The 562409-nt window shown below is 40.1% G+C and overlaps 8 protein-coding genes across 23 annotated transcripts in view; 2 read left to right on the forward strand and 6 right to left on the reverse strand.

Annotated features, from left to right (window-relative positions):
- Window positions 1-5720: 5720 nt before the first annotated feature.
- TPRKB (TP53RK binding protein) lies at window positions 5721-10812 on the reverse strand. 2 transcript variants are annotated; one of them, XM_074903272.1, is made up of 5 exons: window positions 10746-10812; window positions 10239-10429; window positions 9391-9513; window positions 8918-9094; window positions 5721-8094 (listed from the first exon to the last, which is right to left on the reverse strand). In XM_074903272.1, exons 2-5 carry the CDS (start codon window positions 10377-10379, stop codon window positions 8008-8010), a joined length of 528 nt encoding a protein of 175 aa, XP_074759373.1. In that variant the 5' UTR covers window positions 10380-10429; window positions 10746-10812; the 3' UTR covers window positions 5721-8007. The 2 variants fall into 2 exon arrangements, with proteins under 2 accessions (XP_074759373.1, XP_074759374.1); XM_074903273.1 differs by lacking the exon at window positions 10746-10812 and having other exon boundaries at window positions 10338-10379.
- ALG10 (ALG10 alpha-1,2-glucosyltransferase) lies at window positions 10758-17095 on the forward strand. Its single transcript, XM_074903270.1, has 3 exons — window positions 10758-11024; window positions 11336-11533; window positions 14138-17095. The coding sequence occupies exons 1-3, from the start codon at window positions 10860-10862 to the stop codon at window positions 15191-15193; spliced, it is 1419 nt and encodes a 472-aa protein (XP_074759371.1). The 5' UTR covers window positions 10758-10859; the 3' UTR covers window positions 15194-17095.
- A 100644-nt stretch (window positions 17096-117739) lies between these two features.
- Window positions 117740-222286, reverse strand: CPNE8 (copine 8). 6 transcript variants are annotated; one of them, XM_074903275.1, is made up of 21 exons: window positions 222128-222286; window positions 209360-209400; window positions 201879-201925; window positions 188734-188837; window positions 185573-185612; window positions 184904-184906; window positions 182541-182617; window positions 171583-171646; window positions 167340-167443; window positions 165437-165541; window positions 162613-162654; window positions 157145-157220; window positions 149959-150012; window positions 146986-147047; window positions 138397-138443; window positions 137453-137634; window positions 135414-135541; window positions 131733-131835; window positions 128302-128359; window positions 125768-125841; window positions 117740-119697 (listed from the first exon to the last, which is right to left on the reverse strand). In XM_074903275.1, exons 1-21 carry the CDS (start codon window positions 222265-222267, stop codon window positions 119509-119511), a joined length of 1740 nt encoding a protein of 579 aa, XP_074759376.1. In that variant the 5' UTR covers window positions 222268-222286; the 3' UTR covers window positions 117740-119508. The 6 variants fall into 6 exon arrangements, 5 of the variants coding, with proteins under 5 accessions (XP_074759376.1, XP_074759375.1, XP_074759377.1 ...); XM_074903274.1 differs by lacking the exon at window positions 184904-184906; XM_074903276.1 differs by lacking the exons at window positions 184904-184906; window positions 201879-201925; window positions 222128-222286 and having other exon boundaries at window positions 209360-209383.
- A 27570-nt stretch (window positions 222287-249856) lies between these two features.
- Window positions 249857-311736, reverse strand: LOC141958792 (sucrase-isomaltase, intestinal-like). Its single transcript, XM_074901680.1, has 23 exons — window positions 311691-311736; window positions 308272-308506; window positions 307728-307830; window positions 307499-307644; window positions 296873-297041; window positions 296157-296253; window positions 294924-295036; window positions 287031-287156; window positions 285858-285989; window positions 279796-279909; window positions 279566-279682; window positions 279396-279480; window positions 276023-276140; window positions 272752-272920; window positions 272094-272210; window positions 269217-269365; window positions 265143-265227; window positions 262452-262508; window positions 260646-260776; window positions 259733-259821; window positions 259292-259341; window positions 253418-253576; window positions 249857-249916 (listed from the first exon to the last, which is right to left on the reverse strand). Exons 1-23 carry the CDS (start codon window positions 311734-311736, stop codon window positions 249857-249859), a joined length of 2667 nt encoding a protein of 888 aa, XP_074757781.1.
- Window positions 311737-313336: 1600 nt separating this feature from the next.
- On the reverse strand, window positions 313337-407576 carry KIF21A (kinesin family member 21A). 8 transcript variants are annotated; one of them, XM_074903279.1, is made up of 37 exons: window positions 407154-407576; window positions 376881-377103; window positions 375385-375567; window positions 371709-371858; window positions 370869-371003; window positions 367567-367734; window positions 365666-365781; window positions 360664-360859; window positions 359669-359858; window positions 356800-356863; window positions 355811-356014; window positions 352448-352486; window positions 349919-350003; window positions 349634-349751; window positions 348304-348492; window positions 347209-347408; window positions 346701-346808; window positions 346140-346208; window positions 345821-346032; window positions 345019-345172; window positions 344443-344643; window positions 343019-343120; window positions 341056-341221; window positions 340387-340407; window positions 336666-336726; window positions 336393-336447; window positions 335044-335261; window positions 330888-330998; window positions 330204-330332; window positions 328612-328650; window positions 326444-326580; window positions 323859-324039; window positions 323352-323516; window positions 322549-322666; window positions 319763-319933; window positions 316605-316804; window positions 313337-314604 (listed from the first exon to the last, which is right to left on the reverse strand). In XM_074903279.1, the coding sequence occupies exons 1-37, from the start codon at window positions 407195-407197 to the stop codon at window positions 314511-314513; spliced, it is 5016 nt and encodes a 1671-aa protein (XP_074759380.1). In that variant the 5' UTR covers window positions 407198-407576; the 3' UTR covers window positions 313337-314510. The 8 variants fall into 8 exon arrangements, with proteins under 8 accessions (XP_074759380.1, XP_074759382.1, XP_074759381.1 ...); XM_074903281.1 differs by lacking the exon at window positions 407154-407576 and adding an exon at window positions 396162-396274; XM_074903280.1 differs by lacking the exon at window positions 340387-340407.
- A 28776-nt stretch (window positions 407577-436352) lies between these two features.
- ABCD2 (ATP binding cassette subfamily D member 2) lies at window positions 436353-482753 on the reverse strand. 3 transcript variants are annotated; one of them, XM_074903288.1, is made up of 10 exons: window positions 481259-482750; window positions 479773-479953; window positions 475780-475901; window positions 472744-472912; window positions 469544-469638; window positions 468071-468216; window positions 451443-451588; window positions 444210-444294; window positions 443361-443486; window positions 436353-440756 (listed from the first exon to the last, which is right to left on the reverse strand). In XM_074903288.1, exons 1-10 carry the CDS (start codon window positions 482192-482194, stop codon window positions 440546-440548), a joined length of 2217 nt encoding a protein of 738 aa, XP_074759389.1. In that variant the 5' UTR covers window positions 482195-482750; the 3' UTR covers window positions 436353-440545. The 3 variants fall into 3 exon arrangements, with proteins under 3 accessions (XP_074759389.1, XP_074759390.1, XP_074759391.1); XM_074903289.1 differs by lacking the exon at window positions 443361-443486 and having other exon boundaries at window positions 481259-482753; XM_074903290.1 differs by lacking the exons at window positions 475780-475901; window positions 479773-479953 and having other exon boundaries at window positions 481259-482751.
- A 12505-nt stretch (window positions 482754-495258) lies between these two features.
- Window positions 495259-512816, forward strand: REDIC1 (regulator of DNA class I crossover intermediates 1). Its single transcript, XM_074901681.1, has 12 exons — window positions 495259-495289; window positions 497370-497505; window positions 498378-498510; window positions 499002-499068; window positions 500830-501030; window positions 504043-504149; window positions 508001-508533; window positions 508754-508826; window positions 509505-509565; window positions 510131-510197; window positions 511262-511353; window positions 511941-512816. The coding sequence occupies exons 2-12, from the start codon at window positions 497403-497405 to the stop codon at window positions 512556-512558; spliced, it is 2055 nt and encodes a 684-aa protein (XP_074757782.1). The 5' UTR covers window positions 495259-495289; window positions 497370-497402; the 3' UTR covers window positions 512559-512816.
- Window positions 512817-522846: 10030 nt separating this feature from the next.
- The window catches only part of SLC2A13 (solute carrier family 2 member 13), a 165763-nt gene continuing 126200 nt past the window's right edge, over window positions 522847-562409 (reverse strand). The window contains exons 7-10 of the mRNA XM_074903291.1: window positions 552447-552572; window positions 530598-530719; window positions 530312-530464; window positions 522847-529148 (exon numbers count right to left, since the gene is read on the reverse strand). Coding sequence (XP_074759392.1) covers window positions 528922-529148; window positions 530312-530464; window positions 530598-530719; window positions 552447-552572 — 628 coding nt within the window. The 3' untranslated portion in view covers window positions 522847-528921. The remainder of the gene's footprint in view (window positions 529149-530311; window positions 530465-530597; window positions 530720-552446; window positions 552573-562409) is intronic.

Here is a 562409-nt window from a genome sequence, read left to right on the forward strand (position 1 = left end):
ACCCAGTAATTTGAGAATTTATGATTGACGCGTATGAAGTGCTCCCAGATTAGTGTTGGTCAAGTTTGTGGGATTGGAAGATCGATTCTTTTTGTTGGCACTGAGTGAAGATATTCCTCTTTTACGCAAGGAAACAAGAGGATTAAAAAAAAAGCCTTTTTCCTCTCTGCAGGAAGAAATCTGACACATTGGGAACTCAATCACCAAGACAACATGAATGCTTCCAGGAGGTAAGATGCACATACTGCATTTCCCTCAGGTAGGATAGGAAAGCAAACTAGTGACAGAATATTCCTCTCGTGGTCTTCACATGATGCTGCCAGATAATGTGTTATTTGATTTGCAGTTACACAAGACAGAAGGTAGCCTTTGTCCTGATAGGAATGTTAAATGTGCATTTCTAATTCTACAACTACTTTCTCTAAAATCTCAGCTGCAGAACTTCTGTTTTCTTGATGAATGCCTTTTTGCAGATTGGACTTCCTAGTTCTTCATTTTTATCAAATCAGTTTTGACAGCTGTCTTCCAAGTGTTCATAAGTATATAAATATGATTTGTGTTTAAAAGCTCTTTTACTGTATCTGCAGTAATGTTTTTGGTAACTTCTCTTCTGTGATAATAACAGCAGGAACATGTATGAACCAGAGCCGTAATACATCTGATACTCCTCAGACCCCTTCCTAAGCTACATGAAAATCACAAGCTGATTGATCTCCTTTTGACATTCCAGTTCAGAGGGAATTGGGGACATTCAACATTCTTTTCTCTTAAAAAAAAAAAAAAAAAAAAAAGCAGCAGGCCCACTGGGGCTTAGTAGGCAACTTTCAGTGGTGATAACAACTGGAGATCGATTACCACAGGCTGACACTTCTACTTTCAAACCATTTGGAAAAGGTGGCAAAGCAATGTTACTCCAGAGAATCCTACACATATGCTTTGTGTAGGATCTTTGGCTAATGAATACCTTGACACAGGCTGCAGAGGGAAGTCCCCTCTGAAAAGCAGGTAGAAGCACATTATCAGAGCAGGATGGAAAACTGACATAGCACATGGCTGTGCTAATTTTCATGGATTAAAGCTTTGGAAATTGGTAATTTTTTTAAAACCCTGCCACTTTCATAATATTGCAAAATGAAAGGGTATGTTTTTTTCTCATACAACTGATCTGTAGCAACAGTGAAGAGCACTGTGTGTCCTCTAACAAGCCCATACCCAGTCTCTCTGCCTGTCAGTGGAAGAGAAATACCAAATGGCTGGTAAACGTTTTGTATTTCCAGTTATGGAAATTGCTTTATTAGCCCCATACAGTTTGAAGAGCTCTTTCCCAAATCTAGTCAGTGATACAATGCACACTTTGGACTTCATTATAAACACTATTGAACTGTTAATAAAAAAGAATAATTTTTAATCTTAATCTTGCTTTTTGTCATGGCAGGATACATTCTCTCCGTGCTCACAGACAGAAAAACAATGGGAACAAAAGTGAGAACTGGCACAGCAGCTCTGGGTTCAAGCACCAGCATGGAGATGATCTTGCTACAGTCCATACCCTTTACACAGTGATTGTCATGATCCTTCTAATAGCAATCTGGGGAGTCTGGTCAAGAAAGGATTCATCTTTATAGCAGCAATATGCTTTCTTTGTCAAATATTTAAATGAATATTTGTGTTGATTATCCATACCCAGGAGGTACAAAACAATGGTCTCAGCATATTACAGTTTACTTGAAACTGCTTAAACTATTGCTACTCGTGGAACTGAATCTGTGAAGCAGTTTAATAGGCAATGTACAGAACATGACTCTGTGAATAACATATGCCTGTTTGCACTGTACACATTTATGTTACCCTTTGCATGTATATGAAACTTACTTTAAGCACAATATGCTAGTAAGAAGAAGAGTTCGATTTATGTTTTTATTGGTCAATGTTTTGTATATCCACCCCAGCTTTCCATTTTTCAACTTAAGTTGTCCAGTCTCTACCTCTGCTAAAATTACCTGTCCCAATCCATGGTAAAACATACACTATAAGCAGGCAGACAATCTGCCATGTCACAACAACAGGAAAAAAATTCAATAAAACCTGCTACCCTGCAAGCACAGGATGAGCTCTGAACAAGTCAAATTCTCATCTCCATTGCTGAAGAGAATTTATATGGGACTTCCATCTGCATATTTTTAACTTATGGTAATGCCTTTGTAAACTCAGGAATAAAACCATGAAATAAACTGTATTTGTAAGCCTCCTTTGTTGCAGAACCAACTGGCTCAGTCTTCAATCTTGTACCGATATATTTAATTAATCTTCAACCACAGCTTGCTTTTCCATAATTCATCAATTCCTCACAGCAGTACCAACCTCTACATGCACCAGCCAATCCTTGATGGGGGGCATTCCGTACTCCCACTTTTTCAGGGAAGTAACTCCATTCAGAAAACCTGCAAGCTTTCTTGAAATACAGCCAGTTGGCAGCCTCTTTTAAACTCTTTAATTGTATGGTTGCCAACTCCTGATGAACTCGGGTCAATTGACTGGCAGCTCTGAGGGGTGTAGCTGTTGGGAATAGTCCAGGCCTCTGGAGTTTAAACTCAGCTTAAATCCCAAATGTCAGCATTGCCTGAACTAACAGCACCCTAACAAAGAACTGCAGGACATTTTGAATACGTAGGAACAGAGATACATGCTTGTAATTATGTAGTACCTGTAGACAACACAATTCTTCTAAGTATTGTGTACCTCATTTTGGTATCCATGCATAATCAAAAGTGGTACATCAGCTGAAAGTTTTATGAGAAGATCTACATGGCGTACCTCAGGGAGTGTTTACAAAGCACAGTGTAGAACCAGAACCTGTGTCAGCTCTCAAAAGGCGGGTGTGGGTGCTGGAATCTGTTCCTGTGTCTGTGTAACACTGGGCCAGTGTCACCCTACTTGGGCAAACACCCTTGGCAAGGTACTGCCTCATCATGCTTTAACATGGGAGCAAAGCTTTGGTGATGCTTTCTGAAGAACAGCACATAAAGGAATAAAAAGAAAAAATTAGATGATTGGTGATTGGCACATTAAATGTATTGTCATAAGACATAGGGACCTCAGTCATAAACCATATAGCGTGAACTAATATTACAAGTGAAAGCAAAAGGATAGTCCCTCCCTTGTAAACATACCATTAAAGTACATGAGAAGAGAGAGAGATTTAAACATTCTGACAGTAGTATGAAGAACGCCAGGCAATTGGGGTTGTGTGACAGGCAATGGCCTCAGCACCCTGGAAGCTTACGGTCATTAAGGTTTTTGCAGGAGAGAGGAAATTTTGACAATGGATTAAAGAGTGGTACTGAATAATCATTTATTTTGAAAATTATGAAGGGAGGTTCCCCTAGCTGAAGTAGGCATGGGATGCCTGAAACTGCTGCTTTGAAAACACAACAAGGTAAGAGGGTAAGTTTAGGCTGTAGGAGACCAATATGAACTGTGAAGGGCTTTGGAAGTAAAAGCAGACAGTTAAAAGCATCTCAGGATGACAGAAGAGAGGAAGCCGGTGAACAGAGCTGGGAAGGGGGGGCACACTTAATGGTGAGTGGAATTCAATCCTGGAACCAGTCACTGACAGCTGATGTGGATTTTTCCTTTGCTTAAGTTTTTGTACATCAGATTGGCTATTTGTTTTAACATATGTAGCTTTTAGAAACATGCATTTTACTAATATCAAACACACAGTTCAGAGATGCACAGGCTGCAGCTCATAAATTGAGCTGCCAGACCAGTGAACCTACATCGCTTGTGCTGTTGTGTTCATCACAGTGGCCCGAAGATACAGCTGCAGAGTAGGAGTCATCATCCTGATGCGAGGGAGCCTACCCTCTGCTTTTCTTTCCCTGCAGAACCTCTGACTGTCCCTTTAACATCACTGCAAGATTTACCATGTGCCAGAATATATACTTCCCCAACCATGAAACAGGCACACATCTGATCCCGCACACATGCACCAGCCCACAGGTGAAGGCTGCTGGCAAATCCTGGTGTGCTACTGGACATGCTCCCTGAGGGGAGGATGACTGCCTCTGTCATGAAAGGGCAGGCAAGTTTTCCTTGAGTATATACTGTATTCCTGCTGCATGCCCAGAGGTATACCTGTTAAATGATGGATAGGCCAACAGTTTGGACATTTCTCAGATCTACCTAGGCTGAAATCTTGGGAACTATCTTTAACTCAAATAGCAATAGCCTGCTGGCTTTAGTGCATATTACAAAGTCCTAGAATCACAGAATCATAGAATAGTTTGGGTTGGAAGGGACCTTAAAGATCACCTAGTTCCAACCCCCTGCCATGGGCAGGGACACCTTCCACTAGCCCAGGTTGCTCAAAGCCCTGACCAACCTGGCCTTGAACACTGCCAGGGAGGGGGCAGCCACAGCCTCTCTGGGCAACCTGTGCCAGGGCCTCACCACCCCCACAGTGAAGAATTTCTTCCTTATATCTGACCTCAATCTATCCTCTTTCAGTTTAAAACCATTACCTTTTGTCTTATCACTACACTCTGTGGCAAAAAGTCCCTCCCTGGCTTTCCTGTAGCCCCCTTTAAGGGGGGAAGAGCAGAAGGCCACTCTAAGGTCTCCCTGGAGCCTTCTCTTCTCCAGGCTGAACAACCCCAACTCTCTCAGCCTGTTCTCATAGGGGAGGTGCTCCCGCCCCCTGATCATCTTCATGGCCCTCCTCTGGACTCCCTCCAACAGGTCATTTAAAAAGATGTAAAACAAGTCATAGTAAAAGAAGTAATTGTAAAAAATGGCTTTGTACAGTCTGTTTCTTTCTTGCCCTGTCTCCATCTGCCCCCCCCCCCCCAAAAAAAAAACACAACAAACCAAACCAAAACCAACTCATGTATTGCAAAGCTTTCAATCAGGAAAGTGAATTTTGTGGTGGACAAGGTTTTAGCCATCACCTTTCAGAAAAACAGGCTGCTGGTTTTGCCATATACACAATGTTAAAAAGGCAGCACAGAAAAACCACCACCATCCCACCTAAAAAATAAAAGCTAGAACAACTGACCATACATGATACTTTTGGATTTAGTTCTTAATTTATAAATCCTGCAGGTGTAATCCTGCCTCTGAAGCACTGGAGATCCAAATAAGGTATTGAAAATGCTTCAGCTTCCTCTCTTTCAACTTGTGATGAAGACAAGGGATGAAAGTTCAGAGGGGAGAGGAGGAGAACATTAAATGTTTGGAAAAACCTGTCTTTTTTCATTAAACTTTTGCTTTGCTGGAAAACAGCAGTGCTTGATTTAACAGTAACATTATAGATACAAATGTACTAATTTTTAATGTGTCCAGAAAGAGAAGTATAACTTTGCAGGGTCAACAAAATCTACATTTATTACCGGTTTTTATAAATAATTTGTTTAACTTCGATAATGCAACTAGGACTAGGGGAAAACTGTTCTTGCAGGACAATGGCACAGTCTTCACTGACAACAGACCCAATCATCTGCCTGCCTGACATGTACTACGGAAGCTTCAGGTCCCAAAAATCATTTCCAGGAAAACCACCCACGAAAATAGCTGATTTGGGTTTCACAGTAAATCACAATTTCATAATTTAAGTCATGTCAGCAGCAACAAACTATACTGTTTCTACACCAGTGAAATAGACCGATAGTAATTAGAAACTGGGAACCCAAGTTAGGAACTTACATATCGTTATGCAACAATCTTTTTATTAATATTTCTCCTATATTAAACAGACCAGACTGATGTTTTACACTTGTTCAAAAAAGGCTGTGGTTTAAGCATACCTATCTGCTGTTATTTTAAGCTACCAAAACCAACGTCAGCAGTTCAGCCAGCAAATCTGATGATATACTCCATGTACCAACTGGACTGTCAGAAAAGGAAAACAAGTCTTTTATTTTCTATGGTCATTCTCACATGCTGATGTTATGCATGGTTTCTTTCAAATAACTCAAGCCCTTCCAAGCTCCATTTTTTACTACTGCCTCACATTTCCCTTTAGAGAGTACGATACATTCTGTAAAACCATCTTTAAATCAAGAAATCAGTACAGCCATTTCTCCTGAATAAATTATATTCATATATTTATTCATATATATGTACAAATAAAAAAGATATATAATCCTTATAGTGGCCTTTCAGTATTTAAAGGAGGCTTACAGGAAAGATGAGGGACATTTATCAGGGAGTGTAGTGATAGGATGAGGGCTAATGGTTTTGAACTCAAAGAGGGTAGATTTAGATTAGATGTAAGAAACAAATTCTTCACTGAGGGTGGTGAGGCACTGGAACAGGTTGCCCAGAGAAGCTGTGGCTGCCCCCTCCCTGGCAGTGTTCAAGGCCAGGTTGGACGGGGCTTTGAGCAACCTGGGCTAGTGGAAGGTGTCCCTGCCATGGGCAGGGGTTGGAACCAGATGATCTTTAAGGACCCTTCCAACCCAAACCATTCTATGATTTCTTTTGATAAACCTTGTAATTCCCTTGGTACTTCGTAAGAATTTTTCCACTGATTTAGTTGGTAAGAAAACGAGAGTATTTATACTACTGTGTTTTAACTGAGGGAAGAATTAACCAAAATCAAAATGCAAAACAGAAGCTAGTGATTTCCATATTAAATACATAAACACAGACAATACTAGGTCTATATGTCAGTGTGCTGGTCTGTTTACTGTAGTGGATAACATTTCAACTCTAACTCAGACTTGTCTTTCCCTCAAAACATATTTTGTTTTCCCAAACACTATGAGTAAGAATCTAGGGCATACTATTCCAAATATCTTGTAAGTACACAAATCATTAATACCTCAAGAGAACATTATGGAAAAAAAACCACAAATGCAGATAGCTATTATAGTTTTGTATACGTCCCAGAAAAACAATGAAATTATCACAATAACAAACAGTATGGATTTCTACCTAATCAGGACACTAATTTTTCTTAAACAGGACACCTGCATGTGATTAAATGATACTCATGCTGGAACTGGTGACTGATGGAATCAGTATTCTTTTCAGCTCCATTTGACATCTTTTCCTACCACTAGTTCAACAAAACAAGTCAGTGATCCCTTCAGAATGGTGTTTAGGTTGTATTGGCAATTTAACTGAATAAATCTATGGCACAAACTTCTCTGTGAATCCTGTACATGGAACCAGTCCCTAGGAAGTCAGCATCACTACACATAATTCACTGTTACAAAGTAAAAGCACCTCTCATTATCCTTTAATGCCAACAATGAAATACCACAGCAACACATCTGTCCCTCAGCAGTACGCTACATCTGATGATATCAGATTGTCAGGTGCCAGCACCACCACAGCATCATCCATACGGACCTTATTCATTGTTCTGCACTTCTCCAGTGCCCCTGCTCCACAGCGCCCTCACCGCTGGCTGCCATGGTGCCCCTCACACCCCTTCCTTTCCCCAAATGCTGGGCAGCGACTCTATCCCACTAGCAGAAAGAGGAGGTGGTGCTGATAGTTTATGGAAACTTTCTAGTCCATCAGCAATACTTCGTGCCAGAGACATCTTTTCCGGCAGTAGTATCATTAAAAGGCTATCCTCCATCAGGTGTGCCAAAAGAAAACATATCGGGGAGGGTTAATAAAAATGGTTTACAATGTTTGAATCCTATCTGGGACTAGCAAAGTATTTGATGAAAGTGAAAAGTACAGATTTCCAAGCCTTCTGTTTATGATCAACTTAAGGTACTGACAAAAGTGATTTTTTTTTCTTGTTAAGAAAACGGACAGAAATGCCAATGGCAAATTCTGCTTTGAACAGCAGAATTAGTCTCTGTGCTTAGAACACAGCTCATATTACCCCCATATCCAGGCTTGTTCTTTTATGGTTAAAGCTCAGATGTCATGAAACTACTCAGTACTACACCACTTTCTCTGAAATGCAGGATGAATTGCAACAAAGTGTTTTTACATCTTAAAAAGCCCTCTTTTTCCTTTAAAAAAATATTTATTTCCATATTTTTATAAAACATCTTTTGTTGATATTCTGCAAACAATACTATCCAATAAGGTGCTGATTTTTTCTTCTTGCGGAGTTACTTTGTACATCTGCAGTAAAAAAGAACAAGAAAAACACAAAAGCTGTATAAGAAATAAAGAGATTGATCACATATCTTCTAAAAATATGTATAAAAGAAAATATTTCCCCCCTCTTGCACTTTTTACATCAGAAATTCCTATCTTGTTGTGACTGCCAGACAAACTTGGGACTGAGGAACCAAACAAATTATGACAGTGCAAGACATAAAGGAAAGCTAAGAAACTGAATGAGAGCAGCACTTTTAGCTACACATGTTATATGCTATGATTTGTCCAGTTCTATTTATACGTCTCCCATCATTACTTTGATGGGACACGATCAAGATGATTTAAGTTACTTGAATTTTATCGAGTGAAACACATGCGTCAAGATACCTACCTAGCCTATGGTAATCTGTTTGAGAGCACACATGCCCCAACACAGCTACTAGCAGCTAATCAACCCATTTTTATTTTAGCCGCCCATGCTGGGACTATTTATGTATTTCAGATTGTGAAGCTGTTCAGGACTGAAAATGTATTTTTAATTAAATGGATACTTGCCTGAGAAAACAGGAAACAAAAGTGCCTAAATGGTAGGCAGCAATCTGGAATTTATTTTTACGTTACAATTTCCATGTTAAGAATCCAAAGGCTTAAAATTTGTCGGGGTGACAACTTTTCAGGTAAAAAAAAAATTTAAGAAATAAATCATCAAGGTTCACTTAAAACAAGTTTCCTACTGTACTAAAAAAAGACAGACACTAACTTAATTATGTCCACTTATATTTAATCAGACAACTAAATCAACTATCCCTTTTCTCTATGCCAGTCATCTCGTTTGGATACATACCTTTTTAACTTTGGCAGTGTCTGTTAGTTGAGGGAGTTCATCTAGAGAAACCTGCTGGCCTTCTACCTGAGATGCTATATCTTCCAGATTTACAGTTTTTTCTCTGTCCACAACCAGAACAATGAGTACTGCTGTGTCACTGTCTGAAATGCCAAACTTTTTAAATGCATCTGAAATCTAAGAAAAGATGAAAAATACCGAAATATTATGAGCCACTTCCTCACTATATATAAGCAACGTTTTCGGTTACTGGATCAAATCAACCAACAGTATAAACTGACACACGTTTTACATTAATGGAATTCTGACAAGCTACAAGAGGTTACAGCATGTGAGTGTTATTAAAAATACCAGTAACTTCTATGAGTAGCCAGTTAACAGGTAAGTGAATACACATATTTAATTTGGCTGCATGGATCTTAGCAAGCTTCTCTGGAAAAAAAAAAAAAAGACATTTGTTCAGTAAATCTTACATTGTTGTTTGGTGAAAGGCTGAAAATAATTTCTGCATAGAGGGTTCTGGTCTTCATTTTACCTGTCTTGTGTAGATGAACTGCTTTGTTGGCTGCCACAAGAATTTGAAAAGGATCTACAATCTGTAAAACACAACAGAAGTTAAACAGAAACTTAACATACTATTTTGAACTCTGAAAAAATCCTGACTACTTAATTTTGATGGCCTAAGTCTGTAATCGTAGAAGTGGGCAAAACAGTGTTCTGCTAGTTATTTTAGCAATTCTTGCTCTTCCATAATCAATGTGATTATTTCCTGCGTGGGGCAATACCTGACAGTAACAAAAGCATTACACTCAATCAGGTTACTGAAATCTTCTGAAAAAAAGAATCACACTAATAAAGCTGTTAGTAAATTCCTAGATTAGAGTTTTTTTCTCTGTTCCCTAGCTATTGCTTTGCTAATTCTAACAAAAGAAGTCGAGATTCATAAACTAGTTATGGGCTTTAATGTGAACAAAGGCTCCAAATAGTGGCTTTTTCACAGCATTAAGCAATTACTACTACATTTTACAGACACAAGTAGATTTAAATAGCTCCACCAAGCAGGATGTGAAGTGAATCAAGACTACAGTTGTTTTGGCCAATCCTGCCACGGCTCCTTCTTTTACACAGATGAGCCATTACACTGTAACGAAACCAAAGGAGAGGCATTTGCGCAGAGAAAGCCAAGTGCGCGTACAGCAACGCGTGTGACAGCGATTACAAACACCGGTCATTGTCCAAGGAGCTCCCACCGAGAAGGGTTGCCGCAACGGCGCTCAAACGGTAACGCGGTACAAACGGGAGGACACAGGCACCCACCCACCATTGCGGGGTTTATTAACGCCCCTTCAATGGATCCTTCCATGGCTTTTTTTCTTAGAGCAGCGGCATTTTTCACGTGGTTGAAGAGGAGGAGAGTCACGCTGCAGCCGGGGAACAGCTCCAGCTGATGTGTTAAATCCATCTCGCCCCGATGGCGCAGACCGGCCCCGGGAGCGCTCTGCAGCACCGGCCCTACGGCGTTTGCCAGAGTAACCGTTAGACAAGGACGGACACACTCTTGCCTCGTACGAAACACAATTTTAATAACACTTAACCATTCGTGTATGGTTTTCCACGCTTCCCAGACGGGAAATCCCACGCATGCGGCCTCCACGGCCGGAGGCAGGCCGCACCTCCCGCCCGCCCCGCCGCTCTCCTCGCCCCTTCCCGCCCGGCAGCGGCCGCACCGACAGGAGCCGCCGCCCGCGCCTGGCTCCTCCCGCCCGCCCTCCCGGCCCGGCCCCCGCCGTACCCCCCGGCCCTCACCGCCGTACCCCCCGGCCCTCACCGCCGCCCGCGAAGCTCTTCGGCCGCGGCCCCGCGCCGCCAGGCCCCTCCTCCCCGCGCCCAGCCCTCCCCGGAAGGGCGGCCCCTTCCCGGCCAGCGCGGCGGCGGCGGCGGGATGGAGCGGGCGGAGGCCTACGGCTTCTCCGCCGCCATGAGCGGCGCCTTCCTGCTGTCGTGCCTGCTCTTCGCGGCGATCAGCCGCCGCCAGCGCGGGCCCTACATGGACGAAGCCTTCCACGTCCCCCAGGCGCAGGCCTACTGCCACGGCCGCTTCCTCCAGGTGCTGCGCGGGGACCGGCCTCGCTCGCGTTTGACAGTCAGGAGCGATGATTTCTATAAACGTACCGTGGGCACTTTGGAAAGGAATGATTTGTGGTCATTGTTGTCCAAAACCACGGTTTCTGCTTTCTGTTGTTTGGTGGTGCGGTAGTGCGCCAGGCAGGAGACAAGGTGTTCAAAAATTTCAGTGTAATGATGCCAGAAATTCGCTAAACATCCAAGCTAACAAAAATGGGCCATGGGTGGGAATGGTCTGTTGTATCCTGTTGTGTGTCTCTGGTCCGTAACCCTCTGTCTCTCTCCACTTTCCAGTGGGACCCCATGATCACCACGCTGCCGGGCTTGTACCTGGTCTCGGTGGGCATAGTGAAGCCCACAGCGTGGCTCTTCGGGTGGACGGGAAGCGTGGTGTGCTCCACGGGAATGCTCAGGTTTATTAACCTCCTTTTCAGTGCTGGGAACTTCTACTTACTGTATTTACTTCTGTTCAAGATCCATCAGAAGAATAAGGTACAGTCAAAGTAGAATAATTTTATGTGCTCATACAGGCAGTTTTGATGGCTCCATATGTTCACTTCACTACATATGTGAGCTGTCCTCTACTACTACCAGTTTGGCCAAGGAGGCACATTCCTTTTCTCTAAAAAAAAAGCCAAAACATTTTTTCTCTCCCACAGTGCAGTCCTCTAAAAATTTACCCTTGTGCATAACTAAAAGTCACACTGAAATAAAACTTAAACTTAGTATGCATATAGACTTACTATCCAAAGGTCTGAATACTCATCTAGTTGGAATTACATAAAGACTCTTCACCAAACTTCAACCACTGAATCCTGAGTCAAGCCCTGTGAACTGTGTTTAAACTAAAATCCGTTCTTTAGAAAGATACCATGTTTGATGTCAGTATTTAGAAATGGAGAATAATTCAAGTTGGGAAGAATTGGAGAATGATTCTGGTTGGAAGGGACCTGAGGAGGTCCACCTTCCAGCCCAAAGCAGGCCAGCCCTGAGATCAGGTCAGGTTGCACAGGACTGGGGCCTGGAAAACTCTCCAAGGACAGAGTGACTACACAACCTCTGGAGGCAACCTGCTCCATGACTGACTAGCCTCATGGCAAAAAAGGTTATTCTTGCATCCAGTTGGAACCTCTCATTTCAGTTTATGCCTGTTGTCTCTTGTCCTCCCATCATGTACCACTTCGAGGAGCCTGACTCCCTTTACCTGTTGATATTTTCAGAGATACTGGTAGGCTACTGTTCCCTGCAAGCCATCTATTTTCCAGACTGAACAAAGCGAGCTCCCTCAGCCCCTCCTCTCAGGGCAGGTGCTTCAGCCCCCACCTGTCTTGGTGGCCCTCTGCCATTGCTCCAGTTCACTAGTGCTTTTTTTTGTATCACAGGGCACAAAATTGGACATGGTATTCTAGGTACAACCTAAGAAATAAAGAGGGATACTCGCTTCCCTGGATCTGCTGCTATGCTCTTGTTAATGCAGCCCAGGAGACTCTTGCAGTTCCTTAGTGCCAGGGTGTGCTGCTGGCTCATGATCCCCTCACTCTATGCCAAGACCCCCAGGTCCCTCTCCACAGAGCAGCAGATCCTCAGCTATTCCATGTCCAGCCTGTATCATTGTGGAGATTTCTTCCTTTCCAGGTGCAGACATTTGCATTTGCCCTTGTTGAATTGCATAGCAGTTCTGTTGCCCCGTTCCTCCACCCTGTCTAGGTCACTCTAGATGGCAGCTCTGCTATTTAACATACTGCCTGGTCCCACCACTTTAATGTCATCTGCAGACTTGATGAGAGCGTACTCTCACTGTCACTGATAAAGATGTTAAACAGGACAGGTCCCAGTATAGATCCCTGTGATACTCTGGTTATTACTCTTCTTTGGGTAGAGTGTGACCAGTTACCATACAGCCAGTTTTTACCTGTCTAGTAATCTGGACCATCACAGTTCAACTTGGATACAAGAATATTGTATATTTAAAGTGGTGGAGAATCCCATACTGCAGTAGGTAAACTGTTTGAGAGGTTAATGGCCTATTCAAAACCTTTCACCTTAATAAAGTGGTTTAGTTTCGCTTATAATCGTAACATTTTTTCCTTTTTTGCAATAACTGAAGGATTCCTTTACTATAAAGAAAATTTCTTCTGGTGTATTTTCTTGTTGGAGACTGTTAATGTTTAAGCACATGATAAGACTATACAGAATTGGGTCAAATTTAATAAATTTTTTCCACTTTCAGAACACTTGTAATTTTATGCTTGGAGGTGGAAATACAAATAGAAGAAAACAAAAGGTTTTGTGACAGTAGTCTAAGCATTAGAAAATGTAGTTGAATTGTTAGCATGTCTTTGAACTCAGCATTTTCTCTGTTCCTCTTTTCTGTAAGGTGGTGACTGGCTGTTTCACCCCATGCTACATCATTGAGAAGTGTCATGCAACATTTTTTAATGTTGTGAATTGTGTTGCATCATGTAGTGCGTGGGATAATTGGGAGGAGTTTTTAACTGCATGGTCTCCTACCTTCTTTAAAGTTTCTTTTCTAACTCAGGAATTATAATGAAGATAAAAAATAAAAGCTGCACCAAAGATTAGAAAGTTGGAACTGGCCGTTCTGTGGTCTGGGTTCAAAAGAAGCAAAATTAGACGCACAGAATGATGTGTTCTGCTGTCTCACAGAGTCTGATGATGAGATTGCAGGGCCATAAAACCCGGTTTGTTTTTTTCTTTTCTTCTTCCCATTAGTGCAGCTTTTTTATCCTAGGTACGGGTGCAATTATACTCCCACAATGATTTTAATGCCACAAATATGTGAATACCTGACATATGAAAGAAGTTAGTGTATTTTCATTGCCATATTTTTAACTTGACGGCAATAATGTTCCGTACTTTAATTTGTATTTTAACATTGTGTAGTCCAACAGTGTGTGTTGACATAGCAGGAGGTTAACAAAAATACAGCATGCATGCTTGTGCGCTAATGGAACCAAAGAGCATGAGATGTTACATGGTGTTAATGGAATTCTCAAGAATGATACTCTTTATTTAGGTTTTTTAATTTTATTTTTACTGGACATTGCTAACCACATTTTTCTGCTTCTTCTCTAGGCTGTGTCTGGTTTCCAGAGAATCTTGTCTACGTTAACTCTTGCAATGTTTCCCACCCTTTACTTTTTTACATTCCTTTATTATACGGACCCAGGATCAGTATTTTTTACTCTCTTTGCCTATTTAATGTGCCTTTATGGTAACCATAAAACTTCAGCTCTCCTTGGATTTTGTGGCTTCATGTTTCGTCAGACAAATATTGTGTGGACAGTTTTTTGTGCTGGAAATGTTGTTGCAGAGAGGCTAAATGAAGCCTGGAAGACAGAGTTACAGAAAAAGAAAGATGAAAAGATTTATTCCAGGAAAGGATCATTTGCAGATTTGATCCGAATATTTCAGTTTCTTATTGAATATCTCGTATCACCTAAAAACTTTGTTACACTTACTGCTTTGACTTGGCCATACATCATATTAGTAACTGTGTTCTTTGTTTTTGTCTTCATCAACGGTGGAATAGTTGTTGGTGACAGAAGTAGCCATGAAGCCTGTTTGCACTTTCCTCAATTGTTCTATTTTTTGTCCTTTACTGTTTTTTTTTCATTCCCTCATTTATTGACCCCTACTAAAATCAGGAAATTCCTTCTGTCATTACGAAAGCACCCTGTGCAGTACAGCTTAATCGCTGTCATCTCTTTATTCCTGATCTGGAAATTTACTTATGTTCATAAGTATTTACTAGCGGATAACAGACATTACACATTCTATGTCTGGAGAAAAGTCTTCCAAAGACATGAGCTTGTAAAATATATATTAGTTCCAGTCTATATATTTGCTGGCTGGAGTTTCATTGATGCACTGAAATCAAAATCAATATTCTGGATCTTAATGTATTTTGTATGTTTATTAGCAGTCACGGTTCCTCAAAAATTGCTAGAATTTCGTTACTTTATTTTGCCATTCTTAATATATAGGCTCAATATTCCGTTTCCATCTCTATATAGACAACTTCTGGAGCTGGCTTTTTATATTGCTGTGAATGCTGTAACTTTTTATCTTTTTCTAAACAGAACATTCCAATGGCCAAATAGTGATGAAATCCAGAGGTTTATGTGGTGACTTTTTTTTTTTTTTGATACTTTGATACCCTTAGGAGAACCCAGTTCTGTTTCAGGACTGTGGACCCTGGAATGAAGCAATATGTTTTGCTTTATGTAAGGACTTCTTTCCTCAGTTGGAATTGAGGAAGTAAACTGCTTATATTGTTGCAACTGACTGCGAGATATGATAATGTTGTAATGTGAAGATACTCCATATACTGAATTTATGAGCTCCTGGAATTAATGAATACAACATGTGGGGAAATTTGAGAACACCTTTCTGTAATTAATGTGAAGGCAGATGTTTACAGTAATTTTTCATTATAATAAAATATTATATAACATGCCCTTGAAGGTATGGCAACTTAACAAAGTATTTCAGTGTTTTTAACCTTTTTGTTAACTTTGGGTGCATATTTACTCCTTGGATCAGACCACTTCCATGTAGGTTTGCTAGTGGTCAAGGTATGAACCTATTACTGAAGTATAATCTTTTCAAAACTTCCTACATCCCACTGAATTTCCATGACTTTTTTGTCAATAAATGCTTACAGTAGTTTTGCAAACAGAATGTAGGCTCTTAAATCATGAGAGCATTTTGAAAATTTTATTTCAAACTCATATTTAGAAAATACAGTGGAGGCTATGTGCATGTACCTTCTTTGGGGGAATGAATGTTACTGTACAACAAAAGATAAATTGCAGTTGATAATGTGACCTATTAGAAGGGGAGTAATTTATGTATGTCAGACTGAAATGTGTATTTACGCAGTGGAATGCAGTCTAATGAATACCCTTTTAAATAATCAGGCTTTTATGTCCTGAGGTTCTGTGTTCACAGGTTTGACTGAAGTAGGGTATGAGTGCACTCCCAAGTTGAACTGAGTGTTTCTAAGATCCTTGACATGTAATCTTAAAGAAAAACTAATGGCATTACTGAATTGTTCTTTTAAATGTTTTTCGTATATATACACATCTAATGGAACTAGGGAGTATATATTTTGTTTTATAAAGGTAAAATACCATGTGTGTATATTTTTAAAAGCATCTAGTGCATTATCATCAGAATAAAAGAAGGCTGTAATGATTCCTGTCAGTAAATTAATTAGACTAAAAAATATTTGATTGCTTGAAGTTAACTGTTAAGCAGTTTTATAAATATAAGTAAATTATGTAGTGGGGGGGAGAATCCAAAACTTCGCATACTGTGTCCCATCTTTAAGTTCGTTCTGTAATGAAAATACTGCAGCCAAGTCTATGCAAACATACCATATTATTGCCACTCCAGTTACTCTGTGTTTCTCAAAAGGTCAGTACTGTGGAGTTATTACTCACATTGGTACTGTTATTTTTCTTTTACTGTATGCAGATCAATGTCCTGGCTCTAATCTCTTACCTGTCCTAACATTATCAAGAGTGTGGTTAACTAAGATTCTCCCATCCAATGTTTTTGCAACCCTGTTTCTTCTAAGGAAACTTTAAAGCTACTCTTCAGTGAGTAGGTTTATTTGTATTGAATTTAAGATGTTTGCTTCTCGTCCTGTCGCCAGTATGGTAATTTGTTGGTAATGTGTGTACAATAGGGAAAGCCATTTTTGATTTAGTGCTTAAGGATATGCTGTGTTTGGGAACTGTCAGTGCTAGGTGAATGGTTGGACTAGATGATCTTCAAGGTCCTTTCCAACCTAGATGATTCTGTGATTCTATTACTCCCTATTTACTTATATATAAGGTGAAGTGGCAAGAGAAACCCAAAATGGGTTGCTTTTCAAGTATCTGGTGTAGTTCTTGCAGAGTCCAGGATGTTGTTTTCTGTTGTGATTTTAGTATGACACATCTGGGGGGAAGTCTCGCATGCCTTCTGCTTCCAGTTTTGTTTTTGTATACCATGCTAATAAAAACCTAAACAAGGTAAAGAGCATATGTATGGTTTTGTACATCTTCATTTGTATCCTCAATTTTTAGTACTAAGTGGGTTAAAATGGTAATATGGGAAGGAATGGGGCTCTGGGTAGAATTCTGAATTGTCTTCTAGATCTGGGGGTTTTTTGGCTTTGTGTAGGGGAGCAGGTGTTCATTTGCTTGATGAGATGCAAAAATTCCTGTGCTTACATAGTCCACAGGTGTTTTGTTTTGCCCAGCATATTTATTATTTGAATGCCTTTGATTATCAGCCCTGTTAGGAAATATGCTTCCTACTTATTCTTAACAGAGATAGCAGCCATATTTCAAGTGAAAAGAACTGAGTTTAAATTCATTCCGTTTTAATGCATTTCTTCGGATGAGCTCCCTATCACAAGACACTAGAAAAAGAGAGATGTTTGTGAACTGTTGAGGTTCTTTTAATCAGTATTATAAGACGGCATAATATTTCATCACAGGATTTATCAGTATACTGAACACATTTTAATTTGAGTACCATTATTTTCAACGTATTTCACTAATTTAAAAGCAGGCTGAGTTGATATGTTTAAATTAAAGAGGGAAGTCCTTGAATTACTAAACCTTGAAAGGAGAATTTTAGAGTAAAGCTATGAACCACAGGGAGTTTGCAGGTAATATTCAATATTAGCCTGATTCAGTCTCAGAATTCAAGATGGTTGTAGTTATATCATAATTAGACATTGAGAAAGGTCTCAAATTCCGTCAACATCTCTTAGAAATGTACAAATATCAGTAGCAGTAGCACTGTTTAGATATAAGAATGTTATGCATACTTTATAATCCTGAAATATTTCCTTTGTAGTTGTTTGTAATTTATTAGCTATTCATCTTAAAGACAGGCAGAAAGGACTGTGTTTATCCTGGTTTATGTTGCTACAGTCTTCTAGTTTCAGTAGAACCATAATTGCTTACTTTAGGTTAATTCCTTAGCAGGTGTCATTTGTTAATGAAATTACTTACAACAGCATTAAAATGATAATTTATTGTAAATTTTATTAATCAGCTATCCATTTAGAAAAAAATCACACTAATTTGCTGAAATGTCCAAGATGAAACCAAAAAGAGCTAACTAACATTTTTATAATGGCTGTTTAAAAATAAAATCTCAGGTTGTTTTTCTCAGACAGAAAGATGATGATGATTTTTCAATAACTGTCAAAATAATAAAAATAGAGAGCTGAACAACCACAGCATGGCTGAATTGTTTTGAAGTGGAAAAAAAAGACAAACGATTGAACACATTTTTTTTTCTTTTAGTTAAAAATAGGTGGTTATTTGAAAAGATAGAATGTTTGTTTGATAATCCTATATGCTGTGAACTGAATTCAGTTGTGAGCATTCTGTATTGCATTTGTTTTAAGTTCTTTGACAGCATGTGTTCGTTCAAAAGTAGCATGAATTTTACACCATAAGCAGTATGTGCATGCTGAAATGGTTATTTATCTATTATTTTTTCTTGTGAGTAGATAAATCAGAGGGATTTCTTCTGTTAAAAATATTGTAGGAAAAAGTAGTCTATATCTGGGGTCAGACAGTTGATTTTTTTTCCTGTTAACACAGGTCTGATTTATTCTTTTTCACAAGGTGTCAGTCTTGTGCCATCTTGTTAAGATGACCAGCTGCGTAATACAATGCTACTTGCAGTCATAACATCAGGGATTTTAGCAAGGCTATTTTTGAGAATTAGAAAACTTCAAGTTTGGTCATGACTGATTGCTTGTTTTAGTAGCTGGTTTAGCTAAAATGTCCTTATATGTAATTTTAAATATATATTGTTTGTGAAGTTTTAGAAGAAGAACAAGTTTTGCTCATCTTTAAAATGCCTTATTTTTTGCTATTTTTTGGTATTTGTGGGGTTTTCACAACTTGTCTGAGAGAACAAAATTAAACTTGAAAACCTACTGTTGAAATGATGTCATTGTTTTAAGCAGTGTAGTTGCTTAGAAAGCAGATTTCCTGCTGTTACTAAATTTTGCAGCATTCTTGTTTTCACATATTCATTGTATTCATTGCTGTCTAAAAAGAAAAAAAATGGAGGAAAAAATGAGGAAAGCAAAGTTAATTATACTTTTGAGACTGACACATGGTGATTTTCTAAAATATTTACTCTTTAATTGAATGATGCACATATGAAATAGCTCAAATGCCTGTTAGCCCTATAGTAGTTGACATACTGCATTTTAAATGCATCATCTAGTTTTTGTGTAATGAAAAATTGTAAAGCCAGAGTCTGTGAAAATGACTCCTTGTAGTTATCTCAAATTCTCTGTCTATATTCACCGTCCTAATTTTTTTCCCTGAAAAGCTTTGCTTCCCTTGCTTATCTCTTGTTAAATAGGATATGCTTTTTATTTTCGATTCAGTGACATTTGTATGTTAGCAGAGGCATCTTTTATAGAAAACATCCTTCTTAAAAGTATGCTTTAAATGAATGCAGATAATTGATTTTACTAACAAACATCATTTTGCAAACAAAAATAATCTCTACATGAGGCAGAACTGCTAACCTAGCTAGCAACGTGTAGCTACAATGCCCTTAATTTGTGAGGTTTTGTGCTTAATCTTGGAATATGCTCAGGGCCTCATGCTGCTCCTTCTGCTTCAGGGATAGTTGGGATATGAGGAGGAGGAAGCGAGAGGAAAAAGATCTGTAGAGATAATCGCCATTGCAGTGCTACCATATCTAGGAGTGTGCAACACCACCAGGAGCAGAAATGAGCAGGGTGCTTTTGGGGGTTCTGAGGCACCGCTGTATTTGGCAGTGCACTGCAGTATGTGGTGATACAGGAGAGTTGTTTGCCATGCTTGAGTGGAAATGTCTTCTCCAGCTGGAAGGAGCTTGTTGCTACAGCTGGCCTGATCACTATAGGAATGATCTTGCTGAAACTTGGGAGCTAATTGGTTTATTGAAAGATGTTTTGGTACTTAGCTGTGGATCTGTAAATAAAAACTGTTCTGTGTTCAAGAAATGTGAGCTTGCTTGAATCGCAACTCTGTGTTAGTAATAGGGAAGGGGTTGTTTTCATTTTTGGATTGTAAGTTGCCCAGATACTCTAGTGTTTTTATACGACAAAAATTGTTGTATCTTAAAAAATAAACACTTTTAAACCAGTATCTTATCATGTGCTTTATATCCTGGTTTTAAGCAGATGTAAATTAATAGCCCATGCATTTGGTTCAAATTAGTATGAACTTGTATTAATAGTAGGAGTGTACGCCTTTTCAAAGAGGTAATTGCAAAGTTTGTGTCCTTAACTACCTTCAGATCTTCTCTAATGGGATTAGATTTCCATGTTTTCATATCACCCTCCTAAAGGTATTGTCATAGAAACAATCTTGTGAATATAAATGCAAAAGGAATGGTTATGGTGATTATTGCTGACAAGAGTCTCTAATTTTAGGGCACTGCTTTAGACCTGCAAGTTTAATACACGTAAATCATGCTGCATTTTCCTGCATTCCCAGCAAATCTCAAACAAAGCATTGCCTCGCTGAATTGAAATTTAAATGACAAGCTTCAAAACAACAAAGGAGACGCAGTCAGGAATATCACTGATTTCAGAGATGGTGCCTTACCTTCTGTGTCAGTGCTGAGCAAATGCCATAACGTTGTTAGTGGGTGGGAGTAAGCATATCATAACTATAGTGCTAGCAAAGAGCAGCGTGGGTGTTTTTTATACTTAATGTTTTCGTCGTTGCATGTAGAATTCCTTACTTGCTGCTCTGTGAAGTCCTGTGCTGCTATAGCACTATATACTTTTCATTACCGAGAAGATTATTTTATGTTAGTCAGTTGAGGTGGTTTCAAAGGTGGGAATTCATCTGCCAGATGTCTTGTCAAAACTACCTTCTAGTGCAATCTACTTACTAGAGCACAGCCTGTTTGGGCAGGGCACTCACCTGAGCTGGGGAAGATATTTAGAGATTTTTTGCCAGAATGACCCGCGTTTGAGCTGATTTTCTTGCCTGCCACTCTACTAGCTAAATTTGAGAAGTTTCAGCCCAATTCAGTGTATTAACTTGCTTTAAAGTCTCAGGAAGTTTTGAGGAATAACCTTCACTGTCCAGGTCTGGTACCCCAGGAAAAGAAATTTATTTGCTGGCTACAGTAACAAGTTGTATCTATCCTTGTGAAAAATCTACCCGTGCGCATTTGCTTCAATAACAGTGAGTTTTGTTCAATTAATTGTTACTAAGATGGAGTTTTCAACTTTCTTTTCTGAAACAGGTAAGAATGATACTTTGCTTAAAACCAAAAAGAAATTAAGTGCTTGCACTTTTAAGAATAAAATGCATTTTGGATTTTGGAGCCATCTGTTGTTTGAGAGGAGCTTTAAGTTTCCCTTCAAGATAAAAACTAGTAATTTCCCCCCACCTTCCTTTATTGCTTATAAAATATAAACTGCTTAAATTTTGGAGGAGGTGGAGGAGGGGATAGCATTACAGTGGCCTGATCTGGCTGTTTGCCTGACAGGAGACCACAAAACTTTATCTGGGAATTTCCACTGAGGAGGGAATTAGTTTCCACATTATGTAAGTGAATCCCATAGAGTTTAATATTTTGCAGCTGAAATGGAGCACATCTTCTGAAAATACGCTCTATTTAAAGCCATCAACTAGTGATGAATTTGCCATATTCTTTGACAAGCTTTTTCAGAGATTAATCACTTTTAGGAAACTTTTTTTCTCTAGTTATGAGCTTTGTGTTACATCTGTGCAAAGACAGTTCTCCCCCTTTTTCTCTTCTGTGTGCACGGATATAAATCATTTATACTAGTATGCGCGGATCACATCCCTTAACCCTTAACCTACTGACCTACAGAGATAAGAGGACTCTTGTGCTCAGCATTGTTTTTCTCTGGCTTTTTTTTCAGCATGTAAAGAAGTATAATCACCAGAATTGAAGACTGCACAACATTTTTGAGCTCTTCTTTTTTTATAGGGAAGAAGTATCATCCACCTAGACTTGTGTTACCTTGCTCAGTTTAGCCAAAACAAGCTCTGTGGCACTTTGTATGATACCCTTAGTTTGAAGAGCATGCTGTCAACCTTGTAAGTGGAGCATAATTTTTGGAATTCTAAAGTCACACTAATAGAAAAATCAGTCCAGAATAAATATGTTAACAATTCCCCTAACAACTGCTTTCATCTTTGTCAGTGAAGTGGCTTGAGATATACACATTAATTTGTAGGAATAACCAGGAAGAAGCAAGCTGAGTTAGGTCATGTGCAATTTCAGTTTGGTTGAGCAGTTTATGATTTGGCTGGTTCCTGTAGAGCTCCTTGAAGTTAAATGCATATGGAGGTAAATTCAGTTGATCGACTACTGTCTTGGTATGTAAAGCCAAGGCTAACTTAAGTAGCTTGCTGTTGTATTGAGAGGTGGGCTATGTTTGCCTTGAGACACGATTACTTTGTGGAGTTTGAGCACAATCATTTTCTGTCTGATTTGAAGGTATTCAGACTATGAGAATGGGGTGGCTCTGGAAGGAGTCCCTCTTTCCTTTTCCTCAGGTTGACTAAATCAAATTGCAGTTGCTGTGGTGGGGCTCTAAGTACTTACTTTCTAATCCATGGAGTCAGTCTGCTTGAGGGCTAGAGGGCTCTAGGCTATGTTCAGATCAGCTAATTTTGCAGGAAAACTGATTTCTGAAAACAAATGAACACCACCAACAAAATTTGTAGGCACATTTCTCTTGCACTTTCAAATCATAGCTTTATAATTAAAAGTTCTTTGTGAATAAGAGTCTGGAAAATGAATGTCAATCCTACTAGCAATTAGGGCTTCTCTAAACTTTAGCATACAATTATGGCAAAGATCAGTTCATATACATTGTTTGTGACTGAATCTGAGTGAAAGATGTTAAACACCTGCAAAGATTCTATCTTGCTATTTGTCACGCATAATAGAGTACATGATGCACTTGAATTTTCTTGCCTATCATTTTGTTGGAGAATAAGCAACAGAGAAGAAAAGCCTTTAAAGTCAGTTATAACATCTTGATAGTCTCCAGTTATTTGGCAAAAACCCCAGCATGTCAAAATCAGCTTGTAGTCTACACCTTTCTTTTAGTAAAGAGCTTTAAAAGTTTTCTGGTAGTTTTTGCTGTGATGGATCTCATGCTAAATGTTCCTCAGCCCTTTTTGTGTTTTCTTTCACAATGTAAGATGCTCTTTCCTGAACTTGGCCTTATTGGCTCGTAGATGAAAGATTGATTTGGGGGTCTTCTTTATTAAGTTAAAGAAGTGTATACAATTACATGAGTAGTGAGTAGTACTTGGACCAAATGGACCTGTACTCTGCAGTCAGAATGCAGAAATGGCACATCCTGGCAGAACTCATTCAATATTTTCTCATTAAATCTAGGACGAAGTAAGCAGAACAGTTTGGTATCAGATTTAACCTTTTATATTACTCTGCATGTGTATAGATATTGACAGTTTCTTTGGTGATTTGAACCTCTACTTCCAAGGCAGAGTTGAAGAAGGTAATTACAATCTAACTCCCTTTTCCATTACCCACATGCTAAGTTAATTGCAATTGTAGTAAGTACAACTTCATGAGATGGATCTATTTTCATTTCAATACTGCATTCTCCAAGGACACTATCTAGAGGATCTAAATCAACAGGAACTACACAATAAAGAAATAATAATGCCCTCTTGAAACACTTCAGCTGCATGCTCTCAATCTTACAACCTGAACAAACAGGCATAAGGACCTTAAAGATTTTTGGTTTTGGTATATACAGTAGAATGCATAGTGATAAAAAATGAAATAAAAGAGCAGTGACTACTTTGTTGCAAACCTACCATTTGATATTTACAGTAAGACACTACAGAGAAATACTAAGCTGAAAAGAATTTTTGTAACAGATGTTCTATTGCCAGCTTGTATAAGGTAGAAAGCAGCTGTGCACCAAATCTGAAGAAGTCGGACCTAGTCATCCAGGTGCTCATCTGCATTTTTATGGTCCTAAATACCTTTACAGCTCTGATTTTTTCCTTTGAACCTTTGTTAGGACTTTTGTATTTTGATAACAAATAAGAGAACAAAGTGAGGGGTGTGCCTGGTGGGTCCTATGAAGGAGAGGAAAGATGAAAGTAATGCTGTGTGTGTTTGCAGGGAGCTTGAGCTGGGAATAAATTCCATGGTAATTACAACCTACTTTACCTTGTCCCCTCAGCCTCCAGTTTCATCCCTGTCTAGGGTGGCCGAACCCATTGCTCCCACCTTTTCTTACTTAGCCCTTCTTCCTTTGGTGCCAGACTCTCTTCTTCATGTAAGCACATGCTGCAGACTGTCTGTGGTCATGGAGGCCACCCTGGCAAGCTGAGACTGTTCCTTTGTCTCATTCTTGCTGCTGAAAAACAAAACTCTGCACTCATTCAGGCAAGGATTTCAAGAAATCTAAATGTAGTCTGTACTTATCAGCTTGGTGGGATGGTACCAAAAAGACTTGCCTGGGAAAAGAAAAAGTGTGTGATAATCCTACCCTGGCTCTCTTTTGCAGAGGGGGAGTTTCACTTATCTTGTTTTTTATAGTCACAGTAGGGCCTCTCCAGATGATTGATCCTTTTTAGGTAGGATGAGCTAACAGCCCTTTTGCCTTGTCCTGAGAAAACGATTACAAGGCGACTAAGCTTATCAGACTGTACTGCTCCACCCCCAGGAAGTGTTAAAGACAGCCCTAAAATTACATGTCAGTTGTTAGGCCAGCCTGGCTTCCTCATCTGAGATGTTGCAGTATCAGCATCTGCTCAACCTGGAAATGAATGGCTCTTTAGCAACCCAAGAGCCAAGAGTGTCTTTTTGATGTTTTCAGAACTTACAAACTATTTGATTCATTTGAGTTAATATAAATTGTGTCACTAAATGACCTATGGAAGATGTTTTCAAAGACATAAATGGAGACCTGCCATTTATTTGCACTTAAGTATTATGATTCGGGCTTCAGAAGTCCTGAGATTTAAAATCAAAAGAGAGACAATTTCTGTAACTTCTCACACTCAGAGGTACACCAAATGACGTTTTATTAGAAGTGAAATGGGTATGGAAAACCAAATTATCCCAGTTGATCACCTAGTGCTCTTACTCTGTTCCATTCCTTTGTCATATAGTTTCCCACTGAAGGTAGTGGAGACAGGATTAGATAATGCACAAAAGTATATTTCTTTACTAGACATGTGGCTACCGAATAAAATTCACTTTTCACTGCTCTTTGTGTACATGTGTCCCTGTAAAAGATTAAAAAACCTTACACTGTTTTCCTGTGGTGAGACAGGTTTTCTGGTGGTCCATTATGGCTTGATGTCCATCAGACTGTATGAGCACAGCTGGTATTAGTGGTCAAGTGGCAATTGAGAATGACTTTTTTCTTTTATTTCCTGTTGCTTTCTTCTTTTTGTATTTAATCTTTGATATGTGTCCAACTAGTCTCATTGTCTCTCCTCTTATTGGAAAAGGATATTTTTCCAATTTTATGTTACCTTTGGTTTTTTCCCTGCATCTTATGGCAAAAAGCTTTTGTATAAAGAGATGAGAGAATTACGTAGAGTTGGCCACCTTTTCTCATTTTTTACTTTATTTAATTTGCAATACTTAAAAATTACTTCAGATAAATGTATTTCCAATGCCCAGAACCCAGCAAAGAATTATAACCAGTGTTTTTTGAAGGAAATGTGTTGAATAGTCTCCTCCCTTTGTAGATTAAAAAAAAAATAAATCCAAGTCCTCACACAAGGAAGAACATTAAGCTGAAGATTATTTTTTTTAACATTAATGATAAAAGAGACTTTGCTTTGAAATAGAGTTGTAAAAATTAACCTTTACATTTTGACTCCACTCAAAAAGCACAGATTGGTATCATTCCCCTCTTGGACAGCAAGAGTCAATATTCTCTAATTCCTGCTGCTCCTATTAAACCTTCCCTTTATTATTCAATTTAAAGAAATAATTTGCAAATAAAACATAAATTAAAATAACTTTTCTAGAGAATAAAAAACCCCAAAGTGGGTAAATGAAGAGGGGAAGCCAGCATACAAAGTATTTATCAACAGCCATCTTCAAGTCTCCAAATTTTTAGTAAGATGCAACTGGAGGCAATATGTATGTATAATATGGCAAAACACTGGTGAAAAAGGATGTCATAGGTAGTAAAGTTCCTCTTTGCACCTGTGATGTTGTTAAAGAATGTTGGAGCATCACAGAAATGGGTGACACCTTCATTATCTTGCAGCCAAGGGAGGAACAGAAGATCCAGGCTCCAAACCACACCAACCTGTCACAGAGTGAGGGGCTATATAGCAGCAATTAAAAAGACCAGAGGGAATAATTTGATAACTAGAAATCATCAGACCTTGAATATTTACCTGAAAAGGAGACCTACTTAGGGACAGGCTGAGAATTGCTAATGTCTGTATGTAGAAGTGGAAGACACAAAGGAAGAAGAGGGAGCCTGGCAGTGCTGTGGTTTGAACCAGATGTTCTTAGAGCTGCTGGTGGCAGCCCGAGAGGAGAAACACATCCTGCTCCCTCCCACGCTCCTCCACTCCTCTATATTTGTTACTCAACCTTTTCTTGTTAAAAATTCATCGTGATTATAAGCTCTGGCACAGATTTCTCACAATGATCACCTAAAAATGCTGCAATGGCTCCTGAAATGCTGCTCTCAGAGCATGCTGGCTGCCTACTGATAAAAGCACATAGCTACTCCATGGGGATACAGGAGCTACCCCTGTAGCTGCTGTATGAGTAGCTGCATCTTCTTGTTATCACCACTCACGAGTCAAGTTGTAGATAAGAAGTTCAAATGTTTTTGGAAGGGACTGATCTTCATGCAGGAGCCCAAATGAATAAGGAGACACAGTACATCTAAGTTTTCCTAGAAATGTTGAAAGTCTTGCTTACATAGATTAGAGGATTTGGAGTAATTAGATAAGATTTCCAGGTGTTTTACAGCCTACTTGGAAAACCAGCTGGAAATCTTGATACACTGCACAGATCAACCCCACAGTGCATGAGCAGTTGGTTGGGAGGATCCCAGGCACACTAGGTTCACAGCTCTGTACCACTTGTGCTCACAGGGGCTGTGGCCAAGGATGAGGGACAACAGGTAGTCATGGGGTGGGAAAGAGGAATTTCAGTGCTGGGCGGTAACGGGGGCAATGGGATTACTGTTGGTAAGAAACTTAATGTCTAACTGAAGATTTTATTTGGCCCAGTATAAACTACCAGTGGAAAAGAGGATTCTTGTCCAATTGTTATTTTAATGGCTATACGGGATAATGTAAATCTGATGTCCAGTCAAAGTGGATATAAGAAACTCACAAAACTGTACAATGTAGTGTTAGCAAATGTAACGTTTTCCTATTCCACGATTATCTGGGGCAATTTTCCCTCATGGAAATGTAAAATAACTGCTGACAATTTAAATCCTGAGAGCAGGTAGGTGACCTACTGATGAAAACCACAGCTCTGGGAGCTCCTGATTCAAACAATGACATTTTTCATTCTTCACCTCACCTTTTACTGTACAACACGGATAATAAGGAAAAAGCTGAGACCTTAGCACCGACTCTGTCATTTCAGTTTTTCAGTTCATTGCAAATAGGGCTGTGTTGCTTTTAAATGCCCAGCATTTCTATAGTATATTGCTATTAGAAACCTACTGCATTTTATTATAGCATTTCTCCAGCACAAAGCAATCCTGCCCCAAAAAGTAATCATTTTCTGTCTGAATGAAAATAAAATGCTGGCATGCTTGGAATTAGGTATTGCCTAAGCAGAACATCTTGAAAAATGTTCCTTTATAAAGCTGTTTCTTGTTTCTTCTTTTTTTTTCCCCTCTCCAGGAGAGTATGAGATTTTCATTACAAGTGGCACATGTTGTAATAAGTCATATCTGCTCTACAAGTATCTGTGCTAACCATAAACATGACCCAAGGCGCATTAGTCATCCAGAAAGAGCTTGTCAAATAAAGCCTGTATGCAGGAGGACAGAAGATGCTTATTGGAATTCACTGGGTGTCAGGGGTGGTCCCTGCTGCCACTGCTCCTGTGAAGACATGTTAATTAAACAACATGCAAAGGAAATAAGTCTGTCATGTTCTTGTGGTTAGAATCCAGGGAGACATAATAGCTGATGATTTTACTGGTTTCCAAAAGCTTTGGTTTGGTTGTTTTGTTGTGGTGGGTTTTTTTTTTGTTTTGTTTTGGTTTGGTTTTTTTTAATAAATTAATAGATATCGGGTTCCTTGAAATTAATCTTGAAGGATATTTTAACTTTCTCCTTTCTCCTTGTGTTTAGTTCCTCCTTTGATACATTAGATATATCAATGGATCAGAAGCTGTTCTGATTGTATCCATCTCTCACAAATAATTGTGACTATGCAGCCTGAGGAGAAAGAGCTTTCTGATCCCATGGCATTTAAAAGAGTATACTCTTACTCAAACTTTGATTAGAATCTCTCTAACAGGTAGTTGAAGGCATGCACATTTTTCATAGCTAAAATCACTCAGATTTTGATCTACCTGATCAAATTGCTGTAATTGAAGGTGATGATGACACAGTGATCAGCAAAGTTGTAGAGTTTAACTGTTAATGTTTTGAGCATCTATCAGAATCAATTTGCTGAAGGCTCACCTGTAAGGATTCAGAGGATATTGCTGTACCTGACTCAAACTGTATCTAGTTCTAATTTATCTATTTCATTGCAAGTTCTTATGTGACCCTTAAAGCTAGTACCAATTATAGTGCAAAAAGAAACTCTATATTCTGTAATTAAAAAATGCTTGTATTTTCATTTTTATTTCATTTTCAAAACTATAACTTCTCTTTACTATAGTGTATGCCAAAACTTTGCCAAAGTATTCTTTTTCTACAGAGCACACCTTCCCCAACATAACATAGAATTTGCCTATAGCGTCAGGATCCCAAAGGAGGACTTGGGTAACTCTAAAAATTGTATTCCTGATATAAAATAACAGACTTCAAGAAGTATGAATTCACGTATAGATGCTGCCTAGTAACTGGGAGCCTATATATCCACACTAACTGAGCCTAACTGGATTAGAAAATTGCAAAATTATCAATGACTCTGGTACGTCTACAGATTGATTCACTATTTTAGTAACAAAGCCTGTAATTTACTTTGGGGGAAGAGAGATAAATAGTCTTTGTGGGGGAGATTAAAATTTTAGTAAGTAGCACTTTGGATCTTCTATTTTAATCATCCACAGAACAGTGAAAAAAGTGCTCAGTATTGTATCATGTCATCATCTCTACAACACTTAAAAGCCACATTCCCAGATCTATTTTTAAAAGCATGAAGTGGAGGAAAATAGAATCGGGTTTGATGAGAATGCATGAGTAAGGTGGGGAGCTGTATCAGAGAGACCTGATTTTATATCTCCATTTCCTAATCCTTGTAATAATGATGGCAAGAGGAATGGGCTTTACATTTTAGTATTCTTGCTAGTGAGTGCTTACCTGCTGATCATCCTAGTTCCCCCTCAAGGTGCAGGAGGTGTGACCCATCACCCCTGTACTGGGGCTCCTACCCTGGGCACATCTCCTGCGAGGGCCTGATAGATGGGAGAAGGCACTGTCCTCTCCCCAGGCCATGAGGAGGATGTGAAAAAAGGCTGTGCCAGGATTAAAAGTCCCTCCTGGCCTTTATCCCAGTGCACTGAGGACCACATTGGCTTTGCCCCATGGGGACAGGGGAGTGATGCAGGGGCTTTCTGAAGCAGGAGTGCTGGGTGAAAGAGGGAGAGCAGAGAAGGCATGTTTTTAAATTGCCTTCCCTTGCCAGCATGCCTGTTGTCTGTGGCTCTTGCCAAAGTGAGCTTTAAATAGCGTCAGCCAGCTTATACAGACTAATGAAATAAGTCTGTGTTGATGTTGGCGATTGAGCTGCTTTGCTTCTAAAGGCTGCTTCATGTTCTTCGCCATCTGAGATGGGAATAATGCAGCCACAACCCCAGGCACTGGCTTGAAAATATGATGATAGGCAGTAAAATGACAGGAGAAATAGGTCAGGAAGAATGTCTCTTTGCGTAGACATCCTTTGTTTTGGGAAAATGAGTGTGTGAGTCTACAGCACAGTTAGGGGGGTTTCATGCTCTGTCTTTAGTGTCCCAGCCTGGGGGAGGAGATGGAAAGGTGGTCTTGGGGGGCTCTGGTATGGTCATGGGGACAGGGCCATCCCTCCTCAGGGGTGTTCAGGACATTCAGTGAGTGCATTTCTGGATTATTATAAAGTTTGAAAGAGGTATTTTAGTGTAAGAGTTGGATGGAAAAGTGTAGAGAAATATCCTGAAGGGCAACCTGCATTTGGGAACGACAATCTCTCTCCTGCAAACCTAAGAAATCAGATCAGCTTTGGCCAGGGACCTCGTCACCCTTCTTTCAGTGAACTACAGCAAGTTCTGGCTTTTTGAAAGTGTGTTCAAGTATACATATGTTATTTCTAAGACTGTCTGGGTCACCATGAACGTCTGGCTGCCTTCATTCTAGTGGTGGTACATGTCACCTGATTTTAATGCTCAGCTAAATGCTCTGGATGAAATACCTACTACAAGGCCGACTAAAAGCTACTCCCACTCTTGGTTTTCTCTAGTTGAACCTATGGTTGCAAACCTAAAATAAGCACTCTGAAACCAGTTTTTCTTTGATCTGTAGTGAAGTTCTTCTCTTCCAGTTAGAGTCAAAGGCTACATGTCATCTTGTAAAGCTTAAGGAACTCGAAGGGTGGCATCAGATTTCTGAGTAATATGGGTGAAGGAAAGCTGAATATACTAACAGGCCATTTGTTATTATTCTAGTGAAGATCTTCTGCTAAGAAGACCAGGGAAACAAACTTAGTCCTGCTGATGTTGGTACTTGGCGTTGTGTGCATGTAGCAGCAGCAGCAGGACTGTAGAGCCATCCGTTACAAATCACAATTTTTAACATGGGTTTTTAATCACTCAACTCAAGACTGCTGTAACAAACTATGTCTTTGTGTTTGACAGAAATGTGTGCTCCTTTCATTCCCTCATATTGCCTCCCTACCTGCTCAGCATCTCTTCCTAAGCTTGTTCTACTACAAACACTTTAAAACAGATCACTTACTGACTTGGAACTGGGCATTTTGTCCTAAAAGGATGTAATTTGTCACTGGCAGCTCTCAGGTTTACCAGATCATTCTAAAATTCAGTTTCTGACCTGACTCCTGTATTCTGGCATTGCAGATCTTGCAGAGCACACTAAGATGCCACTCCCCCCACCTTTCCCATGCAGTGCTGATGTTTCACCCCACTCACTTAATGCTTTCAAAACCTGGGTGTGCTACAGTTCGTACATTTCCCTGCACAGCACACAGTGCATATTCGTACAAATACTTGTCTGCCTCTGGGTGTACAAGAGAAGCGGGTCAGCCCAATTACTATATTCTGGTCCCTACGGTGAATTTGCTCCCAAAGGTCCACAGGTGCTTGGGCCACTTGGGGCTCTCAGTGACAACCTGAGTAGCTACTGGCTTCCAAAGTTTTCACACCCCATGCTCAACTAGTTCTCAGATTTTCTGAATTTTGTTTTTACAAGTACTTTTCAGACAAGACAGTGGACATCTAAGACTACAGACATGTTTCTGTGGAAGAAAAGAGTTCCTTTAAGCATGTTGGTAGAGAATGCAAAGGTTTCCTAGACCTCATAGTAAGTGCCTTATGTTAAAAAAAAATTCAAAAAACTGTCTATGGGATCTGTCCAAGAAATCTTAAAATTATCTTTTGATTTAGTTCTGGAACATGCAACAAGGTGGAATAATTTAACTTGATTTGACCCACTGGCCTGAAAGATCAACAACTGGACTCATACTGATACTTGCATGGACTGACAATCAGCATTTTGATAGTCAGTCCTTTCCTTCTATTGCCTTTCCTCCTATACTTTTATTGCCTTTAATATCCTTCTCCTCTACCTAAACTCTGAAAGCAGTCTTTTGTAAAAATAGGTAATGACCAGATGACCAGGAAGACATGTCTTAACACTCACATGGAGTCCTCTAGTTTAAGGGCACTCCAGTCCAACTGCCTCTAAAACCTGATTTAAATCTCTTGGTGTTAGTAGTACTAGAGCTTAGTCACACCTGTATCTTGTAATATCACCATTTAAATTATCTGATGTTAACAGTAGTATTGTACAGCTCTTTTACTGGAGCTATCACACCCTGTAATAAGTATTCTCTTCAATTTAATGAAAACCAAGTTTGAAGTTTCAACAGTTGTCATTTTCTGAGAAAATGAAATATTTTGTCAAAAACGTTGTCCATCAGCTCAGTTCATGATGAGACACTTCAAAGCTCTATTTTGTGTTTCTTTTGACATTAACTGCTGGTGAGAACAGTGTGATTTGTGCAAACACTTGTGGTGCGAAGGCACTGATTCACCACAGACGATTTGGCTGGTTGGGTGAGCAGTGACACTGGCTTGGAGGGAAAATGCGCCTCTGCATTCACATTCACAAGCCAAAATGGCATTCAGGCAAACAACTCATTAAAAAGAAAAAAAAAATAAAAATGCAAAGAAAAATTGAAGGTGGAATGAAATATAATGCAAAAAGTAAGATGACTGTATTTCCAGGCTCACCCAGTCTAGCAAGTATTATTCATTTGTGATAGAAACCATGTAGAAGATGAGGAGTGAAAAGACCAGAATATATATACTGTATGTGTCTATGTTTGCACCATTTAGTGTTGTTCTGCTATGACAGAAATGGTAATGGACTTTATATTTCTGTCCTCTGTAGCTTTTCTCCCAGCAAAATAAATGCCATCCTTTAAGTAATCAGAACATTTATATTGTAGGTCCTCGGTAAGGATACAACAGGAGTTTAGTGCTTTAATGAACATTTGAGCTTTTGAGTGCAGAATTTCTTTAAACATTTTAAATTAAAAATAATTATTTTCTTATGCCTCAGACCATTAATTAGTTTTTTAAAAAGAATCATCTCTTCTAGTTTAATTTATTTCACCTTGAACAAATTGTGGGAAATGTCACCAGGAAAAATATCTGTTAATGAGATCAGTGATTTCATTTCGTCAAGAATCCCCTGCTGTCTCTGCTCTTTATTGATGCTTTTCTTTTCTAAGGTTCCATGTCTCTCAGAAGTTATCATCAATGTCTTGAGAAACTGTCTTGTAGCAGAAGAGCCTACCTACCTGGGCTGCCTAGTCTCCCCCCAAAAGCCACAGAAGCAACTTGTGGCTTTCAAGTCATCTTGTTTTTCCAGGTAGGAAATGGTTTAGGATTAGTAAAACTGTTATGCAGCTCTGGAAAAGCAACAGATGAAAAGTTCTTTTTAAATAGACTAGCAAGCAAAGAAAAAAGAAAACCAACTTATGGGGATGGATAAAGCCTGGCAAAGACTTTTTCTGTGAGCCGACATGCCTTCAACTCAGATGCTACAAAGGACCCTCTAGTTTGAATTGTCAGAGTAATGGATCAAACAGTTCAGCCAGAGGGAAGAAAGGATACAGCGGGACACACAGAAGAGCAGATTTAGGCAGGAACAGAATTGTGAAGATGCATCAATGAAGTGTAGTAACTTAAAAAGGGATTGCCTAGTGAGGGAAAATAAGAGGTAGCCAGGTAGCATCACTGCCAAATCCTCCATAATTCTCCACACTTCCTCATGTCCTGGAAGTAAGGGCAGGCATTGCTTATTGCATGATAAAGGCAGAATATCATGTTTTCTATCCTGTTTTTATAATCTTGTGGTGACAGACAGGGACTTTGAGTCATAGTCCCAAGGGTACTCATGTCCCTACCTGCTCTGGCCTCCCCACACCCTGCCCATGGCCCAGGACCCCATTTTGGCCCAGCCCAGGGCCACCAGCCTCTTCCCCAGCAATGCTGTTAGGTGTTGGTCTCCAGCTCTGCCACAGCCCTGCCTAAACAAGAGAATGAGGGCTTCTCCTGGTTCACTGAATGAACTGTATAAGTCCCCTAGGCTTTGAGGGGCCAGGACGTGGTCCATGGCATAATTCCAGTCCTCTGCTGTATGGTGTAGGAGGTGATCAGTTTAGCTCAAAACTGATTAATTGTTTGAGCTTTTTGTTTCCATAATGCATCCTCACTTCTAAAAAGAGGTTCTCTTGAAACAGACACAACCTCTAGTACTTATTAAATATGCTTTTCCAGTTAATCTCCAGTCCATAACATTGCCAGTACTCTCAAAGATGATCCAATATATATTAGTTGTCTTCTTGGTATGACATGGTGGAGGAGTTTTGTTATTTCTTCTGTGATATGTCCAAAAGGGGTATGTTTTTCACTTCTGATTAAAATGCTCCCTGAATGCCAGAAATGCACTCATCAGCATTTCAAGTGATGTTTTTATCTGAAGTAGCTTCCTTCTGATAATTTCATTTGATGAATAGAAAATGCAGCTTTCAAATCGCTGTAAATCAAGAAAAGAATTTTTGGAGAATGTTTATAGAAGTAAGATTGGGTCAGATATACTAGCCTTGGTTGCTAGTGGATGTTTTGTTTTCTTGTGATGTTGTCACCTTATAACAGCCCATTCAAATCCAACATCAACTTATTACAGTTCACTACTCAGCAAAAGATACAGCTGTGTTGCTTGTGTGAAGAATATGGCCATATAATTCAGCTGGCTTCAGCACACAGGGACCTACATCAAGATTACATGAAGGCACAACTCTCTCAAAGCTTTTACCTCTAAACTGTCAGCAAGAGGGTTCCATTTTGTTTTGTTTTGTTTTTTTGCCACTGGGAGCCAATTATTTGCATGAAGCTCAGTATGTCCCCATGCTCTTGATGTTTTGCTTTCTCTCCCCTGAATTGCTTCTGCTCTGATATATCTCAAAGATGAGCTTCCAGTATTCCCCACAGACTTTATTATCCTAAAAGGAGGGAAGATAAACATTTTATCTTATATATTTGATATGTGCAAATAAATCTGTAAACTTATATGAAATTTCCAGCAAAAAGAAAATGCTTAGGATGGATAGTGAGCAATTAAGACTGTAATCTTACCATATTAAGCTAGAAATCTGAATTTACAGCCTAGCTTTCTGTAAACACAATTACCAAGATATGCAGGTTGATTTTATTAACTTCCAAAAACCCCAAGGCAGATGAAAACAAAATGTAAGTGCCATAAATTATTATAGGAATTTTTTCATTTAAAATGACATAAAAACCCAAGGAGGACCCAGCAACTACTGATAAACTAAACTGTACTTAGAAAATTTTACAATACTCTTGCTAGTTGCTCTGTGGAAATACATTTCACGTTGCCAGGAAAGACAGTCGTTACCCTTCCCACATATTCTGCTGTGTCTTCATGTGCCGAAAACGAAAGGAAAAGGTTTCCTAAATTTTCCTCGAATAGAAATAGCAGCACTGTAGAGAAATCAGAGGAGTCCACTGAACTGATGTTTTTCGTTAGGAATTCTTCTCTCTCCAGCCTAGCCCCATGCTAAAATTATGCCATTTGTTTTCACCACTAACTTGACCATGGTCAGGATGCCATATACACAGTCTGTCTGTCTGTGGTGAGGCACGTTTGTGCTGTGCTTTCATGTATAGCATTTCAGTGCTGCCTTACCACAGGCTGCTAGATGCAGCTGTGATGTCAGCCCAAGGGTTTGCATTTCTCTCTGCCTCTGTCAGTTCTCCTGGGGCTCTCCCACAGCAGATCAGAGAATGGAGACCATTGCCTGCACCCCTTAATGGCCAGGTACTGGTTGGACCTCGGGGCAGGTTGGACTCTTGGTAGTGTTAGCCATCCCATCAGCCCTTCCAGCCCACCTCCACGTACGTGCAATGTACAATATCTGAAGGGGCCTTTTGCACTTCAGGGTATGGCCCCTTTCAAAAATGCAAACCATTTCCTGCTCAAGAGCCGGGCAAGGGCAGGGCAATCCCATCAGTGCCATTAGTGCCTCTAGTTAGCAAAGAATGCCAGCACCATGGTCTGCCAGCATGAGCTGCCCAGGCACATCACCAGCTCCTATCCCACCTCTCCTCATGGACCAGAGCAGTGCTGGTGACTGCATCAAATTAGGGGTGCCAGAAAGGCATATTTATTTAAAGAAGCATCTGATAATTCACTAGAAACATTCATGCACACTTTTAAAAAAGCGGTGTTTACCACTGCAAAACCTTTACTGGGTCTGCATTCTTGCTGTGCACTGGCAGTTCCTTCATGAGCCTGGAAATAATTCATGGGGTTATTTTTGGTAATGTCCCATTGTCTTATTATGCCAAGATTAAATGGGATAACAGATGCAGTAATTAAAAATGAAAAGTGACAGTTATTTTTGGCTCAAATAGTTACTATTAACTGACATGGTAGATGGGTTTTTAAAGCCAAAAATATATATGCAATAGCAGTCAGAAGAGCTGTTATTTCCCTGCTGTTTGTGAAGCCTTATGAATCATGACCTACACCCAGCCAATTGCATACCTCTATTTCAGATGCTATTTAAATTACATTTCATTTAAATGAAGAGATTGAACTAAGGAAATATCTGAAGGTTTTTTCAATCTTTGTCTGACATAAGAAATCAGATGACTGTGTATCTTGATTTCCAGAACATGAGACTAATTAATAAATCAAAATAAATAGAACACACACCGATGCTGACCTGTAAAAAGACCATGTTGAACAATTCTGCATATTTAAGGGCAAATGAAATTGGTACAAATATATGCCATTTGCTTATTATGTTTCTAAAGCATACACTGAATTTGAAGTCTGTTACTGTTCAAAAAATTGCATCAGAGAAACAAGCTGTGAAGAACAGACTAATAGTAACCAAGAAACACAGAAAACAAGAAATAACAATGCCTAGCACTCCTTTTATTAAAAAAAAAAAAATCAGTCAGGGTGGTGTCTTACTACTAGTTAACCCTGTGACTCATTTCTCGTATAGGGTATTGGGATCTGATCACAGTCCCTCATTGGTAAGATGCTTGGAGATAAGGCTTTCAGAAATAAGCACAGTCAGTACTCATATAGTAGGTAACAAAATCTGTTGTTTCTTTCAGTGCACAGAACAGCTTTGTCTGTTTCTTTGTGCATGATCTAACAGAACCTGGAAGACATTCAGACATTTTGGTATATTGCATGCTTGCCAGCTGGGTATCCTACAATCTGCTTTATCAGTGCTTACTCAGATACTTACCTACCCACAATAACAACATCATTGCATATATATATAAAGTATTTGTAATTATGTGCCTCTATATATGCACATATCTATAGTTAATTATTTTACAACTTTAAAAGGAATTGCAAACTTAAAAACTATTAAAAAATGTAACATTTTAAACTTAATAACAAATGTTAGACTTTAAACACAGTTATTTATAACTTATATTATTTATAACTGTAGGACCAGGTCTATGCCATTCAGGAGCCTGAACTTAGATGGAGGATGTCTTCCTTTGGAGGCTAGCAAAGACTTAGGTACTTACTTGATAAGGATGGATTCACTTGAGAGTGAATTGTGGTAGCAAATAAAATGTGCTCAGAATCATCCTCTGCCTTTGATGCTGTTTGGCATCAAGAGACAAGGACTGACTCTCCATCAGCCACATTCCTTAATCTGCTCGTTTGCTCTCTGGCTCTGCTTTGGGCCACTCTGTCAGCTCTTTCCTGGACAACCTGGACATGGTTGCTGGATAATTCCCTGCAGGAATGGCTTGCTGGTGGAAGAGTGAACAAGACTGCAGAAGGTCTGTCTCCTGCTACCCTCCTCTCTTCTCTAGTGCTATCTGTGTGGAATTTGCAACCTCAAATGCCCTGCACATCTCATGGCATTCCCAAAGCATGTAATATGCACTGATGGTGCTGGAATACAGTGACATGAGTGTGGCAGGCCTCATGTCATGACACAACCCTCATGTCATTTCAGAGCCTTTGAACTGAAAAAAACACAAACACAAAAGAATAATGATGGTTTAGGTCCACAGGTCCATGACACTGGGTCCAGCAGAGACTCAGGGCTTGGAGTGCATGGAGCTGAAGTGACCCCAGAAGGACCTAGTCTGAAGCAAATGAATTGAAATAATCTGTGTAACCTGGCTCCAGAGCCAGGTGTCAAACCCACTTTCATTTAGTAATACAGATACATCCTTGCAGCTTCTGAAGCTTGAATGGGGTGGGATGAATCCCACCTCACGTCTTTAAATGTTATTGACAACCCTCTGTCTTCCCAGCCCCAGACATTTGCCAGCCAGGCTGAACTCACCCAGAATGAGACTGATAGGCACTCACACCATTTTAATTTACCTAAAATCAAGTTAAATTCATCAGGATTATCCCCAATACTGATGAGGTGCAACTGTGACTGCTAATTGGTAAAACAAGTAGGCAATGACCAATAACTTTAACTTTCACCATATTATTCCCTTGGAAGAATAAATAACCTCTAGCATGTGGTGCTATTCCTTCACCCAGGAATACCCTATCTTGTAGAGTATAATAGCCCTTAAACTTCTGTTTCCTTAAACTGCCTTAAAAAAGTTGTGAACATTTGTGGTGAAAAACCACTTCAGAATTTATAGCTGCAATGTCAGAGTTAATTTATATTCCTGTAAGATCAATACTGAGAATGTACTTGTTTTGCTTGTTAATATTATGTAGGACAACCTGTCTCTTATCTACCCATCATTTCCAGAGCCTTGTATTAACATATATCAGTAATAACTGCACCAAATTTGTTCTCACTTAAAATAAGAGGAAGAGAATTCAGTTCTGTTTCTTACATACTCCTAAATATAGCCCTAAAAAGAAAAATACTGAAAAAAACCCAACTGTTAAGGCATATCCTATGACTAGACTTCAGGGACATTCCTTAGCTATAAGGACTTGGCCAAGGACTGTATAGCTCTGAGCTCATTTGCACATAAAGGAATCTTCATTACAAGCCCTGGATAGCTTAGTTATAAAAAAGGTAATCATTATATTAATTTATCTCCTTTGTCTATAATGCCAGGTAATGTATTTTGGCAAGCATCACTTATAGCTAGAATTATTCTCCCCTGGGTCACTGCAAATGACTCCTCTTCATCCAAATGTCTTGCCTGTATGCACAGAGAAGCACAGGCTATCTTCCAACTTTAATCAATATTATGAACAACACTGAATCAAATTAAAGCATATTTGCTTGGCATTTCAGATGATGAAGTAACATTCTTCCCCAACTTCAGCAAGACACCAGGAAGTTGCAGTAGGCGGCTGGGAAGATCAGATCACGTAGCCCCTCCGAAGCCGTTTGGGTCACTTCATCACACAGTCAAGTGCAGTGGATGATGCCCATTCTGGCTGGCAGAGGACCAGGTGATGCAGGTGAAAGCCTTCCTGGCACCCATGTGTGGAGAGCTGCAGCGCTACAGATTTCTCCTTGTGGAGGGATGCGGGCAGGCAACAGAAAGTTATTGCAGCACCTTTGCAGCTGGGGGAGGCCTGCTGCAGATGAAGCCCTTGACTCCCCTGGTCATCCTCTGTTCTTGCAGCTCTGCTGGGCTAAAGATGCTGCTTGTGCTCCTGTGTTGGCTGCTTCTCTAGCTCATGCTTTGGCAGGGCTGCTTGACTTCATTTTAAATATTTATGGCACATTTGGTCTAATGCCCATTACTTGGGAAGTGTCTTATATGATGGGTATAAAAGCAAAGGCCAAGTATCTCGCAAGAGGCTGGCCTACACAAAAGCAGTCTCTGACTGTTCATTGCTGGGAACACACATCTCCGGCTGTACTTCAAGCGTTCCCCTTGGAGTGACATTTCTGTGGTGCTTTGCTTTACTTTAAGTGAGGTTTATTCTTCAGAAACTGCAGAGCAGCTCTGCTAATTAGCCTTGAAAGGTAGACAGTAAATGAGAATTTATTCTCACTAGACATTTGAAAATTTTGCATCTGGACTAAAAACTTGTGCCACAAGAATAAATATTCAATACCTCCTTCAGGACTAATTGGAGAAGCCCAGTTAGAAAGTTTACATAGAAATCAATCATTCCCGATTCTACATGAACGCTCACATAAATTCTGCGCTCTACAAAATCAGGGGAGTGAGCGCATTTGTTACCATTAGTCACACACATGGTGCTCTGCAATATTATCTAGAGAAGTTGAAATGATTCTTTGTGCCAGAGCAATAGCTTCCAGCTCAAAATGCAGATCATGCACCATGGACTTTATTTATGGCCTTTATCCTGACTTCCTCACAAACAGCAGGGCTGGATAGACAAAATGTTAAAAAGAAAATCAGAAGTCTCTGGAAGGCTTAGGAGAGCAGTAGTCTTTTATCTGAAAAGCCTCTCATGCCTATGTTTCAGCATTTGAATGATATTTTTTCTTAAAGTATCTGAAGTCAAATTTTCAGATCTAAATGGTTGAAGTAGGTTACTATACAGCTACACTAATAGCATGCCCTAAACCAGTACCAAAACGTGCAGGAAAAAGGGAGTAGAGAAGCACTTCAGTGTCATAAAGTAAAGGACTATCTGGCACCTGATATTTTTATTTCTACTATCTGTCCCATGTTCTACTGCTCACCTTCAACACCCACCTTTACAGAGGAAAAAAACGTGACCCTGAGAATTTAAACAAAACAGCCAAAGCTTGATTTTCTACTTTGTAGACCCTGTGATGATTTATGGCTCTCTAGAAGGAGGGCAAAGTTGCTCTGAAATGTGACCTGCCTCGAGAAGAAGCAGTTTTCACCAAATTTGTTTCCCCAGTGTAGAATGTAAATCACCACACAGTCTGCAAGACGAGCTCTCTGAGAAGACTTGTCCTCTCTTTCTGTTGTTCTGTTTTAAGCCCATTTCACAGCTTAATTTGCAGCCACTGCCCCTGGGAAGAGCAGAAGGGGAGGTGGCTCATAGGTACTTCTCCATGCTTTGGTGGCTTGGGGCTGGGTAGCAGGTCTGAGTTAAGAGAGGGACAGGGGCAGTGGAGAAGGTGGGTGTCATGGGGGAGCTGAACCACAGTCGTGTGCCACAGGCCTCCCCAGCTTCTGATGGGCACACAGTGCTTTGCCAGGCACTCAAAGGCATACATTTCAGCTGTTTGTGCCCCCTGAGAGCACAAGCTATAATGATGTTTTCTGAAGACATCTGTGTCTCTAGACATTGCCTACATAGCTTTTCCTATGATTATAGATTTGTAATTATGTACTTAATGATGACACCCCCTTTGTCTGATGATAAATATGTTTTTACATAATACTTAAGCATTACATATTTACTAATCAGAAAGAGATTCACACTGCAAGTGAAGAATTAGAAATTAATTATACCATACCTTTAATTATCCCATAAATAATCTGGATCATTTCCCAAGAAAGCATATTAGAGCTCTGGTAAGGCACTTACCCTGGGTGTCTGCAATGGTCCACATCTCATACTTACCATGTCAGTGTAAGAGATCCAAAATGTTAAGTTTTCATTACTACTGCCTCTGAAGTAACTGCAAGGCACTTAAAATAGATGTACAATTCATGAAAATGAATCATTAAAAGGGTTGAGTTGTTGAATTGTGCCTGGCAGATGTTGTCACAAACATTGCTGAAATACTTAAACACTTCTTCCAGCAAGTGACGATAGGATGCTTGGCAGCATAATTACCCCATAGCCAGAGAAGGGATGCTTTTCATGCTAATGCAAGAAGGACTTCATAAACGATGTTGTGGGGCTCTGATGTGCAGTTATGATGATGCCTCATAGCTCTTGGACAAGCCTACAGCATCCTACCCATAGCTGTCCCACACCTCAGCCCTGGAAACATTAGAAATTGCAGTCAGAAGGATGCAGGTCCTGCCTGGAGGCTGTGTTGTTGTCAGCTGATGCTGGGCTGGGCTGAGCTGTGCTCCTTGCCCAGGGCTCTGTGTGCAGCCCTCCCTGCTCACCCCGCTGAGCTGGTGCACTAGGCTCCTCTGACTGATTTAGCAGGGGTTTGATAGGGTTACTTTTTAGCCATACATCCCTGAGTGGGGCAGAGAAGGAGGAAATTGAGGAGACAACTGGACAGTAGTCAAGCAGTAGATTGGTTTAAGCTGGTCAATGCCCTGAAAATAAGGTTTTGAAACCATGGTATCTTTCTGTGTCATTCCTACTGAAGAGCTGGGTCAGCCCCTAAAGTGCTTTGGGAAGTATTGTATTTGCATGATCTGCACCGGCTGGTTTTCAACGTCTCTTTGGGTGCAGACATTTTTGTTAAGAGGACTTGATCATAAGCAGGTGTCAGGGTCTCCAAGGCATTGCTGTGAGTTTGAATGAACACCGTCATGTGTGACTTTGTTTTAGTGTTTAAATATGGCAGATGCACACCAGACTCTTCTTCATGTCACACATGGTAGGTGCCAGCCATCTTCCTGTGATCCGGGGAAAGCAGACTGATGGGTAATTCCATTCACATGATACAAAAAGTCTTTTTTTACTTGTCTGTTAATATTCCTCCAAATAAGACTAGTGTGTGTAGGAATAAATCTTTACTGACAGGAAAGCAGCTTGGTTTGAGGCACATTTTAAATTCTGAAGGAAAAGGGCCTTATCAGTTTCTTCAGCAATTGAACAAAATATTCAGTCTCCCAGCTTATCTAGGATTTGAATAACGCTAACTGCTGATGACTTCAAAGCACATGGCACCTAAACATACTTTGACAGATGATCTTTTTTCTGCGTGTAACTGAAAAGACTGTGTCCTCACAGAGGAGTTTATCAGTTGTTCTAGCCTAGCTAATGAGCTTCATCTTCTTTCTGTACTGCCGAAATTATACAGAAGTGTCTGCCTGAAGGAGGCATATTGATCAAATCTTGCTTCAGCTCCGAGCACTGGGGAGCTAACTCACTCTGATCTTGTACACAGATGTTTCCTCACCCACTGCGGGGTCTGCCTGGAGGCTGGGCTGTTTGCTGCGCCCAGTTCAGCTGTCAGCACTTGGTCATTTATGGCAGGCTGGTCAGTTGGTTAGGGAAAAAGTGGTTGGATTACCTGAAGCCTTGCATTGTCCTTGCATCATCCACATGTGGTGGAGAGCAGGCCTCCAAATTGAGCACCTGTCTTATGACAGATATCCTTTGTGGCCGAATTTCACTGTGTTCACATAACTTCAAAGATGCAACTGTTCTTGTTATGACATCAATCACTCCTTCTACCTCTGGGTTAGTTAGCTTTCTGATGACTAGGAACCACTTCTCATCTGGCATTTTCTATTTCAGCATACTCAGAGACAACCTGTTTTGCAGTATTTTACACTACTAATTTTGTCCTCTTCATTTCTAGTGCACAAATGCACTGCTTGAGTGGTGAGGAGATTCTGGACCCACAGCCTTTCTATAGCACACCATCTCTAAGCAGCTCTATCAGTGCTTCACAAATCCTTTGCATGTTGTCTTTCCTCCTGATGAAAGGTCTGTTCTGTTTCCTGGGTTATGAATCCCTGCAGAGCCTGTCTCAGTAGCTCCCTTAAGCTTTCTTCCCTCTCAGAGTTACTGCTGCTGTGCTATTCTTACATAATGCCACCCCCAAAAATATTTTTTCTGCATGAGCACATATTGGTGTTTCTAGTTCCTCTGAATCTGTGGCCCATCACTCTCCTCCATGGTTTCACCAACATCCGCTAGTGTGGCATCGCTTTTGGAAAGCTCTGTGGCACCTGGCCTGGCAGCTTGTGCCCAAATGAGATGGGGCATTGGGCTCATTGCATGTGCACATGGCTGGTTGCCACAGCTGGAGGTGGGGTATGTGTCTAAGTAAACCCAAGTCCCCTGGGTAAACCCACATCTAATGGGGCAGCCAAGACTTGTCATCAGTAAAGCAGCATTTGGTTTCTCTCTTCTTAGCTATGGCACAAGAATGCCTGAAGCCCCTTCTGAAGGTGTGAAGGAGAAACTGTGGCACCCTGAGACCATTTTTAGTAGAAAAAGAAAACGAGAGACTGCAAAATGGCTTCTTCATCCTACTGCTGAGCACACATTAACCTAATTTAAAAATGCAAGTGCTCCATGTCTCATGTATGGTAATATGGTTTTGTCTTTTAACTGAGAGCCCTCTTTCCTGTAAAGCTGGGAGTAGGGATGTCTGTTGAAGGACTGGTTGGTGTCTTGAGTCTAAAAAGCACATCTACTTACATTAAAAGATTGAAAAGTTCCTCTTATTATTGGAGCTCTGTAACTGAGTTCCCCAGAGAAAAAATGAATCAGAGAGCACTTACATTTTCCTGAGTATAACAAATAACAAAGCTTTCAGGAGACAGCTTTTTTTCAGGCAAGGAGCCATATTTTTAATGATTTCTTGAAAGAAAAATAATAAAGTGTTTGAGATTTCAAAGACACTCCTGAAGGAATAACTAGCTCTTCAGAGGGCTGAAACACCAGGCAGCACCCCAGGGAATATCCCGATTTCAGAAAAAAGGTGTTGGTTGCTGTTACCAGTGTAATAAAGAGCCCTTAAACATTGTTCCTGTGCCCTGTGTAAAGCCACATCAAGTTTTGCTCTGCAATTCAGAGTCCTCACTAATCACTACAAATTAATAGTACCACAATTTCCTTTCCACATGAGAGTGAACTTAAGATTCTTTACAATTTCACAAGAAAACTGACATCCCTGGTTTACAATTGTCCTGTAATTTGCTTCTGATGGTATTCGCCAGCACATGAAAGCCCCAGCTCCAAACCCTTTCTCCCTCTTACCAAATACTTTCTGAAGAAGTGACTTGTCCCTAGAAAGAGCCATAGCACACCTGTGGCTTTGTCAGCGTTCAGCCGCTAGTGCCAAGAGGAGTAAACCCCACCACAAGAAGGTGAAGGAGACCTACCAGCCGCCCCAGTGCAGACCAAGTATTAGCCAAGTGTGTAAACAGTTCAGAGCAGGACTCGTCGTTTCATGACTTGCATTAAACCCAGAATATAATTAATGCTTAACAAATAGCACTAATGATAACTATTGTACTCCTGCACTAGTAACTTCATGCTTCTCCCTACACTGCGTTGTACCATAGACATTACCCTGGTTTTAAACCACAAATCCCAATCATTACAACACACAGAGAGGAATTATATCCTCCTACGTAGTCTATGCTGCAAGCAGAGTGACTGCCCGAGGTGCCTCAGTAGCGGCATTGTGCAAGGCACAAATGCCTTTAATCACCCCTGCACAGCTCCCACAGTGTCTTGTTCAGACTGCTTAAAATAACTTCTCCAAATTATGAATCTTTGCATAAGAAATGATGTGTGTTTCAAAACACAATGAGGCACATTCTGCACAAACGTTCATCAGGAAGCGGGAGTGGGACACGGGTGCGAGCCTCCATGTGAGAAGCAATTCAGCAGAGAACTCACATTGTCTTTAAACACTGCAATTAAACTAAAACATTGTCCTTGTAAATAAAAAAGATTTTCGGTGTGGCCACTACCATGGGAAGCTTTTGATGAAATATTTAGGAGAGCACTTTCTGAATGCAACTAATTTTCAGAAGGCACATTAAAGTTTTATAGGGGCACTAATTTAATCATGGATGATGAATGATTTTATTTTTATGTTGGGCTTTAACAAGGCTGGATGAATGTGGGGTGGCTCAGCGAGTCTGTGCATGCCAAGGGCTGCCTGAGTCATGGCTTTCAGAGAGCTGTTTCCCTCCAGCTGAGCACATCGTGTCACCCTTAACAGGGCTCTGAGCCCTCATGCCTGCTTCTCATCTGAAACCGAACACAAGGAAACCTGCCAATTACAAGAGGACTTCACAACCGGCAGCATCGCCTTTGGTTAAACCCTCATTAACCATCTCTATCCTGCCTCTAGCCCAATCTCCCCAGACACAGAAAAATCATCTGAAAAGAAAAAAAAAAAAAAGGAAGAAGGGAGTGTGTTTCTGCAAGGCACTGATTGTCCCTTTTGTACTGCCAGGTTGTCCTCACACCCACAGAACTACCTCGGCCACTGTGGTGGCGGGAGTTTGCAGGCACAGTCTGAGGTGGAGGAGCAGCACAGCCGATGCTGATGCCCCACACAGCTCCTACACTTTCATGGCTGTGCCATGAAAGATCTACTACTCCACCCTGGTCTAAAAGTTCAGGAAAGAAGAAAAAATTGTCTTTCTGAATTGCAAGAGATACAGAGTGATGTGGGGTGATGTGTGTAATGAGCCATTTAGCAGACGGTACACTGGACTCAATTTCTTCTGATCAAATGAAGACTACATGGAAAATTCAAGCATGTCATGTTTCTTTATCCAACAAACAATGACAAATTCATCATGATCTGAAGTGAGTGCCTGGACATCAACATGAGCCCATCCCTCAAACCCGAGCCCTGGGGCCGCCTGTGCTGCACAGCTACATGGCGATGTGAGCACAGAGGTAGCAAAACCCCATCCTTCCCTTTTCTCTGATCCCCTTCACCAGGTGGAGCACATTTTTGGCAGCAGAAATGTTAACAAGGAGATGCAAACAGGCTTCAACATTGTTCAGGGTACATGAAGCTGGCCTCCCTCTCACTGTGCCTTGCCCAGGGTCAGCCACCATGGTGGGGTGCAAGGTGGGCTCACTCCTGAGGGCTGTGCAAAAGGGCATCCTACAAGCATGGGGGACATCATGCTCAGACCACCTGGTTACACTGGGAAAAGGCACAAAACACCAGTATGGTGCTGGAAAGGGTAGGGGAAAATGCACTACATAGCTCTGGAGTCATAGTTTTGCAGAGCAGATGCATAGTGGCCCTTTTGGATGCAGTGAGTATTCCGTGCTGCTTCAGATGTGCTGGGAACACAAATATTTTGCTGTTGTGCCAGTGCCAAATCGGTTACAGCATATGGCAGCTGTGTTGGTGTATTTTGACCACTTGAAAAGACATCACTTGATGTCAGCAAAAAGTAACTCATTATCAATCCATTCACCCAAACGCATATTTAGGATCTTCAGAAATTATTACCATGATATTAAGATATATGTTTAAAGCTTTGCAATTAATTAAAATGCATGGATTAATACACACCCAGACTCAGTCTTAGGTACTGGGAAAGTTTCTGATGTAATAAGGCTAAAAACACAGTGACGGGGACATATTTCCTCGCCAGATGGCACAGTTTGTTAAAACAAACCAACACAGTTCTAAAAGAGTGTCCTAATCTCCACTTGAAAGGAATTTTAATTTAAAATGGAGGGACATTTGCATAAAAAGAGTTCAGAAAACAAATATTTCAGAAGTTCACTGTTAGACAGGAACAGTTTTGGTTTAAGGCAATAGATGGTGGGAAAATGTAAGCTAATGAAAATAATTCTCAATCCCAGAATTTCAAATGTAACGCTGTTGGTATGAGGGAATCAGATCATTATGGAAAGCTTTCCTCTGGCAGGTGATAGCCATTACAGTCTGCTTTCAAGAGTCATCAGCAAAACTTCGGTACAGAGTTGCTTAAATAACAATTAATCTGATGGGAAACCGAAGGTTTCATTTTGGAGGACTGAATCCTTTAAGGGTTTTTTGAAACCTTAGGTCACTCTTAGAATGGAAATGCCATTTTGTAATGAAATTCAGAATATGCTGGAACAAAAAAATTGAAAAGAAACAAAACTCTTATTTTTTAAGGTTTTAGTCTGATCAGGCCAATTTCTCTTTGAAAAAAAGAATTGACATGTCTTGATGAATTCACTATCTGATGTAAAAACGGTTCCTGGATCTCTGGATGTCATGGAAGTAATGACAAATTCAAAGGTGGATAGAGACAGTTTGCCTGATTCACAACTGTGTTGTTAAATCCAATTCCTTGGAGTATTTTCTTTCTTTTTCTATTCTGAGGCCAGATTAAAGCGATGTGGGTGCCTAAATCTTTGTCACTGTAAGATGCAGAGAGGATGACCAGGCTCCAGGATGACTCTCCGAGGCTCTCCATACCTCTGCCAGGATGTATGGCTGCCTGTGCTGCCTGCACAGGACTCCTTCAGACCAATAGCACCTGCTCAGCTGGGGACTGAAACCCTCTTCCTGCAACACCTCCCACAGCCTTTTCAGGTGGTTTTCCAACACAGAAATGGAGAAGGTGACAGGGATGTTTTCTTCCAAAAATGGAGCAGAAGGTAGTTGTGATCTTGTTGGCCAACTATGTGATAGATGTGGGAGAAGGTCTGGTTTCCAGCCTGTGCGGGACTTGCTAGTGTGTTACTTCTCTCCAGCTCCAATCTTTTGGCTTACAGTGTGTGCAAAGCTCTCCTCTGACCTGTCCTCCCTTTGTTCTCATGAAAAAGGTGAGAAACTCTCTCTTGCCCCATCTCTTTTTCTTTCTTTCTGCCATTTCCCTTGTCTGGTCTCCCTCATGCCATCCTTCTGCTGCCCAGCTCTTCAGACAAGAGCTGTCTTTGACTGTTTTTACCATGACTAGTACAGAGCCACTTTGATTTTCATGGGAAACCATTAACACCTTCATATTACAGAAAAGAAGGAAGACTGGTTTTGAGCTTGTTGCTGAGAGGCAAGCCACATGAGACACACAGACAAAAGACATTGTAATGCAGAGGTCTTTTTCATTACATATGAATCATACTTTTTCATTCATACATACGAATTACAGTATTTTTGTGCTCTCCACGAAGCCCATGTGTAAAACGATGCACAGCAGGGTAATTCAGAGAGCTGATGTTGGGCTCCCTACGCCTTCCTTATGGAAAGACACAGCTCCAAAGGGAAAACTGTAGTGACCAGGAATATGCAAAAGAGCTTGACCAATCTATACATTCAACAGTAGGATGTGCAATAGGCAAAGATTAGGGGTAAAACTTTAACCTCATTGACAGGTGTCTCACTTGGAGAGAGCAGACCTGAACTTTGCTCTTGATTCCTTGATTAGTTCCTGACAGTTTTTAAAATGTCAAATATAAAATACATGAACAGCCTTGATAGCCAGGGCCAGAAACAATCAGAACTTCAGAGATAAATGGTATTTTGCAGATGAGCAAGATGTTGACACTTACTGAATAACACAGGTAGCTTTTTACTGCAGCTCACCTTTAGGACCTCAGCATCTTGACTGTACAGCACCTACCTTTAATTTTTTGATATCTCCTACATATTTTTAATATTTTTTCTTAAATATTTAATATAGGATTCAGAATCAGCACATCCATATGCTGACCACATTTTGCTTCCTTGAGAAGTTACATTCAGGGAGTGTTATTTTCTGACCTGGACAACAGGCAGATTCCCAGACATATGAAGTTATTGGGCCCTATAAAACTCATACATTTTGAAAGACAGTGAAAGAAAAAGGAAAGCCTAAAAGCAAGTACCAAATGGTGAATGCAAATGTAGCTAATCAGTTATCATCTCAACCCCCCTCTTAGCCTGATCACATCATCAGTAGAAGCTGTATTGAACTGTTTAAATAAAGCATAGGCAAGTATTCACAGTCCAGTGTATCCAATAAATTCACTTTCCCGTCTTCTCAATAGCTCTTAGGTCCAGCACAAGAAAAAAAATCTCCACATATTAAGTGCTCTTTAAAATTAGCTCGAGTTTTAAAAACACTTCCTTCCCTCCCTTGTTTTCTACATTCTTTACACACAAAAAACAAAGACACAAAAAAATCAGAAAATAAGTGACCAAAAATGTGAGATAAGGTAATAAATGTAGTTGGGAGCTCAGAATTATTTCAGAGAGCTGCTTTTCACTCCTATCAAATACATTATGTATAAGTTTTAAGTCAATACTCTTTGCCAACACTGTTAAGCTAGAAAGCTGTCTGCTATCCCTTTCAGCTGGATGCCAGGTAAATGAATAACTCACTGACTTAAGCAAATTAAGTAAATAGTGTTTGTGGGCAGGTGTTTTTGTCCACCATGTGGTATATAAATGTTTATTAATGCTGTTAACTTTGAAAAATGTTGAGGTAAAGGAAGAAATTATAGCAAAAGTACAGATTAAAACAGAAACATTTGTCAAAAACAAATGTGCATAAAAGCAAATAGTAAACAACTAGATGAGTTCGCTGAAGCCAAATGCTCTCATTTAATAAATGAAATGCTTCATTAATCCTTCCTGACAGAAGTAATGTTTGGAACAGAGAACAGATCTGAGAGAAAACATTTAGCTAAGTGACATTCCGTGGGTCTTCCCCAGCAGCCCAGGGAGGAACCGTAGCCTTCTCCGCACTGTGGCCAGGCAAGGAGGGGTGTTACGGAGGCAGCCTCCCCGCTGCTCCCAGTCCTGCAACCTCCGCCTGCTGTCAAAACTTTTGGTGCTCATAACAGAGCAGCTGGAGGAGCTATCAGTTCTGTGGGTTGCCTTGATCTATGGCTTTCTTAGAGATGCTCCTGATCCCCATGTGTTGTGCCACCCTCTGTGGTCCAGCTGCCAAAAATATGGTGTGAGAGAGTTGCCCCCATGCTGTGTCCTACACTGACAGTAAGACACCCACTTACCACTGCGGCACTTTTGCTTTGCAGGCTACACAGAAACAAAGCACATGGTGTGGCAAATCCCCTTACTTCAAGTGAGACATCCAGCACTGGGTGCATTTCTGAAGGAGCACTCAGAGCTCTGTTTAGCCACATTCCTCAGCTTTACCTTAAAACAATATGTTTCTGTTTCTCAGGGTTGGGGAAAAAAAGCATGGAATTAGGTCTTGAGTCTCCCAAGTGAGTTGCTTAGATCTTGAGACACAGATTGCTAAAGCAATCGGATTAATCTTCTCTGAGATCTAAGCAGGATGGAGGTGACATCCATAGGGCAGCATTTTGAAAGAAATCCATCCACACGCAGTGCATTTGTCTGAAGGTACATCTCATGACATGAGCCTCAGCTGTAGTACTTCTCCGGTGTTTACTGTCTGTGTCCAGCTCTGTAGCACTGCTTGGAAGCAACATCCTTCTCTTTCATTAGCAAACAACTTTACAGAGCAGTGACCGGCCTCAGCAACTTGGACCTCTTTGCTTGCCTATAGCAATGCAGCATCCCTGGTGTGAAGCTTAAGGCACATCATCTGGCATAGAAGGCTATGGCATGGCTTGCCACCATCATCCCTGAAATATCTTCCTGTAGAATTGCTCATCATCTTCCCAGTCTCTGTGCCTTGGGCTGCTCCATGAGGAGGCCCATGTACCCACCAGATGTACTAGAGGGCCCGGATGAAGACCACAGACAATGACCCTGCTCAACTGAGGCAGCAATGAAAGAACTCATCTGTGTGGCAAACTGTGGACAGGGTTTGCCTAGGAATAAGGGTCATCACAGACCTCAATAAGGTGATCTATGAAGTCTTCTTTACCGACAGTTGATGTCCTGGAGCCAAGGTCCCACCATCTGAACAGGGATGAAATCCTGCTGCAGGTTCTCCCTGAAATGAGAGACAACACTCATCTCTCTCTCTTCTGCCCGTCACTCATCATAGCACCTTGTCTTCAAGACCATTGTCCCTCTGTCAAGTTAGATTGAAAGTGAGCAGATGGTCTGTTAGTGTCTGGGGTGGGGAAATGACATGTATAAGCCCTGTGTTAGGAAAATTGAGCTTAAAATAAACAGGCTCAAAGCCAAGATACTCCTTTGCACACATTTCTTCCCCAGGGTAGAGGAGGAAAGTGAGGAGATGTGACAGGTGCCAGTCACTTTCCTTCATGTATTTCTCGAAGGAGATTAGATACTGCAGTGAGAACAAAGTAAGAACTTGAACTAAATACTTACATTCTCTGCCTTCCTTGGAGATGGGCTGAGGGAGCACCGTAGGTAGAGAGATCTGGGATGAGAAAAGGGCAAACGCCTTCCCTTTTCTCAGTATGGAAGGCACAGGGTGTTTCCATACTGAGGATGCAAGATCTGCAATGAGTTGCTCTCCTGCACAAGGGAAGCTTTCATAGGAAAAATGGCTAAAAATTTAGCAATGAAGTACTGGGCTATTGGCTGAAAAATGAATCAGAGTAAGCTGTTCCAAGGAGTCAGCCCAACTGAGGAGCCCAGGAAATTTTTTTTAAAAAACAGGTAGAGGAAGAAAGAGGCTTTGAAAGATAGCTGTAATCAGGTAGTGTATCCTGAGGAGAAGCTGGGGAGAGGGGGATAAGGTCTGTGGCCATCCTGGGGACATGGGAGACTGAACGACCATCCCATCCTACCAAAGAGCCAGTCAAGCTCCTGCCCACACTATATGTGCTATGGTGTCCTGAAGCAAATATGGAAATGTCAGTAAAATGCTTTTCTTTTTGGCTGAAGGGAGCTTTGATAGATTGGCTGACTTCTTAGACATTTCTGTGCAGGGAAGTGAAGAATAATACAGATTCCACCCGAAACCTTCATGCCAAAACTTGACCTTGCAGCACATGAGAGCTAACACCATACGGCAGCTGGGGTGTTAACCTGAGCTTGCAGTTTTTTGGTGTGTGGTGAAGTGAACCATGAGATGGTCAGTGTTGCAGCAACTGAGTTGCACTGACAGAAGTCCCTCTGAGTCTGGCAGCTACATTTTTTAGTTTACATTGTGCTGCGAGACACAAAGAGAATCTGTTTTGCCCTCTGATGTTTATCTTAATTTTGCATGTGTTCACAGCTCATAGGAGAAAATGACAAATTGAGAAAATATTTGTTTTCACAAAAGCCAACAGACTATTACAGCAGACAGCCAGACAAACACAATGGAAGTGCCAAAGACTGAGCTTTTCTACACTCTGTGCCATGTACATGTTCAGTTTTACCTGCCTAAAGTGTAATAGGAAATTCAGTCAATATGCTGCCTTAATCACTGCAGTTTCTCTGCACAAGGACTACCCGTTGCATCCCATTGCAGGGTGTTGGAACATCACCCAAAGGGAGGTTGAAGTCGTCAGCGATATTTCTTTTAGCCCTGCCAACTGAATCTAAACAAATTGAAAAATGACCTGCACACTACACTTCGAGGCATACAGCAGAAAATAACTCTGAAATAGCCACTTATGTTCACTGGAGAAAGATTTATTTCTGATCTCAGAGCTTGAGTTGCAGAGGTAAACAGAACCACCTGTAAACCATTACCTGCCATGCCCCACTGCCGCCATATGAAAAACATGCACAGGCATTGCCTGAAGTGGAGTTGGTCTAGTAAATGATCAGGAAAATGGAATGGTTTCTCTCAACAAGCAGCAAATGAAGAGAAGATACTGCTTCTGAAATGATGATACCTTGTTTACCTGGAAGGTGCCAGCTTTTGATGAAAGGCCCATAACTCCAGAATTTGCTTTCTTGCCTCCTGTGGTGCGATATGAGTCACTCTGACCCTCGATTTACTCCCTGAAAGAGGAGTTTTGGTGAGGAGACAAGCTGACCTGTTGTGCAAACGATTTGAAAGGGCTCTGCACTGATGAATAGCTAGAAGGAAGAAGGACTCTGTATATTACCTCAACTAATTGTCTTTTTACTTAATTATCATCTATTTATTTAAGGGTTGGGCGTTTTTTTTAATATATTTAATAATTGATTTTTGTGCCATAAGATTATACATTTCACAGACATCTCAGAAAAAACAGACCTCAAAAAAGTCTGTTTGTAATACCGAATTATTCAGGTCCATGGTTTTGTTATCAGCAGCCCTCCGTGTGATCTTCATCCATGGACAGTGCCAAGGTTCCCCGGTCCATGGCATCCTAGCTCTCCTAGACAAACACAACACAGTGTATTTCACCTAAAGGCATTTCTTTAGTTCCACTGTGACTTTAGCCCTGTTTCCTAAGCAAACAAAACCATCTGAGAATGTCCTCTTTCTTTCCCTCTTTTCTCAACTCCTGAGCCCATTGACTGGTTTAACCCCCATGAGACAGAGGGCTAGAAGCCTCAAATGTCAGTCTTCCCTATGGATTCTGTGGGAGCTGGTGGGGAAGTCTTTACAGAGCCTTTTAGTGCTTACACCAAGGAAAGAGCACAGAAAACTCTGGTATTACCCAGTGTTTGGCAGCTCCTACCCAACTATGCTGCAAGTGTGAGGCCACAACACCTGCTTTATTTCAGACTAACCACAACACGTGTTGTGTCCTGCCAAGTAGGAATGCCACAGAGGACAAAGGGAAGAGCGTAGGTTACAGAAGGAGGAGATGTTTAGGGGTCAAAGGATTTGTGTTAGTAGGAAAATATGTTCTACTGGTTTGGCTGCTCACAAATTTGCTTTTTGGGGTTTTTTTTCTCTCTCTTCCTTCTCTGAGTCCTGCAGGCAGCAGTTGGTCCTTGGAAGATGTGTTTACAAGGACAAAGCACTTCAGTGCCTATAGAGAATGTACAAGTGAAAAAATACCCTCCCAGGGTCTCACCCTGAGCTGAAAGGAAATGTAAAATTACTTTTTCCACATCCACACTGACTACTGGAAAAAGAGCACAGGTATGTGACCCTGCCCTGGGACTCCATAAGCAAAAGGAAAAGAGTAAGCCCTGAGGGGGGAGGTCAGAAGTGCCTAGCACCCGAAAGCTGCGTGTTTTTCTATGGGGGAGCCGTCTGCACAGTTGCCACCATGCGCCCTGTCATTTCACAGAAAGCTCCTCCTGAGGAACTGCCAGGGTGCTGGATATGAAAGACAAGGTGACGGTGTTGGAGCATCCTGGCACCTTGGTGCTGCTGTCAGTAGCTCTCCATTGCTCAATAGCCCTTCTGCTCTCCCCCCGGGCCACTCAATTCCATTAGCAGCATGTCTGGCATTTGTTGCCACACGCCTTTCTTTTTCTTCTGGCTTATATATAAGCCCTGTTGACCTTGATACTTGTGTGACACACAAACAAGTTACATAAAGACTCTCCAGGTGCATTTTCACAGATCACAGGTCCCCTATAATTCGCAGTCCAATATTTGAAGGATGTGGCTGGGTTCAGCACTGGGTCAGATCCCCTTTGAGAGGATTAGATTTTTTAATGCCGTGGTACCTATGCCTTACTTTGGTTTAGTCCACTCTGCTGTTTTCCTAAACAAGAATCCATACATTTCTTAGTTTGAATGCTTTGTTTTTGTTATGAGGCTTAGAAAAAAGCAAGACTCAAAGTGGTTCCAGTGCATGAGAACTGGGCACATGCCTCTTCCATCATGTCGTGCCACCAGATGATAAGGGGGAAGTTCAGGCACTTGACTCTTCACCACTGCCAATTTTAAAAGCTGCTTCTTTACTGTAGTGTATAGTGAAATACCGTGGGTACTATGTGCATTATTTCAAAAACCTTAAGATATTTTCCACATAGTCAATAAACTTGCATGTAGATGGCAAAGCAAAGCCCAGTATGCTGAAGACTAGGCTGATCCTGTCCCTCTTCAGTGCTGTTCAGACTATGTGACTAAGCACATTTAAAATAAAAATCAAAAAGTGTTTCAGGGTGGGGTCAGGAAATGTTGATGCTTTTAGCAGCTCAGCTGGACCCGTCGCCTCACAAAACTGCCTCTGAGCTCCCAAGGCTACTAAACCACAGACCAAATGAACCATCAAAATAACGCTCTTTATCGAGATGTGTTTATTTATTCAGGTGTTTCTATGAATCATTAGAACAAAAAGCATGCACATAATTCATCCCAGGCGCATTTCAGACACGTGGGCCTGGGGAAGCAGTATCAGCAATGTGTGGACTGAACCCCCCCACATCCCTGTCTGCTTGAGCAGGTTTGGTCCCTAGCAATGGGAAACTGGTGTATGACTTTTACAGATCTGTGAGAATAAATAGATCTCAGTTGTTTCTCACCAGTTTTTCCCCAAACCAAAAGTGGTTTAATTATTCAAGTGTCAAGCAATCAAATGCTGTACCTCAGACACAGCTATTCCAGGAGATAATTAGAAGCACAGAGGAGCAAACAATATGCTACAGAAACGATCATCGCAGTGTGATCCAAAGGATAACTTTAGTAATGCAAGTGTTTCTTTGCTGGATGACTCACAGAAGGAAGCAGGGGCTGGAGCTTCTGAAAAAGGAGCTGCTCCATGGGAACATGAGTGAAGGTCAAGGATCAACTGTGTAAAACCAACTTTTTGTTTGACCTTAATAATCTTAAGGAAATGGATGGAGTGAGAGCAAATGTCAGCTCCAGTAATGACTATGTAACTCTGGGACCCTATAGGGAAGCAATAGCCCAGCTCACATACTGCTGGTGGAAATAATGGGGAGAGGTGAGCTGAGAATTTAATCCTTGCTTTAATGTTTTCTTTTGAGTTTCTCCATGAATTCTGATTTATCAAAGGGACAGGTGGCTCCCTTTGATATTTAACTCTCTCTGTCTATATATGATATATATAGTATACATGCATTTCTTACTATTGTTTTTCATCTGTGCAACTTAAAAATCTTCCCAAAGCTGTGCAAGAAACACCATTTCAGTGACTGATACTGTCACTTTTTACATTTTTAAAAACTATAAATATCTGAGAGTCTTTATATTAAGGTCCAACTGGCATGTTATAACGTTTAATGCAAAACATAAACATGATATAATAATATACATATCATTTAAGAATACTTCTTAAATTGTTCAGTTTTACACATATCACTCAGACCCACCTTGCACATATTTTTTCAGTGGTTATTTTCACAGTATCTTCTTTCAATAACAGATTGTTTAAGCCTTGTTCCTTCTGCTTCTTGCCAAAATAGCAGCAAGTTTAATTTTGTTTCTGCCCCAAATTGTGGCACAGCTGGTAATGTGTAAACACCCAACAGCCTGCTCTACATTTGTGAGTGTGCTCCTTCCCTCCAGAGAGGGGTGCCAACTCTGTAAATTCACAGGCCAGGTCACATTCTGGCCAAAAATCATATTATTAGGGCAGAATAAGGTGCCATGTCATTCTGCTGTCAGTTATTTTGAATTTGGTAGTATTAATTTTTAAAAGGAGGCTTGTTGGCTTTTCAAGACATGAGCCAGCTCTGCTTTTCATCAGTGAAGAGAGTATCACTTCCCCAGACAGCCTGCTCCAGTGCTTTGCTGTCCTTGTGCATGAAAGATTTCCTGATATCAACCCAAAATGCTCCTTTCTCAGTGCAGGTCTGTGGCTGCTTTTCCTACTCGCAGAGAACAGGGAGGTCCTGGCTGGGAAGTCTGCAAGCTGAAGACGACTGGTGGCTGGAGAGTTTGGGGAGAGAATTTTTCAAATGCTTTCCCTGTTTCCTTACTTCCCCAGATGTCCACTTCGGTGCTGTCAGAGATGTGATGCTGGGAGGCAAGCTTTTGGTCTGATTCAGTACACACATTCTTAAGACACAAAATCCAGTTTATTGAGTTCTTCTTCAGAACAGCCTTTTCGGCCCTCGAGGATTGTTATTAATGCTCCTCTCCTCCAGGCTGCACAATTCCAATTTTTTCAATTTTCCTTCGCAAGACAGGACCTCAGACCTCTCGTCTCCATCCTCGTCTGCACCAAGTCTTCCTGCGGGCGTGTTACTCACAGCTGAATACAGGGCTGCAGTGGAGTCACTGGCAGCACTGGGGACCACAGAGGGGTCAATCCTTATGTCTTGAAGGCTAAGTTGTCTGTCAGTCCTCACAGGGTGTTTGCCCATCTCCAGAGTGGGTCAGCACAACTGACTCATGCTGCTCTCTGATTCACCCTGGACCCTTCTCTGCAGAGCTGTTACCCATACACTTGTTCTCCATCCCAAATCTGTACAGCTGGTTATTCCTACTGGTGACGGAAAATGTGTCTGTGTAAGTATATATATGGCTGTAACCAGTGCAAATCTACCTGAACTCTCAACAGCCTGAAACAATCCAGGGGCACTGCCAGGCAGGAAGGGTGAGCAGAGAGAGGATGCAGAAAATGAGTGTGTTTCCCAAATTCAAAACTTCAATACAGGCTTTATTGTTTTGGATTTTGTTCCTTCTTTTGGTTTTACAGTTTTTTATTTTGCACTTTTGATTTGACCCCACCCTGTAAATCCAGTTTTTCTCACACCAGTTGTGGATATGCAAATCCCCTGAACTTTGAGGTCTGAATTGGTACGTCTCCTGGATTCAAATATTTAAGCCATAATGCTGACTCCTAAGATTAGTACAAATACCCAGGGAAAATCAATTAGGCAATTAAGGTTCCAAACTTAATCTTCATTTCAGATGGAATATATTGAAATGAAAGTGTAGAAAAACATGTGTTCTTTTAGTCAACAGGTGTAAAACTGTGCTCCTGCTCTTTGTCAGTGCTTGTGGATGTAGGACCAAAGTGTGCTTGTGACTCTAGGGAGGAGACATTTTGGTACTAGTAGCAAGGCATGTCATAAAAATAGGTTGGGCTGTTGGGGTGCCAGGAAACACACAGATCTGGGGCATGAAGAAGAGAAGGAATCTGAAAATACTCAAATATCTGTGGTTGAACCAATCTTGGAAAGAATGGAAAAGTCGTCCTGTGGCCAGCTTGCGCTGTGTGCGTTACTTGAATTGCCCAGTTCTCAGTTTAGGCCAACAAATGTATTTTTTGTGCTCTCTACCACAACGTCTCTCAGTTGCTTTACTACAGAATCTGATTGACTCTCACAGAAAAGATCAGTGGAGGGGCAGGACTGGATGCAACAAAATAGATTAAATAGATTGTGAGCTGCTGGAGTAGAAGTGATTTTCCAAAGCACATCTTACAGCTGTGCTGTTTCCATTGAATTTAATTGACTTTTGATTTAATTACCTAGTATAATTTTCCCTTTAAATCTGCCTGCTTGTCTTCTTGAGAGTTTTATAAATTTTGGAATAACTATTGAAATAATAGTAAGTGTGGAACTGCTTCCTCTGGCTCCCTTATTCTAAGGTAAGCAAGTAGAATGCTATAGATTTAAGGGATAAACAGAGTTCTGCCTAAGACATTAGTGTCCCAGACTGAAGAAGCTGAAGTCGTAGAGGATGAGACTAAGGAGATGACATACTCTTGTGTTCTAGTCATGTGGGACAATGCCAGGCCAGGTTCCAGTCATCTGAGTTTTGGGTCTGTGAGACAAAAGACTTTGCCCTAATAGGAGGCAAAAGCCTAAAAAACAGTGCAAGGATGGGGGTGGGGGGTGTGTGTGAGTACATGCCAGTTTAACAGGCAAATGCAATGAAGCATGGTCATCAATTGGTTTATATCCAACCGGCAATGAGGTCAGAGAGGTCACAGTTTAATCTATTGACCTGATGAAAAAACTCTCTATGACTGTAATCTATAAAATAATCTGTAATCTATAATAGTATATTATATGCTTCCTATATTTTTTTTAACTTTCAGTTTCAAAGATGTTTATAAAGACAGTGTCTTTTTTCTACTATATTCTGTGAATTCTGAGGCAAATCTCTTTACAACCCTTTTCACTTTTTCTATAATCTCTGAATTGTGTTACTTCCATTGACTCTTGAAATAGAAAAACTGTATCTATTTAAGAGGAAGACATGAAAATAAATTTGAATTTTAACCCATATTCTTGTTCCTACACTTCTGAGAGGTTCTAAGAAGATCTGAAGATAATTTTAAATGTTCTTCAAAAAAGCAGAGCTTTTATTATCTTCATCTACTGCTAGATGGCATGGGAAATCCTTAGAAATGTAATGAAACATAACACATAAAACCCACTGAGCCAGTGTAAGCCACCATCTAATTAAATGAGCAGATTCATAATGACGGGACACCATTAAAAATCCAGACAGAAAACTTCTCAGTACTCTTATTCTGCATTTCTTTTTGTTACTTCAGGTCTTCACTTAGGGAGTAATGGAAGTGAGCTGAATAATGAATACAGTTAATACAGTCTCAAGAAGATTTCCTTCCATTTTTTTCTGTTGAGCTGAACTGAAGGTCAAATAACTAGAGCACAGTAGAAAGCATCAAGATTGTCCTTTTTAGACCCTTTTATTGAGTGCGATTTAGTGGTGACAAGGCATAATAGTGAATAAGGAGAAGTGGGATATTTTAAAGCTTTGTTTTGCTTAGAGCAAAGTAAAAGAATAAAGCATTTCCGTTACCTGGGCAAACAATAAAATAATTTCTTTGCCAGTTTTAGGTGGTGCAGTGAATAGCTCAAATCAGAAGTGTAGACAAGTGTTTTTTCCTTAATGGGTGTATCCCACTGATAAATGAAAACAAATCAAACGATCCAGTTATTCCTCCATTAATTGGGTGATTATGGCTTATTACTGAATACAACCAATGCGAATTTCCATATATCTAGACCCTGGCATGGAGCCCTGCCCTGGGCTGGGCACCTAGTTTCCCTTGTACCGTACCTGGGGAATGAGTTTGCAGAGCACAGGTGCAGATCAGCAAACACACTGCACAAGGAGACCTGCGGTGTCACAATGGCAATGTATAGCCAGACAAAAGAGGTGCATATATATTTTTTGCAATATATATATATATATACATAAAAGTTATGTATGCGTTTAACAGTTATGACTAATGACTATAACTAGTGGCTAGAACTACAGGGCAAAGGCTAAAGAAGATTACTTCATTCCGTTTTCTTCTGTGCTTTAGCTGAGCAGGGAGATGCTCTGCTGTGCATGTGAACAAGAGTGGGCCAAAGAAGGATTTATAAACCTGGACACATGGACTTGGTCTCACTAAGCTCATGGGAGGAGGGAGCAGGAGGAGGCTTGGTGCTGGCACCGGAACTGTTGAACCACTGAAGCAGGACCTGTGAGGAATGGACAGGAGGCACTGAAGGCTTAATTTGCAACCAGAATGAATATTAATTGCAAATCTGGAGGGTGATAATTCACATGAGTGGATGTGATGCTGTCTCTGTACCTCCAAATCTTACTGCAATGCCACAGAGCCTTCAATATGACCAAGAACCCGGGGGATGCCACACAGCACTGTCTGGATATCATTGTTTCAAAAAACCAGCGTCTTCATGGTCAATACAAATTCAAGAAGTTTTTAACTTCCTTTTTACACATTGACCAAAACAAGTAACATACTACATTTCTCTCTCAAATTGTCATGTACTTTGCATCAGATTTGCCCTCATATCTATATGTTCACATTCCATGAGCACTGTGAAAGCCTTGGAAAGCTTTTCTCCATCACTTGCTTTTTCAGCAGATGTTCATATTTACCACTCTGTTGACCTTGTCAGTGTATTTACCACTGTGTAAACAGTTTGTACTCTGCTCAGACTATGAAGTCTATTTTGGCTGATATTTTAGCAAAGACTTAGTGTGAGCATGTGCCTACTAATCAGTGCACCAGAGAAATCTGTGTATTTAAAAAAAGGATGAAAAATAGAAAGCATCACAAAGACAATGTGATTAAATAGTGAGCTTTTCAGTGATCTCATATAGATGGCATATTGAAAGTGTACAGAGCTAGATATTAGGTCACGTGTCTAGGGATCTGCATACAAGAATAGCACAAGCATATAAGGAGAAAATTAGAAAGCCCATGCATAAAATGTCATACAGTTACCAAGGGACATGAAAGGTAACAAGAAAATATTCTAAATTTAGATTAATAGTGAGAGGATTATAAAAGGAAGAGTTGGTCTTCTACTCAGAGGGAGAAAAAGCTATTTATAAATGATATTGAGAAGACAGAAGTGTTTTGTTTCTTTTTGTTTCAGCATTACGTGGAAGGCCAGTAAGAAAGGGTACGATTTCAAGTTAGAAGATAAAATCATCTGAGAGCACAAATCGGTAAGTTAATTTTTTTCCAAAATTCTCTGGAGCTAATGAAATTCCACAGGGAATTTTGAAAAGCAGATGAAGCAAATCTGTGAGCATGTAGAGGCTTATCACTGAAAACTGGGGAGGATGGGTAAGTATAGGAGCCTGTTTGTCTTTACAGTGGGGAACAGGGTGAACTGGGGGATTACAGATTTACCAGTCTAGCTTCTTCTTCCAGAATGGGAATAAATAATCCAACCATCAGTACACCTAGAAGATAATGAAGGATAAGTAACAGCTAGCAGGGATTTGTCGGGAACATATGACAAAGGTCATTTCCATTTACACCAGCACGACAGGCCATGCCGACTGCGGGAAGGAGGTAGGTGCTGTGTTTCAGAAAGGCTATGACACTGAGCACCCATTTCTGCAGGTTCACAAGCTGGCTGCAGGTCCAAGGTCCATGGCCAGTGTGGGCACGCCAGATATTGTTTCCATGGGCAACTCTCCTTGGCTCCTGTGTGGCTCAATATTTTTGACGATGATTCGGATGATAAACTAAGAATCATTTATTCAATTTTTTCAATTTTCAAATAGCAGAAAGTTAAGAAGGGTTGTGGGTGTACTGGGGGATGGGATGAGATCTGAGAATGCTCCCGACTGAGCAAATCATCCTGCCAAAATGAGGTGTGTTTTCTGTAATGCCTTATAGCTGGAGTGGTCTTGCTGTGCCAAAAGCCCAAGCACCGAACTTGCACTGATGGCAAAGATCTTCTTGACAGGTTCTGTCAAACACCTCGTGGCCTCAGCACATGGCTCATAGACAAGGTGGGCTCAGCACCTTGCCTCCCCCACTCCTACCTGGGTGTACATACACTCACAGCCTTGCTGACTCCTGGTTTACAGCAGGACCTCAACTCCCTGATCAGCCACATAGCACACACTTTGCTACCTGACCTCCACCTGCAATGATCTGGATAGTGCCCTTGGTGAGGAAAACTGGGCACACAGGAGGAGCATCCACTTCATTGACCACCTAAATCCCCTCTCCAGCTGACCTAGGGACATGGAGATTTTTACCTCCTGCATCACGGTCAGCATGGAACAAGGAATGAGCATGACCAAGACCAAGCATTGTCTCCTGCAAGCTCACTTTGCTGCACAGAGGTCCTGTGGATGGGACATGTTTAGGCAGCCCCTGCTGTGGGACCCCTTTGCCCAGGAGGGACTATCAGCCCCTCATGTCCCCAGCCAGCCTGCTGCCATGGAGACAGCCCCAGCATGGAACTCAGTGGAGCCTGAAAAACATTTTAAAATGCAGATTTAAATATATTTAATAATGAGTTTTACTTGCACTTGGAGTTGCTCATGATCTTTAGGTTTTACAGGGACATTGAATGCTGTCTCCTCTGTCAAGCAGTGTGTGGACAAGTAGCTGCTCAGGACCATGGCAGAGGGATGGATTCCCATACCTGGCACGCTGCTGCAAAGCTGCCACTGTCAGGGGCTGTTGGGAGGAAATCTGGGCTCTGTTCTGCCTGCCAAGCTGCTTTTTGCTCTCACAGATTCCTTAGAAAAACAAAACCGGTCAAAAATTTCCACGCTACCCTGAAATAAACTTTCTAACTGTAATGCAAACTTTGAAAGATTTCAATCTTGAGTTGTCTTGAAGTGATTTTTTTTCTAATATTAAGTTTCCACTCTTCACCTAAAAAAATCAGTCATTTAGACAACCCTGCTCTGTGCAGGAAGGATAAAGCTTATCACAGAACCAAACATAATTTTTTAGAGGCTGCTGGAAAATAGAAAAGACCATGCTGATCACACTGCTTGCCGTTATAAATTCAAATCATGCTTCTTTGACCTGTCCTCCTCTTAGGAGAAGCACAACACATATGTAAATAACAGTAATGAATACAGTCAACAAGCAAATCGAAAATAAACCACTTGACCAACTAAACTAGCAACTTAAACTGGAATATCCCTCTAGTCTGGAGAGAAGATAAAAGAACAAGTGGCTGACAGCATGTTGATCACCACCTTGCTCTCTGAAGGGTATGGCACAGTTAAATCCTGGAACAATAACAGCACTTCTGCTGTCCCTCCTTCCATGAGTAGTGGTCCTCCCTGAGGTGGCACCTCATGGCCATCCACACCAGTGGTGCTGGCTTAGCCACGTCCTCTTTGGGGACATGGGTGAAGAGAGGAGCAGCTCGTCTCTGCTTCGCTGTGAACCCAGAGTCTTGTGGGCCCGTGAGTGCCAGGGCAGGGCTGCAGCACTGCTGTATATGCAGTGCCCAGCACTGGACATGGGCTCAGGGAGGACATGCCCCATGTCCAGAAGACATTCTCCAGTTGTTCATCACTATTTCTGTTCAGAATAAGATTTATTCCCTTCATCCTTGTATCTACAAACTACAGTTTTGTTAAAGGTAATTTTGAGCACTTGGTTAAGTGGTTAGTCTGTATTAGGGGAAATATGTCATTCCAATGGCTATTAGCAATACCCATCCTTAATGAAAACACTGCACAGTAGTGCACATTACCAGAGCTGTGTAGCTTGAGGGCCTCTTGTACATGGTCCTGTGAAAAAACAGATTTCCCGTTATGCAAAAATGCCAGCAAGAGGCTTCCTAAAACCTCAGAGTTATATAAATATTTGAAATTTCCCCATTTTTTTCATCCCAACCCCCCAAGGTTGGAATTTAATACCAAAGGACTGATGTCTATTTCTGGAGAAGTATAAACAACCATTCCCAAAAATAAATCTATGTGCTAAATATATCCCACAAGCTGAACAAAACTTGTCAAGATGCATTTAAAATGGAAGTCTGATATTGAACAACGAAGAGAACAGCCTGCAGTATCTGACCCGCTACTAAACACTGTACTAAACACTTAATCAAGATGTGTTAAAACAAGGATGCACAGCTTGACGTCAGCTTTTACTGAGTCAAGAGAGACTATTGCTATGGGTTTTTCTGTACAGGGGATTCCAGTTTTCTCAGAAACTTGCCTCTCTCCCCATCCAAGCTCTTGAAAAATTATTTTCTCTTTCAGTCATTTTAAAACATAATTACAAAAATGAAAATGCTAACAGATTTCAAAACACTTCAGGACATTTTCCCTATTAGAAACATGTTGACTTTTTAAACAAATGGCTTGCTTTCCCTGTAATTAAGTTTAAAAGATTCATTTTTGCACTGACAGACAACAAGCAGCTATTCTGCAGCTGTCTCAGGATTCTTGAGCTTGACCTTAATAAATAATACAATGTTTTCTTAATTTGAAGAGTAGCATATGCTTTTCCTCTTCCTCACTGAAGTGGCTCTATTTATTCTTCCTGCAGTCTATGTGTTTGCTGAGGCAGCATATGCCTTTTGCATGGTGTGATTACCTTCATGTGGGCAAATAGGCCCCATAATAAACAATAAAATATTTTCAGAATTTTACATTTAAACAAGATAAAAATTATTATATATTCCATTTTCCCTTATATGGTGGGGATTGTAGACCACAACCAGTGTTTCTCAGAGTCCTTTTTGACCATAGCGGTGCTGCCATTAGCAGCTAATGGCTTTCACCCAGCACGTGCACATCCTCATGGGCAGCAGCAGGAGATGTGGTCAGGAGACCAGCCCAGCCATGTCCTTAGGAACAGAGGGTCACACAGAGGCACCGCCAGCTTCTGGGCTGCTCTTGGTGAGTCCCCTCAGTGGGCCCTTTTCCCCATCAGCTGTACATGTGACCCTGTGGTTTTTGTACGCGTTAAGTATCCACCAGCCTCCTGGGAACAGACCAAGGGATACAGCCCACTGGTGATGCCAGCATGTGCTGGTGGCCTTGTGTGGACCTGGTGGAAATTGAGTGTCCTGAGTTCATCGGTTTTGTGGATTCAGCAGGTCTGCCAGTCTCCAGAGCCCATCAGTCTTTGGGAAACCTCCACAGACTTGTCCTCCCTTCAGCCTCTTGTTTTCTGGTTCCCATTTCTCCATGAACTTTCACAGGTATCTATAGAGCCCAATGATGCAAACTCACACAAGGGAGACCTTTATACCATCTAGCGCCTTTTCTATTTGCTACTTTAAGGCAAAACAAGGAGATAGGCCTGACTTTGTGGTAGACACCCAGGAATCAAAGCCAAAGGGTGCAATGTGGTTTTGTTTAACCCTCCTGCCGTCATTGCTCAGTGCTGCACCTCCTCCTTGGATAACATCTTCCCCTGAGCTGCCTGTAAGCTGAATTTTAGTTATGTGGCAGAGTTATCAGTCTGAAGAAGCAGTATGTTGTCTTGGAATACATCACAGCCTACAAGCATTGGTAACCAGTGCATGCACACACAAACACGCATGTACACACACACACACACACACACGATCTCAAATCCTGCCGTGAAAAGGTGTTTTATAATACGGCAAGACAGTCCATTCTCGAGAGGTTCCCACAGAGCCTCCTCCTCAGGGACAACAACAGCTCAGGGTGCAAAACGCATAGGGTTTGCCTCAGACAGTGAGGTTGAGTTGGAGGTTTCCCAGCAGGACACAGTTGCTGCCATAATCACAATTTAATGTCAGTTAATTTTTCAGGTGGGTATGAAATGCTTTGAAGACCCCTTGGGGTTGAACTTTTTAGGTTTCTGCTCCCAAGGGATTTGCTTTGCTCTCTGGGGCATTGGGAGGATGTTGTTGCAGAGGATTTTGAGGAAGTTTTTAAGTGCAGAATCCGTAATAATAACACACAAAATAGTCCATCCCTCGTTATAGTGACAAAGGTACAGGACATGGGGAGGAGCAGCACAATAACCTGCACCAACATGTAAGTACATGAAACAGCGTTCAGCTGGCTCCTCAGTTGCCTTTGCAGGGAAAAAGTTTTGGCACCAAAAGAAGACGTTATTGATTGGTGAAAATCAATTGTGAGATCTGCTTGCATTTCTGGTCCCCAGTCCCATGTACTGAAATCACTGGGCACATTGTGCTTGTCAGGGTGGTGGCCTGGGTTGTACCAGTCTGCCCAGTGCCATTGCTGGGAAACACCTGCTTAAGGTAGGTGGTGAAACAGCTATAATTTTGTTGAAATTAACTTTGTATTTTCTTTTTGTTTCAAGACAGGATCAGACCCTCCAGTTCTGTCAGTGAGAAATTTGCTTGGAAAATATTGCTAGGGGGTTCTCTGGATTTATTGTAAGCAAAGTAATAATCAGCAACAAACAGAATAATTCATTTGCTAAACAAATCCTATACATCTTTATGAACAATAAAATTACTGGTAAAATGAAAAACACATAAAAATATACAAATGGCCTAATGGAAAAGAATGAGTGCTTTAATAAAGCAGAGGTTTACTGCATCGAGGAACTATTTATATTATTAAACATTAGTAAAGAAGGGCTGTATTACTTTGTTTAATTATTCTTCAGTCAATTAGAGGATAACAATCTAGTGCTCTGGCCAACTAACCTGAAACATAAACCCAGTACTTTGCAGGGTGAAATTATTCTGTTCCTTTGGGTACCTCCTGGGGTCGGCAGCAGTGCAGCCCCTCTGGGAAGGCAAGGAAAGAACAGGCAGACACTGCTGCTTGCACGTTTCTCCACTTCCTTGCAACTGAGCTGTTGCCAACAATTAAGAACTGGCTAATGCAAATCAGTGAGTTAGTACATTTTTTCCTACACTATTACTACTCCTTGTCTCACTGACTTGCAATATAACATCCTGGAATCCTCCCTTGGCTCTGTCAGTGTCTCCTCTCCATCCCCCTTAGGGCTCATGACTCACAGTTGTGGGGTGAAGGCTGCGGTAGTTAGGTAGTGCCCGGTCAAAGGTATATCCCATGGGATGCTGAATACTCATAGTACCCGTGAAAGTCTGAAGCCAGGCTGCACGTTTACAGAGGGGAGGTAACGCTAGCCTTCCCTCTGCCTTTCTGCAGCATCAGAAAAAATATCCTCTTCTTTTCCTCTGCAGCTCCTACCATGGTTAAATTCCACAATAGCTAGAGGGATCTTGACCACTAATAGTAATGGTGAGGATAACAATCAGTATATTAATAATGTGCTAGGGAGTAATTGGAGGTAGATTCAGGGCCAGTGCCAGAAAAGGACCATCATTTCTTAGCTGTCAGATCCTTTTCCCTTTAGGTTATGCAGCAATGTTTTTAATATTAACAAATCCTATTAAAATAAACAAACCCGTAAGCATTCTAGGCCTTCAGAAGTCTGGATATGAATCTTCAGTGTGCCTGCAATAACACCAGGCCCCAAACAGTTGTACCAAATAAAGCAATTAGCAATGTATGAGAACAGCCACCAGCACATAAGCTGTGATTCCAGCATCAGATAAATATTTTCTCATGCTCATTATGCCCGTCAGGCTTGCAGGAAACTTAGCCATGAGGAAAAATAAGCTAATACTGTTGTTTCTACAAACTAGTAACAGGGGAGACTGAAGGCAAAAAAGCAAGGGCTAGGGAATCAGATCCAAACCGTTTTTGCATGCTGTAGCAGCCAGGTGAGCAGGGGTAGGTGCTGCCCCAAGCACTGATGCGTAGCTCTCACGGGGATCTCAGCCACTTCCAGGGTGCTATATTTCTTCTGTCCCTGTAGTTCCCTTAGGGAAAGTCACCACTCCAGCCTAGTTGTGTCACTGTGACCAGGAGCCTGACCTCCTCATCTACTCATGTGTGTGTTTCCCCAAGGATGTGCATATAGCTCTGCTAATCACCTATACCCTGTTATCTCCTATGGCGGAATTTGTGGCCATCACGGGCTCTCATTTAAGGGAGTTAAATCAGCAGATGACCATAGGATTTGCAGGACACAGAGGCATTTTGGCAGTGAGCTGGGAGTGCTGCCCAGGAAGCAGCTGACTGCCACGAGATAGGGAAGGCAGCGTTGTCACCCAAATGTCAGCACTCGCATCTGAGGCGGTTCAGTACTTCCCTTAAACTAGCATGCTCTGGGTTTGAAGGAAGGATCAGCAAGTGGCATTTTGGATTAAAATAATGAACTGTTTTTGAAAAAGACCTTCTGTAAAGAGTAAATGCAGCTGGTGGTCTCAGTGGGAGCTAGGAAATTTTGACAGGCATATTTCCAACCATCAGTATGGAAAGATGCAAACAGCAAACCCCTTCCTGGTAAGGTCTTCTATCCCATTTTGTGCTTTAGCAACAGTTAGACACATCGGATTCACAGTCTGGCTTTAAACCCAGTGGTGGCTTTGAGGCTATACAGATTTCTTTATTACTTGTGGCTGCTACCACAGGAGATGCTGATGTGACATAGTCTGTTAGTCTGTATAGTGGCTGATGGTGTGACGCTGCATCTCAATTACTGAATTTTGGCATGGGACACCGTGATCATGGTTTATATGAACTTTGGGGAGACTTGAAGAGCTGCTGTGGATGCTTTTCCTCTATTTTCCCACTTCCATTGTGATGGAGCATTCAGATTTGTATCACATTGCCTGCTCTGTTTAGTATTTGTGTTGACACTGAGCTAGTGGAGGACACATATTTTGGGTCAACATAGTGCTTAGAGATATGATGTAGTTGAGAACAGTCAGTGTTAGGTTAATGGTTAGACTGGATGACTGGATGATTTCCAACCTAGATGATTCTATGATTCTATGACTTTGGAGGGAAACTGCAGGATGTTGAGGGATCTCAAGCCTTCTTTTCTTTTCTGTCACTCAGGCTCTTCAGTTTCCATTCTCTCCCACTGTTCTCTGGACAAGGTGCTGATGACAGTGCTAAGAAAGACATCTGTGGTAATGGAAATGGTTGGGGATTGCAGCAGTGTAAAGACAAAAACACTCCAGTTTTGTCTTATCTTGCTTTCTTAAATGCTACCATAATTCACAGGCATGGATTTAACTGCATTTTATCCCTTGTAGCTGGACATATATCTAGACTTAAGAAACAATGGGGGAATGAAAGCCTGAAGTGCATATATAAGGAGTCTTCAGTGTAACAGAAGTCTATAAAATTTATTCATATATTAAATTAAATTTGAAAGATTGGTCCACCCCTATCTTTTATTTCCTAGGATAAGAATTACACAGTACAACTGAACTTTTGCTGGAATCCAATTTTTAATCATCATTGACAAGATAATAATTTTGCCAATTTTAGGGTCATGCACAACACACCTCCCTTTCACGGTGGTCTCTCCGTGCCTTTGCTACTGCTGCAACTCATTTAGGAGGAGTCGCTGCTGCGGTGAGTCAGCGGCGCAGCACTCTCTGCCTCTCTGTCAGAAAGAGTTGCTCTCTCCCCTCAGTTTTCATGTTCCCAGTGAAAAAAAAAAAAAAAATGTCTTCAGTGGCAGTCTGAAGTAAGACATTTTCTTATTCTATTGAAAAAACAGGTGGCTGAGCCCCCAGGTGCAAGGTCAGCCCCGTAGCCACAAAGGTGGTACAGACATTCCAAAGGCCGTCTTCCAGCATGTGCCTTTTCCAGCTGTTTGATTTTTTTTTTTCCCCCTTGCCTCTGTGAACACTAGGGAAGAGAAACCTGTTCATTAACGAGGCCAGAGCCAAGATGCTGACCTGTGCTGCCACTGTGGCTGGCATGCATGAGAGGGCAGATGGATGGGGTTGTGGGGCCCTGGTCCACCCACAGGACCTCTGTCCCCTTCGCCCATGCTGTGCCACTGCTGCTGTCCAGCCTTTGGAAAGCAGATGGGAGGGGAGCTGGGGATAAAGCTGGTGATGGACCAGGAAAGCAGAGGCAGAAGGAAAGACCCTCAGCCACAGGGGGATAATGAGGAGCCAAGAGACAGACCTTGCCAAGAGTTGTGTGTGTGCCATGTAAATGTGAACCAGGGCCAAGAAATCACAACAGATTTTTTTTCTTATGGAAAAAAAGAGTATTTTTCATATCCATGTGCAGCCTAGGGAGCTAAGATATTTGTTGCTTATCATGGAAGGGTGAATGATGGAAATGACCTTTTGGGAATCTAAAACTTGCAGAAAATCAAGGTGTTTCTCTGTGGATTTTAAACACAAGGAGGCTACCCACTAAAGAAATCCTCCAGGCCTCCAAGGTATGAATATGCTCAGGGGAAGCAGGTTAGAACATCACACCAGGCCTCAGGCAAATGCAGCAAGTGTAGAGATGGCAAGAGCATTTTAAGAAAGGGTATTGAGCAGTGAGTTCAGGGAGGTTCACTTTGTGCTTACACATCTGGGGAACTTTTAAGAACTATGAAGGAAAATTACCAAGAGAACTGGCTCCAAAGAGTTTTGCAGCTCTATCATTTAAGGTCAAGAAAAAACAGAAAATTAACATTGTCTCTTAAATCTTTAAGATGTCAGTAAATAAATGATGTGGGTTTCAGAACTGTAAAACATCTCATATCTTCTGCTGACTTCAGCTGGAGCACTGGGTGCTCAGCACTTCTGGAAATAAAATAATTTGTTTGCCAAGCCTCGGAAGGAAAAGCTGAGAAGGCTGACTTGAAGTTCTTGTTCTTGCAAATATGAATATGAAGCAGGATATAAAAATATGAACTGAATATGGATTGAAGCAGAATATGAAACTTAAATCAGTAGTGTTCCCTCAGGAAGACCGCTATTTGGAAGAAAAGAAAAAGTGCACAGAAAGACAAATTTGTAAACACCATAGGAAAGGAGGAAGGATGGAATTTGCTTGGCATTATTATTATTTCCTGTCTTGGAGCTGGTCTGCCTCTGCCTTCACTTTGTGGTATTTGTAGTAGTTCTGCATTGAACTAATTGCTTTGAGCCCTGGGGGCTGTCATAAAAATGTAGACAGTGCTAATGCCTTAACTGTTAATTAACATGATAGCAAGGCAGTTGAGGAAGGGACTAAAATGTCAAACAGTGGAGATAACCATGTATGAAAAATGCCACACTCTTACGCGGTGAGAGGGGCAGGGGCAGGCTGGCACAGATGCCGGAGGAGAGGAGCTCTGGCTGTCCTCGTCCACTGCAGCCACAGCAGGAGCCTCCACCAGCCTGCTCTTCACAGCACTGGTGAGATGCTGAGAAGACTGCACAGCTCTCTGTTTCTGTAAGGTGTTTCTATCAAGAGTTACAGTTAATAGATAAAAAAAACTTAAGCAATGAGAAAATGTAGAAATCATGTATTATAATACAGAAGGAATGACAAAAGTTTCACAGAATGACGTTTTTCCACATGATTTTTTCCCCCTGTTATATTCCACTGGAAAATAAAATCCCTTGGTCAGTTAACCTGAAATATTCTTGATTCATTTCCTTTCCACTGCAGTATCCCAACAATTGGGAAAAGCTTGAAATGGGACATGAGAGAGGTAAACCCATGGCATACTAGTTCCAAAAGGGAGTAAAAGAGTATGAGATCCTAAAATATGACTTATCTAATATGATGCCCATTGGGAAAGCTAGAGGTTAATGCCTGAAGAAGTGAAAACATTTTGTCCTGGACAACATAAAAAAACCTAAGTTCAGGAACATCTGATGCATTGATTCCTTGGTTCTAATTTGAAGTGAAAAAAAAGCCAAAATGAGAGGGCTTCCTACAATACAAAAATATTAGGACAATTTTTTTTTTGGTCATTTTTTCGGAAGACTAATGTTTTCTTTTGCTGAGTAGGAATTCACACATTTTAATTCAAACATCGTGATAGCAAAATGTTTACATAGATATTAATTTTAATAAGGGATTTCACAGTACTAATCTTCTACTACAGAGCACCATTCAGAATCACTTTATTATACAGTTTGCCTAGCAAAGCATTTCATCATGCAGAAGTGAGAAAAGCCTAAATGTACTGTTCTGATGAAAAGAGAGAAAAATAAGATTCAAAGGCTGAACAAGATAGTGAGGCTATGGTGAAAAAAAAAGGCACTAAAAAACTGCTGAAGAAGAATCACAGATAATGCAGTTGAGATGATCTGTGATGAACTTGTATGGAGTTTGCTTGTTAATGCATTTCAAAAAGCCTTACAAAGGGAGGCTGATATCAGTGTTACAGGTAAAGGAGGTGAAGTGGAGCACAGTGAGTGACTCGTTTTGCTCACCCTGTGAGCCAAGAGTAGAGTCCAGACTTGTGAGGCACAGCTGAATGTGAATGTACCTTTCACAAGACTAGGCCCTTGTGACATGACACAAAGCCCACAGTGGCTTTTCTCTCTGGACCCCAGCACAAGACACAAGTTAGAGTAACAAAAAACAAGGATTCATCATATGAACTTTTTCCTTAAATCAAGCTATGTGTTGCATTAATTCTTCTGCAAACCTGTTTGCCAGTGCGTTGTGAAGCCTTGACAGTTGTCTTAAGAGATAAACCACACTCAAGCTGTGGGCTCCACATTCCCCGCTTTGGAGTACTATCTGCTGTGATTTATTGTGGGCTGCTCACTTACCTGTATGATTCCTGGACTTTAAATGCCAAAACATCAACATGTCCTACCAGTTCCAGTCCTTTTCAAGGGAAGAGGGATTTAATGAATTTGAGAACTGGATGCAATAATACTCTAAATTTAGGGAAAGAAAGGACCGCCGTGATGTTAGTTGACCTAATTGTCAGTTGACACAATTTCACTCAGTATCAGCAATGCATAAAAATACTCCTCTCACTCCATAACTGATCACCATCAGGCCACTAACTTGCAGCTGAACAAGTGCATCTTTTCCTGTAAGGCTGCTTGGCACTGCACTCGAAGATGCCATGCAGTTCTGTTTCCAGCACTTAATAAGATTTTGATTTTTGAAACCTTAATTCTCAGTCTTGTTTAGAACTGTGATTCTTCTTAAAAACCTCTAGAGCAAGGTAAGCCTGTGAAATACACTTCCATTTCTATGCTCTGTAATACAGCATAAAATGCCTAGCAGAGAATAACATAATGTGAAAAGTTGTGATTTCTGAAATACTATGCTTAAGTGTATCTGCCTATTTTCTCTTTTGATCATCTGTTTAGAATTATTTTTCTAAGCTAAAAGTGCATTCCTGAAGTGTGCCAACATTTTTTGCATTATGTAAGTCAACAGATCAGCTCCTGCCTCCCACTTTTCCTCTAGGACAGCACAGACAGGGACTGTGGCAGCCGGGCTGAGTACTGGGGCAATCCCAGACATCTGCCTTCTGAGCAGGGAATTGAAGATGCTCCACTTTGCATAACCTTTGCCTTAGGGTCAGTATTACTTTTTGTTTTTAAAGCCAGACATGGCTGTCCTTCTGGGGCACTGCTCACATTTAGACCTCCTTAGGAATGCATTTGGTTTTATTTTGGTAAGCATATTGTTCAGTAAAAGTTGCTCAGTAACAACTAACTTTCCCATCCAGCTATGCTTTTTATTCTGTTTCTCAATGCTATGGGATTTCACATGATGTGTATTTTCATGTGATGTTCTATATCCCTAATGTATCTCAGCTCATTAAGTACCTTAATTCATTTTGTGAGAATGTCTTTTGCCTTCTACTCTGAAGATGTATCCGTTTGTATATCATCATCTGTAGGCTGTTCTCAACCCCAGAGTACAGAAGAATTCTGCTATTTAAAATCCCGCTCAAATGTAATGGCTCTTATACCTACACGCTAATATCTTTCTGGTAGATCAGCTTATGATGTGCCCACTGTATAAAGCAGCTGAATTCTCTGCCTTAGCATCAGGCTGTCACTAATTGTTTTTGTATGTGTTTGCTATGATTACATTGTCCTCATTTCTAGTATCTGTTTTGAAACACAATATTAGTTCATTTATTTCCTGTGTCACAAACCAATCTCATGGTGAACATTGCTTTGCAAGTATATTGAAATAATGTTTCTCATGAGAGCTCTGTCCCGCTGTTATCGTGTGGTTTTTGTTTTTTTTTTTTAATTGTAGAATTGTTACCCTTTCATAAAGTGAATTGCTGTGATTGCAAATAGAATTTGCCCCTTGTGCTGAATATATTTGACTCTTATTGTGACTGCTGTCTTGTTTATGGCTTCTGGACCTAGCTGTGTGTTCACCCTGAGTTCTGTCTTTGTTCATCCTTAGATGCAGACCAGCGCTGCTGCTGCCTGCCATCCCTTGTGTTTGGGAATCATAGCTTTCCTTCTGAAATTATTCAAGCCAAGTCCCTTTCTGACAGTACCTTGATATGTCCAGCAGATTTGTAATACCCAAAATACTTTCAGTTTCAGTTAATCCATACGGTACCATGATTCAAACTGTATGCATCCCTTAGCATCAGGCTTGGCCATGTCTGGTGGCTTGCTTGCTTTGGCTCTCCATGAGCAGGTGTACTGAGGAACCTGTGGGAGTGCAGCGACCTAAATGGGTTTCTTAAAAAGTAACATGAAGAGCTTCACTGCCTCTTCAGATGCTTAAATAACTTTGAAATCTGTCCTCTGACATTAGTTCTTCTCACTGAAATGATTTTGAGAATGTAGTTATTGCACACACAAGGATTTTAATCTGTCAAGTTTCTCTCCTGTGCCTCTCAGAAGTCTTGAAATTCCCAATCATCTTCTCAGCTGCTCTGTCACCTGCAGCTCTGGACTGAGCTGTTCAGAGGACCTTGCTGCCCCCTTTTTATCTGAAGGCTGGCCTGACTTTGGAGTAGCAGATAGAAGTGACAGACAATGAGCCTGTTGGACACTGAACTCTGTTCCTGCCCTCAAGCACTATCAGTGTTGCTCTGCTCAATTTTTAGCACCTGGTTTCAGGGAAATCACATCCTTCAAGACCACAGGGGACCATCTTTATCTTGTGCAATGCTTTTCATATGCAGCCATGGGGTTTCAGCAAAGTGTTCCTGCACCCACTCTTTGTCCTTCATTGCACTAGAAAATATCTAAACAGATACTCACTTCTGATTTAAAGATCTCTTCTGACAGGGATATTGCTGTATTCCTAGGTATGTGTTTCCAGTGGCTAATTATTTTCACACAAAAATTTATACGTGGTGTCTTGCCTGAGGCCATGGCAATGTTTTCAGAGTAAATTTCTGATGCTGAGACCAAGAACAAGGTACTGACAGAAAGATGGCTGGTCTCTTTGCTCCTGGGGTGTCACTGGTCCTTGGCCTTTTCACTCTGCTCGTTGTTGAGCTGGTGAAAATTTCTCTTGTGTCCCAACACCCTTTGTCTGAAGGCTTCACCTGGGAGCAGGTGCCCATGCTGTCCTATCCCTTGGATCCTCCAGGGATTTGACAAAGGTGAATCTTCTCCCACTCTGGAGATGACAACCATGGGCAGAGGCTCTATGTTTTTCCTCTCATCACTTTCAGCAGCTGCTCTGATAGGTTTTGTTTATGGGAAATGTAAAGGAGACGAGGAGGAAAAGTCTTCAAGTCTATGTAGACAAAAAGCATGTTCTTTCCTAATCTTACATCACATAATTTTTAAAATTGTACTTTAAGCTTTTATTAATAAACCGATTTTTTTAATCTATTCTTGGAAATAGATTTGTTTTTTCAGTGGGCTTTTAAAAGCACTGAACCTGGGATTCAGCTGAACATAAAGGATGGTAGTCTACCAAGTGAATCTGGCAGTCAGAAGGTGTAGTGAACTCTGTACAACTCACCTCTGCTCACCAGACTGGGGCTAACTATAGACTTTTCCAAGAACACGTCTAAGATTTTGGTTATTTTTTTCCATTTGCCAGATTATTGATAAAGATATGGAATAGTGCTAGCCTAGGCAGGATTCTTGTGGGAGTCCAAGAGATGTGGGGTTGAAGCTGTGGGGTTGAGTGCACATCTCCTGGGCTGCAGAGAGGAGCTGTCGGCTTTTGAGGGCCTGTATAGTCAAGTTTATGTTTAAAACAAGTGAGAATTAGTGAAAGAGTGGACATTGTATCTACACTTGCACATCTCTCTCTATGCCAGGAAAGTTGCCATGCCCATCTCAGAGGGATGCTGTTGCCATAGAGCAGCAGCTGTTGCAGGACATGCATGTGCCAGAGTTACGAAGTATGTGAAAAAAAAAAAATGGGCTGAGCATTGCCCTCCCTCTTCAAATTATAGAGCAAAACGTGCAGGTAACAGTGAAAGTGCCCCACAGCAAAGACTGGCCTCAGTAGCCCTTTCCGTGCTGTAAAATTCAGTATGGGATTGTCCAGTAACGTGGCTCAGCCAAGTGTGCACTGAGACCCTGGGTGGCTGCTGGCTCCAATGCTGCCTGTAACTCTCTGCTTCTGCCTGGGGCTTCCTGACCCCAGCACTCACCTGGCCTGTCTCTCCAGACCTCAGCAAGAGGTGATGAAATCACCACAACACACATCTCCCTAGGTGGGGATATGGGATGGAGGCTGCATCAGCGTCACAGGAATGAGTCAGCCTCCCTTGTCAGAATGTGTTTCTTAATTTAGATGTACTGGGCTATGGTTCCAGTACATGGGAGGCTTTTGCCTTATTGCTGGTTCTCTGGTGCCCTCCGTAACTTACCACAGGTGACTGACAGCACTGCTGTGGCACCAGTGGGTAGAGAGGAGCTGTGTCATGACGGGAAACACTTATATAAATTGCTTTAGAACCATTGCTGGTGCTAAGCTCAGAGTCTGGCCCACATGTGATGCTTGTATCATAAATGTGTTGCCCAAATGATTCTGGAATCAAGTTCTCTGAACATGTCCCACTTTAATTAACACATATTGGGGTCTAAGATTGCACTCACGTTATTTAAGTAACATGTCTTAGTACTGAAGGTCCCTCTTGCTAGCCACTGAGCCAAGAGGTTATGATTTTGTTTTCAAAGTGAAATCTTAATAATGTTGCACAAAGGATATGATGGTACTCCTAAAATATATGCCCTCAACCACTGCTTGAAGTGGGAGCATGACAGTGGTCAGGTGCCCATGCTGTTTGGCTTACTTTGTCTCTGGCTGCTCTTCTCTTGCTGCACTTTCTGACAGGTCAATGGTGAACCTACAGAGGAAGACATGAAGAGAAAGAAATGACATTTTATTATTATTATTATTATTAATTATTTTCATTATGATAGCTCCTAGCAGCTGAGGCACAGAATGGGTCCCTGCTGGGGAAAGCACTCTGCAGACACAACAGAAAGGCAATCCCTGCCCCAAGCAACCTAAACATTAAGCAAAAAGATTATGAGAGCAGAGACTAGGTCTCAGTGTCATAAAATTCTACTTCCCTTCTGCAACAGTGAAAACATGAAAATCAAAGATTATTGCCTGACAGATGTTTCCATAAAACAATAAAACGAGCAAGAAGAAAAGCAGTCTTGCATGAAGACAATAATTTCCCTTTGGATGCTCAATTGCTGCTTCACTGGGAAGTTTTCCATGTCCCTCTCCATTCCCCTGACTGGCAGCCGTTCCTCTCTGTGAGCAATTTCTTGAAGCCAGTATGGGAAAGCCTTGGGACAAGAAAGCCTTTTGAGTGGGAAACCTCCACAACACACCTCTTCAACCCTGCGTGTGCTCTGCAACCTCATCCGCCTCCTGCAGGGAAATGGTTCCCAAGGGGCTGTTTCAAACAAAAATAACTTTCCCTTGGTCTCTGCAAGGCCATGTGTCAGAATTGCTCCAAATATTTTATTAATGGGACAATAACCACCTGCAGTGTAATGCTCAGGTCCAAAGCCAGCTCGTAGCCTCTCTGTACTAGCAAAGATGCTTATATAAGGGTGACTCATGCCCTGAGCAGCTAAAGCTCTTGGATGCTATTTTCTCCTCAATAGCAGTACATGTAAGCTAAGGTCTGGTTTTGGAGCTGAAACTGCTTATTTCATCCCCCAGCATTTCTGTGGCCAGCAGGGAAAAGACAGTAATGCAAATTTCTGTTTTGTGATAAAAAAAAGCAGAAATCTTCATTTAGTAATGCCCATGTTTAAACATTTATCACTCTGCTCTTTCTCAGAACTAGTTCTCATCAATTTATCATGTGCCTTATATTTTACTACCTACATTTTCTTACTTTTGGTAAATCTTTTAAAGGCAACCTGAAAAGGTAAAATACCAACCGTGAGCCACTTTGCAAGTTAGTGGCTGGGTATCTGAATGCCTCTGCTGCTCAGCACTGGGAAAAAATGTGTCTAAAATCCCCAGTTCCTCTCTTCTGATGGCAGCATCCCTGTCTTCACCCACCACAAGCACCCTCCTTCTCCATCAGGACAGCCAGCCACAGACCAGGCACTAAAATAAGACCCCAGGGAGGTGGAGGAAAACAGCCTCCTCTGCCCACCTTAGCAGCCAGGCAGTGGGCAGCACTGCCTGGGGACACACAGTTGTGCCCGTGGGCACTGGAGCTAGACAGTGCCCAGAGGCAGGGCTGTGGTGACCATCTGCAGCGGTGGTACCTCCTGCATGGACAGAGGGTTGGGGTATTTGGCAAACACTGCGAGCTGCTCCTCTGGCTCTGGGCTCTGAGCATGGGATGGTCTGCAAAAGCCTGGCTGATCTCTGGCCACAAGAAGCCCCTCAGCCACTCTCCTCCACCACCCATGGTTAACCACATGTTTCCAGGTACCATGGGGGCAGTGGACACCCAGAAAGACAGTGAGGAAGGATGGCATCTCTGCCTGTCCTTCGACGGCATGTGGACACGGGACGGTGGAGCCCTCTCGCCATTCTGGCATGGAGACAGCTGGGACATGGTATGATTCCTGTGCTGATCACCCCAGAGGGCTTCATGCTGCATCGAATACCAGCTTTGAAGACTTAAGAGCAGGCTGGCTTCTACGCTACCTCCTGCAATGCAGGAGCTGTTTCTTTACAATGTATGTTTTATTTATAGATTAACATTAGCATTTGCAAGAGGAATGACTTGGGCTCTGAGTTATCACTTCCTATTAACCTGAAATTACTGAGCGTCTGAAATTTGTGAGGAAACCCAGTGAGCAGAAAGTATCAGAAAAATGTTCCTCTCCTTTCCTTGAAGCACAGAGAATAAACAACCTCCTCCCTTTGGAGGGCTGTGGAAAACCATGGAAATGTCGAATAAGAGTGCTAGGCAATGGTCTTTTTAAAGAATCACAAACATTATCCATTTTCCAACTCATGTGTGTGAACAGCTCTTAATATATATTGCACATCATGTACATTATCAGATTCCTATTTGCCATTAATTATTGATTTTAGACTGCACAGAAGGGCAGATCCTGCAGCCCTCTGTTGTGTTACAGCTCTTGCTCCTATGGAAGTGTTTCCCTCCAGCAACAGTGCAGCAGTCTTGGGTTTTTGTTTGAACAGACCTTGAGGGGCCTGGGGAAAAAAAAAAAAAAAAAAAAAAGCCCCTATTCAGCTACGCAGGGCTGGGCATGGGGATGGGGAAGGGCTGCAATGGCTCCCTCGCCCCACTGCTGTGGGGCCAGCCCCACTCCCATCCCCAACAGGGGATTTCTGTGCTGACTTGCAGGTAGCTTGAGACATAGGGCAGGGCTCATCTCAGCAAATTTAGACAGCTACAATTTAGGCATCTTCTGAATCTGATTGCCTAGGTCCTTCCTACATCCTGCCTGGGTGCCAGCTGCCCCACATAGAGGTGGTTGAACAGTCAATAAAGAGATGTGCTGAGCTGGTCTCCCATCTTCCTCAGTGGTAACAGGGAGAACTTCACTGAATAGCTCATGAGAGCTGCCTGACTTTTTTTTTAGGTGTCTAAGCAATCCAGCTTAGGCTGTGAGGAGGAGGGTGGTCCTCACACCTCCAGGGTAGCCCCTGAAATTACAGAGAAGGCCACTTGCTGTCCCTGGGTCCAGAAATCGAGGCAAGGAGAGGCAAGGAAGCTTACTGTTGTTGTTTAACCTCCACATCTGAAACGCAGTATTTTTAGTGCCTCATTTTCAAGCATTCTTCCTCTTCATTCAGCCAAATCAGGAATAATCACTTGCATTTATGTAGCAACTTTCAGGCAGAAGAAGTCTAAAATGCTTTACAGATCCAAGATGGCTATTTACATTGCTTTTTATTTAATCCTCCTTATGCTCTGGTTAGGGACAAACTGGTATCAATCAGTTCTTTCTGCACTTATGAACTTTCATGATCTGTGACTGACAACTTTAATAATCTTCTTTATGAAGCCTAGGCAGCATCCAGAGTAGCACCTAAATGGTCCCCAGGAGTTGTAATTAAAATTAAGCCGCCCATGGGTTGCTTTGATTACAACAGGGCAGGCCAGTTTAACCTTCAATTTATGCTGACTTGAAAGATGGCTCATACTGAGAACCTGTATGCCAGACATAGATTTGAATTAATTATGCTGATTCTCTGGTTTTATTTTACTATCTGATTAGGCTTACAAATGAAATCACAGTCCCATCCTTCGCAAGAGCTTTGGTGTGAATGCGAAGTCCCAGCAGCCCGCTGTGGGGTACCTGTGGGCTTTTCATCTATTCTCTGGCACGAGGGATGTTTGGGCATCTGTGGGAGGTGGTGGCCTGTCACACACCACTGCCAAGCTATTGCTGGCTGCAGGCACAATACTCCTTATTTGGTCACAAAACTGATGGGCTGCAAGTGTGTACTGACCATGAGCAACCCTGGCAAACCCCAGCTCAGCCTGATCCACTCTTTCCTCCAGCTTCTCACAAAGGCTTCTCCAGCAGGCTTTTTTGGTGTTCCTTGTCTCCCAGCTGCATGAATAGGCTTTTAATTAGTGTCAACAATATCTGAAAAACTGATCAGAAAACATGATTCATTAGGTAAGGTTATTTTCAAACTTCTGTGTACCAAAATACGGCTTCATATAGGGCTTTTTGCATAAATTAAGCTGAGTGTCTCATGTTGTGAAGTTTGAAGAGCTGGAACTGGAAGGTGGTGGATGCATTCCAGTAAGGCTATAACTTCGTTACAGTCACTTTTAGAAAATGTCAAAACAGAGCTATGAAACCTTATTACCCCCAGCAATTTTACCAAACCCACTAGTATCAGATGAGCAGCACAGAACACAGCTTCTTACCAACCTTCTTGTGTAACTTCTTAATGATTGTATTTTCTTTCCTTTTCTTTCCTAAAAGCCTGTATCACATAATCAACTGAACTACAGTCTCCCTCAGTATTGTTTTCCTCTAGGCTGGCAAAATACATCAAGTTAGGGGATTTCTTCTAACACCAGTTTTTCCTCTGTGTCATGGTTTAACCCCAGCTGGCAACTAAGTCCCACACAGCTGCTCACTCTGTCCCCCACACTGGGATGGGAGAATCAGAACTGTAAAAGTGAGAAAACTCATGAGTTGAGATAAAGACAGTTTAATAGGTAAAACAAAAGTCAATCACACAAACAAGGAATTCATTCACCACTTACCATCTGCAGGCGGGTGTTCAGCCATCTCCAGGGAAGCAGGACTCCAACATGTGTATTGGACACTCAAGAAGACAAATGGCACAACTCCAAACATCCCACCACTTCCTTCTTCTTACCCCAGCTTTATATGCTGAGCATGACACCATTTGGTACAGGATATCCCTTTGGTCAGCTGGGGTCAGCTGTCCCAGCTCTGTCCCCTCCCAGCTCCTCGTGCACCCCCAGCCTGGCACTCACCGTTGGGGTGGTGTGAGGAGCAGAAAATGCAATGACTCTCTGTAAGCACTGCTTAGTAGTAACTAAAATATCCCTGTGTTATCAACACTGTTCTGGTCACAAATCCAAAACACAGGCCCATACTATCTACTGTGAAGAAAATTAAGCCTATCCCATCCAAAACCAGCGCACTGTGACAAAAGAATATCTTTTTACAGCAGCAAAGACATGCCATGTATTTTTGCTGCACCTATGATAGATTCAGCCTGTCTTTTTCATTGACATCTTTTAATGCAATATAGACAAAAAGCTACTATGCTCTTTTCTTGGTAAGTATGGCACAAAACAGAGTTACACTCTTTTCTTCCTGCCTCTCATTAGTCCATGAACAGACACATAGGTTGAGATCAGAAGATACACTTTAACTAGAACTGGGTGACTGTCAGTGCCTATGACCATGTTTATGTTGTTCCCACCACGGATGATCCCTGGGGTACCACTGTCCCCAGCTGCCTAGCTTGAGCAACTGGCTTGCCAGGGTAAAGCTGGCACTTGCACCTCTTTGCTAGGCAGCAGTCAGGTGTCCTAACATGGCGAGAAACCCTCATCCCTCTTTGCATCTGCAGAGTGGCAGGGGGTGAAGATGGATCCCTTTTGAGAGTAAGGGCCTTCCATGAGCAGACTGTAGCACCAGCACAGGCTTGGTAGCACACAGGACTCTTGCAGAAGATAGGAAATAATGACCAGGTCCAGCTTATTCCTTGGATGCAGTTTTTAAAGTTTTGCCTTAAACTAAAGGCTTTTTAAGACACTGATTTTGCAAGTTCAGGTTGTTGATGTGATAATTGCTGCTTTTCTTCTGTTGAACTGAGTATATCCTGATAGACAATTACTTCCCATCTCCTGTAAGATTTTTGGCACAGCACCCAAGAGGCTTCTTCAAACACTGGCTTAAAGCGTCTGTTGCAAAGATGACAGAATGCAGAGTGTTTTGGTAGGCAGCCTTTGGAGAGTTTAAGCATAAAAGTCCTCTTCTCTGTCAACTTCAGGCACTCTTGCAGTGAGAGCCACAGTGCTGGAATTAGAGTAGGTCTTGCTCTGAAAAGGGAGATCAGGAATTTTCCAGATATTTGGCTTATCCTGTACTGTCTTACACATGTTTTAGGGAGGTTTTGTATGTGTTGCCAGAGCTATTTATTTCTTCATTTCCACAAATTATTAAGCTGCCAATCTTCATATTGCTGGTAAAATCCTATTAAAATATTTCAAATTATTGTTACAAATTGAATATTCTCTCACATGTCTCATGTACTATGAATCTTATTTTATTAAGGCTGCAATATTTCAGGTCTAGAATTAAAGCCAGAAGGGTTAGTATAATAATTAGTCCTTGAAATAATTTTATCATCTGCAGTGCTTTGATACCATTTAATATTGGGTGAGTTAATGACAGAGCTCTTCCTAGCAGCGTTTCTGTCTCTGTATTGTTGTGATGCCATTTGAAATAGGAACTGGTTTACCTGGGAAAGGGCTGGGTCCAGACTGTCTGCAATAGTCGAGGAATGTCTTTGGATGGTGATTATAAAGGTAAGGAAAGGAGAAAGGTGAGGTTTTGCCTTGGTTTCAGAGAGCCTGGGACATGCACTCACCCTCACAGCTTGCCAAGGACAGACTGTCTCCAGGGGAGAAGCACAGTGGCAGGAGAGGAAAGATGTGAAGAAATAAGGGTCTGATAAGTGCTATGCCAGTCTGTGAGGTTGTCTTGGGGGCTCAGGCATCCCCTGTGCCCTGCAACAGCAAGGGAGGAGCTCAGAGCCTGTCTTTGTCTCAGCAGTATGTGACTTCCCAAAGACGCTTCTCAGTGACTGCGTACAAGCCCACACCTTCTGGGACCTACATATATCACCTTTCTGCTAAGTCCTGATCTATGACAACTTGGACCATGTCCCATTTCTAGGGCAGGTTCTCAAAAAAGTTTCCCTCAGTGCTGACTTGACCTCTAGAAACCTCAGCCACAAAATTAATTGGTGAACAATAAATTTCAAAGCGGGGATTAAACAAGCAAGGCTGTGCAGGGAGGAGGGGAAAGAGGAACCAAAGCCAGATATCCATGTTGGAAGTATGAATTATCCCCAAGGGCAAACAGATCACTACTAGTTTCTAGCGTTTCTGGAGGGAGGCAGCCACTATCTCCTCTCTCTGCTTGAAACCCACTGTTGTGCTGGCTCAGGGAGGCTGAGGAGCTCCACAGGCATGCTGGTTGGAAAGGACTTCTGGAGGTGTCCAGCCCAGACTCAACAACAAGTGGGACAAGACGCAGTCAGTCTTGTCAATTCTTTGTCTACCTGAAACTTGAGGATCTCCATGGGCTGTGCTTCCACAGCCTCTCTGTGCAGCCTCTCCATCACTGTTCTGATGAAGAGTGCAGCCTTATCAGAGGTGACATGCTGGCCATCAAGGCTTGATGTGTCCTCTGCCACCAGCGAGCAGCTTGCACTGGTGCCAGGGTGGAAATGGGGATTTCTTCACAGAGGGGTTTCACTCTACTGCTTTGAATATTGAACCACAGCTGGGTTTAACTGCTAAAGCTGTTCTGCACTGCTGTTGCGAGGCACAGCTCTTGGAGATGGCCAGATATACTGCCTTTTTTTCCCCCTTAATCTCAGTAGAAGATAAAGCTGCAGTTGTTACCATTAATTACCTGAATATATCTCTTGTGCAGGTAGATTGTTTTAATTTACCTCCTGCAGTGTCAGTGAAATGTCCAGAAGAAAAAATGCATTATGAAGCATCACATAGAGTCAGGGGAGATGTGGGAGGTCAGTTATTAGTTCAGGTGCTTTTAAAATCTTTTAGGTTTTCTTTTCATAATTCAAATTAATATGGCTGTTTTCATGGCAGCTTTTATTATGTTGTTGCTTCGCTTCTAGAGCTCTTAAAGCATCATCAGCGTGCAGCTAATGCTAAATAATAAGGGACAGATTCTTAAGTGTAACAGCTCTTAGAGAAAGAAAGTGGGAGAATGAAATAATACAGAATTAACCGGCTTCAAGAAACAGATTTCAGTAACCAAAGAAAGATAATAGATAATTGTGGAAAAATAGTTTAAAAGAAGAAGTAGATCAGGAGAATTGTCAGTTCCTTGTAGAAAATGATGTTACAATGCAACTGAAAGCTACCAGCATGTAGGCAGGCTGGAAATTGCAGCAGGAGACTAGTTTGGATAAAATCCAGATCTTCAGTGAACTCATATAAGAAAAAAGGACAGAGAAAATGGATATGAGGTCAAGTGAGTAAGAATGAATATCAAAGGACAGCATGCACTGGAGGGGACAAAATCAAATCCAAGTGAAAAAGAAATAAAGAGTAGCAAAAGCTATGGAGGCATTAGTGGAAAGAGAAATATCAGAGGACACATTGGTCCATCACTCACTGCAGAAGGAAAGCTAATGGCAAACACTACCAAGAAGCTGAACTGCAGAATGCCTTTTTTGACTTGGTTTTCACTAGAGGCAATGGTAGTGCTCAAATAACTAACATAACGGAGGGGAAATGGTACAAATTCAGGCTAAAAGAAAAGAACAGAAAAGTCAAAGATGTTAGAAAGTATAGCAATATATAAAATATTTTGAAACTATTGGAGCCTGATGAAATTTGAAGGTTGGATGCTCTCCAAGGACACGTCAAGAACTGGCTGTGCAGTTTGAGTAGAAGTGAGGAACCAAGAAACTCCATAAAAGAAAATTGTATCTCTTGTGAAGGAGAGGCAGAAGGAGGTTCTGGTAAATGTGCATCATTCAGCTTAATTCTGATTCCTAGAAAAAATACTGGAACAAACAAACATACCATTTGTAAGTGCTTCAAAGATAACAAATATACAAGTAATAGACACGGTAGATTTGTTATACACTAATAATGTATATTGATGGCTTTGATACCATCTCACATAATGAGATTTTTATTAGCAAGCTAGGTGGATAATACCTAGAAAAGCTGAGGGTGAGCACAAGTCTGGTGTGGTGATCAGCCGCTGTCACTGTGTCACTGCCCAAAGGAGCGTATGGATCAGTCACGGTTTCAAAGGACTCCTGCTGGTACCAGTGTTCAGCATTTTCACTCACAGCTTGGGTGAATAAAGCGTTTGTGTATTGGGTTTTCAAAACTCCATGAAGGTGGAGATGCTACTGAATAAAGGGAGCTGGACTTACTGTTGTCTCTGCAGATTGTGAAAATGACCTGGAATTTTGAATTCAGTTCAACAAATGTGAAGTCCTATGTCCACGTAGATCCAGTCAACTGCACAAATAGATGGGACATGGTGCGGGAGGAGCCGCTTCCCCTCTCCAGTGTGCAAACAAGTGGCATTACAGTTAAAGGTCACCTGAGCAGTTTTGATTCTGGAGACACTCAAAAATGAGACAAGCAGAATAAGCCGTTCAATGTAGAAGTAGGTGACACTGAGCCAAAAGCTGTTGCAGGACATATATGAACTAGTTCGGATAATTGTCAAACACCATGGATAATACAATGGAGGAAAAAATGGGTTGTGCATCCTGCTCTAACATATCTTGATACTTTGGCCTTTTCCTTCTAGCTAATTTTTAAGAGACACATGAAGTAATTTTAACCCTATCTAGAAAGTACTGAACAGTGTCCTTCAATTGATTTTAATTATCATAAACACTGTCAGTGTTTTCCAAGTTTCTTTACTCAGATGCAGCTATCAAAGCCTGCTCCACAAAAAAATCAGACAGTGCAATGTGAAAATGAATTCGTGATCACTGTCAAGGAAATCGAATATAATAAAAGAGGAAGAAAGGGTTTCTTGTAAACCTTTCTTTACCTAATATTAAAACATTGTTCCCTTCTGTTCTTCTTCAAAGAACATTTTAATAGGACTCTGCAGGTGAAAAATGCATTAAAAGCAATTATCTCTGTAATCACTATCTTCTCTTGACCTCAGAAAACACAATCCTGCACTCAATGTTAGGGAATTAGTCCTGGGATAGATGCCTATGTAAATGGGGTCAAATATGTGAGACATTAAGATCAGTGGATAAGAGGAAAGTAGAGCGATCAGCCACAACGTGCGTTTTTCCTCGCAGAGGAATAGTGCGGAGGCTGAGCTGGCGGCATTTCTCACCCCTGCTGCTCTGAGCACTCTCACACAATCACTGTGTCTCTGGCACTGAACAGCCAATATTGAGCAATCTGATTGCTGCAGTGTTCTGAACTGCTTCCAAACACTGCATTATTTATGACTGCAAATGAGTGCACACAAGCAACTGAGGCTCACGTTCCCACCTACGACGTACCTGGCACTTAGTCAAAAAATCCTGGCAGCAGCCTTCATGTGACGAGACAGATGATGAACCCTCACCCCAGATTTGCTGTGCAGGCTGCAGATTTCCAATTGGAAATATATTTTAAAAAACATAGTTTCATCCCACCTTTTAAGTATGACTACACTAATATTTGTGGTAATTCGCTGCTGAATTAGGATTCAGGATTCATTCTCTAATGTGCCCTATGCTGTTGGGGAAGGACTCACCAATACCCCTGATGGAAACCAGCCGCTTAAGTTAAAATGAAGGCTGGTAGCAGGACTTCTTAGAAATCTATACTTCTTCTGCTTTTGGATCAGAGAGTGGAGAGTATCATCATGTTTATTTGATTTCAAGCCCTCTGGCAGGATGGCTTTTACTGATGCTTGGCCACCCTGACCTCAGTGCTGCTGGCTGCATCCCTGCTGCTTGACAGCTGCAGCAAGGTTGGAGAGAGCCAGTGCTTGTGCAGCTCCTCAGTGTAACCCTGACCGTGTCAGGGCAGACGTGGATCTGGTTTGGTCCACTCAGCTGGAGCTGTTGCAAAAGCACTGTCACACCTGACACGTGTGTCAAGGGGCTGGCAGTAGCTGAGGAGGCTCCAGCACCATGTGGCTGTTGGAAGGATGCAGCTGCTCATATGCTCAGACCTAGAGGTTACCTTGAGCTATCCCCATAACAGCTGCTGTTTTTAATCACTTTAACCATTGCAACTAATTCAGCAAGAAGGCCTAAAGCACCTCTTAGCTGTGACTGTTCCATGGTGCTCAACTGGCGTATTTGGGGATGAAAAGCCATTTTTTTTTCCCCTGATAAAAATGAGTGTCAGGCACCCAGCTGCCATAAGTGGCTGGGGGAATCTCTTCCCACATCTTTTGCATGAGACAAATGGCGTTCTTAGACCATTTTTTTCTCTGCAAGGCAAATAAGAAGTACTCAGTGTACCACTGTCCCCCTGAGTCTGCAGATAGCCAGATGCACCAGCCTGAGGGGTGTCCATCAGCTTGGGGTAGTGCCTATTACATTCACCTGCACGGGACACTAAGTGTTTAGGTCTGGCCATGTTGCAAAGACCTGAGCTGAGAGGGCTGGAGAGGCTGTCCTGATCCTTCCTTGGAGGTAAGAGTATTAAACTGTCCCTAATGTTCTGGGGCAGACAAGACTGAATGCCCTGGAGAGAATTAAAATCCATCATACACAAGGAATCAGGGAACGTGCAGGCAAAGAGGCACTCTTGGTCTGTTTTTGACTTAAACTGAGGGCAGATGATTGAAAACAGCACATGAGGCAGGGTTTAGCTATTGGTGTGACAGATACCTGTGAGTAGCTCTATACTAGTAATTGTGTCAACCTGACACAACACAGTTACAGCAATCTCCTCTCCGTGTAGTCAAGAGAAGCAAAGGAAATGATCTGACTCCACATATAACCTTATTAAACATATCTTGACATGAATTAAGTCTAACCTCTTCAGAGGAAAACTCCTACTGGCTCCACCTCAGAAGGAGAAATGAGCTCCTGGCAATGCCTACGCTGCCTCTGGGTGAATATCCTGCTCCCAGACAGGAGGGAATTAGGTGACCAAAGCTACGATTCCTGGGTCACATCAGCAGCAAAGCTGCTCCTAGATGGTGCCAAGGGAGTTTGCCAGTGATGCAAAATGCAGATTTGAGATCAGAGTAAAAAATTCCCTCACTTGCTTCATCTACTTAATCCATTTCTTTTATCCCTGGTGCCTCTTCTGGCTATCAACAAGAACAGAGGCTGTCTGGCATGTTGGATGCCGGAGCTGGAAAGGGCATTATCAGTTTTGCTGGGTTGGTCTCTCTACCTAAAAGCTCAAAAATAACCATTATTTTATTGTTGGTTGCACTTTCAGTGCCTCTTGCATCCAGAAATGTTTTTTCCTTCTCTCTGCCTGGCAGTGTAACAGTCAGAATCCTTTCCACAGGCCCCTTTATACATTGAAATTGGTTTTCCAAGCAGGCACATTGCCAGTTATTTTTCTCTTTTCCTGGAAAAGGATCAGACATATTTATTGTCCTTGTATTTGTAACCATGGCAAAATATCTTACCTTATCTTCTCTGATGCTTATGTAGTAATGCTGTTATTTTCCACTGAAAGTATGTCAGATTACCTCCCAATGCTTTTAAGTTTATTAACATTTTCATAGGCCCCTTTCTTACAGCTATATTGGAGTCAAACTATACAATCTGCTCAGCAGATTTTGGGCTCTGTGTTTTGTCATGACAGAAGTCCTGTGCTTACATGACCAGGGCTGGAGATCAGTGTTTTTGCTTGCTGGATATAGAAGAGAAAGGAGGAGTAACATTCTCCAAAGGAGGAGTAACATTCTCCAAAGGAGGAGTAGCATTCTCCTGCCCCAGAAATGTGAATGGCCCTGAGCAATGCTAAATAACTGGGACCCATCTGCTGCAGAGAAGGACATGGTATTTTCTACGGAAATGTACCAATCAAAAAGCAGGGCTTTGGGGGGCTGAAAAGTAACACCAAAGCATAGAAAAATAGGAAAGCACAGGTGCAAGGAAATTGCATGAAAGAACGGGTAAGTTAAAGTATCATATGAGGAAACAAGGCTTGTAAGAAAAAGAGGAAACGTACTAGATGCATTATCAGGCAGTGAGGACTAAAAGGAAATAAATTGGAGGAATATTGCAAACTTCTGCCTCCTGTATTAAACAATTATGTCCTGTTAAGATCTTCCACACAGCATATTTTCTTGCTTAAATTTGTGACCTCACTCAATTTCAATTGATTAAACACAACTAAATCAATTTAGGACCTCTTTAAAGATGGCCTGAATGGGAAAGAAACCATACCATTTCTGCTTCATTACTAACTAAGCATCTTTTTTTAATGTCACACATGAAGGTATAAGACTTCCTGTTGTTTTTGTTATATTTAGTTCTTCATGGTCCTTTGGAGATTTCTAATTGATTTTCACAAGGCGTTTGTGTACTTTTAGGTGTGTGCATGTATAATCAGATCATGCAAGTAATTTTTCTGCAAGACTGGAGAGCGAATGAGTTGGTAATACAAAGAAAATGACATTTGAACAACTGGGAGAGGCAGAAGTTTTTAGTTAAACTATTTAAAAAGGTTTGACTGTTTTCAGTGCTTACTACCTCCAGCTTCCCACAGTGTTCTGGGAATGCCACTGCCTGCAGGCAGAGGTGGAGCCCAGTGAGCTGCACTATTGCAAGGTCCAGCATTGCAGGCAAAGGCAGCATCTCACTTTGTCCTGGGGCCTTCATCCTGCAACACAGCCCACATCCTCATGCACCTGCAGGGAAGGTTCAAGCCTCCTACATCCTGCATTATCGGGATGGCAGGTTTAGGAGTTGCTATTTCTGAACTAAAATTGAGCATGAAAGAGAATGACACAGGCTGTCTCAACGGGGATGAAAGACCCAGAGGTGTCAGAGGGCAACCACAGTCTGCATGTGTAAATACCCACATCTGAGCTGGTCTTCCTTTATAGTCACCAGAGAGAAACAGGCACAGTCTGTCTGAAAACTCACTTCATCTTAATGAAGCTGCCTGAAATAGTCCAGCTAAGTCACACCCTGTAAGGGCCTATTTCTTGCTCTTCACTAGAAAGGGAGCTCAGGGTGGTGGGCTCATCTATAGATATTTGCACCACAGACATCTAACATTAAGGCAGATGAATCCTTTGATTCCTCCATAGCTGACTTCAGTTCCAACACCTCCTGCCTCTGTATATTTTTTCTTGTCTTCAGAAGTATTGTATAACTTAGAAAATAAGCTTCCTTGAGAAAAGAACAAACAAAATTGATCAAAAATGAACCATACCCTCTTGATACAGCAAATAGACTCGGATGAAATGAGATGAGATGAAAACCTGTCAATATTTAAAGACCTTGTAAATGGATAATTTTGGCACAGTTGTGCTAATTTACAGTCTGTCTGCTGCTGTAGAGTCCAGAAGTGGCCCCTTGCTCCCGTTATTAGCAGTCATTGATTTCTACCATGCTGCAGACATGCAAATTGTTTTGCAATCAAAGAAATTGATCTTTGTAGAGGTGCAGGGTCCAGAAAACCTGTAGACTGCCCTGAAAATTGAGGCCACTCAAGTAGGAGCTGAAGCAGGCTCCAAGTCGTGGTGTTCAGAGCTCTCCCAGCAGCTCCTTTCCTCTGGAGGTTTGAGCCTAATGAAGGTTTGAGCCTAACTCAGACTGGTATTAATGATCTTTTGAAAGCGTTCATGCTCTGAATATCCCAACCAACATCTTCTCTTTAAAGAAGCACTGACCCAATACAGCAGAATATCCTATTCATACAAGCTCTCTACCATATTTTAAGTTTCTTCTACAGTTTGTTGGCTTTCAAGTTTGTCCAGGACATCAGTTAAGGACTTTGGTGATTCTCCAGCAGCTCTGAGCTCTTTTCTCCTTGTATGTTGGGCTGTTGGTGTGACTAGTCTGATATTACGGGATTGAAAGCTGAGAGTGAGAACAAAATATGAGGTACATGATACAAGGTCTTTAGAAAACAGCTTAGCAGTTACTACTGAGAGAAATGGGTCTGTGCTCCTTGGTCCATTACAGTCAGAAGGAAACTACAGGATTTTAGAATCCCAGAAGAGAGAATCAAAGCAGATTCAATCAGTAATTTAAAGGCTTGAGAGATGAAGGAAAAGCTGTGTTGCCCATGGCTGACCACAAGCATGAAAATTGTGTTCACAGTTGACTGATGGCACAAAGGTAGGACAGGAATAGATCATTTAGCACAGCACTTGGAGCCTGGTAGGATCCAGAACCAAAAACTGCAGCCTGAAAAAAAAGTTCAAGGTTAATGGAGTCCTCACACCAGAAGACCCCCATGCTTGGTGCCAGTGGCAGCCGGTGGGGCCTGAAGGACCCTTGCCTCCTCCTGCAGCGAGGCCATGTGTGGTGGTGAGAGGACAAGCAGGCATCACCCTGCTGGGGACAGCAGCGCTCCCATGCTGCAGGAAAAGTCTCGATGGCAGTTTTGGAACAATGAGTTGCAAAGATTTATTACCTAGCCTATAAGGTCTATCTTCTGTTATCACTTTTAATTTGGACAGGGATTGCATTGTGCTCTTCAACTGTATCACCCTATTCTTTGGGGAAAAGGTTTAGAGAAGCCCCTGATTTATCTTCCCACTAGCACTTATTGCTTTGTGCCTACTGCTGCATCCCCTTCTTCGTCTTAGCTAAAGCCCAGCAGGTCCAACCCTCTTGGTCCCTCCACACAGCAGCCCCAGGATATTGCTAATGAGAACAAATTATATTTTGGCATTAAAGTTTCTGGGATACAGGGAGAGGCCTAAGATACAATAATCTAGAAGACGTGTACTATCAATTTGTGCAATGACATTAAAATGGGGCTCTACTGACTGGTAGCTGATCCTGGATAAATTTAATCTAGCAGAAAAATAAGGGCTTTCAGCTTTTGGATGAGTAATTCATCAGTAAAATGGCTGTCTTGGGATGATGGAATATTCTGCGCCTATTGAAGATCAGGTGTCCCCTTCCAGAGGGGTGAAATGCTTGAATTTCTTTTCTGGTCTTTAAATCTATGCAAGAATTCTCATTTATTGCTGCCTTCCCCCCCCCCCCCCCCCCAGGTTTGCATACTTTGGAAATTATTTCTTCTAGTTGAAGCAGCAATTAGCACAAGGAAGTCCACAGGGAAGTACTATGATGTGGGCTATGCCAGGGGAAAGACCAGATGGTTGCTATGTCCTGCCCATACCTGTAGGCCTGATTTTGAGCCTGTGCTCTTTGCATCCACTCTACTGGTCTGTTTGCATTTTAACCTCTGAGCGTCCCAAGTAACATCACTACTTCATGACGTGCGTAGGATAGAGCTGGTACCTTTTGTTTCAGCAACAACAAGGGCTTTAGGGAGTCTGTGATGTCTATAGACACAGGTGGATCAGGTAACTGCTGTTGAAGGTCCATCTGCATGTCCATATGCTAAAGAACATACAACCCTGCTTGACCTGTGTGCTGCGCAACTTCAGCAGTGCTGGCCCAGGAGCCACCCCACACCTTGGGAAGACAGGCAAATCAGAGCCCTGAACTGCGGTGGGTTTGTGCCCCACCTGCTCAGAGGATACATGTTTGTTGACATCCCTGGAGAACTTACCTGGTATTCGATATGCTCATGTCAGAGAAGTGGGGAAGGACACAGGGGAACAAGCTTGCTGTGATGCTAGCTGGAGAGGACACAGCTCGAGCCTGGTGCCCTTCTCTCCCTGCAGTTTGAAGGAAACTACATGGAGCAGACCTGGACTTTAATTAATACTCAGTTGCTCCTGACTGGTTAGACAAACCTCTGATGGGAATGGCTGCAGCAAAGGACAGTGTCGCCCCCCTGGTGGTTTCTGGAGACTTTCTAGCCCATTTTTTTCACAGTTTTAAGAGCCACGTGAGCTGACTGGCTCTTTCACTATGTCACACATATGCCACCAAGACCCATGCTGCTTATACAGGGACTGGATTGACCCTGCAGTGCTGGCATCCCTCTGTCCTGCTCCCCAGATTGTGCAAATTTTTACCCTCCTGACTGCAAGCGCCATAGTTCAGCCACAAACCAATGCACCTCAGGACATCCTGGCAAGCTTAGATTTGCTCAGTTGACTCCTGGACCCACTCTGGCACAGGCATAGGCTTCCACAGGCAGGGACAAGCTGCTGATGGAGCCCGTGTCTGCAGGAGGCAGATTTAGGATGGAGCAGTGGATCTGGTACCACACTCTATCACATCCTCTGCATGTGCCAGAGCAGCAGCATTGCCCTTTTCCAGACTGGGGAAAGAATCTGCTCCCCAAACTCTCTTCCATGCTCTGCTTCCTACTTTCAGGGAAAGTGCTTTGGAGGAGAAGATCCATGAACCTGTAGCAGGTTCAGCTGATGGACATTTCTCATGTGCTCCACCAAAGGAGTCCTCCTCAAGCCAAAGGATCTGCTCTGTGCAAGGCACAGACAGGAAATCAGAACAGTAAATGGCTCTGCTCACTGCCAGAGGGTGCTGGAACAGTGCTTGGAAAGCTCTGTTCCTGAGCTGAAACAGGTATAACGTGGGTGTCAGGATTTCAGGAGACCATGGCTGTACTTAGGAAGAATAATGAAGCACCTCTTCTTCATGAGAAGATTTTTAACCAATCTTCTGAAAAATACACCTCACATCAGCCTTCACCTGTTGAGGCTGTCTTTAGGCACCATTATGAGAAGTTCTCTGAGCTATGTTAAAGAGAAATGCAGATCATAAAGTCTATTTTGCTTTTAAAAACTAATTAGCATCTCTTACAGCAACACCTGGCAGATGATTCTACAGGTGGAAAGAAGTCAAGAAAAGACACCTGGATCCAGCTGGGGCATTGGCAAATATCTGCCAGGAGCCACTGTCAGTACAGATGTCTCTGCCGCTGGGAGCTGGGGAAGGGCTCATGCTGCTGCACAGACACCACTCCCCAAGGCAGCCCAGCAGACCAATGTGTCCTTTCAGTGTCTAATATCACGGGTGAAGAAAAGGTAACTTTCAAGTCCTTCCTAGCTGTCAATGAGATTAAACCTGGCCCAGCCCATGAGGCTCAGTAAATGAGCCAAGAACCAGCTGTCACCTGAAATATATGGTGATAACCAAAATGAGCACAAGAAACTGTGGTGTCTCACTTGAAACCTTTTCACTCCTGGCTGATTCCTGGCTCTCCAGACAGAGCTGTGAGCTCTTGCACCTCCAGCAAGTCGTTGGAAATTCAGCATGGTTTATTACCATCCATCTGCTGTTTATTACAGTATTTATAACCAAGGGGAAGGCCCATTCTTCTCTGACAATAAATCTACACCACAGAACAGAAGAAAAAGCTTGTTTTGACTTGTAATCTCAGTAAACCTGACAAGGAGGGAACAGAAAGGCGAAAGAACAAAAGGCCATTTTTTATAGCATTTAAAAAAAAAAAACCCAACCAAACAGCAAATCTGAAATAAGGAAGCTGAAATGTTTGAACTGTTGCTGCTAGAGCAGTTCCCTCTCAGTTTTTTTTTCCAAAGTCACTTTCTAAATAACTAATGCAACTATCACCTTTGTAACCATGTCAAAAACAGTTGGCAGCTTGTTTGCAAGTATTTAGGATTTACAAGAAAAGAGGAGTAGTGTATTGAAAATTCAGCCTCAAAACAGTTCAAAATAATCCAGCTCACTCTATGGATTCAGGTTTCCCAGTGAAACCCAACAAACAAGGCAGTAAGGTGCAACTGGCCCCAACATATCTGCTGCATGTCATCTCCATCACCTGGTACAAGGACTTAGACTTTTCAGTATCTATGCACCCCAGACTTGACACATTTTCCATCCCAATTAAAACTCACAAGCATACATGATACCTTATGTGAATTTTACCATACATGATGGAAAAAGTTTCTAGCTATGACATTCACTGGTTAAAATGAACTGTGTTAGTACAGTAAGGAACATGGACATGAGAGCTGAATCTGGCCTTTGAAGCCAGCAAGCTGGTGCCGCTACAGTGCTCAAGTTACCCAGTGTTTAGCGTACACCCTATGACAGGAGCTACAAGAACCCAAGAGTCGCCAGAGGTCCATGGTCTCCAGGTATGACATACAGATATAGGGACACACTGAAACCACTCCGCTTTCCCAGCTGCAGGCAAAAAGGTGTTCATCACTGAAGCTTGCTCCAGAAAGCCATGACGTTATTATCTCAAAGCCATCCCCAGCCCAGGCCTCGTGCATAACACAGAATCAGAATCACAGAATCATCTAGGTTGGAAAAGACCCTGAAGATCATCCAGTCCAGTCATTAACCTAACACTGACAGTTCCCAACTACACCAGATCCCTCAGCGCTATGTCGACCTGACTCTTGAACACCTCCAGGGATGGGAACTCCACCACACTTCGGATACTACGTCACTCTTTGGATACCATTGTTTTGTAAGGCAAGTTATTCCTTCTTCCCTTTCTATACCAGTAATGATTTTTCAGGCATGTCAAAATGCTCCTTAATCACCTTTTGCATATCTGAAAAGCAGAAGTCATAAATAAAGCTGTTCAATATCCTCAATCACCTTTACTACCTCCTTCTTTGAGAAGTATCTAGTTCTACATCATTTTTTTGAGATGGTTAAGATGTGAACCATGTAACATAAGTACAATTCTAAAACACAATTTATACAGAATCACACTTTATTTAAAAATATTTTATAATTAGCTTTCAAGCATTAAAATAGCCATTAAAAAAATGGTTTGAATAAAGTTGTTTTGTTATGTACCTTACTTAGCTACACCCTTAGCTGCACTTAACTGTCATTCTTTTAATGACTTTCTACTAGGATTTTAATAACTTACGCCTTATTTTTTTCTAGAATTCAGTGTTCTACCATTTTCTTTCTACAGGTTACATGATCTCAAACTGTCCACCAGTCCCTTGCCAAAGGTGCTAAATGACCACCTGCTCAGACTCCGTCAGGAGAAAGGAATAAAACCGGATGCCTTAAGGCACTTCCGCAGTCCCACACAGCCCCACAGAGCAGGCCTGGCCAGCGTAACTGCCCACCGCTCAGCAGGACCAACCCCAACCAAACCCCAACCTTCTGAAGGTCCTGGAAAGGTATCCGGAGCTGTTTCTTTCCTAAGCACTCTGGAAGAGGGAGGAGTCACCCTGCTCTACTGACTGCACCCTCTCTCTTGAAGATACAGCTCAGTCATGCATTTGCTCCCCTTACAGCAACCTTTTGGTCACAGAAGCAGCACGTCCATCATACCCATCTCCAGGCTCCATACAACTACCTAAGAACCTCTTCTATAATGATTTTATACAAACATATATGTCTCAGTCTATGAAGAAGGAATGATGTCACATATAGGTGAGTAGTGGGTGGGAGACAAGCCCAACTATTAAACAGTGAAAATTAAACAGGAAATTACAGTGGCGTCAGAGCTGCATTTGGTGGGCTCAGCTTCCCCCTGCAGAGCTGGCTAGGGATGGAGCTTCCATGAATGTACCCCGTTAGGGTTTCTTATAATTTCCCTGATTTCTCAGTCACTGTCAAGCAAACAAATTTTCTTAAGAGCACAGAAGAGATTTTGGGAGCAGATCCATTTCCCAGTCTGGAAAAGGGAGATTCTGCTTATATGTCACGTGCAGGGAATGTGGTCGTGTCATACCAGACCCCACTGTTCCACCCTGAATCTGCCTCCTGCAGCAGGAGGGCAAAGCACCAGAAGTGCTGTGGTACAGATGGGACCTCAACTGCTCTGGCTGTCATGCAGCCCACATTGGTGAGAAACCTGTGTGAGCAGCCGTGGTGCCCATATAGATATTCATCTCCACAAGTATTGATGACTGCTGGGAAGTGGGACACACTGAAGCTATGAAACATCCCAGTTATTTCTGGGACAGTGATCCAGTGGCCACTCTCAGTGGGACTGTGTCATTGTGCTGAAACAAATATTCTCCTGCTGTACTTGCTCTGCTTTTTCTAACGCTGTGTGGCCCTGTGTATCCAGCAGGGAACACAGAGTTGGATGTACCAGGAGATTCCTTCTGAGGATGTACATCAGGCCAGTCCTGTCCTGGTACTCACCTCCACAGGCTCCATTGATACAGAGAAATGATTACTTGCTTTGTAACTTATTTAGTTATAGCAACTTATAATGATTTCTGAATATTGCATAATAATCCTGCTTGCCCAGACTGTTCTGTGGAAGCTTACCAAGGACTACTGTGTTCATCAAAACAAAGTAGTTTTCTGTGGAAACTTACCAAGAACTACTATGTTCAGCAAAAATAAGAGACATGTCCTTGGAAAGCAGATGTGTTCGAACAAGTTGAGTCTTTGTAGAGCATAGATAGCCATCTATGGGCAGTAGAAACTACTATGCTAGTGCTTTTAGATAAGATAGAGGGAGTACACTGACTGGAACCACTCTTGTTCAAGAAGCTGGCTAAGAGAATTATGCATGCTCTGAGGAAAAGTACAAGTTGAGGAGGACTGTGAGCCTTCCTCCAAAAAACCCCCGAAGATGACCGCCAGGAGGCAATGCACAGGCGCACAGATAACATAAACTGCAGACAGTGGCCTTTTGAACTAACCCAGCCTTACCTATGCATATGTATATTTGTACTGTGAAATCCAATGAATATGTATATCCATACTCTATAAGTTTCTGCTAAGATGTGCTGTTGGTGTGCAAGCTTTGTGGAGAAATCCTCTTTCAGTCGGGTGCCAGAATAAACACACCTGCTTTATAACTCTCTCTGAGTTGTAGAGTCTGTTTCCATGCATCACCATTGCCTCAAGATCATGTTTTCATGGAGGGCTTTTTGTTGGAAGGGTCCCCTGGACAACAGCTGGTCCAATTTCCTGCTCAAGTTACGACAGGTTTCTCAGGGTCATATCCAGTTGAGTTGTAATTGTTTCCAAGGGACAGGCTGACTGTTCAAAGGAGAAACATGTAGGGCTTGACCTGGCCTGGAGGGTGGACCCTGATTTAGATGTCTGTGGTCAGGGTAGTGCTGATCTAGAGCTCAGCTCTGAGTCACATCAGCAACACCTGTATTGCTCTGCACTGCCAACTCACTTCCACATGCAGCCCGGGAGCCTCTGAAGCCATCCAGATTGTTTCCTTTGGTTGAAATATTTTTAACCCACCTGATCAGACCTAGAAAGGGATATCCTGCCTCAGAACAAGGGTTTTTTACTGTGAATGAACAGGTACAGGAGAGAGGAATCAAGAGGTGGCAGAGCTGTGAGCTGAAATAGGACATGACAGCAAGATGAAGCACAATAGGGACATGTACAAGAGCTGAAGGCAACACGAACAGTGAAGGAAAAGGATGCTCAAATGACTTTTTTTTTGTTTTCTTTTTAACAATTATTTTATAGTGAAGGGAATTGTATGGACAAGACAGACTTCTTTCATACAGAGACCTCTTGCAGAGTCACCTGAATCCATCTTTGTCCTTGTACCTCCAAATGGAAAGGACTCTGCCTCCCTGCATCAGGGAAAGACATGCCATGAAGGTATAGACCCAAGTGGAAATGGCAGCAGTGCTTCCTCCAGTGCTTCACTGAGGGTGAAGTGAAAACTTCGAGATGCAAAGAGCAGTCAAAGACATGTAAAGGATGTGATCATTATCAGTAATAGCTCAACAGCCATGCCCCATGCCTGAGCCCTGCTCTGCCTCAGCATCGACCTGCTCTCAGCAGGGATTGCCTCGTTGCCCTTTTCTCCCAAACAGGGAGGTCAGTGGGAGGCAGGCAGTGAAGTACAGTGATCCCCTTGCATCCTATCTCCTCTGAAGATGAGCCTTTGTGGTACAGGGTCTTCACTGCTAACTGGCAGAGACAACTGCAAGTTCAAGTTGAAGAGCAAATGCTTCACTGCTCTATGAGTGAAAAATCAAGCAGAGTAAGCTAAATAGATTAGACTCATTAAGAGATGCAATATCCAGAGAAGAACAAGAAGACAGTATTTTCTTTGGGGGACATTAGCTGTTGCCCAGGTGAAAAATAAAGTTTTCCCAACTGATCTGTCCTGGCTAATGTCCTTGCAGATATGCTTTGGAATAAATTAAGCCAAGTCATTAGCTTGGGTTTGTATCTGCTCAGTTATTCCACACCCCTTACAGCTTTTACTATGTAAGCTCAGTCATTAAAAGAATGAACAAGAACTACACTTAGTAACTGAAAGGAAAACTGTTTTCCCAGCACTTGGAAACATGGGAAGCTGTCCTGCGTTCAGCTAGGTGAGAGGTAAACATTGTTGTGTAACCGTAGTTGTAGAAGATTTTGTTCTGCACCCCTGTGGCCAGGAGGTTGCAGTGGCTGCCTTCAAATTCATCACTGTCCAATGTGAATCATGGCAGTGCTGGCACAGACTGGTATTTAGCCCCTCAGTTCTGATCCTCTCCATACTGCAATTGCTGAAAGTTGTGTCAGGATGGCAGCTGCTGGTGCCAGTAACATCTGTCACCTCTTGTGCTTCTTAAAAATGGAACAGCAGGACCTAAAAGCAGGGCAGAGATGGGAACCAAGTGCTCAGAAATGAAACAGCACTATCAGAAACAAAGCAAAGAGCTTGCTGGTACATCCAAGCCTATTTAACACTCCTGGGTGAATGGCAATGCAGTGTTCTGTGAGCAGATAAATACTACAGAGATCTTTGGTTCATCAGGTTTAGTGCTTCTCTCCGGCATGCTGAAAATCCCACCACATTGCCACAGACAAATGCTACACTAAAGGACAAATTAGCAATGGAGGTGTCTTTTCTGACTGAAATCCAAATCAGTTTTAATGTTGTCCCCTGAACTCCTCCAAATATTGCAAAACCGGACTCGGCCCTGGCAAATCATCCCTATGGGTGACGAGCAAAAGGATGCTGCTGCTGGCAGTCCCATCACAGGGCTGCAAGGATGTTGAGCATTCCTTTCCCCTCTCCTGCTCCCCAAACCACTGGGCTACAAGCCCTAGGAAGTCCCCGGACCCCTGCCCACACCAGCTGCCCTGGCAGTGCTAGGCTCCTCCAGGCTCAGTCTGGGGTGTATGGGGGTGTCTTCTCTCCACAGTACTGGAGACCCTTTCCCAGACCAAGCCACCTGCCCCAGCCCCCTCACCCTCATGAAAACTGCTGTTTACGGAAACAATGTGTTTTCCCCTTTAGTCTCTGATTTTCCTTTATCAGAGTCTTCCCAATTAGTGATTTTTTTTTTTTTTTGGCTACTTAGTAGATGAGTCCTTTGTTTATCTATTAAAATTTTCTTCAGCCTGTTTGTTCAGAGTCCAAGTGTTTAATCAGTGATTGTGCTTAAGGGTAGTCTGTATTTTTATTATCTACTCAATCAGATGAAAGAAGGCTCTTTTCTCCTTTTTTAAAATTTATTTATTCTTAATTAAGAAAATGCCTAGACTTGCTGCACAAGAGGAACACAGCTTTCTACCTCCTAGGCATGAGCAAGCAATGCTGCCAGGGGAAATGTCTTGTACGCAATCTTCCTTTCAGATCTGGTTATAAAAGATAAGTGGCACTGACATGATCAATGTGATAAATGCCAACTGCTGACTTACTGAACCCTCTGCCAACCTTGGACAACTGAAAATGCACTTATTAGAACAGCTTATCCCCCTTTATTTTTACAGATAAATATATAAATTAATATATGTAATTAATACACAGAGAGTTCTTTTCTTTGAGGCTAGTATTGATTTCATCAAAACATGAGTATGCCGAAAGAGGGAAAACAAATAAATATAAAATATATGGTTAATTGAAATTTTGAAGTCCGTTGAACAGTTCTTTGCTCTTCCAGCCATCTGCTTCTCAGGTGGGTGCCTCCTGCCCTTGCAGCAGGAGCTCATCACTGGCGGGACACCAGAAGGACCCAGTTTTACAGAAGCTTCCCTACCACTGGTTTTAGTTCAGCAACAACTCAGGTTTTTTTTCCTTTAATATTCTCTTCACAGCTTTCCATGGCATTGCTATTCCTTTTGGGAGCTGGGGCCGGGCTCAATTCCTTTCCCTGTTGATGCAAAGAATTAGACACTAATGCCTTCATAGGTTCCTCCTTCCCTGAGGGACCCGGCTTAGCCACTTGCTCTCCCGCAGGCTGGGGTTGCTGGGTGCTGGCATCACCAGTGTTGGCCTCTGCGGGATCTGGTGTCACCACCCTTCTTGTGTTCTCCTTGTTCCTCTACCTATCCCCCATGTCCCTGCTGTGGTGCCCACTGTCACCACCAGCCCACCAGCCCACCCCTGCTCTGGCTCCTGGTCCCACCCCAGGCCTGGCCGCTGGCTGCAAGGCTGCCTTCCAATCTAGGAAGGAACTGACAGCAGTATTTGGGTCCCTTTGGATGTGTGACTGTGTTTGCAAGTCCCCTTGACCTCCTCTAAGCCCAAGACAGATGCTTGTGTGCACAGACATGCTAGCACTTCTGCTCTGTCCTGCTTCTTACACTAGAGCCCATGAAAAGAGCTGAAACCCTCCAAGACAACCTTTTCTTCCATCACAGCCAACACTTGAGAAGGGATTCTCATCAGCTTCACAGAGCATTATTACAGCATTACTTCAAGTGCTAAGTGCTTCTATTGAATTTAAACCTCGGAAACATCCTTTGACAGGCTTGAAGGCCAGGGCCCTCTGTGCAATCACTCCTAGACCCCCCAGTGACAAACGGACATCAGGCAGAGACTCCCGTCACAGTGAACATCACTGCTGCTGCTTCTGAAATACCTCGGAGCACCTGGCACGGGGTGTGCAGCTTTGAGGTCCTGACACTTGGCATAGGTGATCTTCACTCTTCCCACCCCACCTCTTGCTCCAGGATCACAGGAATCACTGTTCATGCCTTTTGGGAAGAGTCAGCACTCTGCTTCACCACGAGGTGCTTGAGCATCCAGCTGCTTGTTACAAATGCAAGCGGTGCTGCTGCGGAGGGGCCTGAGACTCTCTCGACTCTGCTGAGGTCCTCTGCAGGAGGAGGACTGTCAACCCTGCCCCAACAGGTTCCTCAGCTTGTAGCATCTTCTGCCTCCCTTCTTAGCCAGGGGAGACAGGTGGGAGCTGGTGAAGTGTGGGAGCCACTTCAGTGGTCATGGGGCTCCTCATCCCAGTGCTCAAGGGGATTGAAGCTGGGCCAGCAAACTTTGATGACAGGCAACACCTGCCCTTATTGTGGTGAGGGGTGCGTGCGGGATTCAAGGGAGCATGGGTGGGGGAGCTAAATGAAAGAAATTGGAAGACTGGAATGCTGGCATGGATTCAAAAGGCCTTTGCGTGACAGAGACAATATAAATGCAACACTGGTGGCAGCCAACCACTGGTGTCACTGGAGGTGGCTGTGTGACTCCCACACCTGCACCCTCTTCCAGGTGAATGGGAGCAGTTTGTCTTTCATGTGAAAAGGCAAGTCTACAGTGTACACTGTTGGCTCTCATTTTTCAGGGGATGATGCACAGCAGTGCCTGCTGAAGCTTCCTGAAGATGCTGGTGCAGATGCAGCCTTCAATGGTGGTTTGATATGTCCCATCAGTTCAGTCTTGAGGCAGAGATTTGGGGCACCATGAATCACTGTTCCTGCATTGTTCAAGCCCAAGGTGGCCCCAGATCAGTGAGTAACCAAAAAAGACTTCTGGTCCCCCCCATACCACAGCACAGGCCAGCCTGGGCATCAGTCTCCCTTCAGCCCAGTGTAGCTGTCACATTCATGTTTCCAGGCTTGTGAGAAGAACTGAGAAAAATCCCACTGGCCAAGAGTCCTCTAAAGAGATGGGTTTGACCTGCCCCAGTGCTATCATCAGCCCCAGCCCCCACTCTGGCATTCCCAGAGATTGTCAACATTTCACACAGCACAGTGCAGGTCCAAAGCACCATAAATACCATCCAAACCGTTGCAAAACAGTTTGTCTTCCTCCCTGTAAATGACTATTAGTAAAATTGATATTGTGTCCCTACCTCAGGCATGTCCAGGAACCCTCAGCTTCAGTCCTCTAGGAAGACACAAACTGTGCTGAGCCTTGCTTGTCCTGGACATCGTGCAGGGGGATGCACTACCAAAGCACATTGGTGGAACCCTTCTGGTGAGAGGATCCACTGTAAAATATTTAATATCAGGCATTTAAATGAGGCCGTGCCATGCCAGGTCGCACTCAGAGATGATCTAAGGTTTGTGGGGAGCCTGAGTCACCCATGTACATTTGTCCCATCACTCACCTCGGAGAGCATGCCCATGTGGGCTTACATGGGATCAGGGAGAGGCAGTTTTGGCTGAATGTTAGGATCCCAAAGGTCTCACCACATACTTGGAGGAGTCCAAACACAGAGCAGTCCCGTGAGGGTACAAGCCAGAAGGAAAGGTTTCCTCAGACATATGTGTAACATCTTGAACTCACTGCAGACCTTTGCTACAAAGTTGGCTGAGCTGACCTATTTTAATAAGAAAAGAACAAATATTAAAGCAGTGACCCTACAGCAATGTGAAAATTACTGGTGGAGAGAAGAGAAAATATTATGGTCTTGGTTTTTAAACTAGGATTTGGTCTTCTCCCAGAAATATTAGCAAGTGACATTGGTGCTGTCAACTATCTGCACAGCAGTGGTGGCAGTGACGTCGGGGCCTTCTTCTCCAACCCCTTTTAGAGGCAGAAATGAAAGTCAGCCTGTCCCTGCCTGCCTGGGGCCACTGCAGATGCTCCTGACCTCAGAGCCACAAAACCCCAACTCTGCAGAGAGCCACATCCTAGGACAGCCTGTACCCAGGAGAGACTTCCAGGCATGATCCCACTGAAGCCACCTTAGCACAAGAGTTTCACATATTTATCATTATTATACGAAGCCTTCTAATTGAAAGCACCTATTTGGCTAATCCCTTTGTATTGTGTTTTGGGTTTTGTCTCTGTTTCTCTGTGAGGACAAATGCCAACCCTGGTGGGTTCTGAGAGTAGGTAAGACTTACCTTGTTGAATCTCACCCATTTCCTATCTTAGATCCTTGTGAAATTTACCTCCCACCCTTTGATGCGGCAGGATGGTGGGCTAATCTTGCTTCTCCTGTCACCTTCCACCAGAAGCTGGGAAAATGGTGATTTCCTTGTGAAAAAAAAGTGATTTTGCAAAGGCCATTAAGGCTCTGATTCTGCCTTCATTTTATTCAGGTTTATCTTGGGTTTAACTGAAGGTTTGTCAGCAGCTACCCAGGGGTAAATCAGAAATAGCTTCATGCTTGACTCATTCAGTACTCCACCACATTTTATCCCATCCGGCGACAGCTCCTCTTCGCACGCCTCTGCACAGATCTTGCTCCTGGGAAGCAGAGCTGGGGACCAAGGGCAGCTGGGAGATCAAAGAACACTCTCAGAAGGGGCTTTAAAACCAAAATCTGGGAGATCACTGCTCATGCCTCTGTCTCTTGGGCTGTCAGCGCCAATTAATGGAGCAAGACCTGCCCATCCCCCCAGCTGGCAGGGCTCTCCCAGTCACTCAGTTCTCAGGTCTTCAGATGTCAGCTTTCCTGCCTCTGCCAGATGGAAATTGCGGAGGAAACATGTTATCCCCAAAATAGTGCCTCCCTTTGTGGCTTTGAACAGTTGTGTGTCAGTTGCACTCCTGCTGAGCCTGGCTTTAGGTGCATCTGGCTGCTCTGAGTATGGAGGGATATTACTTCTTCCCAGAGCAGATTGTCCATACGATGGACAGACTTTGTATGTAATGACCCAATCTCTATAAAAAAAATCCAAACCCAGGAGAGGAGCTATTGAACCAACCTGCTGGACTGAGGTGGAGGCAACACGAGGCTGCTTCAGCCAGCCAGAAGCCCAGAAGGGGGGTCTACGCTGGCCCTGCTCCCCTTGCCTGGAGCCCACTGAGCCCCCACGGGTTGAGCTGGGTGTCTGTGATGCACCAAGGGGAGGCTGTAACCGCAACATCCCCACACTCCAGCCCTGGGTGTGGGAGGAGGTGCTGGACAAGCTGTGAGGGTGGAGGGATGGAGACCATGGCAGAAGGAAGAAAGGGAGCAAAGAAAGGTGACACTGCTCTGGGTCTCCACTGAATCTCTGATTCAAGGTTAAACACAGGTCATAAACTTCAAACAAGCAGGTGGGAGAGTTTTCAAAGCATGCAGGGCCTTTTCCCTCCTCCTCTGATCCTGTGAGACCTGCCTGGGAAGAGTAGGCATGGGGAAGAGCTGACAGGGAAAGCAAAGCAGTGCATCCCCCCAACCCCTGAATACCAGCTCCTAATGAAATTCATACAAATTTTAGGAAGTGATTGAGATGTCTGGAGTTTCCTCTACCTGTCACTGGCTTATTTCTAACAGAAGCTGTAATGAGGTGCCTGGAGAACAGGATTATTTAGTTTTCTTTACAGTAATCACAATTTAGATACTCCATAATATAATAAGAGCAAGAAGGGAATGGCAACTGGAACGGCTCGCTTGCTTGTTAGGCCTGATGAGCTGCAACACAGTGACCAGGCAGCCCTGTCCTGCCATGTTGGGAATACAGCTTTGCAGTCCTATCTTGCAATGAAAACTGCCCATTGCTGTCCTTGCTGGTCAAGAATGCCGACCAGAGGCACAACTGCCCTGCCGCAGGGCACACAGCTGCTCAGCATGCAGCAAAAGCCAGCAGCTGCTGGACGCAAAAGCACATACTCCTTTCAGCTCCTACTGACTCAGCTGGGCCTCTCTGCAGACCGTTGGTCACCAGAGTGTGTGCCCAGCATGGCCTGAGCATCCCACAGTGCTGAAGCCAGAGCACAGAGGAACGTCTGCCCTTGGAAAGTCCTGGCTTGCACCGCAGAGCATCACCTTCAATCTGGGAAATTTTACCTACAAACCATAAACACAGAGCTTGATGCACTTGCTTATGTATTTTATACATAGACTTATCTGCAGCTATCTCTGCAAAACAAATAAAACCCCTCCCGCGCTGTGCTGGCCAGTGACCACTCATTCAGCTCTGTTTACATCTGGGCAGGGCTGGTGTTCATCAGCTGGGCAGGAGCTGCAGATAATGTGTGTATAATGTATAGTGCAGAGCTCAGCCAAGCTGCACCCTTACCTACTCCTGCTCTGAAAAGAAAAAAGTCCCTTTTACTGATTAAAAGGCCAGAAAAGGGCTTGGCGCTTCCTCTCACTGAGCAACTGCTGGCACATCAGCACAGGACAATTCTCCTGTTTTGCCTTTTCCTCCTGAACCTGCAGGGAAAAGAGCAGCAGGAGAAGTGAGGAGAAACCCACTGCCACCCCTCTCCTCAGTGCAGAGCACTGGCTGCCCCAGGAATGTGTGTGGGGTCTGGGGCTTGTTGCCTGCAGCCCCAGGCAGTAAATCAGCTCAGGCACCACCACTGCTGCCAACTGATTCTGGTAAGAATTGGCATTCAACTGGTTTCACCTTTCCCTTACACTCACGTGTTTACAGCTTCATCAAAAAAGTGGGTTCGGTACCATTTGCCTTTGCCTTCAGTTTCCCCAGCCAGTAATCTATATCTTCAGATGATGGAAAACTAAAGGACTGTCACCAAGGATATCCTAAACTCACACCCACAACCATCTGCTGTCTATGGGGGCTCCAGGTGTCTTTGGTGTAAATTCAGCAGCATTCCTTGGCACGTGCCAGCCACTCAGGAGTTGCGCAGGGCTGATCAGCAACTCTACCTCCTTCCCATAAAGCCTGTGCTTCTCACAGCATCCTGCCCTGACAGTCTCAGCCATCTCCTAAAAATCTAGTTAATAATTTCCAGAGTGATCTGGGAATCTCAGCCAGCTCTGAAGTACAGCAGGAGCCAGGCTACTTAGATCTATCAGTGTGCATGCATGAAGGAGGAAGCTTGTCCAGCAAGGAGGACATCCCATACTGGGAGATGTCCTGGGGAGAACATGGCAGGCAAAGAGGCCCCAGCCTAGGCAGGACCGGCCATGGCCCCAGTAGCTCTGCGGCAGGTGACTGGGGTGTCAGCTCCACCAGTGGCATTGCAGAGATAATCTGCTCTTTGATGATACCAACGTTGTAAATACTCAACAGCCGAAGTTAAGCAGGTATTCCTTTATTACAGTGCCAGGTGTGTGTGGGTTCTCTCCTCCAAATGCACACACACAAGAGTTGAAAAGCCCGCAGGATATATAGATAGTATACATACATATGCATGAGTTTTCCAAGAAAAAGCTGGAGTATTCAAATGATTTCCCAGAAATCGTTTACATAGTTCCCACCCCAACTGTGCATGCTCTGTAAAATGTGGTGGTGGTCATTGGGTGTTGTCTGGTGGTCATTTGATGAAGGCTCGAAGTCTTCCTCGCTGGTAAGCTTCTGACCTTTTGCTAATTTCTGCTGAGCTGTACGCTTCGGGTGGTCACAATTGGTCTTTATAATCCCATTGTCTTCCAGTCAGATTTATCTTCAGCAACATGCTGTTTTTATCAGTTCTCTGCAGTTAGGTGGGCAAAAGGCTGAGTCTTAAAGGTACAGATTCGTTATTAACTTTTTCCCTTCATCAATCCAAAAATCACAAATCCTTTTTTTACTGTGTTTTCTTCAGTAGCTTTTACAACTGCCCTTCATATTCCTCTCCTGTAATACCCCATCAGTTTTCCACTGTCTCTCAGCTGCCAGACACACTTAAGGTGCCTGCCAAGCTCCTGGCAGCGATCTCTTTCCATCCTTCAATCCCTCCTGCGCTGCACATAGCCCAGTGCTGCTGCAGAGAACAGCCGGGCTCATGGTCCCTGTGGTCCCATGTCACTGCTGTCCCTAGAGCAGGGGCAAATGGTGCCACAGGGCCCCAGCTCTGATGTCTTGGATGCAATTAACAAGATAACAACTTGTGCTGGGGTCCTTTCCTGTGTCTATGGCAGTTACTAATTAATATATTTTAAAAACTATAGATTACACTTGTAGTCTTATACTAATTAAGCCTGCTGCAATGATTCTTTGTTGTAAAACTGGACTTAAAACCGTGGCTGTTCCTCTCGGGGAGGTGGGTGGGCTGTGGCCCCTCAGCAGCCCTCAGTGCCTGCAACCACCCCGGCTCAGGCCAGGGCAGCAGCAGGGCCACCCACCTCCAACCACAGTAAAGCGCTGGGTCTCCAGCCCTCATCCACCCCCACTCCCGGAGGAATAACCTTTCCATTTACCTTTTCCCTTACTCCATTTTCTCCCTTTACAAACCTAGATTACTACCTCATTCTCCAGTAATCACAGCTAGTCACCCTCATTTAGCTTCCACCCCCAATACAAAAGCAATCCCTAAGTGACATATTTAGCACCAGGGTGTTCTCACTGGTGATGGTGGATATTTTCCTCTTGCTTCCCAAAGCTTTCTTGATTCGCTGATTGTCCCCACTGCTCCAGGATGGTGTTACAGGGCACTTTTCCATGAGAAAATCGTCCTAAAAGATTGGCTTTTACCTTATTTGCTATGATGTTCATGTGAGTATCCTCAGATCTGAGCACTGTCCTGCCCTTGTGAAGCAGAGCTAGGGGTGTGCGTGCCACCTGGGGCACCAGCTGCAGCATGGGATCCCCAGGGCACGTGTACTGGGACAGAAATGCTGTTCTTAAATTGCCATCCACCTTCTTGGAACACGACCTGGTGGCTCTGCTGGATGCAGTGTGGTGCTGGCTGGGTGTCCCAGCTCGAGCTCATTTAGTACCTCGTTGACTACCCCTGCCTGGTGTTCATCTGGCTCTGCAAACTCTGCCGTCATGGCAGGGAGCCACTGGCCAAGTGTTGGGGAGTGGTTCCTGCCCCGTGCCCTTGATCCCACACAGCACTTCTGCGGCACCAAGAGTTTAACATTGATTTCATGCGGTTTCTTTCTATCAGTCCCAGACAGTTGGTTCTAGGGCACCCACGCACCTGGTGTGGGGTGAGGGTAAATGCCCACGCAGAGCTGGGAGGAAGGAGCTCGCCTCTGCAGAACAGGTTTGGGGACAGAAGAAGAGGGAGGAAAGGGAGGAAGAGGAAGGGAGCACCTGCCCACAGAGTACAGGAATAGTTTAAATACCCTCTTTTTCCTATTTCAGTCTAACAAGTTTTAAATAAGGCAATGTTTCAGCTGGTTTTGCCATTGTTAAAAAGAGTTTTTGGAAGTCTGGTACTACCTTACAATGACAGGTAATAGACAGATCTATTGATAATGACACAGAATGAATGAGCATTTAAAATCTCTGTGTGCTGTGAAATACCTAACAGTGCCATAAAAAATCCTCGCTAATACTGTGGGTGTGTGCTAAAACGTGTGTTTCTTTTCTTGCTAATTCTTCCAGGGCAGTGGGAAATGTTGCGGTGCATCTGACAGCATGTCTCAAGTAATGAAATGATGCGATTCAATGGTTTTCCACACTAGCAAAGGCATCACCTTCTTTCCATTTGTATTCCTCCAAGAGGCTTAGCAAGATGAGAAAAGCTACTTCAGAAGCAATTGCAATGTGTCTGCAATTGGCTTGTGGGTTTGGGGCTTTTTTTTTAAGGCTTTATCTGCTGTACACCTCTTCTTATGCTGGAGGGAATTTATTGAGGGGTAAATAGCTAATTTCATTAGCAGATTAATTTCTCCATAGTGTGAGTTCTACTGACTGAATCACAGAGTAAAAATTATAAAAAGGAGTTTGATTCTAAGCTTTTTGAAGGGTTACCAAAGTGCCATTTGCAGAGATTTGTATAGGTCTGAGTTAGAGAAAGGTGACAAATTCTGAGGAAGTCTAGATAGGAGAAAATGAGGATGACTCAGGTTTAAAACCAGTGGGGTTTCTTTTCTCAGATATTGTCATTGTTGCACAAAAGAGTGTCTTCAAGTCCAACTCGGGGAGCAAACCATTAGCTCAACAGAAGGTCAGTGGGGGAGAGCACTATTAACTGACAGCTTGCATAGTAAAATGATTTTCTCTCTGCACCAAGGCATTTATCTCTGAGTTTTACATGATGAACGTGCAAAGCACAGATTTAAGGGCATCTGATAATGTTAATCCAATTATAGTTCTATTCCAACATCCCTTAAATGCTTCTTCAGTTCTTTTATCAAGAGACTTAATTCTCTATTATAATTGAATTGGAGATATGAGGGAAATACCAGTTCTTGTTACTGAAGAAACTGAGTGGTTCAGCTTAGCCCAGTGTTATGAATCCCGAGGATCCAACAGCCTATTCTGTGTCCCTCCCTATAAAGGAATTGTAGAGACTATTCTTGTTGATTTTTTTTTTTTTTTTTTTGCTTACCAGCCCACATGCTTAAAATCTGAGTTCTAGCTCCCAAGTTATCATGCATCACAGTAATATGTGTGATGTTCATGTATTAAATGACCAGGTAACAATAGCTGACTGAGGACAGCAAGCCTGTCATGATTATAGAATTAACTGTACTTAATTATAAATGGAAATTGAGGACCAGTGACATCAAGAGCTAAAGTACACAGAGATTTTGGTGCCTAGTTTGCAATGCCAGTGACTTGGTTTCCCAGACTACTCAGCACCATGTTGTAGGCCATGCTGGATGCAGAAATCCTCTGGCTCCATTGCTTTGAGCTCATTTCTGAGACTCCTTGAACTCTCTGGTCTTCCTTGAACAGGTGCTTGTGTATCCAGCTGGAAGCACTGATGACAGCAGCGGGCAGGCTCTGGTGCTTGCCTTTTCCACCGCCCGTGCTCTGTGAGCTGACATAAGCAGTCTGGTGGAGGGAAGATGTCTCGTACTGCAGGTGTGTGAGAATAATGGAACACTGGGGAATTAAATTCCCAGATCTTGCAGGCAATAACGTGATGCCAGCTCTTTCATAAACTCATTTTCTCTTGGAAACAAGCTAGATTTACTGCTGTTCCAACACCTCATCACAGTTATGCTTAGAAACCTCAGATGTGCAGACAGGGACTACCATCCTCTTGTACCAACACACTTGGCATGTCTTGCTCCTTACCTAACTTTCACCATCCTGGTGCAATGACTGTGTGAGACTTTTCCCTTCTCGCAGCCTTTGGTCACACACAGGGGCTCGACATCTCACCTGTCCACTGAACAGAAATCTCCTACGAGCCTCTGTCTTTACCAGCCTGTTGAATCCATCACTTTGAAAGTGGGTTGCTGGAAGCATACGTGTATTTCAAAATCTCACCAGAACCCTTCTCAGCGCCTTCCTACCCACCCACCCAATCCAGTCCTCTTCTCACAATGTATTGTCTTTGCCTCTATCTTAATTAGGCCACCTACATTTGCAGGACTGACAAAATGGGGCTTTGGGATGATATTTAACTCTTTAATGTATTATTTCCCCGTCCAGAGGGAGGCCACACAACTAGGCCATCCCTAGCAGCTGTCCAGCCTGTTCTGAGCAATTTCTAAGACAAAGATGATGTAATTTCCCCAAGAAGCACTAGAAGGGGCCTCCACTTAGGGAGGTTTGTCTATCAGCCTGTATAAGCCTTCCTTGCTGCCAAAGATGATAACATCACCCATCATCACTGACCTTTGAGAACAGCTCATTATAGCACCGCTTAGCACAGACACATGGTTAGCGTGCTCCCTCTGGTCTTTTGCATATGAAACAAACTCAAGGGCTTTAATTTTTCCTCATAGATGAAAAACTATCTTCTTTTTTTCTCTCCTGGACTCTTTCAAAATTGTCTGCATCATTCTTTAAGTGCAGCCCCACAGTCCAGACACAATGCAAGCTAAGGCTTCAGCATGGCTTAGTCTGGAGCAGTGATTATATCCCTCCCCATACTAACATGACCCTGTTACCATCTTCCAGCGTGATCTTTGCTTTTTATGCAGCAATATCACAATTTGATTCTTATTCTGTTTGGAGTCCAGCTGTAATGGAGCTGTTTGGAGTCCAGAAGTGCTGCTTATGCAGGTATTTTTCCTTTTCATTTCATTTGTGTTTATTTATTTCCCTCCTGAATGCAGTATTTTCCACTTCTTTTATTTTGCAGCAGTTTATCTCACTGATTCCTGACCTTCCCTCCAGTTAATCAAAATCAGTTTTGAATTCTAATCAGGCCTCCCAGCCTGCAACCCTGGCGAGCTGATGCATTCATTGGTTTTATAAATGTAGCCTCTAATCCCTTTGTTAATTGCATTTATGACAATATTTGTCAGAAACAGCCATGAGAGACTCCTGCTGGGCTCCCCTCCATTCCTCCAGGTTTGACAACCTATTGATATTTTCTGTTCCCTCCTGCTCAGAGAAAGCAATCAATCAAGGCTGCATACTCTCTCCAGTACTTTTGGGGGCTGCCAGTGCCAGTGGAAGTATTTAATGACATGTGAGGGGATTAGTCACTCCCTTCTTCACAGAGAAGTTCCCCAGCCTGCAGTAGTCCTGTGCTCACTGAAAGTAGCCAATTTGCTCCCCCCTAAATTCCCCTTGGCTGGTGATTGCCTCCTGATGGCCCACTCAGTTGAAGACACAGCATTCAGCACTAATCACTTTGCACATGCAGTCAATTGCTTTGATTTCATGATCAGCCTGAAGCAAACTGAACTACATAACAGCCTATGGCACAGGGACACACAGGCCACCCAGTTACTATGACAATCATGTTCCTCTCCAGACTGGGAAGAATTTTTGCATCCTGAGAAACAGTGCAGAAGTGATGGAATTTTGCAGTGCACAGCCACAGTCCCCTGTGGCATGGGGGGGGGGGGGGGGCGGGGGCTGTGCCACTACCCATGGCACACACAGCATCAGCAACCATGGTATCTCACAGCAGTCACACACCTTCTGTAGCATGGAATATTTATTAGAATGCTCAGTCACTTCAATGCCTTTGTAAAATAAAATCATCAAGTAAGAATCCCGATGATTAAATTTATTATTGTCAAATGTTTGGCTGTAGGCACACACTCAGAAATGTAGTATTTTATACCCTTTGTTTAGATGGCCAACTTGAAAATACCACTTACAGTCACTCGCACTCTAATGACAATGAACATAAATGCACAATGCTGGCTTGAAATAAAACCTGAAATCATATCAGTTCAGTGGCAAAGAAACAATAATCTGTCATGGAGCACATTTCATATGAAAAATGTGAGCAGTATGAAACAACCCAATAATGTGAAGGGACCTGATCAGTTCTTCCTGAAAATATTTTGGCCACGATGGCATCAACCTGCTCCCTCCCACACATTCACAGAATCACAGAATCATCTAGGTTGGAAAAGACCTTGAAGATCATCCAGTCCAACCATTAACCTAACACTGACAGTTCCCAACTACACCAGATCCCTCAGTGCTATGTCGACCCTACTCTTGAACACCTCCAGGGATGGGGACTCCACCACCTCCCTGGGCAGCCCATTCCAACCCCTAACAACCCATTCTGTAAAGAAATGCTTCCTAATATCCAGCCTAAACCTTCCCTAGTGCAAGTTGAGGCCATTACCTCTTGTCCTATCATTACTGTTGTCCTATCCTTAAAGAGACTCATCCCCAGCTCTCTGCACCCTCCTTTCAGGGAGCTGTAGAGGGCGATGAGGTCTCCCCTCAGCCTCCTCTTCTCCAGACTAAACACCCCCAGTTCCCTCAGCCGCTCCCTGTACGACCTGTGCTCCAGACCCTGCACCAGCTCCGTTGCCCTTCTCTGGACACGCTCGAGTCATTCAATGTCCTTTTTGTAGTGAGGGGCCCAAAACTGAACACAGGAATCGGGGGGCGGCCTCACCAGTGCCGAGTACAGGGCTCAGATCCCTTCCCTGTCCCTGCTGGCCACGCTATTGCTGACACAAGCCAGGATGCCATTGACTTTCTTGGCCACCTGGGCACACTGCTGGCTCCTGTTCAGCCAGCTGTCAATCAACCCCCCAGGTCCCTCTCTGACTGGCAGCTCTCCAGCCACTCCTCCCCAAGCCTGTAGCGCTGCTGGGGGTTGTTGTGGCCCAAGGGCAGCCCCCGGCATTTGGCCTTATGGAAACTCCCCCAGTTGGCCTCAGCCCATGGCTCCAGCCTGTCCAGGTCTCTCTGCAGAGCCTCCCTGCCCTCGAGCAGATCAACACTCCCACCCAACTGGGTGTCATCTGCAAACTGACTGAGGGTGCACTCGATCCCCTCGTCTAGATCATCAATAAAGATGTTAAACAGGAGTGGCCCCAAAACTGAACCCTGGGGGACACCACTTGTGACCAGACACCAACCAGATTTAACTCCGTTCACCACAACTCTTTGGGCCCGGCCATCCAGACATTTTTTTACCCAGCGAAGCGTGTGCCCATCTAAGCCACGAGCAGCCAGTGACATTCACACCAGTAGGGCTTGTCCTGATCTCATGCAGCGACCCTTGCTGTAGTAGTTCACCGCGGTCATCAAAAAGAGTTAGAGACAATATCTGGCAGGGAGGCTAACCCCACGGAAACCTTGCCTGATCACATGCCCAATCTGCTCTAACAGTCCATGGTGACCTAACAGTCTTCTGTGACTTTTTCCATTTGACCCATGTGTTAGTTGAAATCTCAAAACGGGTCCTGATACACTAGCTGAGGCCTTATTATTTTGAGAACAATGAAATTATTATCTCAGGTGGCCTATATTCAAAACTTCTACTTAGACACCTTCCCCTCTATGTCTGTTTTGTGATCCAGTATAACCTCTGACACTGTTTTGCAGAATTGCTGCACAGCCAGAAACTACTGCAACTGTGCAGTAGTTTTTGTTACTTAAGTACTCTTACCTATTCATCCTGATTGAATTTGTTCCTGTTTCAGGTATTTTTCCAATTCATAAAAATAATTTCAAGGTTTAATCCCATCTTTGGAAGTGATTAAACTATCTCCAGTTGATATAATCTGCTAATTTAATAACCATCTTTTATATATTGTGTCATCAGTGGAAATGACTGAATAATACCAAAAGGAAGACAGGTTCCTATGGAATATCAATTGCTGTATTTTTCCAGCTTGATGATGAAAGACAGATAGCATTTTTCTGAACAGTCTAACCAGTTTTGTAGTATTTCATAACACTTCAAATGAGGCAGTTATCTCCTGGTTTGCTTTTAAAATGTCATGTTAAAGCAGCTGTTTCTCTCTTTTATCCTGAAGCTCATTATATTGCTTTTCAAGAGAACAGTTTCAAAAGTGTGTATTATTATCAAATTTTTATTGGCAGATGTAAACCTAAGTCTTTTTTTTTTTTATTTTTTTATTGACTATTTAATTAAGCAATTATCCCTCTTCTGTGAAGCCGGAAGGAAAAAGACATGGAGCGTTTCAGTTTTCCCTAGATTTACTATTTGCTCATTCTTTTGTTAAATAATGGACTCAATTTTTTTTCCCCTTTCTAGCATGGGTTTTACTAGACTTTAGCAGTCATAATTTATTTTATGTTTTTCTGTCCTCTTTCACACATAACTGTGCTTTTACATTTATCCACACCAACATATTCTCCCTTTCTATCCTTGCTGATTCTTCTGTTTGAAGAACTGCTAGTCATAATAGCCTCTTACTTATGCTCCCTAGTTTCCCACTGCATTGGCATAATTTGTCACTATGTGTCCTTTTATTAGTTCTCAAAGATCATACTAATTTATAATTCTGATTGTTTCAGCCATTTTATAAAGTATTCTGGAGTGAATTTCATCTGTCCCTACTTAGGTGAGAATTTCCAGTTTTTTAAAACATGTCTTTTCAGTGAATACCTGCTCTCCTGAACTCTGTTGCTCTCCTTCAAATACATCCCTGGGGGACCACACTTAACCTTTTCGTGTATACAAGTGAGCTGATTTGATAGCTTGCCATCTTTGCCTAAAATTACAAAATTCTATTTTGTAACTAAGATCAAACCAGTTTCTTCTTCCAGATTAGTGAATAATTTCTCACTAGTGAGAATCAAACCTAAAATAGTCGCTCTCAAATTACATCCTCCATGAGTGTCCTTCCTAATTTGTAGGAACATTTGTACAGTTTGCACTGTGCCATAACATTTTCTGCATGCATTACAAAGAAAACATCTGTTCCAAGATGGATACAAGAAGAAGAGAGCTTTCATCAAGGCCAACAGTTCTCCTTTCAGGACAACTCATTTGTCACCTAATGTTGCATTTTACCTTTCTTAAAGATAAATACTCTCTGCTACTCATAGTCATAGCAAATTATCAAGTTTTTGTAGCAGCTAGCATTTCTTGGGAAGGAATAGGATTTCTGTGTTCTATTACTCTTACGAATAAAGCCAGAAGTAAAAATGGCTGTATGTAATATTTTGAAGAAATTCAAGTTCTGACCATTCACTCTCATCTCTAATACTGGGATGACTGAGGCTACTAGGTGAGTCTACATAATGATTCTCATACATATTACAGAATCAAGATGTCAAACATATAGGGAACGTCACAAGCCTGGAAAAAATCTCCTTTTCCCACTAGAATACTTAGTCCACTGATCACACCTATTTATTTCCATTAAATATGTTAGATTTTGAAGTCAATACCAAACAGAAGAAAAAACAGCAGTGCAGAATAGAATAGGCTGGTACTTAGGCTGGATAGAAACCCAATTTTGATTAAGAAATACCTATCTTTAAAAGTTCCTTCACTTGTTAAATGAGTTGTTCAATTAATTTTGAGACTGATCTTTGGATTAGTGAAAGGTGCTGGTGAAATGAGAGCTAATAAATTACTCTGAATAAAACTAGTTTGTAGTTTTGGCCTTAGAATGGACATCTGTTAAATATATGGGCCACATGGAACCAATACAAAGGTCAGCATAAAGATTTGTGTAACCAAATGAAACAACAGAAATACAATATTAATTCAGTTATTTCTAAAGCACCAACACTGTAAGTATGAAAAATAAATGCAGACGATGGAAGAACACCACCAGCACTCAGTAGACGTAAACATTCTTTATGATGCACTTTCATCAAAATTTATAGTTGCCAGGTATCAAATTTCATTCATGCAACATCAATCCACTAAGAAATACGTATTTTGGTGAGAAAATTAAAGTCCATATTTATGTAAAAACCGCTCTGAAATAAAAATAAAACAAGATTTATTTTTACCAAAAAAGTTCTTTTTTTTGTTTTTGTTTTTTTACTAACAGAATAATTATCTGGAAAAATTAATTTCCCACATGAGATAGTTAAAGGAAGTTAAATATATTTAAAAATGGAAGATTCTGCATTTACATAGTTATATGCCATTAATATTGAAGATAAGCTTTCTGGCAAAAAACTTCTCATGCTTAAAAAACGCACCTTAGTTTTATACTGTACTTTACAACATACAGTAGTAAGAAACAGAAGTAATAAACAGGTTATATGCAAAGAAAAAAAGTTACATTACAAGACAGTTACAACTGTGACACAAAGAAATTAAAATGTTTAGTTTTAACAGTATTTGAAGGCAATTCACAATCATTTCAGGAGTTTTGTGAAATTTAAGGCCATTAGTTCTAAATAAAATGTATCTGACACAAACTCACAAAACCATGAAATTTGTAAAAACTGTACATGCAAAACCATTTTATAATTATATACGAACAGGCATATAATAAAATTTTTGGGCAGATTCGTACACAAAATTGTGCACAAAGCAACATGGTTGTGCAATTTTTAAACCAGTTAATTAACATTATCATTCATGCACCCTTAATGGAAATGTGATTAAATGACAATATTAAACCCAAATATTAAGAGCCAGCATCCCTTTGAATGGGTAATCTAGACAAAAAAGGTTACAATTTTAAATTAGGTTTAAAATGGTCAATTACAAAATATCTGCTGTAATCACTCCAAAAGACTTTTCTGATACAAAATTTCCAGTGCATTAAGGAATGCATGGTATGATTTAATGAGCTCAGTGAGTCAACTATAATACTCTGATAGTTCTGATCTGAGGTAATTTTCTTTAATTACTTATAGCAAGTAACTCTTATAGTTTGCTTCAGTAACTACTTTAAAAATCTGTAAACTTAGATAAACTTAGAAATTGAAGAATCTCTGAAAAAATACACATACCTCCCCCTCAAAGTTTGGAGTTAGTCGTAAAGCATAAACAATTGTGTTGTTCACAGTTTAGGAGTTTATTCTCAAACTGTGAGATGAATGGATTACTGAGCACTGATTGAAGCAATTCAGGTATTGGAAAACATGTATTATTTGTCCTTTTCTTAGTTTTCATTTGTATTTGTCTGGACAAACATTCAAAGAGATATTGCTTCTCTTGTTATCTTGTGACAAACTATTGCAAGCTAGAAGACGTGAGTCAATGTTCCAAACTTTTATTCTTAAGAATAGTTATAAAAGTACTGAAATTTAAAAATAGTAACATGTAAACATTGATACAGAGTAATAGCATTCCTATACATTTATATACACACAGTATCCAGAGAGGACAATATCTTCTGAGTTGAAATCCCAACTTGTGCTTTCCCCTCCAATAAACATCCAAAAAGTAGGGGGTTTTGTTTAAAAAAAAAAAAAAAGGGAGAACATCAACATTTTTCTCCTAGCATTTAAGCTTTCCAGTTGCTCATGCAACCATAGGAGAATTTTGGTATGTGAAGAGAATTTCTCTAGCTCCAAAAAGTTATCAGAAGCTACTGCTGCATCCAGAGACTCTTGACTTGTGATAAATGCTAAGCACTTTGGAGCAGTCATATCTGAGTCTGCAACACGTGAATCGGGGGTGTATAGGGTGGTGGTGCAGGTGATGGCTTTATTCCTCTGACTCTCATGTAGGACAGAAACTGCTCTGGGATCTCAGCTAAAACATCTTTAGCAAGTCTTGCCATGCTTAAAACGTGGTTTCCACTTCTGTCAATGTAATCTCGGAATGGCACAAACTACAAAACAAGAGAGACGTTCACACAAGTCATTATGCAGACACAAAATACATCTGCCAATATAAAAGTAAGGAAGTTTTGTCTAGGGAGTTAGAGTACATGAATATGCTACCTTACATATTTTATATATACATATTTTTTATTTTATATTATATATTTCATATATATACATTGATTTCAATTTTTAAAAATCCATCTTCGAGTAGAAAGTGTCATACTTTCCCTTGGGTGAAGTTCTTCACGTAAGCCATGGCTAGCTCAGACTGCTAATTATGTGTTTCACTGGTATATTTGATTTCTCTCTCAACCCTTTTCATACAAGGAGGTAACTGTCTCAGAAAGCTACTCTTAGTTTACATTTCCTGCTCATGGGGCTCTCCTACCAGACTGCCCCTGCTCTGGCAGTTTGTGAATAGAATTTTTGCCATCTGAACTGAACAAAACGGAAAGGATGACTTTATATTCTTGACCATTTTGCATTATACCTAGTAGAAATATGAAGCACCTGAACACTTTTTATATGATACTAACAAATGTCTTTTAAAAATCTAAGCAAAAAGGATTGGATTAAAAAAATGAGCTTGTTATATGATACCCAGATCTGCAGATCTAACGTTAAAAAGTTAGCTCTGGCTTGGATTTTGTAATAATTAATGAAATGCTTGTGCTACTGGTATAGAAAAAAGAAACAACCTAGGCTCCTTGATTTTTATTCACAATAGACAGCATGCAGAGATATAGTGAGTTAAGCTAGCTAATAGGTTATGCTAAAGGGAAGGCTGATTTGAAATTCTGCTTCTTGCTCAGATTCTGGAGCCTATCTCAGGGCAACATCTAGGTGAATTTTCAAAATAGGGATTCAATGTCCAAAGCTACTTCTGGTACTGATATGCTAGGCAATGCTATGCTGGAATTCAAAGCCTTATGGTGCCTTTCCCCCTGCACCCCGCCCCAAACCAGGAAATATTTAATTGCTAACTGTTGTACTCCAGGATAAAACTAGAACTGATTGAGAAGTCAGACCCACAGATCTCTCATCTTCTGGCTGAACTCTAAAATCTGAAGACTCTTTTGCCCATTATACCAACTAGACAAATTTTGCTTTCTTGGATGCACAGCAACCAAGGCTATAGATTAAATTCCATTTATCTAAAAAGCACTGAAGATTTCAAGATTTAGAGGAACACTGAATTACAGTGAGAGTTTAGCCTACAGTGTATTTCTGAGATCCTGATAGCTTTCCGGGAAAGACAAAAATAAACAAATCTAGTAAATATATGAAACAAATAAAAATCTCTTGGGGAAAAAACCCAACCAAACAATCAAAAAAACAATCAAACCCAAACCCAATGTTTCAGCAATAAAGAATCTGAACTTAATTAAATAATTTTTACAACAACTTTGGAAAGCACTTCACACCCTGGATTTACAAAACACATGTAGGCATCAATCTCCTACTAAAAGGTGTTTAGAATTCAAGTAAGAGATGACTCTTTACATAACTCTCCTGAAAATGGTCTCAAATTGCCACAGAAAAGGTTTCAAGATTAGGTATTTGAACTATGTTGAATTAAACTGAAACCTGTCACCAAATTAAGTGTGAACAGCTACTAATTAGGGCATTCCCCAGGAAGCAGTAGATCTGTAGTTTCTTAGCAGATGATGACCTAGTCACAGAACTGTTAAAGCTAGAAGTGATCTCTAGAGATCCTTCAGTCCAACCTTGCTGCTCAAGCAGAGCCAGCTACTGCAGGCTGCCATAGTCAATCACACTACAAAAGTAGTGAGCAAGACTATTCAATGAGAGTAGCCTTTATTCCAGATAGGAGTATCCTTTACTTTTTCACTGTGTTGTGTTCAAGAACGTATCAGGCATAAGGGCAGGAGCACAACAGGCAAAAAGGAACCTGATTTTAGAGCATTAAGCCAGGAAGCAAGTATCTGCACTTTCATAATTAGCTGTCTTAACTATTTCAGTGTTTATTCAGTAACTCTGCAATACAAGACACAAGCACATACTGTGATATTTATTAGTACTGACTCTTAACATTTCATAAAAAAAAGGTCTAGCAGTTTTAGAAGCCAGCCCAGCACTGTCCTGTTTCAAGAGGCTGTTCCTTCTTAAACTCTATCAACTTCTCTACAAGAATACATTTGACTGTCCCCAGAAGCACGAAGTCAGAAGAATAACAAAACAAAACAAGCATCTCTGTAGCCTCCTGGTTTACACATTCAGCTGGGAAGGGATAAGCTTAGTGTTGATTTCCCCCTCATGCAGTTATTCATTTTCTAATGTAATATGCAGTCTGAGTTAAAGAACAAAATGTGTCCCATCCCAAGAGATCATCTTACCTATTAGTCTGCAGACATGAAAACTCAGACCACTGTTCTGCAGCAAAGGGAGGTTATTTCAACAGTGTAATTGCTGAAATGCAATTATACAACATAGATGGCCTGAATTAGTTCTCCCTCCCCTCACAGTACATAGATGTTGGAGGAACTGGAGGAACTATGGATAAGCACACATGCAGATATACAAGGACAGCTGGCAGTGACAGCAAGGCCTAGGGCTGACATGTAGAAGAAGTAGAGATGGCAGAGGAATAGAATGAAAGATGTAAGAGAAACCGAAGGGAAACTGATGGAATGTAAAGTGCTTTTCCTATAGTTTAAGAGTTTAATTTAAAAGGTTAATATATAAAATTTTCAAGAGAAACTACAGGTACGTTACTATGAGTATTTTCCTAAAACTTCTTAAACAGAAAAAGGATAACAAAGGAGCACAAATGAAATAAACTGAGGAAGAAATGGTACAAATGTAATAGAGTCCCTAAAATACGTATGTATACCAGCGAGGAGGGAATAACAAAGGTCACATCTTTGTATGAATTGCAGTCAGTAGTAAATATAATAGATACAGTGACTCACTGTTAGAGGAAAATCTTTCCTTTACTAATTTAATTAAAATATTTCACAATACTGACTGTTAAATTATCAGTTAATTTCACTAGCTAATTTTAACTAACCTAATATACCAGAAAGATAAACTTCTTATATTTGAGAAGTTAATTTTATAAAAGCAAATCAGTTTTGTCCTGCCAGATATAAAATAAAGGTCATATTGTACCTAAAGGGTTTGACATTATCCATTTTTATTTATTTAGCTAGCCTATAATGTACTTGTTAGTATTTAGACAGAAAAGGAGCACAAAATAATACTGCCTTCAGGTAATTCAATATGGCTTGGGGAAAAGTTCTGACTGAAATATGTTAATAGTAAAGAAATGTTTTATCACATTTCTGATATGCAATTAATTCTATAAAAAGACAAAAGGATATTCATTGCATACTATTTTTATTTCTCAGCAGAAATTAGAATATTTCTGATGCAAATAATTTTCACAAATCTTGTTTATAATGTTTGAAGAATTATTCACTTATGCACTTTGAATTGAAAAAGAGCTGCTTTTGGAGCTGCTGTTGTTTGGAGAAATTTTGTATAATATGTGGCAAATTTTTAAATGCATTTAAACATAAGTGCAATGCATGCCAGAGATATCTGAATTAGCTTTAAAATATATGACATTGCACAGGGATTTGCAGAAATACTAGTTTGGGATCCAGAAACACTTCCAGATCTGGAGGCAGATCTCCACGTGTTGCTCTGTTGAACAGCACTGACACATACAACATAACAGACAGCCCCTTTCTAGCCCAGTATGGCCTACCAAGGAACATTATAAGGGCTCTGACAAAATGAAAAACATTATTTCTTGCCTCCTGTTCAGCTGTCCACTTTCTCCTCAACCCTACTTCTTACCTTACTTCTTCCCTACTTACCTTACTTCTTCCCTACTTACCTTACTTCTTCCCTACTTCTATAATTACCTTAACACTGACTAAAGCAGCCAGCATGTTTTACTCGTCTAAGAGTTTTGACATGTCACTCTCCCACCAGTTGTTTTCTCCGTATGTTACAGAAATGAAAAAAGCCTCTTTTTCAATTATTAGAAAAAGTAATTCAGGAATCCATGACCTTCTTTAATGTATATCCATACAGATTATGACGGCAATTTAACTGCTTTCATCTTATTCTCATTTCTGATCCCCATTTAGGAAAAAAAAAAGAGAAAATTTTAATGTAGTGTTTACGACTGAGAAGAAAGATCTGATCATTTTAATTTCCATATATTTATGAAGACTTGTTTATTTTATATTCTAAACAAAAATAACTATACAATTAGGTGTCATATACATGTTTTGAACACTTCCTTGGATTGAGATATTGTATCCATCAGCAGTTACCAAATCCTTAAACATTCACATACTGGTATTTGTAACATTAAAAATTCTGAAAAGTTTCAGTTCCTGCATATATAAATGAAAACAAATACACACATTTCAAAGTTCATCAGCTGCAATCTGACAATTATTATTAAAACACTATCACCTGCAATATGAGCTATTCATATAGCTCAGTTATTTTTTTATATATATGTATATATATTCTACTAACCAACAATAATATAAAAATCCAACCTGGCTTGGAAAGAAATAAGTGAAAATAAGCAAGAGGAAAAATAAGTGAAGACTATGAATTTTGACAAATAGGAGGAATAAAGGGAGAAGAAGAAATGGCAGATCTAAGGTAAGGTTTGAACCTAAGGATGCCTGTCAGTGTTTAAGAGGCATTTGGACAGTCCCCTTAATAACATGCTTTAAAACTTTTGGTCAGCCCTGAATTGGTCAGGCAGTTGGACTAGATGACCGCTGTAGGTCCCTTCCAACTAAAATATTTTGTTTCATAAATGTATTCAGATACTTCCAGCAGAAGATGCCTTCCATAAAAGACTTAGTTTAGACAGGTATCATTCTTTCTACAGTAGAAATTTTTCAGTAGTTTGCTGATTTTCAAATGTCAACTTCTTTAATACTTTACTTAAGCAAACAGGGATTAGTGTGTTGAGCCATCAAATGTCTTTCTCTTTGTTTGGTTCCACTCTAGTGTCCCAAGAAAATAAAAAATGCATAGCTAGTTAATTTTATTTGATTGAGAAAATAACTGTGAAACAAATTCTGCGCAGGGTAGGTAGGTAATCAGGAGGCAAGATGGGGTGCCTGGAGCATGGATAAAGTACATAGTTTGGACAACCTGTGGAGTTCTAGAAATCTGCATCTCTGAGGGGAAGGGGAATTATGGTATGTGTATATGTACACGCAAAACTGCTATACCACCCTGTCAGTAGTTGCATAGATTTGAATGACAACTACTGGGCTGACTGGACGACTAGAGAGAGCAGGAACAGAATCAGAGGACTTTGGCAGTGAAATGGAGGTGTCTGTGGAATACAGATGAGATTAGCACTCTTTTAGGGCTTGATTCAGTCATGTAAACACAGATCATAGAATTGTAGAATGGTTTGGGCTGGAAGGAACCTTTAAAGGTCACCTAGTCCAACACTCCCTGCAATAAGCTGGGACATCTTCAACTAGATCAGGTTGCTCAGAGTCCCATCCAACCTGACTCTGAATGTTTCTACGGATGGGGCATCAACAACTTCTCTGGGCAACCTGTTCCAGCTATAATCTGATGTTCCTTAAATCACGAGACAACTGCATTGTTGTGTGTGGCAGATGCAACATAGGAACTGGGAGACACTCATGGTCTTCTGGATTTGCAGTTAGAGACAAGGAAAGATACCCTAGGCATTTCAAATGCACTCATTAGAAGTCTCAGTATTACTGACTTCCACAAAAGTTGCGGTTTTTCCTTATGGAACCACAGTGAGATTGCAGTACAGAGGCAACTAACCCTTCTCCCATGGCTGTATAACCCTAAGACTTTATATCAATGTGCTGCCAGTTAGGGATCATTTCCTAATTAATGCAGATCCACAACTATGTGTTATATAAAAGCTTATGGGTATCACAGAGAGTTTCTGAGCTTGTTATGAACACCCCAAGATAAAGTATGTCAGTGCTAAGGTAATATGAAAGTCAGGAATATAGAAATAAGAGTTCAAAACAAACAGGATCAGCAAAATCTATTAGAGTAAATTTGTTCTCCCACCTGCACAATGTCTCTTTCTGCAAACTTTCCTCTTGAAGAAATCCTCACTACATCACCATCCAGTTCTTCCATAGCTTAAAAAAAAAGATTAAAAAATGAATTAACCTATGAGTTCAGCTACACAACAAAAACAGTCTTACTGAGAAAAAACTTTGTTCAATTTATACTTTAAGGCAACAAAACCAACAATTGTTATTTAGGTAACTCTTTAAGATCATTTGTGCTATAAAATACATCATGTTTTATTGTTATTTTGCAGACCATTATAAGGTCCTTATCCTTCCAGCTGTCAAACCAGCAAGTATATCTGTTTTGGTAAGGCTATATTTATACTTTCATGGGTGGAGAAGAATTAATCTTCAGCAATTATTCTTACAGAAGTTACCACAGGATATAACACAAAGAGGTAATAACTCACATTCATACTGGAAAAGTAATGACTGTTATAATGCACAGGAATGAGGAGTTCTTAAAAAGAAAAATTATTAAATTCACACTATCAGGAGCCAAGTTCAAGCCAAACAAAAGAGCATGTTTGTTCAAAGAAAAAAATTAGTAGGTCTGTAGAGCACATTGCCAGATGATGCTGTTGACACAAAAAATGTACATGTGTTCAAACCAAGAGACTCAAAAAGTATTTGAAGGAGAGATCCATTGAAAATTTCCAAAACAGATATATAGCACATCCCGCTCAGGAAATTCAAATCTAAAAACAATATTCATGGAAGTATCATACTTGCTTATTCTGTTCTTCATGTTCTCTAGATAACCACTCATGGCCATGTCAGATACAAAACACTGAGCAAACCAGACTCCTGATCTGACCTGTTATAGTCATCTTTACTTCCTTAAGTAAAGCTCTGCCCAATGTACGTGCCATCTATCTGAGCTCCAGACTTTTAAGAACCCTTCTGGTAGCCCCCAGGGGCTGGAAGATCTAGGGGGCAGTGATATCTGGAGAGGAGTAGCTTAGTCTCTCTACAGCAGAACTGAGGCTTGACTGGCATTTGAATTATAAGACAGTGTGCCTGGAACGTACACCCTCGTACACAAACACTTCTTCAGCATCCACATCTGCTGACGCGGAAGTCCTGGACACAACTCACATCAGGCATGGGGTCTGCTGTTTCTTCCAGAAGGAAATTCTGCAGATGGAAAAGTCATTTCTCTGCCCTCTTGGGCATTGAGGGAATACAGATCTGGCACACATCTAACAGGTAAATTTCACTGAGGCAGGTATACTCAAAGATATGTGGGTCCAAAGATGGAAACTGTATCCTTTAGTACAAACAGAATCCTGCCTTAAAAAAATGATAGGGATGACACCCACGAACTCTGCAAAGAGGACGTCCAGAAGTAAAAAGAAGACAGAATCTATATATCCTGACTGAGTTAAGGGGAACCTGGGCAGACTCAAAGACTGGACAAACAGGGAGAAAGGGAAAAGGCAAAGGAGGCGTGAGAGAAGAGTAACATAGAACTAAAGTTGAATTCGGGGGTAAAAATGAAGTTTGAAGATTTCCCTTGTATGCATTTATGAAGATAAACTCTTTTCTCATTGTCTGTAGCATACAATCATCTGAAGTGTATGCATCCACCTGGAAAATCTCTTCAAGGAATAAGATACTTAAGATTATCACTAATATACCACTTGTGAGAAAGCATAAAGAAGTCAACCCCGAATATTTTGTTTGTTTGTTTGTTTTCATCTTGTTTTCATATTCTTTGAATATTTGTACAAGAATTTGTACACGTTAAGTCATTAACGACTCCTTACATCATACATCTGTGGTAGTACTAAGTATATTTCATGTAGGTATACTGTCTAACCAGAGGTATTAGAATTAAAAAAAAAAGATGTAGGACTTTGAGGAATAGATACACAGGGAATGTCTCCATAGTGCAATGATATATACACAATGACACTTAATAAATCTGCCCAAATAACTAAAGCAGTTTAGTTACTGCAATAGAGAGTGGTGCTCCTGAACATCACATGAAATAATATGTAAATAATTGTGGTAATTTCTCTCCTGCTGTAATATTCTCTCAATGCTGCTATACAGTAAGGCTCACTCCTGTTATCTAGCGAAACACAATTTAACCCAGATCACCTTCTCAAATACATTTATTTTTCTCAGTATTTTATTACTGCAGTAAGAACAGACGATCAATATTTCCAGTCAACTGACACTTCACAAGGCAACTAAATACCCACGTTGAAGAAATTCAACATTACTTAAGTATACTTACTTTACTGTGGGGTTTTTTTCCACTCATCTTCTGGAGCTCTGTAAATGCTGAGCCCCCATATGGTTCTGTGAATTGAACAGAGAGCCTGAGGGGCTACACAGCTCCACATGGTAGCTTGTAATCATACTGAGTTATCAATCAATCCAGCTGGAAATGTCAACAGTGCTCACTGCATGTTCCACATTATGCTCTTTTAAAGAACAGTATTTGTTTGAAAAGCCACATATTACTAAAATACAAACAAGTATAAAAAATTCTAGGAAAATCACTAGAACACTTACCATCAAACTCTGCTGGTCCTACCCCCACTATGATTATTGACATTGGAAGCTTTGAAGCCTTCAAAAGAAGAAGAAAAAGAGGTTTAATGCATTACATAACCTCTGCCAATAATACGTGAGATCTGAGGACAATCTGAATAAAAAACACAGAGAAGTTATGTTTTAAAGAACAATTTTTTTCCCACCTAAAAAGTCGAGTCATGTAAACTGTCTGCTTAAGTAGTAAAAGATATCTTAGATAAGACAGAAAGACAGATGATTATTTTAATATATTTTTTCCTTATAAAGTCTTTGAATCATATAGGAACATAATTAAACACAACAAACTACATTAGGATTTAATACTAATATGACAACTAAGATGACAAATTTATTATCTTAGAAACTTTTGTAAAATGACAATAATTGCAAATACATACCTTACAGTTTGACATTTATTTAAATGTACTTTGCCGATTCTTGGTTTTACACAGCTGCTTGGAACTATGCGACACTCTTTTTTGCATAGATCTTATGCCAATTTTTCTTAAGAAATCATCTATTTAAGCAATATGTATCTTAGATTTCTTCCATGAATGAAATTTTATTCAAGTCAGTTATCCGTGTCACAAAGTAAACAAGATATTGAACTGAGTTATGGTAAGATTTTAAATTTTACTTTATCTTTTTCTTTCAATGAAACAAGGCAAAGATGGTATCTGGCCTTCCCTGAATAAATTCTCTGTAAAACTGTCAAAATTATGAAGACACTATCATAAATATTGGATTCTCCTGCCCTGAGAGTAACACCAGATATCTGCTAGTTTACAGAAATTATCTGAAACTGTTTCTTTTGAGGAGGGTAACAACTTGAAAAAAACATCTACCAAACATCAGGGTTGACAACAGTTTCTTACTGAGATATTCTGATGAACTGTACAATGTCTATAGTAATTTTAAACAGGAGTATACACTGGCCAAAAATCATAGATGTACACTTTCTGCTAAATTAAACTCTGCTTCACTGAACTCAAGTGGTTTTAGAAGATACTGTTATATTTTTCTTTTGGAATATAAAGTGTTTTTCTCCCTCATTTAAAAGATACTCTCATTTTAGATACATCATCACCATTTCTCATTCTATCTTCTATCTCGACTTTCTTTAAGCAGAAGATTTACAGTTAATTACTGTAAACATGCTATTTAAAACAATGAAAATACACCACTCTATAAGTCACTATTTAATGTTCTACACCACTACACATTATACACTATATACTATACATTGACTGCAAATTCATTACAAAGTGTTACTACATAGTTAATCTTCCAGCTAAAATTTTGTAACAGAGTAAAAAAAAAATTAATAATCTCTTGTTAGTTAAATACTAATATGCTACTGAAGATAACAGTAAAAGCCATCTGGCCATGGTCCTGGGCGAACAGCTCTACATGGCCCTGCTTAAGCAGAGGGGTTGGACAAGATGATGTCCAGCAGTCCCTTCCAACATCAACCAGCCTGTGATTCAGGGCCATAAATACAGTGTAGCTGTAACTGAATTACAGTGCACTGCCTAAGTCAGTAATAGTGAGATAGAATGTTTTTGAGACATGAAGGCATTTCTTAGAACAGGACACATATTTTACAGGTGTTTTCTAAAATCTTATTGCTTGATAGTAAAGAAAGCATCCTTTAAAGAGATTCCAGTTCACACAGACACAGTATTATGTGATACAATGTATATATAATAGTAAGTGGCAAGGACAGCATACAGACAGAGTTAAACTTTTGCATATAAACATAAGTGTTGGCATTTCCTAAACGACAGCATAACCTTTAAGCAGTTTGGTAAAACAGAATGTGTCTGACATATATGCTGTAATGAGAAAGATGCCTAAGAGCACAGTTAGTTTTAAAAAATGAAATATACTCTTCCTGAGTTTTATACATATCATATTGCATTGAACATCATTGCTCTTTTTACTATTTTGGATATTACTAAGACTGAATAGTATTTAATTAGTTCTGTCATGTTATACTGTGCTCAGCACTTCAAGAAGTATACAGAAAAATGAATGCATCTTCATAAAAAGAAAAGACAGCAAATATTCCCAAGCTTCCACTCATTCCAAGCTAACAACACATCTGCTGTATTTCCAGACAGTTGCAGACTAACAACTATCATTCCTGGAAATTAACTATTACTGGAAACAAGATTTTTCTCTATGTCTTAGTGGCAAATTACTTAATCTTACAAGATAACAGCCAACTGGACTTGCTGGTCTCTTACAGACTTCGAATTGAGGGGTGAATTAAAGCAAGAGCTGCTCATTTTTCTCCACAGAGCCTTTCTGTCACCTAAAAGAAGCTGTGTTTCAAACTTCTAGGCTAGACTACAGGATGAAGTTCCAAGCTAAAACCTTGTTTAGCTCTTTTAAAAGTGAGAGACAGTTTATCCTATTTTAAAATTGGAAGCTGGAAGAGGAGAGGAAGTACCTTTAAACACAGTTATAGCTTTGGGTGTAAAAACATACCAGGTGGGTGTCCTTATTGACACACAGACTGTCTATGTGCTGCTGGCTAGAACTTGAGGGCATCTTGCTCTCCAATGAAAGACAGAAAATTTCAGTAATATTTTCATGTGCACCCTACAAACTGGAACAGTACTGAATCTCTACAGGACGTAGTGAAAGTGGGCCTTCAAAAATACGCCACCTAATTCTACACTACTCACTTTGACATGATGCTTAATTATCTTAATGTAGCCTTTTCACCCACCACTTCACTATCAACTAGATCCACTGTGATATGTTCAAAACTATCAGCATAGATCTTTTCACACCCTGACTGGAAGTTGCTTCTCTGTGTACTTTCATCTGACATTTCCCAGGGGCAAAAGCAAAATGGAACCTGTTCATAATACAGAATATTACTTATATGCATAGCAGTTTTGAAGAGAAAAATACTGAAAATAATGCAGAAACTGAAAAAGAATTAAGAATTTTCAAAATTCTAGGGGGCTGTTGAGAAGGAAATCAGATGACTGGTATGTTTGCCGTTTGGGATCAGAAAGTTTGGGGCAGTTTTTAAAGAAGGTGGGGGGGATCAAAGCTGTCTGCAATTACTAGAATGAGGAACAGTTCACTATGAAAACCTGTATGGTGGGATGTGCATGAGGAAGGAGGAGGCAAGAGGCAAATGAGGAAAATCGTATGAACATACAGTGTTAGAAAGAAGAGTATAATTTCCTACAGAACACTAATTAAGTTCAGATTCAACTTTTGCTTTCTTTTCGGCTTTATGCACAATAAACTTTTGCTGCTTAGAAAAAATGGTTAATTTACAGAAAAAATATAGTGCCTGAAATATTAACTGATTTACTTTACTGCCTAAAATATTAATTCCTAGAAAGATAATTCTTTTAAATTTCAACAGTTTCAGCAAAACTTACATTCACTATGGATTCTTTTGTCTGAGCCATATCAGAAATAACTCCATCTGTAATAATGAGAAGAACAAAATACTGGGAGCCATCTTTTACTGAAGCAGCATATCTAAGGGAAGAAAAGAGCAACATTATAACAGTAAAAACCCCTTTGTACAAAGGAACTAATATGAAAAGAAGTTACATTTTAAAAATCTGTCTACTCAGGACTAATGAAAATAAAGAAACATGATGCAGTGGATTTCAAATGTAAAGACATACATAATTAAGATAGACATTCTACTTTTAAAAGAGAACATTAACATTAGAAAAACATAACTAATACAATACTGATACTAATAATCTGTGTGTGTTGAATCAGTGAAAAATCGGAACTATATCCCTACCAGAAGGAGCATGTACAGAATGTCCTTTACAAAATCATGAGTCATTAGAAAGTCTAAGTTATTTAACAGTTATTACCTCTGGGGAACATAATTTGGTATGAAGGGTATACATTGAATAGTTGGTAGCACAAGTAAATTTTATCAGAAATCAGCAGATTGCATAAATATTTCTTTTTTTTTTGCTGTCTTACAAGAACAGGTTACTTACTGTTGACCATGCTTGCAGGTCTACAGTTCACATTTATGTGCACATTTGTAAAATGGCTGAACACTCTGCAACCCTGGTTTAGATAATCATCTCTTTGCACCACCTACAGATGTCCTTTCAAGACTCAAGCTTGTGCTGTACATGAATGCAAGACAAAATACATCCAGTGCCATTCTAGCCCCTCCTCAGCCAGAGGACCCAAGAAGCAACTGATCTTTGAAAATGACCAGCTTTGAAGATTTGGAAAGTCCTGAAACACAGTGAGCAGCCCCATTGTACTCTATGGCCTGCATATCAGAAACGAAGACTTCAGCACATTTATCTTCGATTGTATATATATTGTTAGAGAAGAACTTTCTTTGTGTGGAGCAGGCTGCTCTACTTGCTTCACTTGACAGCAGCCAGTATAGTTTCTCCTTTCATGAAGGCTCTTGGTGCTGTGAAGGATTCAAATAGTAGAACTATGTAATAAAAGTAGCAATGAGCAGTATGGAGAGCAGTACAAAAAAATAAAATTAGTCTTCATACGAATACTGTGGAGTATATGTTAAAGTACAGACAATGTCAAAGAATTCACTATCATAGCGGTCACTGAACATGAAAGGCCTGGGTCACTGAACAGGATATGTTCTAATGATGCTTATGATGATTGCATGTGCTTAGAAAATTCTAACTCTGATGTTAAGCAGTGCATTTTCAAGCAAGTATTCCCAATAAATAAGATGCTATAACCACAACATTTACAAGACTTTGGAGGAATGTGTGTGAAATGGAATCTACAATTTACAGAAAGTCATCACATTCCTCCCTCTCCCTCCCCAAGATACAGATGGGTAGAAAAGCCACACAGACAATGAACCTGCTGAACATCATCTATCTGCATGCTGGCAGTAGGGACTGACAGTTAAATATCTAGATTAGGAAGACCTACTATAGAATACCTTTTCACTACCATGCGGAGACTTCTTATACCTAATTTTTCCACAATGCTTATAATCTTTTCAATGATGACTGAAGTGACAAGAGATGATGAGAGAGTAAATTAAAAATTCATTATCCTTTCTGAGCCCTTAATACTGACTACATACCTACACTGAAGAAATGGAACAGAAATTTTGTTATTTCAAATTTTCTACAGAATAAAACATTCTGAAATATTTCCCAAGAAAGATCTTATATGCAGAGGGGAGATGACAGAAGGCACTATGTTGAATGTGGTGTAGTTTAGACAACTCCCTAGATGGGGGAAGGATAATAAACTCATTATCTGCTTAAAGAGCTTCTAAAGAGTTCCGAGACCACAACAGGATAGTAATATCTGACATTGTTTCCAGAGATTTCATCAGAGCAATATTTTTAAGTGGAAGGGATGTGAGAAGAAGAAATTTCTTTGAGACAGAATGTAGGTTCAAAGAGTAACTTCAGGCTAGATCGTAATTTTTAGTACCATGACTGTGAGTCAGTATAATAGCCAAGAAACTGAACCTTGAAGAAAAATGATGTTACTGAGAACTGGACTGGTACATGGATTGTATTAATGATGATCATGCAGTAGAAACCATCATGAAGATACTTAGCTTTTCCACTATAATGTAGTGTGATTTGCTACCAGAAGGAGTTCACAAAGTTTGCAACAACTTGATACTTAGACAAAAGTTCAGTGGAAGAACTAAAAATACTGGTGACAGGCGTCTGTAATTCTGCAAAAGTTGACAAACATTCCTGAGAAACAACTGGTGAAAAAAGGAACACAATTTATGCCAATGCTTTGATGGACTAGATCAAGAATTTAAATCTTTGCAATGAACAGGATGCTTGAGGTTAATTGCCAAATTCTGAACCAGCCAGCTCTGCTGTTATAACCGGTTCTAAAGAAGAAGAGCGAGCCAGAAAAGTCAATGGGTTAGATTTCCAGTTAACATGGCTAATGCAGACACTGAATGCCACATATATGGAATTCAGCTGTCAAAGATTGGCATATTTCCTCAGAGTCTGAAAAATGCTACTGGAGAGATCCTGTCAATGGAAGGATTAAAAGGAGACAGCTAGTTGCTAAAGACAAGCAATGGAATATACATGTACATAATTTGTATGGTATGATTCATATGGAACAACTAATCCTAATGACAAATAACTGAAATCAGCTATCTACCCATGCTAGGGTGCACAGAAAATTCTTTGCACCTTAGAATTTGCAAATTATTTTTCATTGGGCTGTAGAACTAACAACAGTATGAACAGATAGTAAATAAATATTTCCTGCTACAACAATTAACTATTTTGCAAACTCATAAATAAGACATTAACAGTACAATGATTTACATATCCCTACTGCTTTGTTTTACAAACATTAGTTCTTTCTCTGTATCTATAAATAAAAGAAAATCTGTTCAGGTAGTTACTCAGCTAAATCATCTGAGCCGTATCACTTCCTATACCAACACAAGGAGATATACTCTAAGTCAAGATCTTGTCTGTCAAAACAAGGCAACATTATCCTTCTGAAGAAAATCCTACAAACACAAGAAGGGTTTTACTTTGAGAAGTGAGATGAGGTGTTGCATAACACAGCACCATGACTCCCAACAGTGGCTGCTGCACTACCGCCTTAACAGTACCACTACCACTACCAGCTGGGAATTGTTGCCACAGAGAGGCCTGGAAAATTTTGTTGACATTTTGGACATTTTGAAATTAGGGGAACTACATATGGTAAAACCCCCGAATTTCATAAATTTTTGTATAGATTTATGTCTTTTCTGTGAAGCAAAAATTCTGTGCTCCAAAGGACAAAAAAGGAACATGGCAGAGTGATCTCACAAAAATTTTCTTTCACTATGATTTCTCTTAAAATTTTAACACAGCATGAATCAAATGGATCAGTTCTATTTATTTTTAATCAGCAATGAAAATCTGCATAATACTAGCACATGGTCTTTGACGCTGCTCAAAGGCACAAGTTAATCACATTAGACTGAATAAACAAAACAACTGTAAATAACTTGCTCAATGTTTAGCATCAGGTAGCCTTTTATATGTGATAGCTGTACTGACAATAAGAGAACTCTGTGAAGTACCTGTTGCGATGCTTACCTGGCTACATGATTAATTACAGGAGCAAAGTTTGTTGGTCCATAAAGCTGTACAGATTTTAGACTCCTGTAATATGCCTCCATTACACCATCAATTCCATGGCAGTATGGATTTTGAGGGTTTCCATTCTAATGAAAATAAGAGAGAATTAATCACTAAAAGTAATTATGAAGCAAAAATGATACAGCTTAGAGAACACCACCCAGTGTACATTTTTAAATGGCAAAGACCTAAGCATTCTAGGATCTATTCAGAGAGTTTACTACAAATGCCCAATATAAATGCCACAACTGGTTGTGAGTGTTAACTGCCTAGGGAAGGAGGTTCTGGCAGCCTCATGTTATATGCAGTCTGAATCACTGGAACTGGTTCCTAGACATAAATACTATCTTAAGTGGAATTAAAGAGTCTTTCTTACATACAACAGTAACAGACATTTCCCTGTGTGAATTTAAGGTATGAATTACAGGGAAGATGTAAAAATGGAACCATGTTTAGGACCACAGTTCTGCCTCTGTGATTTCTTATTTTCAAAATGTGAAAAAATAAAAGAAATGGTAGCCAGATCCTGATGCTCATACACTATGTGAGTATAAGGTAAACTATATACTCTTCATTGTTTTGGTTAAGTGTCTCTGCATTGGAAAACTGATTTTTGACCTGGTGTAATGAAGATGAAGAAAGGAACTTGTTCTTTGGGAATCCAATGAAATGGCTGGGACTGTAAATTCTTTGGGTAGGCATTTTACTACCTATCTCCATAATGACTCTATAACAAGGATACCTACTTACAGATGACAATACTAACATATAAACTAAATCCCAGATAGATGACCGTGTCAGGCCAAACAAATGATCCATGTAAGGCTTCAAAACCTTCCAAATCATATTACTGTCCTTCACATCCCAACATCTCATTGGCTTAATCTGTCAGTATCTCATTCTGAGGTAGAGTCTCCCTGAGAATCTAGAAAAGCAAAGGGGATTTTTCATGAACTGGCCTAGAATTCTAGAAGAGAGTGCTGAAAAAACTGCTTAGCATTAAATGGGAGACATCTATATATGTTTATACATGGAGAAAGCAAAGACGACTGTTTTTTCCTCTGTAAAAGCACCACAATGCCTCATGAATTAACTGAATTAATTTTATAAACAACTTTCAAATCTGAAAGTTGCCAAGAATAAGTTTGCTGGTTCAATAGCCTTAAAATTGTATGTACCAATATATTTGAACTTGCTACATGAAAGTCCAAAGAGAGTCTGTGATCCAAATTAATATCAGCAATTGCACCTGTTTTGAATTTCTAGTCAAAATGTGGCACTATATTCTAGCACAGGCTGACAGAAGAAATACACATCTACAATCACAGTCTGCTGCCATGTCTTTACTGCTGTCTAATTAAAACTCACCTGATATACCAACACTTGCTCTATTTCTGACAAATTTATCCTACTCAGAGAAGAACAAAAAACTCAAAATAAGCAAGTAGATAAACATCCACATAATCACAACCATCAGTTATAACACATCAACCTTTCTGGAAAATCCTATTAGATTTTAGGTTTCTAATTTAACTGGCATATGGACCAGACTCAGATTTGGTTTTGTCACCTCAGCTTATAGTCCATTCAGTTATCTCTATGTCTCTAAACTAGAAGCCTGTAAAAGATAAAGAGATCTCAGAAAATGAGAGAGAACAATAACAACAGTAATAATGAATTATCTTGGATCATGATTCACTTGCCTCTTAAAATAGATCAGCTTCAATCTGAAGTCTTTCAAGCATCTGTTTTTCATGCTGCTACAGCCAAGGTTAAAGACGATTACTTTATTACTTTTTTTGGCCTACAGGGACTTCTTGACTCTGGAATTCTCTAACTTGACCAATGAAAAAATTTGAAACAGTCTTTTTGACAGAAGAATTAGCACATACTCTGTTCTTTACTTGTCCAGTAATTGCTTAAGCCTGCAAATTTAACTCCCACACTTTTGTTGTAGTAAAAAAATTAAAACAATATATAAATATTTATTTACTTACCAGTGCAAATTCATGTGATACTCTTCCATCTGGAGGCAGTCTAGCTCCAAAACCTAGAGCTGGGAACATTTTATCACTATCATAGTCCTGAATTATTTCACCTACTGCTTTCAGTGCCATGCCATAAGCATTCAGCTGATAGGGATTCATGTAGTGCAGTGAAGTAGGTTGTGAAGGGTTTCCTGTTGAAGCAAGGATCAGATTTACTTTAAAACTGAATCACTTCAAAATTTTCTCTCTTAAAAATGATAGAAATCTAAGAAAGCAGAATTTTAAAAGAAAAGATCATGAAAAGAAAATGAACTTATTTCCTATATACATAACCATGGTTGTTGTATCTGGTAAAAATGCAATGTTCTGGATACATTTTTAGTAGTTCAACAGTAGTAGCTGTAAACTTTTCCAGCATTGAAAGGGTAGCAAGAAACTGTGATGAGACTTGTAAATTTGTGTGATTTTATAATATGATATACATTTTTAAGATGAAATTTACAAAAGCATCTTGACATTCTGAAAGCAGCTTTGGAGGAGGATCAAAACTTATCTCTGCTTTGCCCCACTTCAGCCTCACTCCACCTGAAACTCCTTTCTTTTGCCCCTCTCAGTGGGGTCTTCTAAGTTAGCCAGTTTTCTCCCAGCAATAACAAAGAAACAAACAAACAACTAAATAATCAGAAAGTATACAAATATTTGCAAATTGCTCCTACTTATTTAATTTTATATGTAGCTTTTCCAATTTTTCTCTGTTCTGTATTCCCTGCTTTTCTGGACAGGAATAGGCCTCTAAGCTGTTGCTCAGAAATCCCAAATCCTGGTGGTGCCAGGCATACAGATAATCAATAATACAATGAAGTTAAGCAGAATACTGATATACATACACACACATGTACACTTAAAGATGAACACAGCACATACATACAAAAGATGTTTATTTTTATTCTTACCATTTGAGGCTGTGAAATCAATAGCTACTGTGAAATTGATTTGGGTTCTGTAGAAAAAACAAATACAAACACTATTAATAGTTTTATTGTTATGTGGAGAAATAAACAAGAGATGTTTGTGGACAAACTGCAGGACACTGACGTTCTAATATAGCAAATAAACACTGAAAATATTCTTTTATTATGTTCCAGCCAAGAGCTACACAACACTATTTTATTAACACACTGAAAAGTTACTTTACTCCATCCTTCCTTTTTTCATTCTTTATGAAAAATCCTAAATCATTAATAAGGTTATTAACATCCATAAACATTATCAATTAATTTTCAACAATAACACTGATCTTTCCCTTGGACATAGTTTAGCCCTAGTCATGGAAGACTTTAACAAGGGAAGTGGGCTTTTACTCATCTGCTCCTTTTCTTAACACTAAAACTGTGTTTTCAATCAGAACATGTTTAAAATCATGCTATGCATAAAATCTTTGGACAAGATATCATAGTTTTTGACAGTGGATTTCTCTCATGTGAACATAGTCAATACTTTGAGTGAGCATAGCAAGGTAATTCTTGGAAGACAAAAGTAAAATCTGGAGGCAGGAATATAAAGATTTGTTTTTGCAGCAGTAGCTAAACAAAGCCATTATTGTGCATGGATCAGTTGTCAACATAAACTTACGGTCAGAAAAATGAATCATTAATAGACTTTTACAGAGTGACAATCCAATTAAATGTAGTTCTGTTCTACAACTTCCTTCAGGACAAAATACTGTCATTTTGGAGATAATTTCTTAGCTAGTAAGGCTCTACCAGGAAAAAGAGTTCATATGAATCTGAAAATTTACTTTTTGCTCAGATTGAGTCTTTTATATCTTCCTTCAAATTTCTGCCTCTCAATGTGTGCTATTATGAACTTAATGATGAAATCAGCAAAGATTAAAGCTCTTTGAAAGTTACTGAACAGATTTAACTCATGCACTTTTGGATTAAACATCAACAGTCTGACATCTGGCCTTGCAGTAGTAGTTCTACTGCTCAAATAGCCTGACACACCCAGAAAAAAATACTATTTATTTCATGAAAATCTAGGTATGAAAAAAAATTCACATGCAATCATTTGATTATACTGATTAAGGCTAACACAAACTAAGCCAGGTTACAGGTGGAGTCTGTCTCCAGAAAGTGGTAAAAATTGGCCTACCAATGCCCACAGTATCAAGAGTAGCCTGAATAAGTCTAAAAACACTATGGCCTCAATGAGGACTTCAACAAAGTAAAAACAGTGAAAGCTGCTGCAATCCCTGGAAAGTTCAGAGACCTAGCTTTATAAGAAAAATTTTCTGCCACTACTTCTGCATTCTGCTTTATGCAGTTTCACAAAAAAATTTTTAATGGCATGACAAGTCAGATTTTGTTTGATCTGCACCCAAATATCAGGCCGTGTGGCTTCTTAACCACAGTGTTCTTCTGCACCCTCTGTTAGTTGTAAGAATAAAGATCATAAGAAATGCATGTTAACTATTCTTCTACCACCATCGCTATAGTGTGCAGAAAAGTTGTCTTTCTCAGATAAGAACAGGTTAGGAAAAACAACAACTAAAGTCATACATTACCATTCCTAGATTTATTCTTAAGAGTCCTTATTGGCACTGCTAAGCAAAACTGCTTTGGGACTATAATCTGCCTGACCTTAAATTTTAAGGGCATTGGTGTGATGTAACATTTGAAGAGTAAAACAAGACTCCTCCAAGCATTACATATCAGGTACATCAAGTACAGAAAAACCTTCAGAGTCCTGATGAATGTGTCACTGAGAAAAAAAAAAAACAACAACAAACTCAAACAACTTTTCCTCTGCATAAGAATAGCAACACTTATTTGTAAACTCATTTTCTGGACCAGCTATTCTGATCCAATTGGTAAGAAGAAACAGAGTTTCATGGATTCTGAATTCAAGACAAAACCAAGAGAAAGCACAGTAAAGGAAGATCAGAAAGGAAAACGGCTAACAAAACTAAAAGAAAAATTATTAAAACCACATGTAATGGCAAAAAGAACAAAGTCAGTGTTCATGTAATTACAGGTAATGACTGACAGGGTCAGTTTCTGGAGTATTCCTCCAAGTGCTGTGTCTGTATTAAATGTATACTGCTCCAGATAACAGAAACCTATCTTGTAAGCTAGAAAAACTCCCCCTCTCATTTACAATGTCTGCACTACGATTTTTGTCCAAGTAGAAAAGTATGCACATTACAGTATCTGCCAATTTGACAACTATAAAAATCATGATATAAAATAAGATCAAGACAGATGTCTACTTCTCTAGAATTTGTTTCCATCTGTATGTACATTTCGATGATACCGCTATCGAAAAACATGAGAGAACTTGATTTCAACAATTTATAGATGACTGTACACAGATTAGACTTCAGTTTCCTGAATATAGGTTCCTAATGTTATTTTAGATCCCCCAGGCTACTTATTACACCATGGACATTTTGGGAAGTCTAAAATGGTATTAAATGCCTATACAGTTCAGGAAACTGGATCCCACTCATAATGCAACTGTCACTTTGTATTACGGACTCATGACAACAGAGAATGTCATTCATGTCTTACAGAGAACAAAGAAAGCTAGAACAAACTCTGTTAGGGCAAACCTGCACTGTGATTGCCCTATGTTTTCAATGGCCATTTTGTTTCATATATCATACGACGTATGTATGGAGACAAGGAGGCTCAGGGGAGACTTTCTCTCTCTCTACAACTACCTGAAAGGAGGTTGTAGCAAGGTGGGTGTCAGTCTCTTCTCCCACGTAACAGCGATAGGATGAGAGGAAATAGCCTCAAGTTGTGCCAGGGGTGGTTTAGATTGGATATTAGGAAAAATTTCTTCACTAAAAGTGTTGTGAAGCATTGGAACAGGTTGCTCAGGGAAGTGGTTGAGTCCCCATGCCTGGAGGTGTTTAAGAGTCGGGTCACCATAGAGGTGAGGGATCTGGTGTAGTTGGGAACTGTCAGTGTTAGGTTAATGGTTGGACTAGATCATCTTCAAGGTCTTTTCCAGCCTAGATGATTCTGTGATTCTGTGAAAAGCCAGATTCTGTCAGAAACACTGACACCTGTCTAGGCAGACTGAACTGCTGACTGTCCTGTCCAAAGGAGAACTCAGGTAGAATATCTAAGCACAGCAATGTGCCTTACGGATTCAGAGCTGGATCGATCACTACTTCGCTGCCAGAATTTCATTGGCATAGAAAGACATGATCTCTTTGATACCTGGACAGGTGATTTTACCTTATGCTACAACAAGAAATGAAGAAAGTATCTTAAGAGTAACAGTAATCTTCACCTCACTACTACAGAGCAGCCATTTTCTTTGTTTCTTTGGGAGAGCAAGGTGAAACCCATTGCATTTTAATAACAGCTCTATCAGCACTGATATACATAAATGAACAAACTAAACACGAATCTAGCTTTTGACTAGGCTTGATAACATTTGTAATGATTAGGGTTTTTTAAACGGTACATTGGAAAGAAACATGAATTTCCTCCTCTGGCTTTGGAGTGACAACCAGCTGGTCTGTCAGCAGGGGGGAGCTGTTGAAGGCTTGAGGACCACTTACTGTGCAGAACTCTGAAATGAGCTAATGGAGTAACTAACAGTACCAAGAGGCTGTACCCTCTCCATGGCATTAAGTCTCCAGTGACAGTTATTTTACAATTTCCCCTTTGCAGATGCTTGTTCGGCCAAATGCTGTATCAACATAAAGAAGATTTTTCTGATAAAGGCTCTACAAGATCTTCCTCTTATATAGTCTTATTACCCCTTTTTATTCTCCAAGAACACAAGAACTATATGGTAAAGCCTCCATAATACCTAGCTGTGGCAGCCCTTGCTTCGAAATGTATCTTGTATCTCACACCAGGTCTCCTCCAAACATAAAATACGCATGCCATTACATTACATGGTGTACTGGTTGGATGAAAATAGCTGTCATGAAAGGAGTTCTAAATTTCCATTTTGACCATCAATGATTCAATACAGTTCCCAATGCCCTTAGAATCCAAACAACGTGTGGGGGTTAATTTCCAAAATCCTGGATGAAGTGAAGGCTTTTAACATGATGGGAGTAAAGCATTTCCTCTTATCTTCCTGGGACAGAAGAGATGACTTAATATTTTTGAGTTACAAAAGGATTCAGCTCCTGAATTTTATGGATTTATAAATACCTAGAATAACATTAGAATAAGGACTGAGCTAACAAGTCAAACAGGTTAGAAACTTCTGCACAGAAATATCCTCCCTGTTCACTAAGTCTTGCAGCTTTTTGGCTCCTGGTCTCTCTTCCAGACAAAACCAGATCAGATTATAAACTAATTGTTTGACAGTCACTGCTGTAAACCAGGATAATTTCTATTGCATACCTCTTCAAGGCCATATCCCTTACATTCCTGAGTTTATTCATATATTTGGAGGTGTTTTGATAGGAATATATTATAAATTGGCAAGTGGCAGGAGATATCTGATTCTGAAATATAGATTATTTTTTAGCACAATGTACTTATTTTAAATGTAGGAAGGTCAGCGTAGCAAAATACGTGATTAAATATCAAGACGTATGGAGAAGCCAGCTACTAAAATGGCAGCACTTGATGTAATATTCAGATGCAAAAGAGACATCCAACTCTTTACTGCCATACTGCTAAAAAATTACGTATTATGTAGTAAAATAATTAAAATTTACAGACAAACTTCTATTTCATTCTTCAAAGCTCTTTAAGAAGACAAGTCATACTCATGATACTTATAAGGGAATATGCCAGTTAAACAGGTGCAGACTCAAAACATAAACAAAATCAATACTGTAATCCCAATTTGTCGCAGTTAGAGCTGTCAAGATTTCCATTAAATTGGTATTAGTTCTAGACACCTCAAATCAATTACAATGAAAGTTCTGACATTTATGGAAGAGACAATATTGTGCCTATTGCAGAATCACTGTTTTCTTCGCCTTGCCCAACTAAATGGAAGAAAAGCAGGGAACCAAAAAAAAAAATATTTTGGAGGACATACTTGATGGGAAAACAGACTGATTAATGAAAAAATCCTATGTTCCCCCTTCCTTCAAAATCTGTCAGCTGGACTGCAACTGTTACATAGTTTTAAATGAGATGAAAAAAGGAAGAGAGAAGCCAAGAAAATTACTCTGATTCTTAGCCTCCCGGTCATGTTTACAGAACCATATAGGCTGCAAAAAGAAAAGTAGTTCTACAGTTTTCACTGGCATGTACATAGAAATAACTCTATGAATCACTAAACAAGACTCTACATAAAATAATTCAATGATAAATATTACTGCTTATACTTTAAAGCACAGAGCATTCTACTGAATTATACTCTTTATATAAAAGAGAGGGAAAAGCTTAAGCGGTAATTATTAATATCACAAGTTTCTTTGAGTTGCAGTTACAGAGATATATACAAAATTTCTACAAGAAAAACAAAGTATTATTTGTATTCAAAATTTCTATTATTTGTCTACAAAATGTAGATAATTAGGTTTATTAACTTGCATTGTAACCTATCAGTGAGAAATGCAATAAACCACCTTAAAAAGATTACATATGCACCACTATATTCTTTCATTTCCATATTTAGGCATAAAACTTAATTCCTTAGTTCCTTATATACACTCTTGCACAGACAAATTTTGAATGAACAGGGAATAAGATGATTGTGGCATATATGTACAACACACTTCAAAGAACAGACTAAATAAAACTGTTTTTTCATGTATTCATGTATACATATACTTTGTTCAATACACACTTTTGGCAAACGTGAATGGATGGCCATTTTCTACTTCTGTTAAAGTCCACAACAGGAATGTTTCTGAGAAAGGCAACCACAGTCCTAATAAAAGTAACCTGTTTCTCTCAAACTCTAGGATTCTTTTCTAAAAACAGAACACTTACACAAATCAGAAGGGCTCCACAACAGATTGACCATAATTGTTCATTCAGAAATCACATCCAGAAATTAATCCAGAAATCATAAGTGTCTGTTACAGTGATTCAAAGCAGGCGCACAAAGAAGCCATACAGATCATTGGAAATTACTCAGAAACATAAAAATAACTGGTTTCCTAACCATGGCAATCTAGGTGTCTCAGGAACACCTTGTCAAGCAAATGTGCTGATAGAATTCTTTATAGCATATAGAGTCAACAAATTCTTCATATTTTAAAGATGCAGTAGTACCCTGTACAGCATACCTGACCTATATCAGGAAGTTTTACCTTTGCTAAACTGTAACAGATTCTAAAGTAGTCAAGAACTGAATTAAATACTCTCTGAGGAGAAACTGTAGGATCCAAAGAGTGCAGAGACAAGTATTCCCACAGTGGTGTTTCCAGGTAACTGAACTGGAGGTAAGGACAGCTGTTCTAGAAGAGCTTGATAGTTTGCAGTCCAGAAGCATCCTGGAACAAAGTGTAGGAGTCCCAAGTGTACTAAAAAGCCTTTTAATATCCCTAAATGGACTGATCTCAGCCCTCCATCACACGTCCCCCCACTGGCTCAGGAGCTCCATTTCAGCTCAGCCTTCAGTCCCTGCCTGAGCTAAGTCAGAGGAGTACACGTCTCCAGCCCAGCTAAGCCCATGTCTTGCCATGGGCTCCATTAACCCAGATCCTGACTCATGACTGACTGACTTGCTTTGAACTCCCTGTCTTGTCTATCAAGCAGTCGCTGGACCTGATCCTGACCTGACTCTGTGGTTTGCTTTCCCAGCCTGACCTTGTTCTGTCTCATCACCACAAACTTCCCTTATGATTTGGACTCTTAATTGGGCCTGGCCACCATCTCTGGGCTTGCCCTGCTTGCCTTGCCCATGTACTGTGCAAGCAGGCCCTGGCTGGTGAGACCCTGCCCATGCTACCCAGCTCCGCTCCCAGCTCCCCAGCCATTCTGGGGAGGAATGGCTGCTTCCTGACACAGTCCCTTCCCTCCATTAATGTGTCCCACTACTTATGCACCTCAATGATGGGCCTACACAACTGTCTCTGAAGGTCACCCATAATCCATTGTGTATGCCATACAACACTGTAATATCGAACAATCAAATCTGAAATGTTGCAGAGGCTCTGTATCCTATCCGAATGAAAAAATACATTCAGCCACCAAAGAGCGAGCAAATGAGCAAGTCAAATCACAAATTTCTCCAAAGATATTGAATAAGAATTTTAAAGAGAATATGTCTACATCTATGTTAAAAACACTGATTAAGCATTCCCATTTTTACATACTATGCATAAAATATTCTTGTCAGGTTTAATCTTAATGAGCAAAAAGGCACGGTGTTTTGAGATACATAATAAACTGAATTCACCCTTAGCCAAAATATTTATTTTCTCGGATGGAGATCAAACAGTAGTGAATTTGGATTTTCTAACTTTAAAATTTAACTGTTTGGGAGAACTGAAACTTCAAAGAGGCTGTTAGTCCTTGAGAGAGAAAAAGATTACACTCCGCAGCAGCCCATGGGTGAGGGTCAACAGTTTGAAGTACTTCTTAACAATGATCCATTCCCTCTACAAGTTACCAGTTCAGTATGGAGTACAACCTCAGGTTGTGGTTTTCCAAAACCTTAAATGCAATGGCAGTCAAGATAGCTTACTGACCGTTTCTCTGTAGCTAACAATTATGACTGGGAGTGTCACTTTAACTTGATGAATTTAGTGATGAATGTGTTAGAAATAAACCTTAAGCACATTCTCATCTGTAGGATTACCACTGTTTGGAACAAAAGCAAAGCCCTACTGCTACTGACAAAACACAACACAGACTTCTTTTTTATTTCAGCTGAACCTTGGTTAAAGACTGGCACAAAAAAAGTAACTTGTTTCTTTACAGGTAATCAATGCTCTAAAATAATTGTGGAATGTATACTCAGACTGTATGCCTCAAAAATCCATGTTAAGTGCCTATGTATAACATTACTTCCATTTATCTTAGAGAAGAATTGTGTTCTGGTAGGGAGGTTAAGAGCCAGGAATTTCTGAGATTTTATCTCATTTCCAGGCATGTTCTAGGGTAAGCCATTTGATGCTTCTGTCTCTACCTCCCTTTTGGGAAAATGATGATAAATGAGAAACTGAACATGTTATAAATTTTACATAACTAGTATTGAAAAAATGCCTTTGAAGCAGAAAGACTCTAAATAAATGCCAATATTAAATACACCAAAGGTCAGTGTACTCAGAAGAAATAAACCAGCATTTTACTAATTTAACAGTATATAGATAATGCCCTTTAGGTTAATCCCATTTTCACTGGTTGATGAGAGGTCATTACTCAACCCTAGTGTTTAAGTACCAACACCTATTTCAACATTATAAGTAAAGTTCCATAACTTATGTCAATAACTATCTGCAGGTTTTATGTAATACAGCCTCTAAAATAAGGAAACAATACAGTTCTTTACACATACTACTTAGAGTCATCATATGCAAAGTACATACATAAATTATTAGTGAATTACAATGAGATTGTGAAAACAAGAAAGTTCTGTTGCCAATCACATACCCGCCTTTAATATAGTCAAGGAATGAAACTTCTGTTTCAATTAGGAAGGAAAGCAATGTTACCTGAAAGCAAATAAAAGAGAGTCAGACAAGAATTGTCATTTCCCAGATGAACAAGTAGAGACATAAGCACAATGTTTTTGGAGTTCTATCCTTAAGTTGTAATTTCCTACAGTATTAGGGAAAAAAGATTAAAAAAAATTTATGCAACCATTTCAATAGACAGTTCTTGAAAAAGCAAGAGACAGATTTGGAAGTCTACTACAATTGCTTTTTTTTAAAGCAAAATGTAAGGGATGAAAGACAGGGCAGATTACCACATGCATGTCTTCTGATCACTGTGAACTACATCTACACACAAATATTAGAGGTTAGATGATAATGTATCTATTCTATGAGTACTTCAATATTGTTTAAAGAACTCAGTTACAATTGTTTATGTCATTTCTTGTCTCACATTGAAAGTGGTATTGAGTATTGATGCAAGACAAGAATGCAGAAAACTAGTAAATTATACATATATATGAAATATATAAAAAATGTAAAGTAGAAAATATGAAAAATGCAAAGGTAAGAAACATCTTCATTCCCAGCTTTTATTCAGAAATGGTATAGGTTGAAAACACAGACAGTGGTCTAAAGGTGCTACTGGCATTTCCAGTACTCAAGTCACAGAACTATAAAATCAAGTAGAAAAGATCCAACATTTAAGATCATCATATACTGCACATTTATGAAGCAAAGAATTCAATCCAAATTATTTTTATTTTATTTATAAAGTTACATAAAAGTCTCTCACAACAAAAGGGCATCAGGGAGTCAGTGAAAACTGCTAAACTACTCAAAGCAAATTAATTGATAATGATACAAGGAAAAAGAAGGTGCTGGAAGTTTGTCACAAAATTCGATTTGCCTCCAACTGCAACAAAACATGAAAAATTAAAATGTTCCTATGTTGTAAAAGTGAACTCAGAATGAGATTACAGGCATTAATTCTGTCTTCTGTCCTACTACTTCCTTTGTCACAGGTTCTCTGTGATTCTTAGTGACTTACAAAGTTTAAAACCCTCAAATTACCCTTCTAGTTGATCACAGAAGACCATATCAGAGTTCTACCATACTATCAATAGCATACTCTTGCATATAAGACTGAAATTATTATGAATTTTCCCACTGGACACAGTAATTTTAATGGTTTGTCTGTCATTACAGCTAGTCATCTTGTTCCTAATTAGTTTAAGCAAATATTTTTAGTGGATCTCATTTTAAGATGTAAAAAATGGAAACAGACAACACTTTTCTGAAGTGTTTACTTCCATATAGACAGTGACTACCAACGTTGCAAGTTTTATGGAGTGAATTTTAAATTTCACTACTTTGATTTGTTGAAAACTAATCATGTATTCAGAAACAGTTCTGCCTAGTACACAATTTGTCTGTCTGAATTTCAGATGACCCCTTAATTAATAATGAATTGAGATGGTTACTGTATGTACATAGTCCTTAAAAGCAGCGGTGAGATAGCAGTCAGTGATCTATATCTACTTAAAGTTTTCCAGAAACAAACTTCCTATTAGTGAGAAAGATGTTCTTGATGCCTGGTTTTACAATTTAGAAATCTGTGGGATAAAGAGGTAAGGGTAAATGGGGGCAAAAAGACCTTGATAAAGAAAAGAAATTACAAAACCAACAGTAGAGAACACTGGCAGAATAGGAAAGATGAAAGAAAATTGGTAACAACTGTTTATTGGAAATTTCCATGTAATTTGAGACAAAGGATAACAATACACAGTTGATTTTGTCTGTCCAAACACGAGCAAAATACATTGTTTCAGATACAGACAGATAAGCATGGTGCTAAAATCTTTAAAACCAAAATCAACAGGAAAATTGAACATGTAAATGTACTTTTTTTTGCTCTTCTGTACCCTAAGCCAGATTTCAGAGCTACAGTTTTGAGTACACTTAGTTTTAGTATTGATTTAAAATAAACAGTTTTCGTAAGTTTCTGACTCACTAATTTAGTGTAACAGAACTTTATTTTAACATGCTAAATTGTAGTAAAAGGAATATGTTCACAAAGAATAAACTATCTAACGAATCAGTCTTCGTATGATAAATTTGCATGGACAAGCTGCTTCTGCCTGTTTTTTACAATTTAAAGCAGTAGCACAAAATAAGTGTTTGTTTTCCTACTGGTGCACAGACATCTACAAGAATGTTCGAATGATGAAACATTCCCTCAAGGCTACATTTCAGAGTAAAAGTAACCTTACTGACTTCAGTGGAACTGTTCATGTGGAAAAAAAAAACCCAAACCACATGCTGAATGTGTGTTCAAAAAACTTATCTTATGTCTGATTAGGTTTTCCAATATACAATTCTTCAACATTTATCTTCACTTTTCTGTAAATGATGTTTTGAACATCATGGATGCCAGAACACAGAAGCTGAGAAAGTGCTGAAGGGAATTACTTGCATTGTTAGCAAATGGTTCATAAAACAGAAAATGGAATATGAACAAAAGAACATTAAACTCTCATCCCAAACTATACTAACAGGTCTTTCAACATAAATTTACAAAAGCCTATTGGTAATAAAAAATGTTAACTCTTTTTGGTTTAGCCATGATAAGCATACTAGCTTTTACTGATGCTAGCTCAGCAGTTAAATTTAAAAGGAAAATTGACTTTTTAAAGTGCAGATGTGTTTCAGATAAAAATTAATAATTTCAAGTTTGAAATTTTGGTATAACTCATTTTGGAAGTCATTGGCAACTTAACAGCACATTTGGGACACAGCTTTTATCAGACTCTTCAAACTAAAAAAATCTGAAAACAAATGCTGTATAACAGTAAATAGTTTACTGTTGTAGCCTTCAGAGAAGGTTCTACTCTAATCCTGTTAAATTGCAAGTCAGCTACACTCTGTTTCAAGAGAAAAGCATCCAGTAACATAAAATATATTTACTTACTGTTCCAGAATTAACATACTTTTTCTTTTTTCCTTTTTTCTTTGGATTTATTACCTAGAAACACAGATACAAATATTAAAGCAGTATGATTTATGATTTAACATAAAGGTATGTGCAGAAATGTAAATGCATGTTTCAGTACAGAAAATAGGCTATTTTCAGTGGATTCTAAATTTATTCAGCATACCGTTTACTTATGCACCTCAACGCTGGGATATATGCATATTTGAAAACTGGTGAATTTATCTTCACGATACCTGCTGGGTAAGCCATTGCTGTTATTCACATTTGACAAATAGGGGACCAAGGTAACAGAGGTGAGAGTGTTCATTAAATCTGAGTACTCAGTGAAACACTTCTTTGAATTTTCACAAGATTCTTCATTTTTCTGCATTCCTGAATTGAGTGTTTCAGTGCACCATGTCACTCCTCCTTCCACCTCACAATGCATCTCTTCACATTCCAGTTAATCTGTTTCCATCTTCTCCTCAGTATTATCTGAGAAACATGAGTTGTTCTAGTTTCTGTATTTGGTGCAATGACAGGATCTGGCTGACAGGAAGAACAACTGGGAGGACAGATAATACTGTGCCAGTATAGAAACTAGTCAGTAATTTCAAGAAAATGGCAAAGACCACCACCTGACAGGCGCACAGGAGTTGTGGGGGCTCGATGCACTCTCCATACACAAGAATCTTCATGGAACTGGACCACAAAGCATTAAACAGTTTTCCTGAATGTCTTGAACCCATACCTATAAAATTTCTCACTGTAGCCACCAATAAAAATTGTTTCCCTTCTGAATACCTACCAATTCAAAGGCACGTCTCAGTCAGTTTCATTACATACACATTAAAATGTACTCCTGCTTTTTTCAAAATTGCACATGGAATTGGAAGCAAAACATTATTTTGTTAATTAGGTCGATCAACTATCTCCTATATAGCTAGGAAACTCAAATCCTTGTGGCTTACTGCCAAGTTCTGCCAAACTACTCACAGATGTTCTGTGAATGACAAGGAATGAAAACATTCCCAATTGAAATCTTAGTCACTTAACTGCTATAAAATATTTAAACAATTTTGCCTGAACATGGGAAAAATAGTAACACGTGTTCCAAAAATTCTCTCCTCCCAACCAAAATGAAATTACATTTAAAGATCATATTCCTTGCACAACACAGAACAGCTGTGAAATGTAAGACTGAAAGAAATACATTTGAAGTCTTCCCAAACAGGTTGAACAAGAGTGACTCTTTTCCTTCCCTCCAGTATGACACACAGTTATCCAGCAAGTATTCTTCAAAATTTTAACTGCCTTACACATAGATAAGCCCTCTAACATGAAAAAAACCAAATAACCCCTGTCCCTCATATTAGCAGTTTCTTGACTGGTGAGCAATGGATTAAATCTGTGCAATGGTGGTATATTAACAATGCAGTAATTCCTGTTGAACTTAGCCAGAAAGTGACTCCTGCTGACAATTGCCCAGAAAAGAAAGATGAAGGTAACAGACTGCCTACCTGCCCTGTGGCCCTTCATTCATATCTCTCCAGAATCCAGTGGTCAAGCATGAGTTCACAGTATATTTCTTGCCAGCACTCATTAAATGCCAAAAAAGATTTATCTGAACCTTCTGCTTCAGGTAACTTGACAATTGGCTTCTTATGAATTGCTAGGAAATGCACTAGCACTTGGAGTTGATTCATGGAAAAAAGACTCTACAACTTGAATAGAGTTATAAAGCAGGTATGTTTACTCCGGTGCCGGGGTGCAAGGGGATCTCTACACAAAGCTTGCACACCCACCATACATTTTACCAAAACCTGATAGAGTGTGGATATCCATATTCATTGGATTACATAACACAAACATACATATGCATGAGTAAGGCTGGGTTAGTTAGAAAGGCTGATGTCAAGAGTTTGTCATCTTTGCACCTGCGCATTGCCCCCTGGTGGTCGTCTTCGGGGGTCTTTGGGAGGAAGGCTCACAGTCTTTCTCACTTTGTTTTTTCCCCAGAGCATGCGCAGATTGTCTTGGCCAATTTCTTGAATAACAAGAGTGTTTTTCAGATGGTTTACTTTCTATCTTATCTAAGAGAACCAATAGAACTTCTACCATTCATATATGGCTACCTGTTACTCAAGGACAAAAGTATAATATTTTGCTGAACATTGTATTCCTTGGTAGATTTTCACAGTGAATTGCTTTGTTTTGATGAACACAGTAGTCCTTGGTAAAATTCCACAGAACAGTCTGGGCAAGCAGGATTCTTAGCAAATTTTAAAAAAATACTATAACTTGCTATAACGTAAGTAAATAAGTTGCTAAGCAAAAAACTTAAGCAAAGTTTTCTATAAGTAAATAAGTAAATAAATCTCAAAACAAGTAATTATTTCTCTGTATCAGAGTGAAATATCATGGGAAACAAGGCATCTACTTGGGATCAAAGATTAATTAAATGACAGCTTATCTCTCTCCTATAATTCCAGGTACTATCATTATTATAATATTTATGGGTTTTTGTTCCCCTCAAATTTCAGATAGCTTTATAAATTAAACATTTTTTAGTCTCTGAAACTCTTAAACCCCTGCAGTAACTTGGGAACCTACATGAACTCCTACCTATTAAAAAAGGTCAGTTGAAAAGATCTTGTATAGCAATGTTTCTAATCTGAAAATATAAGACACCCACTCAAACAAATTGCTCTACCTGCCTTGGGTCAATTTGTAAATACAAAACAGTTAAAGAATTTGTCCAGTCTCTCTTGTTCTGATGTTGCACAGACTGATCAAATAGAAGCAGTACCAAAGTACAGAGGATAGCAATCATGAAGCAATGATGAGATGTTCAGGAAATGTATGCTATTGCTGGGAGTAAGATATTGACACTATATTTAAGAAACTGCAGAATGACTTAAGATGTTACAACATAATATTCCTGATGGGGTAGGACTCATGTCAGTGATAGAACAGGAGAGGACATTTTTACTGCACACAGTAATGTGCTTTGTGACACTATCCATAGGAAACTGTTGTAAATTACAGTAACTCTGGGGTTGATTTTGGATCTAAATAAGAAAATAAATCCATGGCTTTCAGTTATCTTTGTCCTGCTTTGCACAGCAGCACTTTTGCTCATCTTCAGAATAAAAGGGCAACACATAATTGGAGCACTCTCCTTCTCTACCATGCATTAGTGCTTGCCTAAACCATCATATTTGTGATAATCTATATTAGTAATATGAAATTTTACAAAATACTGAAGTTTAATGGCAGTAGTCCAAGACAATTAAAGGACAGCTTAAGGAATAACAAAGATCTGCACACCATAAAGAAAAAAAAAAGGCTACAGCCACATAAACTTGTCTTTTTATTAGTAGCAGGAATATATTTCCAAGAGGAAGGAAAAACACATTTCAGTTCCGAGTGACACCATGCATTCAACCTGCATGATGCTGGAACTCATGGTGCAACTATAGAAGCTGACCTAAATCCTTCAAAAAGCATACCTAAAACCCAGAAGGTCATAAGTATTTATTCTGAGGAACATAAGAGTTCTCAAACTTAAACTGTCTATCAGGTTAACAATGACTAATCAGCTGGATTTGTCTTACATCTGAATCACCCTTGGGAGAAGCAGAACTGAAAAAAATTCTGATCATGGGATTAAGATTTCATCAATAAAGATCCTGCAGACAGACTGGTCAGGAGTTTCACCATTCTGGACAGATATGCGAGTCTAAATTCAGGAATAGGCTCTTCTACCAGAATGGACAAAGAGGGAATAGATCTGCAGTCCTCAAGACAGCTATGTAAGAACCATCACAAAAGCAACTACAGCCTTGAAGCTGAAATCCAAAATCACCAGAAAATCACCAGGTGGCATCACACAGCCAAACTGCCTGTATTACCTGCAGTATAATTTAAGGCAAATTAGCCGCTAATTTAAAAGAGGACATGCTCACACTAACAAGACTATGTTAAAGGGAAATATGGTGGAAAAAGCTACTCCTATTTTTTCAGATAGCACGTATGACCATTGTTAATGTTGATAGTACTTTCCCCTGAGGAAAGTGAAGAGAGAAGGATAAGATCAAAAGTCTTGGCTTCTGGGAACACTGGAGATCAAGGATAAAGACACTAAAGAAGTACCAAGAAAAATATCACATACAATTCTCAGGGAGACATTGGGAAGGAGCTCCAGAATATGAGAAAAGAGAAATACTTTTAGTGACTTCCAAAACAACAGGGAAAAGAAAAGCTAAGTGCCTTATTTATTTTTCAATTTCTATACTAGGTCTGCATTATATAAGACAAGGGTTGAAACTGCTGATAGAATAACAGGACCCATTTTATGCTACCAGAACTTCTAGACAGTGTGAGGGCTCTGTATACGATGACATTTTCCAAGAGGAGGCTACATTTAACTAGAATAATCCTACTGGTAATCAGACCTAGCAATGGGCATTTGTACTGTGGTGTGATGACAGCATTCTATTGCATGAGGACAAGAGTCAAGGTCTAACCCAAAGGAGCAAGGCTCCAAGAACCAAGGCAATACAAAGGAAATTTGCTAGTAGGATGCACTGTCACCTTTCCTATCTTTCTCTTATGCACTTCGGCAGATGCTGTATTTTCCTGGGTTATGTTCATTACCCAACTGATACAAATATCTTGTAAAATTTACTAGAGAGATTATAGCGTCTTCAGTGTGAAAGAAAGGAAAACACAAAAACCCTCAAAACTGGACCATTCTTGTGCTTAATGTTACTCATAAACTCTGAAAGGGACAAAAGGTCTCATATTTTGTAATCAGTTTACTTTTATAAAGGATCTGTCAAAGAGTTATCAGACAGATATACTGTCTGAAAATCATAAAAAGAAAAAAAGCACACCAAAAATTCTACCTATAACACAGTTCTCTGGGTTCATGACTCCATGATCTGAAGCATTGAATATGAATTTCATACTTGGACTCTTTTAAGGTTCTTCTATTCCCAGCATACAAACACCTTAGAACAATAAATACAGCCCAGACTGTACCTTGCCCAAACAGTAGCTTTCTTGCATTGTACAAATGCTCATATCCAGAAGAGAAAGACAGCAAAAATAAGAATTGACTGAGTATGGCAACAAAATAAGTGAAGTTAAAAAGAAAACAAAATAGACTCTTTGCAAATCTCAGTTAAGTGAGGCTATGGAAGACCTACAGATTCAGCACTTCACTTAGAGAAACTGAAGGTATCTGGCACAAACTATACACTGTCTGTGAGCATGTGTAAGATGGAGGGTGCTAAAAAACTTTAACATAAATGGCTGGACATATGCATACGTATATGAAAATGCAACAGCATGTATTTTAACACAGGGGGAGATACAGGTGCCTGGATTATATACATTATTTCCGTGTGAAAACTGCTACTCTTGAGCCCTTGCAGGGAGTATCCTTACAATAATGCTCTAATTAAGCAGACCACCTGTTCCAAAATACCACCAACGCATCAGTATCAGGAGACAAGTGTGGATTTTTGTGCAAATGCATCAAGAATGCACCAAGAATGCTGAATTAGATGCTTAGGTACTGCTGTGTACCTAAGCACTAGGCTACTGCTGGGTGAAAAAGGAAACAGGAAAATCAGGCAACTAGACTTAGTTACCTATTACCTGTATCACCTAAATTAGGGCTAATCACCTAAATTTGGGGTAATACTTCCTGGCTTTTGTGTGTGTGCCCTAGGACAGAGGGGGTGGGAGGGGGAGGAGGGGGAGGGAGAGAGAAGAAAGGTGGAACTTTAACGCCCCATATTGTTTTACCATGGGAAAGAAACCAATTCCTTTTACAGGAATTCTGGAAGACAACTCCAAGTACACAATGTAATACAGTGCAGACACATGCCACAGATGTAGACAAGCCAGTATGTGTATGCAGCATAGTGTAGGTAGACTCCCTACCCCTGGTCCTAGGAGGATAACCATGTTATTTCAGTAACAGAACTGATCATTAGACTAAGATAATCTAGGCAGAATTTACTAGCTCAGATGCAGCATAACTCTAACTCACCTGTACTGCCTCTAGCTGGGGAGCACATTCACAGTATTTGAAGTCACAGTACTACACACTGCTACCTACTGAAGATAAAACTGAACTGATCTAAGTTATGCATAAAAATAATGGGGACTCAAAACTGAAAGTGAAATTTCTTGGATCTATAAAAACTTAAACAAGAGTTTAATGCTGTAGAATGTAACGTATTTCCTGAGGAAGAGTCTGTAAATTGACACCTCCATGACAAAATACATTTTAAATATTTTCCTCCTATTGTCTCTGCTTATTTAACACATTTTGAAATTTCATGATACAGTTCTCATTCCAAACTGAGATTCTTCTGGGAAATTAATCTAAAAATGAAGTGTTAATGCAGGAATCTTAATGCTTGGACTCTTTTGGCCAAGGGCCTTGATGAGAAAAGAGAAGTGAAAGAAGAGGGAATGTGAAGGTAGTGTGCATTCACTACAGTACACAGTAAGGTCGTATCACAGTTAGAAGTCATCAAACAATATAAAACTCTATAAAATTAATTGAAAATTGCCTGTCAATCCCAGTAGCTGGCAGATGTATGAATCCTAAACTGGAAACGATATGCAAATTTTTAAGCAAAGATGGTAACTGACCACATGAAAAAACCTATCAATAAGTAAGCTAAATTCTCTGTCACTTGTAAACCCTGTATCAAAACTCTAATGATTCTAAAGTTTGCACTTAAGATCAAAGGCATGTGACTGTGAAGTAGAAATCACCAGATATACCTTGGAAAGGAGAAAATATCATATAAACACATGTAACAGTTGGCAAAAGGAGAAACAAATGACCAATTGTTCATACACAAATGGGGGCAACCCAGTATGTGCTCCAAGCTATGTCACAACAACCCAGCTGCTTGAAGTGCTCTTCTTGCTCTGTCACAGTCCAGTGTGTATACACATGCACACATACCTACTCGTTTTTAAACCTTTTTATGAAGCAACACTTGTAGATTCTCTGTTCTTCTTTATAAAAGGAGAAATGTGACATAATCCCAGAGTTTGACAAGCACTGTGCAGATTTGACCAGTTTGCCACAAAAACATCGGAAGTGTTCTCATTTATTTCCTCAAAGTGCGTAAATACTCACAATACTTGCCTCATAGACATTGAACTGAGATTGCCCTCTCGATAGTTCTCTGTAACTTGTTGTGAATTCTCCGATAAAATCATGGCTGTATAAAAAAGATAAGGTTTTCAAATCAAATGCACAGCATTTAGTAATTTAAACATGTATTACACCTATTTATGAAAAAGAGCAGCACAGCCAATATAAACTGACACCCAAAAAAGGAGTAATGGCAAAGAAATAATTTGCTTTAAAATCTTCATTTCTCCTTCTGTTGTGTGTTCACTCCATTAGTAAAAAATGTAGAGATGAAGAGCATTAGTTTAAATCTTTCTGATGGCTTCTGCTTAACTTAGCTGCACAAGGAGACTAGGTTGTAAATTAGTGATGTGACCCCAGTATAAGCTTACAGAATCTGAAAAAACAGAGTGAGCTATCAAAGACTATAACCATTTTCTCACTGGATAACCACTGGCACCACAAACTCTCTACTATGTGCAAGAATATGTTGGAGAAAGGGAGGTATTAAGACTGTGAAAGGATTAGCTTAAACCAGAAAAGACCAGCCCTACCGAATTGTGCAATGTGACGTTGAATGGTACTTCTAAGGGGAAGATCCAAAGATTATTTCAGCTGCTATGTCTTCCCATCTGAGAGAAGAAAGCAATCCACTGAGGCTAGTCAGCTCACAGTATTAGGCACCACTGGAAAGCAGATCTTAACACTAAAGCAATGATTATCAAGCTTTCCCTTTATAAATTCTATTCCTGCTCCAAGAATGCATTTGACAATCCTATGCGGTCACCCACATTTTGAAAACTGTTAACTCTTAACCAGAGGATGGCATGCTGCCAAGGAGCCACTGTGAGCAGGGTGGCCAGAGGGAGTGTAGTGGATGAAGCACCGCTGAGAAAGGCAGCTGGGGTCAGGGAGCTGGGGCACAGAAACCACTGGGCTGCCAGAAGTAACTGAACTGCAGGTTCATATCTCAGACAGGTACCTGGGATGGAAGCGACTGCAGGGGTGAGAGCCTAATAGCCGGCTACACAACTCCCAGCAGTCACAAGACCCGTTCTCATGCTCCGCTCTTCCCAGCTAAACTTTCCTCGCTGCTGCTCCAACTCCCATTTCCCCCTGCCCATTTCCCTCTGTTTTCACAGTTGTTCCCTAACAAGGTATTGTATCTCTTCTACACTCTAACTCCACATCTGGTGAGCTATGAAACTAACTTTTTTACCTTCCCTCCAACGGTAAACTAGGATAGAAAGTCAAGGTTTTCTAACTTTGTTACTTGTAAAGTTTGTTCTTAAGAAATATAGCACACTTCTAATTAAGTTATAAATATTAAAAGAAAATTTCATTAAATCTGAATGTTGCAAGAAGAGAAAAAATGGAAACAATCCACAGCAACATTAAATTTCTTTCCTGATTTATTCATAATGAAATGAAAAAAAAAACCAAAAAACAAATATAAATCTCACTTTCTGAAATGAGCATATATTTGCAAAATACATAAACCAAACAATTAAAAGGTCCAATCATCATGCTAATGTGCATGAAGTAAGCAAAGCATCCTGTAAGAAAGCCTGAGAAATACTATATAGTGAAGGCTTAAACACTCAGATTCAGAAGGGACCACCTCTCATGAAAAACTCTCCTTCCAGTTTGGAGATCAGGAAGTTGCTTCTGAGAGAGACAGACTAAGACTTCTCTTAAAAAACATATTTTAGAGATATCACTTCATCTGATTAAATGGTCTCCAGATTGCAATAACTCTTTAACCACCGGAACAGAGGAAGCCACCCCTACAGTCTATAGAACTGGAGTTCTTTATGGACTGTAGCACATAAGGTGTATTTAAACTTGGGTAACCATGGCACTGGAGAAAAACGTACCTTGGTTAAAGAGGAACCTTTCCCTTTCATAACAGTTCTTACCTTACATTTTCAAGTCAGCTTGTGTGTTTCAAAGGCGGATATTCAAACAATAGCTCAATGACTACCTACAAACATTCTGCAGCAAATAGAGGAAATGTAAGCAATTCCAGACAGGGCTGTCTCTGAGGGAAAAATATCCGTACCACTTGAAAGTAATGGTTTCTTTAATTCTAAGAGACACTAGAAAGCCTACTTTCCTTGTGGCAATATACACAGGCTGACAAGAACTGAGCTAGAAAGATGTAATTCCTCTGAGCAATCACATTAAAAATGTATGGGCATATATAACCAGTCTTAGAGTTCTCTGCACTTAAAAGATCATCAACCTGGATCTTAACACTCAGGATTCAGATGGATGTTTGCCCCTCTAGTTGGCTCTGAAAGTCAAGTGCCTGTCAGACAACATTTGCCTTTGCCTTAAGAAAAACAAGGCACTGATCTCTTCCAATATTCATGATCACACTTCACCAAATGGATCATTAGTCTCTATATTGAGAATCCAAAGAAGTTATTCTCTTTGCCTTCCTAACACCAAATATTCCTAGACTTTTTTCCATAAGTGGCATATCAGAACACTGAATCAGAGAGTCTTCACACATAAAATAATCACTTGAAGCCCATCTCACTAAATCTTCCACTTTTAGCACTATGCTTTGAAGTGCAGAAAATCACTTTCAGAATTGTATTAACTTTGATTTTTTTAATGATCTAAAGGAAGAAAACAATGAAGGAAAGGAAAACCATGACCAGAAATATAGAGTAAGGGGAAAAATGGGCTTGTCCAAAGCAATAAAACCAACTTTTGTGACTTCTTATAGCATCAAGTATTTTAGGGCTTGTCACAGCTCTTAGAAGTAATAAAAGGTATCAGTTAGAATAAATCATTCACATTTTGAAAATTTTTGTCCAAAAACTGGTTTGAGACAAAAAAATATTTAATAATTAATAGTGTTAATGTTACAAAGGTGCTGTATTACTTTTAGTCAATAAATTTTAAGTGATATTTGAAAATAAATGAGAGTTAAGGATATACAATGACTCTTACCAATGTAATTCACAAATGTGACAGCAAGAAGCTCTACCCAAAGCACCCTGGCACCATTTTTTTTTCAAAGCATAGATAACACAGAATGAGGAAAAAGGGGAAAAAAAACCCCTGTAAGTCAAGACTCAAGATGTCAGAGTCAAGTCAAGATTCAGAAATCAAGTATATGCACAGTAATGTTGCCTTACTGATTGCAGAATAACCTGCAATATTCAGTATAACTTGCTCTGCTATCTAGCAGGCTCTCTTATGGTCTTTCAAAGGTTGTTCCTGCCCAGTCTGCACCTCTCTGAAGCAAACAGATTCAGCATAGTGAGGTGATCAGCTAGTGTAACAATGCCTTAAAACAAAGAGTCCAACAAAAATGGAAATTAATATGAACAGAGTAACAGCACCATTGTACAAAAAACTGATAGAGTAATTCTCAAATGGATTCACTTCAGATACATTTGGCAATGTCAAAGTTAAATTAGACACTTAGTTTCTTGTTACTATCACCAGTAAATCATAGGCACCACCAACTGGCATTTATTCCAGTCAGGATGGATTCAATCAGACTATTTCCCCCTGTAAGCTACTGAAGTAGCTGTGAAATGATTAGTTCAATCCAGTTGTCTGATTTTTACATTGTCTGAAGTTACATGAGATGAGTGCTGTCTCATCTTTCTGAGGAATTTAACATGTAAGATGTCAGTGTTCTGCCTGCTTTTAATTCAAAAAAGGTAGAAAGCAAAAGGAAAAAAAAATACAATTAGAATAAAAAGGAATGCATGTAAATAGTATCCTTCACTTTTTGTTTTTTAATATTAATTTTGTAGGTATTCAGAGAGGGATGTGAGTAAAAGCAGATAATCTTTCAAACTGTTTGGGAGAGTACAGAGCCTAATGATTGCCTGAATTCCACAGTATGTTGAAGATTTCACTCAGAATTGTGGCTACACAATATTATTTGTCAGATTTCTTCCTTTTCTTTTTAACCACATCTCAGTTACAGATTTTGGACAAAGTGGGACAGCACATAGGGGTTGATACCTTAATAAAATACAGTATTTATTTTTCATTAATTTGACAATATATTTTTTCATTGTTAGATTATTTAAAAAATATTGTCATCTATACACAAAAGTGTACATATATCACATTTTTAAGGATCTGGCAAATCTAAGTGAGGAACAGAGGATGTTAACAGAAATTCATCATTACAGCGATGCAGTGATTTTTTGCTACTATGGCTTTCTTAAATTAACTACTTGTATTTTTAATTGCCAGAATACGTTATTTTGTCTTGCCAGGGAATATATAATCAAGAAGGATGAATTTGCACTAGCAGGTATTTCTATAGGGTAAACTAGTGATAAGAATGCTTATAAATATACAGGCTTCAGGGAACCAAAAAGAAAAATGTATAAATTGAGAAAGCTGAACTGGTTTTGGACATTGTCATCAAAGAAATGAATGGCAGCACCGGACACATTTGCCTATTATGATTACAAGATCTGTTGGGCCACAGAAGCACAATATCATTAGCTGTAATACTAGAAGCAAATTGCATTAGCAATATTAAAGAAATTACTGTATAATAAATAATATACTCTCAAAAATCCAAATGCATGTGCATATCCATGTATTTATAAATATAAATTAAGATTAATAGGAAATATTTGAAACAGATCAGTTTAAAGATAAATAGAAATCAACATATTCTTGTACTACATAGAAGATCTAGTACCAAAATATTAAGATAAAACTCAAATACTTTTAAAAGAACAAGAAGCATCAATCCAGTCTGACAAAAAATAATTTATCTTGTTTGTCAAAATAATTTGAAAGGCTAATTTCTTCAGAAAAAAAGGTACACTCAGTACAGACAGCAAGCTTGAAAAATAACAGATTGCTCCTCTTGAATTCAGCCACAGAAATTCAACATATATTCCACCATCGTCTTGCTAGCAAGGGAGTTATTTAAAACCTGGGTCTTCTGACTCTACAGTTTCACAACAACGCTCTGATGAAGACAGGCATGGAAATGAACATTCAAACTCATCTGAAATTACGATAATTAATAGGTAGTTTCTACATTGCAATATCTAGGCAACCATGAAGCAGCACTTGCAGGCTCATGCACTTTATTGTAGTTGAAAAGCAATGGTTTATGAAGCAGCGTTTTAAGAAAAGTAGATTATAAAATGGATTATGCAACTCTTCATACATGTACATTAACTAATAACAACATAAGATTCACAAAACTGATTTTACAGATTACAAAGCATTCCGTCTTGTTTGTTCCATGTAAAAATTATACACACATCACATTTGAAATAGGCTATACATCAGCATTTACAACAGTTGCAACCCAAACCAGAACTGTAGCACAGAAAACTTTTTTTCCAGTACCTGTACCTCTAAATATTGATAAATACTATTCTCTAGTCCTGTTCTGGCAACTATACATATTTTAAAATGTATACAACTATGCATGGATACCCTAAAGTTTAACAACAGAATTAATGTCTTACCTTCCATCTCTATCCCAATCATACACTTCTACTTTAATTGTCCTAAAAACAAAACAAAACACAACACAACCCTATTAAAATATATATTAAAGTGTACCAGAATTGCCCTTAACACTTGTATTTTAATAGTATACAGGTGCATCAATTGTGCCAAATCCAGAGGGCAGAATTTTCCAGTCATTTCTCACAGGGCAGAAAATAGCAAGTCACTCAGGTTATCAAACATATCTTTAGAAATTAATAGAAAAATACAGTGGAAGCTAAGAAAACAATTAAACACATTGGAAGTTTAACTAATACATTTTTACTTGATGATGCTCTGAGTTTTATGTGGGTTTTTTATAAATTATTCTTTAAGCCTTACAGTATTATCGAATTTTTTAAGAACATTAACTGGAACTTATTGTGAAGGTTTTTTAGGTATGTGCTTCTTCTAGACTATCAGCAGATACTCATTTGAATTAATCTGACTGCTAACAAGTATTTCTTAATTTGAAACATATATTATTGTAGGCACGATTATGAAGTTCCATGGAGCCTTTATTCACAAGGCATTCACTGAGTACATTATGTTGAAAGCTTTCAGAGTAGAATCAACACGAGAAAACAGTAGTTACAAAATAATTTGAGGCATGATATTATACTTTTTAATTCCCTTTTGGAATGCTGGAGTTATTTCAAAATACCTCTACCACAATATCTTTTTTAATTATTATGAAAACCTTTTTTCTTCAACATGATAAATAGTGCAGCATCCAGAATCTAGCTAATGAGCACTGTTTTGCTTATGTATTATGCATAGGAACCTATATACAAATTAAAAATTCTATTTGATTAGAATGTACTTATCATGAAATTGCTGGGTTTTTATTGCATCTAACTGAAAGAGTAAACAACATGGCTGACAACAACTGTATCAAGTACTTCACAAGGAGAGTGTCAGCAACAGGAGAACCCTTTTTCCTTCAGTTTGAAGGAACATGATGTCAAGTCCTGGAAGAGTATCACAGATCAAATAAAGAGCTAAGATCTCATAGAAAATACTAAAAATGGCCCCAAAATTATAACCCTCTCTCCAGCTTCCCAGGATAAACCCCCCTACAAGTCAATTAGCTTTTGACTTTTCAATAAGCAGCTTATAAAGACAGAGCTTTAAGTTTATTACTGTGGAAGCATTTTGCTCAGCTTAGTGAATATAAGCACTTCTTACTCTCCTGTTTCTTCAGACTGACTACTGAGATTCAGTCAAATGATTCAGGAGTTGGTTTGTATATCCCCTGACATTAGCTAGTAAATTAAAAGTTCAAGGAATACCTCCCCAGAAGACTAGGCTTTCACGGTAACCGATTACAATAATTTTAGTGTACACATTTCACTGAATAATTAGCTGAATAATGTAATAGACTTATGACATGGCAAAATCATGCACTACAGTAACATAAAATGTACATGAATGGATGATCACCATGTATATGGAAGCTGAAAACTAAAATTTAGATAGAAAAGTAACTACTTAAATTCCAATTTAACTGATTCAAAGACACTCATAGTAGGAAAACTATTAATTTGAGCAAAGTCCTACTTAATTTCCCTACATGCAGCAATATGTTTCAACAAAGCATCTGGCTTCTACTGATGGAAACATTAGTACACAGTTAGAAGAATACAATACTAAACCTCTGTTTATTTTAATCAATAAGATAAAATACCTTATATAAGATAGTAAGATATGATCATACCAATCTCAGCTTAATAAAAAAAAAGTTTAAGGGTTACAAGGCATTCAGACCAGATTTTTGACCTTTTGCCTTTGAAATACCCAGACAAGTTCATTTTGCATCTTGTATTTTTCACGCAGTCTGTGTAAAGCTGAATTGAACCTTAGCACACCTACCCATCTATCTACTACATTCACCTTATGTATTGTACATATTTTTATTCTAGACTTCATATATTTCCTTCATGATTTTAAACTAACTATTGCACTATACACTGGTAAAAGTATTATGACTAATTGATAAATTTAGACTTCCTCAGAGTCTTATCAAAATAATTCCAGCACTCCAGATTTCAGCTGGCAGAGATTGATAAACTACCAGACATTTAACTGGGTACTTAATACTAACACCAATATCTAACTGCATTTCAAAAATATGAATGGTGACAACGGAACAAGAAGTCATCAGCAGTGAGTTAAACATTTTCCTTGTTGATATTGTTAGAAGTTAACATGTCCATTTTTTAAGGAGTCTAAAAATTAGTTCCTTAACTAATTTGCTTGCTATTATTGGTAAAATACTGGTTAAAACCATGGTACTATTACCATGTTTTGCAAAGATGGATCCTTTTGCATGTGATCACTGAAAATTTCAAATCTGAAGATGATTACCTTTTGCATTTCTCATCTACTTACCTATGTATTTTAAAAGCTTTTATTTATCAGCATCCTCTGACATTACAATGTCACCCAGTGAAGACAGATTATCATTGTTTTTCATTGAAATGTTATTAAAAAATACTTGTGCACACTAGTAACAGTGGCCATTCTTCCAACTACTCTTTCCTTTCTGTTTCTTAATCACACCACAGAGAGAATTTTTTTTTCCAGAAATCACCACTAACATTTCCTACAGATTAAGCACATTGGGTTTATTTTTCTAAACTCTATAATGTGATGAATGGTTTTGAACACAGGTTATCCTTTCAAAATGCTGATTAAATAACCTAAATAATAAGAGGAACTGAACTGCATAGGACAACTTACATATACATGAATTAGGGGGAAAAAATTGTATATGTTAAGAAAGTTTAACATATAGCTTACCGGTCATAGTCTCCATTACATAGTGCTCTGACAGAAATCTTGAATGCCTGCCACACTGGATTTAATGTATTTTTTATGACTTCTGTTTTGTGGCAGATTGTAAAACTGTAGTAAAAAAAGATACGTTTTTTATTTAGTTGGTTTTTCTTTTGTGTCATCAAACATGGAATCAAAAGAGCTCTAGTCTGTATTCATTCATTCAATGTCCATATAAAATTTAAGATAAGAAAAAAAGAAACACAAATCAAAAAGAAGGAAAGACCAAAGAGGACAGACCTGTTTGAGAGAGATTACAGACTAGGGTGGTGAACAACTCTGAACCTAAAATGTTTTTAACCAAAACTTTGACAAGAATTACAACCATTCAGTGAGTTATTTCAGGCAAGAGCAGTCTCCATCCTATTTGCTTTAGCAGGACTTGTATAGCCAGGAATCAGTCACAGATCCAGAAAGAAAGTGGTCTGGTAAAGATCCGACTCTTGCTTCGTGATTAAGAAATTCAGCCAAGGAAGTCATGGCTTTCTGATTCTTGTTCCACATTTTATGTCTATGATTTTTTAATGAGAGCTCTCTCAGGTGAAACATATAAGCCTTTGTGAGATCCCATGATCACCTTCTCTCAGGTGAAATACAATGAATTGTTTTAATGCATTCTGCTTTCTCTAAATAATACAAAATTAAAATACTACTTCTGAATCCTCATCTTGGGGACTGAATTGTTCAAAAGAAAATAGGAGTCAAGGTCACTGGTGAAATCACTACTGAAATTCTACATACAGATGTAACTAAAGTTGTCCTTTGACAGAATATCTTCCTTATGTTCTAAAGGCCTATGTTTTAATCCTGGCTATGATTCAGAAAGCATGCCTGAAGCTAAGAGACAGAAAAGGGAGCATCCTTCTGTCAGGGGTACAGAAGTAGAGCCCCAACCGCCTATGAGATTCAGGATACCAATAAAGAATCAGTGGCTCTACATTCATTTCTTGGAAGGAAGTGAAGAAGCATGGCACTCAAGGCCAAGAGAAATTGCATGTAACAGCACTCCCAGTAATGCCCAGAGAAATTCCACTAATGACCTTAATGTCTCTGACAAAGAAGCTGTAAGTCCTCCAGGCTTGCAATTTAAGATATTCTACATTTATTCAGGAAACTGTTCCTATAATCTGCCTCAGAGAAGAGAAGGGAACAGACACACATATACCCATAACATAGGTTTATGTTAACAACTGTTCCTGTTAAGCTACTGAAACAAGTAATATTATACATGTCTAGCCTTTGGTTTGATATGATATTACATGAGAGGACTATCAGTTTCCAAGAAAACTCCCCCAGCCGGTAGAGCCCCACGTAAGCAGCATGACCACCATATATTGGCACTTCAAGTCTTAGCAGCAGGAGAGCTTAACCCACTTTAACAAATTAAAGCATGAATGTAGCAAACAGCCACTTGTAAAAAAAAAAAATTTCTATTATTTAAGGTATTTTTGAATTCTGTTTCCTAGAACTCTGTCAAAAAGATAATGCGGTATAAAATGTTTTTATCTAAAACAATTTCTAAGCATTAGCATATTCTGCAGCTACAATTTTCTTTGAGAATTCTATTTAAAGACATCCTATATCTTAGTAAAAGTAATGCTATTTAACTATTTTTATTACAATTAATTTTCACAGTGCTCCATATTTATCACATTTAACTCTTAAAACCCTGAGTTGCAGTATTTGATCTATTTGTTACAATAGTTTTACTGCTATACTGCATAACATGATATAATTAAATCCAACAAACATTATAAAAGAAACTGAGCTTAATCTGTCAAATATAAAACCATGAAAATTATATTACTATCTGCAAATATGTAAGTTGCCTACTATTTAGCAGCAGAAATACTTAACAGGCATCTACCTGCCATCTTCATTGCTTCGATGAAATACAAGGAAAGGATCAGATTTCCCAAAGAAGTCCTTCTTGTCTAGTTTGTTAGCACAAAACTGCATCAAAACTGAATCCTGAAATGGGTAATACAGAAAAATTACATACAGCATGCAGTTTACTAAACTAAAATATTTTTTTTAAAAAAAATCACTGACTAATAACCATACATGTTGAAAACAAAATAAAGGAGAATATCTGCCTTCTAGATGCCCTCTACATATTTGCATTCCTGAAATGTCTCTATAGTGCAGTTTGAACTGCTGGAACTGAGAATTCCTTCATAGGGAGGTGCAGAGGAAGGGTAAATTTCTATATTAAATGCCTCAGGATTTTTCCTGTATTTTCTGACACCCGAAATTGCATTTTGAGGAAAGTAGATGCACAGGCAAGGAATGCATATTAGAATTAATTTTAAAAACTCCAGTGAGACACAATAAGCCTCATTCCTTCAGTGACTTAAACCTGCAGTTTTCTGGTCCTGCTGTCTGGAAAGCAAATGGCTTAGCAGCTTGCTATTAAAGAGTCTAGAAGCTTCCAAAAAGTGAGCCTGGAAGATACCAAATACACCCATTTTGATGACAAATAATGAGAAAAGTTTCTTTTCTGTGGTCAGGCAAACCGATAGTCACACATGATCACCTCTTTGGGTAGAGTCAAAAACGCAAGAAAGATTATAAATGCAAAGATAAACCTGCAGACTCACCAGCTAACTGGGGCAGGGCCTGATAGAAGACCGTGTTCCATAATCAGGTCTACAGGTGTAACAGCAACAAGAGGAAGACTAGGGAAAATGTGGGCTCACCACTGAGTGGGGCAAGGGACCAAGTGACAAAGGACATGGAAAAGTCTGTGTTTCTCATAGCCTTCTATGCCTTGGTCTTTACTGGTAAGATTTGCCTTCAAGAATCTTGGGCACCTGAGACCCAGTCCTGAGAAAGTCTGGAACAATTGCCCTTGGTAGGAAAGAATCAGGTAAGGGACGATTTAAACAAACTAGACATACAGAAGTACATGGGACCTGGTAAGATGCATCTGTGAGCGCTGATGGAGCTGGCCAGTGTTGCTGTGAGGACACTTTCAATTATCTTCGGAAAGTCATGATGTTCAGGGGAAGTTCCTGAGGACTGGGAGAAAGCAAATCTCATTCCTATCTTTGAGAAAGGGCAAGGAAGTGGATCCAGGCCAGTCTTTCCTCAGTCCCTGAGAAGATGACAGAGCAAGTAATCCTGGAAAACATTTCCAAACATGTGAAAGACAAGAAGGTGGCTGAGTGTCATCAGTGTGGATTTACAAAGGGGAAATTCATGCCTGAACAACCTGAAGCCTTTCCTCATGAAATGAGTAGCTCAGTAGATGAGGGGAGACTAGTGGATGTTGTATATTCTTGACCCTAGCATGGCCTTAAACACTGTCTCCCAGAATATTCTTGTTCACAAACCGGTGAAATATGAACTAGATAACTGGACAGTGGGGTAGACTGAAAACTGGCTGAACTGCTGGTTTCAATGGGTCATGATCAGCAGCACTAAGTCCAGTTGGAGATTAGTGGTGTACCCCAGGTGTCAAAAATGGGGCAAATAATATCGAACATCTTAATTAATGACTTGGATGATGTGACAGATTAAACCCTCAGCAAGTTTACAAACAATACAAAACCAGTAGTTGTAGAAAGACAATTCCAGCAAAAGGGTCACTAAAATGATTTAGAGATTGGACCATCTCTCATATGAGAGGCTGAATGCGCTGGAATTATTTAGCCTGGAGAAGAGAAGGCTCAGAGGGATCTTATCAATTTGTATAAATATCTGATAGGAGGGAGTAAACAAACTCTGCTTAGTGGTATCCAGTGGAAGAATAAGTGGTAACAGGTACAAATTGAAATACAGGAAATTCCATTTAAATACAAGAAAAAAAACTTTTTAATGTGAGTGTGGTGAAGCACTGAGAGGCTGTGGAGTCTGCTTGGACACACTCAAAATCTGACTGCACAGAGCTCCAAGTAACCTGCTCTAAGAGCAGGAAATTGGACTAGATGATCTCCCAAGGTCTCTTCCAACCTCAGCAATTCAGTGATTCTAAAAATCTTTGCCATTCTGAATATGAGCTATAAAAGTTTGGCAAAAAAATCTCAGAAGATAAGAATTAATCCAAATAATGAATAAACTTAGGTAGGAAAACATCACTAAGAATGTAGCAGCTGGTGAGACAGTGCAAGAGACTGTGTGAAAGAGTGTGCACATTAAGGAGCATAACAGAGAATCCAAAAGAGAGTGCAAGAGAGCAAGACTGAATCCCAAATTCTTTGCAAGCTCCCCTCAGTGATTTTGAACTAGTCCTCATATATGCAGCTAGTATTTGTCTTCACCAGAAGGGAAAGAAAAAAAAAAAATCCTGTTCTGATTACTGATTTAATGACATATTTGTGACTTTTAAGTAGTTCGTTACAAGTGGGATATAAATACTAGTCTTAGAGGCTAAACCCAGAATATCAGGAAAAAATTGCCTTCCATCTCTTTGAAAGTTACCAATAAATGTTTGGGGTGATGACAAACATCTCTTAAGAGCTGTAGGCGCTTAACTTCTTAAGAAATTAGAAGTACAATTTCTGCAGGAAAGCAATGATGCACCCATTTTGTCATCTGATAAAAGTGTGAACATTTTGATGATGTACTACATACAAATTTTGAGCCAATGTAGAACAGGGAAAAGACAGGCATTTTCCATGACCATACTTACTCATTCATACTAGTAACAGGGGAATTTCCTACTGCTAAATGGCAGTTAAATGAGACTGAGCTGGTGCACCCTATTAATATAACTGTGTGGGACCAGCAGGTTGCCTGGAAAAGGTAAATAAGATTTGAGTCCATGTTCTATTCAAACATACCACTATACTACTTCTGCAGAGATATAATACAAACTTGACTAATCTGGAAGTAAGGCACAAAATCAAGGATTTGTTTTTACCTCAAGTATCTAATGAAAATAAGAAAATAAAGCCTAAGCAGATAAACTTTTGTTGGATATGTTACTAAAAAGAGAAACATGACTATTGTATAAATAGAAAAAAAATTAACCACTCATGATGCAATATGAAAGTCAGAAGTTATACAAAAGGCCCCCTCAACACCATCAAATTAAAAAAACTAAGCCCCAGAAACAAATCTCTTCAAGCCTCGAGGATTTTTGTAGGTTTATGTATCTAATCTTTTACTCTCCATATCCCCTGTACATTCTCATCAAATGTCTGATACTACTCCTTTCTTCATTTAAGATTTGCTATCTTGTCATTGCAAACTCTTAGAAGATACACCCTACAGCTCCATCCAATATATACCATGCTATGAGAAGTTGCCTCCCTACTCAGATTCCAACCAGTATTTATCACCCCATATGTATAATTCTTCCTTATTCTTCCTTCTAATCTCTGTTTCCCTACAATTTACAGAATGCTGCTCGCTCATTCAATGCTGGGAAGCAACTTGAGGTGGCCTGGCTCGCAGGTGCTTTGTGACCAGTAAGCCTCCTCCTCTGTCCAGTCTCCTTTTCCATGAACCCTAGGAGAGTGAGGAATAGTGACACTACTCCTGGTTATGACCACACCACGTCTCTTCCCTTAACCAGCCAAATTACCCATTTCCCCTCCCTCCAATATTTTTCTGTTTTATGTTAAATAAGTAGACATCTACTATTAATAGGCCACGGAAGTCTTTACCTTCTTTAAAGAAAACTGTTTAAACTCGTATTTTATGACTATTCTTTGAAATACCTTACTAGTTTTTTCCAGTAAACATTTATTTCACGTTTTTTTAAATAATATGACTCACTATTAGCATAAAACCTTTTAACTATAAGGTCAAGTATCCAAAATTTTACTTCAATATAAATATAATGTCAATATTCCATAATGGAAATAGAATTCCATGATTGAAACAAATGGATCTTTGTAAAAAAATGGATAGTAAAGGATTAAAATGGGATTAATTCCTTGGGGAACTAGATTTATAACTCATCTAAGAATCAAAAACTTTACGCTTTTTATTGTTTTCTACTTCTTTCTTCTACCTAAAACTAGGAGTAACTGATAGGAAAAAGTATCCAAACTTCTTACATATATCACAAAATGTAAATTTATACCTTATACTTTGACAATCTGGTACAGTGTAAATCACAAAATAATTTTATTTTTCAAAAGCAATGAACACACACTTACTCGGCAACAGCCTAGTTCTTCTGCTGTTACTATGACCGTCCCACATTTTTTCCCAGGAATTCCTCTGCAAGAAAATACAACTACATCACTTCAGTATTTTAATATTTATGAAAGTTACAACTGACACAGATAAGCACCAGGTAAGCTTTCAAGTCACAAAACTGACGGCATGCTACACAGTTTCCCTTTTTTGTCACTTATCCTGTGTAAAAAATTCGTTTTACACTAAGTGAATTGGTAAATGAATTGCATATTTACTCTAACTAGGAAGAAATAAATCAGCTTCAGTTTTAGAGGAAATAGCATAAAAAGTTTAAATGGCATGAAATAACAATACTGGAATTCTATTTCCTGCTCCCCCACTGATGTTTTGTTTAGAGATGGCTCTATAGCTTACTGATATGTGAAAAGCATCCTTTTGCAAACTTTCCTTAAACAAAATACCTAAAATATATTTTAAACTATACACCAGCTTTAGTTTACATTTATTCTGAAATGTCTATGAAGGCACGTAATAACTCATCATCATATCAGATACCGTAGTTGCAAAATAAATCATAATTCACCCAGACAGCAATTAAAAACATGTTGCTGCCACTCCAGAAAGCACAAACCAGATCCTAAGTGTAAAGAACACAGGAACAGAAAAGCCACATATAATCTGATAGTATTCAGTGCCAGCCTTTTGGGGCATGGGGGAGGGGACGGGGGTAAATACTAATATTGAGATGCAACTTTTTGCATGACGCTATACTATAAATGAGAAGTCCTGCAACATCCTAATGTCGCTTAGCACATAGCTTGGCAATTCTAGATTTTTTTCAAAACTAATGCTGTTGCTCATGCTCATTTAATTTCTAGTTCTTGATTTCTTTATATCTTTCTTGAAAATAATTATTTGAATGAAATTTCTTTCCAAAAAGACATGAAGGTAAAGTTATATTTTAAAATTGCTTGTATTTTTAGGTTTTTCTAAGAGAACTAGAGGGCACTTCTGTTCTTCTGTTACGACAAAACTTTATGTAAACTTAATGTAAACATTTACATCTTTCTTATTTTGCTTATTCTACTTAATTCTGAAAATTTTTACAATGGTCTATAACTTTAAATAAGTTTAGCAAGATTATGGTATAATAAAGAACTGGTGGGAAAATAATTCTTAGAGCAGATAAAGGTTTGAAATTATGAATACAGGAGCAAATACTGATGCAAATTTCTACAAGCTCACTGAAACTCTTGTTTAGAAGTTGATGTTTAGGTCTATAAGGAATACATCAGGAACTGGTGCTCCTATACCACTGCAGTCATTTGCCAGTAATCACATGACTGCTCTCCTGGACCTCCTCAGTACTACATTCTAAATCTGAATTTCACAAGAAAAATAGTAGATAGGGAAACTGTTCAGGTTTTTATTGTGAAATTTTAAATGACCATTTTAATACATGCAAAATTTATGGCATTCCTCCATTTAATGTGAGATGATTTATAAAGTACAATACTTTAAGATCAAACTGAAGAATTTTCTTCAAATAACAGAAAAAAATAATATGGTCATTTCAAATGCTACACAGTATGAGTCACAGTTCCTTCAAATCATATGGCTTCAAATCTGTCACCTTTCAACAGCTCGAGACCAAAAATTACCCATTTTAGCTTCTGTAGCAAGGGAATCTTGAAATTGAAATCTTAGATTTTCAAAAGATTAAAAAGCTGCATTTTTTCTTTTGAGCAGTACTTCTTGAAGCTTCAAAATCTTCAGAAATTTGGTAGTAACTGCAGTAGTATAAATCACTTAGTAATCAGCGTGATATTAACCTTACATGGGAAAATGTTTCAAGTAACAAATGACCATGATCCCGGCTTTGACAGGGAAGGAAGAAATAGAAATCTTAGAAGTGTAACTAAAAAAATCAGAAGTTCCCAGAACCAAAATTCTGTTGGTTATGCCAACTCAAACAGAAAGCACTGGTATCAGAATTACCATTGCTTGAACCAAAATTCTTCCTACTGAAGTATTTGAGTTCAGTTAACTGTGCCATTAGGAACATATGTGAGACATAGTCTGGGCAGTGACAATACTTTAAAGAAAAAGCATCAAACATTTCCTTTGGTATGAAAGTCAAATAGATTTATCCCATTTTCAAAAGATTATTGTGTCCGATGCTAGATTGTGAAAAATACAACTCTGATCACCTCCTGAGGAGCTGGAGGCCTGAAGTAAACTGTTGATAAGCAAGCCCCATTTCTGACAAACTGGTCACCAAACAGTTGCCATTTGATAGAGAACCTTGTGCCACCTTGCCTGCAGTTATAATACATGACAGCCAATGCCTGCCTGTCTCAAACTGAGATTTGCACCTGAAAACATTTATGCAAAGACATGCTTCCTTTCATCTTATGAGCATGAAGGTCAAGGAATGCCCAACCTCAAGAGATACATATGTCTGGAATTATCACTCTTAAGGATGGGGGATATGGAGAGGCAATTCCCTGAAGATATTTGGGTGGGTATGCCAGTAAAATAAGTCATTCTTGTTTACTGAGTAGATGTAAAAAGTACACAGAGTATAGTCATATCTGAAAGCATTTGGGGTAAGGTTTGGCTTGACGTGTCACCAAGGTTCTCAAGGACATGTGCTTTACAAAAGAATAATATTAGCATGACGGCTAGCAAAGAGGTGAAATGCTTAATCAAAATTAGCACAGAATTTCTCAACAGAACAAAAAGTTCTCATTATTCAGGAACTCAAAACTCTACCAAATGACCTCTAGAGTTTGTGATGCTATTAAGTACAAACTTTGTATGCTTGTCTTGAGACTACAAGCATGAAAAAAGCACTCAACCATTTCCAGACACTAAAGAGCTTGTTCTCTTACAAATTCCCTTACAAACCATTAATTAAGAAAAAAATCCTAAATGTAAAGTCAGCACCCTGACAAAAACTTCAGTAGTCACAGATCAGCCAAATGGAAAGACCTTTAACTAGCAATAAAGCCTTGTGAGAAAATAACAAAACAATTTCAAGCTGGTTTTGTCACTGTATAAAAATACACTACTTGGAGATTCAGCATGACAGACCAGTCCTTCCAATTGCCAGGGACATACAGACTAATATTACCTTGAAGACAAGCATGTAAGAGTTTCATCTGTTTAAATCCACAACGCAGTGCCACTGTCCATTGTCTTTAGCTTTAAGGAATAGCTGCTCTTGAGCTGCCCTGGAATTGGTTCTGTGGCACAGACAGAATTTATGTTCAGGCAACCAATTTCTCAGCATTAATTTTCATTGGGAAGGGTTACAGATCAGTGTTTGTGGGGTAATAATGAGGCAATCTGTGTTGCGTAACCACTGTCAAGTGCAACACTCAGTGCTAGTTATCTGACAGGTATAGAAAATGTGCCAGTCTAAGTGTGAACAGGGTACAAACTAAATAAAGGAAGGTAAAATGTGAGGAAGATCTACATTTCAGTGGGTCCTACTATTTTGAGAGCCCAGAACATGTAGGTGTTATACAGTGATCACCTCTTTTGGGACAGTATTTGAGGGAGCAAATAATGTGACTGTTACAGAAACCGAACAGAAAACCATTATTAAATAAAAGGTCCTCAGCAATACCTGCATATCTGTAGACAAGATATAGTCTTGAGGAGTAATTATTATCTCCTTAGAACAAATGATTCCATGATTGAGACACCACACCTGCAGCACCTAGAGATGTACGAAAGGACATTCTGAAGACCACCTGGGCTTTAACAAGGACTGAAAAGTGGACCTTTCCAGAGTTGGTGGAAAAGGTGGAGAAATATGACAATTTGTCTGGAAATTCAAACCTGAGAGGTTAAACAGAACCTCCAATTTTGCAAGCTGAAACTGCAATGAGGCCGAGGATGAAACATCTTTCAGATCATTCAAAAATTTACAGTCTTTTCCCTGAGTAATTTACTTGCCCTCTGGCAGTCACAACCACAGATAAGAGGATAGGACAAATACATAGGAAGTCCCAATTCCAGGGTTCAGATGTTTTTCTATCAATTATGCTCACAGCAAGATGACAGGAGAAAGAACTGCCCAAAACAGGCCAGCTGGCTCCAGTACAGCCTCATTAGCAGGCAACAGCACTCAGATGTGAGTAACTGGCATAGAATGCTCATTAAGCTTTGCAATATCTCTGCCTCCTCATTAAAGGGAATCCCTACAGGAATGCACTTAGTAGATCCTGAAAGAAGCCTTGCTCAGAGTTATAAATGTGGCTAGCACCTTCTCTCTAGAAAGACAGAACATGCAAATATCTAACTCTGAATGATGTCTGGGAAGGTGATGCTCTCTTGAGAGAAAAATAAAGCTGTGTCATTTCTGGAAGTAGATAAATCTGCACCTCATCCTTTCATGCTAATACAACTGGGGCAGGCAAGGACAGTCTGAGTAAATCTTACACATGGAGTTTATCCTGAGAAGGCATTTGATTAATCTAGTAACCCAATAGGTAGAGAGAGTAAACAATACTGTTAAAATGTCAGATTCATATGCTTTGAATGACTACATTTATTTTCCAAGATAAACTATCAAGAGCAAATGTTCACCTCTGTAGCCGGCCAGTCAGTAAATAAAGTGCAATAGTATATAGTATGTTCTTGAACAAAAATGCTCATAGTCATACAGATAACAGGCTTGTGTACTACCATACTGGGAGCAAGAGTCCCCTGTGACAGACTGTCAAATTCAAAGCCCTTAATATTGTCAGAAACAGAGCACAAGGTTCAAGAGACATCCTCATACATGCAAGACCAAATACTATCAGGTTCATGCCTCAGAGGCATAATCCACTGGTGCCTGTAAGGCCCATGAAACTGCAAATCATGTCTGTCATGTATGCAAAGAAGAAAAATGCAAAGACGAAAGATATCTTCTCTTTTGCACTCACCATGAAGGTTAGTAGCAAGGTATGTTTCAGCCTGCCTGACAGACCACTGCAGCGGTGACCCTCTGGGCTTGAGATGAAGGACAAGAGTATCCTTTCATGGTAGACTTTCTACAGGAACTTTCCCTGGTGATATACAATTAGAGTTGGCCAGCTCATGGCAGCCATAGAGATCTAAATCTCAGGAGGCTTTTAAAAGTCCAAAGTAGATAGATCTGAAATTTAAGCTTCAAGTCTTTCTAACTTTAATTTTGAGAGAATGGCAGAGCTTACTCGAATGGCAATCAGAGAATGGAATTCAAGCTTCTCAAGTTGTTGCTTAAGTATAAAAAGTGCTACTTCTGTAGGGACTAAACGAGCACTGGACATTCTCTTCTTTATACATATGTTGGCAGAGAACAGAAAAGGCAAAACAGTAATGAATTTCAGAAATACTGTGAAGAGAAAAAGCTCTCTGATCTCAAGTGACAGATCATAAAGAATATTCAAGTTGACTTGACTTTGTGAAGAGAATGGTAAATTCAAAGCAGTAAATACCCTTAGGAATGGAAGACATGCATTATTGTCAGTTGAATTATTATTATTTGAATATTAAGACATTAAACACATGTAACTAAGCAAACAATCCTGAAGTGCAATGCAATAGCTTAATAAATAAAATAAGACAACAAATGTCTCCTCAACATCAAGGTATCGAAATTTCAGAGAGTCCAGAGTGAACAGTTGCCTAGGCACAGCACTGTCAAAAGCACCAATGGCAAAAAAACCTGAATACTGGGAAGAGCTGATAAAAAATAATGAACACTTTCTCATTAACAAATATCTACCCACACCACATACACAAAAAGAAAGGTGTATTTCGAAATCTTTTGGGGGGACAACTGAAATTTTTCAGGGTTCCATTTAGTAACTGCCATATAACAGAACAGCAGAAGCCAGACTTGAACAATGCTTGTTTACCCAAGAGAAAATGCATGACACAGGCCCACACTACTGTGAAATAGTAAGACCTTTTTTCCCCATAGAAACTTCATTGATTTCTTTTCTCATAGCTAATCCCAAACTTTAAACTTCAGCTGTTACTCACTTCAGACTTCACTTAACCTGTACCAAGTGATAATAAACTGGTGAATGGATGATTTTTAATCTAAATGTTTAAAATAAATTTCAGGAATTTTCTCAGGAAAAAAAAAAAAAAAGTGTGGCATGCTGAATAATTTACTACTTTGAAAACAGAAAGAACTATAGAGACCTTCAAGAAGTCAGCAAGATTTGTCTTACTAAATATGGGTGTTTTCAAAGTCAGCACCCTTCTCTGACCATGTCACAAAAGGCTTCCATTAGAGTCAACTAACAACTAGTCAAAAAAGTCAGTGGCATTGCAATTCACTGTGGCAGTTAGCATAAGTTAGGACTAGATAGTGAAAAGTTAGTGAACTTTTGTTTTAGTAGAAGTAAACAAAATGGGGGCAATCTCTTGTCCCAATCGACAGGATAGTGTTGGTGTGCTCAAGTAGACAGTCAGATGCTGCAAATAGCCTGCTCACCATCTAGAACTAAAACCATGTCCAGAACAAGCAGAGAGTGTGTGGTGCTGAGGCTCTTCTGGGACAGCCCTGGTGGGCAGGGTCTGTTTCTCTAATTGCGTTACTGGAGTTCCCTCACCTGCCTGTACCTCTGTGCTCCTTTGTGAGTCTGGAGTTGGGACTTCAGTGGGCTGATGGCTCTCCTGGGATGGGTCTGGAAGCAGCCAGGGAAAGGTATTATTTGGGCTCCCCCACCTGCCATTGTGCCTCTCTTATTCTTCATTTGCAGAGAAGTGTTTTTAATACCAGAACCTAGTACACCGATTATATTACTTACTATATTTGTCCTCAAGACTATTTCCTGGACAAGGTTTTAAAAGTTTAATATCCAGGATGGGATTAAGCGGAGAATCACAAAACACTGGTGTCTAATAACCACAATATTTGCTGAAGTTAATGATTTTGTATGACTCTATTAGAAATGTGATACTCTGATCAGCTGATTCTTCACTGTTTATGCAGGGGTTTTAGAAGGAGCTAGATTACATTTAGCAGTTTTCTAGTGTTCCACAGTAGCGATAATCTATTAAACAGCAATTTAACACTCATAATACTGATGCAGTCAATTTTGGGTTTTGGGGGGTTGTTTTTTGGTGTGGTTTTTTTGGTTGGAGTTTTTTTTTTCCTTTTTATTTTAGTGTTAAGTTTCAGACAACATCTCTCATTGCAGACAACTTGTGATTAACTACTGAAATTGAAAGACATCTTAAGGTTCATCTGAAAACTTTGATGACAACAGAATGTCACACAGTTTTACACTACCTTTTCCTGGGTAGCTTTTCAAGTTATTTAAGGAAGTGATACAGTGAAGCAGTGCTACTTCTAGCATATTATGTTACTGTTAGCATAGGTGTATTTTTAAGTTTAAATAGCGTGTTCATAAGAGTCTTCCTGAATTATTCTGCAGATACTGAAACCTTCCTAATCTTCAGAGTTGAAGAATTTATTTACCCTTAAAATGAAGTAGTTCTCAGTGTGCACAGTCCCACCAATACAGAGAAGGAAAATAATATGGAACATGTAGTGATATTAATAGAACTGTTTATGTATAGGAAAATTAAGCCCTTGATTCAAAAATAAAGAATGTAAAAAGTAGTGGTATGGTCCTTGGGAGGGGAAGGGTGAGGAGGGCAAGAGAGGCTGCAGAGGGGCAGGAACGATTACTGTAAATACAGTGATCAGATGACTGAACTATATTTTGAACCCCTCAAAATTCAGCAAAATGCATTTATTACTGACCTCAGTTCTGAATATTAAGGAGAGTATGAACCATATTGTTAAAGGATGTTGCAGCAGTAATGATCACAGCACTGTAATGGGTTTGTGTGACAGGGTTTTGGTAGTGGGGGAGCTACAGGAGTTGCTTCGGTGAGAAGCTGCTAGAAGCTTCCCCCATGTCCAATAGAGCCAATGCCAGCCGGCTCCAAGGTGGACTTGCTGCTGGCCAAGGCTGAGCCCATCAGAGATGGTGCTAGTGCCTCTGGGATAACACATTTAAGAAGGGGAGAAAAAAAAATGAAGAAGAGAAAACTGCAACCAGCGAGAGAAGTAAGAATATGTGAGAGAAACAACTCTGCAGACACCGAGGTCAGTGCAGCAGGAGGGGCAGGAGGTGCTCCAGGCCCGGAGCAGAGGTTCCCCCGCAGCCCGTGGGCAGCCCGTGGGGAGGCAGCTGTGCCCTGCGCCCAGGGACGGGAACGGAGGAGCAGATCTCCACCTGCAGCCCGGGGAGGGCCCCGCGCTGGAGCAGGGGGTGCCCGAAGGAGGCCGTGACTGTGGGAAGCCCACGCTGGAGCAGGCTCCTGGCAGCACCTGAGACCCATGGAGAGAGGAGCCCACGCTGGAGCAGGTTTGCTGGCAGGACTTGTGGCCCCGTGGGGGAGTCACGCTGGAGCAGCCTGTGCCTGAAGGGCTGCACCTTGTGGAAGGGAGCTATACTGGGGCAGTTCGTGAAAAACTGCAGCCCAGGGGATGGGCCCACGTTGGAGAAGTTCATGGAGGACTCTCTCCCATGGAGCAACCCCACACTGAAGCAGGGGGCAAGAGTGAAGAGTCGTTCCCTTGAGGAGTTAGGAGTGGCAGAAATGTGTGATGAACTGACTGCAATCACCATTCCCCATACCCTGTGCCACTGGGGGAGAGGAAGTAAAGAAAACAGGGAGTAAATTTAAGCCCAGGAAGAAGGGAGGGCTGGCGGGTGGTGGTGGTGGAGTTTTTACGATTTGCTTTTATTTCTATTATCCTACTCTGATTTGATTGGTAATAAATTAAATTAATTTTTCCCCGAGGAGTCTGTTTTGCCCATGACAGTTTTGGTGAATTATTTCCCCCTGTCCTTATCTCAACCCACAAGATTTTTGTTACGTATTTCCTCTCCCCTATCCAGCCGAGGGAGGAAGTGATAGAACAGTTTTGGTGGGACCCTGGCATCCAGTCAGGGTCAAGCCACCATAAGCACTCATGGAACTCAGCAAGAGAACGAACCGCTTACATTTGTTACAGATCAATTTGGATCATCTGCAGTTGTCTGTAAATTAGGGAAACTAAGTCAAAGGCTTATTTTGGTAAAACACTAAGTGAAATTGTTTTGCAAAGACTAAGTTTTTTCATGTTACTTGATTTTTCAGCGTGAACGGTATGATGAGTATTGCTGAAGAGCTGAAATTTGCCTTTGTACAAAACCCAAATGATTGGAAGATGTTTACAGACCGAATCTAGTCAAGGCTAATAGACTGGAAGGCCATAATTACAGGAATGCCTCCCCCACAAAGAAGTGCTAGCCAAACCCTGACATTTAGGATTCAAAAGGATTTGTTTCAGGTATGTATAAATCTCAGAAATTCAAGTAGATTAAATCCCATTAAAATATTTTCTAAACTTAAAATGTAATTAAAGGAACTTTACGTTAGATTTTGTAATTGAAATATTTTACTTTATTTTAAAGTTTTTATGATTTTGTAAGGACCCTTACATTAAATTAAAGGAAAACGAAGTAAATTCTCTTTTGGTTTATCAATTTAAATGATCTGTTCTGAACTGTTATTTCATCCAGGAAGAGTTCTAGAGATAATACGAAATTATTTTGGGCATGGAAATATGAAACTTCAGATGCTTTTCCAAGTTTATGCTTATACTGGAATTGTAAAAATTTAATAATTTAATTGGACTCAAGTATTGACAAGAGTTTTAGAGTTTAAAAACTCATGACAGCTCAACACTTCAAAGTTCTTGAAAGAGAAAATGATAGCTATCATATGTGAGTCCCCTTGAAGCTGGCCGCTGTTTTCACCACAATGAAAAGTTTAGGGCCACCTCCACAGAACATCACCATGTTGTTTGATACAAACTAGAGAAATAGTTTTTAAAAATTATTTTATCGATGATGTTAAGTTCTTTACAGAAACAAGAAAAAAGTCTCTAATAAAATCTAGGGAAAAGGGCTACTAATGGTACATTTTGGACACTGATAACAAAATACTGACTTCTGAGACTTTTTCCAGGACTTCAAAGCTACTACTTAAAAGGGTCACCTGAGTAACAGAAATGGTTAACTACATCAAATATATACATAGAAAAAAATGTACAGCTAGGAACATATTTCTTAAGAATTTTACATTAGAATAGTTTTGCATCATTAATATAAGTGGATTTGAGAGCTTTTTTCCATTTGCAATTATACTAAAATAATATCTAATTACATTCTAAATTCTGACAATTTTAGTTCATCCAGATCCTGGTTCTTGTTATATGAATACAAAGTCAGAATATGTGCCCTGTGTGGTATTTTCCCCAAAGTCTGGCCTAGAATAATATAAGGCTTGCTAAACCTGAAAAATTCATCTGCCCTTACAAGGAAATCAGCGATGAAAAGTAAATGAAGTAACCCTGGTATATTACTCATAATGAACCCAGTAAAATGGGAGGAGAAGAATGCTCCAGACAGAGTAACTGAATTCATGATCATTCACTGCAGTGCAATTACTATTAAAAGAAAAAAAAAACCAACCCACAAAAGATCACAATCAAAAGACATTACCACCATGAAATGTCCAGCTATACCTTTCAATGTTTGTTTTTAATATCATATGTGAATTTATAGCATGGGTTTAGATAGAAATTGTAAAATATTTTCAATTACTTAAACACTATTTAGGAATAGAAAACAAATATTTAAGAATAGAAAAACTTTTAAAATGTTAGTATACTCAAAACTATTTCTAGTTCAAGATGTAATGAAAGAGACAAAAACTTTGGATGAGTCAATTTCTTCGCTAATTGTCCAAATAGAAACCTAAATTATCATAGTCTATAAAGACTTTATTGTACCTAACAATTTATTCTCTTAGAAGCCGACTGTCAATTCTGTATATCAACTCACAGCAAAAAAACCCCACAGCTCTCACCTCATGAGGCAGTATGTATTCATCCAACATTCAAGAATTACATACTTACACAATTGATTTTTCCAGTCTGCTCCCCTGTGATCCAACTATTTCTCCCAGTGTACAAAACATCTGTCCCAAAAAATCCTGAAAAGCAGTAACATCAAGACTCAGAATTCATATTTCACATTGAAAAAAAAAAATTGGTTTCCAATTTATCTGGGCTGTTCACTATTGTAGAACACATTCTGCTGAACACTGCATCTTAATAATAAGTATTCAATAACTAATCATAAACCAGACTCACCTATTTTACATAACACTGGGTTACATTTACAGAAGTAATTCTAATGCACTCCACTTACTGTTTTTATATTGCTTTACATCAACAAAAATGAAACTGAGAAGGAAAAAAACTTTAAAAGCATGAGAAACATGACTACTATTTTACCTTTTTTAACTGAAGCATTTTAATAAATTTCTCTTTTACAAAGAGATTCTACACTGATTCTATTAATTTCTTTGAAGTTAATTATTCAAGCCTGTGCAGAATCTGTATAAGCATCCTGGATTGACAATTATACACAATCATCGCTTTAAATACAGACTTAATTTTTGTGTTTAATTATTTAACTATATCACCAAAAATCAGCTAATATTCATACTGTATCTCTCTGTAACATAAGCACTATAAAAATAAGAATGGATTTTCAAACTGTTATATGTATATTGAAAAAAAAATTTATGCTGCAGTCTAACTCCTTATCTTTCAAGTGAAAAGAGCTTGCTAGGTCTGTTCTTCCTAGCATCGCTGGTAGTAATAAATAGGTTGTGAGATTTGATCACAAAAGTAATGAGAATCAAGACACTAATTCCTATACAACAAACGGTTACTTTATGATAATGTGTATAGTAGTGAATATCTGTACAAGTAGTTCTGACTTCTCTCAGCTCAGGCCACTCATCCCCATCTCTAAGCTGTGTTAGTTATTGGTCATGTAGCAAATTGGATCTGAGAACTAATTCCACTAAAGAGGAAAATAATCCTGCAAAAACAACTTTTTGAACTATGTCCTTTAACTGATCTGACAGTGCAACACTGTTTCCATAAAGATTAAGTCCTTTAAAATAGCTAAAATTCATCTGAATAGACTCAGCTCATTGATTTTTAAAAACATCAGGCATGACAGTCTAAAATAACACCATTTTCTACACTGAAACCACGTATTCCACAATTTTCTTTTATTTTCTTTTTTGGTGGAGTTTCTATGATTAATTCCTATTAGTTCCACAGTCTGCTATTAACAGTTGTTCATTACTCTTATTTGTTAGTTAAATTAGGAAGTTACCATGAACATGAAAGTCTAACTTCAGGTAGCCAGTTTTAGGAACATTATTACAGACAGCTACAATGGCAGCAGCACTGTCTAGTCTGGTTACTTCATATAGCCATTATAAAACTTGCTTCATTTACCTCTCATTTTGCCAAAACTGAGTCACTGAAATTCTTTCCCAAACTATTAAGTAACACTGCCCAGTATTTCAAAGAAATGGGCCAACTATTTTTAGGAACAGGGAAGATCTTATTCTACACAAGGTGACTATGAGCAGTCTAGCAAATACTACTTGGCCTGACATTTTTCAGAAACACCAAACTCCCAGTGCATGGATATGAGCAAAGCTCTGATCACCTACTACCTACTCACTGCCCAAACTCTTAAGAGATACAGGAAGCTGGCAGCAAAAGGAACAACCCAGACCAACCTCAAGCACTTCGGAAATAATGGAAATTAATTGATAAGGTTAAGAAACACATTTCTAGCTACCGTCTTTCATAGGGTTCTCAGAGCCATCATCTTCATGTGCATAATATTATATGGAGTAGTTTGGATGTCTTCAGCATAGACACAAAGTCTACACCAACTTCTACAAATTTCCTCTTAAAAGGCAATGGAGGGAAATGTATTTCTGATAATGATGTTAATGTCTAAAGAATAAAATTTCCCTCCACAATTGAAGATTCCAGGAAATTGGCACTGTTTAAAAAACAAGGACCTATCATGTCTGAGTATGCTTAGCTTGTACTAATTAGAATGTTAACAGGCACATATGTAATTTAACATCTACTTGAACAGTCTTCAGATGAACACTGGTTTGTTATTGTTTTGTCTTTTTTTTCCATGGGCTCATCAAGACCCTCAAACTGTTGCAGTAATCAAATAATGAAATCTAGCCTATATATTTGCATATATATTTGTTTGCACTTCCATAGTGACTGATTTATCTTGTGTCTTATCTTTTTTCTTAAAATTTAATTATGAAGGTTTTGTACAAAGAAATATGGTTTTGGGAAAAAATAAAAGAATTCAGATAAACTAGTTACTACAGAAGTGCAAATGATCTTGGGCAGAAACCCAGGATGAAGCTTTAAACTTTCTGAAGACAGTATAGGGAAGACTTCTATTTTCTGCATGCTCCTAGCTAGCATTGCAGTTATTCAGACCACCTCTTCTTGATGACAGAGATGGAAAAGAGTTTGCCTGGGGCTTTAGATCTTCACAGGGAGGATCTAACTGGAGATCAATGGTTAAAAGTCTTATCTTTTCACTGTGAAGCACACGCAACATTCCTTCCATTATTCTCTTTTCCTTTGCTCCAGGTTCCTAAAGGTTCTCTTACCAAAGCCTTCCTGCATTTATTTAAAAAAAAAAAAAAAAAATCACTCAGAGGCCTCTGAATTCTACTGCTGCATCTCTAAATCCCTTCCACTTCAAGATGACATGAGCATAAAAGTTTTCTACTAATATTAATCGGGACACAATCAAAACATGATTATAACTTTTAGGACTCAGAGAAGTATCAACAAAATGCAGCATATCTCATATCTCAAGAGGTATACACCTGTGCTTAAATATGCCCTTTACAGGAGGAATGTCCCATTAAAATTATACTCATGAGCATTATATATGTTATTAACCATAGCACAAACACTGTATTTGTCTCTATGCATTTAGTATTACTTACAGTCAAATGAAAATAAACATATTTAGGACAGCAAAAGCATTTTAGCATAAGAAAGCAAAATAGCAAGGAAAAACTTACATGTTTTGATAGGTTGGGACTCTTTGAGTCAACATCGTAACTTAAAAGAAAAAAAAGGAAAGTTATATCTGAGTTGCCAGATGACAGATCTGAGGACAATATAAAGAAACAAAAAAATCAAACAATTCTTTCACCTATTTCAATGTATAAAATTTACACACACAGAGAAATGCGAATAAAAGTGTCACCAGTAAAGAAGGCAAATTGAATCATTACAAATTACAAGATTATGGAAAATTTTAGAAACATGTGTAAACAAAGGAATGACTATAGAAATCATTAACATGAGGTTATTTTTAAATAACAAAAAGTAATTGCATATTGTTGAGTGAAATTGAACAGAAAAACATAACTCTCAATTTGACATGAAGGCTAGCCTACACAACTAAAACAGAACTGCTTCACTGGCAAAATCAGTAACAAATCATCAAATATAAACAGAAAGGGGTCTGAGACATTGGTGGCTGTACAGTTTAGGAAGGGGCTCATGATCATTTATCAGAACACCAGAAATCAGAGATATACTCACTGCTTTTTTTTTGTTGCAAAAAAATATGAATCATATGAGGAGTTTCTGTCTTTCAAAAATAACACTGTGTCCAACAGTAGTACACAATATTGCTGAGGAATTTAAAAAAAAAGAAGCTTTCTAAATATGTTTCTTTCCTTGTCTAAACTGGAGTTTTAATCCATGAGTAGATATACAAGATTCTCATTTTTAACTCCGAGTTCTACAATATTTCATTTCTCATCTACCTCTCATCATTGTTATAGGGCTCTAAAGTAAATTCACAGACTATGGCTATATGGTCACTTGCAGACAAACATTAAAATGAGTTATTCAGCTTTGAATTCCAGATAGATTTATGTCCAGGTAATCCAGAAGAGCAGCAGAAAGCAGTCAGATCTTTCTGATAAGGACAGAGTATGTTTGATATTTACAGGTTTTTTGTAAATAAACAAACAGGAGTCCATTTCTCCAAGTACATGAAGAATCAAACAGAAGACTGTATTTTCCTTTCCAGGTCCAAGTCCTTTTCAGATAGTACTTATCCAGAAGTTCTTCACAGACTTTCCTTTCTTTGCCTAGACTGAACCTAGTTTTCTCTGGGTTCATTTTTTTTGCTCTTCTATTATACTGCCTCCTCCCCGTAACATACATGCATCCTATGAGGAGCAAAAGGCTACCAAATCAAGGCTCTTACACAACCCCAACTGTGTCTTTATTTCAGTAATTCTTTACCTACACTTGGAGAAGAATCCTTTATTTCAAAGTTATTAGCTCTTACTTATTATTTTAAATAGCAAGCAACAGTTATACTCAGCAGATTTAATGACATTAAACCCAATTTGTAAAATGAAAAATGAAGTCTGCACCAGGCTTCCATGATGAAGAAGAAAGAATTTGTACCTAGCCATCTAGAAGCACTCTGTAATCTATCTTGGCATTGACTATTTCCTTTCACTCCATGAAATGGTTGAAGTCCAGATGGAAACAGCTAGCTGCTATCTGTGTATTGAACACGGTGGAACCTTTTTCCTCACTCATTCCTCCAGCACTTCTTGTTAACTTCAGAAGCATTCTGACATGCTATAAAAAGACATTTACAGCTAAAGAAAAGTTAGACATGGGGTTTTTTTTGTTTTCATGATACAGGAAATAGTGCCATTCAAAAGCATTTCAGTACACCCTGCTGGCAGCTTAAAACAGAATCAACAAAACTACATGTAACTTTAACTTTGCTAACATACACCTATCAGGCATCATACTTTTTCTTCCACTGCTATGGAAAATATAATCACTAATGTGATCACTGCCCTATTTCTTTCATGCCCTGCTTAATGTACAGATTGATTTGCATTCCAGAAACAGGGGGGGGGGGAAATTTTTTTTAAATTAAGACTGTCAGAGTCACTTCAAGACCAAAGCCTTGAAGAGTTAAAAAATGGCTTTACCATGAACTTGCTAGGAGATTTTAGGCAAATTATGAAGTTTTTCTTCATCTGTTTTGCTGTCTACAAGACAGAAATGTAATAAATGTTGTTTCTATATCAAGGCAAACTTGCAACATAACTTTAAATTGGGAAGTAATAATACTACAACTTACCACTACTGTACTCAACACCTGAGTAGGATTTGTCACAGTTCCATAAAGCATGTCAGGAGACCTCAATGTTTAGGATTAGAAAGTAGAGGAAGACAGACTACACTGTCCTGATATATTTATTCGGTAAGTAACTTAACAGATAATGCTCCTAAATCTTTCTCAACAACAAATAAATTAAAAGAAATACACATGAAGGCAGAAATCTGAGGAACACAAAATAAGAATTGACAAAACTCAAGCTAAAGTACATCTTGTAAAGGAAGCAAAAAGAAATAAGGAAAGGGTTCTTCAACTAAAGAGGACATGTAAAGAACAATTGTGGCCACTATACATACTAAGTGAATGGCTTTCCCTTAAATATCTATGAGGGTTATTCAAGTGCTTTCTCATAGAGCAAGGTTAGGAAGAATTGCTAGTAAAAAAGAGGTTGAGAATTAAAAAAACAAGACAAGCTTGATTATCACAAAGACTGAAATAGTAAGAATGAGACAAAATATAACAGATGACATGCAAGCTGACCTGGTAACTGGACTCTCAATTCTATTTTCCAAAGAATAGAGTTAAAATCAAATCAATTTCAAGAGTGGAGTGAAATGAGTAGTTCTGGAATAATGTTAAAAGCCTTCTACTTCTAGAACAACTGCTTTCATTTTAAAATCTTAAAGTTTCTTATAGTTAGATGCATACTGGCATTTATTTTAGTAAAAATTTTGGCTCTGTACTACTTGTACAATATTTTATTTCCGGACAGTATGTCACTACATGTTTTACTGGCTATGCTGCAAGAATATTTTAATATTTTTACATCCTTAGCTTTCTAACTGTTTCCTAAAAGTAATGATTGTGAGCATGATTGTATTTTGACTAGTTCTTAAAACTTGGTCATTATTATGTTACACTTTTATTTCTGAGGAAACAATGCTAAATCAATCACGTTTATTAATGTATTCCACATCAACAGATATTAATCTCTTTTCAAGTTAATTTTATGCTGAACAAAACTTAATATGCTTACATAGGCTACAATATTAGAGTCAAAGATTGTTAACTTACAAATCAAATCGCAGATTCTCTCTTTCTTCAAAGAAGTAGTCCATTATAAATTTTCTTACAAAATCTGGATTTAAAGTATTATCAATTACTTCTGTTCTTCCAAACTGTAAAAGAAAAGTGTAAGTTTAAGCCACATGATATAATAAAATATAATTAAGTAGACTGCCAATACCAGCAATATGTGAGATATAAGAGACCCTGTAAAAATTTTCTCTTAAACAGATACCATGAAAGAAAATGACTGTGTTCACATGACTAGATCAGTTATCTGTGGATGAAGGTAGACTGTCAGAACACCTCACATTTCAATACAAAGAATGGTGCACACCCTGTATTGTATGATCTAAACTTTATAAACATCAGCTTCCACAGCCAATCAGAATCCACAAAAATTTGTAGAAGAAATTCAGTAACACAAAAATCCACCGTTTCCTCAAAAAAACAGAAACAACAAGCAAAAGTTTGCATATATTGCTTATTTCAGATGGCTTTAAATGTTAGGGAATGTAGTCATTTCATTAGAATTGTGTGATTTTTGTATTATCCAGCTCCTATTTCACCTCAGTTCAGCTCCCTCTTCATCTTTGCTCTCCCTGAGCTTTCTGCAAAACGCCTTTTCTTTCTTGGTATTTACAGGAAGAGCCTCAGTTCTCATTAAACTGAAAATATTTTCATTTAGAAAAAAAACCCAAACTTTTGATTGACTTCAGTTTGTATACATCACAGATATAAATGACTGATCATATCAGTGTGATAATTTTGTTCTTGTTTTAGCTGTTCAAGATACTCAGAAAACAAACCAAAAAAGAACGAGTTATTACTGAAATGAGCATTTCATTTTGTCCTACACATGGAGCGTATCAAGACACATTTGAATATAGCCTACTGAAAAGCTTTTTGACAGACAGATCATTAAGGAGTCCTCAAAACTGCAATTTGGGACTAGAGACTTTAGAATGACTCAAAGACTGCCAACCTCTTCATTGACAAGACTTAACTAAATCAATAAATACAGATAAAGAAAGAATAAACCTTCTTGTAACTGAAAGTTTTTGAGATGTATTTCTTAAAAATGTTTTCACATCATGGATGTGAATCTCACCACTGTAAACTGCACAGAGCCCTCAGCCTCCAACAGAAGCCTCCCTATCCCAGCCCCTGCATACTTAACATATATGTGGTATAAAGGGACAGAGCCTACTCCACTGTCTCTTCCTCTCAAAACTAAACAATTTCCTTTCATTGTTTGATTCTTATTAAAATAAAATGGTAAAGAACTCCAGCCACATTCTTTGAGTGCTTTAAAGAAACTCCATTACTGTCAGCAACTCTTTTTTTCTCCTTTGAATGACTATGCATGCATGCATTCAAACTGCAGAGGACAGAGTCCGAGCACCGTTCACTCACACAGGTCATCTGGAGAAGTGGGCCTGTATCTAAGAGGATGACTGCTTTGCAAAAAAGCAACTATACATCCATAGGTTTCAGGTACAATAAAATGTTCAACAAAAGTTAACACGTTTTTAAGACACAACTCTGTAAAGTCTCAGGAAAAGGAAAAATCCTCAGAAGTGACACAGTGGTGATTTGTGTCTTTACAGAGTGGGCTAGAATCCTTTTAGGTACCTTAACTTTCACTATGCTGTGAGATGTTCAATTGGGACAGTTTTATTTCGAGATCTCCACATCTAGCACTTCCTATAAAATACAAAGAATCAAAACTATCTTCCCAATAAATGACACCATCTCCATATAAAAAGGCAAAGAATTTTTAGCGTTTAGTGTCAATTAGCATAGTCCTTTGCCAAGATCTTACATCATTTCTTAAAACCTAGGTGGAGTGATTCCCTGGTCTCATAGGAACCTTGATATCCCTTGCAAGAAGGCTTCTGAACATGTCCTAAGGCACAAATTGTTCAGAAAGTAAGTTAACTCATTAGCAATCACTGTAGAAATTCAGCTCTCCTAAGCCAAAGCAACAGCTATAAGGGGGTAAGCATTATACAGACATGGGCAGGAGAAATCTCCAGAAGCTCTCCAGAATGATGAAGATACTGGATATTCAAAATCCCTGAGACTCTTGAGAGGACTAGCACAGGATGCATATGATCCTGGAAAGAGATAAGAACATGAACAAATAGTTTGATCCTTACTGTTTGTTTTGGATGGAAAAAAGTCAGTCTCTTGAGAAATGATTTAAGGTATTCTCTGAAACACTGGGATAAAGTTGACAGAGTGCTGTAAAAAACACTCTCTTGAACCAACACTTGTGACTACCACGGCCAAGGATTAATCAATGAGAAATGACAGCAGTGGTTAGAAAGTTGGCATTTCTATGGGAATAAATATGGCTGGAATACTTAACTGGGCTAACAGGCCTTTCTTTCCCCTCTGAACAGTAGTGTTCAAATTTTACCTACATGCAAAGACTCCAATCAGTTTCCAGGCCAAATAAATCTCAGTGTTTAGAAATGAAATCTTCCCCTGTCAGCTGCATGCTTTGTAACATTCAATAATATGGGAGCCATGAAAAACTGAAAGCTGGATGGCTGATAAAATGAAATATGTAGCAATATCTAAGCATTTAGTACTGTTTGAAGGTATGCACTGAAAATGAGAAGCTAGTCTCTGACACAAGGCAGTAAACAGCCGTTCATCAGACCAGAGTTGAGAAATGAAAACAATGGGGTCATAAGGACCATCCATTTTGCAGTTCTCCACAGGAATACCTCCCATCTGCATATTTTTTTCCTCTCGAGTGTCCTACTTCTTCCATTTGCACTCTTACAGCAAGCTGTCCAAATTCTCTCAAAAACTAGAATCAGCTGCATAAAGAGGAGATTTACCCTTAGTACTGAAATGTGATAAACACTGACCTGTTCCAGAAGCAAATGAGTCTGGGCCTTCAAAAAGAAGATCCAAGGATTACTGCATTGTAACTGATAAAGCTACCAGAGACACAACAAGTAAGTAAAGATGACATTAAGTTCTTGTAGTCCTTCATGCTATGTCCAGCAGAATCAGACAGGCATACACAAAGATATCCATGAAAACATATCCCAGCCTATGCAGATTCTAGTAGCGAATTGTCCTAGGAGACTCCTTAATCACCAGGCAGGAAAAGAAAGGTTACTGAAGTTCTTTAAATCGTCAGATTAGGACAAGCTTGAAGGAGAGTAGGAGGATCTTCAATCATGTAGGACCTACACTTCCATATACATGGAAGACACAGAACAAAGAACACAGGGACACGTAGCCTAACAAAGTTTACTTTCTGCTGCCAAAGTTATCGTCTAAATGGAAAGGCGCAAACTCAAAATAACTAAGTGAGCTCAGAGGACAACTTGTCAAAAGAGTTCATTTAGAGGCACTAATACCTATCCTGGTAAACCTCTGGCTTGACATCTTCATAAACAGATCATTTTCTGATCCTTCGTGAAACTGTGAAGGCAGTCAACACAACAGGAGGATATACTTGACTTTGGAAAAGCCATTCAGAGGCAAATAAAACTAATGGCTAAGGAGAACAGGCAAGAATCATAGAATACTTGAGGTTGGAAGCAACCTCAAGAGATGGTCCAGTTCCACCTTCCTGCCTATAAGCAGGATCAGTTACAGTAGATTGCCCAGTCAGGTTTTGAGTATGTCCAGGGACAGAGACTCCACAACCTCTCTGGGCAACCTCTGCCAGTATAAGATCACCTTCACAGTAAAAAGCCTTTTTTCTTATGTTTAAATAGAATTTTCTGTATTTCAATTTGTACCCACTGACTCATGTCCTTCCACTGGATAGAGCTGAGAATAGTCCATCTCTGCCTTCTTTACTGCCTCATATCAGGTGTTTATAAACATGGATAAAATGTAAGTCTTCTCCAGCCTGAACAAACCCAGCTCTCTCAGCCTCTCCTCATATGAAAGATGATCCAATCCCTTTAAAATCTTAGTGGCCCTTTGCCAGACCCACTCTAGTAGATCCAGTTTTTTCTCATACAGGGGAGCTCAGCACCGGACACAGCACTCTGATTATGGTTTCACTGGTGCTGAAGGCAAGGATCCCCCCCTTGACCTGTTGGCAACACTGTCCCTAATACAGCACAGGACGTTGGGTTTGCACGCTCAAAAAACCTCACCATTTCACTCAGAGGGAAGGTACTAAGGGACTAGGGGCGCTATGTCTACAAATGCATGAAAAAGCAAGATACAGGCACATAGCTAGGTAAAAAAAGCACTGTTTCCCTTTGTTCCTACATACCATAAAATGACTGTGACTGGAGGGGGATACAGACACTCACCTCAGACAAAAAACCCAGCTTATCTATACAGTCTTGTGGACTCTATCACAAAGTTCAACAAAGACAAATTCGAAGTCCTGTACCAGTACTGGAGACTGAGTGGTGGGGTATGAGCTGTGCAAAAAAGGTCCTGGTGCAGCCAAGACGGTTTAACAACACATAGGGTAGTATTAGGGTCAGCACAACCTGCAGATCAAAGGCAACAATTATCCCCCTCTATTCAACACATGTGGGGTTCCACCTGGAAAACTGGGTACAGTTTGGGGCTCTAAATACAACTGAATCAACAGCCTGGAGGCAATTCAGTTAAATGGACCCTAAAAAACTTAATCAATCCGCAGGCTGGAGCACACAACTTGAAGAAAAGCCGATAGAGCTCCATTTATTCAGCTTGTAGAAGAGGTTTAGGGAAGATCTATTTCCACTACCATCCTCCACTACCTAAACAGCATTATAGAAGATGGGGCCAGACAGAGAGCACAACAAAAAGACAAGATGCGATAGTCAAAAGTTGCAACAAGAGAAATTATGAAGGGATATAGGGAAACACTCTTCCAGGATGAGTAAGCACTGGATTGACTTGCCCAGAGAGTTGTTCAGTCTCTGCCATTACAGAATTTCAAACCTTAGCTGGGAAAGGCCCTGAGCAACCTTGCCTAACTTTGAAGATGGCTTTGCATGGATCTGGAGGATGAACCAGACACAGCAAAAGATTAGGATGCTGGATAACAGAAAGGTTCCTTTCACCTAAATTATTCCATGACTATGTCGCATTTCATATCTCGGGTTTTTAAGTTTTATTATTCCATTAGAAATAGAACTATGTATGAATTTGAAGGAAAAGTTACTTCAGAAGGAAAAAAAAAAGTTATAGAATGGCAGCTGAAAGTAATTTTTAATTTTTTAAAACAGTAAAATATCACAAATTTATAAGTACTTTTAATCTCTTCAAATCTGAAATTTTTTCAGTAAACAATATTTCACTTTATAACCATGCTACACTTGGGAAATCTTTCAGACTTGATTTAAAATGTATGACAGAAGTGTATCAGTAAAAGAAGAGAAATATGCAATATGCTGATGATTAACTCCCACTGAAACCAGGAAAGGCCAAGGGAATTCCCGCTACACTGCCACCTTTATCTCTCATTAGTTATACTGAAATTATTACAAAACTCAAGAGACTGAATTCACTGGCACTGCTAAATTTTCTTTAAATTATTTTAAATTACTTTTTTTAATTGAGGCTTCAATTTTTTGGTCTGTTTACTTTTTTCCAGGGGCTACACAAATGATTCCTTCACATTAAACTAATATAACTAAGTATTTAACTAACAAACTACAATTAAAATTTATCTTATAGATGACATTAAAATGCTGGCCTCTAAAAATCACCAGTCCACACTTTTCAGCTAAACAAAGCATTACCTTTTTAAATCTGTTTTCCCATTTACCTATAGCCTTTTTTAAGCAGAACAGGTTATTTCTATAATCCAGTCATTTATGACTAATAACATAGTTGCTAATTAATTAGTTCTCCACACGGCCTAGTTTCCCCACTGATAGCTGTGTAAAGCTAAAATATTAACATGGCCAACAAGCAAATACCTTTAGAAATGTCATTCAGGAGAGTAACAGAACCAATTTAACTATTTAAAGTAAAATAAATGTTCAAAGGAAATCAAGAATAGAGTCCCTTTTCTGGATTTCCTGAGATGGACAGTCTGTCACCTGATAATGCAAGTTCTCCTGGTAGAAGGGGATTTTTAAAATTTATTTAGTCATTTGAATTTTTATAACATCTCAAACTAGTGATCCAGCCTAAGGTGCTATGAGGTTAATGAAAAATCATAACCTTCATTTTAACATCAGAGTTATAAAAGACTAGCAAGTTGGGTAAATCCAAAATCAAAGACACAAAGCAATTATTTTAACTGAGGATCTAACACAACCCTCTGCTAATCACCATCTATATGAATTAGTTCTTGCTCCAACTTTATGGTCATGACTGAACTTGAGAATAATATCTAGTAAGCTTTCTTTTCTTGGTGTCTTTGTTTGTTTTTTTGTTTGTTTGTTTTTTTTTAATTTGCAATGTTTTAACACAATTGCAAAGAAGTGTTCCAATAATTAATCACCTCCATTCTGAAAAATAATCTCTTGTTTCTTGCCTGATTTTTATTTCACCTCCTTTTCCATCTTTTGGACATTTCTATACCTTTGTTATACAGAAATATTTTCCATTATGAAATTTATGTTCTTAGTATTGATATTTATAGCTGATTACAAGTATCCTTAATTCACTCCTTTGTTGGGAATACAATTTGATCTTAAGCTTTTCAGTGTAGTTTATGTTATTTAATCTTTTAATAATTCATTACTTTCATCTCTAGTCTGTCATCTTTTAACATCTTTCTTGAAATGTGAACAGTCAGAACCTAGTATTCTCTTACAATTCTAGGAAACTAAAAAACTAAAAAGTGGTTTAAAATATCACTAGGTTCTTGACTTTGATCTAAATGGCTTTTAAAAAGTTACAGGAAGCTCCAGGTAACACTCTCCATTGGAAGCTCACTGCACAAAATGGTATATGAACACACAACAAAAGACATTCCTCAGAGTTGTAATCTAGCTTCACTACGTATGAACAGAAACAATAAGAAACTTGAATTGTGGAGAAAGAAAACCAGTGCCAATAAAAGGAGTCTGTTATAATAATGATTAATTTTCTCAAATAATCAGAATTATAGAGTCTACAAGGAAACAAACAGAAAATTCACAACTGCCAACTCTAGAAAAAGCATAGTCATAATATGTTCTGCAGGGTGTTTGTCCCAAAGGAAAATACTAATTATCAGAAAACCCACAACATTCCTCTAACATGCATGCAGGTACTCATATGAAATCAGTATACTGCATGTACACAAAGGTGATTTCTACACAACCGTTTTAAACTGATGGTCGTACAATCATAAGTATATAAGGGCCAGAAACAATTCCTCATTTTTCTGTGCTTTGGAGTTTTTCCACTAACTGTTTCCTTTGAAAGGAAACATGACTTCCTTGAAAAGATGATATTCTTTTACTCCAACTGTCTTAATTCCTTCAAAACAGTTGAATCTGCCAGAGAAAACTTTCCAGTGAACTGAGTATCAAGCAACAGCAAAATTTATTCTTTCTTCACAGATGGGACAGTATAAGCTTCTTCCATACTCTCCATCATTTCCTTCCTTGTACTGAAACTTTTTTAATTAATATGCTGCAAACTACATTTCTATTTCTATCATGTCTCTCTGCTAAAGGATATATAAATTACTGTTGCAAAGAAACTTTATCGGTACTCTAAAAAATCCTAAATCTAAATCCCAATAAATGTCGATTATAAAACACCTAGCCTTTGCCGTTGTCCTTAATACAGTCTTCGAAATCTACAAATAAGACTCAAAAGCATGTCTTATTATGGTTCAAACAGTAACCAAATTGGTAGATACTGAAGTGAAATACTTTACTAGACACATTATCCACTTTGAACAAAATCAGTCAGATTATCATCAAATCATTTACACAGAAAAACATATTTAAGATCAAGTCCAACTGTAAACCTAACACTGCCATGTCCACCACTAAACCATGTCCCTAAGCACCACATTCACACATCTTTTAATTACCTCCAGGGATGGTGACTCAACCACTTCCCTGGGCAACCTGTTCCAATGCTTGATAACCTTTTCAGTGAAGAAATTTTTCCAAATATCCAATCAAAACCTCCCCTGGCACAATTTGAGGCCATTTCCTCTCGTCCTATCACTTGTTACTTGGGAGAAGAGACCAACAACCACCTCGCTACAACCTCCTTTCAGGTAGTTGTAGAGAGTGATAAGGTCTCCCCTCAGCCTCCTTTTCTCCAGACTAAACACCCCCAGTTCCCTCAGCCGCTCCTCATAAAACTTGTGCTCCAGACCCTTCACCACACTGCCCTTCTTTGGACATGGTCCGGCACCTCAATGTCTTTCTTGTAGTGAGGGGCCCAAAACTGAACACAGTAATCGAGGTGCGATCTCACCAGTCCTGAGTACAGGGGACAATCACTTTCCTAGTCCTGCTGGCCACATATTTCTGATACAAGCCAGGATGCCATTGGCCTTCTTGGCCACCTGGGCACACTGCTGGCTCATATCCATCTGGCTGTCAACCAACACCCCCAAGTCCTTTTCCACCAGGCAGTTTTCCAGCCACTCTTCCCCAAGCCTGTAGTGTTGCACGGGGTTGTTGTGACCCAAGTGAAGGACCCAGCGCTTGGCTTTGTTGAACCTCATACAACTGGCCTCAGCCCATTAATCCAGCCCAACCAGATTACTCTATAGAGCCTTTCCACCCTCGAGCAGGTCAACACTCCCGCCCAACTTGGTGTAATCTGTAAACTTACTGAGGGTGCACTCGATCCCCTCCTCCAGATCACTGATAAAGATATTAAATAGAACTGGCCTTGATACCGAGTCCTGCACCACATCTTTATCTAGTATCTTATGCTAGAAGGAGAGGATATTTGCCTCTTGGAGATCAATTAATGTCCTACATTAATTATAATTAATTATAATTTACTGATTAATTTTTTTATTATGACATTAATTGATTTATTAGTAAGTAGAAAAGAAAACATAATAAACAGTTAATTTGCTGTATGCAAACTCCCTGCAAGGTCTCAACAAGTTCCTATGGACTTGGAAGTCCATGAAGGGAGCCATGCAGTACCATGCATGCCTAAACAATCTGAAGCAGGGACTGAAAAAATAGTTACAAAACTAGTAGATTTTTACAGAATTAAACAGGATAGATACATAAAAGGCAACTATAAAGCCTTGTCAGAACAACATCATTCATACTGAGTAATCGGACAATAAAATGGGATATGAAATTATGCATGAGGGGAAAAGTAACAGCTAATTTAATACAGAAGTTAGGATAGCTGAATAAGCAATGTGAGCACATAAAGGGAGAAGTCTTTCTGTTGATAAACTGTACAGTATAGTGACAGTATTTTTTAAATTTCCTTACAAACTGGTCACCTTTTCTATCTTGGGATTCCACTACAACCTTGCCTAACTGCCTTCTCTCTCAGTTTGACAACTCAAGAAAGATGCTTTTTCTTGTCTCCAGCATATTTACTCCACATTTAAAAAAAAAAAAAGTGTTAACAGAATTAATGAACAGGAAGGCCTGAAGAATGGGAAGCCATGAACAACTTCATGAGACACAACAGAAATTTACTGAGGATATAAAATTATATTTGGCAGCTCATGAAGCTGATGAGCACCAGTGAGAGAACAGACTCACCTCATGATGAGGACCAGTGAGAGAACAGACTCACCTCATGATGAGGACCAGTGAGAGAACAGACTTCCAGACAGGTATACAAATTCAATTTGCATCCAATGCATTCTTACAGTAGACGGATCAGAGGCTCAGAGCCTCGCTCCATAGGCAGTTCCTTAACACTTACCACTGGTGCATATTGCTAGTAAAACTGCAGTTAGTTATTTTTTAAACTGTCTATTATTTATTTAACATTCACCTTTGAAGTGTTCCCTCTTGTTTCCAGAATTAACACCCTCTTCAAAATTAAGACATTCATATTCTCTCAATATATTACTTAAGGCTTCTGTAGATAACAGTAAGTTATACTTAGTCATATTTCAAATGTGTCCTCACAACGTAAGGGGAAGTAAATATTTTAAAACCAAAGTTCAGATTCGGATGATATATTTGTTGCCAGTTGAAAATTGAAATACCTGATGCTCACACTGTAAGTGAAAACAGGGAAACTGATTTGAAAAACAACACCCTATTTAATTGAGAATGAAAGACTCTGATTCTTTGCTGAGGATTTAGTGTGCAAGAATAACACTGGGTGAAAACACTGGAATCTGTATCACAGGCAAACAATAGTCAGTGCCCAGAAAATATCTACCCTTCATTAAATGAAGGGTTTGATTAAACTATTGTATTGAATCCATCTAAATAGCTTAGCCGAAAGGGAAGAAAAGCACACTTCTAGAATAGAGTGCTAGGGAAATTATGAAGATTATGAAATGATATACTGTGTTTATGATCCCCAAGAATTTTCTGCAGTGTTCAAAAAAAAGTAATTAAGGCAAAAGAAGAAAGAGAACTATGCATAAAAGGATATGGAACAGAAACAAGGTAAAACATGTTGCCATGACTGAACACCATTCTTTTAATGTCTACACATATCATCTGGGGCTTATTATTTGTTTCAGTTTTGTTGTCTCCAAACAGGTTCAGGTGGCTTCCACCTTTACAAGCTAGTAAAATATTAAATAAATGTTTAAATGCCACAAAATGGCCCCATACACAGAATTTTGTTGAAAAACACAGTATTAATGCACTGCAGGCACAAAAAGCACAAAAAAGAAGATAGGAGATTCCCCATCTAATGTACAGAACAACTAATCTGCTACCTAACACCTTATTTTATACTACTGGTATAAATATAATACACCACAACACATAAAATGCAATTCTGACTCAGCCCTCTATCATGCCACCCTCTGAATTTTGACTGTCATAACAGCTACTAGGAATGAGATTCTTCTCACTGAACTTTACATCTGACATACTCATAAGTGTAGCTAGCTTTTGATCATCACTTGGATGATAATTTCCAAAGAATGATTCATCTGATCTAATTTAGACATCTAAATTAGGTCTGATGAACTGCCCTCAGGATGTTATCTTTCTCCATTAACTATAAATAGTTTAAACAGTCAACTGAGTTGTAAATACCTATAACTAGACCCTCTCCTGATAGACAAGATAGAGCTAATTATGTCTCAAAAGAAAAGAAAAACAACATAAGACTTTCTAGCAACCACCCCGTCAAAAGTCTGTTTTAACCCCTGTAGTTCCGAAACTGGCATATGATCGCATAACCACATGCCAAAGTGTATCCCTAACCAAGATACTCTCTTATCACTGCGAAGATACAATACAAGCAATAACAGTGCACACTGCCTTGTTTTGTTTTGGTCAAGGAGATAAAATGGCAGAAGACAATGGTTGGACTAAATGATCTTCAAGGTCTTTTCCAACCTAGATGATTCTGTGAAGACAATACAAAGCTATAAGGTGGTGACACACTTCAACCATTACAAACTTGGACCTGTTAAAATCGAGAGCAGATTGAATCTTTCCATCAACACTCTCCTCAACCACCTCAAAACGAGCACATGGAACATTTTCTAGGCAAGACAATGTTATAGTTGTACTATCAGGTCAATTACATTAGAAATGGTTAATACCTATTTTAACAGTTACACCAGAGAAGTATGAAAATTCCACAAAAACTACATAGTAGTATATAGTACATTAGGCAACAATAAAAGCGAGAATTTCTGACAAAATCCTCTTAACCCTACACCAAAAAAGGAAATAAATGCTTTAGTGACTACCAAACTGCACCAAGCCACGTAGTCACCTGAATGCCTGAAGATTCCTCTGTTTTCAGAGTTAGTTATCCAGACATTTAGAACTCTGTGTATGTCCACTACTTCTGCCAATTCAATTAAGATTAGTGAATTCCCATTTAGGGTCTACAAACTTGACAGTTCTTCACACTCCGTCACTCTCTGCCACATCCCGTCAGAGGAATGCAATCCATCAGGTACACTGACAACATGTCTAGTACACAGTTCAGAACAAAAGAGAGCAGCAATTTAACTAAAAACTACAGATGAAATAGGTACGATGTTCCATGTATTGTCCAGTTATATGAGCTTTTCTCCAAGCAGGAGACAAATTCAATTCTCTTATCCCAACAAGACTGAAACCCATATCCACCATGTTTCAGCAAAGCAAAAAACGTGTTTCTCCAGCCAACTGGCAAGGACACCAAATATAAGGAAAGAGGTCTGGTTTCTGTGCCCCTGGTCCCTCTGCTGGAATTTTTACACAGCAGTAATCATATAAAATACCAGTTCTGGAAACATCAGACCTCCTCTCTTTTACAGAGAAAAACGGTAAGATAGTTCAGTCCCCTCTTGGCTCTATTCTTAGAATGCATGGCCACACAGCAGACCGCCTACAGTGAAGAATAGTTCCATCCATCCTCTCTATAAGACAGCTAAGTAGCACATTTTATCAGTAGAAAGATGACCACCCTTCCCCTAACACTGTCAACTCTTTCAAAGAATAACATTAAAGGAGAAAAAACAGATGACTAATCACAGGAAGACAGTTCCAGGCTATAGATGTTGATCCACTGTAGATATCCAATTTAGAGGTACTTAGTTTCTTAAGAAATCTCTCTCCAGTGCTTACACCAATAGGTTAAGAATACATAATTCAACCTATACATAGTACCCTCCCTCCCTTGTTGCCTGGCATGTACTCTATTCAGCAGCACCTAAATTCTCCCAAACACTACACAGGAAAAGTAGATTTCTACCACAACTACAAGCTAGTATTTCTGACACTGACCATCACCACAGTTGAATTCTTCCACAGATCTTGTACTGTTTGAGTGTCTTCCTCTCTTGATATCCACAAACCTTGTCCAGACTGATAGCTAAATTTGATTTCATTTATATCAGGACGCCTGTAAAACAGGAAACTCATGTATTTTCTCTAATTTTGTTTTCCCTTTTGATGGAAATATGCAATACAGATATGGAAATTGAGATTACTGTGACTAGGTTTTAAATGTTTACTGGTACACAAGACTCCTGTTGTTTAGCATGACATTCAAGAGGCTATGACATGCCCTTTTCTGCTAGGGCAAATGACCAGCCTTAAGTATACTCAGAAAGTTTATATATCTATAAATGTGCACCTTACCTCTCTCCATTCTTTGTTTCCAATGGCTTGTGTGTACAAAACACAGACTGTGAAAAGAAAAAAATATTTGGTCATTTTCAGACTTTAACATATTCTTAAATGAAGTGAACCAATTTTGTAGTCTGTTGTGCTATTCAAATTAGTAACTAGGACAATCAGATAGTAATGTGTTTTCCCTCAGTTTTCAGTATGTCTAACCAGATGGTCTAGTTGTTGCTGCAATGAGCTAATAAATAGGGTGGTTCTAAAATGGGAGACAACACTTATGTTTGACCTCCAGCAAATCACTTTACAATCCTTAGCAGTAAAATTGGATAAAAGCAAGACTTCATTAAATGTGGATGGTCTGGCTATCCTAGTTAATCTAATGCATAATTACCCTAAATTATGCTTCCTTCAAGAGATGAGAGAACTATAATAAAAACAAATGAGGACCCTACTGGAAAAAGACAGGGGAACTAAAAGTGGAAAAAGTAAAAAAAAAAAAAAAAAACAACTTCTCAGGTTTTCTTGCTTAATTCTGCTTCAAAATATTTATATGTATCTATATCTATCACGCATATATAACTTTTATTTTTAAACCAAAACCTAATAAAAAAATGTAATCAATCAAGTTTGTCAACCTAAGTTTTTTTTGAAAGACTGAGCAGGATAATCCCACAGGAATCACTCTCCTTACAGATCTGTTTTTCCAGTACAGAACCCACTATACCTTAATCTGCAGCTTCCATCACAGGGACTGGTGACAAAGGTACAGTGATTATAATCAGGTCTTTTAAAAACTACTATAAGTACAAAATATTTGCACCAAAGGAGTATTATAAACTTTATTTTCTACAGTCTTGAACTAGATGTAGCTAACAACCATAAAGCAATTTTTACCTGAAACTCCACTACAACTGTTTTCTAAACAATGGAAATACAGATATTTGAACACTTTTTGCCTGACAAATTCTTCTCCTGTGCCAATCATTAATTTTCAGCAGAAGGTTAAAAATAATAATGTTTGTGTTGCAGCCTTGAATAACAAAGGTAGAAGCCTGGTTTTTCTCTCAATGAAGTCAGAATCATCAAAGTACAAATGAAGTCAAGCTTCAAACAATATTTTCTTCTTACTTGAAAGGTATTTGCTCCACACAGAAAAAAAAAGCCCATTAGGCAGTAGCAAATAAGAGGAATAACAGAAAAAAAGCAAGTTCAATATTTTAGCTCACACAGAAGTTAAAAGTTAATACAATTCAACCTTTTTTCTTTTTTCTTTTTTCTTTTTTTTTTAATAAGATGTCTTTTAGAAGAAGAAAAGCTTTTACAAAAAATATTAAAATAGTTCTCTGGAAATGTCTGTATTTCTCCATTATTCTAAATGAAACCTTGGGCAATCATACTCCTAGATTTGGTTCCTGCTTATAGTAGGACGAATCCAAACCAACAAGCCTGTTTTTACCACACACTCTGGAGTAGATTGCTGAACTATATTACATGAAAAATGAAGTTAAATGGGCAAATGTGAGAAAACAGAGAGAAATGGAAGCTATGAAATCAGCTACAGAAGTGTCTGAAGGTTACTGAACTTCTGACTAACCTTTGCATCTAGTAAGATCTGTGCCAAGGTAACCCTGGGAGAAGAAGGAAATGTTGTCAAAGGAAGTTTCCATAGATAAAACCAAGCAAAACAAATATTCTCTAGAAATACCCCTACTGCTAGCAGTATCAGGTAGGCTCTCACAAACATTCCTTTCACTTTCCTCTCTGGAAAATCTTTTAAAAATTAATGTTAACAGTTCTGCAATAATTAATACTTTCCAATTTTCAGTAGCGGTTTCCAAGAATGCAAATGTCTTACTAATTTCAAAATCAAATATAATTGTGGATTTTGTCCATTTTGACAAGAGCTTATATCTAAGTTATCAATTAGAAATTTCTCATACCTGTAACCCCAGTTGAGAATAGAACTGAAATTCATATAGAGGAAAAAACACTCTACAGGTGATGTGCACTTTTGCTATTCAGATATTTGTATTGTCCAAATTTTTCTTAAACATAATCATTTTTCACTATTGATTTGCTGCTTTATTTTTGTACTACATCCTGCCCTGTGTATTAGTGTTAACACAGTAAATCAAGTAACAATTGTGCATTGCAGCTGTGGAACAAAAAAGAATATTAAAAAAGGAGAGATTTAATATTGAGGAGAAGAAAGCAATAATAAAACTGTAAAATATCCACTACTATCAAATTTTCAGAAATAAACATTCTGCCACTACCTTATCTCTCTAGTTTATGAAGCCAAATAAAATAATAGCTATGACAAAAAGACTAAAAAAGATTACCATATGATAATTTTAGTCTCCTACCATGGTTGATGAAATGGGAGTCACACAATACAGAAGGGTTAAAAAACAGGCATAAAGCTCCACCTTAAAACTAATTCAGTCTCTTACTCTATTCCTGCGTTTTGGAAGGCTGCTCACACATGTCTGTCAGAATCCTTGTTTCCAAATTCAGTTTCTTCATAGGCAATTTACTATATATATTTTTTTTTTTAATCTTTGGAGGACTTATAGCAAGCATTGCCTATCATTCTCACCTTTTCATTGCTGAGGCATTAGTAGACTTCTATTCCTCTCCACTATCAGTGGCTCCCCAGTGCTCCTAAAAGTATATCCCAGGAGTGAGACCACCTCCCTAGCTTAAAAATCATTTCTATAAAACCTTAAATGAGGAAAAAAAAGCTAAGAATTTGCAGTACTACTAGCAATTTTCTGACATTTATCTAGGTTGCAGATGTGGCAGGTACTTTAAATATGGTGAAGATACAGACTAATAATCTTCTCATATTATTTACCATATTATAAGTACAAGATGAAAGTTTAACAGTAACAAATACAGGTGCATCTCAAACTGACATTTCAAAAAAAAGTCAGTCCTAATGAAAGCTATAGAAAAGACATACATTCCAGACTTTCTGATAAATACTTTGTAAAATTAGAATAATTTAAAAACTTCTTCCATCTTTCCTCTAAAGCTCACCCTAGAAATTTTCAGGAAACCGTCCATGACACTGATCTCCATCAGTGGTAAGATTCATTGTCCTTAAAGGCTCTCGGAGAGACAGTTTTATAAAGACCCTGATAACATACTAATTACAGTAACCCCTCAAAAACTTATTCAAAGTCATATCCAACTGGAGAAATGCAGATAAATTTTATCTAAAGCACCTGAACTGCTCAAACCAGAAATCTAAGGCTTCATGAAGTAACCAATTTTTTTTTTTTTAGTAAAAAATAGTTAATGGCATTGTCATGTGAGAGGGGAAGGAACAAAGTGGGATAAATAGGAAATTCTCGTGTTTCAAAAACCAATACATCATGCAACCACATCCTAAAACAGAGCTGAACAACCAGTTCTCCTGTAATATGAAAAACCGGGGGAGCAATGAGGAAGTTCAGAGCAGTGCACTGATGAAGAGTAATTACTCTCACAAGGAAGCTGACTGAGAAACCCTTTTGGAAGGCTTTGCCATATGAGCTCTTCCAATGGAAGATACATACATACATACCTACAGTCAGATATATTAACATTTAGTATTTTTTAACTCTGGACACTGGTACCACAGTGTCAAATTCAAGGTAAATTTAATGAAATCTTGCAATGAAGAAGAGGATGGATGTGTCAACAGTTATCACTCAGTTGTAGATTCAGTTCTCAAAATATTAAAGTCTGCACCTTCTTATTTTCCCGGTTAGTTTGGGCATCCCTTACCCTTACCCTTTCCAATTCAATGTGTATATGCTTATCCTTTAACCTGGCAATTACTGTTACATCCAAACTGCCCACCTAAATTCTCCCAAACATAACAGCACATCTATTCCCTTTCAAGGAAGTCTTACCCATGGTAAAGTCAGACTTTTCACCATGCCACCTAAATCTTTCCATTATCCTGCACTCAATTCTAGCAGGGGCTCCCCATTACTCTTCATTGTCCAGCTTCTATCTCTTCCAGGCAGAGCTTCCTGAAGGCCCCTTTGTCTCTACTGTCATGACATTCTTCTCATTGTTACTATCTTCCATGGAGGGATCCTCCAGGGAAGCTTTTACCTCTCCAGTCTTTCATATCAGACTTTCTGTTATCATATTCAGGAGTCACAGGGCTCCACAAGAGGATATTCCATCCTGACCATGATCCTGCCACTACAGCTGCACAGTGTCTCAGTTTGACTAGCCAGTGCGTGGGAAGAGGATTATTCTGCCTGTCATTAGATGAAGAAACACGTCAAATTCATGAATCTACATCTCCTTTGCAGGTTTTATCTCTGCCTCATCAGGGAAGTACTGCTTTAGCTCATTCTCTCCAAGAAAATTTTTTAAAAAGGGGTTTTCTCAAAACTATTCCTAGAAAATAAAATCTTCATACTGGAAGAACAGAATGGTCCAAATACAAATGTAAATCAATATATATGGCTTGCTCTGACTCCACTGAGGAGAAAGCACTGTCAGTAAGAGACTTCAGTATTGTTTAAAATACTTCATGAACAAGGGCTATCCAAGTCTGTCCTGTCTATATCTAATATCTCTACACTATTTCTGTAACTTGCCTCTAAAGAGGCAAAGTGCCAGCTTCCTCTTGGCATGAATATTCTAGATTGCAGGGAAGTGTTCAGAATTGGAATAAATACTAAGTAGCAATTACAGTATCAAAGAAAGGCTAAGCAAACCTCTGAAGAGAACTGAGAAATCACAAGTTCCTTTTTAATTTCAGGAGAAGGCTGTTTATGTTGACATGAGAATCAACTATATTCATGTCCCTGTGAAAAAGACCAAGAAATTAAAATCAGATTTTCACTATCAGTATGATCCCTAGATAACTGCACTGGAGTTTGAAAAGCATATTAGAATTGGCCTACTATAGAAAAGTCCAATGAGACCTCAACATACAGAGTGACTCTCCATGGTTCTATCTTGTCTGGGATCTAATGGTTGCAAATTCAGTGGGTCTAAAAGTGGATCTTGTGAAAGTTGCATGATCCTGGTCTTGACACCTTTTTTAGCTAACAGGATAAAAGTACTGTATACAGACCAGTCTAAGAATAGCCTTTGTCCAAGTAAACACACTGAGGAAAGTTATCCTGCCATACTTCCAACTACAGAAAAGGCTACCACTTTTTATACTCCATCCTTACCCCTTTCACTTTTACAGTAGGGCTGTATCTCTGTGCTCAACTAAAGGACACTAGGAGCAAACTAAACTTGTTAACAAGAAAACCTGCAGAATATGAAAACTTTATGTACTCTGTTTGGAGATTACCCACAATCAAAGTTGCTTTGCCAAGTAATTTCTTGAGTGCAAATACAGTATGAACACCTACAGAGCCAACAGTTTCCCCTTTCTCTCTTTATTAAGGACAGAATTACTGTATTCCACATTTTTGTACTGCTAACCTGTGACACACAGGCCTGATTAGCAGCGTAACTGGGTACTCACAACTTCAGACCAGATCTCTAAAGCACACACCAATTTGAGTGCTGTAAATAAGCTATTTACCAGAAACAAGAAAGCAATATGTTTTGAAAAGACAGTTAAGGTTATTACACTTTAAAAAAATTTTCCATATACTTTGGATCCAAAGGAGATACCACCAGTTTATTTCTCAGAAATATTTTGATAGATATTAAGAGTTCTTTAGGCTTTCCTGCCACTGCTTCCTTGAGTCCCTTCTCCAGCATGAATCACCCACCAGCCACGATTGCTTGGGCTTGCCCACCTGCCCTGGCTTGGGCTACAGGCCACAGACCCTTCAGAGGTGTACTGCCTTCCGCATGGGGTGCCTCCTTTCAAGAATGCATCTCTAGCACCATATGTTTAGAAGCATGGCTCCAGCAGTATCTTTGGCAGCTGTGTCTCTAGCTCCTAGCTGCTGCTGCTTTTTTTCTAAAATACATTTGGGCAGGAGGACTGTGTGCTCCCCTGGCTGGCTGAAGTTCTGGAAGGCATTGGTTACTCACATCGCTTTCAGAGCAGACTGGAACCAGCTGTGACAGCCACAGGGTGGTTCATGGCCTCCTCCCACACAGGTCACATTGCAGTCCCCTGCTGCGCAAACCCAGCAATTTATGCCTAATACAGTTCCGTATCTGATAAAAACCTGAAGTACTTGTCCGTAATAATATCTGAGCTTAAAACTAGACACCTCATCACTTTTGTTGAAAGGCACCTTGATATTCAATAATGAGACCTCTGAATTCAATTTATCAGTGGCAATAGGTCACTGACCACTCTTCAGAACTGTTTAACCTAGACAAATAAACTGGGGTTTTATTAGTCAACTAAAAACCAGTTAGTAATATGCAAGACACTCAGTTCTGCTTTTGCATGATCTCCCTACACCATGGTATTGTCTATGTCTCCTTTTTTTAAAAAAAAACATTTTACAGCTTTTCTGCAGGAAGTAGAAGCTTTTCCCATCAAAAGTCTGTTGTGGAATCTCTCTCAAGAAACTTTTGGTTAAGAACAGTCAAACATACTCTCACAAAAGTACTCAAATGTTTCATACTGTCACATGACTCAGTGTTCAAGGTTATCCCAACAGGACATGGTTACATGTCCAGACACTTGATAGAAGTATATGTGTGTCAGGTTATTTCCAATGTCAGTAAGCACAATACATGGTATTCTAAGGAAGAAAAGCCCAGGCTTAAATAAGGAAAATTAACTTTAGAGAGTTGTAGGGGAGACAACATGACCCAATACACCATAATCTAAGGACTGGTCAATTAACACTACAGAAGTACTTTGATTAAACACTATCAGAAAAAAAGGAAATCTTTTGTGGTCTCAGTTCCTTGATAAAAAGTTTTATAAAGCGTCTGATACAGGAAGATAGTAATGAATTTTAAATCAAGAGTCCCATCATATATAAATTCATAGGCATGGCATTTTGGGGGGGAGCCAGTAATACATTAATAAAACTTATGGGGAAAGTGGGTGTCACTATCTTACATATCTGAAAACATTAATTCATAAACCATCATACTATTTTTGATCAGGAAAGGTCATGTTTCCCAGAGAAGAATTAACTTAATTTTTCAGCATATGACTAAGATTAGTGAACACTATGTACTAGCAGCAACAAGTGCTTCTAGTTTATTTAGAAGTCTGCTTACTAGCATTAAAAGAAATCTAGAACAACAGATACTTAAAAACCCCAAACCTTTCTGCAATCATTAATGTTAAGAAAATGTACACTGATCAATAAATAAGATACCATGTAGCTGAGGAAAGCAATACTGAATTAAAATTCCAGTTCATATAACAGAAACTGTAAGTGTAATTTATTTAAATGTAACTTAATTACTTTAAATAATTGTCACAAAGACAATGTAAACCTAACAGACAGTGAAGAAAGTCACCCACCTAATTTTTAACCCAGTGTTTACACATTTGGAATATATGATGATGAGAAAAAGTAAAATGTTATACTTACTTGGATCAGATTTAGAAAATGTATCTCTGTCCAAAAGATTTCTGAAAAAAAAAAATAAATAAAATAATCTTACTTATAAGCGAAGGATACAAATCAGATACCAATGCATATGTTTTTAACAATTTTGATCGAGTCAGCTTAGTTTTCTGCCCTCCTACTACATAAGATTTACTCAAAGTCAGTTAGCACTAACACTTGAGTCGTCTTACTTTTCATTACATTATACATTTTGAAATTGAGCAAACTGTGGCTCACATACTCCATACCATGAAGTGAAAAGCAACACGACAGACACATTAAATATATGATGGACATCATGAACAGAAATACGTTTAAATCACAAACATCTAACAGAGATTAACTTGCTAGCTGAACCAAAACACTTCAGATTTTACTTAAGAGAACAGCTGTGAGATCTCAAAGCCATCAGGTTCTGTAAGAATCTGTCATAGGTGAGTAAGGTAAAGAAAACTAAAGCATAGACAGGATCTACAGGAAAATTAGAAATTTTCTAAATATCTACAAAATACCTAGGAATAAGTAGTAAGAACTAATTTCTTTGTTATGTAATGCAGTCCCAGTATTGTAGCCACACTTCAGGCAACTGAGAACTGTACACAGATTAAGAGACTGAAATTAACAATGAATCTAGAGAATCAGGACTGATCTGAAAACCATTCTCAAAACAGTTACCAACATTTCATCATTCAAAAATAAAAATTTAAAATAAAATTTTGAAAAAAATCCTGACAAACAAAAAATGGTCTAAAACCAGGATGCTATTGAACAGGGATAAGAAAGAGCTATTAAACTTAGGCAGGCAGTTTAAATTAGGTATTAAACTGTATAATGCATATGCATAGTTGCATATACCTGGAAATACAGCAGTTATGTCGAAAATGTTCCTAGACATCACAGTGGACCACAAATTGAATGCAAGTCGGGAAACTTGTGCCTTTGGGAAAAAGGCATACCAGAATACATAAACAAAAATGCCACTTTAGCGTAACTGTCTGGTCTTTATAACACTGGTAAACACTCAATTTAAGCAATCATGTTTTGAGCACTCCAGTTTCTCGCAATTTAAGACAGACATGGAGCCACTAGAGTCCAGCGGAAGCAGAAATAATCAGAAGTCTACAGAATATATCTATGAGGAAAACACTGCTGCAAATTGAAGACGATCTCCATGTAGACAGAGCAAGTAGGAACAGGTTTAACCCTAAATTGAATCTTCTGCACTGCAGGTGCAGATGTTGAACTTTATTCCATTGTTTTACCTTCCTTCATTGTTAAAGGTGGTCAGACATCATGTGAAATCTCCACCACTGAAGGTCTTTAAGAACATGTTAGGTAGCTACAAGTCCTAATAAGTTCTTTGATTCTACCCTGGAGCAACAGAAAGGATTAAATAACCAGTTTACAATTCTTACAGCTTATAATTTTTAATAATTAGTACAGCCTCTTCAAAGGTCACCATTTATTACTCTCACTGAGATCTAAACAACATTATTTTTGTGTTACTGAACAGTGCTGAAAAGTGTATTAACATGTTGTTCACTACACGTTCTAAGCGGTCCACTCGGACTTCAACAAGGAAAAGATATTGTATCCCCACTTTAGTTACTGTCAAGTGCACATTTCAGAACAAACAATATGAGCAAAAGACAGCTTTAAAAGAACATTGGATGCACGTGTTTCATTTACTTTAGCCAAAGCAGGCACTAGGATTAAAATTATTCTTGAATGAACCTGAAGTCTGCACATGCTACTTAGTTAGAACTTCTCTAATCCATTCAGAAGTGGGATGTTTATATATGCATTTAATTATACTTAGACAGACTGTATTCCATCTTAACCAAAAATGTGCAAATATAAATTGAAATATTAACCCAGGAAAATCAGCGATTCCAAGTCTGTATTTGACAATGACCACTACAGTTTTAAAAGACAGTACAGTAAGCTTAGGAATATCAGAACTGCCAGTACGAAATTAAAATTGACTCCTATTTCTCTTAATTGTACATACCTAGATATGCCATTGATTCATGGTAATTAGAACTGGCTTTATTATCCCAAAATGAATTGCTATAGAAACTTAGAATTAGGGATATACGAAAGAAATACTACATTAGGGTTTCGGATAGGCCTCCTGTGATCACCATTAGGATTCCAAGCAATTTTAAATCCTCTGTGTAAATATTATACTATGACATTATAACTGGCATGTTAGTGTTTGTGAATGCAGACTAAGTTTAAACCATTTTAATTAATCTTATACTGAGCTTTGAGGGTTTTTTAATATTTCCTGCTTTTATTTTGTTCCTTTATAAGTTTCTCCCTCTGTTTTCCCATAAGAACATAAAGACTGGCCATACCAGGTACTGTAACTCTCAGTCTATCCCAACACTCTTATTCCAGGAGTTGCAAAAAGTAGCCACCATGGGAACAGCGTGAGAACAAAGTAATAATCTGTAATACTTCCCAAGAATGTTCCTGGTCACCAATCATTAGCTGCTCAGGGACTTCTTGAATTAAGAACATTTCTACATAGACAGTATCCCTGAAAGGATTGTAAAGGTGAGATACCGAAGTTTAAGATTGTAATTCAGGTCAGCATGTGTTATTAATTCACAGTTTTGAACTAATACAGTTTGTAATATCCTTAATTCAACCCTTCACACATTTTACCATAAATAAACAATGTCTTCAGCAAAGTTTGCAGACATGTCTGATTTTCCCTAATCACTAATAACCAACCAAAATAGCAACGTAAGAACTTAACAAGCTGTTTGAGCAATGCAGCCAGTTTCAGAAGGAAGTTAAAGACTAGTGCCAACAGGGAAAAAAAAAAAGTCTGATATGTCTGCTAAATTACCTAACAGCTCAAGAGATGGCTCAATTTCATTTGTGCATTTTCATTTTAGGGGGGAAAACAATCAAAGTGCTCCTTTAAATATATGAAAACTTCATGGCATATAAGCATAGGACAATCTACAATCAAAAGAAATGCTAAAAGCAAAAGAAGAAAGACGACTGGATGTATTTCTGGAACTTTATGTAGTCTTTATGCCCTTAATAGCCAGTGGCACTTTCTGCACAGGCTGAGCGACACAGGGCCTATTTTTTTCCATTTTTCCTGAGAAAAGCATTCTCTTTGGTACTACATTATTCTGACTCATGAAACAGTCCTAGGAAAGCTCACGAACTGAGAAACCAGAAATACCCGAAACTTCTGTTTCTTCCTCCTGACCAAAGTATCAAGAGAAACAGACTTCTATTTTGACTGAATATGGTGAGGAATTGCTATCAGTTATGAGGAAAAAAAAAAGAAAAATAAAAGGAGACATATGGTTTTACCTGCAGAAACATACACATCAAATACCTACAGTAAACAAGTCTAGGAACATTGGTGCGGACAGTATTATTCTACCATCACAGATCCTGAGGAATATACTCTGCACTTGCCCATTCTGGAGTGGACCTTCCCAAATGGCTGCAATAGCACAGACAACAAGGAAAAAAAAACAAATAGCAGCCATGGCAGTAACGCCTACTTAGTCTAAACTGGAGGGCACAAGACAGTTTATACAGAAAAATAAATCTTTATCCCAGCATTTCTAATGAGAGCAATTTCCCGGGGGGGGGGGGGAAAGAAGTAATCAGTAAATAAGAAAAGTTAAACAGATTTAGCTATGCCTTGCAGAATCACTTTGTTCACATAGTTTCATCAACTCCATAAATATTTGTCAAAATAAGCTTTTCTGCCCAGTGCCTTGCTTCAAAAATTGTTTCAGAATAAGAGAGAATATTTCAGTTGGAAGGAACCTATGACAGATGTCTAGTCCAACTGCCTGACCGCTTGAGGGCTGACTAAAAGTTAAAGCATTAAAGCATGTTGCTAAGGGCATTGTCGAAACACTTCTTAAACACTAACAGGTTTGGGGCATTGACCACCTCTCCAGGAAGCCTGTTCCAGTGTTTGACTACCCTCTCAGTAAAGAAATGTTTCTTAATGTCAAGTCTTTTGTATTGCATTTAATGTAAAAACATCTTATATGTATAAATCAGATACTTCAAGATTCACTGATCAGATACTTCAAGATTCAAGATTTTAGTTAGCAGTGGTAGCTAAACAGAAATCATTACTGTCTATGTTGCTTTGTACAATCTCATGTACTCTATGCATTATACATATGTTGACAAAGACTGACCTATATTAAAAAGTAAATTTAATCACCTTCTTCACACATACTTTGCTTCAAATTTGACCTTATTTTAAAGATCTGAATATCTGAATATCTTAACTTCCTGCTCTGTACTTTTTTCGTTTTAAATTTAACCCTTTGTTAAACACAATTGCTATGCAGAAGTAAATTCAATTCCTCCTTCAGAAATGACAGAATTCTGGCACTGCAGAACAGACCACAGTAACTATAGAACTGAACAGTTTAAAATCTGTTTCGCTGTCCCAAAAAACTGTGTTCACATAACTGGAAAAATACTTATTTATACATTGCTTTCAACAGCTCTGAAATCCTTAATGATAAAAGCCTGGTTTACTTCAGATGAATTTGTCAGAATCTCTCCAAGTGTAAAGGTTTTGTTTCTCTTCATCTTTAGATTACACTTAAGTGCACGCAAAGATTCCTGGGTTATGAAACAAAGCACTCAGCAGTTTGCAAACACAGAACTTAGTTACCCATACAAAATTATTTTTAGAAAAGATGCATTTTCTATATATTATATTCTCATATAAGCATACACTGCTTTTCTCACAGTACACTTGTATCACTCCATGGGAAGAGGAATTGTCCCTAGTTCTTTAAACAGTTAATTAAACAAATGCATTTCTGTTTCCCTCACCTAATGCTGGGTTCATATGCCTCTTTCAAGGAAGATCCTGAAAAAAAAAAACAACCAAGACAATGCATCTCCTCACTTTTTGCTGTGCAGAATAGTATCCATTCTACTACTATTGTAACATAACTGTATTACTTCCCACTAGTCACTATCCCTCAGCCTGAACTGATATTACTGGATTTACAACAGTGAGACAACATATGATCCAAAGAGCCTACTTGGGTGAAGAGTCCGCTTGACTTCATAGAATCATAGATTACCAGGTTGAAGAGACCTCAAGGATCATCTGGTCCAACCTTTCTTGGCAAAAGCACAGTCCAGTCAAGATGGCCCAGAACTCTGTCCATCTGAATCTTAAAAGTGTCCAATGCTGGGAAATCTACCTGGGGAGATTATTCCAGTGGTTGATTATTCTCATTGTGAAAAATTTTCCTCCTATGTCCAATTGGAATGAGCCCAGGAGTAACTTGTACCCATTACCCCTGGGTTTTTTTATGTGACTCCTTGTAAAAAGGGAGTACCCATCTGCTTTGTAGCCACCCTTTAAATACTGGAACATGTAACAAGATAAGATCTCCCCTAAGCATTCTCTTCTCTAGGCTGAACAAACCAATTCTCACAATCTTTCCTCATAAGGCAGGCTTCCCAGTCCCTTGATCATTTTTGTGGCCCTTCTCTGGACCCTCTCCAGCCTGTCTACATCTTTTTTTGTATAGCAGGGACCAAAACTGAACATGGGATTCCAGTTGCGGCCTGACAAGTACTGAGTAGAGTGGGATAATGTCTTCTTTATCTCTGCTGGTGATGCCCTTGTTGACGCAATCCAGCATCTTGCTGGCTTTCTTCACCATTGCAGCACACTATTCACTCACATTCAGCTTGTCATCCACAAGGATCCCTTTCCACATAGCTGCTCCCCAGCCAGGTAGATCCCAGTCTGTGCTGCACTCCCAGATTATGTTCTCCCAGGTGCAAGACGTTACACTTATCCTTACTGAACTTTATAAGGTTCTTGTTAGCCCACTCTTCCAGCCTATCCAGGTCTTCCTGCAGGGTGGCTCTCCCCTCCAAAGTGTCCACTTCCCCACTCAGTTTGGTATCACCAGCAAACTTCATCAGGGTACGTTTGATCCTATCATCCAGATCACTTATGGAGACATTAAACAGTGTTGGGCCCAATATCGACCCTTGGGAGACCCCACTTGTGCCACTGGGGGTTGCCAGTTTGAAAATGAGACTTCTTGCATAGTAATTTCACAAAAAACTTTTCAGTTGTAGTACTAAGCTTAAGTAGTCATCTTTCCCCGGCTATTTACTTTCTCCTTCTGTATGGTCAGAATACAATAAAAAACAAGACATTAGCCTCCAGATCACTAGATTCAAAATGCCTTGGCCCTAAAATCAGATTAGACAATTTCTCAGAATTTTATCTTCTTGTATAAATAACTGGTTCTCTTTGGAAAGGCTCACAGGTGAGAAAATGGTGGTTCTCCTGACTAAGAGGCAATTAGGATAACCTCTTTGCTTCTGTTCAGATTATCTCCACTCTTTGGAGCACTAGAAGGACTGGGAAGAAAGCAAACATATCTCTGATATGCAAGCTTAAGAAAACATCCACAATACCTCTTCATAACTTTTGCAAAGTAATTGACTCTTCTTGTTCACAAGAAAATGAAGAAATCATTTTCAGCCTCCCAGTAACTTTCACTGTCAATTTAAACATATATTGGTTCAGAAGCCATTCTCTTAAGGGAGAAAGAAAGGGAGAAGCGATGAGAAGGGTTAGACCAGCAGTGCTTCCATGAGTTTTATGACAAACCACAGAAAGTTTTCTCTGGCTAGATGTATGCAAACAGTTTTAGGATAAAACCTCTATTAAAACTTCTGACTACTCCTGAGGGTTAAAAAAACCCAAAGGAATTGTCAAGTTTTACTTAAACATAGCAGTAATTTTGCAGGAATTCTGTGGAAACAGACAGGAAGCACTGGATTATGAAAAGATACTCTTGCAGATGAAGCAGACCTGAATACAATCTTGGACTGTTCCAGTTTAAATTAAAAAATTACATTTAGGAATATCACAAACTGGTTGAACTCTGCTTCAGTACCAACCCAATTACTATTTGAAACCAACAGAATGAACCATCTACATTTATGTTTCTAAGGCTGGGCAGGTAAACAGTCTCTGGCTCTGAGCTACTAGTGACATATCCTTGGGGTTGGCACTAAGGATTGATGGTGGTCGAAAGACCTATTCAATACAGTGTGAATTCACCAGTCCTTTCCAGGTACTTTCACCCAGTTCATCCAAATCCATGGATATGCTGTCCTATTTTAGACCTGATTTCTTTAGGAATGTATAGTTAATACACTGTTTCATTAATGTATAAGAATAAAACGTACAGATGGTTCTACACAGTTTTTCTGAAACAACTCTTTAAAAGGTATACATAGAAGAAGTTATTTAGAAAGCAAATCAGTGTAATACTCCTCATCCTTTCTCAGGCATTGCAGGGATGGTGGTGGGTGAGGCACTGTGAAAGAAAATGAGGAAAATAATACTACTACAGAAAGTCTTCACAATAACACATTCAAAGTTGTTATGCACTTCCTAGCACCTAGCCCTTCTCCTGCAGTCAGACTTTCCTTTATACCACCCAAGGTGCAGGCCCAAGATTGTTGGCTTTAGCTGTGGGAGGGTGTTACAGTGAGCCATCCATCAGTGTCCCACATCCTGTCTGGGGCAAAGCATGAAGTTTACAGTGGTGGCAGGGGTGGAGCAGCTGGTCTCAGAAGGAGTGTGATGTTGATGGCTTATTCCTCCCCACCCTGAGGACCACCACCTGGGCTAATTTTCCAACATGCTGTTACATCTCGCTCTTGCTTCAGTGGCCTGCAACTCCATTTTACATCCACATTTACTGTATATAGCGTGTATCACAACTACTGGGGACTTGCTCTTTCAGCTCTTTTGGTTTTGCCCAGCTCCCACCTGTACGTCTTTACCAACCACTGGTGACCTCCTTACAGCACTGGGGTCCCCGGTGCCATCTTGAGCCCCCTCTTTTCAGCGTCTGTTCCTGCTCCTCCACCCTGCATCCTGTGTCTCCACATGTAAGGCCTCTGCTATAACACTACATCAATGCTCTATCCTGTCCTTTGAAGATCACAAATACATCATTATGGACAGAACAACTACTTGCTACTCCTGTGTGTAGAAAGTAATACCACACAATTACACAAAGAGAAGCCAAAGGGAAACTAACTAAGCAGTAGCTAACTAGTCACTAGAAAATAAAACCTGTTTGGGTTTGCAGCTGTGCAAACCCAAAGTTCCATGTAGGCAAAGACAAGTTTAGACAAAACCTGACAAGTCCTGAGACTTGCACAGTTAGTGTGAAACCTGGATCCTGTCCCTAGCAATCACAAGACTGAATTTACAGGGCAACAGATCTGCTTTAAATTCTAGAAGTCACATGGCTGCATGCTTAAAGTTTAAACAGTATAGACACACAGATGAAAACCAAATCATGTAGGCTATCGGGAATGCACACAATTAATGCATTAATGATTAATATTTGAAAAGAAACAGGAGATAAATACAGTGGTCGGAGACAAGTGATCTTGCCAGAAATCAATGCCTAGGACAATCAAAGATACAACACACTTTTGGGTACTGCAACCAGCACGAAGTGGCTGGTTAAGACTTTCAAACTGCCAAACAAGGAAAGGCAAAAATTCTGAAGTAGTACGTTTTGTTCCTCTGTGCAAGAAACTTGAAATTAAATTCCCTTCATTACTGAGAATAGGAGTTGCTTAATTCCATTTAGCCCATTCATTAATATTAGATTTCTGTACAAATTGTGAAGTGGCACAGAACTGATCCAAACCAGGCATGGGCAACCAATTGTATTTCTGTTGAATTAACCATGATAAGGAGTTTATGCGGCCTTTATGTACATTATGCCTGGTGTGGGAATACAGCCAGTGTAGACCCTATCCAGCATAAACCCAGGACGACGAGGACTGACTGCCTGACTGAGCATAAAGCCTAGCAGAGCAATACTATCATAACAAACTTTCTGAATTAGCAAAGTGACCCTGTACTGTGTCAATATTTTACAACACTTTTACCATCTTTCAGATAACCATATCACCTCTGATACACTACTAGAAGTCATAAAGTGATCTAACTACAGCTTCACTTTCCTATAGATATTAAAAAGTTACTCTCAAGAAGATAATTCTGATTGATAACTACTCATTCAGTAAGTAAATAAACATTAACATGAGACATAGTGAAACTCTTGGCCTTTCTTTGTATGATACAAGTTTCATAAAGGCTGTGGCTCAATCATGAGAATGCCAGAAAAAATCCAAGCTAGTGCACACAGTAACCATGAGGAGCATAAATCACCATAGGTCACAACAAGAAATTAAAAACTTGAGAGCCCATTGAACTACCTTGAATTTTGTATGTTCACACACAGCACAAACGTCAGGATATGTGATAACCAACTCTACTTGTGCTCTCAGCATTAAATATGCTAATTCAGTCAACAACATAGTAACTGCACTGATAACAGGGAAGACAGGAACAGAATATAAAGTTTTCTGAAGATTTAACTAGATTGGAATCAGTGAAGAACATCATCAGAAAGGGAGACAGGACAACAGACACATGGTCTGAAGCTTACCTCAAGCTCACATGGGGCCACAAGTTTACACACACAGCTGGTAAGTGAAGATTTAAGCCTAGCCACAGACTTATAATCAGTATGCAGCACAAATACCCCTTCAGAAGAAGTTGAACCTTTGAGCTGGAAAACACTAGTGGATTAAAAGATAAAGAGCAACTGACTGGAAGGCCAAGGTCCCAATCCTTCACCACATGACAATCGTGAAAAATTATGCCAGGCCGCCACAAAGAAAGATCACATAGCAGGTGACAGTGAAATTTTCATCAGAACATGGATGCCCTTTGGGGCATGTGATGAAGGGAGATACAGGGCACAGAGGGACATGGCTTCTAGAACAACTGATCCAGACAATAACGGACTAGCACCAACACCAGAGGATTCTCTGGGATGACACTTTTAAGTTGTCCTGCCACATTAGATCTGTCTCTTGAGCCAAATAATAGAGATTCCCGATTAAAAAAAATCGTGGAGGTTTGAAAATGTATATCTTACAAGAGTCAGAAGAACTGTGAATCATTTGGTAGGCACTGAGTAGTAATAACTAGAAAGAATTCATTCCTTGATTTTCTAGCATTTGTAAAACTACAGCCAATGCTGGCATTCAATAAGCCATGGGAATCATATGAAAAGGTTTTAGTCATAAAGAAACCCCAGAAAGAACATCACATGATATCCAAAACATTTCTGGATTTTATATTTTCATAGACAGTTTCTCATTCTACGAGACGCATTTCTCCTAAAGGCAACCTGACATGCCCCTGAAGCTAAAACAGGCTGGCTTGTCAAATAAGAAGTAGTGCAATGCCATCTGCAGAGTACTGGAACCTGGTTAATTTGATAACATTGACCGTGTGGGCATGTGGGCATGCAGGGCAAATTAACTTGGGAAGTGCTGACAGATAAACCATACAGAGTAAGAAGCTAAGTGAACAGAAGCTGTATCCTTACTGAATAAGAAGAAAGAAAGGAAAAAAAAGAAACAACAAAATACTGTCTACAATCAGAAATTTATTTTGTAGCACACACAGCTTGCACTGCTTCACTAACCACCAAGTTACACCACCTGTACAAACTGGAAGAAGTTTCCATATTTCCTATAATGAAAACAAGAAAAAAATTTTAAAAATCTAGAAAGAGAATAGTTATCATCTGATAATTGTTGATGTAGACTAGCGACCAAATTGGTTCTATAACTCTTCAGGCATCAAGGGAAAACTAATCTCATGGCCCAAACTATTTTAAAAGCATTGCTCCAGTTATTAAGGAACACACAACTGCCAATTATTACAGATTTTTCAGCATTCTCTGAACTTTGCAGTTTGTTCTTGCTGTATCTCACAATTTCATTTAACACTACTTTTTGAGAGCTTTAGCCAATGAATCTGTTTACAGATGAATCATAAACATGTGTTAATCATTAATCTCTGCCCCAGTGACATTCATTTTACACTCAATTTTGAAGCATGATTTTGTAATCAAAAGCTGTCATTCCAGCACATAAAGAAGAAAGGAATCACCATGGAAATCCCCATCCTTCTGCACTTGACACTGAGACATATCAGGATGGGAGGCCATTTTTTTAAGCAAGAAAAAAAAAAAAAAAAAGCAGTTTTAACAAAACAGACATGGCTATTGAAGATACCTACAAAGAAATTAACATTGTAAACTATATACTGAAATTATTTAGAAGTAAGGTAACTAAGGTCAGAACAGACTGACTGTGTTATATACCTACATTTCTTCCGGGCTACTTGACAGATTCTCAAACCATTATAAAACTAAGGTTTGAAGAAAACACTGCAGGTATAGACAAACAATACCTGGAAGGAAAGAAACTCCTATTTTAAGTCAACTGGGTCAAATCCAGCATAAATGTTCTGACATCTGCAATGTGACAGTTATTTGAAGAACCAAAAAGTAATACTAAAGGTCCTGGATTGCTTTTACACATAGCAGCATGCCTTCATGGGATCAGAGCTGTCTGTAGTTGTTCCCAGTGAACTTTGCAGAGACAGGCAGTAAGTACATCAGGGTGTTCATGTATCAGCCTAGTGACTGCTTCAGTATTGCAAATTCGCTCTTACTCTATTTCTCATCGTCTCAGCCTTCTTTTGAAATGCACCTTTGGTAAAACACCAAATCCTATTTTATTTACTAAGGAAAGAGAGGGAGTGGTCTGACAATTTAAGTTTAGAGCATTACCGTTCTGTCCTCGGAGTAGTGTTAGCAGCAACTCCCGACCAGCTCACATTAGAAAATGGAGCAACCGACTGTAGCACAAACTTTGTCTCATTTCCCATCAGGAAACAACACTAACAGTTTAAATTATCCACAAGAAGCTGCCAACTCTGCTGGTGAAAGGAACTGCTGCTCTACAACTACTAGGGAATACTTCAGGAAGCCGCGAAACGTGAATGAAGATATGAATATAGAAGCCCACAAATAAAAATATTTTTCAACCTCTAACGCGAAATTCTCTGTGCTCAAAGGGAACTGCAAGACTTTTGAAATACCGATGAACAAACCATGGCCAAATAAACGTCCAGGAACATACGCTAGGTTTTGCGTTACGGATTGGCATTTTTTTAATTTATCGGCAGCAGCGTTACGATAAAAGGTGACGAGGTAACACGCCCAGTTTCGTAACAGTTTTGCAAGAGAGCCCTAAACAACCCCCGAAGGGCTCATTCCGGAGGCGCGCCCGCGCCGTCCCCCCCCCGCGGCACTCGGGACAGCTCCCGAAGTTAAAGGCTGCCGGGGGAAACGCCCTGCGCGCAGCGAGTGCCGCTCCCCGCGGGCGGCTGCCCCGTGCCCGAGGGCCGCGGGCAGGGTCGGGCCGGCAGCAGCTGCCCGTTTCGGCAAAGCCGACCGCTACCCGCGGCCGCTGCGGGAGTCGGCGCTTGTCCGCCGGGGTCCGCCGGCAGCTCCCCCGCCGCGGGCCCGCCCAGCGGGCCGGCAGCCGGCCCCGGGCTGCTCTCCGGCGCTGCCCGAGCACTGACAACTTCCCGGCGCTCGCCCCGCTCTGCGAGGAGAGGAGGGAAAGCGCCTCGCACAGCGCCGGGCATGCGGAGCGCAGCCCCGCGCCCGGCCGCGGCTGCTGCTGCTTCTCCTCCGAGATGCCCCGGCACAGGGCGCGGGGCAGCCCGCCTGCCCCCGCCGACGCCCCGGGGCGAGCGGGCAGAGCGGCCCCGAGCCGCCGCCGTACCTGCAGGACACGGAGAGCTCCACCTTGGTGGCCGGGATGCTGGAGCTGAGCACGTTAAAATCCCCCACGGACGCCATGTTCGGAAACCCACCGCTCCTGCCCGGCTCCTGCCGCCCCGCCGGCTTCTCTGGCCCGAACATGGGGCAGCGCAGGCGGGAGGGAGCGAGGGAGGCGGGCGGGAGGCCGGCGGAGAGGGCGGGGAAGAGGCGGCGCCAAGCCGCCCTCCAAGCGCGGCGACGCCGCCGCCCGCGGCGCGGAGCCCCGGCCCGCCCCGCCGGCCCGGGGCTGCCGCCGCCGGCCGGGGGAGCGCGGCGGTGGCGTCACCGCGGGCGGGAGCCGCGCGGGGCTGCCCCAGCGCGGGGCGTCCGACGGCCGGGGCGCGGGGAGCACGCGGCGCGGGAGGGCTCCTCGGCAGCGCGCGCGCACCGGAGCCCCCCGGGGAGGAAACGGCCGCGGGGCGGGCGCGGCGCCGGCAGGTGCGGGGCGGGGAAGGGCCCCGCTGGAAGCTCGCCGGGGGCGGCCTCCGGCGTCTTCGCTCCCGCGCCTCCCCGGTCTCTGCCTGTCCCGGAAACCCCCGTCCCGCCCCGTCCCGCAGGTTAGCCGGGGAGTCCGCTCCTTCCCCGTGTGCGAGCGAGCGGGCCCCGAGCAACTCCCGGCCTCCGCGGGAGCCGGCGGCTGGGCAGAGCGCGGACGGGCCGCACCCCGGCCGGACACGTCCCAAACTTCAGCGCCCTGCGCGCGGGCCCCCGGTGGGGCAGACTCGTTCTCCCGGGCCACAGAGGAAGCGGGAGAGGGCAGCCAAGGCCGGGGGCGTTCCGGGGAGCGCCGGCCGCCGCCCGGTGCGGCCGGGCAGGGACCGGGCAGGGCAGGGACCGGCAGGGCAGGGACCGGGCGCGGCGGCCCCACCGCCGGGCGGGCGGACTCGGCGCCGCCAGGGGGCGCCGCAGAGGGGCAGCAGCGGCGGCGCCTCCGCGGGCGATCGTGAACGCGGGGAAGGGAAAAACGAACCTGGAAGATGAGGCGTTTGTGGAAACTGCCCCGGCACAGAGAGCGACAGTCATTACTGCAAGAGGCTTGAGGGAGAAGACGTGGCTTTACCTTGGTTACTATATGCACTGACACGTTGAAAAATGTGAATTGCTCTCTCTTGTGTACTTGCACAGAAACTTTTTTTAAAATAGCTAATCCAGTCACCCTGAATCTGTACATAGTAATTCACAGTAACAATAAAATTTCCATCATCGTATTTCTCATGTATTTAATTTGTATCCATTATCATGGCATCTAAGGAGCCCCCACTATTCATTTCTCATCGTGGCAGTTCGATGATACATGGAAGTGCTGCCATCCGTGCCACAGATGGGAAGGTAAGTACAGACTCATAAAATGGTTTGGGTTGGAAGTGACCTTAAAGATCACCAAGTTCCAACCCCCCTGCCATGGGCAGGGACACCTTCCACTAGACCAGGTTGCTCAAAGCCCTGACCAACCTGGCCGTGTAAGGCACTGGCAAATTAAATGTCGTGTCTGTAGTCGCACAATATGTAGGACAGGTCAAAGATCACAGGCTATCACCCCAAATCCTGTACAGAAGTCCTCCTCTGGCTGTTAATGGTTTTACACACAGAAATTAAGAAGTTCAATGTGTTAATTTGTAACAGACATCCAACTCTAAAGCCACAAACCTTGTCTGAATACACTAATTTTAAAATTTAATTTCTAAATTCTTGTTGATGTAATTCAAATTCCATGCGTGCTCTCAGCTACTATATCAAAATAATGATGGATGGAGGACTTGAATGTGGACACCTAGTTAGCTTCTAGCCAACAGATTAAGCAGTGGGAATACAGAAGACAGTAACATGGTCTTATTTACAGGACATACACTTACTGTGCACAGCACACATCTGAAACATAACTTCAGTGGCAGAAACTCAAGGAAGATATCACTCGTATTTTTAGTCATAAACTTTTAAATTTACTTTACCCTACTTCTCATCTTCTGCCTCTGTTTTCAGGAAGGTGTCACCTGAAAGTCTCCTTCCTTTCTTTTCCTTCCACTGTCCAGTTGTTGAACACAAAGCAATTTCTCATAAGGTATCACCAAAGTATTTCCTCTTAAACCAGCCTGTTTGAAGTTTTCGGTACAGCCAAGAAACCACGTACCTTCACAAGTATTCTAGGCGTGTCTGCAGGCAGCCAAACCAGTAAGCCTACCGCTGAAACTGCTAAAAAAACCCCAAAGACAGATTTAGTTCACAGTAGTGTCAAGGGATGGGTGAACGACCACTGCTGTCTTGAGAGTCTAATGCTGAGTACAAACAGGGTTCTAAATAGGATGACTAAAAGCTAAAGAACAGTTTTAAAGAAAAAAAATTTAAACTCTTTTCCAGCATTATAATATCGTTCCTCCTTTTATAATCTACTGTAAACATCTAAACATAATCAGTGGATCCCACAGGGCATGGCATGAATATCTTAAAAGACATGAATAGTTACTACAATAACTATAATACATTACTATATAACTATTATAATAACTATTGGCATGGGTAACTTAAAAGTATATCATGTAAGTGTGATATGATCTTTTATTCTTCCCTACTAATCCACTTTAGATCACAGCTTTGAGTTAAGTGGGGGTTTGGTTTGATCATTTTTATATTATCTGATCTCAATGTTTTATTCTGCTTAGAAAAATGGAAATAGTTGGTTATTGGTGATTCCGTAAATAGAGCATCCTATGAAAATAATGGAGGAGTTAAGGAAATTTAAGTCTTCAGTGTTGCTGGGGAGATATCAATCTTCTCTCATGGTTAGAAAGGCACAGCTATTTTGTCTTCTAATGTTTCGACTTAGAATAAGTATATAGTTCTCAAGCACTAAGGGTGATTTATATGGGAAAGAGAGAAGCTAAAAACTAAAACGAGGGATAGTTGAAAGATACGCACCAATGGAGTTAAATATACATTATTATAATTCCAGATATGCACCTTCTATTTGCTCATTCTTAATGGCACTGAGGTGTGGAGACTGGAACAGTGCCTAAGTATTAGGACAGTAGTTGGAATTTATGTACAAAATAGCTATCAGATTACAGTGCAAAAGAAACATCAGGGCCGTGTCTTGTATGTGCTATGCTGACATTTGAATGAGATCATTGACGGTGAAAATTTTGCAATGGAAAGCAGGACATATTCTCCTTGCTTTGCGATTGTTAGTTTATTATTGTCAGCTGTTGCTAATTATCAGATATCTACATAACTTGTTTCAATATGTGCAACCTAATTTAAGGGATGAGGGATATACTTGCAGTAATTACAGCACAAACTATGAACAAACTGCAGATTCCAGAATAGCTGTAATGCGTAACACTGAATGATTGCTTTAAAACATCACTGCTTCCAGGTTTCAGCAGTATAATTGAACCTGAATGTCACAGGATGCAAACATTGATTACTCCCCTCCACCCCCTCAGCTTTCTGACTTCTAAATCATTAATTAGACATCTCAAGAAAAGATGTTTTATGATTCAATCCTTGCACTCCTAAAAAAAAACCCACACACAAAACCAAACACGAACTATTCTGTAGGAAGTTAAGGAGCTGGAAATGACATCTATTCTTCTGTAGATGTGAAAGAATATGTGGATGAGTATAGGAGTGATATTAGAAGTCAGCTTCAGCATTATTGGAAGAGAACAACTGTGACTATAACACAATACCACTTCCGTAACAACCAAAATACTGCTTACTAAGTCTAAATTTGTGATGAACATACCATATTCCCTGATTCTTCCTCAAGTATTTCTTCAGTAAATCCCTTAATTAACATCTGACAAACACCATCTTTTTATTTTAGCTGCTGTTAAACTGTTTCTTTCAAGACCCTGAACAACAGAGTGAACCTAGCCATAACTTGGTCCTTCCTGAGAGCTGGACGTGCGCTGAAACAATGCCGATATCCAAATACACACTGCAGTCTGAGAATTATCTCTTTCTTTCCTGACTTTGATTATTATACTTAGCTTCCTCTTTCTTTGCTACTGCTGATTGTTTTAATCTATTGACCAAAGAAAAGGTGTTTAGCTTTCGCTAGGGCAAGTGGAACCATCGGCACCACCATCATTACTGGAACTATCTGCAAGCACCATGGCTGAATCCAGACCAAATGCTTTAAAAGCCATGTGTGATACAACATGCTGATAGATATGTTTAGTGCCTTTATTCTTCTAGTATCTCCTATATATCTCCTATAACTCCATGATTTTGTAATCCACTTTCAAAGCACACAAATACCGATGAAGCTCCGTTTTTGTGATGGTAAAGTCTAAAGGAGTTGTCTGACTCAGAGGCTAGACACAAAGAAAAAATCTCCACTCCTTCAAGGAGATTAAATAAGAGTTTTTCAAGGGCTTATGTCTGCAGTCTCACAGGTGTCAAGGAGAATACATTTTTCAGTAAAAAGTATCTAGGCCTATGTTTCAAAGCCTTTGAAACCTATCCTTGCTGTCTGCAGGAGAAAAGAGCACCTTGTCACCATGGCATAAGCATGAGGAAGTTAGTGAGTCATCAATGCAGAGATAGCTAATGATTTCACCATTTCTCTACCATGACAAAGTTAGTAATGTGTTTGTTTGTATACCTCTCTACTGATTCTGTGCAGAATAAAATCATGAAGTATAAAGACCACTTCCCCTCTCCAAAGACACAAAGGATAGCTGTCTAACAAATACTCTCACTATATTATACTTATCTACACCAGAACTGGCTATGTTATCTATCAAAGCACCTTTAACACTAGATAAAGTTTCCTGGATTATTTCAGACTTTCTTCCAGTTTGATCCAGGCCAGAAGAGACAGGTCATCAGTGCACAACGATATGTCTCCTTCCTTCCACATCCTAAGGAAAGTGTTCTTCCGTAAGAACAGCATAGCCATTCCAGATTAAGTAGTATCAGTTCCTGACACTGTTTTCAGTTTGTTCAAGAGCTCTTCAAAATGGCAAGATGCTTGACGCACTCTCAGAGTCATCCAGGAGGTTTCATGGAATCCATTTCATGTCTTACTCCTAGTACTACATGGTAAGGTCTCTACATCTATGAACAGAGGAATTTTAGATCTACTGAGCACTTTTTCTGGCTCTCAGAATGAAGCATGTAGCATGGATCTCAAGTTCTAAGTATGTGACTTGGGAGTATTTTTAGTACTAGTTTTTAGCACTCAACGAAGTCAGATTACAGTTCAGATTTCACATGGAATCAAACAGATTAGGTCTTTTTGAGTGAAGAAATATTATTCATGGACCTTCAACTGAGCCATGGGCCAGATTGATTTAATTTCTGGACAGGTTGCCAGAAAAATGTAAGGATGCATTTAAAGCCATTTTTTCTAGAAAGACAACTCATGACTAGCTTATGGCAGCAAACAATATGAGGTGCTGCTAAAGTAAGAGTGCTTAGTGTGACAGCAAGGATGATGACAAAAAGATTGCCTGCATACAATTTCTTGCAAAGAGTCTAAATAACAATGTTCTTTTCAACAAACATAAGATTAGACAGCCCCAAAATGAAATCTCAATATATTCATCACAAGATCAGCTGAGCACTTTAAGGAAAGTATTTGAATTTCAGAAGAGGAAATCTACTTCTTCCTCTTCAGTCGCTTCCCATGTTCTTGGACTGCTCTTGAGGACTGGAATTATTTTTTCCTATCCTTCCCTTCCATGGCCATTCACCTCTAGGCCTTTCATATTTCTAAGTATCAGCTGTATTTGCAGAAAATATGTGATTGTTACATATCTCTTAGGAATAATATACTTCACAGTTTCTTTCTCTGCCTAATCTCTACCCACATCTTTTCCCTCAGCCTTCTTCCAGAGTGTTCAGAAAATCGCCGCCACCGTTAGCAACACATCTTTGGAGGGAAAGTCTAAATAGCAAGCAAGAAGCAAAACCAAACTTTTCTGTCAACTGTTTTTTTAACAGTTTTTTTTCACTAATTTCTCAGTGTAAGCCAAGACAGTGGAATTTTAAAAAAACTTGTCACCATATGTGCCCATACCATGTCTATTGCTTCATCATTTTGAAAAAAAAGTGGTGGGTGTTTTTGTATTCCTTCAAAAATAAATGAAATCACAGCATGTTGCCAGGTGTCCCCCATGTACTGTTTTTCATGCAGTCAGGCTTACAGTGAAGCTCTGTCCCAAATTAATTTTGAAAGCTGTGTTTGATCTTTATATTAATTACATTATTCATTTCTTGATTCTTATTTTTCCCCAGGATGACACTTGTTTTGTGGAAGAAACGAACAAGTGTCCTTTAGAACATGGCTCTACTTCATAGAGAAAGAACTTCATGGCTCCTTAAGGCTCTCTGTCATATTTGATAACCTGCTATTAGACATGGAACCAGAAAGTGCAAGCCTCTCCCACACAATGGGGTTCTATCATCTGGGTTCTGGGAAGAGAAGGTATTGTCTCTGAAAAGATTTGTGAAGTTGCAAGAAGATATAAAACATTCTCTGTTTTCCAGCTGAAAGACTTTCTGAGTGGATAACAGACCGTATCAGTACCATCTTCTGCAATTGATTTTATGTCTCAGCCTACAAGGACTCAAGCAACAGTAACTGAAATACTATGAATACTATTAAAAACCTCCACTCCCACAATTATCAATCATTATTCCTCGATAGCAGCTTTAAGGTCAGATGCTCAGTCTGGCAAAGCAGACTAATCCGTTAAATCACTTCAGTTTTCACCTCCAGGAAAGGCCTCTAGCAGTAAGGTCTTTTTGTTCAGATACTCAAAGAGAGTTTATCATTTTAGAGTAAATGTAATTTTCTGAGCTACACAGTACAGTTGGGTTCTACAGAGCCCATAGTTTTCTCCCAATGTGCAGACACCCAGTTTCTGAACAGGGAAGGAGATGTGCCGTGGTCTGGGTTACTCTGCCCCTCGGTGTGGGTGGAAGCCTCGCTATTGCGTACACAGCTGAGAGATCTCCACAGCAAAAATCAGGTCCTGTGACACAGTTCTGTAACACAGTTACTGTGGGGCCAAGTCGTTTTCTGCCCATTTACCAGAAGCAAGCTCCAGAGTGAATGCACTAACTCTCTGAGAAGCTGATTTTAATCATTCATGACTCATTTATATCTATGAACTAGATTTCCCAACTTTACAGTATTTGTTTTGATTTCATTTTATAATGACAGTCATAGTCCCAGTTACCAAACATTAATTTATCATATAGGTTGATTTGGGGTTATTAATGAACTATCAAAAAGGCAGTGTGACTTATAATAATTACACTGAGCAACTCACTAAAATATCTAGAGAATAAATAAGAACTTCGGAGTTATTTTTCTTTTATGGAAACACAAAAGACTCTCAGATGGGAAAGTTAATTTTAAAAAACATTTCTTCTTTTTTAATCCTCATCTATTCCATCATTCATGAATTTTAGTTTTATATTATTCTCCATGACATTAAAATACTGTAAACAGTTGCAGCATGTGGACTGTCTTTCAGGAGCACTGTCCATCAGATTTTCCTCATTTCATGGCAATATTCAAGCAATTAGGGTTTTAATGAGGCTGAAAATTTGTAGCCCAAATAATGTAATGAGTTTGACTATCTTCCAGAACAACTGTGGCACTAATGCAGGAATGCCTTTAACCATATGCTTGAATGCATAACTGTGTTGTTGGACATTCACTCTGTATGATTTAAGTAAGGTGTAAGCCACTTAACATCTGCTGAATTTGGAGGATTTATTGTACTGTTTCTTTGTGTGTGTGGAAAGTACAACTACAATATTTCCATTTTCTCATGTCACATTCTGCTGTCTCAATGTATGTATTCATATCCACAAATTATTCAAATGAGACCCGATCCACTACTTATTTTCAGTTTTAAAATAACACTTAGAATTGCACAATATTTCTCAAATGGGAGGTAAATGAGATTCTGTTACTTAACAGAATATGAAAGACTAAACTGTATCAGTACCATAGACTGAACTATGCTGATGGCTGTCAGGACTTCTAACTCCGTAACTGTGATAAATGAGACCCTTTTGTTTCCTCTATTTTTCAGAAAGGTCTTGCATCCTGATAATTTTTTTTTTTTTCCCTAAAGTGACTTCATACACATTATTTATCCCACTGTGGAATAAACAATCATCCTCAAAAATAAAGAACTAATTATTTTGGGGCAATTGCCAGATACCAGCAGCATACATTCCAGAGTCACAGTAGCAAGAATTCTATGAAAATTATGCTACTATTTAGGTAACCATAGCACAGTGGTGTTAAAGTTATCCTGCAGAAATGAGGCTGGCTAGCTGCCGGCACAACCAGCATTTGTCAAAGCTGAGAAAGTAACTTCATGAATACTTCATCTTTTTGTGAGAAAACAAAAAACCCCAAATAAACAAACCACAAAAAAATGCTAAAAGAAATATAAAGCAAAGTAAATGGCAGAGTTTAAAATAGTCAAATAGATTGCATTCTGAATTTTCCTTAGACAAAAGCACAAAGCTTCCTGAAATTAAAAAAAAAGATAATTTATTTGAATAGTGGTTCCCCATTTCATATTTACATATCTGATTTGGAATTAAACTATAAACACCAAAAAATTAAATTTGCTATTTCAGTAGCTTTAAAAATGGCAAATTAATCTTACTTTGCATGACTAAGCTAAAAATTAGCAAAAGAATTATTCTTAAACATAGTGAATATCTAAATCATTGCAGAAAATTAAATAATCTAGGACAAATTCATCCTTATAGGAACTCAACAGAACAGAAATGAACAATGAATTAATTAATCATCATGAGTTTAACAGATAATACAGTACAAATTAATATTGCACTTTAACTATTATCTTTAGGTGCTTAGTAATTGACAGTTTTGGTGTATCTTTGCATAGTGCTATAATTAGCATAGCTATGTGGCATTATATAGTAATTTTAGAAGAAGTTTGATTACAAAACATATTTTTAGTCCAGTCTGTGTGTTTCTCAAGAAACATAAATAGCCCCTAAAAGAGTAAGGCACTTTAAAAGTTTGTATTTTTAAAAAGTTTCTACTTTTTAAAAGCCTTTTGGAAAAATATAGATGCTTCAGTATTAATCTTTATAAAGTACAAGCTTGGACTCATAACACAAGGATAAATTCCTTCTATGTAATCGCTGAAGATGTACTAATCCTAACCCTCAGTCCAGTTTTAGCTTTGCAGCATACCTAATTCCAAGAACCAGCCCATGAATTCAAATTACATTCCTGTGCTACCTGGCATCTTGTAGCAGCAAATTCCCTACACAGGCATTGTCCTCGGTGCCACCTAGATCCCAAGAACTGGATTGTGAACTGTGTATCAGAAAGGGTCACTCTCAACTATGGTTGAACTATAACTCTCAGCATTTTTTTTCTCAGGTCCATCAGTAATCTTGAATTTACCTTCTGCAAGACTAGCCCTTGCCTTGGTTTTAGCCTTGGCTGAGAAGCCGCTCGCACCACATAAACTCAGTACGGCAAGGAAATTTTAGGAGTCATGCTTCAAAACCTACTTTATCATCCTTTTTCAAATTAAAAACATGTATTACCTAGTTATTCTATGATTCTGTCACTCCAACATCTATATTTAGCCTTGTCTTAATAGTCTCTCCAGGTAGATGATCTTAATGATGCAAATCAGTTGTTCTTCGTTATTATCTAAAGCTTAGTTTAATCCCACTTTTTAAACTTGGTAACTTCTATTCTACTTATTGCTGTAGATGTCTGTCCATCTATAAATCTAACACAAGCCTTAAATACAGCTTTGCATCATGAGGCCATCTCAGTATGGTAGATAACTTAGTAGGGGAAGCTCTGTTTCACATTGTCCAAAATGTGGAAGCCTGCTGTTTCTATCAAAGAATGGCAGGATCACTGAGGTTGGAAGTGACCTCCATGTGTCATCTAGTCCTCCTGCTCTGAGCATGGCCAACTTCAAAGCTAGGTCAAGTTGCTCAGGGTGTTGTTCAGATGGGGTTCGAAACTCTCCAAAGCAGGGATTGTGCAGCTTCACCGGGTGACACTTTCCAGTGTTTAATCACTTGTAAAATTTTGCCCTATATTTCCCTTGCTGCAGCTAGTGACTGTTGCCTCTTTTTTTGTTGTGCACCTCAGAGGCAACTCTCATGCTATCACATAGCTCCACTCAGGTAACGGAAGACAGCAGTTAGACTCCTCCTTATCCTTCTCACCTCCAGGAAGAACAAGGACCGCTCCCTCTTCTTTTCTTGTTTATTATGTTCCCTAATCATCTTAATGATCTTGCATTGCTGTCTCTGCAGCTTGACCGTCTTATAGCAGGGGTCCCAATGCTGTACTCAGTTGTGACCTGCGGGAAAAGATGGTTGTCACTGCCTGCTGGCTGTGCTACTGCTCATTAACCTTCATGGCTGCCAGGGTGCCCTGCTCACTCATGTTCAGCTTGTTGTCTGCCAAGACCTTTGCTGCAGAGCTGCTATCCAGCCACTCAGAGCCCATCCTGTACTTATGCCTGGCCTTATCCATCTCAAGTGCAGGGCTTTGCATTTGTCTGCGTTGAAACACATGAAGCTCTTGTTGGCCGGGTCCTTCGGGGCCGCGGAGCAGATCAGCACCATAGGTGCTGAAGCCCTAGCCCTAATCCTAGCCGTGGCACAGGAGCCTCTCTTAACACAGAAAATCAATGTGATAAAAGTCTTTAATGGTTATTCTCCCAAACCTGATAGTATTTTTTGTTTCTGATAGTAGCTTTTCACAGTGCAACATAGTATGGTAAAGAAATAAACATTAGTCATGGCACAATTTGTTCTTTTTAACTAAACCATAAGTTTTTATTCAAAAGAAGTCCAAACCATAGGCAAAATGTAGTGCTGGTCTTAACATCAACCTTGGTGCAACTTCCCAACCAGTCTGGGAACTTCATATACTAAGAGTCACTCAGGTTGTAGAAGCCAAGCCATAACCACCTTCTGTACCATTGCCTTAGGTCTGGTCCATGGCCCTTGGTCTTCCTATAAAGTAAATGCAGCACAAGAGTCTATCTGAATTACTCTCCAAAACTTAGATATATATTTCACTCTGCAGTGAATCTTTGCACTCTACATTTACCCTATTCTTTATATTGTCTGAAACTGAATTTCCAGTATTACCCTTTTAGTTTATCTTTGAAAAGCTTGCATAAAATATGCTATTCTTTTTATAGTTGCTTTCCAAAATAAGCTTCTTACAGACATTTGCTATCTAAATCTAATTAATTAAATGGATTCTCCTTTTGTAGTAAAGGAAGACAGATAGGGTGAGAAATGCAAATATTAACACATAACACATATCCATCAAAGGCTTTTTTCCCCCCAATATGCTTTCTGGGAAATTGCATCTGCGATGCAAATGAAAAATAGTAAAAATATTTCTACTAAACAAATAGAAGGTGTACATGTTTCTTTAACTCTCACTTTTTAGTTTAAAACATTTCTAAATACTCCTCCCCTTTGAGGAGAGAGACCCCCGAAACATAAATATCTCATTTTAGAGCTGCAGAATTGTTCAGATTTTAACTAATTGTGTTCTATTTCTTTAATCCTTTTTCTTTCTTCATGTCAATGGAAAGCATATACTTTATTTATAATCACACTGAAAGTAATACTTTCATGATCTGTCATATTACAGAGTAGATTAGATATGTAAAAAAGGCATTGCAATAAAAAGGGACAGCTTCTGTTTCACAAAAATAATTTTTACTGCAGAGTTTAGGACCGCAGAGGTTATTTAGCTAAATATGTGGAACTGATCACAGAAAAAAATCTATCTTTTAAAAATCCTTTGCTCGGATAAAAATAAATTTTAAAAATTAATAAAATTAAACTATGATATGATGATTGTTTATGTTTTCACTGCTCCATACCATAGTTATTGCATGAAAATGAATTCTGAGACCAGTATTGCACTCAAAAACTTGTTATGGGCAGGAAAGAAAAATGCTCCTTATATGGGAAGCCAAGAATTTATTCTTACTGTTAGTCTAATGAAAAATCTTAAGACTCATTACAATACAACAGACAGTTATTAAGACTAGTCTAGTCACAATAATACTACCTGCAACAGTACAAATTATCTGATTAATACAGGATGACATTAATAATAGAGAAAACTGTTGTACAAAATCTTCCTAGTATCTACCTCTGCTGTTGGGCTGTCCCTTAGACTTCCATTTTTGTTCCTGTATTTGATGGCATCAGTATTGCTAGAGAAGAAGATGGGGGCTGCATCAAGCCATCAGCGTCCCATGCCCTTTGCCAGAAGTGTGATGTTCATGATGGAGTTTCTTCCACTTCTTTGCTGGAAGAAGGAGTATGATATTGATGGCTTCTTCCTCTCCAGTCTGAGGATTCCCTACCTGAGGCTATTTTTCCAACACGCTCTTACATCTTGCGCTTGCTTCACTGGTTTGCAACTCCATTTTACATCCAAATTTACTGTATATGGTGTGTTTTACATCTGCTTGAGACTTGCTCGTTCACCCCTTTGTTATTACAAAAACCAGTTTTGCCCAGCTCCCAGCCTGCACATCTTTACCGACCACTGACCTCTTTACAGCACCGGAGTCCCCAGTGGCATCTTGAGCCCCCCTCTTTTCAGCCTCTGCTCCTGCTCCTCTACCCCGCATCCTGTGTCCCCATGTACAAGACCTCTGCTGCCACACCACACTGATGTTCCCCTGCACTACACCATTCTGTGAGGGTCACAAATAGGTCATTCTACACAGAATATCTACTTGCTACTATCTGTAGAAAAATGATGGTTTGATACTAGGTGGTAGACACCTGCTCATTAGAAAAAATGCTGTTGCAGCTAAGCAAACCCAAACAAAGCTCCATGTAAGCAAAGACAAGTTTAGACAAAACCTGACAAGTCCTGAGACTTGCACCGTTAGTTTGAAACCTGGGGCCTGTCCCTAGCAGTAGCAGTTGGGCTGCTGGGCAACATGAGAGCCTTCTTTTGTATGCATATCTTGGCCATTATTTTTTAGGGTAACAATTCCTTCTGGGGAGTTGATCTGACTGTTTGTACGACCCCCTTCTTCTCTGAGAATCTTACATGCCTTTTCCAAACAGGACAGCCTCAGTACACAGCCACTGCTTGCCTCTTTCAAGGCAACTTCATGTTGCAACACAGTCCTATGACACAAGATGTGGATTTGAACTTCCAGACTTGGGAAGGAAAAGGATCTGTCCCAGTGCTCAATCACTGCACCAGTATGCAGAAGACAGGAGAGAAGGATGCTTTTCATGATTTACAGGACAAGAGTGAATCTTATTCTGTTTCTAAAAGAATATATATTCTGGGATATTGAGCTGACATGCAGCAAAATTTGTCTGTCATGGAGAGTGGTGGGATCTCAAACACAACCTTGTTTTCAGTATTTCTTAGAGGCTAATTCTGAATCGAATATTCCAGGTATCTACATGTATATATGCAAGAAATGTGGACTTCTAACATAAGCTTTAAAATTCTTCTTAGAGGGAGAATCCTATAATATGGACACTTCAAGATGTAACTTGTAGGTACCAAAGTCCTTCCCTTGTCTTAGTACTTCAGATTCTGTCCTGACTAATGTAATGCAATAAATGTGAAACAACTAGATCACAGCAGAGAGCTGAAGAATAGGCAGCATACGGTTATTATTAGTAGTTCTCTGAATTCCCTTTGTGCTCTGCACTGTCTTAACACTGGGATTGTTCCTGCCTCAAAGAGATTAAATTAGGCTAAGGTTCAACAATGTGGATTTTAAAGATAACAGCAGAGGATGGGCAACAGAGAGCACACAGAAAACAAATAATGCCAGATAATTACTTCTATAGATAAAATCAGTGAATGGAGACAATGCAATGTAATACATCTAGATTTTACTAAAGAATTTTATATAATTTCTCACAAAATGATGTGTTGATTAAAAATTAGCACTATACAAAATGACTGCAGCACATGGTAAAAAGATTATGACTCAGAAAGTAATTCTAGAGAGCATTTATAATGGCGTGTTGCAGGATCAGTTCTAGTCAATGTATCATTTACTGGGAAACTTCACAGATAAAACTTGATGGAGACCATTAATAAAGAAAAAAAGTAGTTCCATCAAGAGACTGGAATTTTATGGTAAACTGGGTTCCCTGGAATAATGTTACAATGTAGATCAATGAAAACACATGCCTATAAGATGCAAAGATATAGATCATACACATAATATACTGAGCTCTGTTTTAGAGAGCAGCATGTCAGCATGGAATTTGAAACAAGATGGGTAACAGCTGTGAAGTGTTTATAGTGCTGTAGAATAGGAGGTGAGCTGTAGCCCTTTCCCCAAGCATGGACTGGATACAAGCAGCTGATGCTCTTTCCAAGGAGCCTTAGGAAATACGGAACAGGAATCTGAGTGTCAGCCTGCAACTCAGAGGAATTAAATTAATGCACCTAAAACAGAAGAATTTGTCCTCATTGACAAAGAATATTTTGCACACATGAGTTTAAATAATAGAAACTTTTAAGGGATTGGGTGAGAAACAATTTACAGCAAACAAAACTACCCTCCCTTAGAACATACTGGCTGCAGACGTGACCTGGTATGCCTCAGGAAGCTAAGAAAATACCAGACACAACCCTCCTCCTTCAATTATCTCCCACTTTTGATCATATATTCCACTGATCGGGGGTTGAGCTGTTGCCCCAAAAGACATAGCTTGGCTGGTGCTGTATCAGTTTAATGTGTCACCACTCTGGTTCGGTATGGAGATGCCAGAAAGGACCCTGTGCGCTAAGCTGACCTTAGCAACTCCGCTGGGCTGCTGGCCACCCCCTGGCCTCTGAACTGGCTCGGAGCTGCTGCTGCCAGCTGTGCTCTCTGCCAGTTGTCCCCGTCAGCTGTGTTTGCTGTCTGCAAGCTTTTCCGCAGTGTCACTAGCAGGGAGAGTAGCTGCTCAGCTCTCTCAGCTGCAGGCTGCTTGGGTGTTGGTGAATTATTTCACACAGCAGTGCCTGGGGTGCTTCAGCTCTTCGGGAAGGTTCAGTGGCACACAGGAATGTGGTAAAGTCATCACCACAGAAAGGAGAGTAGCCAAATATTATGTCTTAAAGATGGCTTCAGTCACTCTCTCCTTGTGGTTTCTTCACTAACTATTCCTGCTTCAACAATTATTTCCTGTAAATACACCCTCAGTTGATTTGAATAGAAATGCTGTTAATATTACAAAATACCTATGAAATTTAAATCTCTTAAAGCCTGACATGCTGTATGTTGTAGTCAGCAGCTCCCACTGTCCTACAGGTGTCCAGAGTGGGTGCATCCTACACAACAGCCTGCTGCTCCCAAAGAAGGCCCACTGGTCTCTTCGTAACTCAGGCCTACCTGAGCAGAAAAAAAGCTCAGCAGATAATGTGTCACTGTACTTGTGTTTAACACAACAAACAGCAAAAATATCAGTGTAAAACAATGCTTCAGATTGTGGGTTTTTTTTCATGTGGAGTGAATCTCTGCAAGAAGTAGTCCTAGCTCCTCAGTTTTACTACAGCTTCAACTGCATAGTTAGAATATCAGAGTTTTCCTATCTGTAGCATTTGATGTGGTACTGAAGCAACAGGGAAAGAGCAAACTTGTTAGACAACAACAGTAAGACTGATTACTTGCATATTTTTGGCTGATTGTCAGAGCAAGATTAAGGAACCAGTTATCCCACAAAACATTAGAGCTAACCTTTAACAGGTACCCTGCAGTGGTTTTATAGATCACTTAGCTGAGCCAAACCAGTTAGACAGTTATTGCTGTCATACATACAGGATGCAGATATTTCCCAAATTTAATGCTTAGTCTTGCTCTTCACTTCTTTAGATCAATTTTATTTAAAAACTCCTTTGCAAAGGAACTTCAAAAAAGGGAAATTACTCTAAAACTAGTGCAATGGATTATGTGCTAGGTTCCCCAAACCAGGCAAGGCTGGAAGCAGAACCACAGGTTGAATGGGGAACTACTGTTGTGCGTCAAGCCATCTGTTCTCAACAGTGCTAATAGGAAAACCGTAGCCCCTTTTCCTGTCTCACAAATTCACCCTCACCCACAAGCCTTCTGTTCCTCACAATATCCCTTCCTATCTGTTGAGAAACCCTTTATAGTATGGGTAGCATAAACTACTTTATCCTTCTGAATGCTTTTTCAGTGGTTTAATTAACATTATTTTTCTGCAGCACCATGCATTTCATGATGAAGGACAGTATGTGGAAGACTGTGGGCCTCTTACCTCCTGTGCAAAGCTGGCTCGCCTGGGAACTTCTAGGGATCTGTTCCTGGGAAGTGAAGGACCATCTCATAAAGGAGCCTTCCCTCCTACGCTCTGTTGGGGATTCATCTAGGGAAAAAAATATCTCAGTGGGATTTGCAATCCTGTTCCAATCTGGTGCCTGACGATCTGAATAGCTGCAATTTAGGAGCAGTAGAAACTCACTTGAAACTCCTTGGATTGATATCGTCTCATCTAGTATTAGAGTCTACAGAGTAAGTGTGTATGCGGGGCTAGGTGTCTAGGCTCCTGCTGTGATCAGTGAGATGTAGTAAATGCTAACAATGGGATTCAGGGTGGGATACACCCAGCCAGAAGTAGAAGTCTGCTTCAGGGTGGGTGAGACACTGTGGAGGTGCAGTTGCCTGCACTAGCAATGAGGGGTAACACACTCATCTCCAAGTCTGGGCTGCAGATACCTACATTTGAGCAGGAGGACTCTCACTCCATATTTTTTAGTTACTGCATTCAGTAAGACCAAAGAAAGCATAGTGCATATCAATAATCCCACACCAGTTTCTAGTTCTAAATGGTACAAAACAAATAGCATTAAGAAAAGGAACTATATTACATTTGACTTATTAAATGTATGCAAGCATTGTTTGCATAGGAAATAATAAAACTCATTGTAATTATGTCAGTGATAATAACAACTACAGGGAAGATTTAATTTCGTACTCTCTCTAAATTAGCATCTTCTATTTTCTAGAGATGGAAAAAGAAGAAGGCATGAAGAAAGTATTTGCACTTGAAGGGGCAGATTTTGAGATCTACTTACAATAAGATAATTATTGCTTTTTAAGGTTCAGCAGGAGATATACTTATTATGTTTAATAATGGCTCTATGAAGAAAACAGCCAAATAATCAACAGTTGTCCTGCCTCGCAAGATTTACAGTTAAAGGGTGTGATCTGGAGCAGTAAAAGGAGAAACAGAAAAGTAGACAAAAGTGAGAGATAAACTGCTCTGACTGGAAACTGAATATAGCAAAAAGCGATTAAAGAATATCTGAAGTTAATAAAACTACTATGTCACCAGTACCTGTAATGCCTAGAGAATATTTGCCAAACCTGTGACTAGCATTAAAACAAGAGTTGAAGTCATCTTTAAAATTATGTCCTTCATAAAGCAGTATTTCAGTAATTGCTGATTTGACCTCTGCATCTCAAAACAAAGTATCATAATGGTATTTATTATAGATGTAACATTAGGAATCATGACATTTGATTCACTGCCCCAGAAAAATTAGCAGTAACAGGCTAATAAAGCAGAAAGAGGAGCACTAGGAGTATTTTAACACTCTGTTGTGATTGCTGGGTTCACACCGTCTCTCCAGCAATTAGGCTGAAAGTTTTTCCAATTTTTGTTATGGATGATGTTTCGGAGAGAAAAAAGGCATAGCATGTGCATCTTACCCCTTCTCTCTGATGTGTAAGGATGAGCTCAAAAAAAACCAAAAAGCCCAAACTTCTCTGTAAATATTTTTTCTGATTTCCTCCTGTTGCCCCACCAGTTCTATTAATCTTTAGGGAAATCTTCTAAAAATTTTCAGGCTACTTAGCCCAACTACTGGATTAAATCTGTCCTTGAAGCCACTGTCTACTTTAGTAAGTAATACTGTGAAATAGGACCAACCTGCCGAGTGAAAGGCTAGGTGCTGAAGAGCCAATACCTACCCAGTATGTGCACAATGGAGCCTGAATGCTCCTTGATGGTTGAAGTATGTTGCATGCTGTCCTGGAGAACGTATTCTAGTTTAGCTAATGTGAAAGAAATTCACTTCACATACTTCTAGACCCAAGTGCAGTAAATGGAGACAGTCAGGAGGTTCACTTCAAAGCTTGCTCCTTATCTGAACTAAAATGCTAATATAGGGGTACCTCTGTCATATTCGTCACTGGCAGAAAAGTCAGTAGGAATTCTATGCATCACCCAAAATATTAAATTTAGCCCTTAAACAATTTAAAATTAAGAATGTATGCAAATATTTTATATAACAGTTGTTTCATAATCTCCTTTTTTAAAATCCTAAATAAAACATGCTGTTACTCTATTTTTATTGCCAGCTTGACATGAACATTTAATGTGCAAGTATATTTTATAAATATATAAACAGCTATTTTTTTCAAAACAGGGCTCAAATGTGTAGCTGCAGGTGATTCACTAAGAAAGAAGTACTTATAATACACACAAAAATACAGTTGTCTGGTAATTGTACACAAAAGAAGGTTCATCCACATACTAAAGAGCTCTTGAAGACATAACAGTCATCTTCAAATTGTTACCTCATGGTTTGAAACTCCCCTTAGATGCTGAAAAACAGGAAGCATCTGTTTCAGATAGGCAAACAGATTCTTGGCATCTCCCAGTAAACACTGTTTTGACTTCCAATCGCTTTTCAGCTACATGTTAATTCCAGACATTGTAAGTCGGAGTTTCTCAAAACGCCTTCTCCTTTTCTAGCCTCTAAACATTTATGATCACAGGAAATAGATTAAGAAATAATGAAATGCTGTGTAGTTTGTGCACTATGTTATTTCTTTTGTGTATTACTAAAAATTTGTTTCTTCACTGCCATAAAGCACAGTACCTCCAGATGCTTGGTCTAAAAACACATTGGTATTAAGGAAGTGTTCTTTTGTCTTTATCAACTTGGCAACGGCTCATGACAGTTTTTCCCTTCAGATTTTGCCCATGGAAGGAAAAAGAGAGGAACATTGCTTGTATCTTCAAAATCATTGTGTAAAGTTTTATATATAAGTACATATGCATATATATAGATCCAGTAATTGCCATGCTTTTTATCTCAGCTTTCTCAGATTTATTCTCCAGAAAGCATAATCAGGTGGTGAAAAAAACTGATCAACACCCTTTCAAAGAGCAGAGAACAGTGTTGCTTTCCTTTTTGTTTCCTCTGAATTTCTATATTTTATCTGGGTTTAAAAATTGATTTTTAAACTAGAAGTTTAGAGACCTTTTATGGATGACTGAAAAACTGTTGTGACATCATGGTCTACCAAAGAAGTATTAAAAATCTGTGATCTATAGAGGGAAAATATCCCAAAATGGTGTTATTGCTGCTTGGAGAAGGCACCAGGACCAACATTTAAAAGACGGTCAGACAGACCTAGAGCAGAAAAACATGGCAGAACTGAGAACTTCATCACCCACCATCACCTATGGATGGAGATAGGATCTGCAGAAGTCAGGTAGCAACTGAGAGGATATTTCTCATGAAAGTTTGGTATTGATTATTCAGAAATCATAGATGTCCTGTTAAGTAAATGTCTCACTTGGCAGACACAATGTAGTCTAATCTCTCCTGAAGATGAAAGGTCAGCTAGGAGCTCTATCTGTGAGGACACCAAGGAGTAAAAGTAGGGCCAAAGAAGAGAAGGGGGAAAATACTGAGCAGCCTTCCTGATGTGAGCAACCTTGCAGGTGTGAGTTTCAGCAGTATCCCAGAGCATCCAGCTCTGCAGTGCTTTGTAATCCTTGTCTGATTGCTAGGTGTGATAACATAAACGAGAAGTAGGTTGTATTTCACAGCACTTTTCTATCTAAGAGAGAGGTCCTTCATGCATCAAATAATCCCTGGGTCTGCAGGAGTCTGTACAAGGTCAGCAGCACATTTAATTACTGCACATCCCCATTATCCCCCTACATATGTGTGTGTTTATATGGGGGATAGGAAGGGAAAAGGTGCGAATAAAGCAGAGTAGTCCTATCAGCAAGATCATGAGAGGATTTATTGTATCCCACAAGTGCTAGACTCTGGTTACATACCAGAAATGAAGGCAGGGCTGCTAGTAAGTGCTTGGAAAGCACAGGTGAAGCACTCAAACCCAAAGAGTGGATAGAGCACAAAACTTCCTCAGCAGGAAACCAGGTTGCTCTGGGCCAATGGATCTACCATACCTTTTCTTTACAATCAGCACCCCAAAATGGTTTTGGTAAATCCCTGAAGCTCCATTATACTTGAGCACAAGCTACAACTGCAACAATCTCCTGAGGAAAGTTCAATGAACAGAGAAGACTCACATACAACTTTCATTACTTTAGGATTGTTTCCACTTGGGTTTTTCTCTGTGGTGCAGCTCTGCAACAACCTTTAGAAACTAATTGCGACGAGATTGTGCTGGTTTTGGCTGGGGTAGAGTTAATTTTCTTCATAGTAGCTAGTATGGGGCTATGTTTTGGATTTTTTCTGGAAACACCAGTAGCTGAGTGTTTTTTGCAAGCCTGCCCTTGGGCAAGGGGCGAGGGCCAGGAAGGGGGTCACTCCTCCACACAGCCAGGCAGCAGCTCTGCTGTAGGGCTGTCTTGTTGTCTACTTCATGCTCATCATAGACCCAGTGATATTTCTCTTCATTGTTCTAGACGTGTTGGCAGCCTGAGTGGCAAATAGTCCCTGCATGAGAGTGGCACAAATTGTTTTAACTTTCAAGAAGATTCCAGTTACACCTGGTGACAGGAAAAAGTAATTACCAGAACCTTCACAGAACTTAAACATTCAAAAGATACTACATATCAAAACTTACCAAAAAGCCAATTATATCAATGACATTTTATGATCTTTGCAACTGTGTGGAGACCTCCAAAGGCGCTGACTTGTCACAGAAATCTAAATATGTTTTGCAAAAATCTACAAAACACCCTTTCATTGTTCATAATTGCAAATCCAAGAGGGACTGCTGCAATCAGTTGGCATGACTAGAGATACAGTTCCAAAAAATTCCTGAATTATCGAGCAAGAGCATTTCTTTTAGAAAAGCATTCACTTCTCATTTAAAAATGTCTACTACAGGAGAATTCACTACAGCACTTCACAAGCTGTTCTGACAGTTAAAGTATCAGCCTTTGAATTTGTCTAGTTTCATTAACAGACATTGAATCTTACCTTTGCTAGTTTAAAGACCTTCTGCCACTGTATTTCTGCCCCCATAGTTACACTGAGACTCATGGGACTGAGCCTTCTCTTGGCAATTAGAGACAGGTTAAGCTCCTTGGTGGAAGATGTGGTTTTGTAGTACTTTAGACATTTTTGTGGCTTTTCTTTGTAGCAAGCTTATTTTTTCAGTATATTCCACAAATTTCTGACACCAGAATGGGACAGTGTTCCATCAAGATGGTACCAATATATCAAACAGATTAATTATAATCTCTGCCTATTTGTCTGCATATCTGAGGTTGCTCTACCTCCTTTTTGATTAAACCTTGCACTGGGAATTCATGCTCAGGTGGTCATCCCACAGAACTCCAAATCCCTTCTAGTGCCTCTTTGCTCTAGCAGTGTCCCATTTTCTGTTGTCCATTCTTTGCTCCAAGACACACAATACTACATTTGTCCATGTCAAAACATGGTTTTTATAAGCATAGCAGACTTACTAAGCATAGCAGAGCCCTCTGTGCATGTCCCCTTCATTTAATTTGTGCTACTCTCAGTGTAACAGATTCAGGCTACCACCATCTTTTCATGTTATACAAAATCAGCATGAACCTTTTGCAAGAATGGGCAGCAGGATCCTTTGAGATCAAACCTAAACACCCATTTTAGATGAAAAAATTCAAAGTGTACATGAAGTAGCACAGAAAACGTTGACTTTTTCTTTCTATGAAGAAGTGAAGCCTAATGGCATATTCCTAGCAGTCCGTATACTGGCTTGTGATTTTCTCTGGTCCCTTTATGGCTTTGTAAGGGAGGAGCCTAGAATTAGTGGGGTTTTGAAATGCAGAGTAAGATTTTTCCCTTTACATTTCAACTCCTTCAGGTTCTGAAGGACTCAGCTGGTGAGTCTTATGGTTAACAAAGGCAGGCTGGAGAAAGCAGCTGACTATGGATGCTTTTAAATCCCAGCCCAAGAAGTTCTTTCTCTACTGAAGATCTGTATCTGTAATTAATTTAATCCATGCCAACACTTGGGGAAGATCATGTTTAGTCTAATCTAACCTTAAAAGTAAAATATTTGGCTGTAGATTCTTGGATCCAGCTCATATCACTTGCAAGGTGTCCTGTATTTTTTGTTGAAGTCTTTATCCTTTTCTCAAAAACAAAAAAGAAAGAAATTGTTGGGATGGGAAAGAACAAGCAGTGTAACCAGAACTTCAAAGAAGTGCAAAAGATCTAAAATTACACATGCAGCTCAGTGCTCAGAGAGGATAAATGGCCAGATACACACACACAGAGAATCCATTTTTCTTTGATGTCCCTAATACCAATGCTGACCAAGGGCTGTCTTGCTTACTTTCACAAAAAAAACCATGTGAAATCAGAGCCCAAGGCAGATGTATTACCAACTAGTGATTTCCTGTTGTGTTCACTGAAGCTACAAGGAGCAAGATAACAAGGAATAAAATCCATGTTGTAATGCAAGCCTGAACAGCATATTGATGCTGCTAGGAGTGTATTTTCTGCTTTTATTTTATTAAGATATATGAAATTGCTAGGTTAGTCACTGATTTCACAGAAAGCCAGTGATCATTGGCTGGCTCCACATGGTATCCAGCCAAGGGCTCTTTATGGAGGTGATATCTCCCCTGCTCTCCAGCCACAGATATGCTCCAACTTCCACACATCTCCTCTTTCACTATTTGTCAGCAAATTTACCACCTCCTCTTTCATCTCTGACTCCCGCTTTTATCCACACTTTAAGGCAGATTAGAGGCAAACCCTCTGCACCAAAAAAAACCCCCACCCTTCTCCCAAACGAACCAAAACATCACATCCCCCCGCTACCACTCAGGGTGTTTACAAATTTGCTTTCTCTGAGCTAGTGCTCAGGTTTATCTCTCTCTTTGCTCTTTTGCCATGGCGAGGAGGTAACAGCCTCACTTTTGGGGAAAAACTGAGAGCGGGTACCTTTTTGATGCCATCCTTGCAACAACCACATGGGAGAGATCAGATTCCTCACAGATCTGATCTGCTTTAGTTGTGCCCATCCATCCCACATTGTCAGGGCATCCAACAGCTTTCTCTGGTTATGTCTGCAACATGCATGTGGTGAGCCGCCTCCAGGCTCACACAGGCAGCATGGGAGGACGACTGGCAGGGTGGCCGAGCCTGAGACAACATGTATGTCACCAGTGGTAGCTGGGCTGGCACCTCCTGTGTCAGCTGGAGCCTCCAGCTGGTTTGGCCCCACTCTGAGCTCTCTGGTGCAGAGCTGTGACACATGGTACAGACATATCCTCTGGGTCTCTGCTGTTCCTCAGATTTATGCAACAAGTACTGCTCTTTCTGCCTGCCTGCCTCTGGTGTCTGCTCTGACAGAGGTTCTCCTGCTTTCCTCTCCCAAATACAGACATCTTTCACAAACCATACTGACATCCCTCCTTTGCACAAGGACCCAGAGGGGCATACTTTTGTTTATTTCATCAGGGAGTCTATTTACGTGCTGTATTCTTAAGCAAGGAAGGTGGTTGTCTCATCCATCACCTTAGATTATCTTTCACCCCACTGCCCATATTCTGCTCTTCCTCAGCTCTTTCTCACTATCTTCAGCTAGACCTTTTTGTACTATCTTCTCTAGCTCCTTCCCACAAGAGCTGATGAGCAAGTTGCTTTCTCCACACTGCCGAGCAGACGTATTTCACAGCAGACCTTGTTGCAGCCAGCAAAGGCTCTGGAGACACCCAGGTCTTAAGGTTTGTCCACAAGACCCAGTTTACTTAAAGGCTGCTTTCTTAAACAGCCAGATGTGCTTGCCTTCCTGCAGCTGGCATAAACTGGACAAGTTTATAGTGCTGTGCTATGTGTCCTGGCTAATTCATGAGAAATGTAATCATGTGAAAACACCTAGATGAAATCCTTGTCATTGAGTGGTCTAGAACCAACTGTTGTGACAAGAAAACATGTTGCACTTACACTCGTGTCTGTATGTCAGGAGCAGTTTTCCATGGATAAGTAGATTTGGGGAGATTTCTGAAAGAGTGTGACTGAGGCCTTTCCCTGCAGAATTTTGGAAGCAGAATTCTGCTGGGAACTGATACAGCATTTCTGCCATGAGAAGGATTTTCTGTACATTTTTGTTATTGCAGGAGACAGGAAGAATCACAAGCACCTTAAGGAGCTTGAGGTGCAGCTTAAGACTGCCTGCAGTGTTCTGGGGGGAACTTCACTGCTGGGGAAGAGAGAGCTGGTGCTAGCAGCCTAAACAGGATCATGGTCCCTTCCCAACCTCCTTACTGGAGTATCTGTTTACTATTAAAGTTCTTATGGTTGCAAATTTTGACTCAGATTTCTCATGAATAAATATCACAGAATCATCAGGGTTGGAAAAGACCTTGAAGATCATCCAGTCCAACCATTAACCTAACACTGACAGTTCCCAACTACACCAGATCCCTCAGCGCTATGTCGACACGACTCTTGAACACCTCCAGGGATGGGGACTCCACCACCTCCCTGGGCAGCCCATTCCAACCCCTAACAACCCATTCTGTAAAGAAATGCTTCCTAATATCCAGCCTAAACCTTCCCTGCTGCAACTTGAGGCCATTCCCTCTTGTCCTATTGCTTGTTACTTGGTTAAAGAGACTCATCCCCAGCTCTCTGCACCCTCCTTTCAGGTAGCTGTAGAGGGCGATGAGGTCTCCCCTCAGCCTCCTCTTCTCCAGACTAAACCCCCCCAGTTCCCTCAGCCGCTCCTCATACGACCTGTGCTCCAGACCCTGCACCAGCTTCGTTGCCCTTCTCTGGATACGCTCGAGTTATTCAATGTCCTTTTTGCAGTGAGGGGCGGCCTCACCAGTGCCAAGTACAGGGCTCAGATCCCTTCCCTGTCCCTGCTGGCCACGCTATTGCTGACACAAGCCAGGATGCCATTGGCCTTCTTGGCCACCTGGGCACACTGCTGGCTCCTGTTCAGCCGGCTGTCAATCAACCCCCCCAGGTCCCTCTCTGACTGGCAGCTCTCCAGCCACTCCTCCCCAGGCCTGTAGCGCTGCTGGGGGTTGTTGTGGCCCAAGGGCAGCCCCCAGCATTTGGCCTTATTGAAGCTCATGCAGTTGGCCTCAGCCCATGGCTCCAGCCTGTCCAGGTCTCTCTGCAGAGCCTCCCTACCCTCGAGCAGATCAACACTCCCACCCAACTGGGTGTCATCTGCAAACTGACTGAGGGTGCACTCAATCCCCTCGTCTAGATCATCAATAAAGATGTTAAACAGGAGTGGCCCCAAAAATGAGCCCTGGGGGACACCACTCATGACCGGCTGCCAACCAGATTTAACTCCATTCACCACAACTCTTTGGGCCCGGCCATCCAGACAGTTTTTAACCCAGCAAAGCATGTGCCCATCCAAGCCGTGAGCAGCCAGTTTCGCCAGGAGAATGCTGTGGGAAACAGTGTCAAAGGCCTTACTGAAGTCAAGGTAGACAACATCCACAGCCTTTCCCTCATCCAATAAGCAGGTTGCCCTGTCATAGAAGGAGATCAGGTTTGTCAGGCAGGACCTGCCTTTCATAAACCCATGCTGACTGGGCCTGATCATTTGTTGTCCCACATGTGTTGTGTGATGGTACTCAGGATGAGCTGCTCCATCAGCTGCACAGGCACCAAAATCAAAGCTGACAGGCCTGTGATTTCCCAGATCATCCTTCCAACCCTTCTTATAGATGGGCGTCACTTTGGGCAGTTTCCAATCTGTCAGGACCTCCCCGGTCAGCCAGGACTGCTGGTAAATGATGGAAAGCGGCTTGGCGAACACCCCAGCCAGCTCCTTCAGCACCCTCGGGTGTATCCCATCCGGTCCCATAGACTTGTGTGTGTCTGTGTGATGCAGCAGGTCACTGATTATCTCCTCCTGGATTGTGGGAAGGTCATTCTCCTAGTCCTCTGGCTGAGGGGGCTGGATTCCCTCAGTACAACTAGTCTTGCTGTTAAAGACTGAGGCAAAGAAGTCATTGAGCACCTCAGCCTTTTCCTCATCACTTGTTACCAGGTTTCCTCCTGCATCTAGCAGGGGATGGAGACACTCCCTGGTCTTTCTTTTGCCGTTGACATACTTATAGAAACATTTCTTGTTATCCTTGACTGCTGAAGCCAGATTAATTTCTAGCTGGGCTTTAGAATTCCGATTTCCACCCTGTATATCCTCACACATCTTTGTAATCACTGTGAGTGGCTCCCCCCTTCTTCTAAAATCCATAAACTCTCCTTTTCTCCCTGAGTTGCAGCCAAAGCTCCCTGTTCAGCCAGGGTGGCCTTCTCTGGCACCTGCTTCTCTTACAGCACCTGGGGACAGCCTGCTCCTGTGCCATTAACACTTCTTTCTTAAAAAGTGGGACCCCTATACCCTTCAGGACTGTCTCCCAGGGGATTCTGTCAAGCAGGTGCATAAACAAGACAAAGTCAGCGCTTTGGAATTCCAAAGGTAAAAGGAAGTCTTTAGCATAGAGTTAGAAGTGTGGGAACAGCTGAGTTTGTGAAGCTGTGGCCCTGCTGTAATGTGGATCCCTCCTGTCAGAAATCATGGTCTATGTTTAAGGGCACCAACCATTTGCTGTGTTAAGAGCTACTCTAACCCTGGGAACAGTCTCCAGAGAGAACGAGATTCTTGAAAGAAATCCCCAAGTTTTCAACAAATTCTCTCAATGATTGTTGGATTCCAAGACATGCCCATGTTGCATTTATTACAGTTCAGGAACATGGAAAAGGAGACAAAAGCAAGTGATCACTACAGCTGTAGATTTTGTAGTCTAGAACTATTGGCTAATTTGTACCCGTTGGTCATATAATATTTTGTATAATATTATATTAGTATTTATTATATATGTATTATATATTGTATTAATGAATAGTTATGCATTATATTAGTAAAATCAGTCTCTCCTTAGAGCCATTTCCACAAACTGGAGTTTACTATGATCTTGGGTGATCATTCCACAGCCAGAAATAACTGAAGTACAAAATAGATCTAGGTATCCCCAACCTTTGATTAGCTGTGTTTCCTATGCATTCTCCTGACAAACACACATTGCCTTCCCCAGAACAAGGCCATGTGAATTAAGCTGACTATCCAATTATTCCTTTTTTTCCCCCATCATAGGTTTGAAAAAACCCTACAGTGTATGCTGTCCAGAATATGGTCCCATTGAGAACATCTCCAAATATTATCTCCATCTGAGGTGAAAAACAACATTCAGGATGATTTCCACTATGCTATTTTGAACACACATTAGTTTATGGTAATACTCATTAACTACTATTGTAAATTGTATATGAAGAATACATAAAGAGTTACAAATACTACATAGCAAAAGATCAGTCATCAGGTGCATCAACATTTTAATGGCTAAATTTTTTTTTACATTAAAATCAAAGATCAATATCTGGGAGCCAAGGATGATAAATTGTCAGTGTTTTCTGACCTTTCTAGTAAATTGTAATGTTGAGTTCCTGAGTAAGTGGGGCAGAAATCCATAAAATGAGTTTCTGTGGAAAAAAAGACACAAAAATAATGAACTTAGTTAACTTCAATTAACTTAGAAAAAGACTAGCTCAAAACAGAGAATAAGAACAGAAACTTGAGTTTAAACCTTCGTGATTTCCCTAAACTCATGTGGTAGGCAAGACTGCCTTGATGGCAGTATGGATCTTTCTACTGCTGTATCCAATTCACCATACCTCTTAAATGCAAGAGCAGTGTAAAATTCATTAATAGCAGTAATTAAATATGAAATTATAAATATAATACCTGTCTTTTTTGCCAATTATTAGGCCTAGCATAAAGGACACAGCCAGCATAAAGATGAACCAATAACCAAATTGTATTTGATACAAAAGGGTAAGTATACGGATGAGTGCTGGGGGTACAAACAAGTCAATCAGATTATACATAATTGACATCAATCCCACTGACCCCAACAACGACACCACATGACCAACAATGGGTGGAATAAATGGTGAAATGCAGTCTCCCATAGAAGGGACAGGAGACAACCAAGTCAACAAGCCAAACGCATCAGACCAAGGAAGCCACACACTGAATCTCTACACAGCCCACGTTTACAAAAGCCAGACCTGACTGGAGCCCAGTCCCAGGGAGGCGGGAGGTCCTTCCCCAACAGGGAACTCTGCACAGTGCCTCCACCTCACACACAGACACTGCCCCTTCTGCCAGGGGTCCCAGCTTTTATCCCTCAGTGGGACACCTGACCTTTGCTTACTGAATGCAGACACCTGGGGCTCCTTTACCTCATGGCTCTCCCTGCCAGGCCGGCCGCTCCCTGGAGGGAAGCCTAAAGGCAAACTCACCCCCCTTTGGGAAGGGCTGTGGGAATCACCCATATGTCAACCTTAATCTGGGGTTGGGGTTGAAACCCCAGCATTTCATTGTCCTGCTCTCTCTCTGTTTAACGTTAAATTTGACATATTTTATTCTACTTGTGTGTTTTCCATTTTCAGTACTTCATCAGCAGTATCTTTAGTTTCAGAATTAATAATCTCTTAAAATGCATGATATCCATTCACACCTCTTAGCTATTTCTTTGCCTCCCCCCAAATTCATGTTAACATCACTTTAACAGTCTGTGCTTAGATCACTTCTTCAAAGTATGTAATATTTTCATCTTTCATCAGAAACAGTTCTCTACCTCTACTTGGTAAGAAGAAATTCCTCTTCTTGAATAATTTGCCTTTTATTCAAATACAGGGTCAGATCCAGACAAAAATACTGCAATCCCATCCAAACACTAGCCCAAAAGTGCCAGTAGCCAGAAAAGCCACTCTAGACTGCACTGCGCATGGACATTGGAAACTAATGGGAACTCCCTGCACTTCCCAGCAGAGGATGCAAGTGGAAGAAAAAGGAGAACCTTTCCATGCTCAGGTCATTTTGTTGTCAGAACAAGCCTGGTCAACAGAAGTGCTCTTCCAGCATCCCTGCTGCAGTTACAATACAGTTCCTGTAGCTCTTAGGGTATGATACTTCAGGGGGAAAAAGGGATAAGAGACTCCTAATAATAGGAAGATTCTGCAATATTACAAATGTCAGATCAGGGTAGCGCTGCATGAATCAGAGAGAAAAAAGTGACTTATTACTAAGCAAACTGCTTCTATTTCTATACAAATAACTATGGCTCAGTTATGCACTTAAGCACTGCTTTTAGTCTGATTTACTTTCTGTAAAGCAAAAGCAATATGGTAGAAGTTACATTCTACTACATCCCTTCAAATAGTACAGTCTTTGTGCTTGTTAAACTATTATACAGTATGTAATCTCATTAAGTCTGTGAGAAAGTGGCAAATTTGCCCTTTGGATTTTGGTTTTTTTTTTTTTTTTAATTACATAGATTGTAAGTTTTCAAGATCTAAACCCAAGTTGCTAGGCTTTTTTTTTTTTTTTTTTTTTTTCCCAAGAGTCAAACATGAGAGATTTATACGTAATAGCATTACAATACCAGTACAGGGATGGTGGGAGAGGTTTGACTGAATCTTTTTGAATTGTGTGAGGAATATATTTAGCAGGCTTAAACAATATAATTTTTGTGCAGTTTTGAACCTTCCCTACTACACATCTTGGTGTTTTTTCCTCCATTATTTGAAGTAGTTCTAAGTCACTGAGATCATCTTTTGCACATCAAATTTTAAAATACTTTTGTGACAAGCTTTTTAGTCTTTCTTAATCATCTTTTTATGTGACGCTGTTAGCATGCAGTTATATTCTGGATTTCTGTGATTGGTGCCTTCAAGCACATCTCAATGGAATGTTTTCTTTACCCTGCCACATTTATGTTTCTTTCAGCTTGCTTAGAGGCAGTTTGGCTGTTAAACAGTTTCTTCCCTTGAGGCAATACTGATTACCCTTATTTATGACATCGTCTCTGAAAGTGAGTTTTTTACAATTCTCCAAGGCAAAAATTTATTGTCAGCAATTTTCTTCCTTTACAGATTCCTTCAATAAAATAAATGTTAGAACCAGGTGTGTATAACGAGGATCACACTTTGGTTACAAATAAACTTAAATCATTAAGCCAAGTATATAGAGTAACATAAGATGTGACATCCATTACTTATTGCCTTAGCTATCTTTGATTGAATGATGATTAGTGGCATCTTAGTGTTAGTACTGCGAGTTCCCTAGGTGCAGCCCAGTGTTGAGACCTGAGTACCACATCTCATACAAAGTGTGCATGACTCACTTCAGCTTGGTGCCTGGTGACAGATACAGGACAAGTGACCAGAGCAAAGGAAGTCTACTCAGTATTGCTCCTTTTGTCTATTCCCCTGTGGAAAAGGAAATTTGGACCACAGAGGCTTTTGCAGCTGTTTATTAGGGATGTTCAGTCTGTCTCCTCTGGAGTGTCTCCTTGTTGGTGCTAGAGGAGCACTGCACAACAAAGTCATGCATTTTGATCTGGGACACTGAGGTTGGGCACTTTAAAAAGCTGAAACTGTAACTGTTGTCTCACTGTAGTGATAGTTTCCTGAGGAACACACAGGTACAGCAGAGATTTGCCCTTCCCTCCTCTGAAGATAGGGAAACACTCATTAGAGCCAGTTATGCTGTAATCATGTTCAGACACTAAGTAATTGTGAGAAAAGCTCTCCACCACTTCTTTTCAGGAGCTGATAAATAACTTTGACAAGTTTTCTCATTTTATCAGAATGATAATAGTGCCCATAAAACTGCTAACATATCTCCCATTTGAGCTGTATCTTCTTTTCATTATTTCATTAGTTTAAAAACTTGTATGGCATTAAGTAAAAGAGATTATATGTGTATTAGCAAAGGTTAAAGTTTCCTAAAACAGCTCTTGATTTTGCTTCCTCCTTCCCCCCCCCCCCCCCTCCAAACTTAGACTATCGTATCAAAAATTGGTGCCTGGTTATACTTGGAAATGTAAAGAGGTGTGGATGAGAAACTGTTCCTGTTATTCATTGACTATCCCCCTCTCCCTAAGGTTTTCCATAACTGCTCAGTGCAGCTCTTACCCCACTCAGCTCATAAGAGAAGGCATCTCCATGGATGGCTCTTCCATTCAGAGCAACAGCATGAGGTCTCAGTTTCAGGCCCAGAATCGTAATTTTGTTGTACTTCAGAGTGTCAGCCCCTCGGTACCCATTTTTAAGTATTTCTGTCTTCAGGTTTCCCTGGAAAAAGCCACAAAGATTTTAGAACCATGACAACTCTTTAAAGTTGACTTACTGCATACTGTTACTGTTGTCAATGAACATATAGAATGTCTTCCAGTGTAGATGTTAAAGTCTGAGGTCATAAAGGAAAAACAACAGCCACATTAGTTTTCACATAAGAAAGGTTTCATGTATGAGTATAAACTAACAAAGAAAGAAACAAAATAGCATTTGCAACATTCATTTAGAATCTTCTTGAAAATGTTTTTTCTACATGTAATCAATGCAAATTTGTTTCTCGTACTTTACAGGGTACAGTGGCATATGCAAAGCCAAAATCCAGATACAAAGATTCAATTAGTGACCTTAAGGCAGATCTAATTAACATCCACAACTAACTGCTTTAAACTGTTAGCATCTTCCACAAACATCATCTGCCTAGATATTTTGCCCCTATTTTGTGTCCCCCATCTCCACAGCTCCTGCAAAAACTCTCAGTTATATATGTCTCAGCTTTAAGGACACTGAAGGAACACCATATGTCCACAGAGCTTTGTTTGTTTTACTTCTTATTTACTATATATCCTGTATTTAGGGATGTACCAAGAGGACATACAATGTCATTAAACAAATTCATTTGGATCACCAGTGGCAGTAATTTCCCATACAAGTAATGAAGAGGAATCATTGCATTTGTTAGGTGATCAAAGTTGTTAAGGAAATAAAGATGAATTACACTGCTCAGGAAATGATGAATTGCTATGCAATCATGACTTTTTAAAAATATGCCAAGAAGAAACCCATGATGAAACCTTTTGCATAAATTAGCTTATGTTATTTCAATGGTGCATGGTAGGAGGGGAGCAGAAGCTAGATCACAGTATTTGTAACTTAGGGCTGTGCTTAGACTGCTTATTTCAGGCATCCACACTAAAAATAAGTGCTAATCCCCAGCACACTGATTTAAACTGCCTAAACAAGGAATGTTGTCTGTTATGGAGCGAATGGGAAGAGGCTTCTAAAAGCCTCCGGGTAATTTCTTAGGGTACTTAAATGTAGTGTCTTTTTCCTGTGCCAGGTGCACCTGCCCAGTGAAAACAGGACTTCTTGGCACCTATTGATTGCCTTTTTCTGTGCCCTTGTTCGCAGGGCTTCACAGTAGTTGGGGCCTTTGGTCAATGGTAGCCTCTGTTGATCACAGATCAGATCCCTTGGGAGAGCCATTTTGAGCTAGTTCCCCCTGGAGCAGTAAACTGAGGTCGAGGACTCTCTCCTTGGGTCGGGATGCTGCCCTGAGGAGCTCCTCGAGGTTGAAAGTCCTCATTTGTTAGGTGATTTGTTAACGATAGAACATTTTGTGTTGTTGTTAAACTCTAGGAAGTGGTGTTTTGTTCTCCTGTCACGGGCATTCAAACCTGTGGATGGTTGCAGAGGGCTAGTTAATTGCATTGGTAATAATTTTTTTTTTTTGGCTGCTGTTTGTTTATTTGAGAACCTCCATAACACTCCCCATTGGAAGAGCTCCAGCATAGAAGGAGGGTCAGTATAGAGAGACCACCTCCCTACAGTGATTTATTATGTCTACAGTGTGGCTAAGCAGGAGAACTAGCTCAAGGTGGCCACACAGACTCAGTAAGTTCAGTCATTATAACTGTATTAATAAATAAGGTTGCACGCAAGCTCTGAGGCCCTGAGCCAGGACTCTGCAGTAGACACCATTGTCCTTCTGACCAAGAAGAAGGTTTTGGGGAACCAGGGAAGTGATGGTCCAGGGTAATGAATGGTCCTCTCCTCTCCAATCATCTAGTAGTTAAAGAAATTGCCCAGGAAGGTCATGAGTTCTTGTCAGAGAGGGAACTTACGGCATCACTCAAAGCCCTATAAATGCAAAGTCAAAAGAAGGCCTGGATCTGAGGCCAAAAGCCAGGACTTCCTCCTGTACTTCTGAGCTGCAAAGTCATGATTTTTCTTTCTTACTGTCTTGCTCTGGTCCAGTGAAATTCACCTTTCTTTTTCCCCATATTTTCCCTCTGAAAATTGGACCAGTTTTAGGAGGAATTTGGTTTCAGGCTATTCAGTTACCTAGTGGCCAGCATATCCTTTCAGAAGCTCCTCTTTCCTTGTCAAGCCTTCCCATCACCATCTCTGTAGTGTAGTCTGGACTCACTTGGTACAGTCTGAGCACATCTGCCACCTCTGGGGTGGAAAATCTGTTTATGGCTCTCCCCAGTCATCCCTGCAGTGGATCTTATACATCTGGCTCACGTATTTTTCTAGATGGGTAGGCTTAATATATGGGATACTTTGACTTGGGGCACTTTGAATTAGGTCACTTTAGCCATTATGCATGTCAAAATGGAGGTGTCAAGTGAATTTAAATGCCAACTGCAGTGAGATAGTATCAGAGAGCAGGCAGCTTGAATCATTCTTTGAGACTTAAGTCTGCACTAGTCTTGAATTCTTTGTACTTCTGGGTTGTTTAAATGAAAATGTAAATGAGAAGGTCTAATCCTGTAGCTGTTACGTGCGCAACACGATGTGCTGTGTTCAGAGTAAATGCTGTGATGTCAGACTTTACCAGTAAATCTCTTAGGGAACAGAACTTGTGAGTTCTCCTAAAACTAGGTGTCATTAAATTATTCATCCACAATTTTTTAAGAATATAGAAATGTGCAAAAAATACCAAGACTTTCATACATTTCTCATACCTCTACAATTTGCTATTTGAGATGGATTGTTTTCTTTATAAACACATAATAAAAAATTGACATTAGAGATTATTGGAATGCAGATAGGGACTTCAGTCATGGATTTACAGGCAGAAGACAAATATGAGCAATGAGAAATGGAAATGCCAGTGAATCAGCAATCTAATTTGCACAGATCAGAATTTAATATAAAACTGGATATTGTTTTTCTGTAGCCTTCCTACAGTAAATTACTATACACAGACTACAAGAAAGCCAAAGTGATTTTTCTTCCTTTTTGCTGTTGGAATACACTTTTTTTGAAGATGAAGAAACATTTTTTTCTCAGTATTTTTTTTCTTTTTTTCCTCAGCTTAAGACAGACATGGACCTGCTTGAGTGAGTCCAGAGGAGGACCACAAAGATGATCAGGGAGCTGGAGCACCTCCCCTCTGCAGACAGTCTGAGAGAGTTGGGGTTGTTCAGCCTAGAGAAAAGGCTCCAGGGAGACCTTAGAGCAGCCTTCCAGTACTTAAAGGGGGATACAGGAAAGATGGGGAGGGACTCTATCAGGGAATGTAGGGATGGGACAAGGAGTAATGGTTCTAAACTGAGAGAGGGAAGACTTTGATTAAATATGAGGAAGAAATTCATCACTGTGAGGGTGGTGAGACACTCACAGGTTTCCCAGAGAAGTTGTGGCTGCCCCCTCCCTGTCAGTGTTCAAGGCCAGGTTGGATGGGTTGCAACTTAAGCAACCTGGGCTAGTGGAAGGTGTCCCTGCCCATGGCAGGGGTGTTGGAACTAGATGGTCTTTAAGGTCCCTTTCAACCCAAACCACTCTATGACTCTAAATCAAGAAAATAATTTGAATTGAATTTAAAGTCTAAGCATGTGGTATTAGTTCCAGAAAAATATCTCACAACTATACAAGACTACATAATAAAACCCATTGGCTTACGCTGGCTTGCTCTTGCTCCTGGAAGACATACATTCTAAGAGCAATATCACAATAGGGGTTAACATGATTTTATTCTTTTGACTATTTTCTGTAGACTATTTTGGGGCTTTTAGGCATACACTTCATGAAAACCATAGAATCATAGAATCATTCCGGTTGGAAAAGACCTTTAAAATCATCAAGTCCAACCATAAACCTAACACCTCAAGTCCACCACTAAACCATGTCCCTAAGCACCACATCTACATGTCTTTTAAATACCTCCAGGGATGGTGACTCAACCACTTCCCTGGGAAGCCTCTTCCAATGCTTGATAACCCTTTTGGTGAAGAATTTTTTCCCAATATCCAATCTAAACCTCCCCTGGCCCAACTTGAGGCCATTTCCTTTCATCCTATCACTTGTTACTTGGGAGAAGAGAGCAACAACCACCTCACTACAGCCTCCTTTCAGGTAGTTGTAGAGAGAGATAAGGTCTCCCCTCAGCCTCCTTTTTTCCAGACTAAACAACCTCAGTTCCTTCAGCTGCTTCTCATAAGACTTGTGCTCCAGACCCTTCACCATCTCCATTGCTCTTTGGACACGCTCCAGCACCTCAATGACTTTCTTGTAGTGAGGGCCCTAAAACTGAACACAGTATTCTAGGGTGGCCTCACCAGTCCCAAGTACAGGGGGACAATCACTTCTGTAGTCCTGCTGGCCACACTATTTCTGATACAATCCAGGATACTGTTGGCCTTCTTGGCCACCTGAGCACACTGCTGGCTCATATTCAGCCAGCTGCCTGGCCCAACTTGAGGCCATTTCCTTTCATCCTATCACTTGTTACTTGGGAGAAGAGAGCAACAACCACCTCACTACAGCCTCCTTTCAGGTAGTTGTAGAGAGAGATAAGGTCTCCCCTCAGCCTCCTTTTTTCCAGACTAAACAACCTCAGTTCCTTCAGCTGCTTCTCATAAGACTTGTGCTCCAGACCCTTCACCATCTCCATTGCTCTTTGGACACGCTCCAGCACCTCAATGACTTTCTTGTAGTGAGGGCCCTAAAACTGAACACAGTATTCTAGGGTGGCCTCACCAGTCCCAAGTACAGGGGGACAATCACTTCTGTAGTCCTGCTGGCCACACTATTTCTGATACAATCCAGGATACTGTTGGCCTTCTTGGCCACCTGAGCACACTGCTGGCTCATATTCAGCCAGCTGTTGACCAAAACCATGCCACAGTCTACATACAGTATCCTATTTCCTATCAAATGCTAGAATTGTAGATGAAATATGAACTGTACAGATTATTGAAGTAGGTTAAGGTTTTGTACAGTAATTCCCACAGCTTACTGTCATATATTTAATGAGCTTCTAGTAGATCTTTTCTATAGTTTTTTTCTCAGTTGAAGCCTAGAATGTTGGATTTTTCTACTGAGCTTTCTCAGGACGTATCTGCACAGAAATGAGCACTGTGTGAAAGGTATTAGTGCTCTGACCCTGAGCTAATCTACTCCTGTGCTGCATGGAGCATCTGATCAGCATGGTGGGTCTCTGGTAGTGTGCTGAATCACTCTGCGGGAGATCAACCATGGGAGCAATCTCTGTGCTGTCAGACAAGGAAATGCAAGCTAAAGAAGTGAGACTTAATAATTCTCCGGGCCACAAAATAAAAACTTCAAGTGATCAAAGCTTAAAAGTTGCTGGGATATCCCGAAGAGAGGAATGTAGCCTTCTCCCACCCATCAAACTGAAAGTGTTCACAGGAGGAAGACAAGGAAAAGGTCCCTCATCCTCAGAAGCTGCGACTTGGGAAAAAAGAAAAAATCTGAGCTGAAAAAGTGGATTTTCAGATTCACATCACAGCAGGGACATTAATGTGTCACTATGATACTCAGTGAAGCAAACACAAAACAGCAACATCATAGTCATATTATTTTGTAGCTGTCTGTAAATGAAATTATTAGGTAGCTTACCAGGTTTAAAGGCTGAGCTATAAGAAAACAGTTTCCAAAGAAAACTTAGACATCAGCACCTTACAATGGCTACACTAAAATACAGCTACCTGTATGTATGTAGGAACCTTGTATGTTGCTACTTACTTTGCTGTATGTATATTTAGCCAAGAAGTAGTTATTCTTTTCAATAGTATCTGTCAAAACACAGAGCAGAAAGATTGGTATCAAAACAGGGAGCAAAATCCATAAGCAGTTCACATGAATTGTAGCAAGTGGTTAATGGTTAATGTCAGACTACAGGTTTTGTGGGCTATTTAATCTCTTCCTCTATTCTTTAGGTTCTCTCAGCAGAACATGGTATGAGCGATTGCCCTCCTACCAGACCAGCTGTTCCCAGTGTCACACCTTTCTCATATCAAAATGCTGACTTGCAGAGAAATACGCTTTTCATCTCTGTCATGTTCAACTCAGGGTCAGTTCTCCAGCTATTTCTAGCAGGAGTTAGTACCATGATATTGCTGAAACGGTATCCTGAGGAGACCCCTGTATACAGTCACTTCTTTCACAGCAGGGGATCAGGCTTACCTATTGAATCACCATCATCCCAGAAGAGAGACCCAGAAGCTTCTCCTTGTTCATCCAGGGCAATAATGAGCCCAAATGGGTTCAGACGGCTGTTGACAAACACATTGAGAAGTGTCAGTACAAATTTGTGGGCACTGTCCCTTCCAAGTTATTTAATAAAAACTTCTGAACACAATTAATTCCGCTTTTAAGATTACAAAAAAGGCCGTGACAGAAGAATGACAATGAAGCTCATCAAAATGACTCCTGAAAAGATGACAAAAACTTTGACTTGCCTTGTCCCACTGAAGTGTAAATTTCCCACTTTTTGAGTGCTCATGTGGGCAAGTTTCCCCTTCTTTTGTGGCCTTAATGTATGAAAACTTGACAGTCTGGGAAGTCACCAGTACTACTTTACTACAGTTTGAATTGGTTGTTGCACAGTGCTGTTCCTTTCCTTCCCTACCCACATTGGCTTCTGAGCATGGTTCAGACTTAAGACCAGCATATTACCCATTGGCATAAGGAAATAATTTTCCTCAAGAGATTTGAGCTTTTCTACCTTGCCCATGGCATCTGATAAATTCATCCGAGGAGAAGAGTTTTGTATTTTTTCCTTGCATGTGTTTACTTTGAATGACTGACAGCAGGTCAGTGTGGCAATAAGAGATGCAAAAGCTTTTCTGAGCATAAACACAGAGCCAGAAGTAGGTTTCAGCTATGCAAATGATGATGTGGGTCAACTCTGGGGTGACTTCTAATGCAATGAAGTGAATAGTGGGATAAAAATACTATGCTTATCACCTGGGATGGTAGGTGGGAGCTGTAGATAGCCACTCTTCTGCACTTTCTTTCATTTGCTTTTTTGCCTGTCTGTGGGTCTGACCCACACTGTGGTTATTTGGTGACGGACGATGGACATAGATGTCATTACCTCTTAGTAGTGGTCGTGGCTGGTGCCTGTTCTGGCAGGATGTAGCCTCCACGGATGAACAGAGGGATCTTGCTCAATGGGGCAGCCACAGTAGCATAGTTCTTTTTCCAGGCACTTGGCACTTTATGGCCCTATCGCAAAAATTAATGCAGTTAAAAAACCAAATCCAGGCACCATGCATTATGACCATATACCAGTCAAAAAGAGTCCAAGGGGTACATTTTCATCTCAATTACATCAGTGGAAATACAAACAACAAGGAGGATTTCAGGGGTATTATTCCAGTTTCTTTTTTAACATGAAAGAGGATCTAGCCCCTGCAGTTATGCATATGCATGAGATAGAAGCATCATGAATGAAAGACAGCAAATCGTCTTTAAAAGTGGTATCATTATTCCATATGCTGTAGAAAAAAAAAAAATTCATCAAGACACTGAGCAAAAAGAAACTTTTGCTTCCTCTTTTTACGCATATGGAGCCTGTCACATTTCAGTTTAAGGTAAATGATTCATAATCATTTGGGAATGTAAACTGTAGATTTTCTTCTCTTTTAAGGAGAACTCTTCTGCCCCTTTCAAAAAGTAATTACAGCATTCAATGAGTGAAACTCGTGTATATGTAGACAACCAGCATTATGTTCTCTGTATCATTCCTTTCTGGTTTAATGCCTCAAAACCAGGTGCACACAAGGCTTATGTACAGAGTAGATAACAGGAAGGCTTTGCTCTCGCCCTCTGTAAATGGTAATTATAACTTATAGTAAGTAAGCAACCTTGATTTGCATAAGCACCATGTGTATGGCTAGTATGTGCCAAATGCTGGCAGCTGAGCCCCAGGGCTGCTGCCATCCCCATGCCCAGCCCAGCTAGAGGGGCTGAGGGAACCACAACAAGGAGAGCTGAATGAAATGCTCGACCCTGCAGTGCCTCTTTTATGCAAAGAGAAAAGGGAAAAGGTTGGGTAAGCATCCTGAGGACACCAGGCAAATGCCGAAAATTACCAAGCTTCTTAAAAATAAGTCTGAATTTCCTCTGAGAGCATTTCTGTCCGGCCCACTCCTCTGCCAGCATCATTCAGGGTAGTTAACAACAGCCTGATGCTTCTGGGCTCACATTTCCGAAAGCTCTTAGCATCAGCCTAACGACTGCTGAAGCCAACATTGGTCTTATCCTGTAGATTGCAGCAGACCGTGGTTAGGTTGAAACTGAGCACTCTTGGAAATGCAGTACTGGGGATGGTGTTCGAAAGGTCAAAACTTGTAGTCCCTGAAACTAGAAGAGGCTGGCATTTTTCACAGAGAAGATTGTTCTGCATCTCTTGGAAACATCTTTCAGAGGGGAGCCTTACCCTGCTGCGTAAATATGCCTTCTGTCAAAATTGATGCATGTGCAAAACTGCATGCACAAAATGGTTTGCAGCATGTTCTCAGGAGTACGACTCAGGTTTCTGTCTCTGTTTCTATGCAGAGAAGCATGTCAGTACAAGAATTAAAACATGCAATGAGGGGGGGGGGGGGGGAGAAAGAAAGAAATCTTGGCAGTTTCATTAATTTCTAGGCTGTTCCTGAAAATTCAGTTCTCTGTGTCTTAGAGCTTTACAAACCAAAAATAGAAAATAAAATGCTACTGAAAGCTGTGTAATTTACTCTCCCAGCTAGCCTGGTATAGACTTTTTGTGTTCTAGTTTTCTTAAACACAGATGCCGAGGTAAAAATACTGTTGAACATTGTTAAAAGTTATTTTGCTGAAACTGTACCATTTTAAATTATGTAAAAAATGTAAGAAACTGAATCTTAAAAATACATACGGTATAGTAGTCAAACCATGGTGCTTCAGGGAAGTATACATCCACAGATCTTGCTCCCTGTAATTGTTGTAAAGTGATTTAAGTATTTTTTCTTTTTGCATTTCTAATATTACATTAGCTTTATTATATTTCTGCATGGAAAGATGTATGCTGAATATCCTTATAACATCAGATCTTGGCTATTATCATAGTGGTGGACTAATGCTGGCTAATCTGTAACACTGAACAGACGAGCCTATCCTATTTGGTGGGTTTACTGCCATTCCATGGGATGAGTCAATGTTATGTGATTATTTCTAGTAAATAGCTTATGTCTTGCAAATATAACTGGCCTAGGTGCATTCCTCTAACATCTGAGCAATCCCAGCGGGCCTTAGGGCAGCATTTGCAAGACATCTGATGATGGAGTGGGGGGACACCACAGGTCAGAGCCTCCTGAACTATTCCTGATGTACAAACAGGCGGAGAGTAAGTTCTGGCAAGGAGGATACACAGATACTTGTCTTCTTGGCAACAGATTAAAGTTGCAGATAAATAATAATAAATAATATGCTGTAATTGTACAATTGGTGTACTTCATTTTGCAGCATGCATTGTATCCTATTGCTGCAGGGATGAAATCACACTAAAGGCGCTTTGAATTAATAACTCCAGGAAATGTTGGAATCAAAACACACTTCCTTTTTTGTTGTGAGTTGCTTATTCTCATAAACAGCTTAATTTTGATTCTCAACATAGATGTCTTCCCCTTTGTAGAATTATGGTTTACCCCTAAAGGTTTTACTCCAAGGGTCACTCCAGAAAGGAGGTGGAACAGGAGAAGTAAAGGTGGAGGAGTTAAGGCAAAGTTACCATTTGACATTTTAGGGATTTTATATATATTACATACCTATATAACAACAGGAGTAAGAAATAAGTGATTTATTAAAGAATGCAAATCTCACATTAGAATACAGGAATTGCTAAAGTGGAAATTTGTCTTGTCCTGTGGCCTGTCTCCCACAGTGGGCAGTGCTAGGTGTTTCAGGCTAAGTGTTCTAGTGCTACAGTAAGGAAGGTTGGGGTAGTTTGCTGTCACTTACTAGCTGTTTAACAAATGCTTAATCTATAAAGTACCTTGAAAACTTGAAGGAAAAACCCTATAAAGCGAAGATGCCCCTCTCTCCATATTTTTTCTTCATTATTATGACAAACCTGGATATTCTGGTCTGCAGAGAAGTGTGTAACCACCACCTGAATCATGATAAACCTTGCCTTTATGACTCCCTAAATAACAAGTCAGTGTGTAAGGCAGTCCCCTGTTTTCATTTTGATGGATGTCTCACTTCCTCGCACCCTAGGACTCAAGCAGTGAACGGAAATCTGTCCCTGATCCATCTTCTCTAGACAAGTGGATGCCATGCTGCAGTTTGGCATTCTGGCTTCCAATACCATGGTGAAGGGCTTAGAGCTCGCCTCTGCCCCCTGTCCTGCCATCATAAGCCTTGGCTGCCACCCTCTCTCCCACTGCAAGACCCAGCAATGTGTTGCCTCCAAAGTTCTGCTTCCCTCATCAGTCCACAGGCACCTGTCCTTCCTTTTGTGCTGCAGTCCCCCAAAACCCACTAAGAACCCCTTATCTAGCCCCCTCTATCATTTTATATATCCTTATAATGTTCCCTTTCATTCACTTCTTTGCAGGAAGCCACCCCTGGCGTGTCACCCTCTCTTTGTGGGAAGGTGTCTCTCACATCTTTCATCATCTTGCTGCTCTGTGAGACCCTGTGAAATCTCCTTGTTAGTCATCAGCTATTAGAAGCCTGGGGAACTTTGAAGATGAAGGACTGACAAATGAAGCACCTCAGTGGAGTCAGAATGGTTTTAGATGCAGGAATAAGAATTTCATTTTAATTCACAGAGGCACAAAGGCTTGTTAAAAAAAAAAAAAAAAAAAAAGTGACTAAGAGTGGCCTGTTTATGTGTTTGATCATCAGCCATGTGTAGAAAATGTATCAGATATTCTGGCAGCATGCTGATCACAAAGAGCTCTAGGATACATCACATGCCAATATTTAGTGCTCTCAGACATACGTTCCTGGTGCTGTCAGCAGTCAGTGGTGGGACAAGGAAAGAAACCTACCCTTGCTCCAGCCAAGCAGTGAGAGTCCTCACCCCAGCACCATGCCCAGCACAGCCATACGAAAATGCTGCTTTTTAAAACCTGTCATATTGGCAGCTAATATTGTCATTACTGTTTCCATAATGACTGCGTTTGCCTGTGATGCTGGGAAACTCCTGTCACAGCCCTAGAGATGCTGCAGCTCCAAAACACTGTGGGTAAGTGGTAATATGGAAACGAGTTTGAATTAATATCTGTGTGCTTCTTCCCAGCTCGACAACTACTGCTCTGTGTGTGTCCTTGGAGGGAGCTGTCAGCACAATAACAGGAGCACACAAGGAGCAGCATCCAGCCTGTTTACATCCATTCAGCTCTTGGAGAAGCAGAGAAATGCTGTGCCCTTACTTTCATCCTCCCACTTCAAGCACTGGGCAGCTCGGTACTGTCTGTGCTGCTCAGAAATGCAAGCTTTGACAGTGGAGAGAAGAAATGGGTGGATATGAGCAAACATGCCCTGAATGTCATCTAATGCCCTAAGCGCAGTTCATTTCTTTTATTCCAGTATGATGGCATTTTTTAATTACAGTACTTGCCTCTTGAAGAACAGGAGCAATCATAAAAGCAGGTCCCCAAAGGAAGGCAGTATCTATTCCATGAGTCTGCTGATCGGAGGTAAATCTGGTGGTGAAAGTGAGATACTCAGTGCTAATTCATATTTTTATAGAACTTGCAGAATATTTTTATATTAGTCACTGCGACAAGAAATGTGCTTCCTCAAGGCATCCTTTAACACTGCCAAATATTTTTCCTGGTTGAGGGAATGCCAAAAGCTGTACAGAGGTTCAGAAATTACAGTAGCATGTGCCATACTGGAGTACACCAGAACCCTCATAAAATGCTGGAGCTGATTTCTTTTCAGAAGAGCAGCAGTGGGAAAGCAACTAACTAACCAATTTTTTTCCAGTGGGTTGAGACTTCAATGAGAGCCAAAGAGCAGGAAAGGGACCAGGACCAGGAGAGGGAACACAGAGGAATACACTGTACTCTAGGATCTAAAGCATTTGTGAAAATCCTTGGATTTGGCTTCCCTCACCTTTCACAGATTTACATTTGAAATCTTTTGCAGGACAAACACAAAGTGATGTTCATACAGATTGCACTTTTTAGCTACCTTTCCTGGATGGATTAAAACTTATGTAATTTATTCCATTTTATTCGATGCATTAACATTGTTTTAGATTCCCATCTAAATGTCCATCTAATAAGATGGCCTCCAGAGTGCTCACAGTCCTGTTTGCCTGACATCATCTGCCAGCTTGGGAAGAGATCTCTATTCCACCATACATTAGCTAATGAAGATATTGAATAGCACCTGGCAAAGAGGAGAAATCCTCCCCATCTCAGGAACTTCCACCCATCTGGCATAAAATCCTCAAGAATTTAAACAGGCTTTTAATCATTTGCAAGTTTATCTCTGAGGAAATTCATAATGGATCCTTGTTCCCTATTAAGCTCATAAGAATGTCATGTGAAGTGCATCTCAAGCCCTTCTAAAATTAAGGTACCTTGCACCTACTGCTTTCTCCTGCTCCTCTGCCACCTTTCCCATCCAACAGCCCTGCTGCCTTGTCAAAGATGGCAACTGGGATGGTTTACCATCATTTGTTTTTGACAAATTCACACTGGCTATTGTGTATTACTGTATTATTCTTTCTCTACAAATTATTTGTTTAAAAATTTATTTACTGTTTCTGTTTAACTGACTTTGCAGCTGCCCCTGTCTAAAGATAGGTTTCTGTTGTACACTGGCCAGAGCAGCGTGGCTCAGTGTTGGTGTCCTGCTGACGCCCTGCCTACGCAGGGCATTGGCATACACTGCGCTCAGCCCAGACTTAGAGAAATTACCCAAATGAGCAAAGCCACCTTGGCAATAAAGAGACATCTATTCAGTGTTCAGATTTCTAAAATATTGCAAGTTTAGGGGATAACATGGAACTCGGGGAAAAAATGTTCTTGAAGTCATGCTTTGGGATCTGCCAGAAAGAAACTTCAATTTATTCAGAGTTTCTTTTTCTGTCAAAAACAGTAGCTCTTTTGGACACCTTAATCTTGGTCATTATTGCATTTTGACATAACACTTTGTAAATATTTCAAGTGGACTGTGGTTTTTTTATTAATTAACTCGTCTTAAAGTTTTAGAAATATAAAATGTCATTTTTTCTTGTCATATCAATAGCTTCTCTGTATTTTTAATTTTGCTGTAATAAAATTATAATACTGATTCAATATACTTTGTTGTAGAATATTTCAGGAGAAAAAAACTGATTAAGAAATTATGACAAAAGAGAAGTCAATCTTATTTTCCTGTAGAAACAAGTGTCTCACCATCTAACTCAACACTAATTTTTCTTGCAATTAGAGAAACCACTAGCACAAATTCAGTAAACAAATGAACTTTCCTATTTTGAAAACATAAGCAATTAAGCCGCATCCTTGATCTACAAAAGGTGCTTAATTCTATCCAACTTCTTCCTATGGTTAGATGCTGGCCTCTCGTCTGTCTTATTTTTCCCCTTTTTAGCCATTAAGTAGTGCTTTCCCTTCCAGTAATGCATTACCACCTCCTAGTCTTTTTGGACAGCTGAACTACTGGTGCCTCTGTTTCACTGAATGAAAGCCTTAGAGGCACCTAAAATGCTTATAGGAATCTACTGGGATGTTGTTCTTGTTTGTTACTTGAAATGAGCACCTAAATATTTGAAATGAAAAATCTGAGATGACCACATGAAAGAGCTATTGCTTGGAGACTCCCTGCCCAGACAGAGTTATTTTCACGGTGAGGCTTGTGAACTCGTAACAGCTTCACCTGAAAAACTAGTGCAGTTTTTTTAGCTCTCCTTTGTATTTGGTACAACTAAGGGAAAGGTTTGATGTAAAATTCCATCATCTGTACATTGAAAATTCTGTTTCATTTCTCTCTTTCTCTAAACCCCATATTTCTCCCCCTGTTAACATCTGGGTCACTTTCTCTACTTGAGCAGACCCGCTAAACCAATGACTATTAATTAGAAATAGTAAGAAATACTAACTGAGTAACAATAGTAACCAGAATTAATTAATGAGTACAAAATACTTTTAAGCCATTTTAGGATCTAACTATGGCAATATTAGCAAGTGATGTGCCCACTAGGATGGGACCCGGGTAGGGAAACAGTTCTTGCTGATCTCCTAATGCCTACACTCCCTATATGCATTTTAGAGGTTTTATTTCCTAGTAATTCCAGTCTGGTCCCACTGACTATACTCCCATCAATGACTGAGGCACACTTTTCAGCTCAATTTCATGCAACTGGTGCATCTGAGACTGCTCTACAATTCAAATCAAAGCAAGTTTGGAAATTTGCTAATGTAGATGTGGCCCAAATAGAGTACAAGTATGCTGGGAATGGCCAGAAAGGCCGCTTTAACATCACTAAAATAATTCTGTATTAGGCAGAGATTAGCTAATATTAATGCTAAAAGGAACTCAGTCATATTCAACATGAACACAAATCTCATTAGGCAAAACTAGAGCTAAGATAAATACTTGAAATAGCATATAGCCCCTTGTAAGACATGAGTACCTATAAAACTTTTCCTTAATGTAATCCAGTTAGATAAGGTAGCAGAGTAGAAAGGGGAAGGATACTTCTTTTAAAATTTATCAGTTAGGCATTACACTGAGTAGGCAAAACAAGTTTCGTGCATATCGTTTCCATACTTGAATGGTCTGCACTTCAGTGTAATTGCAGTTTAATTTTAAAAAAAATACCTTGGTTACCCCTTAAGCAAATTTTTTTTAACCTAAAGGGAAAAAGAACATTAAAAAGTCCAGGACGCAGCCTGCACGAATGAGACTAAACTGTATCTGAGCTTCAGGCAGTAGCCTTTCATATGTATTATTTGCACTCCTTTTGCTCAAGTCTTTTCATAAAGCATTCTGAAGTAAAAAATTTACCGAAGGCAGGTAAAAAGCTAATTAAATGATGCTGAGAGGGAAACTAAACACCACTTTGATTCCTGCTTCTTCCAAACAGAAAAAATTAGTTGTTCCAAAATCTGTTTTTCAGTCTGTATTTATTAATCTCGGGTTTGCACCTGCTTCCACACTCAAACATCTCTATCTCTGTTTGTGCAATTTGTGGACACAGATGTAGGTTTCATACATAGCATGCAGATGCAAGTGCTAAATTGGAAAATGCAAATGCTGTGGATGATTGGAAAATGGAGACTTCTCTGTATGAGGCCTTCCTGGCACTCTGGACAAGAATACCGATTTCATAGATTTCATTCAAATATAGAAAATACAGGTATGTGATTCCTATTTTTAAAATAAAAAAAAGAGCTGCGTATTTGCCAAAGAAAAGAAATTTTCAGCATTTTCCTTGTTTAGTTTGTTTTTTTCTTCACTGGAAACAAATATAGGTTCTATTTTAATGAAAATCCATTGCATATGTTGTTATTTTTGTGCATATATTTGAATACATTTAATTGCAAAACTGTTCTTTTTAAGAGAGAGCATGCAGTAGCATTACTGTGACTATTCTGATATCAACTAGTTTATACACAGAAGCTCAACTACTTTTGTGAGTAAAATATGATTAAAAAAAAAGAGACTCCAAACTCACTCATGCATCAGTGACCGCACCACTGTGTTTCCATGGACATGAGACTCGAAGAACAAGGTGTATAAGTATGGCAGCAGTGAGTATCTGATCTGAAGTGTAGCGCGAGATATCTTGGCAAACTCTTCTCCAAACACCGCTGGGTCTTGTTCCTGTTAAGAGTGAGCTTTGATTTGTACTGAGCATTTTAACTAGGGACTGCAAATTCAACAGAGGACCTGTGTGCAACTTAAGGAGAGCTGTGGCTGACATAACACTACAAAAATGAATGTCTGAATAAGCACTGGTTTGCACCTGGAAGATGTATCAAGAACAACATTCATTATCACTATATTAATATTTGTATAAAATTTTTCAGTTTGAAAAATTCCAGTGAGTTCAGAGCATTTAGGCCCCATGGTGGTGTACGCGAGCGATCTGCAACCACCCCTAACCTCATGATGGTAGGGGAGCTGAGGTTTCATGTCTGTGCTCAGAAACAGACGCTGTCTCTAGAAGCAATTTATCCTGGAGATGCAAGCCCTCTGGACAGAGAAAGTGAAACACTGGAAAAAGGGAAGACTGATAATCTGCAAAACAAAGGCAAAAGCATAATTATATTGGCCAAGAACATAAAGGCAAATCTATTTAAAAGTAAGAGCAAATTCATACCCCTGCTGAAGCCAGCAGGAATGACTGAAGTCACTGTATGTGGTGAGGTAAATATTTTATCTATATAAAGAAACTTGATTTCTCCTCCTGTGCCCACCATTTTAGGATGCCCTGGCTGAGGGGACACCAACTCATCAGCAGTGCCCTTTGCCTCCTTGCTGCCAAGGATACTCTCCTGGGAGAGAGGGCACGCACACTGGGTCCCACCATCAAGAGGGCAGGTTTAAGCAATCTGTCTACATTCGTTGGCTGGTTCTGATCTACTTCAAGGCAACCTTGACTCTCCCCTGTGATGGGGTACAGAGCACGCAGCCCTGGGCAATCCTGATATGGGAAAGAGTTACATCTCCTTTAATTCCTCCTGTCCGACCTGCTCCAGCACTAAACTGAGCCAGCTAACAACTCACATGAATCCCTCCGTTCCTCCTTCACCAAATTCTCCCATAATATTCAGTGTTCTCATTAAAGTTGAAGAATGTATGATGAATTCCAAGGATAATGAAACATAAAAGGTACAGAACTAACAAAGCCTTTTGTATTATCTAGTGCTTTTCAGACAAGAAAAGTACTAATTAAACCATTTGAAATTCCAATGGATTAGGCAAAGTGGATATTTAAGATTTTATTTTAACACTAACTCAATATTAATTAAAATCAATATTTAAGTTAAATTTCTCCATTATTATGTTTATATCAGAATTATTCACTGATGATATTCCCTCATGGCTCTGAGCTCCAGACCATCCATCTATTACTTTTAAAATTGCACTATATTTTCACCAGTATTCTGACACTGTATAAACATTGCCTAAGTTCACAAAAAAACAGTCAGACTTCTTAGGTGATGCTGAGTCACCCAAAATGCTTTGTTCATTTCTTTCAGTGAACACAATGTTTTAAATGCATTCAAGTAAGCCAATAAAACCAAATGTATCTTCTGTTACTTCTGTCATTCCCTCAACACTGAGTTGCAGCTCCTGTCACATAGACTCATTACTCTATCCTGCTTATTAAATTGTGCATATGTGATTAATACCCACTCACCCAGGTCAGAAGTTGCTCAAAGGGCCAAGCAAACATATATAGATAAGGTACCTCTAATTTTAGTGGAGAGGTGAATATTTATCAACAGCAGCAGCTAACACCTCACAGACATTTGTTCTCCTAGAGAGAAATATCTTAGCATATCTCAGGGATCAACATGGTAATTCCTGACCCTCTTAATGACAGCATTAGATACCTGCATTTGCCCAGCTGCTGAATGTCCAACATACTTTCATGCAGAGACAGGTCTTTCAGAGGGTTTAAATGTCGCAACATTTTGATGATGTAACTTCAAAGAAAACTGAAGGTTAGCTAACAACCTGAGCTTCAGCATTGCACGGACCAGTTTACAGAATTAGAAAAAAAAACCCAAACACACATTTATGTAACTAGCAGAACCATTTCATCATGGCTGCAGATAAATGCAGCGTACTTACAAAGGCTGCAAGACTTTCAAACTGTTCAGAGTTAGAAACAACCTGATACTCTTTCTATCTGCAACAAGTCTTCAAAGGACTTCATGATAAGTCAAAGCCAGGGCATGGGTCTAGACTGAGACTGCACTTTTTCATCCTTCTCACGGGCTTATTGGCCTTTTTTAGTCTTTGCTGCTTCTTGGCTGATAATGCTATCCCTTTTGCTGGCTCTCCTTGGAGTTCTCACATGTTTGTCTGGAGTCTCTAACTGTGGTATTTGTCTGAAACTTGCTTTTAAACAGCAAGAATGCTATATAATTGCCTGTCTCCCTTTCCTGCAATACCTATTATAGTTATAGAAGTACTGCAACAAAAATTGAAGTAAACAAGGGAGTAGAAATGTGTGCTGACACTCACTGGCTCTTAAATAAAACCTGGGCTTCAGTAGGTAAAAGATGGAGGGGATGAATCTTACCAACAGCATGGGAAGACCATTTTCTGTTCATTTAAAGTACACAGTACACATTTCTGCATGGCTTTCAGATGTTAGATACCACATATTTTTCAGCATTCTTATGTCACCTTTATGCTACGGATGGGAAAAATTGACACTTCACCAAGTAATGCCTGCCCTCAGTGCAGCACTCCTTTTCACCTGCCACTCCAGTTTACCCGAGAATGGCAGGTTAATTTCTGAGAAAGTAATAAAAATCACTGTCATCGTTACTGTAATCATAGACTACAGCTTTGTGAAACTTTGTTTACTTACGCTATTTCCCTCTGCATTGTGGTTTCTGGAAAATGGATAGAAAGAGCCAAGCTGCATCCAGCGCAAGCAGAGTTCGTAGGTAGTGTTATAGTTAAACCCACAGATATCAGCACCAATCTAAAGAAAAAAATAAAATAATTGGATAAGTGTTTATGATTATGACTGAGGTCTAAAACTGAGAAACTATGGAAGGTTGCTAATAAAAATAATTTTCAGAAAGAGATACCTATTTCTGATGACTTTATAAAAATGCTCCATAATGATACAAATTTTTCTGGGATGGAGATTGTACTGGCTACTAGGCCATTATTAACATCACTGTGGAAGTTCTGACAACATTTCAATAATTCTGCAAATTCTTTACCCCAGCTTGGAAAACCAGAAATATATGGAGGGACCTCAATTATAGAATACATAATATCAGGAGATCAGTTTTGGATGGCATGCAGTGATTTAATCTGTATCTAGCAGTGCTATTTTTGTTTCTCTTCAGCCAGCCAAGATTGATGACATTTAGCTTTCTTTAATCTGCAGTTCCTTATGCTGTGGAGGCTGTTACTGCTGGCTGTCTCAAGCAGCTTATTTCAGAAAATATTTGAGTTAATTTAAAGTGATATTGTGTATGAGCCAGCAACTGTCTGAAGGACACTGGACTTACGTAAGGGATGCCAAAGAGGTTGAATTCTAGGATTCCAATGATTGAGTAGTGCATGTCCTTCCACTGAGAGAAGTTGTCACCCAGCCAGTGACCCCCATGCTTCCCACTGCCAACAAACGTAGACCGACTCAAGACGAATGCTCGCTTTCCAGTTGCCTGCTGGACAACACTGAGAAGAAATGCAACAAGACCATTAAAAATAAGAATGGTAACTGAAAGAATCATATGATCAACCTGAGTTTTCAGGCACAGTTTTATCTGAAGGGGTGTTATTCATGAAACGATTATGATGGTCCCAAGTCACATGAAAATGTGACTGTAAAACTGCAAATAATGGGCAGTTTTACTCAGTGGCCAAAATTAAAAAAAAAAAAAAAAAATCTACCTGATCCACAAAACAATTGCTTCAGGTATTTTTAGTCTACCTAAAAATAATTTGTGTTTAATTTATTCTCAACAGTGTCTCGAACGGAAAAATTGAAAGATAATATCCTTTCTGTATTGGTACATTTAATTTAGTGTCCTACGGGTTCCTGTAAAATAGTATAATATGTATTTTTTTCAATATAGGATTTATTTAGAGATTTGTATTGGCAAATAAATTCCAATATCCCAAAATTAAAAGTAAAACAACGAAACATCAAAACAATATCTGAACATCTTAAAAAAAAAATAATCAATACAGAAATCAAAAATGTAGTCATCCAAAATGTCACCCCATTCTTGTTGTATTTCCTCTGGTTTCCTGTCACTGCTTGATAGATGAGGTTTCATTACAGAATTAGTAGTGTAATGAATTTTTCCTTGCCTTTTAAAAATAATTTTGCTGCATCACCAGAAAATAAAGGAAGTGTAATATACCTTATTAACAAATTTGTTACAAAATTCTTCAACATAGAATAATCTCTGTAGATAATTACATATTTCAGAACTCTGCTTTAATATGATTTAGGCAACACAACTTAGATTCTCTGGGAAATCTTGAGTGAAATATTTATCATGTTGTTCACCATCCACCTCCTCTCCCTTTTTTAATGAGTTTTGTTCAAGAGCTCTTTCATCCATATTCATAACGACCAGTATTTGATATTGGTTCTGTAATGGCACAGAGCCTTTAAAATGCTTCAACATTTGTTTCTGAAGCAAAACACCCAACAGCTGTCATGCAAGCCTAAACATACTAACTTTATGGGCCAAATGCAGCAAGAGGTGCAATTCTTGAACCACGGGGAACCTGCTGGTTCTGGGTTGTAGGTGCATTCATGTGCCAAATAACTGCACAAGACTCCATGTGCTTTGTATAAATGGCATTTTGGAGTAATTTAATGGATATCCTCAGTCCCCATATCTGGCTGTGCAGCACAAGTCTGTGGCTTCATTTGCAAATGCAGGCACAAATGACAGCAACATTGGATTAACTCAGCTATGACCCAGAGCTGCATAAACAATGTGCAACAAGTAATTTATTGAATAAATTTCGGTCTATTGTGAACCATTGCTGAACAGGTCCTAATCTTGTCAAATGTATTTGTTGATTGAAATTATTTACAGAATATCATGTGCAAATAACTCTTGGTGTTAAGATATGCACAGTCTGATTGCTGCTAGTTCATGTATCCAAATTCAAGCCATTTGACGTGGGTCAGATGACACTTTTCCTATTCTCTGGCTGCATTAGAATAATTTTTTAAATTGTTTTTTATACAATTATGAACTTGTCATTTGTTTTCAGCCAATAACCTGCTAAATATTCCTGTCAGTAATTTAATTTAGTATATTATTTCTGAAGACCAAATGCAGAAAGGGTATATAACTATCCTTGAAAACAAATGAGTTTGAGAAAACCAAATGAATATGTAAGAAAAATTCTTCACCAGTTTCCCAGCCTCTGCTTATGCTTTTGGTGGTGTTCTCCAGCCTTGAAGGACTCTCTACATTTGGCTGAGCAAAATATGTGTTTCTTTTAAAAGGAGCCCTGGAAGCCAGCACTGCAGGAATGGGGAAGGTTCACAGCCTTGGGGGAGGCTGCAAGGAGCCATGCAGCAGTAACCATCCCAACAGTGTTGGTCTGGGTTAGTGCAGCCAGGACAGTGTGCAAGCCGAAGGGGATGGGGCATATATGCCAGTCCTGCTAAATTCACAGGGTCTGTCTCAGGCAGAGAGGCTGGCACAAAGCCTGAAAAAAACTGAAGAAAACAGCTCAAGAATATAGGCAAACCCAAAGTCTCTATTTCAACAGTGTTTAAAGACAGTGCATGGTTATGTGGACCCCAGTGTGAAGAGGACATATTCCCCTGGAGAGACCAGCGATGGGAGGATCTTTGCTGAGATTGGGGTATAGGGGCCCAAAACCCATGCTAAATCCCATGCGTCCTAGCTGGGCTGGGTGGTTTGAGGGCTTTCTGCTCCTTCTCTCAGAAGCTGGATTGCTCTTCAGCCAGGCCCATAAGAGCTGGCAAACTGCTTAGCCATTACCTCTGGATGATATCACAAGACAACTGTTGAAAATAAGTGCTAAATACTGAAAGAAGCCAGCACAAGGACCCCTTCTTGGGGGTACTTTTACAGTAGTATTAAATTTATTCATGTTTAAACTCAATCTCTGCTGGAAAAGGCACAGTTTTCCCATTGGATTTAATCCAACAGCTAGCTTTCCACTGTCACTCCAGCTACACAGCAACCGTCCACCTGCGTAAGCTAGTTTTGAGTGTTACCCAGCTGCAAAATGAGTTTTGCAGTAGCCGGCAGCAGCCGTGGGGCAATGCAGCTCTGCCCTCCTGGACTGACTAAGCCCCAAGCCAAAATGTGAGACACTGCCTGACAGGAACCAGAGGCAGCTCCAGAAGCAGCCTGGGGACCTGCGCGGTTTGGATCCTTAACTGTCAGCAATAGAAACTCCTCTGCTTGGGCCATGGTAATGAAGGGATGGAAAAATTCCCCTGACACCTCACAGGCTACTTCTGCTGCAGCTGCACATGAGCAGCCCTAACAGAGGATAGGAACATCATGCCTAGTTATACAAAAGCAGCTGAAAAGTTAGACCCTACAAGTAGATCCTGATTTTAGCTAAGAAAAGTAAAATTGGAAAAGATTCTGTTTCTTCTTCCAAGATTGTCTTTTCTTGAAAATTCTCACTAAATGACAAGCAGTAAAATGAAGCATAGGGCTGTTTCTTATTAGATACTATTACAGATTTCCCAGGTAACATTAGCAGCTTTTAAAATGTATTTCAATCATCTGAAATCTGCTTAGAAATACTTAGAAAACTTACTGAAAAGTTGGTGCTGTCTGTGACCAGCCAAAGAGAGAGTGTGTGTTATAATGCTCTCCAAGGTAAGTCTTCGAGTCAGGACACAATGTCTTTTGAGCCAGGGAACGATCAGAAATGCCTGAGAATAATACAAAACACTATAAAATTTTATACATCACCATTCAAATCTCTTCATATTTCTACTCTTTTAGGGAGTGGGTGAAAAGACCAAAGCATTTGGGAAAAGGAAAAACTGAAGAAGTGCTGGACCTGCACTGATTAAAGGTTAGCATGTAGCCATGAATACCTGCTTGCAGACAGGCATATGTGACCTCAGGAGGGTGAAAGGACTGAGTAAACACTGCTAATTAATTTCAAGTTTTATGTCCAATAATTCAAAACATCTGTACAGATATCATGTATTCAGTAATAACCAGAAATAAAACTTCTGCAATGCTGAATTAAGAATCTACCTTCATATTCTTTTACATAGTCACAAATTTTACTTAAGTGCTAAAATGTTTCAAGAAACAAAAAAACAAACAAACAAAAAAGCCCCCCACCCAAACCCCAAAACCAGAAATTCAGATGCCCAGGGAACTTGTATGGTTTTGTGAAATCACAAGACCTCAGTTTGTGTATCACTCAGCTGCAGATATAGGTAGGGAGCACAATTCTGCCCTGTCATAGCAAAATTTACACCTAAACTCGACTCTGGCCCCTCTCTTCCTCTGAGACATCTATGACTAAAAGGCTGCAAGAGTAATGGCACGTCCCCAAGCAGCATTGTGAGTGATGAGCAGGGGAGGAAAAAGCACGAGGTGCAGCAGTTCACAGGGTGTCATCTGCTATGGCCCAATACACTGCGCAGAAGAGAGCAAGGGCAGATTATAATTCACAGGCAGATGGATTATCCAGGAACTCTTTCTATCAGCAGGTCACAGGCAGTGGAGGCAGTGGTAGATTTTTGCTTTCAATAATAGTCAGAGGTAGCCCTGACACCTCTGGCACAGCACCAGTTTTGCTGAACCAAGGGGAAGTAATATGAAGCACAAATTGGCTGCACAGATGCTGCCTGGTCTTTGATCCCATATTAACGAGATGCTGGCAAAGCCCATTTGGTGCAGAAAATGCGATTCCCATCCTCTGCAGGTAACCTCCATGGAAATGCCAGGCAAAGTTCAGCAGGAGTGGGGCAGGTCAGATGTTTGGTTTACACAACATTTATTTTTAGAGATGGAGTTGAATATGTTATAAATTCCTCTCAAAAAAAGAAAGAAGGTATCTTTTCAAATATTCTTCTTTCACATGCTGAATTAGGTGCATGCGCTATTGCAAATATTTCTCTGTGAGCAAGCAATCTCATTGCTTAATTGCACTTTACTGTATTTTGCAGTTCCTTACTACCAAGTGCATTTCTTTGTACCTGAAATTCCATTAGCCTCTCTGCTCTGCTGTGCCACCACAGCTGTAGTCCTCATGTTCGGATCTTCAGTCACAAAGACTCCAATGAGGCTGATCTTCATCAGAAATAATTTATAGGCAATATCCATGTAACTTTGACTGATATGGCTTTGAAGAAGACACTAAGATTCTGGGGAAAGTCACACTTAATGTCCCAGTGGCACTTAATAATTAGCCCCATAAAATTAAGGTGGGATATGAAAGAAAATGCTGCCACATTAGTCATATTTTCATACTTCATTCTTATTCTGAGTATTTTGTATTCTGCTTCAGTAATACTGATTATTTTACAACTACATATTAATCTTCGTTATAAAGTGTTTTATAGAAAATTGATTTGAAGGACATCTGTTTTTAGAAGTTCAAACCAGGGTTACATGTAATCGTGGTTATAATTTAGATAAGGAAGCTGAAGGCTACATTGACAAAAAGCCTGAGGTGCTGAGACTGGGACTTGCACAGATTCAGTCACCTAAGACAACAGTGAGCTCCCAAAACCCTGCCAGCCACAAGAAGGTCCTAATGTCTTGTTGGACTAAGTGCTTAGGTCCCACCTGATGCCTATACCAGTCAAGGGTTTAGACAGCCAAGGACATGCACAGTGTTTGGCATAAAGTGGAATGTGAAAGAAAACCTTTAAACACTGGTTGAAAACAGGTCTCCTACACCTTGGAAAAAATGCCTTAGAATCCTGTCTGCAGAAAGGAGACCAGCACTGTGGGATGAAGTAGGTGCATACATGCACAAGAAGGAGCAAGTCAGAGAGAAACCAGGCTCAAAACACACCTGTCTTCAGCGTCTTTTGTTGTCCTTACATGTCATGTAGATATTTAGGTCTCTAAGTCTGATTCCTCTATAATGACTCAGACTTCAACACTAGGTATTGCAAAGCTCCGCTTCATGGCTCAGAAGTCTCTTAGTCCTTTATTTGTGAGAGTAAAGCGAGCTCTGCTGTTCTGGCCATCTTCCCTAAAGTGTCACACCTTTTTTTACAGCTCTGAATGCTGACACAAATGGAGGTAATTTAAGGCAAAGGTGAAAATGTCTCATCAGTTCCTGGGCTTTGGTCAATGACAAGACCCACAGGGCCAGTATACAATAGTTAGAATCAGTGGTTTCCCAGTGAAGAGAGCAAACATCAAAATCATAATTAAAAGCTCTGCTTCTGGTTTAAATAATTTACAAATTTGTATAATATTTTGTCATGCTTTTGTTATGTTTATGTTTCTCTTGTATTCAGAGTAAAAAGAAATGAGATTTAATAAATAAAATTAAGAATTCACATGACAGTACAACAGCCTGAAGGGAAAAGGGGACATTTACAATACTTCACTGTCAATAACTCACTTATGTATCAACTTCCTGCTGCATATTAGCATTACTCAGGCAGCCAGGCTTTCCTGGGGAAATGTTGGCTGGATTAATTGCCAGGACCACTGGCACTAATTGTAAGTGCTCGTGGCTTCCTGGGGAAGAATGAGTATGTCATTAACTCAGCTACTGGAAGAGGTATTCCCATTCTTATTAGTCTCCCATAGGGTTGGGCATTTTTAAACTTATTTTTAGCTCAATTCTAGTAAGGCAAGGAAAAATTCTTTCCTAAGAGAAAGAAAAGATATTGAATTAAGGCATCAGGGAGATGCCATCTTCCCTGTCATGGTTTGCGGAAAAGACCAAGATTGCCCATCCCAGGGACTAGCAGTGGTGATTGTAGCAGAGGGTTACTCCTTCCATGAATCTGTAGCTGACTTATAGTATATAGGTATCTTGCCCTTTCTCTGATGCAGACCAGTTGCTCAGAGAATGGCAGGGAAGGCTGGGTTTTTTTCAGCCCTGTTACAAGGCAACCCCAGTGACAGAGGAAAGTGGTTTATGTTTGATACTCCACCAAGGCTGAGCAAAAAAGTATTATCAAGGAAACTTTACTCACTAGGAACATAAGGAGGGTTATTGAAATCATTAACAGCACATCCAGGATACTGGCCTCTTAAGAAATTGGATGGTTCATTCATATCCTATAATAAAGAGAGTAAGACACACATTAAAAGCCTCATTTTCTTTTTTTTAAAAGAAATAAGGGCAAAAAATAATGAGACATACAATCCAGATACCATCGTAGTCAAGGACATCCTTCAACTCCAAACACATCTGGGTCCACCACTCAACTGTCCTGGGGTTGGTGTAATCAGGAAACACCGAGTCTCCAGGGGGCCAGGCCTAGAGTTCACACAGGTATAATGCTTGGTTATCTTCTAATTTCTGTTATACAGCTGCTTTATCACTTTGAAGCAGCACTAGACCAAATGCATGAGAGAATTCAATAAGCCAACCTTTCCAACAGCAGGAGTCACACCATCAGAGTTGTTCACCCAGATTCCCATTTCCTCTCCAAGATCATAAGGCCTGTAAGTGCCCGGTTCTTCGTCCTTAGTTATGAAAGGGTCCTGAAAACAGTGATTACACCTCCATTATTGAAATCCCAAAGGTAACACTTTTCTATTTGTATATTCTAGAAAAATGTGGATAACATTCTTAATGCAGACTGCAATAATACTTGAAGAAAACAACGTTAAAATTTAATAAGGGTTGAGAGCACATAATTTAGGAAAAGTCATTAAAGATATGTCATGAATATTTCTTGTATAAGGCAAAAGTGATGTGAAATTATTAAATACCCTCATGTTTATTTTTTATGAGACATTCTATGTTCAAATTATTTTAGAGAGGCACTAGATTTTACTTTCCCTCCTGCCAGGGTGTCTGCTTGGCAGTGTGGGGTCCCAAGCTGGCATTCCCACACTTAGACACTCCTAGGTTTCCTCCAAGGCAGTCCTCATTCCAGATGCCTCAACATCAGCAGCTCAATGCTGGAATAGCTGAAACTTCTCCAGGGGATTGAAGCTGGGACACATCCAACCTCAACAGGACCTCCCTTCAGATCCAAGGTGTTTTATGCCAGTCTGGTGCAAAGTAACCCAACTCATGCAGGCCTGCAGGGCCATACATCTCTGTTCTCCCCAGGCATAAAGACCACAGCATTTTATACCCTGTAGCTCATCCTTGCTGCCCCTTTCACTGCTTGGGGTGGTCACCACCTCCCACTGTTGTCAGTGGCATTGATACCACCAGCTTCCCTACCACCAGCCTCAGGATAACCACTGGTAGCCACCAAGCTCATCAAAAGGGAGCCTCATCTGCTCCTGGGGAAGATGGTGGCCCACCACGCCAGCAAGTAATAAAGTTAGGAATACTTTGAGATACCAGTGGATGAAGAGATATTATTCAACTCTGCTCAGCAGTCAACTGTGACTAACAGGAGATAAGTGCGCTTTGTGATATGTCCCTAATTGAGAGCAGCTATCTGCTTTGTGTTATTTAGAACAGAGGAAGATTGCAGCCATTTTAGAAGTGAATTCTTTACCTTTCTCTTAGAAAATGTTATTCCCTCAGGCTCTGCTTAAGGCAAAACCCTTCAGTTATGAAACACAATGGATAAAAAATACCACTGAAACAATTCTTCCATTTACTTATAGCTTATGCAATAATTTAAGTGAACTTTAATTAAAATGTGATAGAAGTGTAACTAATGAACTTCTTAAGAACAAAAAATATCTGATCCCAAATAGTAAATTTCTTTAAAGGCATGTTTTAAAGCTCATTTTAATACCTGAATTAATTGCCTGATTTACTTGTAAACCCTCTGATAGCTATAGGCCTAGTGAGGGAAGTATATTCTTCCATGTCTTGAAAACAAAAGCCACTGCTAAATCGCTACCTTAAGTGCAAAATTCTGTTCAACTTTAACTATCTAGCTCCAGTGTCACCTCCATAAAGAGTATAAGCGTTCAACACATTTTTAACTTGTTTAATAGTTCAGCTTTGAAAAAGAGAGAACTGTCCATCTGCAATAATTATCTTATAATTGTGGAAAAGATGTTTCTCAAAGGACTTGAAGGCTGGAAGAAGTCAGCTTAATTAGATACTCCTAATCCAAATTTCTGATTTCCTTTAGCTGAAAGGTTATTCCAGTGCATAAATCTAATATATTATGCAGGTTTAGTATCATCCTAAAGAGAGCAAAACCCTCCTCTGCATTCACAGGTTGTTTGTGCGGGAGGAAGTTCAGTGTCTGTTAAATCTTCCCTAACTCATCTTTTTAGCAGCTCTTGGAGAGGAGGTGCTGAGCATCCTTAGCTCTAGCTGACTGCCCTGAGCCCTAGGGGCACCCAGCACTTAGCCAGACCAACACACTTCCACCTATGGCCCCAAACATAGATTTTGACGCACATCTGTAAAAACTCGTCTCTATAATGTCAGCATCTACAGCTCATAGAGCTGGACTTTAAAAAGTTAAAGCTATCAAGCATTACTTTGAATCCTGAGCATGTTGCTCTTGACTTTTAAGCAATTTGTCACTCATGTCATTCCCAGCTGTTTCTATTTTTAGTATGATTTAATGGAAGGTATACAAGGTCTTTCATTAAAGCTCCTCTTCAGTAACAATGTTTATCATTTTACATTGTAGTCGTCACTTTTAGAACTTCTTTCTCTGTTTCTAAATAATATATTTGTTCTGACTCAGCTGAAGTATGCACATTATTCAGCACAATAATGATGACCAAGTACTGACACTCTTAGACAAAATTTCCCTCAAGTGGAGGCACCTTTGAAGGAGATCAGGAGAGAGAAGTGCTGAATGCCTTTAGAGAGTCCAGTGATGTGGCTATACTGCTATCAAGGTGACCATAGGCACGGAGGATTCTCAGCATTGGATGCAAGTGTGGGGACTGGACTTCCTAATGGTGAGGCACCAACCACCCCAGCGGTGGCAGCACAGACAAGTTCACGGTCCCGTCCTCAGGCAGGTTACCAGTGTTAATACTGCTGGCCAGCAGGATCTGCACTTTGTGACCACAGCAGTCTGAGAGGAGGAGGACTGAACCCATCTCCCCAAATCCATTTACTAGAGGTTTTACATGACACTAAGTGACAGCAGTCAGAGCCCATTTCCTGGAATCATCATGAGGGAGACAACAACCTGCTACACTTGGGGAACTCATTACTGTCACTACACAAAGGGAATCTAAATAGAAATTTTTTTCTTTTGGTATCAAACTGGATTACACTTGCCTTGATTGCAGTTAGTATGGCTTTGCTGTCACTTGGGAATGAAACCCTTCATGCTGTTCCAGCTCCTGACTCAACTTATTGGTTTGTTTTACATCACTAAAGAATGCTAATAGTCACAGTCTGACAGAAATATCAGAAACTGTAATAAAGTGAAAATAGAAAACTTCACTACCAGTGTAACCTATACTTCCCATTAGCTTTTAAAAAATGAAACATAAACTGGATCAGCTTTTGTTCTTTTTCACAAGTTTATCTAGAGAACTAGAGCAGAAGACAGTCCTTAGTTACAGGTTAGTGGAAGGAGGAAAGAAGGGCTCCCTATCTGGATTCCCATTAGCTTCTTGCATGAATTAAGAATTGTTGTTATATTCCTTGCATCTGCCTAACAGCTGAATTTAGATTTACATAGCAACAGCTCGTTGCACTGCACTAGCATGCACCATCTGAGAAACTGAAAGGTCTTCAAAAATCTTTTAAAAAAAGAGTAAGAACATAACACAGCTCACCCACTAAACCATGACTGCTTGCCTGTAGTTTCCTACCCAGCAGCAAGTGCAAAACAACTGAAAAGAGGTGACTACCATGTACTTACTGAAAGGCAAGAGTATGCACAAGAAGAGCTGCCCCAAACTTATGGTATTTTGCTGATACATTCATGTCTCGCAAACTTTTTTGAGATAAACCAATAAATAGGCAAGTGGTATTTAATGTTACAACTCTAAGAAGTTAGATAATTTTTAGACCAGTGTTGAGGATACAGAGAGCCTAAACTGCCTAATAGTTGGAAAGAGCACTCAGGCCTGACAGCACATATGCTCATCTACCGCTTAGTTAGTTATTTACAATGATGTAGCCAATTAATTTTGCATTGTTTTTGTCTTGAAGTTGCTCTCTATCAGACTGACTGTTGCTGTTTAAACTCTGTGCCTTGGACCTCCACTGATGGAGTCTGTTTTCACTGCTGCAGATCTTCTCATGATCTACAACTGCAGAAGAACTGGGACCTTCATGGGAATGTATCTTTGAGGACAAATTGCTGGCAAACAATGGTAACTATATAGGCTGCTATTTCCATTATCAATATGTAATTGATGACTTGGTCTGTGTGGTTTTGTTTGAGATTCCTAGCAGTGAATGCAATTACAGTACAACAAAGTGAAGATTAGGCCAATAATAAATACAGAGCAGGTATTTTTTATGAAACTACAAAAAAAAAAAACCTCAACCAGCAGACTGAAGAACAGCAAACCTCATAACTGTATTTTAGAAATAAAACACTGATATGGGTAGTCCATCCTCAGTCATATGCTAAACTTTACAACAAATTGTGGAGGAAAAAATAAGGACAGGGAGACACTTCTGACTTGATCTATGCATTTGACAAGATAATGTGATTTTTAGATGATCTAACTGCAGTACCTCTCGGCTATCTCAACTCCAGTCAGAATCAGATACACGACCACTAGTCAGAGGAACTGTCCCACAGTTCAGAACTCTGCTATTCACTCTCTTTTCCCACAAACATTTGACAGGACACCCATGAAAAGATGAGGAACGTGCTTATTTTAAAAGGACTGGATCACCTTAGGGCCCAAACATTAGTGGCCAGTCCACTATGATTCAGCTGGATTAATTGGTGTCCTTACAGGTATGAGCCACCAATATAATGTAGGTAAATATGATGCAGGGTTTTGTCATACGAGACAACTTTTAGCAGAAAGAAGGAAATATTTTTTGCAATTCTCGAAACACTGTGGGGGGCATCATCTGGAGTGCCATTAAATCCAGTTATGTCCTACACAGGCAAATCCATTTAAACTAGGGCACATGTGGAGGGAGAGCTGCTACAATGAGATCTGCAGACCTCACCTGATAAAAAGATAATGAAATACTTGTTTGTTTAGCCTAGCAAAAAAGGCTGAGAGATGTATGTTTGTTCGAATATCAAGAAAGAAAGTAGAAGGATGAGAGACTGGCAGTTTGAGGTGAATAAGAATAGGTGCACCCAAATGAAAGGCGTAAGCTGGCCATTTAGGCTGGAAAATAGAAGACTGCAATTACAGCACAAAGTTCTGAGAGAGACTCTGGGACTGTCTCCTCCTTGCCCCGTGGTCCAGCTCAGCCTGAGCCATCCCTGATGCATCTGTCGGACCTGTCTGCAACACCTGCTCAGGGAGGGACCCCTGGCCACGGACAGCCAGCTCCCTGCTCGACTCGCCTTGCAGACAGGCAGCTTTATCCTTATGTCTACCTTAAATCTTTTCTGCTGCAATTTAAAGCACTTTTCTTCTTATCCTGTCCCTAGTGGTTATGGAGAACAAATGACACCTCTCTTCTCTTGTGGCAATGCTTCACACCCTGTGGGCACTGCTCCAGGTCTCAACATTCATAAGCCTTCCCACCTCGACCCTCCCCAGGTGGTGTGACTGCTCCAGCCTGCGCTGGGGAGTGCAGCACTCCCAGTACTGCGCTGCTGGCAGGCCCTGGAGAGCAAGGTCTTATGCATCTATCAAGGATTTTTATTTAATTTATTTTTTTTTAATTTAAGTTTCAGTTTAATTGGTCTCCAATTTCCTTGCCACCATTGGCACTCGCTTAGCTATTATGACAAAGAGTAATTTCAGTGCGAGGACATATATAGGGACTTGCTGGAGAGAAACAGCAAATTTTGTTGGAAAAATTGACAGGGGAACATGGAAAACTCCAGTTTCCACTTCTGCCCAAATTATTGCATTTGGTCATACACGAATTTTAGTTACAGGTTCCACATACATTTTTCACAAATTTTCATGCAAACAAACATCTCTCACATTAATTTAGATAAAAAGTAAATATAACAAAACGTGAATTGTAGTTATTAGCTTTCTAGACTGATTATGAGTAGATTTTTTTCCACTATTCAGCTATTTCTGTGTGCATATTAAACTCATCCATTCATTTTCAGGAAAAGAATTGCATGAAAGCAATCCTATCTCAACTCAGCCCTGGACAGAGGCAAAATTTCTCATAACTGAGTGGGAAAAGGTGAAAGACATTTAATGTTATCATGTAGACGAGGTGCTGGTACACAGATATTGATATATGCAACACATTTAAATATGAAATCTGTGATAAACTGTTCTTCAGCTCTTCTCAACAAATGACAAAAATGGAAAACCTTCTACGATAGCATGCATGCGCTAGCACTTAGATACTGCTATGAATGCTATGCTGCAAATAGTTCTTATAAATGGAGAAATAATTAGCAACATCATTTATTTACCAGAATCACGACATTGTGCATTCCTTCCTTCTTTAGCTGTTGGAGGTACTCTGGCAGACCTGCATAATTCACTTTATCATAGGTAAAGTCCAGACGACGTTCCATGTAGTCAATATCAAGATGTTGGACGTCCTAAACAATTTTAAAGTAAACATTACATGAGTACTTCCTCCAGCTCTGGAGTCCTCAGTACAGGAAAGACATGGACCTTTTGGAGCAGGTCCAGAGGAGGATCACGAAGATGATCAGGGGGCTGGAACCACTCTCCTATGAGGACAGGTTGAGAGAGTTGGGGTTGTTCAGCCTGAAGAAGAGAAGTCTCTGGGAAGACCTTATAGAAGCCATTAAATATTTAAAGGGGGCTCATAAGAAAGATGGGGACAGACTTTTTAGTAGGGTCTGTTGCGATAGGACAAAGGGTAATGTTTTAAACTAAAAGAGGGTAGATTCAGACTACATATAAGGAAGAAATCTTTCATGATGAGGGTGGTGAAACACTGGAACAGGTTGTCCAGAGAGGTGGTAGGTGCCCTATCCCTGGAAACATTCAAGGTCATACTGGATCGGGCTTTGAGCAGCCTGGTCTAGTTGAAGATGTCCCTGCTCATTGCTGGGGGGTTGGACTAGATGGCCTTTAAAGGTCCCTTCCAACCCAAACCATTCTATGATTCTATGATTGATACAGAAAATCAGAGTGCATGCAACTGCATTTCTATAAGGTACCTAATGTATGAAATGAAAACTAAGAGATTGGCTATAATAATTGTAAATAATTGTCAGGGCAAATTCAGGTCCTATAAACTTATGTGGTAGCAGTGGACAAAATGGAAATGTAGAAGTCCAAATTTAGCAACTGTTTGGCAGTGATATGCATCAGAAGTACCATAATTTATTCTTAAAATGTTAGCACTGCATGCTGCATAACAGTAAATCCACACCAGAACTGTCAGCTATGCAACTAAGAGCAGCACTCAAAGCTCAGGTTCAAAGCTTGCTTTAAATGTTCTTTTAAGCATTATAGAGATAATACATGTAAACCCAGAACATAAGATTATGAACATCCTTTTATTCTACAATTCTCTTTGTAGCATAACCACTTTCCCTCTGTTATAATTTTATTCATCTCACTTTGGCTTGTAAAATTAGCATACACAGGGAAAAATTCATACTTACGTATGGGATATCATAATAGTGCATGCGATCAACGGTTTGCTTTAAAACATCAATGCTGCCATAACCCCATCGGGAGAGGTGAAATCCCAGAGACCAGTAGGCAGGCATGTGTGGGCGTCCAACGGCCTACAGCAGGAATGAGGAAGACAGAAATGAAAAGCATAAGATGAAGAGAAATTATTCTGAAACACCAGGAGAGGTTCCCTGCTCATTTAAGCCACAAAGGTCAGGGCACACAGGTATCACACAACCATGAAACACCCTTTCCTTTCTCAGAATGGCTTGCTGTACAGTATGCTTCCCTTCAAAAAAACACTTCTCCTGGTGGACCGTTATCCTTAGCAGAAGCTCTGAGTAACACCCACACTGAGCGGCACTTGTAAGAACACCCCAGTCAAAGATATGGTGTATAAATCCCAGGCTAACATTAAATGAGGGTCTCACTGAGGTCTCAGCCTCCACACAGTAGTATGTGCCTTCACTTACATGGTGCACACCAGCAGAACCCCAGTGTGGAGCCTCTCACTGACTGACCCCTACCAAGTCTACAGACCCTTTGGTCCACAGCAGGCATATCTCTGATGCTACACAGCAATGTCAGCTTTGCTAATTTCTCTTGCTGCATCCAGCTGTACTAACTCATCAAGAGTCTGATGTTTATTTGAGCTCTCTGAAGTTTTAATTATATTTACACACCACCCTGATGAAATTCGGTTGATTATGACTGAATGCTTTTATTGCTGGCCCACAGCATTGTGTTGCCAGGCATTGACAAACCTCTTCAAGGTCAGAGTTACTGTTTGGTCCTGAAATTCTCAACTGAAACATAAGGTAATGAGTTAAATATGATTTTATAAATATTTGATTTTCACTGGCTTCACGCAATCCAGCTGTAAATTGCATGAGGAAACTTGATTGAGAGCACAAGGGAGTGAGGCATCCTGTTCTGCTTCCCCAGGTGATATAACCAAGGACCGAGATAACTCTCAGGTGAGAGCTGCTCTGGCAACCTGGGACAAGCAGCGAGCAACCACGATGTGTCTGTTCTAGAAATAAGCTGAAATCTGGAGTTGTCTTGTTAGTACACACTGGAGTTTTCTGGGGGATAACTCTTGAAATACTTACTCCAGTTTTAAGCAGTTGGGTCCAACTGAATTAACCTTTGTTCAGTATTTCTAACATCTTTGCAGGCAATACACAGAAATCTAGCAGCTATCCAGTAGCTAGTAAGCACCCATGACATTAACATGTTGCAGATATTGACTCCCTTTGGCTAACTAACTGTTCTTCCCTTATTTCCTTATGGATCTCCATAGTTAGGTAATTACGCTAAGAAGTAAAAAAGAACAAAACTAGCATATTGGCAGCTAAACCCGATCTACTTTGATTAAATAAAACAAGGCACTCCTGGCACTGTATCTATTGCATTGATAAGCTCTCTTGAGATCACGATTTATAAAGGCACATCTTCCGATGGGATTCCCTCCGGTAAGAGTCTGACCTGGGAAAGCAATGCTGAACTTGAAACTGCTCTAAAATATGATGTGAATGCTAGAGCTGGTAGGAATCACAAACGGCACTGGACAGAAAAACAGATGCAGGAGAGAAGAGGGGAAAAGCAGAGGATATTTTAATTCACCCAAGCTGGGGGAACACACAGGGTAAATTTCTTTCAAATGAGAATGGCTTGTGGACAGACAGGTGAACTTTAAGCACTAAGCATTACAAATTTGGCCACACAGTGCTTTCACTTGTTGGAATGCTGCTCTCACCTAGGAAAAAACAGGAGGCCAGAACAACTGGTGAGGTTAATGGTTTGAATCTCTCCAGGAGAGATGCTCTGGCTGAGGAGCACAACTGCCCCATGTGCCTGTTACTCCTCCTGTTCCACCAGACTTAACTCCTTAACTCTCTTCACCCTCCTCAACACCTGCTTCACCTCCAACTTAGCTGGAGGCTAAGCCCTTCAGAGGTACCAAGAGCAGCTATCAGCAACATACACCTGATGCAGCTGCACTTTGCCTTCCCTGCACAGCACTGTGCCCTTGCTGGGAGAGGCCCTGGACAGACGAAGGTGGCCCCCTACCACATAGGGGGAGGCCAGTGGGCAGACACACCATTGCCACCACTGTGCAGTCTCATCTGGTTACATGTATTCATTAGTTATTTTCAGCTTGTGTGGACACAACCTGATCCCCCAGACCATCTTTCAAGCTCTGCTGAGGTTTCCTGTGGAATGCTGAATGGGGCACGAATGATCTCCTCGTCACTCTGTGAGCCAGCACCAAGGTGTCCAGTAGAGCACAGCAACCCTCAGGGCAAGAAGTCTGCTTCTCTGTCACAACTGCACTCACCATATTAGGGATAAATTCATCTGAAGAGGCAACAGAGCCTGTTTTAGAGCAGCCAAGGCTGCAAGATAAGCTCTGTGAACCCCACCACTTTGTGCTCCTAAAGCAGATGCACATTTTGCCCTTGCTTTCTCTACTGTAAACAGAGAGCAACCTCTACAAACAAGGTTAAAAAGACAGACCAAAACAAAGAACTCCCTAATGAAATAAAATGGTTTGTGTACAGACTTCTCCCCTTGGACAAAAGGAAGAGGGAAAACCAGCTGATAAATATTAATCCTGCATCTGAACAGCCAGCCCAGTGCCCTAGCAGGGTGTTGGTGTGGCATCTGCTGCCTCTCCCTGAGCAGGATGGGGAACGGGAACCTCTGGTGAGGGTGTCCAGCCTGGGCAGCTCTGCTCCAGGTCCTGCGATACCCACCCCCAAGTTGCTCCTGGCTGGGGAGGACAGTCAGCCAGGGACATCACCAATACAACATGGTTCAAGAGCTGGATGGGGATTTGCTTCTGCTCCCATGTCCTATCAAGAACGCAGCTGGACACCAGAGGAGCTGGAGCTATGGTCACCATCGTGCCAGCCAAGGTCCTTCCCAAAGAGCACATCCACTGCACTGGGGTTTGCTGACGTTCAGCTGCTCACCCTTACCATCAGTGCTGTCTTGTCTGCAGACGTCAGAGCTGCCCCACGATGAGGCAATATTTCATGACCGCATCCCTTGAGGAGTTTGGGATTACAGCTGAACCAACTGAAGAAAATCCACCTTGCAAGCAGATATTAAGGTTTAAAGCAATTAGTTCCCCAGGTTCACCAGGCTGGCACATCTATGGTGAGCTTAATTGAAATCAGCAGAACATTTGAGGAGGAAGGATGAAAACAGGGCAGCTGGGAAAACAAATGTTCTTTTTTCTAATTATGCTGCGGACTCTCTCTAATGGATCCCCCTGAAGCTTCCTGATAAAGTAACTGACATATGGTACCTACTCACAGATGGATCAGCAGAGGCAGAGATGTAATTTTGCAAACCTTAAAACTCATGTTGGATTTGATATATATTTAGAATCTAGTTAATTCATATAGATTGCATTCTGAATACAAATGATCATAAAACACACTAGGCAGAGAAAGCCTGCTTGGCAAAATTGACTCCCATAGAATCAGAAAAGGTAAATGAGGTATGGCAGGGAACTGAGGGAGGAAAACATGAGAAATGCAGAAACAGCAAACATATGGGGTATCCAAACTGAGAAAAAAAAAAAGGAAAAAAAAAAAAAGGAAGATACAGTAATGCAGAAGAAGAAAAAAAGATCCTATTTTCTGTTCCACAATTTATCCTGCATTTGGTTCTTAAATAACTCCTGGTGTTGTTTAATAAATTCACTGTTAGTTTTTCCAGGTTTACATAACGTGGCATTACATCATTTTTTTTTTCACTTTTTTCAAATGCACCTGAGAGCTGATGAATCCAGGAGGTACCCTGGAAACGTTTTGCAGTAAGAACAAGTTCGGTGAAAACACGTATATCTAACAGCCAAAATCTGCCCAAGGAGCAGATGATCTCTGTGTAGGGTCATTGGACAAATAACATTATTACAATGAGTATCAAGGATATCAACTAAGTTATAAAAGCTATACAGTAAATCAAGATCCTAGTCTATTAACATTATAACCAAAGACTGATGTGAAAGAGATAGCTGAAGAGTTATGCCCTATGTATCATAGAGGCCATAGAGAGATACACTCTTTCCCATGCTTACAAAGAAACTGACATCTCCAGCAACGCAGGTACAGGGGCTCCCCTAATAGCCATATAGAATTACTCTTGAAACTTGATATTTCTTTAAGGATGAGCTGTAGGAGGAAACTATAAAAATTCAAGTGGGCTAATGCTCTGGATTTAGACACAGAAATAGTGTGTTTGGACAGTCACACAAACAGCTAAATTACACAAGCACTCCTATGGCCTAGTTATCTGTATCCAGCTTATCCCCTATGGCTGAGGCAGGCAGGTGAGTGCTGTGGGCACCTAGTCAGGCAGGAGGTAACCTTCACTCAAAGTCTATGAACAGAAGCTGAACTTTATTCTAGGAGAGCAAGAAGAAAGGCTGTGCAACTACTGAACCATTAAGAAAATGCTCACAACCTCAGAAACTGAAAAAATTTAAGGACTTTTGATGCCAAAGTCTTCAAACCTTGTTTTTTTTCTGCACAAACACTTCTCAGCTGCTTAGTCTTTCTTGAGGGACCCATGAATTCAGCTGTGAGACTCTCACTGAATCACGTGTGATAAACTGTAGGTACAAGTAGGTGCCCCATGTTGCCTCTCAAATAGGAGGTTGCACTAGAGACCTGCGGTCCCTTCCACCCAGAGAGCAAACAAACCAGCAATTTGCTCTCAAAACAGAATTAGGAGACATTCAGTATGCTCTCTTAAAGCTTATCATCAGATAATTTGTGATAAAATAACAAATTTATGGCTTTCACTCCATCCAACAGCTGTTAAATATCTGTTTGTCAAAGACAGAGCAGTGGGACAGAGGCACCAGCATTCTGCCCTCTGCTCCCTTCCCACTCCCTGCATCACCCTTGGAGCCCATTTAAAGCAGATTAGCCTGGGCCAGGCTGGCACCCCGGGCCACCATGGCTTTCACTGACACCTATCCTCACTCCAAGGATGCACAGAGAGGTTGATGGCCGTGGCAGGACAGCCACCCTCATCTCTAGTCACCACTCAGGGAGCCCCACTCTTGGCACAGCCTGGCTGCCCCAGCTGGCCACGCAGCTGTAGCTCTGGGCAAGAGCCCATGGGCCACCCCTGGGTGCTGGCAGCAACCTGGAGAGGTGCATGGGAAAACTTGTGTACTCCAGAGACCCAGTAAAGAGCTTCATTACAAAGCTGTCCTCACTCACTGGTTTGGAGGGAGCTGTGTAAAAGCACTGAGCGGAGCTAAGCTCCTAAATCTTTTACAGAAACAAGCAAGGCAGAGTCAAGGGGGGTTGCTTAGGTCTTGAAGTGACACTGAGGGCAACAGCACAAAATGTTTGAGAAAGGTATGGAACACTTTGCTCTGGACACAGCTTCCTTGATCTCAATGGCCATGCACCGAGTGGCACCTGGCCACCCTGCCATACAACTGGGACCATCCTGGAGAGGGTGCCATGGGTGATGCCTGCAAAAAGCCCCACGCAGTGATTCTGGGCAGATGCTTGCACAGGCAGGAACTGTTCTCCCAAGAATCTTGTTGCAGCGGGGCAGCCTGGCCCCACCAGGGTCCCCTATAGCTGAGAGCTCCCAAAACGCCACTTTCCAGAGAATACCCACGCTAACAGTTGAGTGAGCTGAGGGATGCGGCTAAACAGTGCCTTGCAGACATTGGTCACACTGCTCCTTTCCAACCTCTCCGTCCCTGGGCATGACAGTGACTACACAGGAGAGTCCTCATGCTGTGACAGAAAATACAACTGAAAAATAGTCTTTCCTGTCTCCTTCACCTTCCCACATATATTGTACATAAAAGTAAATCATTACTCTAGAGACTAATAATATGGTAATTATAACATTTGAGATCCAGAAATTTCAGGATGTTTACTGAAGAAGTTATTATTTCACTGCAAAATTGCTACCATGCATTCTTTAAGATTCCCTAGAGCTGAGTGCAAGCTTGAAGAATACAGAACAGGGGATTTTTTGTCCTGACATGTGACATGTCTAGTTAGGAGACACCCACCAGCTCCCCTTTACCTTATTTTCTCTGCTCCAGCTCCATTTCCACAGAGGCAGGGGTGGAAAGTGAGCTGCCAGTACCCATCAGCTGGGGAGTGAGAACTCTCTCATTTTATTTTCAGCTGCTGGCCACCTGCTAAGCCACAGAAATTCTGCCTTCAAACACCAGTGAAAGACTGAAAAGAAATGGGGATAGCTCTAATCTCTATCGTGCTGCTGCAGCAACTCCCCTGAAATAGGTGCTTTCATCACAGGGATCACAGCTGCAGCTATCAGGGGAGTCACTTTTTCTTTCAGTTTGTTTGTTGGGGGTTTTTTATTTGTTTTTTTTTTGTTGTTGTTTCGTTTGGGTTTTATTTTTCTGTTTGATTGCCACTGTGTAGGTTCAAAACCCAGTTTCTGGTGGGCCTGTGGCACCGGTGTCGAAACTCACTGGTGTGGAGGACGTGCAGGGGGAGCTGTAAACCTCTGAGAGGCAGAGTAACTGCTCCCTCTCCGGGATGTGGAGGGGCACCGGCAGCCTCTCACCTCTCTGGGAGGCACCTCCTGAATCTCCGATTGGAAAACGAAAGTCTAGCAGAGCCCACCACCCTGGGGAGCCTCCAGCCTTCCCAAAACAGCATCATAACCCTTTCCATCACCAAATCAGAACCTAGCAATATTTCCTTCTGGGATAAATCTGCTTTTGCCCTGGGCCAAAACATTACTTCTGTTCCCATTTCAGACATTTTAAAAGCAGTTAAGCACAGGATATGGAAGCTTTAAAAAGCCAGGAAAGACAAAATGTTTGATGAAAATCAGAGCTCAGGCCCCTTGGTGGGGCGGCAGAGGGGAAGGCAGAGCACAGGCACGTCCCACTGCAAGCTCTGGCTACACATCTCCAGGACACCCTACCACAGGCTGCTCCAGTTACAGCTTGATCCCCAGGGTCTGCACACACATGAATCCCCCTTCTCACAGTGACATGTCCCTTCTCAGCTTTGCTCCACAATCTTTAGGCTTGGCACTGGTTTCTTTATGCACAGAGCTAGGTTCTGAGGTGGCAATTTGCTGTGCAAGGGTCCAGTTAATGCATCACTTGGCATTTGGTCACCAAGAAAAATATGTTACCTGCCACTTTTTTCTTGGTGACCCTCACTGGATAAGAATTGCATGCACAATCCTGAAGCAGCTATTCATATGTATACCCTCAGTTCTTTGGAAAATGCTAGGCAATTGTAAAGCAAGTCGTTATGCTCTTAGAGACAGCAGTAAATATGTTTTTTCACACGTATGTTCTCCAATGCAATTACATGGATTTTCATTAGTAAAAAACAGGCTGATGCTCGAAAATCAACAGGTAATTCCCCTGGTAAATAAAGGCTTGAAGCCTTTGAAGTTCATTCAACATCTCTGAAGTCCAGCAGACATAAAGTTCCCAAAGATTCCTGTCTGTGCTCTGATTAGTTTGTTTTCTCCATCCACAGTGGCAAAACACAGTTACAGTCATGTAGTGAAGACTGTAAAACTATCACAGCCCATAGAAGAGTAAGCTAGGACAAATTTCTTTCTAATCATTGCATCCCTTTAGTGCATTCCTGCTTTAAATATCAAAATGCTGCAGGGAAGGCTGAAGATGTGCATTGAACATCCAGCCAGGCTGCTATACTCACCATTCACTGATGCTTGAGTACACACCAGGTTGCCCATAGACCTAAAGCTATGGCTTTGTATGAACAGATCAGGACAAAATTTTGACTGCACTATCTGATACTATCAGATACTGACAGCAGTTTGCTACAAGGTACTGTCCCATGTGCCACATGTACTTTTCTACTAACCTCTGTGTATTGCTGAATTACATTTTCAGGAGTTGGTCCAAGGAAGACATAGAAGTCAAGGATCCCTCCAATAGTGCGGAAAGTTAAAGATGGGTTTGGACTTAGAGAAACATCTGAAAGGAAAAAAAACAGTTTCTCAGTACAAACCAGCTCTGCACTATGCATGGGAATGGTTCAAAGCTGCATCAGCGGAGATTCAGACCTGACATTAGGAAATATTTCTTTACCAAGAGGGTGGTCAAACACTGGGACAGGCTTCCTAGAGAGGTGGTCAATGCCCTCAGCCTGTCAGTGTTTAAGAGTCGTTTGGATAATTCCCTTAATAATATGCATTAATTTTTGGTCAACCCTGAAGTGGTCAGGCAGTTGGACTAGTTAATCATTGTAGGTCCCTTCCAACTGAAATATTCTCTATTCTATTCTATTCTATTCTATTCTATTCTATTCTATTCTATTCTTTCCCAGGTGTATATACGCTGGGCTCTTCTGTGCAAAAATACATCCCCAGGCAGAGGTGGCTACATGTTCAAGTCACTATCTGACACCTTATGGATATGACTGGATGAACAAACAGGACCTGTATGTAGGCTAGCAGTGGCCCAGTGTTTCTGTTATCTCCGCTTTCAGATTGGCATTGTGCAGCAATAAATCACAGAAACTCACGCAGAGTAGATTGCACAGATCCATTTGTCTCAGTTTCATTTATATAAAAAGGAACCACAAGCTTGTGTTTAGGGTTCCTCTATGCTATTTTAATCTTCTTATTGGAAGTCATTGCCTGCCAGGGGAAACTGATTTTATAGACTGAGTGAAGATTCCCCTTTTCTGAAATTATACCACTGGATTAATACACTAAGGTGACCATGGCAACGCACAAAACTATTCTCCACAGACAGAATATAGGGCTAAACTAAATTGATTTGATTCAGTTATGCCAATCCCAGAGGAAATTTCTTCCACCTTCTCCTTTCCTTGTATGTGCCTCTATTTTCAAAAAAAAGCCCCTAAACCCAAGCATATATTTTCATTGAAAATACCTTCCCTTGTTAATCAGTCATTCTAATGAAATCTCTTTGAAAACTTTAGAGTAATTCCTGGAACCACAGTTATGGGACAATCATTCATATTGAAAAAATCACATTGAAAAAACAATCAGTAAAACAGTTTCTTCTATTTACTGATTTACTGTCTTTCTATATGCAGTACATATAGGGAATCCATATATCTTTTTACCTTGTGCATTGGAGTTCAGAAGAAGAACACCATGGGCATTGGAGTCAGCTTCTACACACATATAGAAAGGGTGAACTCCATAGAGGTTGGCAAATGGCTGAAACATAAACAGCACATTAGGTATGGCTTGACTTTGCTATTTTTCATAGTATTTGTCAGCTAGGTACATATGCAAATACAAGGAAATAAATTCATTCATGGTTAGAGACTTGTTTTGAAAATAAAATTGACAGAAAAAAGGGGGTTTTTCTGCCTTATCAGGATGGTAGTTTTTAGTCTCTCAGTTAAACCTTCCATATTCTGCCAAACCTTCTAAAATGGCATGGGTAAGAACTACTTTGCTAGTTAAAATAGACTCATCACCCACTGACACCAGTTTAGCCAAACATCTAACGAGTCCTGCTGAAGTTCAGCTTGTTTGGATGAACAGGGATTGACCCAAGCATGAAATTAAATGTTTTCCTGAACTAGGATCTTGGCACACAGAATACTTTTTTCTGAAAACTAACTGCACCATGAGAAAGCTTCCAATGAAGGGTTTCAAATACCCCTCAAAATGACTCATAGTTTTGTCATTTCGTTAAAACTTCCATGTTTGCCATTGATTCACATTAGCAGTGTTACCATACAGAGAGATGCTCCCTCAGAAAAGTTGTACCATGCCACCTCCTTTTGGTGATACTGGTAAGGACAAAGTATTGCATGAAGTGAATTACCGTTGGTGCCTGATCCCTGCTGTACATGCCATAGGTGACAAAGTCCATACTGTGTTTGAAGGACAGGTGTTCATGTTCACCAAACCCATACACCGAAGTGGATGGCACAGTAGTTGTGATCTGAAGATACTGGTTGGAGAAAAACAGATCAATCAGGGGACTGTCCCACCTGTGACAAATAGAGGAAGACATGATCAGTTTGCTTATCTTTGAAATGCATCCTTTTAAGTTCACATCTGGCTGTTTATACTTTTTCTGTATTTTGGAGAGTAACAATATTTTAAAACCCCATTAAATGCTAAGCATGTCTCTAACATGCTTAACCTAACACACATTTATCTTGAAATCGCTGCAGATATCTCATCTACAATAAAATGCATCAGTATAATTTTGAAAAGAACAACTAAAATAACAGAAGACACTATCTATAATCCTATTACCAAAATAAGTGGTTGCTTGTGCTATTTCTATGACAACCAACAGGGCAGGCTAAAAATTGTTATTACTCAGTGGGGTTCAGAATCCTTAATGATAACAACAGACATTTAGTTGTTAACAGTTTTACTTTTTAATGTTTTGCTGGATCAGGACCTGAATACTCTTGTTACACTCAACTTTATGCCGGCGCCTGAAGCAGAGGAATAGCTTCCTCCAGACTCTGCTTGAATGAGATGCTTTTATTGTGATGACTCTCTCCTGCTTCTCTCACCAGCTTAATGCCTTTATTTCTATTGATTCATCTGTGGACACAAGCTCACATTTTAATTAGGTGTTACATTCTGTTTCCTATCTCTAGTGCTATAATGAGCTGCAAGCTAGATGGGGGAGAACATAGTCAAGCTGTGGAGAAGTGTTTTGTTAATGGTACTGTGTATGCCATGAGTACCACATTTAGAAAGCACCCTCTCGAGCCTTGTTTAACCATGAATTTGTTACAGCTAATTAAAATAAATGAGCCAAAGCCATAGAGCATAGAAGTGGCATAACTCTCCTTTTAATGGTCTTTTGTCAATGATTTTGACAAAATTAAATGGTTGATCAAATTGACCGGTAAATCAGAGAAGTGGAAGATGGGCTGTGTCGGCAGGGAACAGCACTACCCTTGCAAGAGGAGCACTCCCTGGTGAGCCCTGGCTGCCACCCGTGCCACCAGCACCCTGGCTGGGGACAAGTCCCCACTGCTGGGAGGACTGAGAGGGCTCCTCCGTTCCCGGGCAGCTCTGCTCTCCCCACAGGGAAGGAAGGACAGCCATTCACAGGGATGCCCAGAGGCAGTTCCAAGGCATCCTACTGTCTCTTCATACAAAAAGCAGGCACAGTCTATCCCTGAAGTCTCCTAGACAAGTCCTAAGTCAAGCACACCTACTGAAGGGTCTGTGTATTTTTTAAAAAGTCTATCTGGCCTTTCTCACAATCAGGAAAAAGTAAAAATTTGTATTTAAGTCTTGATTTGGTTGTTTGCCAGCAGCAACCCTCCCTTCCTTCCATCATCTCCTCCACCTACACGCAGTACTGAATAAGGTTATTTTCTTATAGGAAGGCTAATGCATGCAAAATATCCCTGAGAATCAGATCCAGCCCTTGGCAAACAGAGGCCTTTCTGCAAGAGGCTGCTGCTGTGTAGGAACGGGGGTGGGCTCTGGAGCTATATTCCTGTCCAAAGGAGCCCGGTCACGTAGCTCTGCTCTGTGCCAAGGCAGGCATGGTCACTGCGCTGAGCAAACCACGGCGTTATGCAGAAACAAAAGGATGCTGGAGGGGAAAAGCTTTGGGAAAAGCTTAAATATCTGTCCTAACTCATTGAGCACTCTCCATGATGTCTGTTCAGAGGATGTGAGGCTTTCTACGTTCATGGTACCCACATTATGGCACTGACATTTCCCATTGTGAGAGCAATTAGTGTTACCATGACATTAAAAGTGCTCCTTCCGCTCAGTATGTCCTCTCCCTGCCCAGGAGGGTCACCGGGGTGGTGCAAACCACAACCCTAGGAACAACCCCTCTGCCCCACCGTGTCTTTAAATGGCTGTTTTACAGCTCATGCATTCCCTTGGGCCACTGTCATGCACTCTACTCCAGCATGGCATCGCCAAAGTAGTGCCCTGCTCTGCACCCCTCCATCACTCAGCTCCCCAGGGGCCACCACTCCCAAGAGTGCAGCTCCCCATGCTGTGCTGCCAGCCATCACTCCCCATCAGCCTCGCCTTTGGTAGAGCTCCCCTTGCCAGAACAGCCATGCGCTAAATATAGCACTAACTATGACATGAAAAGACTGGTAATGATTCTCTTTTTTTTCTGGGCACTGTTAGGTCTTCTCCATCTGAAGGGAATCACAGACAGGTTTTCCCCTTGCACCTCACTCTGCCGCCCCTCCCAAGTGGCTGCCCTTGTGCTCTGCAACACACAGTGGTAAGCTGTTGTGTTACTTTATGTGTTTGCTTGTGTTGTGTTGGCAAAGAGCAATCATTTTAAAAAAAATAATTATGTCTGTCATTGCTTAAACACTTGGAGACAACAAAAGAAAATGTTATATTTCTCCCACCTCCCCTCCTGTTGGTTTAGAGAAGATAAAAGGAACAAAACACGAGGGAGCATAAAATGACACCATGTGTGAAGGAATTCGCATGGTCCTTGACAGTCCTACAAACCATAATAGTGCTATGATGGACAACAGAAGGGATCTAAAAAATCTAAAAATACAGCTGAGAAGCTGTTCACTGTCAAAAATTCAGCCCCTACCAGCAGTTAGACATGGCAAAGCCTGTGAAGACAAGAACCCTTTTCTTTGCACAAGAGGTAACAGCTGCACTCAGGTTTGCTGCTGAAAGTCCTAACACTTTAGGGTCTCTGTGGTGAGAACACTCCTACCTGTGGAAATAAAAGCGGGCCTCTCCACATGCCTGCCTGGCCCATTGTCTGCTAAAAGTTGCCTGCTGCAAATCCACGAAGTCTGACTGATAAAAGCTAGAGTTTTCTTTCAAACACTGTCCACTATGTTCAAGAGTAAATCTCTCTCTTTTTTAACCTCATATCAGGAAAAAAGAATGATTTAGGATTGAAAAGGTCTGTGTGAAAATTGACATTTCTGGTCAGCAAGGGAACATCTCACATTCAGCTGCCAATACTTGGGTCACCAGGATGAACCATAACTGCAGAAGATCAGGGAAATTATATTAAAGGAAGGTGGGTAAGCAGGTAGGTAAAACATCCTGTTCATGTTGAAGGTGTAGTTTATGACTAAAATTGTCACAACGTTTGAGGGGGATGACTAAAAGGCAGTATAAAATGGTTTTCAGAAGTGCAATCATCAGCCCTTTGTAATATGAACTGGACATGACAATTTACCTGGTTGAACGACTTCACTCTGCTGAAGTTTAGAGGAGACCAATAATGGCAGCGTGTGCAATGGCTCACTTGCTGTGAGCAAGCAGCTGGTGCCACTTATAAAGGTGGTCTTATAAAAACCTCCAGAATTAGGAGACTTGGGACATTTAGATGACACATCATTAGGACATACATCATGCATTATCTGGACATTAAAAAATAATTTTATGTTGAGAGAGGGTCTTTTTTAATCCTTGTTACAATGAATCCAGGAGAAATGAGCTCATTACTTTAAGGTGTGAACACCTATCCCACTCAGTCTCTTGGAGAAGATGTCCTCTCTAACATCTGCTTTTCTTGGCCTCCAGAGCCTTGTGAAAGGAAGAACAACATATATATTATCTGTGTGCAAATTCAGGTGGAAACTTCACATGTCTATCAGAAAAGTGGGTCTAAGCCTCCTGGCAGAGCTTGGGCATACGTTTTCAGAGGGCACAGAATACTGCAATACGTGCAGGCTGCCTATAAGCAATAAAGCAGTAAAAGCACCTTAGGGACTGAGGACTGTAAGTCCTATTTTCAGATGAACCTCAAATGTACTTGGTCCTCAGCTCACCCCACATGAGCTGCTGGGGAGCATCATCTTAGGAGCTCAGGTCTCTGTGATTTTCCATTGCTCTCAGATTGCTGAAAAATGTTTCCTATCTGTGCTGGTTTTGGCCAGAGTAGAGTTAATTTTCTTCATAGTAGCTAGTATGGGGCTATGTTTTGGATTTGTGCTGAAAATAGTATTGATAACACAGGGATGTTTTAATTACTGCTGAGCAGTGTTTGAGTCAAGGCCTTTTCTGCTTCTCACATGAACCCACCAGCAAGTGTGCTGGGGGTGCACAAGAAATTGGGAGGGGACACAGCTGGGACAACTGACCCCAACTGACCAAAAGGATGTTCCATACCATATGACATCATGCTCAGTGATAGAATTAGGAGGAAGGTTGGCCAGGGGGCCTTGACTTGGGGACTGGCTGGGCATCAGTTGGTTGGCGGTGAGCAATTTTTTCGTTTGCATCACTTCTCTTTCTTGGGTTTTATTTCTCTCTCTTTGTTATTTTCCTTTCATTACAATTATTATTATTATATTTTATCTCAATTATTAAATTGTTCTTATCTCAACCCATGAGTTTTCTCACTTTTACTCTTCCAATTCTCTTCCCCCCATTCTGCTGGGGTGGAAGAGTGAGAGAGAGGCTCTGTGGTGCTTAGTTGCTGGCTGGGGTTAACCTATAACACACTGTCTCACCACAGCTGTATTCCTGATTAGCTGTAAATCTTGGGCACCACTGGACTGCAGAAGGCACACCAAGAATGAATTTCTATATGCTTATCTTACTTTTGAGGTGATTTATCAAATAGGTCAAGAAAGTCAGCACAAGTAACCAACAAATTTTCCACAAACATAACATTTTAAAAGAAAGAATTGCAGGGTATATTTACAATTATTGACACTGCTCTACTTCTACTGTATTCATCGTCGTGGTATCAGTGCATCTCCTGTAAGTGGCTGGATATTCAATGCTTCATTTTTGTTCTGAAAAACACTTTGATAAGTGATATACCTACAATACTTCTCGCCTACGTAACATAAATCGTAATGATTAGAAGACTAAAATAATGGCTTTTACAAACTAGGAACAAACCCAAGGTACCTATGTTGCACATGATTTGCTCCTGTTGTTTTCAGCAAAACTGCAGTTTAAGACAATAGCATTATAAATCATTGTAATAGCCTTGCCTATGTAAAAACATCTTCATGGTAAGTGGCGTCTGTGCTTACTACCACAATCAATAAAAAAGGCAGCTGAACTCTGCAGTAGCCTTTTTGGAAATTAGGGAAAATCTTGATTAGATTTTGGTTATTTGTGCTGTATCTTCTCAAGTGTGATAGCAAACAAGGTATTCCAAACTCTTAATAGAGAGAAAGCAGCACTTATCTGTCTTGGGAAAAATGTTCTGCCTTCCATTATTCATATGACATCATGAAGGAAAAGTCAGTTGAAGAACGGATGTTAAAGTGGAGAATCAAATCAATAGTCCATCCCTCTGCAGCCTGTCTCCACAATGGTGCAGCCCAGATATCACAGAGGAAGGCATAAGATGTCACTCAGAGCCAGTATTGCAATAATCTTCTTATGGAGGAAGTTTCTGGCTGTTTTCATAGAATTAGTTTATGTTGTGAAACATGGGGACAAAAATAGTTGTGTGGGTTTTTTTTCCGCAGATGATTTTTTTATTATGCCTGAATGTTTATGCTGCTAAGCCTCCTGTGTCAGTACTGCCCTGGGGCAACGAGTCCCACAGAGTAATCACACACTGCAAAATGAGGATGTCTTTGTTATTTATCACTGCCTTAAAGCAAACAGTTCCCGGCCTTTTACACTCTGCTCTTGAGAAAGTCTATGCTTTCCTGAGGCCTTCATGCTCATACTTGATACTACCTCCTCCAGTCACTGCTGCTGTTAGCGGCAGGAGCATAAAGTAGAATAGCACTCAACCTGAGAGCACACACCACTAAATAACGCAGAGGCTCTGTTTTGCTCCCTCACTAGCCTTATTACAACCCAAAATTTTCTCTTCTGTTTTTATTACTGTAGGACCCTGGCCAATGATGGGCCAGTTTCCCAGTAGAGTTGCAAGATCAGCTAGGATAGAGTGAGAGAGGTTTTATTAAACTAAAGCTGCTTACAAATTTCCTGACAAAACTTTTGCCACTGATCACACCAATTTGCCAAAATAGGTATTTTCCAAGCACCATGGGAGCAGGGAGAGGTTTCCGTCTCTGCCCCATGAGATCAGTAGTTTGGGAGCTTGACCTTCAGGGTGGGAGACCCAGGCCCCTGTCCCTCATGGTTCAGATCTAAGACTTGCAGCCTTAAATCAACTGTAGATTTCTGTTTTTCCCCAGCAAACCAGAAAACACCTGACAGCCGTATAGGAGCAGGGGCTCTGCCTGCCCTGGGTCTCATCTGACCTCCTTGGCACCCCACCAGTGAATGCATGGTGGTAGCACCTCTTCAACCCCCATGACTCTGGAGAGCTGCTGGCATGGGGAAATACCTTCCCTGGCCTCCAGTGAAACAGCAGGAGCATGGGAGAGGGTGAAGAAGAGGAGCAGGAGCAGGCAGGACCGGATGGGACAGAGAAAAGGACAGCAGTGGAGGAAAAGGAGAAAGGTAAGAGGGAGTAAGCCAAGAGGCTTTCCTGTCAGAAGAAAAGGAGGCAGCCCAAGAGCTCCTGATCCTGCAACTCCCCAGCAGCACCTGGATCATTTCCCTGCATGACCCCATCTAATTTTTGCCCCATGCAGGCGAAGCAACGGCTGTCGCCTGATTACCTTGGAGCAAGATGAAAATGTACCAAAACTCAGCCTTTTATTCTTGCTCCTGGCTCTGCATGAGGTTTGCAATCAGCTGTTAATGTCTCTCTCCTCACACAATTCATTCCTCTCCCCCTTTACATGGAGCCCTGAGTTTGTCCCGCCTTCCTTGAGATGGCACTTGGGTAGTTCATCTACAGCAAAAGCTCCTCAAAAACAGTGAGTGGGAGAAACGCCTGTAAAGCACATTCAGGAATACCTCAAAGTCTCCACTGCCTCTCCCCTGCAACGGTTCCAATGTAGTATTAAATCATTCCTCACAAGGAGGAGGCTTTGTGTGCACGAGTGGCAGAGCTGGGATGGGGTTTTATATCAAGCAGACAGACAGGGAGCCTGCTGTCAGCTATCCCATCACTGCAGAGTCTGTGGCACAAAGACACTGATGACACAATAGACTGCACCATGGAAAGGAGAGGAGAGAAATACAAGCATGAACTTTGAAAGAACAACTCAAACCCCCCACATTTCTGCTCGGGACAGGCTTCTCCCTCCCCATGTGGACTGTCAGCTGTGCCAGAGCACTCTGGGGATCATGAGGGATTTTAGGCTTTTATGGGCAGTGGGTCATCCAGCAGTGTAAAGCTGCTGGTGAGGGATAAGGAGCATCACATCAAACAGATTTCTCAGAATTTGGGATTGCTTTACAATGGGAAAGTTCTTCCTTAGAGACATTATAAAGGTCCATCAGAGTACCTGGACCTGTTTTGGTGTAGAGAAAAGTTATCATCCACCCACACCTGGGGAGTGCAACCGCAGCACCTGTTGAATAGGCTTTATTTGACAAGATCAACTGCTCTGAGCAATATTTTTGTGCATATGAAGATTAATGATTGATTCAGCTGTTCATTGAGACAGCAAGGCTGTGGCCATTCACATCTTAAAATAGGAGGCTGAAGTACCTCCAGGTGTTACAAGCTTGCCTGTTTCTCAGGGACACTTGCCTACACAGCCTGCTGTAGCCTGGCACAGCCATGGAGGCCACCAGCTGTGCAGCTGGGTGCCTGGCCCTGGGCATGCTGGGTGCCCTGGAGCAGCAGACCCCACTTCTGGAGGGAGCCCAAAGGAAAAGATTTGGGTTTTAGCGCCTTCTCTGCACCTAGCAAAGGGATGGGGGACAAGGCAATGATGAAGATGCTCTGCAGTGGTTCCTGCTGAGCCTTGGCTACAGCTACGGAGCACACTTAAACCCAGCTCCCACTTGTCCAAACCTGCCTTTGCGCAGGTTGAACTAACATGAAAGTCTACTTAACATACCAGATGCCACTGCTGTTCCCCCAGACCCAGGCAGCCGGTGCAGTCACTGATGATAACGCTCCTGTAATGCTGCTTGCTGAGGGTTCATCCTCCCCAGTCAAGAAAATGCAGCCACCAATGGCTTTTAGGCCAGGATATATAACCTGCTTTCCTGTTTTGAAAGAAGATTTCCATCTGCACAGCTCTTCTGGTGGCTAAAGAGGTTGCAAATCCCTCTAAGTCAGGCTGTGGAGGTATCCCTGAGCATCTGCATTCACTCACGCCAAAAGGACAGACAGGCAAGCAAATGAAAGGGAAGCATTATTGTTCCTCACACAGGGAATTTAACTCCAAATACAATTCAGCTGTGAGAGGAATGGCTCCCTGCCGGGATGTGATCCTTCAGTCTGTAAGTACTGACTGTGCCATTTCACATGAAACAAAAATTCCCAGGAACATATAATTTCCCTTTCTATATGCAAAATCCTGTGCCATTGTTTGCAGGATAAAAACCCATTAACTGCACATTATATTCACTCACAGTTTCATCTTTTTCAAGTCAGTTGGGTTTCAGGACAACTCCTTTACCTGCCTGGAGGCAGCGTATGCTTTTCCAGCGGCGATGCTTGATAGCAGAGCATCGCTGCTGAGTGCTGTGCGATGTTACTAACCAAGACTGCCCTCTGCCTTCCCCGGGCTCTGCAGCACATCGCTGTTGCACCCCATGCCTGTGCTGCTGCTGAGCGCAGATTTCGGGGGATGAGGGTTGCCCCACTGCCAGGGGATGGAGGAGGCTTCCCCAGGCCCATGACAGGCCAGACAATGTACCCTTCTGAAAACCTGCTCAGCAGGGACCAACTTGTGCTCCTCTGCCTCTTGCTGGAGCTGAACCTTCAGCAGCTTAGCAGATCAAACCCTGCATGTGCTTCATGGCAGGCCCCTTCCCTTACTGGGACATCCCAAGTCTGAGGATGCCCTGACTAACTGAGGCTAAACCCTTGGGATTTGGGTGCATATGTTGAGGGCTGAATGGGAACAGGCCATGAGCTACCTGCTCGCCATGTCTTGGTATGCATTCACCTCTTACATCACCATTGCAGTTAATAAGCCTTTACAAAATCTCTTATTACAAAGAAGAAAACTGGGACTTTAATATAAGCCCACTGCTTTCACAAAGCTGTTAAGTCGTATGAGTAATGCATAATACATTCATTTACCGTAGCCTGCAAGAAGAAAACTTTACAGAATTGACTGTAACATGTATAAAAAGAGATGCCATGAGATTGCAATTTAAAAGGATGGCCAGCTAATTAAAAACCCAGTGCATGGTTCCATCTGCAGATTCAAACCATTCTAGAGACTGTATTGTCTTACTCGCATCACATATGTTAAGTCATACTTATCTCGCTCGCAAAGATAACACTTATATTTTGAGTCTGTTTAACAAAGAGTTTCTTGTGAGGGGGGAAATCTGAGCTGATTTTTTAATTTCTTAATTTAGGGCTAGATTTTCTAATGCATAAAACAAACCACTTGTATCCCAATGACCTTCTGGCAATGTGCTTGTACTAGTGGTGGAGCACAAGATGGGCAGAGCTGGTGCTGAGGACCCAGTAGGGGCTTGCTCTGGCAGCAGCCAGATGGCATTGCATGTGCTCCCAGAGCACACCTTCAGGTAAGGCCATGTGGAAGGGACCTAATCCATGCTCCTCAGGACCACTACAAAGTCAGCCAACACACAAGAGGTGGCTATAATCAGGAGATTCACATCAAAAGGTGCTGCTGATCAGAATTAAAATGCTAATATAGGCGCAGCCACAGCCTGATGAGAATGGTACCCATATTTCTATGTTCTGTGCATCTCTTTTGCCCACCTGAGTCAAGCAGTGACAGCCCAGAGCAGTCTGTAACACTGTCATTTGTCACTGCAGACAGCCAGAGACTGCTGCTAATGACACGCTGTAGCATCCCTGAATGAAACTGGCAGGAACACACCTTGACTGGGACTCTCTTGCCAAGTAGCATTACACACTAAAGATGTGTTGGTGGAAGCCAAGGAAATGGGGAATTATAACACCTGGTGACATTTGCTAGTGAGGGGAGCTTTTGCTGAAGTTAAACTTACAGTACCAGCTTGAGAATATAACTGGTATTTTTGCAGAGTGAAAAACTAGACCCACGAATGCCATTCACTGAAATCAGTGGAGGTTGGAGGTTTACTGCTTCTGTGTCTTTGAGCTTTAGTTTACTAGACCTACCTCTTGGAGAGCGTCAGGAGATTTGGTGCTCAATTTGTAGTATATAAAAACAACCCAAATTTCAGAAACCCTAGTTGATGCTTTCAGAAGTTGAGTATACCAGTGTCTCAAGCTGAGAAATTGTAGCCTCAAAAGTTATTTGATTTGCTGAAAAACCTTTCATACATGCACATAGATAATTGTATGTTATACAGGCATACACTTCTATTAATAACGAGTGTTTTCCAGGGAGAAGGCATAAATCTGTGTTTATGCCACATCCACTTGGTGCTTGAGCATGTGTCACACAGACCCAAGCAATAGGTTGTGAGGAAACAGTGCTTGCCCTGTCACACTTAATGTCTGTGAAAAGTGATGTGAATGACATCTGGTACTCACAGCACAGTGCCGGTGCTTTTCCTCTTGATCCTGAAGTGTGAGGAGTCATCCACAAACTCCACGTCATAGTTGGCCTCGTCGGCGGTAACCCCAGGGGAGTCGATCTTGAGTGGGACTTCAAACCGCTGTCTGTTGGGGTCGTAGAGCTACGGCAAGTCAAGGAGGAGGCAGGTTAGCTCATTCATTAGTGTGCATTGCTTTGGTTAAATCATTCCCCTCCAATACTCACCCTGAACCGGAGTCTGTCCTTTGTCTGGAACTCCACTTCCAAGATGACTGGGGAGATGTCATTTCCGAAAAGGGACAAGGCCTGGCGCTTGTTCAGTGTTACCCTGTGGCAGAAACACATGCTGGTGCCCACCACTGCTCTCTGCCTGCAGTCACCCTGGTGCAGGCTGGGAGGAACGACTCAACTAATCTGTGCCAGCTCTTTAAAAATAAATCATTGATCTAATGAGAAATAATCTCCGAGGTTAGTTTAGGCTCTCCTTACCATTAACGGATAAAACAGGTGCTACTGAAGCAAGGAGACCTCATGGTTTCCCGGGACACAGCTCCCAGAGTGGGAGGGACCACCCTGTGTCAGCAGGATGAGTGCAGGACCCCAGCTCTGCGTGGCTTATACACCAGGGAAATATGTCCATTACCCTCCTCATCACAAGCTGAGCATGTGGTAGCGAAGCAGCTTGGGAAAGGTCTCCGGTGAGCTGCCCCTGGGGCAGCAGCCATGGTCACCATGCAGTGCCAGCCCCAAAGGAGCTGTGTACACTTACCTCCAGCCTTGGGCTGTCTTTTCCGTGCTCCCGCCCAGGGAGTAGCCGTAGGGACTGTCCTCGGGGAAGAAGCACCAGGGAGCATTGGGCACGTCGGTGGCACACCAGGTGCAGCCCCGCGCTTCACAAGCCTCCTGGGAAGCACCCGGCTGGGGGTGGCAGTCGATGCGCTTCTGCAGTGCCACAGCCCCGGCACACTGCCCGTCCTGGCCTGAGCCGAGGCACACACCTAGGGCTGGACACGGGGAAAAAGCAGCCAGAGCAGCAGAGAACCACGTTAAAAAAAAAAAAAAAAAAAAAGCAGCAAACTTCTTTAGTTATTCTTTTTTTGTTGTTGTGTTTTTTCCCCATTTTGGGGCTAATATGCCCAATACTTTTGACTAAGATGATGGCAGAGCAGCATGCCTGCTTGTGACCGAGATGAGAGCAACCAGCTTCTCTTACAAGCCAAGGCAGTGGGTCTGTCTTGTTCAGTGCTTAGAGCTGCTGGTGCTCAGCTGAAGCACGACTTGCTTGAAATACTCATGGAAAGTTAAATAGCAGGCTAAATGAAACGGCTGGTGAGGCGTGAGAGCCACACTTCAGGCTAGCTGAACAGGAGGTGTACTTCAATAAGGATTGAAACTCCTGTTGATATAAAATGCTACATTTTCTGTCTACTTATTCTCTCTTATACGCAGAGGTTATCTATATAGATATAGATACAGATATGAAAAATCAGCATGCAGCTGTGATATAGGTAAACATAAAAATACTGATTACATATATGTTTGTGCTAGGTTTCATTTCAATATTGTATGACTCTACATATATGTAGTACTAGTAGTTTGGGTTAATACAGGTATGGTTATGAGTAAGGGGAAGATGTCAGCAGTAAAAGAAAAGGCACAGATTAGTCATTCGCAGAATCATCCTGACAAAAACCTCTTAGTAAGCTGCTAAATCTTTTCCTTTTTGCAGCTGCAGGTCAAGACCTGTGGTTCCCCCTGGACAAGCCTACTGAGAGCAGGGGGACTGCGAGACGGGCTACCTGCTGTGCTGACAGGTACTATTACCAAATACTCTTAAAGAGAGCAAGCATATTGCAAGCAGCATACTTATTTTGAAGTTAACTTATGTCATTTTAGTCATTACAGCAATATTCAAATTTAAATCTACTTGAACAATAATTGTTCTTTTTCATAAAATGACTAATACCTCTGCTTTTCTTTTTTTTCTTTTTTTTTTTTTCTTTTTTTTTAATGTGGACTGTTGTGTGCTTGAAAGCTTAAAACATAATTGCTGATGCAGTCTGGTCTTCTCCACTTAAAAGAACTTTACAAGCAGATGTGCACAAGCAATGATTATATATACTGGGAAAATCTACAGAATATACTGTAGATTCACTAGAAAATGCCATAATGCTGCCATGCCAAAGCTGATTTCCAAGTAGGAGATGGGAATGCTGAAAAGCAGGACCTGAGTGCCATCTACATTTGTCTTGTGAAAAAACTCTTATCCCCCCTTTGATGGAGAAGCACCTGATGCTCTCAGGACACACAGCAGAGCTCACTCCCGGCTGCCACAATGCCTCGTATCACCTTCTAGAGGCAGAAATTAATGGGTGAGAACCTGTTAACTTTCACCAGCTGCTGGACAGGCAGGCTTGGCTTCCACCTTTGTTTTCTGGGGTGGACAGTCATTTCCTACAGGGTGGCTGCTTCCTGTCCTGCATTCACCTCCCTGTGATCTGTCCCTTAAGAAAGCCCTAAATTATGATCCTTTTTTTCATCCAAATAATAGGAATATGACCATCCCTCTGCAATACCTAAATTATTTCTACTTAGAGCAGAAATCAAGGAGGCTTCATCAACGGTCTAATGAAACACTGAAGATTCTGGGCTGGGTGGATAAAGCCTTGCCTTTTTGTACCGTGTCCCTGCTGCAGATGTGGGAAAGACAGACAGATTGTAAGTCTCATGGAAATAAATGCCCTGCCTTTGTATTACTACACAGGGAATACTCCTGCCTGTTGAAGGAGGTGGAAAGATTTCAAAGGCTTTCTGCAGCCCTTTGGACACAGAGGTCCTTAAATCTGTGGAACCAGAGAGGCTAAAAAAATGCTGTGCTAAGCACCACCTGTGGGGTAAAAACCAACAGATGGCTTCTGTGTCCAGCAGCTTTGCACTGCTGTGCCTTGCATGTTACAATTAACACCTTGGCAGACAAAGCACAAAATAGAGTAAATCCATCACATTTCATTTAGTTTGGGGGCTTTTTCTAATGGGAGTCAAATACAGCATCAGCGTTCTCATTGCTGAAATCAAAGAATATGACTAAAAATTTTACATAGCATAGGTTCATGGGATAATTTATCAAAACATTTGTATAATAAAATATTTTCAAAATACTTCATAAGAAGGATATTGTGAATGAAAAAGATAGTTCAAGGGGAAAAAAAATACACCCCAGCAGTTCCCAGTAACTTTTTAAATTCCCCTCACTCCCCCATCAATATGAAGCTTGAGTTTTCCAGCAAATTTTGAAAACAAGCACTTGCATGTATGAGCAGCTGAACAAGGCTGCAACCTCATTCATGCCTTGTTCCTGGATTTACCTCTGTTATAGTACATATGGGGTAATAGCAAGTGGGAAGATGCAGTTTTCCTTCCCTACTTTTAAAAAACATTTTAGTTTTAAAATCTCTGCATCATTTTCACTGCATTTATGGTCCATGTCTGTAAACATACATAGACAATTAAATGCAAATGAGCAGTTGAACAGAGCAACAGCTATGGCTACTTGCTGCTCTTCCACAATAATTTCCATGGGAACAGAAGCTAAAGCAAGGTAGCGTGAAAGATATATGTGAAAAAATATCCCCACTGATTTTTAAAAACCTTGACTTCAATTTTGAGAAATTAGATTAGAAAATGCTGCAATAAGGCATAAGCAAGGAATTAAAGTATTAACACACACCTAATTTAATAGCATTAGTCTTTACATTTTGGGTTCATCCATACGTTTCAAAACCATTTGCTGCAGAGGTTCTCTCTTCCTTTACCTAGCAACATTATAAGATGTTTTCTCCCTTTATTTGACTCTGGACTGAATTAACCTCTGGTACACTGGGGTAAAACACACAGAAAACAAATGAACAAAGCACAGGGTAACTTTCAGTGGCTGAATGGTCCCATTGACTCCAGTGTGTCTGTGCTGGTGCCCAAGAGCTGAATGCACTGTTGGGCATGCACAGATATATTTCTAAACAATACAGCCCTTTTGTCTTCCCACAGAGCCACCTCAGATGGAGTTAAAGCCATGCCTGTTCCCTCCTTTTCCATGTAAAATGATTACCTTCCCTAATAGCTCTTCTGTTGTTACCACATTTATATTTTGCTTTTGAAGCCTATGACAAAACACAAGTGCCATATATTTACCTGCTAGCACAACAGCCCAGAAACACAGGCTCCTGATCCTCTCCATGGTCAAAGGACAATTTCTGCAGGCAGCATGGAGACTTTTATACAAGGCAGGGGCACGATAAACACTTGTTCCGATACGTAATAAGAAACACTGCAAATATTTTCTCAGCATTAGTATCTTACATGAGATTAATTATAACATATGACCTTGCCTGAATTTAAGAAAATACATAAGCAGATTAGATGGGATGTAGACAGTAATTTGTCCACAAACTTTGCTCAACTTCTGAATTCCAACTTGGAGAGAACATGACTTTCCAATGACTTCTTAGAAAATTAATTTTTCAGAGACAACGTTCATTTTTGTTAAACAAACGTCTTCAGACAATCCGAGTCCAGTGCTTACTTTTTTCTGATTTCATATTATCTTTTGTCACATATGTAGTTTTATAGAAAAAGTGAAAATTTTGGAGTAAAACAAACAGTGGAGGAATTCTCCATTAAAACAAGACACTGATACTGTGACCTTTACAAAATGACAATTTTCTTCCAAATACTCAATGCCAAGAACTTTCAGAGTACAGCTGTGTTCTATGGCAAGATCCAGTTTAGGTGGGATGTGTCCTGGAGGGAAAAAAAAATCTTTCTATGCAAACAATATCTAAGTTATACAGGTGCCTATCAGGAGACAGCTTCATAAAACAAAATGTCTGTGCTCTCAAGCATCACCTGAGAGAAGCATCTCCAATTCAGAGCGCTGCCACAACAGCCTCACCACATGGTCCCTTAGAGCAGAGCAACCTGACAGCAGGTAGTCGTTTCCTAGGTTTGTAAGGGCTTTTGTCCTGCGGTTGCAAAACATTCATACAAATCTTACACAGGCACACACACACTAAAAAACCTGCAGCTACCCAGGGTTCCCAGATGACAGCCATGAGTGTTCAGCTCCAAAACCAGGGGTCACCAAGATGTTGACGTCATTTGTGCAGCTTGGCCTGGTGGGTGGCCTTTACCCACTGGGCCAGGTGGGACCCAGCCTCCCACGTCAGTCTCGCATGTAAATCCACTCTCCACTGGGAGTTTTGCTCCAAGTGTGATAAGGTCCCAGATCTTTTGTGTGTACATCCCTTGAGTAGTCAAAAAGTATGATAAACACTAATTGGTATTGCTGCTGTTTATTTTAACTAACCTATACATTGTTTCTTAACAATATGTATCATTACTTGTTTCTGCCAAAACTTGGACTAAATCAGTACCCTGAAATCGCAAGCAGTATGCATTTTCATCTCTTTTCAAGCTGAGCTGAGAAGGAAGTAATTCCTCTAAGATCAGCAAGAGGCATCAGAACTTTTCTTTGTTTGACAGACCATATGTAATAAGGTAAGAACTGTCATCTCTTAGGAACAGGAGCCATCTGCTTCATTTTAAGTCAGCACCATACTTAGTATGAGGGAATCCCGTTAGGGTTTCTAAACACTATTAAAACACAAATAATGGCTAACAAGAACACAGATGTGGGATACCAGAACAACTTGCGGGCTATATTATTCAGCAAGCTATTCTACTGCATTGTGTAAAATTGTGCATTTTATATTTGGGGCCTTTGCAAGGTAAGTGAATTTTTTATAAGGAAGTATGATGAAAAAGGCAAAGAGAAGCAGTTCACATTCACATCTTTAATTAGGTGTTACCTACACAAGCTACAATTTACAGACTGATACCTTTTGGAAAAAAAACCAAACACACACAACCAAAAAAACCTCAATATCCCAAACACTGAATCTACATAAATTTTTAAAGTTTGCAGAATTTACAAATTAATATTCAGAGCAGTTGGGTAAATTATACATCCTCCCTCAATATCCACACTCTGAGAGCTTTAAAAGTCATACAGGCACAAGATAAGATATTGTCTTTGTACAACCATCTATTTACATAGCTTTTTCCAATACACGTGGTTCAGTTCTCAAAGTAACTGCCAAGGTTTGCAAAACAGTGTATTTAAAATACATTTAGCAGCATATAAAATTAGATAAAAAGGAAAGACATTTTGCTTTAAAAAAGAAAATGTGAGATGATAGAAACAGATCCATAAGAAAAATAGATTAAGATATATTTCCGTCATGACATTAAGAACACCTAGTCATTACAGAATATAGGCAAAACACTAATAAAACATATCAATTTAGGAGCTTTTGAGTTCTAGTCCTGAGCACAGAGTATACATAGCTGCACAACTTTGGTCAACAAGGATTATATGCTAAAATTAATACAAATCATATGGCATCCACTGTTAGCATGATAGAGCTGTGTCAGATATACGTGTCATTAACAGCTTCTTCCCATCTTTTATTCACTCCACTTTTCTAACAACAGTGTAAGGTGACCTTTAGAATTTTGAAACAGCCTGTCATAATCAAAGGCTTGTTACTGGGACATCATCATTACCCTGCTACCCTAAAATGCAAAACAGCTGATCATACTTGTCAGTGAAATACAGCAGAGCACTTCTGTTATATGTTGCAGGTTATAATTTTGAGATGGTCAATAGAGAAGACTGATTTCCAGTTAATTTAAACTGCAAGTGTTACATATGCACACAAATTCAGCCATAATACATAGACATATATATGTGACCACTGAGACACAAGCATGTTACCAAGAGGTTATTTTTTTCTTAAATACAGTACATATTTTAAGGACAGCAGGTCTAGTAGAAGAGTTCACTCTTATTTGCCAGTTCATTCCAGTCATCGGTGTTTATCTAATAAGCGTGCAGCAAACTGCATAGAGTGCGCCTCAAATTCATCAATATATTTCTTTATCCCCCTCATTTCAGTTACTGGCAAGATCTTCACTTGCATCTCCTGTATCTGAGATATGTCCATCTATTACATTTCGAGCTTTCCAGATCCTCACAGTCCGGTCACTGAAAAACAAAACAAAGCAGTATTAGAGCTGGGTAATTAAATTGGGGTGGGGGACAGTGGACTGTGAGGTTGTCTTATTCAGAAAGGCATTGCTGGCAAAATAAGATTTCCTTAACGGATTTGCAAGGGCCACCTCCAGGCGACTTTGTAATCTAAGATGTATAACATTTAAGTTTCCCTAACCTTACCACGGCACTGACTTCTACCTTTAACCATCTAGGCAAGTACAAAGATTATATGTCTAAGGAAAGTAAAATCCTACTCTGCTATTACTTAATTTTTTGAAATACAACTAATGGTAATAGGCTTAAGTAGATTGACATTAGAGAAGAGCTTCCATCATGGAACTATCTGCAACTCAGCAGACCACAGCCAAACAGGCAGTGTACTACAGAATTGGAGAGACAGACTCAATAGGACAAGACTACTTCAAGTGTGAAAAGTTTAAACAGGTTAAATCAAAGAGGGCCTGAAACGTCCTCTATTTGCATGAGAAGTGGCAGTCTATAACAAGAAAAGGTAAAAAAACCACAGAACCACAAGACTATAGAAAATCCTAACACTACATTTCCTTCCCCCCCCCCCCCTCCCCAAACAAACAAACAAACAAAAGAGGCAAAACAAACCAAAACCGTTTGCCTGGTGCTGGAAAGCATAGAACAGTGAGCTGGTGTTCAGAAGCCCAGGAGAGGCAAGCTATAATTCTGTACTTTTGGCAGCAATTACTATGTACACAATTTTAAAGTATGTGTAAGTAAAGTATAATGTGGAATGTGTTATAAAACTCTATTATCATAATTAAAAAGTAAAATAAAGATTTTGCCTTGTTAAATAGCAATTTATCCTGTGCAAGAGAAGTTACAATTTCTCATAAATACTGAGTTATGCAACTAGAAAACACTGATTCATGTATTCCTTATAACCCCCTCAAAAAAAGCCAGGAGGCAGTAGTTAGGATAGACTTTATCACAGAACAGAGGTTTTCTGACTTGAGACTTCACTTCACTGTAAATTGTCAGGAATACCCTAAGTTCTGTAGACCTTCACCACAATGCTACAAGTGCCAAAGGCTGGGATTTTCTTTCACTAGTAATAAAGAATATATTTCAGATGCATGTATGTTCTAAACTTATTAATGATCTTTAGGCAAATAGAGACATAAGCTTTGATGTCTCTACCCCTATCTATTAATGCTTATACATAGAAATTGGCCACCAAATATGGAAACTAGGCAACTTTGAAATCCTGCTTTGTTCAGAAAACCAGAAGTGTTCATGATTGGCACTAGAAGATAACACAATAGCTTTAACAGCTCTTGTGCTCAGACTGTGCCACTAAGCAGGCTCTGCTGCAGTCTCCTGCACTTTCTCCAGAATGAGGCATTTTTCTTGGTCAAGTTGCCTGAGTTTCAGGCTCACTTTTACTGAGGATGCAAATACTCAAACCAAGGTGTTTAAAGGACAGTAGGATGGCTTGCAAAGCTTCTGCTATGCACCAGCACTTAAAAACAAACAAAAAACCCCAACACCACCAAAAAAACAATGGCTTTTAGAAAAATTCCCACAGGTCAGGAATCAATCCTAGCAGCCCAACTGTAGACACAAGCTGGTAAAGTTCTCAACTATTGCCAAATTTCCCCTGCAATCCTATAGATTAGTAGCCTCCAAAGGTTTTTCATGCACCCCACTACTGAAATATTTTTGAGCACCTAACCCCTATGTGTATTTATTAATCTATAAATTATATATACATGTACTACTGAAGTTCTAATATTTTCTTCCTGCACCCCAATGGATCATGTTGTGCATCCCCTGGGCTACATGCACCCCACTTTGCAGACTACTGCAGTAGATTATTAGCATTTAGGGGTATGGATTATGTCTCCCCATGCTTGCTATGAAGTGGCTTACACAACTGAAGATGTCCTAAATACATTTACATGGACAGAATTCTAGCAGAAACTCTGGAAAAGAACGATTCATGGAGAAGAAAAACTCACTCTGCTGCTGTGAATATGTGGCTGGAGTTGGTGCAGATTGCATTTATAGGGCTGTCATGTCCCTTCATCTCTGCAATGGGTGCAAAGGTATCCACATTCCAGAGCCTGAGGGTGCCTCCTCTGCAGCCACTGAGCAGAACTGGAGCGCCAGGTACCAGGCCAAGAGCACACACCCAGTCTTTATGAGCATTAGGAACTTGCTGAAAAAGAGAAAGCAGGCAAGTCTTACAGGGCTGCAAAAACTTCTAGAGGAACAAGCGCAGAAATGGAAAAATCCCAGATTCTATAGACTGATTCCTGTCCTGCAATAGATTTGTAACACATTACTAGGTATATCCTAGCCCAATGGATTTCCTTCTTTACAGCAAGGAGGGTGCTATGTTCCATGACACTATTTCTATAACACTAGTTTGCCTGTCTTTGTGAAATAGTAGTGCAAAACAAGATGAAAATCTAATATGCACAACTGACTGACATGGAACAGAAATCGATTTAGGATCATGCTAAATCTGCTATGTTCAAATGCATATTTGAACCTATGGTCTCTGTATATGTTTCAAGTCTGTCTGTAAAACAGTTATAAAACACATAAAAAGAAAATCCAAAATGCTGCTCAAAAAATATACCAGGGAGATGGAAACTGTTTCTATATTTGCCTTCCTCCTTTCTTCTTTTCATATTACTCATTATAAATTGATTTTGTGATGTAGCACTTAACAAAAATACATTAATTCTTTATTGAGGAAAAACACTAGCATTTTACTGCTAATTCAGAAAGGAAAATGCTGCACAGACCAGCTGAGAACAACATCCATTTGGTACCACCACTGGGGAAATAATAGCCCAAGCTTGCTGTCTTTTAAGGTGGCCAATAGTGGCTCTTCTCCAGCTCAGTTGGTAGGAACTGCTTTGCTTTGCTGCCTTTCTCATATTATTGAGTACATTCAGCTTTGTCGGATCATCTTGGTGTTTAATCTACAATATACACTGCTGTCACAACGCTGGGGGTCTGGTCCTGCAGCACTTCATGAAACTGGGAGAGGGAGTGGTTCTATAAATCTTAATTTTGTCACAGCAGTGTTTTGTGGCTTGGGGTGTATAACACCAAGTGAAGTAGATAATCTCCAAATTCCGTTGAATAGCATGTTTGTTAACTGATTTTCATCTATTATAGAGGATCAGACTTGTTTAACACATGTACGCCAAACCAGGACCTCTGTTGAAATTTATACTTTAAAGCAGCTCAGATCTGTTTCAGGTTTGGTTTGTTTTTTTTTTTTTCCTTCATCTAAAACAGTCAAGTGTGCACACCAAAGGAAAGGTGCAACAACAGAAATTCTGACTGGATATGAGCGGGGGCAAATTCATACAAGAGTAGTTTGAGGAGTGCAATGGGTCACTCAGAGCAGCTGTTCAATCTGTGACCTTGGAGATTTTGAAAACTCAGCCAGGCAAGGCCTTGAGTAACCAGACCTAAATACAGAGCTGGCCTTGCTTGGACCAGCAAGCCAGCTTTGTACTGTGTGGCCTCCAGTGGTCCTTTCACCCTTAATTACCCCATGATTAGCAAAAGTAACAGCACTTTTCTTCATTCCCTAAAAAAACAGTGAATAAAAATTAATTATATTGTTTCGTCAAATGCTTTTGTCTCATCTCCTTGAAAAACACACATTTTATAGAAATAAAAGGAAAGAAGGAAGCATGAGGTCATTTTTATTAAGTTCTACCTGTAAAATCAAAAACCAAACAGGGGAACATGAAGTATAGAAATTATGAAATGCACATATACCAAAAGGAAAATAAGAACAGGAATACAACTGGTCCACTGTTACATACTACTTCACTCCTGCCCCCATATTCTTTCTGATGTTAAAATAATTGCAACGGCAAAAATGCATATTGCATAATATTTTAATGAGCCTAAAATGCAAGAGTGAAGATGGTTCTTACAACTTTAATAAAGTAATTGTCAGAATACAAGATCTTTCTTGCTCCTGTGGTCCTCCTGTTTTTGCTAACAAGCTGCTTAGTACATCTCCCTAGATAGGCATATATGAGGGTAGATGTCCCAATATGGCCAGTTGAAGATTTTCTGTAAGAAACTGAATGTCTGAATTCTTATTTTAACTCTGAAGTCTTAGTAGTATCCTGAAAAAGAACTGGCACACAACTGGACAATTTTGAAAGAAGGTCAAGAAAGTTTCTATATTTATGGAATACTAAGTATGCCCAGCTAGAAATTGTCTTGTTAAGGTGACCAGTCCATTATTCTCTGATGTCCCAAAACTTTAATATTCTATTTGTTTCCTTGCTATCAGTCTGCACATTAAATGCACGTAAAAGACATTCCCCTGCTCCCTCCAAAAATTATTAAAAGATTGGTATCTAACAAACCTTTGCAAAAACAACAGTATCTTCCCCGCATTTGTTTTTCTGACTTCTATTTCTCACACAGAGATACAATTATTTAAGTTGAAACTGTCTCAATAACCTCTCATAAGACCCCAAAGAACAGACTGGCTTATAGCAAGCAGCCAAAAATCAAAGTTCTCCATGTAAACCAAATTACAATGAACTTCAAAGTTTCCCTGGATCTGAGGTCCTTTATGGGTATCATCTCCCCTTCCATCCTTTATGTTCTAACAGCAAACAGTTTATTATGTGTGTGTTGTATACGTTACGTAACATATGCATTGTATAACAAGATGAATGAAGATCTAAGGAGCAAGCTTTTTAGAAAAAAGACTGGGTGGAGCGAGGTAGGTTGTAAACCCTCTTCGCAAGAAAATATTCTGTACTGATCTAAAGCACTGTTTGTCATTAATGAGTTTCCAGTCCAAAATTTACCAACCTTATCGAGTGCTGCCCTCGTTCCAAAGGAAAAAAAAAAAACAAAACTAAACAAACCCCACATACTCAGAGCTAAGAGGGCTAACCACCAGAATTTCTGATACATATACTGAAAAGAAAAGCAACTGCATTCCTACTGTACATTAGATCAAGTATGTTATAATTTTCATTCTTAGTCAGTGCTCTGTGCTTTCCCTATTAAAAACATAGTATCTGAATAGTCATTGTATGAGACTGAACATTTACACAGCCTGAAAACAGTTCTACAGCATGACTGTCACATTAGCTGTGTGATTATTTTCCATTACCTGAAGAAGGTCTTTTTGAGCCAAATCCCATTTCTTAATTCCATTATCTCTGGATCCACTAAAAAGGTTGTCTCCCATAATAGCAAGTGCTTCAATGCCATCATAATGAGGAGGTTCAAAATTGTGGGTAGGAGTTACACTTCCAAGAGCCCCTTCAGTCACATCAAACAACTAAAATACATAAATAAATAAATAATCAAATATGTTAAGCACAATTATCTGCCATCTAACCAGCCTGGAAGACACAAGGCGAATAACTTCAGGGGAAAAACTTGGAAAGTCTTATTACAGGCTACTGTATCATGATGTATAGTTGACAGAATTTATATCTACTGGAACCACTCCTTTCTCCTCTTCTACCTCTTGTGCTGACTTCAGAGAAGACTGCAGAACGAAGTGCTACTACTTGGTTATGAAATACACAATATCTTCACAAGGAAGAGCCTATATATATACACCATGTGGTGGGCTAGAGAAATAAAGCTCATGAATGAGCATGGGAAACATGACTCACACTGGGAGAATTTAGCAACTTGGTGCAATGGAAGGTTTCTCTGCCCATGGCAGAGGGGCTGGAACTAGATGATCTTTAAGGTCCCTTCCAACCCAATCCATTCTATGATTCTATGAGAATTGCACAGAGAGCTGCAGGACGAGACATTAATATATTTTTCTGGACAGAGTGTTTGGCAAGGCTTACATATACATTATATGCTGATGCTTTCCATAGAGCAGACACATCTCCCTCCTATGGCTGTTCTCTAAAAATGGGGGTTTAAAACTGATTCTTTAAGTGAGGCCATTTTAACAATTTAAGGCATAACAAATCCCATCAGGTCTTTGTCTTAAGTAACCCTTCATTTTGCATTGTAGTGAGCCAGAACCCACCCAGTCAGACTGAGATGAGGAGGAACAGATGAGATGAAACTTTTTAAACTACTACCTCTGTTTCACAAGCAAATGTCAGACTTTATCCTCTATTATTTGCTCTTCATTGACCTTTAAAATGAATAAGCTTAGCAGTAAAAAAGGGAGAGCTTGGCAGTGTAAAAGAATACCTTAAGTGACTTAAAGGTATTTTGAAAGTTACTGCATTCAATTAACATGCATGAGTTCCAGCTGTAACAAAAAAGTTCAAGGATACACCAGAAAAATTGGGCACTTGGACAGAGGTGATTAATATTCCTGGCTCAGTATACAAGAGAGTAGTTTCCTGTGGCAGGGGAAAGCAGTACCTGTGACCAGACCTACTACCCACAGTGGACTTCCCATGTGCAGAAGCACTGAGAATTCCCAAACTGCCACACTGACCGTGGACATACAGAACATTTGTACTATCCTAAGTGGCTTGACAATTCTGGAGGCATTCACCTTTGCAGAACAGCCACTACTCTGAAGCACACGCGCATGGCCAAAATACTCCTGGATATTCTAGTGGTGTAAGTCAAGAAGCAGATGGCCTCATAAAGATTTACATAGACTGCCCACAGTAAGGGAGCACACAGCAATGGCAGATGGACTTCTCTGACTGTTGACAGCTATGTTTTTCCAAATGCCCTTCTACGTCCTTGCTTGTCACGAGTTGGTAGGATGACAAACTTGCATTACATGATCACATCCTGTTGTCCCCACTGAGGTTCTGCACTCATGACTGTGCCAGGATGGTAGCTCCTAACTAACCCAATATTCTGAACTGTGCAGAGAAGTAATTATTAGAGTGCCTCTCTCTGTGACCTTGCTGCCTAAGAATCCTTTGATCTCTAACTATAGGGATTGCTGATAGAATTCAAATCCACAGGCCAAACCATCAAGCTATGCACCCACCTCCCAGGCTGTCTTCTGAGGCTGGTCCAGCACACAACCAAGCATCCAAGAATTGCAGGGTAAAAAGAAGAAAGCATAGCTCAACGAGAAAGCTCACTTGGGTTCTGGCTCCTGCTCCACTCCTAGATGTGTTTATACACTTTTTCCAGTGTGTGAGAAGGCCAGAATGAAGGGTGCCCCCTCATAACAAGCTAGTGTACCTTGCTCATTCTCTCTTTGGTCTCATGAATCACATGTTCTTTGCAGCATGTGAGGGTCAGCTTTATGGGGAAGATGACATATAGTTCATATAATCTGGTGGTTTAGGCACAGTCCTGAAAAATGGGAGGCTTGACAAGAAAAAGAAAAGGGAAAAAACCAGAAGCCCCCTTCTGAATAGATTCCCTATCCTCGAGTGTATTAAATCACAATGCCGAGAAGTGAACACAACTCAGAGCAACCTGTGTGCTAATGAATACACCAAATAGACTGGGCACCTTGGCTGAGATGTGCTGACCTCTCTCCTTCCCACTTCAGAACTCAGGTAGCACTTAAGCAAGGACCTGGGCTAGACCCTAGACTCTCTTCTGTGGGGAGAACACAGAGTGTCTCTGCTGAAACAATTAGGTCTACACTCCAAAACAGAGGCACTGACTTAAGATAGTCTCAAGAGCTAAATGTTACTTAAGAGTAGGTGTTATGAATACTTCTCCAAGATTTCATATGCCTAATGTCCACCTTAGTGGAGATTAAGAAAAAGTTTAATTACATACAACCACCCGTGTTCCATCATGAAATAAAAATAGCACTGCAGCAATAAGCATTTATTAAGACTGAACATTATTCATGATCTGTAACTGATTAAATAATTTCCAACTTTGCTATCACATTTCAGATATGGAGATGTGAGTCACTTCTGCTGAAGCCTGCATCCTATGCTGAGGTAAAGAGTTAAAATAAAGAAGTAAATACTAATGGCTTACCTTTATATAATGATCCTTTGAACCAGTGACAATAAGATCTTGTCCATGACAAATTCGATCCACTGTAAGGCACATAACAGGACCCTGGTGACCAGTTAGCTTTCCTGTAGACTGAAATCTTCAAGAATAAGAGAAGAAATTAGGATTTGTTATTTTTGCATATATCCAATACAGTCTATAGCACAGTTTCTGCCAGAATGGATCTTTTTATTTTTCCCTATGTCTTTACTATTCATCCTCTGGTTTACATATGCTCTATTACTCATATCCATCAGTAAATGTTAAATCTATGTTAGATGTAAATAAAAGTTTATATTTATGTAAAATAAGAATTTAAAATATTAAAAGTAAAGATAAATCAGACCCCTCAAAGTATTCTCTCTATTTTGAACACTCTCTTTGTGCAAGTTCTGTTTGGAAAAGTGCTATTAGTGTGGCTATCACAGTCCTATATTGTATTATATAACATCAATTTGCTTTCATCATCTCATCAACAATTACTAGTCAGGATTCATGTATCTATCACTTTACAAGAGTCTGTTTTCTAGCACCTGTCTTAAACAAAACCTTGTGTTTTTCCAGTCATTTTTACTGAAACAATTCACCATAACCTTAACACATGAAAAAATTACGAGCGCCTCCATTATCTCAGTAACCACCACAGATTATTTGATCCATATCTTGACCATATTTTGCCCAGGTTATGGACATTACTATAAACAGGAAACACTTCACTGACTTTGTTTCATATGCACAGGCAACCAACCACCTAAAGACCATTCTCTTCTGCTGGTGTTCAGTACCTTTTCAGGTCCCACATCCTCACTGAGTTTCCAGCAGCTGCATAGAGGAATGTGCCAGTTGGATTTAGTGCAATCTGATTGATCTGGTTCTCTCCAGCTGGGATAGTGACTGTTCTGTTGGTACTTCCTGAACACACATCACCAGGCATCGCTTGGCCCGAAGACCTGCGTACAGAGAGGAAGGACAAAAAATAAAAATGGAAACAAACCCTACATTACATTCTCCCTGCTTTTCATATGGCTTAAAAACAAACCAATTCACCAGAGCAAAAAGGCTATAAGCAAATTATGAATACTGAACATTTGATAAAACACTGCAGGCGTGAATGCAAATTGTTTTGTGTTTCCATACATTACCAGTACCCCATACTGACTTAGTCTGAACATGTAAAGAAAGCTTCCAGCTCCAGAAAACATTACATTGTGCTGCACTACTGAATCAAATATAATAAAATTTAAAATAAAGACTCATTTAAACTCTTGGCATTTGAGGTTTAGCATACTTACGTCAATGTCCGAATGCACTTAGCAGAATCTCTGATGTCCCACACCTTGATGTAGGAGGTTGAGACTGTGAAGACCAGGCTAGTGTAGTTACAATATTTTATAGAAACAACATTATTTGGATGACCCCCTAGAGACATAATCTCTTGTCCAGTTACCAGATTCCAAACTTTACAGGTACGATCTAAATAAAGACAAACAAAAAGGGAAAAGAATAGAAAAAAAAAAAAACAGAAAAAACCTCATGTTTTCCCAAAACTCATTAATTTTTAAAAAAAGTACAAGCATTCATTTGCATACATACAAATCCCTCCAACCAGGTAAGCACTGCAGAAAAACAACTAAATTAAACAGGTCTTAAAGAATATACATAGGCATCATCTACCATCATCAAAACTAAGCAAGGCTCATCATTCAATGTTGTGTGTTCAAGATGTGCATATTAGCTCCCATAGCATTTTAAAAGGATAAAATTCCATCTTAAGGAAAATGAAGTAAAGATACAGACAGTTTAGAGGCTATAAAGACTGGATAATGACAGATCAAGAGAAGAACACAGATTTTAATTCAAGAATTCTTCATCAAGAGCGTAGTTCAGGAGGGGCTGACTGCCACAATGAAACTACAAAGGTGAGAAGTGATCCAAACTATTTGGTGCTTTAGGAGCCTCGCAGAATCCCACTGTAAGTGCTTTAGTCACAGTTTTCATTCAGTAGCAAAGGAATTTAAATACTGTGACCTTTTTTTGACTAAAATCCCAAACACATACAAGTTTTCAAGAATTTTGTGACACAAATAGAAAGCACAGGAAAATTTCCTTGATGTATCATGTCTATATCACTCCATGTATTTTAGAAGTACATTTTTACTGGGACAAGTAGTGGGAGGATGATGAGAAAGCTTCATGTGTAGACAGTAGTTATAATAGCCTGAAGAAGGTTAAGTATACTAAGTATACCAAAAACTGTCAGCCATTTTAAAATACCAACTATTAAGATCAAAGCCTAACATCGACAGTGTGCCTGAAAGCTTATTGACATTCCTGAATTAGCACTGGCTGTTAGTGTTATGTGATGTCAGTGAGCTGAGCCTTTCTGCTTCAGCAAAAATTTCCAAAAGATTTAGCCTTATTTAATTAAACAACCGTCTACATTCTTGAGTACAAATATACTTTGCAATCTTTTGCCCTCCAAAAAAATATACAGGAAAAATTATTCCGTAAGTTTGGAAAGCTAGCATATGACAAGAAGGAGCAAATATTTACAACATCTACAAATATTCATGTTAAAAACAAAACAAAACACCCTCCAAACCCCCAACCCTTTAGAATACAAATCTAGATGTAAAATTAAAAAAAAATTATAAAGCTTTTTGTCCCCAAATAGTCACTGAATTAAAAATCTCAATACAAATCAACTAAGCAACATTCACAGAAACTAAATATATGTCCTTTTTTGCATTTGTATACACTTTGAGAAATGCTGAAATGTTGGCTTAAAATTTTTAAGACTAAAAGTTTGCCAATTCACTGTAAGAGCGTCTTAGTATTTTTAACAACCAGCTGGTAGAATAGCCATAAAAAACATATCTAAATGTTAGCAGTGGAATACCTGCATCTGATGGGGTAACCTCTATGTTAATATAGGGATAAAAAGGATGCCCTAAAATTTCAGTTTATTCATTATGTGAACTAGTGAAAAGCAGAGTCTCCCTGCCAGTAGGTGTTAACACCTTCCCAGCCACAACTCTAGCTTACCTTAGCTTTGATATTTCAACACAAAAATTAAAAATTCACATATTATCACAAGGAGTCTGCCACAGTTTCAGCTGTACAAGTATAGCAAGTCCTTTCCCATAAGTACCTTATACAAAAAGGCCCAGAGAAAAAGAACATGCAAAAATCACTTTTTGAACAATATTTAAAAGGTTATTCATGAAAAACAACCATTGAGGTCTGGTTATGTTATCTTCAAGTCAAACTGAGTGATTACAATGGAAAGTCACCAAAGACAGGAGGAAAATATTTTCTTCCAAAACATTGTTTCTACCAGCTTGAAGAGTTCATAGACTGGCAGTACCACTCAGTAAGGAATTTAGTAACTACTGAAAATCTAGCCTCCTCCACAACAGCCATACAATTCTTAAGCTCACAAGGGGCAGGCAACAGGAGGAAGCAGAAAATATCCGTAGCTCCACTCAAAGAATCAACTATGGCATGAAGACTCTATTCAACCTCTGTAGATAGCACAGCCAGAGATTTCCACCTCTACCACTACCCTGAGGCTATTACTTTGCATTGCACATCATGTGTACACATTACCAGGTTTGGTTTCATCATATCACTCAACAAATGTTAGTGTTATTCTTGATAGGTGCTTTTTCTACTACAAATAAACAGCCAAATATCACACATTGGAATTAGAAACCTAAGATAATTACTGTAAATCCTTCTTCAGCTTATGTTGCAAAATGGATCCTTACAATCTCCCACTGTATTTACAGCATTGAGCACAAACTGAGAATTTCACAATACCCCAGTTGTCAAAGTAGCCTCTGGAGGCAGCACAGATGCATGGAGCTTGCCCAACCTTTAGATCCAGTGAAGAGAAGGTCATCAGTTGCATCCACACAAAGCACAGCCTTGGTATGTCCTTCAGCTGTATAGATACACTGAAGTGGGGATGATCGGATGCATTTTGAAGCAGGGAATGGGTTAATTATCCCCCTGAAGAAAAGAAGAGAATGTGAGTTGGGCATAGTAATAGACACAGATAAAATTAATTTATTTAAAGGTAGGGAAAAAAGTTACTTTACTTTTCTTACATGTGAGGGCAGAACAGCTGAATGCCTTTCATAAATTATGTAAGGATTTTCACTATTTAGCTTCAACAAATGTCAACTCTGGATTATCAGATAAAGGAAATCACATACAAAACCAAACAAATGAAAAAAAGACAGGATGTTGATTGTTGGGTACATGGGAAAGTCTGTGTAATGCTTAAAGAACCAGGATGCTTAAATCTCCTGGATGCCTAGGACCAGCCTTAAAACTGCAGATTGCATAAAGACATGTTAATCTAAAGAGCATGTCTGAAAAATGGAGCAAATGTAATGTGCACTGATAGCTTCAAATTCAGCAAGCATTTCACATCAACTGCTTTCTACAGTCAGGCTTGGAAAACTGCTGCTAACTTGTGTGCCTGAGGAAGGTTCCTGCTGCACCCCATACCCAACACCACACTTGTACTCGTATGTCTAAAGGGAGTATGGCTGGAGTACAGCTATCCCAGAGGAATCTTCCTGGGGATTTGTAGCTAGTTCTGCAGTGGTGCCAAAAGACTGTAACTCAGCCTGAAAAAAATCACAGTTTGTCACCAAATAAAAATTATTTAACAGTCTAAAATCCCATGGATACAACTCCACACACACATGGACCCCACTGATTTATGTGCAGAAAAGCCTCAAAGTAATGCCCACAAACATGCAACACAATCATGTGAATTGACCAACTTGCAGTTAAGAGTCACTGTCATGCCCTTCTGGGGATTACACACATAACTGTGAGAAAAGGAACTAAGCCATAGCCCTATCTCACACAAAAAAAAAAAAAAAAAAAAAAGTGTCAGATGCTTTAGGAAAATGTAAAAATTCCCTAATATTGCCAAGAAGCTTGCTACAGAAGGAAAATGTTCTTCCTGATACTACTGTTGTGACAATTAGCCGAACTATCTAGTACAGTTTTAGAAATTATTATTTTATACATTTTTACTGCTCAGGACATCTTCATTCTTATAATTCATTACTTCTGCAGAATATTTTTAGAGATTTTACTAATATTAATATTGCCTTAAATTGTTTGACATCAACTTCCTCATTTTGAAAAGGCATTCACCTTTCAATCTGCACCCTTTTACATTTGCAAGAATACGGGAACAATTTACTTTATTATTTTTAACTTAGGTCTCTATGCTTTTGTCTTCTAACACCACACAAAACTAGTATGGTTTTCTCTGTAGTATTCTCCAGTGGATCATGCTGCCTCTAGACTGAGTTATTCCTATTGCTGTTCTCACACACTCATTCCCTTGACAAGCCATGTAAAATACATGTCCTGGAGCTATTTATATATGCAGTGCTCTGAAATCTACAGACAGAAGATGATATGACTCCTACAATGGCCAGACAAAGCCACCATCACATTATTACTAGCCCTTTCACTGACCTTCTCTTGATAAACCATTTTTTAACTGAGTAGCAAAATCCTAAAGCACAGCTTAGGAGCAATGAGTGTGAACATTTCTTTCATCTCTTAAACCACTGTGCATTCTGTCAGAAAGATATTATAAAAAACCTACTCATTTTTATTTACACTGGGGTTTAATTTTTAGTGACCAAAGCATATAACTGAACAAGAAAAACAAAAAGAAAGAGAGAGGCATATAAAACCTAAGAAAATATCCACTCCTCTCTTTTTTTTAAAGAAAACTAAGAGAGAAATAATATGTCTAAGGAAAGGTTTACACTTCATTTAAAAAGAAAAAAACTGACATGCTCAACAACAATAAAAAACACCCTAAAAAAGGAGAGGGAGAGACATGCTTGACCAAAATTTCAGATTTTTAAACTTCTGGCAAAAGCAAAAAGAGTGTATACAATGCACAAGTATCAGGAAAATTCATGCAGTAAAATGAAATTTCCTAAGAATTTAAGAATAACTTCAGAAAGAGATGCCAAGAAAACAGAAAAGAGAGAGTACCTGTGTACCTCCGACAGAGAGGAATCACTTTCATCAGACCTACAATCAACAGTGGTGGAATTGTGAGGAGAAAGAATATAGGTATCAGCAAATTAAAGCCTCCATATGAGAAGAACAAACAACAGCATGGCCAATTCAGAAAAGCAATGCAAATCCACATAGAGTATGCAGCATTGCTGAGGGTATACCTTAAATTGGTAATAACGGCGGGTGGGGGGGTGAGAGGAATAATAATCTTAAAATAGCACTCTCAACAGTAAGTTACACTGGTAGACTGTCTCAGCCCAAGAAGCTGAGTAAAACCAGCTGAGCCATTTCTTATTTCCCCAACATTTTCTTAAAGAAGTAAAAGCAACAAAGTAAAAGAAGAGGGATGCATAATTTAAGCTCTGTAACATAGTGCTTGTTGAAAATGTCAAAAGAAAAAAAAAAATTCTGAACATTAATGCTTGTTAAGTGTAGAAGAAACGTGTAAAATGTTAAGCATAAAAATATAAATATTAAATGTATTGATAGCCCACCGAAAAAAGAACAGCAATTTGCAAACGATCCTAAGTTCAAAATCCTTCACCTCTCATTTTCAAAAATGTTTCAAAATAAAAACCAAGAAAACACACAAGAGAAATCCACCCCCCAGACATGAGCATTTACAGTATGCTTTAAGATGTCCTTCATTTTCAACTCAAATCAAACAGATTCAGCAGTTTCAATTTGACTTCAAAGACAGTCCAGAGAAAATTAAAAGCGTTAGGTGGGAGTTAGCAATAAGATAAAGGTAACATAGCTAAGATAAAGAAGTTATAAGCACAGCTAAACTACTGAAAGCCTTGCAAGCTACTGCCTAGTATGTGGTGACTCTGTAGACCACTGAAAAAAACCCAGTTTTATAAAAAACATTAGTGTAAACAGACAAGAGCTATTTCTTGTCTTGCTACAGCCAAAACTAAAGGTTTTTTCTAAGGTGGAGTTGCAGTTTATAAGCGTTGCATGGCACTAGTACCAGTACTGAAACCTGCAAAGATTTGCTCAAGTCCACTGCAATTTAGAGTAAGGTTCCTAACAGATGCCTAACGCCAGAGGAAACTGAGCTCTACTTCTAAACAAGGTATGAATATCATCTGCTCCTCCAGATCACCTCCTAAAGTCAGTCTGTTCAATAATTTGGATAATCTCTAAACTGTGTTCTAGCCATTTCAGCATCCCATCCTGCTGTGACAGCGCTTGGAGAAATGCTGGAGTAACCAAACAACTGTCAAAAGCCCTATTTCCTAAATTGTCAGCTAAATCCTACTTTCAAGTGTAAACATGCAAACAGATACACATACGTCTAAAGATTCTACTGTTTTCTATTTTGCGTTTAAAACTACACATAGCCTAGAAAACAGGAAACAAGGTTCAGCAGGAAATTGCTTTTCTTGAATTTTTACAATGGTTCCATGGAAGTTTAAAATATTTTATTTTAAAACTACAAGAAAACATGAGAAATGTCTCCTCTTGTCTTGCAGGAAAAGGGCAAAATATCTAACAGATACTACGCTGATAACTTGAGCACATTTCCTGGTTGGGGGCTGAGGCTTCCCTCTGTGACTTACTTATCCCGCTGAACTGCTGTGTTTCCCTGAGAAACAGTAAGACGACTAAAAACATTCATTTCATTACGGGGCCGGCTTGGTGGGGAAGTAGGAGGTGACAGACTAGCCTCTGGGGCTCCAGAATCTGAGCTACAAGAAAAAAAGAACATCTTCTTTAACAGGTTATGAATGGTTAGAGAAGTTAAATGCAACATGCCTCAAATGTTAGATGCCCTTTTCCTAAGCGAATAAATAAAATTATAATGCCAGCTACAGCTGTTTCCCAGAGAAGGTAACAAACTTAAGACTACAAACTGCTGCAGAGTGCAAGGTAGCATATAAACTTTGAATGTTGTGCCAACAGTGAAAGCTCCACGCAGAAAACACACATATGTAAAATGAAGAAATTCTTATAAAACTGCAGTTTCTTATAAAAATTAATGACTTCCATTAAGGAGAAAAAAAAAAATCATTTGCAAATGCTCCAAATGTCATTTTCTCGGGGCTCTGCTCCTGCATTATTTTGTACAGAAAAACACTCTGGAAAAAAAGGCCACACACAGAAGTTGAATAGTGAATAATATCACTGCCAACAATAAAAACTGTCCTAGAATTAAAGAAATAGAAAAATACAGATTTATTTTTCAATAAAATATAACCAAGGTTTAAATTATTTCAGAGAAAACAAATTTAAAAGAATCTTACAATTTTTGTTCTTTTGCCTTTGTCTTTTCCATTGTTTTCTCATAGACTTTTCTCCTTGCTAAAGGTGAAGGCTCAGGTATCTTCTTCTCTGATAGAGATGGCTGTCTAGAACTAAAGCAAGAGGAATCATTATCTTATTTTAAGGTCCTTTACAAACTTGCTTTTCTTACATTAAATGTCATTCTCCCACTCAGATTTAGAATTTCAGAATGTGTTTCACCTATTATTGTCTCTCTTGAATCTATGGACTCTAAATTTGTTCTCACATTTTAATATAAAAATGCATAAAGTTTATTAACTTTCATAGGTCATCAACATATGAAGAGCCAGATGCTGAATATGCAAAGGAGATCTGCTAATTCAATAATAAAAGAGACTACCAAAAGAAATACAGTGGAGTGTACATCTCAGATTAAGATTATGGAGAAGATGGAAGGTATAACTAAGATCTAAAATTTCAGATTCCATAACTTTCATCTACAATAGGCTGCTTACAGACATGAAGAACAGAGAAATCATGATGACACTTACATATTAATTAAACTTTGCATTAACATATTCATGTTTCTATGTCAAATTCATAATTAGGAAGTAAGAAAAAGTATTTCCCATTGACAGCCTGACTACTAATATATGTAGAAGCACTGCTTCTCTTCATCTGCTCTTCCATTCTTTCTTGCTTTCCATTCCTCCTTTGTCTCTCTAGTTCTTCATCTGAAATAATTCCAGTTCACAGTCACTGTGGTATTTCTCCCAACATTTTACTCCCCATTAAAAATAGTGAAAAGTGCAATATTAATGCTGACACCCAAATGTCATCATTTCACCACAGTCACATAAAAGAAGAAGGGAATCTGGATGGTCTCCGCTCTTCTGAACTCTCATTTCTCACTAGCTGGGCAATCAGAAAAGCAACATTTGCTTTGGTTTATCCTTTTTTTCATGTGTTTAGAAGTTGTTTCTATGAATATAAATGAATATTTCACTAAATGAGAGAAAGCAGATTCTAAAAGTGCTTTTGTGCCATACAATTTTATTAAGGAGACAAAGTTCAGTTGGCAGGCCACCTGACACGGTTACTAGCATCTAGTCTCGGAGCTCTACAGGCTCTGGATCTACACAGCTGCAACTTCTCTGCATGAGAAAAGCTGCACCAATTTCCCTTGAGAGGATGCCTGATATATAAAATCCATCTGGGGACTGACATGCAGAATAACATGATTTAACAAGGACAGTGCAACTAAGAACAGCTACTTGGCTCAAGTACCTGAGACTGACTGTCTCAGCTGATCACATGCACACTTAACACAAGCCCTAATTGGACGGTGAAGGTCATACCCGGAGGATCTAGTGCCAAGCGTGTGCAGACCTTAGAGTCCCCCCAGGGTCTTCAATAGACGGCAAAAGGGGGACAAGGGACAACCTGTCCGGTTTTGCTCAGAAGCCTAGCAGTTAAAGTGCACAAAAAGAAGGGGAAGGTGGGTTCAATTCTCTCCTCAAGGCCAGAGCACCCATTTCTCTGCAGGGCTCCCTTACCTCTAGGCATACTCTGCAAAGGACATTAAAAAGAGAGGGAACAGGAGAGAGAGGGAACAACAAGAGGGGGAACTCCCTCCCTCTCTTTATGCTGGACCAGTATGCACTTAGGAATGCAAAGGTCCAGTCGCCACAAGGCAAATTCTACGATCAGCCTGACAGCTAGATCTTTCAGCAAGGATGACAAACTTGGGTTATAGTCTCCATTGCCATGGTTGCCTATGTTTCTACTGTGCAGCTAGAAGATTAAACCAACCACACCAGAAACTGGAACCCAAGCATCTCTGCCTCACACCAGCATCCTATACAGCATACTCAGAAATGGAGCCAGCTCCCTCTTGCTCACTTTCTACCTGCCCCTTCCATCTTTGACTCCCTCAGAAGAAGGTGTAAACAAGATGATCATATTATGAATTCTTTTTGAAAGCCTGGAAATGCAGATATTATAAAAATGCAGCAGTCTTGGTGGAATTAACTTCCTAAGCATAGATGTAAAAAACAGGTGTGTGATGTCAATTATCCGAAAGGAGCAGGACACACACCTAATTACAGGTTTCTGGTGCCCTTTTAGATATCCCAGGATATCAGTGACATCTGAACAGAGCTGGCACAAGACCTGCAGGAGACCACTCTACTCCTGAGGCTGCTGTAGATGAGTTGAGCAAAGGACAACAGCAATAGCCATCTATGTAAACAGAGTAAGAACCAAAGTGACTGTTGCCCACACGCATTTAAGTGCCTCTCTGAATTACCACAGATCTGAGAAAACTGAGGGGTTTGCAGACACCTAAATTTGCACCTAAGCATATAATTAATTTCTCTCACTTCCAGAGAATGTATATTTTGGATCACTGTAACTACTTCTACACCCCTGAATGACACTTGAGTAAGTGGCACAAGGGAGATAATGTTTATTGGAGGTAAGGCCACATTCTACTCCAGAAGAATATATTTTATTACAAGAGTTATGATGGCACTACAGGCCCATACAGGAAAGCCATATGGCTTACTAAGACAACCTTTCTTCAACAATGACCAGTGACCAGAAAAAACAGCAATACTGCATGAAGTATACTGAGTTCTATTTTTGAACAAGTGAGGAAGTCACTGCAGACATTGTGGGAATTTTTGATCTCTCATCTGCTAAAACATGATAAATAACAAACCAAAACTTATGTGAAGCCTACTGCTGATTGAACTGATTTACTGACAGTGCTTAACTCTCTAACGTTCACAGAACCCAGTTTTGGAAAATCCTGTTTCGCCTCGTTGTTGGCTTACTTTCACAAATGGATACATTCTAGAAGATGCAGCGAGGCAAAAGTCAGTATTACCTGAGTCTCGGGTGCCAGGTCATAACACTTGACGTTTTAAATCTTGAAGCTTCAAAAGTCTCTAGTGATCTCACACTAACTGCTGAAACAAGTGGATTTCTTCACCTATCCTCACCCCCAAGAGCATTCTTTTCAAGCAGATACTACTTGTAAAATGCACTGAAGCCATCAGCATGGGTTAATAATTGCTGTCAGCAGTGTTTTACTGTTCATGATTGCCACCTCGAGCACATGCTAGAAATATAGTAAAAATAATACAGATTGCAAATATACATTAGATGGAGACTGCTGTAAAAATATTACGCGAATAGGACAGATGAATAGTGAAAGATGCCTAGTTCCAGAATCTGTGACATGAAGATAGCTATGAGACAGAGTTTTTCCATATCACTGAATGTGGCAAGCACATTCAGTTTACCCATGACTTTGTGCAGTATAGGAGCTAGTACCTAAAAAGCCAAGAAAAGGGTCTCTAGCAGTGGATGTCTAATAACCACCAGTGATATTGGTAGGTATAAAAAGAACAGCAAGAGCAAGTGGAAAAAAAAAAAAAAAAAAAAAAAAGAGTGCATGTGAGAGACCTGCTGGCCCCAAAGTAAAAAGACAAAAATAATATTTTTATTTCTATTTGGCACCAAGCAATACTTTCAATTAGTAAAACTGCTCTGCAGGTAAGTGAAACCTGCAAATAGAAAGTATTTTGGAGGATTCATAATATCCAATATGTTTCTTTCAACTTCACTCTTGCATGCTCTATTACTGTACAGACTTCTTCATTTTAAGCGTGGTCCACACAAGATGACTCACAGAAATATTTTACCTAGGTAAAAATCTCTAGTTAGGACCATAGACAGATACTCTTTCTATGTTATATAAAGTTTTGGGGATAGGGTTCTGCAGTGGTTTTTTTTTTTAATCTCTCTGCTGTTCTAAGCAGATTCTCACTACCTCCCTAGAACGTGCATTTCCCATAGCACTAGTACAGCCAAGTATCCAATGTACTAGATGGATTTTTCCCACTACTTAGAAATAAGGCTACAATAAATTTACTATGACAAAGCAACTTAACAGAACTTATATCTTACATCAGAAACACGTTACTTACAACAGAGCATTAATACTTTCTAGAGTGGTGATGGTAGAAAAGGAGGAGGTTTGTCAGTATTATTTAGTAAGCTTCAAGTATATCAACCTCCTTTGTAAAGTTAAAATAATAGATTACAGGAAATTGGCAACATGCATTTTTTAAAAGCAAAGGATAATTAGTACAGCATGGCCAGACTTACATGCTGCCTATCTTAGAAGGTAAGCCAGATGGTGGGGGAATAAACTCTCTGTCCCTAGCAGAAGTATCATTTGTGTCAGCAGCCATCCCACTTTCTTGGGTTTCTGCAACTGATGCAAGAGGGCCAGCCAAAGTAGAGTCTGTAGCACTAATGTCAGAGACTAAATCGCTGCTGTCTGCATAAAGCAATTCCATCTGGGTAGTGGTCCTCCGGCGGGCCTGGAGACAAAAAAAAGCTAAGTTGCAACTTAAACATTTCATGGTATGTGTCAAGACTGCTACACTTCAGCTTCTCATTAGATGGTAATTAGCATCCACCCTCAATTCAATTGGCAGCTACCTTTGGAAACTAAATCAAGGAGCTCACCTCTATTCTTTGGCGACATTTCAGAGGAGGCACGTCAAATTCAACAGCATGAAACACTGATTTGACAACAGTTTTCCAAGGATATAATTTCAACCAACTACCAGTGCCTGCCAATACTACAGTAGTACAACATTACTCTCCTAAGGTTTGTCCAAAAAAAGAAAGTGTGAATTCTTACATTGATGCTTCTGCTGATATAAAAACTCTGCTTCTTACTTAATGTCACTTCAAAATTAGTTTAGGCCAACATGAATTAAGATTCGCTCAACATTTCAACAATCTGAAACCAACACAAAACCTGACAAAGAAGCCAAGCTTTGTGCAACACAGTCATTCTTAAAAAAACACAGTCATACATCATGCAACAGCCAATCTAGATATATTCCTCCAAAGACAGCTGCAGTTAGAAGAGTGGAGGTTATGCTTCTATTTACTTTGCAAACTTGGTTTATGCTCCTGTAAGCACAGGACCAAAATTGCAATCAGTGCACATTTCCAGTTCCCACTGCCATTAATATTAAACTGCAGCCAGCCTAGATATATTCCTCCAGTGTCAACTCTAATTAAGAGCCTAGAGGTCAAACTTCTATTTATTTTATAAACTTCCTTTACGTTTCTATGACCACAAAAGCAAATAGCAAACAACAAGCATGTTCACAGTTCCCACTGGCATAAACATTAAACTATAGTCCAATTAATACTAAACTGCCAATCTACTGCAGTTTGGAGGTGTAGTAATTGGAAGAACATGTCTGATTCTGAAACAGTAAAACTGCAACCACAAAATACTGAAAAAGTACATTTTTATCACTGCTTATCAGAGAGGAGTATCACACAAAAGCATATTACATACAAATCACATGAATGGTACATCAGTTCACCTTCTGCATATCTTCATTCACTAATATCTCTAGAGCAAAGCAAGAGCATTCCCCAGAAGGGGGCATGCAAGTATGAATTATCATCATCATTGTACAGCCTACCTTGCTTTTGGGTTTGACTTCACCACAAAGCTTCAAAAGATCTGAAGATAATGAACTGAAAGAAAAATTGCATTACAGTTAGAAAGAAAATAGCAATATTTTTGCAGAATGTGTATTTTTATTTGATTCTTGTTTCTATGAAATGGTAGACAAAATGGAATGAAACAATGTCAGAGGTATCTTCTAATGGATACATGATGCATTACAACAAAAATGAAGTGATATTAATTTTTCTAGAACCAGATCTAGTTACCTGTTAACAAGATTGCTCACCTTCCATCTGTCCCAGGACTATGCAATGGAGCATCCTCATCAGTACTATCTTCCAAATTTTCTAGAAAATTTTTAAAAGAATAATGTTCATCTGTCCATCTACAACAGGACATGCAGGTTTTAAGTGCTATACAAAACAGCTCAGACAATGCTGAATGTAGATGAACAGCATATGAAAGGCAGTTTTCAAAATATCTTGACCATCTGTTAGCCAGTCTTCATTTAATTTTCCTGGTATCTAAACTAAAGTTTTTCATACAATCTAAATAAATCATACACCTAGGCATACTGTGCCAAATGTGATCCTCTATTTATTGCAGCAGAGCAACAGGGATGACAGAAAACCAGAAATAATTTCTAGAAGGAAATCTGGAAGAAAGAAGATAAAGCACAGGAAATTAACTGCAAGACATGGAAGACACAGGATATAAATCAATACACAGTAAGGATGTCTCTTCTTCCTCTTTTTTCATAATCTTGCTCTGAGACAGAATCAGTTTGGTTATAATGGAAAAAAAAATGTATTTTTAACTAGCTAGTAAGCTGAGGCTCAGCCTCAGCTTATACAGAATGGCACCATTTGGGCTGACATGAAGCAAGCACTTTATTAGTATATAAGCACTTAGATTTCAAAACAGGATGATGCCACCACTTAATACTATAGAACTGCTTCCTAAAAAGAGATTCATTCTATTGAAGTTGATTTTAAAATGAAGCTGTTCAGTAGAAATGCTCCTGAAGTAAAATGGGTACACAAACCTGTCCACAAAAGACAAAACTGGCATGCGTGTCACACACTGTCAAACATCAGGTTAACATGTCTGCATGCAAATGGTGCAAAACATTAATTAAGCTGGGACAACAAGTTCAGGGCATATATTCAATCAATTCCAAACTGCTGGGAAACCAAATCCCCTCACTTGCATATTATTCTAATAATGCGTTTTAAGCATAGTTTAAGGACATAGGTCATACACTCCTGCAAGCAAAGTTCTCCATTTTTTAACACAACCATGAAATATTAAGGGTTAAATAATCTTCTAATGACATTCTGTTACATCTCTTCATTATTATTAGAGGCGCTTTAAGTTTATTTACTTAATCTCTACCAGAAAGCAGACACCCTTTGTAATGTATGGAACCAATATATTTGGTACCCCTATTGGTATATTTGGTACTCATATTAAAATAGGTTTGTCTATGTATATGTTTTAAGTGCAAGTTTATGCTTTGGACAAAGAAAGAAAGGAAAGTCATAGGGTTTCCAATTGAATTCTGAGAAGGAATGAAGAAAAGGGAAATGTGCCGCCTTCTGTATGCCACATCTGATCGTGTTTCCTGAAAAAATCAAAACCATACCTCAATCTAGCACCAACACCAACAATGCAATTCCGAGGTACTCAATTACTGTAACCTTAATTATCAGAAATATAACAATATTATAAAGAAAACAGGGTCACAGGAATAGCACTCTGAACTTTCTTTTTTGTTCCATCCTGGATTTGAGCCCACGTTAAACCTTTGCTATACACATTATTCTATGTCTTCTGCAGAAGAGAGGATCAAGACTACTACTTCTTCTAGCACAGCACAACAGTAGCATCAATAAATGCATTTTTTTAAAATATTCATATTAGGGTGATGTTACTTAATCCCATTCTCAAAGAACTTGCAGTCAGCTTATACAGGCAACAAAGTAGAAAGTGTGTGATAGCCACAAAAGGTGGGATTTTATTTGTAGACTCATATTCATGTGACCTGATATGTATTGATACTTTTCTTCAGTTTGTCTGCAATTCAGCACAGGAAGACTGCACAAAGCCCCAGGTAGAAACCAGCACACAGAATCAACAGAAAGAAATATGAACAGGCAGAAGAGCAAGATTCTGCAAGCAGTCTTGAGCAAGAAGAGATGAAAGGAGCAATAAAATTAGTAAAGGCGGTACAGCTTGCAAGGAGCATCTGAGATGACTGCTAATAAACCAGTGACTGAAGAACAGTGGAGAGCTTTTCTGATGACTTGTCTTCATCCTCACGCAGAGGCAACAATACAGTACCAGTAACAATGCCATACACCAGCACAGTTCATCCAGAGGAAACTGCATTTGACCAGCCCTCTCAAGATCTGCACATACATGGCTGTGAGTCACATCCATGAATGTCCAGATGTCACAGGTGGGAAGGAAAAGCAGCTCCTGCCATTCTTCAGAAAGGAGTGAATCCAGCAACACCTCAGGACTTTGTGGTCATGTTAACTCTTCACAAGAGCGGATGGGATAGCAAATGGCAGCTGGTTCATCCACACACAAGGCAGATGTGCATTCAAAACCCATTCTGAGGGTCAAAACCTGAGCCTGTGATGTGCTTTGCTGGAGATCGAACCCTTTTCTTAAGTCTCCACTTCAACATAGGTGCACAACTACACTGGGGAATGCCCAAACTTCTTCAAGCCAAGTGTATTCAAACAGTTAAGAACTTCTGAAGATTTCATAGCTGAAAGAATGCATCAAGGGAATGGCTCACAAGCTCCCTGGGAAGTGCAACCGCTCTGCTTGGCATGGGGCTGGCTAGGTACTGCTACTGAGTTGACAGGCAGCCTGGTGTTACTGGTCTCAGGATCTGCTGCCACCCACACTTCCATCTGTGAGAATCGTGTCAGGTTACCAGAGAACCCCTGAACCAACAGAGTCCCTGCTAACCAGCTGGCAGTCCCAGCCTCCAAGTCTCACTATGATGGTGTCTGAACTCCCTGCACCTCAAAAAGTTTAGTCGCTAGTGATCTACAAAACACAGACTATAAGCAGTTTGGATTTCAGCACAGACTGAGGTTAGTACAGCATATTCTGTAGCGATAACCCCACAGTGAAGTTGCCTTCCTATAAAGTGTAAGCATAGTCCTGAGTGGCTTAGGTGTTTTAAAAGCCTCAGTTCATGCTTGCAAAGTATTAAAAAGCTTCTTCAATGAGTTGCACTCTACAAAAATTTTGACGATAGAGCTACCGTTTCAATGCATTTAACAAGTGTCTTTTCAGTGCTTCAGGTGCTGTTAGTAAGTAAAAACCTGTCCTGAGCTAAAGAAAATGCAATGCTAACTTCCTGGCTGGAGAAACCGCTCTCCAACAGGGGTGAACACACATACATGTACACACATTAAGGGTCTATTTTAGATACACTATGATATTAATAACCACTGAGGTTCCTGAATAATGCTGTATGCAGCAAGATGCCCTGAAACAGATCATCAGGTGTCACCTTTCAGGAAGCTGGCAAAGTTGAAAAAGTAAGATATAATCTGCATTCTGTACAATATCTACATTACAAAATGAGCTATTTGCAAAAGGTTAAAAGTGACCTGCATGTTAAGGGCTACAATTTTCAGACCTAAAAGATAAGCAGAATTTGTCACAATTACAGCAGCGGTACATCACAAAACAGCTTTATGTAGTCTGAACATACTATACGTTTGTAAGCAGTAAGTCATAAATCTCAAATAGAGCTCTGCTTACCACGTTCACTTCTTATCTGACAAATCTAACATGAGGGCTATGGGTGGTTTCAGAAAGGAAGAAATGCTCTGTAAGCTCATGATAATGAGTACATTTACAGAATAGTTCATGCAAACTTCACACACTCACAAATTCTAAGATGCACCAGTTAGTGAACATGAATGAATTAGTAACTCATGCAGCTGTACAGTACACAGAAAGCTAAACATACTTACCCAGTGGTATGCTATCTAGGTCTGTGTAAATAACAGCAACAAGGAAACAAAAGCAACACTCCAATCAAAATATATCCATTTATAAGAAGAAATAAAACAAAAATACCCAAATATATTCTAAATTTTTCTTAATATCATCTCATAAGAAGTAGAATAGATGCTGTAAGACAGGTGATGACACTTTCAAAATCACTAACGTATGATGATTGAAGAGGATTGCATATTTAGAATTTCACATATCATACCAAATTGTAAATGCATAGTCTTTTGTAAATATGACAATCAGATTATTTAAATTTTAAAAGTCTCACTAATAATAATAATAAAAACCCTTCTACAATTCACCGCCAAGGGGACATACTTAAAAATTACATACATGCTCCCTCCCTGGCAGTGTTCAAGGCCAGGTTGGTCGGGGCTTTGAGCAACCTAGTGGAAAGTGTCCCTGTGCATGGCAGGGGGGTTGGAACTAGATGATCTTTAAGGTCCCTTCCAGGTCAAACTATTCTATGATCCCATGCACATCAATTGTGAAATAGAGTTTAAGTATAAGATGTTAAAATACAGCATCTATTCAGAAAAGAAATAGCCTAGAATGCCCGGTACAGCATGCATGAAAGGAAACATGACATGCAGCTGAATATTCAGGATACAAGATGACAAAACTACCTTGCAAAGCATGACCCAGCAAAGCATCAAGTTCAGGATTTAACTCAGCTTTTTCTTTTAGCATATGAAACAGAAGCTGGTTTTGAGTAGCACTAGTAATTTCTGTCTGCTTAAGGCGTCCCTCAAGAACTTTGATCTGAGCTTCTTTCTGAGCTGCTTGGAGACCCTAGGAGAGAGAAAGAAAGAAAAAGATGACCCATGCTTTATCACACCGCTTTTGTTACAAAGTGAGAATTACCAAAACTTTTTTAAAACTACAAACACAAAAAATGTGTACATTTTAACCTTCCTCTCACATCCTAAAGATCAAGTTTCAACTAAAGATCTTCTTTTTGTTTTGTGGGTTTTTTTTTTTTGTTGGGTTATTTTTAAGAGTATCATTAAGCATTCATTTAACTTGTGTTCCTCAGACTCTGCCTTGCAAATATGCATCTAGTGGCCAAGTTGGACATGACTCCCAAGTACAATTCATAGATTCTTTGCATTTATTTAAGAGTAGCAAGCATCTGAAAAATCAACACCTCCATTTTTCACAAGTACATTTTTTTAATTATTACCTATGATACTCTATAACAAATAACAGGAAAAAAACCCACCAACAATAACTAAAAAAACCCAACCCAACCCCAGAACTGTAACCTTTCCTACAGAATCACTCAGTGAACTTTCAGCTTCTGCTGAAAGATGTCAGGGCCTAACTTAAGATAGAATCCATTCTAAGGAAACTTCCCTAGATCCACAGATCAGTGGGAATTTTTAGTTGTAGAAAATGTAGTCAAGGAAGTTTACAGAAAACAGTTTCCAAATAGAAGAAACAGTAAGGAAAAATGAGGGTACAACACATCTTCTCAAAGACTTGCAGGGTAACAGAGGACTTTGAGTGTAGCACTTGAGAAAGTAGTACTATGGATTTACAGATTAGATTCTGATTCTATCATGAACTAAACCAGGATATCAATAGACACATTTTGGATGTGGAAACAAACAGTAGAATAGACATCAGGCATGACCAATTTTGCAAGAAAACGTACCTTCAGTTTTTGTTATACATTATAATTACTTATCAGAAAGAGGAGAATCACCTTCACATTGTGGAGCTTTTTATAATGAGAAGTAGAAATTGTTAACAGAGTAAGTCAGAGGCACTCTTCTCACAGATACAAGGAACCAGGTATCCATTCAACCCACCCAAGGGCTGAAAAAATCGAGACTGAAATTTGCAGAAGCCAATGTGATTGTGAGAAATTTTTTTTTTTTTTTTAAATAAAACACACACAAACTTTTCTGATTACCTTCATAGTGATGAATCAAGAATGCAAAAAAAGAACAGAGAATTGGTCAGTGCAACTGACCCAAAGCCCATTTCAATAGCCTTGAAATCTTTCATTCGATTCAATGACACTGAACATGGCCTCCAAACAGAAAGAAAAGCAGTATCGAGAGCATACGATACATGTGTGCACGGGGTTATAAAACTGCTAAATATTCATTCTGAAAATATTACTCCCTGAGGCTTTCAGAAAAAGCTCCTATTGCTCTACTCAAAAGTAGAAGTCTAACTGAAGTATGCCACACATCAATATATACCTTAAAATAAATTTTTTAAAGGCTCATTTTTTTTAAGGAAGTGGCTGAGCCGGTCTTTAAAAAAAGACCCTGAGCATTCTTTAGGAGCTTGTTGAAAAACATAACAAGAGAATTATTTGATTATGAAAAGCTAATGCTCTCATAGGAACAACATGAGGTAAGTAGTAGAGAAAAGTAGGCTCTACTGGGAGCTGAAAAACAGGCAACAGGTTGACAGGGACAATGGATCTCAAGGGACTTCACAATGAGAACCAGCACGACTCAGTAGTGTTGACCAGCTTCGCTTTATCGGACGCACATTAGTCAGTCTATATCAGCACAGCTCTGCTCTTGATACATGGCATAGTCCCAGCACACACATATTACAAAGCATTACCTTATTGATACCCATCGTAAGAAAGTGATCAAGCAAATATCGAGCTTCTGTCAAAGTGCAAGCATTAATCACTGCTGTTACATCCAAGGTCTCTCCTTCTTCCTACATGTGCAACAACAAAAGCAGTCAGACTGTGAAAATACCTTTTTTTATTTTTTTTAATCATTACAGTAAACACAGAAAACAGAAACAGTGAAGATCCTGCAACATCACCCAGTTCACCCCCTTGGAACCTCTAAACCATGCACAAAGGATTTTTCTTCCAAACTATCCCCAAAACACCCCACGGTACAGACTCTGCAGCCTTCCCAGTCTCTTCCAGTGCTTCAGTTTCTTTCTATTAGAAGGCTCTTATCAAACTCAAACTCAGATCCCTTCTTTCTACAAGCTAAGCTATTCACAGTGGATGCAGAAATGAGTGCATTTCTTCATTTTCTGTAGCCTTCATACATTTGAAGACTTCCCCCCCTAGTCTTTTCCTCATTTTTCTTCTGATTATTCTCAGCCAATATTAAGCACACTGGTACCCTTAAGAATTACTGAGGTTTTTGTGTTCACTGCTTTTTTACTGGTAAAGTCCTGTAACCTTGCACCATGCTGTCCAAAATTCAAGAAATTCTGATGTGAGTAAAATGCATTAAAGCACAGATCAGTCCAAGGTGGGAGAGGGAGAACTAAATCATTGCCTTATAAAAATATTGATGAGTGTTACAGTTCAGACTTCATGCTACCATGTGACAGGAGACCTAGAAGACTGTATGTGGTGGATTCTTCCTCCTAGATCATGTAATGTATGATGTACATCATGAGAGTTTTTAGATTAGGATATCACTGCTTTTGGTAACATTCAAATTTCTACATCAGTCATAATAGACAATTTCCTTTTACTAAATTACTATTTGAAAATATCTAAGCTAAACAAGCAACTTGGTCTGAAAAGGCTCTTTAGTTATAGAAAGCCACTGTTACATAATCGAAAATATACTAAAATGCAATATAAAGAATTTACATAAATTCTCACATACAAAAATATTTAAATAGATGTAAAGTATACAAAACCAGTACAAGGGAGTGGAAGCATACCAACAGGTGTAGGAAGAGGATACAAGCTGCTAGCCTTCAGTCCCCAAAATTATATACATTTAATGCCAGTAGAATAGAAAGCATCAGCTTTGACATTTAAATGCTTTGTAATCTTAACCTGCATTACACTATTTACACTAAAACTCAGATTTGAAAGTTCACTTGTATGAACACTCTTGATTTCAAACTTCACCCAAGTTTTCCACCAGTTTTCACTTCCCGGTTCAATAATTATACAGCCAAACCAAAATTAATTTCTAAATGACAACTTTTCCAAGGCTAACACAGTTGTTTTTTTTCTTTTCTACATTTTACCATTTCTGCATTAGTATTTGACCCACCTTTGCTTCCTCCATTTGCATAATGTTTGCTTGGCAGTCAGAAATGCTGTCATTAATGTAGTCTATATTTGCAGTTAGTGATTCCATCTCTTCATTTATGTTCTGGACATTTCTATCTGCTTCACTGCCACCCCCATCCTTGATGAGCTTCTCCCTTTTCTTTGAAAGCTTTTCTCTTCTTTTTGTAAGTTCTTCACGTTGCTATTTTCCCCAAAGACACATTACATAAAAAGGAAACAGTAAACACTCAAGGCATTTAAGCACCTTTTTGTTTTGTTTTCCTTGTTATACTTTAACTAACATATGATTTCTACAGGAAGAAGTTATACAGGTGAATATTTTAATATATCTGCACATGATCTCATTAATATACTTTTTATTTCTTACTAAGCACAGCAATCCCATGGTCCAAATGCTTACTGGAGTTGTTCTGAGCGCCTTCACTGACTGCAATGTATTCCAAGTCACTTTGCCTATGCCACCATCACAGCAATTCATTTACAGCAAAGGTAAATGCACTGCTCTCTCTTTATTTAATATGATGATACAGCCAAGAGTGGATAGTAGATCACCCACCGTAAGTAACCTGTTCATATCTGCCTCCATATTGGAAATGGTCATCCTCTGCATAATGATATCAGTCACTCGGCGTTCGAGTAACTGCCACTTCATCCTGGCTGCCCTTGAGGTGTAAACTCTGCTGGTCACTGCCTTCCGCTGATACTTCCTTCTGTGATAAATTCAAGAGAAACATACAGCTAAATCTAAAGTAATCCAGTTACACATTTCAGTGTGGAAATGATCAGGCAAGAATTTTCATAGACAACTTTAAAATTTCTTGCAGAATTTCTTGCAGTTTTTCCTTGCACCCAGCACTGAACTCAACTGTGCTCTAATATATCACGTTTGAAAAACAGGTATCAAACACTGCGGCATCTTGTATGATGCACCACTGAAACTGAATGCAACTTAAGAGTTGTTCCCTATTTAACAAGGGAATCTGTTTCAGACAGAGTAGAAGATCACCAATAAACTTAAGACATTAAACTGTGTTTTCCAACAAGTTTTTCTTCGCACTTAAGAACACTGCAGACATTGGATCACCAAGGGCATTTATCTTTAAGAGCAGATTAACTGGATTTTGAAATTTTGGGGTTTCTTAATGTGACTTAATGACATTTTATATTATTCCATACTGTGTTAAACCCACAAAACTCAAATTGCATTTGATAATGGTAAAATGCCCATTTTATGAGAATTACATGACAGCAGTTTGAAAAATAACAACTACTGCAGTATGTGTCATCACAAGATTATCTACTAGAAAGTCCATGCAATTTTCAGTTCTCTTCAGAGAGTATACAGTTTTAATCCTTACCCTGTTCCATTCGTTGCAGTTACAGATAATGCTTGAACCCTTGCAACAGGAATTCTCATCTTCTGCTGTGCTGCTGTTCTTGAACCATCGTGCTCAGCTGATGAGCTAGAACTTGCTTCCTGTATAGGATGCTCAGGCAAGCTCAGCTTTCGACTAACTTTTCCTGCCACTTTATCAGACAGAGGCCTTACTTGTCGACGAAGGGCTGTAACCTGAAACAAGGTGCAGAGACACCATTACCTGTCCCCAAAACTGCATTCTAAGTTACAGCAATACAATATCATTCTGTTTTCAAAGATGCATTACTGTTTTACAATACCTCTTCAGTTTTGCGACGTAAGATAACTTCCTGATTTCTTTTCTGAGCTTCCAGAAGCTTGAGTTGATGCTGTGAAAAAATACAAGCAGCACATTATATTTTTTCCATTATCTGCCACAAGGACTGTACTGTATAAAAAAAGACCTTTACACACTAATACAAGTTTGCAAAACTGTTGTGACACAAAGTGGTCAAGTCACAATTCTTTCTTCCTCTTTCTAGAATGAAAATAAAGTGTGTCACTATATCAATTCTCTATCAGAAAGAATCCTTGCATGCAAGTAAGGTGGTAGCAACAGTTTTGTGAAGATTCACTAATAAAATAATACTGATATACCTATCCAATAAGCTTTCTATTTTCTGTTGCACTTATCACCTGAAGCTAGGAACTGAGTTACCATAGAATTCAAACCAAATTATCTGTATTTTGATTGGGTGAAAATACACAGGTACATGCTTGCATCAGTGAATGCATATACACATGGTGTGTGCCTGCAAGCAGATGCACATCATGATGATAGATGCTTATTCCAAATTAAAATTCTTTATCTGTCAAATCACCTCTCGTTTGCGTTGCTCCTTTTTAAGCTGTGCAATCTCTCTATTTCTTCTAGATTCAGTCATTCTAGCTTTCTCCTGCTCTTCTTTCATTTGTTTCATCAAGCGAACCTGTAAAGAGGTCATCACTTAGAAAAGGTGTTTACACTGAAGTGCTGTTCCCTGCCCCCACTCATATAGTTTCTTCTTCAGATTATCATCTTCCAGTATATTACGTGCTTTCAGCAATTTACCTCCTCCATCTAATGTGTCTTCTTTATTCAGTGATGAATAACTGCTAATAACTGCTAATGAGCAGTGCAAGCTCCTCTATGTCTGATAACATAATTTCTGTTCATTAAACCTAAAAGCCACCACTCTCCCCCAGGTATAGCCTAGTCTTGATAACTTCTGTTTGCAGACTTTCGAGCAGCTGACAGTAAGAACAGAGTTATCTGGTAGATAACAAGAGATTTCATGCCATGTTTCAGTAAACAGTCATTGTACAACACTTCAACATACTGAAATATACCTTGGTTTTCTTCATTTCCGTCACTTCCTGCTGCAGTTTCTTCAGCTGCTTTTCATATTGAGACTGATTTTTAAGCAATCGTGCATGTTCCTTTTGCGCTGTTTGAAGCCTCTGCAGTTCTTTATTCATGGCTTGGAGTTTCTTTTCATATTCTGACTTGATTTTTTTTGCCTTTTCTTCCGAATAGGTCTCTACAGAACCTAGAGCAAAAGGGAATTCTTAATCTACTTTTGTTCAGAGTATTTTCACTTTGCCAACCACAGCAGATGACTGCTTCCTCTGCTTTTAGCATTATCTGCAATATCTTTGAAAATTTAATTTGTCTCTAACTGCTGTGACCTGCACCACTTCAACCTTTCCACCTTGTATGCATTTCTTGGATAAGAGATCAAGTCTTAAAACTTTCCTTCTGATTTCTTTGCACTAGACAACAAATATCTGAGCACCTGAATATACATGCTTGTTCGCACATATGTGCATAAGATCATAACAACAGTCCCAAGAACCATCAAGCCTAGCACCCCTTTTCTGGAACTGATCAAAATGGAAGGTCTAAGGAAGAAATAAGGGAACATCAAAAGCATATGAAGTATACAACTATAAAGCACATATATTTTTTAAAAGAAACAAACTGTTTCCCCCAGTACTCTCCCAAAGTTCAAATATTTGTGGTTTATGACTTCCTGAGTCAGAGCTATTTTTTCATCTCAATACTATTACATATTCAAAAAGGTTCGGTCAGTAAAACATCTCTGAAAAGCCACTGATCCTAGTTCTTATTTATATGCAAATCAAAAGGAAGCAGGGAGGGAGGAGAAGGAAAGAACTTTTAATTCAGGAACTATCTCGAGGACTACAATAAAATGAGTGCTCCTAGAAAGCTGAAAATGCTCATTCAACCAAACCAAATACCTGTCAGTACCAATATCTTTTCACAAAATTTCCCTCAATTCCAGCAGAAACTAGAATGAGTAAAGTATGATTCACTGGTACAAACCTGTTTCTGTTTTCTGAAATTTCTTATCACATTTGGAAAAGGAAGTGGGGGAAGTAGCAAACAACACATCTAGATTTAAATGATTTTGTACTTCTTACCCAAGTTTTGAAGAACCTGATCTCTTTCAAGCTGAGTGTCTCGAATTTTATGTTGTAGCATCATTAGTTTCTCTTCATATTGTTTTTTCAGTGTTTGCAACCTTCGCTGGCTGTTCTCTAGCTCATCTATGAGTTTCTGCTTAATGGCTATCTCACATGTGATATTTGCCAAGTCAGCCTGATAATTTTCTAAAATAAAAAGATTTAAGCAATTAAAAATTAAATCTTCTGTTAAAGTAACAGCAAGGATCACAAATATAGATACCCCCTGCAATGTTAGGGCCATTTCCTGACATGTAAACTGTGAACAGGGGAATTCTACACAAAGTTTCTGTTGCAGCATTGTGCTACTATCTGCAATAAAACCTCCTCCTTAAACTCTCTCCATCCTAGAACCGGGAATATTATGCATATTTAAATCTCAAAATCAGCAATCTGTCCTTCTCCATACAAAAGGCTCTGAGACTTCAGTCACACCTCAGGGCTAGAGAATAACTGTCATTCATAAACCCAGCAGGATATAAAAGGAAAATTTGACTGCTGGCAGTCTCCAAGGGGAGATTTTCCCTTCTCTAGCTCTTAGAAAGATAAAGCCAAAATTCTGAGAAGAGAGGAGCCACCTTAATCATAGAAGTGGAATGGTGAAGGGAATGAGAAAAGTAGGAGGAAAAAGTAAGGAAAAAGGACTAATCCACAAGGTAAATTTACAAAAGTTTAATTAATTTTTTTTGGTCAAGTAGGTATTTTTTTGGTTTAAGATTGTGTGCTCCAGAATAAAAAAGTCAGTTGAGGATTATTTTTTCAGGTTCTGCAACTCCTGCTACTGTTTGTGTGACTCTCAGACAAGAAGGAACCAACAGACTTGGTTTGCCCATTTGGTCCAGCTTACATGACAGAATTGCTGGTGATGCTGTCTCTGACTCTAGCAGTCCTAACTTTCATGCCACAGGAAAATATGGAAGGCTAATGGACTTTAAGCCTTTCAAAATTAAATTCTACCCATTTCCAAATGAGCTGAATAGGAGCTGTCACCTTGGTGATTAGTCCTGAGACATAAAAATAACCCAGTATTTAAAGCTTACACTTTTGGATATTCTAACCAAGGAAAAAATGAGTTATCAAATATCTGATGGCCTTTAATTAATTTTAAAGTCGTTACACTTGATCTGATATCTATTACATGTTTTAGCACCATAACCAAAAAAAGAGAATTCACTGCACATACAATCCACAAAGAATTATGGCTGACAACATGCTTTCTTGCCTACCAAAACCTGAGGAATGACAGACAGTATTTGTAAAATTTTACAGAATATTGCACTGACATCACCTTTTTCATCAGAGTCAGAATCTGATTCATCTGAGCTTTCAACAACTTCCATGTCATCTTCATCTTCATCATCTTCCTCTTCTTCATCCTCATGATCACTTACTTCCTGAACTTCCTCCTACAAAATAAAAAGATATTGAAGCACACCCACACCTTTCCATCCCCCAGTCACTTGTGACTATCACTGCAAAGTATTCACCTGACCCATTCTAATTTCCTTTGTATAACCTTGTAAATCTTTAAACAGACAATGAACAAGTAAACCAAACACTTCTAAATACTTACTACTTCCAATTCATTATTCTCTCTCTCCGAAGAGCCTTTTTCATCTCTCTTCTCCTGCTCGTTATCTGTGTTATCCTCTTTAACACTAGCAGAAGAGGCACAGACACAAAATGTTCACAAAGTAAAACAGTATATACTTCCCATCCCCCAAAACAGTAAGTTATAATTCCAAATAAAGATGAAAACCAAAGTGTAGTTAGGCAAAGGCACATGTGTTGGGCATGGGTAGAACACAACTTCCAAACTCTCACAGATAAAAAAGTAATGCTTAATTACTCTTAATCTTAACTTGCAAAATAATATTCATGATTAGGACATTGTTTTAGGGCATATTGCACAACCGGGACAATCAGAATACACATCACCATATACTACAGCAGTATTAATTTTGCATGGAAGTTGCAGTGTACCCAGAATAGCTTTTACAAAACAAAGAACATTATGTGCAGGTACAACATACATTACAGGTATTACTACACTCAAGCTATAACAGAGCTTACTGTGCTTACAATCATCTGAAAATTTATGTATAAGCCTTAAACAATATCCTAATTTATCATACTATAACTACTCTTTTGATGAGTTACCTACTTTGACATCAAGGGAATGCTCAAAATAGGCATTAACACAACAACAGAAAGAGTCAAGAAATACTGAATTTTTGCAAAAGGACTGGCAATCGCAAAAAGAAACTTTTCGCAATTATTAAGATTACATTTTAGTACATTTCCATGCTTTTGTTTTTCAGACTATGATTCAAAACTTCTTTCAATGTCAAGTATCTCTATATTCTTTCCTCTCTTGGCAATCTGAACTGTAGTGATAGCTTACACAATTTGCAGCAGAGTTTTTTTGGTTTTGTTTTAAATGTTTTGTGTATTAGCCATTTGGATGAGTTTTAATGTTTTTAAGTGCACGTTTGGACATCACATGTAAACATAAATTTCAGAAGTCAATGGCACTCTGCAAATTGTCACAGGTCAAATGTCAGTCCCTCTAGTGCTACATGCGCAAACCCAAACCATCCCCAATAGGTGAGAAATCATGATAGAAGAGGACTTGACACCATAGGGTGTAGTAATGAAAAAAACCGAGGTTAGGATTGCATAATGTGGAATCCACCTAACCTAACTTCAGCTGCATAAAAGTTTGGCAAGTTACGTGCTGCCACTGCTCAGGCACAGTAACTAGAAATGCACATCTTCCTCCACTGACATCAAAAGGAGCTCAGACTCGAGGTCTAACTCTTAGTAAATCCAACACTCAGTCTAACAACAAGAAAAGTTCAGTAGATTCGAGACACTAATTTGTCACGTGACACCTAAAAGCCACCTTTAAAACAGAGCTCTACTCTGAAGTGTGACAGTTAGGTAACACAGTGCTTCTGTGAACACGTGATTTTTTGTTATACTATTTTCTAAGCTGTTCAGCGCTAACTGGTTTCTTCTGCCCCACTCATCACCAGTGAAACCAAATCCAACTACAGCTGACCATGTGTAAGGCAGAATGCTTTTGCTTGAACTTTCTGAATCCACGCAGCACCCAGGGAAGCTGGAAGCAAAAAGCCTAACCAGATTTGTACAGGCAAAAAAAAAATGCTAAACATGAAACACCAAGCCATGCAATCTCATTTTCACAAATTCTCATCTCACTCAGCCCACAACATGTTCTGGTTTATGTTGGTCAATAAACTTAAATGATAATAGCTCTCAGCTGCAATCTTCACACAAACTGAGGCAAATCCCCAGTTTCCCTTCTGCCTGCACACAGCATGGAGCTCACCGCTACAGAGAATTTTTGTTCTGCCTAATAAAGGGGAGAGACAGGAGGAAGGAGAGCCAGCAGCTCTCTCAGGCAGAACTGTACTGCTTAATTTGTGTGCTACTGATCTGAAGATTCACATAATGTGCATGAATTCAGTGGGGGGTTTTTGGATCAAATTAGACAGCTGAAAAAGAAAAGCTCCATTACATGCAATTTCAATGACACTGTATCTCTCTTTTTAGAGCCCTCAACTGCTCTCTATGACTAATTACTTTTATTTACTGCTTTGGCTGAAACTGAATGGAACGAATGGTCAAGGCTTCAATCACATGCTTTCAAAAATAAAAGAAGCAGACTTAACTGAGGTGTGAAGGTCCAAGACCTACTTGATCTCACATACAAAAATGATTATTGTTGTATACTGTCTGCTATACATTTTATACCATATGAACTAATGCGTCTCCCTCCTGCCTTTCATTGTATACAGGCCAAAAAAGAAATCTACTTGAACTCTGTAGTGATTCCCAAAGGCACCACCTCCCCACAAACGCTTGCTCAACACTGTGCAATCCCAGAGTCAAAATCAATTCCACAACATGTTTCTTCCAGTTAAAACACTTGTTGAAAGTCAAAACACAGGAAAGAATTTTGAAAAGCCAAATTAACTACTCTTGAAGTACCTATGAATCTGCCCAACTTCTTTTCATGTATGACAACCAGTTAATTGAAATGACAGTTAATTAAAAACCTGGGAAATATTCCAACCTTCTTTCTTCTTGACTGCTTTCCTCAAGTTTCTGTAGCCTTCAAAAGCACGAGGTACAGTATTGGAAGGCCAAGCCAATGAAGGACAAACCAGACAGTGAAAAGCAAAAGTGATAAGAAGGTAAAAAAATGATATATGAGCTTGTGGAGTTTAAAATGAAATTTTAAAAGATACCATCAAGAGACAACAAGTAGTAAAAAAGGCAATACATTTTGCACAGTTGGAAAGTAAATAGAAAACAAAGAAGCAGCATTTGTAGGTTAACTAATCTGTCACTGTCAACAATTGTAAATTCAAGTTACACTACGGAAGAAGTTTTAGATATAGACAATATATTTCACTTTGAGAACTATTTCTAATATGATTAAAAATATCTCTTGGCTCTAGAAAAAGCTTTCTCCTCTTTTGCCACTTAAAATTGGCAGATAAAACACTGAAAATTGCAAGAAGTACTGCCATTGAACAAAGTTATATAGCTCAGGAATATATCAGGAGAAAACAAAGCACTAGTTTTATATATGCTGATAATGTATTGTAATATAAAATGGTAATGAGAACATTTTAGTACTAATATTCCAAACCATATATTCTGAATATAATTCATATAGAAATCTTTAAAACTGCATTTATTTTTTGTTTTGGGGTCTTGTTTATTTTTAAATAAAAAACAGGATATTGCAGTTTATTTTTCCGGGATTAAAAAAGTACATGCCAATGATTGCTTGTTATTTTTTAATAAATTAACAAAAAATATGCATCAGAAGCAATGAGATGGACAAAGTGTTAGTAGTTTTACTTGTACTTTTCCCTCTTGAACAAATGTGGATGTATCAAGTAAAGAAATGTCTGCATAACTTATATAAGTGTAGAGATGACTTAAATTTCAACAACTACTGAAATTCCCCATGTTGCCATTATGAGTAAGTTTGGAGCAAGAGCTTTTGCTACCTTTTCAACTTATACTGCCTATCATCTTCCTTCACTACAGGTAGGAGCTAATCCCATGTAATTTTACTTCATTTAGTTTAATAAAAGGTTAGGGAAGCCAAAAGACAACAGTCAAAAAAGGTTACCAGGTACGTAAGGCTGACTAACAACTGAAAGGGACATGGGAGGTTTGCTCTGGGGCTTCTGGTGAGTAAGTCACGCCGTGAGACACTCCAGTCAAGCTTTTCAGTATTGCAGTAGCCACAGCATTACTGCCATGTAAACTGTTTTCAATAAACTTTATTAAAGGCTAAAGATATATAGCAGTACATACCTGCTGCTCATTCAAAAACTGGCTCATAGATATTCAGGCTAGCTCACAACAATTTAGATAAATTGCATATACTTAAAATTATGCATCTTTCATAGTACTGACCCATAACCAGGAAAAAAACAGATCAAGAGAGTAGCAGATGGGGCAGAAATGGTAACTAGGCTTACTGATCCCATTTCAATAGCAAAACACTAGTTAGACTATTTTAAAAGAACAGCAACCCCAAAAAGAAATAGTACAGTAAAAGCAGCTAAATGCCTGTAGAAGACAGAAGTAGAGCAAAGAATCCCTACCAAACTGCAGGGTAAATTGTCCCTCTGCAATACATTAGCATATCCATTAACAATTCCTGAAATTCACAGTGATATATCCTGTACACGGACTTTGCATTTCATTAATTAGATAGAAGCACTATGCAGGAAACAAGTATGACAGGCTATACGCGTAATCCCTAAGTTCTAACATTTCTTAGCTTCTCCCAACATATGTACCTCAGAAATTTATAAATATTTATTACAAAGCAGTCTGCAGATGGCTCAGTAGACAGATTCAAACCTTACCAGCACTTTGATCCCATTCTATAGAACACAAGACCTGCTTTAAGATGGAGGCCGGACCATCAAGAGGTCTCTTCCAACTTAAATTTTTCTATGGTTCACTAATTCTATAATGCTAGGATAGAAAATTTATTTCAAAAATAGTTTATGATAAGTAGTCCTTACTTCTGGATCAGACCACTTGGCTATCCTATTCACAAGATTATTGTTCTGGTCTGAGCAAGTGTGATTGGACACAGAAGCTTCTTTCAGGAAAAAAAAAAAAAGGAACACACACCCCCCCCAACAAACAACCCTACTGTACATGGGGTAAAACTTCTAAATGTTTCTTTTAAGTGATCATCTCCTACAATAAGAGATATTATTCAATATATCTATATGGTGACATTTATCTGTTTTCTGGTCACAGTCCTGTTTGCTACCTAATACTCAGGTCTCAACCTAACAATTGGGGCTCTATCTAAGCATGTATTTAACTGCATGTTTGATTTTAAAATGTAATTAGTTAAGGAACATATTGAAGTGTTTGGCTGAAGAGAGGTCAGAATATTCTGCTGATTTTATTTAATACTTCCATCCTCCCCTCAAGTTCCTACAAACACGAGATATAAAATCTATCAAAATCACCATAAAAGTATAAAAGTTTCCTGAAAAATTATACACAAAGAATCTAGTCTCTATAAGTATCAGACACTTGTGTGGTGAATGGATTTATAGATGAAGACATCAAATTGCAGGTATCATTAACTCAAATCCACTTTATACTTCAACTATATTTCAGGCTTTTATACTGCTTAATTTTAACTTGTAGAAGTAATTTGAAGGTAAAAAGTAAAGTAAAAAGAGTAATAGATTAGTGTGTGGAAGTAATTCAAGTGTGGAAAATTTCAAGGAAAAGGGAAAGATCCCTAATGGAATCAAAGCCTTAGAGTAAACAAGCAAATCCTTCCTTTACTAACTGCTGTCTGAACAGGCATTTATATCAATGTCTATGAGCATTTTAGTAGATGAGAAGTTGAACAGCAAAAACCAGCAAAGCATGATGTTACAGAGAATTAGGAAACCTCAAATTAAAAACATCCATAAAAGCAGAAGATAAAACAAAATAAGCCATTCCAAGAACTACCAAAGAATTCCCAGATAGTTCTGCAGAAAGCTGTTTCAGTTTTGACATACAGTAGAAAAAAGTTTAGAATTGGGGTTTTGAAAACTTCTGTTTAATTTCAGATGCATTTTTAAAAAAAAAAGTTGGATATCAGAATTTATGGAGAGCACCTGTGCTTTTACCATCGTGCATAATTATGAAGAAAAAAATCATTACAACAGAGACATTCATACTACAAATACTACATACTTCACTGGAAGAAAAGATGCAAAAGAAAAACGCCTATAACTTCAATATGTAAAAGAGTTTGAAAGAACAGTCGTTTAGGATCCAAACCCACACAGCAAAAATAAATGAATTTTAAAGTCTCAGTGGTTAAAAAAAATATACCTCTCTACTAATAAAGAGAAAACGAATAGCATTATAATTCATACACCACCTCTTTTTCTTTTTCCTTTCTTTTTTTTTCAGCTTTTCTAGATCTTTCTTGGCTATATCTAGGATTTCCATTGTTTCTTTCTCTGAAGAAAGCATAGAAGCAGAAAATGCTGATGGTCCACCAAAATATGTGGCTCTTGTTGAAGCTCTTGACAAGTTGCGTCGAAGATTTTCATTCACTGCTTCACTTTCTAATAATTTTGCTCTTAAAAAAAGAAAGAATAATTGTAGATCATGAAACACAAGTATTGCTAATGCATGAGATGTGTATTCCTTAGCATCTGCAACTGCAATGTATTACCTTCAGTTTAAAAAGAAACTACAAACAAAGGTGAAGTCTCACAAAATACAAGTGTAAATCCCTTGATGAGACCATTTCACACAACAGTTACATATATTGTATATTTATCATATACCCTAGACATAATACATATAAATATAAATGTCTGTATAAATACATATCTGCATATGCTGTATGTATATACACATTACATGAAAACTACACAAAAGCTCTTAACACTAACTGGGAATAGGCCAGATATTTTTTTTGCATGATACACTTCCACAAAACAGAAAAATAAAAATATCTAAAATATTTAACAGTCTTTTTTTTAAATTTAAAAATAAAGCAGATGCTGGGTTTTTTTAAACTCTAAATTTTGATAAGTAATTTCTCAGTACTATCACTTATATGAGACATTATGAAGTTATACAACAATCATTCCAAGTTCTGCTGTGCTTTGCGTAACAATATCAAATCATCATCATTATTTAGGTAACATCTTACTTTTATTTCTATTGTCAGGTTCATCTTTAGTAATTTTTGTGGCCAAGAGGAACGTCAGATGGTCTTAGAAGCTGAAGGAGCACTAGTCCTAAAGTAATCCCCACATAGGAAAACAGCTTAAGTATTTACTTGCTAACACTTCTAGTTTGATGGGGGTTTTTTAAAAAAAAAAAAAAAAGTTTAAATACATATTATGTAAATACCTGAGATCTTCAATTTCCTTGATATAATTATGAATCATGTTGCTAATTTCTTCATTTCCTTCTCCTTTGAAGGACAGAGAGAAAGGAGGGGTGGGGGGAAGAGAAAGGTTGAGAAAGGGCAGTAACAGTATACTATCTGAATACAGCTCCTAGGCAGAAGGTACCAGCAAAGAGAAACAGTCATATGGGCTACACATTTAGATCTTATCTGATTTGTAAAATGTATTTCCTCTTTAATCTGCATTAAGTTTTTTGTTCCTCTGTATCATATGATCAGGATTATTACAAGTAACTTTTTCTATTTAATCTGTTTTCCATATTAGCACCTTTAACAATGCATGTACAATAAATAAAGGGAACCTGACAAACAACACACAAAAAGAAAAATGCCATCATGATAAGTCAATTGGTTGATTACGAGATGAAAAGCAAGCGAAGATTCACCCATCTGTGTCCAGGTCCTCATCCAAAGCAAAATATTTAAGTCCATTTATAGTTAAGCATACAACTAATTCCTATCCAACGGTATTATTCCATATTTCATGTTGCTCATAGTCCTAAATGAATGGCCAAATCAGTGTACTAAATTATTTCTATGAATAGAAGCATGTTGGGCTTATGTATGTGTGGCAGGGTTTGTGATGGGGGTGGTGGGGGTGGCCTACAGCAATGGCCCCTGTGAGAAGCTTCTCAAAGCTCCCCTGGCTCCAAGTCAGACCCGCCTCTGGCCAAGGCCAAGCCAATTAGCGATGGTGGCTGCGCCTCTGTGATAACGTATTTAACAAGGGGAACATGGGAGGAGGAGTTGGGAGTTGTGAGAAGTTGTGAGGGAGACACTTCTGCAAACACCGAGGTTAGTGGTAGAAAGGAAGGGGGGAGATGCACCAGAGCAGAGACTCCCCTGCAGCCTGTGGGGAGAGGGCAGGCTGTCCCCTGCCACCTATAGAGGTCCATGGTGAAACAGATGCCCATTTGCAGCCCGTGGAGGACCCCACACTGGAGCAGGTGGCTGTGCCCAAAGAAGGCCATGACACTGGGGGAAACCCCTGCTGTTGTAGTTCAGTGCTGGGAGGACTGCAACATACCAAAAGGGACCCATGCTGGAGCAGTTCAGGAAGAGCTGCAGCCCATGGGAAGAACTCACGTCAGAGAAATTTTGTGGAGGACTGTCTCCTGTGAGAGGAACCCCATGCTGGAGCAGAGGAAGACTGCAAAGAGTCCTTCCCTTGAAGAGGAATGAACAGCAGGACTGACCACAACCCCCACCTCCCTTCCCCCTGCACTGCTGGAGGGAGAAGGAGGGAGGGAAATCAGGAGCAAAGCTGAGCCCAGGAAGAAGAGAGGGGTGGGGGAAGGTGTTTTACAATGTGGTTATACTTTTCACTGGCCTACTTTGTTAAGTGGTGGTGGGTTTTGAAGTAAATTGATGTTCTTTTTTCTTCCCCTAAGGAAGTCTACCTTTTGCCCGTGACCATAATAGGTGAGTCATCCCTCCCTGTCCTCAACTCAACCCTGAGTCTTTTGTTGTATTTCCTCCTTCCCCTTCCTGAGGTGGAAGGAGTGAGCAAGGGGCTGTATGGTGCTCAGTTGCCCTCTGGGCTCAAACCAGGACAGTGCTTTGTGGCACTCAACATGGGAAAGATGAATGTGAGACAAGGGTAGCAATTGGGAGATGTAACGGGCAAAACACAGACGGAACCCTAGTAGCAGAATAATCATGGGAGTTTGTTAGAGTTGTGGTGAAGAGACAAGGGGTAAATTGTGTAGACTGTGTTTCAGTATTGTGATGATATTACTTGCAGAGACGAGAGGTAGAATATGTTGGGTTTGTGTATGTGGCAGGGGTTTTCGGTAGCAGGGAAGGGGGTTACAGCAGTGGGCCCTGTGAGAAGCTTCCCAAAGCTCCCCCAGCTCCAAGCCAGACCCACCACCGGCCAAGGCCAAGCTGAGTAGCAGTGGTGGCTGCAACTCTGTGATAACGTATTTAACAAGGGGAACCTGGGAGGGGGAATTGTGAGGGAGACAGATGCAAACACCTAAATCTGTGGAAGAAAGGAGGAGATAGCAGGGAGGTGCACTGGAGCAGAGACTCCCCTGCAGCCCACAGAGGTCCATAGTGGAGCAGATGCCCACACGAAGCCCACAGAAGACACCAGGTTGTAGTTCAGCATTGGGAGGACTGCAACACACAGGAGGGACCCATGCTGGAGCAGCTCAGAAAGAGCTGCAGCCCATGGGAAGGACTAATGTCAGAGAAAGGTCATGGAAGACTGTCTCCCCTCAGAGGGACCCATGCTGAAACAGAGTAAGAATGCAGAGTCCTCCCTCTGAGGAGAAGTGAGCAGCAGGACTGACCACAACCCCACTTCCCTGCCCCCTGCGCTGCTGGCAGGGGAAGGAGGTAGAGAAAGCAGGAACAACAGGAGAGGTGGGGGAAGGTGTTTTAAGACATGGTTATATTTCTCACTGTTCTACACTGTTTGTTAAGTAGTGATGGTGTTTGAAGTAAATTGATGTTCTCTTCCTTCCCCTAACAAGTTTGTGTTTTGCCTGTGACAATAATGGGCAAGTCATCTCTCCCTGTCCTTATCTTGATCTCTGAGCCTTCTGTTGTATTCTCCCCTTCCCATTGTTGAGGAATGACTGAGCATCTGCATGGTGCTCAGTTGCCCTCTGCACTCAAACCATGATAAGAAGTCTCCAGAAACAGAGGAAAGAATGAGATGGGGGCCTATCCCTGACAAAACAGGTTCTATATTACTGTTACAAAGGCATCATTTCATTGCAAGGTACCCATGAAGCAAGAACATAACTATTTTAAGTTCATGAACTTTTGAAGCAGTTTACACACAATACACCCACAGCATACCTGCTCTGGCTAGCACTTGGTTGGCCTGATCACTCATAAGTTGTGTTATTCTTGCTCTCAGTGCATCAATAGTCTCTTGCATTGCTTTAATTCTAACACGTAGGTTGTTGTTTTCTGTTTGCAGCATTGCATTTTCATGAAACATGTCATTGATGCTTTCAACACCTTCTTCATCTATAATCCTTTTACCCTTAAGAAAATAAATATATTTTATTACTAGTAAAGGCTGACCTACACATGAAAAATTAATTTAGCAAAGGCAATCCACAGATTACTTGAAATTCCAGACACTCATAGCAAAAGAATCTTCTCTCAAGAAGTTTAAAACTATCCATTTATCCATTGTTTTCAAAACAGTGATGTCTAGCCAACACCTTAGCATCTGGGTCCTGTGTAATTCCATCTTAGTCTGAAACACAAGTTCTGGAAGAGGTTAAGAAATAAGAATACACTTCTTTATCAAATCAGGATACTATCTCAAGCATAACAAAGGAGAACACAGTTTGCCAATCACATTTATTACTGAAAATGTTTGTTTAAAATTTCAGGAAGAAATGGGTATTGTGTTGTATGAGTATTTGCCTTATATAATTTAAAATGTATTTTTTAAACACTTTTTTTTTGCTAAGTTTTTAAAAGCAATACACAGTAACTGTACATATTTATGCATCATCCTAAATTGTGGTCTTTTTTGCTTTGGAAGTGACTTTCTCATTGCTGAGCATGACAAGGTCAATTTTTGCATTTCAAAAAGCAAATAACATGCAGCATCTGTTGACATCATCAGCAGTCATTGAGGTATCTTTTCTCTGGGGATGCAATCTAAGTTTTCTAAAAACATCTGGCAATCACTGGAATTAGAAGTGTTGTTTAAGTGAGGGTTGGTATTCAAATTTTTTTTAGCATGTGAAGTGGAAGTAGTCAACACAAAAAAAAAAAAGCTGTAAAACTCTAAACATTTTAAAGCAGAAGAAATCCTAAGAGAATAAACTTACTGTTTTGTATTCCATGAGTTCCATCTGTAGCCGTGCAATCTCACTGCGCAAAGCATTTATTTGTTGGCTAGCCCTATCCTGATTAACCATCACCTTGTTCTTGATGTTCCGTGCCCGATTGGCATACTTTAGTGTGTTCAAAGTTTCCATGAAGTCTCGATCTGAAGGGCTCACACACGCTATCATGAGCGTTTGACTGGAAGTTAGAAACAGGTCAGCATTATACATCAAGAACAAAGAGAATAGAGAGAAGCTAACAGGGCTTCAGGTAGAAGTGAAACAAGAGTAGTGACTTCACAACAGTTGTGAAAATATTCTTCAATCTAACTCAGTGGAAGACTGTCAATCACAAAGTTACGCACTTTTACATCTTGTATTACCCTAGCATAAGAGTTGCTAAATAGTTCTACATGTAAAATTATAAAACAATTAATTGGTGTTCTTAGATATGTTTTTCAAATTATATTCAGTTTGCCTAATCATACATAAACTGAGATTTAGGAACAGATTTAAGATCAATCTGAAGTTTTAAGACAGTGATTTGGATCACGCAGCTGTCAAGACTGCTTCTAATCCCTGACGTGTCCACCTGCTTAATCTGAAAGTTGTCTGAATGTTCATTTTAGTGGTCCATATATGTGCATAACTGCCCAAGGTACCTCACATTCTACCAAAGTCCAAACTGCCCAAATTCTCTACTGCAGAGTATCTCTTGTTCTCCAACAGAAGCTGAAGAGCTAGTACATACCCTTAGTACATCTGGCTATAACTGTATTTATTCAATGTTTCTTAACACCACTGTTTAGAGCACTTCCACAAGAAGCAGCAGGACCTGAGCTTGAGGCCCAAGAGGGCTATGAACACCCACTTTCCTTTCAGGTTCCCATAATACCCTCTAGCCAGCCCATCACAGGATATGCAGGGTGAGAATATACTCCCTGCTCCAAATGAAAGAGTGAGCAGACAGACCAGCAAGAACCAGTGGGACAAAAACAGAAAAAGGCAAAAAAAAAATTTTCATTCCAATCAAGTGGTTTTATCCTTCAGAAGGCAGATGGAAGAACTTCATGCCTGGGAAGCTGATGGAGCAGCTCATCCTAAACACCATCATGCAACACATGAGGGACAACCAGATGCTCAGGCCCAGCCAGCATGGGTTTATGAAAGGCAGGTCCTGCTTGACAAACCTGATCTCCTTCTATGACCTGCTTATTGGATAAGGGAAAGGCTGTGGATGTAATTTACCTTGACTTTAGCAAGGCTTTTGACACCGTTTCCCACAGCATTATCCTGGCAAAAATGACTGCTCGAGGTCTGGACAATCGCACACTTAGCTGGGTTAAAAACTATCTGGATGGCCGGGCCCAAAGAGTTGTGGTGAATGGAGTTAAATCCAGTTGGCGGCTGGTCACGAGTGGTGTCCCCCAGGGCTCAGTGTTGGGGCCACTCCTGTTTAACATCTTTATTGATGATCTAGACGAGGGGATCGAGTGCACCCTCAGTCAGTTTGCAGATGACACCCAGTTGGGTGGGAGTGTTGATCTGCTCGAGGGTAGGGAGGCTCTGCAGAGAGACCTGGACAGGCTGGAGCCATGGGCTGAGGCCAACTGGGGGAGTTTCCGTAAGGGCAAATGCCAGGGGCTGCCCTTGGGCCACAACAACCCCCAGCAGCACTACAGGCCTGGGGAGGAGTGGCTGGAGAGCTGCCAGTCAGAGAGGGACCTGGGGGTGCTGATTGACAGCCGGCTGAACAGGAGCCAGCAGTGTGCCCAGGTGGCCAAGAAGGCCAATGGCATCCTGGCTTGTGTCAGCAATAGCGTGGCCAGCAGGGACAGGGAAGGGATCTTGCCCCTGTACTTGGCGCTGGTGAGGCCGCCCCTCGATTCCTGTGTTCAGTTTTGGGCCCCTCACTACAAAAAGGACATAGAGTTACTCAAACATGTCCAGAGAAGGGCTACAAAGCTGGTCAAGGATCTGGAACACATGTCCTATGAGGAGCAGCTGAGGTAACTGGGATTGTTTAATCTGGAGAAGAGAAGGCTGAGGGGAGACCTTACCACCCTCTACAACTACCTGAAAGGAAGCTGCAGAGAGCTGAGGATGAGCCTTTTTAGCCTAGTAGAAAGCGACAGGACAAGGGGGAATGGACTCAAGTTGCACCAGGGAAAGTTCAGACTAGATGTTAGGAAGCATTTCTTTACAGAACGGGTTGTTAGGCGTTGGAATGGGCTGCCCAGGGAGGTGGTGGAGTCCCCATCCCTGGAGGTGTTCAAGAGTAGGGTCGATTTAGAGCTTAAGGATATGCTGTAGGTGGGAACTGTGCTAGCTGAACGGTTGGACTAGATGATCTCCAGGGTCCTTTCCAACCTAGATGATTCTGTGTGATTCTGTGTGAAGGGTCCCTTCCCTTGTTCCCTAGAGCACACTCATTTCACATCAGATAAGAATGGCCTAGAGGGGTCAGAACCAGAGTTGAAGCTGTAGACCATACTCTCAAGGTGCCTACATGGCTTAAATTCCCAACAGATAGGGGAAAACAGCTACATTTGGTGGACTGAGTACTCCCCTCCAGGCCACAGCGGAATCTGCTTCTCTGTTGTATGTTAGAGCTTAGAGGGTTGCATTAAGAAACATGCACTGTCTCCAGGGCAATGAAGCAATATCTGCATTAGGCAGACTGGATTCTGATCTTCACTTTCTATAATTTCAGACTGAGACAAATTAATCCCTGTATCTCTTTGTGAGGCAAACTACTACCTTCACCACACACATTGAGAAACTAAACTGGAAAGCATAACTAGCCTGAGGATACAAGGAAGATTTGATTTCAGCAATTCTTTCTCAGATCTCTTGTGTACTTTTGTGTCACTTCTCCAAACTGTTTTAGTCCTCAGGATAACAATATGTAAGATTAAGAATAAATTTTTAATTGACATCAGGACTACTTGTGCTTTCAGTTGAGAATGCAATTACTTTTCCAGACCTTAGAAGACTAGTTGCTAGGTGTCTGTCTTGGAAACTGAACAATTTGAACTCCACTTTCCTGTCTGAATTGTAAAGTGGACTAGTTTTTTTTTTTAAAACTGTGATACACCCTTTATTTTACCACTTCTTTAAACTGCTCCCCCCACCCCAGAATTTATGAAAGTTTTCATTTTTCATATTATACATTATAAAAATCCTTTCAAAACCCATTAATACTCCATACTCTTACTTGAATAATTCAAGAAACATTAATATTTAAATGCTGTTTCAGAACTGTTACAACATTTTATTTAAAATCAGAATTATGGTGAGAATAGTAATGATACACTGCTTTCATCATCATTAACATAGGACTCACTGCAATCTAACCTGAATCACTACTAGTAAATCTTTAAGTATTTGCAAAAGAGAAACTATGTGGACTGTAACAACTGGAGTGGAATTTGAAAGGCTACAGAACAGGCTAACAGAAATCTAATAATCTGATTTCCCAGAAGAAAAACTGTTTATTAAAATTTAGCTTTCTCACACTTTTTAGTTGCCAAAGCATGGACAAGAAATTATTCAAACTGTACTAATACATACAACACTTCCTTAACAGCAAACTGTTAATTTGACATGTCTCAGCATGTATATCACATAGATAAAAATAGGTGGTTGGGACTGTCCACAAATTTAATGTCTATCAGAGCAGACAAAGAATATATCTGAATATCCTTGAAAATGCACTGGGACAGCATTTGCTAGCTGTACATTGTACACAGAAGTATGCAATTTCTCCTGAAGAACAGGAGGGGGAGAAGTGGAGCTGTAAAATGGGAAAATATTTGAGAGTCAAAAAGAGTATTTCAACAAAAGCGCAATTCCAGGAGTAGGTTGAAAAAAATTCTCATTTTTAGCTAGTGCATTTAATATAAAATTTAGTCAAGAAATGCTATTTGCGGTTACCTCCAGAAAGTAACATAGCGTAGAAGAGCTACGCTCTTGGTTTTTTCATAAATCTTGAGTTCTTCCTCCCTCAAGCACTTTTGAAAATTCTAGCCTTTATTCTACATGTTTTTTCTGGCTTTGCTTTTGCTTACACCACAGTGCTGCAAGGTGTCACTAAAGTTATTTCTCTGAAGAGCAGAGCAACAATTTAAAAATTCTCTTCCGCTTCCCCAATTCCTTTGTGACATGGCCAGAAAGCTTCCTGCCCTCCTAAAAATAGTCTTCAGCCATATTGTATAGAGGAATAAGAGTGCTACCTTGCTAAAACACTCAGCTATCCTCCCTTTTGTATCTCAATACATTAATGTTACAATTACAAAATTTGTATTATTTTAATAAATTTATTAATGTTTGCTTAGACAAAGCTTCCAGAAGCCAAAGCCTCTCTTGCCTCTATGTGCAGTAGATATACAGAACAGGATCATACAAACAATTCTGGTGATACACTGGTTAGTTTTTATCAGGCTCTAATCCAACATCAGACAACAGGATAGATGCACCAGACCCCAAGATATACAACCTTTACAAAAAAGGTAAGGTCTGTTGTAAGCTGACTCCAAGCTGCTATGCATGGCAATCAGAGCAAATAATTAAGTGCCATTAAAAAAACCAAACCTAACCAGAAAAACTCTGAAGAAGAAACTCATCAACTCATCACAGATTTAAACTGTGCTGTAGTTAATAAGTCTATTACACAGTAACAAAGTTTACTATTTATGCTACATACAATCTAAAGATGTTTTCACAGAAAGGACTTCTCCTGGATATGGTATTCCAAGTAACTCCAAGCCTCATGTCTAGTAAGGCTACAATAGCACTGAAAAGAACAATGCAGAAATCTTCTTTAAAATCTTCTCCTTGCATTTCCAGCGTTTTCTATCATGACAGTAATTTATCTTTGGAACCTCCCTCCAACAAAAAAGTGGTTATTTTTATCACTGTTTAATGTTTATTCTACTTTCTGAAGATTATGTACTCATTCATGCTCATTGACAATGAAATACATAAAGTGTTCTAGTTTTCATACCTGTTTCCCCCAAGAGAGTCTTGAAGTAGCCTTGTAAGCTTTGAATCTCTGTATGGTACATGAGTTGCCTTCTTACTTTTATCCCCCAGTGCACTTATTACGTTGCCAAGTGCCAGCTATAAAACACCAAATCATGTAACACACATTAGAATCAGTTCCAGAGTAGGTTTTTTTTTTAAAACAGCTATAAATTGGAGTCTGCGTACTGCAAAAAGGTGAATATACTCAATAAAGTTATTAAAATTATTTCTGTAATGTTTACATTTTGCAGTAGACATCTATAAACTTTTTTGCTACCAACAGTGAATCAGATGACTTGGAGTCTGGTATCTGCAAGTGCTAAGTGCTTAGCACAATTTGTGTGCAGTGTCTATTGATACCTTGTGTCAGTCACAAACTAAAGTTTTAACCACTTCATGTAACAAACAATTACTTTCAATGATTATTAAAGCTGATCTCTACTTCTAGCAGTAGCTATTATTTTTAAAATTAATTTCATCAATCTGCTTTATGCTAGATTTAGAGTAAAATACGGAGCATTCATATGAAAAAAAACAATTTACTATGTCTACAAATATGAAATAAGGAATGTCTGATAAAGATTTAAACATTTAAGGCTTGAAATTATATAGTCCATAGCTATCCTATTTCATTGCTAAAAGGCTCTAATTTATGTTTATAAACCTAACATTTGGCTGTAAAATTCTTTTTAATGTGCAACTGCACATACTTCAATCATATGACAAATTAAAGAACATTCCTCTAGATGGCACCCTGTACAGTCAGTTCTTAAGTCTTGAAAGGGATCTTACTGCATCCAGCAGTTGAAGGACTACTTATACACCACACATTCTGTGACTGCTTTGAAGTGTTTAAATCACTCTCAATCTGTTTCCCAAATCTAAGAGCTGGAATTCACTGTAAATGAGTTTTGTGATCATATTACTGTGATCACACTGATTTCACCTCCGTGCATTCTGTATCCTATTTGTTAAGGATACATGTTATTTAAACCCCTAAATTTCTGTTGGCTTTGTGCTTAGAACAATGAAGAAATTGAACTGAATTTCCTTTCTCTTCCACATAATATAACCAGAATAACTACAGAATATAACCACTGTCATGATGGCAAGAGAATCACTAAGAAAGTTCTAGTTGCAGAGTATCTCTCTGGTACTACACATTAGACCAGGGAAAGACATGTTTTCACATATAAACATGTGCTTTTACATCTTTAAAAAAAGAACTGCACAGAGCCTCCACACAGCCATGTATCTCAAAACTAAGCTATGAAACTACAATCTCCATAGATAATCACCAGCTCTACTTTTCAGTGTAGTTAAGTAAAACATTTAATACAGTTAATTAAAAAAACTACATAGAGAGCCAGTACACAGACAAAAAAGTGAAATGATGCTATAAATTTTAAATTTTATTTCTACTTAGAAGTGTTTTTTCTAAGTTTGTTTTACATTAAGTTTCATAATTATAACAAAGAACCAACATTTACCGATCAATTAAGCTTTTTCATTGTCCATGTTTTACATGCCTGTACTCCTTGCTAACTATGTGTAATGTTCTCCAATTGTTTGGGTCTTGACAAAATAAAAACTAAAAATAAAAAAAGTGAAAGGAACTACAATATCTTTTAAAAGTTAGAGTAACTATATTTCACAACAGTTATAAGTGCTATAATTTGCTAGTTGGGGTCTAGTACAACCAAGAAAATGTTAGCAAGCCAGAACCCAGTAAGAATCAATATATACTGTTACATGTCATACTACAGAGTTTTTATTCTGCACACGATGCATTTCTACTTTATCGATTACTAAAAACAAGTGATCCGAAAAGGAAGAGAAGATAATACCAACAGCCTAGGGAAACAAGGTGTATAGTCTTACTAGTCCACAGTTGATGGAAATGCCTTCTTTTGCCCTTTCTCCTGTAGCTCCTGTTCTCTTTAACCGTTCAGATCCTGCTAGATCAACAAAATGGAACTTGGCAGTAAGCGTTTCAAATTCATTCATCTCAGAAGATTCAGATATTATCCTGTTATCGGTGGCATTATCCTGCAATAAAGAACCATCCATAAAGCTCAGTAAGATCTTTCACATTAACATTTGTCTACTACAATGTTCAATCAACAATTTTTTATGAGACTACCTATTTGTCATGTCCAACTCCTTATTTATTCATTCTCTTATAACAAGAGCAGTCTCTCTCAAAAGCTTTCTCAATTTTAATCACATGTACTAACATATGATTCTTGAAGACCCAGCTCTAGATGCATGTGAATGACAACTACTTTAAGTATGAGCTACAGTTATTTCTTGACAAAGGAACAGGGGGATACATATTAAAATATACAAGTCTTCAGCAAGGTGCGCAACAAAATTTGTACCTCTCCTGGAATAGAAGTCTTAAATCCACTGTCAAAGGAAACTGATTTTAAAAAGCCACCCTGATTGTATTATTACCTCCCCCCAAAACAATTACCAGACCCACTTAGTTCATAAATCTGCCAAATAACTGAAAGATATTTTTGTTTTATAACTCTCTCATCCCTGTCACCAGCTTCCCTGTGGCATGATTCTTCAACTTTTTTTTAGAAATGTTTTTAAGCCAGTTTTCCTAGCAGCCAGTATTCCACCAGCACTTCTGACCTGACCAGAAAATAAGGACAGCAGACAGAACAAGGAAGAAAGAGGAGGTTCCTTTCTCCCCTCTCTCACATATACTGTAATGACTGGCATCTGACACACGTCTCTGTCAGCACAGGGAGCCTGCCCAGAAACGCACAGCACTATGGGCAGGTACCCCAGCCTCAGCCTCTTCCCACTTCACATCCCAAAGCACAAAAGCAAAACTGTCCTTTTTCCATTAGATAATACCAAGGGTTTTTTTCTGTCAATTAGTGTAGATGTACCATATTACTGTGGAGTTTTGTTTTAAGTAACTTCGTAGAAGTTTAAGTAGTTAGACTGGTCAGGAAAGCAATACTGGATTAGAAAAATCTTTATATCACTCAGTTCTTGACCTCCCTGGTAAGACATCAATCATAGGGCAGTTTCTACATACTTGTGGCAGCACATAACAGGCATATATTGAGTGTATACTGGATTTACAACATTCACACAGCCCAATCTACAGGCCTTAGTAGGAATTTCTGTCACAGTAAGCATACATTGTTCTGGTTTTTCTTTAAAACAAATCTCATTCTGTGGCAATGATCTCTGACCTTGGTCAGCTAGCTCACAGCTCCCTTCACTACTGCAAGGGATAATGCATGTCTCTGCAGACCAAACTGTTCTCATGACAGTTAAACATCTCACACTTATGTGATCTCCTTTTGTAGCAGTTTCAGAAGAGAAAAATAATTTTGCCACTTCCACAAGACAGAAATCATTATTTATTGATCAATTAAGCTCATTCATTTTGACATTTACACTGCTGTGGACCACACTCTTTCCCAGCCCTCAAAGTAACGATTAATGGATCCTTTCACTCTCACTTATTTAGTAACTCAAATGTACATGCAGAAACTTCCAAGCAGCATGGATGTTGTGAACACAGCGTGAGGAGAAGCATGTCTGTGCACTTCAGCCCTGGCTGCCTGCCCATACCGGGCACCAGCAACCGCTTTGCAGAGGGGACACAGCCAATGCTGTCATCAGAGAAGGAGAAACTGCGTTGCCCTAGTAACAAAGGTCTCCCAAAACTGTTGTCCACAGAAACTCGAGCTGCATCTCTCCTGGCCATCCAATAATAACTTGTATTAATTTATATTCCAGGAGCGTTCAGAGGCCAACATCAGGTCTAACCTCTAGTCTCCTAAACACTACAGGGAAAGAAGAAGATGCCTTCTTCACAGATTAAAGATCTAGCAATGCCCAGCTCCACACAGTCAAATTATCTTGCTCCTATCTCCCAAAAAAAAGGAGAAACAAAACACAGATTGACATAAGGCAGAAGGCAGCCACCTATTCCTCTAACACAGGTCTGTGTTAAAAAACAGGCAGAACCAGGCAATAGTCTTGTGGGTGGCTCAGGTAGTGAGGAAGGCTGCAAGTGCACCAGCATAGGTGCATTGCTGTGCCAACAGCCTGCAGGAAAGGAGACTCCCAGATGAGTTCTCACTCCCCAGCTACATGGGCAGTTTTCAACAAAACCTCCAAGCAAACAATGTCACCACACAGTGACCAAGGTGCCCTGTCTGGGCTTAAAGTGTGATCCCAGTCCCTCCTGAGTGAGAAGGGAGACAGCTGCCTGCACCACCAGATCCACAGTTTCAGCATGGAAAGTAAGAAGTGTTTTTAACAGGCATATAAAGCAGGTCTACACAGCACAAAGGACCAGGGACCAACCTTTATTTTGCCTGCAAATTATTATTTGTAATGTTAATTAAAAAAAAAAGGCAAAGAGCATTCCCCTCTCCCAAAAAGCACTACAAATCCAATTCACTGTTCCACATACTTAAAAATGTGATATCTATGTGTAAAATGCTAGCCAGATACTTAGGAGTTCACCAAAATATTTTAAAATGTCAATGGCTTTAGAATAATCAAATTAAGTCCCCCTGAAGCCACTACAGTTTTCAATAATATGTATTTATTCTGAACTCTCCCCTTTACAAGATATACCAACAGCAACTAACAACTAAACAGTCACATGAAAAATCTTCTACAGAAAAGCTCCATGCACATTCATAGTTTAAATTTCAGGTTAAGTGCACAGACTTACACATATGAGCCCCAAATATATATCTATTCAAAAGACATACACTAAGCCTCAGAATCAAATGCTTTTCTACTTGCTCCTTGTTGGATATTAACACTTGATCTAGAATATCCAAGCATTTTCAGTTAGCTGACTGCAGGCTTAAACCCAGTACCTACTAAGACACTTAAAAACACTCTTCCAATTAAAGGCAAATTACATTTTAACTATCTTTTGTATGTCGCAACAAAATACTGAAGAAAGTGCTAGAAAAGAATGGGCAAGTTCATGTAAGAGACTGAGTTTATGGTTGCCTCTGGCTAGAGGATGGTTACACATGCACAAATTAAATCTAATTATTATAATGCTTAGCAAAATCATTGACTAGCATCTTTAGTGCAATTCAAATAGTATGACTGCCAAAACAACATTCACATTTTGAAAAATGGTTACTAAAGTGAAGTTTAATAACAGCAGAGATACGTACAGTGTTAAATGCAGGACACACTCTGGTTTGACATAAGTGTATAGTAAAGATAGCATGTGACCGTGAGCTCTGAACATTCATCTGAGTGCTGGCAGTGGTTCGAGACAAAGCCCCCAGCTTCAAGCACTGCATCATCTAGAAAACAGACAAGTAATACATTGTAATCTTTGCAGTTTAAATAAAAAGTGTTCCTATAATGCTTATCAGTTTATTGATACATAAGCTTTTTCTCTTTCCTATTATTTCAGTTCCAATATGCCAAAAAGCACAAAGATTCTTAAATAAACAAATTAAAATGTATTTCTGTGGTTTCTGGAAGAAAACACTTAAATCTTTGTAAATCTTCCTCTTTTTACCATCCCCTGGTAGTAACATAGTAATCTTCTATTTACCTGTGGCAAAAATGTACCATATTTCTACTTTCTGTACAAAAAACCCCTACAATATGGTAACATTTGCATTCAGATTTGCAATGCACAGGAATGACAGTTTACCTCACATCAGTCACCATGCAAAGCTTTCCTGTCACAGGAAAAATAACATATATAAGATCAGATTTACACACATGCAAAAATTGCTAGTAATATTTCTATTGGTAGAGAAAAAAGTCTGTTTCTAGCATTAAGCAAAAGTGGTATGCACTTAAAAAATCACTCATCAGATTTAAGGCTACAGAAACTAAAAGGAAATTAAAATTTCAGCTAAATTTTACACTGAAATTGTCCAAGATGCAGATGTTACCAAGCATAACCTCTATTTTTAACTGCTTATCAAAACATACAGACAACATTTTTAGAATCTACTTGATATGCTACAGAGTAATTTATTTTCAATTATCACCTCCGATTCTCCATTCACAGTTCGGGTTGTAACACCCACTGTATAAATTCCTCCCGCTGAATCTTCATGTATTTTAATATTTGATTTTTTATTCTTTGCATCAATATCACGTGTGGTATCAAAGAGATCAAGAATTTCTTCATTGTAAAGCTGAGGAGATAAAAAAAAGACAAAAACCATATTACTTTATGAAGGAATTCCTCCAAAGACTATCAAATCTGTGTGGCACAGAGAAAGTTTTAAAAAATCAAAATGCCAAGGCTTTCAAAACAGGATGCTGTGAAACATTCAAATTTAAAAGGACAGTAGGATCACAGACAGAGCAGCTGCAAATTAAGTCACCTGCACATCTTACAATTATGCCACCAAAAGCAGCAGAAACTTCTTCTACATTGTCAGATCTGGGAGAAAATTGTTGGGTAGGACCAGGGAAGAGGAGGCACTCGATGCAGCAGAACAACAGCAGCAGTGGTTTCTGTAGCAGGCACCTGCTGTCTTCAGGTTTGACCTTGGGCTTTTCTTTTGTTTTTTTGATTCAGTTGGCTGCACCCTCCTCCAAACACTTCAAACTTCTTCCACATACTCTCCTTGCCATCACCCCTTTTCTCATCTCCTCTCTCACACTTTAATAATTCTATGTCTTTAATCTAGATAAACTGTTCCTGCCCTGGAAGGAATTTAACATAGAATACGTTTTGTGCAAGCTGCTTACTGAAGACACCACACAGCAGGCCAAAAATACTATGGCATGGTCTCTTGAGCATGGCTTTTGTACTTTCCTCCTACAGTACCTACACTTTGCTGTCCCAGATTTAGTCACAACTTTCAGGCACCATCGTATGAGTAACAGAAACTATTACATGTTTCAGGCTGCTTAGTGTCTACTGCCTGTTTCACCAGGTCTTCTGAAGTTAAGTATATGTACATTTAGTGGTCTTTCAGTACCATTAAGCACATCAGACTTTTAGGTCAGGAAATTATATCAGAACCAGGAAAGACATATAGAATTACTATGCAGTTATCGTGTTAAGAGGAGATGGATTAAAATTTCATAAGAATGTGCTGAGTCTTAGGAAAGGTGTTCAGATCCAGTTGAAAACATCAGGGCAAGCATCAAAAAAACCCCACCAGAAAAAGCAGAGTCCCACTGGGACTCATGACTCAGGTGTCTGGTAATGTACCCTGGAACAGTTCCAGGGTCTTTAATTTTGTTATACCAGTGGTTCTCACCTGTGGTCCACAGACCCCTGGGGGGCTGCAATGTTGTCACAGGGGGTCCACAAAGGCTTAAAGCAGAGGTGGGAAATGTCCAGCCCAGAAACATTTGGTCTGCCCCACAGTAAGCAGGAATCATTGCAATAAAGATATTATAATGAGAGTGAGTACATTAACAGATTAACTTATTTCCCTTTCTCTCCAAATTTGAAGACCCTTCATGAGAAAATTGCAATTAATATTTGATACAGTATAGTGCTTTAAATCTTTAATTAAGTCTTGGTGGTCCATGGCCACAAAAGGTAATTAAAGGGGGTCTGTGGTGAAGGAAAGTCTGAGAACCCCTGGGCTATACCAATTCACTTCCTCAGAGTTTAGGCCACACTGATTAAATTCCTGATCAAAGTCCCTAGGTAAGAGCCAACAAACCACTACAACAGATCTGTATTCACCCAATGTACTTTTTCATATGTTGAAAGCAAGAAACTTTCTCTTCTCACAAGTGAAAAATCTATCCCTGAGAAGAGGCTTAGCATTTGCAAAGATGATGCTTTTAATTCTTTACATATTAAAAAGTAATTATATGTAATTATTAGGCATAAATATTCTAAGTAGGAGCCTTTTCACTAATGTTTTACCTTTTTAAGTGCACACAAACTGGTGCCACAATTTAAAGAGGATCCTGATAATACACCTACAATTGCATTAGACTCATATGCCTATCTTTTGGAAAAGTTAATAGGAAAGCAAGAAGTTGAGAGGCAGACTGCAGCAACATGAAGAAAAGCAAGAAAGTAGCAAACAGAAGTCACTATTCCAAATAGTTATCCAGCTGTCAGACTTCAAAGTTATTCCAAAATAAAACCTTGCTTCAACTTGTTCAATGACTCAATTACTGTTTATATAATCCAGCTCTAATGGTAGATAAGACAGGAAGAAGAGGATACTTTGATACAAAAGTAGTGTAAAATACGTAGCTAATCAGAAAAAGCTCTTTCTGGGAAAGCTACGATTTAGCCTTAGTACAATAAAAAAAAGTCTACCAAAAAAGTGATATTTTTTGTGAAAAGTGCTAAGAGAGAAACTATTATATACATCATTTAACTGTTCTCTGAATTAGATAAACAAGACATGTTTTAGTATGTACATTTCATCTGAAATATGCTGTAATTCTGCATACTATTATCACTGTAACATTCAATTACTGCTCTGTATTTTGGGACTCTCAGTCACATGTTATGTTGTGTCAAAAGACACAAGGAATTCACAAACTACACTGCTTACTACTCCTTACACTACAACTGTTGCAGCTGGCTAAGCAGAAATGAAGTTGCAGTTCCCCAAGGTTCAAACAGGGAGAACAGAATAGTACAGCTTTCCCACAGCCCATGCTCACACCTGGACTCTCTCTAGGCAGACATTAACCAGCACAACAAAAAAGTTCTGCTTAAGGTTAGCAGTGACAAACCTATACTAGTGCAAGGCTAACACCAGCTTGTTAATCTTTAAAACAATTATAGGAACATATGACTAAAGGACCTAGCTTACTTCAGCAGTCATAAAACCAACAGCTTTTCTCTTGGATACTATGAAATTGGGGGATTTCCCCCAAAAGTAAAGTTGCAAATACTGAACTAGAGTAATACACATTTACATCTGTTCTTCCTTAAATAAGTCGTCTTCTCTGTATGCTTAAAGTACCAGATTTTGCAGCTTGGTAGTGAATGTAAATATGTTATACCCAAATCAATCCATTTTAAAAATAGTTCCATGGGCAGGAGACACAGCATAAAAAACTGCAAGGCTTAAACCAACAGCTGCTGCAGGTCGGAAAGATCACAGATGTTATGGCCTCTCTTACCAGTAGCTGTGCCTACCAGAAAACACAAAGGGAACAGTTTTTCCACAGCACAGGTTTTCTGAGTCTAATGAAAGAGGGAACAGTGACACAGGAACTCAACTGTAAACTTCTGGGGATCACAGAAATAAGTATTTTTATGCTAGATTTCTTCTTTGGTGAAAGGAACATAACAAGTCTCCTGACCAGATTTTGAAAGCTAAAGACAAAAGCAGGCAAAGCGTAGTCACTATTCAAAGGTACAAAGTACAACTGATTTTTTTTTTCCCATCATTTCTTGCTTTAAGGTTTTGTAAAGAACTACAGACAGGCAAGAGCAACAGAGCCCACAAAATGTGTGCTGCAGAAAGGGATAAACAATTACTAATATAACTATTTCTACACTTCAAAATAGAACTGTAACTACTAAAATAATTGGAATCAGATAAAAAGGCTCTTTTTCATTGAGGAGCTGAAGCAAACTCCATAAAATTTCCTTTTGAAATCTCAAAGGTTAATTCAAAGCATCTTGCAGGAAAAGAATGTAAAAGTAGCAACTAAACAAAATGTTTAATTGGCTTTCCAAAAAAAATACATGAAGTTACACACACAGATCATATTTACCTCTAAGAACTGTGCATTCACTTTAAAATCTGGAGGTGGAACTCCTTGTTTAATAGCAGCTTGTTTTTTTTCTTCAATACATCTGAAAAGATGCTTAACAGCACGCGATATAATGCCTTGTTCCTCTTCTGTTATGTTGACATCAAATCCAGTGCCCATGGTGTATGTTTTGCCAGCACCTGTCTAAATTGAAAAAGGAATCATCACTAGAACACATTAATAGTATCAACTCAGAGAAATGCAGTTTGTGAATACTAGTGCTAGATAGTGACTACAAAGTCAGTCTGTCATCTTTACAGTATTAACATGCACAACAACAGGTCATTTTGAAAAGTAGATAAACAGTAGAAGTTGGACAAACTCTACTATTTATCCACAGATTAAATACAAGAAGGCAGGGACCAAGTCAATCTTTCATAACCTTTCCCCAAGCAGCTTACATCAGCCTTGAGCTATCATCTCTGAGGTCAAAAGAATAGTTAATGTTTTCAACTGAGACTGAATTAAAGCATATATTTTGGAGGTAGAAGCAGCATTTGCAATTCTTCACTGAAGTAGATCAAATGACTCAATTACAATGTTTGAGTATCTCAGGTAGAATTGTTCTCAATTTACAGACAGCACTGGAGCTGTACTTTCACTAGGAAAGTAACTTAATTAAATGTGAAGTCTATAGAAGACAAGGTAGTGTTGTGTTTTCACTTAATTAGTGGGTCAAGTCTAAGACAAATATAGCTTCACACACCTGAACTTTATCTACTAAACTGGATTTGCAGATTGCTTTGTTTCACTAGGACTAGACTTCACCTAGCTAACTTAAAACATGACACTTAACAGCGGTTAAATTCAGCATCCAAGACCAAGTTTTATGCAATCAATTCCTAAAGAAATATTCAGAAGGCAATAACACATTCTCTATATTATACTCAATGTTATTTCAGCTTTAAGTAGTGAAATGTGTGCCCAGTGTACTGAGAGGGTATGTTCTCTATGAAGAGTTCTTCAACTTTGGGCAAAATGTATAGATCAGATTCCACAAACAAACAATGTGGCCTGAAGTTACCTAGGATCTATTTTTTAAAAGTGCCTCTTTCCAAAAGCATCTGAAAATGGAGAGGGATGGATAATTGCTCAGAAAAGAATCTCAGTACAACCTATTGCTATAGATCAACTAATTAAGTCACCAATTTGTATTGCTGCATTGGGGTGAATTCAGGACTTATACGGACTCATGTTATTTTCAGCATTACTGTTAATTCAGACCTACTGCCTATATATATATATATATATATGTATGTGTGTGTTGCAATTGCCATTCTGCACAGAATCTATACAAACTCCTAAATAGTCTCCTACAGGATACCTCATTTAAAATAAAATCAGAATGCTAAAAAACAGGTTCATGCACTGTGATATTTAAGAGAAAGATCAGTTACAAGAAGCTATGAATACTTTACTCCAAAATAAATATTTTAAAATAAAATTGTAAAGCTTACTTGACCATAAGCAAAGACAGTGGCATTATAGCCTTCAAAGCAACCTTCTATCAGTTTTTCTATACACTGTATATAGATCTCTTCTTGCTGTGAGTCAATGTTAAAGACGTAATCAAAAGTGAAGGCCTTATCTTTTCCCAAGAACACTTGAGGTTCACCAGGTGTGACAGATGTACAAATATGGCATCCTTCAATCTTCTCTTTGGCTAGCTGTGGTCTAATTCTGTTTTGGAAAAGACAAAAAGACATATTAGAAGTTATCATCATCAGAAAGAGGTGCATATGAACAATGTAAATAAGAGACCTGAAAATAATTCCTTACAGACTGAAAAATGAGAACTTTTCATTAAGCCAGAAGCATCTGAGCCACAGTACTGACTGTATCAGAACCCCACTCATACAAATGCTCATGCAAATATTATTTTCTTCCCTGAAGGTTCACCTACCAACTTCAAGTTAATGACCTGCCTAGAACTCTGAATGTTTCTGTATGCTATATGAATTACTAAAGAGTAACCTGAATGATCCACTTCAGACTTTGAAATCAAGTTTTCCAGTTTTAGACTTCTTCATGCTTTCATTGTAAAAATTGATATTTTTTTTTAAATAGCAACAGAAATATGAAAAAAATGCAGGACAGTAAGTACTAATTTGGGAGCAAGGACCTCCAAAGCCTACATATCTAAAATTAAAGCCTTCTTGCTGTGAGAGCGGAAAGGCTCACATTTCTTCTTTCTCTCACAGGAAAGGAGCTTTCAGAGAAGTGTTCTGGCTGTGATAAATTTTTGGTTTCAGTGAAGCAGCATACCTTTGGAGGAAAGAAAAAGAACCACATCTAACAAGTTCTCAAGGTAAGAGTGTATCATTCTTCATTATTTCCCCATTAAGACAAATTGTAGCTTTTATTTTAGTTTGTTCAGTTTTATTCTACAAGGTAGTTTGTCAGATACCATCTCTGATTTCTTATAGTCTATCATTTCATTAATTCCTTTGCATTCTTAGTATTCATGAAATCTTGTCAAAATTGTATTCATGTACCGGTTCCGTGACTAAAGAAGACTGGAGAAGTTTGTGATTCAATTAGTTTAACAATTAACTATCAGGAAAAAAAACTCTGGCCAACATAAGGTATTATTCTAGCTGTAATTAATAATTTGTTTACAAAATTTCTTTTTTAAAAAAAATGTTTCCAAGTTCTCAAAACAGCACCAAATTAAAAAAAAATAAACAACAAAACACATGTGCAGTTTAAAAGATAGGGGACAAATAAGGTTGTATACAAGGGTGATAAAACATCAGCAGTACAGCTACATACAAAAAAATCATGAAATATTTTATATAGATTCTCCATTTATATTCAATCTTCAAGTGCATGTATTTCCTTTAGTGTGGATACTTTCAGTTACACAATGTCAAAGTTGAAGATCTGTATACAGAGAGTATACTTTAAAAGTACATATTTGTTTCATATTCTGTATTTTAAGGGTCATGTCTACATTAGTGTTTGGTTTGCAGTAGCTGTGCTGTCTTGAAGACAATTCCCCCAACATCGTCACTTACCACATGTTGGTTTGGATCACAGAGCAGTTTCAGTGCGCACAAATTACACCCCTTTCAGGGAAAATTAAGCCAAAACGCTTGACTTCAAACACATGAAACTGGTTCCAAAATCTAATGAAAACATAAGGGCCCAAAGCTACCTACTGATCTACTGCAACTGTGCCAATGCTTGCTGATGGAGAGAGCGCTTATCTCCACCTCAAGTGAACTGCTGCAAACTCAAGTTATATCAGCACACATATACTTTAGTTCAAGTTAGAAATATCCTGTAAAAAAAAAAACAAAAAACAAAAAACAAAAACACACTCACAGAGAGCGTGATGTATCTTCTTTCTATTGCAGACTACAAATTTTTCACCTGGAGATGTGCATCACCCTCAGTATTTTTCACAATTTTTATTTTAAAGATTTCATTATATCCCACTGTGTGACCCTAGAGAATAACTATGATTTATTTGTAATGTTTTCTGCACATTAATTCCTTTATGGAAAGTTCATTAATGATCAGACGGTACCTCCCTTGTCAGCATACCCTCTAGTGTGCAGTGGAAATTAAGCAAACCTTTGAAAAATATCATTAAAGGAAAGATTTTATGATGTGTAAAACAGGCATAAATATTCTACAAATAGAATTTGCATTTAAGGACATGGAATGTTGTAATATAGGTCACAGATTTTCTCTTTAATAACATAATCATTATTTTAAAATTTCTTCCTTTAAATGAAATAAGAATACTATAAATAATTCAGGATTTACATAGCTCCCTCAACAACTAATTTAATCCACTAGCATCTGTGTTCACTAAACACAAAACCTGACAAATATGTACAGAAGCTCATAATAGTTACTTCTAAACTAAAGAACATTTTGCAATAAAATAGCTTTTATTTCTAAGTAGAGGAAAGCCTTCAGAGAGAAATTAAGCATACGCCTTTCCTAAAAGCATTCTACACAACCAGAAAGCTGAGCAAATAAAACATTGTAGCATGCTGCCTATAACACTTGATATTTAGAAAATGTCAACTCGGTAAGTTCTTTTACTGCCTTATTTTAATGACGTGAAGTCAGTCATAGAGCAAGCTTCTTTTTCAGACTAAGCACTCTCATTCTTTCACTAATCCAGTGAAGACAGCACAAAGGCAATCAATTGTTCTTACAAGCACAAACTCTGAGGGTTTCTAAAGCTCCAGAGGTACTTCTCACATTGTTTTCTAGTACAAGAAAGATCTTTTCTAAAAATCAAGATGGAAAACACATTTTCAAAAAGCAAGTAACCTTGTATGTGTCCCAAAAACCTGGCTTCCCCCCAGTTCTGAAAGGCTTTTAGCACTAACTTGCAGAATTAAGGTTGACCAAAAAAAGCTTTTCTTCATATATTTTCATTCTACCTTTTTTTTAAAAAAAAAAAAAAAAAGTTCAAAATTAGTTCTCTGCACTGAAGAACTGATGTAATTATGACAGGTGCCGAATAATCATCTTCTTCCTACTACTAAATAAAGGCTCACAGTGACCACAAAGAGGAACAGCATACCTAAAGTATCAATGGTTTGCGTGATAATTATTACAGTGATGACAGGACTGCAAAGTGAGCAGTTTCGATGTCAGCCTGTGGAGACTTCCCATGAGAATCCTCCCAACTAGCTCCTTGCCTTGCAGCTGGGCAACACCTCCAAGTGCCCTGCTGCTATAAAACCCAGCACAATAGCAAGCTGCAAGCACATTACGTGTGACCATAATCTGGCCACAGCAAGACACCATTCCAGAGACCAGATGAGCTGACGAAAATCTGTGTCACTACTAGCATCTTGTTACCAGCTCAATCACTTATCCTGGGCTGTAATACAACATCCAGAGACGCAGCAGAGATGGTGTCCTTCCTCCCTGACTTACCACTAAATCTGAAGGCAGTGTTAAGAGGAGAAGTAGTGTTTCACCAGCATATAGGCAACACAAGGGGAAAACAAAACAAGACTCACCACATCAGGAAAGCTTCATCCCAAAGACAGACTCCCTTCTCGTTTTATAATTGCTCTTATGCAATATCCCACTGTCATGGAGTTTGGGAGTTAGCAACCAGAGAGAACACAGCTGTGTGAGGTTTGAAAGACATCTGCCCCAAAAAAGATGTGCAGACAAGAGATCCTCATCACCCAATTTGAGGTCTAAATCCTCTGAAATCTGTATAGCTCTCTCGATAAGTTTAGCACCAAGCTAATGCAATGACCTTAATGAGCAAGCAACAAATGTCTCATCTTCAACCTGATTTCTGGCCACTTATTAACTAACAGTGCGAGTGGATTACCTGAACCTTATGGCTCAGAGTCTTAGTATTTGCACTGAATGTGTGGTCCAGCAAGTAATAGTCCTCATGCAAGTCAGATTCTGTTCCAGCACTGACTATACGAACATTTCCTCCTCTTCCACCCCACACATCAATTGGGAAAGTGATTTTTTCCTTCTGCTTGCATCCAAACTTTTCCCACTCATGTCTTACTGTGGTCACTTCTGTCAGCAAAGCTGGCAGCGCCCATGCTTTACAACGTGAAAGAGTTCATTTTGCTCATCTCTCCTTGCCCAGTTCCCAGCGTTTGCAGTCTGCTGCTGGGATTTTTCTCTAGGACAAGTTTGACTTCACTCATTTTGTCTAAGTGGCCCCATGTCACCTGTTTCTCAGGTTACTCTTAATTGTATACAATCAGGTGGTTTCTGCCTATTTCCAATCACATCTCCTTAGATGTGGCAAATTCACAATGTTTTGACTTGCATCCTTCCCTCTCCTCCTCTCCAAAGCATGAACACTCCCAACTTTTGTTTACACATACTTTGCAGAGCCTCCAGGCCACACACAGGAAACTTAATCCCCTAAAACTATTCTGCCTCAGCACACTGGGACAAACTGTCTAATTATGGAGAGCTAAAATAGCCAGTGGTGGCACAGTAATGCACTGTATTGTACTGGAACTAATCTCTCAGTAGATTAGATGCACAGTGTCTCGACTAAAAATACTGTCAGCTAGAACAGGCTCAAATAATACAGTTCAGGGACTACAGCAATCAGGTCATTACCCTGTGTTACGTAAGACATCAGACTTCCCAGAACTGATTCCCATTTAAACTAGGTAATATCATAATATGAAGAGCATCCTATCTTGGTTTATTTCTAGGGATGGAAAATTGTCCCAGTGATTTAAATATATAAAAGGATATAGATAGATATACGTCATACACATCTACTTTCAGGTAATGAACAGTTTTATCTCTGTGCCTATTCATTTAAGAACCTCCTTAATATCTAAGTTTTCCCCAGCAATCTCCACACATCTACGATCAAGCCATCCTTTAATCTCATTTCATGTAATAAGCAAAACGAGATCAGTGATTTTTTTGTTTTGTGTCTCCATGTGAAGTATTGCAACTATTACTCTAATAAAAGGTAATTATCACAACATTTACCATATACCTTCTCAGCACCTGTACAGAATAGCAATAAACAAACAAGAACTTCTAAGAGTGACCTCTAAAGGGCAAAGCATCAAATTATTCTTGTTTTACATAAAGAAAAGAGGGAGAAAAAAAAAAAAAATCACAGATTAATCTTTCAGATAGCAACATCTAGCCAGAAGCTGTGTGTTGGAAAGAAAAGATGACAGTGAAGTCCCAGGTAAAGTTCTTTTTCATTAAAACTCTCCTCTGGGGAAAGGACTCCTTTCACCTTGCTCAGAAAAGCATAAATTCAAACACCACTCAAACCACGTGCAGTGCTGAGCAGGAAACAAGTTAACCTGTAAATCCAAGACTCCAATACTCCTCTCTTACTGTGCTAAGCCTATTAAATTTCACACAGTTAAGTTTCACATGTGGATATATGAAATATTAAATCCAAGAGCACATTTAATAAAGGCAATATAAACTGAGAAACAAACAAACAAAAGCTCTCCAAAACAAGAAAAAAAGGAAAACAGCTTCCTGCCCTTACTTCCACATCACAATTCCTTCTCCAATCTATTACATTAAACTCACCAAAACACTCCCTTTAAACATAGTCCTTCACAACAAGGAGGGAGTAAAGAAAGCTAAACAGATTTCATCCCAAACAACACCTAATACTTCTGCTTGCATAAACTTCTCAGTATTTTTGCTAGCACACATTGGAAGCTTGCTTGCTTTTATAATTATCAGCACCTCCAAATGAGACCGCAATTATAGCATATGAATGCATTCATCTGAATTAGCTGATTAGTATATTAATTCTTTACCTTTCAATGAGGTTTAAGGATACAAAAAAGGCTGGCATATGATAACAAGAGGTAGGCCTGGTATTTAACACAGCAATAGGGATGCAGAAACAAACCTTCCAGATGGTGCTGGCAATCACCATCCATTAAGAGTTTCTGTTCTGCTGCCAGCACATCTCTGCACAATGGCCCCTGTACCTCTGCTACCTCTGGCAACACAGTCTGGGGTACTAGAGAACACCAGCAGGTAAAAAAATGCTCATATTTGATGAGTTACCATGCAGTACCTTTAGTACAGATGTGGTTCTATAATGCCTTTCTCAGCATTTCCAGAGAGATTTTTGGTGGGCAGTGAAACAAGTACGAGATTTCTGATAACTAATTTAGTATGCTTTTACCCTACTTTTCTTCTTCAGAAACACACACACATACACACTTTCTATGAACTATGGGTAAGTACTCCAAGTCAATACTTAACCTTCCAGCCCAACTCCTTTTGAAGAAATATCACAATGATTTATTTTTTTTTTAAACTCCACTTCAGAATGACACAAAATACAAATTAAATTCAAACCCAGTATCTACAAATAATACCACATTGTACTCTTTCCCAAGGCTGAACCAAAATAACCCCTTATACTGTTATGGCAAACTACAGGTAAAGTCCAGGTCATTTGTCTTCTGCTTTTCTTTACATGTGCCAGCTAGGAAGTTGTCTCCAAGCAAGCAAATATACTGTACTATCAGTAGCCCTTGACAGCCTTCAGGGTGGAATCCATTTGTTTCAGATGCCTACAATGACAGAAGAAAAACCAAGCCTTCATAAAGTACTTATATGACTGAATCAATAATGGAATAAAAGCCATCTTTATAAACAAAATCAAATTAAGAGTAAGACAAATTCAGTGTACCCTTGTAACAGTGCTGCTTCTGCAGAAAGACTACTCAGTTTCCAGATGCCTTGATCATTAGTATTCAGTGGTATCAGTTAATGGTAAAATTTCATATGATACAATCACTAGTTAAGATGTAAAACGGACATGCAATTACAGATACGCAAGTTACAGCAATTACACAAGACACTGCTCAATAGTCAAACTGCAGCAAATGGCCATGCAGCACGTTGCCAAGTCTTTCCCCCCACCTATAGGTCACTTCCCACCCTCTGAATCTTCTTTGCCTACAAGAGGCAGAGGCACACGCCAGTGACCCGGCCAGGGCAAGGAGCACTGGCTTGCTGTGACTGTAACTCAATCACCCTTACGTAAGATTTGGGCACCGCTCCCATCAATGTTTTTCTAAAGTTGCCATGGCTGCCATGGTCTAGACTGAGTTCAGCACTGCCAGCAGGTGTTGTGTGTGCCCAGAGCCCACAGAAACTAGGCAGAGTCCAGGTGTTACTCAGCCTAATCTTATACCAGCTCCCTTAGTAAGCACAAGTGAAGCAGATGTTTTGCATATGTACCAATGCTTGTCTTTAAATACCATGAAAATTTCAGGCACATCAAGTAGTAGGTATCTCAGTGAAAGTTTGGCAATAAAACTTCCTGGATAGCTCTTGGACATAAAAACGTGTTAAGGACTGTGGCAGAAGTGAGAGTGGGATCTATGTGGTCCAGATTTTACTCCAAAGTCCTATTAAGATAGTGGTAAAAAGGTATCAGCATCCCTTCAATCCATGTGTAGCCATTAAATATGACCATTAAGCCCTTATCTTATAGTAAAAATCCAGCAAATCAGCGACTAAATTACCAAATGGGCTCTGAGATATCACATTTTTTAATATCTAACTTATTTTACTGCAAGAAAAAAATCCCACTCAAAAATACACAGAATATTTTCTTTCAGTGCTGCAGATTATCATGTCCAGTTTGCACAGAATGATAAGACAGCAAAGGGAAAACATGAATTATTAAATTAAATTGAGGAAATATACCACCGCTGTAACTAGATTTGTCCAGTTCTCCTCCTCTACACTCAACCTCTACCTCTTTAGCTATTTTTTTTTAAACATGAATTTAATTTCATAAAACAATTACCCTTTTCAGTAGCTTGTGTCTGATCAGCTCATCTACCCCATTAACTGTTCATGCTGGGGATTACTTTCGCAGTGCTAGGCTGAGGGGGTTTTGCAGGCTACTGCTTTTCACTCGGTTCCTGAAGCGCCATACAATAGCTGCATCTCTGGGCAGCTGCTATGGCTAGCCAGAAAACAGTTTAGCAGTATGATTTCAGAGTTAATTCTTGTGCAATTCTGTAACAGCCTAGCAGACTGTGCAACACAGATGGCACATCCTCACACTGACAGGCACAGTCCTGTGCTTTTGCCAAGAAAATAAAACCCAGGGAGGGGAAAGACCCAAGCCTGCCCTCACACAGACCTCCTACAGCCCTACATGCCCCCTGCCCCGTCCCCACCTCCAAGAGAAGGGCTAAAAGACCCTCCAGTAGATCTAGTAAACCACCAACAGCTTTCATTATGACATGAATGAATGCTTTAATCCAAACCTCCTTCTTGTGATTTCTCATGGACTAATTTACTCTCTAGTGAGCAAAGAAATCCACAGCTTTCGAGAACAATTTGACTTTTGAGAGAAAGAAGGGGAGACTGTGTTGCAGGATTTGTACAGGCCTTGATTATTTCTAGTTCAAGACAAGGTCAGCCGTGATGGAAAAGCAGCACTACCATAAGCTTCCACGTGCCTGCCAAGCACAGAACTGGAACTCCTCCAAATCCAACTGCTATTTGATTAGAACTAAAACAATATCGGAAATTACATTTCTAAAGGCAAACAGATTTTTAAAAAATTATTCTACTGTGCTGCTTGCCTTGTTTTTAGCAAACATTTAGCGTTGTATGTCTTGCTACTCTCACAAAGCTAGAAAAGAAATAACACAGTATCTTAGAGAAAATGAGATCTAAGCAAATGCAAAGTTTAATTTATGAATTAAGACCTGAAGTATTTATGGCTCATGACCGATAAAGGAAACAAGGAGTTAGGCCTTTCTAAAACTGAAGTTCAAAGTTAATTTCATACCACACAGGAATGCAGGTACATATGTATCATTCAATAAAGTCACAGGATAGACACGTTTGTCCCAGCAATCATGGGTCAAACAGACCAGTGCTGAACTACAGACACCTGATCTCCACGCAGCTAACTAGCCTAAAGAGGCTGCCTCTCCTCATCAAGGAGCATGGACAAGTAAGAAGCGTAAGTATCTCTGCTGTTACAACACAGCAGAACACACTGCTCAGCTGTACCACTAGTGTGGTCAGCATTAGCTCAGGCCCTGGACACCACGTTGTACCAAATATGTGGACATACCCTGAAATATTCAGGTCACTCACAGGCTACTCCTCCTGTAAGGATAAACCCTGAAAGTATAATCCCTGGGAATCTTTTTCACCTTTTAAAAAAGGGACAAAAAGGAACCCCAGAAGGTGCTAGCTCATTTGAAATTTTATTTTGAGCAGTGGCCTCCAATCTTTTAGAAAACCCTGTGTACATTTTCAGCTTGTTAGTCTGCTTACACTACACTTCTGGACATCACCCCACAGTCAGTAGAACACCAAAGACATTCCAAATAACTGGTTCAGGCATGAAGGGCAGGTCCCTTCCCCAGGTGGCCTGGGAAACGTATCTCCAAAACACCTGTCAAATCAAAGAAATGTCTTCAGAGCCAACATAGGAAATGCAGAAACAAGGGAAATAAGTAACCCAAAAATTTACCACAAGGAAGCTGAACCATTTATGGCTCTGGGTTTGGATGTCCGCTCCATGTCACCAAAACTATAGTTTCTCAGAGGGTTCAACCAACTAGAAGCCTGCAATTTAATGGCTGTGCTCCAGATATATTTATGTACCAAGCCCAATATCCAAAAAACAAATCAAGGACAGAAAGACTGACTTAAACTGCACATTAAATCTGTCTCTCACAGGAGTGCACTTGTTTCTTTTAAGTTTAAGGTTTCTATTTAAAACTATATTTTAGCTTTTATGACTGATAAGATCACGCATAGAAATATGAAACACCATCTTCATTTCATTGGCATCGTTTAACATCAAATCACTAGCACTGACAATACCGAAGACTAGCAAAGATTATTATTATGAAAAAAATATGGTGATAGCACCTGACAGTCACACTACTTAACCCAAATTCAAAAGGAAAGAGGAAAGCAAGGTCTTTTGGTGTGTCCCCCAACCAACGTCTGCAGCTACTGCACAAAAATACCAATTAGGAAATCAAGTTTATCTTTGTGTGGGTAAGAATGCATGAAAGCAATTCTATATACAAAAGAAAGAGCAGAGCACCCTGTATTTCTTTTACAGATTATGTTGGGGTTTTGCCTCCAAAATTAAAGTTTAACACGTAAATTAGCAGCTCTCATCATTCCTACTCTGGAGTATGTAGCTGTAAGGAGTGGCTGAGTCACACTGCTGGTAAAGCTTCCCAGAGCCTGGTATTAATTATGTAATTAGGGCAGTATCAGGAAAAGGAATACACTTTATGTAGCATCTTTCTGCTCTATGACTGAATGCTTAACAGAGATTAAATCTGCTAAACAAAGGTTATTATATATAACTTAACATGAAAAAAACTTAATCAAAGAGTGTAAGAAAAGCTTGAAGCGTGCACAGTCCAGCAGTCTCATAACAAATCATGATAACAAGTGCTGCCAGTATTTTAGAGGCACTTTGTTTCCAGAAATTTTAGAGTTGAAGAATTCAGCTCAGATAAAACAATACTATCAAAAGTAATGTGGTGAATAGACTATCTAACTCCAGTAAAACACTGTAGTCACTCCTACTTTAACCAAGCTACAGAATAACATTTATTTAGGTATAAGGGGACAAAGGGGAAGGAATAAAAAAAAAAAAAAAAAAAAAAAAAAGACACCACCACAACAAAACAAACAAACCAACCAACCACCACACAACACCGCAGTCTGAGTACTTGCAAACCTGAACTCAGCCACATTTAGAGTTCAGGGATTTGGGGGTAATTGGGGTACCTCTTGTAAGCCAGGGCCCAAACAGCTCAACACATCCAAACAGACCAAGCCTATAAAAAGTACACCACTCACACAAATGTAGATGGTGTCAACTTTCTATAAAGCACACTTGTAACTACTGTATAATTATCAGAGTGAAACTTTACTAAAAACAGTGGGACAGCTGGTTTCAAAAAAAAAAAACATTGGTCACAGCATTACTACACCAATGCATGAACTAATAAGGCCCACAGAGTATTTTCAGTTAGACACAGAACTGACAGTGGCTTCTTGTTCAAAAGTTGGGACACCTGTACTTGCAGAGCAGTGACACTATTTCTGCATGTCCCCACAAATAGTTTTTACCTGTAAAGTCAAAGGAATAAACTTTAAAACAAAATAATTTAATGCAATTAGGTAAAATATTTTTAAAGTACATACATTCAGGAACTTCCTCACATTCCAAGTTACCAGTGCCTTTAAGCAAGCAAACCCATATTTATTCACAGGAAAGTAATTTTTCTGAATATGAGAGAAAAACTGATGTAACGCAAGATTATCCAGATGAAACAACTGTGTCATGCCAATGCTAGGCTTCATCCAATTTCTTCCTCATAATAGTTATATATACGTCTACTCTAAAAGTCCACTACTTCTTCAAAATAGCCTGAATTTAAAAAAGAGGTACTCTTATTATTAAACAAAGTTAAAAGGGTTTCCTATGTCTGCAGCAAAGGGGGATTCTTAATTATTTCCTCCTTTACCCAGATTTCCCTTTTCACAAACACCCACGTACCCACACACATACACTTATGCTCCCAGCCCTTAGAGTTGTAGTCCAGAAATCACTACACATTCAAGCCAAGACTACTGCAGCTCTGAATTTTTTTTTTAATTTCTTTCACCTCCATACAGAGAATTTGTCTTTCCAGTTAATGTATTCTCAAATCTAGGGCAGTTGGTTGCTTTACACTTAGAGCCACAGGTCCAAGGATTACATTTTACCAACTTCATTTAACTCAAAACAAACACAAAGTTACCAACATACCTAATATAGCTAAAGCTACGAGTCACTTCTCAAGTTAAATACTACAATAAAAGGAGGATCAGATCAGTTAAAGGAAAACTACAAGTTGTCATTAATCATTACTGAAATGACTACTTATAGATAACACTACTAAAAAAAAAACCAGACACTTCACAATGGGACAAGACAGCTAAAAACAGTGTTTCAATAATCTGCTCTGAATACTGCCTTCACTCTGTTAATTTTCAATGCAACATTCTTGGAACAAAAACCACTGTATGGCTTGCCTGCCACTCCTTGAAAAAAAAAAAAAAAAAAAAAAAAAAAAAAAAAAAAGAGTGTTGTATCCATAACACCCAATCCACCAAGTTCCAAAGCAAACTGCAGAAAATTTCTTCATGTTTATTGTTGACTGTTTCTAATGAACAGAAGTTGCTCTGTTTCAAAACAGAAGGTAGACTGTTCAAGCAGTGACTGAAAGCTCTGAGCTGGTAAATCCTAACTGTGCAGTAAGGGAAAATCACCCACTTGCTTTATTTAGTACTATCTATTTTAAAACTTGCAAAACAGAAAGGAACAATATTATCCATCTTCTTCAGTCCTTGGTTCAGCTACACATTTTTATATGTCTGAATGTCAATTTTCATTTTTCTTTCCTTCATGTCTATTCATCCTATTTGCAAGGCTGAAAAAACATGCACATCTAGCAACAGCATCAAAGATTAGATTAATTCTCCCATCCTTCTGTTCCTATACAGAGACACTGTATTCAGCTGCCTTGTGAAGACTTGACCACCTTACTGCTCTTCATTGACTTCAGATGATGCTTTAAAACAAGGCCTCTAAAAAGTTAGTTAAAAGTCAAGACAATTCAGGAAACTATGCTAGAAATTCAGTAGGTAGCATTTTTCCACACTGAGTCATGCTCCAAATTGATTGCTCAGTCCTATGCCGGATGCTTTTTTGTTGCAAGCAAGCATTCCAGGCAAATATAAACTGACAGTTCCTAAACTTCCCCTCCACCACCACCACTTTCCCATTCTCCAATCCCCCAACAGTTGAGATGTTTGCAAGCCTCTTGGTACAGATTCCAACAACATTCCCCATGCCCATGAAGTTTTAACCAGGTGCAAAACTTGATTAACTATAGGCCATACTCTTTTGTTCTGTTAACTGCAGGCTGATTTTCAGATGTGGTGAAGAGACAGGGAAAAAAAAGAACAAACTATTTTTGTTAATGAGAAAATGTTTAGCATTTATATGGAAATACCAATGGAAAACTGAAATAACTGGATCTTAAATAAGAAGAGAAGTGAGAAGGGACTAGTCACAGCTGCCTAGGGGAAACAACTCTGTAGTTGGTACTATTGTGAAGACTATCAGGGTCTTGCTCAACATAATCTGCAAAAAAACCACTGGAACTTCACAGGAAAGCCAGTTTCCACACACAAATTCCCATCCCAAGGCTAGCAGGAAGAGAGCTCTCCACTGCATCAACATCTGCACCAAAGGCTGAGCTGCTACCATTTCACATCCTCAGCCTTTTTCTCCAGTTTGAGGAAAGTAATGCAGAAGGACTCAGAAGACCATATAATATATATAATACATGGGACTACATAAGAGCAAGGTAGTAGCTTCTCAAACAAATCCAGCTCTCTTCATTTATATACCTTCAGTTCTCACAGAAGAAAACACTTGTAGCACACACTCAGATGTATCACCCTGAAGAAAGGCAAGAAACCAGTATCATCAAAAGCTTTTTTAATAAAATAGTTCTGGCAGAAAATTGGGAATTGATTAAAATTAAGACCTGTGTCTAAATGTGGCTATTGCATGGAAAATAACTTTCAGACTGATAAACCAGAAGCTTTTTCTAAATATTTTCATATTTTACTAAATATAGGAATAATTGGAAAATTTCAGCTTCTTATTTGTTTGATTTGGGAAAAGATAACTACATTGGGTGATCAGCTACAGCCACTATGACTTCTTCCACATTGCCTAGGGTATTCAAATTCCCCACTGTCAGTACAGAAGAACATTCTCTATGTAAAGATGCAGAAACATATTAGAGAATGACTTAAGTTGAAGAAAACATTTAAAAACTGATCAACTGGTGCTTATTACCTGACTAAAGTTAAAGATGTAGAAGTAATACTGAAACATCACTAGTTCTCCAGTAACAGTTAAAACTTTCCAAATCATTTATCGACTATAATATCCAACATATCACTAGAGATTTTAACCGAAGAAATTGAAACAGCATGCTCTGCTACATCATCAGGAAAGTATAGGCCAATTTCATATTCTTGACTTTTAATAACATATAGAAAAGACTGCCTGATTTTCTAACATGTAGAAAGTCCTTGTTAGCTAGGCTGAGCAAATTCAGTGTGGAAATCAGTGTGGAAATACAATCATTCTCCTGGTTTAATTGCTAGTAGCATGCAGACCTCACTGCACTAGCAAGCTTACAGTTTGGAATTACCACCTATAAAAATAATACTGGTAATACCATTTCAGTAAAATTTTAGCTCCAGGACAAGAGCATGTCCATGAAATAAGTGCACCCTGGTAATGCTCCACAATGCAAATTCAACTACATAGATAAATCATGACATATACACTGTGAATTAAATCTAGAAAGAACTAGCTACTTTCTTGTTACTTATATCTGCTTTAAAAAAAGTAGTATCTCTGCTGGCATAACAGCAAGGCTAAATGCATTCTGCTTCAGTTCTAGCTGTGGGTTTAATTTTTTATTAGGGCTCAGGTTCACTGATTAGATTACAAATCCAACCAGAACTCCAAAACTCTTAATGCAAAGCCACTTTAAAAAAAAAAAAGAAAAAAGGAAAAATCATGCAGCAAGGTAGCTCACACAAATTAAAACCAGTTCTCTCAATTTTGCATTACAGGCTTTGGAGGCTCTGCCTCCATTTCTGGAACGATCCTCCCCTTCTGTGCACAGCGGCTGGCCTGGGCACCTCTGTGCCAGCCTCTCTCAGCTCCAGCGCACACAAGGCAGCAACACCTGATCCTGGGGTCACTTCTGCCTGCTGAACCCTCGGCTGTAGCTCCTTGGGGACAGAAAGAGAAGTCTGTCCTGACAAGCTTCTTCAGGGTCAAAACCCATTTCTTTGTCTTGACTGAATTAAATAAGCTCTTCTTAGCACATAATACTTCTAAATTGGGCATTTCCCAGCTGCTGTCAGAAATCATCAATGCAAATCATTTGTGGTTTGTCTGCATAAGAGTTCATAGTCCCTCATGCACTGGAAGCAGCACAGATGCTTTCAAAGTAAGTATTCTTATTTAAAACAAACTGTTTCAAATTGCCTTAGAAATTTAAGTGTACAGTAAAACTGTTTACATATCAGGACTACAGTAAAACCACCTGAGATACTTATCATTCTTCCAAGACAATCTGCTTTTCCAATTGCAGAGTCAAAGCTAAAGAGAAAAATCTCTACACCATTTTAAATTTTAATATTTTACTAACTCATGCTATCAAAAATTTTAATTGTATGACTTAACTGATTTCACTAGTAAATCTGAAGAAATGACAAAGCAAAGAATAATGATAACAATGAAGGCTCTTTCAGTTCTTTAAAAAAATTATTTTTAAATAAAATACTGTCAAAGTTTGGGTTTTTTGGTGGGTTTTGTTTGTTTTTAAATAAATATGACAGTTTAGTAGATAGTACCACCTTAAGATCCTCCTAGAAAAGTTTGTTTTCTCCCTGGTTTCAACTACAGACTTTACTTGCCTATGCCTTATCACTTGACTTTTGTTTACACAGAAATAAAGAACTCTGTCATCAAACCAAGCATAACTGCAATGCAGCCCTTATGTAAGCTTCATCACATGAATAATTAGTAGGGCCCATAGGAAACTACAAATAGCTTATTTCCCAACTATACTTACCAGAGTTAACCATTTCTAGACCACTGAGTTTAAGAACTACTGGCTAAAGAATGGGAACAAGAAAAATTGAAACTGTGAGTGACAGATTCAGGACAGGGACTGGGATTACCTGGAATTAATGAAAGAAGTGGATTTCCCTGCCTCTTGGCGTTTGAGGTCAGGAGTGGTTGCACTTCACATACAATCACATTTTTAACTAAACTCATAATTGGATTCTCAATGAAATCCAGTTGACTGGTGTTACACAATACATCACATAATCTTCTCGGCATCAGAATGGATCAAAAATGTAAATAGTCTCTTGTGTCTTTTGTATATAACCCATCATCATCCTAACCTGGAGGTATCACAAACAGTTTTCAGTTCAGAGTAATAAGACATCAGCCGTGTGTTCCAGGCAGCCATTGCAAAGCAGCACATTTAGGTTGTTGAACTACAGCAGCAGTGTGGCAGAAGGGTCTTGCAAAGGCAACAAAAATGGAGCAACACAAAGACTCAGCAGCTGGAAAATAGTACAGCACTGACACTACACAAAGCTTGCTGTCACAGCCAGAACTGCTATCTTCAGTATCTCTAGCAATTCTTGATGGAACCATGGCTTTAAAAAAAAAAAAAAAAAAAAACACAAAACAAAACAAAAAAACACACCACAAACAAACTCTGATACTTGAAGTCCTTTGTCACCTACCTTAGCTAACAATTTAATGTAAACAAACTAGACCAGGACTCAAATAAATTGGAAAAACCTGATCAGAAAAAAAAAAGGCTTTCCTTTTTAAAAAAAAAAAGCCTACACCCCACATAAGAGAGGTTCTTGCGTAATCTGTATCTCTCCTGTGATATTTGCATCAGGTAGAAGCACACTGAACTGAACAATTCCAGTATGTAATGACACATAATAAGGATATCAAGAAAGATCTGTGGATTAGAAGAACAAAAATCTCTGACTGTCCTTGAACCTTCTAGACTTCACAACAAAACTGGAAAGACCCTGGCTTTACATGCTCCTGTCATTCCTACCTAGCTGTGGGGAAAAAAGGGAGAGCTTTGAAAGTCCATTTCCTTTGGGAACAATATTTTTCTAATATAATATTTCTAAAGTAACTGAAGATATCCCTTACCTTTGTGCTCCAATTGTACCTAGCTCAATAAGCAATAGCAGTCTCCCTAGCACATTAAATATTGAACAAATACTCAGAAGATGGGGTCACTGATACTCCAACACCAAAGCCAACCCTATAAACAGCAGACGTCCAAGACTTTGTAGCTTAACCCTGTACTGAAGACAAAACAAAAACAAACAAAAAAACCCAGAACAAGTCACACAGATATTTTTAATTACTTCCAACTTTGGAAGTGAGATGGTCAGTGTCCCCTAACCAGGCATTTTCTCACACTGACACACAGAAGTGGGGACACTGGTGTACATAGGGTATATGGCATTACCCACCCCAACAGGTAGTGGTATATCCAGAGAATTCCCAGTACCAGTAACAGCTGCAGCAGAGAGAGACCACTTAAAACACAAAGATCTCTTTCAGCTACTTCTCCCAGCAGTACCTTATAAAGTTATCCACACAATATATCTTTACATCAACCAGCACTAGTGCTCACATTAATATATCCATGTCTTTGTTTTAGCCTAGCAGTTCTCTCTCTGGTGTTTCCCTCATCTGCTTTTAAGATCTCCAGAGATGGGACTTTCAGTGTCAGAAGAGAACAGTAAGGAAAATAAGCCTTAATAATCTAATTTTTATATTGCACTTTAAAGAAACTCAGAGTGAAACAGTCTTGCAATGTGTTGAATGCATTAATACCTGAAACCCTAGGTTACAACATAACTTAAAATCATGCCTTAAACTGATTGGTTTTGAGTATTTTAAATGCCACCCCAAGAGCTGTTCTGAAGGATCTAACATTCAGAAGCTGGAGGCAGATCTTGCAGAAATGTGAGACAACTAATTGGCCAACGCATTATTAGCTGAAAAGAAAGAACCAAACCAAAAGCCCTATATCCTACAGGAAACAACAAGAGTGACTCAAGAAAAACAAGTTTACAAATTTAGTATTTGTTTTTACAGTTACTACCAGTAGAACATTTAATGCAGCAATAGACTAAGTTAAAATTGTAGCACTGCTATTTTGAACAGAAAGTGGGTTAGCAGTCAGGATCCTATGGTTTATTTTTTTGTTATCAGAATGGAAAAAATAACAATGCCAATTCATGTAAATTCTGAACAAAGGAGAGGACATCTCACACACATCCTGTGCTGGAGTGACCATCCCCCTCTATACCAAGGAGGCAGCAAACCAGAGCAATTTTCACTAAAACAGTACAGTATGTTACAAGTGTTCTGCCCCACTTGATATTCCTTGGTTAGACATACAGCCTTGCATGAAAGTTTAAGATTAAAATGAGAATGCATGTATAAATTACAGAATATACTTATAGAAAAAAAGCAGTCAGTCATCCAGCTAGACTAGAACTGATGTCCGATTGCCTTGAAATATCTGATAAAACTTGGAAGTCAGTAGCATTTCCTAGCTGCAATTTGGAAAATCTAAAGCATATATCTTCAAGAGATATAGATATCATGAGCTTCAAAGCACTTTCCTCAGCCTACCAATACATTCCAACCAGACAGCTCTCACACAGATACTAGGCTGACATCCAACAATACAAACCAAGCTGAATATTAACTTTGCCCAGTGCTTCACACGCACACTGTACGAACATACAAATCCAAAGAAATAAATCAAACTTTTAAAATCCATTTTTCATAGACAAGACAAAAACTGATAATGTGCACATTATAATTAATTTCCAAAGATCATAAGAAACTGTTCCAAGATAAGTAACTGATACTCTGGGTTGTATTCACAAGATTATCTCATGAAGCATGCGATAAACCACTGACTATTGTATGCATTTTTTTCTGACTTACAGAAGATATTGTTTGAACAAGCCAGAAGAACTGAAAGAATGAAACATGAACTCACAGCAGGAAACAGGGAAACAGACATGATTATTCTAAGAGATGGCTGAGGAGAGAGAGCATGAACATCTGAAAAGCAAAGGAACAGTAAACAGTGATGGAGATGAATTATTCTTGTTAGTCAGCTTGGCCAAAAGAAGAGGTGATCTTAAACAGTGGCAGAGGAAATGCAGGCAGAGGGTGACTGCCATGTATTCCTGCTAAGAGAAGAGGAAAGCAAATTGTTACCTGTAACTGAATCACCCTCCAAATTCCTTCACAGCAACAATATCACATCTACCACAAAACAGTCTCCAAGACAGGTAGAGAAGGGTTGAATGAGGGGAAGGAATAGACTTTAGAACAGAAAGCATGTAGAAACCATGCAAAAATCTAAAAGCCTCCAGTACTTCATACTATGTATGCCTGCAAAACATTATGTCCTATTAGCAGCACCGCTGACTGTCAGTACCCCAAGAATTTGCTCTATCATATTTAGAACTTATGTAGAGAAGAGACTGCACCCCCTTCGCTGAAGCTGTCCCCCATATCTCACCCTTTCCAACAGAACATAGGCACAGAGGTCTTCAATTTATTTAGTCCGTGCCTGCTCTCTTCAAATACGAAAGAACGTATTACCAAGATAACAGACCCAGCTCCTTACTGAGGTTCACATTTGGTCATAATGGTCACAAACCAAAGCAAGAGAGAGTTTCAAGAGAGAGCCTTGAGTAACCTCACCTGAATTTAGTTTTGACCCTGTTTTGAGTGGGAGGTTAGATCAGATGACCTCCTGAGGTCCCTTCAAACTTGAATTAATCTAAGCTTACCCTTTCAAATCTGTAAGGCTTTATGGTTCATGTGGACACTGTCACATCCCTGTAAATACATTCTGACATCTGAATAGGATCATTCAACTATGCTGAATTCAGGACCTGGCACTCGACATGCAGCTCCACAGAATTACAGACAACTGGGATGGAAAAGAGCTGGAGAGGTCATAGAGTTTATTCACCCACTCTGCCTTTCTGATCCAAGGTAATATCACCTATGTCCAAAGTGTTCCCAGCATTATCAGTTTGAACTGTTTTTACAAGTCTACTGTAAGGGCAATTCTACATCTCCACAGACAAACCATTCCAGGACATCCATCCTTACAATAGGAAAATATTTTCTTCCTATCTTTTGCTTATTATATTATTATAAGCCTATTACCTTTTATCCATATCACCTTCAGCATGAAGAACAATTTATTCCCTTCTACTTCATATTTGACTCTAGTTATTTCAAGACATGTCTCTTAATCTTCATTCCTCATATCTCACACCATGCAACCGGTCACATTTTCTGGACAAAGTAATTCCCCTTCTCTTTTCAATTCCCCTCAACTAGCCCACATTTTTCTTGAAGTGCAGCACCAAAAACCTAACACCAGACATCAGTCAATACATTAGCAGTACTGAACAAAGGGTATGCATTACTTCGGACCTTACATAAAAACTCCAGTTTCTTTTTACATTAGTTTTCTTCTTTTGCCACAATACAACACTTCTGTTTCATTCTTAAATTTTACACATTATTCATGATCACTTGAATTCTTTCTTACCGCAGCAGCACAGAGCACACTGGCCCTTTATTTTTGGTCAAATATTATCCAACATGTAGGCCAACACCATTGTACGCAAGTCCTCTTGTCCCAAATAAGCATCTCAGCATTCAGCAGTCATGAGAGTTAAAAATCAACAGAAGCATTGGCTTGGCATGGGCTAGCCCTGCTCTTGGGGCTGCAAGAACAAAGAACTTCCATCTGAAGCTCTCAACTGTACAGTGTTTCTTCCTCTTTGGGGCCTACCAAGGCTTTACTTGTTGACATTTAGAGAACAATGAAAAGTCCATCTGTTCCTCAAAAGCTTTACTAACAATAATGAAATATATCTACAGCTACATTTTAAAATGCAGAGCCATGACAGTGGGTTAAGCAGATGACCAGCCAATGTAGATCACTTGTGGGACTGCATAGGTAAGAAAAAGAAAACAAAAAAACCAAGACACCCACAAAACAAACAAAACATCTACAAACAAAACCCTAAAGTCTGAAGCTTTTGAGAGTAGGAAAAAAAAAAAAAAAAAAAAGAGACATTATACTGATGTTTAATTATCAACTAGTTTACCTGTCAATACCCGTTCAGCCCTATCTCATTTTTGAGAGCTCACTGAACACCAATCCAATTCTGCTGAACTCAGAGTTCTGCTAGTGAAGATCAAGTGGTAATTTTATTGTTCCGGAGTGATGGGCTGACTGATTAGATTAGACAGAAGCAAAAGTCATGCTCTAAGTGATACAGATTGAACAGGTGGCCTCTCTGACCTACTATCTCTTCAAACACTTAAAAGTAGAATCCTTCTCTATCATGTCTAGAAGAATATATATGCAAATATTTACTCCCACTTAACCCAACACAAAAATATTTTTCTGGTCTTTAATGCATTTCAAATGGTTTGCTCATAAAACAACCTTTCCCAAGTGTACCAGCTATTCATGCACATTATACAATTGTAACAAGAAAATACACATGTTTGGATAACATCAATATCTCTAGTCTGCAAAGTAATGTGTATAGATAAGACTTAAAAAAACCCCCAAACATTAAAAGGCATCACATTAAAGAGCCAGAGTCTAAAAATAATTATTTCATATGTACTTAAAATTAAAGACCAGACTTCAAAAGGAATGCATTTGAGACCAGAGTGAAATAAACCTTACCTGGACAAGTTATGTAGAGTGACAACTTAGCAGGTAAAAAGAGAAGTAGGCACCTATTTTCTACAGATCAAAGTGTCTGGTACAGGTGTAATTTTTTTCCTCTTCACACAGAAACAAATGGGGGGAAGTGGGGGGAGAAACAAAGCCATATACATGCTTTAGCAAAACAATTTTTAATTTTAACACTTTTCATAGAAGGTAATGACTAACTCAGGTGTTTTAGTAGAAGTTGCTTTTCTCATGACACTACATCATTTATATCACACCATAAGCACTTACTATACTCTGAAACTACATCTTTGGCCTGAGGAGCTTATGACATAATTCCGAGATGACAATACACAAAGTGTCAGTGGAGCATGTGGAGGGAAAAGCAGGAAAACAGTATTAAAAAAGACAAAAGACTTATTACCTACACTCATACCCTCATAAGGGTGGAGCTAGGGACATAGAGACTGTGTCCTATGACAGAATCAAGCACAAACTAAGAGAGGCACTGCTGCAGTTGGCAAATATATTTAACTAATATTACTGAGAGATTAGCAACTCCAAGATCTTGGGCTAATGAGCTATTCAGAGTGACACAAAGGGTCTCAGGACTCAAGTCCCAATTAGTCCATGCTGAAGGGAAGAAATGTTCAACAAAATGAATGCTAAGAACTATTACCTTTGAAAAACAAAGATTATTAGGTAACTTCATTTTCATTATTTTGCATAAGTTATAAAAACAGACATCTTTAAGTCAGTCTATCTTCCTATCACTTTATTCCAAGAAGATGCAGTCTCACATGGAACATGGTACCAAATGCTTCAAAGTGGCTTATCTAGATTCCTACATTCTATAAAATAATAGGGGTTATACTGTACGTGGGACATTTCTTAGCAGGCTTGCTAGTGACCCCAGAATTATGCAAGACTATTTCATTATTTTCATTATATTTCTAGGAGATACTCTTACATTTTAAACTATTACTGGTGGCTTGCATAACCTTTCAATCAACATTGCTAACAAGTCACATACTTCAATATAGCCTCTTGACCAACATTAATATGTCCCCTTAACTTTGCTTTAGCAGTATTAAGCAAAGGACAACTAACATGGTTAGAAATGAGAAGGGAAAAAAATAGTCAATTAAGCCCATGTATTTTTTCATTATTTTAAACAAAGAAAATAATCAAGTGGTTGGACCACTGACCGAAGATGTGGAAGACCTTTTGTTCAAGATCCCAAATGAAATTAGACCAGGTAAACAGAAAAGCCTGTCTGATCAAACTCTTCCATTATCAAAAGAAACCAAGGCAGAAAAAATAAAAAGCATCAGACTTTGAGATGTCTGATGAAAGAGAAAAATTTTCTGTCCAGTCCTATTAGCTATAACCTTCCATGTGTTCAGCTGTGGTAGCTAAAGCATGCCATGCTAAAGCATGCTACAGTCCTTTAACTCTTACCCACCCTTGAAAACCATGTTTTATTCATGTTTTTAAAGGATCAATTATGTTGAACATAAGTGAAAGGGAAAATAAGTATACTGTAGCTTTGAAGGACACAAAAGAAAACATTTCAAGAAACATGGAATATTTAAGAGTGAATATGGAAAACCTACACTAAATCCAAGATGTCCTGCAAAATTAGGTATTTGCTAACCATCTGAACTAGGCAGAGTTCCTGTAAAAGCATGAATGTAAGAACCACCAGTGAGACAGCAAAAATTACCTAGACAATAAATATTTTAATCCATTTTTTAAATCCAACAACGGAAATGCACTACTAAACTTGAATGCATATAAATTGCTGTGTATACTAGAACAATATTATAACCTTTTACTAAGGTTTTGTTGCTCTCAGTTTTTTATGTTGAAACTCCACAGTAAACAGGCTCAAAAGATGTCATTCATTTTTGTCAGGCAGACTTAAAAACCTAAAGATTCTTAAAGCGTGCATTGTCCCAAACAGCAAGTCTAGCATTTGTCAGCTGATATTTAAAAAAAAGTTCTTTAAACAAAAATGAATTATTCCAGCAGAAGCCAATTTTACCAAATCTGTTGAGGATAGTAACAAAAATAAAGGACCAGATGGTACCACCTTCTCACTACTTATTTCCATATAGAATCTATCAAGGAAATATTTTATGCTAATCAATCATTAGCTCTGAATCAGCAGTTTTTCATGTTTAAAAATACATATTGAACAGACCTTCCCTACACATTGAATTCACTGTGATGCTGACCTTAAAATCCTTTCACCATTCTCATCTTGTTGCTATGGCAAACACATAAAACAAGAGAACATTATTTATTGAAAAATAAGGCTGCATTTCTCCCTTTAGTTACACTAGAGCAGACATATGTATTTCAGACAAGTTTCACTAGGGAAAAGTGGAAATAAACATGGAGAACTACAAAAAAGGAGGAAGGATGGGAAGAAAATGAACAAAGATTTAAAACCATTTTAGAGGAGAAGAGAAAGAAAGCACAAGAAAGAGTCACAGCTCATGTAGTTACTCTTGCTGGACTTGTTCAGATCTGGTTTAATTTCTAATTAAACTTTCTTGTTCACCAGTTAAAATGATACTATTAACTTCTTGCAAGTATTTTACATGGGAATAATCTTAGCATAACAAAAAATTCTCTCCTCCAGCAGCCGCAAATACAGCGGGATACTGAATCTTTAACAGAAAAAAAATGCACCTAAAACGTCCCGATTTCCCCAGCAGTAATCAGGCAACAGAACATGAAAGCAAGAATTCCAGCAGCCACCTCTGAGTGGGCAGCAAGGACGATTTACAAGACGCTTAGAGCAAATAAAGGGAAAGTAGAAGGAAGGAGCAAGGCTCCCTTGATCTCAAGCAGAAGAGCTGTTCAATTACTACAGAAGAATTTACAGAAGTCACACAGAAAAACTTGAGATGTGAAGCCTTAAGTTTAATAATAAAGGAATGGCTATGCCAACAATATAAATCCTAACTCTTCATAGAGCATAAGTAGTAAAGAAAACACCATTAAATGGAAATTGGCAACTAACTCAATGGATTTTCAAAACAAACTCCCAAGTCTTCCACAAACTTTGGGAAATGCCAAGTTAAAAATACAGTTCATCCACAAGCATGAACAGAGCACTCATGTACACCACCCGTTGCTTTTTCTTCTTCCTAAATTCAAGACATATCCATCTTTTGGCAAGGAAAACACAACATCAAGGGAAATGTCCGACTAGTACTCCATCAAAGAATGAGTTTGTGTTTACATCATATGAGTTGGTGGAAAGGGAAGTCTATTTCCTAGAAAGCAAGATCACAGATTTCAGCCTGCCCCAAGCAATATCAGTTACGGATGATCAAGTCAGAGATGATGAAACCAGAATTAATTCAGCAGCAGATGGTCTCCTGTCTTTTTTTCAGCTGAAGTGCAAAACATATGGACTGGGTAGAGTAAAGTTTCAGTGAAGGACAAGGGAATGTTTGTTTAAGTCAGAGAGCAAAGAGAAACATCAAAACTAACAAAAGATATGCAACATGAGCTTTCCAAAAACAAGATCTCTTTTGTAGCTTTCCATTAACAGACTCTCTCTCCAAAAAAGGTATTTCCCAATGTCTCACATGTCCCCCCAAAAAATTACTATTTAATACTGTTGAACAATTTAATTTTTTTGTCTTAGGTGGGGCATACTTGCCTACTGATAGACTGCTGAACTTCATCAATACAATTACTTTGAGACATTTTCCCAAAAAAAACTTTCACAGCGTCACATGATTACAGACAAGTAAAAACTACTGTCTAATAAAGACAAAAGTTTGGTTCATTTTAAGAAACAGTGATTATTGCTGTTGCTTTTCTAGTTACAGAATGATTTATGAGAAAATTTAGCACTGTATGGGAAGTGTGAAATTAGTTCCTCTGCCGTTCAGAGCTTATGATATATACCACAGCATACATGGCCATTCATCTGACATTTCAAGATCTATTCATGGTAGTGTAGGAAGCTTAAACACTGCTGTAAGTGTTTGCAGAAGAAAAGTCAATTTCAACAGCCAAAGTGCTTCAAAACACACCTACCAAAAGAGACAGGTTCCTTGCACTCAGCTGCTTCTTTACTAGTGTATTTAAGAGTAGCTGGATCTAACACAGAGAACTTCAGTGTAAAAGCTATTAGAAGAAAATGCTGAAAAAGAGAAATGCAAAAAGATGAAAAAGGTAGAGGGAGGCACGACAACAATAACGAGCAGATTCTGTATGGGCAGAAAAAACAGAGAGACTAGCAAAGGAGAAAAAAATGCAGAAGAGGTCCAACTGCTCACACAGGTCAGGAACTGGGGGTATGAGAAGAAGAAATCAGTGTTCCCATAACAAACTTTTGCAGTGGAAGCCCACAGTTACAAGGAATATATCCCATTTGCCTTGTCAAAAGTTAACGCTTCATCCTGATTTCATGCCACAAGCAGCTTGATTAGTTTCAAAAATCTCCATTCCTAAACTGAATTAGTAATCAATGTTTTTCTAGAGTACTTCATCTCCTTTTTGGAATACCAGAAGCAGAAGCTGGTGATTTTACAATTGATCAGCCACATGTATTACTCCCTTTGTTACTATAAAAGTTCCCTGGTAGAACACTTACATTTCGCACACATAATTTCCATAGTTGGCAACATCAACATTTCACCTCTATAAAGCAGTGTCACAATGTATTTCAGATACCCCGGCAGGTACAAGAAGGAAACTTTAGATGATTCAGGGCAGAGCTGGATGGCCAGATCCCACAGCCTCTCTACACACACGAGGAGGAAAGTAGCAACACTCCCCTTCTTTGTTTGAGGGATGAAACACAAAGCAGATGTCAATCACAGCAGATGAAGCAGTAACAGTGAGATACTCTTGACAAAGCAGGGAAGAAGGCACATATACACAAACATACCAAGGATAATGAAAAGTGGAAACTTCCACTGTTCTGCTCTTTAATGCTCAGTGATGTTAAACATACCTGATTACAAAATACCATCCCCTAACTCGTCTCTCCCCTGGTTCTTTGCATTCAGCCCATTAACACAGTTTCAACTGAGCTTCATCTTCCACAATGACAACATGCCCAATGCCAAAGCCCTACTTCCTTTAGCTTCACTCTCCAGCACTTCAGTGATAATGTCAGTAATAATGTCCTATTACTGTCCACTCCACCTGAGGTGTCACCCAAGCATGTCTGAGTGACCATCTTACTTCTCAACTACTGGTTAGCTTTCATAGATACTCATCTTTTCACATTGTTCTTCATTATTTCTCCTTCTGTTTTCATACAGCATCTTAGAAGGCACTATTACAAATCAACACTGAAGCTTATCTTCTATATGTCCAGAGCCTCCACTGACTCAGAGTGAATCAAAGCTATCTTCATCCTTTGGAAGACTAGAAGATAGATGTTTACTTCAGCGTTCTACATTGTTACGTCTTCTCCATAACGGGATCCAAAAACCAGACATCCTTCCATGCTTTATCAGACAGTAGTCCTCCATGCAAGCCTTCTAGTGAGCTCTATCCAAAAAGTTTTCTCTCCAAGAGATTTCCCTTGTTTAGCATGTATCCAAAAACACAAAGGACTGAAGTCTAACTTTCTTGTCTTCTTAGAGCATCACTGCTAAGATGACCTAACTGTACAGCTCCAAGCCATATGGAATGAGGGTAGGCACTAACTGTTACCTCTCCTGTTGGAGCTATTTCAGTTCCTATGACACAGCTCAGGTCTGGTTGGTAAAAGTAAGCATAACTCTAGCCTAATGGTTATGGGCACTGACTGCAGTGACCCCATGCAGTCCCTGGATACCAAATATAATACAATGACTCTCTAAAATGCAATTACTGACATAGACTGCTGGCTGTTGAGGATTTCAGTCTTAGGTGAGAACCTCATCTAGCCAACATACCAGAAGCCTATGCTCTGTATTTTAGCTGTGGACACCACTAAAATGGCAAGACACACAAGAATTAAGCACTGTAATCTAAGTCCTTTTGTGGACTTGCTTCCATAAACAGTTGTCTATGACGCTTCATAGACTTTGGGTCAAAAGTTAGCTTCCATATGCTGAAAAGACACCTACAAAAGCAAGACAGCAATTTCAGATTTATAAAAAGGATAGCTTTTCACGTTTAAAAGAAAAAACAGCTATCTGATTATATAACTATCATGGGGGAGCTCTGACTTTATCTGAAAACAGACACTATACACAGTCAAACAGAGAGCAAAGGTCTTTGTTGAAGTTGCACACCATCATCAGAATTCCACAAGTTTTTCAGTGATGGTATGACAAAAGAGAAGGAATTTTTTTCTTAATTGGGGAATTTACCATTAGTTACTGGATTATCTGCCAAACTATTTTCAGCTTTCATGCTTCACTAAACAGGAGTATTTAGCTCATCATTCATAAACCCATTATTACACTAAAGAAAATGGGGAACAATTAGCATACAAGATGATAGCTTAAAGGTGGTGCTAATTGGAAAGAATGAAGTATTTTTGAATCCTGCTGTATACAATTAAATAAGATGCCCTGGTTCTGGAAAAACAATTTGCTAAACAATTTCAGTGATGTCTATTCTATAACCTGTGTTTAAAGTTTAAGTAAATTGAGCTTTGCAGTAAATTCAGTGCAATATGCCTTGGCAGTATCTTACTTCAGTTACTACTGCGGGGCTTGCAAATTAAAAGCTGGTCCTGCTGCAGAGCAAGCCTAGTTCAGGAAACATACATACGAAAACAGGGACTAATTCATCACAACAGTGGAGATCATCACTGAACTAAGCTGAAGTTCCCAAACAGAACTTAAGAACAAAACCAACAAGGAAACAGAATATAATATTCATAATGCACAACATGGCACTGATACACAGCGAAATGCGAGACCAGTTGAATTACAGGACTGTGCAAAACGCAATCAGAAATAATAGAAAACCATTTACAAAGAGCTACTGGTGGAAAAAAAAAAAATTGTTCATGCTTTTGTTCACGATTTCTAAGCAGAGAGAGAATCTTGTACATGAATAGTTAATCTGTCAAAAGGAAGAAAGCAGACAAGGAGGAAAGGTGCAATTCGTCATTACTAGTGAACTGCACTCTAACATAAGATGTTAGTTAGACAATTATATTACAGAAATATGCCTTGTAACATTAAGGATTTGTTTTCAAGAGCTACAGCTGGGTGTTTTTAATTCACTTTCACAAATTATTTGCCATATATTATTTCCAATCTATTTATTACACACCTAAAACTATAAACATATTTGCACCAGTAGGTTTTATTTAATTCCTAGCTGCAACAAACCTCTGTATTTGTAAATGAACTTCTACATCTTTCTTTTTTTTGGCTCAGAACATCTTTAATATTTTCTGCAAATGACAGAGGAGTGTGTAAACCTGTAACACACCCTATTTTTAGGATCACACCTATCTCATATTTTCCTTTTAAAAAATATGCCTAATTATGCTTTGGAATAATACCTCCCTATATTTTATGTGAAAAATGCTTCAACAGGTAACAACACTCACAAAAGCATCTCTCCCCATAGAAAATGCTACTGCAATCGGCAAGCAGACTTTAATGAACAACTGCAGCATACACCCCATGTTATCATGCAGGGGCGGTGTTTCTCTGTTTACTGAAAATGTTATTGAACCGTTCCCCCCACACGCACATACCGACAACTGCATGCAGTAACATCGCTTATTCCTACACCCTTCAGAGAAAAAACGATCCACCCTCTTTGTCTTCCTGCACAACCCTTGATTTATCTACTAAGGTGAGACGTATGTAGTGGTTCCAAGGACACACGGGTGGATAGAGACCTTCCCCTAAGGTCTGATTTCTTGTGGTATAATACATTAAGTGCGTCAGCATATAATATAAATAAACTTCTTTAAAGAAATAAATCATCATTCAGTATCACTATTAAAACTCAAATATTGACATGCATATACATATATACACGCATATATATATACACGCGTATATTTTTTTTTCCTCATGTTTGAATTACGTAAAGACATCTTGAAAATTAAGGCATCCGTGGGCTAATCTGGAAGTTCTTCAAACAATAAAATAGTATCTTCACATAGAAAACCAAGAAGAGCCAAGAGTTCACTGACGAGCACGATTGTTATCTCTGATAAAAGAGTAATTTGAATTAGCTGATGTTTTAAAGCGATATAAACTCCACTCCCATTATGACTTCTACATGTACCCGTTCTCATTTACTGCGAGCAGTCTTATGGAAGTCCATCCCTCCCGGTATGTAAGGTTAGGCACAGCCTCCGTGGGATAAAAGCTTTTATCCTTCTAAAAATATCAGTCTGCCAGGATCCACTCTCGCAAAGCTCCGTGATACAGACCGCATCGCTACAGCCTAGGGGCTGCTTTACTTCCATGAGTAAGCACTTACAGCACCGGGCTATAATTAGTTGGAATATTTTCAGGGTCACCGCTGAAAATTTGAGAGAAATGACTGAGAAAAACCTCAGTATGAGGGCTTTTTCCTCTCCTTTGACTATTTCCATCTGTTGCCAGGAAAACGGGGCTCAGCAGGAGCCGAGGTGATACACTCTTTCTGCAGGGAGATGTCCCTGTGCGGCGGCGCCGCTCCCCGCGGGTGGGGAGCTCGCACGCCCGCACCGCCCGCGCAGAGGTTCCGCTCCACGGGGCACGGCCGGCCGCGGTCACCCGTGACCGGGCGCGAGGGCCCGCGGGGAGTGCTCCCCCCCCACCCCGATCCCCTGACCGCCGCAGGAGGGGCGGCGCCGCCACTCACCTGACCGCCACCCGCACCGAGCTCTCGTCCTGGCCGGCCGACATGGTGCCGGCGGGCGGGCGAGGGGCGGCCGCCAGCCTTGCCGGGAGCGGCGGGCGCTGCCGGGCCGAGGAGGGGCCCGCCGGAGAGGAGTGGGGGTACTGCTGCAGCTGCCCCCTCACCTCCTCCTCCTGCTCCGCCACCTCCTCTCTCCAGCCATTTTAGGTGCCTGAATGAATAGGTAGGAGCCGCGGCAGCGCAGGGCGGTTCGCGCCGCTCCTCCTCCTACCCCCCGCCCCGCTCCGGCCCTTCCAGTCCCTGGGCGGGGAGCGCTGTCAGTCAGCCCGCCGGCGGGCGGAGGGACGGGCCCCGGGGTGCGGCCCCCCCCCGACCCGCCGGGGTCCGGCCTCCCCGCTGCCACGCCGGGGCCCGCCCCCCCCGCCCCGGTCCGGCCCCGCGGGGTCCGGCCGCCGCGCGCCCGCTCCAGCCGCAATGCGTCAGCAGGCCCCGCCCCGGGCGGCCGGCGGCGCGCGCCCCAGGGGCCTGTGCTCGCGCACGACTCCCCACCCCCCCGGTCCCGCGTCGCCTCACACCCGCGCCTCTCCGCACGCGCACACACGCACGCCCTGTTATCTGGCCGCGCACTCCGCACAGCCCCCTCCGCGCACAGCCCCCGGCGCGCACACCTGCGGCGCACACCCTCCGCGCAGCGCTTCTCACGCCTGCGCCCTCGCGTGCCCCCACGCGCGCTTCTTGCACGCGCACCTACCGCTGGCACCCGTGGGCACGCGCGGCGCGGCTCACGGCGCCTGGCCTACGCGTGCCTCCTTCCCCACGCGCAGGCACGCGGGGCACTTGCACGCGGGCGTGCAGCGCTCCCCGCGCACAGCTCGTCCCCCCACGGTTCTCCACTCACGCTACCCACATGCACGGCTCTCGCTCGCGCGCAGCCTCACACGAGGGCTCTGCCCGCAGCTTTTGAGGCCTCCCCGCTGGGAGAGGAGCTTAGCCCCCATCAGGGCTGGTGGTTTTGCTCTTCCACCTGTTTCCTTCTCCGGAGCAGGAATGCGATGTCCTCGTTCCTCCTTGTTCCTCCTCTGGCCCCGTGCAGTCGTCACGACCCTCGCGCCTGCGGGAGCACACGGCTCTCCCATTTTTCTGGCCGTGCTCAGCAGATTTGTTTGCCCTAGCTCCTCCAGCCAGGCATCACTGTTCTCACTTCCCTAATGAAATGCCTGGTTTTTAGTTGGAAACTGAGTGGGTGGATGACATTAATTTTTGATGCAAATATAATCCCTGCCAGGAAACAAGCCTGGTTATTTTGCCCAAAACAATTCACATTCCTAAGGAAGATTTTCCATCAGAATAGGCCCGGGTTTGAATTTGTAATGATATGCTAAAAACCTTGCAGTTCAAGTTGTTTTGCTTCTGATAGTGAAGGCTGTTCATGCCCAGGCCCCGGCCTCTGTCGGAGATGGGTAGGTGAGGATTGCCGGCAGGATGGGGTCTCTAGCTGCATCCCTAGCTCTCTCAAAAGTCCCTCCTCAGAAGAAATCCCCTGTATTATCGTTATTCTGTGTTTCTCATATTTTCTCTACCTTTTTTGGTTTTCTCTATTCATTTGGAAATTGGATTGTTTCTGGAAAATGGCCCACCTGAAAGCTGCTATACAAAATGATGGTCTTCTGCTTTCTTCTGAATTACACAGCACCACTATATAAAGCTCCAACTGCATTTGAAAGTATGAGGGGACTTCAGCTACACAGCATACTGCTGAGGTATACCGAGATAATATTTATCTGAAAGGCAGAAAAAAAAGAGACACGCGTAGTTCAGTTTGAACTCACCAAGGGAATCTGGTACAGGAAGAACAAAGCCCACATTTCCCTGGGCTTCCCGGCTCACTGTTCTCTATTTAATGGCATAGGCCAGTTGTTTTGCTACTTTTTCACAACATATTACAGAATAGGCAAGATAGCAGATAAAGAAAAAGCTCCTGCAGGTGAATTGTGTTGGCATTCATACAAAATAGCCTCAAAATGAAAGTGATGGAAAACTCATAGTTCAGGGCATTTCCAGCTAGTGGGGAACTAAATGCTCGTGGCTATGTCATACATTTGCCTGTATTGTGCTGAGCTATTTAAAAATACCTGCAGCCCTTCCACAGTGAGTGGAATCCTATGGCACAATGAAGTTATCGTAATTTATTTACACCAGACTTACAAATCAAGCTAACAATAAAGCTTAAGTGAATATGGAAAAGGCAAACGTTGCTATGTTTTCACTGTAATAGCTTTAGTAATTTGAATGCTTTCTTAGCCAGTAGTATCCAATGCATTTTTTCAGCTGACACAGCTACAAGGTTAATGTAACAAACACACTTAAGCCAAATTTGTACCTTGGCAGTATCTGTCTTGCATTTGTTTCACACATCATGTTTTGCCAGGTAGGCCCCAGTACAGCAAAGCTCATGCACATCACCCTGAGCATGCGTATAAAATCCTGCTAAGTCAGTGCCTCCAGTTCAGCCTGTGAGCTGTACTAAACACCCAGTGGGGGGTAGCAGCCACAGGGCTGCCTGCGACTTTCTCAGTCCTGGATGCTCAGACCCAGCATCATACTCTAGGTCTTGACAGGGACATTTCTTTTCCGGCCCTTGTGTGCCCTTAAACATTTGCCTCAGCCTGACCACATCCAGCCCTCTCCCTTCCACACTGAAAATGAAGTTAGCTGATTTAAAAGTCTGACAGAAGTCCTCCTAAGCTTAACATTATGTGTACAGATGGGTTGGTATTTACAGGTTTCAGACCTTAATAACAAAGATCCACATTAGGATTAAACAGCAAGTCATAAATTTTGGTGCTCTAGTAAAACTATTCTAATTTATGGTTATTTCAATCCTACAATATTACACACATATTTTCTAAAATATTTCACTCCAATGCCAGACTCCCCTGAAATTGATATAGCAAGTTACGTTTAGCCTCTCACCATGTTTCATGCAAATTGCCTCACTTGTGACCATTCAGGTACAAAACAGGAAAAAGACATAGGTCCTATTTCTTTAATGGCAGATTTTTCTCTGTGTTCCCCATTTCCAGAAAGCATACAATCTTTTTGTTAAAATAAACTGTTTTGTTTTTTCCCAACTCGTCCAGTGTAAACAAGCAGTCTGCTCTACTGTTAACTTAGCTGCCCCCAGAAACTTAAATCCATTCACCTGTTTCTCATTTCTTATAATGTGGTTGACCTCTGCTCTCCAGCATCCTATTCATCTCATTGAAGGATTAACTTGAATAAATAAGGCCAAAATCACTCCATTTCTTTCATTGTCTAAGTGTATAGCTGTACTGCCAATGTTTTGTTTATCTTTAATAAAGCTGTATGGTAACATTTACAGATTTGTCCAATCTGACAGCTAGTGAATGAGGTTTCCTGGAAGGTCCCCTCTTCTCATGCTCCTCACTCAGCACACATACAGGTAGGACCTGCAGTAGAGCACCTCATCTCTCCTGTGGCTCCCATATCACAGGTACCAATCACCTCTGGTCACCCCCTGATCAGCTGCAGAGGATCCCAGAGAGGGGAAAAACTGCAAGGAGTTCACAGCCCTGGTCCCTGCTTGGTGCTTAGGGGGTGACTGCTAGGAAATCCCTCCCTGGCAGCCGTCCCAGGTAGCGGCTGTTACACTTTCACCTCCTCCATTCTCCTGCCATATGACTCAGCACCATGAGCTTCATCCACTGGGACATCCGAACAAAGATCTGCGTTTGGAAGGGTGAGGGCTCTGACTGACACACACACACACACATGCACACCCTGCACAGATGGTGAGGCTGCCCATAGCATTTCTTTAAGCGTCAGAAGCTGCCTAAAATCACTGAGCTGTACACAACCTGAATGAGCTAAGCGGACTCCACTTAGGAGTCAGACGTGCATTTTGACCTATATATGTTTGCAGACAAGTTGTTTAGGCTGGGCCTGTGCTGTACCAGTTTGTTTTCAAATGATCTAATTAAAATATACCACTTAAAATAGTAGAGCACTCACTTCAAATTTTTTAACTGTGATAATTTACTAGTGCTAAAGAAGTCAATTTAATCAAAGATTGCACTTGTTAGCTAGGGCCATGCTAAGGCTGCCTATTTGTTTGATCTGCTGAAAATATAATTCAGTTCAGAGAAGAGATTCTGTTGATGGAAATAACAGAGCAGTGTTAGAAGATATTGAGACAATTCATAACCATGAGGATCTATCTCATAATGGTTTGATAATGGTCTTTTATTTAAGATTTCACTGTACAGAACCTTATCAGGTAACAGCCTGACATTCATTATACAGTTGTGGTGTTCTCTAGTGCTTTTACTGCTGAGTAGTGGACGTGACACTGTTTTATTGATACAGGCAATAATATATGAAAGCACTAATTTCTGACTAACCTGTATCAACTAGACCAACTGCACCATGATTGGTAGAAGGCTTCAAGCAAAATTAGTAGGCTTTGTCAAGATAAACACTCAGCCCAGCATTATGGAAAGCAGATTTTCTTTTGGATACGGGCAGCAGAATATGAAATGTTCAAGCACGGTGGAAGAACAGTATTGATGCCTTGTTCTGAAGGTCATTAAATCTCATCACCTGCATGGTTCATACTGTTTTATCAAATTCACACACACAAAATAAATAGCTAGTATATCATGTCAGTGACTATTGGTTTTTTGAATGTATATACTAAATAAACTATTTTAGCCACATACAAGCCACAATTTATTCAGTGATTCTGGAATGACACACCATGAAACCTAACTGTATATGCAAATCTGATATAACATATACACTTTAATGAGCATAATTTTAATTCATATGAAATGTGAGGGGTTTTTCGTATGAAATGTAGAGATTTTGGCTCATATAAGTGATGACAGATTTTCTGTATACCTTTTTCCTTGTCTGGTCTGTCATGAATCTACAAACTGTGTGACCCAATAAATAACTCCTTGTATTTCAGTATCTTCTGACACAGGAAGGGTAATGGGACTCCCATGGAACTGGGTTTCATGAGCTGTTGCTGACGGAAATTAAGTCAGCAACATTCACTCATCAGCAATAATCACTCTGTTTTATTTATTAAACACTAAAGTCTTCAAGGTTAATGTATACAGTGCTTCCAGGTTTCTACTTGGCAAAGCGAAACTTCTGTTTGCATTTTTTGTATAATGCCTTGGGCTTACATCAACCTTAGGCTTTTCCATTGTCATCTTTTGAAAAATCTTGGCTACAAGCTGAACTTCTAAAAACTGTTACATCTTGATTTTTAAGGGCTTTCTAGAAGTAATTTTTTCTTCTCTGACTGGTTTCTCATTTCAGAATGCAGATCTTGGAAAATAGTCGAGCTTATAAAAGACATTTCAAATGCTTTCCATTTTATTCCCATCACTCACTGAGACATTTGATTAAATAACAATGAGGAATGAAGTGTGAAGCCACTCTAAACTGGCAGGCTAAAAAGTACAACAGGGGAGCCTTTGCTTCCAATAACTATGGAAAAGAAAGCAGGCTTCTGAAGGAAATTATCACTTGGCTTGCAACAGGTTGGGGAAGGTAATTTCAAAGTTGAGAAGGAGAAAAGGAGTGCAAGATGAGATTTATATAATCAGAATATGACCAGATGAGGAAAGGAAACAGGCTTGTTTAGTACAGGTGACTGTGGAGAGAAGATCGTAGAGAAACCAGAAAGGACAGGGTGGAGAAGGAAAAGAGATCTCTGGAACCAAAGCCAGGCAACAGCTCTGCAGGGTTGTTTCTGGAACTGGTCAGCACAAGAAGAAAAGCAGCATCACAGGCACCTCTGGAGCAAGAAGAAAGGATTATTTTTTTTCCGTTCACCTTCCAGAAAATGAACGAACTGTAAAGCAGAAAATATAATGGAAAGAGACACATGATAAAGAGATTGTATCTGGAGCTGAGCAGAGGATTCAGTGGGATTGGAGCTGCTAGCTACACCACTACACTTGATGAAGAAAGAATTTCTTTATGTGCTAATGCTTTTTACACACAAAAATTGGACTGTTTTAACTATAAGCAGTACAGTTTTCCTCTGCTCTTGGTGGCTCAGAGTGTTTGTGGTTTTTGACAAAAAATGTGTTTATACCCATACACTTATTTATCTTCCTTCTGGGCCATGCTCATACAATTATTTATCCCTCTTCCAAGGATTGCCATAGTTTGTATTACTATAACTGCTGTCTACACTAAGATGATTATATCAGGATAAATATAAACCTCCTCTATGTGACCTTAAGACTTGTGACTCAAATCAGTGGATGTATACTAAGGACGAACATGTCTTTTGTGTCACCATGTTTTAAAAATTTTTTGGTTAACTGAAAGATACAATCGACTGTTTTGCGGTAAAATCTTGCAAATTCATCCTGTCAACTGGAAGTCCCTTCGGGTATTACAGGAAGAATATAAATAATGGACATAAGGGAAAAAAAAAGATCAGAAAGTAGCCTTTGCAGTAATTTAATTTAGTTTAATAATTTATGATAACACTATTCAAATCTAGCACAGTATGAAGAAGGAAATAACACAATTCTTAGCAGGATGAGACCTTATAGAGGCTTTGGGTTATTCAATATCTCCTGAGGTGTAGCCAGGTCCTGCAGTTTATTTGCAAGGGACTCCATCCTCTGAGTCAGAAACTTGTGTTTCTAAACCTGATCCTATGGCCTGATTCACTAATGCCTTGAAATAAATGAATGAATGTTATGCTTTCTTCATGCTATTGCAAAAGACTACAAAATACCTCCAAAGGAACAGAGTAGTAGGCCAACTGTTTTACAGATCTGAACCAAAGCAAGTATGGCTCTTCCCCTTTCCTGTACGGGGAGATGGAGACAAGAAGGGCATGAGAATCGCAGATGCCTGTAGAAGAAATGGTTGTCAGAACCAGTATTAGGACTGACTCCTGTGCCTGTACAAACACTATTAGACCACACCTTAATGAGATGAATTATTAATACAAAAGCTGCACGGGAAATTCATTTCTGCTGCCTCTCACCAGAACCAGCTGTTCAGACTTGAATGTGTCGCAGTTGCACAACACAAATTTTGCCTTAAGGATACAGTTACCCAACATGATGGATTTTTCATAATGTCCCTCCCAATAGTATCTTCATCCTTCCTCTGTCCTTCACCCTTCCCCCATCACCACCATGCTTTAATTTTTTTGGTTCAGCCTTGTGGAAGGTACTGAATGACAGGAGTCTTCTATGCGTACAGTGAGCACAGTGTTAGCAGTTGCAGAGCAGCCTCCTCTGGGCAGCCTTGCCAGTCTGCCCTAGATTAGACAGGAAAAAAAAGAGTTTACATATTTAAACAACAGACATTAACACCCTAGCACATTCCAGATGAACTTTAAGTTCTCCATCTCTGTTAAAATACCTAGATGAAATTACTTCCAATGAGTCCAGGAAATTTTCCGTTTCCCTGCAGAGCCTGCTAATGACTACTAGCAGATGTTACTCAGTTTTAGGATTATTCTGTGTAAACACCTTGTCCTCCTGCGTTGTTCTTCCAGGCTTCCTCCCACTTGTCTACGTATTCAGTAGCCACAATGTGCCTAAGCTCCAGATGGTGAGTTCTTTGGGTTAGAGCTTGTTGTACGGTTTTTATGATGAAGTCCTGTTTCCTAATTGGCATCCTTAGGCATTACCACATTAAAAATAATAAATAGTAATAACAAAAAAATAAGGATGGAAGGTGGGTGAAGACATGACTAATTACCTAAACAATACTGGGACCACAAGCCACAGGCAGCACGGGAGCTTGGGGAAGAGCGAGTAGGTGGAGAGTCACCTGCATAACAGAGGGTTGGGCAGGCAAAGAATAGGTCTTGCAAGACAAAACTGAGAGTCTTTATTTTGATAGCATCATGGAATTTATAAATTAAGGGATGACAGCTGTAGATTAAGCATGGCACGAGTTACTTTACTTTCTATGTGTGTGCAGCCTGGCTTGGCACTGTCACACAGACTTGGAAAAAAAAAAAGGTCAGTTGAAATGGTGATATAACAAGCTGGGAGATGTGAGAAACAGGAGTTCCCAAACAGGATTTGCAGAAGGACCACTGCTGTACCATGTGCTGTATCATGGCAGCAGCAGCCAGGGCCACTGCGCCAAGCTCTGCGGTAGGCTGAAAGCCTCGCCTCTCCTTCCCACAAGCAAACACATGCTTCCAGGTCTGTTCTGGGCTACATGTACATGGAGAAGAGGTGTTCACTTATCTAGGTAGCAGCCGTGGCTAAACAACCATTCTTCACCTTCCCCTGGAAAAATGCAACAAACTGAGAGTTGTTTTCCTTAACATTTATTTAAAGTCATACCACTCCCTGTGTATGTATCTCTTGGGAACACTTAGGCCAAAAGATAATACTCAGAACAGTGACAGGCTGAAACTTATTTCAATTTGCATTTATGGACAAGAGTGTAGATAAAGTTTGCTCCTGAAATGAAAGAGCACTTCTTTGCACAGTGGGTAATGAACTTCCGGAATTCATTGCCACAGGAGGTTGGGGAAGCAGGCTATTAGCAGGCATAAAAGGGATTAGACAAGATTTGTGAACAATGCCTCTATTAACAGATAATAAAAGGAATGGGCAGTTCCAGTGACTGTGATCTGAGGAGACTGGACCAGAGGAAGAGGGCAGGTACACGTGTCTCCCTAAACAGCACCTCCTATCATCACTCTTCAGGCTTTGCTATGTGAATCTGCCTGCCCTGTCTCAGGTAGGGTTATGCTGGAAGCCTGGGGGACCTTTTGGGGTCTGCTGGGACCTTCAAAACCTGTAGCTTGATCAGGGCAGATGTCCAGCACCCATGCAGCTACCCCAGTGCCATCATGGGCACTGGGCAGCAATAGCATTTGTGGCTGTTGGTCTGATTCAGCAGGGCATTTCTTAATGTTCTGATGGGTTAAGTCCTAAGTGGTGCTGCTCTCACCAAAGGAGCCAACAAACAGCATGGTGGAGCTGGAAGGGAGTTATAAAGAACAAAAAAGGAACTGACTTTAACAAACTATTCACTGAGGCTCAGAAAAATATATATGGAGGAAGACAGAAGATTCTGTTAATACAGTATGAGTTTGATGATTGTTTGGGATGGCACCAAAAAGGTCTCATTCTCAAAAAAAGTGCATGAAAACAGATATTACTTAATTTCGGGGGTGACACTGAAGGGAAGAGTGGACAGCAAACTAACCGTAACTTTGCAGCTGACTCTTTTTCCAGCTGAAGGCTCAAACTCCATTTGGTTTCTCCTCAGACCACTTCTGAGCACTTCTGCCCTTCTCTGGACCTCCTCCAGCTCTGCTACCTCGTGCCTGAGATCAGGCGACTGGAGTGGAAGCTGCACTCAAGGTTAGGCTGCACCATGGATTCTTACCCTAGCACAAGGATGTTCTCTGTTTTTCCCAGTCCTTTTGCAAGTAAGTCCTGAGATTGTGTTTGTCTGCTTGACAGGCACTGAGCTGACATTTGTTACCCACCATCTTACATCTTCTTCCTGTATGGTAATGATGAAATACTGTTTTTCCCGACAAAATGAAAGACCATTTTCTCCTCTATCTTTGTGCTCTGAACTTCATTTACCACTTGTTATCACTGAGCCATTCTGTATTAGGTGATTCTTCTAGATCTTTTAATAACTATTAAAGTTATCTCATTGTCTGGCTTTTCATGGAAAACACAGATCTTAGAAAAGATTCTTATGAGGTTCTGCTAATAAAAGCATTGATGACTTTGAGAATGGTTATAGAAAAATAACCGGAATGAGGAAGACTTGTAATGACTGATAAACTGATACAAGGGAAAAGACTTAAAATAACACATTATATATATATATATATATATACATATATATATATTATATATATGTATGTATGTATCCAACCATAGAGCACATAACTAAGGAACACAAATATATGGAGGGCATGAACAAAGAATGACTTAGGATGGAACTCAGACTATGATTGGGAAGAAGAATACAAAAGTAAAGGAAACACAAAGTATCTCAGGAATAAGTTTCATGACAGTGACCTATGCACAGATCCAAGAGAATCTCTTTAGGGAAGTAAGAAATCCCTCACCACTGGATCACTGCAAATAGCACTGGGAAAAAAGGAAAAAGGTGCAGTGAGCACTCACAGAAGTGAATTGCATGACCTGATACATATCTCTGGTCTTACAGGCAATGACTATTCAACATAGAAAAATATTCTGGTTTGCTTTACGTTTTTGCTTTTGAGTTTTCTGTGCTTTTGTGTGTGTGTGTGTGAAGTCCTAGTGTAACAAATGGGGCGCAGTATAATGAAAAAACCACATTCCTCTCAGAACTATTGAATAGTAATTTAGTAGAGAAAAGAGCACCACCTAGTGCTAAATGCTATTTGTTGATGCTGAAGTGTCTCCATATGCTCTCTCTTCTGACTGTCTTGATTTTAGTGCTTTCCCACAGTTTATCCAGCCACAGAGGAATTAATCCATAGCAGCAAGGAGCATCCCGGCTCCCAATAAGAATAGCTGGTTCATCAAGAGCTCGACATCTCTTAGTGCTGTGCACACTAAGATAATGCCTTAGGCACCTAGTTAACATAATTATGGCTATTTGTCTGATTCATTCGGGCCAGATTCTACTACCCTTACTCATGCAGTGGAGTTATGTGTTTCACAGATAAGCCTCACTGCTTTCACTGGTGTGAAAATTAATCAACACTTACAGGACAGGCTTAAGAAATAAGAAGACCAAACTTCAAATTCTCACACTTTTTAAAAACAGGAGGATTCATTGAATTTACCTTCTGGTTCTTCACTCGCATCAAATTTTCAAGCTTTTCTTGCAAATGTGAAATCTGCACAATTTTGTTTGTTTGTCTGTTGTGGTTTTGTTTTGTTTTTGGTTTTTTTGTAGTTAAAATCTCCAGGACAGAGGTCTTCAAAGAAAACGTTACTTTACATGAGAGTTTCCTTCATTGTCATGAAGATAGATCATGTGTAACCTTAATTATTTTTTCAGCATTATGGTTAAAATTCACTGTTGTTGGCTTTGTTTTCTTCTGACTATCAATTCACATTATGTTAGTGTTCATATTTTTGGTCTTCAAACCTTTCCACTTTTGTCTCACAGCATCAAGTTTTCTGTCATAATGTAATTAAAATTTCAAAAGAAGGCAAGAAACAGGTAAATCAACTTAGAATGTTTCTGCATCAGCTATCGTTATGTATTATTTAAATAGCTCCAGACTTGAAGATACATGTAACATCAGTTATGTGGGTTAATTTACATATAGATGTCTATAGTAAAATGTCATTTAAATGTCTTACTCCATTTAAATTTGTGAGTTTCCTAAGTGATCTTCATTAACACCATGCTACCCATGTCTAGATTAAATTTCTCTAATAATGGAATTATTTTGTCTCCCCTTTAAATTATTCAGCATTACACCACTCATTTCAACTAGAAGATGATGAAATTCAGCTATTCAAATTCCTTCCACATCTTCTGATTTGCAAAACATAGTTTAGCCCATAGAACTTCTTATTTCTGTCCTTTATAGTCTTACATTTTTACCCTATTAGGCAACTGAAAAGAAATGCTCTGGGTTGTCTGCAGCTCTTTCTGCCATATTGTATCTATAGCTTCACTGTTGCAACTATTGCCACCCACTTATGACTATTTCTTACTTGGAATATTATTTTCCTTTTTAAAATATTAGGTGACTTGGTTTGGATGTTTTTCTTTATAGGAATTTTTTGTTGGTGTGATTTTCTTTAGTGAGTAGGATCTTGGTTTATTCTTCTGTACTTATGCCCTTTTCCAAGAAGAGACAGCAGACTTTGTCTGTATGAGTACATATATGTGTATATATGCACAGTCCATTGAATAAGGGTGGTACAGAGTGTGGGCACTTGTAAAATAACACAGTGCCTGTGCGTGATACGTGGTTGGTGTTTCAAAGGCCACGCAACTGCAGAGCTCTAATTCTCTAATTCCCTCTAAAGCTACAAGGGTGCAGACCGTTACTGCTGGCGCTCACCTCTGCCAGAGATGTGGCAGGACCATGCCCAGCTCCTGCTAGGGCTCCACAGGACACCAGCGTGGAGTCTGTCAAAAAAGCCTGATTCAGGACATCTGTAACCATGCTGGTTCCCCACCCCAGTAGGCAGGTCTAAGCCATTTTGTGGTGGAGAAGTAAAACTGCTGCACAGCTTCTGCTCTCTGGGTCTTGGGATTAGAGTTTCATCTGTACCACCTACAGACCTCAGCAGGTAAGGAGGCTTTCTCATTCTGGTCTTTCAAAAATATATATGTGTGCTATCATGTGATGAACACACTCGTTATATCAAGATCCCACAGCTCTAAAGTAAAAACATGACAGTGCATGGATACCTGTTCATCTGAGCATGGATACGTGTGACTTATGACTGCAGCTGCGTGCCTCCGTTTCTGGTTCATGGGAACCACCAGCCTGGTACACTGTACCCCATTGCCGAGGATGCACCACTCCCTCCACAAGCACACACACAAGATATGCAAAGGGACTCCCAAGAGCTGATACTGCAGCGATCCAGGCACTGTGCAGAGCTGAACATCCACAGCTGGGCTGGGGGATTGCTGAAGGCACAATCCTGCCCTGGTGTGTCCAAGCAACCCCAATGTACGTGGCTGCAGCTGCACTGCCTACTGTGGGTCACCAGTGGGTGTCACTGGGGCTCTTTAAGGGGTATAATTTCAAAATGATGTCATGATATAAAATACTTTGGAAAAGGCTTGTTTTGTTTTTGCATAATTTCTGTAGTAATGACTATGGGGAGTGTGGGAGAGTCTGTAGGGAGCGTTATCTCATTCCACGTGGGTTTAATTCTGTCACCACACTCAGCAATAGAATTTAACATCTATTCATAGCTACACTAGTGACAGTGTAATTAACTAATTAGTAGGGACTAATTGTTAAAAATATGGTATTGCAACTACAGTAAATTAAATAGCCTGTGTACTTCTAGCTGGGAGACTTATGACTCCATGCTTTTTCTCCTTAGGAAACAAAGAAAATCCTGAGAAATAAAACCTAACCCAGCAATTCAAAGCAAATTTATACTTTGCTGTGACTAAACCAGGAGCAATAAGAGAGTCTGGCACCTGCATAAAGGTCCAGTTTACAGCTTCATGCACAGAGGACAGTGTGTAGCCATATGTTCATGGCACCCAGAAGCAGCTAAACTCCCTGCTGGCACCAAGGACCTGCTGGTCTGCCCTACCCAGTCTGACACCTCAGCATTTTGTTTTAAAAGTAATCATAAGTCCCCAACCCTGCCCTTCAAACTGAGTGGTGCTGAGTTCCCTTTACACCAGTGAAAGGAGAGAGTGAGCCCCACTCAGCTCTGCCTAGCAGATGGTCAAGGTTCCTTCATTGTCAAACCAGAGATATTGCTAGGGTCTAGGGAAGCAAAACCCCACCTCTTAAAAAAATGCCACAGTGTTAATACCAGACTGGGAGGGTTTCGTTTCTCCTGGGGACCTCTTTCTTTTCCCACACCCTGACACCGTGCTTACTCTTGGGAAAGTTCAGCAAGGCAAGAAACAGGAGTCCGGCTGTGTTTTAAAGATAGCTTTTGCAGGAACAAGCAAATGGCATCTATTTAAAAACTGTTACAGACCAGAGATTTTTTTTTCCCAGACTGTCTATTTGTTCCTAGTTATGGTTTTGTTCTGTGTTTTCACCAAGCATATAATTACCATGAATTATATAGCAGAACAGGGTGTGTATAAGGCACACCTTGAACAAGCTGGTTCTCATTGGCTTGAGCAATGGCTTCAGAGGTGCTGTTTCCCAAGCACAGCTTCCAAATGCACAGTCTGGGAGGGCTGTGTGATAAACCATCTTGTTTTAAAACTTTAAAATGTGACATACCTCCTGCAATGATAGTACACTCCATAGCTCTTGGATTAACTAACCATAACCCATCCTTATAGCAAACACAGAAACATTAAAACTCACAGATTATAATTATATTAATGAAGATACAGATATTCACTGTCGATCATTTTCAGCAGACATCTTTTCATGTTTGGGCAGGGAAAAGTACTCATCTTGCAGATTTTGAGCCATCACCATATTTCAGTTTATCTCTTAGTTTATTCATAGAATCATAGAATGGTTTGGGTTGCAAGGGACCTTAAAGATCATCTGCCATGGGCAGGGACACATTCCACTGGAGCAGGTTACTCAAATCCCCGACCAACCCGGACTTAAACACTGCCAGGGAGGGCGCATCCACAACTTCTCTGGGCAACTTGTGCCAGTGCCTCACCACCCTCACAGTGAAGAGTACCTTCCCACCTTTCCTGTAGTCCCTCTTTACGTACTGGAAGGCCACTCTGAGGTCTCCCCAGAGCCTTCTCTTCTCCAGACTGAACAACCCCAACTCTCTCAGCCTGTCCTCACAGGGTAGGTGCTCCAACCCTCTGAACATCCTTGTGGGCCTCTTCTGGACTTGCTCCATCAGCTACAGGTCCTTCTTATGTTGGGAGTCCCAGAGCTGAACACAGTACTCTGGGTGGAGTCTCACAAGAGCAGTGTAGAGGGGTAGAATCACCTCCCTCGACCTGCTGGCCACACCTCTCTTGATGCAGCCCAGGATACCGTTGGCTTTCTGGGCTGTGAGTGAACATTGCTGGGTCATAGTCAGTTTTCCATCCACTAATACCTCCAAGTCCTTCTCCGTAGAGCTGCTCTGAATCCACTCATCACCCAGCCTGTATTTGTGCTTGCGATTGCCCCGACCCATTTGCAGGACCTTGCACTTGGCCTTGTTGAGCTTCATGAGGTTTTCACAGGCCCACCTCTCCAGCCTGTCCAGGTCCCTCTGAATGGCACATCCCTTCCCTCCAACATGCTGACTGCACCACACAGCTTGGTGTCATCGGCAAGCTTGCTGAGGGTGCACTCAGTCCCACTGTCCATGTCACCAGCAAAGATGTTAAACAGCGCCGGTCCCAGTACTGACCCCTGAGGAATGATGTTCAAGTGGAGACCACTTGTTACTGGTCTCCACTTGGACATCAAGCTGTTGACTGCAACTCTTTGAGTGCGACCATCCAGCCAATTCCTTATCCACTAAGTGATCCATCCATCAAATCCATGTCTCTCCAATTTAGAGACAAAGATGTCATATAGGACAGTGTCCAATGTTTTGCAAAAGTCCAGGTAGATGGCATCAGTTGCTCTTCCCTTATCTATCAATGCTGTAACCTTGTTGTAGAAGGTCACCAAATTTCTCAGGCATGATTTACCCTTAATGAAGCCATGTTGGCTGTCACCAATCACATCCTTATTTTCCATGTGCCCTAGCATAGTTTCCAGGAGGATCTGCTCTATGATCTTGCCAGGAACAGAGGTGAGACTGGCTGGCCTGTAGTTTCCCAGGTCTTCCTTTTTCCCCTTTTTAAAAATGGGGGTTATGGTGCCTCTTTGTCAGTCAGTGGGAATGTCATGTCTGACTGCCATGACTTCTCAGATGTGATAGATAGTGGCTTAGCCACTTCATCCACCAGTTCCCTCAGGACCCATGGATTCATTTCATCAGGTCCCATGGACTTGTGCACCTTCAGGTTCCTTAGATGGTCTCGAACCTGATCTTCTACAGTGGGCAGTTCTTCACTCTCCCAGTCCCCACCTTTGCCTTCTGTGACTTGGGCAGTGTGGCTGGAGCTCTTGCTGGTGAAGACTGAGGCAAAAACATCATTGAGCACCTCAGCAGTCTCCATACCCTGGGTAACCAGATCTCTCATTTCCTTCTGGAGAGGGCCCACATTTTACCTAGTCTTCCTTTTTCACTGACATACCTATAGAAGCTTTTCTTGTAGCCCTTGACATCCCTGGCCAGATTTAATTCTATCAGGGCATTAGCTTTCCTTACCTGATCACTGGCTGCTCAGACAATTTATCTGTATTCTTCACAGGCTACCTGTCCCTGCTTCCATGCTCTGTAGGCTTCTTTTTTATGTTTGAGTTTGTCCAGGAGCTCCCTATTCATCCACTCAGGCCTCCTGGTGTTTTTGCCTGGCCTCCTTTTTGTTGGGATGCATTGCTCCTGAGCTTGGAGGAGGTGATCCTTGAATACTAATCAATTTTCTGGGGCCTCTCTTCCCTGCAGGGCTTTATCCCATGCTACTCTACCAAGCAGATACCTGAAGAGGCCAAAGTCCAGGGTCTCCTGAAGTCCAGGGTAGTGAGCTTGCTGTGCACCCTCTTTGCTGCCCCAAGGATCTTGAACTCCACCTTTTCATTGTCACTGCAGCCAAGGCTGCCCTTGAGCTTCACATTCCCCACCAGCCCCCTCCTTGTTGGTGAGAACAAGGTTCAGCATAGCACCTCTCCTCACTGGCTCCTCTGTCACTTGAAGAAGGAAGTTACCATCATCACATTCCATGAATCTCCTGGATGGCTTGTGTCCTGCTGTGTTTTCCCTCCAAAAGATATCAGGGTGGTTGCAGTCCCCCATGAGGACCAGGGCTTGTGAACATGAGGCTGCTCCTGTCTGTTTATAGAGGATGACATCCCCTCCTTGTCTCGCCTGCCTGTCCTTCCCAGAAGCCCTGTATCCTTCCATGCCAACAATCCAGTCGAAAGACCCATCCCACCACGTCTCCATGATGCCAGTAAGATCGTAGCCCTGCAGACTTGTGCATGTCTCTTAATTCCTCTTGTTTTTTCCCCATGCTATGTGTGTTTGCATAGAGGCATTTAAGTTGGGCCTCCAATGAAGCTGAATTACTGGCTGGAACTCCTTTGTGTTGCTCTCCAGGTGCTCTCCTGCTGACCTGAGATCCCTCTCCAGGCTCTGGACATCTCTTGCTGGCGCTGGCATTGAACTGATAGGAGTGGGATGGATTGAGGTTCTCTTCCCTGGCAACTTTAAAGTCCTCTTCACCACTTTGGCAAGCCTATGACCAAAGATGCTCTTCCTCTCCTCTGACAGATGGACCCCATCGTCCCCCAGTAGGCCAGGTTTCTCAGAGCAAGTTCCATGGTCTAAGTAGCCAAACCTCTGGCTGTGGCAACAGTCCCGTAACCAATTGTTGATTTGCCAGATTCAACTGGCCCTTTCGAACCCCTTTCCTTTGCCTGGGGGCTTGGTGAAAAAACTACCTGTGCTCCAGAGTCCCATACCACCACTCCCAGGGCTCTGTAATCCCTCTTGATACTCCTGTTACAGAAGTAACTTGATATTCCTGTTACACGTTCTGTTACAGAAGTCTTTCATGAAGGCATCCTGAAGGCTTCAAACCTCAAAGTGATTTTAAAATGATGATGCTGTCAAAAACTGACACAAAGAGCAAATCATTGACTGAAATGCTCAGCACCAGAGCATGCTGGTAGACTGAGCTCACCTGACTGGAAATCAGTGCTGTTACTCAAGCCAAAATAAGAGATAACTGATTATCATTATAGTCACAGAACTAAAATATATAGGGAATGTATGTTGATATTAGTCTTCCTATTTACTTATTTCTGCATAGGACTTCTCAATCTAAATCTTGTTAGGTGGATTTACAAATTTGTCTGAGAACTTATTACCATTACTATTTGTGCTCCTTGTCAACAAAGCAAAATTGCTACGTATGCAGTGGTTAGCTCGGGTGGTAGATGGGGGCAGGACAGGAAGAAGCCCCAGGGATGTATATGGAGCATTTCTAGATTGATTTCAACACCAGTACTTTTCACTACCGGACTAAAGGTTTTCAGACTGAAGACCTGAAGAGAGCCTTCGTGCTCTGAATTTACCTGGTAAAACACTGACCACATTTTACTGCTTGATGAACTGTGGAACAAAGTCCTACCTTGCTTTCCTTTTTGTTCAAGCTGAAGTGCATGATGTACATGCAGGCCTGGCAATGGGAAACATGTCCAACTGAACTGTGACACATGAACTCCCTGCCACAAGATACCTTCAGACCAAAACCCCCAGTGATATTCAGAAGAGACCAAGGTGCTCTGTCCTTGTGCTTCTCGGTTGTACAAGCAGCCAAGTGGTGCTAGTGGCTTGTACTTTGCCATGCAAAGTGATAATTAACGATGATAAATAAACCCTTCATATACCAAAGTCCAAGCCACGTAGTGAATAACTGGGATTACAGGAAACTACCCCTGTGGACAAAATTTTATATAATTGTCCACTATGGGTATCTGTCCATGCCGCTTCTAAACTGTCTTTCAAATTAAGCTGAACTACTCAGACACTGATTAAATTCAGTGCAGCAGCTCATGCACCCAGCAAACTGTCTTGAGATCCACAGAAAGTGTGGTCTGAAGTTGAGTAAAAATCAAAAGAATTGATATAGTACCATTTTTATCTTAGGAGACAATTCCTGCCTTGCCTTGGCCAGGCAGCGCTGTGGGCAGCCATTTCATTAGAAAGACAGGATTTGTTGTGAAAGCCTTTGTGCTGCCTTTTCCCTCTAACCCTTAAGTTAGGAGGCAGCAAGAATAATCAATGAGTTCTGCCTAAAGCCCATAGACCCAGAATCCAGCTAAATACTAATACATCTTACTATTCATCACTATCTAATTCACCATTCAGTCTTTAGAATAACAACATGTATTTCTCCAGAATGCCTAATTAAACATCCTTAATTAGACAGGCCATCCTGTATATTTTCTAACTGAACTACTTACAGTATTTCTTTTAACCTGTGGATCATGTTCTTTCAATTTAACCTGAACTTTCACCTGTCTTACCTTTATCGGCCACATGCTGAGCTATCTTCTGTTGCCCAACATGTTTTACGAATTATTTTTGGGTAGCAAATACTATGATTTATGTAATATGATATAAACCCCTTTTCAGTTGCTGATAAAATTTTGTGAAATCTTTTCTGGGAGGAATGAAATTTTCCAGGCTTGACTCAGTTCAAAGGTATACACATAAAACAAACAGATACTTTCTCTTGTTTTGTTAGATGACATCACAGATAAAGAGAAAAGACTTTATTTTATAAATCACCAGTTTTGCCAGTTCTTCTAATTTTGTCAAGAATTTCAAAAATTTTATGTTTTCCATAAAACCAAAGCTCCTGCATACCCATAATTATGCAAGAGTAAAAACCTTCCAGATTAATAAGAAAGTATCCATTCACAAAAAAATAGGAAAATTTAGATTAGCCATATCCTGAAGGCTCAGAAATCAGAAACACCAAGATAACAACAATCCAGTATTTATTGTTTTGTAAAAATATTGCTATTTTTAAGCAAATCTGCTTGAGGTGTGGCATTAGCAAACATGAAACCTTGCTCTTCTTCTTCTTCATACAAGCATCAGAAATGTTTGAACTCTGTCATTGGAAACAGATTGTGCAAGTCATCCCCAGCACGTAGCACCTAGTTTTGAAGCATGAAGAAACAGGTTTTGAATTGCCAGGGAAATAGTACTGAAATATCTCTCACTAAGAACAGGCAGGGAAACATTTCATCACGTTCCCTAACTCATATGTCCAGCTGGCTGTGGCATGTGCAGCAGCACTCCTCAGAAAATACATATTCCATGTTTATTTATGCAATATATGTGGCATGCCTTGACAGCCATATCAAGGCAGTGTCTACCGGATGCAGAGGGAAGATCGTGCTGAAAAGGCACAAACACCATAAAACTTTACCCACGTATTCCCCAGGTTGCAGCAACCAGCAGTTTAGGAACATTCCAGTCTTGCCATCACATTCAGGACACATGTTTGATAATCACAAGGGGACATACCTGAAAATGTATGTGGGTGTAACGGTGCTGGCAACATTGAGTGGCGCTGCATCCACATGAGGCATAACAACAGCTCTCAAAAATCTTGATTACAGTGGAAATCAAGGGTAATTTCACATCCATGTGAGCTTGTTGGCGATCCACCAACAGTCTTCACACACTGCTTTGTGGTCACCCACACAACAGCCATCCAGTTTGGCTATTTTTCTACTCTGGAGACAGAGTTCCCTCCTCAGGGAGGTGGGGAGCCAGCTGCTGTGGGTATTCATATCAGCACATGCCTCACACAGTCTGTCCCTGTGCCCCACATGCTCATCACACTAATCACTGGACCCGGGTGGGTGGCCGGGACAAGTGTTTTCTAGCATGACAGGAGGATGCTGAAGTGCATATGAAGTCCAGGTAGAGAAACCACAGCATGCCAGAAACACATTCCTGTGGCCATGGTTGGATGTGGCCAGAGATACCTGAAGGCTTCTGGTGTCCCTAAGGACCAGGGGTTTAAAAATGTTCTACAGACGGGTTAAAAAGGCAGCAGTTAAACTGTCTTTGACCTGTACAGTGCTGGCTAACATCCCGTGGCCCAGGGGCTTGAAGTCAGCCTGGTGCTGATGATATGCTAGCGGTGGGCAGCAGCTGCCCTGGCTGGGGGCAGGCTCTTGGGGGTGGGATGCGATCCCTCCGCAGCGGGAGGAGCGGTTTCCCAGCTGCTCCACCTCACCCCTGTGGTTGGTTAGTGGGTGGGTCCCTGGCTGGCAGTCCCATCGCTCTGCTGTAGCTGCGGAGCGACTCCTTAGTCTCATTCTTGGTTACTTCTTGGCAGCCCTTGCACAATCCCTGGAACAACTGCCAGGCATCTCTGTTATGTGAACACCCCCAGAGCTCTTACGTACTCAGCTTGAAACAAATTTCAAAGATGCGCTCTGCTTCTTGTCTTCAGAAGAAAGTTGCTGCTGCCGCAGAGGGGAACCATTCCCTGGCTTCCCTCCTCCCTGGCATTCCCTTTCCTCTGCCACACTGCTCACTTTTCTCTCTGCTGTGCAGCTGCCCTTTCAGCCTCATCAGCGTGAGAGAGGGACTAAGTTTTTTACCTCCCCTCATGGCAGGGAGCTTTAGCAGAGAGGCAGGGTGTATTGCCAAGGTTTCCTCACCCAGGAGCCCTGCAGAAGGACATCCCGCTGTTGCTGCTGGCTTTGGCCCTGCTCCTTCACTGGAGCCAGGAGAATGTGGCGTTTGGGGAAGCCAGGCTGGCAGCTGTGTTTGCAATACAGAATAAACATTAAAACTGAAGGGGGGGGGGGGGGGAAGCTGTTTTGTCAGAAAAGCCAATTTTCACTATTTTTATTCCAAATCTCCTAACAATTGGATTTTTTTCCTCCCTGGAATTCCATTTCTGTGGAGGTCAGTAAAGAGAAGGCCACAGCCTTTTTAAAAAACAGAATGTATTAAAGCAACCTGTTTCTAACCTCACAGCCAGAGAGTAAAGCCTGAAAATATGAACCAAGGCAAAACCAAATGGAAAGCAGTGCCATGGGTGCATATGCCAGCTAGATAATGCCAGCATTGTGTGGAGCCCCCTTTCCCAGGGACCTTCCCCAGCACCTCCTCTCAAGAAAGCCAGCCCGATGTGTAAGCAGTTGTGCCCAAAATGCAGTGAATAAATACAAGAACAAATACAAGGGGGGGGGGGGGGGGGGGGGATAATTCCAAAGATCCAACCCCCTTACTTCACCATGGAAAGATAGTGTTGGGAGCATGTCTATCTAATCCTGTCTGTCATCTTCAAATTCTCCAGTCCATGGACAGACCAGAAACGTCAGTGATCTCTATAGTGGAAACCTGTCTGCAGGTGAGCTCTGACAGTCTCAGATCTGCTTTTTCTGGAAGCCTCTCTGGGATAACCTCTTCAAAGTGCAGGAGGGAAGCACCATCCGCCTGCTGGATCAGAGGAAAAGTGAATGAGATTTAATTAAGATGATTTTTGCCCTCCAGACAGGCTGTTTAAACATTAATTTTAGCTCTCCTACCCCTTCAATTAAACTCGCAAACTAGAGGGAGCAATGCACCCTGAAATATTGATTCTGCCTCTCCGATGGCAGTGACCTACATTTGCAGGTGCTCAGCCCATAAACCAGTGCCCGGGATTGTTACTGCCCTGCCGCACTGCACACGGGAGGAATGATCAAGGTGCTGGTTTGGATTAGAGGCAGAGTTTGACGTGAATCCTTTAATTTCTTTTAAATGCATCATGATTCATTATCTCAGGCAGGATCCCATATCAGGTGCATGAAGAAAGCTTTGTGAGAGGCAAGCTGACGTTGTTTGATCAAAGCTATGCCCTAGGCAACGTGAGAATGCTTCCCAGCCTACTACAGCCGGTTTCTGTAAAGGCAGACAACACTGGTTTGAGTGCTGGAATTGACTGGAAGGAAACTTGGATGTATTTCATTTTTTTCCCAATATTTTTGCCCCTCACCTTATCAATCATGTCAGTCCTACACAATGAGGCATAACTAAAGGCCAAATTCAATTCAGCTTTCATCTACACCTGCAAAGCTTACATCATCTTCACTGAAAGCTTCCTAAGTGTGGCAGATGAGTGTTTGACTATTAAAACATCAGCCTGGCAGAGATAAAGTCATGAAACTCTTGGGAAATGCTGTGGTTACTGAGCCCTGCCCATAGCAGCACTGATCAGGGTGCAGATCCACTCCAATTAAGTAATGTGGCATGCAAACAATGGGGAAGGAATTTGGGAAGGAATTTAGGATCTGTGAATAATTTTGACTCCAGCTCTCACCAACTATATATTCCACAGTGTGTTGCATAGTCAGTCACTCCCAAGACCTGCTGAGCACCTTAAAATTACATTCATACAAAACAAATCTTTAAGTGCTTTCATAAGGTTAAGGGTCATGAATGCAGTTGTTATTTTATATGTTGTGCCTGAAAATAATGGCAATTTCTTAGCCTGCTGATAGCAAAAGGTGTTGAGTCTGTCGTCATCAGAATGCACTCACTATCAATAATCTTTACAGAAGATGCTTGCCAATAAAAATATTCTATCTATCCCGCAAAGGGAGCAAGCCTGGCTCAGGAGCAAACCTTGGCAATGCTACACTGATATGAGTCTGCAAACTCAGCAGTAACATGGGTTCTTGCAAGTTCCTCTCTAATAATCTAATCAGCGTCATTAAGGAAACCTTTTAAGAACAGCTAGAGGTGCCTGGTGACTCTAAGCTTCATGAACCAAACATATGTTTTGTTTAGTTTCCCTGATGTGCACTGTGTGTCAATGTGAAAATTTGGCTTACTACTCATGTGGTGTTCAACTTGGCATCACCTTTCTTTCCTGCCAGAAGCCCACTGGACTGGAGTTTTAGCAGCACTTCCCAAACAGGATTCCTGAGGCTTAACATTACACATGGAACAGGAAATCTGATCCTGCAAGACTGCACAAAAGCTTCTGTATTTGTGCCTGAATCTGGTTCTCAGCCAGCTGCAGGAGAAACTGATTGAAGCAAATGAAGCAAGATGTAGGTGACGAAGAGCTCTCCGAGGTCTTAAGTACTGCATGCTGGTGAAGGGCATTTGTCATGAAACTCTATGATGGTAGGGTGTCCACAGCACTTGGCAGAGCTGTGTTCTCACCCCTACCTGTGTCTGCTGTGGATGAGGACTCAGTGTCAAGTGCAACAAAGCAAATATTTTCTGCTCACACACACCTCATTCTTCAGGAGAGTGTGCGGTCATGACTCTTCTGCCTCCACCCACAAGAAATCAAAAAAAAATTAAAAAGATTGTGACAGTCAGATGGGATTAGAGCACAAATCCAGATTACGACCAGTTTAAGACCTGTTTGGGCAGGTGGATGCAGACAGGAGAGGTCTTCTGCCCATGCTCCAGGCTGGCACGGCAGGAGCCTGCTCTGATCTGGAGGCAGCCCAGTGCTGCATTTAGCGCAGCCCAGCATTGTGTTCAGCCCAGCACTGGGTAATGCAGGGCAGCTCCTCTGTGAAGAAGTGCCTTTTCAAGGTGGGCAATGCTGACTAAATATGCTTTCATGGGTGCCAGGGCAGGGCTGCTTGGGTCTGTCTGTACTTGCCCACCTACAAATTCAGGAAAAGAGCTGGAGACACTCGTCCTTCATGACTCCAGATCTTCAGGCCTTTACTCCCAAGCTTACAAGTAGCTTTTCTGCGCAACGGCATTCAGAATGCTGGATGAGTTGTCCATGAAAGCACAGGGCGCTGCAGCCCTGTTGACTCAGAGGGGCTCTTTTGGCACTATCTAACACAAGCCATAGATACCACCAAACAGTGCCCTGTGCCAAACAGACACTTTCTGCTCGAGCACCCCAGCACCCGTCAGAAGCAAAACCTGTCCTGGCTTCATCTGAGTCTGAATTTGTTTACTTCCAACTTCTGCATCTCATTTATGCCTTTTGCAGCAGCATAAGGCTCTAAATTAGCAAAGTAATCATGCATCTTCAAGCATGGCTTTAACAAAACAAACCAAAATGCTTTGAACATGGCCTTACACTTCACAGCAGACTAGGCAGGTATTGATACACACCTGAGCTATGTTCTAGGTAAGAGTGTGGTAAGATCAGCCCATCTGATCTGGTTTGTCTTTAACATGCCCCTGGGAACTCTGGCCTCCACTGGAAATTTTGACAGACAGAACAGGAGTTAAAGCCAAGAGACTGAGAAGATTGCTTTTTAGGAAATAATCCTTGGTTGGATGGGAAAGGGTTTGGAAATGTTGGAGCCCATGCTGGTGCAGTAACCTCAGGTTTCCCAGAGGCACTCTGTGGGGCAGAGGAGCAAGTGTTTTGGTGGTGTCCTGTGGGGAGCCTGGGCAAGCAGCCCTCACTGGCACAGCTCCATCCTCGCAGAGCAGCCCAGCCTTGGAGCAGGGTGAGCAGGTCACAGGAGATTGACAAAGCCAGACAGGATTGATTAAGGGAACATCTAGCAGACATTTTTTAATACCTTTAAAACTGATGATGCCACCAGGGTTTTTTTTCCTGTTAATTAAAACTTCTCTCAGACAAGCAGTTTTCAGCCCATGACTTGAAAGAGAAATTGAACCTCCCTTCAGAAGTCCCTGGAAGTAAATCCTTACAAAGGAAGAGCAATCATTCTCCCAGGCCGGCACACCTTGCCTCTACTTTCATCTTGGCATGAAATGTATTAATCACTCTTTTCCACCGATGATAATGTAAGAAAGAGTCTCATAAACAGAGTCCTCATCCTCTGATGCTCAGGAATGAGCCATATGGCACATATGTAAGTGAAGATTAGCAATTAGACAGGGGTTTTCTCTGCAGTATAAAAATAAGCTGCCAAGAGACTGCAACAGCACCTGCTTGTATGCTCATTTTGCACTAGCAAAGAAATGGGGTTTTTCATAATTTTGCTTCTGTGGCTGCCATTTCATACTGGATATAAAGGGATTTTTGGCTGAATAGCAGAGGTCGGACAAGGCATGTCATTATTTAAGAATTTATATTTATGGGTGTGCTGGTTGGGGGGGGGGGGTGATGTTTGGAGTGATGACATTTGTCTTCCCAAGAAACCATTATCCCAGAATCACAGAATCATCTAGGTTGGAAAAGACTTTGAAGATCATCCAGTCCAATCATTAACCTAACACTGACAGTTCCCAGCTACACCATATCCCTAAGCTCTATGTCGACCCAACTCTTGAACACCTCCAGGGATGGGGACTCCACCACTGCCCTGGGCAGCCCATTCCAACGCCTAACAACCTGTTCTGTAAAGAAATGCTTCCTAATATCCAGTCTAAACCTTCCCCAGTGCAACTTGAGGCCATTACCTCTTGTCCTATCACTTATTACTTAGTTAAAGAGACTCATCCCCAGCTCTCTGCACCCTCCTTTCAGGGAGCTGTAGAGGGCGATGAGGTCTCCCCTCAGCCTCCTCTTCTCCAGACTAAACACCCCCAGTTCCCTCAGCCGCTCCTCGTACGACCTGTGCTCCAGACCCTGCACCAGCTCCGTTGCCCTTCTCTGGACACGCTCGAGTCATTCAATGTCCTTTTTGTAGTGAGGGGCCCAAAACTGAACACAGGAATCGAGGGGTGGCCTCACCAGTGCCGAGCACAGGGGTCAGATCCCTTCGCTGTCCCTGCTGGCCACACTATTGCTGACACAAGCCAGGATGCCATTGGCCTTCTTGGCCACCTGGGCACACTGCTGGCTCCTGTTCAGCCGGCTGTCAATCAACACCCCCAGGTCCCTCTCTGACTGGCAGCTCTCCAGCCACTCCTCCCCAGGCCTGTAGCGCTGCTGGGGGTTGTTGTGGCCCAAGGGCAGCCCCCGGCATTTGGCCTTATGGAAACTCCTCCAGTTGGCCTCAGCCCATGGCTCCAGCCTGTCCAGGTCTCTCTGCAGAGCCTCCCTACCCTCAAGCAGATCAACACTCCCACCCAACTTGGTGTCAGCTGCAAACTGACTGAGGGTGCACTCAAGATGTGATTGCATTATGTGCGATGTAGCCCTGCTTTTATGGAGATGACTGAACGCCTGCGGGCTGATGGGAAGTATTGAATTCCTTATTTAGCTTTGCTTGTGCTCACGGCTTTTGCTTTACCTATTAAACTGTCTTTGTCCTGACCCACAAGTTTTTTCACTTTTACCCTTCCAATTCTCTCTCCCATCCCACCAGGGGGGAGTGAGCAAGCAGCTGGGTGGTGCTTAGTTGCCAGCTGGGGTTAAACCACAAAAATGGGTTACCTATAAATACTCCAGAGGACATTGTGAAAAGCAGTCGTGTGCTTCAGATGACCACTTGCTAGGGCTCAAGGAGGATTATTTTTTTCACAAGTATGAGCTGTATAGCTTACAAACCACACTGGCTTGCAGGTTTAAACTGATACTGGAAAGTGTTAAGTCAGGGCAAGAATGTCCTATTACTCTGAGCATACACCTAGAAAAGCCAAGCTTTATTACGACTAGTTGTTGCACTTTAGTACTTGTTAGTTACTGATCACTTTAGTTGTGCTGACATTATTTCTGAAGACTTTTCCTAAGAGTGTTTGCTGACTGTCTATAAAAATAAGCAGATGCATTTGACAGCACCCACCACCCTGCTCTCTCTTTTCCACCACTTGCCATCAAATGCAGAGCACTCATGGTGCCAGCCCACAGGGATGCGGTCTGTCTCACTGGGAAGCATCTGCAAGGTCTGGTCATGCAATGCTTGGGGACTTCTGCTCACATTTGTGCCCTGTATTTCCCGGGGAGGAGGGCACCATCTCGCAGATGTCTCAGCCTTGCACCCATCCCAGCTGGGACAGAAAGCCGTGTGGGAAAAAAGACTTAGTGCAACCCGTGTAATGAAGAGATCTCTGTCTCCAAACACACTGGCGCAGGAAACACCAACTGATAGACAAGTCACTCATAAACTGCATGTATTTATAGCACAGTGGGTCTATGATTGAGGAGAAGAACATTTTAACTGAGATACAGAGGACAAGAATAATAGAATTACCGAGTGCAATTTTTTTGGTTGCTTTAAATATTAAATAGGTTGGGTTTGCTTCAAAATCTTGCTTATCATTTAAGGAAAGACAAATTTCTACTTCCCAAAGATCCAGATCTTCATGAAAAGCATTATGAATCTCATCTATTTGAAATGCAGCTCTAAAACACAACAAATATAAACTCTCTTTCAAAGATTTTTCAACCTAAATAACTTTTATGACAATTTCCATGCTAAAATTGATCAATAAATGAACATTTTTGATTCTCCTGCTGTTTGTGTCATCTTATAAATTCTGTGCCGGGGCAGGGTCTCTATATGTTTGACAACAACAGAAGAAATTTAATGTGCTGTTGCATAATTATTTTATATCCAAGAAAGGTTTCATTATTTCATTTTTCCAACACATGGCTCCTCCTGTGGGCTCTCTTGGACTGGTTTTTCCCCAGACCTCATCCCAGCCTGGTTTGACACTGGGGGTTTAGCTCCAGGACCCTGCATCAGCCACCATCATAACCTCTTTCTCCCTTTTTTAATTACCTGTTTAAAAACAGATTGTTCATACACATCAAACTTGCACTGGGTGAGTGCAGTATTTTTAATATGTCACTGTTACCCTCTCGTAGATGGTCTCATTTACATGACGACACTAATTTAAAAAATAGAAGCAGGTGCTGCAAAATGAGCCATAATCAGAAATAAGGCCATAGTGAGACAGCTTAAGGTGTTCTTCCAGATATTCCTCACTTACGAGAAAATTTAAGCTGTGGGAAGTCTTTGAACACCTCTGCTCTGAATATTTCCTGAGTCTATTTTGTCTCTGTGATACTAGCCTTGCTGTCCCGTCTCTTCCGGGAATACTTAACCCTTGGGCAGAGGCTCAGGGCTCCAGCACTTTGCAGCGAACACATGGCACCAATCCTCTGGTGGCCTGAGCAGAGAGCAGGAATGCTCTCCAAAGAGCAGACACCAAAGCATGTGTTACCAAAAAAACCAGTGAAACTCAAGTGCAGTCTCACAGCTCTCTTCTCAAATTCCCTACTACAATATAGCCTGTCTCCTCCTGGTCTGATGCATGAGCCCCAGCGTGGTACTACAGCTCCCCAGAAGCCCCCAGAAATGCATTTCTCATGGCTCATATCCTAGACTTTGCTGCCTTTTGGTGCTCTCCCTCTGAGTGGGTGCAGTAGTTGGAAGGGAGGCACAGAGGACAGACCTTCAGTTGATCATGAGGGTCTGGTTTTCAAGTGACCACCATCATCATGGGCTCCTCAGCTGCATAACCCAGGTCCTGCACCACCACATGGTACCTCACCATCTGCAGCCACAGCTGGGACGTGGTTACACAAACCAGGTCTGGGTGCTAAGGAGTCAACCAGTGTCCTTAGGGTCCTCACACACCTGGTAGTCTGCAGGGCAAAAAGATTGTATTTGTGAATCTTAATCCTGAAGAAAAAAAAAGTCACTGCTGTTCTGGGGCCAACATGGGCACATGCTTGTACTGTTTGTGACACTGATGTTTTATGCATAATTTCATCTTACAAAGACCATATCAACGACCTTCTGGAGTGATGCTGGTGAGGCTACCTGATGTTGCACTACTGACACCATCCCCTGGCACATTGCTGGGTGCCCAGCCTCCTTGGCAAACTCCCCAGTACGTGGTGACAGCTCTTGTCACCTTCTGGTCGTGAGTCAGCTCCACGCTGAAGTAGATGGGCACAAGACATGAGAAACCTCACAGCAGCCTTTGATGCCAGCCTGATCTAGGAATGAAACACTTGTTTTAACTTTCAAACATGCACTATCCACCCCAAGCTTCCCTACCCCACTACAGAAACAAGGAGTGGGAAGGGGCTCCCAGAGCACTTTATGAATGATTCATAAGGAACACTGTAAACTCCAAGTAAATGCAACATGTTTTATTTGAGGTTGGAATAAATTACAACTGTAAAGCATAATTTATTGCTTTATAAATTGTCTGCTCTTAAAAGGCATTAATATCAAACAAACAAAACAAAGACATTTGATTAGCAGTTCAGTTCTCTTAAGCTTCATGAACAGCTCAGTAGGGGGACTTCATTCTATATATGATTGAAATATCTGATCACAGCCTCAAAAACTTGACTTTGACATGCATTATCATCATCCAGACATGTTGAGGGGACTGTAGATGTATTCATTTGCTTTAGGATATACTTTTTATTTCAGTTTTCCCTAAAATACTGAATACTCAGTCTTTCAATCCTCACTCAAATACATATCCCACTGGTTTCAAAAACCTCCATCAAAAGGTATGTGGGTTTTTCTACCCCTGCAGAAGGAAGGCTTCCAAATCTAAAACAGGAAATGAGTCTGGTCCCAAAACTAAGTGAAAAACAAACTCCTCCTAGGTTAAAATAACGAAATTCCTTGCACAAAAAAATGTGTCCTCCCATTCTGAAGATTCCTGCAAAAAATATCAACATTATGTGAATGAACTGATGTGGATACTTCATATTTTTATTGTACAGCTACTTCATGCCTGAGACTGGTATGAACTTTGCTCGGCACCTGTACTCCTTTAGGATGCAGACCCAGGCAAGGGGAGTCTGCCCTGAGTCCTGAGGCGGAGAGGGTGCTCACAGGAGGCGAGGTGCACGGAGCATGTTGCAGTATGCAGCCCTGAATGCACAGATGCCGTGACACAACGAGCTGGATCTGGCTAGCTCCAGCTAAGTATGACAGGCAGAAGGAAGGCCAAAAAGCCACTTCCTCGGCCTCCGAGGGAGTCACAACTTCTGAACACCAGAAAGGGAATGAACATCGATGAGCAGCTCTCACTGCACCATGAAAAAGGATTCCACAAGGCATCCTGCCCTGCTCTGACCCTCTAGCACTGCAAGGGCCAAGTGCTGCCCATGCCTTGGCTCCAGAACAGCATCTCCCTGAGCTATTCCCTGAGCAGGGAGCATGCACCTCTGCTCATGCTTTCCTGTCTGGGTCTGAATCAGCACAAAGTGAGGTGGCTTACGCCCTGCATTACACCAGAGGTAAAACTCTCCAGAACAGAACCAGAGACTCCCGTCTCAATTAGCCCTTGGAACAACTCAGAAAGATTGCAAAGAAAATCTCCAGGGCAGCTTCTCTTCCAGCCACAAAACTAACTTCAAAAATAACGAGCCACCAGTACAGAAAATCCTTCTAAAACTAGCTTGGTATAACTCAGAAAGTTCCTATTTAGAGAAGGGTTTCTTCTCATATCAGCCTCTAATATTCTTGTCATGCCTACAGGAATGTAAATAGCTGAGTGAGATGATAGCATATTTTACACTGTATTACTGAATGGGAATGGTTAAGTCTATTACTGGATCCAAGAAATACATATCAAACTTAAAAGAAAACACTATTACATTGATCCTGGTGCGATTTCAGTTTTCATTACTATTTCATCAGTAATGTATGTATCTTTTGTATGTTTTATGCATAATCTCATTTTAAAAAAAGACAACCAAACTTTCTTCTTCTAAACATAGTTTCTGCAGATGTGTTTCTGTTGTGCCGTGAGGTCAGTTTTGATCTCTGTGAGGTTGTACAGCAGATTTCAGGTGCTGCAGTTGCTCATAATGGCTCCCAACAAGTCAAGCACCATGGCGATGCTTTGGTGGGAGGCTGGGAGCGTGCAGGGCCAGACCCGGAGCTCTGCTGAATTGGAGCAATTGTTCAGCACTTTTGTGTCCTTCTCATTCAGGGACTGGACAAAACTGGTTTAGCTCCCAGCCACATGGTAAAGTGCTTAATGGAGGGGTGGGGAACACTGATGCCCCTTCCTCCACCCCAGTGCCTGCCGTGGGAGAGGCTTTTGGCAAGGCAGCTTTGTGGCTGCTTTGCACTAGCAGAAGGATACGCTGCAGCTGGGACAAGGGCACGCATAAGGTGCATTCTTGATTCATCACCACCTTAGAGAAACATAACTCAGAAATGTGCAAGCCTTTAAAATCATCAGTCATCTCATTTATGCTCGTCAAGAACAGATTCTTGGCTGACTTCTCTTTTCCTCAGAAGTTCTGAATTTTTCTTTCAAGACGAGAAGGAGGAAAGCTAGCCTTCAGGGAGAGGGACAAGCAGAGACATCTGCACATTAAAATGCATGCACATGTCATCCACCACAGCAGTGACCTCCAGTCTGCACTTGACAACACATCTTATTATCTTGAACTCTAATTTCTCATCCCTTTCAAAGATTCCCAAGAGCATTCCTTTCTGTGTCAGTGAGATGTCCCAGTGGACTCTACAGGGAAAACTAATGTTGTCACCATGACAAGTTGCAGGGTTACATTCAAGCCACGGACTCCTGAGGGGCAGGACAGGGAGCAGACTTATTACATTTTCTGGTGCCAGTGCCATACCAAGCAGCAAGATGAACACACAGTGAGAAGGAAGATGGGCTAATGGTTAGTGCACTGGACTGGGATTTGGCAGATGGAGTTAATTCACCGTCCCCTTGTTCTTGAAGTAATCAGAAAAAGGAAACAAGTTTGTATTAACTTCAGGGTGCTCAAACATTCCCAGCTCAGCAAATACCCCCAAAATATTTCTTTTCTCTTAACAGTTCTGAACAGCTTTTGCATTGCCCCTCTCAGACTAAGCACAGAAATCTTCTCAGGAATCACACTTCTAGGAAAAAAAGAACGAACAAACCAGGATTGCTACATCTCAGCTAAGGCTCATTTAGCCATCTGCAAAGCCTCTTACCCCTCCTGATCTTCACTCCCCAAGCAAGCGGCCCATTTGCTGTACACTTGCAGTTGGAGAGAGCGGATCAGTTCTTAAATCCATTCACCTCTTTACGTCTAATTCACTGGGTTTTGCCTATGGCAAGGCACTCAGGCCACCACTGACTTAGGGGTTTCTGTTTAAAGCACCTTCTGACTGACTGGGGACCAGGTTCCTACCGAACTGAAAAGCGGATGGGATGATCAGTGAGCGCATCTGAAAGCAAAGTTGTTAACTGGTGTATGTGCTCATGGCGAGGGCAGTGTTCAGCCACTCTACCAAAATGTGGCAGGCATATTAATTAGTGGTTATAAAACGCTCTAACTTTTCACCGGCCTTTACAAGTGCTGAGCATTTTAATTGGCAGGCCATGCCTGAGAATTCAGTGTATTGTTAGAAAACAACATTTTCCTCTCCTACAATCCTTCCCATCACAAAGTGTCTCATGGAGCAAATGAGTGTCTATATTGTGATTTTACCAGTGGAAGAACTGGGTCAGAGATGGACAATAGCTGGATGAGACTCATGGAGCAGATGAATAACTTAGTCAAGCGAACACTAAGTCACTTGATGCCAGGCCCAGTGCTCCATCCCTCTCACCAGAGGGGGACATAAATAATCCCCCAAAGGAACTGATGTATCATGAAGGGCAAAGAGCCTCTGAAGTTATGCATAATGGCATAAAGTACAGCAGAAGCTTATTACATATTTAGCTCTATCTCTGCTTCTCTGTCGCAAGGGCAGTGAGTTGCTCAGACAGTTGTCTTCTGGTCAGCCTATTACATTATTTCTTATGGAAATGCAGGTAAAGGTGTGTATGTGATTCAGTAGTAGAACAGGAGTTTGGTTTTACATGGGCTGAAAGAATGTTTCTTATACCCAAATGAGATTTTTGCATGCATCTGCATACTCACCCAGATGCTGCCTCTGTCGTGCTCCATGCCTGAGTTTCATGCCAGGTTTACTCTGTGTAGCAGGCATATCATATGCACACAGTGACCTGGTAAAAGAGCACATTCTGCAGGCCAAGTCTCAGGCAAAAATTCACCTACAAACCTTAAGTTTTTTGCAGTGAATTGGGCTTTCACTAAGAATTAACATAAGCTGCAATGACTAATCTTATACTCTGTGCACTTGCTTATTTTCTTTTCACAGTTCAACCACTTCCTTCCTTAATACTAAAATGCTAAAGTCTTACATAGCATTCAGAGCATTATTTTTTGCTGGCTGTGTTTCTCCATGCTCTAAGCCTCTATCACAATGCATGCAAAGGATAATGGCTGAATCTGTAATGCTTTCAACTAAAAAAATATTTTTAAAAACATAAACCATAAATTATTTATTCCTCTTTGTCCATTGTTTTAAGCACTGAGTCTTCTCCCAAGATTTTACACAGTTCATTCAGTCTCTGCTGCATTTTAGGAATTCCTGCAAGTTGAGATTCCAGTCTCTGTTTTTCCTCACTCAGTGATAAACGGATAGCGGTGTCCAACTGCTCGAAACGCCAGCCGCCTTGTCCATCAAACTGCAGCAAATGAGTGTGGTACTTCCTGCAGTAGAAATTAAAACATTAGTAATGGCTCAGAAAACAGATGGTTCATTTTTGCACGCAAATTTGGATGTCTGTGTCTCTTTTCAATGGTGCCTCTCAGGAAGTTGAGAGTTGTCCAGTTTTGGCTCACTGGGTAAAACTATTTTTCAGTGACTCATAATCCCAGGATACTCTTTTGTAAGAGATTTAGGTATTTCAAAGCCTGTCACCAGGACCTCCCTAGGCCATCTAGTGAAATTGAGGAGCGATGTGCCAGCTGTAAGCTATCAGCACTGGTGTGGGCTCCCCAGCTGGGGCCGTCAGTGCCTGGAGCTGCCCAGCCGAGCTTGCCGAGGCCCTCACCGCCAGTGATGCTGGCAGGAGTGGGCAGCAGGGCTGTAGAGGGTCCCCACATCATCTGCTGTTCCGGCCAAGGTGGTGGCCTCCCTCTGCTGGCCTCCCTCCTAGAAACGTTGTCTGTGGCTACAGTTGCCTTCGCTGTAATTCCACCAGACTCCTTTTTCTCCAGGAGCTTGAACAGCAGCAGCAAAGGCTCCATTCTCCCCCAGGAATGCTAGTCCCAGTTTATTTTATTTACCTCACTTTCTGAGAGACGTTTTACCTCCTTAGCAGAAAATACATTCAGGCAGGCATAGTGCACCTGATGCTACCGATAAAGCTCTAGTTTCCTCAAATTACACCTCAGTTTGTTCCCCTGCATCTTATAAGGTTGGCTAAAGAAACCTCCAGTCCTAAAACGTGGTTCAGTTTGCAAGAGACCAAAAGAAAAAAGTCTGTGTAGGAGTCACAGATCTTTCAGTGAGCATCAGGGTATGTGTACTGAAAATATTCAAAGTGCACACGTGAAGTTTGTCAAAACCTGACAAGACATTTATCAGGAGGTTCAAGAGGAAGAGCAGAGAGTTCCCTCAGAGTTGCTGGTATGGCTGTGTAATTTATCACTATAAATTATCAAAGATGAGAAGCATCATAAAACAGTGATTATGAATCCCATCCAGGGAATGTGACAGTTAAATAAACTCAAGAGATTATGACATGGGACTTAAAATTGAGATTCGATTCCAGGATTATATTCATCACTTCTTGCATATTATTCTTTGTGACACCAAATGCTTAACCTATTCCTCTATTTTTCCTCCTCCAAAAATATAAAAAAACAGGAAGCTAAGATAGCTGATTGAGATGCCCAATGTTTGTGGTCTAGGAATGTAGCCAATATTTTGATTAAAAGAGCAAATATTTCCTGGTATAATCTTGAGGAGGTGAAAACAGCATGTGAACCCAGCTTTTGTCTATACAGTGCAGTACCTGCGTGGCAGCATACTTAAGTTAAAAGCATTTGATGCTTATTTCTAAATACCCAGCACTTCTGTTTACTTCTCCAGAACCTCACAAACCATCAGATTTCTGATAATTTCAGTAATACTGTGTAGGCTACAAGAACAATCCCAAACCCTTCCAAATAACACTAGTACTAGGAAACAAAAAATGTCAGTATGAAACTGAACTCAAAATATCTTACTCAAAGATCTTTCTCACAAGTTCTTTTGCATAACTTCCCTCTGCATCATCATTATTTATGATACCTGTTTTCTTGAGTAGTAGTTTTAAAATAATGTCGAACTTTTAAAAAATGTAAATACTACTTTTTTTAAAAGTGTAATTTATTTTTAAAAAAAATGTCTAGGTGACATTTTTTTTCCTATCAGAATATCCATTTTTTATTAACATTTAGGTTCTGATCCAACAAAAGCCACTTTTGCTGTCACCATCTACAAAGTGAAAGGAGGAATGCTGGGGAAACTGTTCTTTTCAGAGAAGCAGATACTGATACAATTTCTTTCCTTTGAGACAAAAGACTGGTAATGGATTTTTTTGTCAGCAGTTTGTTAAAAAAACAAACAATCTGACAGTAGGGATCAAGCAGTTCAGAACAAATAGTCTCTGCTAATGTCAGCTTACACCTTCTTGATCTCCTTTTGCCCTTTAAAGTGTTTGGTTGTTTTATGTATTCAGTAACTACATTTATTTCCTTTGAGGGACTCTTTCATACTTAGTACTCTCTCACTACAATGATGTTTCTCATAATACCAGTATTCTTTTTTTAATAGACAATCAAATTTTGGAAGTTCACAAGCCCTGTAGATCACAACCAAAGTTAAAACACCAAATGTATTATTCCTACAGAAGAACGGAGAGTAGTTTAACCACCTGCCATGTTTCCCGTCTTCTCTCAAGCACTGGTAAACTTCCCCAGGACAGCTCATGTATCTTGTCACCTTTACAGAATAATATGATGATATCTGCTGTGGCTGTTGTGTGGTGGATTAATTAATTGCCTCTTAAATACCTGCAAGTTGCTATTAATAGTTAATAACTTAAACACATTTTAAAAAAAAGTAAGAGGGAGGAATAAATACGTGTCAAAGAATGAAAAAAAAATGCTAAATGCATTTACATCACTATTATTGTAGACAAGTTGTCTTAGAAAGGGCGATAGATACTGATTAAACAACTTCTCTGGTACAAAGAATAAAGGCTAATTCACTGCCTGTCAGAAAGCTAAAAGCAAGGACCATGACAAATTCCCGAACATACTTACCAAAGAGAAGGTCTGTGTGTTATAGAAAGCAGGGATATCCCAGCAGCTTTTGCAGCTTGGAATATCTTTCCTTCAACATCAATGCTTACAGCACTTGTGCATTCGTCCAGCAATGCGTATTTTGGCCTTTCAAAAGCAGATAAAGAACATTACTCTTCTATGTTTTGAACAGTATTCCCATGTACAATGTTTAATTGAAAAAACAACAGAAAGGAGAGAGCTATTTTTGCTAGACAGCTGTCTCATCTACAGCTGGAAGCTGACTAGCAACAACATAAGTTTCCATACATTTTTCAGATGCAGAGCCAGCTTCCAGGAAAAATTGGTTTTATTTCCTGGTCCATCTAAGTACACAGTGATCTAATTCCTATGTTCTAGTTTGACCTAGTATTATTCTGTCCTGTCATCAAGTCATGCAGTAGCTACAGCCAACTCAGAAACTTTCTATCCACTGCTGTGTAGGGACTGGGTGGCTTTTGCATGCTTGCTGTCTCCAAAACCCAAAAAGTATTGGAGCTTGGCTTTCTAAATCCCATAGTCTGTGCAACAATCTATTAGACTTTTGCAATATTTGTAGGACAAATGCAGGGAAGATATTCATGCCTGAGATGTTAAAGAAAGGAACATCTGGAAAATGTAATGCTATGTTGCCAAAAGCAAAGCTTAAGTAACAACTAAAAGCAGAGCTTGTATGAATAAACAGTAAGGTCTGCAGTCCTATGCACCTATCTAGCAGTATTGTATATTGCATGGAGATTATAGTCTACTACTGCTCAAACTATTACAGCAAACCTGCAAAACTCTTCCTCATTTTCAGATGCTACTTAAAAAACAAATCAAAATGCTTACTTATGGTAAAACATCCGAGCCATGCCCATCCTTTGTTTTTCTCCTCCTGATAAGACATCTTTCCAATCCATGATGGCATCCCAGCCTTTTAAAAAAACGCAAAGAAGACACGTCAGGACAATGTAAGTTTATGAAGGAAATGCAGCTTCACTTGCAACTCTCTGCAATCTGCAACGAAAATCATAAAAAGCATTTCCACTACAGAAGAGACAGCTCAGGGTTCTGGATCATATCTTCTGAAATACCTCAATGCCTTTCAGTTTTGAAAGTGGAATTTAACCTTCTTGGTCATGTAGGTATTGTCATAAAACTTCATTTACCATCTCTTTGAAAAAACATCTTTTACCTGTGTATAACTAATTATTTTATTCTGTTTGTTTTATAGAACAATTTGCTATTCCTTCTTGAAAGATGTGAGTAGAAATTTTTAAAAATTCAAAGAAATAAAGTGTAAAAAACATAAAGAGCACTGCCAGATTCCACTCACTGCTGTAGCTGCCTACTCAGCAAACTCAACTGAAACGCAGATGCAAACACAGGGATGCATTCATTCTGTGTGCACAGACAAGCAGCTAACATACAAAACCACGTACAGACAACAGGATTTTCTATACAAACATCCCATTACCTTGTATTTAGAAATGACCCACAACTGTTATAACACTGGGGATCCTTATTTAATATTCTGCATGGCCTCCAACTGATTTTTTTCTTTATGACTTTCAGATACATGCAATGGGAATGTGATGCATTTTGTCTGTGATCTTACGGCAGACTGATGTTTCTGAGTATTCTGGCATGATTCATTCCCATTAATAAAAAACTTCAAATAACAAATTACCCTACTGAAAATAAGTTTTCAATCAAACAATCCAGATGGATAGAGTAGCAAAATAGATGAGTTTTGAAAAGGGAGAGTGTAGATGTAGAGAAAATCTGATAAAACATTTCTCTCAATAGATCATCTATTCATGAGACAGACAGCTGGAGTGGGACTGAGTGAGGGAGAGAACATTTTTCCAAATCAGCTCGGAAGCACTGTAACTAAAAAATTAACAACCAAAATGCCTTTTCTGCCACTGTCCAACTGAAAATAAAGATGTGGCAAAAACTACTATAAATAAGGTCAAGGAAGGAGGGTGGGCTGTGTCATTTCTGATACCTAAACAAACGTGAGGCAAAGCGGGACTTGTGAAGGTGCAGGAGGGTGGGCAGTGCTCTGCCCATGCTTGGTACTACACCAGGGCTTGGCAGGCCTGAACAAAACTTCAGTGAGGCATCTGGTGAGAGCCTGTGTGACTGAAAACAGAAATTGATAATGCTAGAGACTGAATTCCAAGAATTTTCTCTATGTAAAATTGTAAAATATAATGTCATGATTTTTTAATATATGTATATATAGTTAGATTTAAAAAACAGGCATGCACACACCAGAAATTCATCACCTTTAGTGATCCTATTTTTTTCTTTAGTTTCCTTCCATTCTTGTTTAAGGATCCCAGTGGGCATCCCCGAGGGGAACATACATTGCTTTCTGTCAGTGGGCTCCTAGCAAAGACTGCGTTGTGTAATGATTAACTGAATCACCATTTGGATGAACTCTGGTAAAGGGAACAGATACACAGAGGCTCCTGCTGCTGAGCAGTCCTGGTGCTGGGACCATACAGAGAGCTGGAGTGTCCACCGACACCTTCATCTTCCAAAAAAGACTAAAACATCTGGAGTTCTCCTTTTTGGCAAAGGGTACTAGGGGCAAGGGATGGGAAGGATCCTCCACAAAAGCCATAGAAACAACTGTGCTTCTGAAGATAACATTCAGGCTGCTGCTTACATTCTGTTACTTTTGAGCTGACAATACAGATGAGCTCCAGGGATCTGGATCTGAGTTAGGGTGTGGGTAGGTGTGCATGTGTGCACATGTGCCTGGGGAAGCAGTGCCTGCACTCATATAGTTTCTTCCAGATCAGCTGCTTTATAAAGACTTATTAAAAGACAAAAAGGGAGTGAATTTCAAGAAGAAACATCATCTTGCCAGCAAAATCATTCTATTATTTCCTCTAAAGGTATAAGATTTAGCCTCTGTCTACCAGGACACAATGGTCATCTCTGTGGTCACTTCAACTTACATTCTATCCGAATATTAGAAGTGTATCTTGTCGCTTTGTGCCTAGCTCCATCCCTGAACTTTCCTATTTGCCACTTGGAATGTCTCAAACAACAGATAAGAAAGGATCCATTTTAATATTATCCCTTTTAAAAATTATTTTCTAATGTCCCAACAATTTCCTCTGAACACTTAGGCACTGTAACACAATAAACTGACTCCCTACTGTGCATTAACAATAATGCACCTACTTGTTTCTCTTCCTGCTGACATGGCACAGGTCAGTGAAGGTCGTTAGTGTTCTGAAAAGATCAGTCAGGTCAGTGGTTTACATCACCCGTAGCTATATCCACTTTACAAATCAAGAAATAAAATGGCTTGTCCATGAACACAGCACAAATCCTCAGTAGGTACAAACATAATCCTGGCTGTCAGAGTCCAAGTTCCTTGCCCAGCTTCTTGTTACATAGCCTTTGATTGCACATGGTATGATGTAGATGTGGTGAATGCTGGATGTCACAGAAATGCCTTTTACAAGCAGTAAGACAAAGAGCATGTGTAATGTGCTGGGGCAGAGTAACAGCAGTAGAAACACATCCAGTTGTCAGCAGAAACCAATGATAGCCTCATGATAGCAGCATTTCATTTTCTTGCATGGCTTCTTTTATAATTTCTTTTACCTTAATTTTCTGAAGGAAAAAGCAAGCTAAATTTGACAACCAAAAAAAGATTACATCTAGGATCTGTAGCTCTATGTATCCTTTACCCTTGTGAATCCTCAGGCTTACATGAAAGACAGAGCATTCAGCTGCCATAAAAAGACACATTTAAAAGTTCTTTTTCCAGATCTACATTCCAATGCACCTCATCAGACATGGACTGGGGTGTTACAGCTTCAAGACAGAAAAAAGGCTACTGCAGCAACCTACAGCCAGAGAGTCCACCCCTGGTGAGTTTTTGAACATGAAAGCCTCTTGCACAGTGTATGTCCCCAGGCAGTTGTCAAAATGGAAGAGAGCCCAGTTGCTGTGCGAGATGAATATGCAAGGACAATCCTTAGCTGAGGAAGGAACAATGAGACCATCAATTCCATGAGCCCCAGCTCAGCATGACATGGCAGGGATTTGTGTCTCTGGCTTTCAGAGTCGCTGGAAAAGCGGGCAGAGCACTCCAGAGTTCCTGCTGGCACCAGTAACAAAAGCAAATCCAGGGCTGAAGTGATCAGATGAAAAAATCTTAGAGAGAGGAAATGTGCTTGTCTCTGTGATTTTATGTGGCCTAAGCACAAAGGTTCCCTGGACAAGACCCAAAGATATGACAAATGTGCAAAATAATGAGGAATAATTATAATCTGGGATGCTAAGAAAACATAAGCAGGTTGAACTTGTTCAGTAATGTCATCAGCCCCAACCTGACAGGCCCGGTCATGCATCCAGCATGCTGCTGCATGTACTCGTGGCTCCTCTCATGTGACAGGCTATTGGCAGCCTAAGGCTGCATCACAACTGACACTTGCTAAATATATACACATTTTCAAAGCAGTTCAAAAAGGAACCATTTTATGTACATCTATTGCATATCTCCATGCTATTCACGATCTCTGGACATGCCTTTTCACCACCAATGCTGAATACAACCCTCTTTGCTACTCTCATTTTGTATTAAATGATTGTTCTGGTAGAGCTAGCAACTTTGCAGGTTATGATGAGGGCACCTTACTGATAATATAAAGGTAGTAACAAAATGGCATGCCTCTAATATCCAGCAGGTGAGAAAAACATTGGTATGGGCCTTGGTGGAAGGAAATTCTGCCCCTGGCAGTAAGGGGTGCTACTGTCAACTGCAATTGCACTGGGTTCTTCTCGGGCTTGGGCTCAGGGACATCTGCAATGGTGGTGGTGGGGAGATGTTATTTTGGTGGGTTTGGTGTATTCTGTTGCTACTGACTGAAAACACTTTCATGAGGGTAACACAGAAGGTAAATGCCAAACTGGGCTACTTATTCTTGTAATATCTACTTCTAACTGGGTCAAACCTTATTGCTAGAAAAAGAGAGGAATTTCTGTCATTGTCAGCAACAAGAACATCAGAGTCTTGCTGGCTACTTTACACTTGGAATCTGGTGACCCTTGTACTGATGCAACGTGGAAGTAATTCAGCTAAAGACAATAAAGTTATGCCAGGACAAACAAACTGAGTCAGAGTTGCGCACTTCTGGCTCCATCTGGCTTTTTCATAGCTGCCCACAGGGAGCAGAAGACAAAACTGCAAAGCATCATATATTATACACACATGACATTTGTGGTCAATTAAAGTAGAACAGGGTCATGCCCTAAGGAGCCTGCTGTCTGGTGTAGGCTTAATACTGCAGGGGACAGGTGAAAGGGGAAGAGACAGAGGTAAAGCTCTGACGGAGAAGATGATCTACAAAAAAAATATTGCAGAATTATATTAGATTTCTGTAACTTAATGACTGACAGATAGCTCCATTCTTAGAACAGTTTATGGGAACAGTTCAAAATAGCATAGACATATCACATATATCCACAAGAATCTGAATAACTAAAAATTGTTTCATTGATTTTTTTCCAGATGTAATACATTTTCAAAAAGTATATAATATATAAATAGAAACTTGATGAGGATTTTTCAGCAAAACTTTTTTCTATTGGCAAATGCCAGTGTTTGTCAACCATCAAAGCAGTTTGCAAAAAGGAAAAAAAATTGGTTTGAGCCAAACCCTTGTTCTACAAGCTTTATATGGATCTTCTCATTATTTTTCAAAGAGAAAGTGCCATTTTTAACAGAAATTTAGTTTTAAAATCAGATTTTAGTAAAAAGAAAATTAAAATTGAAATTTAAAAAAATAATTCAGCTATGTATAAATAAAAATGTCAATTATTCACTTTCAACAAGTTTGATGGTTTGCTGATTTAAAAAACCAAAATATGAGTCTTTGTCCCAGACTGGGGGAGCTCTAAAGAATATGTAAGCATATGAAATCCATGTGACGTATCAAATCAGATGTCACGGATTTCCTCTCTGCTCCTACCTTGGCACTTGTCTCCTGCAAATGCCCAAGGAGAAAAGGGAACAAGTAAGCCTATTATGGTCCTAAAAACTTCCTGGTATGTGGTAATCTCTCCCCTTGTTTTCTGGCTTTGCCCACTTCTGTCATTTTAGATTGCAAAGTACCCAAGACACTTTTTTTTTAAACATTTGTTTGTGCAGACTTTTGCACAGTATGCCCTTATCCTGTATGGAGTTTCAATAGAGCACCAGTAAACATTAACAGCGTCCTCTAGACTTTATTATAGATTGTGTGTGTCTCGCATGCACAGTGAGACAGGCAGAAGAGCATGAATGGGGTCAACAATAAACACCCTATTTGGCACAGAAAGTAGAGCGAGGCTGATCCAAACTTAGGTTTTCATTTTGGCAGTACAGAACACTGATCCTAGCCAACAGCATCTCATACGTGGAGCACAGTAAGTGCCCCATCATCAGCTACATGCTCCAGCTGCAGGGTTACAGACCACAACCATGTGCATTCAGAGGCTGTTGGGCATAAGGTTTTGGCCACTGAGAGTTATGTGTTGTTCAGTAGATCTACAAGTACCAGCAGGCTATGAATGAACATTCCACAGTGGCTTCTTGCCCCTGACAATTTAACTGCTCCTCCTTTTCCAACTCCCCATTCCAACACACCTACTTGTTCTGCAATCTGGGCACTTCACTTAGTGACATAAGTGACTCAGGAATACTAACAGGAATAGTTGCAATGTCAGTGTAGGGAGTAGAGGCCTTCTCGGCAATCATTCCGGTCACTGAGTTTAGCTTTCTGCACACTTTTTCAGTTTTTGTGTCATAGTATCAGATCTGAATAATGTTATGAATCAGAATGATGGCAGATTCTTACTTTCTATTGCAACTTGAGGGCCAATAGTCATTACTACATTCTTAACAAAGAAGCATTAACCCACGGAAAGATAAGAGTCTATCAACACAATTGTGAGATGAAGTATCTGTAGGTATACAATTGCTGCTATAAATGATTACTACTCCCTACTCTAAAATGTGCAGAAAAGACACCAGATGAGTGTCCATGCATACTTCAGAAACAAAATACACAGAGCAACAGGCTGCCATTCAGGAAAGGGAATTTAAAAGTTGCTTTGGGATTCCCAATGGCTAAAGCACTACTCTCTATTGTCAGAATGATCCTGAGAGACATCAAGCATACACATTGCAAAGCAATGCACCTGAAGTGCCCCTCTCAAAAATGAGCACTGACAGCTGGCAGAGAGCATCGCCAGCACTCCTGACATCAGCTCCTTAGAGGGGTTTTGAAGATCCTCCTTCTTCTCTCTAAATGTTACCAACTTTGTCCTACGTCTGTTTTAAAAGCATAATGATGGGGAGGAAATTCAAACTAGAGATTAGTGGCTGGTGGAAACAAAAGGATGAAAATTATTGCTATGCTTGGGAAAAAAAAAACCATGAACTGCTTCAGTTCCTTAGACACAAGAAGTCTTGAGCATCTTGACACTTACTGTGCCAACATATTTACATTGTTCCCTACTCTCAGGACAAACAATGCTGAGAACACATGGAAACTTAAACAGCAAGTGGTAGATGGCAACACTCTGCTGGCCAGTATTGTTTGGTTATTTTTAACCTGTTCACCCTAGTGGTGTGGTATCAGACACTCCTTCTCATGACACATAGCCCTGCTGATTCCATAAACCAGGAGGTGAAAGCAGACCTGACTCTCTTTTCATTTATGTGCTTTCGCGTTGATGTAGTCAGCAGCATTACAAGGTTTTAAGACAGGTTACATTTTCTTAGAAAATGAAGGAAGGTCCATGATCTCACAATACCATGAAAAGACTGGTCATTAAAAGAGAATAAGGACATTCAGCTTGGGCATGGATTTACTGGGGAGGAGAGAAGCACTCAGCTCTTCTCCTTTTGTTAGCATCAGGAGCAACAAACGTGGTTGTGCAGCTCCCACAACCACGAAAGGTCTGAATCCAGTTTTGCCAGTTCAGTAAGTAAAGGTCAGTCACACTAAGACACACACATGAGGAATGGATTTTGAAAGCTTTTTACAAAAATATGCATTTTACCTCCTTCTCTTTGAACTATGTGGTACAGATGAACCATATGCAGGATACACTCCAGATCTTGATCTTGGTAGCCTTTCTCATGCATGTCATCCACGGAGTCTGGATAGATGACTTGATCACGTAGTGTTCCAATGGACATGTAGGGCCTGAGAAACAATACAGAGAAACTGGTAATCTGGAGCTGGCTCCAAGCAAGCACATCTTGTGGATGCTCTATGAGCAGAGTACAATGCTTTAAACACCATGTTGCTAAAACTGGATTTATCTGTGGATACATTGTGGGTGAATGTTTTTCTAAACTTACCCTGGGGACTATGTATTGTTTCCACAACAGCTGATTACAGGGTAGCAACAGGGGTAGTATTAGCATGAAAACAAAATGACAGATCAGGCAGAATAAACATCCACTTCATAGCCCATTCTAAATGCTTTCACTTGGAATCAGGGAAACTCTATGCCATATTCAAGGTTTGGTATGATAAGACATTTAGAAATTGCATTAAACACGCACATGGTAAAAGCAAGTTGTAACAAAAACGTTGCAGGTCAAACTGGGAAAGACTTCAATGGTGCAACAGGAGGCACCCAAGTCAGGCAGGAGAGCAATGAAAGCCTCCTTTGCACACTACTATTCTGGACTGCAGAATCGTGACTGGGTGTTACTTAGCTGGCTCTCTAAGTCAATGTAACACTTCTGAATTGCAAAAAAACATACAATATAGAAGTTGACCAGCCTAAATCTTACATAATCAGCCTACCTTTGTCAAGCACAAGGTTGAGCTGTACACGAAACAGCTCCTGGATCACCACATTCCCAGACCAGGTAATACCATTCATCTTACTAAAACAAGCTGGCTGAACTTTGGAGCCAGAGTCCCCAATCATGGCTGTGTCCCTGGAATGGTTATGGACAGTCTCCACAATGTCATGAGCTGTGCCCAGCCTCTGGTACAGCCCAGGCCCCAAAACTCCTCCTATATTCTAAACAAAGTCAGCTCAAAGAACAGTTTTCTTTAAAAGCTTTAAGAGATACCAGGCTATTCAGACTAGGATAGCAAAGGCAATCTAAGACACATCTAATCGACCATCTCTCTTGCTGCTCTTATTCTAAGGATTTCTCATGAAGGACAAATATCCATCCTGTCCCACAGACACTGCTGATAGCTCTTATAAGCTGGAAACACCCCGGGAATGATCTGTGAGATTCTGAGTTTGGAAGGGAAGGCCAGAGCCAAAGAACAATCAGGCTCCAGACTCTGTCCTGCTTTCTATGCCAAGAGTTACACTAACTCCCTCTGGGTTCATATGCAAAACCAATGCTAGTCTTACTAAAGCTGTGGTGCCAAGGGGATGAGGACAGAGAGTAGCAATAAGAAGGTTTCCAAGCAGCTTGCTCTTGCCACTGAGAGCTGCTTCCACCAACTTCACAGCATGTTGATAATGGGTCAGTTTTATTCCCTGCAGAGCTCAGGACCTGCGTGGTAGGAAGGTCTTAGCCATGCAGAGGCTTTCCCTGACAGAGATGATACCTGAGCAGATTTCTTCCCTTCCCTTGGAGATGTCTTTACAGAAGGGGTGGATCTACTCATTGTTATTTTGAGTCCCTAAAATACACCACAGAATAATTTTAAGGAATTCATAATGCAACAGATACAGAATTACAGAACTAAAGCTGCAACATGAAAGTCACATTCAAGCTGGCATCAGCTGCATTGGTTTTAGTGCTGCAGACACCCATGGTGAACTGTCTGTACTGGCCCGTAGTTGAACTACTTTCACCACCAGCTGGGTGAGGGTGGGAAGGGCAGGGGATCTGAACTGCTTGCAAATATTTAGTCATTTCCCTGCTGTGGGCAGGCACCCAGATGGAGCCAAACCAGAACCACAAGTTAAATACAAGCATTGCTGCTCCTTTTTGCTCATTGTTTTACTTTCTGCTTATTGTGGGAAGAGTGCTGCTCCAGGCTGCTGCATGAACACTAGCATCAAGTGCAGTGAACCATTGAAATTAATGGGGATATTGCAAAATCTCAACTCTAAACATTATATAACTTAATGAAGTAATTATTATATTTCCATAGTGCTCTCCATCTAAAATCCCAAAGGGCTTTACTTCTTGCATATTGCAGAAATTATTTCACTCCAGACTGCTGCCATCTCTGGGACAGAAGACAGCAACTCCACCTGGGCTCAGACAATTTTAAAACATTAGACTGTGTAATTTAGGTGAAGTTGCAGGTAAGGGCAAGAAGGACAGAGTTGTCTATCATATAATTTGTCTGAAGTTTAATACCTTACTCTTGTGAAGTATGATCCCGTAACGACTAGCAGCTCTGAAATTTAACCTACAGTACAACCAGGAAGGCAATGCTCAAAAGCACCACACCAGGACACTTGTTGCCATGCTCTTCATTGAGTCACTAGCACCACTTCCTGGTACAACTGGATTTTCCTTGTAGCCTCCCATCTAAACACACCAGTACTACCAAGTACACCTCTCCTCACCTTCTCTGTAAAAATTAGAGAAAAGACCAGCCTGCAGTGGAATAGAAAACCCCATCAATTACTGACTAACTAGCAGAGAGGAAGAATGACTTATGGTTATGGCTCTGTCCTGGGAGGTGCAAGAGCATGTTCTGCTTCCTCCATCCTATAGGGAGCCACTCACGTCCCTGAGGGGACACTTCATCTTGCTCGGCATGAGATGTCTCCTTTGGGGCTCCAACTCTTGATAACAAAGACAGGCAACTCTGTAGTTGGTTTATCCCATTTATTTTAGGGTAGGGACGGCTTGCTTCCTGGGGGTGTCTTCTCCCCCAGTGGGGGACAGAGCCCAGACAACTAACTCTAGATAACTAACTTCTAAAGTGCTAAACTTAGATGATATCTCATCTAACTCATACTCTCATAATCTCATACTAAACCAGATTTTTCTATCCAAAACTTGAAGACAATAGCCTTCTTACCTGGTACCATGGGTACCACAAAGTCAAATATACTAAAACCTGTTAAACATCAGATGTTATTGTAACTGAGGTTACACGTGTGTGACAGCTAGACATCAAGTAGTAAGAAGAGTGGGTAACTGGATGCAGCAACAGTGAAATTTTGGCTTTGCCAGTAAGCTCCTTGTTAAAATACTGTTTTCATTAAATTTTAGCTGTTCAAACAAAAAAAACACTCTTTTTGTCCTGAAGTAATACCCGAGTTTAACTGGACTTAATTGATTTCTGATGGAGTTTTTCCTTTCAGTCAGAGCGTCTGGGTTCCAGTCTCAAAGAAAGCACTCTTACAGACTCCGAAAGCAACTCCTCTGCTGTACAGAGGTCATGTCTTTGATGGTAACAGCTCTGCAACTGTTTTGCTTCTTCGCTCTCTGAAAAAAGATTCTTACACTGTTTTTAAGATTTAAGATCAGTATTTACGATCAGGATTCAAGATCAGTAATCCATTTTTAAAGTTTTGGTATCAAAACACCAGAAAGGTAAGAAAACTTACGGATTTTTGCCTGGTTTTCTGAAATTTTAAAGCATTTATTAGAAGAAACACTTTCAGTTCTCATAAACTTATCTTTTTTCAGTCAGTTTGATGGTTTTATTGCATCACCAATTTCTGTTTGGTGCACTTAGTGCTTAACTTTGCAGAGTTATAACTTCATTCTGCTAGTAACAAGCCATCAACTCTAAGAATTATGGCTTCCCCCCTTGCAGTGCGGGCTTTAAAGAAAGATGATATCAAGACGTGCTGCAATCTGAAGCCTGTGGTATGGACAGTTCCAAAATATATCCTGGCAGTTCCAAAATATACCCAGACAAAATATTAGAGAAATCATATGGGGAGAAAAGGCAAGTGTTGCTGATGATATGGTCTCTTTATTGCTGGTTAGCTTTGGGGACAGAGAAAGGCACAGGTGCTACAAAACATACTGGAGTACATACCAATCATTTGTCTTTCCAAACAGAGAACTTGCATGCTGGAGCGGTTAGGCATAAAGAGAGAGGTATAATGCCAGTTCAAAAGGACTGCAGATTAACACTGCACACTGTAACCAGGCAGTACTAACATTTAATAATTCTCTGATGTCTTGAAGAGCAGAGGGCTTCACTCTTGGGTAGCAAGTTACGGAAGATGACTTGTTTAGATGTCAAGAAATTTCTGTTCCAAAATCAGAAAAAGCCATAACCACTTGAAATGTTTACAAATACTTCCTAAATGTATTTAAAGGTGTTTTCATTTTACATGTAAAATAAACTGATAACCTGTTCTAACATCCATAATATTATTTTAAAGAATTATAGCAACTAATCAATATGCACTTTGAGAGACTCTGAATGGTCACAGTCTTAATTATAAGCACCCTGGAATAAGAAAGGGACCAAAACTATATCTTAATTAAGTGGTTGGCATCAGAAGTTAAGGGATATTAGTTAAAGGTTAACACCTAAGGAACTGCTTTTAGGTACAGGCTGAAGCTCACCTTGCCTTCCTTGGCATAGGCTGTGATTAACACTTCCTCCATGGAAGGTAAAGTCTAAAAACATGTGGCTTGTGATTCTGGAAACCATCTGCATGTCCCCAACTGAGCAATCAGGACCTGACTTGACATTTGCTGTCCAAGTGCATTTGCGGTTATTACTGCACTATTATGCTCATAGATATACAAAGTTATGTGGGAAAATTATGTGTAATGCAACTATAAACTCTTGATTGACCCATCTTTTAAGTTTCTGTCTTTCTGTCTCTGGCTGGCAAAAGGCCTCTCTAATATACTCAAGTAGGAGAAAGAAAGGAAAACTCTACACATGTGATTCTCCTTTTCAGATATATTGCAGCTTGGATTTACAAAGGGGATTGGAGTGGCTTCAGAGTACAATTCAGAGTGCTTGCTTTGATATCTAAAATAAAATGTATTTCAAATTTAGGCACCTCTATACAAGAAGATGATACTGAAGCCCAAGCTCCAGCCATGGAGGTATCTTCCTAAGAAACCTGGAAGATCTTAAGGAGTGAGTGCTTGCATCAAAGAATCTCCAGTCTGGAAAGCCAAGGACACAGGTTACACCTACAGCTGTGCCCAAATGCTGTCTAATTCCCCAGAAGGTTCAGTACAGCATGAAATATGAAAGCAACAGTTTTAAGTCCAACACAAAACACTGCAGCTACTAGAGATGCAAGATGAGGGGCTGTATGACAAGCTAACAGTTAGCAAATCTCTTCCAAGAACCGGATTCAGGCTAAGTTCTTTTCAGCTTGCAGGGCATCAGATTCCCATTCTTCAAGGCTAGCATCCAGGCTAAAGAGGAGTCAAAGGGAGGGCACTTTCTAATCGTCCCACTGAAGCAAGGAAACTGCTTCTAAGAGGCAGGAATCACATATCTGAAGAGAGAGTTATTGGAAAGAGCCTAATTATATACTATACCAGTCACAGTCCTCAAATGGAAGGGAGAAGACTAGTCCTAGTACTTGTGCCATATATTATGTATGTTATTCCTAATGCTCTTTAATATAAAATGCAGTAACTACCCTAATACTTTAGGAGAATTATAAGAACATATTAAAGGGGGTTCTAATGTTATTTAGGTGCCTGCTCCCAGGAGAGAGCTTGTTATAGATAAAGGGGTTTCACGTTTAGCTCTCAGTTTGGGACCTAAACTTCAGGAAGAGGCAGGAGTTCAGACATACATTTACATATAGAGATTCCTATGGATTGACTCTAGGTGGCTCCCTTTACCTACTACACAATATTTTTTTTAAATGATCTTCCAAAAGCCCTAAATCTCTACCACTAGGGAATCCACCTATATTTAGAACTTTCTATCACCTTGCTGGTGCCAGGTTCCTAATTACTAGGAACCTTGTCTGGAATACCTCGTCTGGAATCACCTCAGCAGAACTCCAGCTCTTGCCATGCTCCTGATTTAGGTCAATAGTAAAAATTCCAGTTTTCAACATCAGCAAGGCTTGATCAACAGTGATGCTCAAGAAATGCCAACCTCCACTAAGTAAAGTGATCTGGATTCTTAATAGTTCTTTGATAACATTAATAAAATAAACAGCAAAAAACCTAATGATGGCACAACCACTGCAACTTTGAGAAAATAAAATGTCTTGTATGAATGTGAATTAAGTTCTTTTTAAGTAGTGTTTTATTCACTACTCTAACACAGAAGGTAGTATCACCAGAGTTAAAAAAAAAAAAAAAAATTTAGCAAAATGTTAAAAGAGCAACAGGCTCAGTTTACTGCATTGTATCTAGTTCAAGGGATTTTAGGGCCAGCTAAAGTTTCAGCAACCCTTCTAAAGATATAAATAATTGATCTCGCTTTAAAATACCCTACACTGAACTCTCCTCTCCACTCATACAGAACTAGCCATGAACATCCTCTAAATATTTCAGATAGATCAGTTACCAGAGTGGAACGTAATCACCTTATAGCCATTAACATAGTTAACAGGAAGTAAAACGCACAGTATGAAAGGCTGAACTCTCAATGCGTATAATTAGAATCTGATATCAAAGGCTGAAAAAAATCACACTAATCACTCTGTGGCTTTCTTTGCAATGAAGCGTTATATATCTTTGCAAGAAAATAATCTGGGAGGAAACAATAACCAGAAAGGTAAAAGGGTAAAAGAAGACTTCAATTTAAAGCAGCATTCATGCTCAGGTATCATCTCATCTCATGATTTACTTATTCACCATTGCCAAGATCACTTACAATATAACTACAACTGGTCAGATGGCATAAAAGTTTAAAGTAAACAATTCATAAAATTATCCAGTTCAGTCTATTTGTATCTTGTGATAGGCAGAGACAACAGAAAGAACACAAGAACACATGTATAATTAAAAACAAAGTCCAGACAATTTCTACAAAATACAAGCAGCAAATGCAATATGAAATAATTATACCTCCTGAAATGAATCAAATCAACCAGCCAGACAAACAAAGCAAAAATACACCCCTTTCTTGAACATCCAATTTTTGGAGGCCCAGTCTCTTCATACCTCTGGCAGTCCTAATGATAAAAGGATTATTTGGATGGATGATCATGAAGATCAATGAATTCAATAAAGAACAATGAGCTGTTCTGGACAAGAGTCTAGTCTGCCAGTCACACCAGGCATACCCCAGCCTAAGAGGCGTTTCTGATTTTTATCACAGCAGTGTAACACAATGAGCAAGGCAATTTCCCTGTTCTAGAAAGACCCGAAACTATATGGAGTTTTGCAGATAAGAAGTGACACCTTACTTCACAGAGTAGAGGAACTGTAGACAGTGAGTCCTCTAGAGCAGAGACTCCTTTTGCTTTGGGTTTCTACAATGCTTAGATGTTAGTGGCATCATTTTTCCCATATACTGGGATATGAATGTAAAAGTAATACTAGAGCAATAGTGTGTCTCCAATGAAACACCCTGCCAACAAGTGAGAAGTCACACACTGCACTGACTTCCCTCTCTAATCCTCTGTGAAACACTGCATTATACAGGACAGAACATGACAGTGCAGAATATAGAGATGCACTACGGATACACAGAACATTATTATAGCCATTTTATAATGTTATGGGTACCTGAAGTGGCCACAAGGGAGCTGTAGTAATCTCTGACAGAAACTAAAATGGATAGGGTATAATTGATGCAAAAAGTTAGGCAGATAAACAAGCCTGGAAAAGTCTTCCCTCCTGGGAAAGACACACTCCCATCTAAGCCAGCCTAGTGCACACATGCTGAACTGCAGAAAAAACCACACCTGCTACATGCTCCCACGAGACCTTGACATAATTAATGATTCAAGAACACAGAACTGAAAACCCAGTGTTCTGGGGACTCCTCAGCATTATTTGCAGAAGAGACTCATCTCACCTAGAAGTTACCCAACGAAGTCTGAGCTAGTCACGCCAAGGTCTCTTTGTAGTCAACAGACTCCTCTATAGTGGAGTCTCATGTGTCATCTTAGATGTTCATCTTGTTCCAAGGACAAATATCTGCAGTGATCTGAACAGGAAGACTACTGTGTATCGAGGAGTTAGTGATCCACAGAACAGTTGACCTGAGTGGGCACAGGCCTGTGCTACACTTTGCTGCACCACGTTGGGCTGTGCTCTACATAACTTGGCCTTCAGGCCTCTGTTGTGCTCCACTTATCACTTGGCTGCAGGATAAACTTTGCCAGCTAATCGTAACAGAGGAGCCTGCAAGCAGCTCCCACTTGGCACCAGCAGTTGCCCCACCTGTGCGTCCTTGTCTTTATCTTGAAGTGAAGCAGCATGTTCTTGTGCTAACATCTTTCTGTCTGGCAGTATAAATGATAAATGGAATTGTTTACCTTCTAAGAAAATCCTATCAGAGTACTAAAGACCATAGTGCCAACGAATCTTAGCACAGATGGGATCAGGTCTAGTATGCTCTGATGTGACTAGAGGTCCATCTAACGCTGTGCAATGCTGGGTTCCTAGCATCTAATGGGACATAAGCACCACAAAGACAGTGAAGGGACTGGAGTGTCTCCCCTATGAAAAAAGCCTGAGAGAGCTGGAACTGTTCACCCTGGAGAAGGCTCAAGGGTACCTTATCAGTGTATATAAATACCTGAAGGGAAGGTGCAAAAGAAAGTGGAGCCAGGCTCTTTTCAGTGGTGCCCAGTGACAGGACCAGAGGCAATGGGCACAAACTGAAACAGGAGATACCATCTGAGCATCAGGAAACAATTTTTCACTGTGAGGGTGATTAAGCACTGGAATAAGTTGCCCAAAAATGCTGCGGAATCTCAATCCTCAGATACTCAAAAGCCGTTTGGTCATGGTCCTGGGCAAACAGCTCTAGGTGGCCCTGCTTGAGCACAGGGGTTGATGCAGATGACCTCCAGAGGTTCCTTTCAGCCTGAACCATTCTGTGATTTTGTGATTATCTATGCTATCAACTCATTCCTTATCTCTAATAAAAGGAATTTTAATTAATGCACTACAGAGTTTGAATACCTTTCTTACAAGAATGAACATTTTCATTGGTTCATTGCAACAGTGAATCATACTCCAGAGGTGGACAGTTCACTCACTAAAAATCTCACACAAGAATGTCTAAGTTTTAGCTGCCTAAATGAACATAGACAAATTATACTTTCGGTGTATGAGTTGATGGTTTATTGCTTTAACTTGTTGGGGGTGGGGTTTGAACACTTGTTCAAAAAATGGCTAATAATCTTCTCTCTGGAGGGTGGGTATTTATTAGTGAATACTGCATGGTCTCCAGGAAATGCTGAACAGAATCATCATGATAAATAAAACTGGATGAAACCACAGTGAGTTGTAGGAGGAACAGAAGGTGAGATCTTCAGCCTGCAGGCAGGCAAACATGGGAGTAGACCCTAAGAAACATGTCCAAGTGAGCAGACCAGGGAGAGTCTGGAAGAGGGCTGAAGGTCCAGTTCACCTTGGAGCTGGGACACAGTTCTGGAGCCCAGAACATAGGGGCAGGCAAAAGGCAGAGCCTATAGTGCATGGGAAGGTCTACAACCTTCTCTTCAAGGAGGTGTTGGCTGTGTCTCCTATCTGGATATTTAAAAACATAGGGCACTGTAATGAGAGCTTCTGACTGAAAACTATAGTAAGAAGGAGAAAGGACTTCTTCCTAGGAAAGATGATACAGTCAGTATTAGAGCTTTCAGCTGTCCTCCCCTCACAAAAGCCAGCATCCTTTCAGTCTTTTCCTATCAAGCTTTTTATGTCAAGCAGATGTTGTAGTTTATTTTTCCCAGTGCTTCCCTGTGTTATATAGCCACGTTGCTTCTCATAATTTGATATGCATAAGGCATTTGAAGCATGCTTTTCCACATTTCTAGGTAAAATGCTGAAATAGTAAACATTTGCCATTCTGTTCATCTGTCAAAGATCCTTTCTTGTACAGTCGCAATGTAAGGCATTAAACATGGTAATTACTCAAACTGGACACAGTAATGGCACTTCTCTGCAGAAACTAGGTCATGTAAATGCAACTACCAGATTACTCCCTAACATGCAGGTCTGTCCGTACCACAAGGGTCTTCATTTGTATAAAGTGTAGTACTGGCTTCTGTGCTCGCACGGAAATGCACTAGTCCCCATATGGAGTAAAAATTGAGTACGTACCAACAGATCTCAATTCCTTACCCACTTTTAGTCCTCTTGGTATCTCCTATAGTCACAGCTGGCTCCAGACATGTCCCCAGTCTGAAGTGATTGAGCGACCAAAACCCCAGAGTCCTGCTGAAGCCTTTAACAAACATCAGTTTAGCTGTAGCCTTTAAGATCAGTGTTGGATTTATAGAAATACATTTTAAATCTAAACTAAACCCCAATGCAGCAAGCTGACTAAAGTCTTCAGTCTGGGACTTCTGCAACCCTTTGCCTAATAACAGAAAAGACCTATAAGCTGTGCTTTAATTAGCTGACTCTTGTGTCTGGCCAGCAAGAAAAGCACCTTGCATGGCTTGAAACGGAGTAGAAGCTAATCTGTAAAGCCATTTTCCACCTCTGACTATTAGCGTAAGTGAATCTTGTTCACGGTGTGCTACCAACAGGTAGTGACATTACTTGTGATCAGTCAGCACATAGACCTAATTAAAAATCTTCACACTTTACAGCTGTGAGTGAGCCTTCAGAGGAAACAGAGAGGTCTCGCAGTGATGCTGGCAGGCAAAGCTTCAGCTAACCTCTAGAGCAGCAGGACGATAAGTTTTCTGTTCTAAGCAAGACAAGACAGGACTTCCTTCAATCAGGAAGGAGAAGTGCAAGCATTTCTATACAAGTTCTGGTAAGATGAAATGGGAAAAGCTGTGCCCTGGCTGAGCCCTCTCAGATGCAAGGCCACACTTTTTAATCAACAGCAGAACACGGAGTTAACCTGTCTTGAACTGATTCATTTCAAAAAAAACGAAAAAAGATACAATGTAGCAGCCAACTTGTTAAGGCAAACTTAACTGAAGTATGTTATATTTCATGTTAACACTGTCTACCACAGAGCTTTTTCTCATCTCTCAGATAAGCAGTGAACTTTGGAAATAAACATATTTAAGAGGAGCACCACGAGCTTGATAACAATAAGTATGACAGATAGATGCAGTGTGCAAGGGAGTAGATATCTATATAGCATGACATGAACTGATGACAAAGTACTGAAGGAGTATGTCAATCTGGTGGTGTACTATCAGCAAAATGCTGAAGGGCAACAACAGTTGCCAGTGCGCTGTTGGCAAGTGCAATCAAGAGCAGAGTTTAACTCCAGCTGACCCAACTAAAGGGATCATAGTTAAAAGACAGAGCAGTATGAGCTGACAAGAAATTAGGACGTACAAAATACAATGTAACACAGAGACGTCTGAGCCAATCTAAATGAGATGAGGCAGCAGAACTCACATAGGCATATTTGCACAGCACTTCATTTGGGCCACTTCTCTTACAGACCAATAATGAGAAAGTAGTCTAATACAGAAAAAACATATATATATACATACTACATATGCACATACTTTGATATGTAATACAGGGTATCTGAAAGTGAACACAACAATTTTGCAAGATTTAATTGTTTAAGTAATCAAGAATTGTCTTAGGAAACAACCACATTTTAATGACAGTGGCCACTACTACCTACCACCATGCTTATGATAACATTTGAATAATGCTATGATCTTCAAAGTTGTATGTGCTTATAATGTAAAAAATATTTTTATTTTATCACTTTATTATTTATATCACTTAAAACTGAAATACTGTTGCTTGGTTTCATCCACATGATTAATACCCTTGGATGACTTGAGGCAAATCACATCAGATATATAGATTACTCAATAGGGCTGAGAGGAAATATATCTTCATAGCTGATGCAATTTTGTTTAGTAGCCAAGGATATTTTTAGAATATAGTAGGAAAAACACCAGACAGGAAAAGACTTGTAAAGAAACCCCAGATAAAATACCAGAAATAGAGCAGATGTATGCAAAAACACAGCTTAGGAAGGACAGATAAACCTTTAAACTATTTTGTTCCATATTGTCCTAGCATTAACACGAAGACAGCAAGATATGGTTATATAAATCTTAAATTATGAAGAACAACCAACATTTGATAATTTTAGTATCTGATAAGCCTGTTGCTGAAGGAAAGAAATATTAAGAGATCTACTTGAATGAGCAATAGAAAGAGAGACAGAATGCAGAATTGGACTGTCACTGTGACTGGCTGAGAAAGCTGTCAGGGTCGATCTTCTACTAGAACGACACATGGAATTACAAAAGAAACTATGCATACTACTGGAGAAATATGCTGCTCTCACAAAAATACCCAGATTACAGTAGAAGCAAGTTGGAGAGAAAAAAACAGTAGCAGTGGACCAGGAGAAAGAAATACAGTGTATTAAGAATTACTCTGAGATCTACATGAATCAGTGAATCAGTCCTCTAGAAAGACAGAGAAAATGCTGATGGACATTTTAGCTATGTGCTGTGCTAGGAAGACTCAAGAGTTGTGACAGAAGGTTATGGAACCAACAGAGACCACATGAGATATGGCTCCATGCAAATAAGACAGTAAGACATAGCAGGCAGAAAATGATTGATAATTTATATCAATAACCCAGTGATTACAGCTTCACTGCACCTTTATGGTGCAGAGGTATGGAGGAATATTCCTGTGGTGGTGTCGAGGTAACTTGCAAGTATGTAGGTGTGCAATTCTGCTGGCATTTATATCAAACGAGGGAGAATTATGGAAATGAGAGCCAACATGTGCAGAATCTGTGTTTCCTTACAACTGAAAAAGCTGAGACTTTTAGTTGGAGAGCAAGAAGAGCTGGAGTAAATGTCAGGAAGAATTGTATGACAGAGTTGACTAATTCCACAAAGATGGAGTCTCCTTCCATGTTTAAGACTCACAGAGTAGGAACAGCAGGCTACCTTCAGATACACTGCTGATATACTATGAAAGGATTGACTGCTTCTTTCATTCCCTGAGTGCTATATATACATCTTGAGGTCATATCTTTACCATCAGTAGTCATGCTACCAACGATATATTTTTGTTAATTATTTATTGTTTAAAATGATGTTTCTGAATTCGGATTTGATTCATGATTCCTTACCAACTAGAGCATCCACAAGCATTTTTTTCATTCACAGGACCTTCTTAACCAGTTAATTAAGAGGAATTCAAAGAGGTGGTTAACACAAATGAATTTTACTTTGCAAAAGAGGGACAGAGAAGTAGAAGGGATAAGAGCACACACTCTACTCAGTGTTACTGAGGCTCCAATGAGATGTGACAACTTGCTGAGTTGTGACCAGTTCCTAGCACTGATCCATCCTTGAAAACAAGCTGCTTTTGGCACCAATATGATGCTGGACTGCTTAAAGCCTCTTAGAGCTTCCCTCTCTTCTGCCCACCCTCCTCTTTTACAGGTGTCATGCACAGTGGCACAGCCACATTCACAGAAATCCCTGGGCTTCTCTCTCCTTGCCCACCAAGAGGGCAGTTTGTCCCATGAACTGTGGCTGATTAAGGACAAATTCTGCATCGCCTGGCCCTATATAAGGGGAGAAAAAAAAATTCTCACCATGATTCACAGTAAAATCTAAAAAAAGCAGTATAATGATGCTAAACAATCTAAAAAGACAGGGACTCTTAAGGCTCTGTTTTAAAGTCCACCTACTGCTAAGTAAAGCTATAACTACAAAACATTTGCAGTGCTGATCAAATTTGGAGTATACAATGAGATAATTCACTCTTTAATAAATCATACTTTTGTGTGTAGCTTTTGAACTCGGCAAAGACACATGACCTCCCATGCATTTCTGGAATACTATGCTGGAACATTACAAACAGAGATGAAAAAACAATCTTTTCAGTGAGCTCCTATTTACTGTGGAGTATTTTTCTACTTAGCAGACACTGTATTCTCCACCACTCACTGTGTGCCGATGAGGTTCGTACATTTGACTCGAAGAGGGCTGATGCAGAATTAAATTCAGCCACAGGCGCACAGAAGTAAACTCTCACCAGACTCAATGCTAACTATGTCCGCTCATGGAGAGCCATCTCCCATGTTCTTAGACCAGAGACATGATGTATACACTTAAACACAGTGATGTCATTCTAATTCACTGCTCTGACAGACATCCACCAATTCAAGAGCCTTCTGCTATACCATAGTTTTCACCTACCCACCAAATGAAAGAGTGAGGTAGGTTGAAACCAGGTGATACCATCGTAGCACCTCCCAGATCCTCTTAGACCAGAACATAAATTTTCCCTAAAGTTATGCTGAAATATATACATGATGAAAGGTAAGCAGGACACTATCTTTTCCAGCCTGAAGTTTTAGAATTATGTCTAAAATAATCAGAAGATAATCTTGAGCAAGGAGCAATTTGCACAGGGTTAATAAGCAAAATGGTTGCACCAGCAGGACCTTCCAAAACAAGCTGCTTTAATTTTGTGACTTCAGAACAATTTACCAACCACTGCAGAAATTCTAAATGTATTCTAGAGCCAGGGACAGACAAAAAAAAAAAAAAAAAGCCCCAACTGAATGTGTAATTTATTTAGGCCATAAATAAATGAATTGTTAAAACACTCAGAAGTGGAATACAGGCAGGAAAAAAAAACACATACGTCAATCCACACAAAAGCCCTAAAAATCTAGCAGATCTGTTGCAAATCTGGTCCAGAAATGTATAAATTTCAATTTAAAATTGAATCTCCTTCAAGTCATCCTTAGTGTCTCAGATATTCATCTAAGACTCTGCAAGCCAAAAGAACAAATACATAGGGCAAAAAAGCAATTTAGGATCCTCACGGACATCCTAAAAAACAAATCTAATTGCTGTTCTGTATCAACCCCTTCGGCCCCATTCACCCACAAATCCCTATGAGACTCAGTCTCACAGTCCCTTTCCAAATACAAGGCCACATTTCTGAGCCTACAGAACCTATAGTGACACAGTTGAACCATCCGCCTAAGCAGACATCAAACTCTCCGGCCACAGTCAAGGTGTAGCACTTTGGCAGAAGAGACCTCTCTGTCACTCACTGTTGCACCATCTACCCAGACACTGCTCTGTCCCTACCTCCGTACTGCCTAAAAAACCTTCCAGGAGCACAGAGCTCACACAGAGCTACAGAGCTGAACCATGGCAACATCACTTGGAAGTGCTGAAGACATCAGGGCAGCACCCCTTCTCCTGGGGGATGCTATTAAGATGGACAGCATATGAGTGATACCTTCAGGGTACACTGCCAGTCCCTGCACGGCTTTGGTCAGAGGGCTGCAAAGATGATGGCTGAATCCCAGTTTCTGACCAAAAGTTTTGAAATGTTCCAAAGACAAGGCCTGCTGGACAAACTCTCCCAGCATTGCAAAGTTAGGGGAAACAGCTAACAAAGAGCCATGTTTATGGAAATTAAAACCCAGGCAGATGTGAGTCAATCCCCTCAATCAGCACCTTGGCAAATCTGCCTGAACACAATGTGAGTCTGTTTGCTTTCTCAGAATAAAGAGGACATAAGTAAAGGGGAAGGGCTGTAAGCAAAGCAGCCTCAGATGTTGATCTGAGAAGGGGCTGGGATCACACAGACAACAGAAGTGGCTGAAACTCAAGATTTTCCACAAGAAAAAAATTCAGAATAGCTTTTGTTCTGCCTAAGACTAAAACTGATTTTAAGAATGTCCCACACAATGAGAATTCTGAAATGCTGTTTTGAAAAACATTTAAGAAAGCATTTTGCTCTGAATTCCTGAATGAAACGTTTGATCGGCTCAGAAAAATGACAATGGCTAGCAATAAATTATATGTCTATTTGAAAAAATTATAGATAAATGTTCCTTGTTACCTTCATCTGCAGCAAGGAAAATCTATTCATCAGTTAATATTTTTGATTCAGCTTAACACCTTGTACTTTTTAAACAAGACTACAAACTGTACCATGAATACTTCTTTTGCCCATGGGAAGAAATGAACTAAAGAAAGAGTTCAGAGATTCTCAGTGTTTGATTTTGCCTTTGCAAAACAAGCTAGTTAGGAGTCTCTAAGGAGATATTCTAGAATCAATTGCATTAAATTATGTTCTGAGAGTCCAACAGCAAGTCAGAATACAAATGAAGCACAAAAAAGCCATGTTTCCCTTAGTGAAATGAGCACATATTATTAAAAAGGCAATTTGCAGTTAATATTGCATCAGATTTTGGTCTTGTAGTGTAGAAGTTCTGAAAATTATTTTGAACAATACAACATTTAGGAACCAAACCACTCTCAATTGTTTTGATCTTTGGTTTTAAAGTGAAATCACAATTAGATCTATTGTCTATTTCAAAATTCTTTCAGATTCTAGTCTGTTCCCTTGATCCCATTCATCCAAGACTTTAGCCATCAGGGGAGCACAGGCTCCATCCAAAGTATATGTAAGCCCTTTCCAGTGACTGAAGATTTGCATCACGGTGAAGCGATCTTTTCTTTTTTAGCACTCTCCACACAGGTCTGGTTGTGATTACCACCTTTTAACTTGGCTGTACATATCAGAGATTTTTCAATCTTCAATGAAAGAATCATGGTCATAATTCACTTAATAAAGGTATCACCTTGAATAAAACACATACCTTTGTGGTATATAAAACATGTGCTGTGGAGGGGGTTTGTAGAGAACTCCTTCATACACAGGCCACAAACCACTTAAAATTCTGAAGAGCGAACTCTTTCCACAGCCATTAGGTCCAGTAATTAAAAGATTCATCCCCTCCTGGACCTACAACAGCAATGAAAATGTTACTATGCAGTATATGTGGCACAAGACAGTCTAAGACTCCTAGAAGGAGTTACATGAGCATTTATATCAAATTATCAACCCATTTCATTAATTACCTGCACATATTTATACAACTATTCTGGAAATGGTGGCATTAGGTATAATATGTGTGCTGAAATAATGAAAATAATTTCTAGAATGTCTGAGTATTTCTATAAAATACACTGATTATATCGCAGTATCAATACACCACAGTCAGAATCAATTATTCTAATGCAGATTAGGTCCAAAGGTGTTAACAGTGTACAGAGCAATGCTATGTCCATCAGTGATATTAATTCAAGCTATCGGAGCCTGATCAAATGATTTGGAAAGTTTACTTCACATTGCCCTTTCCTGCTTAATTAACAGGGTTATTTTTACTGTGATGCACTTGCTTTTGCTTATTTGAATACTACCCTGTGTATATATGAGTGTAATTTATGCATAATCACAATGTCATTGTCTATGCTTTATGTAAATAGATTGACCGTTATATTTTCTCTTGAGTCAAATGAATAAATATAACTGTCCCTTTGACCATCAAGTTGTAATTTTACAAATCTAAAATTCCTCCACTGAAGCCATTGCAAGTTTTGCCACAGCTAGGACCCTGTCCTCCTAGTTGCTAATTCCTATACCAACAGAGGTGGCACAAGGAACACTATGTTTTTGCTAAATTAAAGAACCTGATTGAATTATTCATGCTGTAGTTCTGTCTTTTAAAAATAATAACATCTGCACTGGAACATAAGATCAGGATATATATGGGAGTAATTCAGTAAAGGTCATCCATTAAAACTGTGAGCAGGTACTGAGTGGTATCTGGAATAGTTTTTTAAAAACAATACAAGTTTTTCTGAGTACAGATTCCATGGCTGGACTTGTGACCTATGCTGTCAACTATCCACACTGCTCTTTGTGGTGATGAAACAAAACTACAGACTCAATTTTTTCACTGCTGCTGTCAACTAAGACTTTTAAAGGAGCCTATGTGAGTAAAGCACCCCAATTTCACTGAAATTACGATGGTTGCAGACTCCCATATACACCTTGAATATCTCAGGTCAGTTTGTCACCTGGCATCAGCACCAGAAATCCTCTCTTCTCTTTCTTTGAGCAGGATAAACTACATATGTCTGCCTCTATTGAGCTACTATGCCTACCTTTCTGGACTTCCCCTTTTATCCATATGCTCCTCCAAGTACTTAACATAAGGTACATGAATTCTGTGCTGTTTATGTTAATGTGATGGCAACAATCAGAAGATTCTTGCATATCATCTTACTTTGAAGTTTAGTCTGGAAACCACCACATCGCCATTCGGAGTAATAATAGGAACATTTTCACAGATAATTCCATGATCAACATCAATAACTTTCCCTAGAAAGAAAAAAAAAAAAGAGTTTGTGAAACCTTCCATTAAGCAATGACATGTGACAGTCTCTGTGTGTGGCTGAGAAGTATAAATTGGTGAGTTTCAAACAACTCTTTTATGAGCTTCAGGTTCCCCTAGTGGAAAAGCTGGATAAAAAAATCTTAGCTAGTCAGAGAGACACTGTCAGCAGTAGCCAAGAGTGTGCAATGAATCCTAAATTTGATCATAAATGTAATGCACAATATGCATCATAAACATATGATGCACTATAAAGACACATTGATTCACATTCTACCTGTATTTACTGTATTTTGTTTTAAATGTGTGGTCAATATCAACCAGTAAAAACGTTCAAGGACAGCTTTAACCACCACAGGCAGTCCAGTTTACCTTCTCTTGAGGATTTAAGTAGAAAATGGAATCTACTTTCACTACCAGCTCTGAAACTCGGACCCTAGTTCAGTCTCCTCCAGCAACAAGAGCAAAGAAGAAAACATTTAGTGGCTTGCTTCCATCTCTTTTTGAAGCCACAGACACTGTAAAAGTGTCTTGTATTTGCAGAAACCCATATAACATTTCACTTCAGTAGCTACACTTGGATTTCTGGCAAATTTAAACATACAATCTCAGTCAGACATTTGGATACTCTGTAACAAGGACTTTGAAATTAATTCTTCTGGAAACAGTAAAAAAATGAAACTGACTAATTTCTCAGTTGCCTGTTAATGGGCTTCTCTAACAGAACCCTAACAGCTGGGCTCCTCCACAAATATCAGAAATTACCTTTACAGACAAGACACAAAGAAGAGAGATTTCTTTTTGTATTAGAAGGCTGCTTATTTTCTTATTTTCTTCTGAACAAAGGAAAACGGAACTAAGGAAAAGTTGAGTTTATTACAAAAGAATCTGGTAGCATTTCCTTCAGTCAAGATTAGTTTTACATTTTGCATTAAGAGGCTCTTTATTCAATTGCTTCTAACTTTGACAAACTCTAGCAACCTGGGCAAAAATTGCTGTGCCATATATCAGCTCAAACATTCTTTTTTTCCTAAAGTAAGTTTTAAATGACAGTGTTCTGTGGTGTCCAACATTAGATTATGCAAAATGAAAGTGTTTTGCTGTTAAAAAAAAATTATTTGGATACAGTGGAGAAATTCTAGTTAAAATAAATCTATGATAAAAAATAATTGAGCTAAGTAAGAAGTAAACTTAACTCCCATTTCCTAACTTCACAGTGTTTGATTGCAACTTTAGCATGCGTTTAAAGCATATTTATGTGTAATCAGAAATACAATTTGATGGTGTTTTTACAAGCTGTACAAAATTCTATTTCAACCTTAATGTTCTGAATTGTTAGATACGCTGTGTATAAGGCAATATTATTATCTGTTTAAAATATTCTAATAGTTTTAATATTTTCACAATGTTCTTATTGACAACAGTAAATGCAAGGCACAAAACAGACATCCCTTAGTTACATAAACAGATGATTTGAAAGAAAATAAGCAGTACGTGTTCAAAGAGCATTTGGGGAAGCAGAATATTAAGATTTTTCTTTTCTAACAATGCAGACACATATATGTATGTGAGCACGTGCACTTTTATCCACACGCAAATCTACTCTGCAGGGATTTCTGAAGTATCAAGACCAAAAGAAAAGAGGAAAAACAGTATTACAATGGGACTTGTCATAAAAAGTGTGGAGCCTGTGGCCTAGATTCATCTGGCCTAAATTCTACTTAAGTCCTTGTGCACAATGCTTGGCCTTGGCTAGCTGCCTCTGAGAGCCTACAGCCACTCAGGAGCAAATGCTAGTCACCACAATTTAGGAGGAATTCAGGCTGGATGAAATGTGTGACTGTAGTGGAATTAAATCTTGGGAAAAGGCTGCAGAGAAAAAAGGCATGGGGTATAAGTATACTAGATCAAAAGAGGATGTGAACAGCATGCTTGATTATCTGAACTGCATTTGGTTTTGTTTTTAAAACAGTTATCTAAAGAGAGTCCCCAGATTACTTTGTTGCTCCAGGAACTACAAACCCTTTTCTCTTGCACATGACAAAATGTAACAGTTATAAAACGCTATTTCTTTTAATGTTAGCCAAATATTACCAAGATCTACAAGATTAAGACAGTAGCTATTTCCACAGCTATCCACCATGCTTCATCAGACTGTTATGATGAACCTTGTCAGAGGACCTTTGAGAAATCTGTGTTGAAGGGCAGCACTGCTGAAATTGTTGAAGGAAGTTATTTCATAAGTAACACTTTGATGCCTTCAGATCTACTGAGGTGTAAGTTTTCAGAAGTCAAAGGGAGGGAATGAGGCTTTTCAACACCACAGAGGGGAGAAGCAGAAGGGGTCTCTTGGGAAAATTGGGAAAAGCCCATTGAAAAACCTGCCTTTAAGTGCCTCAGAGAGAAGCTGGACACCAAGAGGAAGAGGGAGGTGGCACATAATGGAGCATGTTAAGAAATGGATGTGCACAGAAAATGCTTTGGGGAGGGTAGAGACAGAAAGACAGGGGCACCAGAAGGATAGGGACGGGAGGGATAAGGTATATATTGATCAGATCATTTGGGAGGTGAGGGGAAGGGTAAAGTTGTCAGATCATTTTCAGTAGAAAATTCCCACTAAATTAGGAAAAAATGAGCACAGTGAGATTTTTAGCTGCTGAAAACAAACTAGTATTTTCAACAAAATCTACTGAGCTAATCTGCCCTGCCCTCCTACCCCAAACAAAATAATGTGGTGTTTGAAGATGAAAATGTTACAGTATCAGTTTTCTGAAAAAAATTAACCGTCTGAGAAAGCAGGCACTGTCTGTGTAAGAATAATAATGCCACCACCACCAATAATAGTATAGTTGAAATGCCTTTTTCATTGCAAGTTTTCACAGAAAACATTTGAGCAATTTTGTGTATTGGAAAAGCACCGCGTAAGCACAGAGTTACAAAAGAGCTGGAGGTTAAAATGGAAGGTAACATGGTCTCTGGGGTATTAAGGCTGAGATGCTGATTTGCTGCATAAACAAAAACCTCTGTTCACCTCCTGTCCCACTGCATCAGCCCCACGCACAGGTAAATACATACAAGTGTGAATTAATTACCTTTGATTTCTAAGGGCCCATCCATATGTAATTCTGCTTTATCTTCATTTTTGCTGTTGTTTTTAGACCCTTGAATAACAGCAGTTCTTTTGTAGATGCCTCTCTTCACCTCATCAAAGACTGAAAACATGTTGTAGACACGGGCAGTGTAGCCTGCTAGCTCAGTGACCTGAGAAACAACAAATGCCTCATTTCAGTTATACTTCACAAATTCTACAAATGAAATGTTTGGCCAAAGATTCATGAGAAACATTCCAGCTATTCTACGTCAGTGCTTCTCAAATGCTCTTCTGGAAGGAACAACGACGCATCTTTCGACACCTGTCAATTTTCATTCCACGCTAACCCATATGCCACCCACAGCTCCTACCAGCCAGCAGGTAGAGACAGTTTGAGGGGGACAGATTTCAGCCAATGTAAGCTATGATAGCTCCAGTAAATGAGGAGGTTGCAGGGATTGCTCTTTTCCGTGGATCAGTAGAGTCTTCAACCAGCAGAGAATAGCTATTAGCGTATCTGAAAATAGCCTATCATACAAGAGAAAAACAAAATCTCTGCATTTGCCAGCAAAACAAAGGTCCACAGAAGTGAGAAAAACTGGCATCTGTAATTATTTCCCTGTATTGCTGAAACCTCCTGTGGGAAAAGTTTGCTTTTCTGTGTCAAACAGGCAGCACCAGGGCATTCTAATCTAAAATACAGTATAAAAAAGAAATTATTCTTTTGTCAACTGCATGATAGAGTACCAGAGCTAAATCTGAGACCTTGGATTAGAACTGGGCATTTCTGAGATGGTGAGGTCTCTTAAAAGGCTTTCTCTTTTTTTTGGTCCTTTTGTCACAATTTCCACCTGGTGAAGACAGAAACAACAGATCTCTGGACCTGGTAACTTGCTATTCATGGGCAGTGACACCACCAAGAGCTCACAAAGAACTGCCTCCATCTGCTAGCAGCAAAGAATTAAACCCGGGCATCTTTTTATAAATGTATTATTAAATGGCTTTAAAAGGATGAATTTTTATACTAAATGCAGAGAGCAACACAAGAATAGCAAGAAAATGAGTTCCAGATTATAAAATCATTAACTTGCTGTGGTTAAACACATACACCCCATGATTGAGTTCATCTGCTATGGTGTACATAATCCAAATATAAAATCCTCTATTAAATTTCACTATTTGTGCCAGATTCAGAAGTGAGTGCTAGTTCTGGCTACATGTCCATCATTCCACTGGAGGTTAACAAGTATACAACATCTCAAAAAACTCAGTTTAAAAAGAGTAATCACTCACTGTTTCAACTCCATGAACTGTACATTGTTTTGCACTACTGGTAATTGCATTAATAGCTGTGAAAAGTATTGGGCTAACACCACCTGAGGCAGTAGGTAGCACATAGGAATTGTAACATCATTCTCCACACTGGAGTCCTTCTAGTAATTTCAGTGGGAGCTCATGCCAGGACTGAGTGCTCTGCACGGTGCTGGCAGTGGCATTTGATGGAGAGAATCCTACATGTGATGAACGAAACTTGTACCAACTGTGCCCCAAAAGAAACATAATCTGCAGTAGGTTTCTAAACCATGACCCTACAAAGTCACTCTGTCAAAACACTAAATACTACCATCTAAACTATTGGCCTGCAAAGAGAAGTTGAGCCCACCTCATCTGCATGCTGAATTACACTGACTGGAAGGAGGCAGTTTTTGTGGATCAGGTGGGGAAAAACTAGAACTTCACTACCACTTGAAGTGGATTGAAGTACACTGTCCTTTGGAAACTGCCTGAATCACAAAATGGGAATGACAATGTGGTTAAAGTACCACAGTGTCTCTTGAAGAGAAGTATAAATGTAAATTACGATGGAAATTCATAGAACTGGTCTTTGATCTCTGCTGTCTAGACTGAAATCTCACCATGTCATAAATAAAGTGAGTTTGTTCAGTTGTTCCTACTGTTTTGTGGGTATTTTTGTTTCCAAAAAAATAAAAACACAATGCTTTTAAGTCCCCATGTGTATTATATAAATGACTTGAATGTTGAAAATAAAATAGAAATTACATTAGTGTATAATAGGTTATCTGGCAGTATCTTTAGAGCAGAGGCCAAGCAGGGGAACAGCTAAAGGAGCATAGGTCAAAATCACAGTCCGTTAGAAGGACTCCTGAAAAAATTAGACTCTGGCTTTGTCAGAGCCCATATGTGAAGGCACCAAACTACCCCTCCTCCTCCAATTTGCAAAGCTGTAGCTATTATGGCTGGATTCCAAGAAAGAGAATCCATAGACTTTGATTAGCTGCCTAGCTAATGCGTGCCTCCTCATGCTGCACTGGGAAAAGGGGTCCCCACCAAAGGGACAAGCAAAACCAATTAACAAATGCAGAACCAACATTCAGAAGGAAATGTTAAGGAGAATAACAGCACAGCCTCACTTCTCTTTTGCTTAACAGCCAGCACCTAGAGAAACCCCCAACAGAGACCATAGATGAAAGCCCACAGATGACTGGAACAGGTTGTCCAGAGAGGTGGTACAGGCTCCATCCCTGGAAACACACAAGGTCAGGCTGGATGGGGCTCTAAGCAACCTGATCTAGTTGAAGATGTCTCTGCTAATTGTGAGGGGGAGTGGTTGGACTAGATGGCCTTTAAAGTCCTTTCCAACCCAAACTCTTCTACGATTCTACAACACTTCCAACAGAAGAGTCCCGGTACAGTGGAGGCAGACAGCCTGAATTCAGGACTGTACTCCAGAGGAGGATTTTGAACCTTTATCACTCACATTCCAGGAACTTCTATTGCTCTCTGTTGGCACCTGAACACAGGTATTAAAAATGCCATTAACTTGTTGCACCATACTGGCAGCTGTGCACTTTAGACTCTTTGTGGACTTAATTTTGCAGATCAAACTATCAGTTCAAAGATCTTCATGGATTTGTTTGCAATAGAATTTGCCTTTAAAAATGGCACTTTTTTTTTACATTTTATATTAAATGTAAATTGTTTTACTTTTTTCTCTTCTGCTTCATGTATGACATACCTCTTTGTATGAAGACATAATCCTTTCAATAGCATCTGCTCCAGAGATCAACAAGTTTCGTGATGTAGTAAAAGCTTCTGTTCTTTCACTAACCATGGCCTGTTTCTGGCCATCTTCCAATTCTGAAAGCAAAAAAAGTTTTCTGTTAAAATATTCTTCTGAAAATTATCTCTACAAATTAAATTATGATTAGAATGTGAACCATTATAGAACAGCTTCTAAATTAAGAAAAAGTTAACTCCATAAAGACAACCTTTCAAAAAAAATGGTGAATGTAGCTAGCATAGATAGCTTGGTAACAAAGAATAAGTGGGAATATATAGAATTCATCTTCTTATGCAAAATATCCTATTCTTTTATACTATTTGTCTACCTAAATATTTTCCTTTTAACATATTATTCAACCTAAGTTTTTCAAAATAAAAAAAAAAAAAATCAAACTTAAGCAAACAGATTTTTAATATAATTTTTACTACTTTTGCAATTATTCATTTCAGCCTTATGGATTTCATGTAATAGGAAACATTTGCATTGATGGAAATTTGGCAAAAAAAATACAATTCTATAAGAAAGCAATAAGCTCTTTTATTATCAATGGCATAGTTTAAGTAGGATACCTCTCCATCTGACCTCCAGGTTTTCTGCATCACATAACATTATATATATCTTTATATATTGTTTAAGTCTGTTGTAGAACAGGGTCTGGATTTTTTTTTTTTTTTCTTAACTTTGTAAAGTTTTTTTAAAGTTTCATTTTTAAGCTAGGCTGCTACTAGGTATCAGGCTAGGCAGGGTAACAGGTGGATCCAGTGTGTCAACTCCTGTATTAGCAATTATTATTAACATCCTCTGTGATGTTTGCACAATGTTGATGGCCAAAAAACTAGCGGGAATTCCCTGCAGGTATAACGCAACTGTAAATTTTATGGGCTAAGGCAAGCAATGCAAGAGTATAGCAAACAATATTTTTTTACTTGGTATCTGTCTCATCTCCCTGACAAGATCAGATTCTAGAAATCTGGTGTCTAGAAATCTACATGCAGCACCAAAGCCAGATGTATCTGTCTTTTTTTAGTTTAATCTAAATGTTACCTTGCTTTCATTTACACATCCATAAAAGTATCTCTGCATAACTGCATCTGAATCACTGAAATACACTATGGAAAATTTAGGAAAAACTTTTAAAAATTTCTTACATCACAATTTTGGACATATATAGATATACACCATCTATGTTACTCTTTCTGGCCTCACATGGTTTTTATAATAATTTTAACTGAGATACATGTTTAAGTTTTTTGGCTTAAATTATACAACTTCAGTACACTGTCAACTAGTTGTATGTAATCTAGCCACCTGAGACACAATGAGAGGCATACTTTTTTTAAAAAAAAAGACAGACTACCTCTTGCAAAGAGAGAGATTACAAAACTCTTGGTCATGTAGTTCTCACATAATTTAAAAAGTCATTTCCACTCTGAGAAAAAAAAACTTAGGGGATAGGGAGAACTCAGTTAATTCATCAGTAAAAACTAAAATGATATTTGTTTCTTACTTCTCAGAGAAACAATTTTTGCTGATCTTGTTGGGATTATCGCTCATATAGCCCACACTGTGTAGAACCACAACAATTAATTCATTTATGAATCATGTATGGTTTAACTACACTAATACAGCATTCCTCCTGTATGTAAATACAAAATTTACTGACAGCTGTTTCCAGCACCCGGGCTAGCTCATCTAGCAAGAGTTTAGAGATCTCTACAAACCACTGCATTGGGCATTTTAGAGGTATTTGAACAATTACATTTATAACAATTAAAATTATAAAGAATTTATAAGCATTTCACTGTTCCAAAACATAAGATCTATATATTACATGCCTAGCCCACCAAGATTACTTTTCTTGAACTTTTTATTCAAAACATTTTTCATATGGCTGGCCTCCTGTGTTTGATGAAGTAGTGTGTTGTAACAGGGCAGACTGACTGTCTCTGTGATACAGAATCTAACAATACTCTTTTCATCTTCATTTATATTACTGACAGTAATGCTTGTTTTATAAACAAAGATAAGTGTTCACCATGTCTAGAGAAATCAAATTCTTGATTCCAAAAACAGTTACTTTCCAGAAATTGATGAGAGACATGACCTTTGGAATGCCAATGGCTTAGTACAAAAAGAATGAGAACTGTTACCAAATGGGAATCTTGGCTTTGCCAGTTAATTTCTTCCCTGATATATGTAACAGAATTAGCAAAATTCAGTAAGAAATATCACCATCATAGAAGATTCTTTTTTCTTTTTATTGCGGGATTCTTTTTTTTCTTTCCCCCACCCCCCTGAAGAAGTGTACAAAATCTATTGCCTTACACCTTTAGTCTCAAGTCTGGTCATGGTACCACTTTTGTGTGTATCCCTGATTCTGGTGATTTATCCTAAAGTAATAAATCCACTATCTCTTCCTTCAGATATGAACAAGCTTGCACGTGACCTGCTGAGGTACAAAGCACTGTTTTCCCACCCAGGCCAACGGTAAATTCAGGCCTGTTTGATTCTTTGCATACCTGTTACACTTTGAAATGGTTCTGACAGTGTTGATTTGTCAGTATTATGTTTGTGATATCGTTATGATATGCCTCAGGTCTCCAAAACAAGCCCTGTGCTTTAACAGTTTAGGTGGCAAATACTCTTCTGCTTTACAACATCAGCCATCACTGCATCTTTTTTTCCTCCCACATTTGAAAAGTATTTATCAAAAGAACACTCATGAGTAACAGGAATGTTATTTAGTTTTGCATGAATACGAGTCTTTTTTTTAATTCATGCTGTAATACCAAGAAGATATTTAAAATGTGTGGTTAAACGATCTTTTTCTTGACTGTACTCATTCCTGTCTTAGCAGAAAGACTCTTATCACTTTCTCTGTTGTGCTGATAACCTTCATTGTGAGGTGAAATGGCTTTGTACAAATTCTTCTGTTCAGAATAGGACCTCCTGGTATTTTTGAAGCTGTTGCCAGGACGCCAGCCAAGGTCCTGATATAGCGCCCTCCTGAGCCATGTGACGGGCAGCAGCTCAGACAGTGACCCAGCCAAGACACAACCGCAAGCAAGCTAAACCATGTGGGGGCTGCACGAAGTCATCCTACAGGTTGAACCAAGCTTGTCCAGCTGGACAGCCCTGATTTGGAACATAGCTACCAACACCTGCACAGAAAAGAATTCAGTCATTCCTAACTTAGAGCTGATCCTTCTGCAGCCATTGTACCATCTGTGCTTAAAGAATCCTATGGAATTGGTAATATATTCTGTGGTTCTAATTGTGCATAAGGAAGCCCGATGAGGTAAACTTCCCTGCTGACTTTCACTACCCATCCTTAATTACCTTTCCTTCTGCTCGCTCTTTTTTTTTCCCCCCTTAAAAATAGCATCTGCAATAACAACACTACTTAAGTTTTGTTTCACTTCCTGGAAAGCTGTGATAGGATGTCAAGAATTATACCATCCAAGCCTGGAATCTGAATTTCACCTTCTCTTCTCTCAGGGAGTCACGGAAAAACAGTGGTTCCTAACAGATCAACACATAAGAGAGTAATTACCTATAATTACACTATGGTTTATGCAAGGAAAATACTCCAGGAAAGTTAATAGTATCATACTGTAAAGTAGCAGGAGATGCTGCAAAAATTCGCCTGCCATCCCAACAGTGGCTAGTGAAGAAGGACTGCAATTATCATTATAGTCTCATGTGACATGAGGATCCTCTAAGTCCTGAATTCATGCTGCTTATCAGGCTGATGTTCAAAGTTGGATCTTTTGCGTTGCTCTTTCCTCAGCTGACTTGCCTTGCTTGAAATCTATACACAAGACACAGACATTGCAATAAAGTCTGTGAATAATAAATAAATACGAACAGTATTCAGTGGAAGTACAGTCTTTTGAGGATGTAACTTTAAGAAACATTCAGAAATTAAGTAAAAAATGGTATTACCGCCATCTGCAAATCCTGTTGCGGTGATGATGGGCACAGCGACCATAATCATACCACAGCTGCTCCAGACATACTTCATCAGGAACTGCTCTATCATGATGTACCATAAACGTTTGGACAAAATGAGATTCATTTGATCTGCCAAAGCCTTGTAGCTTTTTTGCAGCTGTTTCATTTCTACCTACAGTCAAGAAAGAAAAGATTTATACAATGCAACAAAGATGCACGTATCATACAAGATACATTCACAAACGAACTAATTGGGTACGCAGAGCTGTGACTTCTGAGTCACATCTGCTCTGTGGTACTTCATGGAATTCAGTGGACACAGTTCTTATTTACACCATTGTCCCTTGATAGCACACTGGCAGGTTTTCGGCTCTTTTAAGATCTCTGATATATACAAGAGCAACACGGAAGGCAAGTCACAACAGCCGATTCTAACAAAAAATAAGATTAATTCCACATCCTTTTAAGAAAGCTGCAGTTGTAAAGTTTCACAGCAACTGAAACTCCTCATATTGAGAAGCATTTCGGGATCAATTATCTCCAGTGACTTAAAGTTGCAGATCTGATCCCTGAGAAGCAATGCTGCTTGTTTTTGCAAGCAGTCTGGAGGAAGAGAGAAGTATCCCAAGAGGTTTAACAAGTCAAAGACAGTTGCAAGTCAATATGATATAATGCATATGCTGTTCAAACCAGTATATGCAGGAACTGAAAAAAATGTTTCATTTAGCTGCACTTAAAACATTTCTATAGGCAGCTTTTGAGAATGATTGCTACTACCAAAATAAACCACTTACATTATATAATCATTGCTTGGACTGAAAGAGTCATAATTCGGGCTCATTTCCAGCTTTCATTTTCACCTTATGTGAAACACCTTTTTTATCCAAATTGTGTTTTAAAGGTGCTACAGCCAAATTCACTTCTAATAAAAATATGATGAGTTCCTTAATAAGGTTTCTTTAAAACAAGCCATTAGTTTATGTAACTGTGACTGCTGAAGTACTGAAGCTATTTTAAGACTCTGATGACTACATCTTTGCTTAGCTATGTAAAAGAGTGTCAAAGGTTGTAGTGCTCTCTGTGCTGTCACAGAGTTTTCCCCTAGACGTTCTGGTGTGCCTTCGTTGCTATTTCTGCAGCATTAAATATGGTTGTTCATAAACATGGCTGAAAAAAAAAAAAAAAAAGCCTGGAAAAGTTAAGCAGAATGGACTGGGTGGGGAAAAAACAATAACGGAGATTAGCTTTCTAGAAAAGCATAGGATCCAGCTGCAAAACAGGAACAGCTTGTGAGAACACAAGGGAACTACGGTCTGCTCCCCCCAGATACCGCCTGCGAGACGGCATTTTCCCAAGAAACGGGAAGTGCTAGCTGTAAACAGGTTTAAATGTCAGAGGGACCCAAAGTGCTTGGGGAGAGCAGCAGGGGAAGTGCGGGTCGGCGACCCCAACACCCTCCAATTTCTTTCCTCCTTACCTTGTGCCCTCGGTAAAAGGCGATCTCTTCCACATTGGCAATGATGCGTGAATGCATGAAGCGCAGGTAGCCCTTCTTCTGAGCCTCCTCAGCCACCAGCTTGCCAAACTTGGGCGAGCAGGCTTTGAGCACGCAAGCCGTCGCGTAAACGACGAGGCCGGCCAGGACCGTGGGCCCGATGGGGTTAGCCCCCCGGGACCGCGCCGTGCGGATGAGGGTGTAGGAGGTGAGCATGACATCCAAGATGGGCTTGGTGAGGTTGGAGTAGAGATGCGCCACGGACTGCGAGAACATCATGATGTCCTCAGTGAGGGACTGGTCAGGGTTGGCCAGCCGCCCGTCCATGCTGATCACTCTGTAGTAAGTCTGGTTGGCAAAGTAGGTCTCATAGGCGTGATCCACCAGGCGCGTGCGGAATGCGAGGGCCAGCTTGCACTCCAGGTACCGTATGGTGCTGTTCACGAAAGTGGCCGGGATTGCAATCATCAGCCACTTGATTAACTTGAAGACAAAGCTCCTGGGCTTTTTTTCCACGATGCTTTTCACAATCTTCCCATCGAGGGCTGCCACATAGATGGAGAGGAAGGTCCTGGAAACCAGAGCGACCGAGTGGAGGCAGAGCAAGCCCAGCTCGGCGCTCACCAGCTTTGGGAAGAACAGCTTGCGAAGTTCCAGCAGCTGCTTGAAAAATTCCGCGTTCACGGCCGGGGAGGCTCTGCCGCGGCTGCCGGTGCGGTGCGGCGCCTCCCGGCCCCCCTCAGCCCGGCCGGCATCCTGCGAGCCGCCTCTGCCGCCCGCCCGCTTCATGCGCCCGCGGACGATGGGGTAGAGGATCCTGAGCCCGTACGCCGCCGCCAGCAGGCACGCAGCCCTCTTCGCCGCGCTCCCCCTGCTCCATTGCACCCGCCGGGCCGCCGCACGCAGCATGTGGGTCATCCTGCCCCGCCGGGGGCACCGCTGCGCGCCGGGGCTGGCGGCGGCGACTCACGCCCAGCGGGAAGGGCGGCCCCGCCGGGTCGTCATCGGGCCGCCGGGGCCCCGGCTCCCCGCCAGCCGCCCTGCCCTGACAGATGCCGAATGAGCCCGGCCTCCGGGGGGTGACGGTCGCCTTCAAAGCGCGGCGCGTTGCACAACGCGGCCCGGCGCGGCGCAGCCCGCCCCGCTGACCACCATTGGCTGCGCCGCGCGGGGCGGCACCGGCAGCGGCCCGGCACCTCCGCACCGCCGCCTCGGCCCCGGCCGCTCGCCCAGGGCCCGCCCGCGGCAGCAGCGGCCGCAGCGCCGGCGGCAGAGCGAGACCGCTGGGGGCTCACAGCGCGCCCCCCGGGCCTCGGCCCGGCTGCGCGGCGGGTCCCGGAGCTCGGCCCGGCTGCGCGCCGGCTCGCCTCAGGCTGCGGCCGGCCCTTTCCTTCCGCCTGCCCTGCGGTGCAGGCACCGCCTCCGGCCCCGGCCCCGCCAACGGCGCGGCGCGGGAGGGAGGGAGGGACGCGGCGGCAGCGGCGGGGAGAGCTCGGGGCCCGTGGCAGCCCCCGGCGGCGGCGGCGGGGCTCCGCGTCACCCCCGGCGCCCGGCCGAGCCCTCCCCCGGGGCGGGCGGCTCCAGCGGCGCGGCGGGGGGAAGGGCCGGCGCGCCTGGTGCGGGCGGCGGCAGCGGGCCGGGGGCCGAGGGGCAACCTCCGGTCGGAAACGGGGCCGGCGGCTGCGGGAGGGACCGGGGCAGACGGCGCCTCCGGGGCAGCGCTTTCCACTTACGCGTAATTTATTTCCTGTCCTCGCGTCAAGAGGAAACCGGTGCTGCGCTCTTTGCAGCGTTATTAGACAAAAACAACCCCCAGTGATTCGCACGCTCCTTGCAGCAAAACCAGGCTGAATTCGCACAAGGGAGGTAACAGTAAAGGCAGCTGTCTCGCTGCTTCGTTTTTCCCTTTTCCTAATTTCTTACTGCTGCTTCACTTGGTTGGAAAAGGTATTGTTGAACTTGCAGGGCGAGGATCTGAATACTTAAAAAAGTGCTTTGGGTCTTTTCTCACTTTGAAAATTAGGTAGTAAGGTAACTGCATCAGCTGGTATATGATAAAGCATTAGTTTAGGATGTGTGTGTAAAAGCAGATTTGAAACCTGTACTATTAGGTATTGACAGGAGTGCTGAGGAGTTCAGCCTTCCCCTAGAAACAGGGAGCGAGGCCACCCACCTACCTCGCTGTGACTCGGCATACCCGGAGTTAAGCCACGTTCCTGTTATAAAACAGCCCTCTTTGGACAGAGTGCAGTGGAGATGTTTAGATAGCAACACAAGCTTCAGGATGAAGAAATAATATCTTTGATTTGAGAAAGAGCAAGAGCTTTGCTTTCAGAAGTCAGGCACCACTTAACCAAAACATCCAGGTGCTTTCTAAAAAAGCCCAGTAAACCACGATCTGCAAGACAAGACTAAGACCTATTTCTCACTTCTTCCTAGGAGGCTGCACAAATTGTGTCCACAGTGGGCTGGACAGTTACATACAGAAGATGTGGGGTAATGTTGCAGTTTATTAGACTTTCTGCCAGTGAGGACAGGCTAGAGATCTGGACAGATGTCCTTCTAGCTTTTTTTTTTTTTTTTTTTTTTAAATACACAGAATAAAGCTAAGAACATACTGTCAAAATCTGACCTAGTGCAGTACAGCTAACATCGGACTGGTTTCTCTGTAGATTATTTTGTCAGTAAAATAGAAAGGCTTTTTTTATGCACAAAGACACTGACAAGATACACTGACTAAGAAACTGCTTTGCTCAGGGTTGTTTTTTAGTCATGATCCCCAGTTGGATATTTCCCATTCTGGCTTGTGTGTACCACAGCATACTCTTAGATTTTGCCAAACCACAGTTATTTGCAATATTCCATTACTCTAGCATTTTCTTACCAGGGGGAAAGTTCACAGATCTCTTTCGGTTCTTCATATCTGCTGACCTTTCACTTCACAAGATCCTGGAGGACTGAAGCTTTTGGTGACTTGGTGGTAAGTGCGGGCTTACACCCCACAGTCAGACTTGTGGGAAGATTTAAGTAAAGCGACTCTGACCGTGCAGTGTTTCGGTCAACAAAAGCAGTGTATTTTCTTCTTTTGAAAGTACGGAGAAAAGCCTAAACTATTGTTTTAAATATACTCTTTCTTCTGTTCTTGCTGCCTCGAGAGTTTTGCTCTGCCACAGTCCTGCTTTGTAATCCATGCACAAACTCCTCTTTGTGGAACGAGGCCTTAGGTGGTAGATTTTTTTATTTTTTAGTGGTGAAGGCAGCAATTTTACTACATTTAGTCATAATAAAATTTCTCAGTATTACTGGAAAAATAATTACCAGAGCTGCAGTAATATTGGTGCAATGTTCAGTGTTCTTTTGTCTCCACATTTTCTACTAACTTTAAAACTTTTGAAGAAAGTGCAATCAAATAAGTTTGAGTAACTGAGGGGTTGGGAGGCATGTTGATATTAGAACCAGGATAGTCTGGGGTTTACCTTAAGGAGAACAAGATACTTTTTTAGTGCCAAGTGGTTGTTTTTTAGTCATATGGTTAGCTTTCATCAAACACATTAAATAACTTGTGTGCATTTTCTGGTTATAGGAACCAATAACTGAAGAGGAAGAGTTAGATGAGCTTAGCCTATTTTTATAATTATTTAATACTCTGTAATAATTTTTCCCTATTTTAAGTCAGTATTCCAGCAGAACAGAATCCCATAATTCTGCTCCCAACTACAAAAATAAAATCACTTATTATCCAAACAGTGCTTCTCTGATGACTGAAGTAACAGAATCACTGTCTATTGAGGTGATTTGTGCTTGGATACAACCTCAAATCGGAAATAGAAACAATGAATATCAGGCTGACTGAATCCCACAAATGTTTGAGCATGTAGGAACTAGAGTGTAATCATGGCACCACTGATGCCTCTTTTTCTCTCTTCTAATTTATGCCTACTGGTTCCCGCTCCAGCACTTCATCATTATGCAACTTTGTGACTGCGATGGAGATAGTGGAATTGGAATGAGCAGGCTGTTATGTAAGAGATATCAATCAGCCTTACTCAATGATCATTTTTTGTACCTTTTGATTTAATGTTTGGAAAAATAAAACATGCAGTTTTTGAAGCAAAAGGCCATTTACCTGATGTGTTATATGCTCCTAACACAGAATTCAGTGGCTGTAAACTGGAATTTCCTTTCTGCTTATGGAGTTACCCACTGTGCCATAAAGAAATAAAAAATAAAGGTACTGAAAAATAGATATAAATGATGCATTTTGTTTCATTGCTATTTGGGATAATAATATTTAGGTAAGTGTAGATCATGCAGAAAGTACTTCGCTGCTTATATGTTGATGAAGTATATGTGAAACAGGTAAAATATGAATCCACACAGTGCCCGTAGTTTTCAATTACATACTAATACTGAACTGTAAATCATTTCTAAAATACGATGTACTGTAATATGGTGAGCTAAGAATGTCTGGTTTTTACTTTGATTTTGAGCTGTATGTTTACATACTGGTGTGGGAATAGTAGGACTCCGTTTGAGCCAAATTCCACAGAATACGCTCATACAAGCCATTTTTCAAGTAAATGCCTTACTCTGAATTACTTCCAAAGTTTCTATTGTCTTAATGTCATCGCTTAGCTAAGCACAGAAATATACCCACAGAATTAGTTTGCAACATCATGGCAAGCCAATGACAAATCAGACCCTTTCATCAGAAAAGAGCGATAAGATACCTGACCTTTGATTTCAGATTTGTAGCAGCAGAAATTGTCTGCTCATTCTGCCTGGTTTAGGGAAACTGTTGGCTATAATCATATACCTCAGTAGACTATCCAGACACTGTAATTCATTTAGGAACTGGAGATCTAAGCCAAGCAAGAAGCTTCAGTTTTAATGTGACAGATGTGGAAGCTTGTTGAAGAAGCGTCACTGTGGCAAGGCTGGCCTGATCCTACCAAGCAGTTGGTTCCAGCTGTTTTGGTCCTAATGAGGCTGTGTGGTACCCAGACTAGGCAGAGATGTGTTATGGCAGGAGGGTAGAAAGAAGAGGGGAAACAGGAAGGTCCTTCTCTGTTGTTTGTGTTCTCAGTGTAGGCACCACAGAGATGGTGTAAATGGGGGCCATTGTTCCACCGTAGTCCTCTTCCCCTTATTCTGTCTTTAGGGAGATAGATACTTGATGCTGTAAATTTCAACCCTGCATGACTTGTAGGTTATGAGAATTTATCCATAAGGAATTCAAGTAATCTGGCTGACAAGACAATCAATAGCAGACTGATCACAAACAGTTCTGACTTCTGAGACCACCGTGATTCTAGACAGAATACAGCACTAGAAAGAAGTGTAAACAAGTTGTTTTCCCTTTACAGAGAGAGAGGGAGAGGGAAAAGGCCAAGGATAGATAAGGTCAGTGTCGGCTGCTCCAACCGCAGCGAACTGCTGACTACTGATCATAGACAAAGAACTACACTTGTAATATTTAGACCTTAATACTTAAAACCTTTAATATTTGGATTTTTTAGACATATTTCTCTTGTCAAATTTATTTTGTATTTCATACAGATGACTCAGATGAACCCAGCAATTCCAGAAAAAAACAATTATGGGAAATGTGTCTATTTCATGCCTTCAGAAGTCTTGAATATGTTACTAATGTTTTTCAGTTTTTGCTTTATATCTGTGAAGGTTTCTATTCTCAGATCATCTGAAGAAACTGCTAACACTACCTTGTTAATCCTTTTCTCAAGTGTATTGTAAACACTTAAGCTACATATCAAGTGCAATAGTGGTAAATAAGTGGTAAAATCATGTAGCTGGTATCAATTATCAATGGTTATATTGGCATTGCCCACAGCAGAGCCAGTGTTCTACTCTGCAAAAATGCAGGCAGGAATAAATCCACAAAAATAATCTATCCTACTCATGTACCCCAAATAGGACATCTACTGCCATCCTTTTGTCATGCCTCAAGAATTTGAGGGTTTGCAGCTGGTAGGTACATCAACAAAAATATCTTCTACTGCAAATTATTCATTAACTCTTATTTGTGAGACTTCTAAATATTAAGAATAAGCACACTGGTTCAGGCCACTGCTCCACCAAGCACAGTATTCTAACAATAGCTCTAAGCAGATACCCAAGGAAGAAAAAGAGTTGCAATTATGTATGATGCTACCTCCCCTGCTGTAGCTTTATACTCTCACAACCTCTGGCCATTTTCAGCTGTGAGAATTTCGTGAGTCTGAGAGGTTTTTCTGTGAAATATTCCACTCTTAAAAGCACTTGTCCAGTCTCTCTTGAAATTGTGTGAGCTCTTACATAACTAATAGCATCGCTGGCAAGCAGTTTCTCAGATCTACCATCCTGTTTGTGAAGAACTGCTTCTTTCTGCTTGCTTTGATCCTGGCTCCTACAAGCTCCACTTCATGGCCATGTATGCCTGTTCTGGAAGAGGCATTCAACAATGGAGCTCTCTCTAGTTCTCTCTCTCCCTCTCCTCTCATCTCGCCGCAACTTTTGCATACTGCTCACAAGTTTGTCAGCCTCTGGTCCAGATCAGCCCCAGCCCCTGAGTGCATGGATACATGGACTAAATATTCTCTCCACTCTCTCTTCTATATGTTAGCCAATGGCAGGACCTTCCCTTTTATCTCATGTCTTCTTAGTTTCCTTAAAACCTTGTGTTGCAGATTAAGGATACCAATTAGACACCAGAGTGAAAAGAGTAGGCATATTTTAATAGTGATAATCAGTGTAACACAATAATACAGAAAACATGCAGTAAGAAAAAGCAGAACAGTGCACTTAAAGCAACAAACAGGAAAATACAGGGTAATGTATCAAATCATTACTACACGAGAGAGAGAATAGGGATTAAGAAAGATCCATCACCACTTGCATATGTTACCATCACCCAGCCCCGCAGTGGCTGGGCAGCCCCGGTTACAGCGAGGGTTTGGAGAGCCTGTCCCGGCAAGGGGGAAATCCTACACGGTGCGTCCACCCATAGGTGAGGCTGACAAAATCGTTGTGAGTGGGTCCAGCCTTATATACCAGAGATCGACAGGCCAGAATAGCTGGCACCTTTGTTTTGGGCGGAAAATTTCTGGTTTCATTCTCCTGTTGGATTCCACCCAAAGCCTTGGCCAGGGCTCAGGGGGTGAAACCAAGGGAGTTTCTAACAAGGCCAAATACTTGGGTTCTCAGCCTTGAACAGGGCTAAACAAGGGAAGTTGGATACATTCTCCTCTTACTACTGATAATATTTTGTCTAAGCTGCATCTTTCACTAGTGAGCTTACATACTTTGTTAATGATTACATACTAAGTTAGCAGCTTTGGCTTGGGGCCTGTTGTTCAGGCTTCAGTATTTCAATGCTTTAGCACTTTTTACATCAGAATAGGTGGTTTGTTATAACTTAGTACAATACCTACTAGACAGTGGTTTTCAGTTATATAAGGATTAATCTATAGATCAACTCCAGCTTGGGCCGGTTTTCCAAGCCTTAGCACTTCAAACCTTCAGTAGCAGATGTTATACACAGCCTTAATTAAATCCATGAAGACTACAGCGGTCACTCTTTTCTACATGCTTATGAGGCAGCACTTCCAGCTACAGAAGCTATACTGTCTCTTCATGTGCTGGCCTGTATTACAGTTCCTGCTGTTTTTCTGTGCTGCAGAAGTAGACTTGCTGGATTGCCATAGAATCTTTGTCTGTAACATCCATGTCTCCTCTGAGCACTTATGTTGTACCTTGGTCGACAGCTGTCCTTATAGACTTCCTAGCAGGCTTTTGTTCCTGGTTGATGTGTAAGAAGATTGATTTAATAGTTTGGTTTCTTTGTCTAGTTGTTTCCCAAATTCTTTTTAGCCTAACTAATTGTATTTTTATGTTTATCAGAGATCATGTTCCTTTCTGTTACCTTCTTTTGAATGCAGTATAGCATTTTGCTGTGGTTCAGACTGTCTCTTCAAGTCTAGTATCCCTCAGCTTTCTCCTACCACATTTAAGGATTTAGTTATTTTAGCTCCCTCCCCTAATTTGTTTTTAACAAGCCTCACATTGTTCCCTTACTGGAGTTTAGCACAACTATAGAGGATTCTTTGGCCTTTGTTGATCTTTGCAGAAATACTGTTTTTATCAAGTGGGGATTCCAGCATGAGATTCTGAACTAGATCTTGTGCATTGTTCTCCATCAGCCAAGGTCTGCACTTCATCTTGAGGGCTAATTCTGTGAAAAATAATTCCATCTAAATAATACCGACTAGGGATGGCATCTGCTTCGTATAGCAACGTGTCCATATACTGTTGTCAGTGGTACTATCCTGGCTGGTGGTTTGACATGTAGATCCAATCCCATGTTCTTCCCAACTGGGCTTTGAATTTCAAACCGTGTAGATTATGTGTTTCTCTCTGAGGTGGCTGGCTTGCTGTGTTTGGAAACTATTCAGCATCTCTACACTCTAGTCTTTGGACTAATGGCATCATCCCTTTCCATGTATGTTCACTCCTAACTCCTTCAAACCAAATGCAATGAATCCAGCTCAGCAAGGAGCACATATCAGGTGAAACAACCACAAAAGGTGGCTTCTTATTGCACTGTTTCCTGCACAGCAGGGGCAAAACTGTTCTTCTATTGAATGCATGGGTAGTCATTGATTTCAATATATGTTGTAGGTATTTAAACTGGGATTTCATACCAAATGAATGCTACTCATCTCATACAGCAATTTACTAATATTTTTCTAATCTAATGCTACCCTGTACACAAACATAAGGAAGCCCACTGTGTTTTTCTTTAGATGTTCGGCTGAAGGTTAGTGTTTTGCAGTAAAATATAAAAATCTTTGGGCTTTCTGCATTTTCTAGAATTCTTTGTACTAATGACCTTAGAGTAAATTAAAAAAGGCCTCTGTCCTTTAAAGGTGAATGGGGGAAGGACTTTTCATTAAATTAATTGTAAGATAATTCTGTCTTTAAAAGGAACTACATTTTAAAGGGGAAACTTTGTTTTTCAAACAAGTTTTGTCTTCTGTTTTAAACCTCCTCAGACTCTATCATGACTTTGCAAGATCACAGCCATTTTTTTGGAAAGAACTCTTTTAGGGCAAAACCACCAACCAGGTCAATGTAAAACTCCACAAGGATAGTTTTACTTTATTTGTCCATAAGCTGGTCCCTCAGGGAAGGGACAGGCAGAGGAGCATTGACTGGAAGAAGACCATGCAATTTGTAAACAAAACTTAAGCACTGGGTTTGCCAACCAAAAGCTTTCGCTTGGAACAGGATGGTTTTTTCAGTCATGCATTCCTAGCATTAGATAATTAGGTCAATATTTAGGCACCTAAATAAGTGTATCCTGGCATTTTAAAGTACCAGAAATTCCTACTCTGGATGAGAATTCAAAAGTATTTCAGTTACTCTGCATCTTTTATGTGGTTGGAGGGATTTAGTTACCTAATGCTAGATCAAACATTTGGGAAAAAAAAAAAAAAAAAAGTTAAAATATGTTAAATTAACACCAAAAAATGTGGTAATATTGTAAAATTTTTAAACCCAACTGTGAAAATCCCCGAATTTTTTTTTTTTTTTTTTACTACACATTCATCTGTCTAGTAATACCTTCCTTTGTTATAAAGAGCATTAGAGGAGGACACTTGCTGGGAAGTGGAAGATTCATTAAGAAGCATGAGAACCATTTGCAGTTAGTTCTAAGTATTACTTGGAAACACATCTCTCTCTCTTATTGTCTCCAGTGAGTACAAAATTTTACATAAGCAGTGTCTGTTCACTCAAAGGGAAAAACTGTCCTGCTTAGGGAAGGAAGGGTGTTCAAATCTTCAATAATGCTGCAGACAGTAGCACACACTTTCACTTCATGCAGTTTCAGTTATCTAACCTGGCTGCTTCCTCTCTGGGCGTTGAGACATAGAGGAGGAGCCTAATTTAGTTGCTCTGAGTCACCCATCAGAAGACCCCTTTCCATCTTGTTTGATTATAGAAGAGTTCTGTGAGGACTCAAAGCTGGATGCCGAAAGTTGCATGGTCAACGTTTCAACACCAGCCTTCCTGAAGGAATGCAGTCTTACATCAGATAGATAGTACATTGCTTTGGACTGCTTTGCTACATCACTTATATCTAAAGCTGATCTGCGAAGCATATCAGAGGGGAAAACTCAAGTGCCGAAGGTTGGAAAGCCTTTCTGAATAAGTTCCTGTATAATACTTTCTTAACAAAGGAACATGAGATGTAGTTAGATATTCTGAAGAATGGCTGTTAAAAAGTTACAAAAAAGGAAAATCTTCAAGGCTTTTTTCTTCTTTAAACTTCAGTTTCTGACACACAGAGGAAGTCTCCTTGTTCTACATTTACTTCACTTTCCAGAGAAGCAACTAAGCTCCATGAAACCCATGACCTTTTAAAAATTAATAATCATGTCCTGCAATTCTTTGAAAGTATGGCATCACTTGGAAATTCAGATCAATTATTTCAATGTTTTCAAATGTTGACAGTCAAGTTGGAATATGTAAACACTGGGAATCTAGAGTCATATGTGTCTCATCTTATTTCACTGCTTACTGCCTTCATCAAAGAAAGAACTGATTATTTTATGACCATTTGAAAGGTGTTTCAGCTTTATCTGCAGAAAAATTTTGAGGAGGGGAAGATTTCTTACGTTGAAAAATAATTGATTGAATCTGCCACATCACTTTTCCTGGATTCGATGAACTACTGCTAACTACCAGACTCGTTAAATCGAACATAAAGAAGAGTGCAGTCCGTTCCTTTAAATCCAGATAATGCTGTGGAAGAGTAAGGGTGGTACAGAAAATATTGTATGTTAGAAAAACAAAAGTAGAAGGCATTTGATTATGCCATGCCTGAAACTACCTCTTAGACATAGTTAATCATTTATTCTAGATGGAAATGCAAATAAAATAAAAAGGATTATTTCAGGTGATGAAATAAGTTAAATAAACTTTCAGTCTCTCATCATCTGTCATAGTTGTAGAGTCACACATGCTTAACATACAGATATATTTTACTATGAAGATTTTAATCTAGTGTTGTTACAAGAAACAATTATGCATACTAATCAGAATTACTGGGGGTATCACAATGATAAAACATTCTGTCCAGTTACTTTATTCAGTTTAATTAGTGATATTTTAGAGAAGCAGATCTTTTCACTTTTACAGTCTTTTAGTGGTGGATTTTATAAACACCCTAGCAAAATTAAAAATATTAGAAAGAAGAAAACTTGGGTAATTTCTAATATCAGGGTCCTAATATCTGCTCTGAGCATTCTTCACATTGTTGTACCAATGGTAATTGAACATTAGTACCCTGAAAAATGTTAGCCTAAAGATAACTCAGTAAAGAAACACCACAGAAAAAGATTCATATAGAATAGTAAATGGGTGCCTTCACTTGCTGAAATGATGGCAGTGAGTCACAGGGAAGGGAACAAGGGTAGCCGCGTTGCTGCCAAGATGCTCGGGGAGCTCCCATAGCCCTGTGTCCCTCCTTGAGGGTTTGTTGCTATTTGCACACAAAAGCTCATCAGGCAGCTCCAAGGGCAACAAGGCCTACTAGTAGAAAATGCTCGTTGATTCCCCTGTTGCCCTTAAAATACCTGAGGAAGAGCAGGATGGGGAGGAAGGTGCTTCTCTCTTGCCCTAGAAGTTATGGTGTTTGTAACAGTAACAAGCTGGTCCTGAAAGACAAAATGTCAACGTCTGTGTAACCCACTCCAATAACTGTGAATTTGATTCACTTGGGACAGCAAGAGTCTTGTGATTCTTTTGCCAAAGGGCAATGGCTTCTAGCAGCAGCCTGTGTAGAAATGCCAGTGGTAGAGGAAGGGTGGCAGCAACCAGAGCATCATCATCTCCCCATTATCCTGCCCTCTCTGGCTTTCTGCATCCTTTCCTTTTGCTGTCTGTCACTGTTCCACCTTCTCTGTCTTCTCTGCCAGCACTGGGCAACCTGAGGGCATGGAGAGCACCTGCCTGGCGCTCCCAGGGAGGAGGCTGCCTTGCAGAAGGGCCCTGTGGCCCTGCTGGGAGGCAGCAAACCATCCCTGTGGCGGCCATTGCCTCTCCTCTCCATCTCCAGCACCACCCACAGCAGCCCTCCCTCCTTCTTCAGCAGTAGAAAATGAACTGGGTCGGCGGCAGCCGGTGAGTGAAACTCTTTAAAGGCTGCTAGAAATGGCCCCATGCTGAAGCAGTGTCCCTTCACAGATTGGGCACAGCCATGGTGCAGGCCCAGTGTCCCTTCAGAGCCTGGGCATGGCCAGGGTGGGTGTAACCTCCCAGGTGTCCCCTCACAGATCAGGCACAGGCATAGTGTGTGTGGCACCCCCTCCCTCTCGTGTCCCCTCACAGACTGGGCATGGCCATGGTGGGTGTGACTGACCCAGTGTAGCACCAGGATGTGTGTAACTGCCACGGTGTCCCCTCACAGAACAGCAGGGCCGCAGTGTGTGTTTCAGGCCTGGTGTCCCCTCACAGAGAAGCAGGCCATGGTGTGTGTGACAGTCCTGGTGTCCCCTCCTGACCCAGACTGTGTGAGGGGATGCAGATGCCCTCCCACACCAGGCAGGGTGGGTCTCGTCTGGGACTAGTATCTCTCCACAGACTGGGGCTGGGTGAGGCTCTTGTGCCTGGGCCTTTCCTCATGCTCTATCACAGTGATTACCATTTGGGGAAAAAGATGTATAGTTATTGAGATCTACTGAAACAGTAAAATAATCACCAGCTGAGTTGTAACATTAAAAAAAAAAAGGATAATGCTCAGTTTCTTTAGGTGCTATGCCATCTGCCTATCTACTAGAAATTTAAACCCACAGATTTTGTCAGCCATTTGAAAGTCACTTTGCTAAACACAACTTTATAATCATCCTGACTCTATGACAAATCAAGCTAAAATAATGCTTTACCCATCTGGAAGTCTTCCCAGCAAAATGAGGTTTCTGAAAGTTGCCTATATGACGCAGGGGGAAGGGACAGCTTCGGTTTCAAAAAAGAAAAACAACCCCAACTTTGTCCTAAGTGCCTGTCTATCATACTATTCTGTCTGTAAGAAAAAGCAGGTGAAGGAGTATTGCACTCACTTAGCAAACAGCAGATCAGCCTGCTGCTGTCTGCTGCTGTTAATTATCTGTCAGGATTCCTCAGGTGAGTCTGGGATTTGTATTTCAGTGTCAGAAAAACTATCCATTACTGGAGCTACTACCCACTGCAGGGGTAAAAGTTATGTTCATATATTTAGAAACTGTGTTCTAACTTTAATCACAGTAAAAAAAAAAAAAAAAAGTAAGTAATTCCAAGGGGATCTCCATTATTTCTAACTCTCAAAAAAAAGTCCTAATCTTACTGACCCAAGGATTGCAGCCATGCTCGCCCTGCTCACAGTGGTGACCCAGAGCTCCAATTTTATGCACCATGTCCTGTAGGTAAATCATTTAAAACTATGTTTAAGATATAATTCTCTCCTATATTGCACAAACTGCAGCCCAATAAAACTTGTAGTGACAAAATGTTCACAATATTCTGTAAAGTCCCAAAAGGTAGTCCCCAAAAGGCACTTGTACTGTGCTCCTTCATTTTCTTTGCTGATAAGGTTTTGTAACTCTGTTGCAGCATAACAAAGAAAATTAGGAGAAAATACTATATTGAGAAAGATTTTTTGTGTTTTAAGAAGTTAATCGATGAAATGTTGCATTACAGGTCAACTAAAAGCTTTTAACTCCAAACATTCAATGTGTTTGGTAGCCCTAAGATAGAATGTGGTCCCATCTTTACCTGAGTAAACCACGATCAATCCGACTTCCAACAGATGCATGTTGACTTTACTACCTGAAGGTTTTGTCCATTATAACATAGCATAACATAACATATTTGTGTTCTAAATTCTCAATACCATCAATACTTTTACAATTAAACCAGTAATAATTTGCATCTTTCAGGAGCAGAATCATATTAAAGCAGGAAAGGAGAAAACAAAAGGTAAACAGTTCTAGCCATCTTGCATTTTATACTGCTATATAAATGCTTCAGTTGGTTTACTTAGGAAAAACTTTCAAGCGTTTGGAGTGAGTCAGAACTATAACTTAGCAGTTGTAATGTGTTTGCCTGACTGCATGTAACTTTTAGGGAACAAGTCTTGTTGTAGGTTTACTACGCTGAATTCCAGCAGGAAGAGGAGGGAGTAGGAGAAGGCATGAATGAGTGAATGTGCACAATTTAAGTTTTACTGAATTACTTCTGTTACTATATTTTGTTGGTATGTGCTGACACACGGGTTTGCTTGAAGCCTCACAGTAACAATCACGTGGTCAGCTAGCCTAACAGTTACACGTATACACAGCTATTTTTCTGGGCTACATAAAAGAATGTTAGGCTCACTGAAGTACTTCATTCCAGCATTTGCAAAAGTAGGCCATCTTATTTGTATTTTGAATCTGAAAGTGAAATGATAGAATCAAATTTATCCCTAGCATAGCAGAAGACATTTCAAACAGGAAAGAGAAAGAAAACAGTAAGGTAAAATAGTTATAACCACAATAAGAGAAGTCAGTTTCCTCCTCAGCAGCAGGGAAAAAAGACACAGTATATGAAAGCTCCACCACTTGAAGCTGGTACCAGCCAATGCCCAGAGCAGATGCACTGGCATATACAGGAAGAGGAAAAACAGGCTGATACTATGGAGACAGTTTCTGAAATGAAAACCTTTACCTAAGGGAATGTGGGAGCTACCAGCAGCTTGTTGTCCCTGTTGCTTTCCCAGTCTCCTGAAGTCCTGTGAGTTCTCAGAATACCTTTTTTTCTCAGGGATTTGGTCTAAGCCATGTAATTTCCATTTCAACTATGTAATTTGCTTCAGTGGAGGAGAGAAAACAGAAAAGGATCCAAGACAGGCTTGGTTTTAGTAATTTAGTGCTGAATTACTAAATTACTACACACAACGGTAATTCTGTAATTGCTATTACACAATTAATAGTAACGTAGTAATTTATAGGTGATGGGAAGAAAATACCTGGGTCACTGAAGGAACATGGATACATTTTGGGGGTGTGGACTCCAAAGCAATATGTATTTTGAAGTGTTGATTTGTACACAGGCTGAATTTACCTTACTGCAGATATTCTTCTTAACTGAAGAACAGGTGTTTTCCACAGATGATAACATCCTAGAAAGCTAAAGATTATGATATAATAAATTATACTGGAAAATAGTTACCAACAAACATGTTGGGTATATTAGTTACATGTAATCTGCAGTCATGAGAGGAATTACAATTCAGAAGAAAAGCGTATGTTTTGGCATAGCCTTCAGTTTTCAGTATCCTTCTTGTGGTTAAAATAAAGAAATCTTACTGGTTTTATTCATCTGCTGTGCTTGATGCTAGTGATTTTAAGATGATTACTAATAGTCCCCTACAAACTGAAGATTTTTGTTTCCTAAATTTTCCAGAATTATCTGCCTGATGTATTCAAAGTGTTAGTCATGTCTCTTTTTATTTCTCACAACAAAAAGCCTTTCTGAAGTCCCAGTCTTAGAGATTTTTCTTCTTTACTTTTTTCTCTTTTTTCTGTCACAAGACTATTTTCAATGTTGAGAAAGACAAATTTGGAGAACAATAAACCCTTTGTGTCATTATAGATGGCTGTGTGTAGGTAATCTTGTCGATTTATTTGCCTACTAGTTTATAAGTTGCCTAAAAAGCCCAAGTTTAAACTTTTAAAGACTTTCGTTGCAGAATTTTGATATGTCCTTTATTTTAAATAAATATTTTTATGATCATACACAAAATTTGAAGCATGAGTGTTTAAGGACGAAGTTTTTGGCATTAAGAGAACAGTGATTTATTTTGAATATGACTAGAGTATACTTGCAGTCTTGTTCAAGGCAATAAAAATAAACTAAATAACAGTAGACAGGGTGTGAAATTCAGAGAGATTTAATCATGTGATTTTATTATTAGGATTTATTTACCAAGTCTTGAATGATAATTTGAAAAGAATTATATATGCTGCTAATGTTAACGCTTCTGTCAAAAACTTATTCTGTCTTTTAACAAATGTAGGAGTTCTTTGAAAAGAAGAAACTTAAATCAAAGATGAAGCTTCTGGGAGTACCGTCTCCTAAAAGTTCAGCAGTCAGTTTAGATCTCCTCAATCTGTATGTTGTTAACCAGATATCAACCAAAAAAGAAAACACTGGTGAGTTTAGTGTAACAATGTTCTGACTTTACAGATAATAGAATCAGTTATCCTTAATTATTACTGCTATTATTTTAGTTCTTGTTCTTCCACTTATAACTTAATGCTCAAGTAAGTGTTGTTTTGCTTTTAAAATAAAAAATTGTAAGTAAATACAAAAACAATGATTGAATAAAAAGTCAAGACATAAGAAGAATCAGATAACCTTGGTACTGCCTACTTCACCTTTAAAACTGTGTAACACTTACGCACCTTCCTCATTCCATTCATTAATTTTACCCTACACTGACTTTTTTTTCTCTTTGCCATTGAATGGGTCCATTAGTGTTTCACTTCCTTTTTAGTAACTTTTGTGGCACATTTGGAATAGTCTGTCAGTTCTACCCAGAGTAACTTTCTTAAAATCCATCGTTAAGCTCCTAAAAAAACATCTCTGCAACTTGAGTGCTAACTCTTTACATGTAGATGGGGTGCCTAGGGACATGGTTTAGTGGTGGACTTGGCAGTGCTAGGTTAATGGTTGGACTCGATGATCTTAAAGGTCTTTACCAACCTAAATGCTTCTATGATTCCTATCCTCCGTCACATATTCATAAACCAGATTGTGGAAAATTTGTTGTCCTGTGCTCAGGAAGATTAGGTGAGGAGGGCAACAGAGCCTGTCTACACACAGCAGATGACGATAAATAATTTTATGCTATAATGCCATTTAGAAGAAAGCTCTTGCATTGCTAGTAACAAAGAAAGCAAAAAATATGGCTTTAAATGGATTAGGAAACCTAAACCAACAACTTTTGTACTCTAATGAAAATTCAGGAAGTTCAAAACTTTCTTCAAGCCCAGCACTGACATTCCAGATACTCTCATTGCAGAGAACACGAGGAAGCCAGTCCATGTTAATATCACTAAAGATGTAAAAATACCTGTTAGGAGGCAGAATGTAGAGCTTCCCATGTCATCACTACATATACAACGTACGTCAAACTTAGATGGCATCCAGAACAGGTACTTGTATAAAATAGGCAGTAGTGAATCTATAATGAAGTTCTGGAAAAGGTATTTCACGATGATTTTATATTTGGGGTATTAAGTAAACATACATATACCATTCTAAGACAGAAGTTTCATAATCACTCCTAGTATTACAGTGATACTCTTAATATGAGAGAGTAAATAAATGTATTGTAAATAAAAAGCTGTAAATGAAGCTGAGAGATTTTCTTTAAAGAGTTTCTTTACTCATGTCAGGTACATACACTAAGTTTATCTCACAGACCAGGCTATTCAAATAGCGTTTTCTGCTTGCACTGTTTTCTCATCCAACTTCAGACACCCTAAAGTGGCTGACTCACACACTGGCTGCTCATAACTGCTTAAGAATCAGGCCTTTTTAAGATGTGTGGAAAAATATTCTTAAATTATTTTGAAATTAATACTCAGAATGTTTTAAATTTTATACCTTGTATTTCATAGGATGTTTTTATTCATTTTACAAGGTTACAAAAACAAGTATTGGACAGCAGAAGGCAGCATCTCTCAGAGAAAGTAAAATACCAGCATAATGTAAGTTTATTGTTCCCACTGATGTAAAGCTAAAAATGTGCAGCAATGGCTGTATTTTTAAGTGATTTTTCAGGGACCAAATCTCATGGATAGTGAAACATGTAAAGTCTTCCTCTTTAAGGCTATATTGATATTTTATTTGGCAGTCATATTTTATATTTGTTCCTGCTATTTCTTACATATTTCTTGAAAGGCTCACCTTGTTTTAGGCATTTTCCAAAATAATTAAGAATATCTGTGCCCTAAGCTAGTCACATAGGACAGAGGTTATGGAGAAGAGGCTGAGGCCAACAACAGGTAAATTAAAAACAATATGCAAAAATGCGAAGTGATGAAATATGAGAAGCATAGACAGAAGTGAGTCTTTGAGAGGAATTTAAGCACAAGTCTCAGTGGGTACAATTGGGAAGTTCTTACACTCATTGAAGTTACAGCGAAAAACATTCTCTAGATGGAATTTAAGCTTTTTTTAATGACCCATTCTACTGTTTCATAAAAAAAAGCTAAACAAAAAACCCACTCAAGTTAGTAAATCTGTTAGAAGACAGTTTACATGACTCAGACTTGCTTGATAATATAGCTCCACTGATTTCTGCTGTTCATATCAGATAGGAATCTGAGGGAAAGATGCTTGCAAAAGATGCTTGCACTGTATTGTTCTGAGTTTTCTTGGCCTATTCATGTTTTCCTAGAATGAGAAAGAAAGATGTTTTTCTGGTGTTAGGAGTTCCTTTCTTTGGAGTTGGGAAGAATTCCTTAGTATAGGTGAAAGGTTTAGCTGTATAATGTGTTTCAGCTACGATCCCCATGAGCTGCCACTACTTTTTTGGATATTCACATTAAGTCAGCCTTCCCTTATAGTCATAAGGGAATGTCTTGAAGACAGAGAGGACATATTTCAGATTTAGTGTGGCCAGAAATAATGGATCAAAATGCTAGCTAAGTTTCTCCTCAACCTCCACTTGTACATACATATTTACATCAGTTTATTAAAACACTTGATAATGCAGCATGCACACACAGAAAGCTAATATAATATATGGATCAAAACATAAAGTCTAAGTCCTGTATGTTGCAAAGAATTGTTTTTAAGATATTATTAAGTTGAAGTATACCCAATTTAATTAATTAAGATACATCCACTTTATTAAGCAGAAAGAGGGGTTATAAAAATAAAAATTTTCAGTTTTCTGGAAACTTAGAGTTTTATGGTGCAAAGATTTTGTGCAATTAATGTACGAGGCTTTTTGCACTCCATCAATAGCTTGTGTTCTTTCATGGGACAAACTGGATTGCAGGCATTACTTCCATGTAGCTGTGGATACAGAGACATGCCATGAGTTTTGCCTTCAAATTTCTCCTTGTGTTCTGATCTGCTTGAGATAACATTGTTGGTATCACAACACACTGGAGTTCACTCCTCAATGGATTAAAATATTTTTCATTTTACTACTTACGAACCAAGTCAGCAGATCATTTACCTACACATCTAAAGCTAAAAATGTATTTATACCCATCTCTCCTCAGGGCAACATTTGTGTGCATGCTTCAACTTAAGTAGCTACTTATGTTATTCCCTGAAATAAGCCCTTGTTACCTTCATTTTTAGTGAAAAAATCATATCAAAATACATGAATATTTTTGCTTGCATGTGGTATATTTGCAGAGATGTAAAAGATATGGAAAGGTTTGATTACTTTGAACTTTATGCTTACATCAAAACAGTTTTAGATAAATATCTCTTGGCTATGTTTTGTCTAGTTATCACAAGTAACAAAATTAAAGTGTGCTGACTCTAGTATGGAACATGAAGACAACACAGCAAGAGATTTTAGTGCCTGTCCATTGTCCTCTACTGGTTTTTGGTCCTCTAACTGCACACAACTTTTAGAAGAAAATTTCAACACAAAGCTAATGGGCAACACTTGGGAACAGACCTATGAAGAGAAGCTGCAAACCCAGGTTTGGTTAATATTTTGTCATTTCCACAGAATTACTTTAAACTAACTTTCATTTATTTGGGGTGTAGAATTAGCATAATGGTGAAGATAATTATGAATCAGCATTTCCTGTAGGCTGGTGGCAGTCAATATTACATATATACAAATATATTTCTTTTATTGTTATAAAATACGCTTAACTTGAGCTTTTGTTCACTGAGCTCTCAGTATCACTGAAATATGCATAAAGAGAGTCACATACTGCTGACTTTCTTTTGTTTCTGGCTTGTAAAGTTGGTTAAAGAAAATGGAAATGTATTACAGATATAAATACAACTTTCTTAAATGTACAGTTAGTATAACTGGGTATCGTATCACCCCAGGTGATCACTGTGACCTAATTTGTAATGATGCAGTGTCTCAGTGAGTAACATACTTCGTACAATATTCTCACTGCTCCTAAAAGGATTGAGAAAAGCCTGATGTTCAACTCAAGTAAAGTTTAAGAAATGATTGAAAGTTATTTTTCTGATGCATAAAACTGGTTTTTTTTTTTTCTTTTTGTTAACTTTGGGGTTCTTAAAAAAAAATCATCCTTAGGAAAGTAATAGCAAATATACTCTATTTTTTGAAAATATATTATTTATTGAAAATAATAAACCAAATTCTATGTGTGTCACCAGTGGTATTTTAAAGTCTTGAGGTAAGTGAGGAAGGAGTACTTCAGGGTTTCAGAAGGGGAAATGTTGGGTTGTTCAGGGAATGGGTAGGCAGAAATGTACAGAAAGCTGACCTAAAGGACAAAGGAGGATGTTTTCAAAACACAAGGACAGTCCACCTCAGTGTGCAAGAGAATGAGTAGGTCCTGGAGGCCAGTTTGGCTAAATCGGGGAACTCCTGAGTGAGCTCAGATGCAAAAGGGATGTGTGGAAGGAGGCATGGGCAATTCAGGAAGAATACAGCAGCATCCCCTGAGCTTGGAGGGGTGGCATTAGGATGGTCAGAGCTGAAACTCACAAGGGGTGAGAAGGGCACCAAGGAGGACTTCTATAGGTATGTCATCAGCAAAAGGAAACCAAGGGAAATGCTAAATAGAGTTGAGACCTAGTGACAAAGGACATGGAAAAGTCTGAGGCACTCGAGACCTGCTTTGCTTCAGGCTTTTCTGACAAGGTCTGCTCTCTGGCACATCTTAAAGCTCAGTAGAAAGTTTGGGGGAGAATAGTAAAAAACAGTAGTGGAGGAAAAAGTTGGGAAATCCCTAGTAACCTGGACATAAAGAAATACATAGGACTGGGACAGGGTGTGCCCAAGTATATTGAGGGAGTTGGATGACATCACTGCAGGGCAGTTGTCTATCATCTTTAAAAGACTGTGGTGATCAGGAAAGCTTCTCAGTGACAAGAAATACACAAATGTTATGCCCATCTGCAAAAACATAAGCACGATCTGAGGAAGTATTATCTCACCTCTGTCCCTGAAAGGATTATGGAGCTAGACCTCCCAGAGGCAATTTCAAGGTACATGAAGAACAAGAAGGTGACTGTAAACAGTCATCATAGATTTACCAAGACCATACGATGCCTAATGAACCTGACTGCCTTCTGTGATGAAATTGCTAGCTCTATGAATAAGGGAAAGAATCAGATATTTACCTTGACTTTAGGAAGGCTTTTGACAAGGTTTCCTCTTGGATCCTAGTAGCCAAAGTGGGGCTATACGAACCAGATGAGTGGACAATAAGATGGGTAAAAAATGACTGTTACCATCATGCTCAAAGTAGTTGTCTGTCAGCTAAAGTCTAATTTGCAACAGGTCAGTAATGGCAGGGATCCCCAGAGATTAATACCAAGTCCAGTACATCTTCATTAGAGAGTTGGACAGTGGGACAGAATGCACCCTCAACGGGTCCATGCATGACACCAAACTGGCTGAGTGATCATTACAGTAGCAGGGCTGCTACTCAGAGGGATCTTCACAAGAAGGCGGCCACCAGAAACTTCATAGTTTGACACAGAGAAATACAAAGCCCTGTACCTCGGCAGAAATAACCCTGCCTGTCAGTGCAGGTGGGGCCTGACTGATCAGGCAGCAGTTTTGCAGAGCAGGATCTGGGGGTGCTGGTGGACAACAAGTTGTACGTGAGTCAGCAGTGTGCCCTTGTAGAAGCAAAGGCCAACTACATAGATGGCTCTATTAAAAAGGGCATACCCAGCAGTCAAAGGCAAGTGATTGTTTCCTTTTGAGCAGCATATGTGAGAACACATCTGAAATACTGTGTCCAGTTCTGGGACCCCCAGTACAAGAGAGAGATCAACAAACTGTGGCAAGACCAATGAAGGGTCACAAAATCTGTTAGGAGATTGGAGCACATGATGAATGTGGAGAGATTGGACCTTTCACAGCCTGGTAAAGAGAAGGCCATGGGGCTGTGGGGTGAACTAAGTGCTGTCTTCCACAGTCTGAACAGTTACAGACAGGACAGAGGCAGAGGTACACAGTGAAATGGCAAGAAGTAAAAGTCACAAGTTTCCACAATGGAAACTCTGTATAGGAAAAAAATATTGCCATAAAAGAGGCTAAGCATCAGAAGAGGCCACCCCAACAGGCTGTGGAATCTCAGTCCTGAACAATCCTGGACAATCTGGCCTAACCTTGAAGCTGGCCCAGTTTTGAGCAGGTGGGATTAGATGCCTCCTGAGGTCCCTTCTAGACCAGATTATGTGATCTTCAGTGGAACATCAGCTTGTTACAGTCTATCAAGGTTGTTCATACTATGGGAGGACAGGGTGCTAAAAGGACATTTTGCATATTAACAGTGATATGCAAATATGGAAAAGTATGAGTTATACAGAATTCAGCTGGGCTGTAATAAGTTTTGGGCTGCAAAGGGGTTTGGGCTTCCACTGTAAAGATAAAAAGAAGTAAAAATAGTGGGGAAACATGTATATTGTTCGCAAACCCAGCCTTAAAGTTTTAAACACTATAACCATTATATATATTCAGAGTTTGACAGCTTCTACTGTTTTCTCAGCCAGGAAATAGTTCTGATCAAGACCCTTGGATAATAAAACCTCTGAGCCAGTGTATTTTCAGGAAGTCTGATACAGTGCTTGAGGAACTGTTTAAGCCATTGCATAGGTAGGCAGTGATTTTACATTAGCAATAGAAATAACAGTCAAGTTTAAATAAGAAAAATACTAAAATAACCTTGATTAATCATTTTTTCACTGGTTTTTGGTGCTTTTCAAATAGAAATTGAAATTAAAAGCAAAGACTGAACATACCATTCTATTTAAATTTGCTGAAAGGCAGCAAAATGTGAATTTTAGGTAGGTGCTTGGAATCATAATCTATTTTTTGCAACATCACAAACATGATGGTGTTACTGAATTCACCCTAAGTGAGAAGCACAGCTTTACTAAGAGGCCACAGGGAGGGTAGCTGCCCCAGCTCTCATTAGTTTTTGTCATTGTTGCAAGTTCTTTTCTGATTACCTTGATGCTGTGGCAATTGAGCAACTTCTCCACCTACACTGTTTACATTTGGGATTCCCGGAACAAATAATTTCTTCTGTTTCGTATATGATCCTACTATAGCATTTTTTTTTTTTTTTTAGAATTAGTTTAGTAATACTTTTATGAGAATATATACCTTTTAAAAGAATGGATAGATATCTAGAGTATATTTCTTTTTGTATGTGCTGTTTAAAAATCTTTTTAATCACAGAGGGTTTAGGGCCAGACTCATTTATACTAAACATTTTATTTCAGTTTCTTTCCATGGGCTCTTGCCTTCAATCTAGAGGTCTTACAGGGGTAATCTTTCTTTACCCTTTTTATTCTGTAAGTCAGCTGTCTGGTTGAATGTTCTTGTCAGTCTCTAGCTTTGGCTGGATAGAACCATGTCCTGGGTTTTTCTTTTTAGTATCTGGTATAGTGCTGTGGTTTGGAATTAGGATGAGAATAATGTTGATAACGCACTGATGTTTTAGTTGTTGCTGAGCAGTCCTTATACTAAGTTGAGGACTTTTCAGCTTCTCATACTGCCCTGCCAGCAGAAGCTGGGAGTGCACAAGAAGCTGGGAGGGGGCATAGCAAGGTCAGATGGCTCAGATGAGCCAGAGGGATATTCCATACCATATGACGTCATGCTCAGTATATAAACTGAAGGGAGCTGGCTGAGGGACATCACGGTTTGGGGGTTGTCTGGGCATCGGTCAACAGGTGGTGAGCAATTGTACTGTGCATCACTTGTTTTGTATATTCTATTATTATTATTTCCCTTTCCTTTTCTATCCTATGAAATGGTCTTTATCTCAACCTACAAGTTTTACCTTTTTTCTTCCCAATTCTCTTCCCTATCCCACCAGTATAGGTGGAGTGAGTGAGCATATGTGTGGTGCTTAATTGCCAGCTGAGGTTAAACCACGACAAGCCATAAAAAGGCCACATATTATTTTGCTGTTCCTGAATTACTTATAACCTGTTTGCCTGGGAGGTCAAGTGACTGATAAGTTCACTGACCACATGATAACAGATGATAGCATCAGCTTCCAGTCTTAGCCACCTTAACGTTCTCTCTCCTCATAGCTTCTTCCAACTATCTCCAGCAAACTGGAGATAACATTCTCCTTACTGTATCTTAGTGAATTCCTGATGAATATCCTTACATTAAAGCCCTACTTAACCTTATCTCACCTACATATCCCCTTTCATTCCTCCACAGGCCTTCAGGCCTCCACTCATCAGTTTATGGCATCTTCCTTAGTACTCCGCCCATTCGTGGCTCACTAACAACATCTCCTTTACAACTGTTCTTCAAATCTATTTATTTGTATCATCCTTGTTTTGTTTTCATCCATTGTAGCCATAAATTCTTATACCTCAAGATCTGGAAGTTCTCCTGGGAGGGGACCGTTTTTCGCTGTATGCGAAAAGCATAAACTTACATAATTGTTTAATGTAATTGTAACATACTGAAGATGTAATCAATGCGCATACATCTGAGAGCTGTCATTAAATATTAACTAAAAATTTTAGGTGTCTTATTTCCTCATCTACTATTACTTAGCATTACAAAATGTTCAGCTGGAGTGAAGAAGGAGCCTCTGAACTGCTTCACAAAATGGTTTTACGTTCCTCGTGTAGATTTATGCAAGTTTCTCCAGAAACAAACTCCAGCGTGTTTAGCCTTTTCAAACTGTTCTGGGGAGGTTTCTATAAGTAGAGGACACTACTTTCTCATTTAAGTTCTCTAGGATCTTTATCCAGTTCCAAGTATTTGCTGATCAAAACATTACAGAATTTTTCTCCAGTAAGAGTTTTCTGTACTACGTTTCAGTTTTCAAGTTCCATTGATAGCATTGCTCAAAATTTTTTGAAGAAATGGCATTTTTTGAGCAGCCACCTTTGCCAATTGTCTGTGCTTTAGAAGCCTCAACTTTTTGCTCAGATTTTCTGAAAGGTCAGTCAGCAGATCAAGTCTGGAAAAAAGCAGTGAAGGTGTTTGATTAAGAGCCAAGTAGGTGAAAGCATGATAGCTTTCATGCTGATAATGCTAGCATCTTCAAAACCACTACTATCAGAAGTGGAGTAGGAGTCATGGGTGGAGTGACACACTTCACTCGTAAGAGAGCGGTAGCAATGTGTTTGTTGATATAAAAGAGCAATTTAACAAAGTTTGACAGTAAATGTGGCAGTGGTTTAACAAGATTCAATGGCAAGGTTCACTTGACATTTACTACATAGAGGACAGGGTCAGACAAAACTGTCAGGGAGAGCTTCCAGTTGAGTCACAAGGTTCAGAATGGACCCTCTTGCTTTCTAAACTCCTCAGAAAAGAGATAGTCCTAGACTTGGTCAACAGTTTATGTCTAAAGGATTATGCATGCACAATCAAGCCTTTATATCACTTAAGATTTCAAAGTTTAGCATGCTGTTAATCACTTACCGAGAATCTGTTGTGGCAAGGACTCTCTCAACCTCGAGGAGTAACCTTAAGAGGAATCCCTGCTCAAGGGGAGATCTTGGTTGCAGTCCATTGCTGTGCAGGAGAGTTCAATGGGCCCTAGGCTGTCCACTATTTATGGAGTAAGAGCACTGACTTATAGTCATATTTGCATATGAACGACAGGTGTTAGTTTCTTCCAAATTTGTCTTGAGTTGGACATTGACCAGCACTGTGGTTAGGTGGGCACGTTGTTCAAATCAGTCCTTGGCTATTGTGTTGTTATCTATCTCCCCCGAATCCACTTTGAGTAGGATGCAGCCCATCACGACCAGAGGCATCCATTACCACCGCCACTGGTGGTTGTCAGCTGAGCAGAGTTGTGGGACATACAGGCCGGGTTGGGGGCGGGGAGTACACTGCCACAGTAGGGAAGTATGGGCAGAACAAAATGTCTGATTGGCCTCCTGACAGTGGAACAGAAAAAAAAAAAATCTGTTCTGAATTAGGGTTACTGACCTCAAGTACAAAGGGAAGTCACTTGCTCAAGAGCTCAGGAATTAAGCAGCACACAGAGCTTATTATGACCTTTCAGTACAGGAGAGAACTGTAGTCTTGAAGAATAAACTGTTTTTATGAACGGAAGAAGCCGTCTTCCTCTTTTTTTTTTTTTTTTTTTTCCCCCCCAAAGTAGCCTTCTTTGGTCAGCTGGTGGAGCAGCAGTGACATACTGTGGCTGATTTTATAAATCACAGTTCCCTACTCAGGAAGGTGACTCATGTCTTGGGATGTTTGGAGACATGAAACAATGCCTTTTAAACCAACCTTACTATAAAGTGGAAATAAAATACAGGACACTACTTCAGTTGAAATAATGTACATTTGGGACAACAGCAAACGTGATGAGCAGTAAAGTCTTTGAGATTTTTATCATCAAGTTATTGTAGTTTGTTGTGTTAGCAGTTAGTATTTTGCTTATTTATGTACTGAGCAAACTGGTTTTTTCCTTTCTATCCCCTCTCAACCTCACCCCCCACCCCCAGGCTGGGCTATATGAATTCTGCCAGCAAGAATCCAGTGATAATGACCAGTAACGAATCAGAAAACAGTGAAGGAATAAAAGAATCATTGTTTGATGTTGTGAAAGAAACTGCAGAACTGGAAGCTCCCCAAGATGGAAGTGACTTTTCCTTTCTGGCACTGTTTGAAGATGAGAGCAAACCAATCCATAATAATCCTTCCACAAAGCATTTTAATCCTTTTGTTAACCAAAGCAGTACTGCCATTTTTTTCATTGATCATGATGATAGAAATCAAATGACCAACAGAAATTATCCTTATGATACTAGAGAGGCTTATCCTGCCATCAATACAAAAAAAAGTTCTGTAGACAGACAACTTGAAGGCATTTTCACAGCTCCAGGACAGGTTTTACTTAAAAGTAACAATGCCTCAAGTGCAAGCTACGAGAATACCAGTGGACTTCATAAAACCCACCTGCAGGACTGTCATGAGGGACAGCAGTGCTTCATACTCTCTGAAAAGAAAGAAAAACCTGCAAACCTTGAAAAAAATGGTGCGTGTCATTATTTTAAGGACATATATTCTTGGTTTTACTCTCCTTTTAAAGACATATGTTTTTATAACCAGAGATGTGTCTGTCCTGACCAAAAACATGTAGCGATTTAATTTTAAATCCAGTTATTTAAATTATTTTTAAAAGTTCACAGAAGCATTTATGTTTCAAATTGCATTTATGTTATTGCATTTTAAAATCAAGGTTTACTTTATTTTAGAGTCATTTGCTTATCATCATGATCAGCAGATTAACTTTGAGAATGTACAGGATGATTCAAGAAGAAAAAAAAGGTGAGTGCCATAGAATTTATCAGTCATCTACACGCTAGTGGTAACTGCAGAGAACTGGAGAAATCCTGCTAAGAGGATATGAAGGCAAAATTCCAAAAGGATTACTGAGTACCCAGTTTTCCCAGTAAAAATAGTAGTGAATAATGTGAATAAATTTATGCACAGGTAAGTCCTTTATATCATTGTTCATCTGTCTATAACAAGTACAGAGAAAGGCTTTTTCATGGGGCAATTCTGAGTCCCTGAAGTTAGGCTGTTGCTCTGACTTGCTCTCTAAAAGACCCTGTCTCCTTCCATTGATTACAGAGGAAGTTACTGTCTTTCCTGGACTAAAGTTAGCATATGTGAGTGCGCCATGTTTTACAAAACAGTTTTATAAAAGTCTTTGATCCATAACACCTTCCATTTTACAAAGCAGCGCTATCTTCTGTTATCCCTCATACTACATTTTGTGTTTCAACAGAAGTGAAGTTTGTGAAAAACAGATTCTTGGTGTTACATCTAAGGTTCAGAAATAAGTTCAATGCTCTCAATAATGGGAAACATTTCATGGTTACTGAAGGCAAAATAAAAATTGAAGACAAAAAAAGTCACCAGTAATGATTTTAATTCAGAAAGAAAATAAAAGTACAGGAGGGGAAATCACTTACCAGAGAATTCTGTGTTTGCACCCCTCAGTGATGATGAGTCTGTGAAAGAATCAGCCTGGAGACAGAACCAGCTCTTTGGATTTAAAGAGGTAACTTTTTAAAGAGACATAATTTTTGTCAAACCTACTGTTTGCATCATTCATTTGAGGTGGAGAAGGAATGTCCACAACAGTTAGAAGCTGAATTTAGCTTCACTGAATTAGCTTCTGAGGAAATTCCTTTTTTGTCAGGGTTTATGTAAGGAATCCAGAAAGAACAGCTTCTAGTGAAGTGGTTCAGATAGATAGTTCTTTCAGGCTGTCATTTACATGGTTTGATTCACACCTAAGCTGATGCCTGAAATACATTGTGCAAAAGTTATGCACAATTAACCCTTAGGGTCAGATTTTGTAGGCAGTGCCCAGACATTATATGCAGGACACTTCCGTATTGTAAAGGAGCTTTATGTCAGGATACATATAAAGAATATTTTATCTATTTTGCCTGGAGAAGTCACGCAGGTACATGCAGTATTGCTCAGTGGTTTTGTACCTCTTAAAATAATTTGCAGTACAGTGCAGTGAATTCTTTATGTAATAAAGAAACTGAATGTTTCTCACCTGAGGAGCTGATCCAGCTGAATCCTCACTATTAACACTTAATTATTTTTAAAAGTTCACAGCAGCACAAGAGAAAGAGTGTAAGTTTGGAGGGAGTTCAAATCTTCTCAAGGTGGAGAAGGGTTAGTACCATTTCATTATTAATCAAAAAATCAGATATTTCTTTACATGTGAAACTGTAATAGTTACTTTTATATCCAGGGAGAATGTTTTGACCTTTTTAGGATGTTACATTTGATGAGGGCTTGTATTTTTGATTCACACAGTACTGTTTAAAGAAGACTAGCATTACCAGGTAAAAGAACTATCTGTGTTTGCTTTTCCTTGAAGAGGTAAATTCAGGTTAACTTCTCCCTGGTGAGTATTACACACATATTTTTCACTGTCCCATTTCCTCCGAAGTTGTCCCCTAAACTGAAAAGACAGCTCTGAAAGTCGGGGTAACTAATATAATATAAATATAAATCCACAAGAGAGGTCAAGAGTATTATCTGAACCATGGCTCAAGTTTACTAACATCATCATATAGTAAATGTGCCAAGTAAATGCCAGTAATTTTCTTTCCTTCCATTCCTGCAGACCTCAGCTGATGGGAAAAAATCTTTGACATGTTTTTTGTATTAATTAATATCTTTGTTAGATGTTTGACATATGCCATTTTACTGGTCCAGTCTTTACTAATATTTATTCTCTCCCACTAGACTATATGCTGTCATTCCACATGTGAACAGAATGAGAGGAATCAGGAGGGAGACCCCACATCTTTTCTGCTCCCTCATTAGCTGTAGGGCTCAGCTGTGCTGGCTGTATTTCAGAGCAGAAGATCTCCTGAGGGCCTCCGAGAGAAAAAGATGTAACCTGCATGGCAGCCAGTGTGTGCAGGGAGTTTGCTGTAGTCTCTCCTTGCCCTTGCTCTGCAGAGTCTTTCCTCCTTTTGGGTAGCACATTTCTGCTGCTGGTGCAGGCTGCTGATTAACAGCATAGCTGAAGCTTTGGGGCACCCGTTGCACACTTTCTGTTAAGACGTGTTAGCTTGAGAGGAGAAGAATTGGCTATTGCCGAGAACTAGATTGACATCATTAACACTTTATTCTTTAAACAGTATCTTAAAACTGCATCAGGTGTAGTCATGTTTAATTCTACATGCTGTACTTGAGAGTTGGATGTTTCGGGAATTTTTGGTGAGTAAGCTTTCTTTCCTTTTCGTCTCATTTTTCAGATGTGGAGTCAGCAGTCGGTCTCCCTGTTACTTGCCAAGGCAGACAGAGTCCCAACAGGGTGAGTACTGCCCCTTTATGGCTTTGCAGGGTACATTTGAATTATATCTGTGTGCCTGAGTGCATCTAAGGGTGGATGTAGCTGGAATCTTATTTACGTTTTTGTTTTGTACAAGGCAACATCATGTGTGAGGAAGACAAGAAAAGATTAGCTGTAAATTTTCCTAAGTAGTTTAACAGACATGTGGTCTGGTCTCTTGATAATACCAGGCCTTGTGGAATTACAGGAAAATGACTGTGGGAAGATGCAAAGCAAGCTTCTGTATTCTTCCTTGATGTACAGCTACCTCACATCCCATGCCTGTAAGGCAGGTGGATTTGACACACTGTGTTTTCAGCCATTCTTGAACAACAAAATGCCACAATATAAGAATATAAATTCTGTGTGAGAGTGAAATTCTACCTTACTCGCCTTCTCGTCAACAAGTACACCCTGCCACAGGTACACCCTCGGAAAAAGAATTAAAAAAACCAACCCAAACTACCAAAATCTGGCCTTTCTGTTTATTTAATTAACTTAGTCATCAATGTAGTCCTTAGTATTGAACTATTTATAACAGCTGCATTCACACAATTCTGTTCAAACAGTCTGAAGAGGAAGATGCAGCCAAAAAGAAGGAATATCTGAACAATCAGTCCTTGAAGATCAGTGATGTCAACCTAGTCTCAGGCTCAGCAAACACAGAGTGCCCCAAGACCTCTCACACCAGACCTCTCCAGCCCAGAAGTACTCTGACTAGAGAAGAAGCAAACCCTCTTCAGGAGAAAAGGTCTGTTTTATGTGCCACAGAGGAGGAAAGTAAAAACCAGCCCGCCCCATCTGAGGGCAGCTCCTTACCCCAAGCCCTCAAACGAGGGCATGCCACTCGCAGTACCCGCCGTGATGTTTGGTCGCAGACTGAGAGCTCTGTTCCAGAAGCAGAGAAGGTGGATGTCGCCACCCAGTGTGGCAGGATGCGGGTGTGCAGCTGTGGGGGCTCCCGCCCCTCTGTCCGCAGCCCGGGGGGGGTCCCCCCTCCCAGCGCCGCGAGCACCGCTGGAGGGCACAAAATGCCGGCCCCTGAGGGGCTGCAGCCTGCCGGCACGGGCGGCGCCGCCGCAACAGCGGCATCTTCTGCTGAACCCGAGTATCTGAGCTTGGTTGGCAGGAGGACTCTAGAGGTGCTGAACTTTGTTGAAATAATAAAGGAGAGAGGTAAGCACTGACCAGCTAGAATGGCTTGTAAGGAATAGAGAAGTTTTGTCCTGTTCTCAGTGTGTTTCATTTAATTGGAATATCTTGATTTTTTTCTAGCCTGGTTAGACAAAATAGTTGTTTGCTGTTTATTTGCTTTACATTAGTATTAACTATAGATCTATATCTACCGACTGCCACCTCTAAGAATGGATTTCTATAGATCTCTAACTGTTAACACAGGATTTTACAATAGCCTAGTAAATGTAAACCTTAAGAATTAGATTGGCTTCCCCACCATATATCCACAGGATTCTGTAGGTTGGGATTGACTTTGCTTCTCTTGAAGGGAGTGGATAGATTCTGTTTCACTTCAAAACATACTTGATGTGGCTCTTAGTTCAGAACTGTTTTCTGATTCTTATCCATTTTAACAGACAAACTACCCACTGCCATATGTTTGTGCTAAGTACAAAAATGGGAAACAAAAGAAAGTCTACAACTGCAAACATAGAATGTAACTTTAAAAGAACTAACTTAATACTTTTTACAAAAATAGTGCTTAATTTTCCTTCCATAGCAGTTCTACTGATTCATTCTGTGGCTGTTAACACTGATGAATCTTTTATGTGTTTGTATTTTGCCTGCAGACTGAAAATCTGAAATGCTTTCCTCTTCATTTCAGTATTTGTGTGAAGCTACAACTTACAACAAATAAAAGTTTCTGATAATACTGTTTCTGGGTGATATTCTTTCCTTCTAAGAAAGTTCCTAGTAAAGGTGTCAGGGAGATTCACTCTGTTATGACATCTTCCACTTGTATACACTTTTACTTCCATACACATCTCTCTATATATAGATGTTCTGTGTGTCTGTGTGTGTGTGTGTGTATATAAAAGTGTGTGGTGTACAAAAGTGTGTGGTGTACATGCTGGCATTAGCCAGCTGGTTGCGGGCAGGGATCCTCTTCATTACAAATGGGCTTGGGCAGAAGCTATGCTGAAGACTATAGTTTAAACAGTGCAGGAGATTTGCTTTTATAAGGTTAATATATTATACTTTCTCCCTTGGAGACAGCTGTTAAAAGATTCACTGCCCTCATTCTCACCAAGTCAGTTTCTTTTATTTCTACATTTTGTAATAAAAGGTTTTGCAGATGAAGGGCTGTGTGTCAGCCAGCCCTGATGAGACCCGTCACCATTCTTTGTCTCCATTATCATCATCAAAGTAGTGGCTGTGCTGCCTTTTTTTTTTTTTTTTTTTTTTGCTGGCTTTTATTTTTGAAGAGCCCATTTTAAAAGAAGGTCTACACTGCTCAACAGTTTGCAAGTTTATGGTTATGCCATTTTAAAAACAGTGTTTCAGGAATTTCAGCGGACTTTTCTGTACTTGGAAGAAACCAGCATTGTCTTTTATATATATAAATTGCATACACGGGAAGTGGTTTGCACAGCTGGACTTCTGAAATGCGTAACTACCATTTAGCCAATTCACTGCCCACTTTGTAAGGCCTGTCATAAGCAGATTTTATTTTGTAGGTAGACTCTATTGTCAGAGTGAGCTCCCAAGTAATTTTTTCATCTGAAACCATAATGTTCATCTTCTTCACAGGAGCTATAATTTATTTGAGTAACAGCTATGATTTGCTGAGAGCTCAGCCATTACCGGGGGTTTGTAAGGCACCGTTGTTCACTCAGCGTTCCAAAGCCCGTGCAGGCTGTGCCACTCCAGCAGCCGCCCCTGCTGCCTGGCGTTCGGACACCTGGAAGGCGGGCGTTTTCCCGCCAGTCCCCTGCGCCTCGTACATACCCGGTGGTCTTCCCAGTGGTGTGTGTCCAGCGTCATGGCCCTCCCCACCGGGACTGCCCCAGCCCGCTTGGTCTGCCAGCCACCTGCAATATGCTGTGGCAGAGGCCATGTCGCAGCTAAAAGCTCCCGCACTATACACTTGAGATCTGAGGGGTTTTATTAGACTGGCAGATGTAAAGTCGTCACATGGCCAGAGAGTTCTCTGGTGGCTGTGCTTAGAGAGATGCTGAAGTGACCCAAGGCAAACTGCCATTAACTTGCAATGGAAGTTATGCTCCTGATTTCTGGCATCGGTGCTGGGATGTTTGAATTTTATTTTGTTTTACAGTAAAGTGAGGTACCCGAGTTCAGGCATATACTCCTGATCTGCAGAGCTAGCCTCTGAGCGGAACATATTGCCAGCCTGCTCCTGTGACCCTACGGGACAAAGAGTGCAGTCAGAACTGGGAAAAGAGAACTGTTTGCACACTATGGATGTGTATGGGTGAAGTGCTAAGGCTTGGAAAACCAGCCCAAGCCGGAGTTGACCTATAGATGAATCCTGTATATTTTTTAACTGATAACCATTGTGCTAGTAGGTATTGTACTAAGTTATAACAAACCACCTATTCTGATGTAAAAAGTGCTAAAGCATTGAAATACTGAAGCCTGAACAACAGGCCACAAGCCGAAGCTGCTAACTTAGTATGTAATCATTAACAAAGTATGTAAACTCACTAGTGAAAGATGCAGCTTAGACAAAATATTATCAGTAGTAAGAGGAGAACGTATCCAACTTCCCTTGTTTAGCCTTGTTCAAGGCTGAGAACCCAAGTGTTTGGCCTTGTTAGAAACTCCCTTGGTTTCACCCCCTGAGCCCTGGCCAGGCTTTGGGTGGAATCCAACAGGAGAATGAAACCAGAAATTTTCTGCCCAGAACAAAGGTGCCAGCTATTCTGGCTTACTGATTTTGGGGGATATAAAGCTGGACCCACTTTGTCAGCCTCACCTATGGGAGGACGCACCGCGTAGGATTTCCCCCTTGCCGGGACAGGCTCTCCAAACCCTCGCTGTAACCGGGGCTGCCCAGCCACTGCGGGGCTGGATGATGGTAACATATGCCAGTGGTGATGGATCTTTCTTAATCACTATTCTCTCTCTCGTGTAGTAATGACTTGATGCATTACCCTGTATTTTCCTGTTTGTTGCTTTAGGTGCATTATTCTGTCTTACTGCATGTCTTCTGTATTACACTGTTACGTTATCTGGTTCTCATTAGCAAAATACGCCTACTCTTTTCACTCTGGTGTCCAAGTTTAATTGGTATTCTCCATGTAGCAGAACATATATGGGGGCTTTCAAATGAAGAAATACCTCCTTATTAGGTTATGTCTCATACCTCTCAAATTTAGAGCCTTTCAGTAGGTAAAGCTTATTTTCACTTCAGTCACTAATATAGAAACTCTCAAAATGTGTCCAGTTCCAGCCAGGTTTCAGCATAGATTGCACCATTTCCCAGTAAGGACTGAAATCACGCTGCTCAGTGACAGACACCCATTTTCTGACTGGCTGTACATCAGAGCTGCATACATGTCTCTCATGCGATAATTCACCACTTGGGATACGTCAATCACTGTAGATAATCATGTTCCAAAGCCTTTGGATGAGAGCGTATAGAATCCAATTAACTTATGATTTTTACCTGTAATTGCAAATCAATCAGAAGAAATAAAACTATCTTTGTAGTGGTATGTGTGCTGGCAATGATTATAAATAAGGCAGTGTGCGCTTTTTAGCCACTAGATAAGTATTGTAAAGTATTTATGTTACTGTTATTGCATTAGAAGAGAATCATGCTTTGTCCTTATCTCAGTGCCAGTCTTCTCCTCTGCTCAGGTGCTTTCTCTCACCTGATTTTTTTTGTAATTTTTGGAAAGATCTGAGTTTGGTTTAATAGGAATCTCCTCTCTCTCAGCAGTAGCCTCAAATCCAGCTTTCTTCACTTGATACTTCAGCAGCCAATGATATTAATCATTTGTAACCTCCAGTAATGACCAGCATCCCACTATACACATCCAGGCATGACCAGCTTTTTCTGAGGCAACAGCATAGGCAGCGATGCTCCTTTTTAATCCATGGTAATCTTCCTGACAGTGTGTGAAGCCTCAAGGGAGCCCATAGAAATGTGTATGGTTTTAACTGTGCTTGGTAAGCATCAATTATAAGTTGAATTTTGTTGGGGAAAAGGACAGAAGGGTGCCTGTAGTTAACTGAAGACCAGGAGCATTGGTTTAATTGTGGCACTTGAATGCTTTTAAATACAGATGGAAAGAAAGACTCATTGAAAATGTTACCCTAAGCTTCAGTCAGAAGCAGTTTCAGTATGCAGCTGGTGACCTTTATTCCTGTAAAATCAGCTCTAATTACAGTAACCTGCAAGGTAAGGTTTTCTGGGCAAGCACCAACAGAAATTTTGTTTCATTAATGGGTCAGTTTATTGCTGGATGTTATTATGCCAAGAGCTTCAACAAACTTTGTAGAAATCCTTATTTAATTTTTGCAAAGAATTCTCATTGTGGGAAATGAGAAACTGAAGTCTTTATAGAAAGTGATTATTTCTCAGGTGGAAAGTGTTTGTGAATTGGCTTTTTAAGGGTTTTAGCAGACAGCAGATTCAGGAAGGATGAGTTTCCTGGAAAAAATACTCAACTCCCTGCATCCAATGCCTCATCTATCCCCACAAAAGAGAATGACCTTTCTGCAATGCTTCAGCAGCCTCTTCTCACTGACAGCTTCTGATGGGAGAGGCGACAGTCCCAGGTACCCAAATCAGAGCTTGCTTCTCCAGGGCTGGTGACACTGAACACCAGCAAGCTCTTGTAACTCTGTGAGTGGAATACCAAATGCTCACCCTCTCACCTAGCCACGCTGCCGTGAATTCACACCCTACACCTCAAATCAGTGCTGGCTCTGGATGCTGCAGCTCTCTGGATGTGAAAGCTCGCAGTGAGCTCCCGCGCAGCAGGCAGGCAGCTGCAGAGGGTGCTGCTACACCAGCTCCATGGGGAATCTTGGGCTGAAAGACAGAGTCAGTGAAGATGAGGCAGATAACAGCAAGAGGGCTGCTGTTATATTTAATAGAGCCGGGATAAAACACTTCCAAATCAACTGCTTGCAGAGAGAGGGCTGTGATTTACTGATGCTGTGTCACACTCAGCACACAGGGACTGGCCTGGCAAAAGGACCCAGAGCTGCAGCTGATCATGGGACAAGCCAATACATCATACTGCAGAGGTTAACTCTGTTCCCCGGGCTAGAGTAATTCTCAGGAAACAGGAGGTCTGGAAGGACATTTGCTCTCTGGAGAACCTGCACTCTGAATTTTCAGAGAACCCCAGACCAGCTGAGGCTGTTGGGGATCCCTGGAGCTTGCCGTGTCCAAGCTGGAGCAGGATGCGCTGAGCCATGACTGGCTGCTATCACCACACACCTGGGCTGAGGATGGGGGAACAAATCGTGCCAGGTAGGTGATGCCAGAGGAGCTGTGCCTGCTCCCAGGGGCTGCTGCAGAGGCAGGCGCTGCCTGCGGCGGTTTCCTCCCTGCGCTGTGAGCAGGGCAGGAGCCCGGGGCTGGAGGAAGGAGACCTGGGGGTGCGTGAGGAACAAGGCTGGGTGCTGCTGCCCTGCCCCCACCTCTTGGAGCACATCTCCTGCCTCCGCTCACCCACATTTCCCTGCAGCAGTGAAGAGCAGAGGTATTTCACCCTGACACCAGCTGGTCCCTGAGTGCCACAGTCGAAGCTCGTGGCAGCCCCGCAGCGGTGCCTCGGGGCTTGGCTCACAACGGCACTGATGGCTCTCCCACCAAGGACCTGGGGGGTCCCGCTGCCCTCTGTGTCTCCCTGTGAATCCCACCCACCATAATGAGAGCTGACATATAGAGATAACATAAAAGCTACCTCAGGTGGTGACCAGGCTGGGGGTGGCAGTCATCCACCACCTAGCTTACAAAAACTTGGCTTTGCTCTTGATTTTTTCCATCATTTTTAACAGCCCATGAGAGGCGAGTGGCAGGGACACCAGCACCAGTTTAGCTCCAATACCACATGGTGCAGCCGCCTCACCCTCTGCCCCCAAGCCAACCTCAGGGTTATGGGTACCCTGAATGCCAGGAGGGCAGGGGGGAAGCCAGATAGCATCAGAGACTGGCTCTGACTGCGGTGACAGGGCACACTATCACATCAGACACCCTGGACAAAATGAAGGAGCTCGTCAGAAGCAGTCAGATGGGGTTTGAAAAGATTAAACCAAGCACCAATTTCACAGCAAGGCTTCCTCCAAATCACCACTTCCTTCCCAGCAGGGACCAGGCCACTGGCTACAGGCCACAGCTGCCACTGTGGGGGTGGAGACATCAGCTGGTGTTTGCAGGACAGCATGGTATGTGACTGCTCCCCTTCCACAACTACAGCAATGCTAAGTGACGCTGAGTGAAGGCTTCAGATGGACAAGCTGCATGAGGGATTTGGCGACAGCTGGCCGGGGACATGGGGTATCAACAGCCTCAGCTGTGGAAATGGCTTTGAGAAGAAGGAAAGCTGTGTGGGTGGGCAGGCTGCAAATGCCACAGCACGGCCCAAGGGGAAGAGACACGTGTAAGACAGATGAGGCAGGGCAGCATCAGCCTTGAGCATTGTAATACAAACCCTCGCACAGTTCTGGAGAAAAAGACTAAAACAAATGCAGTTCAGCTGCGCTACAGTTGCCTGTTCGGCACCCACACTTCATGCTTTGCATGTGGAGTCTGAACCAGCCTAGTCCATGCCCCTCACTGGGGTTTCTGGGTATTCTGGGAGCCTTTGTCACACTGCTGGGGTGCTGATATTCCCTGTCACCTCCAGGAGCTTCACTGTGCTCCTCCCTCGGGGCACCCACGGCCACTGCGGCAGATGGGGAAGGGCTTTGCACGGGCGCCTGGTGAGGACCCCTTCCTTAGGAGACTGGAGGATCGCTTCATCAGCTATCTGGGGGCAACGATGAACTACGCCAGTAACAAGATCAGGGAGACAGTGAAGAACAACACTGAAGCCTACAAGCAAATAACCAGCAATTGGGTCCATTTAAACAAACTGCACTGCAATGTCCTCAAGCGTGTGGGCACCCTGCTAAGAAGGAGAAGGGCAGGACATGCCAGCAGAGCAGGGCTTGGCCTACAGCGTGGTGCTGAGGGCCCACCCTGCTCCCCAGCCAGCAAATGTGTCTGGGGACAGGGAGCTGGGCATGGGAACTGGGGGTAATTCTCTCTATGTATGAGGTCTTGATTGATTAAGCAGTTAAGAAACTGCAGTGCAGTGCTCCAGGCAAAATTCAAGAACAAGCCTATGAGTATCTGAGGTCCTGGGAAAAAACCCCACCTTTTAGAGAGAGATTTAGACCATTCAATCTACTTACCAAAGATCAAAAAAGGAAAACCAACTTCTGCATAGAGATGGCACCACAGGGAGCAAATACAGGCACCAAAGGACTCCAACGCAGTTGATCTACCAGAGGGTGACAGTGCCCCATACCTGTCCTCTTGCCCTCAAAGGGGAGAGGGGGACAGCAAACAAGGCTCGCTGGTCTGCAGGGTGAGACATCCTGGCTCTCTTCTCACTTAGTGCTCAGTTGGCACAGAGGGACTGGCTCTGGAAAGAGACACTGACTTGCTCAGACACAGCAATCCATGCTGAGGTGTTCATGCAGAAGCTGCTGCATGCTCAGCCAGGTGCCCACCTTCCATCTTTGCTTCCCTCCACTCAGGACAGCTTTCACACTGTCCCCTGTCATCATGTGGTGGTGTGGCAGAGGCACCATGTCCCCACCCACACTTGCCTCACTAACACCCCCCCAGACCTTATGCCCTGCTTCCTTCCTCCAGCCCCTCCTAAGGATTTGCTCTTTGCTCTTTCTGCCCATGTTTCCTCAGCAACCTGATCCAATCTGAGTTTCACGTATCACCTTTGTTACAAAGTTTAGCTAATCCAGCCCCCTCTGCTCTCAAACTGCTCATGCATCTCCATCTCCAACCACCTCCCTGAGGCCCCAAAACCCTCACTGCTCCTCCAGGCGTAGATCTTCCCCAACTCTCCATCCCCTTTCACCACCTTTGGTGAAATTTAAGCAAGTGCATAAACCCTTTCCAACAGGGATGGGCACTGCTTTGTTGGAAGGGAGGGTGCCTTAAGTTTTCCTTCTCACATCTGAGCCCCCCTCCAATGGATGTGGTCCCTGGCACCGGTGCACTGCATCTTCTACTCTCCTTATCCTGTGCACAATTCCTGCACCCCTGTGCAGATCTGTTTACTCAGCATGAGTTTCTGAAGAATAATCCACAAATTAGGGCTTGCTTGGAAATTTTTTATTCCCTGTCCCCTCTTCTACTTGCAATAAAATGCACCTAAGCCCATCCCTGAGTGGTGATGGTCTTAATGGGGGCAGGTAATTTTGGATATGTGCTCCTCTTTCTTCCTTCATACAATACACATCTTACTGCTCCATACAAGACACACTGCTTTTATTTTCGGCATCATGGATTCTATTATAGCTTTCATGGGATATCACAGTACCCAAACTCAAGAGTGTGCTAACTAAGGCACAAGTCTCACTTGTCTGAAAAACAGATGGATCCTTGTATTCTCCTTGAAACCCAGACCCAAAGATCTCTATAAAAAAAAACAACCCCACCTCCCTCTGTAAGCCTCTTGAGGGGATGGATTTGCTGCCTTTTATTAATCAAAATCAAGATGCAGAAAATGTTTCTGGTAGTTCTGCAGTTAACTCTCAAAAGGCAAAAGCTTTCCAAATTTCAGCTCTATGCAGAGCTTCTCAATTAACTACAAACACACAGAGGTATCGGGTAGGTCACGTATGTTAAACGGGTGAAAACCTGCCCTGGAGATCAGCTAATGAACAGCCCCATGATGAGACTGGTGGAACTGCTTATGGCAAATGCACATAATTATTTCCCCACAGATTTCATCTGGTTGCTGGATGGTTGAACGCGTTAATCTCTCCATTAGAAGAAGGGTTGAGATGCCATTCATTTTGGGTCGAATGAATTTGCTGGAAGTGAAACCAGCAGCTGAAGAGCCCAAGTACGTTCATGCAAGGGAGCTCTGCATGGGCAGCGGGTGGCTGGAGGGACACAAGCTCAGAGGGTGATCACCGGCAAGTTTCTTCAACCAGTCCAGCACAACTCAGCAGGGGACCACTGAGATCAGAGAAAAAGGACTTCTTTTTTTTAAGCTTACCTTTAACTTCCCCACCTACTTCCTACAAACTTTAGCAGCCTTGAAAGCAAGCACCTTGTGCCATGCACGAAGCAAAGGCTGTGCAGCACTGTATGGATGACTTCGGTTTGGATGCAGCACCACCCAGCCTGGATGCCTGGGGCATCTGATCCTGAAAATGCTTAGGAAAATTTGGGAGCACCTACAGCTACTGCCTGCAGTTCAGTTCCGCAGATGGCAGAATCCGTTCAGCAGAAACCAATCCATCAGTAGTTTTTTTGTGATGGTAGCTACAGCAGAGAGAAATGGGAGAATGCAAAAAAACTGTTTGTCAGCAGAGCCACCAGCTTTTCATTATCCCACAAATCTGTCATGTGGTTTTGGTGACAAGTAATCTGAACCACAGCTACTCATCACCTTTATAAGCACTATCAGGCAGAAACCTAAAAACATAATCTGTCAGTACACAATTATTAGCTTCCTCTCTCCCGTCCCAGAGATGTGTCAGCACAGATACAGGTTTGCCAAGTAGTCTCCTGCTGCCAGCATCTCCCCACCAGCTGTACTGACACCAGCTGGGATCTCTTTGCATCCCAGACCAAAAGGCTACATCTCTGTCAGAGGCAACTCTGGATCTCACAAGGATTCCATCATGGTACCTGTGGCAGGTGGCGGTAGCAGGACCAATTTCCACTTGGTCTAGCAGGTGTAATTCCTCCGCCGCAATGGGGAGCACAGCCAGGGTAGCCCCCAGCACGGCACGGCCAAGGTCGTGATGCTCTTCATTAATCATTAAACTGGTTTAAGCTATTGTCTTAATAAAACACAGAGAGTTAGGACACTCCCCCATTAGAAAATAGCAACTACTGCTCTTTCCCCAGTCAATAATCAAGTCTGAAGGTACAAATTGCTGTCACAAAACTTGTCCTCATCTGTGTTTGGGCAGGGGGCATTGAAAAGCCATGGGGGGACATCAGGACAGTCGGCAGCTCTGCACAGCTGCATTCAGCTCCCCAAACAAATCCTCCAGGAAGGAAGGGACACTTCCAGTGTGCCATCATCACAAAAACACTATCTGGTTTGAAACATATCATATTAAGATCATATTCAAAGCTGTTCTTACCCTTCACTTTTTTCAGGCAATCCCAGGGGCTATTTTAGCTCATTTTGCTAAGCAATGCAATTTTGCAACTCTAAAAGGCAACCCAAATACCCGAACAAAGGAAACGTTGAGAAAGATCCTGTAATTAAGTATCTCACCTTTTATTTTGTTCATTTACACTTCTGGCACTGACAATTCTTTGAAGATATTTATTTTTATGTAAAGACCAAACTTCATTAAAGCAATCAGAACAGAAGTCAATTAAATAATTTTACATCACTTTAGTTTCAGAAAATGTACAACACTTCCATACATTATAGGCTTGACTGGTTGCAAAAGGAAATGGCACATGTTTGACATGGTTAAGAAATAACTTGGACAACCCAACAATTAGTTTTGCCAAAACCTGTTTTGTACTGAATACCGTAACACGTGCCCAGGGATTACAGTATGCGTGATGGCACCACATGCATGTTATTATTCACCGTGGAATTATTACTATCAATTTGGTCTCCAATGAAGTCTCAAATATTCTACATAGAATTTGTCACAGAAAGATCGGCTTAACAGTTTTGTAGGGGTATGAGATTCATGATGGAAAGCAAAGATCTGACTCGTGCCACTTCCCAGCGATGCCCTGGACCAGCAGGACACTGAGCACAAGGAGAATATCAAGAATATGAAAAATCCTATTGATTTCATGGGGACTGCTCTAACACCTAAAACTGAGCAGATGGCAGGCGTGCGCTAGGCAGGGCCTGCAGCATAATGCAGCATCCCAGCACCACAAAACCATCTCGTTTCACACCTGCTGAGGATCCGTGAAGTTTCTCCTGCAGAAGTGATGATGATGGCCATACATTCAGTCCTCTCCAAAGTCTGTGTAATGTTTAAGGCAGCAAGAGAAATTTGCCTTTATTGTAACACTTCAGAAACTGATGTTTCCTTCAGAAATAGGAGGACAATATTAATAATTAATCAGTGTGCCCCTTATTTAGATAAATGTGATGGATGGCCAAACCAAATTTTGACAAACTATCTCAACAGAATTGAGGAATGTAACTGAAATGGAGTTGAAGCTTTATAATTACACATGCCAGATCATCCACATGTAACATACTGTCTGGGGACAGTGTGAAAAGGGGGGGATTTAGATGAAATCTGTATTCTTGAGGCCTGATGCTGGTCAAACTTCCCCTGTCATGAGTGAGCTCTACTGAAGCCAAAGAGTGAGCACCTCCGATGAGAGGTGTGAGTAAGATTAAAAACATGCTGCTGGTTCACACTAACAGGTCACTGTGGCTAAAGGCTATTCTCATATACAGAACTCTGGAACACTATTAATACCCATTTACAAAACACTACAGTGATGGTTATTGGCACATAAAAAACTCCTTCTCTATATGAAAACATACACAAAATAGATAAGAACTGCCATTTTTTTCAGACTTTTAAAATCTATATGTAGTTGCCTTTAAGGAGTTTTAACCCCCAGTATCACAAACAACAATATTTCTTTAACAATGTTCACCTAGATTTTACTGTGCTGACATTTGTAACACTGCCACAACCTAGACCACTTTGTGGATTATGCTTAATTGTACTGTACACAAGGCGATGAAGATCGATAGAAAACCACTAAGATTTTTGCACAAAAATGTGACTTGTTAAAATCCAGAGAATGATTGAGTCACTTTATAGGCAGCAGCTACATGTAAGCTGTAAATGTTACCCGCAATAAAAACACATTTTGCCATAAAGCACATATTGTGGCATTATCTGCTTCTGGCCTGGTACACAAAGCGCAATTTTCTTCCCAATGCAGAGGAATGGGTTTGGTTAGCTTGACTCTCTCAGAAAAAAGTGCACAAATACCTTACTCTTTAAAGTGCTTTGCAGAACTGATTTCTACCCCGAGATCCCTCTATTCTGTTAAGACACTGCCTCTTTCTTGTGTAGCAATGTTCCGCTAACAAAGCCTCTTAGGCAAGTACAAGTAAACTTTCAAGAAGACTGTGTTAGAAGAGTGTTGACGTTGAGGGTAGAAAGCTGGGCATAAAGCTAAGAAGTACAGGGTCTATCTTTTATTAGCCCACTGCATGTCTGTGGGACTGTACCCAACATTCTCATGGCCAAAGGAAAGACCCTTGCTCTGGGCCTGTAGCAGCCCCCAAAAGTAAAAACTTCTCTCCAGTGTTCAACTTGAGTGACTAAGAAGGGCAAAAGAGATTTCACCACGGAAAAAAGTACTAGCTTTGCAAACTCCATTGCCACATTCTCACCTCTGCGTAGGCACAGGAGAGGAGCACTTGTCCCTTGGTCGCACTATCCTTCACCCATGTGGGAGACAAGTCAGAGTCAGCTCCTTTTGGCTATGACACCCATCTCTACTAAAACATGACTCTGTGGGGCTTTTGATGCATCATTTCTTCCTTCTCCCTCCCAACCCTAACTCCTACACCAGTGAAATACTGCATTTACCAATTCAAGTAAAAAGAAGTCTGCTTTGGAACAATGATCCTTGGGATACATCCTCTCTTGTCCCAGAATTTCTGACAGGACTGTCACTGCAACTCACAAGGTAGCAATGTCTATGAGCACGATCCATCTAAGATGCATGTGTAGCAACGCGACTTCAGCTCTCCAAATGAGTCCTGGGGCCTTGCTTTATTTCTATGTCGATTTTCAAAACAGGTTTCCTTCTCTTGTTAAAAGATGATTTTGATCAACAAAGTGACAAGGGGAAGAAACAACTGGCAAATATCTGAACACCCCCCCTAACACTTTTGAATTTAAACATGGTTAACAAACTACTACATGTGAATTAATATGAATTAAATTTAAAAAGATTAAAAATGCATCAGGACTTGTTTCTTTTATACTTGCTGTTAGAACACAACATGTAGAGTCGGTAGATTAATCAGAATTAAAATACCTCAATTGTTGTGTATAATCAATATGCCCAACTCGACCAGCAGTATTACTCCAGCATTCCTGACGCACAGAATACCTGAATTAAGTGTGCAGTCCTTGTGAAGAAACAATTTCACATCTTCTGCAGAAAGCTTTCAATAAAATGATATTGTGCTTAGACATACTATTTATGCTACTTGATAAATTAAAATCCTGTCATAAGAAATTATTTAGCTACATCATATTTTTATTCTTTTATCTGGAATGTTACTAAGTCTACCTTTAGCAAAAATCTCCTAAAACTTAAAATATGCACAAATATAAAAAACCTTTGCAAAATAGAAACATTTATTTAATTTTCTTCATACACTATAAATGTTCACAGATTCTAAAAATAAAACCCTAATTGCTTAAGATTAATTTCAAGTATTCAATCTCCTTTTAATTACACATGATGCTTGGTACTAGGTTCTGTGTTTCTAAGGTATGGAATGTTGTTTTGGTGTAAAACAACCCTAAAAGGAAGGCTTAAACCCAACTCTGCAGGCGGGAAAGGGGGAGTGACAATAAAGAAGCCAATATATTTTGCACCCTCACAACCAGTAGCAAAGATGAATAAAATGCACGTGTTGGAATCATTTTGCCTTCAGAAAAAAAGCATGGGATGGAAACCTTCAGAAAACTGCTTTCAGTTACAATTGAACTTGTGTGAGAAAACAAGCCCAGTGCTGCACACAACTGAGTGCCGCTTTTGAGAACATCCGTGAAACAAGGCTGGCAGAGGGATGGTCTTCTGCTGCTAAAAAGCCCCAGCGCTGCCTGCAAAACAGAAGAGGCTGATCTTGTGACAGCGATCTTTCCAGTGACTTTGCTTTGGTTATGCCCAATAGATGCAGTGGTTTCCCCTACCTGTGGATACAAGTGCCATAAAGCCTGAGGTCAGCACTGACATCATGCCAGCGCAGGGACACCCTCTCTGGCTTACACCCCGCTCCAGCAAAACAGGACAAGCAAGGGAACATTCATAGGTGCAATGGTGAGTGCGGGCTTATGCTTCTGGGGGGATCAGAACCCTAAGTCCTCATTCTCAAAAGCCAGTAAATACCCACTTAACCCTATCAACCACATAAGCACAGGGTGTTACACACTTCACACACTGTGCTGGGTAATTATTCTGAAGAAGAGTCTTCAAACACAAATTTTTCAGTTTCAGTAACAAAAACCCAAAAACTATTTTGTTCTTGTCTGTGCCAAGTATCCCTTTTCTCATTTCAGGTACTGCACCTTTGGTGAAGGTTTCAAAGAGGTAACAGCCTAATGGGGACATCCCTTGGCGAGTGCATTTGCAGATAGGTCTGGAGACCTGAGCATTTTCAACAGCAGGTTCTTTCAAGCATAAAAATATTATGTGCCTAAAGAGGAGGCAAGATGTAAGGCATGAGAATCCAGCCCTCTCCCTGCACAAGATGATGTTCAAGGTCAAGCCGCTCTTCGCAATGATTCGTTTGAAATTACCTCTGTCTGCTATGCTTTACCCTTTTAGTCCCAGTCAAGTCACAGAAGGATGCTTTAAAATGTTTTCTTTCGAAAAATATTTCTTTGATTAATGAAGTAAAAGACAAAATAATGCAAAATATACCCAATAGCTGAAGGTGAATAATTGGAGAGTAAGAACTTCCCCCACAGAAGGTCAGATAACACGTCAGACTGACTTACAACAACAAAACCCCACATCATCCAGTACAAATAATTTAGTAACAAATGTCCAGTCTCAATTCTGATAGTAATCCTACATTCAAAGTATTTTTCAACCCAAGAAAAGCCCACAAAGCAAATCTTTAAAAGTTACTGAACCCAACGACTTATTTAATCTTTACACAACGAAAAATAAATGTACTTTTACCACATAAATGGGGGGCAGCCCACAGGCAGAGGAGGTTTTGCACATTCTTTCATGAAGCAAATGTTTCAAAGATAAGAATTTGAATTGTTGACGCTTTCAAACTCGTATCTCTGAAGACTTAAAGCAGTGAGAACAGGGCAAGGAAAAAAAATAACATAATATTTTTATGTAGCTGCATAAAATTCAATTTGCCAAGGGAAGCAATCACATGGCAGGTGAATAAAATCCCATTCATATTTTCATTACCATGCTAAAGGCAGCCAAATTTATTCTTGTGCCTGACATTTTCTTGACAATTTTGCAATGCTTCAGTATGGCAATTAATATGAGATGTAGATTTCTGCCCATTGCTACTATTTCTCTTTAGATCCATCAAGACACTCTTTGACTAAGGGCATTTGAAGGAGAAATGTGCTGAAGGCAATATGATTGCGGAAGGCGCAGGACGGATGACCACTGTGCATTTAGCAGCATGAAAGCACTCCCCGCCTTTCCTTTCTTTTAGCTAATGATATTTTGTGTTCAAAACTGGACACAGCATGAACTCAAACGTTCAAATGTGAAAAGGGAAAAGAAAAATCTTTCCTTCTGAACTAACTGAAGCCTCTACACTGTACTTAGCAATATATACCAGTTCATTTGTACGTGTGGCCACATACTTAGTTCCGTTTTCCTGCTGTCAGGTAGTTAATTGTGGCAGTTTCTCTCACAAACACTAACTCCTGACTGTAGTGTGTACTCAAGAGCAGCAGTGGCTAGATAACCTGGTGTAACACAGACGTATGCCACCCTAGTGAACATTCACCCAGGTGAGTATGGCTCTCTACTTGTTATGTCAAATAAATAAAAATGGAAATTCTCTTAGGATAAATTTGGGAAATGCTCCCTCTAATAGATATGGCAGATATTTGTATTTTCCTATCAGTTAAATCTTTTAAATGGTTACTGTTGCAGTAGCTTATGCATTTGTCATTCGTTGTATTGCACAGCAGAGCTATTTCCTAGGCTACTATGGGATGGGGATCCAACAGATGTCGGCTGCTTTCTGACGAGCTACTCTATTATTTTCCCTTTTATCAGCATTGAAGATAAGGACAACCCCTGACCGTCTAGGATAGCCTTCTGTATTCATCTGGTACAGTGCACCCTACGAAATTCTCGGGATGGTGTGATGTCGTGCACACTTGGTGAATTCACATAATTGTGGAATTCCATCCCTTTTGGAAGCCATTGCTTTCAGTTATCAAGAAAACACTAGCATATTGAATTTCCTCCAAAATGGAGCATTTTTGAACATGAATGCATTTTTAACTAGACAGTAGAAAGGAGAACCAGACCAGAAGCAGGGCAGTGAGGTCATCAGAGAGCTGCTTTTCCCCCAGAAGGCTTTTAAATGATTAAAATACATCAGCAGCTGAAAATTATTCCACATCAGAAGCATCATTGTCAGAAAGATGGTAATTACTTCCCTTCACCCGAATATACTCAATATACCGCCCTTCATCAGAATCTGACATACCACATGTACATAGCCTGTTTTCAAACAAAGATTCAATTTCCTCTAGTTTTTTCCCTTTAGTCTCAGGGAGGCAGCCGTAGATGAAAACCAGTCCCAAGGCAGCAAACCCTGCATAGAGGAAGAAAGCTCCTGCAACATAAAACAATATGTACAGTCAGTTACTGAAGTTTCCATCCCTTCTCTGCTCCAGAGCAGAGGGAGCAGCAGAAGCAGCAGGCTGCAGTTATCAAAGGAGTATGCAAAAGCAAAGGTTGGAGTGGCATTGTTAAAAGAACAAGCTGCGGGGCTGTGGGTGTAGGAGAAGGCTGCTTTATTGCATCATTCCACAACAGAGAGAATTAATAATTCTCTCAAAAAAGCAATTTCATTTCACATGGAAGATAATACATATCCTTTCTGGGCAAGTAGTTCTTCTGTTAAAATAAACAGTAATTAAACAGTTGCACACCTAATAAAACAAAGCAGATATGAAAGGCAAGAACTTTCTTAGTTTATCTTAACAGCAAAGGAAACACTAAGACAAGCCCCTAAAATGAGAAACTTTAGCAAAACAGATATAGTCAGGATTAAAGTAATGTGACTCTTATACCTTATTGTTATTTAAAATTCCTCTGCAGAGACAATTAGCAGTGATAAAGAGCTGATTCCTCCCACCACCCACCTTACCTAGCAGGGCAGAGAAGGTACCAAAGGACCAACAAACATTTACCTGCCATGCGTTTCTAGACTGATGACTCAAAGGAATGACAAGTAGAGCTGAAAGGCTCTGTACTACTAATGATGTGAAGGTCACATCAGCTCCCTAGCAGCTTAATGTAATTTAAATGACTTGTACTGGAGTGGCTGAGCAGTAATCTGACAAACACTCCACAGGCTCCAGCAGACAGGACTTAATCAACAGCTGGGAGAGGGGCAGTAGCATCTTACACAGATATTTCTGCAAGGACTATCTGATATCGGCCTTGGATGCCATCAGAAACTGGGAAACGGCAGTTTCTCCTTAAGTGGGAATTGGCATATTTCACTAAGTCAAAAGTGGTTTTTTTTCCAGCTCCCCTGTTTCAATCAACTGTCAAGGTTCTCAGTTAAGGACAGAAAAAAATGTTTTTTATGAAAGCTGGACCAAACTATGATCCAGGAAGGTGGTATCAGGTCTCTTGTCTTACTAAACCACAGTGTGTTGAGAACACTGCATTCACAGTTGACATTTCACAGCAAAACCAACTGAGTTACCCAGATTCAGCAGAAAATCAGTGGTAGTACTGCATACACAGACACACGCTGTTTCTTACCATAGTACGTCAGATATTCGGCCGTATGCAGAAATGTCAGTGACACAAGCACATTGAAAACCCAGTTGACTCCAGAGGAACATGCGTTTCCAGTACTTCTAGCCCAAAGTGGGTAAATTTCAGAATTGACAGTCCAGGGCATAGGACCCATCCCTAGGAATTAGGAAAAAAGATCAATCTCAGTTTAATGGCTGAACTCAAAAGTAAATTTAACATGTAGCCTCACTATTCAACATTTTACCTTTACGATTTTTTAACTTATATATGAAAACAAACATTTGCTTACCAGGAGCAAAGAAAATCAAGTACAAAATAAGGCCCAGAAGTGCTGTCCAAGAGTATGGAGTGGGGCAGAAATTGTATGCCCAAAACAAATCTTCCTTTCTGAATACTGTTTCATTTGAACACCTGAAAAATAACAAAACCCTTCATATTAAAGAATTTTCAGAGAAATAGGTGGCATCTCAATATAAACATGGCACATAATGCCTTATGAAAAGCTGACAAATGTAAAATTAAGACGAAAAATTAAGATGAAAAAACTTCATCCCTGTTGATCTTTGAGCCAAGTTCCACACTCAGAGATGTGCTTTTTCCCAAGCCTGGTCTTAGGAAGAGTAACACAAGAACATTTCTGAATTTAAACACTTGCCTTGTATCTACAGATCTTCAAATGACCCGTCTTTACTACTCAAGTGGTCATACCAAAACCAATGAGACCATTTGTGTGAATATCACACAGCACAAAAAGAGCTGTAGCAGCAGGATTTTGAGCTAAAGATGATGCTTGTAAAGATTTATGTTCAAATGGAAGTTAGTCCTTACGTCATTGATGAACTATCTGCTGCACGCTTTGGATGTAATTAGTAATGCCTATGGAGTGTGCCAAGGTTAAGTTATAAAGAAAAGAGGTGCATACTTTCTTTTCTATACAGTGAAATAATTTAGAAGGTAGCATTTCTAATTAGACAATGAAAGTAAGAATCAGACCAGAAGTAAACCATGCCTGAGGTACTAAAAGAAGACGTGTCTCTATTCCAAGGACTATGTGAAAATTACATTTCGAGGAACAGGTATAAAATCAGGTATTTTCATCTGGATGCTAACAATATAATGTATTTTAAAGGAATACTAGCAACTTTATTTTTTGTTAAAATTTTTTTGTATATTTTTTTTTAAAATTAACATTTGTTTAAGGGGACAACAACTCATAACTGTAACTAGAGAAACTTTTCAGCTGCAACATCAATTGCTTCCGTTCAAAAACCATGTACTTTTGGGAGAGAAGACTTAGGCAGACACCAGCCATAACAATGTTAATACTTGAAGAGAAGAAATCACAGAGAGCTGAACATCTTTCTGGGTTACAATTTTCAGATCAGCTGAGCGCTTATGTGAAGGATATGACCCTCTTGACAGGAAAACCAGAATGATGCCTGCAACAGGTGAAAGCTAGGCACAATGAGTGGCAAGATAGCGGAGCAACAGATACCCTGAAATGTTTCAGAGGACCTATGTAGTTGACTTTCAAAAGCAAATTCCAACAAAGCACTTCTCTCACTTTTCTGTTAAGAAATGACCAGCCAGCCCCAGGTTAAACAGGAATGTGCTAAGCACCGATGGACAACCCTCACCACTCCTGGGGCAGAAATCTTCCTTATGTTGGTATGGATGTATCAACAGGACAAAATTTAAATCAGGATATCACTGTGAAGTCCCAAACCTGATTTCAGGACAGATGGAAATCCAAAGTTCAAATGTATTTAAAAGAGAAGGTAACTCAACAGATACCAGTAAAATGCATGTCTGAAAGCCCAGCCAAACCCTAACGCTGCCTTAATGGCAGTAAGCTGTAAGATCTGCAGTTCTACCTTGTACTTGAGCAGCACCAGAATAAGTGGAGCCAGTGCTCCCCGGAGAAATGCCAAGCCCTTGATGTGCTGCTGGCAAAGCAGCCAGTGCCAGTGTCCACCTTTCCACCCTGCTGCAGCCCTGCCTTGCTGAGCGCCCCATAAAGTCCACCTCATCCAGTACATACAGATTCACTGTCAGTCTTGAGGTGAAAAACACACAGAAAACAGGCCAACTGAAAATCCCTCTCAAGGATAGGTCTCTCATGCCTAGATACAACAGGCTCACAGCCTCAGCTGTTGCCTGGCCACTGGAGTACCCATCAGACTAAGACACCAGCAGCTTCCATGACAGAAATTTTTCACCTTTTCTCAGCCAAAAGTACTGCTGCCATCCTTGCCACTTCTTCAACTTGTTTCTAAGCATCACTCCAGGTTCCTCCTTCTGTCACTTTGCTCTTTCATGGCTCAGCTCAGCATCTCTTTCAATGTTACAAGGGCAAGACATAGATCATTCCCTATAGGTGTCCACCCTGATGCTTCTTTACTCCTCACCATGTGCGGGTTAAAACAGGTTTGGGCTGTGTCCCAGGTACAACATGTATAGAAGACTGAACCGTGCTGGAAAACCATCTGTATGTTTAAACCAGAAGTTCCTTACACGTTAAGGAAATGGTGTTTGAAGGATTAATTACTGAACACCCAGTAATCCTGTTACCACCTCCCACTCAGCACCACGCAGCTGCCCGCTCTACATCTGCACCACTGTGAGATCACAGGACTGCTCAGTTTCACACCATTTTAACAACATCACTTTTGCTCCTTTCACTATTACTCTAATTTCATTTGCAGGTGTTTGGTAATGAATACAAGCATTTTAAAACATCTTGATGCCGAGATTGGTTTCTCCATTCTGCCCAGCCAGATCAGCAGCTCCTCAGAGAGGAGCCTCATGCATTCTCTTGAATGCTACTGTAAACAAAGACATACTGGGTTTACCGTCTTGCATCCATCTCTGTCAGCGCAAACCAACCTGCTGATTCATACAGACACAACTATCGGGAGGTCTGGATGTTTCCTTCCGCTACCATCTTTCCACAGATGTGTCCTACTTTTGACAGAGTGGAACACAAATGATATAAGGGAAAATCAGCTGTCTCCAAAGTCTCCTGTGGCTGAAGCCACTCATCTATTCCCCACTGTATGCCCACAACGGAGAGGAAGTCCTGTTGCAAGAAAGCAGATTCAGTGCATTGAAACAGGGAAAACAGCACTGGAGACTAGATTTAACAGAAACCTTGCAGCAATAAACTGTGCTTTGCTTATCCTTCAGTAGTAAACTAGCGTGGTACAAAGAGTAAAAGCAAAGATATTTGCACTTGCTGGCATCTTGCAGTGCTGGGTATGTTGAAAAATAATACTCCTTCAAGGCTGGGAATTTGTTCAAGCTCTGTTGCTGTGCTAATTCTACTGCCATACTACTATTTTTACAAGATCTATTATTTTGCTGAAGAATATATTAATAATTACTGTATAATGTACTCTCAGATAAAATTCTGAATTTTTTCCTGCATGAAGAGAGCATCTATGATGGAAAGTGGATGAGCATCTACCTATCGCTTCACAAGCTGAAACACACATAGGAAAATGGCCTGTAAATGGCTTACAAGTGAAACAATGCAGTCAGATACCAGTGCAAAGATTTTGTAAATATCAATATGTTGGGTAATAGTCATATCACTATAAACAGTGAAGACACACCACATTATTTCCTCTGAAATTACTGCCAAAGTGAAAACTTGGTAGTGCTACACTGAAAATCTTTACTGTGAATTTCTTTTGTTACATATTTTCCAGATAATTTAAGACACACATCTGTTCTAATTAGTGAAAACTTGACCTTCCAATAGTTGATGAGAACAATTTGACTGACTGGAAATAAATCAGAACAGTAGATTTCTAAATTACGGGTATTATGTGCTTGGTTTCATAATCCCAGAATCCATCCTTTATCAGATACAGTATGTAGTTCAGAAGATCTAAAGCTTTCCTCCCCGCCTACTTAAACTACCTTCATATGGCACAAAAAAGAAGGTAAGAGAAGAAGAGCTGGTGTGGGTGGTCTAAAATGTTACTGTTAATTACAAGAGGACGAAACAGGGTAAGACCATTTCTTTGATAAACAATCTAAATTTTCATAATACTTGAGCCAATTTGGTTGTAGAATTATTCTCAAGCACAACACTGAAAACCACAGATAGGAAAATGGCTAGGCAGTACATAGTATAGGCAAGTGAGCACAACGCAAGATAGAGACCCAGCTGATTTTCTCCTCAAATTTCCATTAACTTTTGCTTTGCTACGTAGCCCTAAAGATATATCTTTTGTGGGAATTAAATGTTTCATTCTGAACCGTTCATATATTTTTAATACGAAAGCTGCTGACTTCTCATTGTCTTTTAAGCCCTTGAGAAGCATCTTAAATGGATTTAGATCAAAAGTCTTAAAAGGTCAAAACTCAAATCGAATCAGTCTAAGGAAATAAATTACTTCCAAAGAAAAATCACTAATGTGATCCTTCATCTACTTAAAATGCTTGTGAGAACAAGCATATTTCAAAATTACACATTCTGTTCCGAGATAAACTTTAACATCAGGTACGGAAAGATTTTAGATCTAATTCACAGTTTCACTAATCCCTCATTTCTCTGTTCTAACAAGAGTAAAACTACTTAAGGACTGCTCTTATGCCAGACTTTTGTGTCTGGGTTATCAAGATGATGATAATCTACAATTTACTAACTTAGTCTCTGGTGTAACACAAATATATTGGATTTAAAAAAAAAAAAAAATCTCCTTTAAAGAGATTTTTAAAGTCTCCTGTGTAGAGTGCTGACTTTAGTATCATGCCAATCTAACTGAACAATATAAATTTATGCCAAGCTCATTGACTCATCTTTTCACCTGAAGCCTATTCATGGAAAGGACAGAGAGCCAAACAGACATAATTTAGAGCAACTGCTGTTTGGACTGAGAAAGGTTTTTGTGGAAGATGCTTAGGAACAACAAGCAATTACTCATCCTGTGGAAGAATGCAGACCTTGACACTTGGGTCAGTTCTCACAATATGAAGCCACTCTTCTTCTGCTAAAGGTATTTAGTTGTCTGAACAGACCACTAACTAAAATTAATTAAAGGACAAAATTTAGCAAGGTACCAGTTTAACTGTGTAATAATTTAGTAGTAGTCATATATGTAACTAAACAGAACTTTGGAAACTGCCTCTACCCTGTCCATCAAGTTAGCACAACCCACAGAAACCAGTGAAACCACAAGGTATAGTTTCACTATAAATCAGTATATTCTGATTTAAAGAAAAATCTCCGCTCCTTTCAGTGCTTAATTTTTATATATACATATGGTAAGATGCTATCTGAAGTATCGAGCAAAGCGTCAATCTTTCCTGAAGGCGAACAGATTAATTTAAACCCAACTAATGTCTGAATCAATACTTCCTAAGCTTTCTCACAGTTCCCTAGCTACTGGCTTCTGTGCCTCAGAGAAGATGCATTGTAGCTCCACGCCTCTCTGAAGAAGTTTTCATCTACCGCTTTGACTTTGTAATTTATATGGAGAAATAACTCATCCATTAAACCAGATGTTGCTAAAAATATGCAGATGAAGCTTCTTATGCCAGATGATGGCAATTGAAAAAAAAAAAACCAGAAAAGAACAAACAGACGCAGCCTTGAAAACACGTACCCATAAAATTTCATGGTATTCAGCTAGACATTGCTTATCCTTCATTACATAAAAATACCAGCAGCGTTTTGGGACACTCATTGAAGCCTTTTGCTGTAACTGGCAAAGAGTTTTTAAAATATTAGCATGCACTTCAAAAACTTGGAAAAATAGTTTATTTCACAGCAAGAAAGCAAACTGCACCTCAGCAGATTGCAGATGCATTTGCACATGACTGAAAAACAGTCTTTACACCACTGAGGCCCCCTGCTACAGGATCTAGCCATTATACCTATAGAGCTGTGGGTGATATCCTGCACAAAGAACAGAAACCAAGGCACTTTAATAGATACCAGCTATAGTCATTGCCACTATCCAAAGTATTTCAAAAAATCTTAAATTAAGAGACAAAGCCAGTTCCTTTCTCTATGCAATGCTTTCCATGCCAAGTAAGTTTAGTAGCAGCTACTACAGCTAGAACAATACGAACAGGAAAATTATTCTCCTCAAGCTGAATGACTGGCACTTCATACTCTACATCTGGGAAACTGAAAGCACATATTCAAAGATAAATTAAAAAAGAATATTACCCAGAAGCTTGGTTGCTTTGCCCACTACAGAGCCAAAGGGTTTAGAGATGTCTTCTTTATTGTGTGCTGTACGTTGAGAACTGAATTTCTAATAAGGTTTTATGTTTAAATCAGCATTCCTTACAGATCTGCTTGGAGGCAGCACATAACATGTACAGAAATAACTGTAAATTATTCAGATTGAGCGTCTTTTCCCTTACTGGTTGTTATCTTCTGATCCCTCTTTTATCTTCTTTCTTACAAAAGAAACAGAGACTCTACAGACTGTTAAAATCTCCTAAAATTGATCACAAGGAGTATTTCACTATAGTTCATACACATTATTAAATTTAAAAATTACTTTAGATTTAATTTACCCAAACAGAAGACCCTACTGAAATAATTACATCATAGAAATACCTGTCTCTAAGACATAACTGCCTTCCATCATGCTTGGACAAGTGTACTCTCACTGGATAAAGAGCTAGATGGATGGCTGGGCCCAAAGAGTTATGGTGAAGAGTGTGAAATCCAGTTGGCAAGCGGTCACAAGTTCCCCAGGGCTCAGTATGGGGGCCAGTTCTGTTTATTATCTTTACCAATTATCTGAATGAGGGGACTGAGTGCACTCTCAGTAAGTTCACAGACACCAAGTTGGGTGGGAGTGTTGATCTCCTTGAGAGTAGGAAGATTCTACAGAGTGATCTGGACAGGCTGGATCAATGGGCCAAGGACCATGAGGTTCTTCAAGACCATGTGCTGGGTCCTGCACTTGGGTCACAACCACCCCATGCAACGCTACAGGCTTGAGGAGGAGGGGCTGGAAAGATGCCTGGTGGAAAAGGACCTGGGGGTGTTGGTTGACAGCCAGATGGATATGAGCCAGCAGTGTGCCCAGATGGCCAGGAAGGCCAATGGCATCCTGGCTTGTGTCAGCAATATCGTGGCCAGCAGGGACAGGGAAGTGATCATGTGTGTCCGAAGAAGGACAAGGAAGCTGGTAAATGGTCTAGAGCACAAGTCTTATGAGGAGTGGCTGAGGGAACTGGGGTTGTTTAGTGTGGAGATAAGGAGGCTGAGGGGAGACCTTATCACTATCTACAACTACCTGTAAGGAGGCTGTAGTGAGGTGGGCGTTGGCCTCTTCTCCCAAGTAACAAGCCATAAAACGAGAGGAAATGGCCTCAAGTTGTGCTAGGGGAGGTGTAGATCAGATAATGGAAAGATTTCTTCACTGAAAGGGTTATCAAGCATTGGAACAGGCTGCCCAGGGAAGTGGTTGAGTCACCACTCAATGTGTGAATGTGGTGCTTAGGGACATGGTTTAGTGGTGGATTGGGCAGTGTTAGGTTTACAGTTGGACTTCATGATCTTAAAGGTCTTTTATAACCTAAATGATTCTACGATTCTCAGCCATGTTGGAACCCACACCTGCATGAGACTTCGGTATACTCATCTACCTCTGTTGCCAGTCATCTGGTCACAAATGAACTTTTTTTTTTTACATTATTATTTATTTAGCTAAAAATCTTTATAGACAGTTTGAATGCAAACACTTGCATTTTCTCAAACTGAGAAATTTCAGCTTTGCTACTGCATCTGAATTTGCCCAATAAATAAAGCACTGGAATTGTTTTTCAATCTGAATAGACTGAGCACTAGACTACCAAATGATTGAAAACAGAAGCGATTTTTCCCCATGACAAGTAGTTCTCCAATATTAATCATATCAAAGGGGTTCTTAACTTTTTGCCTTTCTCTATGTTTCAATACTTTTGTAACTCCATGTACTAGTAGATTCTGAAGGGTGGACAGCACGGTTGCTGCATCCCTTGCCAAAGGAAGGAGCTCAGCTGTCTGACAGTGCCAGTTAGGACACTTGTTAGCTGTGGGTCTCAGCAAGCCACTTCTGTGTGTTTAGGTAACTCTAATCTCCCAATGAAAGGTGTGCCGTTTTGGATTTGTTTCTGGAATGAAGGTTCTCCTTCCTATTGCTGTATCGTATTCCTATACTCTCAAAGTTCAGCCTGCTACTCCATTAGACTTCTTTTATCCTATACTGGTGCCTTCCAAGTCCTGCTGACCACCTCCAGGCTGTAGTTTCCCACCCCGCTGGCACACCACAAGTGTTTCAAGCTTCATTTTTCATCATGTCTACCAGGAGGGGAGAGAGACAAATCTCTGCTACTACCAGAACACTGTCTGACAAGCTTCCCTTGTCATCTTTCGTGTGCTCCTTACCTTGAGAAATGAACTCAAATCAGGAAAATGCAGAATAATGTTTATACCTAGTTTTAAAGAACCATCTGAGATTTCTCAAGAGCTGACGGCACCCATTAGGCACACATGTACACCAGTCCCAGCTACAGCACACTTGAAAACTGGGAGCAGAAATAAGCAAATACGTGGTTTTCATTACAGGACATACCTTAGTCACACTACACATAGACTGACTGACTTTTCTTCCCAAGTTTTTCCTACTCTTCCAAAGTATCGGATGGTAATAAAACTGTCATGAAACATCTGACGTCTCTGTATTGTACAGACTGCCCTATCCTAGTCCTAATTCTGATCCTGACTGGACACACTCGGTTTACCCCAGTACAAATTAAAATGAACTAGTAATAATTAAATTGTATGATTTTCTAATCATGACCGAATAACCGAATAAAAAAGAATTCAAATATTGTATTAATAATGCATAAACTTGTGAGAGGTCATACAACTATGAAAAATAATTATTTGTTCACTTAAACAACTAGCAGTCATACGTACAGAATTTTAATGGACAGAATCCAAATTAAAACCTGACCAAAATGCAAAATCTTAATTAGCTTTCAGAATAAGTATCTTCATGGAATATCACTGTCCATCATGCATTTCTACCTATGATCATTTTAACTAATCATTAGACAATAAGTCACAGTTTCAAAATACGGTATTTTGTGTTACTTTTTAACATTGGACACCTTCAGGTACACAGCTGTTCAGCTGAGGAAAAAAAAAGAAGGAATATGGTTTATTTCTTTTTTTCTTTAGTGATAAACTTCAAAATTGCCCCAATTTTCAACAAAGAAATGAAATGAGATAAAAAGAAAGGAACAAAAAAGTCACAATCTTTTTGTTCTGTTTTCGTTAAAAAAAAGATTTTTTGCATTGTTTTCTGGAAAAGGATTATTAAAAATATTTTTATATTTAAAGAAAATGAGCATCTTATAAAATTCTCAAATATCTAAATATATTACTGCACAAACTAGTGCATAGAGGTCCAATCTATATCCATTTATATCCAGGTATAAGACTATATTCAGCAAACACTTGGCCAAAGATGATTTGTTTAACAGCCAGCTAAGAGGTTCACAGGTTGAAACCAGAGCTGTAAAAATCAGATGCAGTATTCTCAAGTTAAGCCATGACAAAAATGGGTTTATTATGTATACCCAAAAGACTACTTTAAGGTTTGAAACTCTAAAATTCAGTGACACTGACAGCAGTGAGTGATAAGTCTAAGATGGAGAATCAAATACCAGTGCATATGAAAGAGTACAATCTGGTAGTTATTTCTGGATAGATTTTTTAATAAAAATTAATAAATAGTTTAAAGATACTTTCTTTTGTAAAGACAAATTATTTTTTTTTAATATCCATTCTGAAGAGTTTTTTCCTCAATTTAAAGTATGACTCACTTATTAGCTTGGTATGTTGATATTTAGTTGCAGCAAATATTTCTGCAAAAATCAGAGAAAGTTTCACTGGAACTAGATGTTATACAAGGGTGAAGTTACATCAGGGTAACGTTAAAGGAGAAGCAAAGCCCACATCTGCTAAATGTTTTAATGAAAAGACAGAAAAATATATTTTTGCAACTTTAAAGATTATTCTGTGTATTTACAAGCTAATAGAAAATAGAAAAAAGCAGCAATGTAAGAATGCACCGTTTCAGGTAAGGCTCAGAAGGCAACAGCAGGCAATATCAGATTTCTGCCCTTTTTCCCCCCATCTCAGGGATGTATTCCAATGTTTTACAGACAACTTACATCTGTGTACTTTAAAGATCAAGACCTTCAGTAACTTTTCCTGTTTTATCATTTGTAGAATACAAACCCTGATCTCAAAAGAATAAAAACAACCACACAGTGTTTCACAAGCACTCAACTATCTGACAGTTCTCATTTAAATATTCTTAGTACACACCTTGGGTTTGTCCCTTCTATTGACAGGCATATCCTGCTGCTGAAGTCTGTGCCTCTATAAGAGGTTGTGCTGCTGCTCCACTGAAATTTCACCTCTCATCACAGAACTCTGTTCATGTCCTTGAACAACTTTACTAATCTTGAATCTTTTACCTCTTTTAAGAGGGATTTTACTGTTTCTTGCAGCTTCCAAACTACTGATGTGTGTGAGAACTCCAACCACTTATAAACACAGAGGTAGACTACAGTGGAGTGCCATCAGCAAGTCACAAAGCCACCCAGCTATCAGTGTTGAAATAAAAGAAAAACACTGCAATCTACCAGATGGAGTGGAAAAAATGCCATGATGTGGGCAGAAGGCAAGACCCGCTGTTGTAACACCTAAAGCATCACATATGTGCAGGTCTGGATGGAGATGCAACGTGTGTGACGGGGCTGTGGCTCAGTGACATGACTTGAATGCATGGCAGTTGGTAGGACAAGAGAATTATTGCTACCACCACCCTGGCAACTGCCGCAAATCCCCCCTTCGATCCTGTTCAGAGCAATCAAGCATGAACTGAAAAGAAACATCTCATGCCGCAGCATGGGCGCAGGTACACAGTAAGCCCTTGCAAGAAATGGCATCCGGGAATATTTAATTGCTCATGAAATAGATGCCGTTTCACAAGTTTTAAACACCACGAGCACAAAGCTATCTCTGCATGACAACCAGCAAAAAGGTATTGCAGAGGGATTCTGGAAACAGAATGAGCTATTATTTCCCTCCTGGTAGCCGTCAAGGTTGAGAAAGACTCATGGACTCCCTGTGACCCCAGAATATGCTTTGAAGTTTGTTTAGTGGCTTTTCTGTGGTTATACAGAAGTAGTTCATTTTTGGAACAAACAGCTTCAGCAATGAGCATGGATACACATCCGTGCGTTCATCCAGCCGTTGCTGGCTTCCCTTATTTCTCTGGAAGGAGGGAGTGCTCATTAATGATTTGGCCATTTCTTCTGACAGACAAACCTTTGGAGGATCTCGGTGATGAACAGTAACTGGAAGGTGGCTACCAGTCACCCCAGGGGGGCTCCCAGAGACAGCCTGTGCTGCAGGATGCTTTCCACCGAAAACAAGACAGATTTGGTCACTCAGTTACTCACAGGTGCCTGCAGGCAGGAGGGCTTTATTCTTTTCAAGCTCTTTGAGGACAAAAATGTTCATAAATATAGGGTACTCAAGTATTTTTTTATTAAAGACAGGCTGGCATTTAGCATCCATGACAGACTGGTATATTAAATATTTCAGCTGCATGCAAACCCCTCTCTGTAGTTCACCGCTCCCGGTCTTTCTCTACACTGGAGCAGTTCTGCTGCTCCTGGCACTTTTATGTGGAAGTTCTTGGTCGTCCTGGCTCTGACAGGTTTTGAGAGCTTACGGACAGAGCACCAGGCTCCAACCAAATTACTGACTGAACCGGGCTAATCAAATCTGAGAACTTCTAGCTTCTGTTTCCAGATCTAAAAGCATTTAGTCTTTTTGATTGCATCTCCTTGCAGCATGAATACTTAATAATTAAGTTACTGAAACAAATTGGTCTGAAGATTATGATGCCAAAAGCAGCATTTTAGAATTTCCTTCAAGTTTACTATAAAATAAATCTCTACCTCATGTTTAATCTCATTTGTTTTTTCACCTGACTTTACATTTAATTTGCTTAATAACAAATATTTCTGAAGTTCTTTTGGTTACAACAGAAATATCAACCAGCTGTAGAAGTAGTAACCACTGTAGAAGTATCAGTTCTCCCAGGAGACACCTCTTTCCTAAGGTATATGAAGACATATCACCTCAACAAATACTGGTAAAAATGGCTGAGCGTAGGGCTCAACAATAACCAGTATCAATATTTTAATATTAATTAAAACATTATTAACAGAGCAGCATGCAAGAATCAATGGCATGACATAACAAAGTCTATTTTATGAAATACAGACAAAGGCCATCTGCAAATAAAAAACAATAAGGAACAGCATCTTTTACTCCGTCAGTCAAGGAACTACAAGACAGCTCAAGGTCAAAATTTTGGACATGTGGAGTTGAGTAAAACAAACTCTATCCAGACTTCGTAGTCTTACTTGCAATTACAAGTAACCTTTACTGATGCATTGCTGTTTCACCATGTGTCAGTATTATTATCAAAGGAATGTCACCAGCATCTCAAAAGCATCACTTGAGTTACAATCGCCAAAGGTAATTCTAAGCCCATGGTCAAAAAAGATGAAAGACAAAGGAAGAAAGGTGATTGTTGTGACAGTATAAAGGCAGCTTAGAAGGAATATTCACTGGAAGTTCAACCTCCAAATGAAATTGGTTCAATTTCAGTGTTACAGTCTTGTCTTTCTGAATGCTTCCAAAGACTCCAAAACCAGTAAAAAAACATAAAAAATGTATTGCTTTTAATTACCCCAATGTTTTAGCTGTACAAAGGAACTGGAAAAAAAATATACTTTCATGTTGAAACCTGGTAGATGAAGTTAGTAGAGACTGGTGAGTTTTTATAGTTCAATTCAGAAAAACAAAGCAAATCCCACCCAAACCCCAAACTCAAAACACAGATGAGACATGCTGACGCAATTATAACGAGTTACCAGATGCAGCACTGAATGGTGAGCATCACCGATGCAATCGTCATCCAAATATCTTATTTGCCAAGTTCCAGTCCTGAAGCCCCCAAAAGGCTGCCTACCCTGCAAGCAGAGGGCCCGGCAGGCAGAGCTCCCGAGTCAGGCTCTGCTTGCTGCAGGCACACTGCCGATGATTTTAAAGCTAGTTCATTTATTGCTTATACCACATAGCAGCCCCTGTGCCTTACAGAATCTGCCAAACTGTCACTGTGCAGAAATTATTTTTCACAGAGCTGTTAAAACCTTAAAATCAGAATCAGTCGCATATTTCAATGGAAAGTGAAGAAAGAACGAAACATTTATCCTTCTGAAAAAAAAGGAAAGTGTGGGGAGGTAAAAATAATTTTCTGAATTTGCTTTTTTCGTATCGGCATACATTTTTTAGCACTTCCCTGCTCTATTTAATTTCTAGTTATTGGCATACATAGAAAGTTTATGTATTAATAGTTGTAATAACCACCTTTTGGACAACTTAACCTTCCCTCTGAAGTACTGAACTGTTGCATTCAATTGCTCTAACAGCAATTTAGATACACATATTACATTTTTAACTAACAGTGTTTCCGTCATTATGGCTGAAATCTATCCAGACAAAAAAATTGAGATCTTGTGTTCATCGTTTTAAATAAATGATGGAAGGGTATTTTTAAAAAGGAGCTTTTCCCTGATTCCAGTAGGTGGCAATAGCTCTGTCCTAAAAAGCTCAGAGAAACTGGTGCTTCAGAAGGGGAATGAAGCACCGCATCCCTGCCCACACAATATACTGGGGAGGCTCTGCATTAAATCAACCAACAGAGCTATACAAAGACTGATTCCTCTACCATCAGCCCTAAAATTCACTGGAAATCATTAATGTCGTAACTGAAATGGCACCCCAAGGAGATTTAAATAATACTCTAAGACCATTTATAACAATGTAATTATTTCACGCTTGATTTGTGAGAGTGAGCACTTAACATAGTGTTGCTCTGCTTTGATTTGTGCATGCAGGTGCAATACCTATACCAAATCTAAGGAATTTTCTAAAATACAGAAATGATAGGTGGTTACATTATCTCTAGTTTATAACATTTATAAACAGTGGGTACCAAAGTCTTCATTGTTATATTAAACTCAAAGTTTGAGATCTGTCATTAGAAGAACTCAGCAGAAATCAAAGTAATCATCTATTTTCCATGGCCTCTGACAATGAAAGATAACTTTACATAAGTAAGTGCTTTTTAACAATATTTATTTTGCCAAGAAAATATGCTAAATGGGAACATACATCATCTGAATCACAGGTCTGAAGAACTAAATAATCATGCAGAACGTCAAATTCGTCTCTCATTATCATCTAAGCAAAGCTAATGTGACAGCTGTGGAAAGCTACAGGAAAAAAGAAAGTCTATACATCCTATAAGCAAGAAGAAATACCCAAAGTGCTGCTGTTCAGAAGCATGACCTGCCATCTAACAGACTGCCTATTTCCTAGCCTGTACTGACCGACAAGCTAAAATAAGGTCACAACTTTAAATCAAATGAATCAATAATTCCAGCTCATCTTGTGCCAGTGAGGGATTGATGTTACTGCCTCTGTTCTCAAGAAAATGAACCACACATGCAGGCAGCACATACAATAATTTATATGAATTAAACTCATCAAACATACTGAATTATTCAACAGTCCTCATGCAGAAATGTGTAAATTTATTTTCCCTCAGAAAGCAAAAAAAAAAAAACCTCTGAAAACTTCACCCTTTTAAGAAGGGAATATGCAGCAATTTTACTCTATCAGATGATGTGATTATTGAAAAGTTACTTATTATGGAATAAAGGTGTGTAAGATTTGGATTAGAGATGCTGTTAAAGGTACAAGGTGCTGTATGGAGGGCTGGGTTTGACCATGATAAATATCTTCTATCAACAAAAATCCCAAGCCACATGCATCTTTCAAAAAATATCTTCCACACGCAAACCAGAAAATTTCAATTTAGTAAATCCATTTCAGAGTGTAAAAACCTAAAAGAATCTGTCAAGACAATTGTCACTGAGGATTTTTATTTAAACCCAAACTTCGGAGTCAATAACTGAACACATGTGAAACTAGAAGCAAACATGCTTTTTTAATCAAAACTGAGTATTTTCCTTCTAGTCTGATCTCAGCTGACCAGAGACTGACTGAAATTGAGCAGAAAACTTGCTCCTTCAATAGGATGTAAATTCAAATTTTAAACATCACAGCATCTTCTTCCTTGGACCATTTTTAGGTGGTGAAGAATACTGACTCAAACATTTTTCCATTTAAATAACACGATTTTTCCTGACACAAACCAGCATTTTGGAATGTTTTAGCTCAAGGGTCACTTTTGCTTTTCTGTTTCAGTTACTTCAATGCTATAGCATATGAAGTAGTTGTTACAAGTAACCTAGATAGCTGTCAAGCATCTGTCTCTTCATCATCCTCTACCAGAATGCCTTTTAAATAGTAACTTAAGAGTAAGATCTGGAGGCAATGTTTAGCAGCAAAGTGCAATACAAACAAACAGGTAGAAAACAAACATACAAATGATGTTTCAAACTAACCAGACCTGCCTTAAAGTTCTATTTTGCACTAGGTGTCTCCAACAAATAAATTTTGCTTTCAACATATAAACTGAATGCTTCCAGAGTCAGAATACTTTCACTTCATAACAGGTCTGACTAGGCATACATTTTGTCCTTTCTTTCAAGCATCCAGAATTTGCCATTCAGTAGATATGAGTTAGAGCTATTAATAGTAATTCCTAAGTAATTACCCTAAAGAAATGTAAATAGTTTCAGACACAATACTCTACATCACTTTATCCTTCCAGTCTTCCTATTTGCTCTTACCAGTTAGCAGAGATGGCATTCAAATATGCATACTAGATTTCTTAAATTCCTCTTCTACCTCTCTAGCTCTCCAGAATCACATTGGTACATGCAACCATTAGACTGTGATTACACTGTCCTATATCCTCTTCCCTGAAAAGACCTTGTGCCTTAGAATTTAGGCTGACAAAGACTGTAATCGGTTTCAGATTTTGTTTTTGTTTCTGTTTTTGCACACCTCACTAACACACAGTTTTCATACTTACTGGCAATGGTGAAGATCGTCAGAATTTAATTCTATTTGAAACTGCATGTATTTTGGTTTTCTTTCATAAATGATCGTGGAGAGGATAGGGGGGATTCTATGTTCTGGTTCCTACTGAAGTGAGGAATATTCAATTTAGTAAACATTTGTCATATTGTCCAGAAAGAGATTTCTGTAAGAGTACTGGTTATAACTGCAGCTCTTCTGAGTGCTGCCAATATACATGCAGATGTAAATATGCTGTAGATCCTGTTACTTTCCTGAATAATTTACTCCCTCTACTACCTTTTTACTTTGCAAATGTGAGAACCATAATCCTATGTATAATCTTCATCTATTGATCTGAAGATGTAGTAGGAGAAATACTAGTTTCTCCTCTAACTGCTGCTGAATTAAGCAGCACTTTTCAATGCAGGCCCTTGTAGAAAGATTCCAAATCATCATTTCAGAATAAAATCTTCTCTCATTACTTCCTGCATGACAAAACAAGCAATGTCTACCCACAGACAGAGAAGTACTTACTTCATTCCTGGAAGGCTGCTCTGGTGCTAGCCTTTCTGTGGTAACAGGAAAGGTCTGTATACCCATTCCCTATGATGTACTGAAAATAGATTCTCAGTCTTTAAATGTGTGAATATACATGTACTTTTTTTTTTTTTCCCATTAGTAAAGCAGTCACAGCAACTTTTACAAAGGCACTCATCACACTGCAAAATCATCTTTGTAAGACAGTCACTAGCAAAACAAGTATAATGAACTTACTTATGTCTGTCTTTACAAGCAGCAAAATGAAGCTGAGATTTCTAGAAAAATCTAATGTTGCTACAAAGAAAAAGTATTCTAATCATTTTAACAGTCTGATCTGCATTAAACAACAAGCAGCACTGTATGAATGTAAAGCTCCCCAGAATAGTCCTGAGGCTGTGACAGACACTGGCATGTCCCCTGTTGGACATAAACCAGGCTGTTGTCTGAGAATCCAGCTAATGAACTCCCATGTTGTTTTTTTTAACCACTGGAATCTAGTTAGCATCCAGGCTCAAATGCCAAGGTCGTCATGCACATTCCTGCAGTGGAAACTCTCCTGAAGCTGGGAACAAGGGTTTGACCGTCTGTCTGACCTGCTTCCTCGCATTGCCCAGGTAGTTTAAACTCATTTTTCCCCAGAACAGGTTCCTGAGATACAGTTAAACTCAGCAAAGTGATGGATATAAGTAACAGGCACACAGTGACACAAAACAGCATTACCAGGCATTTGTAAACATGCTATTAATTTTACATGCAAGGAAGGAGCTCAGGAGAGCACTGGCCAGAGGAAAATGAAGAGCTTCCCAAATGCAGAGCTCTTCTTGCACTCTGCTTTGCACTGAAAGCCCTCAGAGAGGGGAATGCTTCTTTATATTGATGAAAGCAGGATTCTCCACAAAGCATTAAACCCCCGTGGCAGGGAGATGTTCCTCTAACGAAGTTAATAAAAATGGCTGAAGAAAGCAAATCACTCAGCTCCTCTCCCTTTATAGATTTCTGTTCCCAGTCGTCCTCCTTCGGGGCCTGTGGAGACCTGCCAGCTAATTTTGTGGACAGGATGGCTTCTAGGCTTGTTCTGTGATCTGCAGATGATGTTATTATTTCTTCATAATTGTTTACTGTATAAAGTCAACATCTTTCTCTCCAGAGGGAGATTGCTCAGAGTCACTCATGAGAGCCTTTTAGCTCACAGTTGTGGGCCTGCTGTGGTCTTGACAACATACTCATGTCAAGGCACTATTAGTAGCTCCTTTCCTTGCACAGTTATTCTTTCAACTCTAAGAACATTAATGCAATTTGAAGTTCCTTCCAGAGCATTCTTGGCTGGCCTTTAGGGTTATTGCAATTACACAGATGGAAGTTTCAAGGTTTCTGAGAGTACGGTGGGAGTAATTGCAATCGTGGAGAAAAACTACATTTTAGTTTGTGCTCTTGAAGCACAGAACTGAAAGCAATCACCCCCACATTCAGTCCTGGCTGAGAGACAGACTCTGCCTGTGACCTCTATTGTGCCACCTGAGCTTCATATTGGAACCTTCCCATGCATTCCCATCTGTAAAAGCAAGATAATGCTTTTTATCAACTTAGTGTGGATTTTATAATTCAATGTTCATGAAGAGAACAGAACTACAAGCCCTTTTGTGCTACAGCTAAATGCAAAACTTCACTAAATCTTTGAGAACACAGTCCCAACAGAACCCTCTGACCACACAGAGACACAGCTCCTCTTCTTTTATTACAAAAAGAAGAAATTAAGGATATTCTAACTCACTGTCTTGAAACCTTCCTTTATATGTCTCCGGGTAGAACTGGAGACGGCAAGATTTGCATGCAGTTGTTATCTGGTTCAGTACCAAGGGCAGCAAAGCACCTGAGTGTGCTGGTGCCCCGGGCAAGATGCTCCTCTCTGTGTTATTCCAATACCAGGTCAGGCTTATATAACTAATTAAATAACAAAAAATAAATCTCTATTTGGCTTATATGATCTTACAATTGTACCCACTGCATGTTACCCATGCTGCTTCAAGGCCTGACTTGGACTTGGTCAGATTTATTCTTAGGCAGTCTCCCTGCCCCAGGGCCAGTGCTGGCCACAGAGTTCCCTATATTCAAAAGAACCAAAATACTATATTCTTCTTGAAAAACATTTGGACGCTCTAATTGTCTCCCTAGGTTTCTATGACAACCGCAGCAACATAAACAGCCTTGCTAGCAGCCACAGGAGTCTGAAATCTCTGTTCTCTTCCCTCCCCTCCCCTCCCTAGAACTTCTCAATGTAGAACATACTGTAACTGAATAAATATGATTAACAATATGCATAGAGGTGGTGTCTAGTATACTAGGCTGGCACCAGGGAAACTTCTTACAAATAAAAATACATTACAGTATTTTATAACAGTCAAAACATTCCCTGTTACGTCAGTGTTATCAAAGTACCTTGGGACCAACTGTGAAGAACAGTGCAAGGCTATGAAGACATAAACAGGAGGGTTTTCTATGTCAGCTTGCACAGCTGCAGAGAGCTTTGAAAAATTTGACAAGGCCTTTCCTGGTGCCCCTAAGCACCTCTCACCTTGCTGGTAGGTTACACATCAGGAATAGATAAGGCCCTGAGTGAATGTCAGGACAGTTGGGGTTAAGACAACTGCACACACATCTTAATGATGTGACCGTAGGCACCTCTCCATGGCTGCAGGTCCCAGCTTTCCAGCAGGAAAGTCATAAACAAAATGTGAACGCAGCAGCAGTGAAATGCTCTGCACAGCACTGTCATTCCAAGCACAGCAGAAGCTGTTTCTCTGAAACTCCTGCATCAGGCAGGATAGTCAGAGCTGCTGCTTTTGCTAACGCTCAGGCAAATTGAGGTCCAACAAATCCCACATAAATAGCTCAGATCTTCCTTCTCTCCTGAGCAAAATTAATGGCAATATAAATTGGCCATAGGAGGCCAGTGTAACTCTAGAGTTTTTAAACCATTAAAACTCACTCAGCCAATACTGGATGGCATGAAGCCATCAGAATAGACAGGAGTTACAAAGAGGCCACATGTGATAATTACGGTTATCAGCTGTCCATAGATCACAAAATCACCTTTCAAGTTATTAAACCAGTTTCTGATCATAAAAAAGCCACGGATTTTTAAAATAACTGCCAACGTACATCTAGCTCATGACAAAGTAACTCTGTGAAATGAAGGGCTCCAATTTCAAGCATCACTAGTACAGACACAATTTCTTCACCCGTGCTGGTAGTTTGTCTTAAGCGCTGGTTCTCCCTATGCTGCCAGAAAGATACAGACAACAACTGCCCCTCTGAGATGCAACTGGGAATGTAACTATGCTGTTTTCACTGCAGCAATCTTCTCGCTTGGCAGGGAAATCCTATGGCTTTGTGGGACTGATTTTGCCGTAAAGCAGCCTCAGGATGTGAGGAAGCAGAGCTGGGCGTGGGGTACCTGAATGTGAATCCCTGGAAGCCAAAATCCATGGGGATTCTCTCTGCACCACTATGCAGAAATACACTTACCTGTGAGGAGGAGGTGAAATACTTGCTGGTTCCACAAGGCTTGGAAGGCACAGAAGGTGCCACCTGACATTTCGCAGCTTGAAGGACTGGCTTTTAGAAAACTGCCTGATTACACAGACCAGGTGGAAGCGAGATTAGAAATTAATGAAATAAACACTAGAAATGGGGATGAACATAAAATCTTTGGAAAAAGAAATGTGGATATTTTATTTGGGTTCCTTCTTAAGGCAGGACTTTCACTCTAGTGACTACCAATGTAACAAATTTAAAATATTTTTGTTTTTTCTTGAAAGATTTTGAATGGAATCCTTATGATATGGAATTAATGTACAATATGGAAATATTGTATTTTGCAATATGGAAAGGAAGTATTTCTTATTTCCTATCTAATTTGCTCCAGTAGGCTGTACAAGGAGTGCTATGTGAGAGTGAATCAGGACTATAAAAGGATTACTGATGCTAACATTTACTACATGTTATACAATAAACACTGCCTAAAAAGTAAAGTTTGATTTTATCTATCAACTATTCATAACAAGTTCATATTTCCATTTATGTCTTTCTGCATGCTAGCACAATTTTGCTAACTACAGACATATTACTTAAAACTATAGCATATATGAAATATATGTTGACTTGGAATACAAAGAGAGATCTGTTACCTTACAAATATGAGTGTGAGTCCAAGTGCTGCAGAGCATCAGAATATTAGGTAATATGCAAGGTATATTGTATAATGTATCATTGAAGATAGCCACAGAACCAGCAAGAGGGATGAGATTTTGTAGTTTTCGTGGTTATTTATTAATAAACATTAATAGCCCCAAAATGACCACAGTGCTTTTAAATTAGGAATAGAAAAAATATAAGATATCCTTTTCTGCATCTGGAAAGAACTACTAGGCATAACATTCTAATAATACTGACATCAAAAGGAGAGCAATTTTAGAGTTATTTTAAATTAATGATTCTACAATTAGTAGATATTTTCATACCTTCCAACCTCTGTCCAATATGACTCAATGCCACTAAGGCACTTGGTTTTAACTGCTGAGAAACACATGTGAAAGTTTTTTTTTTTAAAAAAAAAGCCCAAACCATACACGAACCTTTGCCTATTTTCCAAGTATGTTTATGGCATGTGGGTGGCATGGATGAATTATGGTGAGGAGTGTTTATCAGCAGTAATTAAACATTTTATCAGCAGTAATTATATAATTCCCTTGTGGCAGTGAACCATTCTAAACTCTAATCTAAACCCTCATCATTATTAAAGTATTGATAAAGCCTTTACAGGACGTTGTTCCAACTCATAAAGCCATTTCTTAAGAACAGCCAGTACTTTCAAAATCTTGAGGACTGCTGTGACTTAACAGGGAATCTTTGTGCTGTTTAAGGAAGTGTGATGTATTTTGCAGTTGCACTGGGACTTATGTATGAATGCACACATTTTTACACCCCAAATGCAACATACAGCATGATGTCGCTTTTAAGCACAGAAACACAGAAATCTGGCCACAAACCATGATTCTGACAATTTGAACTTTTCAGATTTTTATCGTTTTAGATTATTCAGCAGAGCAAATTGGTTTCTTTAGTAGGCCAATGTTAAAAGTGTGGTTTAATTAAAGCATTTGAAAACAAAATTAATTCAGAGAGCTTTAAGTGTGTACCTAGGGAATATACTGCCTCAAATAAAGGAAGACATCAGGGAAAAGTAATTTTCCTAATTGCTAGTGTACTTTTGCCATACTTTCTAAGTGACAGACTACACTAAACTCACTGCACACATCAGGGTCAAGGCTTTCATTTAGAACAGTTGTTAGAATGTAATTGCCCATTTTTGACCATGCCAAGTTAATTTTTCTTTCAGAACATCCTAAGAGTAACATTTTATGTAAAAACAAAAGCATTCTCAATAGCATAGTAGAGCACAAGACCAGAAAATCTTGAAAACTGACATACCTGCCCCAAGCTGCTTTCATTGTAGAATCTTTATCAACAGGAATGCATGAGGACTCAACAACACTTGATTTATTCAATTTGTAGCAGAGTCCACAGTCTGGATCTAACATACATCCATTACAGTAACTGAAAGAGAAAGAAATAAACATTCAAGCAACGTACTATTCATTTCTACATGACAAAAACAAGAGTATCATCTAATCAGTCTCGGAATGCATATAGTCAAGTTGTCAGTATTGGAGACAAGATAACAGAACCTGCCCCAAAACTAATACAAATTGCTTTCGCTTTATTCTGTACCGCATTTGGTGGCCCAGTTGCAAATCTCCCAGTGACACCCAATCAGGCTGCCAGAGAATTCGTTCATGGCATGAATTTTAATTAAAAAAAGACAGTCCACGGTTGAAGAGAAAGAGTCATACCTAATAACCAAACAAGGATTTGGGCACATACCACATCAGAGTCAGTCTGAGGTCACGATACCAGATGTCTCCATGTGGGAACTTGGTGCCTGAGTTCCCATTATATTCAATGGATGGAGTCAATATGTCAATGGAGCCAATTCACATACAGGCATCTAGTGCTCAATAATATCTTGCCTGCCCTTCACCTGTCACTGCAGAGTGTGCAGTGCTCTTGCAGTTCCTTCCCATGCATCACACTTGTCAGCCTTGTACAGATACCTCTGATTTCCTTGGGAGTCTCAAAGAGTAAGAGATGCTTACATTTAGGCAAAGTTTCCTCAATGCAATCTTGCAAGCTGTTCAAGTGACTGTAGGCAGTAAAAATGTTCTCAGACTACACTAGTTGCACTCACCACATCCCCACTGACTACTAGGAGCCTAGATGCCAAGTGCCCTACTGATGCTTCATTTAGGTGTCAGTCTAAAACGTGCCCCTGAGAACAAACTGAGTGGGATTTGGACACGTAAGCTATGAAGGTACTCCAAAACCCTTCATGCTGTGCAAGTTATCTGAAAGCTTCTGGCACACGCTTTCCCAGTTCTTGTGAATGCTCAAGACCATTGCTACTGTGGTTAAACTACCCAGGTAGTCTGAAGAAGCCTTCTCAGACCCAGAGAGAGATTGTCATCAGTAAAGCCCCTGATATATTCTAAGGGATAACTTTAGGAGTTAAATAGAATGAAAAACTGTAAAACATGGAGTAAGTTTGGAAATTTGAAACCAAAATTAAACTTTGAAAGGTAACATCTGAAAATGTATAATTAAGATGACCAGAATAGCTTTGATATATATCCCTGTAACAACAAAACCAAGGAAATAATCCTTTCTGCGTGCATATCTTTATCATAATGACTTAGTGAATGAAGAAGTAACCTGCTTAAACTACTATACCATTATAAGAAAAAGTAAAAGTAACTGTATAACAAAGTCCCAAGAAACTAAATCAGTAAAAAAGATTATATGGATATAACAGTAACATCACTAAAACAGATTATATGGATTTAAAAAGTCCGAAAGTACATGTTTAAAATCTAGTAATTCAAACTTTTCTTACTATGGTCTTTGTAAGTCATGATAAGGTCGATTCATATGGTAGTTGGCAAAAAAAGAGGTCTGGGAAAGTGTTAAAAACAATGTATACATTTGCATTTTCCTACTTCTCCCAAGTTTCAGAAACTTGTGCTCTTTGCTATTGTGTGCTTTCTAAATTATCAAATTATTGCAGAATTTCCACATTGTCTACTTTTTAGAAAATAAATCTATTTTAAGCATCCTCTTGCTTAAGTGATAGGTCAAATTCAGGTTTGAAGAGCTTTTTTTTCCTATTAGAAAAGCTACATTAAATCATTAAATTCTTAATAGAGAGAGAAACTGCAGAAAATATTTTCACAATGCAGATGAAACAAAACTTTCAGGCAGAAGCCAATCATCTAACTGTAGCAAATGTTTCTTCTGTTGCAAAGGTAAACAAGAAAATCATAACTCTGCAATTATCAATTATGACAAGGAAAGGAGAATTCCAGTGTTACATTAGTGAGACTGAGCCACATTTTGTTAATCAATACTACGACAGCAATGGGCAGCAACCAAAACAGTTGACAGGAACAGAAGACTGCTGATGAATAAAAACATTGTTAGAAATCACAAGTGTGTTTAAGTATGTAATTCTAACATTAAAAATAACTAAAAAATTATAGCATATTCCAGTGAAAGTAATCCTATGATATCAAACAGTATGCTGATACATGATTTTCAAACTGTAGAACATCTTCCATGTAAATTACGTTGTATATCAAAGAACCATTAACAATATGAATTTCTAAAAAGACCCAGGGTACTAGCATATCCAGCATGACATCCTGGCATATAAAGCAGCTACTTCCAAATACTACATGCTATCCAGTGCAGCAGTGGATTTTTAAGTGAACTATATGCAAATTGTATCCAATGTGAACATCATGTGGAAATTTAAAGTTGTCTTTATGCAACAATTCGCTGCAGAAAATGTCAGGATTCATGTTTTCTCTAGATTTATTCTTTGTATGTTTTACTTAAAGCAGAAATATAGTCAAATACCCAACACCACCAGCAAGACACAGGAATGCAGAGGAATGACAAGACACGGCAATGAGTGTCATCTTTAGAGTGTTGCCAGCAGAGGACAGGATGCGGACTAGACACCTCATCATTTTTCTCAATGTCTTCATTCAAAAATCAATTCATCAGCTCAATGACAGAACTGAACCGTGAATTGTCTGTTCTATCCTACAGGGCTTGCTCTACAGGTAACTCCACATGAGAGTGATCCCAGTCAATTGGGATGCAGAAGGTATCTTATTTATTCTTCCCTCACCATCCAGCAGTCCAGAAAAAATTTGATTATTGATTTCAGTGTCTGCCTATATGGCTGTTAACTCGGCTGTTCTTGGACTTTATTGGGGATGCACAACTGTGTTTTCCAGCTGGCATTCAACATAATAAAGGCTGCTGGATTTCTTGTCAGGACAAATGTCAGAGGTTATAGTTACTCATGACAGTTTAAAAAATTTAGAATTATTATTTTCCACAGCTTTTCTGATGCTTGTCTTTCAGGTTGAAAAGTTAAATAACAAATATTTTTAAACCCTTTACCTTTGGGTTAGGATTTTCTGCCATTAGCTATATAGTGAGTTCGTACAATCAGGCTCTGACTTCAGGTTTTAGAGAGAAGAGCAATTTATGTCAGAGGAAAACCAGAAATTCAATATACAAGACTTAAAGCCCTTTCAAATCTAATTCCCAGCAGACTTAGGGTAGGTGGTTGCTGTTCAGACCGTCTAGCATTCTTCTGTGCCCTGTTTTAACACTGATATAAAATTTTTATGTTGACTTTGATGGGGTATAGCCATTGCTTTTTCCAGTATGAAGATCAATGTTTTTTTCCTCCAAAATTCCAACATATACACATTACAACTGTTTTGTAACACAATAAATCTGTATTGGCTAATAAAGACTAATGATCACTGAAGGTGCAGCATGAAATAAGCAAGGAATACTTTTTTTTAAGAAGCAATTTAAAAATAACTGAAAAAAATCATGTTCTGAGACTGTTTACTTTAAATTTCTCTCAAAAAAAATGGAAATAAAATATACAGTAGTTTCAGGCTTATGCTCTTCTTCACTCTAGCCCCATTACTATTTGCTAAACATACTATTTGTTAAACAATTTGAAATTGAGCATGTACTCTTACATACATGCTTATAGTGATGGAAATAAATTAGGACAAACAATATACCAGGAAAATAAATGCACAATACTTATTGACATGTAACTACCTACTACAGATCTCCTTCCTGTCCTCAAATGTACCTTATCAGCCATACCCAGATATACCCAAACACTTCACAGTATAAATCTATAAAATATTGGTACTTCAAATCTACACCACAGATTAGTTATAGCCTTGAAAGCTCTATACCAGAACACTCCAGAATGTCTATGTAGGAAAGGAAATTTGCACCCAATCATAAATGGGAAATGTATTTCTGTTTATCATGAAATATTTATATCCATGCTAAGGTTATGAGCTAGTGTCTTGGAAACAGGTTCTTCCATGAAGAGAGAGTTGAAAATACCTAGGCAGGATGGTTCTCAATCAGACTGACAACTCATCAAGATTGAAATAATTTCAAAAGAAATATCTGAGAGAGATCATTTGATTTTGATGAAACCAGGCAGCATTACAGCAGAAAGGTTTTGCAGCGTGCCTAGTTCCCTCCCGGCTCACCAGCTGGGCTCCTAGGCAACCCAACAAGGCAAGCATCTAGACTTCAAATGCTCCAGCTTGTGTAGCAGAATAACAAAAACCAGGAATGTGAGGCTTCAGAAGTCTGAAGATGATCAGCTTCTTTGCAGCTCAGTGACATGAAGCCTACAGAACAAAAATCTCAGTAGCCTGGCCCCTCAGTTTATTTGGAACTGCCACGGAATGGGATTTCAGGGTTCCTGCTTTACTATCAGAGTATGTTTACTGGCATACTGATGGACCGTTAAGAGACTAGATATCCCCAAACTTGCAGTTCCCCACTCCAATTCTGCCATCACAAACAAGGCTTCCATGCTCTTATGTCCTCCTCATTTGACCAAGTGGGAATATCTGACATCTAGAAAGCCTAACTTCAAGTCCCTTGCTAGCAACTTCTTGCCAGCCTGGGCACTAACCAGCCTTCAGGATGCTCTGACCAATGAACTGTCCCTCAGGTTATAGGTTGATCCCAAGGATCACAGTGCCTTCCTCTTTCACAGAAAAGTCAAAGTACGCAGACTAATTATTACTTGTCTAGCTTACACATTTTTCTTGATATCAAAATTATGGTTTTTTCTTCCTAACAGAGTGGTTTACTAGCCTCTAGTACGGTCTCTAAAAAGATTGAATAAAATCTCTGACCTGCTAAGGTGACCCTCCAGATGCCAATGACAGGTTCAGAAAGGCTTCTTCACCTGTTTTTCCCTCACTGTTTAGAATACTCCATGCTTACATTTGGTTTGTGATTATATTTTGGGCTTTAAATTTGTAAAATGACCCTGTAAGTAATGACTTTCCTACAATTCTCAGGAGTCTCTTAATTTGAGCTGCAAATTGTACCTTGCCACTTCCTGTTGAGTGATTTAGCAGTAAAATACCTTTGACCAGCGCCCTTGCTCTGCAAGTGCCATTTCTCTTTTTGTCAGTTTGTCTTTTTCAAGCTGAACCTCAATTTCTGAATTGCTAATTTAAAAACATTTCATCAGTTTTCACTTCTGCCACATTTTAAGGAAATTTCAACTCTGCCTTTCATATCCTGTTATCCAGTTAGTAAACTATATAAGTATGTTCCTATCATCCAATTACAAAAATACAAACTGAGCTTGATAATATACTGTGGACTATGTAGTTCTTTTCTAGAATGCAGTAGTATATTACTAAATCAGGTGTTACATGGGTAGCATGAACAGTCTCCCAGAATAATGCCCACAAATAAGGATATTTCTGGGGGATGGACTGTTTCCAGTTGGTTTGGATTCATCAGTCTCAGTTAGCACATGCTGCACAATCAGCCCTTGTACGTGAAGAAGTAGCTGTACATGAAGTAGCTATACATGAAAATCTAATACACTTGCAACACGTAAGACATTTTGCTCATGTCCTGTCTTCTCCACACAATAAATTTCACTATTGTGAGCTTGTTGAACTCACAGCTCCTGCTCTGCATGATGCAATTATTCATATTGTTGCACAAGGTTTTCCTCATAGAACTATAGGAACAATAAGAAACAGGCAGGAAAGGCTCGACGTAGGGACAGAAGGGTCTTGCAATATCTGCTGAGGATTAGCACATACCACCCAAAGAGAACATAAGCTGCAAATCACCACAGGCTGGAAGGGAAAGTCACTTTGATTGTGCTCCTTTCTACTCTTCCAGCTTGCTGTTTCCCATACTGGAGACGTGATTCTAGGCTAGGTGGATCTTTCATCCCAGCTGGTATGCCCTCAGATTCACTCTGTGCTCTCAAGATGGGTTATGCACACAATCGTCTACCTCTTTTAGCATGCAGTGTAGTTTCTTTCCAGCTCCTTACAGCTTAATACCACACTGGAATCAAGATTTCCTTGCTTCTGTGCTTGTATTCTCTTATCTACAACCAGAGAATGACTCTTCCTCCAGCCTTAACTGAAAGAAAACGGCAATGATAGCTGAGCTGACTATCACTGGTCAGAGTGTGCCTACCCAGCTGGACTCAACAAGGGACACAGGCAACTGATTGATCCAAACAAGGAAGACAGACAAGATATTCAACTCAACAAAAATATAAGGACTTTTGGACAAATACTGCAGTTTATCAGCTGCATATGTATCAGCAATCTTTATCAGCTATCTTTATCAGCTCTGTTGACATATGAGGACATTGATGCATTTGGCTTTCAGCTAGCTATATGACTAAAGAGCTTAGTCTTTTTTTTTGTAAATGGCTTACTCTATTTTTTTGTACACAAACTCATTTTGGTTAGGTACTAGGACCTTGTTTAAAACTGCCTGGTGCTTGTATCTGAGGTCTTACAGTTGTTTGCACATGCTTCACTGCACCTCAGGCATGAAATCAAGCACTTCCTGTGGTGCTTTCAAAAGCTGTTAAATTCTGACTAAATAACACTGGCCAAGAGTATAAGGGGTGTTTCAAGTAGTTAAAATGCATGGCAACTGCAAGATAGCACTTCAAGCTGTTGTATCTGAGACACAGTGAAACAATATTTAACAATGAATGAGAAAAACCTACTCGGACTCCAAGAGCACTTTTCTGCTATTATAGGAGACCAAACAACAGAAGTTTATTTGCCGAGGTCTACTGGCAGTTTATTAGGTAACGCATTTATCCACACAGTGATGTCCATAAGGAAAAGCTACCATTTGTAATCACAGTACTCATATGCTACCTCCAGTTCTATAATTTACCACGCAGCTATTCCAACAGATCTAAATCACAGTTACATTCAAGTATGATCAACCCTTCTTCATCTTCAAATCAAGCCCCTACACCATCTAGTCCACTGAAACTGTTCTTCACTGATTCCTTCCTAGGTAAGTTCCAGACCAGTACTGAATCCTTAGCCTTTGTGATATGCCAACCACATATAAATACATTATCTCTCTTCAAACTTCCCTTAAACCCTTTTTTTCCGAAGACTCACATACCTCACCTAAGCAATACAATTTATATGAACTCAGAGCAACTGGTTTTGGCTTCTTGGTGTTTGCTAATTTCTGCTTTAGAGCGGAAGAGGCTCCCTGTCCTGGTTCAGCTAGGATAGGGTTAAGTTTCCCCAGCAGGGGAAAGGGATCTCCAGCTGGGTTATTCATACCATGCTGAGGTCAGGTCCGGCAGCAGCGAGGGAAGCTTTCCTTTGTGGCTTTGGTCACGGGAAAGCAGGTGCGGGCTGTCTGTATCCATTGCGGTATTTCTCTGTATATCTTTTGTCTTGTTTACTGTTATTACTGGTTTCTGTTGTTATCATTGCTACTGTTGTTGTTCAGATTGTTTAACACACTGTTGTATTACACAACTTCTTACTTTAACCCGGGGTTTGTGCCTCACTGCCAACCTGACCAGCTGAGGGTGGGGGAGGGGCAACGGCAACGTGGTCTCCGGTCCCGGCAGGGCCTAAGCCAACACACTCCCGATGGAGTCCTTTTTTCCTACCTATTAACAGTCCTATAAAGGAAACTACTCTCTACAAACCTTGCTTTGCTTAAGGTCATCATGGCTACATGACTACTACCATAAGCACCTTGACAGAAGACTGTGCTGGAATGCTGACACCACATGAAGAGTGTTCTGATCTACTCACACATAAGTATCAATTGTCTCTTGTCTTTGATTATGTTTTCTTCTGAATTTATATAGGGCATAGCACAACAGCCTCCTGATTTATGCCTGGAACTAAGCAATACAGACAATAAGTAACAGAAACAACTGACTTACATGTACCTTTGAGTGTAATGGCAGTTTCCGTAGAATACTTTGCTTTTAAAACTACTTTTCCAAAGACACCCTACACACAGATACTATACACCCAGCTTCTAGGCAGATCAGGTACAAGCCCTGTTCAAACCTGATTGAAATCATCCTTGTGTGACTAAAACCTGCAGAACATATAAAGTATAACAACATCACTTTGGAAGATTTTACAAAGTAATTCTCTAAGCATTGTTTCTGGTTTTGTTAAACAGCAAAGTCTCAGAAGTATTTAGCAGAAATGTGAAGTGTTAATAGGATACTATATGAATATCACCTTGCTCCCTCAAGGTTTGATTTAAAGACAAATAAGTAGAAATGTTAACAATGGTTACAAGGTCTGCATTACACTCACAGACAGTTCAGGTAAGTGACTTTTTGGATTTTTGTCTTTGAACTATGATAGGAGTTTTTCCTCATTCACATTAAAGATGCTTACTACACAGAACTGACATTCCTTTCTATCCCTTATGATTTTAAATTAAATTACAAGTTTTGATTGATACGAGCAACATGCCAGCAAATGGAAAATGATTACCAATTATTACCTTGCATTATCAACTTAACATATTTCAAGATTATGTCGAGGTCATTTTACAGTTCTACAACATAAACTGTCTATCAGAATTTTAATGACATTTCATAAGAGCTAGCAAAAGTATTGTCAAACATGTTTATCTCTTTGCATACTCATAATCTTCTGATCTTAACAGCAGAAACACATTACTGTATTTATTATTGTAACTCTCAGTCATCAGAATGACCAGTAGCACAGTCACTTTGAGATCAGAAATATAAAATTAAAATAATATTTTAAAAAACACCAGTTCTGTGATACAGTGACAGTACGAAGAATACCAGTGTCTAGCTTGCAGATAAATCAGATTAACGAGTTAACAAAATAAGGTACAATAGCTAATACACCTACTATATATATCCTAAGGCTATTAAATATATAATGAAATCAGCTTCAGTTACCAGGTTAGCTGAGTTTTTCAGGATTGATCACAATTATATACTTTTGATAAGTTTGTAAAGAAAAAATGTATTTCTGCCTATTCAGCTATCTTGTAAAATTGCTGTGTAAGAGTGCTTGATATTGGTGCCTTCATCTCACTGGTAAGTATTTGTACAATAAGCTTAGAAACATTAACCACGTGAGGGAGAGTAATTCAAAGATGAACAACAGAGTCCTTGTGTGCCTGGCACAGCTGGCGCTGCCTGTATTATTTCAATCAAACTCTGAAGACAATCAGTTCAAGGAGGAAACTGAGAAAGTTCTTGTGCACATGTATCATTTCCCTAGAATATGAGCCTCAGGGTTAACTTAAGCTCAACACAAAGTTACCATTTTCATATAGTAGCCTAAGTGAATAATATTGCTTGAGCAGAACAAGTTCAACATTATGTCTTCTACAGCTGACCAAGTGTCAAGAAGTGCAGTAGGAGAGACAGACACATGAAAGGAGAGGAGACACAAGACCAAAAATACAATACAACAGAACAATGGCCATTTTCCAGAAATGGGTGAATGTCCCAGAGAAAGACAGAGTGGGATGGTCACACCTTTGATTCTTTAAAGATTGGAAAAAGGCAGTAGGGTAAATAGTGCACATGCCCTAAACTTGACCTCCTTCCAGATCCAGACAAGTCCCCAGTAAAAGTGGCAACATAGTTACAGAGTTTTGAGTAGTCAGAATAATAATAGGAATAGATAGCTTATCTTTTAATTTTTAAGATGACAAATTTTTGGATGATGTTGTTTTGTACTCCTAAATTTACTTCTGAGCTTCTCTGTAGCCTTGATAAATAACAGCTCACAGCTGCTGAAGAGATTAAGATCAAAGAAGAGAAGTGGCCACACTGCAAACATCTATACGACCTTATAGAAATTGAGTGTGAAAATGAAGCCTGATTTAAGGATGGCACACAGATGAGCATTCATCTTGCCTTTCCTCAGTAAGACA

The sequence above is a fragment of the Athene noctua genome, chromosome 3 (genome assembly GCF_965140245.1).
Source record: "Athene noctua chromosome 3, bAthNoc1.hap1.1, whole genome shotgun sequence".
NCBI lineage: Eukaryota > Metazoa > Chordata > Aves > Strigiformes > Strigidae > Athene > Athene noctua.

What these genes read in the sequence shown, in the direction of transcription:
- ALG10 (XM_074903270.1), top strand. Translation starts at nt 10,860, where the DNA reads ATGGAGCGGGCGGAGGCCTACGGCTTCTCCGCCGCCATGAGCGGCGCC. An exon ending in GCCACGGCCGCTTCCTCCAG is followed by an intron (nt 11,025 to 11,335) that starts GTGCTGCGCGGG and finishes TCCACTTTCCAG; the next exon opens with TGGGACCCCATGATCACCAC. An exon ending in AGATCCATCAGAAGAATAAG is followed by an intron (nt 11,534 to 14,137) that starts GTACAGTCAAAG and finishes CTTCTTCTCTAG; the next exon opens with GCTGTGTCTGGTTTCCAGAG.
- LOC141958792 (XM_074901680.1), bottom strand. Translation starts at nt 311,736, where the DNA reads ATGGAGAGGATCAGGAGCCTGTGTTTCTGGGCTGTTGTGCTAGCAG. An exon ending in TAATTCAGCAATACACAGAG is followed by an intron (nt 287,157 to 294,923) that starts GTTAGTAGAAAA and finishes TTCCTGCTGTAG; the next exon opens with GCCGTTGGACGCCCACACAT. An exon ending in TGCACAATGTCGTGATTCTG is followed by an intron (nt 279,910 to 285,857) that starts GTAAATAAATGA and finishes CACTGTTTTCAG; the next exon opens with GACCCTTTCATAACTAAGGA.
- CPNE8 (XM_074903275.1), bottom strand. Translation starts at nt 222,267, where the DNA reads ATGTTCGGGCCAGAGAAGCCGGCGGGGCGGCAGGAGCCGGGCAGGAGC. An exon ending in AGACTGGAAAAATCAATTGT is followed by an intron (nt 171,647 to 182,540) that starts GTAAGTATGTAA and finishes ATTTTCTTGCAG; the next exon opens with AGGAATTCCTGGGAAAAAAT. An exon ending in CAGAAAGAGACATTGTGCAG is followed by an intron (nt 119,698 to 125,767) that starts GTGGGAGAACAA and finishes CTTGTTTTGTAG; the next exon opens with TTTGTGCCATTCCGAGATTA.
- TPRKB (XM_074903272.1), bottom strand. Translation starts at nt 10,379, where the DNA reads ATGGATTTAACACATCAGCTGGAGCTGTTCCCCGGCTGCAGCGTGACT. An exon ending in CGTTAATAAACCCCGCAATG is followed by an intron (nt 9,514 to 10,238) that starts GTGGGTGGGTGC and finishes TGTGTTTTACAG; the next exon opens with ATTGTAGATCCTTTTCAAAT. An exon ending in ACACTGCCAAAGTTAAAAAG is followed by an intron (nt 8,095 to 8,917) that starts GTATGTATCCAA and finishes TTTTTACTGCAG; the next exon opens with ATGTACAAAGTAACTCCGCA.
- ABCD2 (XM_074903288.1), bottom strand. Translation starts at nt 482,194, where the DNA reads ATGACCCACATGCTGCGTGCGGCGGCCCGGCGGGTGCAATGGAGCAGG. An exon ending in CCTTTTACCGAGGGCACAAG is followed by an intron (nt 479,954 to 481,258) that starts GTAAGGAGGAAA and finishes TCTTGACTGTAG; the next exon opens with GTAGAAATGAAACAGCTGCA. An exon ending in GCTCGGATGTTTTACCATAA is followed by an intron (nt 443,487 to 444,209) that starts GTAAGCATTTTG and finishes TGCTTTTGAAAG; the next exon opens with GCCAAAATACGCATTGCTGG.
- REDIC1 (XM_074901681.1), top strand. Translation starts at nt 497,403, where the DNA reads ATGAAGCTTCTGGGAGTACCGTCTCCTAAAAGTTCAGCAGTCAGTTTA. An exon ending in CTGTTTAAGCCATTGCATAG is followed by an intron (nt 504,150 to 508,000) that starts GTAGGCAGTGAT and finishes CCCCACCCCCAG; the next exon opens with GCTGGGCTATATGAATTCTG. An exon ending in TCTTCTCAAGGTGGAGAAGG is followed by an intron (nt 510,198 to 511,261) that starts GTTAGTACCATT and finishes ATTTTTGGTGAG; the next exon opens with TAAGCTTTCTTTCCTTTTCG.
- KIF21A (XM_074903279.1), bottom strand. Translation starts at nt 407,197, where the DNA reads ATGTCGGCCGGCCAGGACGAGAGCTCGGTGCGGGTGGCGGTCAG. An exon ending in TTCTGACTCTGATGAAAAAG is followed by an intron (nt 348,493 to 349,633) that starts GTGATGTCAGTG and finishes TTTTTATTTTAG; the next exon opens with AAAATTATCAGGCTGACTTG. An exon ending in CACATATTCACAGCAGCAGA is followed by an intron (nt 314,605 to 316,604) that starts GTGAGTTTTTCT and finishes TTTGTTTTTCAG; the next exon opens with TGACCGGACTGTGAGGATCT.